Genomic DNA, 531,678 nt, shown 5'->3' with positions numbered 1-531,678 from the left:
GCTGCACTAAAATCATACTGCTGAAGGGATGTTTTTGTGGCCAGGTTTCCTGACTGTCCAGATTCTCTAGGTTTTACAGCACACCCCACACACGCTGGGAAAGTGGCAAGATGAAATGCCACATGGAGACCCACAGACTGCCTGGGATTTGTGATGCTCCTCGAGGTACTCTATGGTACCCTGTCACCAGCAGCACACCTCCCAGAGCTGCCACATCCAGCAGCACGTATCTCCTAGAGCTGCCCAGTGAAGGCAGCATCAATGGTCTTTCCCTCCCACTGTCCCTCCTAACATGCTCTGCAGTAGGGATGATCTTCGTTTGTACACAGACTCTGGAGTGCAAGGGCTGTATGTTGCAAAGGGAGGAGCTGGTGGATCGTCCCTTGCACCCTTCCCAGAACCGTCTTGCTTCTGGGCAGTGGTGGGACTAGCCTGGCCTATGAACACAGAGGAACACTGTAGGAGAGTCCAGTATGGGCACTTCTTGGAGACAGATAGCAGAAGCCACTCAGAAGCCCTCTCCCTACCTTCTGCCAAGCCCTGATCTCTCTAATCCCAATCTCTTTTGAGATAATGATGCGGCATGCATTGAGACATATGCGAAGCTGTTCCAGGTTGGCAGTAGTTTGTCTTTTTGGTTTCTTAGGGGAAGAACTGGTCTCTGGGACATTTTTTAAGCATCTGGTTCGGGGTGGGGGGAGGGTTGTGGCAGAGGAGGGGGTGGATGCTAGTTGCCTTTTAGCTGCCTGGGGCATTAATCAAAGTGCTTGCTCACACAGCCCCTGTCTCGGTTGGGAAACTGCCCAGGAGGCCAGAGCAGAAAATAAACATAGACTACAGCCCTCTTTGCCCCGTGTTGTTTAAAGCTGTATGTTGTGGGCAAAGCAATACATCTAGTCTGTAAGACACTGCTGGGCCATAGCTCCAAGGCAACCCTTGATATTGCCGATAGCCAACATAGGCAGGTTTCTTGTTTAAGGCTGTTTCAGGTTGGTCTGGGAGAAAGTGTCTCCTCTGCCAGATGTCCTCAGGAATTGCTAAAAGAGCAAAGGGCCTCACAGCCTTGAAGCAGTTGTGTGGGCTTGTTCTTTACCTCTGGTCTCTGCAGAGAACACAGACATTTTGTCCTGGATAGTGGGTTCTTACCAGACGTCAAATGCACGGCACTTGACAATCTGAGACATCCCTTAAGTTGTCCAAGAAGGTGTTCAGGTAGGCCAGAAGGCTCGAGGCTTGCTGTCCTGCTTCATGTGAGCTGCCAGGCACAGCTAAAGGCTTCCTGGGGAAGATCTCTTAACCCATGTTCCCCCTCCACTTCACAAATATATATATTTTATGCACAAAGGGCTGGCAAATGAACATAAGCATCAAGCTTAGTCCCTTACATAGGACTGCAGGGTAAGTACATGAGGTGTAGAGAGACTAGAGGCAGCACAAAATGATAGCAAAGCCATATCTGAGGACTGCAAAGATTTATGGGATAACTGCTGTGCCTACAGGCACGCTCTTTGGTAAAAATCCAGCTTCGACACCTGGATTCTTCTTAACTCGTGCAGATTGATGTCTTAATAACCCAAATTTAATTACAAAGATTTATTATAATTAATGTGGCCAATGCTGCTGTATCTTCAATCCCACATTGTCATGTAAAATTCAGATCTAATATCTGTTTCCTGTTGAAATTTAGAAAGTTTTGGCTGCAAATAGCAACTGTATAATCTAAGTAGTTTACATATGTACTGCTCAAAAAAGAGGGATGTAAAATGAACTCAAGCACTAGAAGCTCAATCGCTTACATTGCTTTAATGATAGTTTATTTCTTAGCTCTATTTTGGACAATCTAAACTAACTCTCTCCAGGATAACAACATCCAGGGCTGGCTCTGAGGATGGTTCATGCCAGACGTGACCTCCAGGAAGTCAGAATGGATATGACTGCACCAGGTTTAGTTTCATCTATCCTAAACAGCTCTCCAACAGTGTCCCAGAAATCTCTGCATCTCACAGACATCCAATGGACCTCTGTGTCATATTCCACAGTACGTCATTCATCAGCCCTTCAGTCTCATGCTACTAAAACACAACTTTGATGGGCTGCAACCCATTCCTCATATTGCTTCAGACACATTGACCTGAAATATCCCCCAAAATATCTGGGGACAAAGGCTCAGTCTCCGGCCCTATTTTTTTAGCACTGCAAATGCTAAATAGATGCTAGAGGGTCTGTGCTTCCTAAGTATCAGAATGCAAATGTATTCAGCCTCCTGAAACATGCACACCCTCATCAAATCTCAACCTTTCCCAAATTCTCCATAAGAATTTTAACTCAGAAGTTATATTTTTCTAGGCCCACCAAATATTGGCTGCCTATTCTATCCAACAGTTTATGTTTATTGTTGTTTTACATCCATGACTGGGTCTGATGCTGTGGTGCATTGACCCTTGCTAGCAGGCAGGCACCCACACACCTGGTGGCTCCCTCCTTCCCCGCCAGTGGAACAGGGGAGAAAACAAGAAAAGGAGTGAGAAAATTCATCTGTCAAAATAAAGCATTTTTGCCTGTAAAGCTCTATTGCCTCCAGCTATTAACAATCTTTTTTTTTTTTTTCCTATTTTGTGGGAGATAGATAGAAAGATAGAAAATGATCTTTTGCTTTGAGAAAATCCTTCAGTGGATATGTGAAATATTAAGAATCACCATATTCCCTCCCTCACCTGTGTTTTTCATGAAATTACAATAATAGAATAACATCTGTAGAGGAACATTCTGTATTGAACGTTCATTTCCAACTCAGCAGCACCATGAACTATATCAAAAATGACAGATATCAGCGATCCTTTCTCACTATAAAGGATACCCAGAATCCTGGTCAGCCACCTCATCCTTTGTTTGGGAATGTCAGATGGGATAAAACTCTTTTCTACGAAAGAAATAGTATTTAAAAAAAAAAAAAAAGTATTTAAAACAATGTAATGTCCCCTTTCCTTCCCTGAAAACACCTGTTCATTCTTCATTATTGCACTGTTGGTTTATGGATTTCAAGGTTCTGCATTTTTAAGTTTTTGTCCACAACCAGTGAAACTTTTCATTAAAAGCTGAGATTTTCTAGAAGCCTAAAGCCAGATGAAAAGCATCAAACTGCAGGAGACTTTTGAGAAAGACAGCCAGGACAGGCTAGCTTTCCTACAGCCCACTCTCTCTTTTTCCCAGGAGCCAGCAAATGGTATCGGAAGGCCTTGATGGCTGGAGAACTGCTTTTTCCTTTGTCGTCAGCTAAAATACTTAGTCCTACAGCTAAGTATGATGCTTAATGGCTTGCATGCTTAGTTTTTTCCCCTGGATATTTAGGCTAAGTAGGTAAGGCACACAGGTGAATACGCTACAGAGCATGTAGCGTGTAATTGATCACTGGAAACACCTCCCTGTATTTTAGGGCAATGTCAAGGGATGGCAAATATACCTAGAAGCATATCTATAATCAGCACTGCATATAGTGTTTTTATACCATGATGGCAAATTAAAGATTGAATTTTTAAAGATGCATTTTACTTTACCCAGGTTTTTCTGGCTGAGTACCCTAGCTTGCTGTACAGTTAGTTGTGAACAGAAAACCTTAAACTGGACGACAACAAGTAATGTTCATCTTGACTTTTAAAATACTTAACCTGAAACACGCTTATGGCAAGTAAAATATCCGAGTTCACTGTAGACCAAACCCACAGAATGTTAATATGAGTGAATGCTGTAGTATCACTTTTTAGTTTTGTGCAGTTCACAGAAAATGTTTTGTTAGGAGCAAGATTGCTCTGCTGTGCGGACAGTGCGTTCCACAGGGCTGATAGCACTAATCGTTACAGCTCAGGATGTAACTCTCTGGACAAGAGAAATTTCTCTCAGGACAAGAGAAATTTCTCTGCTCCCTGGAGAGGTAGCCCCAGGAGGAGGGTGAAATGTCAACATTTCACCAAGATTTATTCTTGTTTAGATTTAGGACTGGAATTTGTCAGGCTCAGCAGAAAGAATGCCATTAGCTTTGACAAGTGCGTGTGTGTGTCTGTGTTGGGTAATCTATTTAGGAGATGTAAAATGCTGCACACACTTCCCATTTTATTGCAAAAAGCTGAAATTGATGGTACCTGTCAAAAACTATCATCTTCCACTCTCTAAAAGAAAATTGACCCTTGCTTTCTCTGTATCCTTCAGCATTAGAGCAGGTCCACCTCTCCTTTAGCTAATACTACTTCAGTAAAAGGAAGCGGAGATTGAAAATGTAATTGACCTGATGTCCAGAACTTGCTATATTGAGGTCCTGAAGTAGTGCCTGAAAATTATTGCTACATTTTAGGAGTATTCTTATGCCTGGAGAGTGCTATGCATATCTATATTGCTATATAAATAATACTAAATAATAAAGCAGGCCTATTTTAAAGGTCTGGTGTTATAAAAACAATCAGGACTACAAAAGAATGTTTTATACCATTAAAAATGCCTGCAACAAATCTATTGGAAATGGCAAAATTAACTGGTAAACTACACAAATGCTATCAGAAACAAAGAACTCTTACAGCTGTTGCTCCAGCATTGTGACCAGAAGGAAAAAGTCCTTGAGAAGTCTGAGAGTATTAAAATAGTATTTGCAAAATTCCTGAATATATCTTATTCTTAACAGTTTTTAAAGCAGAGGAGACTGACTTGCACATAAATTATTTCAACACTCTTATTCACAAGAGATATGTGAGCCTTTTGCTGTATGTACCATCTTCTCCAAGGAAGAATTGTACTCTTGTAATTCCTGAAGGCCATGATTAGTTCCAGTTTAGGATTTTGTATAATATACTGCCCCGTGGTACCTAGTCAACCAAAGGTGTCATACAGACGATTATTATAGTATCTAGAAAGAACATTACATTCTTTATTGTTTAATGTTTCAGAATACGTTACTTAAAGAAATCAGTAGAAGTCCACAGCTCATGCCTCTTTTTGCTTGTATAGTATATTGTGATAATTACAGAAACATACAAATGCTTTCAGGAGCGATGAACTCTTCCAACCTCTAATCCTGGTGCAGTGGCTGGGAAGATTTATTCTTTATTCATTTGTATGCACATGACAATTCAGCAAGGCTCAAGTACTGACTCTACCAATTTTATACGATACGCCTTATGATTTCCTTGATAACTCTCAATTATACTCTCTTCTCTGCCTGACCTCAGAAACTTTAATCTTTGGCATGCAACTTTAGTCTCTGCCATTCTAATGTCACTGGTCAGGTGCTACACTTACAGGTACTTTGGAAATTCTCAGTGGTAAAGAGTAAACCCAAAAGCCTCCCCCCTCCTCGCTACCGATTTCACAAGCTTTAATCTGGTGTCTGTTTCTAGATTCTCCTTCATTCCTGACAGAGACTCTTCCCAGCATTGATCCTGACTGCAACATGGGATACTGTAGCACAGACTGTTTAGGAAAGTCATTTACAGGAAAAGTAGGCAGACAATTAACTTAAATGGCACAACAAATATGGACAATATTGCTACACATTAATAGTGACAATATGCTGGAACATACCAGTGTTTAGGATTAAATTAAAATAGTAATGGACAGATTGTCTCTACCAGCACCATCCTGTGCATAGCGTAGCACACAGCTGTGCCATGCTGAGAGGAGCTTGGGGAGAGAACCGCAACCAAAGACCCAGCTGCTTTCACTCCTCCCCTCCTTGCTTCCAAGGGAAACAACCTACGGTCTTTCACTCCGAGAAAAAGATGGATTTTCCTTGTGTGGATTATCTGGTTTGCTCTACTTAATCCAGAAAGTAGGTGTATTAGCATAGCTGGTGAGATGAAGAAGACATTTAGAGCACTGCTTTCCATCTCAGAGCTTGCCTAGATGTATTTGAATGGACCACAGGATGACCCAGTGTCTTTAAAGGCCAAATTTTGCTACCCTTGCAATGACATGTTTCCTGAGTGCATTGATGGTAACTTCCTTGCAAAGGTCATCAGGAGCTGACAAGGAGAGGTGCTCTTCTGGATCTTATACTTACAAATGGGAAGAACTTGGCTGCGGTGACCATCAGAGAGTAGCATTAGGGCAAAATGGCAGAATCACAACCTTGGACTTAATGAGAGCAGACTTTGATGTGTCTCAGGGATCAGCCTGGAAGGATCCCATGCGATATAGTACTGAAGAGGAGTTCAGAAGAGTCATTTGATTTCCAGGGTACCCTACCTAAAGGCTTAAGAACAGTCCATCCCGACAGCAAGAAATCCAACAAGAGTGGCAGGAAGCCTGCGTGGATGAACATGCTGCTCTTGGCTAAACTCAAATATAAAAAGGAAGTGTACAAGAGGCGGGAGCAGGAGCAGGTGACCTGGGAAGAATATAGAGGCACTATCGGAACATACAAGAAGGAGGATCTGGGGAAATACAGGTTGTTCAGCCTCACCTTGATACCAGGGAAGGCGGTGAAGCAAATAATTCCTGGTGGACAAGTTGGCCAAAAGCCAGTAAAACGTTTGGGATTCCTCACTCTCCTGTATTTCACATGGATTTTATGTTGTAACAGCTAGGTAAATTTTGTAAATTATGGTTATTTACCTGGATATTAAGATAAATTATAAACTACTTTGGGTTTTGGTGGTCCAGAATTGCAAAGCGCTATTAAAATTCATCATTGTTAATGTTCTGCTGATTTTTGTCCACTGAATCTTTCAAGTTTTTCAAAACAATGCAACTATTCTTGTTTAGAGCCACCCATGTGTATTTCCTACATTTGTCTGGACAAACACATATGGTGGCTAAAATGAGTAACTCTCATTCACTTTACTGTCCCATTGCACTCAAAAATGCTACATTTATGAGTAATATCGCAGTAAATATCGCAGAAGCTGGAAAAAACAGATACTATTTTCTGCAGTCTTTCACTTCATTGATTCACCTCTTATTTTCTCCTGGTCTTATTTGTTTGGCTTCTTTTTATTTCCTGCCATTTCAGTTTTCTCCCCAAAACAAATATGATGTCTTTTTCTCTTATGGCTGATTATCTTTTAAGAAATAGCATTATGTCATCAGAAGAGACCTAAATTTTTTTAAACAAGTTGCAATAAAATGTAGAAGAGGAAAATCAAGGAAATAAAAATACTTCCAATTTATTATTTTTTAAACTGAGTTTGCTAATCAAAAGAGTAGTAAGTGGCAAGCTATTCTGCATTACTTGTATGCAAATCAGTGAACAAATAATGATTAGTTGGCGTCATTTTTATTGATTTTAAAATGGGCTTTAAAAGAAATTCAATTCCACTGAAGGTTAAAAAAATTAATCATATCTGATTGTATGTTATATGCTCAACGAAGAAGTAAAAAGGCATGTATTTCTTCCCAAATGGATCATCATACAACTTCCAATGACTTCTGTGCTGTAGGAAGTTAAATTTATACATCTGTCTAATGAAATACTATATACGGTCAACTCACCTTTATGGATAATAACAGCTGTACTTCAAAAAGATACTTAGAGATGACTTAAAGCAGTTGCCTTTCAGCCTTATAGGACTGATGAGTATCAATCAGATATACAAAACCATGGTATGTGATCAGAACGATGCCTCAGAATAACAATTGTAGGAGATACGAAGAGTAATTCTTTTTGTTGAGTCACACCAATTAGCAACCTGCAGATCATTTAATTCCATTGCCAGTACTACCAGGTAGTAGAGAAGGAAAACCAGCATAAGGGCAAAAGAGGAGCTGCTACGCTGCTGTACTGAAAAGAGATGGAGCATTTTACATTTTGTGATACAGGACTAATGGTGATCGACAACTTCTGCATATAAGGTATCGCTTGAAGAAGAATTTCAGAAGGATGAACTATGAGCCTGTCAGCATTTTCTGGAAATCAAAATACAAATATACTGAAATATACACAGACATCAACTAAGGTGCAAAAATATAAATATTAAAACCCATTTTTAGTGGGTTTGTTTTTTTTTTTCCCCCTAGATCAATTTTGCTTTATCCTTTCCTTTACGTATGCTTTCCTCCTTCTAAAATCCCATATTCTTTCTGAAGATGGACATGAAACATTTCTGTGTGCTGTTTCCTTCTCCCAAGTGTTTTCTCCTACTTCTTATTTTTTATGCATAAATTACCTCTCATCCATTCATCTCCCCCTGTACCTTTCTTTCTTGGCTGTCTTGGGATTTAGAACAAGCAGCCACCTCCAGCCTCCCTGCTCCTCAAACCGGTCAGGATAAACAGAGGAAACACCAGTCCTCAGCCTCTCTTTGTCTAAAAAATAAAAGTTTAGCGAGAAGTTTCGGCTGGGACGTGGTTGAGGCATCATAGAAGGTACCTAATCTTGATAGGATGTGAAATGAAAAAACGTGCTTTATGTGTTCTTTTGCAGTTCTTGACTTAGACATTAAGATAGCAAAAATAGAACTTCTGGACCAAAGTCAAGCCAAGAGTACATCCCAAATTAACTGTGCATAATTACAGGGATAAAACACACATCCCTTTGTGAATAATGAGCATTCTAATCAGGTAACCTCCCTAAATGTTTTAAGCATGAGCTTAGATGCATATATATATAGTTAGCAGTGGTAAATGAATCATGACTGACCTGTATTTTATCGTTATAAATACTGGGCGATCTGAAGCGTGAGGGGTGCAGGCCGTTGTTAAATGCCCGGCACCTCACTCCGCAGAACTGAAATAAAAACAAATATCTCGACTCGGTGCGTCGATCGGCTCTCCCACACCGGGTGAAGAACCGGTGTTGTCCCTTCATCTGGGGACAACCACCCGGCGCTGAGCCGGTGGCGGGCTGGGGAAGGCACCCCTCAGTGACTGCCTCCTTCCCCGCCGTCATGGCGCCATGAGCCTCCCGCCCGGCCGCCCTCCCTCAGAGCTACCGAGGAGGGGGAGACTTCGGCGGCAAAGCCGGGGTCCTACAAAGCTGTGAGCGAGGGCGGCCATGGGGCGGCAGGAGGTGAGGGCGAAGGCCGGCCATGGGGCGATAGGAGGAGGTGAGGGCCGAGCCCCGTCGCTAGCAGGTCCCAGCCGCCCACGCCGCCGGGGCCGGGGCCGGGGCCGTCCCCGCCTCCTCCCGCCTCACGGAGGACCGGCGAAAGGAGGCGCGACAGAGCCCGTCCTTCCAACTGTTTTGTCGCTCCGGCCGACCCGTAGCGCTTTCCTCTTCCCCTCCCTCCATCATGGAAGGAGCGGCGGCGTCCTCCGAGGGCCTGCGCTATGCCGAGTACGCCAGGGTCCCTGCGGGCGCCGGCAAGGGCCAAGCCGAGCTGGACCGAGGGCTGGTGAGCGGCTTTCACGCCCCCGCGGGGTAACGCGTGTGGGCAGCGGGTCGGGGGTCGGGACTGGGGGCGGGGGGCAGGCATTCTCCGTCTCCCCCCGGGGGTGGGCAGGGAGGTCGGGGCGGTGGTGCTCGGGGGGAGAAGGCTTGTGCCCCCCCCCCCGCCTCAGGGCCTGCCTGGCCCTGGCGAAGCTGCAGGGGGGTACACGGGAGCGTTTCAGGCCCTGCCTGAAGCGCTGAGCTGCCTCGGCCTTCGCAGTCATAGAGAATGGTTTGGGTTGGAAGGGACCTTAAAGACCATCTATTTCCAACCCCCTGCCATGGGCAGGGGCACCTCCCACTACACGAAGTTGCTCAAAGCCCCGTCCAGCCTGGCCTTGAACACTTCCAGGGATGGGGCGTCCACAACTTCTCTGGGCAACCTGTTCCAGTGCCTCACCACCCTCACAGTAAAGAATTTCTTTCTGATATCTAAATCTCCCCTCTTTCAGTTTAAAACCATTATCCCGCATCCTATCACTACACTCCCTGATAAAGAGTCCCTCCCCATCTTTCCTGTAGGCCTTTCAGGTACTGGAAGGCCACTATAAGGTCTTCTGGGAGCCTTCTCTTCTCCAGGCTGAACAATCCCAACTCCCTGAGTCGTGAGCAGGCAAAGCTTAAAATTTCATTCCTCCACCGCAAAGAGATGATACCTGTGAAATTTCCACATACTGTGCGAGTTTTATTACCGTGGGCTTGAGCATCAGTGCCTTTGTAGAGCTCTGTTTCAGAAGACTAATTCTCACCTGACAGTTCATCATGTGGGAGAGGCTGGATGGGCCTGGAGCAGGGGCAAAATGCCTCCAAGGTTTCTAATGCCTCATCATGCTCTAGTGGGAAGAGTACTGGAACTTCATCCCACTTCTTCGTTCTGCTCACTTTTCGTGGGACTAGTTCATGGGACAGTGGGTTCTCTTTGGAAGAAACTTGGGAAAAATACATGGATCACTGCTTAAAGCACTGGATGGTGAAGATTTCACGGTTTTAAATTAGTGTTTAAATATGTATTTGCTGTACTTAATTGTGTGCATGCTGCTGCCTCCACAATGTTTCTTTTTCTTTCTTAAAAAAATACAATTTTTGAAATTGTAGTTTTATAAGTTACTTATTCATTGTTATTACAGTCTAGGACTTCCCCCCCGTGAGAGTCTTTCTGTGTATTTAACAGCAAGCGGTGCAATCTTAAGAAGTTTACTCTGACACTCGTTATTGTCACATCCATATATTCTTCCCATGGAATGCCAGCAGGGGAATTCCTTGTGAATTTTGTGGAGTCTTTGAGTCTTCTTACCTATCTGGGATAAAAATTGTATCTGGTGTTAGTATGGCTTGCTTTGTTGGTGTGAGTTGTTTTGTCAGGTTCTTACTAAGGTCCAGAGACTGTGGTAGGTTTTTAGAGGACTAGATTCTGGATTGCTGCAATTTTCTATTGACATTTATTCTTTAGCCAGGCCTTTCAGTGGAGAATGCAGTGCTTCTCAGGCATATATACATTGTAAACTGTTAGCATATAGTTGGCAGTAGAAGGTATTTCAGAGTTTCTCTAGATGGTATTACACAGAGAAATGGACAGTACCCACGCTTATTGGATTCCTGGCTAAGGAATTCAGAAGGAGGTCAGGTTGCATGTAATCAAATTCTAAAATTTTGCCAGAGAGAAATGACAAGATCAATTGTAGTGCTGTATATCTGTTCCTCTGACGTTGTACGGGGTTAATGAGGCCTTCTTGCCACAGTGGAAGGAAAGAGTAGTAGGAGAAGTGAAGTCTAACAGCAGCATCCATCTCTCAGGACTGAAATAGCTCTGTTCAATATCCTACCTTGAATCTTGGTTGTGAGATGTCTTGGATGTTAGCTGTAGTCACTTGATCTTGGTCACTTTTACTCTTGCAGTTGTTTTACACAAGCATTTGAAGTTTGGAGCAACAGAAGAACAACAGTAGAAGCTTCAACAGTCTGTTCTCAAAGTTACCTCAAGAGGCCTTGTTAATTAATACATACTCAAGAAGTTTGATTTGAATGCCTTATGGTAGCACCTTATATTAGTGAATTTGTTGCTCAGGTACCATTTCCTATGAAAAACTGTCAGAAACTTTAGGCATAGTTTTATATATAAACAAAAAAAATTGCTGTAAAATAAATGACACAAATTTACATGAGAATTGTGTGCGCATGGAGAACAGCATCTAGCTGAAATCACTTTTAATTCACTATTGGAAAATAAATTACATTTCATAGGAAGGTAAGACTGGAAGGAAAACATTAGATTATGAAATCAAATCTGTTGTAGATAGTCTGTAATATCGTCCCACTTCAAAATGTGTCTGGCTCCATATAGAGTTAATTAGTGGTTTGCTCTGAAACAGTCTTCCAATAAGCTGTAGTACCTACTCTTTTGAGGAACAGAAGCCTTATTCTGGCTTCTATACCAATTATTTATTTCAGGTCAAGAATTTTTATTTAAGGGAAAAAGTCATTTCAGAAATATTTTTGTACATTTGGTTAATACACTTGTGTAGCCTACTTCTTAGCGGCATACAGCACTTAAAAAAGCAACAAACCAAACCTTCCTAAAACAAAGTTTTTAGCGAAGCAAGCAATTTACACTTGTGTACTTATTTCAATATAAGTATATACTTCCTATTTTACTGATCCATGATTAAGCATGGACTAATAACAAAATACTATCCAACCCATCAGAACAAATGATTATTTCCTCTGTGCTTTTTATTCCATTACACTGTAGCTTTCTGAGGCAAAAGACAGTAGAGCTCTTGCTATCTGCCTGAAAGATAGTTGAGAGAAGAGCAAAATATTTTCCGTTTGACCAAGAAAGGTATTTTCACTGATTGTGTTGAAAGAACTGGTGTATACAATAGAAATCCTATGCAAGCAGGTATGTTTTAACATTAGTAAAGGTGGTTCTTGTAGCCTGTAGTCAGATGTAATAGTGGTGTGCTGAAATTTTCAAATTGTACATTTGTAATTCTTTTTATATTTATAAGTTTAACTTTTTTTCTATTTCATAGAAGGAGAAGGTGCAATGCTAGGAATTACAGGAGTCGTTATATATTATTTTTTTTAGTATAAGTAAGTTGGTAGAGACTGGGGATTAACAATTTGCAGAAAGAATATCTCATTCTTCCCTGTTTCTTCTGCTAAAAAATTAAGGCTACTGGAAAATTACATATTAAAGGATTAGGCCACAGATCTCTGTATGTTAACAGTATACGATGTATACTTTTAAACATACTGCATGTTAATTAATATGTTTTACCCTCTTGTTTACCAGACACTTCGGTAAGTCAGATCTTGCAGTTGCCATTCTAATGTGTGTGTTTTCTTATACACGTTTCTGAAAAGAATTTTTTTTAAAAAATCAGGTTTTGCAGATTTAATAAAACTTTGTTTCATTGTTTTCTATATTTAAGAGGGTTTGGTACTGAAAACTGAACTACATAATGAAATTAAAATACTGAGACCAGCAGAATAGCATAGGGTTGATGACTTAACCTTTGGGAGCTGATTCATTGAATAAAGAAGGGGACAGATGATACTTTTTAATATTTTGTTTCTTGATTTTTCCCTCTTGGCTCTTAGTAGAATGCTTTCATTTAAAACCTACACCTTAGAAATTTCTTAATGGCATTTTTTTGGAGGAGGGGGAAAGATCAAGTCTGTCATAATTGGAAGTCAGTAAGTATTTATTTATTTTTTTTTAGTCTTTACGAGTCTGAAATAAAATGCATTTTCAAGCAATGGGAGCCAAAAATGTTCGTGGTGGTAGTTGTATTAGCGTGCCATAAATGAACTGATCCCTTCTTCAGTGATAGTGAGTTGCTTTCATTTAATACTGACATGAAAGGAGTTCATTTAATTAAATCTTTGCACTTTATGCTCCACATTTCAAAGCACCGGAGTAACCTTGACTTACTCTTCTAAATAATCAACTGAGTTAAGTGAGCATGGAAAAGAAAATTGAGTCAAGCTGGACTTAAAAGACTTACTGGTTAGTGCTTGAAGTTGCCACTAATTTTATGAGCAGGGCTATGTGAGTACCAGACAACCCATGCAATCTTTCTTACATTGATTCAAATTCAGTTTTTATTGCATGTGTATAGTTAGGATATATTCACACCATAATAAACATTTAAGGTGCATGACAAGTTACCGTTTCTTGGCTAACAAGTAACAGGTGACTCTTTTTTAACCTGCCAATAATGCAAATAAGGTGAGCTAATGTGAACTAATATTTCTCAGCTTTTCTGGTAGTTGTATGTCACTTTGAAATGCGTGCAATCTCTCATGCCTCTCTGGCTTGGGCTTCCCATCGCTTGTCTTTATATTCCTGTTTATCCTGCGTACTGCTCCTATTCTAGAGCTGCTGCCGTGCTGCTTTTTTACCTGCTTTTTTCCAGGCAGCACTTTCCACTGAGATTGAAATAATGTGTCCCAGTGGACATGGCTGACTCTATCAAAGGCCCTCAGGGCACTACTGTGCAAAAAACGCTTAAGCTATTTCTGCACTGAACTGACAGAGTCCAGGTATTATTTATTAGCCTGGTCTCTGTGTTTGGCCTTACCTGGGATGAGGTGTCTGGTGCTAATGCCTTATTGTAACCTGTATACCTTGTTGTGAACTGCTGATTTAAACCACCTTTTTGGTGGCAAAGCAAGTATAACTTAATTTTGACAAGCACAAGCTAATAAATATTATTTTTTTGCCAGTGTGATCTATTTCACACATTGTTGAGCTCTTAATTGACTGTAACCACTTAGTAAAAAGATTCTTGCCGTCGCTCTGAATAAGTCAAGGAGCATCCCTATTGAATATAAATCCATGGTCGCAAACCACAGAACAGAATAATATGGAATTGTAGTGTTGTGATATTTTCAGAAATGTTGTGGGTGTTTCTGGTTGGTGTCTAAACAGAGGAATTAGAAGAACTTTTTAGAATGAATTGAGAGCTTGGGAAAACCAATTTGTGATAAGAAATGCAGTTTCAGTTTAGTGAGGAGGTGAAAAGTATGCTTGTCTATTTTATGTTCTCTACCATTTAAGGTAACATACTTACGTTTTTTCATGGTCTAAAGATGAAGGGAAATCTTGTGGAACTGAAAGGAACAACAGACATAAAACCACTACATTATTTTTACGTTCAGAAATGAATGCTAATATCGAGACTGAAGACTAGACCGAGATGAAAGAGTTAGAATACTAAAATGGGATAGAGGGGCAGATTTTTAAGGCCCAGTCTTAACTCTGGAGCTCCGCTTTCAGTAGGTTCAGCGAGTATCTTTTTTCCTACTAGAAACCTCTAGGCAACTGCAGTATTAATGTTATGCAAATAGTTGGAAATAGCCCCATTCCAGCAGGTGGGAAGTAAGTACTTAATTAAAGTACGTACAGTTTGGAAGCTAGATACAGAGGAATACAGCTTCTCCTAGGTGAGCTCAGAGTGGGCTACCACTTTTTTGTGCTGAGCTCAATAGTACGTATAGCAATCACAGCCGCTTGCCTTCAGAGCCAAAGCCATAGGAGCCCCTGGGCATCATGGCAATGCCTATGTCTTCTGCAGCAGCCCGTTTGCTGTGAAAGTCGTCGACCTGCGTTGTAGCCTCGACAAAGCCGGCTCTAGAAGACTTTAAAACCAGTATTTTCCAACTCCTCACCTACTCCCTCTCTGTCTCAAGGGGATTGGATGCAACCAAAGACAGAGAACTTTAGCCCCAGGGATCTTGGTAGCAAAGGCAACTTGGCTCCAAATACAGTTATTAGGGCACTCGCATTGAAATGTGGGCTTTAAGCCCTGCTGTCAGGCTTGTTGGTAAAACATGTATTAACCAGTTATTGGATAAACGCAAAGTCTGTCATATATAGAAGACTCAGTCTGGTGATAAAAGCATTTTCACTGTAGTTACGTTTTGAATTCAAGCTAAACAGGCCTGATCTGATTTCTCAATGTTGCCTGGGGGAAAGTTCAAGGCATTATTGGAACTATCACATGATAAGACAAGTAGAGCTGCAGATTACTTTATTTCATTTGTTTCAAAGATTACATGTAGGCTTTTTGGAGATATGCCGCCAATGCTTGCAATCCTCATTACCCCTCCTGAATTCTGGAAACGTGTGAGAAATCAGTCCCTTCTTCAAGGTTTACTACATATCTTTCAGCAGCTTCTTGTTCAACATGGAGATATTTCTAACTGTCCTTGAGATGCCTGACTTTCTTCAAGCATGGGGTAGGAAAATACACACACCTAATTTGGGGGGTTTGATTTAGCAAAAGGTAGGACTTAGTGTTGTCTAAATAGGATGTTCAAGTGTTTTTGTGTGTTTGGATCCAAGAGCCGGTTAGACTTAAAATGAATTTTAGCCAATAACGAACACGGCCTGAAATCTGTCAGAAGTCTGTAGGTTTACAACTATCTGTATTGTCAGATAGAGTCTAACCAGGAATTGACACTAAATAATGAAAACAGGTTAGTGGGCTTTATGTCTTTATCAAAAGCATGGCCAGCAGGTCAAGAGGGGTGATTCTCCCCCTCTACTCCACTCTCATGAGACCCCACCTGGAGTACTGCATCCAGCTCTGGAGTCCCCAACATAAGAAGGACACGGACCTGTTGGAACGGGTCCAAAGTAGGGCCACAAAGATGATCAGAGGGCTGGTATGAAGACAGACTGAGAGAGTTGGGGTTGTTCCCCAGCTGTGAGCTGTGGGATGGGGATGACTCTTTTGAAGGAGTGCCAGGAGTTAGCTGGGATCAGGGGTCTGTCTTAGTTGGGTGAGCCCAAGTATGGTGTTCAAGTTAATATTGCAATACCATTTTCAAGCAACGTCATGATGAGATTCCCGGTGAAGGACTTCACAAAGCAATATCAATGTCTTCTCTTATTTTTTTTTTTCTTTCTTTTTTTAGCTCTTCCTGTTTTGGTAATAAACTGATACTTTCTGTTATGACAAGCATAATTTCAGACTGTGTTGAACTAGTCTGCACAAATAATTTTGGGTACTCCTGAATAGTTGTCTGCCTTGTGTTTTTGTCATTAGATACCAAGAGCTGCTTTGTCAGTGTTTGTTCACTGATTTACTAATGGATAATTCCAAGTTAAACCTGATACATTGGCACGGGTTAGTAGGACTGAACTATAAAATCTAACATAGCTGGTGGAATACAGAACTTTCTTTTTTTTCCTTCATATAAATTATACATGAAATGTCCAAGTCAGACATGAGAAATACTCGCTGTTCAAACAAAAAAAGTGCATAATTTCAAATTAGAATTTGCACGTTATTCTGATTCCTGTTTTTCTGCTCTAGGCCAGAACTATGATAGCACTTGGACTTGGTGTTGCGACCGTTGCATTTGCAGGTAAGCTAAATTACCAGCTGAGTGTGCCACATGTCAGCTGCTGTTTCCAAAAGGGTTAATGGAGATGTTATGAACTTAAATAGTGGAAAGGTGCTTGAGAGTGCTATGGAGAATTGTGTCTAGTTGTAGTTCCTGTCCCTTCAAAATCCTTGATGCATTTTCCAAAATTCTTTTTGAAAAGTCACAGCTGGAGAAACTAGTTTTATGGGCGGCAGCAAAAGGTTCAGTCTGGTTTTTGTCTACAAAATGTAATGTGAAAAGTTTAAGTATTATATTGCAAGGTAGAGGCTCTTTAGTGCAGAAGAGTGCAACAGAATCTTGTGATGTGAAGGTAGTGCTTGACAAATTCAACTAGAGAAAAACAGAAGGTGTTAGTGGCTACAGTGATTTATCGTATTAAACTGTTCCCATAGTATGTTGTTTGTTGCCGGAACTCTTTGCATCTAGACTGTATGTTCTTCTGAAAAATAGGTTCTAGTCTGAACACAGGGCATGGGCTTAACACGGTTTACACTCTGGGTTACTCAGACTAGATAATGGTGGTCTATTCTGGTTTTGAAATAAACAAATCGATTTCTATCATTTTCAGTGTATAAAAGCAACCATAGTCAGCTATGTGCAAATGCACACATCGAGGACAGATGCAATAGACAAACAAGTTGCACTAAACTTCAGCAGGTGTTTGATGGGTACAGCTGCGTCGTTTTTTTGATTAGGGGAAGAAAAGACAAGATCCTTGGTGTACACCTATTAAGCAGTTGGTTTATCTATGTGTTTGTATATAAGGGGAAGAGGAATGGTCTTAGAATTTCTTCTGCTGTTGAGCTGAAGAATTAATGACAGCTAGCAAAGAAGTGATAACAGAAAGCATTAAGAAGAAGACAAGGTAATATATTAGTACATCACAGCATTTCAGCAGTGATGCTAACGGTGGTTTTAACTTTTGAGTTAACATAGGCACAGGCTTAGATGACTAAAATAACCTATGAACACACTGCGTATTTTAAGAATGAAAGCGAGATGCTATTTGAATGAAGCAGAGCCACATTTTATAAAACGTTTTTCCATTGTGTATAGTAGTAAGTTACATTGCTGATGAATAATTAATCAAAACAATAATTGGGGAGAGGGGAGTTACAGGGAAAATCCTCCAGTAGCATGGCACGAATCTTGATTCTGAAGTTGATAGACCTACTTTGTGCTTCTAAGAACGCAGTCTAATAGAGTTCCTTCTAGCCTTTCCTTGCTATAGACATTCACTGCCGGTGGGGAGTTGAATGGCTCTGAGTCCCAGAAGGTCCTCTTTTTGTAACAAAATAAAAAATGCAGTACTTACAAAATATGTGATTAAGCATACAACATCACAGCAAGAAACATGCAGTACATAGATTTCTTTTTTTGAAGACATAACCTTTGAACAGTATTTTATAAATAATTTATATCCAAAGCTAATGTTCCATACTGCCCTTTTTCTTAAAGTTCACAAGGCAGATATCTTCATTTATCATATTGAAATGCATTTAAATCTATTTATTTTGTGAGCAAACACAATGGATCTTTGCAGTCCATGACCGGGTTTTTAGATGAAGTATATTCAGTTCTCCTCCTTCCTCCCCCAATAGCACAAAGATGTAAACCATAGCAAGTTTACTGTGGGACTTTGGCTGGGCAGAATCCAAAAACGTCTGTTGAGGGAACATCTTGAAAAGCAGTAAAGTGCAGCAGTACCGTACAGCAAGTAAATGAGACAAAAGATTAATAAGAAAGGATTTTTTTTATTATTATTTTTTAATTTTTAACCAGAATTATTTCTGATGTAAGCTGATGAACATAACTTGGAGACTTTTTTTTTTTTTTCCTGGTAGTGAATGTTGGTTATAGTTTCATTTAACTTCGATCTTTTTCAGGTCGTTATGCTTTCCACCTTTGGAAACCGTTGGAGCAGGCAATTACAGAGACAGCAAAGAGGATTTCAACTTCTGTAAGTTTAGAGGTTATTTTATGCCAAATTTATGATTTTGTATTTTCAAGTATTTAGAAAGGAGACATTTTATGTTAAATACGGTAAGTGCCAGTAAGATTATTTTTGTCCCAGGATATTCTTTTCTAAGTATGTCTGGTGTATTGTCTAGTATATTTTAAATCACTGTAGATGAAGCTATGCCAAAATATGTTTGTGAGTTTGATAAACAGTTCTGATTTGCCTGGTGATGTTCCATGTTCTAGAACTTTTTGCTAGTAAGTGTATGATAAATTGTTGAAGCGCGCTGTGAGAAAATAGCTAATTCCTAGAGATTACAAAGTGGTGACATGCAGTTTCATTTCAAGAAGCTAAAAATGAAAGAATTTAGTCATTTTTCTTTCAGATACAGTGCTAAAAATCAAGAAGACAAATTGATAAACTTCTGGGAAAGGTTGCCATAGAGATAGGGGAGCTTGTTTTCTTTTTCACATGTGCGTTGTCTTTTTTTTTTCTTCTCTGGCTAATTTGAACTTGTAGCCAGGTTTTTGTTCTTTGTTTTGCCCTACATATTTAAAAATACAATAATGAGGTAAAAAGTCAAGAGATACAGTGTTGTGAGAGGAGTATACGTAGGGAATATTTGAGACCATTTACTTTTTGCTTCAGCGGCTACACTGTCCTCTGGTAAATAAATAAATATGTTCCATTCCTGGTTGATTAAAATAATTCCCAATGAGGTAGATGTCTCCTTGTGGCAGAGTTCATGGTCTGTGAACACTTATCCACAGTGGAAGGGATACAGTTCCCCTCTTCATGCTGATGGGTGAGGGTGTTGAGCGAGTAGTTGTTGCAGATTTTTATTTCCTGAAAAGTACATTAACTTTTTTTTTTTTAAAAAGTGATTATTAGCATTGTATCTATTTATGTGAGGCCAGTTGCAACACACGGAGCTTGTCTGTATACTGCATGTAAAGTATATAGACAAGACGCTGGGGTCCAAATTCATTTGCTAGCTGTACTTTGTCTTCATGTGCTGTAGGTGCCAGCGTGATCAATGCAAACTTCCTGGGGAGGGAAGGGTTTGAAACATGGGCTGTCCTCTCGGGGCTGGTCCACAATTGTTAATTGCAATGTCTGTCAGCCAGAAACGGTGCTCCTGGATCAGTTTTTCCTCTCTTTCCCTCTATTGCGTTGCTGTTGTGAGACCAACACCATTTTTTTTTTTCCAAAGTAATTTTTTGAGAGATTCTCAAGTTGCCTGCCAAAACAGCAGAGGGGACTTTAGGTACTCCGAATTAAATTGCTTTCATATGCTGTGGGTACAGTCTGACTTGCAGGCTTGCTTCGAAGTTGCTAGCAGTAAGGATATGTGGCTTCAGAGTAGGGAGAACTTCAATTTTCACCCCTTCCTCCCCAGCAGTTTTACTCCAGCATTTCTTCGTCTTTCCATTTGTCGATACAGGCTGAAGTTTCTAAATTCAGGCATGTTCACATAAGAAAGCAGGCACTGACTCTTTTTAACACATTGAAATATGACATAATACTGCATAGAGAGGTGTCAGTTCCTAGGAAACTGTACCGCTCAGTACTAGTATATTAGCTGAGCCAAGCTCATTACATGCCTATCTCATTTTTACCACAGTGACTTTCAGAGTCCTGCAGAATTCATGAACAGCCATAAAGAGCAACCCAGGAGCTTCTGCATGCTTAATGTTCCTATTCCCTGGAGCTGTATCCTCTGCTTCTGCATCCTGTCTTACAGCCCAGAATTGTATGTGGATCTCCAGTATTGTATCTCTCTTTTCTTATTCTGTTTCTGAACTCAAAAGTACAGGTTTTCAGTGTAAGACGAGATCTGCTGAAGAGAGTAAAAACTCTCTCTTTCTGGTTTCTCATTAACTGTGTGTATTGGTCAGCTTTACATTTGTGAGGGTAATGATAACATTTTCCTTCTGTGATCACATTTCAAATTTAAGACCCTTGTATAATTCTTAGCCAAGATTATTTGTTCTTTATTACTCTACAGCTATTACTTTCTTGGATTGTATTTTTTGCCAAGTTTTTTTTCTTCTCCCCTTAACAATCAATTATTTCCTTTTTATAATTTTTCTTTAAAACAATAGAGAAAACGTTAGGTAAAAAGATCCTGTGTAAGTGCTTACTGTCAAAACTTCTTATTTTAGAGACTTTACTTGATTTCGTTTGGCGAATTTGAAGCTGCTGAGTATAATCTGTGGATTAGCATTTTCATCAAGTTTGTTTACAAATATTGCCCCCTAAGCTATGCTGACAAAGGAAATCAAGCAGTTAGTACTTTCTGGAAAAGCATCTCACGTGACGTTTAGTGTCTAGGCTTAGTTTTTTTTTGCTGGTTTCCAATGCTGCTTGGAGGCACCTAACTTGGCCTCTATAATTTTCAGTGGTTACTCCAGCTTTCTAGAATCAAACCCTGTCCTTTAGCACCTTTTTTCTTTTTTTTGAAAGACTGTGAAGCAGCTGCCTGTTTAAAAGCTAGCTTGTTCTCTCTGTAAGCCCCTACTCTTTCTCCCCGCATTTGCAACTTTTCTCCTCACCACCCCTGTTTGCAATAGAAATCACAATTCATGTTGGTTGCAGTCACACAAGGTAATCCAGATGCTGTTTATCCTTTCTTCCTGCCCTCTAATAAATGACTTGGGTAAGGTCAAGTTGAGCAATTACGAAACAGTTGTTTAAAATGCCTCCTTGCTGTACCTTGAGTATTTGACACTTTCTGTTTACTTACCTAAATAAATAACATGTACTGTCGACAACTGCCTCATCTTTTAGTCAAAAACAGTAAGTAAAGGCAAGTAAGAGTGCTGTGTTTTACTCTGAATTTCTACTTTTATTTAACTCTCATTTAACTTAACTTATGACAATTAAATATATATTCTTAAATATGAAGTGTAAATGCCACTGTAATTTAGTCCTGTAGTTTTCTACTGTCTTTTTTTCAGTGGAGAAAGGCGTAGAAGGAAACATTGTAATTTCCCTTCTATGACAAGTCATAGTGCTCGTTTCCAGAGAAACGCTTTTTTAGTTTGCACCTAGTTTTGTTACTGATGTTTTGTTTCTTTGTGTAGTGACAAGAGTCTGTTGCCAGTAGAAGGTGCGTAGCCCTAAGTAGGCATTTGGCTTTTCTTCCTCAGCCAGACCTTAATGCTGTTAATTATGATAATATTTTCTTAATATTATGTTAATATTTCAATATATATTATTTCAATATATATTTTATATAATACATATTATGTTAATATAATGTTAATATTTCAATAGCATTTATTACCTTTCTTTACTGAATCAATGATATTCAAGGTTGAAAGATAGATAGAAGATAATGAAGATAGAAACAGCAATTCTAGGCGAAATGAAGTGTCAAAATACACAAATCCCACAATCCAGAAAATTCTGTGTTCCAGAAGAAAAGGGTCTTTTCTGTAGCACTTCATTAGAGACTTTTGCACTGTGTTTCCCTTGCTGGATTTGATTCTGCACAGACTCAGAGAGCTCTGAATTGAGAGGTAAGGGTAGCGACCATCTCTCTTGTCTTTCATTGAAAATAAAACTTCCAGAGAATAATGCGATTTGCAGTCCATTTTATAATTTTTCTTCTAACTAAAGTTAAGGAAGTTAAAGTTGATCTTAGCAAATTATAGGTTATATTATAACACAGCTTCTAAGTAGTTTGTTATTGGAGTATTTTTTTTCTTCCAGTATTGTATGTATGTAATTTTTTTTCTTCCAGTGTTCGTTACCTTTTCAGTGGAGAACTGTATTTGTGGTGAAACAACACATAGCCCTTTACTACTTCATAGAACATGATATATGGTCTCAGTTACAGCGTCTTGAATATCTCTTACCTGGCATGGAAACGGTGATTATGCTTTCCCTGTGCTATGCCAGGAAAAGTATCTTGAAGATATCACGGTCCAAATTGATTGGATTTTCTTAGCTGACCACATTTGTGAAAATTTGTGAGAGTGAATAGACATTTACAGATCAAGTCCGGCCTTCTTCTGTTCTCTCCCCGCCCCAAACCTATTAACAGTATTTGTTCAGGAAGCAGAATTTGCTTACATAAATTGCTAAATAGTAACAACATGCAAGGAAATAAAGTAAATTAAATGATAGCCCTTCCCTTCACCCCAAATAGTACGGAGAAATGGAGATCTCATTTGGGTGTTTTTTCCAATACGAATTTGTTTGCAATAGCCACAGCTAATAAATAATCAAGTGTCTAGAACTGCCCGCTCATCGAGGAGTTCTCATAACAGAAAAATATCTTGAGTATTGTTCCATTTCATTGCAGCCATTACTTAGAATTTAAAACTAGGGGGAAAAAAATTGCTTTAATTTGAATAGCATGCAAAAGTTCTTTCATTAGGGAACTAGGAATTTGCCAGGATCTTTCCTAAAATGGGGACTCAGTGTTTCTTCACCTTACTCTAAGCAATGGGGAAGATGGATTTTGTGTCTAATTTCCTTTTGCTTTAAATTCTGTTTAGGATCAAGGTTTTAATTTAAGAATTGATTATTCTTGCTACGTGCTTCATTTCTGAGAAGCAAATGTTTTTTCTTGATGATCAATTCAACAAACTGTTTTTGTTTCTGTGCCAAAGGAGACAGACAACAGAATTTCTTTTTTCGTTCCTCTTGGAAGTGAACCGAATTAAGGCTTCCCGAGGTTAGAACAGTGTCAAGGAAGTAGGCTTTAAAAACATGAAAAAGTACTTCTGAATTTAAGCCTGTAGCCATCCCTCCCTCTTTTATTTCAAATAGTATTTTAAATGAAGTCTACCAAGAACAGAGACGAGCTGTGTTACAGGGAATTCAAATATTGTGCTTCTCTACATGAATAGCGAACCAGTGTCCTCCTGTATTACAGTTGTATGCCAGAGTTGAAGGGCAGAGAAGAATTAACCTTTTTTAGGACTCCATCTGTATCTAAGCTGCTCTGGGAGAAGTTCTGGAAAATCTTTCAGAGGACATTAAAGTCTGCTTTTCTCTCCTGGATGTAGTAATTGTTCGGCATCGTTGCAAATTTCTGTGCAGTTCTGCCTCCTCAAGGGTGTTATCTAGTAGCCATTAAATCATTAGCATAATTTCCTCTCGGAGGACTGGAGGAGCCCTGTGTGTTCCCTTAGTGTTACATACTCTAACCTCTGATGTTGACACGCACCATTACAGACCTGCTTTGTGTTACCCTGTAGCTACAGCAGCGGTTCCTCAACAGATTTGTGTTGTAAGCATGACGTGTCCACAATTGCTTCAGCTTTTATACACAAAATAACCACGACTGTAACACTACCAGGTACGGTTTGGGGTGGGAAGAGGAAAGATAAAATTCGTTTTGGATTGTAGCAGCAGACCAAAAAGTCTTCTCTGTGGTTGTGTGTGACTTCATGGTAGCAATTGGGTGTCAGGAGGATGGGGGCGGTCCTTTTTCAGTGCTGCCCAGTGACAGGACAAAAGGCGACAGGCACAAACTTGAACATAGCAAGTTCCATCTAAACATGAGAAGGAACTTCTTGACTTTGAGGGTGGCAGAGCACTGGAACAGGCTGCCCAGAGAGGTGGTGGAGTCTCCGTCTCTGGAGACATTCAAAACCTGCCTGGACGCGTTCCTGTGCAACCTGCTCTAGGTGACCCTGCTCTGGCAGCGGGGGTTGGACTAGATGATCTCCAGAGGTCCCTTCCAACCCCTACCATCTTGTGATTCTGTGAACCACGCTTTTGGGTGAATGTCAGTCCTAAGCTTAATAAAAGGCTTTGCATAGATATCATAGGTAGAGCCCTTTAAGTGCTTTAATGCTTTTGCAATTATGTAAGAGGGTGTTTGTGTAAACATAAGGCAAAATTCTCACTGAATATGAATGGATATATTTAGTGAGAAAAGTGTTTTATTAAGGGCCAGCCACATTTTTACTTGGGGGTAAAAGGAACACTTAAAAATAATCTCAGCTCTCAGGTCAGACTTCCTTTTGATAACAAAAAAAAGAAGCTTTTTTTTCCCCAGTTGATAGGTTTTGCATTGAGGGAAGAAAACTTTGCTCTTGTTGAGTGATTTCTGTGTGCCAGTTCCCAAAGGCAGCTTGTCTTAGAGCTACATCTGCTGCCTCTGTGACTTGTGCAGCTTAGACAATTATTTGTGTAGCAATGGGCTAGTCCTTAATTCTTCTTATAGACATATTTACATTGAGGAGATCACTACTAGCCATCAGTGGTGGTTCAGTAACTTTTCTTTTTTTAAAAAATTTAAAATATATTTATGGTTAACAAATACACTTTTAACCCATTCCCTATGACAATTAATTATTGTAATGATTTACTCTCATCTCCATCTCCTTTATTATGTTATTTTCCCACTTGTGCTTTTTCTCCCCTTCTTAGAACAGTGGCCAGAGTCTCACATGCCAATGAGTTGAAAAAAATGAGCCTCAGATCCTGTATTTAATCATCATCAGTAATCCACATCTAGGGAAGGATGTAAAGGGAGAAGTTGGTTAGGATATCCCCATATACTCTGCTACATTCCAGTGTTTTCCAGCTCAGTGATTTCCTGAAAGAGAGGTTGTGGCTTTATGCTAAGCCTTTTTTTTGTTTGTTTCTTTTTGCTTATTTTTCAGGGTTCAAAGAACTCTTCATATATTTTTTTTTGAAGTAACATTCCTTCATGTGAAAAAACATATAGTTTCTTCATCAGTATATTACATTTATCTGTTCCTGGCCTTTTATTGTTGTTTTTACCCACTCTGTTTGTAGAAATATCTGGACTTCAGAGTGATTGTCCCTAATTCCTTGGATGCCGAAGTATTTTGACTTTTGCCATTTTCCATTGTGGTGTTACCAAAGCTGTTCTAAACAAGTTTCCCCGTTTCCTTCCGCTGCTCTCCCCAGTACAGATGTTGTACCACTCTGTGCTAGTATGTACTTTAATTCTGGACTCTTTTGCCTGAAGGCAGGATTTTAATGGTTGCAGCTATTAATATCTCTTATTAGCAGTAGAAGATTGTAAAAACGCAGATAGTTATTTTTAAGTGGGTTTTTGTTATGTGTTAACACTCAGGGGAAGTCCTTTCATAGTATCTGGTTTGTAGTCATTCCATGTCTTCAAAATAAATTATAGATGATTGTAATGCTCTGAATGAGGTCATATAAATACGATTTAGGTCCTGGCACCTTGTGCATGAAACTAATTATTGCTTGTTATCCCTTTCTTCTTTCTAGAGTCTTTCGTTGTACTATAAAGGGGGATTTGAACAGAAAATGAGTAGGCGAGAAGCTAGTCTTATTTTAGGTGTAAGGTAGGTGTGTTGCATTAGTATGTTTTTGTTTGGTAAGTATTGGCTGAAAAAAATGCACGTTGCGAGAATGTGGAATACTGTTGCCAAACTTGTAACTTTTTTTTAAAAGACTTCTAGTGGCTTATAAACCATTCTAATATTCTGCTTAAGCTAAAAAGCAAACAGTAAAATGCTAATAAAACATGCAACTTGTGTTTGGCTTGAAGGCATGGTAACATATTGCAGTGGAGAATTGGTGCTCTAGAAATAATCAGAATAGCACGTACTGTGCTAATTAGTGCGATCACATGGCCTGGTCTTCCAAAAAACCTCTTGATAGAAGTACTAGTGTAAATGATATTAATAAATGAGGAAAACAAATCAATTTTGCTCATTTTTTCCATAAGTCAGTAATATTATTTTTTTCTTTCTCCACTCTGATTTGTTTGGATTTAAAATTTGCGGCATATTCCAAACAAAAATACTTGGAGAGGCTTGTCATTTAGAATAGGTATATTCTATTAGAATAATTTCCAGGCTGAATATTCAATGGATTTTTTCAAAAACATTTGGATGGCCAATGGTAGCACACACCTTTAGTGTTTTCTGTAAAGCAGGCAGTGAGTTTGAGGGCTTTCCAGGTGAGAGCAACAGATCTGAAGCTAAGTACTGTATTTCTTATTTATGATTTAGATCAGTTCTGAATGTTAAAGTTACCAAAAAAAAAAAAAAAAAGGAGGATGGTTTTAATCAACCCCAGAAGAAATTATTTCACATGGTGAAAACTGGGACTTAAAACCCTGTTTGGTGTGCTATTTGTGTTTACTTCTAACATAATGGAAATTATGCAAATTTAGCCTTCACTTTTCAAGAAATGGTAAAATAAAACATTACATTTATTTGAAATATTTCGTGCTTGCACACTGAAGGAGAGATTTATAGGAATGGCTTTCAGAAATATTTCCTTTGGCCTTTAAGTTTGATAATGTATTAACATTTTCACTTTATAAGGGCAAATTCAGTGACATTCCAGAGTAGCACACTGCAGCTTATTAAAGCACGTTTACAGTGGCAGTGCTTAGCCTGAACACTGCTCATGTACATGTCTGAAGTTTCATCACATCTGAAATCAGTCCCTTTTACATTTTAATTTTAACAGCTTGAATCTGCACTGGGAACAGTGACACTGCTTGTTGTGTTTGGAGTGAGTCTTGCAAATATCAAGACTTAATCAGATTTGAGGAAAGTTTGAGCCTTTAATTGTGTAGAAGCATGGCTAACACCTTTATAGGAAATTTTCACATTGTTTAAACACACTTTTCTAGAGCAGTTTTAACTCTCTACTTAGCGTATTTATATGTATACACACACACACACATATATATCTGTGCCACCAAAAAAACCCAAACCCAAAACATGTGAGTTTTACAGTGTTATGTAAAATACCAGTGTATGCCCAAACGCACAAACTGGATCTGTCTAGGCCCTGATCTTATTTTTGTGACACTTGTCCTCTGTGTCATCACTTCCAAGTTATATTAAATTCTGAGGCAAAGACTTTCTTCATTATTTCAAGCGCTGGGTATGCATGGGCAGTATAAATAATAAATGCAAGCCATGATAAAGGTGAGCATTTAACAGTAGCTTTTAAATTTCAAATATATTGGCCCATTACACATTCCAGATGTTATTCTTTAATAACCATCTTGTGAGATTGCAAGAGTTTTGGTAGAAACATGCATGTGCATTATTTGTATTTAAATTATGTAAAAGGTATCCAAAGCTACAAAGTACTGTATTGAAAATGCTGAATACTTCTAAGTTTTATTGTTCTTGCATTAGTTGTTATGAAACAGCACTGATTACTGAAATACTGTATAAACATAGAAATATTAACAACTGTGTACTCTGTAGAAGGAACTGCTGATGGGAGAGATGGAGGAATGTCTGAGATAACATGGGAAGTGAAAATATTAGGAGTGTTTTCCAAACATTAGACAAAATAGATGCTAGCAAGATAAAGCTGTCCTATGTATAGTGGTTTACAACTATCATATCCCTAACGCTGAACTTCTGAACTTAGAAAATGTCTGAAAATCGTAAGTTAAAATTCTAGATAAAAATGAATAAAATTTTCTGTATTGTACCGTTTTCTTCATGAAACTTTTTTCTTTCCATAGGAAATGTTTTTTCATTTGTTAATGTATGATATATATCTATTCATTAGTTAAAAATAATTAAATAATTATTCTTAAAACAAAAAGGACTTAACAAAAAATTAGGCTATTACATTAAAAAAACCCATGTAGTACATTGTGTAAGTGTACGGACACGAATTTAAGGTTTAATCATTGTGGCTTTGATTTTGATTTTTTTTGTTTTTTTTGTTTTTTTTTTTAAATTTTATTTTATTTTTAAATACCGCCTACTGCACAGCTATATGATTGTAAGACCACTGAAGTTGGGAGGGATGGCAAGAGGTCTCTAGTCCTACCTGCTGCTCAAAGCAGGACCACCTACGGGGGTCAGAGCAGGTTACTCAGGACTTTATCCAGGGGGTTTTGAAAGACTCCCAAGGATGGAGAATGCACATCCTCTCTGGGCAGCCTGTGTCACTGCTGGACTGTCTTTGGGGTGAAGAAGGATTATCTCCAGCCTGCACCTCCCTTTTCAATTTGTGCCCTCTTTCTCTCAGTCTCCCGCCATGCATGACTGCAAGAGCCTAGACCCATGTTCTTTATGACCCCGCTGTAGATGCCAGGGGGCTGTTGCGAGGTCCCCTGGCAGCCCTCTCTTCTCCAGGTTGAACAAGTCCTGCTCCCTTGGCCTCTCCTCAAAGGGAGGCCCCTGCTGCAGCCCCAGACCATCCCGGTGGCCTTTGTTGGACCTGCTGTGATTGGCCAATGTCTTTCTGTACAGAGGTCTCAAATATGGATGCAGCATCTCGATGTGGTTGGCTGACTAGGGAAGAGTAGCTGCTTCTGTTGACCTAGTGACCATGCATGCAGCCCCTGAGGCTGTTGTCCTTCTGTGCTGCCAGGGCACGCTGCTGGCTCTTGTTCTTGCTGTGTCCCAGGTGCCTTTCAGCAGAGCCGCTCCCCAGCCCCGCAGTCCTAAGCTGGTGGCACTGCCAGGGTCTCTTCCTCCCCAGGTGCTGGGCTCTGCCTCTCTCCTTGTTGAATTTCATGAAGGGTCCCCGTCAGCCCGTTCCTGCAGCCGCTCCAGGTCCCCGTAGATGTCAGCCCTGACCTCCAGCGTATTGACTGTTCCCACCACAGCGATAGACTTGAGTCAGAGGAAAGTCAGGGGTGTGAGAAGGCAGCGTGATGTTGTAACTCATGAGGCTGTACCAATTCAGCGAAAATGTGATTTTGACATTAAGGGTTTTTTTGGTAGTGATTAAGAGTCTTCAGAGACCAGCCTGACTGTGGGATAAGCAATGTCTCATAAACTAAGCAAATTTGATGTAAACCACCATTTTTACAGTTGCTTCTCAGAGCATAACTGTATGATTTTCTGTAACACGCAACTGCAACTTTTCCACAGTTACGCTTTGGCTGTCTGAGTTTCTAAACATGGTATATCAGCTTTCCTTTCTTATTATTAAACAACAGCTTTACAAATCAAAATATAGATGATTGTTATTTTTAGCTGTTTGATAACAAATTGCCTCATTTTTGTATTTATACAGTTCAAGGCCTTTCACCCTCTGTTTAATTCTTACTTTCTGTGTTACTTTCTGTTCCATTGAAGCATTCTTTTCTTATGCAGCTCTGTGAACTATTTTTGCAACATACCCTAATTTCCCTGTGACAGAATAATAATTAGAGGTTGTTTACCTCAGGAATGTAGTTAGGATGATACCTTGCATTCAAACTGTATCTACAAAAAGATTAATTAATTGAATCATCACTGATTAAGAAGTCACCTGAAGTGGAAAACACTGCTTCATTTCTGCCTGCTAACAAATTATGAAAAACTAAACCATTCAAACTGTCCTTTTGCATATGATAGTCTTACTGTGTTGGCATACTGCATCCATAAGTGGTTATTTATCTGGTAAGGTACATATTTAATTTAGGCCAAGTGCGTATTTTATGTATCTGTCATTGAAAGAAACAACATTATGTAGCACTTGTAAATCAGCGTGTCCCTGAATGTAACGCATTGTACAGCTTTGCAAAAATAACAAATACGGGGGGGGGGGTTTCATGCCCCAGCAGTAAGAAGAATTACTTATAGCAGCTACAAAAAATATTTACCGTAGTACAAATGTGATAATAGTAAATATGTTTTGTTTTCTCACTGGTCTTATAAATACTTATTCTCTAGGAGGAAAAAATTGTGTTTTCTGCATTTAATGACAAGAATAACCAGCTAGATACACCCTAGAGCTGCTGGGTGGTTTTGACCTTTTTTTTTTTTCTTCCAGAATTGTTTATTTTAAATGAATGGATATACTGCCCTTAAAAAAAAAAACCCTGAAAGATATTTATATGTCTCAAATACATGGGCTTTTTAAAAATGCCCTTCTCGGTGCGTCTTACATGCCTTTGTTATTGTTACTTCCTCAGAGATGCAGTTTTATGTTTTGTCCACAAGATGGTGAAAATCTCAAGTTTTAATTATTTTTGAAGCCAGTATAAACTGTTAATTTATAGCCCGAGCGCAGTGGCATTTATGGTAAGCACTTCAATTTATTTTTGCAGTCCATCTGCTGGCAAGGCCAAAATCAGAACAGCCCATAGAAGAATCATGATTTTGAATCATCCTGATAAAGGTAAATAACGCTTACTTTTCTTAACCAAAGCTGGAAAGGAAGAGGCTTAAATGAAATCCTTTAAGTTTACTGATTGTATAAATAACCACACTGAGTGCAAATGTATGTTGTTTATTTATAGACCTGGGCTTCTGTGTGTCTTCTCTCAGATAAACTAGACTTTATGAACCACTGTTCTACCCATCTTTCTTTAAGGTTGTTTTCTAGACTTCTGCTGCTTCAGTTAAAACTGTGAGCTCAGGGACCAGTGTTCCACACTTTAAAAAATCAGAAAAAATGAACTGTAACATTTTTACATTAAACCGACATTCCTGTTTTGAACAGAGACGGACCAGTCACATGTATGAGAGTAACTTTCTGTGGGGAAATGTTCTGCAGTCACTGAGCACCTTATTGATGAATTTCAGACTTCCTGGAATTCACTTGGAAAAAAATGTAAAGCTGGGCATTGTTGCTTTACTGGCCAGGATTTTAATGTAAATTTATCTTACAGAAAGGCTATTATTATAACTTTAACTACACTACAGCTGGTTGAGAAAGAAAGCCCATATGTTCATTGCTGTTTCTACTTTAAAATAACAGATGGTGAAGAGTTGCACTGTATTTCAGAAGTCAAAAGGGGAAATCAGAGGGTTTTTATATCTTTTTGACAGAATTACAGGGCTCCCTGCCAGCACCCCAATTTAAGAAAACGAAAAAAAAACTGTGACCACTGGCCATGGGAAGTGTTTAGTCGATGCTTTTCTCTGCTGCCTTCACCCCTCAGTTTAATTCTGAAGTTGTCCTGCTTATTCGATTTCACACTTCCATTTTTTACAGTTTTTGTAATGTTTTTAGCTGTACAGACATAGAAAAGAAATTCTCTTCTGCATTTCTAATACATTATGATGGTCAGAGGCTTTTTAATCACTAGAGTACCTATTAGGTCAAAATTTTTTGATAACGAACAACTGAGTTTATTGTAGCAGTACTTAGAGATGTGAGCCAGAACCATGAATCTCCGTGTGGATGTTGAGTAGACCTAAAGAGGCAGTTCCCGTTGTAAAGATCGTACATTTTAACGACCCGCTCTTACAGCTGTAATGCACCTGCAGCTGGGCGCAGTGTAGGTTTGAATGGATGTAGTGAGCCCTCCTGTGTGCTATTAAGATGGAGCATTTTCTCAGTAGGAACACCAGTTGGAAGGGATTTGTGCCTCTGTGCTGCCCCTGCAGCTCTTCTGGCATGGCCGTAGAAAAAAAAAATCTTGTGTAATGTCTTAAGCTGCAGAGCTAAGGCCTGGAGTAATTTTGAACACATGGCATCACAGAGAGACTTGTTTGCTTATGTATATATGTATCTTGATTTCATCTGGCTGTGAGTAGCACAGATGTGGTTTTAAAAATAATACTCAACATTAGAATGTTAATTTAAAATAATATTTTACCAGCTGGGCTTGATAGAAGAAAGGCGATAATTACAGATTTAAAAGTTACCTACGTTATCTGAGATGCAAAATGTTGAGGAGAGAATTAGTAGAAATAAATAAATAAGAAATACATAGAAGTTTGCATAACAAGATCCCCAATAAGCACTACTAAAATGGTTGCTTATTAACCTTCACAGTTCATTTTTAAAGTGTTTTTGTATTGATACGTTGTATGTTACTTTATCAGTTACTAATTTTATGAAAGAATGTTTGCTCACGGAAAAAGAGGAAGAGAGAAGCCTTTTGGACTTGCCCTAATTATAAACAAACACTTAGGCAATCATGAGATTGAATTTTCTCTCATTGGAGGGCTACAAAATTAATATGGCACTTAAAAATGTAAATGTAGTGAAAACACTTCCAGCAGATTTTAATTTACTTTAAGATCTTGCACTCTAGACAGGTAGAAAATCAATGCATATTTAAAAATTACTTGGGATGCATTGTTTATTGCAGTTTTTAGTCTTTACTGTTTGTTTGATCCTCTTGCCTACTCTTTGAAAGAAGCAGTACTCAATGTAGTAAATCCTGTTCCTGGCTAAAAAGCTAATTGGTCTAAAAAAAGGAAAAAAAAAAAATCATTTTTCCAGTAGCCAGTTCTCTACCCTTACCCTCCCCTGCCTCTCTTTCCTCTGATGTGTCTTACCTGTTAAGGCTACGTTCAAACAAAACCAAAACATGAACAAGAGAACTCCGTTACTTTTCCCAGTTATTTTATTACGCCATGAAATGACTTCATAATGATTTGGATTCCTGCAGGAAGGTCCTAAAGAAGTCTTTAAGCAAGCTGTGCAACATGTGTCTGTGTGTTCTATGTGTTCTTCTATGTAATTCTTCTGTCATTATCTTTTCTGATAAACTGAATAGAGTCAAATGAATGAAATGATGAATGAAAAATTATGATTGAACAGATGCCTTGGAAAAGACTACTCAGTGTACAGTACTGCTGGCGTTGTATTTTCATGTAAAAAATATAGGTGTGTTACAGTAAGCGGCAAGTTACTGATACAGACCTTATAATGTTGGTTTTGGTGACTGTAGGCAGATGGTTGGCACTCAAGGGGAGAGTAAAAAAAAACAAACACAAAAAGACCGCTGAACTGTAATCAGATTGTTAGATGGAGCGTAAAGCAATGACAGTGTTCAGGACTAGAAGTTAGAAGGCGTACCATGTTTAAATAGCTTTAATGTGACAGTTTCTGGCTGGTAATTCCAGGCATCTAGCACAGGAGAGGCTTGGGGGGTGTGTGTGCATGTGCACGCACGTAATGATTCTTTGTCAAAAGTATTTATAAAATTTTGCCTCTTAGTTTTTGGGGTGGGTGGAAATAATAGCTATTAGCTTTGGATGAATTTTCAAGACAACTGACCTTGCATACGCTTGCAGCAATATTGTACTGCAAGTCTAAATCGCACTGGTGCAAAGCGATTTCAGTCTCTGCACTCTGAGACAAATTGTTCAACGTTATTCTTCAGTGACTTCGGTTTTGGTTACATTTCTTCATATCAATGTAATTTTTTAAGCAGTTGTAGGAAAAGGATCTATTTAGGAAGGAGGAGCTAATAAAAGTGAGTAATCAGGGGATCTTGCGGGTGAAGTATTTTGGTACTTAATACTGATGTGTAAATTGTATTCCTTTCCCCTTCTTCTTCTCAGGTGGATCACCTTACTTAGCAACAAAAATAAATGAAGCAAAGGACCTGTTGGAATCCACTGCCAAAAGCTGAAAGGCGAAGCCTTGGGTCATAAGAGATTCAGCAGATACATCGTGCAGCAGCTTTCATATCTACTTGCTCTGCACAGTTTCTTAACACCGCATTGATTGTTTCTATTTATTGTCATAATTAAGAGTTTAAGATTATTTGAAAGCAAACTGAAATCTTTTACAGTTATGTAAAGTTATATACAGTTACACTCCTGTGAGGAGCAGGGCGTTGGACTGGATGATCCTTATGCGTCCCTTCCAACTCAAGATATTCTATGATTCTGTGTATTAATTTTAGTGTGTTTTTACTGAACTATGATCCATTACAAGCTTTGAAAATATTCTCCTACTGTCTGTGTTTTTTCTTCAGAAGTCGTTGCTCTTTCAGTGAACTTTTGGAGCTTTTTAAAATGTAAAAAATAGTCTTAAATATAGGCTTTCTTCTTCATTGATGAAGACTTGACCGTTGCCAGAAAACCTGGGACAATATATTGAGTCACAGGGAGTATGGCAGACCCCCTACGGCAAGTTTTCAACATAACCTTACACTTGAACCTGTTCGTTTGTGAAATAGTAGTGCTTATTCACGAGCGCGGTTTGAGATGGAACAAAACGACTAACAGCACTACAGACTGCAGTTTCCATTAGCTGTATCCATGGGCCTTGGAGATACGAAGGAAGAGCCTTGGCTTCGGTTCGTTCTTTTGCATATTAAAAGATCTCTGAAATTGTCAATTAATTCTTTGGATGTGCTTTTACTTCAAGCCACAGAGTGCGCTTACTCTAGCAGCTGGGGTGGTGCAGGGGTTTTCATGGCAGTGGAACTGAAGAAGGTAGCTCCACGTGGCATGAAGTTCAGGTGGATTTTATAGGCTTATGGCTCTGGGTGGACTTACTGGGTTAGTTCTCCAGTAATTCCCACATCTCTGCATTATGCTCCGTTTCCCAAAGTATCATACGCACCTCCTTATGTAGCACCTCAGCAATGTAGTGCTGGCTTTGGGGAATACTGAAGCCGTGGACCTCTGACCTTAAAGGGAACACATTTTAATTAACAGCTGAGAGATGCTATTTGGGGCACTTGGCTGCTGCAAATTCCTACCAGTAAGTTGGCTGCAGGTGAATTAACTCTCCTAAGAGGAGGATGATGAGATGAGACAGTCTAGTGGATTCATTGCAAGACTGAAAAACTTTCTAGTATCCATTCAAACTCGTATCATTTGAGGTACAACAAACAGCAATCCCATTTCCTAGGTTATTTAGCCAGAGGAAAGTGGCTAAGAGCAGTTAAATAATTAAAGCATCCAACCTCATATTATCCATCATAACATGCATCCAGTGGTGTGTGTCCAGATTGCATGGATTTTTCCTTGAAAGGAAGAAAGAATGTGATTTATTTTTTTTTATCGGGTTCCTCCCACTTTGTCACAATTCCCTTACTTTCATTAAAGATAGATGAAAAAAAAGTAGACTCTGAAAGAAAATACTAACTTTAGGTAATTTAGAGACTCCTTGACAGTTGGAGTGGCAGGAAATACAACACCACTTGACTGGATAAAGCAAAAAGGCTGCAGGGAAAAACCTGCTTGGGAACAGGCATACGCTGTACGAGTACTACACTCGTGACATTTAACTAATGCTCTAATAGAAGAAACTTTAAATTAAAGATAATGGACTTTATTGCTATGCAGTAGCCTTAATTGTTTTTTGTTGAAGGAGTAGCCACCAATTAATGCAACTTTAAGATTAGTTATTCCTTGCACCGATATATCAGTATATATCAGACCTTATAGTGCCCTTCCAGTACCTGAAGGGGGCCTACAGGAAAGCTGGGGAGGGGCTGTTTGCAAGGGCATGTAGCGATAGGACGAGGGGCAATGGTTTTAAACTGGAGCAGGGTAGGTTTAGATTAGACGTTAGGGAGAAGTTCTGTACAATGAGGGTGGTGAGACACTGGCGCAAGTTGCCCAGAGAGGTGGTGGAGGCCCCATCCCTGGAGACATTCAAGGCCAGGCTTGATGAGGCTCTGAGCAACCTGATCTAGTTGAAGATGTCCCTGCTTACTGCAGGTTTGGGACTAGATGACCTTTAAAGGTCCCTTCCAACCCAACACATTCTATGATTCTGTGTATTAGCAAAAAAAAAAAGTAAATCCTTAAGGTTTTCATTTTGGGAGCAGAGAAGTGAGATGGTGGGGTTGTTCTTCATTTTCTGAAGTGGAGTCTGGTAAGTCATCTGAGTCACTGTTCAAAAGCAAAATTGCTGTGTATGGTAGGTAGCAAAACCGTTCTCTGTAATGATTTTGAACTGATTAGCTGTTGTTTTCATATGATTGCCTTCTTTTTTTTTTACCCCTGAGTAAAATGAGGTATAAAGAGCTATTCTAAAGTATCAGTTGAAACAAATGCATTGAAGAAGGTTACTTGTTCTGGTCTTAAAAGTTAACTTCCCATGTTTTTGTAGGAAGTGCAGGTTTTATTTTGGTGAGAGCGTGTTGTTGATAGTTTTCTTCCTGATCTAATTATTTATATCTGATTATTTTGGATGAAACGCTTTTTTCTGTCTTTCAGTTATGACAGAGATTGTGCTTCTTAATAAAAAGAAGTAAAACCAAGTTCTAGTTCTGGTTCCTCCTTCTTTTTGAAGCAGACTGCTGACCAATTAACAAATTTGACAAATTAAAAAATTAAAGAAATTAACTTTGGCCAGCGTATCTCTGGAAAATGCTGGAAAATGAATGAAGCTAATGAATAGCGGTTGTGGAAGCAGCATCATTTTGTGGCCGGTGCCATAATATCACACGTACAATGTCATAAACACGTATCTGCGGAAGCAACTGATTTTTCTCCTCTGTTCACCGGGAAGGCTTGCTTTACCTACGGAACGATGTTTAGGAGGGTGACGATGGGACAGTGCAAGGAAAGATGGAGTCAACCAAATCGCGCAAATCCTGCTCAGTTTGTCGTTGCTGATAGTCAGCGTTGGAGGCTGAGCAGAGTCTTTGGAGGCTGCCTTGCAGAGCAGCACCGGGCTTGGTGCTCAACTGGGCTAGGAAGAGCAGAATGCTGCTTTTTGTTAATAGCGTAGCCTGTTAATTTAACCTTATAAGTATTCAGCCTCTTGAGACTATTTTCTTTACTCGTCCGATGCAGAAATTTTTTGTGTTAAAAAAACAAACAAAGAAAAAAACCACCTCCAAAATAAGACTCGTAAAACCTGCATAGAGGTTGACTGGTGCAATTTCTGTCCATCCATAACACCAGCAACAAGCAATCTCATTTTGCCTGTGTGCGTGTGTTTTAATGCCCAGAAAGCGTTTATCTGTGACTTCTTAGGTTGGGAATTCTCAAGTAGTTTCCTACTGGCGTGATACCCAGGCCCAGGTGTCCTCTGGAACTTCAGAATCCGGGCAGGACTGAGTGCATTCGTTTGTGGGCGATTCCCAGTTTACTTAATGAAGCACACCTTGCTCATCTGCCAAGTTTTTGCTCTTGGTCTGCAGGAGTTTCCTCTGAAATTTCATTCTCTGCCCTTGCCGCCGCGGATGTGGGCATAGGTCCACTAAAAGACTTGGTGAGATCTCGTTATCTGCCTGCACGAGTGCAACTTGCAAAACATTTGCTCACCTAAATGGGTAGAGTTGAGACACATAAATACAAGGGTACAATTCACAAAATCTTTGCCTGATCTCCTAGGTAATTTGAAAGCGAAAAATTTACTCTCCTACGTGCTTAGATGGGGAGGGACTCTATGAGGGAGTGTAGCGACAGGATGAGGGGTAACGGTTTTAAACTGAAAGAGGGGAGATTTAGATTGGATATGGGGAAGAAATTCTTTACTGTGAGGGTGGTGAGGCACTGGAACAGGTTGCCCGGAGAAGCCGTCACTTCCCCATCCCTGGAAGCATTCAAGGCCAGGCTGGATGGGGCTTTGAGCAACCTGGTCTAGTGGGAGGTGTCCCTGCCCATGGCAGGGGGTTGGAACTAGATGATTTTTAAAGTCTCTTCCAACCCAAACCGTTCTATGATTCAATGATTTCTGCTTCTACAGGGGTGTAAAATGGCTTCCTTCTTGCCAGGCCTTTGCTCAGTTTAACACGTTTCTCATCCTTAAATCCACGGATTAGGTGCGTGGTGTCTTAAGTTCCCTGAAAAGCATGATCCAGTAGCTGCGGTTGTAGGGTGCCTCATCAGCCGTGAAGATTCTTGGATCTGTCCTGGTATTCAAATGAAGCTGGGCTGAGGAGGTGGTGGCACTTGCCCCACTTCTTGCTGAGGTTGTGCTTTGCTGCAGAACGTAAAGTTCATCAAGCCTTCAAGATCCAAGGGCCAGAGCCCTGAGTTCTGGTTCCCACTTCTGGGCCAGTTTAAAACATGTGGTGGTGTCAAAACAACTCAAAGAAGTTTACTATCAAAGGTATTGATAACTTCTTTAGGAGCATCACTTTCTACATGTTGGGCTTTAGGGTTTTTCCTTTAATTCACACTCTTCTGTGACCTTCTGTCCATCTGTCTCTCTGTCCTTGACAAGCAGCGCTGTAGACTGGCACTAAATTGCCAGTTACATCTTCCAGAACTTTTTAGTTGAATGGTGGTAAAATTAACATTTTCCCTTGGGTCAGCAACGACAGCTTTTGGCATGTTTGGCAAAGACGTATTTGTGAATTGGCACCATCCGTGATGCCAGCACAATCTCGGGACTTTTGGCCTTTGTCATTTCAACGATTGCTCTCAAGCAACAGAACGTGTGTATGTGTATAAGCACACACATGTTTATACACATGCACACTACTTTTCAGCATCCCATGAGGAATTTTGCATCTGTACTGGGGCGCACTTTTAAAATAACACTTTTCTTGAATTCTTTTGACTTTAATATTAATTTTCCAAATCAGATTATTACAATTTGAGAGTGAGAAAAGCTCTCCTCGTCATGTGTGTATGCAATTTCTGACATACCTCTCATTCTTTTAAAGACAGAAAAAATTATGCCAAAGTAAATTAGAGGTCTTAATTTAATTATTGTTGCATAAATAGGAAGCCAGTTAAACAAACAAACAAACAAACAAAAAACCAACACACACCACCCAAACATTTCCAATTCATGTTCTTTATTGAGTTTATACCCAATTTTGCTCTGGTATGGATACATGCAATGTGGGGGCCAGGCTCTTTTCAGTGGTGCCCAGCGACAGGTCACAAACTTGAGCATAGGAAGTTCTATCTCAACATGAGGAGGAACTTCTTGACTTTGAGGGTGGCAGAGCACTGGAACAGGCTGCCCAGAGAGGTGGTGGAGTCTCCATCTCTGGAGACATTCAAAACCCGCCTGGACGCGTTCCTGTGCAACCTGCTGTAGGTGACCCTGCTCTGGCAGGGGGATTGGACTAGATGATGTCCAGAGGTCCCTTCCAACCCTATGATTCTATGGTAGTTATGAGTCTTTTAAAGAAATAGTGGCACTGTACTTCTGCCATCATCATACTGTATTTGTACAAGCTATTTTTTCACAGATCCATGTTCCCAACTTACTTTTTTTTTTTTAAATGAGGAGAATATAAAACTTTCTGGAAAACAAAAAAAATGCTAGAGCTTCTTGGGATGTTGCTCAAATAAAAATTTCTATTTGCCAATGATCAAAATGTCAGCTACATTTAAAATACGCTTTTGTATTTCACTCCGTTCTGTTTTGTAAGTTTATTCACTTGCTTGGGGCATTTGAGTAGGAGGGAGGGAATTTTAGATCATTATTTCATGTCTTTCTGACTGTTGGTGATCCATGAACCGTGGGGTGAGAAACTCCTCTCATGAATAACTTGAATTATCAGCCTAGATAGCAATACACCTACTTCCTTTAATATTAGGAAATCACAAAACTATATTTAGAATGAGAAATATCATTTTGAGAAAGATAGCATCATCCGATTAATATTCTTAAGATTTTTCATGAGATGGTCGTGGTACACAGAATAATTGCTGTACAGCTTCGTGTGACATTAAAACACCCCTACTGTGCTATTACGGTTTCCTTATTTATATACTAACGTACAAAGAGAGGTCAATTAGTTGGGGTTTTTTTAATATAGCAGATAGTGTATCTAAAAAACTCTAGTTTTAAATAGTGGCAAAGTTATTCTCCAAGATGGTTCCTCTCCAAACTAGTTGTATGATTTAAACATTGCACAGGACATGGAACCTGCTTCTGGATTTCCTGATTTTTCCTGACTGTTGGAATGGATGTGGGCAATTTGGATGTTCCTTACATCCAGCAGGTGATTGAACAGATTGCGTTGCAAAGAATGGTAGAGATCCTACCTGTGACCTGTTCACCATCCTGCAGTGAATAGAATATGGGCTCTCGCCGTCATGCATGGCAGGAGACTGAGAGAAAGAGGGCACAAATTGAAAAGGGAGGTGCAGGCTGGAGATAATCCTTCTTCACCCCAAAGACAGTCCAGCAGTGACACAGGCTGCCCAGAGAAGATGTGCATTCTCCATCCTTGGGAGTCTTTCAAGACCCCCTGGATAAAGTCCTGAGTAACCTGCTCTGACCCCGTAGGTAGTCCTGCTTTGAGCAGCAAGTAGGACTAGAGACCTCTTGAGATCCTCCCAGGCTGGGTTGTCCTATTCTATGAGATCCAGTGGGAAAGTCAGATGGCAGAGGTCTAACAGCAGCATAGTCATATCAGGGAAGAATCCTCTAATAGTTTCTATAGGTGTTTTTTGTTTTCTTGCTTTTATGAAGTCCAAAGCACAACATTTGTGGCCTTAGCTGAACTTAAAAGCATAGTTAAAATTAGGGCCATGAAGATGATGAGAGGGCTGGAGCACCTATGCTATGAGGACAGGCTGAGAGAGTTGGGGTTGTTCAGCCTGGACAAGAGAAGGCTCCAAGGAGACCTTATAGCAGCCTTCCAGTACCTAAAGGGGGCTACAGGAGAGATGGGGAGGGACTTTTTATCAGGGAGTGTAATGATAGGACACGGGGTAACAGACTCAAACTGAGAGGGTAGATTTAGATTAGATATCAGGAAGAAATTCTTGACTGTGAGGGTGGTGAGACACTGGAACAGGTTGCCCAGAGAAGCTGTGGCTGCCCCATCCCTGGAAGTGTTCAAGGCCAGGCTGGATGGGGCTTTGAGCAGCCTGGTCTAGTGGGAGGTGTCCCTGCCCATGGCAGGGGGGTTGGAACTAGATGATCTTTAAGGTCCCTTCCAACCCGAACCATTCTGTGATTCAATGAAAATAGTCTTGTATGTTTGGAGACCTACACAAAACTAATTATTGGTGTTTTGTATATTGTATATATATAGTGGTATTTTAATACCACTCCATGGTGGTGTCCTGGAGCCAACACTCCAGAGAGCTCTGAGTCCAGTCTTGCTGTCACTGGTTGGGTCAGTCCTTTGTTCTTAATACCAGGTGGTAGGAAGCTGCCTGGTCTCCACCGGGCCGAGACAGCAAAGACATTCTCTCTTGTAAAAGTGCCAGTGGCCTAAACAGACAGAAATATCTCCTCAGATCACGAGCACCTAGTTAGCAGGTTCAGCAGCCGGCCAGCCCGTAATTGTTTAGTGCTTCCTTCGCTGGCATCAGTGGGAATTACTGCAGTAGGAACTGCTGTAGGGGACAAATTGATCAGCTGAGAGAGGCTTAAAGATCTGAGGGCCGAGGTTACTGACAGCCGTTCAGGTTTCTCGAATTAAGCAGAGGGCTACAAGATTCCCAGTTAGATTTCCTTTACTCGCAGCTGGGGAAGAAGCAGTGGGATTCCCCTTTGAGGGGAAAAAAAAAAAAAAAATCCTTTGCAAGCTCCTGTTTGTTATGTTTCTCCTGATCTTAGCGTATTATTTAACCACCAGCCAACATCGCGCTCAACAGCGCGTAGATACCATTTCTTCAGGGGCCTTAAATACCTGGGAGAGAGCAAGCTGGAAGCCAGGTGCTGTGCCACAGAGCAACATCTGCAACTTTCTTACGTGCTCGGTTAGCGTCTCCATATGCTGATATCACACAATTAAATATTTCAGCCTTTGGTGAGTCAGCTTTGGTCTTTTCCACCACCTCCCTCATTAAGAATACAATCCTGCGGATGTTTGCGGGGCTCCTGCCTTCCCGTCAAGCCGTCTTTCTCGGAAACAGCGAAAATGCCCTCGCTATCCGTGTTTTTCTCGGTGCAGCCACTCTCCCTCCCGTCTTCAATAATTCATAAGCTTGCAGGAGGTGCACCAAAATGATTTTAGCTACCTCCAACTTTTTTGGACAGAAGGATAATAAAAATGATTTCACAGTGACTAAAGTAAGTCAGTTCATTGGTGAAAGCACTTAAATATAACTTATTAGCTATTCAGGAGGAAGGTTTCACTAAAGGTACAATGCATTTATGTATTAAAGTGCAGCTCAGCTCCTGAAAAATGACTACGTAAATAAGCGCTTGTCACCTCGTATTTTTGTTGATTTTTTTTTTTTCTTCTCCTTCTAAATTTGTTTTCTGCTGTTAACTGTATCGCTGTCGTGATTTTAACCGCGAAGTAGCTGGCTGGATCCTAGTCCTAATGGAGTTAACGGCCAGTGAGTTATACTGTGTGTTGCCACTGAGGAGGTAGAGTTACAGGCATTCGTGCAAGACAGAAGACACAAGTCGGTGTCACCCATGGCACAGTCTGACCTCAGAACCGTTTTGAGTGTGATGTTTGACATGAAAAGATCAGGCTGTGGTCCAGTTTTGTAAGGCAGGGAAAAAAAATTGTTAACTGAGAATACTGAGATATATCCACAAAGTGTCTTAAACTCTTAATTTCCACTGGACTTCGCAGTGTAGGTGTCGGCACGTCCAGTGGTGCCTCCAGAATCACTTTGGCTTCAGCAGCGTCCACAACCCATCTAATTTCCTAGTTTCTTGCTGTCTGTTGGGCATAGGGGCAGTTAGTGCTAATTGACTCAATTCCACCAACGTGCACAAACAAAACAGGGGTTAAATCAAGCAAAAATACAGCTTCAAAACTGAGGTGAGGCAGCAGCTGCGGAGGGGTTTCTAGAGTACAAATCTGACTGCAGACATCGGAATTCAAGTTACTCAAATGTTTGGCTCCTTTTATCTATTTTGGATCTGGCTGGTAGCACCTTGGTACTTGTATGCAAAGACTACTTGGTAGCGCAATCACAAAAGCAATAAACAGCCTTACAAAGGCATAGATCTAAGGTGACTCCTTCAAGTGGAATCTTACTTTAAGCAGGATTTCAATGCCACGTATCATAATTGCATCTAATATTAGAGGCTGACTTACTGCAACACAATGTCAATGACAACATAAAGGCAATCATGAAGAGAGAAGATAACTTAAAAATGTTTGGGGGGACGGAAGGAAGGATTACACTATAACGAAGACTTCTGTAGACTTTACCAATCTTTTTCAGCAACACTCAGAGGGATTCTTTTTTTCTCCTTAGCTTCTGGACACTTTATCCCTGTTTCCATTTTGATACTGGAATCTGCCTGGAATCTCTAAATGTGATTTATTTTAGGTTTGGTTTTTTGTTGGTTTTTTTTTCCCTTTCTTCGCACTTGTGAATCTATCTACTGCTAAGCACTGAAGTTGCATATGTAAAGCTGGTTAGCAAACTGATTAGATTACCAGCTGCTGAGAATTAAATAGGAAAGGGTTTTCTTTTTCCCCTCAGCAACACCCTCTCCCTCAAAGGGATATGGCTTAAAAGTTGTGAAGCTGAACTCTTGGCTCTCTCAGAGTCTGAAGGCAGAATGAAAATGTCAGAGTCTCTGTCAGATTTTCTGGGGACACGGGTTGCAGCAGCGTGACCTGCTGATTCCAGAGTAATAGCAGGTAGCTACTGAAGGCCCCCTTGGCTTGTGCGTGGCTCTCCCGTGCATTGGCGCTTGTGATGGGGCTCCGATTTCAATGAACCACCTTAACTACGTGGTCTCCGGCTTGCACTGACGTGAATGCACAAGGGTACCCACGGGTGCTGGAGAGGAGCTGCCTTTGGCAGTGGCACATCTTAGATCTGCTGGTGGCAGTCCCAAACTGGCGTCCTCCCTCTGCTTCAGGTTTGGCTGGTGTATATAACCTCCCCCCTGCCTCGACTCTCCCACCAGAGCAATGGGTGCTTGCCTATTTATGCTCAGCGGAAATTTTGAAGTGAAAAAAACCTAGAGATAGCACCTTACAAAAGCCATGCAAGCCAAGCAAATGAAGAACCTCTGCAGAAGTTAATGCGTCAGCAGAAGTGAGAACAGCGTGAGGGGTTAGACTCTGAAACACAGGAGCTTGCCTGGACTTTTTGTACTCATCTTCCCCCCACCCCCACATCCCCCAAAAAACCCCAAAACTCCAAACAACAACCCAGAGGTCCAGGCAGCTTCAGTTGTACTCCAGTCTCGCTGGTTTGTAATGAAAGCCAGGCTGATGGAGCTGAAGCTGAGGAAAGCTTTAAAGGTGACCCTACTGGAATCTAACGACGCCTGAATTGTCAGGATCTCCTACAACAGATATGAATTCCCTTTTTGTTTCAGTGGGCTGCAATTCTCATAACGCTTTGAATGTCAGCAGTGATAACTATTCCTAATTAGTCCTTCCACTTCTGGGAGGAAAGAAGGAAGGAATCCATAATACGAAACGAATTCTAATGAGGGACGAAACTCTCCTCCTAAGAAAAAGTGCTCCGAGAGCTGCAGAGACTTGCCCCATTGGGACCTGGCTGACACTTTAGCTTAACACTCGAGAGTTTAAGTGACCCTACAGAATATAAATTAGCTTATGCCACTTCAGCATTAGCTACTGAGCAGCCAGTGCTTGGGAAAGCTGACCTGTTTATTCAGGTTGACTTGAAGCTTAGCTGAAAAAAACACATGCGTTTTGTTGGATTGAGAGTGGAGGTGGGGAGGGCACATAATTTGGTTATATATTGTGAAAGTCTTATTTCAAAAGCTGGTCCATGGATGACAAGAAACAGAAAAAGCAGAGTGCTGAGGTGTCCTTGCTGCCTGGTGGGCTCGTGGTTTTGGGATGTCCCCGGGCGAGGATGCTGACCTCGTAACCAAATGACTTTACAGCCCTGAAAATGAGCCTTCTGATACAAGTTGAAGCCTTTAATACATGTGCAAATGTAGTCTTTTAAAGCCCAATTTAAAAGTTGAAAACACAATGACTCAAGAGCTACTAATGATGCCACTGGCTAGCCCATGTGATTCTGGACCAAAGAAGAAAAAAGGGGAGAAAGCAACACCATTAGTTTACAATATTCCCTGAAATTCAGTAAAAAAATGATGTGAACATAAATGCTTTCAAATTTTTGAATGACTCAGTGTTTCATAAAAATACGGAGGAGAAAAAGACTTCACAAATGACAAAGGCACCATTTTGATTAAATAACTCATCCACGCCTGGAAAAGCCACCCTCTGATTCACATTTTCCTCCACCGTATCAATCCAGCAGAGGCTGGTAATGGTTCTGAATGCAAGTATCTACTTTTACTTTAGCCAGGAAAGGTAAACTGAAGAATGCAGCTTTTTCCCGTCAACTTTCGTGCCTGCTTTTGTGTATCCCCGCTTGCGCTGGTGAAGAACAGGCCTAAACGCTCTTCAGCTCTGCGACCTGGTAGCCTATAGCTCTACTGATGCAGCCGAGTGGAAAGAAGGCTGCCTTGCTGTTGTTGCTTTATGAAATGCTCCCCTTTTTTTTTTAGTTTTTTCTGCAACCAGCAAATTGCTAATGCCTCTGACTGGCAGGCAGGATTGCCTGATCCTCATTGCTGCCGTTCTGCTACCGATGCCCTGGGCTGACGAGAATTTTTAACAACGTGAAAGACAGGTTGAATATGACTAGGTGGTAGATTTGGCGTTGGATTTTTTTTTTTCCTGAGGACTTTGTTTCAATTTCTTTCATGTCATGTGTTATCTCTAGGCTTGTGAGGGAGGCAAAAATAAGAGTTTGTTGTTCTTTTGATTTTTTTTATTTTTTTTTTAAAAGAGAAATTCTCTTCTCCCTTCAAAAGGCATCCACGTGGTGGACCATGCTTCCAAGGAGGATGTCTCCTCAGTTTCCTTCTCTTCCTCAGCCTGCTGGGCACCTTTGTGGAGGTTCAGAAAACTTCTGTTTCCAGTGAAACAGTGTGGCAACAGTTGCATATATCTGGGAATCCTAACAACCCATGCCAAGTTACGGAAGGCAAACCCTACAAAAACTATCTGAGAATTAAAGCCGCGGTGTCTCCCGTATTTTACATCATTTGAATGTGAATAATGAAAACCAGCAACCATCACCCTTGACTGTATAAAAAGTGTGCATGAGCAGGTAAGCACTTTAAATGAGAAATATAGTGCCAAAGTCATCTCTGCTATAACGTCCTCAAATTCACTGGAGTTATGGGAGGGATTAATTTGCTTCATAATGTTTGAAGACTGGAGGAAGAAATGAGTTAAAGCTTTCTGCCAGAGATTCCAATCAGCATTGAGGAGGTGAATGAACGCTACTAAACATAAATTAAAAAAAAACCAAACATGCCTCCTCTTACCTGCACAAAGGTTTAAATGGATGTTTTTAATCCATTTTTCTTCTCTCTGCAGTGGCTTTTCTCAGTGAAAATTTTACTGGCACAAACAGTTTGGAAAAATGAACTTTGCAGCCAGGCAGAAGTGTTAAGAGGAAACATTTTTATTTTTTTATTTGTAAGTGAACATTTGCATGAACTGTGCAAACGTATATATCCACTGAGACAGTGGCAATAGCAGAGCTACTGTGATTAGACTCAGCTTAAATATTCTGCAGTTACTACTTGTGCAACTAAAATATTAGCGAAATAGGTAGAAGAAATGAAATGGCAGTCAGCTTGTAGATGTATTTTTGAGAGCAAAAATAGAAACTAATTTGTACACTTGAGTTATTCACTGTGAATTTCTCACTTAGATTTGGCCCACTATAATGGATTAAGATGAAGAACTGATGTACTGATATAAAAAATGTGCTCTCATTGGAAACCTATTCCAATCAAAATGGAAGCGTTTGGAATTTTTCTAAACATGTGAATTATGAAATCTGTGGCCAGTTGCCTGATGCTAAGAGAGAAATGGGAAACCCTGATGATTAAGCTATTTGTGAGTACAGTACAATAAATTATTCAGCAAAACAGTTGCAACATCTATAAAGGCAACGAGCTTTAGTTGCTGGCCTGATGCTGCGATAAAGAAAGTGCAATCTTCTGTATTGTCCATCTCCTACAGATTCCTTTTTCAGGACCATAATTGGAAAAATTACTGGGAATTGTTTTGGTGTTGTCTTTCCGGGACTGGGTTTTACCAATCTGCTGAATAATTTACACTGAAAGTGAGTGGTTTCTCTAAATACTTTCAACCTTTAAGGTGAAATAACTCCATACCTAATCTTCAATGCAAATGTTTATAGCTGCTAAACAATTTTCCAATGCAGCTGGCCATTTTTATATCTTGAAAAGCTAGTAATGATACAAACGGTTGATTATGGTTTACAATGGCAATAAACCTCTCAGTATTGGTTGTTACCAAAATAAACTGCCATTCTGTTAAATGTTAAATAACAAGTCATAAACTGCTGAAAACAACCAATTTCTTGTGGATTATTGCCTGAATAAATTTTAGTAGGAAGCGCAGATCATGAGGTTGTGAGCATCAGATCAGGCCTAATGAAAGTTTATATATTTAAAAAAGCTGAAGGATCTCTGCAATATGATGCAAACGGTAACATACATCAAATTGCCTGACACTTTATTTTTTTACAAGACTATTGTTATCTTCAGACACAATCTATTGCTATTTTCTGTTGTTTCTTCAGGCATTGAAAAGCCCTATCGATACCGGCACCTCGAGCCCACCGAAAAGGCAGAGAGGAGCCCATTTAGATACAAAGCATCTATATGAGAATCTGCACAGAAACAGGCGGGTTAGTATCTGCGTTGGAATAATTACTATTGCTAATCTCGAAAGCAAAAATACCGTCAAGCATTCATAGCACAGGCGCCATCTTCCCAACAGTGAGTGACAGAAGACGTCTTCACCATGGCAACAAGCGTTATCTCCTAAGAATAACATTAACCTCCCTTGTTACTAGTTTTAAATCCTTGACTATAAACAGCAGTTGCAAGGCATGTGTGCCTTGATTGTGCATTTTCATTACTTAATACGTACCGAGCGTGTATTAGCTGAAGGAAGACAAAAAAAGACATCACCAGAAGAGGAAGCAATTAAAGGGCTGGAAATACAACCATTAATAATCCAGGCCTGGAAACACGATCAGGCAGAGGTCTCCTGTTTGTGCTCATGAAAATCAGACCTCTCCACAGAGAAGCCTGGCAGAGAGCGCTCCTCAACAGCAGCATCCTCCCCCTCGATCCTCAGGTTGATTTTGAACGTCGGAGCGTGGTGGGAAAAGAGAGCAAAAGGAGAAAGGGAGAGAGGGTTATTTCTAATTCTCTCCTTTCCCTTCTGCACCTCCCTCCCTACACACTCTTTTCTTAGGCAGGGCTGAAATCCAGGAAATTTGAACCAAATATTTTAGCTATTTTAAATTGCTGCATTATGCATTTTTTCCGGAATGTCACCAAAGCTTTTTCGAGTAAAGCAGATGAAATTCCCCTCATAATAGCCCTGTAGGATATGGTGATATCCTGGGAGTGCCATAAAGACGCTATTAAGAGACATTTCATTTTGGCCTCCAGAGGATCTACACTTATCTGTTGTGACTTAAACTCTTTCTTCCACCTCTGCAAGAGAAGAACATGACACAGGAGTTGCACAAAATGAACTCAGATCAGGGAAGACAGATTGTAAATCGAGACTTGCTGGAGCTAAATCATGTTCTCTCTCTTGATCTCTTATCTGATAACTTTTATCCAAAAGGGTATTGAGGAAGTTAATTACAACTGCTAAGATGAATCTTTAGGAAATATCATTCTCCAGAGCCTTCTTTCCCCTGGCCCCTGAGCCCTGTGCTGCAGTTTTTTTCAAGGCTTCAGGTATGAAATGGTTATCTTGTGAATTTTAACCTCCTTGTCCTTTCCTACAGAACTGTTCAGACGAAGAAGAAAACTGTAGCTTTTCATTTGCAAGATTTAGGAATCCAGAGAAGCAGAGCATGAGGGGAAAAGGAGGTGACTTTCTGAATTCAAACACTTACTGTACTTGACAAGCTGAAGACAAAGGTAAAGAAGGATCTTTTATGTTCAGAGACCGAAGTACTATAGACAGTCTCAGGTTAGAAACAGGCTGAAATTAGTGTTGTAAACTTCTAATTACCTTGTGTGTTGTGGTTTCTAGGTACACTATCTTGCAAGGTAGTGGAGTTGTGCGTATGTGTTAAGACAGCTTTAGGCATATAAAGAATAGGTATTTATAAGGGGTGTGGGAGACCTAGTTACTCTCTGGAAATACTCTCTGGAAAAGTATCATAAAACTCTTGGTGGCAAAATATTGCAACTTACCCTTGGCCAGTATGTATTTTTGTATTCTCAGATCACCAGACTAACAACAGGGCCCGTGGTTACTTAACTGAAAGAGAACAGGCATCAGCTAATGTGAGAATGTTTGAAGGAAGACAAAAATGTAATCAATAGGAGTTGGGAAAGACCAGGTTATATCACACTCAAAAGGAGAGCTCTTCCCTCCTAGATAAGATGGATGGGTAGGAAGGACATTGTAGTGCAATACACTGAAAATTCCAATGCAGTACATTAAAAATCCCACCAAGCTACTGCTAGTTTAAATGTGAGTGAAGGTCTGTACCTACCATATGGACACGTTGAATGGTATTGAGACAAGTCAGGCTCTGATCCTAGAAACCTCCACTCTGTTACTTCCCTTCTCTGCAACAGGCACAAGGAGGCTGTACATGGGCGGTTTCCAGCACTGAAGGTCTCTGCTGCCGGAGACACTGCATCCAGGTGCAAACAGAATCACCTACACCTGGCAGAGCTTCATAGGCCAGCGCCAGCTCATCAGTGAAAAGTGCAATGGGTGGCCTCTAACCTTGCCCTCTTTCCCCCACGAATGACCTTGCGTCTGCTGTCAAGCTGCCCCCTCTGCAAGTGATTCGAGACCTCCTCTCTGCTCCGTCCCCTGTGAGGGAAGGGAAAATCCTCTTAAAAATCCAGCTATAAGGCTGTAAGTTCCTGGACAAACTCTGAGTACAGATTAGGTGTTTTGTGATACCAGGGGTCTTCACTGCTGGATATATTCTGAGGATGCTGCACAAAACATTTTGGCAGGTGTGGATGTCTTTCAAAACAAAATGGGAAGCATCCCCTTGATCTTTTTGTGTTTAGCTCAAGGGGACCCAAGCCCAGCTTTTGAAAGTCTTTGAAATGTGCCATAAAATATGTACCATGTCAAGGAAAGAGATGGGAAGTCTTGGGTTTTGTTCTCTGCTCTGAAGACTCTTTGCTTACAACAGAGTAATGACCCTTGAAACAAGAACAGGAAACTCGGCTTCCACCACTCGAGGAAGGACCTGCCTCTCAGCGCTAGTTATCTGCACAACACCTGGCACCTCTCTGCTTTGCATTGACCTACTGGGAAGCCCTGTTTGACCCATCATATGTGATGGGAGCTCTCCATGTGGGTGGCGGTTCTGCTACACATGGTGTGCGTCTGTGATGTGCTTGATTGTGGTGACACACAAAGAATTTTGTGAAATTAGCTTTGGTTAACCAGCACTAGCAAACCCTAGCAATATGCACTGGAGTGGTTGACGTGCATGTGATGAGGCGGTCCACGTACAGTTCATAGGAAGCGAGAGGCCCCATCTGCTTTGACACCAAGGCAGGCACGAACAGCTTCTAACATTTTGCACACTTAAAATCAAGTAAATTACCATCTTGCTGACAGCTTCAGCAGCAGCATCAAAGATGATTGGATACAGCATCTGGATTTGTGTGTTCAAGATCCAAGTGATGTTATATTTTAATGTGGCAGAGAAATGGATGAGTCCGGATACTGAGCCAGCAGATGTGTAAGGAATACCTTACCGTTATGTATGGCAAGGGAAAAGCATTCCTAAAACGTTTCTGGTATGTGGCGCAGAGAGCGGGTAAGAAAGTATTCAAAAGTACCACTGGAGTCAGTGATCTGGTTTTTCCCTTCCTCATCTTTACACTGTGCACAGTTAGAGGCAGCGGTTGCACAAGCATGCATCAGATCCGGTGTAAGGCACGAGAGCTGTGTAAGTGTATGTTCAAACACATCACATCATGGAATCATAGAATGGTTCAGGTTGGAAGGGACCTTAAAGATCATCTAGTTCCAACCCCCTGCCATGGGCAGGGACACCTCCCACTAGACCAGGTTGCTCAAAGCCCCATCCAGCCTGGCCTTGAACGCCTCCAGGGATGGGGCAGCCACAACTTCCCTGGGCAACCTGTTCCAGTGCCTCACCACCCTCACAGTAAAGAATTTCTTCCTGATATCTAATCTAAATCTCCCCTCTTTCAGTTTAAGAGGACATTAACACATCCATGGAGAGATGTGTTGATTGTGTACATGGGGAAGCACACCCATTGCATCCACTGATCCCAAGTGGAGCTCTGTAAAAGTCATTATTTTTTCCTAGGTGACACTCTAGTTTGGATATTCACCTCCAGTATCCATTTCATTTTTGAACTCGTAGTTGTATCTGGCACAGCTACTGATGAGGCATTAAACAGAGTATTATTTTCACTGGCACCCACAGTACTTTTGGGCAAAAGCACGTAATTGTTTATAAGCCAAATAAGATGGCTAGTCCACAAAACCAGTAACAGGTAGGGAGGGTGCACGGGAAGCAGAGGAGGGTGTGTAAAAAGTAAGCAGTGTGAAGCGAGAGAGAAGATGTCTTCTTTTTCTGAAGACATATTTTCTAAAGAAGAAAGAAGATTATCTAACGTTTATGACGAAGAGTTTTCCTTTTAGTGTTTCTCTTTTTGCTGAGTATGGCGGAGTAGAGCTTCATTGTCAAATTTAGCAAAAAAAAGGCGAGATTTGATGACAGATAAATGTAATATTTTGTTTGCACAGTGTCTCAAGAACTGTTCTAACACTAAGGTTAGAGTTCATTAAACAAAAAAAAGGCCCCTTTTGTTTTGAAAACACTTAATGATGTATATATTTTATATTTTGCACTGCCAGTTTCTTCATACAGAGCAGTCAGCACTTTGTGTGTGCGTTTCTTCACAGGCAAATGCAATCGAGACAAATACCAAAAATCACAAACTGTTTTTCACATAGTGATATCGTGCTGCAACACTGGCAGTAGGAAGTGGGAGATCTTGGGGAGAAAAGCACCGGATAGGTGTTAACATGATACAGTTTTCTGACCACAATTTTCTTCGTACGCTTTGAAGCAGCCAGATGTTAAGAGGTGGGGTCCCTCAGCCAACTACATTTTCCTCTGTATCGGCAAGTAGACAATAAAAAGCACAGGCTGGGGGTGGGGGGGTGTCCCACCGCATGTTAGCATTTTTACTGGCCAGTTTGTATTCTGCCTTTAGGGCTCACCTCCGTCTATATATGCGAGGATGCTCCATGCTGTCTCAGTGCCATGCCACGCAGCCCCTCCAGTTGTAATGTCATCTTTTTACACCCCATCCAAGGTAGGTGAGAACCTTTGGAAACTGGCGCATCCCCTTAGAGGCTCCTGAATTCAGAGAGCTTATAGGGCAGGCGTCCCACCAAACTGAGCCGGTGGCCCTGCCCACCCGGTCCCTGATAATGGTGTGTATCCCACAACTGTGTGTATCCCACAACTACACCACCAGGCAAGGAGGCACCAGGCAGGGGTTTTGCTTTGGAAGCCAAACTTTGTATCCCTTTTCTTTTTTCATCCATTTGCCCTGTCTACAGCTGCTCTCATTACCTTTATGAATGCTCCGTTCTGTGGATTTCAGAGTGTGGCTGTGGAAAAGGTCTGACATGTCCTGTGGCACACAGGGCAGGAGCAGAAATGTATCCTCGGGACCATTCCCAAATTATCCTCATTTTGTGAAGCTGTCAGAAACCGCAGTAATGGCCCTGCTGTGGAAAGGGAGTTTTGAATGGCAGTTTGTTTTATGACTCTTAATTTATTTCTCCTTCAGTTGTTGGTCTCGTGACTGACTCCTCCTTCCCTCTCCCACTCACGCTGTGCGGTGTCGTTCTGCAACAGCTTTCCTTACATTTCACTGTACGCAGCCTCATAATTTTTACCACTGTGAAATGCTTTGGCATATAGGCAGTGAGGAAAAATCTGTGTAACAAGCCTGATGCCTTAGAAATATTTTGTGTGTTCCTCTGCAGAGGATGAAAGGTGTTTTTAAGGGGAAAGTGTTCAGTGGAAAAAAAATGTATTGCTGTAAGTCACACGAACGCTGTTTGAGGGTTACAGATTCCTGCACAAAACACAATAAAACATAATAAAGAACTCTCCTGCTAGCAACCTACATGAGAAGCCACAGCTCAGCTGCCATGAGGGTTGAGGCTTGGTACGAAAAGGTCAGGGAGGAGAGGGGGAGAAAGAGAAGAGCCCTCAGACCCTCCCAAGCAGATGGCATCCTGCTTTTCTCATTCACACGCTCGGACGGTGTGTGACACAGATATCCCTGCAAACCCTGATCCCACGCTTGAATGAAGCAGCAAGCTGTGATGGAGATGCTCCTGCTTGGCCCTTTCCCAGGCTTTGCTTGGAAAAAGCAGACACAGCTGAAGCAGAGCCAAGGTGGGATGATACTTTTCCTGCGTGCCCTCCACCTACTGCATGGCCTCCCTGATGGGGGTGCCACCGTGGCCACCCTGGGGTGGGGAAGGAGGCCCATCTCCTACCTCCCCTCTTGCTGTGACAAGGTACCCACCTTTGTCTGGACCATACCTGCCCAAATAGCACTCTCCTGAGGAAAAAGAGGTGGTGTGGGCAATGGAAGTAGCCGTGGGCTGTCTTTGAAGCATCCTAAAGCTCTTAGCTGGTGTGCGTGCATGTCTCACCCATCAAATGGTAAGAAGGGAGGTCAAAAGAGCTCAGTTGGAAACAACGCCAAGGATAGCAAATTCTTACAAATCACCGTGCCTTTTGGGAAGGAGGAAGGCAGTGCAATTTTGATGAGATAGATAGGCTACTTTCATTTTGGGCTTAATAAGGCAAGGTGCTGAGTGCCTTCAGCCCTCATTCATGTTGATGGGAACTGACTGTCCTCAGGCTACCTGACAGGCATGGTTGCTAGGTCAGTTCTCATTCCCCTCTCCCCCGCAGTCTGTCACTTCACTTCCTAAAGAATGTCTTATTTGATGTCATCTGTAGCATAGGGAATTAATGAGGTTTTCTTTCAGAGTCTTCCCATTTAGCCCTAGAAAATCAGAGGCACAGATATTTCCCTCTGCTAGAAAATAAACCTCTAGGAATACGAAGGAAAAGAGCTGGTTGGATGCTTGTACCATCCTTTTCCCAGAGTGGGGATGGGTTTGGACCTGCTTTGGGTCTTTGCAAGCTATGCTGAAAAGAAGGGGCACCTGCTCGGTGTCTGACTGCCCTTATGGGCTGAGGTCCCTCTTTCCTGTTTAAAAGCATTGCTAACCCTCAGGGAGCACCTCTGAGCCGTGACCATGCCGTTCCTCAAGAAATGGATGCAAGGCACGCTTAATGTCAATGACATCTTAATCACAAGGTCTTTGAAAAGCGAAAAGGCCAGGACAACTACTTGTGTTAGCAGGAGAATGGTAGTATTTGATAAATAGGGACTGCATGCATCTACTTAAGATGCTCATATGCTGAGCTGTGCAATTCACAAAATGTAAATGGGGTGCTTATCAGATGGATTATTTTCCAAAAGCACAGGCAAAATTACAGTAATTACTTTTCCTCCTGCTACATTATCTGTATTCCCAAGAAACTTTATAACTTCATACAGAAAATAAATAAATATTTACTTAAAAGATCAGAACAGCTGAGTAAAGGTTCCCTTCACTTTGCACAAAATCAGCATTTCTCGTGAACAGAAAGCTGTTCTTGGCAGCACAAGTTTTTCACGGGGGATGGGGAGGAACAGGTATTGTCAGTGGGAACTTTTTTCAAGGAGATCACTAGATATTAATCTAGCTATTCAAGAAGCTACAGTTTCCCTAAATTCCCACTTGTTTGACATGCCCTTGCGTGAGAAATGAGTTATCCCCACTATCCTTCTTTCAGCAACTGAGTGCTTAGGCCCAGCTTCTTATATGTAACCACCAGGTTTAATGCCTGGGAAGAATCAATATGAGGGACCCACCATTTAAATGTGAGATAAAGATTCATCTACTTTGTCAAACCACAGCATGTTTTCTCCCTTAAGCCTGCACATACACATGCATTTGTTTATATTTTGTGATTCACAAAGAATAAATCTAAAGGACTGGCTTTAACATAAAACAATTAAGTTAATCTGCCAGGGCTAGTTCAGCTCATCAAACTGTGTAGATCACAGTATAATTCTAACACCAACGGATTCTACAGCATCTCAGAGCTCCACAGACAAGTAATCAGCAAACCTTATAACAGTCCCCCATCCATCCCAAATGTAAGTATTTTAATCTGGTTTAGTTGCTTTTTTATTCTCACATTTGAAAAGCAAAAAATTTCTTGGCCACTGGTGTCCTTCATTACTCTAGCGTGATAGTGCCCACAGTCATTAATGTGTTTATCCTCAAAATTTTCCCACGTGGTAGAAAGTGCTGTTTTCTTATAACCAAGAAACTGAAATGCTGGAAAGTTGGAAGACTTTTCTCACGGCCACCTAGGAAAGTCATAAGGGGTCAAGAGCTCAAGCCCAGAATTAATCCAGGACCTTCTCACTTCCTTTCAAGCTTGCATTTAAGGAAAATGGGTCACAGCATCTCACATCTCTGACCTGGGAATAATGCTGTGTCCTCATGGGGTATGTCTGGATCTAAGACACCCTGGCTGACTATGCACTGAAACAGCCTCAGGGTGTTCACCCCATTCATCACACTGTTCACCATGAGCTGTGAGGATGGGAACAAGCAGCTGTGTGGTGCTACACACTTTAGCAAAAAGCCCAGAAGGACATCTATTCCTTTAGTGACAGCACCGTGATCTGAGGCTACTTCCAATTCCTAGGACACGGCTTCAGTCTCTGACGTAACCTTCTTCCCATAAAATGCAAGCATACACCATACATGAGTTAACGTGGGTGTTTGGTAGCGGGGTAGAGACCTTATAATGGGAGCTATGTCATCCCCAAAATATCCATTTGAGCTGAAGTAATCAATACAAAAGTTCAGCCTCACCAGTTCAGTCCATGCCCTCAAGTCCATGGAGGTGTCATGAGAAACATTGCTGTCCTATAACACATGGGTGCAAATAGTTGGAAAATATCCCAAAAGATACCAAGTAGCTAACTGAACATCATGGCTGCACCACGGCATAAACTCCTTGAAAGAGCAGCAAAGGGTGAAAATTGCTGATGGCAACTTCCACAGTAGAGTAATTTAGCTCAGAGGCAAAGAGAGTGGTGAAGGAGAGAGAGAATATATATGTCAGCGTGGGAGAGGGTGAATTCGTACAAGAGGGAGTGCATTAGAGTATGTGTGAGTGTGGAGGAGGGTTGGAAGTGAGTTTCTCAGAATTAGGGCAAATTCTGCATTCATAGTAGACCTTGCAGAGAAGTTGGGTGCGTGCATATGTTTGGGCTTGGTCGTCTCGGGGTCCTAGGTGTTTTTTTCAGACACTTCTCTGCAAGATCTTTCCAGTTCTTGTAAGTGTAGGGAAAAAAAAAACCTTGAAGGTAAGATTGAAGGCCTGCTGAAGATGCAAAACCTAGATATGTACTAGGGATTTAGAAAATATATATAAAAGTAGCAAGATTCTTTTTTCAGAGGGTGGAAGGATGGAGAGGAGGAGATGGCAAGGGGGAACTGTTGCTATAATTGCCTGCTGGAAGAAGGCTGGCGCATAGGCAATATTTTTCAAAAGAGGAAATATAGGGTGAGTGGATATTCCACCTCCATCACTGGGCAGAGGGAAACATGTAGAGGGTCCTGTGTCACTGAGGATAAGGAGTTAAATTGGCACAGATTCCTTCTTCCTTCCTCTTTCACCGTACCAGTGCGTTCAGGTAGGCAAAAAGAAGATGCTGTTTGCTATAACTCAGGGTCACTGGATGTACACGGGAGCACACTACTTCTGAGAAATCAAAGGTTGAACCAGTGAGAAAGGATGTTCTACAGCAATTTAGTAGAAAATATCTCTTTATTGAGATGTGCAGTGAAGTGAATCCGAGGTCTTTATGCACAGTGCATCTCTCCAAAATATATGCCAGGCAAACAGAGTCAGATGTTTAGGCTCTGGTTCCTACTCATTGCTGGTTTCCCTGGTAATCCACTCTAGCAGTATTCCAGCTTTGAGACTCCTAAACACAAATTTTTGGGCTCATTTCCAGTCACTTATCTTTCCAGTGGGAACAGTCTATTTCTTACTTCTCCCACTTAGGCACAGCAATTTATACTTCTGATTCATGCTGTGGAGGACCGAGGGGAAGCTTTTATAGTGGTAATACCAATTGTCCCCTATCCCACAATAACTTTAAAGTGCTTAGCACAACCTCGGGAGGTGTGGGAATGTATGACAGGAAAATAAAGTATCAAAAATGCCCTTTACATTTCCCTTTGCCCCCCAAAATCGTGTTTAAAAAAACAAGGTTTCTTCCAATTAAGAAAACACCTCACAAGGCAAGGATTTCACCTTTAACAATGCTCCCTTTACCCCCATTTCCAAAAGCATGGTAGAGTGAAGCAAATATATTCTCATTGGTCATTGATCGTAATAAGCCATTGTTCTCTTGGTCAGTAGCTAAAAGGCGTTACTCTGACTGCATTAACCTATGGATGAATCTAACTGTACGTTAAGCTGTCTGTATTTCCTTTTCCCTTGCAGTGATTCAGTGCAGCATTGGCTAAGGAATAGCTATATTACCCAGATTTTCCACAGTTAGAAACTCCTAGCAACAGTAGTCCCTACAGCCAGTGTTAGGATCACATAAAGGATTAAGAAAGCACATCATTCCCTTATTTCATCCTTTTACATTACTTCTATAAGGGAAATAGAATACAATCCAGAGATTCGGGCTGGCTGCATGCTGACCTGACAGGGCACAACCAGATTATTGGAGATGACTGTTTCTCTCAAGGTGCTGTTTTCTATTATGGTCTTCTATTATGGTCTTCTTTAGGAGTGGAAACCATCTGGGATTGACTGTTTGAATGGAACTCGATTTCTAGAAGCTTTACAGCTTTACTGTGTGCATGTGGCAATAACTACTTGCAAGATAAAGGCTGTGTGGATTGTGTTTTACCAAATGATTTAGATATTTGTGATGAATTTCCACCTGTTCAAGTTTTGATTGCCAATTCACTCTACACAGAAAAAATATAGGAAAGGATCATCATTGTGTAACTGAGGTAAACATGTCTTGATCTCCCAAAAGCTGCTTAATTGTTTCCCATTGTTGAAATGTCCTCTTGACTGCGGACGATGACAAACTCTACATACGAATTTTTGAAATGGTTCAAAGCATTAGGCCACAAGCTGCAAGCATTTCTTTGGAATAATTTAATGGTAATGAAGTTAAAGATAGCACTCAAAATAACCCCTTTAAGATGCCAAATCATTAACATACACTTGCATAAATTCCACTTCCAAGTGAAAGCTTTTACAAGATTCCAGTAAGTTTTGCATGTTAGAGTCCAAGTATGTTTATGCAAAACTCAGAGTGATGTTGTATAAGATAAAGAAGTGATTGAAAAGTCATCAAGGTTCATAGGCTGAAAGCTACAAGAATCTCAAAGCACTTCTTGGCTATGAATTAAATTAGTATTTTCATAGACTGGAGAATTAAGTGGGAATTCTGGGTCTCAATTTCCACCTTGGCTCTGGCAGGCAGATATGGTCCACGTCAGCCTGAGCTAAATCACAGAATAGAATCATAGAATGGTTTGGGATGGAAGGGACCTTAAAGATCATCTAGTTCCAACCTCCTGCCCTGGGCAGGGACACCTCCCACTAGACCAGGTTGGTCAAAGCCCCATCCAACGTGTCCTCGAACACTTCCAGGGATGGGACATCCACAACTTCCCTGGGCAACCTGTTCCAGTGCCTCACCACCCTCACAGTCAAGAATTTCTTCCTAAAATCTAATCTAAATCTCCCCTCTTTCAGTTTAAAACCATTACCCCTCATCCTATCGCTACATTCCCTCATAAAGAGTCTGTCCCCATCTCTCCTATAGGCCCCTTTAAGTACTGGAAGTCTCCTGGGAGCCTTCTCTTCCTCAGGCTGACCAACCCCAACTCTCTCAGCCTGTCTTCATAGGAGAAGTCCTCCAGTCGTCTGATCATCTTTGTAGCCCCTCCTCTGGATGTGTTCCAACAGGTCCATGTCCTTCTTAAGTTGGGGACTCCAGAGCTGGACGCGTACTCCAGGTGGGGTCTCACCAGAGTGGAACAGAGGGGAAGAATCACCTCCCTCAACCTGCTGGACACACTTCTTTTGATGCAGCCCAGGAGGCGGTTTGCTCTCTGGCCTGTGAGAGCACATTGCCAGCTCATGTTTAGCTTTTCCCCCACCAACACTCCTAGGTCCTTCTTCTCAGGGCTGCTCTCAAGCCATTCTCCCCCAACCTGTATTTGTGCTTGGGATTGCCCCAACCCACATGCAGGACCTTGCACTTGGCCTGGTTGAACTTCATGAGGTTTGCACGGGCCCACCTCTCAAGCCTGTCCAGGTCCCTCTGGATGGCATCCCTTCCCTCCAGCATGTCGGCAGCACCGCACAGCTTGGTGTTGTCGGTAAACTTGCTGAGGGTGCACTCAATCCCACTGTCCATGTCGCATTTCTGAGCTGGGCTGCTAGGCAGTCTGTAGACTAGCTCCAGCTCAGTTCTCCAGAAGAGAGCTGTGGCCTTCAGAGAGCATGGTGCCATGAAGATATTTCTGAGTTTCTCTGTGGCCCTGGGAAGAGCTTCATGAGTTTCTTCCACAGTTCTCTCAGCCCGCTCTTTCAGTCTTCCTCACTGAACTGAGATATTGGCTTCTTTTATTGAGGACAGTGGAGAAGGACACCAGCTTCTCTGGAGACTAAGGTCTGACCCTCTTATGTGCATATATTGAATCCTTACAGATGTTTGTTTTACAATTGATTGTATATTCTGGGAAAGGAAATATTCAGTCTATCTTGCACATGGGGACTAGTTCAAACAAATGTATTGATAATCATTAGGTTGTGATCAGCCTACCTAGGAAATGGTAACTTAACGCTGGAGCTACTGCAACCAGCTCTGTAACAACTTTTTACATTGATCTACCAAGTCTAGCTAAATGCAGACTTGCCATTAAAATCACATTCATTGATCAGATTGTTGTTACCTGGGATGACACTGCTGACGCTGGGTGAAAGACCTCCTTATCCTCACAGGGGTGATAAGTCATTGCTGGTGCAAAAACAACCTTTGGCCACGATGACTGAGTGGAGCAGAAGGTGCTGGAGGTGACTGAAGCCTCTCTCCAGCTGATATGAGCGGTCAGATTCACCTACAGACCATTTCTATTGATCTATTAATCCTCAGACTGCCTAATGAAGGTGTGATCACCACCTACTCCTTCCAGCAGCACATCTTCAATGCATGCAACAACATCACTGCTGTAAGAAATCATCACCGTACTGAGGTCAAGAAGGCTGTGCTTGGGACTTCTGCTCTTGCCAAGAAGAGCTGCACTCTACCAAGCTGTAAGGCTGACTTGGAGCATGAATTTTCACAGCAGTTCAATGACCAATCATTATAGCAGTTTTGGGTAGATCAAAAGAACTGTGGCCAGCAGATCCAGAGAGGTGTTTCTCCCCCTCTACTCTGCTCTGGTGAGACCCCACCTGGAGTACTGCGTCCAGCTCTGGAGCCCTCAGCACAAGAAGGACATGGACCTGTTGGAGCTGGTCCAGACGAGGGCCACGAAGATGATCCGAGGGCTGGAGCATCTCTCCTATGAAGACAGGCTGAGAGAGTTGGGGTTGTTCAGCCTGGAGAAGAGAAGGCTCTGGGGAGACCTTATAGCAGCCTTCCAGTACCTGAAGGGGGCCTATAAGAAAGCTGGTGAGGGGCTGTTTGCAAGGGCATGTAGCGATAGGACGAGGGGCAATGGTTTTAAACTAGAGCAGGGTAGGTTTAGCTTAGACATTAGGGAGAAGTTCTTTCCAATGAGGGTAGTGAGACATTGGAACATGTTGGCCAGAGAGGTGGTGGAGGCCCCATCCCTGGAGGCATTCAAGGCCAGGCTTGATGAGGGTCTGAGCAACCTGATCTAGTTGAAGATGTCCCTGCTTACTGCAGGGGGGTTGGGCTAGATGACCTTTAAAGGTCCCTTCCAACCCAACACATTCTATGATTCTACGATTCTATAAATGAATTTTGATGTCTTTTCCTCTTTCAGTACAAGTAAGGAATATAAAATTAAACTGCCTGGCTCAAAACCAAACGTCTTCATGGTGAAATTGTGTAACTTCTTGCTGTATGGCACAGCAGGTGCCAAAAGTTTTTATTAGTTCCCCAAAAAAATGGAATAAATTAATGGAAGAAAAATTCATTAAGGGATAATAAACACATGGGCATCATCTCTGGAAGCCACTACTTGGTATGGGCCCTGGGGTGGTTAAGACTTGATCTAACCCATTACGTCTGCTTTTACAATTCACCCTCTTTCCCTTTGTGAGAACAATGTTGTCCATAAACAAAGCTACATTTTGGCCTTGAAAGACTTTACAAGATAAACTTTTTCCAGTTTCCACTCTAGAGCAAATGGAAACAAGGGAACAGTGAAAAGCAGTGTTCACCTGGCTCCAGCACCACAAACCCATCCTGCAGGGCATGGGCAAAGCAGATGTGAGACTCAGAATTACTGCTGTGCCTGGTGCATCGCCATCGCACTTGAGAATTAGAGATGTAGGGGTACGTGTGGATCCTAGTCCTACACTGTCCTACCCCTAGGACGCAGGAGTAGAAGACTACAACAACCGGATTTAAAAAAAGCCTCACTGGATCTAAGTTTGGGTTCAAATTCTTGTTTAGCAAGCTACATTGTTCTTTCAGGGTTCCTTTGTATTTCCTGACCTCCTCCTGGCAGAAAAAAACAACTGCTGGCTGGCATTGTATTTTCGTGTGTAAGTTTATTGGGTTTTCTTGTATGTCCAGGATCATCTTTGTGTATCTTTGTGTGGAGTGTGTCCAGAGGAGAGCTACCAGGCTGGTGAGGGGTCTGGAGACCAGGTCGTATGAGGAGAGGCTGAGGGAGCTGGGCATGTTTAGCTTGGAGAAGAGGAGGCTGAGGGGAGACCTCATTGCCCTCTACAGCTACCTGAAAGGAGGTTGGAGAGAGGTGGGTGTTGGCCACTTCTCCCAGGTGAATAATGACGGGACCAGAGGAAATGGTCTGAAGTTGCGGCAGGGGAGGTTTAGGTTAGATATTAGGAGGAATTACTTTACTGAAAGAGTGGTCAGGCGCTGGAATAGCCTGCCTAGGGAGGTGGTTGAGTCACCATCCCTAGAGGTGTTTAAGAAACGTCTAGATGTGGCACTTCAGGGCATGCTCTAGTGGCAGAGATTGTAGGTTGGTTGGTTGTGGGTTTTGATTTTGGTTTTTTTTGGTTGGTTGGTTGGTTGTTTTTTTTGGTGTGTGTGTGTATGGTTGGACTCTATGATCTCAAAGGTCCTTTCCAACCATGAAGATTCTACAATTCTATGATCTGTGACATTTTGCCATGGGACGTGAAAGCTACCTGTACCCCTTCCTCATCAGTGCAGCGCTCAGCCTGGCTGTGACTGGTCACTCGACAGCTTCTCTCCGCTTACCTCACAGCAGTCCTCTTTTTTTCTGTCAATGCTTGGGAGAGGTCAATAACTTCTAAAAAAGTTTTAGATTAAATCTAAGGAGTGGGAGGGAGTTTACATGATTTGAGCTAGCACAGCACTGTATAGGGTCATTAAACAACTATTTTTAGAAACTATTTTCTTTTAAGATGCATTTACGATGTATATCTATATAGCTTTTTCCCTTAAGTGTCTGGGAATGGAAGAAGTATGAAAAGTCATTTCATGTTTAAAAACCCATCACATTCTCCTGGCTGGTGATAAATATGGGATTTGACACTAGGGAAATGCTCCTCTATTAATCTGATCAGGGTTTTTTGTTTGTTTGTTTTTTAATTTGCCCCTTTAGAAATATTCTTGTAACCCCTTGGACATAATTTTTTCTTTTCCTCCTCAGAGATCCTGAGATGATATTGAGTTACTTGGGAAATTAGATTTGTCAGCTTTATTTCTGGTTGCTGTCTACATTAATTTTATAATTAAAACCCAAAGATGTGTGTCTAATACGTACGAATCTACAAAAAGCAGATAGAGGAAGTGTGCTTAAGCCTGTACAAAAGAAGTAGTGTGACACATGTCAGCGTCGCGTTTCAATGCAAGAAAGGGAATATTTTTTTGGCACAGAGCTCAGAGAACATGTAGGCAAACCAAGCAAAAAACTCATGAATCTGAAAATTAGTCTGTGAAGTGTTTGTAGTCACAGTCAGGTTTTGCTAAAACATTCCAATACAAATTATTGGAGTGCAGATTTGGTATGCACTACGGGCTTTGCTCATTTATACATCTATTACATATGTTGCATTTTGTATATAGGGTTGGGATAGAGAAGGAGAAAAAAATTTTAATTGGGGAACTCCTTTCCTACCCTCATCCTCTCATTTACATTTTCCCCTGATTCTGATCATTGCCCATAAATTTTAAGCAAGGGGAAATATACATTTTCCCTCTCTCTCTGTAATGTCAGACATTGTTATTCACCACATACATTAGAGCAAGCTATTTACTTTGCAGCACCACGACCTTTGTGTGACTTGCCTCTTTTGGCGGTGGCGTGGATAAATCACTGCCTGCGTGTCGGCGGCGGCAGTGTTCTCTGCTGACTGATTCCTTCCCGGAGTGCCGTTGCTTTCAGGGGGAAGCAGCAGCAAGGTGGTGCTCTGCAGATTTAGGAGCACCCTGGGCAATGGCAATCGCGGTCCCCACCACTGACAACCCTGCTTCAAGTGGCAACATTTACCGGCTGTTCCCTTGTCTCGCTCAAATCAGAAGGCTCTAGGGATGCTGACAGGCTGTGATCTAGCATTTCCACTGAGCTTGCACATGAAGACGGGTCCATAAATTCAGCACCCCCTTAATGAGGTGGCCAATGCAGGATCCTGGACTGGACTGAGCACTAGATCTGTCTGCTTGAGAGCCTAAACCGGGATGAGGTAAAGTCACTGCCATGGACATGCTCTGGCTTTCTGTGTTTTGAATAAAATAATCGTTGCCTGGGTAGTGTAACCCTTCATTTTGTAGCAGCTACCTGTGGTGAAGACCAAGTGCACTTTCCCCATGCTTATTCCTCCTCAGCTAACTGCAGTATCACGCACCTTGTCATGATGCCTGAAAAACAGTGTGTCCTGAGTGAAAGGTGAAAGCTAGTTTTCCTTTCCAGTATGGCTGGACTGTGAAGGCAAGGTCCAGCCCTTTTTACATGAGACCTGTTGAGCAAAGGCTGGATTCTGTCCCTACCTTCCAAATGCCAAGCTGCTTCCCCAGTCATATGGTGGAAGCCTTGAGTCACGCTTGGTCTCTTGAATTTGGGTGCTGTAGTAGTGTCAGTGCCTGAGTCTAAGGACTGGTAATCCATGGTCGCAGTCAGGCACTATACTTTGTGTTTCTTGTTTCTCATATTTGAATGAAAATTTAAGTAACTGGCAGCTTTTTGTCCATCAGGACAAAATGACTCTCAATAAGTAGCCTTTCATCTTTCAAGATAAATTCCTATTATGCATTTATATAAATCTTTATGGGTTCTCACTTGCAATTTTCATTCCTTGCTTCCTTGTAAATTGGACAGGTTGCCATTTACAGGTAGATTTGCCCTACGCATGAGATTGTCATTACACTTATTTCATTTAGTGGCTTGGTAGACATTTTTCCTTTGCAATTCCCCTCTACCCATATATGACTTCCGGTAAAATAGACACAAATTATATAATGAAAAAATTAAAAGGTGTGATGTGCTGAGGAGATAAACAGCTATAAGCCACTTGAATGATCTGGAGACTTCACACAAACACATACACAAACCCACACCAATCTTAGAGAAGATGAGAGCGGATAAAGCCTGGATTGAGAAGACCTGAAGAGAGGCCTCCTTAGAAGCCCAGGAAGAATGTCCTACCTATCCATACTTCAAGGCCTGGATTTCTTGTGTTTCCTTATGTATCACAGAATGCGAGTGGCTCTTAGGCTTTGAATTCAGACCATGGTTATCAATCATGGCTACACAAACATATGCCACAAAGACATCTGAGGACTATCTCAAAACCCATCAGTGGCCTTAAGAGCGCTGAGCAGTGAGGTGCGTACCTACAGCTGTAGTTGGGGTATCAGTCTTGCAGGTACCCTCAAAACATGCTGGATGGATAAAACCTTGCACAAAATGATGGAAACTGGGGCAGTGTGACATCTAGCTTATCCAACAGTTCAGCAGATAAAGTGCTCGTCTGGACAAGGAAAAATTAGGCTCTGCTGTCTGGGCTGTAGCGTGAAGTGGTGAGTGTCTCCAATCACAGGATATTCTGCGAAGTTAGTCGAGTGGCTAAAATCTCTCACATCTTTAGCTCTATGTCCACATTCCAATGAAAATCCTGTTACTGACGGCTTTTAAAAGCAAATTCTTGGTAGGAAACATGCACTGTGTGGCTGGGTTTTTGGAGTGTCGCTGAGTAGCTTTAATATTGGTTTTGGTCACAGATTCCCTTGCTTGTATATTTGGTGTCAGCTCTCAGACACTCAGCTGGTCAGAACGTGAAGGGGCTGTGGCTTCGCCCAAATATGTGTGTCGTCATGTAATACAACTGCGATTAACGTGAACTTTTTGGTAGTGAGTTATACTTCTATGACATGGCACAAAGCGGTAATTTCCCAACATCTCTGCTGGGAGAAGAGCCTTGATGCTCATGTATAGCTTTAAACTTGTCCATCTCCCGCTTAGCTGCAAAACTGAGACTTTGTGTATCAAGAGTTACTTCCTTTGTTACTCAGCTCTTGACATGTGCTGTTTAGCTGGGCTCACGTGGGATTTGGTGTTGCGCTTTTTTGCCAGCCTAAACATTCTCATTCGGTTTGTTTCACAATGCATCAAATAAAGAGAGTTAATGAAAACCTTACTCTAGATTAGTTACACAGAAGAACAGTAGCATTGATCTTGGGATTGCCCGCAAGGGACCTTTCTGTAACCTTCCCAAAGCTTTGAATTACTCACGTGACAAACTCTGGAACACCTTTTGCTTTCCTCTGAATGTTGTATTATGCCGGGATTCAGGAACTTGGGACGGGTAGGAGCCAAATGAGTCTGGGAGCTGAAAGCTTATTTTGGTTATTTCCGGAAGCCTTTTTTCCACTCCATCTCCTTTGGAAACTGGGAAATAAAGTCATTTCAAGGCTTTTAGCAAATTTAGGAAGAAGGTATCAGGGTTCTTTTTTCAATTAGGACCCACCCACTTTTGCTGCAGATAATTCATAGATTTCTGTTGACAATACAGCTTGTTAACTGCCTGAAACAAGGCTTGAACTACTTCAAAATAAACTTTTGAGGAGAAGAAACCATGTAGGAAGAAGTACCATATCACTTTACCTAGGAGCAGTAAGCAGAGTATATTGAGCAGGACAGAGGCTGTACAAACACAGCTATGATGTCTCCTGTGGCCAAACTAGCCTGTTCATTGCTAGTGTGGAATATCTCTGCACAGTCCTGTGTGACAGCCACGTCACTAGTTAGCCTTTGATTAGGGCTCTTTGCTCACATCCGTCCAGCTTAGCCTCCATTGTCCTTCTCAAGGCTGTTTATGACAGAAATCTCATCATTCTTGAAAGATAAACAAAAATTTGAAGTCTAAGTCTTAAACATGTACAGATGTCTTGCTGATTGCATGACCGATATACGTCATTGAACTTCTGACCATCTGCCCATGTTTTATTGCTGTAAATAAAAAGCTCTGCACTGCAGAAAAGCAACAGTTCCGTGTTACATAAGCGACTGCCCAGTTCCATTCCACCCGGGCACACACCTCCATGTTTTTCTTCAGATGTTTCAACTTCATGGACCACAAAAATCCAAAGAAAGGCTGTAAATCCCATGTTATTCCTGCTCTTGACTGTAAACCTTTGAAACAATGGGGATTTCAGCCTCCACATTGAAATCTCTTCAAAGAGGAAGAGCAGTGAAGTGTTCAGAAAAGATAATGCTTTTTTTTCATTGCTGCTCCATTTCCCCGTACTAACCTTTGTTTTAAGAACATCTCATGGCTATAAACTACAGAGATTTTCTTTAGACTTGAAAATCATCTCATCATATTCTGTGTGAACATAATATGAGGATGAAACTTTTTACCAGCTACATACTTCCAAATCTTCTTGCTTATTGTGAAGGTTGACTCATGAAATTCAAGAGGGCCAAGTGAAAGGCTCTGCACATGGGTCAGGGTAATCCCAAGCACAAATACAGGCTGGGTGGAGAATAGACTGAGAGTAGCTCTGAGGAGAGGAATCTGGGGGTGTTGGTTGATGAGAAGCTCAAAATGAGCCAGCAACATGCACTTGCGGCCCAGAAAGACACCCACATCCTGGACTGCATCAAAAGAAGCATGGCCAGCAGGTCGAGGGAGGTGATTCTGCCCCTCTGCTCTGCTCCAGTGAGACCCCACCTGGAGTACTGCGTTCAGCTCTGGGGCTGCCAACATAAGAAGGACATGGACCTGTTGGAACGGGTTCAGAGGAGGGCCACGAAGATGATGAGAGGGCTGGAGCACCTATGCTATGAGGACAGGCTGAGAGAGTTGGGGTTGTTCAGCCTGGACAAGAGAAGGCTCCCAGGAGACTTTATAGCGCCCTTCCAGTACCTAAAGGGGACAGGAAGGATGGGGAGGGAATTTTTATGAGGGAGTGGAGCGATAGGATGAGGGGTAATCGTTTTAAACTGAAAGAGGGGAGATTTAGATTAGATCTTAGGAAGAAATTCTTGACTGTGAGGGTGGTGAGGCACTGGAACAGGTTGCCCAGGGAAGCTGTGGCTGCCCCATCCCTGGAGGTGTTCAAGGCCAGGCTGGATGGGGTTTTGAGCAGCCTGGTCTAGTGGGAGGTGTCCCTGCCCATGGCAGGGGGGTTGGAACTAGATGATCTTTAAGGTCCCTTCCAACCCAAACCATTCTACGATTCTATGATTCTAAGGTTGAGGGGGAAGAATAGGGTCACCAGGGCATGCTGCTTCATTTGTACTACAAGAAAGGCTGCCTTCCCCTCCTCAGTCATTGGATAACTTCCTAGTTGGATAGAAGGATATCCGTTTTATACATCAGAGACTCAAATCCAGCCCTGAAACAAAACTTTTAACTAGCAGAAGTTCTGTGGCCTCAAATCAGTTTGCATAGACGAGGCAAGGACTTCATAAGGATGGAAATGAAATGGCAGGTAATTTCTGTACTCCTCTGCTGGGACAATATTAGATGTCTTCCCTGTCCTGCCCTGTGGACAAATAAACCGCCTGTTTCCAGAGCTGTCAATCAAGAACCTCTCAGGGTAGGAAATGTGTTTTAGAGAACTTCTGCTGTTGAGCCACCATCTGGCTTCCTTCTCTGTTGATATGTTTTATTGTGCAAAACGTGTTTTGAATATCATCCTGCAAAGCGGTTCCTGCCTTGCAATTCTTTATTAAACAAATCAGCCTTGGACTGGTGGCATGATGTTTATCCATGGCTGTTCATCTTCTGATGAACAGTGCAGATTCCGCCCTGATGAGACTTCGGCTGTTTTGTCTCCATCTAACCCAGTGACAAGTTCCACCAAGGTGACAGCCACTCAGAGTGAGGGGTAGAAATGACATCCTGAAATGAGATTCGACTGCCTGGCAAATATTTGCTTTCCATGAGTAATATATGTCCTCCTTAGGCTTCAAGGACAAGAAAAGGTTTTTTTGCAAACATCACCATCCTTTATCAACCAGTGAACTGTAGAGCTAGAGATGCAGGTTTTTCTTGAAGGCGGGCTCCTCTGCCATTGAATGTTAGTATTATTTGAGAAGCTTATTTCTGGGATAGGGCCAACTGCAGAGTGGTTTTGGAAAGTTCCTTCTTAGAAAGTCCCAGACACAACATCTGCACAAGCTGACTCCATGGGCAGAACCAGCTGAGGAAACTCAGAAACCCTCATGCATTCAATACCATCATACTCTACAATGATTTTTACTATGAAATATTATCTCTTTTTCTTCCTGTTCCCCATCTTAGTTTATAACAGGCTTCTGGGATGTCCTGGGATTTGTGTGGTTTTTTGATGGAATGCCAGGCTCTAACAAAATCCCTTCGGTCTCTATTTTTAATCCTATTTTATGGTCTTCTGTTGCTCCACTCCTGCTCCTCTCAGAAGCGTACCGTGTCTCTCCCCTGTGAAATGCAAGTCAGCTTTTAACGTCAGCAACCAGATCTGCAGAGTGTACAAGTTTTCCAACCTCCTCCCCAGCCACGAACGGCCTAATCAGCTCTATTCAGTAAGGAGCCGTGGTGAAAACAGAAATGCAGCAGAGGGTTAATTTTTAAATATAACACCTCTCATACGAGAACCGTTTTTTGGGGAAGGTTACAAAGAAAAGAGAAAACTTACCTGGTTAAGTGTATAATACTATTATACAGAGCTACTTCAGAGCAACTACTTAAAATGAATCTCTTTCTGGTCTTAGAGTTCTGGAGTAGCCCTTTAAATTCATAGCCTATCTTTTTCCAAATTAACTGGTCTTCGCAGACAAGCCCTCGGCTAACGTATTCTAAAACTCTAAAATAGACAAACCAGTGTCGACGCCAATGCCCAAGGGCCTAACTCAGCCAGCTTTTCACATTAAAGGCATTATGCCTTTTCTGCATCAGACTTTTAAAATGTATCAGCTAATATGTGCTAATGACACGCATTTAAACCCTAGTCTAGACAAAGCCTGTGCGATTGCCCTCTGAATGCTTGATGCGATCAGCCAACATCCTGACAGCGGATCTGATTACCCTGTTTTAATCACGCAAGGCTATAAACTTCATAGAATTTATCCAGTCTTTCCCCGTAGCAAAGAACAAACCCTGAAGGCCGCACACGGGATCTAAGCCCCAAAATACCCCCGTGGGGTGAGACTTTTGCCCTTGCACAAACAAGCCTGTCAATGAGGATGGAAAAGCCAGGCTTTAGCATACCGAAACGCATCTATGCAGAGGAATCTGTTACACCCAAAGGATGAAGAAAACCACCTAACAGCCATTTACTTGGACTCCTGCTTGGACATTTGTGATTAGCTCATAGTCTGATAGGAATCACAGAATCATAGAACGCGTTGGGTTGGAAGGGACCTTTAAAGGTCATCTAGTCCAACCCCCCAACAGGAGGGGAGGAACAGGAATAGGAGGCAAAGAGCTGAATGGGAGCAGAGATGTGCCTTCACGTCTGTACACAGCGTTGATCCGATTAATTCACCTAACAGCTTTTCTCTGCGCTTTTTAAAACAGCTGTTGAAAAATCAGAAAGGATATTAAAAAAAAGGATGCAATGATTCGAGGAAGAGAAGAGAAATGCTTTATAGCAAAACACTTAAAAGCTCAATCTGTTTAGTTTATGGGAAAGAATACTGAGAAGTAAATAGACTACAATATACAAATATCTTCACAGGGAGAAAATATGCGGTACTAAAGGATTATTTAATCTTGCAGAGAAAAGCAAAACTGGCTAGAAGCAGCCAGAAAAAATCAAGTTAGGAAGTAAGGACACAATTTTGACAATGATAATCTCTTCTAACACACTATCAAGCAAAAAAATATCTTTTTCATCACTTGATAACTTTGATTACAGCTCGATGCTTTTATGGGAAATGTATTTTAATCCACCATATGCTATTGGGATCACTACAGAATTAACTGTGACACGGCGAAGATACGAGCAGTCCAAGTGGATGATTTTTTTTTTTTAGACTTCGGTGTTATGTATATTAAAGTTTATAAATTGGCGAGAAGTAGCTGCCAGCCAGAAGTGTGAGCAAACAGCTACAATATGGCTGTGGTAAGGACTGCAGGAGTGCTCTCTGTTAGGTTTAAAGCAATACCTATTTTTTTCCTCCTGCTGCCCCCCAAATATCCCTGTTGAGACGGAGTATGACATTGGAGTCAGCCCATTAAGTCTGAACAGGCACAATGTTTATTACCCAGTGCGAGGCAAAACACTTAATCAAAGGTACTCGTGAGTGTATCCATTTGATTTGGTTTACAAATTAGGGTTTCCACGTATTCAATGTAATGGGTTTATGTAGTCAGAGGATCTGCACCTTGTAAGCATAATTTCCCGATTTGGCTGCTTTTTCAGTTGACTTACTTGTTTTTGAAACGTTCAGTTTTGACTCAGTAAGTAAATAGTCGCCTTCTGCAGTCCAAGCAGTCACACCGACTGTGCTCTCAGAGAGTCTGGAAGAAGGAATTCCTCCAGAATGTGTCCTGATTTACAGGCACTTAATGCTAATAAATGTAGGAAGACTTCTTTTTTCCTGAGCATCTCAGCAGTTGCTTCCAGAGGAGACTGACTACAGAACAGAACCAGACAGGATTTGCTGCTGTTTCTACTTTCTTTCTGAGGGAAAAATTGGGGTGAAAAAGCTGCAGATCTTATCAGGGCAACCAGAGCGACAAGTCAAAGGACAACTTGTACCCTTTCACAGGAAAAAAAAAAAATGATAAAAGCCTCACACTTCGAATGCTGAACTCGGGGCTTTACTTTTTTAAGTGGACAAAGTGGACGTCAGTCCCGTATCGGACCTGGCTACTACTGGCACTAGAGGCACAAAAAGAATATATGTCCCAACCCAACCTATTCCTTTTCCCCTTCCTCTCCCCAAGCTTCGGTCCTCAAATCAACTCACATCAGCGCAGAACATTTTTGCCGTACTAAGACCGACTGTCAAAACCATTCTGATTTTAAATAAAACAATGCTTGCAAGACCAGAATTTTGACTTAAACAAACCACCCAGAATGCTCTTACAACAATTTTTCTAGCTTTAGATTCCACAGAGTTTACTGTACGTGACGGGTAGCTAAATGTAGCATGGCTTGATACAGGATTTTCTCTAAATCTCAGTATAGCTGTTCCTTAAGTGAATGTGATGCCCTGGCAGTTGTGAACGTGCAACTTTCAGCCGAAACGTGCACACTTCAATAAACAATTAGACTCCACTATGTGCAATCACATGAGGAGATATTAGAAATTTCCTTTTTAGTTATGAGGATAATGCAGTCTTCGGCAAACACTGCTGTCGCTTGTGGGCATAAAATGCAGTTTAACAGAGAGGTTACACTCATCTCCCTTGAATGTGCAGGGTGAAATGTACATTTGTCCAAGAGGCTTTGCACAGTGTATCTCTTAAGCCTTCAAGTGGGAATCAAACAGAGTGCAGTAAGAGGCTGGCCCTCTAAACTGATGAAAGTCAACCTTGCCACCACTCCAAGACAATTCAAAGCTGAGGATGAGCTGAAAGGCTCTCCTGGGAGGAGTTCAGGCCAACTGAGCTTATAACTCCTTTCCTTCCCTTGTTTTCTTTCCCACTATCGTTGTGAGGATCCTGCTAACCGTAAATAAATGACTGAGTCTTTGCCAAATGTGCATCCTCCTTCACCCTGACTTAGCTGAAGATATTTGCTTTAGGTCCTGCACTGCCTTATTTCACTAAATACCACTTGACCACCTCAACATCTTCCTTTTTCTGCAGCTGACCAAGCCTCTGTTCCAGTCATCAGGATAAAGTGACATACAGAAAGGCTAGTCTTCTTTTCCACCATACTGACTTCTTCTTTTATCATAGTTAAGTGGCATCACCTCATGTCATTTTCACAAGTTGCTTTGCTGTAGTGCCCAACAGTGCTAAGAAGAGCCCCGTCACCCACAGCCATAGCTCCCGGGGTTGACAGCCATCCTCTAGTGACACATTTCATATGGGGTACATCTTTCTGGGCTATGATGGCATCAGATGACTGACACTAATGCTCAGACAAGCTGGCTAAAGGGTGCTTCGCCAGAATTTAATGTTGGCTTGCAGAACATCACTGTCTTCTCCATATATCAGTAAGATACCTGCAAGAGATAGAATAGACTATAGACTATTTCTCAGAATCATGAAATGGTCTATGTTGGAGGGGACCTTAAAGATCATCTAGTTCCAACCCCCCCTGCCATGCGCAGGGACACCTCCCACTAGACCAGGCTGCTCGAAAAATTTCAGTTGGAAGAGACCTACAACGTGTACCTAATCCAACTGCCTGACTAATTCAGGGCTGATCAAGTTAAAGCATGTTATTAAGGGTATTGTCCAAATGCCCCTTAAACACTGACAGGCTTGGGGCATCGACCACCTCTCTAGGAAGCCTGTTCCAGTGTTTGTCCATCCTCTCAGTAAAGAAATACTTCCTAATGCCCAGTCTAGATGTCTTTCAAAGGTGGCTTCCTTGATATTCATCCTATTGTATCACTTCAGGATCGCCAGCTGCATCCCTCAAGGGTCACCATAAGGACATTTCATCAGCTAAGTGATGGAGTTGAGCATTTTAATCCACTTTCCCCCCAAACCACTGAGCACACAATGTTAAAGACAGTTCTGGGGCCCAAAGCTGATCCTCATGAGGATCCCCCCAGATTTCAAGGTCTCAGCTGACACGTTACAATATGGCAGGATGCCTACACGCCATTTATACTTAAAGTTTAGATCTTCTATGGTGGTATCTAAAGGCCAAGGAAGGAGATTCCCTTTTAGCTGGTGCCACACAAGAACTAAAAAGCCACTCTCCTAAAGCACTATGGTCTAGAGAGACATGAAAAACCCAGGAAGGAAAAAGGAAGAGAAAACGCATACGGAGCAAATCCAGTGATTAGGTTACAAGGACCTGTCAGTTTTACGATGTCTTCTGGCTATCTGGGATTGGAGTTGCTTAGTGGGAAAGGAGACGAGCTAAAGGGGAAAACAGGAGGACACAAGAGAAAAGGGATGACAGAATAAAATGAATAAGTACAGCATGAAGAAAGCTAAGGTGAAAGTTTTCTCACATCTCTTTTCCCCAGCCTAAGCGCCATCCATATACATTTATGTTACAGTACTTAAATAAGAGCTGTCAGACCTAACACATTTTTGCCTGAATTATTCATAAATCTGTATCATCACAAGAGAAGAAAGAGTTGTTATTTGTATTAAACTAGTTAATTTTCATTAACATAGCTAGCATATAATTACTAGCTTCACCCGAGTTACTTACCTTAACACAGATTCTGTAGCAATCATAATAGAGATGTATATTTTCTTTAAAAAAAAATTGTGTGTACTGGCTGAAAGCATAACTTTTTTCTCATAATAGACCTGCTAAGCCTCTTTCTTTTTCCCCTTTGTACACATTTAACATTTCATTTAATATTTCCACATTCCAGGTAGATGCCAGAAGAGAAATAGGTCCTAAAGCAGTAATCACTAACAGCCATGTAGGAGAGTTCCTTCATGACTAATTGCATTTGACATTAATTGCTGTTTATTGAAGACCCTGAATGAAACATCACTCTGACATGTATCTGGATACTCCCTCCATCTGTTGCAATTTGACATATTTCCTGCTGTTGGTGCCCCACTTTATAGGGCCACCTCTCTTGTGGCCGCTTCCTCTGCCTACACAGAGGTGTGACTTGGAGGGAGCTGCTGTGTCTCATCCAACACCACGCTAAATGCTGTACCGATGCAGTTCTCTAAAGTATGGCTCTGGGAGAAGTGATTCCTTCCATATTCATAGAATCGTAGAATCATAGAATGTGTTGGGTTGGAAGGGACCTTTAAAGGTCACCTAGTCCAACCCCCCTGCAGTAAGCAGGGACATCCCCAACTAGATCAGGTTGCTCAGAGCCTCATCAAGCCTGGCCTTGAATGTCTCCAGGGATGGGGCCTCCACCACCTCTCTGGGCAACCTGTGCCAGTGTCTCACCATCCTCATTGTATAAAGAACTTCTCCCCACTGTCTAAGCTAAACCTACCCTGCTCTAGTTTAAAACCATTGCCCCTCGTCCTGTCGCTACATGCCCTTGCAAACAGCCCCTCCCCAGCTTTCTTATAGGCACCCTTCAGGTACTGGAAGGCCACTATAAGGTCTCCCCGGAGCCTTCTCTTCTCCAGACTGAACAACCCCAACTCTCTCAGCCTGTCTTCATAGGAGAGATGCTCCAGCCCTCGGATCATCTTCGTGGCCCTCCTCTGGACCTGCTGCAACAGGTCCATGTCCTTCTTGTGCTGAGGGCTCCAGAGCTGGACACATTCTCCTGGTGTGTTGATGCACGCACTTTTCAGCTTTCACTGGGTCTTACAGGAGTGTTGGAGTACTGTGTGTTTGACAGTAAACCCTAAATGATAATTTACGGCAATGCCCCTGCTTAAGGAACGCCAAAAGTGAGTTATTCCATTCCTTCCCTGGCCAAAGGCCAGAAGCATTAGCTGGGAACTAGAAGGAGTAACAAATTGGATGCATCACGACTACCCAACACAACACCGAAAATGAGAAATTTGAAGGTGTGCATTTTTAACCTGGCTGCTTGTCTGAAAAAAATAAATGAAATCTGTTCAGCTAAAGAAAGCTCCATGCTGGTACTTCCTCTACCAATATTTTTAATGATTTTAATCTTAGCTAATATTGCAAGCTCTTTTTGATTACTAATTAATTTCACCAAGTTATCTGCAATTACCAGTTTAGGTAGGAAAAAGATAAAATGCGTGGAGACTTTTGCTGGATTGATAAAAATTCAAAAACATCAGAAGAAAAACTTGTACAAACAATATGGTAGAAGTCATATTTATTGATAAAAATTAATATATCTGCTATAAAATTTGTAACAGTAATGCAACTGAATATTTATTTTGATGCATAAACCTGAATGTTACATACCAAATACAATACAGTAACACTGGTTTCCTCCTTATTTACATGTTTATGAAAATTGATATGCAATCCATGTTAAAAGAACTTGTAATGGAGAATAGTTACATTAGAAAAATAATATTCTTGATAAAGCATTCTTGAGGACTCCAATCACATTTTCAGGCCTCTTTCAATAAGGCAAAAATCCCTGGTACAGCATATAACTTAATTTACAAAATACAATAACTTCAGACACATCTTCAAGTTTTCTTTTGGTATGCTTTTCCTCACTGCAAAATTACTCAATTTTCTTACTAAACAGAAAGAACTTTCAATAACGAAACTTAATGAGTTCTACTACATATTACATATACGTTGCTGTAGCTTAGCGACCATAACCGGGCAATCTTTCTCCTTAACCGTTTGCTCAATGAGCTTTTCTTAGATGTAGGACATGTAGTATTTTGAAATCATTATGACTGTGGTATCTTTCTTCAGTTTTCATAGGAAACAGATCTGTCACATTTTGAAACTTTTTTTAAAAATTTTATTTTGTTTTAGGAACTGGTGCACAAACTACATTTCCACTCACAAGAGAACGTCACAAATGTAACTAAAATTAGGCTTGGATAACTTTGAAAACATACTACTATGTGCCCAAACCCAAATTTCTTACTTTAATACTTTATAACCCTGCCATGCTCTAGGAATTCTTCTGCATAGCTTCATTACTAGTCACAGTCAGATAGTTTTAATTCCTTCAAAGGCACAAAACTTCCACCTCTTTTCCAGTGTTGCTCCTACACCAGTGAATTCTTGTTTAAACATGCGTGGCAGTCTCATCAAAAGCATTTCTATCTCATTTGCAGAGATCTGAGAAAGAAATAAAGGTAAAACTAAAGTGAGAAAGCTGCCCTGTAATTGGAAAGAGGAAACATGGAGAACAGAAATAAGGAGAGGGTTAAGGGGGTGGATTCCAGGCCAGATGAAAACCAACCAACCAGTATTATTTTTTTTAACCTTAGCCTGACATGAATTTCCAGACTCCAAAGCAAATGCAGATTCCTTGCAGGAACGATTCTGCTTTTGTAAGTGGGATCCCACTGTAAAAGAATGACAACTGCTACGTTGGGGCTGCTGCCACACAGTGTGGGATGAAGCCCATCTAAGCGGGGATACTCGTGCGGAGGAGGAAGAAGCAAATGGGACCTTATTCTTCCTTCTCACCCCGTGAGCTCTTGAATCCTCCTGGCTCCATCAGTTTTTCTCTTGAAAAAACCCAACACAGGACTTTCTTTTTAATCAGCTCACTTTTGTTACTTAGGGCTACCCTATGGAGCCACCTTCTCCCAGTTGGGCCCAGTTCAGCAGTCCCAGATAACTAGTCAGTAAAGTTCCTGACTCGGCATTACTCAGGGTGCTTTTTATGGTTTTGAAACCATAATGACTGACCATCTTTCTACTGGGAAAGATGCTTTTATTGCAAAAAACACTTTCACAAAGGCAGTAGGGAAGTCAAGAATGGAACAGCCATGAAAAGTGAACCATTTTATCCTACTGGTACTTCTTCTAAAGGGATGGTCATGAAAGGAACAGTAAAGAAATCTATGGGTTCTGCCTGTTGTTCACAGGTATCTCCATGGTTTGATAGGCTTCTCTGTCAATGATGTTATTTCTGCTTATTCATATTAGTAGGAGCCTTCCATGGTGAAAAGTTTTCTTGTTAAAACAGTATAGAAATATAAAATATGCTAATTATATCTCGTTCCGTCCAAGGGAGGCAAGAAAATATCTATCACCTCTTATTTTCCTGAAGAGGTTAGTGCAGCAGAAAGATTAAATGATTTGTTAAAAGGTGGCACCAAAAATCAGTGTGGGAGGCAGTCTAAAGCCCCAAAGTAATCAGGGCCATCTTTTACGTACTCTCATGGCAGTAACGGATAGCTGGTTACCTTTGCGCAATGTATCCGAGCTCTACACCAAGCCCTCAGGCCGCATGGGTACGCTGACCTTATCATTCCCGTTCAGGTGAGGAATGACAGGCTAACCATGGAAAGTAATTGAAATTAATCTCTGAGACTGCATCTCTGGATTGCGCTATTAAAAAGTAATTTGTTGCTACAAGCAGTTACTTCCAAAGTAAACCAGCGAGGTCAAATTTTGCGGCTCGCGTTTATTATGCAGCTGGTAGGTCGAGTGGTAGCTGCGGGGGCTGGTATGGTGGCACCTCGGAGAGATAGAGACGTGCTTCTTCCATGAAGGCTGTGTTTGCAAGTTAAGGGCTTGATGCCGGCAGCTTTGCAGGTGCCAACAGGTTGCTCACGTGCACAGAAATTGAAGGACAGAGCCCACAGACACACACAAGGAGGGACCACAGCAGTGGAGGGGGAGAAAGTTGAAGATCTCAGTGGGCAGAAGCAATGAGCAGCAGGGCTGGAGCCCAAGAGATGGCATTTTAAGTGATTGCTGTTGTCACTCAAGAGATACTCAGCTGGAGGGGCCAGTGAGGGGGAAAGCAGGTGAAATTTGGCCAAATGCTGTGTGTTGAGGAAGGGCTTGAAAGATGACTGAGGAGACTGGGCAGACTGCGTGCTGCAGGAACTGGGAACAAGATGAAAAAAGATGTACATGTGTCAGATCAGGGAATAGAGAAGCAGAAGAGGAATGGTTGCAGGTGTGAAGCTCCGGGCGTAGCTGGTCTTGATAAAATCAGATTTAAAATAAACAAACTTGAAATTCACCAGTTTCTCACCTCTTTCTACTGTCTTTATCCCTTACTGCCTTTTCATTGTGGGTAAAAGTGGACTGTAAAGCACTAGCAAGTCTGAGCTGTCATGGCCTGAAGATAGTGCCTAAGAACTTAATCATCCTCCTTCACTCCTCTACGCAACCTGTCTTATTTCCAGTGGGCTTCTACCTCAGAATCTCCTCTGCTTTTAGCTATACTTTTTTTCATAGAACCAGAGGAAGGATCCTCCCGGGGCGTGAAGCAGCCCATCAAAATAGCCCGCCACAGCAGCTGGAAGGTGACCTTGGCTATGGGTGGCATGGCTGGAGGATGTGTTCAGGAACAAAATGTTACCATGGTCAATAAGCACCACACAAGGAATGCCACTCCTGTTTTGAGCACAGGTGCCCACCACAGCTGCATCCTGACTCCAAGTGCAAGAAGATCTGGGCAAGTACCGCTTTCTCCATGTCCAGTGGAATATTGGAAGATGTGGATCAGAGCTGCGGCTAACCGCAGGGTGACCCCTGCATCTGCTAAGCATCTCATGCAGTCTAGCATCTTGCGGAGCTGTTGTTTAACACCTGGGAGTAGCATTCACCTGATCAAAGGTGGCTATTTCACAGCTGAGCTTCTCACCCTTGACTTGCTTAATATTCAGTGGAGAAGAATAGGCACTTTTGGGGCTTGATTTCATCTCACCCTACAGTTGGTACGTAAAAGTAAATCAAACAGTCTTATCCTACAGGTATTGGCTATGGACTGTGCAAACCGACGCATTAAAAAACACTTTGCACGCTGTAGTGTGTTGTGCTCAGTTTTGTGTCGGCCATGCCTTCTCTGAATGTAGCAATAGGGTCAGCTGATTCCTTTACGAGGCCCTCTCCGCTTCCATGTGGAGACAAAGGGTATGCTTCATGGGCCATTCATGTGTTCATGAACGTTCATGTTCAGTGCGACCCATGACTAACAACTTTTAGAAGAATAAGGAATCACCCCCTGAAACTCTGCACATTTTAATGGCCATGACTACACCTGCCTCTTGTTCCGCTTTCCGTCTCCTCAGCTGTATTTCAGGATCATGTATCATAAAATCAGGTGATAGTCTCTGCTATTTAAAGCTCTGCTCTTCCTTGCCACAAAGAATAGCTAAATAGCGCAAGGCAAAGACCTCAACACAAGCACGTGCACTGTAATTTGCGGATGAATAAAGACTGCAAACCCCCAGGCCCCATATCCCATTATCTTTCTAATGGAAACGCACGAAGAGTTTAACCTGCAGAAAAGAATAATACAATATTTCTATAGAGAAAACAGATTTTGATTAAATTTTTTTACCCTAGAGTCCAACTGCTGCATGTAAGACCAAAGATATTCTATATTGGCTCCAAAAGGGTGGACGTGAAGAAATGTGGATATGATACCTGTATTAAAAACAAATGCACACAAAGTGTTGAAATTACCTCAGACAATATATCATTAAAATAAGCAAAATAATTCTGAACAGTCTGTTCTTGCAGGTTTTTCAGTATGAATTATGATTCTTCTTTTTCTTACACAACCCAATAAACATAACAAAATGGCACATTTTTAATACAGTCATAATAACACGGTAAACACAATAGCTCATCTCCAGGAATGACAGCAGTTAGCAACTAAGTGACCAAGATAATATACTGATGAATAAAGGAATTTCTAAACAAAGACTTGCTGGAAGCATTTCAACTACCAATTTTATGCTTGATTTACCAATATAAAATTGTGGATATTGTAATGGTAAAATTATTGCTTTTTTCCCCTTCACTGGGTGCTCTGTTGTGAAAACGTTTCATATAATTGTGTCAGAAACCTCACTCCCTCAAATTTTTCTAGTAATTATGCTGATGCTGGTTATGAAAAGTGTTTAATCCATATTACCCCTAACTGCTGCTAAAGAAAACACAAATCCCGTGTGACATATTTACTTATTTACTTTCTCTTAAAAGACAGCCAGTTCTGTCTGTCTTCATTGTTATTTACAGGATCATTGTAAAAGGTATGGGAATAAAAATGGCTTAGGAGAAGTCAGGATCTAAGTCTTGAGATTTTTTTCTGCAGTGAAAAATCAAGTGACAGTGTAATAATGACGACCAGAGAAAACGAGATTTGGGGCACTGGAATTGCTATTAAAAACACTATCAAATTTCTCCTCTGCTAAACAAACAGTGAAAATACAAAATGGCATGTGTGTTACTTACTGTTTGGGGAGAGTTGAACTGTAAGAATCAGAGCAAATATTTTCAACTCTGTTTGGATGGGTTTCTTAGCTAAACCACCCCAGGGGAAGTTCCTTATATTTAAAGCATAAACACCAGGATTAAAAATGCTTACAAATGACAAAAATGGGTCACTGTATCTTGTGTACTGCAGGCCATACTGCTTTCTTGATGCTGAATGAATTAGGATAATCTTGGATTTCATTTTTCCCCAAATACTGGCCATGGTTGAAAATGATAAGTAAAATTTAACTCATTTTAGACTGGCTTTGCAAAGAATACCTTTTTTCCTCCCTCATTTTCCCCACAGCATTTACAAAGTTCTGATCCTGCAAAGGTAGGGGCATGTATTTAATTTTATACTACGGCGGGTCCTAGCAGCAGTTGCCTTCTTTGTGCTGTGCGTGACCGTGAGCGCAAACACAAGAGCTCTTGAAGCAAAAGCCAAGCCCACCACACTTGGATGGGCTGATTGGAAATCCAATTCGTATTCAAATCATATTTTACCACCGTCATTGCGTTTGTTATGTGTGCTCCCAAGGCTTTTTCAATTCAGGATGTTCAAAGCTAGCTCTTTCATATAACGTACATAAAAAGTCACTTGAAAATATTTTGTAGTTATGGACTGGAGTTCCATGGTAACTTTTGAGTATTTTTTTCTTGCATGCTCTTTTCCTCTAAGACAATATTGACTTTTGTAAAATAGAGACAACCTTAGTGAATGGATGGAGGCAGGGCCCATTCCTCCCTTGCCACGCCTGAACATGCCTCAGAGGAAGAGACAACACGAAATCCATCCTGAGCAATGTTTTGCCTTTGAACTGTAACAATGAGCCAGTTGTGGGGGCTTTATGACCAGTAACATCTGGACTGAGATTACACTGTTTTATCTGAGTGTGCCACTGGACAGCTAGTGGGTGGGACCCACTTGGGTACATCGCCACCACTTGTTACACTCAAATAATTAGTGACCTGGAAAATAAAAAGGTTTTATTCTGTTCTTTAAACCCCATCCTTGCTACCCTTCCCACAGAAGTTATCTTCGAACAGATCAAATACTCCCCGTTACAATTAAAAGTTCCAAAATTTATCATAACGAGCAAAATCAAATAAATTCATACATTTCTGCACGTCCCACTGTTCCACATCTCACCAGTCATGGGAAGTTTGTGCACTAAGCCCTTTAAACATTTAAACATATTCTTCACTTTTAAATGACCTTTTTGGTCTGAACTGTCTGCTTTCGTGCCCCAGCAATAAGCCAGCAACCTTCCTGGTGCTTAGCAGATGCAAATGAGTTGCATTTAAACACATTAAGGTAGTTTTTGGAACTATCACCTACCGGGATACCGCTGATTTTGTGAAAAGACCAAACCAAAGAAATGAAACCTGGCCTTTCGGGTCAGCGTTCCTGTTAATGGCAACCATGCCGTAGGGAGCACTTTGGACTGTGGGCCTTTAGGCTCCATGAAAACCTGCCCCACTGAAACCCAAATGCAAAGCATGCACGGATATAAATGGGGCACGTTCCCTCCAAGGGTAGCATGGTGCCTGAATGCCAGGTACCAGTTAGCTGGCCCACTGCCCATAAGCTTTAGCTTTCCGGGACTCTTTTAAGAGTTTATTTTACAGATTTTATTCTAGGTAAAGGATATGACAGTCCTTGTGGTATTCTTTATAAATATTCATATTGCTAATTCCCTCACCTAATGTCAAAAGCATAAATCTGGCTTGCTTAAAACATCCAGTATACACATTTTTTTTTTTGCTTGGTAGTTTGTTAATATTATTGCCATCCCCTTCTCCTTCACCATTTTGTGCAATAATCAGATAACAAGTTATACAATTCTAGCCTGCAAAATCTTGATATAAATAAAGTCTTCATACCTTCATGCTGCAAACCTAAACGCAGATCCTGCAATCTTCTTCATACCTGAAATTCTTTCATTAACCTCTGCAGAATTTTTCAGAAAGGATAAGTTCACTTGTATTTTAGGATTTCTCTTACTAAAAGCCATTATGAATCCAGATGAAGAATAAAAAAATATGTTGTTTGGGTTTGTTTTTTTTTACTTTTATTAGCACAGATGTATGTAAACACATATGCAAAACAAAAACTTGTTAAAAGGCATTTTGTTATCGAAAATCTTCTTTAGGATTATCTTACCTATTAATAGTGCCTCTTTCTCTGATTTTAGACCTGGGCTTCGTTTCTCTGAATTTTTTTCTCTGTCTTGGTTGACCAATGCTACTGTCAATACATTGATTTCCTATAAAGTTTAAAAAACAAAACAAAACAAAACAAAACAGGTGATCATGTAGATTTCATTTACTTCGATTAAACCTGTCTGCTTCCCTTCATCTCTGTAAGAAAGATCGTTACTTTAATTCACATCTAAAGACAAGACAATTATAAATAATTGATTTGCTTGCAGAATATTAAGACCCTTTTTGAAGTACCTTTATGCCAAGAGCTGCCGAGAAGAGAGATTTTGCTTGTGGAGTAAGTAATAACTTTTTTGCTAGCGCTTCTTCATTATAACAACTTGAAAGATGTGCTATAAAGTGTGGGGATGGTCAGAAAAACTCACATTTTCTAGCTATTAAAGCTGTAAACAAAGACCGCCTCTAGGGAACATGGATGGAAACATTCAGCTACAGCTATAAGAGTAAATTCAGCAGCCCCTAGCAATGTTTCTAGCTACTGGAGCAGAACCATCTACCCGGTTATACTCTTTGACCAGTGCCTGGCATGACATTGGCTCCTGGCCCAAACGATTTCCAGGCACGTTTTGGGGGTCAGCACATTTCAGGGACCATTCCTAACAGGTGGTTTGCATAAAGCTACCTTGTTTTGAGAACTGCCTTAAGGACAAACAAGTGAAGGCTCCTGCTTTGAGCTCCTTTTTCTGCAACCAGGTGGCCTGAACCATCCAAATCTCGGCCAAGCTATCACGCTCGATGCTCCACCAGAAGTACCCAGGCAGTTGTGCAACACAGATTGCTCTTCTCCTGGGTTTATGTGAAGTAAACAAATTAACTCTATTTCAGAGGCATGTAAGTGGCCTCAAAGTGCACTGCACAATATCCAAGCGTATACACGGGCTGTTTCCATGGAGCAACTGATATGCAGTAACTCGCTCCTTGGTGAGGCAGTGACTCACGCTTCTGCATCTGCTCTGCGAAATGCTCAGCAATTCCATGCAAAACCTCGGAGGCAGAGAGCATGGGGCTGGAGATATGGCAGTGTGAAGTGGGACTGTGCAGGAATGCCGCTCTTGTTCTGTTTGGGGGAGTCAAGATAAGGAGCTGGAGGCTGCATGGGAGTGGGCAGCCCCAAATGCAAGCAAATTTGCACTATTCAGTGTAATGATGTGGCCCACCTAAAACATGCACTTGGGGTGGTGCCTTACTCCGAAATTCTTGGCAAGCACTTTTGGCGATAAAAGAGATACATTGGGCTTGGGTTGCTCTAGGGCATTTATGGAGGTGTGAATAACCCATGCTAAAAAAAAGGCAAAGACTCCAAAATACGTCATGTACTTCTTTATAGATGAGTAAAGGCTCCGCAATCTGTGAGACTGGTAAAAAGAGTCAGGCACTTCCTCATTCTCTATTTTTTTTTTTCTAAAGAAACAACAAAAAAAACCAACCCAGTGATGTACTCTGTGCTCTTTATAGGCTGGCTGCAAGGAGCAGCTACCCCACATGCAGTGCCGGAAGGCTCAGATGCATCATGGCTTCAAATGTTCCCTCTCGCTGTGAAGAGGAACAAGTTGCCATGTGTCAGCTAAGGAACTATATGTGCATTTAAGTGACGTACACGCATATGTGTATCCTTAGCTCCCAGCAACAAGGGACTCTGATGGGGCTTTGAGATGCATTGAGTCACCTGTGGTTTGCTGCAGCTGTAGTGGCCAACTGAGGCACACCTCCTGGCCAGAGATCTATGTGGAGTTGAGTACATGTAAGCCTTTGCTGCCCTTTTAGTCAGTAGAAATGAAATAACTTTTTTGACATGTGTTTTAGTTATTTACTTTAGGTTGAAATCCATTGGACCTTAGAGGTGTCTATTTTATATTCCTCATTGGCTGCAAAGGGGAACTGACAGCACAGATTTAGACACCTACAGGTAGGAGGGAGTCTTCAGTTCAAGAGTTCCAGTGATCCCCTCTTAAAATAATGGTCTGCCTGAGTGCTCTGGCAGCTACATCACCTTGACACTAACACTCCTGTAGTGTTGTAATGAACAGGACACATTATAGCAGCAGGAGTATGCTCTAAGTTGTCTAGTACTCTTGATTCCCCTCCTGATAGAGCCAAAGGTTAATGCAAATACTCATCTACTGCTGGCCATGACATCCAAGAATAGTGAAAGAAAACCCAGGCAAGAAACAGAAATAAGAGAAGAGTTTGCATGGGGTTGTTAAGCCTAGAGAAAAGGAGGCTGAGGGGAGACCTTCTCACTCTCTACAACTACCTGAAAGGAGGGTGTAGCGAGGTGGGGGTCGGTCTCTTCTCCCAGGTAACAAGCGATAGCACAAGATGAAACGGCCTCAAGTTGCACCAGGGGAGGTTTAGATTGGATATTAGGAAAAAATTTTACACTGAAAGGGTTAATAAGCATTGGAACGTGCTGCCCAGGGAAATGGTTGAGTCACCATCCCTGGAGGTATTTAAAAGATGGGTAGATGTGGTGCTTAGAGATGTGGTTTAGTGATGGTTCTTGACAGAGTTAGGTTGATGGTTGGACTCGACGATCTGAAAGGTCCCTTCCAACCCAGGCAATTCTATGATTCTATGATTCTGTGAATTTCTCCATAAGGGCAGTGACGACAAGGGGGTTACAGATCAGAAGAATGAAGCTGGATGACAGATTTCATGATACTGCAGCAGAAGAGCAGAGCAGCATATGCCATCAGAGCTTGTATAGGTTAAGATGTAACTTTTGACTCCATCAGAAACAGAAAAGCAGTCTAAAAATAACAATTCCTGAGAGGGGAAGGAGAGAGCAGAGAGATGTGTATTTGATATAACAGGCCCCAAACACAACACACTAGCAGTTTCAGATGGGATTAGAAGTTTTGTCAAGCAGTGATGCAGAGAAAGAAACTATATTCCCATTGGGAGCAACGAACAGATGGATTCTCATTTAATGCCTAGATTTGAGCCTGTGCAGAACATTTTGTATGATTTATAGGACAGTGTAAATGGATGCTAAAGGAAGTCACATCAAGTTTTCCTTAACTGTGTGTTGGTACAGAGGATAAAAGAGTAAAAAATTGGTTATGGGGGAGCCTGAGGAAACTAACAGTGGCAAAGATAGCTACTCAGCAAACGACTGGCTTTAGAAGGCGGCTGCAAGTTCTTGAAGGTGTGAAAAGGGGAGGTTTCTGCCATCCAAAACTGCTTGCCTCGCAGAAGATGATAAATTAGACAACTCTGATTCAGCTGCCAAAATGAGCTTGCACAGGCCAGGAAAATCCAGGTTGTGCATGGTCACATAAAGGATTCAGTAGCAACGCTGGTAAGAATTAATAGTGATTTAAGAGAAATGGGCATAGTTTCGTCTAAAAAAAAGTGTTTGAAATTCACCCAGAAACCAAGCTAATTATAGGATAAGTTAAAACCTTAAGTATCTGACTCCACACTGCAGATACAAATCTGGTACCTATGAAGCCTCTACAACAAATCCTCGCACAGTTAATTTGCACATTTTTAGAGGCACTACTTATGCCAACCCACAGAAACAACAGTTTTAAGAGTACAAAGGTGAATGAGGCAGTAACTAATTGGAAACAAACAGTTGGATGACCTCTCTGACATGAGAAAAAGCTACTGATCACCAGATGCCTGAGGAAAATTACTTAATATATACTACATTACAGTATTTTCTTTCTTTCCTGGAGACCATCCTTTATTTGGCAAATTATATTTTCTCCGGCCTTAAGCAGTCTCCTTCGGCAGGTTTCAGTATATAAGGACTATTTTGCTACCATCTGTCAGTTACTGCATTAAAGGGCAAGAACACAGCCGAGCATGTGCAAACCCAGTACTTATTAGAAGTGAAATGACCTTGCAAGAACTAAATACGCTATGTGGAAGGCTTAATCCAGGTTAAATCACACCTGGAGATCATTAGGGACCTGGCTCTATTCATTATTCACAAATTATGTCTGGTATCAGAGAACATGGAGGCCTGATTTGACGATGACAGCTCCAGAGCTGCTCAGCATGAATGCAACCATTCTCTGTGATGCTCTCACCATTGCCAGCTTGGAGCTTTTCCCCGCAAATGACACATTTGTCCTTCAGCAGATGATGAAAAGACATGAATTTCCCTCGTGGACTTGACAAACCCTGTGATTCTGCAGGCACCCCTCGGTACCAGAATTTTGATTTGTGACTCTCTGCTTTTGAACCAGGGAGGGAAAGACATAGAGAGTCTTTCTGGAAAACTTTCAGGAGAACTTGCTGGATAAAACAGAGGGTGGCAGAATAACAATTTTCTCATAGGGACTATTCATTTCCACAGGCAGAACTCTGGCACCACCACTGACATGGAGCTGATGGCTGTGGAGAATTGTATATGGCAGTTTTCGCACATGGATTTATACCTTAGCCATGTCCTGGCGGTAAGGTGGGACAGAAGGTGGGTTTGTGCCATTCTCATGTACCCTGGCTTCTTTTGGAATCAAACGCAGAGGCACAGGCACGTGGATTGCTCCAAAAGATTCCTGGTCTCACTGTCCACCATGACCCACCACAGAGCAGCTGGGTCCCACACCGTAGACACAGCAAATAAGAGTGTGACTCCTGAGAGAGCTGCATTTGCCAGAGAGAGAGACACAGAAGTTCTGAAGAGTAGAAGAGATGTAGTGACTTCGTACAGAGGATAGTCGCAGGTACTGTAAGAACAAAAGGCCAGCTCTGCACTCCAGGGGACTGGAAGATCAGAAAGCCCCAGATATTTAGGCTGGATGACTCGGGTCTTTTGGTTCTTCGTTGGTTTCTTTTTCCCCGCTATGGGAAAGTATGATAAAGAAGAAGTTCTCAATCCAGACATCACTCATCCTCTACAGGTCAGTCTTGCACCACCACAAAGAAGGCTGACAGAACATAAAATGTCTGATCTTGCCTGGGGCTTCTCTCTTTAGCGAAAATGGTTCTCTCTGGCCTAAAATGTTCTGTGATCCTTAAAAGATATTGTGGTCAGCATCCCTAAAAATGGGGGGAGCGAGGACTTGCCATTCCCCATAAATTCTGACCAAGAGCTGAGCAGGGCTTGAACAGTAGCTGCCCTACATGGAAACTGCTCCTGCCAGAGTGCAGCTCCACATCACCCGTTGTTTAGGACTCTGCTTGAAAGGCAGAATATGGGATTTAATGAATGTGACATTGAAGACACCTGGCATGTGATCAGGATGCAAATGACAAATATCCAAAGAACTGAAATACTCCTTCCGCTATCTGGGTAATCCAAATATTTGATAATTACCTTTATATCTAGGGGGAATGACGACTGAATCCCGTAGTATACGGGATTCTGCAGAATTGTGTGGCGAGTGGGTAAAAATAACATTATGCCTTCTGAAAGACCCAGTAAAAAAAATTAGTAAAATCGTACCAGACTCTGAAAGAGTTTGCAAGATATGTTGGTGTTTGTGTTATATGCACAAAGCCAATTGTCTGAGGCATTAAAACAGTCGCAGAAGAAGGAAAGACGAGATGTTAGACACAGCAGGCATATGACAGAGCAACTGCTGGATGTTGCTAGATGTAAGGGATACACCACACTTTCTCATCAGCCAGGGGATTTATCAGAGAAAATGAGTAGGAGAAGAAAAAAAACTATATATTTGAAACACAAGCAAAAATCTTGCAGGCTATTAACAGCAGGCTGGAGAGATGCTGTAAGCTTGAAAAGAGAAGGTAATTTTATGATTTTAATAGAAGAAAAAGCCACGCACATGCAATACCACATCTGCAGTCCCTAAGCTTTTGAAAGGCATATGTGTACCTGCTCTGAGTCCACAGAACTGGGCTCAGACTTGACAGGTGCTTGCCCAAACTGCTTATTGACAGCCAGGCAGGCTTGACGATTCTACTGCAAACACGGGTAGAAAGTGGCCTGCGACACGAAGACTTCACGTTTTTCATTTATTTTCATTTACTTGGCAATCTCTTAAAGTCTGGTATAGTTGTTTTTGCTTTGCTGGTCTTTCTTTAAATGTACTTCAGACCTACATCTGAAAATTTAATCTTGCTGTTTTAACCTGAATGGAGCCTAATTCGGTTTTCAATCAAGTGAATGGAAGCCTTGCAATAGATTCAATGCATATCAAGTCAGACATCTTAAATTTATGGGGACAAGCAAGGTTGAGGCGCAGGACAACTTCTGACAGCTTAACATGGTTGTAAGTTGAGAACGGGCTACTGTCCTTGTCTACGTTCTTATCCATGGTGAATACGAAATTATTCAATCCAAGTTGAGCTAAACTGCAATGAAAGAGCTTATTTAAATTTAACTTAAATGAAATTTCCTTGCAAATGTGGCAACGTATGAGTACACTCACAGACAATGATCGTGACTCAGATGATCACAGAATCACAAAATCACACAAGTGACCTTGGGAGGTCTCTAGTCCAACCTCCTGCTCAAAGCAGGATCAGCTGTGGGGTTAGACCTCATGGATGTGCAATAAGGGGTAACAGTCCAATGGCTGGATAAGCCTCAGCAGTTTCTGTGCAACATCCCAACCCTCATCAAACAACATGTGGGATGTGTCATCAACAGATGGGTGCTTCCGTCTCCTGCAGAAGGGATTTTCCAACCATCACTTGCTGCTTCCTCCTGATACTTGTGATCTCCATGAGCACAAAGAAGGACAAAGGTACCATCACAGATGGGGAAAGCCCAATAACCTGAGCAACCTGATCTAGTTGAAGATGTCCCTGCTTACTGCAGGGGGGTTGGACTAGACAACCTTTAAGGGTCCCTTCCAACACAACACATTCTATGATTCTGTAACCTAATCACAGAAAAGAGAGTCCCCTGACCCAGCTCTTCCCAGGGCTGTCACAGGAGAGCATCAGCCCCAGGGGTCGAGCAGAACACCTATCAAGACCAGTACCAAGACAACGGAAATGCTCTCTAGATGATCTTACAGACTGAGGGGGGTGCTGCCTGTAGGGGTATGGGACTTGTTACGGGATGTAGGGGAAGCGCTCTTGGGATTGTACAAGATTTAGTTGAGGGTCCTTAGCAGGGAAACAAAAGGCAGGAAAAGGGAGGGATCATGGTGGTTTGGGAAGGAGATAAAAGGGGATGGTCACGTGTAAACAGGTTGCTGGTCAGTACACTTCTGTGGCCATGACATGCCCTGATCAGTGCATTACACTTATTAATCTCAATTTCTAACTCTTCCTGGGTGAAGGACTCTCTATTCTGTGTGCATGGGTGTCCGAGCAGAGCAGCTGGAGTGGGATCAGGGGTCAGAGGGACATGTGTCTGTGGTGCTGCACTTAGAAAGACCAGGCTGTGTGCGTGGGCTGTTCGTGATCACCGGTGAGCATCAAGCCAGACCATGCACTGAGTAGGACAATAAGCATGGGAGCCAGGTACTGAATGGCCGTAGGTCTGGGATGGATCAAGGAGAGAACAGAGAGACTGCACGTGACCTAATGGAGGGAGCAGGGATCCAAGCCAGCAACTGGGGACATCGTGGGGTCTGGGGAATGACTAAAAGACCTTTGTGTGTGTGCATATGCGTGATGCAGAGGCCAGATAGGATAGACTGAGAGTAAAAGGCCAGTTACTGGAGGGATCCGCATTGCGTATATGCATAAGCCTGCATATATATTTTCTACTAAGGGACCTTTATCCTGGTCAGCCAGAAAGGGGAGCAAGACGAGGCCATCGGTGCTGTTTGCGATTGTGAATGCTGAGTTTGTGTTGGCTGTGTGGCTGGCCATGTGTATATGTATGTATGTGATGCATGTGTTGTATATGCGTGTTTGTGCACATGCCTGTGGGGAATATGTGCTCATCCTCGCTGCAGGTCGATCACATGGAGCTACGACCACCTTGCCTCTGTCAGGCTGCAGGATTCAGCAACTCCCGACAGCAGCAATGCTTGGTTTGGGACAAATGGCTCTAATTCTTCCTTTAATGGAGCTTGTTCCTCTTCACGGGCTGCTAGGGCACTGTGCTGTGCTGTGATGTGTGGAAATTTGGTTGAGCGTCTGAACTCAGATTGAACTTAGATTGAATATTAGGAAAAATTTCTTCACTGCTAGGGTGGTCAAGCATTGGAACAGGCTGCCCAGGGAAGTGGTTGAGTCACCATCGCTGGAGGTATTTAAAATACACGTAGATGTAGTGCTAAGGGACTTTTTTAGTAGTAGCTTGGCAGTGCTAGGTTAATGATTGGACTTGATGATCTTAAAGGTTTCTTCCAACCATAATGATTCCACGATTCCAACTCTGACCGTAATTCAAAATTCACCAGGAACATCATGTGTGTTACACAGCTCTTCTTTCAGGATATCCTCTTACAGGGGCTGTTTCTGACTCTCTGCTGACTACTCCTGTAAAAATACTTTAGTGACTAGAAAATTGCTCATAATCTTTGATTAATCTAATTCTTTTGTTGCTACAAATGAATTGATCTTGTGCTAGCAAATTAACTGCCTCATAGAAATAATGTATTTTTACATGGTCCTGGCTCCTCACAGCCTGAGAGTTGAATTCGGTAAAGGGGCTAACATTAAGTCAGATGGTCTTGCTGACACACTGTCTATATGTAGAGAGGTCTCTTGGCCTTTTCTATGTGCACTGGGTTAACTCAGCTTACAGTAACAAATTACAGTGTTGCATCACAAATAAAAGGAATAAGGCAAAAAGAAACCATCTGTCCCAAACCAGAGCCCTCACAAGCAGCCTGGGCTACATTTAGAGTTAGCATGAGGTCACCAACACAGCAAAAAACCACTTGATTTTCGGTGGTTTTTTTCCAGGGTCTCAGAGGATCCTCCTCCTTCTCCTATCTACCTAATGATGCAAAAGTACGTATTTGCCATATGCTATACTGTTGGCGAATGTTGTATCAGTTTTTGCTTGTGACTGGTCTATCATTAGAAATGATACAGACCAGGTGTCATCTTTTCGTTCAGATCAAGCCTAAACTTGATAACTTATTTTGTGCTATGCAAGAAACCAGCCACAGCACACTGTAATTAAAGTACATTAATATCGGAATTTACTTTGAAAGTACACTAATAGAGAATTTGCCAGAACTGTAAATTTAAGAGTGCACTAGTATTAACAAATAAACAGCTGACAACTGGGTTGAAAAATTATCTGGCATTAAAATTACAGGAACAACAATGAAGAAAAATTAGAACAGCGAATATAAGGCCTTGCAAAAGAAGCACTCCAAATGCACCTCTATGCATCGAAGATTAGTTTGTCTGATTTATCCTACATGACAGAACTGTTTTCAGGAGTAAAGATTAATTGTATTATGGTGCTCTTGACATCCTATTTTTCCATCCTATTTGCCAGAGAGATGCTTTTAACTTTTTCATTACAAAGCTTTCACTATTATAACTTTCACCTGCTGAGTTTAGGCAACTAGCAATAATCTGAAAATGCTTTTCTCATTGAAACTATCTCTTTATATTGTTCTCATTGTATTTGAGCACATCTATTTTATGGGAATGTACATATGCAAAATACGGATGACTAATATGAAAGTTACTTCACGCTTATTCTTAAAAGTATGATCAGGTTGCTTCGTTTTCTAAAGCTGGATTTATGTGTAGGTTCCTGATGACTTAACACAGATGTTTTATGTGATGTGAAGGTGGTTGTTTTGCAAGGGAAAAAGTAATTGTCATTTTGCACACTTTGTGTTAGGGAATTGCAGCAAACCAACGGCTGGCTGAACGAAAGCATCGCCTGCCCACCAGCTCTGCTGAAGTCATTGTAGGAGGGGATACTTCGTGTTTACTTGAGACTGAGAACTTGTGAAAGCCCTTTCAAATGGTCTTTAACACAAATATTGCTCTAGCAATGTCCTGGAGAATGATGCACTTCTAAAAAAAAAGTTGAAGAGAAGAAAGAAAGGCGATTCGTTTCCCTTCTGGGATGTGTAGAATTGTTTTGAAAATGTCTTCATTGAAATAACAGGAAGCAATTGGGGTGAAAAAAAACCCCACCTTAAATGTTTTAAGAGAGTGAATCGTTTTCAGCAAGGATTTGTATTTGGAAGATATTAATTTTAGGTATCTGAAAACCCAGGGCAACCCCCATATTCACAGGAATCTCCACATCCGAATATATGAAAAGCACTTGAAACAAACATTTTGGAGCACTCATTCCTTTGGCTTGGATCTTGATTAGGATGATGAACTCTTCTTCAAAGAAGAGCGTCTCCTGGGAATACCGAAGTTCCTTCCTGGCTTCTGCCTTTTGCTGTCTATTCCTTGAAGGACTTCAGCAGGTTGGAGGGAGCGCGAATGTGGTGTACAACCCCTGGGATTGCAGTAGCAGGCTTGTGGCTGAAGCAGAGGTGGCCCATCATCCTTCAGGTGGTTGCGGGGGAGCCTGCGTGCTCTGACAAGCTGATCTGCCTTCTACACTGTGTGGGTTCAGCACACAGCTGCATATGTATAAGGCTGAATGTTATTCCTCACCAGAAATGATGGGATGACTCCTGTATACGTGTGCGGTATAAATACTCGGGGAAAATGCTTTGGGATGAAAGGCTGCACATAACGATCAGATATTATTAAAATGTCAGGCAGCTCTGGGCATTGAAGAACTGTCTCCCTGTGGAACTCATATGAAATTTAAAGTCAAAAAACTTTTGTGATTTGCTGAGTGGGTGGCTGAATGGGTTTTATCATTGTGTCTCAGAGTTCTCTCTTCTCCGCCTTCAGATGACGGGAATTCACTCCAATCAAAAGCCAAGTTACGATGCCACTCCGACACTTTTAATTAGGGACAGGGGAAGTGGTGTGATTTCTTGCTGCATATTAACAAAGGGGTTATTGCTATAGCCCAGATCTGCTTCAGTTACCACACTGCGTGTCAGAATATACCTCAGCCTGCTGTAGCTGTTTGCTCCCCACAGGGTTAGAATCCTGGCTGAAACTGCAGAGACCGTGATTCAGCCAGCAGAGAGATCTTCACCGTGCTAATGAAACTTTATCGCCGTCCTCTAACATGCCAAACCAGGGCTGGAGCGACGAAGAGAGGAACTCAGGGGGACTTGTTCTATCAGCGTGTAAGAACTTCTGAAGGCTGAGCAGGCTCTTTGATAACACAGTCCTGAACAGCCAGTTAAACTCCTGTTATTTTTCAGGCCTCGTGGTATTGAATTCATGAGGCGGTCATTCCTCACGCTTGCCGTGGCAAGTAGGAAAGCTGCTGATCTGCGAACGCTCATAGCTGCTTGAATTTATCATACTCCACATGCCTTAAATTGAAGGAAATGACTGATGGGAAGGCTACAAATAAATGCCCGGAATGGAAAAGGCAAGAAGTAGAAAGAGGCATGGCCACTCCTCACCACCTGGTTCTGGTCCCACTGGGACAGAGGAATCTGAATACAGACAGTAAATGGGTCCCTGTAATCCCCTGGGGCCTTTATGCCTCGCCTCAGTCAGGGTGCAGAGTTCCTGCACCTTCTTCTAACAAAATAACACACCCATGATGAGAAAGCAAACCCCACATTTCTCTCCCCTCAAGGGGCTATCATCCTTGCACGGCACCATCACTCTTGCTTGTTCTCTTTAGAAGATTAACTACATTTGTTAAACGAATTAGTCGACCCAATACAATCTTGCAAAGGGAGCAGTTAAAACAAAGGGGCTGGAGAGTGCATGTAGCTCACGGTCTTGTAGGGAAACGCAGCTTTGAACCTTCTCATGTGGAGGAGAGAAGCAAACCCCATCTCCTGGCATCCCCTGTGAGGGACGTGACCCTTGAGTTCTCTCTCGGGTACGGAAAGGCTGCCAGCACCTGCTCCCCACCCTCAAAGGCACCCAGCTGTCATCACCTCACTTTTTTGCAGCACCCACCTGCTAGCGTGTGCTCCAGAAATGCCTGCTGCAAGGCCAGAGGACCCCAGCCAAGCCCAGGCAGCGACGCCCTGACTCGGGTCAGCTTGCTGAGGCTGAGGTTCACAGCTTACGAACCCCAGGAACCCAGGAAGCCCAGACAGAAAAGAAACATGCATTTCCTGACATATGCAAGCCCTGCACTGGGGTTTTCTGGCCTGTAACTTTACGCTCAAATTGCTGTTATATTAGTCATGTGGAAAACATTTTTTATCACAAGCCTGCGTTGTTCTGTGAAGAGCAAGCCATTTGAAGAGTGAGCTAGCCAGGAAACGGCTGTTGCGCTCACAAGCAATTGACGCAAAAGCATCAGCAGTCACTTGGGATCTTAATCTCATTGACGACCAACTTCTGTTGTGCCGAACCGCTGGGACTATTTCAGCAGGCCTTACACTCTTCCACTTCCCTTTCCTCTCCCTGTGTTCAAGGGCATTTTTCATCTCACCTGGCTTGATGTGAGGCAGTCACAGAGCACAGAGGCGCCTCATCCTATGGCAGGTGTGTACTAACACATACACTAACGTGAGATGTTCATAGCAGGTACCTTTGGGTGCTTCTACTAAAGGCTTGCATAGTGAAGTACAAGAACTGAAGTCTGACGAGTTTGATGGAGTTACAGACTTCTCCAAAAATTGAAGGGGGTTAGCTTTTTAAATCTTTGCCTGGCTTGTTGCAAAAACTAGCCTCATTTAAGAGCTGTCTTTATTTGTCTTGCATAAAGATCATAGAATGGTTACAGTTGGAAGGCACCTTAAAGATCATCTAGTTCCAACCCCCCTGCCATGGGCAGGGACACCTCCCACTAGACCAGGTTGCTCAAAACCCCATCCAACCTGGTCTTGAACACTTCCAGTGCCTCACCACCCTCACAGTAAAGAATTTCTTCCTAATATCTAAATCTCCCCTCTTTCAGTTTAAAACTATTACCCTCATTCTATCACTACACTACCAACTCTCACAGCCTGCCTTTATAGGAGAGGTTTGGACTCACTCCAACAAGTCCACGTCCTTCTTATGTTGGCGACCCCAGAGATGGATGCAGTACTCCAGAGAGTAGAGCAGAGCAGAGGGGCAGAATCACCTCCCTCGACCTGGTGGCCACGCTTCTTTTCATGCACTCCAGGATGCAGCTGACTTTCTGGACTGTGAGGGCACATTGCTGGCTCATGTTGAGCTTCTCATCAACCAACGCCCCCAAGTCCTTCCCCTCGGGGATGCTCTTAATCCACTCTCTGCCCAGCCTGTATTTGTGCTTAGGATTGCCCTGAGCCACGTGCACTTGGCCTTGTTAAACTTCATAAGGTTTGCACGGGCCCACCTCTTAGGCCTGTCCAGGTCCCTCTGGATGGCATCCGTTCCCTCCAGTGTGTTGACTGTGCCACACAGCTTGGTGTTATTGGTAAAGAAGGATCATCAGTGATTAACCGTACTATGTGAAAAGAGAAGACTACGGTGTAGTCAGGAATAACATCACTCTCAGTGTAGCATAAAGTGAGCAATTTAGTAAAATGGTTGACATATTTCATCCTGGGTATACTCCTCCTCAGAGTCAGGGATCATCTGGTAACTGCTTGAAAAGCAGATACGGAGGGGAAAAATTAAAGGAAGAATCAACATCAAATGTAAGATGCTTGGCTGAACTTGAGAAATGCTCTGATAATAGCTTCAAGCATTCAAATGGAAAAATGCATCCCTACTTAGTATTATTGATTTAATGTCTGGAGAAAACGCCACAGAATACTGTGTCCAAGCTGCTGGAGAATGAGGTCAAAGTCATTACTTTGTTCAAACAAAACAAAAAGCTGGTAAAAAAAAAACTTGTGGTGAAATCAGTTTCACTCTCTGAAACGTATTCATTTTATTATGCCTTGGTCATAACGAAGTACCCTAAAAGTCTTTTGGTGATATCCTGGCTTTTTAACCTGATGGGAATCTAATTATTGACTGCAACAGAGTCAGAACTTTACCACGCAATTGCAATCTGGTCATTCAAAGTGCTTCTGCAACTATGACCCATCTCTTGCTTTGGTGTGAACTTGCAGGACCGATACTCTTAACTACCATTTTATGGCACTTTTACAAAGGGTAGGAGTTATTCACAGGAGCTTTCGAAGGCAGGCAGATAGGTGTCAAGGGACAGTGCCAAACTCCTGGAAGAAGATCACTGAGTACTTCTAAAATGAGGCTTGTGTAAAAAAATCTCCCTTTCTCCATTAACAATAGAGGGACACCATGGATACTAACCTTCCCACCCCCGAACTGTGATATATTCACCAAGGCTGTCGAACTGTATTTGCATGCAGTGCTCTATGTATACTGAACTCATCAGCGAGTAAAAGTTCTTTGATCAAAACATAGAATTAACCTATATACAAGCGGCTCCACAGAAAGCCACTGAACGTACAGAAAAAGTGGAAGAATAAATTCCCTTTATAGACTTAGCCACAAAACATGTGATTAGCATCTTCAGTGTCCAAAATGTTCTCTACTCGAGCACACCTCCCAGGCAAGACTTTTTTTCACGTTGGAACTGATCATGTCCCAAGAGTCTGGGAACATCCTGGAAGTGGATTGTATCTGAAATTATTATTGTCTATTGGCCATTATTTTCTCTTCAGTTAAGACAGAGATGTGAATTAAATATCATTATATTACGCGGCAATGAAGAGGAAGTTAAGAGGGGGGCAGATTAGAAGCAAGAAGCAATCTTTTCCTAACGGCAGGGCCGAAGGAAATGAATGCTCAGTGACAGCACCTCTGGCAGTCCTGGGTGTTGAAGACTTTGTTAACACCAGACCAGGATCTTGGGTTCTATGTACTGCTTGGGACTGACATTTGGCCTTTCCTGCCGCAGAGTATAGTTGAGAAATGTACATAACAAATATTACTGCAGGTACCTGGCAAGTCACTCATGAAATGCACTTAGGACTGTTTACAGAGCCCTGTAAGATGGTTTTGCTTTCTGGAAATAACAGATGTATTGGCGATACACTAAAATTTCTGGGGTTTTCCCCCAGATTTGTGTGTGCATTGCCATGGCAGGGAAGGTAACGTTGCAATTGCTCCAGTCTCTTAGTTAACTGTGCTCAATTCCCCTGCAAAAAACAACAGAAAAAAATGAAGATCGGTCCATCTATAAGTGGTGCACGTTTCAAGATGGATGCTTTTCTTCTTCCAAAGGTGTCCAGACCCTTGTTTCCCTTTCAGGATGGTCTCACATAATGAAAATGTAGAAGACGCACCAGGATAGGTCTAAGTATATATTTTCATCTCTATCTGCTTTTGCTAAGAAAAATATTTCTAGGTTTTATTTTAAGAAACAATATTTTTTAATGTAAAATATGGTGCAGACCAGTGCCACCAGCAGAAAGCCTGAGGATTGCAGGAAATGATCTTTTGAAGATTACAGTATGGGCTTTCTTGAAGCCTATGCAGCGTGCCTAAAGCTTCTACTGTCCTTTCTAGAAGCGTGCTTTTCTGGAGTAACTTATCTAAATATGCCATAGCGTGAAGATTAGATTGTGTGTTCAGTGTATAGACATACGTTGCCATTTTTCCTTACCAACACCTCCCACTCTTGCTCTGCATGTAAAGGTGTTTCATTTGCTGAATGCAACCTGTCAACTGTAACAAAGATGTCCTAATCCCATTATATGCATCACAGTTCACTAACAACCACGTAGGAGCCACCAAGCCTTTTTCTCTTTGATCATCACAGATTTGCACACCAGCCGAGGGCAAGAACCATGAAGTCTGCTGAGAGTAGATGCGGAGAGACAACCTGCAAGGCACAACACCTGAGCACTACATAGCTGATATAAATGATAATTGTTTAAAAGGTACCTCAACTTCCATTTCACGAAGTTCATTACTGTAGCAAATGCTTTAACATCCGTTCTTTCCCTCTATTTCTCTATTTCCATTTGTGCTGCTACGCCTTCTCTGATTTCATGGTGGCATAATTGTTGAATACATGGCTGCAACTGTGACTCAATAACGGTAGCTGTCTGGTTTCCCTCTTCGCCATTAATTTAGGTATCGACTTCTTTTCCTAGGAGTCTAACATTGCTATGAGATCACCATGGGAAGAGCTCACAGCAAACAGGAGCAGAGAACAGTTTCTATCCTATGGAGAATTCAGGCATTTAAACAATTCCTGCAGTTACAAACTGGAACAAAACATTACATTTTGAAAAATTTACCATTAACCGAAGATTCTGAAATATTTTGGTTTTGGTATCTGGGAATGATGTACTGAAACACTCTCTTCACACAATTGAAATGGTTCATTTTAATGCTATTTCAACCTTTATATTATATAAAAATAAAAATTTCAGGCTCTTCAGTTTTATCCAGTTACATATGAGCCAGAATGATAAAAGTTGGAAGCACTTAGGTAATTTTCCTTTAAAACATTTCAGTCTTGCAAAACCGTGTTTCATCCACATTTTTTGAGAGGAAGCAAGGTCCTGCAACCAGCTGCTGTACAAAGACAAGTTTTTTAGGTAGCAAATGGGAGCGTTTCAAGATCATGAGTGGATTAATGTCTTTATTTTGGTTTGCAAACAGAATCTTTCAAAGGGGCGATGGGACGCTGTGCAGACAGACTGCAATTGCAGATTTGTTGGAGCTATCAGACAATATTGAATGTCTCCTGTCCAAACGCTGAGAGCTATGAGGCTCTATCGACTTCACTGCGGCAACGGACCACAATGAATGAGATTCAGGAAAGGATTAAAAAAAGAGAGGACAACATTCCCTTATCTTGAAGCAGTTCCGACAATTTGAGCCTTCCATTCAGGTTCAAGATAAACCTGCTTTCCTGGCTGTGCCGTTAGACTAAAATAGATGTTAAAATATATTAGTGTTCAGACTGTTGCTAGTTCTCTTGGCTGCGAGGAAGATACCGCATATAATCAGTTTTAATTTTCATATGTTTGTGACAAAGCGCAAAGCTGCATGGTTTGGATGACAAACATAGCAGGAAAGTTCTCCTTTTTTCTCTCTCCCCTTATCCAAATTGCTGTTTTGACTGCAATCATTAAGGGAATAACAGAAGCTTTATTTTGGCAGCAGGTTTTAAAAAAACCATGACCTTAACAAGTCCTTTAACGATTTTGGACAAAATAATGACTCAACGAATTAATTTAGTCCTCTTGTGCAAATTAACTGTTTCCAAATTATGCATGTACACAAATCACTTCGCTCAGAACTGAAATATGGCCAGACTTGCTCAGCTGCAAAGGTGGCAGCCACTGAGACAAACGGCGTTAACTTTGTAGCTTGGGTAATCCTGGACAGGACACTAAGGCGAAGTATTTCTTTTGCAGTCGTTTCCATGGTATCTTTAACACCCACATACAGCAAGTAGGACATCGGTTGTTAAAAGTCTCATCCAAATAAATCCTACAAAGTAAATTGCATGGAACCCAATTTATCTACCTCGAAATGAAGTTTGCTGGGATTTGAACCTGTGGCTTCAGGAAAAAAAAAACCAACAGCCAGCAAACAGGCTCTTCAAACCTGATGTGCAAATCATTCAGCCATTCTATCAGCTTTAAGACATAAATAGTAAATTTGAAAGCGTATGCATGCATATATATATATATATGTAAACCATACATAGATAGTTGTACCTACATTTGCCTGAGATTCATCATGCCCGTTGATTTCTGCTAATTCCTTGGCGCTTTTTAACTGGAAAGAGTAAACAAAAAAAAAAAACCAAAACACAAAACAAAACACAACAAAACAAGCACATTACTTGAGTATTTCACGCAGTTATCTTTGATTTATTTGAAGGAGCATTTTATAAAGCTTCCAATGAGAAAAACAGATGGAGCATATAATTCTAATGAGTTTTTGCTCAAACCATTTTGAAACCAACATACTTAAGGCTTGATAGGTTGGCAAAAAAACCCAAGAAAATAATAAGACTGGGTCATTATTTTTTAAATAATAAGATTAGAAAGTAGTTTCAAGACATAAGAAGCGCACAAAATTGGCTCTCAAGAATAATAAACGATTTAATTTCCCATTCTTGTTGCTATTAATTTAAACTTTACAATATCTGCAAGTTGCCACTAGCTAAATAGTGTTTTGCTAATGATTACTTTTGAATGACATATTTTGAACTGTTTAAGATGCCAAAGTGCTACTCTACGTTTCCTTCCTGAGGAGGCATCTAAATAACTGACATGACTCCTGGGTATGACGGAAGAGGAGGTGAAGGGAAGAACAGCTCTGTCATTTAACCAGTGGCAGGAAGAACCGAGGAGACATTGCCAGTTCCTAATATAAGATCCGAACCAAAACTTTTTTTTTTTTTTTTTCATCCTCTTGAATTAGCTTTTTGGCGAAAATCCAGGACTGGGGATTGTAAAAATCATTCCCAAGAGATTTAAGGCATGTCCTAGCTCATGTCTTGAGCCACAGTAAAATATGTAGTCATTCGTCCTGTGATTGAGCAAAGGCAGAAAGGAGCAGACACTGCAGCTCTCCTGAGCCTATAAGCTGTGGAGGTTTGTACACTTAAATGAAGTGCTCAGAACCATTCACTCTTCAGGTAAATCTCTGAGAAGTCGTGCCTTTATTCTAACTTCATTCAGAGTAGGTATCTGAATTAAGTTATTCCAATTTAAGTTATCTCTGGGGTGGAGGGAAATGGGGAGCAGTAAACAGAACTTTCCTTCGCTTTCCTTCTTTTTTGGCAAAGAAGCTGGGGTTGATGCAACTGTTGATGATACAGCTGCGATCCTGAATGACAACAATCCTAAAATCCAGGTGAAATGGAACACTATTATGTTTCGGTTAGGTGTCTGACTCAGAAGCGTTGGCAGACTACCACCCTAGGGCAGCTAGGTTACCTCCATCATCTTTTTGCCGCCTGGCAGGAACAGCTAAGCTGTGTGTGATTCAGCTTCCAGCTTCTCACAGTTTCCAATCTGACAATGAAGGCCATGGTCTCTGCGCACCTTATTATGCAGGGCTGTAAGCTGCACAAGTTCAGGAACTGCTGCTCAAGCCTCTACACTGGTCCTGATGGCGAGGGAAGGGGGTGGCAATCCCTGATAAGGCAGTACAAAGGAAAGCTGGGGACTGCAAACTCATCAGGTGTCCTGGTTCAATTCACCGATGCTCATCTTTCAATAGCCTCGAAAAGTCTGCAATTTATACTGACAGCAGGGTGGTGCATTTCCAATGAATGCTACATGTTTTCCCTGCACTGAAAAAATAACCATCCTGTGAAACCACCTCACTGTGAGGACGGCTGGTAGGAATGATCCGACAGGGCTGCTTCCAGCCAAGCACCAAAGTTAGGTATTTCTGCATTGCGGTGCAACCAAAAGGGACCGTTCCCTGATTCTGCCAACTCTTCGTTATAGAAATTCACCTCACGTGAGCAGTCCGATTGAGTTCCGCTGAATCACTCATCTGAATATGAGGTCAGGAGAGCACGCTCGCGTATGTAAAACTGCTCTGCACGCTAATGCCGTGTCCCGAGCGCTCAGGGAGTGCTGCTCATTATTTACCTTTCGCCTTTCCTTTTCCAGGCTGATAAAGTGTCGTCACCCCTTGGTGATTGCTGGCTTCTTGGGCAACGCTCTGCATGCGTTCTGCTGGTGACGTACCACTCCCTCATCAGCCACACGTGTGTCTGACAGAGGGTGGGCTCAGCCCCTAGCCTATGCTGGTCTGGCAGGTTTTCATCCCATCATGGTTTCCCACCATCACTGCCCTGACACTGCTCCACTGGTTAACGTAACTCTAATGCAGACAGGATGCTTGAGCCTTTCCATCTCTTTTATTGCCTGCCATGCTCTGAAAAGGATGCCAGAGCTCAGGCACGAAGGTGCTAGCATCCACATCTACACTAGGACCACTTCTGTAGGAGGTGGAGGTGAACCGGTGAAGATAATGGTGGAAAACTTGTGGGTAGAGAATATGCAACTGCATTACCACAGGCTAAAGGGGTAAAGTCCCTTTTTTCCCAATATTGTTTTTTTCTAAATTAAAATTTAAATTATATTATTCTCTCACATCCTAAATAGTGAAATGTTGCAATAGGAACCTCAGAAAAACACACAATATTGGAATAAAAGGACATGCCTTACCCCCTAGGCAAGGGGCTCCATCGCAGGTCGGTGGAGAACGTGATGTTACCAGCAGAGCGCATGCTGAGGCAACGCACTGAACTACGGCCAGTAACAAGCAAGAGCCTACCCGAAAGGAAAGGAGAAAGGTTGAGGAGTTCTAAGGGTCTGATGCATCTAATGCCGTGGTCGGGGTAGGTCTGACATAAACCAGCGGGCACGAACCCCTCTGACAACCAGAGCTGGTGGCCACGGGCCAGATCTGATCCAGAAACCTTTTGGCTACTGTAATGCAACGCAATACAGGAGAAAACGGGACCTCTCCCGGCAGGATGTCCCAGGCTGGATGCGGCTGGGTTGGTGCGACTGGATGAGCGCGAGATGTGCTGAGCCAGCAGATGTGCTCAGACACAGCTGCACCTCTCCGGGCAAACATGCCTGTGGTGAGGCAGGGCGGGATCCCTCTGCCAGCTTGAGACGAAAAACCAGATTTTAGCAAACGTATCACAAAACCAAGCCATAGAATCCAGGCGGGAGCCCGGCGCTATTTATTTTTGAAAGAAATGTTCGCATTTACTTGACTCCGCCTGATGATTTTCAATACCCATTGTGGATAAAACACACAGATGAGCTGCGGTGCTTGTAAAGGAAAGCTGTGAGCTTTGGCAAGTGGGGGTCATTACTGCTAGGGCTTCTGCTGTTCTGGAGAGTTTTGGAACCAGTTCAGGGTTGTTGGAGGAGCACGCTGTAGTGCTCCTCAGGAGTTCTGGCTACTTACAGTCTTGGCCTTAGGCGTGTTTCAGAGCTAATTCTCAAGAGAAATGCAGATCCATCCTGCCTTTCTTCCAGACACTGTTTCATCTGCCTGCCTAGCATGAGCACACATTTGATTCACAATTAGTAGGAGTCTGCAGAGATTCAAAAGTCTGCCCTGGTGGTCCCTACCGGAGCCTAGCATTGTAACATCTTCCCATACATTTCTGCAGCATTTAATTGCTACCAAGATGTAAAATAACGTCACGCAATTTCATTTTTTCTTTTTCAGGAATTTTATAATGCTATACCTTGAATGCCATGTAAAAATGGAAATGAGATGCAATTATCTCAGTAGATCTGGTGGATTCTGTGCTTATAAAGACTCTGTCCTCACCAAATCCATTCTTCTTCACAGCGCTTTGTGTAATACAGTCTTGCATCAGCTCTCATTTAGAAGGTTATCTCTGTAACCATAAGTGCTAAGAACATGTATCTGAACACAAAAGCTTTATTTTTCCCAGAATCTAAGTTGTTAGTTTCTAGATATATTTGTCACCAGATATGCTCAAAGACAAATGTTAAATGTGTCACAATGTCACAGCTTTCATAATGACGTTAAAAAGATCTGAAATAAGCATGGTTTACTTTCCCCAATATGTACATTAAATGTATAAATCTGTCTGCAGATGTATTCAGACATACATGCTGAAAAATCTTGAATATGAGAATCATCACCGTTTTGAACCACTGCCATCTGAGCAATTCAGATCCCGCAGTCTTTAAACTGCAAGTACTCAACCCAGGCACTAAGTATTTTAGTTCATAGTTTATCTGGAAAGGATTAAAATACATTTTCCAACCAGAGACTGTGCCTGCAATTCTGGCGTGTCCAAGCCACGTGGTCTACACAGACAACGCGCGTTTGGGCACACCGTGCTCGCACACAATGCACCGTTTCCTCTCCAGATTTACAGGCTTAGCACCACGTTTTCTTTTTGCTGCGTAACTACCCATCTTACCACGCTTATAAAACAATCCTAGCGAATACACTTCTCAGTGTCATAGAACACCTTAGTATCAAAGAAGGTATGACAATCAGATTTACAGAGGCTTGCTTCTCACTGCTTAAATAATTGCATTGATAGGCACTCTTTAAATGCCATTATCATGAAGTTTTTTGTATACTCGTGTCTGCATGAATAACACTGGAGATGCCACGCTCTTTTTCTTCAATACTAGTCCTAAAAGAAAGAGCTGTTCTGCTTCAAATATGTTTGCTTTTCAGGTATTTTTAACTCTCCCAACGTCATTTTTTTTTTTTATTCAGAGTGAAAACACATTTCACCGATATCCATGTAGAATAACATATGTGGAAATGTTGCTCAACACATGAAATTCAATATTGGATAGTGTCAAATACGGGCCCATATTCACTCTGTTTTCTCAATCTCCGTGTTAGCTCCAGCTGTGTTCACAAATGCTAATCAGAGCAGGCACACAGGCCACAAAAGGTTATGTCTTGCTCACGGCACAGTCTGTGGTCAGACTCCTGTGGATTTTGGAGGTGAAGCCGTGAGTCCTCCGTCCCCTCAGCACGCCTAAGCCAGCATTTTTCTCCCGCCAGAGACACTCACCTGTTCCTGCAGGACTTTAAGCATCGCTTGCGTATGTGTTTGCTCTTCCTTGGCTTGCTCCAGTTCGGATTTTTTGTTATTTAATTCTTCCTGGATGCTCAGCAATTGCTGCGCAAACAAAAGAAGTTTCTGGTTAGCATCGTCGGGATCCAAAGCGGTTTTAAATCCTCAGTTTGATAAATCCGCATTTCAAACAGTGCTTTGCAGTCTGCTCCTACGTTTATTATTGTTGCATAATCTGCTGTGCCTAAATGGACCAGAGGTAAACTATTTTCATCTGCATCTCCTTCTGCAGCAGTGCTCCGCGAGTAACGCGTCTGTTAATGTGTGTTAAGCTATTTGTTACGTTAAAGTAGAAACTCCTGGTACAGTATATCACCCACCGAGCGACTGCCACATTCATCTGAACCAAAATCTTATTTCCAGAAGTATATGCGGTGGTTTTAATAATACTAGGGTAAACACTACGGTACATAAATAATTTAAAAGCACAGCCCTTTAATATAATTAGTCATTGGCCCACAGCCATTTTCATTCTATGCAATGCAATATTCTGGAAAGCTTTCACATCGAGTTGCCAAGAAGAGAAAAGCTTTCCTTTTTTTCCCCCTTGTGCTGTGATATTTTATTAGATCAGGAAGACTGACGCCCTACAATCAATATGTCAGCCAGCAAGACTGCTGATCTGAACTGTCAAAACAAAAAGCTATGACCAAAACCTATTTTTATGAAGAGAATTCCGGGATGTAGGGACATCTTTAAAAGCCCATGTCCCCTGGTCTTGGCTAGCTTTAGGTTCTGCATAGATTTATTGTGACTATCAAGAGCAGGTCAGTAGATTTAGTTGATTCTGAAATAATTATATATTTTTGTATCGATGTGATGAATGTTAGACACTGCTGAAGAGCAAGAGGAGACAAACAAGATTAAAAAGGGGTTTACGGTGCTTTCCCTTAGTGATCAAGAAAGGAAACTATGATTTGCTGGGGCAACATATTGCTTGTAAGCACACTCTTTTTTAAGGACTACTTAAACAAAGAATTCCTTTACTAACTTGCATTACTGATCTAACCATGTGTCTAAGAGTCTAAAGCTTAGTTTATGCTTGTGCTGAGGACTGGTAACTCTGACTAAGACCAACGTTGCAGTTGTTCAGCATCTCGGTAAGTTATAGATAGCAAACCTAGAAATAGTCCCTGGCCTTGTTCCACCACTCTGGAAGTCCCAGGCATCAAAGCACTTGGTGCCAGTATTGTTTTCAGAGCTGCTTGGAAACAGATGACATTGCAGGGACTGATGGAGTTATTGGTAGTGTGTTTCTGCTGTAAGTGAACACCAGTATGATGGATTAATTCAGCTACTGAAGTGAAAATACATGTGGGTATATGTCTGATTATATCTCACACACTTTACGGTCCAGCTGGGTTAGCTTTCTGATGGATCTTGCCACCTGGACTGCTCCCCGGGAGCCTTCAAGAGACATTCAGGTATGTGGATTCACTCTACCACAGCACAAGAGCACTTCAAATCTCAAGATTTTACATACAGTGAAATAACAAGGTCTGTTCCACTGAGGCTCCCGCCCAACCAGCTTTTGTGTGGGAAGCTCTGCTTTGGCATTTCCTCACCAGGGATGGATTGCCTGTGTTCACCTTGCCTGTTGGGTACTGGTCTCTACATTTTCTGAAGATGTGCTGAATTTGTGTATATTGTCATATATCACACACTGATACCCATGCAGGTCCTTAGCACAGTTACAGCTTTCCAGGCATTTCATAACTTTTTAGCTCAGAAGGGACCATTTGGTCACCTTGTGTAACCTCCTATTATTACAGACCATTAAGTTTCTCCCAGGATAGCTCTAGCTGATGTCTGCAATTTAGAAAGAAGAGACTCCAATCCTCGGAAGAGAAGCAGAGCGTACAAGACACCAGAAAGACAGCATAAGCCCTTTCAAGGGTCACTAGCTGAGACACCTGAGGTTTGGTAAGCAGATGCATCACCTATATAGGGGCTGGTGAAATGTCCTCTCCTTCCCATCTGCAACCTGTTTGACCTTACACACCTGAACATGGCAAGGGTTTTTAAGAGAAAGGAGTCTTTACCCCCTATCTCAGTCATCTCTGAGCAGTTATGTCTCACCAGTATGCCAACCTCTGATGATTCAAAGGTAGGAGCCAAAGTGAACAAAATGATCTTCACACAAAGTCAGGAATTCATCTAGCCAACTATGTACTGGGGGGGGAAGCCCTCTTTTTGTCACCAGGCAATCAGCTGAAACCTTGAAGGATGGGATTGTGATTATTGTCATTGTCTCAGTGCAGTGCTACAAGTACTAGGGAGTCTGAGGAAGACCTCACAAGAGGTTTTGCTTGCTCCACAGCCTCTGAAGGAAGTGAATAGCCACGCGTATACAAGGAGAACATCACCACCATCCAGACTGCACCTTCATCCTGCTTCAGAGATTTTACTCCAGCTTCTGGGAGAAACCCTAGAGTCCATCCTTATGATCAATATAAACTCCCATCTGGAAGACAAGTGAGTTTTCAGTCCATCTCTGCCCCTGGAAAGCCTTTTTGCTACTGAATGACTGTTACAAATGGGAAATCAAATTTCACTCATGGGTTGAACCTGTTATACTTACACCAGAACTGAAATCTCCTTCCCCATCCCACCCACCCTCTCCACATGATTCTCCCATGGCCAAGTTCTACAAACCGCAGATCAGCTCACAAACTTCCACCGTTTTATTTTGACATCTCCCACTGTGATCTCCCACGGTGATTTAGCCTAATTATATCCCTCTTCCTTTGATCCTGACTTTTTCCATTTTGTGTTTGAAGCAATTTTTCCAAAACTGTCCGACCATGGGAGGAAGCGGTGTAGAAGACACTCTCTGAGGGCACGTATTTGGCTCTGGACCAGCCAGGAACAGGCATCCCAGGAAAACATACAACATGCTCAATCTCCTCGGGGTAACAGAGCGTGCATTCTGGTCGTGGTATGAGCTGCAAAGCACTTGGTAGGAGATAAAACCTTCCAGCAGTCTTAATGGTTAAACTGTGAACTACTGCAGGCTTACTGTGTGTGCAAAGGCTCCGATTTCCAAAGACAGCAAAAGGGTCTTTTTTTTCATGGGGGTGGAAAGCAGAGTATCTGTAACTGAGGTGCCATATTCCCACTCACACAAAAGGTTTTTCTTTCACAGAACTGGGACCTTCCCATTTGACCCCCAAAGATGTCAGAATTGTTTCAACCTTGTAGCCATTCCTTAGAGGTTTAACCTTCTTTCTTTTTCTCTCCCTCATACTTATCTCTAAAAGCTGCAGAACCTGCTCATTTTGCCTGGGTCGGGTTCTGAGATTTCTTTTTCCTGAGCGGTTGATGCCGCCACCAGGAAGTTGTAACAAGGAGTTATCCCTGCCAAACGGCATATTTTTTCCCTTCTAGTCTCATTTTGGAAAAGGAAGAAATAGCTTTGACTGAAAAAAAATATCAGCCTAAGCAGACGAACAGCCTAAAAAATTTCAGGACAAACACGTGATGCTTGGCAAAATTAGAAGCAAATGGGAAGAGGATCTTACACTGGCAGGAACGAGGCAAGTTTCATAACAGGGACTGCTGTCATGCCTGCTTATTAACAGACAGCCTCTCCGTAAAAAACGTAATGAATGATGCCAAGAGGATGGTATTTAATTATTCAAAGTTATTTTGTTTTTCACATAAATGTGCTTATTAAAAATAGATCCTATAGATATTTCTTCTGCCCTTCGGATTGCTTGCAAGCACACACCACAATCAGTTAAAATAAAAAAAAATTGGTCTTGGTTTTAATGTTTGTGCTGTCTGATATTGTTCCACCTACTTTGCCATCTCATCCAGCATTTCTGCCGGAGCTTTCCCTCATGCCCACCCACCCAGCTTTTGCTACCCCGCTTCCCACCCCTTATATCCTGCTGACTTGTCTCAGAGCTACTGCCAGCACAGCTGTCAAAGTGTCCCTTCCTTCAATCTTGTCTCACCTCTCTGGCCATTTCCTTTAAGCCCTGATGCCCCCAACTTTGTGGCACAGCTATGGCATTCAGACAGCAGATCCCCAGCGTCCTCGGGCCAAGGAGTGACTTCTTGGTTACACAGCCAGGAAATACCTGGCTGATTCTTCTGTTGCCTCCCAGTGGTCCTCAGTGTGCAATTCTTTGGGTCTCTGAGGGTCCCCTGCAAGTTATGCAAGGGTCTTTTCCCTGAGACAAAAGCCCAGTGTCAGGAAGCCGAAAAGCATCTTACGGTGCTCATGGCAGCTCTGAGGATCCTGGAGAGAGACACCTGCACATGGTAGAGCTCCCTCAGCACCAGTCTGGAAGCTCAGCTGGTCTACGTGCAAGCAAAACCATTTGTCACCATGGCTGCCAGGTTGACCCTAAGGGATAAAGCCGTGTAGTAGGTCTAGATCAGACTGGTAGACATCACTGATATCCTCTTACTGGCATTTCCAGAGAGGAGACAGGAAAGGAGAAATAATTAACCTACAGGTTGTCTCTCCAGAGACCAATCAATGCATTTTAGACAAAAAAATGCAAGGCATGCTGGTTTCCAGTGCCAGCTCTGGAGCTGCTCTGTACAGAAATGGTAAATATCACTCTCCAGTGTTAAGCTTCCTTCATTCACGAGGACCAAATCCTCCCTGCACATAAGCAGGTAGCTAATTTCTTTATACGTCGGTGGGGGGGAAGGGTGTGTGTGTTTTATTTTGTTTTTTTTTCACACATTCCCACCTCCGGTGCTGAGTCTCTGTCAGAGACAGTTCAGCACCGCCCATATTGCACAGATCTCAAAAGCGCAGACAGAAAATTACCATCTTAAGCCAGTCTTCGCAGCTTCTGAAACAGTAAACATAGATGGCATTATTGAAGCCAGCTGAATTACCCAGACTGTGTACAACGCGGTGCCAGTGTGGCCAAGAATGCTAACAACCGAACACACAGTGCCTCAAAATATACGAGAAGCCCTAAAGGGAAAGTAATAGCTTGCTGTAGCGTACCACTGTGCAGCCACGGAACACTCCTTCTCTTTCCTCTCCTCCTCCCTGCCCATGGTTCTTCGTTGCTCCCCAAAAGAACAGTGTTACATGTGTACATTTAAATATAAATTACGGACATATCTGCAAGCGTGGTCACACGCCGAGCCTAGCAGGACAGAGAAAGGTCTCTGAAGGAAAGCGCGGTTCCCAGCATGAAACCATCAACTTAGCGCGCTAAGAAAAGGGAGGCAGATCAGAAGAGACCACAGGGCCTGAGGCTGCACTTAAGATACTGTAAGGCTGACAGAATAATGAAAAAGAAAAACCAGCATTTGCCACAAGTTTAGCAGTTATGCTGCTGAATGGTCCTACCCTTGCTATTTTGGTTATGGTTTTCTCAACAGCTGCTTGAAATGAAGTACGAAAAGGTTACAAAGACCTTAAAGAAAGGGGAATAAAGAAGAGCAGACAAACGGACACCTCTGAGGTGGCAGCGCTGGCTTTGATCACAGGTTGCGCAGGCGGTTTCAGCATCCCCAGCCTGTTCAGCCATGGGAAGGAGGCACATCAGTCAAAGAGGGATGGTCTTACTGAACCAACTCGGTTGAATGGCCACCTCTGACACCTAGTGAATTCAGGCAAACCGAATTCTCCTATCCATATAATGTTTGGGGGCAGCATATTACTCTCCACTTACTACCTATAGAGAATATGTCCCTGTAGAGGAAAAACCGGGAGACCTGATTCACTAGGTGCATAAAATGAAGGCAAAACTTACACGCCTCAAATAGGCAGGCTGTAACCCAACCAAGGCTACTTTTTTCAGTCCCCATGAAACCAAGGCTTGTACACTAAACAGAAACCCTGGGAAGCAGCTTTCTCTTGTGCAAAAGTGCAGCCCTTTCCCCTAAACTACACTAGAATCAGAGATCTAAAAAGTACCAAATCACAGGCATTGAAAGGACTGCAGAGCTCACCTAAAAATTAAAACACTCACTTATGCTAGCAATTCCTGAGATTTTTTTTTTTTCCCCAAGCAAAACCTTGCTGTGTCTTTTCTAACTTTATTTTATAGAAAAAAAAAGAAGCTAGAGTTTGCCAAATGGAAAAGGACAAAAAAACAGCTAGGAAAATAAGTGTTTGAAAATTCTTAGAAGCTATTCACAAATACAGAGGGGAAGGACGGTAAATATTTCTTTTCAGAATCCTCCTTAGGTAGAAGGAAAAGAAATAATGAATCAAAACGAAATCTCAGGTACACAACCAATTGCAAAATAAAAATACAAATCCCTCTCCCAGTACTTCCACGCGTCTTCTGGAAGTGTGTTTTTCTCTGTCTTTAAAGACAGATGAGATTTCATATCACAAATGGCCAGCACATGGCGGGCTTGAATAATGAGAAAGTGACTTCCCAGCTGAGCAAATATGCATTAGTAACAAGACGCTGATGAGGCCAGACAAATCACCAAGGAAACAGGAGAATGTGAAAGACAAGTTGAAGAAGCTTTAGAAATGAGCCCTCAAAGAAGCTAGCCATGTTGCAGCAGAAAGGGCAACACACATGCCCTCCTAATGTATGACAAGGCATTATTGAAATTAAGAGTATGATTGTGGGGTTTTTTTTAAGGGAATAAAAAGAAACACAACATAACATTTCTCATCCCTCCCACCTCTCAGGGACTGCCTCTGTCGTACGATGGCGTTATTTGGATGGATCGTGGAGTTTGCAATGACGAAAGACTCCCCAGTTCTGAGCTCCTCGCCCTGGGCTGGTGACGAGCTGCACATGGATCAACAGCCCAGCTCCTGCTTTTTGGGCAGCCACTTGCAAAATGAGTTTTCCTCTGGCCAGAGGCAAAGACCACGCTGAAGATGTTAGCTCCACAGGTTAACCACCTCAGAGGGGGCCGGGGTGCTGGGCGTACAGCTGATGGGTGTCTATGGTGGCACTACTGAAGAACTCTGTCTCCCTGCTTCCTTAGGGAGATGTTTTCTGTGTTCCCCTCCCCTTGTTATAAGATTGACTGCAGAGGTCCTACAGCTTTACAGCACTCGGAGCAGGAGCAGGCAGGACTGAATCTGAGAAATATGCCAAATGAGAAAACAGACAGATGGACAGGCTGAAACTACCTAAAGGGAAGTTACAGAGAAGCTGGAGTCAGGCTCTTCACAGGTAAGGACTGAGGGTGACCAGACACATTTTAACAAGAAATATTTCTGTTACATATAGGGAAAATATTCCACAGTGAGGGTGGCCAACCATGTGAACAAGGGCTCAGATAAACTATGGCTTCTCCATCCTTGGAGGTACTGAGAACATAGCTAGACGAGGCCCTGAGCAAAACTGAGACAACTCCAGAGCTCATCCTGCTTTGAGCAGAGGGATGGTGTACGCGACCTCCAGACGTCCCTACTGACTTACATTATTCCATGGTTCTAAAAATTACCTAATAGATATCAGATAATTAAATCACTATTATTTTGTTTCTATGAAGCATAGTAATTCAGCCACACCAACTACAAGAGGCAGTGTTTGGGGTTGGACAGTAGACGAAAAAAGAACATGGATGATGTAATGAATAGCTTAAGAGCCAGTCCTACAGCTTTCCTTTGCTAAGGAATTTTTAAGCATGTCTCTTACCCCAGTCAAGAAAGACAAATTCTCTTAGGTTGAAGAAAAGACCCAAGTCCTTAGGAACCTTACAGAATCAATCCCTCCTCTCAAAAGTGAAATTCTCTCAACTTACTAATACTTTGTGCTAGCATCAAGGATCCCTCTCTGGGATCTGACTTTCAGAGCAGATTACACAAGGTCTTTGATTTTGATGGTGATCCGTGGAGGGGAGGAGTCTGACTGAAGCCCATTACACCTCATCAATAAAGCTCCCTCCTACCTTTGCTAAATGAGGTGACTGGCATGTTACATAGCCCTTGACTTTACTGGCAATAGGTGAGGAGGCAGGTGGGCTTACAGTTTGGTCTGATCCTGATCAAAGGAAGAAGGATGATCCTAAATGAGTGTCATGTTCCCTCTGCCCTCGTATCTGGCCTGCAAGGCAACCTGATATGATGATGACAGTCAAAAGAAGACATTCATAGCAACCTCCTCTTCTCCAACCTTTCACCCGTACCTGTCCATTGTGGACACTTCCTCAGCAGGCAATGGCACTTCAACTGTATGATCCCATCTCGTCTTTCATGGAACTGCAAATGAGCGTGATACAGCACGCTCTTCCCCCACAAACCAAAACACATTTTTAAAATTTTTATTTTCCAATTCAAGAAGAAATCTTTTACCAATTTTAAAGGAGAATAAAAAGACCTGACACATTTTAATTAGAAGGATGACATTAGGGAAGAGAATCAGTTTGGCCAGTGGTATTTCCATTGAAACACAATTCCTAGTAGTGGAAGCAGAACTCCTAGTAATGAAAGCATCAAATGCATTTGGAAACCGTGTAATCAGCAAGCCAACACTAGTATTTAGGACTCACGTAGGATCTCTTGATCCCAAAACTTATGAGATCTATCCCGCACCACCACTAGACTACACAAGCATGTTAACGAACATACTCGTTGATTTCTTTCATATTTTAAATAAAATATGGGTGTCCAATTATTTGTCTCCAAAGTGCTTATTCTTGCTGCCTATCTCAGTTTAGCTTTGCCAGTGGCAGCAGGCAAAAAGATGCTACCCTCTAGATCTTACCACTAGAACAGCTATCAAGAATATGGTGCTTAAAGCATCTGTAGGCCCTTATTTACACTTCCCCTAATATTGTTGAAGTGGTGGTGGCAGAAGTGGGAAATTAAACACTACTTTCAATAAGGAAAGGTTGTTAAACACAGAGGAGAACCCATTTGGCTTGTCTGAGATCTGGTAAATAATTAGCACTTAATTGCCAGCTGCTCTTTTTTTTTAATATAATCTGAAAGAGTAAGTATTTTCTGGAAGTTTGAACGTGGACAGTACTATACAAAGCCCTGAAAAGCACATGGGAACAAAGATAATACTTACTTATGGGAAGATGCCTCTCTTTCCCAGGAGCACACATATTTCTTAACCAGTTTCCAAAAATCAACCGTAGGGTAAGAGAAGAAGATACAGGCCTGGAAGTGAACATCTGGATATTGGATCCACTCCCTCGCACTTATTTTATATCCATTCCCTATAAAATTATCGGTGTTGATCAATATTGCCATTACTACTCCAGTGCCACTTTTATAGGAAAACAGAAAGATGTAACTGGAATTCATACTGCAAGAGTAGTAATAAAAAACATTTCCAACTTAATTATTCTGGTCTGTTTATTCAGCAGGTAAAATGCAAATACAAGAGGTAATGTTTATTATCTCTTTTATTTACCCTTCTCTTTAACTGCATTTGGAGAAGAACCAGTTTATAGTTGTGCGTAAGTACATTGCGTGGGTTATACACTGAATAGGTTTGGTGAGCAAAAAGTAGGTGGAAAAAAAAAAGTCTACAAATCTCCTCTACATTTAAGCTATATTAATAAATATAGCCATAACATGCTCCATCTATTCAACAATGGTGTTAATTTCAATGATAAACTGCTACTAGAACCTGTATATTTAAAGGTAAATGGTTGTTATAATGGTTATGGAGCTCACGTGGCACCAGATTTGGCAATTTTCAGCCAACAGCATATGTGTCCGTGACTTCTGACATTTCAGAAAGTTTGTATGTGAGCCAAAGGAATGGCCGTGACAGTTAACAACATCTGTGAAAGATCTGAGAGCTGCAGACCTAAATGCCGGCTGAGGCTTACTGGAATTTAAAAGGGGGCAGATTGGTTAGAAGAGCGACGTGAAAAAAAGGTCTTGCGATGCCCTATCCTACTAGCTGATGAAGCCTCCTGGACAGAAACGTGCTCTTCCTCCCTTAAAAAAAGGGGACCATGGGAATACTCAGTTCTTCCCTTACTTGTATGAGAAAAACCTACACTTCATAACAGGATAGGAAAGGAAAGATCTGAGCAACGCCTTCGTTGCTTGTAGAAAAAAACAATTCTGCTAGCTCAGTGAGGACATCTGAAAACGGACTAGCTCTGCTCCAGTGGCTGGGAGTGGTAGAAATCAAATTCATTTCAAAGGCAGCACAGTGAGGCCAACACTAGTTACCTCTGGCTTTACGACTCAGAATGGTTACTGTACGTTAGAGGTATATGATCTTGCTCAAAAACCTGAGAGATGACCCTTGTGCTATCTTACTTAGACAAATAGGTCCTAACCCGGCTCCCAGTGACTGTACTGTGGAAGCTGTGTGCGCCCCACAGTCCTTGTCACCAAATACATACCCTGGCCACCCTCCTTCGAGGGGGCAGTGAGTGTAAGGAGGGAGCTGCGATGCTCTTCTCACCCTCCCGACCACAACGGTGAGGGACATCACAGGCCAAACTGTCCTTCCCTGAACGAGCACTGAAAGCCTGAAAGGATTGCTAGTCACCTGGCATTTATCAGAGCCCTTTAAAAATAGGTGCGTAAGTCTCAGATGCACTTGCTATTTATTTCACATGCTAAATGATTAGTAAACTGCAAAATCTAGTCCTCAGTAGGTAGGAAATGACAGGAGCAATGCGGCCTTTGCAGTAAGACCTCGAGTTGCATATTGAACAGGAAGGACAGGAAGGTACTGAATAGGCGATGATTAACTCTGCAGCACAGAATGGGGAAGGGTCTCTGAGGCATACGAAGCGAAACACACAGGCGGTAACTCTGGTGGTTCCTGGCTTACGAGTGCTCAGGTTCGCAATCTGCCTTGCTATTAGAGTGAAATTGATATTGTTTGGGGGGAAAAAAGGAGACAAGACAAAAGAAGACTTTCATCACGCTGTACCAGAGGGACATCCACGTGGGCCATCAACAGGGCCAGGGTATGTTCAGTCTTCTGCCGAAACTGTGTTCAGTTCTGGGCCCCTCTGTACAAGAGGGACATTGAAGTGCTGGAGCATATTCCAGAGGAGAGCTACCAGGCTGGTGAGGGGTCTGGAGACCAGGTCATATGAGGGGAGGCTGAGGGAGCTGGGCATGTTTCGCTTGGAGAAGAGGAGGCTGAGGGGAGACCTCATTGCCCTCTACAACTACCTGAAAGGAGGTTGGAGAGAGGTGGGTGTTGGCCTCTTCTCCCAGGTGAATAATGACAGGACCAGAGGAAATGGTCTGAAGTTGCGGCAGGGGAGGTTTAGATTAGATATTAGGAAGAATTACTTTACTGAAACAGTGGTCAGGCGCTGGAACAGCCTGCCTAGGGAGGTGGTTGAGTCACCATCCCTAGAGGTGTTTAAGAAACGTCTAGATGTGGCACTTCAGGGCATGCTCTAGTGGCAGAGATTGTAGGGGTTTGGGGTTTTTTTGGGTTTTTTTTTTGGTGTGTGTATGGTTGGACTTGATGATCTCAAAGGTCCTTCCAACCATGAAGATTCTATGAATCTATGATTCTACGAAACACCCCGAGGTAACAGAGTCGGTGGCACCCGCAGCAGCACTTCAGCCTTGGTGTTAGCCCTATGCCTACCACCCACGCCTGTTCCTGTTGTTCTTGCTTTCCACCCCCAGCAGTAATTTTAGGAGAGGCACCCTTGCACATCCCCTGCTCACGGAGTAACCCCCTGGCTAGGCTTTAATGCACCACTGCCAACGAAGGGGAGCCGGTGCTGTCGCTGTCTGTTAGGACTATGAACCCCAGCTTGGCTAATGAATCAGGCCCTTCAGGGGACTGGGGCAATGGGGTGCCTCTTAAATGTCCCAGATAAACCCTGGCATTTGCGATAGAAGAACTGTAGGCACTTGTGTACATTTCCCGGAGAAAGTATAGGTGGAAGCATGTTTTACATGGGAATTTCTGGATGACACCCTTGCCTGCAGGAGCTTAAATTAGGCCCATCATGCTCAGGGAGTTGTGAAAGGAAAGAACATTATCATATATTTACATGATGCTATGAAGCACAGTGCAGAATTACTGGCCAATTGGCAAATGAACCAGTTCAGGAATCAGTCCAGCTAAGCAATCATGGTCCCATACCTTGGCCAATTAAGCCTGATGAAAAGGTGGAACTAGCTTGTTCAATTAGAGAGCCATGCTAAAGGAGGTGTGCTGTGTAGATTTAGGACTAACTTGAGGAGTGAAACATCGTACCGATGCCTGCGCTATGGAGGTTGTTCATGAACAACCCCAGATGGCCAGTAATAACCTAAAATTTACTTGGATATATGCTAATGAGTGACATCTCCTACGTGGCAAACTGACATTTTTTCGAAGGCTTATAATACTATCAGTTTCAGGCAGATTTTATAAAGGACTTGGAAACCACATCATTAATTCAATAGCGACTCACTGTCAAATTCTGAGTGCCTGTTTCAAAGCATGAAGGTGGCAAGTGCATTCTCCTCAAGAATTTTCTTTGGTGGACAACAAACGAGAAAAGCGTGGTTTTCACACTTTGTTCTTGGAATGGCTGAAATATTTTGATGAGAGTTTTTCAAAAGAATTCTGCTTGCTACTCCACATAGGATATGCTAACCCAAATGGTTAATATTTGGAAAAATTATATACCCACTGAAAACTGAGTCCTGTAATGGCAAGCATTAAGCAACGCTACTAGATGGTTATTTTCTGCATTACCTACAGTCATGTACCTGGTAAAACATTTCAGGCAGAGAGACAAGATTTCAGAAATTCTCACAACCGTTCTGTGAAGTATTGTAAAAACAGTTACAACTAAAACATCCTTCCTTGTGATCACAGACTTTGTTAGACAATACCAAACACTGCCGGAAAAACGGAGCCATTCGGAAAGTGATCTGCTCGGTATGTGTGTTCTCCTATAGAAATAAATTGAAGGCAATACCACCTATGCAGCAGTGACAAGTTAATTCAATTTCCATCTCAAAATCAGGTAAAGTGTATCTCATTTGTTACCATGGATACAAGACATTATTTCAATTTGTTTGAGATCTCACAGTGGGTATGGAATTAAACTGTGACACAGTTTTATGGAGGGAGTGGACTAAAAACCCAGTAAGTTCAGTGTCATTAGTCCAAAGGATTTTCTTTTTTAGAGACAATAAATAAGCAGGTTGCGACTGCTGCCCATAAGGTATACTTCATAAGCAAACATCTGTGTGATTCTGCTGATGCTACTTCTGATTAGTAGGAGTGATGGAAGAGAAAATAAACATTCATTTCATCAGTCCTGCAAATGCGGGAAAGAATCCTGAAAAATGTCCAGATGGTAGAACTACATAAAAAAATACACTGATGTCATTTGCTATTGTTTGGCACCAAATATGTTTACAAAAAAACATCTTGAGTCTGAAAATGCATCCCAGATAAACCTGCTTTTCAGGCTGCAGCTCAAATCACTAATCCTCTAGTTTTCAAAGTTAGAAGAAGAGATGTATGAAAAAGCAGGGGAGAATGAAGAGGCAAAAAGGAGGAGGAATACATTTTTTAATGCTGATATATATGTAGGGTTCAGGAATTCAATGGCATTCAGTTTACCTTGTCTGAAATTAATTTTAATATATACAAAAGCATAAAAGGGAATACAGGTCTTCTTGTTAAATTATTACTACTCAAGTCCTGGCTATATGTTTAATATTTCATAGAGAGACTGATTTCCATAGAAGCTGAGCACCTGCTATACTGATGGATTTCAGCTAAGGTTGTCATCTCTCAACATTTACAAAACCAAGCTGAGATAAAACAGAGTCTACCTAAATCAAAGGTTTATTTCTAAATATGCATGCATGAACTGCATGAAAAGCACAAAGGTTATGGGATGTCATGACTATGGCTAATCATTGAAATCCAAAGCCATCATCCAGCTGCTTAATTGACTGATAATTTCCCACCAAATATTCTGAACTCCACCTCCTGTGCTCCTGTGTTGCTGCCCTCCTCAGCATATTGTCAGATGGGATTATCCGCAATGTCTTCTCCAGCTCCTTGGGCCATCTCTAATTATATCCCATTGGGAGTTAGAAGGTCTGACCCCGAGATGGCGAACTAGAAAAATTCAGTACCTCACAGCAAAATCCTCACGAACATAAAAACTCTCAGAGAAACAGGGACTACAGTGTCCATTGCTAGCTGAACAGAGAGATAAGTTAAATTGCGTTCCGTTATTGACTTGCGATATTAACATTTCCTTGAAGTAACAATAGAAATCTATTTATAGTCTACAGACTTGATTATCCCTCATCCAGACCCCAGGTAGGAAATTATAATAATGCAAAATGAGCGTCAGGGCTCTAGCATTTTGATTTAGTAGTATTTTGTGCCCACTTTTCACTGATTTTAATGGAGAATTAGCACCAGGCTAAAATTTAGCACAATATTTATATATGCAGTTAAATTTAATGAAGCCAGTGATATTTAAGTATCCATTTATATAAGGATAAGATCGGAAATAGACCTCAAGCATACCTAAAGTATACTGAAACCTGAAGTATTTCTGATTAATGACTTTGTTCCTAAATTCAGGAAAGATTTTACTCCTGAACGGTCAATGACTCATTTTCTATTTTTCAAATATTTTGTTCAGAATTACTCCACTATACCATAGATCATCCTAATTTGGTAGAACCCTGCAGGTTTTGTAGGGGTATAAACACACACGTAGGCTTGTCTTGTGCACTCTTATTTGGTGGTAGGTGGGATTTGCAGATTTTTTGGATTCGATGGGTACCACGACAGCAATGCTGCTCCTAATCCAACCAGGCAGCTCATAGGTAAATGAACATCTCCTGGTTTTTGTCATAAGAAAAAGCAGCTTAGTACAATCTGGAAGTGGGCACAACTTGTCCCCTTCTGGAATCTAATAATCAAGAGTGACAGAGGAGCGCACACATTGCTTCAGGGCACAGACGGAGGAGGCAAAATTCACCTCCGCAGTGACATCTTGAGAAGCTCCATTCTAGATGGGAGCCCAAGCCAGTGTCGTGGTGAGCCACTGCCCTTGCGCTCTGTCAGGTAGCAGCTGAATACAAGTTAGGTTAGAGGTTAGGGGGGCAGGAAAGAGGTTAGACACGCGCATGTTGAACGAGGGGCGCTTCATGTGTTAGTGGACCTGCCAGACAAAGCAGTGGGAGCAATACGGATGTGCTTGCCAAGAGCTGCCCAGCATAACGTCAGGAGCACACTGACAAATCAGGGAGAATGGATAAGGCACACTGAACTGCCCCTGCAGGCACACATTGCAGTTTCTGTCTGACCAATGCCTGAGAAAAAGCTTTGTTGCTGCACTAAACCACTCAAAAAATTGCCTGAATGAAAAGGTTCCGTCCATGGGTCAGCCTAAATGGTAAGAGCTCAGGAGACAGCGTTGATGTTGCTATCCACGTGCAAGTTAGCAGGACAAGCTGGAGAGGTCTCAGTCATCCTCGAACAAGAGTCAGCAGAAAAAAAGACAAAGCGGAGAAGTGGAGATGCATCTAAAGAACCAGATGAATGCAAGACCAAGCATCACAGCGCACTGGCTATGCTACACCCAACAAATGTTCTTGAACTGCTGTGCAGAATTAGGGCCAACTGGATTAAGTGAGGAGAGCAACAGGGGATGTACCGAAGTAATTTGTTCCTAAATAAATATGCACAAGGACTTTTCTTGAATCAATGGGTTTACAGTTTATGAATTCCTAGAATGATTATCCCGAAAGGTACCCCCAATTCCTCTTCCCCTTTCCCCCATCTGAAATCCGTAAGATTTTGACTCTGAAAAGAAATCAGGACCTTCATGACTATTAGTCTGGAGTACAGCACAGCCCCATGGTGCTACTTTCCTAAAAAAAGAAAAAGAAGACCTGTTCTCTTTTTCCTTAGCAATACCTGCTGCATGCCTTGCATTGTCTGCTGTAGGAACTGCAGCTGCTGATCCTTCGTAAGGCTTTCTTCTGTTCGAAAGAGCTGTCCTTTCTCCTGTTTCAGGAGCTCCACTTCATTCCTATAAGCATCCAGCTGCCATCGTAGACTATCGTTCTCTTCCTTTAGTGCGTACGCCTGGGCGGCTAGAGCTAAGAGAAAATGAAAATGCAAAGAAATCAGTAAAATAGATTGTTTCCTTACAAATAATGCAGAGGACATTGTCAGGGGAGATGACAATAGAGCTGAAAGCCAGTGCGACATTTCGGAGCTGAGACAAGACCCAGCAGAGCTGAAAATGATTAGGTTCTGGCACAGGCTGTTGCTGGGAAGTTATTTCCTGGGATGGAAGGAGCCATAAAGCGACCCTGGATAATTCAAACGCTACTTGCAATCTGGCTGCTAAATTTAAGCTTATATTTTAGAAAGAAACTGGCACGCAGTCCAAGGGCAAAGCACCCACCAACTCGACAATGTTTTCCCAGCGATGTTATAGGAACTGATACAGCCGTTTAGTATTTACACTAGTCTAGCGGCCAGATGTTCCAATCGGATCTGTGCTAAGGAATTTTGACTACGTAAAGTTGCTGGGTTTAATCCCATGGGAGAGGAAACGCAGAAATTCCTCTCCAATCTCGCTGTGAATTACTTCGTAGCAATGGTTATGAGGAACCATTTAGACAGAAAAATGATGTAATAGAGTAAAATTATATAAAATGCAAATGCTCAAAAAAGTGTTGGCACTACAAGAACATTACTACATTAAAGGCATTGAAAGACACTTAAGTCATTTCCTTAGGAAGCTCCATTTGGCCCCTTTTCAATTTAGAATGGCATTTTTATTATCATAACTGATAGCAGGTGTTTGTGAAGAAATCGATTAGTATGCAGGGATGGAAATTACATTTGCCAAATGACTTGCACAGTCTGCAATATAAGCTAAAATTTGTGTAGCAAAAGGCAGAAGGCTATAAAGCATGTACTAGGCACATTATTTAAATAAATTATCGGAACATAAATACATATAGGGAAGTGTGGCATTCACTACTTTCGGGATGCGGTTATCGTCCTATAGAGGAGCCCACTCCTGGTAGTATTTATACTTGGCAGCAGCAGTGGTCATTTGGCATAGCAAGCTGCCGTACTATACTATTTTCCTCCTTGGAACCTGGTAACACAACAACATTACAGAGCAGCTGTAATTAAAAAACAACAATCCACCATAGCCAATTCTATCAACATTTGGTAACTGAAGCACATAACTGATTTACATTCCTGATTAAATGATTTCAGGCTTGGTATCACAGAATTCTTTCTTGCCCACCTACAATAGCAATATGGTTAAACTCCAAATTATAGGAAATTGTATATTAACTCCATTTAATGTCAGGCATCTCTTGAATAGACCTTCCGCAGATAGAGAGTCCCCTGTTCCCCATGATAACATGGTTCGACACGTTTGTGAAATTATATCAGCACTTAGAATGTCACAATATTTCATTACCAATAAAAATGTTTTATCTTTGGTAGGACAAATCTACTTTTTTCTCACATAGTTTTTACTGTTTTTAAAATAGCACAAATGCATCATCCAAAATAAAGTACAGTTAGCTACTATTCAAATACAGACACGGATTGGTTATTGCGCCTAATTTGGATATTCTACAGAATCTCTCTGGAAGATTTAGCAACAGTTACAGTATTGTTACATCAAATTAAATTGTTCTGAAAAGCATGTAATCATCCTTCCATGACAAAATTTACCCTCAAGAAATTGCAATGATGAGTCCAATGGGCAAATAAGAGGATGAAATCCCTTTTTTTCTTTTTTTTTTTTTTTGTAAAAGCCAATCAGCTATAATAAAAGAAAGGGGGGAAAAAAAAGAGTCCAAGAAAATAAAAACCTCAGTCTAACAAAAACTCATGTCAAAATTAAACAGTTTGGGTTGGAAGGGACCTTTAAAGATCATCTAGTCCAACACACTTCCCATAGGCAGGGACATCTTTCACCAGACCAGGTCGCTCGAAGCCCCATCCAGCCTGACCTTGAACAGTTCCAATGATGGGGCACCCACAACTTATCTGGACCACCTCTTCCAGCATCTCACCACCTTCATTGTAAAGCATGTCTTCCTTATGTCCAATCTAAGCTTACCCTCTTTCAGTTTAAAACCATTGCCCCTTGTCCTGTCACTTTAGGCCTTGGTTAAATCGTCTCTGTCATTTGTATTCTCTTACTCCTACCAGACTCTTCCATGATTTAATTTTTCTTTTTAATCTAATACTCAATTCTAGCCAAAAAACTGTCTACCCTTCTGCTCTCTGAGAGCATGAAAGGAGACCATCATGGGCATACTCGAGTTTTTAAGAGAGGCTTGGCAGCAGTAATTAATCTGCTGTCCATCACCTAATCTACCTCTTTAAAAACTTCTGAGAGCTGCTGTGTAAATGGAGGGTGTAAGGCCTATGCACTTGTTAATCACCATCCCCATTGAAATGTGGGTTAGGACCCAGATTCAGCCAGCCCTTACTGGGGAAGCAGCTGTTGTGTGTTTTCTGGGTCACACTACAGCCCAGTTGGAGAAGTCCTTCTCCTTTTTGTCCTCCTAGGTGAGTTCAGGCTGTTGAGCGGAGCTAGGCACAGCACAAGAAGTTTGCTACAGGGGCACCAAATTAGGGGAAATAGAAAGGGCTATGACATACTGCACACGTAAGTAAGCTGTAGGTGATGAACATATTAGGGTTTAAAAAATAAGTCACTGAAACGGAACAAGACACAGTATATATGAGCAGTGAAGGTAACTGCCCGTTTTTCCTGTAGAAATACGATGCAGTTTTTTTACTGCTAAAAAAAACCGAGTTGCACCTCTGAATGCCATTATTTCATGTCAATATTTTAAAATTATATTTAGTATAGTGTATTAAAACCTATATGACAATAACTACATTGCGGTACTACCAAGAAGTCCCATCCGAGGACGGGCACCCTGTTATTCTAGATTGCAGACACTGGAAGACAAAGGCTGTGTTTGAAAGAGTGAAAGAGGTTACAATTTGTTTTAACACAAAATGGAAATATCCCAAACAACCTAAAATGAGAGAATAAGAACACAGCAGAGATAAGTTCATGATATTAGGCAGGATTCCCAGAGGTGTACAATTTCTTATCAACATTATTATACACTCTGGTGATCTTCCCAGACACTCATAGCAAGAAATTAAAGACAGAGTCCAAGGTAGAAATATGTCCTTAAATAAGGAGGATGCAACGCATATAGCAGCGGTGTAACAGAACACTAAATTGTCACAAGCTTTTAAATGAATTAATTACAGATAAGAGTCCACAGACGGTATGACATTAAATACATGTAGTTCCTTTGCTATTTAATTTAAAGACACAAATAGTGCAGACAAAGTGGTTACCAGAAAGGGAGAATAAGTCAAAGAAAGACTCTGGTGGACCCCAGGTGCTCCAGCTCATCAACACTGGATAACTGCTTTCAACACAATCAGAAACGTTCTTTGTGTTGACCTAACGTAACTATAATTTTAAGATCTTTGTATTTTAGTGCACTAAAAATAAAATAATCCTGGATTCAGACCGATGTCTCTTTTGATTCCAAACAAAATACCTATTATATATAAAACTACTTTTTAATTTATTTTTAAATTATATTTAATTTATAATAATTATATATAATAATATGTAATTTATTACATATTATATAAAAAACCCGCTTCATTGAATACTGAATTAAAATTAGAGGAGAATTTGGGGGGAAGAGGGAATCTGCATTTTAAAAAGTAAGCATTTTTCAAATTTTTACAGAAATTTTTGCTATGACTTCATTGAAACAGCTCATGAATGTAGTTTTAGCTGGAGAAAAAAAAATGTTTACTCAGCTCATCTCAGTGCTGCTTCTCAAGCCATTTAAGTTTGGTTGTTCAGACACTCATCTACAAAATCCTTCTCTGAAACATGCTAAAAAGCATCTCAGGATACAAAGACAATAAATGCTGAAAGCGTTTACAGAAGAACTACATACAGGAAGCTATACCAAAAGAACACTCTGACAAGAATCCCAAATAGCTGCCTGCGCTGCAAGCAGAAGAAAATATTCCCACCTAAACCAACACAGCTGGAAACCAGCTCAATATACGCTTTACAGCGCTTTCACCGAGGGATGCAAAACGATACCTGCCCGTCTCAGAGAAGCAGCCGGAGGAAGATTAGATGGATGTAAGTGGGGGAAAACTTCACATTGATATTTTGAGGACATCTAAGAGGTTAGTGCGATTTCCTTGGGTTGAGGCAGGAGTGCTGTATACCATGTGGCAGCAGCCTCAATGGCGAGATAGACTTCATGTAGCGTATCCAGACTTAGACCCAAAGCAAAAAGACACCCTTTTTAAAACACGAAGTGACTGGCCGATCAGCAATCCACTGAAATCTAAGGACATACTCATTGACTGATGTCTCAGAAGAAACAAATAATTAACTTTATTTTTCTAGGACATCTATCTCGGCTAGTTGGGAGCGTGCTTGCGTTATGTGTGCTACTGATCTGTAGCTTCTACTTTTAGCCGGTACTCTGTGACTACATTTAACCTAATACTCAATAACGCCCACTGGAGTTAACATACGGCAAGTCTTCACAGGTGATACAGGGTAATTGTAGTATTTTCTGACTTAGATCTTCTCATAGTGGCCAGGAAATAAAGTGAACACCCCACGTCTCTGAAGGTATCTATTTATTAAGGATATTGGGGAGAATTCAAAATTTTCTACCACTTCTACTAATGCTGCTACTAATGTTCTACTACCTGTGCTGTGCGTTTCTCATTAGATGGTGCCCTAATAGCATTACAGTTAACATTAATGGCAGGCTACTAATTCTCATATTGGGGCCGCACCAAGTTGAAATGCACAGGCAGCAGGTTATCTCAAGAGTCCGAGGCAATCTGGAAGTAGTATCTGAAAAACAAATGAGCAAACGCTAACAACAATAACAGAAAACCCTCTTGTAAATTCAAGAGCACAGACTTCCCTTAGGTCCTCCCAGCAGAACTTTTTCTGTATTTTTTTTTTCCTATAGATTCTTCTATAATTGTGTAGAAATAGACCATAAAACTGAAAATTTCTTTTCTTCTTTGTCTATCTTTAGACTTTTGGTCTAACCTCTTCAGCAGAATTTCTCATGGTTTTGGAACTTTAGCCAATGTATCGATACAGTGACAGTGACATGGATGAAAGCAGATGAAGAGCATATCCCCAAATCTTCCTGTCATCTGAGTTCTACTAATGCCATTATCCTAATTTCCTGACTTGAAAATAAGGTTTTAAATGATATAATGCTCCTTTTGATAACAGCAACAAGAAAAACATCAAAAACTGTCAAAATGATGGCTGTTATTATGGTAATTTTTTGCATCACTCCCATTGCAGAGCATTTACAATGTCAAAAATAGCCCTCTTGCAAGACACTGCTACTTCTTCAAAGAGTTTTCAGCTTAAGGGACTGAGCAAATGTGAGAGGAAAGAAATCAGGACGTGAAGTTCACAACTATAAATACAAACAATAAAAGTTATCCCTGGCCTCTAGCTAGCTTGCTTGTTTTTCAAACAGGTGAAAATCAGCAAGGAAAAATGTTTCTGGAGGATCTGGAAGGGCACGAGCTATGTCTTGATGCTGCAGAAAACAGGGTAAGTTATAAAACAATGGCATTTGTCATTTTTAAGGATGATGGTCTTAGCAGAAGTACAGCACGGATGGTCTTAGGAGATATGTTGAGAAAGGAGATATCTTGAGAAAGGGCTTGAGTGAGGGCTAAAGAAGAGGAACTCCTGGAAGTCAAACACGAGCTCACAAGGTTTGGGTATGAATTGTGACAGAATAAAAGCAGAGGTCAGATTCTAGGAAGAGGTAGGTGGAACAAAAGAAAATGTTGGACCTGAGTTCAATATGTGAAGGAAGAGAAAAGGAAGTGTGGTAGGACTTCTGGTGGTGGCACAAGAACACAAGAAAGGCGGCGGCATTTTTAACAGTTACTGGGTGTAAGAAGGAAGAGTTCAAAAGCGAGTAATGTGGCCAGTTTCATGTCGAACATGAAACCATGAGAGGATACACTGGTGTATCCATGCTGGCATGTGTCAGGAAAGGGTGACGCTGAGATTGGGGCTGTCTTGAAGGAAAAAACTTCCAGTTTCATAGACTAAGATGGTAGCACTGGACCCTCATTCATTTTTTCCCTATAAGGCTCTACTTAGTGCTCCAGCCCGCAGGAAATTAAACTTTTTGCTACGGTCTGAGGATCCCATCGCGGTCACTCAGTGGCGGGGGGGTGGTGTGTGAGGTGATGCCAGCGAGTGACCCACATGTTGAGGGTGGGTAGGAAGGTTGGGTTTGCAGGAGGTCTGCAGGGTGGTGGGAAGGAAGGCACGGCCCTCACTGCAGATAGAAAGCTGGATGGCCTCTGAGGTGGGGGGGACACACAAGCAACTGGAGTAACTAGAGAAGCATGAACCTGTGTCTCCACCTCAAACTGTCAAAGCTGACCCTCCCTCTGCATTCTCCACCAGTTGTCAGCTCCTGGCAGAATGAAAGTTGAGGCCGTTATTATTTATGACTACTCAGGTATAGATCCACTTGATTCACACCTGACTTTCATAAACCCTACCAGAAAAACTGAGCTCTGAGAACAAGTTTTAGTCACACATGCTCCCTACGTGCTCAAAGGCATTTGGGAAAGCAACTTTTTGGTGGTATCTCCAAGAAGCTTTCTGGAAGAATAAGACTAAGCTACATCTTCATCGTTTTGAGGCATTTTCTTAGCACACCTTACAGCAATGTCAGGCTTCTGAGAGCTCTGATATCTAAAGTGCCTTTGATCTGTTGCGTTGAGTTCCTCGAGGACACTTTCTTTTCTTTATGCACAGTTACTAAATACCTGACCACCAGCATAAAAAGTGTTTGGATGTCTATGACGGGTGCACCGAAATACATCTGATATTAGCAGATAAAAGCGACATTATTCCTATACTGCTTTCTTTAATAAATGCCTCTTCCATTGCTCTCTTATGTTTCCACAAAAAGACACTATGTCACTTGGCTTTTTTTTTTTTAAAAAATCCATTGGTTAAAGTTTGAAAGCAGCTCGCTAACCAGCCTAAATAAACTCTGAAAACAGAATTAGACTGGTATAAAAATAAATAATTTGGGGCAATTACAAGCTAACCTAGCCATGAACAGTTTTTTCTTTCCCTCTTCAGACATAATGCAACCAAACAATGAAGCAAATTCCACATTTTTTTTTGTAATGTTAGGCACACTTCATTTGAATGTCTCAGTACCTGCAAATTTAAACTCTAAGGGCACTAATTATCCCATATGTGGAGGGGTTATTGTCATTAATGTTAGCAGGAGCCAGGGCCCGCACACTGGGAGATTTACTCTTTTACAAAAACTGCTTTATTCAGGTGCAGTTCCTTCAAAGTCCTTCCCTCAGCATGCAGCCTATGTTCAATGCAGAGAAGCTCATTATACCAGACACATTCATGATGATACCAGATGTTCAAATTGAATGCTCATGAGAATTATTTTCAGGCTTCCTATTCAGATAAAACTTGCTGGCGAACAATTAGTAAATGGAAGGATGCTTGCCAAAAAAAAAAAAAAAGAAAAAAGAAAAGTTGCACCATCATTCATTTAACTGTAATTTTATCCGTCCCATCCAGTACAGACAGATGTAACATTTGAGAAACCAAAGCATTTGTCTGGAGAGAGATTTTTCTGAGTTTACAAAACTTCTTCCTGCTTAGCAGACTTCAGCAATAGCACTGTTCTTTCCTGTGGCTCACCAGTAATTTATGAAGGCTTATAATTCCTTGTGTAATGAAGCATATCTATCTCTTTGCAAATAGCAAAGAAGGTGTAGGGAAAGGCAGGGCAGATTACAGTCCGGATGGGCCTAATAACAAAAAGTATCACGCAAATACTGGCTCTGCAGCAGATTAAGAATGCCTTGGAGAGTAGCGCTGCCAACTCCTGCGGTGTTATGATGAGTCTCACGATATCTGACATTTTATTTAAAGCCCTAGAGAGATCATTAACTGAAAACCTCCGCTTTAAGTTTCTGGACTAGTGGCTTCCAAACTTTCTAGCCTGTGGATCAGTACCGGCTCTCTGTATTTCACCATGCTCTCACTAACTCTGACTTTTAATTAAAAACACTAGCAAGGCAATTTAATCTCGCTGTTTTAGCCAGACCTAGGAATAAGATGCAGACCACTTACTACAGTCTTACAAGTGATCATTGTCTCAGGAGCTCAGTTTGGGATCATCGATCTAGACCTCGTGCTTGCAGAAAACCCACTTGAACAGTGAATCAACTTTCTCTAAAGGGCTTAAAAGACAGAGGGCTCATCTCCCACTTCAAGACAGTCTTTCTGTCCCTCTCTCCATACCTTCCTCTCTTTTTCCTCTGTATTTGTTCTGTTCAGTTTATTTCCTCCTTGAACTCCAAATGCATGAGTCCATCTCTTTTTTTCATTTGTAATTCCCACTTGCCTGACATTTCCAGATGTTTCTCTCTTCCCTGACTTGTACTTATTTTGCAGTACATTCTCCAGTTCTCTCTTACCCAGTTCTGTCCCAGGTAAATTGCAGCATTAAGCGTTTTGGACTTTTCCTACAAAGATGTCACATCACATTACTGAAACGCATATTTAGAATTTGGAAGAGACCTCCTTGTTAGAATAATATCAAAGCCTGTCACATTTTAGGTCTATTTTACTTGACAGCATCTCTTTGGAGAACAGGAATCTACATGGCTCGTAAATGGTATTTCGACAGTTGCTAGTTAACCTGCTCCGTTGAGACCAGTTTCTCCAGGTCACCTCTTTAAAGCAAAGGGCCCTTGTTTCCTCTCCTTTTTGGGCTTCATTTCTTCTACCGCCGCCCATGATATGTAGCAAGCCCAACTGACCTGGCTTATGCGTAAGGGAAGACAGGAGAGGGAAGAGTTGGCTCTGCCCAGACAACTGGGATGGACGGACTGTTAGTTGGGCTGGTTGTTGCGTTGCCTTTCCTGCTTGGTTCTCCTCTCGAACTAGGGGCGTAGGAAGCAAGCCATCGTAAGAAAATGCAGGGGTATAACTTTGATCAAAAGTAGTAGCAGTTCTCAGATATTCTCAAAATTCACTAAAAATCACTCCTTCCCACTGCTTATTGGAGAATTTGGTTTGTGATGAGATGAATTTTTCAGATACTTATGCTTTATGTTTACTAATAACTGCTGCCTTAGTTAAATATACTTAATCAAGTACTGAATCTCTTTTAGAGGTTCTGCTTTCTTTTTTCCCTAATTGAGAAACAGAACTGTTGCGACACTTTTACAGAGACTGTGCTTTAAAGAAGCCAGCAAAAAAGCGACTTTTTCCTCTAATCGATGATATTAAAAAAAATGACTGTATTCCTGTAACTCTAAAAATGAACAGAGAAGATTTTAGTCTCAAGGGGGAAGAAGTATGTTTACCCAAGTAAGAAAAGCGCTGGTTACTGGGGAGATGCCAAGTGGCACTCATGACCCTCTCCCACATCAGTAACGGAAAACCACTGCTTCCATTAAGGGTGCTTTGCAACTTGAGGGTACAAGACATTTGAACTCTGCATAGCACAAGAGACGTTGATGAAAGCTCAGTGTTTCATATATGTTATGTTAATCTTATGTATACTTATGTATACATATATAAGTATACTTATGTACACTTATATAATCTTATGTACATGCATAAATGGATTGTATGTATGTGTGTACGAGTGATACATAGATTACTTAGGATATTCAAACATTATTGTATATAGGTAAACCTCTGTATAGGTGGGTTGCTGATGGTTGCTTCTTAGGAGCCAAAGTAATTGCTATATTTTTATTCAGACTTAAACAATAAGCGGTGGCATTTACAAGATGCACGGCTGCATTGCTACTGTTGGCATTCGAACTAGGAATTGCATGCAGCCCCAGCACCACTGCGACAACTTGTAAAAAAATAATCTGTAGGACTTACAAATGTGAAGAAACCGTCATTGCTACTTGGAAAACAAACTTGACAGCGTGCACGTGAATGCCTCAATTTGTCACATTCATTAGGGAAGACAGGGCTGATCTGAGTGTTTGAATTGACTGCGGTGTTTTGAATTGTTCTGATTTATAATAGGCAAATTTTGTTCGTAAAGGTAAAGTGTTTTCTATAAATGTGATGATAAACCACCTTTGTACAAAATTCTATTGCACCTTAAATTGCAGGAGAGCCTTTAACCGACTATCTCTCTGACCTCGTACTGGATTGGAGGGCTGAGCTAATTTTTCTTTTAAAATTGTGCATAATACTGAACTATTTACTCAGTTACTTTGGCCTCAGATAAAAATAGGTCTTAAATATGGGAATATGTTTTTACCGCTTTAGAAGGCCTAGGCGAATGATCACATGAAGCTTGTAATTTCTCGACTCTCGCATTCAGAGACAGCATTTCTTGAGCCATTTATCCCTTATGTGAGTGGACGGGTGTCCAGAAGAGCTGTATCTGCAAGCCAAAAACCTTCTTTTTTCCCCTCCAACCTGCCTTCAGCATACTCAGTATCCACAAATAGAAGCCACTCTGCTTCTCCACAATTTAACATGTTTAGCAGGTATTTTCTCAGCTACTGAAAAATAAAACGCGTTGCAAACTTGCAGATGACAGGGTTCTACGGGGCTTACTGGTACTTCCAGTCCTTTCAGAAACAGACAATTTATTGAAATCTGCAAGAAGTGTGTAACTTGAAGACATAACTGGGAACTACTCCTTGTACCAGACTTTCTGGGTAAGCCACCGCTTAGGACTTTGTATCTGTGGGTGTTGGGCAGAAGGTGAGTGCAAACACTCTGAGCAGCAGGCAGTAGCTTGTGGGAGCAAGGCCTAACAGCACAGGCATCTCAAAACCTATCAACAAAACATGATGAGACAGATGACCACCTGATAATAGAACAACATGGAGAGAGCTATTGCTTTTTATCATGTTCTTCCTTGACTGTTAAAAGTGCTCACTTGCCTCCAGAGCTCAGACAAATTTACGAGGGAAGACAGTCTGTATTTGACACGTGACGAAGAAGCGATGAAGAAACTGGTGTTGTGGCCTAGCAACCACCCAAATCTCCTCAGAGAGATCCCTGGCTGACATGCGAGGTGGGCACTCGGCAGTTGTAGAAGCAGCTCAGCAATCACTGGATACAAGTGCTGTAAAGCCATGCTTGGCACAGCTCTTGCACTGGACGCAGCTCACTACGCATCAAAGATGGGGAGGGCTGAATAAATAAACAGAAGGATTGCAAGCCCTTTGCCCATTGAAAGGCAACTAAAAATTAAAAAAAAAATTAAAAAAATCCCAACAAAACAAACCACTTTTAACACAGAAGAAACAATTTTTCCTCCTTTAGAATTCTATATGCTGATGTTCAAGGAGTCACATGCTGGAATTAGTGGAGAAGTGGAATAAAATGGTCTGGTTTCGGTATGGTGTCTAGTTCTTCAGTTGGTCATTCCACATTCGAGATCTCTTCTCTTTGCTTTCTCTTCCCTCTGCCGTGAATCTAAACCCAAATAAGACTGAAAGAATATCACTCACCTCCAAGCAGCACTGAAGCCACCTGGCTTTCAACTTTATGAACCAAATCCTTCGATATATTGCTCACAAAAACTCTATACTATGGATATGCGTCACCAGTAAGAAAAAAGCTTATTTTCTTGAGATGGTCTTTAAGCCAAAACCAAAGAGCAAGACACCATGAAATGCCTCTGAATCTAAGATTCATTCAGCAAATAAACCAGCATCATCAACTAGTAACAGTTTGGGGAATTTCTGTCGCCATCCAGCTTCAAGCATGAGCTCTGCTGGGTGGGCTTTTAACTCCTGGCAACCGCATCACAGGCTGCCAGTCATCTGGACACATAAGGAACGAGAAGCCACATGCTTTGAAAAGGAAGCTTTTAATGCTTTGGAAACCTCAACCAGCCTCACATCTCTCTGACATAATGATGCTCCCCAAACCTGTAATTATTACTTTAGAAGCTTGTACCGACATTGGAAAAGACTCTGCTTTCTGATCTTTACCTCTTCTGACACCTTAGCAATGGCCGATGTTTCTTGGATTTAAGGGTGGATAAGAAGGTACCTAAATCTCCACCTCAAGCAATATCTGCAAGCCTCTCTAATATGCTGGGGTGAAAAAATTTTCTAAAACCAGCAGGGCACGAAGAACAGCATAATTACGAAAATCCCAAGAGCTTAGTTTAAACAACAATAGAAATGATCTTTCATAGGAGGTCTGAAATAGGGTTTATGCTGAGGCCACTCTTGAAGGAATCTGTTCTTTATGCTCCGTTCAGAATCAATTGTCTTCACTGTTATAAATAGGGCTCGTTCTCTTGAAGGCTAAATATGAGAGTAAGACCACAAAAGCTTTATATTGGAGAGGGCACTATAAGGAAGGTCATTCTATAGAAAGCATGAAGTGTGATTTGGAGAAGAATGCTAATACCAGCTCTATCAGCTTGTGAGGAAGCTGAAAACAGCATATGTTCTAATATTGTCTTTTATTGATTTTGCTGCCAACATCCCACTTCAACAATGTTACAGCCACACTCCAGGATTCTTAATGGAGGGGGATGGAGAAAATCAATATACAGAGCTTGCTTCTGCTCCCATTGAAGTCAATGCGAGTTTCATTATTAACTGCAATGAGCACAGGACAGAGTTCAGACTGTTTTGTCGCTTTTGTTTGTTTTTTCTTTCCCTTTTTATTTAACCTCCTAGGGGCAACGTGTACTGTTATTCTATGCTTTAGAAAAGCCCCATTTAAATAGGGCAATTCCCTATCAAACTGCAAGTCTCCGCATTCAGAAATGATGCCCTGCTTTATGAAAGCTAATGAAAAATTATAGCCTGTATCCTGAACTGGGAAAGTTATAATAAAAGATACAGGATTTGAAATGAATTCTAATAACAAAATCATTTCTTTCTTAAAAATATTTTCACTCAGATATAAAGCAAATAAAAACAGTTTAGCTTTCACTGACTTGTAAAATATGACTGTCAATGTGCATTGTTTGCTCTATTACGAATAGAGGCGATGCACCCAAACTTCTTTTCACTACTATTTTAATGCTATTTACACAAAATGAAATATGCTAAAATTATCCCCCCAAATTATAAGCATCATCTTCAATCCAACAACATGCTGTTAATTTTGTTCTAGCATGAACGCAAAACATATTTTAACATGCTGTCAAAATGAGATACTAAGAATGTCAATAAAATGACACTAAAATAAATGTAAATTTAGATTGCTGTCACAAGTGGCTGCTTGGTTTTGTGAAGATGTTAGGTTGCTATAGCATTTTCCATAGCAACTTTGCATCTTATTACATAAATAATCCCTCAGTGTCCTTAAAGCTTACTAAAAACAGGATTAAATCTATTCTCATATGTAATGATCCTGCATAAAACCTTATCAGTATGAAATACCCAGAAAACATGATAAAATGTAATCTAGATAATAGTATTTCTGGCAGTTGAAAAGCATCAAAGCGCAACAGACTTGTTTTGTAGTAAACGGGACATCCTCCTAAACCCCATATTAGGAAAATGCCTTTGAAGTGTCTGTTTCCTCTAAAAATTGAAAGTTAGGTTAACCCCTTCACTGCTGTGTCCACAGGACCAGCACAGACCTTCAGCCCAAAGCCGATGGGTTGTGCATCATCCAGAGGAACTGGCCCAATACTTGGGACAGGACAAAGATGTCTTTATTCCCCGGGGAAGACAGCCTTGGCAACTACCTTCAGCCCTGATTCATCAAGGGTATTTCATCTAAATTCACCTGCACAGCAAGCATTATTACAGCCAAATGGACTTAAAACCAGGGGTATAATATTAGGCCCCTGCCACCATGCTTCCTGAATTTCAGCCTATTTTTGTAAAAGCCATGTGGGGAAAATGGAATGCATTTTAAGGCACCGAATTGGAGTCTGCCTGATGGTAACAGCTCTGAACTGGCACGCTGTGAAAGACACAAGAGCAGACTTTCCCCAGCGTAGAGGGAATAATCATCTTGTGCTGCTTTCTAGTGATCATCCCTGATGGTCCCAGGGAGCAAAAGCTGATTGTCTGCTGTGTCCAGAGCATTTCCATTCAAAAGGAAGTTACTCCACTCGGAGAGCTCAAAAGGGTTGTTGAGCTGTCTTCTCCGGCCAGAGAGGGAACCCTGTCGGTACAGTGACAATTCAGAGCTTCAGATTTTGAATACGTTCTTTTCTTCGAGATTGCTTATGAAACCTGGTTAGTAGCTTCTGTTAACAGGGTTTATTTTCCTCTTCATATGCCTTTATATGTTTATTACCGCAGGGCTGATTATGACACCAGCTGCTGATGGCTTTGAAATTATATTGATTTTTTTGAGGAAAAAAGCAATGCTGGCCCATTAATTCTTAAAGTAAATACCTTTTGTTATGTTACATTCTCTTTATCAACAAGTGTTTAAAAGGGGAGATTATGGGCTTATTAAATATCAGTACCACGTTCACAAAATCCAATGCCAAAAAGCTAAGGGATGGACAGGTAATGACAGAAAAATAAATCAGACTTTTGTTTAAAACAAAGTCTCCCATAAACCCCGAAAGATTAGATTTACAAGAAAGGAAGGGAAAAACATCTGATCCTTAGGATCAGGAGGAAGAGGAAGATCCGACATGAGATCTGCCGTGACAGTGGGCCAGTTGGAAGAAAAGGAAAAGCAAAGCTCAGCTCCACACAGCTGGGGCTCAGCAATTTCTATTCAAAGTTATAACAAGCTATATAAAGCTTTCCTGCCAGTTTAATCCAGCTATAAAACACAGTTTCCATTCCACGTGTGCATCTCTGCATTCACACAAGCCTTACAGAAAGCAAAAAAGAGGACTGAATTGCAGAGAAAAGATGAATAAGCACCACACGGATCGCTTTGGTGTTGTTTCGGGCTTTCCTTGAAGATTTGCCAGGCTTGCAACTTTCAAGATAGACTTATGAACAATATCGCAAAGCCTGTTTTCTGCCGCGTGCACCAGGGTGCGATTTGCAAATACTGACTTTCACGAGGACTTGCACTCTCCTGTGAGACGGACTGCCCGCTATTCAGCCTGTCTCCTGCGGCAAGTGACTTAGCTGACGCTGCGAAGAGGACAGACAGAGCAGTTCAGGAGAGCATTAAAGATCCAGCCTACTCTTCAAGACAGAAAGAGCTTCAATGTTTAAATTTGGCGCCTACTTTGGGTATGTTTGAAAATCGTGCCATAGAGGATGTCTATGGCAGGATGGTGGAAGGCAGCGCCAATCTTACGTGTTCAAACTGGGCTTCACACTACACGAGTTGCAATTTTTTACTTGCGTGCCGTCCCCCAGATGTCATTAAGTTACTTCATCAGAGGTAATACAGAGCTGGTGAAATGATCCAGGGGCCCAATGAGTGGGACATTGCACGTTTGCTGAGCTGGAGAGAGCCCCATACCAAGGTGGTCACCATCCACGTGGGCAGGACGGGCAGCGGATGAATGAAAGGAAGCATCGTTGCCTCCATTTGATAGTGGGGAATAGATAACACAGATTCATTGATTGCTCCAGGCGGAGGGTATGTGGCCCAGCTGGGATCTGGCCCAGCGCTGTGGGATCCCAGTCAAAAGCCTTAATCACGCGGCCATCGTTCCCGCATCCCTCTGCAAGCACTCTGCATCCTTCTTTTCCGCGGTGCCAGCTGCAGTCTCTCGCTGAAGTTGGAGCTGCTAGAATTAATGGCATGTCGCTGAGAACTGCAAAAGGAAGAGATTAACCCACCTCCCCTTAAAGTAAAATTACAGGTGCCTTCTAGGCATAAACCAAACTTCAGCTCTTTTCTACAACATGCAGCTTCACTTCACTAATTCTTAAAATTACTTTGGAGGCTTTTACATGTGGATCCTTACTCCCGGAGCCAGCAGGTGGGAGATGAAGCATCCATAAATCCTGATCGTTCTGAAGATTTTCGTATATCCACTAGACTCCAGCGCTGAATCTCTTTTTTTTTTTCCCCTGAGCTAACGCTTCAGTGGCTGCACCTTGACTTTCAAATGTATTAACTGAGTTGCCAATCATCATTATTATTTTTTTCTTAGCAATCTCCCAGCTTTACTTCAGCAATCCTCTTGTCCCTTTCAAACTCCAAAATCCCCATTGCAGAAAAATCACTGTTTAAAGGCTGAATTTTGGAAAAAAAACCCATCATTCTATAGAAATAGCTGATCCCACAGGTGAGATTCACTCAGTTTCAGGTCAGCCTTTTGCCAGCTTTCCCTGTAATGCAAATGACCTTTAGTCTGTGAAACCAGGAGGATCTTCTATAAACTAGGCTTGTATGATAGTTCGGCCGACTTACTGGTTTCCCTGGGGGGGCTGTTCAGAGCATCCTGGCCGCAGTTTGAGATGCCCTCCAAAGGAACAAGCAGGTAGTGATGCCTTCCTTTTCCTTGAAGATTCAGCTTGCACATGATAGAGTGGGGTAATAACTAAGCTTGGGGAGAATGACCTTTAAAACACCTGGAGGAGCAGAAATTCTTTGCTCAGGAGACAGTTCCCCAGCACTGCAACATGGGCTAGAGGGCGGAAGGCAGGTCCAGGAGACTAATGGTCCCCATTCTTATTACAGCTCTGCCACTGAGTCACTGATATCAGTAAACCAAGCACCTAAACAACTAGGAGGAGAGCAATTGGCAGATGAAAGAAGAGGATTTCAGTCTAGAATGGAGTGACACACTTTGCGACAAGTTCCCCTGGAGCTCTTCTGTATTTTCACAAGGAGCAAGCCCATATCTTCACAAACAAACAGCTATTAGTAGATTTCTAATACACACCATGACTTGATCTCTTGCATGACTTAGTATCTAGTACAACTTGAAGAAAACAAGCAACCATTCTTACTAACAGCTTTTTCATCATCTACCCCAAATCCCCAGAACTTATTGCGTACAAGGTCCTCAGCAAAATGCAACGTTCCTCTGAAACCTCAAGTCCAGCAAGTCTGGATAAGCATTCAGGCACCAAAGTCCTTTTGTACAGCCTCAGGGCTTAGTGTTGCAACGTGTTTTAAAATGTTGTGGCTGGAATCCACCCTCTGTTTTTCAGGGTGACGAATAGGTTTCTTTTCAGATATTCTACAGTAGAGTTTTCGTTCTAACCAGTCTAGTTGTGAGGAAACGTGACACGCTCAGCACCATACTTTACCAAGACTGAATGAGGTCTTAGGACCCATTCTAAATTGTTGAATTAATTGAGCCTTCTTGTACTAGGGGTTATTTAACTAGGTGAACTAGTGAAAAAAGACCTGATACAGGTGTTGGAAGCCAGGGGAATCTCTGTCACTTGTAGCCTTGGGGAATGTAACTTCCCAGGACTGTTGTTCCCACTATCGAGTAGGGAAGGCTGAAAAATAACGTGCTTAATAAAATTGTTGGGATGGCAGGAGAGGCAGTCCAGAACTCTGGAACTATCCAAACCAATTCATCACGTCTCGTTGCTTCAGCCGCTTTCAGATTTAGACTTTTAAGCCTTTATGTGTGCATGCTGTCCTTGAATTGAAGAGACACAACGTCTTCTTTGTGTAATTCAAGCCTTGCCCTTCCCATGGTTAAACATTTAGACAAACATTTGAAGAAAAGGGGTTAAAAATAAAGTAAGTGCCAATGTTGTCTTACTGTGCAGAATTGTTTCTTTGTGATAAAAGATTCTTTAAAAGACATTCTTTGTAGAAGAGAGGTTACTGTGAATACAAATAGACACTCCAGCGAGATAAAGAGGTGGTTCTGGAACGACATACCCAAAAAGAAAGAAAAAAAGAGACAGAGAAGGCGGCTAACACAAATAGTAATTTTAAAAAGTGCTAAAAGGAGGAAGGAAGAATCATTTCTCTGTACCTAAAAATGAAAAAATAAATGTCCTTCTCTCACTTTCTTTTCACTTACCAATGTTTTATACCCAATAACTTTTTGGATTTAACTCCAAGTTCCCTCTATTGTCAAAGACAGAAGAATCAAATGCACTTGCTTTAGCTGAGAGTGTAATGTTGCAAGAAGAAATCTATAAAATTAATTTTAGAACTGGTTGACACTCGCATGCAGCAGGCTGGATCCACTAAGATCAAAAGTATGATGAACGGTACAATGGACAATGAAGGACAAGTACTCAAGTGGATTCATAGCGCTAAATTTTGATTTAGTATGCAACACAGTACGGGGTTTGCCACTGTTATCACTGAGGGGACTCAAGTGCCCACATTATAACAACAGAAATCACGGAATCACGGAATCACGGAATCTTCAGAGTTGGAAGGGACCTCTAGAGATCGTCTAGTCCAACTCCCCTGCTAGAGCAGGATTGCCTAAAGCACATCCCTCAGGGCTGCATCCAGGCGGGTCTTGAAAATCTCCAGAGAAGGGGACTCCACCACCTGCCTGGGCAGCCTGTTCCAGTGCTCTGTCACCCTCACTGTAAAGAAGTTTTTCCGTGTATTTGAACGGAACTTCCTATGTTCTAGCTTGTGCCCATTGCCCCTTGTCCTGTCGCTGGGAACCATTGAAAAGAGCCTGGCTCCGTCCTCCTTAAACCCACCCTTTAGGTACTTGTAAACATTAATCAGGTCCCCCCTCAACCTTCTCTTCTCCAGGCTAAAGAGTCCCAGCTCTTTCAGCCTTTCCTCATAAGGGAGGTGCTCCAGTCCCACAATCATCTTGGTTGCCCTTCGCTGGACTCGCTCCAGTAGTTCCCTGTCCCTCTTGAACTGGGGAGCCCAAAACTGGACACAATACTCCAGTTGTGGCCTCACCAGTGCAGAGTAGAGGGGGAGAATGACCTCCCTCGACCTACTGGCCACAGTCTTCCCTATGCAGCCCAGGATGCCATTGGCCTTCTTGGCGACAAGGGCACACTGCTGGCTCATGGATAATTTGCTGTCTACCAGGACCCCCAGGTCCTTCTCCTCAGAGCTGCTTCCCAGCATGTCCGCCCCTAACCTATACTGGTGTTTGGCATTCTTCCTTCCCAGGTGCAGGACCCTACACTTGCTTTTGTTGAACCTCATTAGGTTCTTCTCTGCCCAGCTCTCCAGCCTGTCCAGGTCACGCTGGATGGCAGCACGGCCCTCCGGAGTGTCGGCCACCCCTCCCAGCTTGGTATCATCAGCAAACTTGCTGAGGATACACTCTGTCCCCTCATCTAGGTCATTAATGAATATATTGAACAAAATTGGTCCAAGTATTGACCCCTGAGGGACACCACTCGTTACAGGCCTCCAACTGGACTCTGTGCCGCTGATCACAACCCTCTGAGTTCTGTCACTCAGCCAGCTCTCGATCAATAAATTGAAGTTGTTTGGGATGAAACGCTGTAGAAATCTCAGATATCAAAACACTTGACAGAAATGTCGCTTTTCATGGAAGAATTGGGATGTTACAAAAAGAATGACCTGCATAGCTCTGCCCTAAGCACGCGTACGTAAACCTATCTGAATTGATGAGTATGACATTTCAAAACATCGTTATTCCTCTTTTGGAGTGCAGACTGTGGGTATTTCTGGCTCTACCTTCCTGTTGTTAATTCTAATGACTTCCCCCCATAAGAGTGGACACAGTTAAGGTAAAATGATTAGACATTCATAAAAATCTCTGATTGCTAGCAGTGCTTTGTCTGCAGAGACCCACTGTCTCAGCTCCAAACATTCGCTAATAGTGTCTAGAAAATTCAAACCCACGCAATTAGCCAAGCAAAAATTAAGGCTGCCCTTTACAGGTTTTATCATTTCTTTTTCCTTCCTAGGAAAAAAACCATTAAATTTCCCCTGAAGAGAGATGCTGTAGTAAAAATTTCTTTGCTAGAATGACACTCCTTCCTTCGATCTTTACTTCTGGAGTCACTCGACCTCACACAGCATCCTCACACAGGAGGAGCCAAAGAGCTCTTCTCTGTGTGAGCTTGAATCCACGCTTTTGTGCAGGAATACAAGGACGTGAAACCCTTGAATGGATGGAATTCTTTCCCTTCTTAATATGGTACCTGTATGAAAGGCCTAGATCAAAATTATCCTTATCATCAGACTCTCAGTTTCTTTCCATATTACTCCCTCCTCCTTTACCTTCCTTAGAGCTCACTGCTGGCTGCCAGTTCCCAGTCATGCTTTGGCTACAGCTTCTGTAAATTTTCCTTCTGGAGTGTCTAAACAGTCAAACTCTCGTTAGCTACTCACAACTTTATCAGCCAATGTCAAGAAATCAAGCAAACCATCCATCCAGATCATGTTGCCAGTCAGTAATTCAGGCAGCTTCTGAGCTACCTCTTGGAGTGTCCACCCTGGATAGCAGAGCATTTGCAGAAGGCTGAAAAAGTTGCTTTTCTTTCCACTTATTACGAGCACCCTTGTTCTTTCTTTCATGATAGCCACCTAACAGGAGTCGAATTAATGCAGTGTGCAGTACCACATAGTGAAATATGTACCCTTAAAAGTTAATTCCACAAAACGCACAGTTAAAATGGTCCAGCGTATTTGTTAGGGAGCTTATACATTATTTTGTATTTGTTGAAAAGAAAGGTAAGACTTCGGTGACTGAAACATAACTTCAACTGCTTTCGTAAATCCGACAATTGTTGCAACCATGGAATGAAATACTGTTATGCAAGACCGCAGAGAGCGAGCTAAAGAAACATCATGCTTCCAGCTGAGGGCAGAACTGGAGAATTTTCATTGTTATAGATCATAGCAGGTGCCAGACACCTCCTAGAGACAGCTCGCATCATTCAAATAACTAATTTATGAGGGTTTAAAATAAGACACTGTTTTATATAATCAGCTATTAATATGTCACTTCTCATACGTCATCTCATATGTAAGTTTTTGTTGCCTTTTAAAAAAACAACAGTTGCATATACTTGACATTATAGAGGGATTTGGCTTTACCTGAATCATCTACTCTCAGCTTTTTACTGGGATTGTCACCACTGTCATCATCGGACATTTCCATCTCCTCTTCCCGGCGGATTCCCATGAGCTGTTCACTGTGAGCATTTCGGAGCTCCTAAAACCCAAAATGACCTTTGATCAGTATTAACTCCCATAAAGTCATTATGTATTATTTAGTACCTGTTTTTAATACTGCTCTGATTTTAATTATCCACCATTTATCATTGTAATCATATTTATTTGTATATGAATATTTATAAGAACAGTAGCACAGGGAATTCTTCCTGTGAAAGTCCGGAGTTTGTAAAAGGTAACAACTCAGGGAAAACAAGAGAGAAAGTGAGTCTCCACGTCGAGTGATCTTGAGTTCTACTAAGCACAGCAGAATGCTTTAACAGCAGGGATAATGCTTAAAGTTGGGTATAAAGCAGACTGATAAAGGGACTGTCAGCCTGCTTAAGAGATAGATAATTCCGGCTTCTCTCTGCCACTTGGGGTAGGATTCATCCGGCCAAGTGCAGGTGTCTCCATTAAACAAAGTCACGTTAACTATACCCTAGAAGTGTCTAGTTCTCCCTGCTGATGGCAAAGGGAGCCGGGAGCAGCCAGTGCGGATGGAGCGCTCTATATTGTAGGTGTCGAATGCCAGGCAAAGGAATCTCACCCTCTGTCCCTATGCACGGATCACCTGGGATTTAAAACACCCGGCCCAATAACGCTGCCCTGAAAAATCTCTGCATCTCGACCCAAAACAAGCGCTGGCCTGGACAGCCCGGTCTCTTCCTGCGAGGGCAGGCAGGCAGGGAGCCCCTGGACGTGTCACTGGGTAAACGATGAGCAGGCAGACGGGCTCCGTGGGAGTCTAGACGGTCTTTGTTCTGGGTAGAAAAGCCGGCGCGGGCGTAGTGGCTGGCTTTTCAACGGCAGCCCTGAGAAGATTGAGAGGACTCTATTTTGTCCTAATAATCCTGTCAGGTGTAACACAGGGATGCTGCGCCGTGATTAGTGTAGGCCTTTTCAGCGCGCAGACAGCTAATTTTTCTGTCGACAAAGAGCCTAATTCCCACCGAGGTGGTTTGAAATCTTCGAAACAAGGAAGAGGCGCGTGGAAGGAGGAGACAGCATTGAGGCGTCCGAGCGCTGCTCCGTGCAATTAACAATAAGCTGTCAGAGAGGGACTGGGTGGAAAAAAAGGGAAGGCGTTTCCCTCGAGCTGTACCCTTGGTTCATCGGCAGATCTCAAACACTCTGACAAATGTCTATGTGTCCATTAATCCCAGGAAAGGCAAGGAGGCTAATTAGGGGGTGTTTTACATGAGGATAATTTCAAATTTAAAAAAAAAAAAAAAAAAGTGATTAAAAAGGTAAATTGTCAACCAGTGTCTCATGCGATCAGTGACACCCCTGGAAGAAATTAGCAATCCATTTCTGAATTCCTTATTGGCAAAGGCCACCTGCACTTTTTTTCTGGGGAAGTATAGTGCATACATGAGCAGATATTCGCTTACATTTACTCTCTCTTTAGGGAATAAATGTCCTTGATGCATCAATGTTTATATTATCAGTAAAGCCAATAATCTTCCTGGAGTACGTCTGTTGTGTATGAGTGTTTGCTTTGGGCTTGGGATCTGGCAAAGCTTTCTTAAATTCAGAAATAAAGGGAAAGCGATCAGGTAATTAAACAAATTAGCAAATAATGTCCCAGTTAAAAAATATGATTTAAATCAAAGATGCCATTTGGTACATTTCCATCATATTTCACATCTGAAAAAATGGCATTTCTGAAATATATTGGTTCAGCGAGAGCCTTCGCATGTTTTTGAATTGTTTTTGTTGTCCTCTTCTTAGGAAAAAAAAAAAAAAGGTGAGTATTTGAAAAAGCGACTAGTGAATTAACATTTCTGGAAAGTCCAACTCTCACACATTTCAGTTCATTAAAGATTTAGAAGCCAGGAAATGAATGACATACCACATCCCTTTACAGAAAGTTAGTTTAAGAAGGGATGGTCTTAATATTATTGAAATAAGCTACTAGCGAATCATATTTTCATACTTCTCTAAAAGATAAGACAAACATCGGTCCCCAACTTCCCAACTTTCAACTGAACAAAGGCTTTATTCACTACTTATATGAAATATTTGTGAACAAAATGCAAAATACAGTTTGTACCAATAAATTATGCCAACATTTTATTTTAAGTGTCCCATTATTGTGAAGTCATTTGATATTCACCAGAAGAGCACTGATAATAAAGAATTCATTTGGTATTCATGTGGATGTTACATTTAGTGCCATTGGTATTCAACTGTAATTTAGCATTAGTTAATGGGCACTTAAAATGTTATCCAAATGATTTATATCACAGCACTTTAGTGTTTCTCAAACTAAGTGTACAACACTTATTTTACAAGTGTACTACAAAATAATTAAATAAGTGCACCTTACCTTCTAAAGTTTTTATTCTGAGACAGAAAAATCATTTAGAGGACTGTGATACTAACAATCAACATACTGTACTACATGAAGGTAACCCAAGTGTATGTAAGTTGCTCATATTGAGAAAAAAAAAAAAAAGGGAAGAAGAAAGAAAGAAAACAAAGACAGCGGTACTTACTTTTTAAAATAGAGGCTCATAGCGTATATACTGAATTAAAAACGAAAGCTGGATGACCAAAACACAGGATGAGGTCTATCGCTTACTTTGCTGCCGCTCGCAGCGAGGGGAATTAGAATCCCCTTTCCTCTGCTCGTGCGTATGACAGTCACACATGCATGGTCCCACATCGCTAACTCTGTGTGGTAGTATGATTACATTTACACTGGTTTCTGTGCAAGCATAATACCTAGAATCAACACAAGTGATGTATCTGCTTCTTTAAAGGTAGACATAAAACAAATGGGAAGGAGTATGTCATAATTCTGGACTTAATATGCTTCAGTCATTACTTAGGAAAGAAATTCTTTATTTTGTTTTCAGGCAAAGTCATCTTACAATGACCATATGATGGCACAACAAGAAAAAAAAGAAATCTGCGCTACAGAATGCTTCTTTTAAAAACAGATCACGGTGACTCCTAAAAAGATATTTTTCAGAAATAATTCTTAATTCTATCCTTAGTTGAAAATATTGCTCCCAATTTCACTACTTCAGTTCATTATTTTAGATAGTAAACATAATCCTCCAATGATTTCCCAAATTTTGCACGAAAAATAAAAACACATTGCTCTCTGTCTTAGTGTTATTTAATGACTATTATCATAATGAGAGCAATGGGAGCAATTCATACTGTAGATGAGACTGTATAACGGCCAGTTGATTAACAGCTAAAATGATAGCCGTGAATATTGCTGAATACACTATGTCCAGCTACAATCACACTCGTTCTGGGTCAATCCAGCTGTGAGATGATGGATAGAAAGTAATAATAAAATCACCAACCTCAGAATGCTTTCGCCAAATGTCTATGTTCTTTCGCTGGGCTTTCGAGAAATGGTCCCAAGCTTTTTGTCTGGTAGAAGCGTTGAAAACGGCGACAATCTGCTCAACTTTGGTGAACAAGGAAGTCAAACAAGACAAGCAATTTATGTTGTGATCACTATAGAGAAGCAAAGCAAAGACACTAGGAGTCTATGGATGATGTCATTACTGAAACAACATCATCAATATCCATCCAATGATGTGTCTTTTGTACTTACATTTTATCAATGTTGGAGATGTCTCCCTTCAAGTCTGTCTCCATAACTTTAGTCTACACAACTCATAACTATGTACCAAAAAACACGCATGCAGCCGCTTCCCCATGATGTCTGCTCTAGGTCTCTGCGCAGCCACGTGCCTTTGCGTGTGTGGCTACAGGTGTGCGACTACACAAATGACACTCAAGGCATAAACCTGACATGTGTTCCCCTGCGGCAGCTGCCTACAGATGAGCAGGCTGGACAAATGAAAGCGTGAAAGACAAGCAGGCTCTGCTTCGAAGGGTGACTGTCTGATAGCGGGAATTTGTCAGCAGACGGGAAGGGCTGAACCATACTTCAGTGCTGCATTGTGTAGCTGCAGCTGCTGCTTCTCTTGTATTTAATATAAACGGGCTCACCTGTGGTAGGTCATTCTGTCCTGTGTCCATGGCCTATATATGTTTATGTACATGAACAGTTGCATTTTTGCGCATATAAGATGACGAAGAGATGTGAAATGGGCTTCCCTCGTTCAACTCTAACAAATCTGTTCTGAAGCTAGACATCAATATTTAGGTCAATTACCTAGGACAATTGAAATCCTTACGTTTTTAGCTACTTGCTCATCCTAAATCAAAAACTTTTATCCCAACACTCTTTTCTTTCTCTTCGCATCAGTTACAAGCAACATTGTCCTTCCACAACAGTGATCTACCTAGAAATGATTTGAACAAGATGTAAGTTGCTTTAATCCTCATTAATTGCAAGACCACCAAGAAATTCAGATTTTCTACAAAAGACCTGGGCTGTGCTCCTGACAGAGCAGCCGGGCTGCCCTATGAATTCAAACTGAAAAATGCTTCAACTCTTTGCAATGTTCTTGGCTATCTATCTATCTCTTTAGTTTCCAGAGCTGAAATGATGCCCACTGCTCTGTAAAACTGCCGCTTGCAGCGCCTCCCTCCCACCTCTTTCACTGAGAAATGGTGGCAGGAGTGCCGTTATGCCCTCTGATCTGGTCTCTTGTCGAGTCCATCGATGGCTGCTCTCCTCCTCCACTCAAGTAACAGATGCGGAGGATCTCATTATACATAACAACCTATCTTTCCTAAAACGGCAAGCCCACCTGGTAAGTCAGTTATGTATCTTTCACCTGGAGATCTGAAAGTTAACTCTACTTGCTTGAATAGGAGCATATTTCTTCTACTCTCTTTTTTTACCACTGTTGCAGGCTGCTTTCAGATTCAGGACGATTGCAACATTTTGAATCACATATGGAAGTTTTTCTTTGCAATCGTCAGGGCTCGTTAATTAACTTCTAAAGCCCTAGGAAATAAATGTAGTCTTTTAAAATTAATACTTATACGTAATTTCTACCAAAGAAGGGGCCTCAAAAATGACTGGGATGATCCGATGCATTTGCGATCCATTCAAGTTTTAATAGCAGATGTCATAATTTCAGCCTATTAGAACTTGCTTGGAGCAAAGGGTAGATCTATCAAGGAAGATATGCTGTGTATATTTATTCAATTAATTTGAAAAGAATGAAAATGCTAAAGCACTCCATTATTATGTGTATAGAAACTGAGGCTAGAATTTAATTACTGTCGTCGTGTTGATGACCCAGGTGCTCAGAAAACCTTGCTTAATTAACAATCTGTTTTTAGTTTGCAAGTGGAAATTCAAGTAGAAAAGATTCACAAAGATATGAGGAAGAGCTGGTTGGCCATTTTCCACTAATAGGTATTAATAAGATCATCCGAATTTTGAAAAACATTTGAACTTTAAAGTGTTTAATTTCCATTCTGTGAACAGGTGCTAAGATTTGTCAGAAGTCATTATCTGATCATTTCAGAAAGTCTCCTCAATGGAAACACAAGCTAGGAAGGTGTCAAAGAGCTTTTCTTGCATGACTGCACTAGACGAAGTGAGCAGGAAAAGGATCTCCTTCACTTACCTAAGGAATTAAAAAAACTAAAGGAGGTATGGTACTATGAGTACTAGATGCTAAAAATCAAGGCATTTAAAGAAACTTTTCACAATAGGCAGCTAGGGATAATTAAAAAAAAAGGGAAATGTAGAGGAGAATATGAAATTAGTACATATCAAAGACCAAATCCCCCTACTCTGTATTCAAAGAATGTACATACAGCAATTTTAATATACACAACAATCTAGGCTACGAAGTGTTTCAAATACCCACTGGTAACACCCAACCTAAAAGGTCTCCAAGCATTACACTAGAGCTAAAGAGCAGCCAAGGCCATGGTTTGACAGTATGGGAAAGTGGCTTCACATCTCTTTGTACTGCATCAAAATCCTGCATTCACATGTTATGAGACGGCAATCCAATATAAACCCGTTCTGCCGGTTCACATTTGTTCGTGGGTTAGAAGAAGCCTGAAGCTGGCTTGTGCTCTGGGTAGCTGGAAGACAAGATATAATGTACCCAGGACCAAATTTGTATGGGTGAGTGATCCAGCAGCACACAGTCCATAAGGATGGTAGACTCATCCCTAAGGGGAAGCCGGGGAAGTTTATATTAGCTGAGAAACTCTCCAGTTAACTCACTTTTCTGCCATGTCTGAGTAAGATGTGGCCAAAGAGAAGGAGAAGCTCCAGATTTGGGGCTGATATCTGCAGGATCTGAGCGAAGCAGTTGTTCCCAGTCTTGCTGCTGACCACGGTTTTCAGACTATTTCCTGAATTCCGGAAAGAAATTTCCAAAATGAAATAACAGATCATACCTATCTCTCTGAGGCACCTTGAACTCTGCGATGCACTGTACTGTCAACTGTGACTGGTAAGTAGAATTATTAAGTAACATGAAATATTCATTGTCAAACATCTGTTGGTACGTTCCATGTTATATCAAATTTTCATTGACCATATGCAAAGCTGTTTCCTTACTAAATTAGGGTTTAAAAAGCCGCATTGCTCTGGAAGGGTCCATAACGACGTCCTTGTTTTTCCTATCAATATAACTTACAGGATGTAAATAACTGCATCTTTCCTAACAACTTATTCTGCGGCTGGTAATTTATGTGGCATGTTTCAGACAAAGGATTATTATCTAATTGTTTTTCTGCTGAGTTATAAATAACTGAAAAGACCCAAACAACTAAGCCTAGAGTGATATGCAAGTGTCAATGTTTAACAAATGCAGTGTAACTACAACACACTTTATCAGGGGTGCCAGATCATGGTAAGCATATCAAATGAAAGTTTAAACCGCAGTTCCTGTTGCCATAAAAGATGCTACCAGAATAGGGTATTGTTATCACGTATAAATGTAAAAACTACCCGAAAAGCCAGGAAAAACAACAACAACAACAACAAAAACCCCTTAAACGATGCCTGCAGAAGTTGCATGCAAGATTGGATTAAAGGGAAAACTAGAATTATCTCCCGGGCAAGAGAATATTTGACACAGGATATTTGAAAATGATACTAACAGAGAAGAACAGAAATAAACGAGACCCATAGTCTCATCTGTAGATTAAGAGGTAGAGAGAACACTTTTACCCTCCATTACATTTATCAAGCAGGCTATTTTAAATACATGATTCAGTGAAGGCTGAAGTTTCTCCTCGGGTTCAGGAGACAAGAAGTACTCAATTTTTCCTTCACTTATTGTGTTATCCGCTGCCATGCATACGTGATTATTTTTAATTTCTTGTACGCAATAAGAAAGAGCATCAGCAACCAAATGCTTTATAATGCTTTATAATAAAAAAGAAAATAGAGACCGAAACACAACGTGTCAAAAGAAAAACATAAGTCTCCGCTGGCAGATAAAATAAGCAGATTTCATGTAGAATTTCACTCCAAATTCCACCAATTAGTGGTACAGGATGAAAAGGGCTTTACACTAAATTACTGTAAGTGCAAGAGTAGAGTATATGGCAATTTAGCTCAGAAAAATTCTCTAAGAGTGCGGCAGTTGACATGCAGGGTAAAAGAAAAATTCCACCCATAAAATTACAGTGTAAAGGAAACTGTTACGGTAAATGTATAACATGCTTTTCAAATATAGATTCACGGTGCAGGGAGGATACAGAGCTGGCGTGGTTTGGGTCAGAAGCCTTGTTGCTGAATTCTGACTAAGCTGGAGTCTGCCAGTCAATTTGGCTCCAAGCCCAGCAAACCAAGGAATTACAGTAGTCAAGGCTGGATGCTGTAAGTGAATGAATTAAGAGTCTCCAGGTCAGTTTTGGATAGGAAAAAGAATTTTTTTGGCAACAGTCCTGAAAGGCATTTGGTGCCGTACTGAATACATCTTAGCATTAAGTCCAAGGCTAAAATTGCACGTAGGCGAATGACATGTGACATTGATAAGAGAAACAGTAGACAGATTGCAGAGTAATGAAAAGAAGATTTTTTTTTTTGTAATTAATCTGGGCCAAATCCTCAGTCTTTTTGTTATCATACTGTTTACTTTCATAAAAGAATTTGCCTTTCACACATTTACAGCTGCAGCCCCTCCCTGTTACCCGATTCACCTGCCACAGAGGGGAGCAACAGATGCGATTGCCATTGACTGGCAAAGGAGGAAAACAAAAAAGTTGGAAATATCACCCCGGAGAAGACTGCAGATAATGCAAGGGATGAGTCCTAAAGCAAAGCGTACCGCTGGTCATCAGCTGGATATGAAAGCAAATGCCATTATAGATTTATATATTGAAGACACAGATTTTGACAGCTGAGTAAAATGACTCATCTGCCACAAATAAACAGCATCCTTGTTTTATTTTGGTTTTGGCTTTGTGGGATTTTTCTGTTTCTTTGTTGTGGTCTTTTCTTAAATCAAAACAACAACAACAAAAAACCCCAGAAAAAATCCATGGGTGTCAAAAAGAAGGTGAATCGTGGCTGCAGCTCCGTCAGAGAAGAGGAGGCTACTGTTTGGCCTCCTTGCTGTCTGGGTGGCTGTAGGTTCCTTAAGACATAGTCGTAAGACACGGCATGATAAAGGAGAAAACCACAGGGCTTCTCTATTATATCCCCAAATTGCACCTTTTTTGGACAGACCGAGAGAACGGTGCCTCCAGTGATTTATTTCCCAAATCATTTTGCTGTGTGGGAAGTCAGCTTGCAAGGCTGCCATTCCTCAGCTGTTGCCCTACTGCCAACAACTACATCTGTACTCGCAATCAAAACCAGACAGGGACCATTCTCGTCCCCTGAAACCAACTGGCACAACATGCTGACAGTCCCTGCAGCCGCAACCCTTCTCTCTCCCCAAAAAGATGCTTTCGGAGAAACTACTTGGCCTGCACCAAACCCTAAGCCGTACCCACGTTCTGTGGGAAAATGCTATCTGTCCCAGAGCAACAAATTTCTTATGGCTGAACAGTAAGGACAAGCCTGCCCAAGATCAGCTTAATTTACTCTTATAGAGAGAGGCAGCTGGGTCATCTTTTACTGGCAGCCTTGCCTTTTCAGCGCTTGTCCTGATGCAGGGGTCTTGGTGTTGCCATTACAAGGCTAACCAGAGGAAGAAGGATGTTCTCCTCCTGTGTCTACCCTGTCCCACCTACTTGAATACTAGAAAGAATGAGAAACGAGTCTAAGTGTCCTATCTCTAAACTACACTATATTATTTCTACATTTCCTTCGATTTGGCCTACAGTATTTGCAACCAAGAGGAGGTTTGTCTGGGCTGATGGTTCGTTCCCCTTCCTCTGCCACCTGACTCAGACTGGTCCTCGTCAACATGCTTGTGGGGGTTATTAAGAGGCTGAGTGAATGTTGATGACTCAGGAAGTAATATTTTTTGACAACACAATAGGCAGATTCTTCCACATAGACGAAGAAGGAAAAAAAATACTTATATCACAGCACAAATCACAATCCCTTGTCTTGCAAAAACATCGAACCTCAGCGTCAGCAGCTGTTGTTTTCCTTTCTTCTTCTTTCAGCTTAGACACTCAGTGAGGAAGAGTGAAAGACGGAGCATTATGAGGACACTGAAAACAACACTCTTTCAGGATTTATACTGAAACCTGCACAGTAACTTGTCTGAGGCATGTGTAACAACAATTCATAGTTCTAGAAATGGAAGGACACTCCTTGTTAAACTTTGGAAAAAAAAAAAAATACACTGGGATTAAAGAGAGCCCAGTTTGTCCTGCAAGGTATTGCTAGAAAATCTGTCTACAAAACAAGCTTTGAAAATCTTTGAGGTTGTGAAACGTGGTTTAATTTACAACAAAGAAACTGACAGCTTGGTGTAACAGCAAGTGCTGGCGCTGTGCCATGTGATAAATCACTTGAACTCAACAAGACCACTTCAGCTCCATGTCATTTCTCAACAAACAGGAACCTGACATCAGGCCAGCGCAACGCAGTGGGGCAGGTACAACTGTACAGTACCTGCTCTTTCAATGCCACCTTCTTATATTACAGAACAGGCTTTATGGACCTTGTGCTGACATCCAGAAACAAACCTTAAAAATCCCCCACGCAACTCCCTCACCCCACTACAAACTCAAAGACAGACTAAGTGAATGCTGCTTTCTTCATCAGCTTGACAAGATTATAAGCCATCCCCAGCATGCTGCATTTAATTAGCTGTTCTCGTTGGTTTTTATGGTTAGGCGGACCTTTTTTTCAGCTCTCAGATTTAAAAATAGCAAAAGTAGGAACAACTATTTTTGTAAGCCTGTCCAAAAGAAGAACTCCAAGGGAACTCTGAGATGAAGAAACATCATAAATGTGACTGAGCTCTGGTTCAGGTCCCGTGCAGTGAAGGGACTCTTTCTAAGTAATAATTGTCCAGGGATCTTGCAGATTAGAATGTTCCTAAGAGATCAAGAGGGCTGTATTTTTTTCGGGCATAATATGGTTTCTTTTGCTGAAGAAAAAGAATAGAGAGGTGGATGAGGAGGCTTCAACAGCCATAGCCTCTTCTGGTAGTCAAACAAAAAAATCGTGTCACACATCTTATGTCAGAACATTCACTTCTCCATTTGTTGCCGTACCTTATGTTCCCCTGCCTGCCATGACTTGTCTCCTCCTTTCTTTGTTTACTGCCTCCAGTCTTACTTCTGTATTTTTGGTCCCTCCTTCTGTGTCCACCTTTCCCTCCCACATAGTCTATCCCTTTCCAAAACTCTTCTCCTGCCCCCATGTTATCTCTGTCATCATCACGAACTACATCATTTGGGATGAATCCAGTGATTTGACATGAAGCAAGACTAGTGCCTACTGAAGGCAGTAAGTATTTCCACCAGTCAGAGTTGCATAGGGTTATTCACATTCATATTTACAAGGTTTATTCCTTCACTTAGAAGCAGCCTGAACAGTTTCAGATGTGCAAGCCACATGATATGTGTGCACAGCCAAATCAGAAAAGCTTTTGGGTGAAACCTCCCATCTTTCCTCCCTCGCTTAAATGCCTTACTCTCATCCCTTATTGTTCATTTCCATACAACATTTACAGTTCTGAGGAGCATCAGGCCCTTACCTCCATCCCTACTCAGCAAAACAGCTCAAAATCAAGCACAGATTTCCATGGGATTCGAGGACATGCTACTTTGTTTTGAACTTTCCTTCATCATCTAGGAGATCCTGCAGGATCCAGGCAAGTGGCAGGAGTTGTCAAAACGGGGCCTTAGAATAAAGTCTCTTGTGAGGCAGTGCTTTTATTTTGCTATAAAACACCATGCATATTTAATGGCCTGCATTAAAAAAAAAAAAAAAAAAAGTCTTAAAAATAACAGAGGAAGAGCTTCTGTTGAAATTCTGGCCACGCTTAAATCGATACCAAGATTCCTATTGACTTTAGGTGTAGTGAAGGCTACAGACAATGGAAGGAACGAAGAAATTCAAAGAAAATGAAACACAAAGGAATAAGCTATCTGAAACACTACAGGCTGCAACCACAAAGGGTTATACTGCCAGAAAGTGGGGAGGAATTATAAGAATGCAAGGTAAAATCGAAATGGAGTCTTTCATCTCTATTCTCTGCCATTGCCGCAGCATCCCGGATAGAAATGCTTTTGAGAACGTGTGTACATGAGATGGAGAATGGGAGGACAAGTAAAAAAGAACAGAGATACCCAGCTGAGCTTTACTGGCCAAATTATCAGTACGGAAGCAAGCAAAGAGCACACCGACTGAATGAGCTAATCAAAAGGGACTGGATGGATTGTGGAGGTTATTTTGTATTCGATTTTTTTTTTTTTTTTTTTAGAAATACATCAAGGTAGAAAGTAATAGTGGCAACTAATGATGTGAATGATTAATGTTTTTATTTGTATTATAGTGGCATTCTATGACACCAACTGAGACCTGGGCTGCCCTGTAAAAACACATTATATGACTCAATCTCTTTCACAAAGAGCTTAATGATGACCTAAAAATTGCACATAAAGTAAGCTCCTATTTTTGAATTAGTCACTGGCAAATGAAAGAAAGACTGTAAGACTGGACAATTAAAGAGCAGGAAAATCCTTTTAAAAGTTGTTATTAATGCAGAGCAATTGAAAGAATACTTGGAAAGCATGAATGTACATAAAAACTCTGACTGCTATGAGAATTTTAACCAGCATGCTTTCAATACCTGTAATGAAATTGACTTCATTTTTAGTATTAAGAGAATATACTAAAAAGTGGAAGGATTTTTGGGAAAAAGGACTGCAGTACAGAATTTAAATCAGATAAGATGGTGATTTTAGTAATCACCTTCACATCAACGTGAATTCTACCTTTTCTAAAGCAAGAGAGCAACTTTTGAAGTGAACCTGTAATAAGAAAACCAAAACTGAACCCAATCCTTTTTTGAAGAAAGCTCAAAAAGGACTTTTAACAGTTTTTTCTTCTTTTTTTTTTTTTAAATTAAAAATTCAGATTCTATCTGTGAAGGCACTGATAATGTTAAAACAGATTAAATCATACCCAGAGAGATCAGAGAATGAAAATGAACAAACCAGAAGAGAGGAGAATTTTATTCAGTCTGTTGAGAATGCATTTCCCTTCAGAATTATTTAACTTCAATTTATTTTGGGTGAGGGTGGGGGAGGAGGGAAATTTATATCAGACACCTACCAGCTATGTTAAAAAAAAGTCAGAGGACTCTACTACACCACTAAGGGAAGGGACAGAAAACTCGAGGTGACAATCCTGACCTTCCCAAGGAGGGGCACACGACACACAGTCTTCTCCCCACACCTTTGATTCTTCTTAATAACAGCCCTACTGAATCAGCTCAAAGGTGTATCTAGCCTCGTATCATGTGTCACAAATAAAAGGGCTAAGGATGCTTAGCAACAAGTTAAGCAGGTAAACAGCACAAACTCATAATTCCAGGTTTCTTTGGTTTCTGGACTTCTTGAAAGATGAGTAAGTCCTTTGTTTTTACTTCCATGTACACCTTTACATGCGATGCAAGAGCACAAGAAAGCAAACAAGCTTTTTTTGGCAGCAGAAAGAAGTGGCAGGCACCCACTGTGTATTGAGATGTGGAGTGAAAAGTAGTTTCTCTCGATAGCAAGATGGGAAGCGTATCTACATGATGACTGGGACTGGACTATGGATCTTGAGATCACTTTCAAAAAATCAAAGCAGGTAGAGCTTTCATAAAATTCTGGCTGGTGATGCTGTGTACTTGCTTTAGATGGTCCCTAATACTCCAGTTGCGCCGGGTGCCTCCCTGCTTCCCTCCTCACCCATTTCAGCATAGTGCCGTAGTGCGCCTACACCGGAGCTGTTAGATTCAGAGCACCACAGCGTAGCGCTCTGACCACAGCTCCGTGCAAAGCTGGGATACCACTCACATACAGATAGCTTTTCCTCTGCCACAAATAGCTTTTGTGGCAAAGGTGCACCAGTGACATAATGCAAATTGCAGTGCTTTTTCTGACCCTCTCAGGAGTCAGCTAATTGTCTAGGCAAAGTAGGAACTCACTCAAATGATGTCTCTTTACTTCTTTGAAAGATTTAGTAATGCCACTTTTACCCACACATATGAATCCTTGTATTTTAAGACTTCATAAGTGGCCAAAAACCTACAAGGTCTTAGTCCCTAGCCACAATTAGAACTGTACCAAGAAAAAGATCCCAACATTTTCTTTTAAGTTAGGGGAAAAACCTATTTTACAATTTACAAATACCCCAGCAGTACTACTGAAGTACATCAAGTCACTTATAAATTGCGTTGAACTTTGTAACTGTTTTGCTTTACTGCTTGGCATGATGGTATGATATTTAGTAGCTGAAATGGAAAAAAAAAAAAGGTGTCAGCATGTAGCTTGTCCACGAGATCACCTGGAAATATCAGGATCGCCTACTAGAGTATATAGAATCATAGAATGGTTGGGGTTGGAAGGGACCTCAAAGATCATCTAGGTCCAACCCCCTGCCATGGGCAGGGACACCTCCCACTAGACCAGGCTGCTCAAAGCCCCATCCAGCCTGGCCTTGAACACTTCCAGGGATGGGGCATCCACAGCTTCTCTGGGCAACCTACTGGCCCTAAATACTGAATGCTGGGGATTGCTATGCTGGATTGCCACTCGCTTGCCTAATATTAGCCAACAGTAGTGTTGTCACTTAGCCGCTGTGAATGAAATTCAGGATGGCAACCTTTAAACACATCTAAGTGATTTAGGGGGTCCGTGTTCTGTTTCAAAAATTGCTCACTGAGAGTCAATGAGCTAATTACTGCTTACCGAGGTAGGGTGAGAACCTGCAGCACATCTCCTCTCCCTGATGCCAGCTAATGCACGAAGGGATCTCAGGGTCACTGGGAACTGCCTTCCCTTTCCAACAACCTCACATCCACCAGGAGGTAAGGACACATCTGTGATTAGTTACACTGGAATAAGTGACTCTGCAGGTTTATACTCCAGCTTGCCCCCTAGGATGAACCATGCATGTATCCACACTTTCAGACCCGCATTTTGACACTCAGGCCTTTTACACAAGTTCTAAGACCCTGGTGATTATCTGTTATCAACTGTGATGGGTTAAAGCTCAGGCTTCCTACAACATAGAAGAGAAGGGCTTCACGCTTCGGAATGCATATAAGGCCACTGCCTTAAGTAGCTGATGGACTATGCATACGCATGCCCTGAGTGGGAATGTGCCATAGATGTATGTAGCTGTTCTCTCTGTTCAGTGCCATGTTACAGGAGGCAGGGAGACACTTCCCTCCAGCCGGCATCATTCTGGATCAGGTGCCATCTGTCAAACACCCCAAGGAAGGTCAACATTGACTTTCAGACCTCACCATTTAGAGCAGTCTTGGAAGGAGGGAGGCTCAGGTTCAGTTCCTCCACTGGCATTCAGGGTATTTAAACATATCTTTCCGAAAGATCATCCTGACCACTAGGCACTGAAATTCCCTGAAGGCCAAGAAGAGAGTGAAAGTGAAGGCCACCACATGACGAGGAAGTAATCTGGCCACAATGAAAACCACCCTCCCACTCTTCCCCTACAGGCACGGCAGAGACCTTCATGGGGACCTGGTGCCTGAGCCCCTTGAAGATTCATCCATTAGTAAAATTGACAAAAATGACAAAATAAATGAGTGCCATTAGCTGCTCAGTACCCAGCCATGGGGCATTTCTGTTAATCACACTGTGCATCTATCTACCTGCATACTGGAACACTTCCACCCCCTTGTGCATCTGACTTGAGATATCAAATTAATTTTTGACTATGGGATTTTGGATCTTCACTCATCTACAGGTACTTTTGAAAATTCTGTCAAGGGATAGTGCACTAAGTAGTCTGAAACCTCAATAAGAGGCAGACGATGTTTACAGTGCATGGAGGAGAAAGTCAGAGGAGAGAATTGCAGCTCTGGTGTAGTCTAAAAAAAACAGCCCGATGCAGATGTCTCTAGGGCTTCCATTTTTCTTAAACATGAGGATCAACATCTATAAGCCTTAGGCTGAAAAGGTCGTTTGGGAGGAAATGAAACAGAGATGCATGGAAAGCCAGGGAGCAGTGTCACACGTAACTGTGCTGTGGAAGCAAAGTGGAAGAATTTAGAAGTCAAACCGCAAAGACAGAACTATCCAAAATCCTGGAAAACAATCCATATTTTAAGCACAGATTCAAATCTAGAGAAACTAAGTAATTCAACAACAAAGAAAGAAGTGGACATTTTCCTCTCTTTATCCCTTAAATAACTGAAGAAGCACGATAACAAGGCTAAGACTCCCTGTAGAACTTAAATCAGGGGCTGTAAATTGGTGGTGTGACAGCAGTAATACACTTTATTTCACTGATTATCCTGGCACAAGTACCTTGGTCAGGTAATTAATTCACGTGCTGAACACTTGTCCCAAATTTTTAGGGGTAATCCGCTTGGTAATCTTCTAAATACTTCCAGGCAAAAATTTGTAGCAGGGATTTCAATACCTGTACTTCTTCAGTAGGTGGGCCATAAGCTGAAATGTTCTGTCCACATTAATCCTCATTAATAAGAAAGCATTTTATACTGAGACCCACATAGACAGTGTGTGTGTTCCAGGTGAGTGCACTTGAAGCCCATTTTCTTAACGTATTTCTTCTTCACTCCCCATAATATTCACTGCTACAATGCCAGCATTTTTAGCTTAATCCAAGTTCTTCCCTCATGCTACGTCCTTCTGTATCAAGACGACACACAGTAAGTGGGATTAATCCGCTCTGAACAAGGCATGTAAAAGTTGGACATCTGGTTCTGAGCTAGGTCCCCTGCGAGTCCTCTACGGGCAGCAGAGAGAAAATGGCATCTCCAAGGGATGATTCATCTCATTGGAAGAGCACCATGGGGTTGGTCTGATGACTCATCCCCTGGAGATGCTTATTTTTCTCTGCTGACTGCAAAGAAAGCCCAGAATGGTTGGACATCTGACCGAGTTCATGACAGAGGAACGCCACATGGTATTTTAAAAATACTGTAATATTTATGTCAAATGGCCACACAGCTGCAGCATTACACTAGACTTTTGGATCCTTACTGCAGAACAGCAGAAGTGGTTTCTTTGCCACACTGCAGAATTTAATAGGCCACGCACACCTACTTTGGATATCTAGTATTTTCAAATTCTTCTTCATAAAGCAAGTGACATATTGTAACTGATTATATAGAGTTGTGGGAAAACAATAGAAAAGGACGCATGAAAAACATTCCTCAGATCAACTCAAATACAGGAAAATGCTTGAAAAAGGGAAGCTCATTTCACAGTCTCCATGTTTAGCAATCTTAGGCATGTACACGTGTAATGCAAAAACATCATCCATCTGTTCGTAGCAAGTTTGCAGAGAATTTTAATAAGACACATTAATGCTAATAATGGCCAATGTTTATGATGTTTATAAAATAACCACTGTGGAGCATCTGGAAACCTCGTAAAATTTGTTCTTATAAAATCCACAGAGTGTAACACCTTTCCCCGAGCCTGTGTTTGTGCTGACCTTGTCCCCCTATGCCAGACCTGTCCAAAACTCTCTTCTTCCAGGCATGGCTGCGCTGTGGCACTCTGAAACTCACGTTCTGAAGCCAGATCTATTTCTGCTTTTGTAAGTTCAGCATTCAGCACACTACAGGAACAAATCAGATAGCCCGAGCTGCAAGTTTCCACCTGGAACTACAGGGATCTCTATTTCCAAGTGACAGATGTTCTACAACAGTTGGTGACAAACGGGCTAATTTAGACTGATTTAACTAAAGTTCAGCCTGCTGACAATGGGGGATTTTTTTTTTTAATGCAGCTGAAGAAGGCATTTCCGAATGTTAGCGCTGGCTGTTGCACACTAAACTACGGAGGCCCTGGTGTGAATTGAACAGCATGGCCATGCGTGGCGCCTGCATCTCTGCTCCTCACGCTGCCTTTTAGTTGCTGAGAGGGAAGATGACATTGCCTAGCAAATTACCAAGGGAATTAGCTGGTCTTTAAAACTTAACTCACTGAACATACGACCTCAGAAATCAAGTGCCTTTGACCCGAAATCTTTCTTCCTAAGTTCAGGCAACTAAGCCCTTAAATTAGAAGGACATATGCCCTGGGGTGAATTCATCTTCTGAGATGCTGAACTCCTCATCTCCCACACGCAGGAAGCTTCCAGGGGCTGCTTTCCTAACCCAGGGAAGTTCCATCCAAGCTTCTGCCTTCAGCTCTAACTTCTGAAGGGTGACCACTGAGGCACCAGAAAAATACTGCAGAAAGCCTTTAGGGCTCATTTTTCAACGTAAAGATTAGGGGTGTGATTCAGAAATTGCAACTGCATTGTACTCCATCTGCTAAATTGTCTTGGGTTTTGTTTTTAACTTGCATATGAGAGCTGGCTTCAGGCTCCACCTTTCTGAGTATCGTAAAGTCTCTTGCTTGAGCAGCCATGAGTAGACATGTTAAAAACCAGGAACAATGAGATTAGTTTCTTCTCCCTCTTCTCTTCTCTTCTCTTCTCTTCTCTTCTCTTCTCTTCTCTTCTCTTCTCTTCTCTTCTCTTCTCTTCTCTTCTCTTCTCTTCTCTTCTCTTCTCTTCTCTTCTCTTCTCTTCTCTCTTCTCTTCTCTTCTCTTCTCTTCTCTTCTCTTCTCTTCTCTTCTCTTCTCTTCGAAGAACACTTCTAGGCTAGTATCCCAATTATTATTTTATGAGGGAACCTCATTAAGGTAACTTCATTGATGATATTTCTGTACTAAGGAAATAGCTGCCAGCACTAAATATTTAAGGCAGTTGATCTGCCAAATTAATTCTGGCATTGTATCAGCCAAGTGGTCCTGATGCCAGCAGCAGTACATCATATTCTTCTACTGTGGGGGTGGCCTGTATGCTATGAATATATCCCTAAAAGTTGCTGAATCCTACTTCCTTTTACCTAAACCCAGGCTAAAAATTTAACCTAATAGTCCTCTATTCTGTAATTGGCCTTGTTAACTAGCTGTCACGCACAGGCTCCATATCACTTCTCTCCACAAAAGCACGATCTTTGCTCAGAGCAGGGAGGCTTCTGTCTGGTCCGTTCCTGAAGGGTTATGTCTACGCAATAGTAGACATTATGCATAGAGCACGTCTTTGTCTATTAATAAAAAAACCACTGAAACTTTGCTCACCTTGAGAAATAAGCTCTTAGGAATGGTCCTTGTTCCTCCAAATTGCCATAGAGTATGGAATAGGATATGAAGTAGAATATGACTGCATTGCAACTACTTACCCCCAAACAAACAAACAATATGATAAAAAAAAACCACTACCACCACCACCACCATCATTACAACAACACTGGACAAAAAGGAGTTACTTACATTGAGTGAGGATCCCCGTTAAGGCATTTTTGAAACTCTCCTTGGCTTGCTCCATTTCTTGCTCATGAGCGGCCTTTTCGTTCATGAGCCGGCGGACGTGGCTGTTGGCCGACTGCACCATCGAATAAAACTGGTTTGCAGAGCGACGATTCACCTCACCACGCTCAATCCAGGTGAGCAGCACTGTGATGGCCTCCGAAAACTTGCTATCATCTAGAACAATCAAAGCACAGGTTTTAAATTGCAGGCATAAATATCCTGCCGAGAACACATTTTCTGCTCCGTGTCACATTAAAATCACCATAAATCCTGCTTGCAGTATATCATTTTGGGCAACTTTTGGGTCCTTTGTTCTATCAGATGTAGGGAGCCAATATTGCCACGTGAAGCTACATAAATCTTCCTTCAAGACTTGTCTTCTGCTTATTTTAATAGCTTTCTCACAACAAAACGCACACACACCCCCCATCCACTTCTCTGTGGAGACTGACTCCTTGCTTTCACAATATCTCCCTTAAGCCCTTCAGTGATATGAAATGACCTTACAGTGGGAGCGAGGAGACCTCGGTGTCACTGGACCCACTGAGGAAATGAAATGTGTCCGGGTTAATCTGCTCGGCCAAAAGCTCCGTCTTGGAGCTTGGGCTCAGCCGTACTTTTGTCAACAGATTTTGCTAACATCACATTCTTAATTAATGAACAATGATGAGGCTGAACAATTCCTCCTCAAAGCACTGATTAATTACAAGGAACTGCTTTCAACAGATGATGTGGCTGTATTTGTTTTGTATTTTGCATTTGTCTGTGTTTTGTTTTACATATTTTTTTTAAAGGAATCCAGACGAATCCAGGCAAACACCTGGATTACAGCTTTGTGTTTACCATTCGGGTAACTAAAGTTATATTTCTCTGCAGAAAGACCGTCAAAACTGGTGGCTAGATTTTGTGCACTCCTTCCCCAAGTAATCTTCTTGCCTCTGACAGTGCTCTTGGCTTCCTCAGAAGACTCTTAGCGCAGCATCCATTACACTTCTGGCTTCCTCAGGATTAAGAGGACGCATTTCTTTTTAAGTCTCATTTAGGCTGAACTGCAAGAAAATGTCATTACAACAGAGTGTGTGTCTTCCTGTGGCACCACTTGGGTGTAACATGATCTCATTTTTCCCCCCAGGATTTTATTCTGTAAAACTTCCATTTCCCAACAAAACATTTTAAACATCTTATCTAGTCCTTGTAGGTTAGATTTGCTTATATATATTTCAGATGGTAGGTATACCTTTCCATAGGAGAAGGTATACGGCTATGGTGTTATAGAGTAGTAGCATAGTTATAACCAAAAGACACTTAAAAAGAAAATTGCAAAATATTAAAACCAACCGACCAACCGTGTTACAGGATATAGAAATGTGCGACACAGTTTGTATGACCCTGCTTTCCATGTACAAAGAATAATGAAACAATAATTCTTAAGTGACGATGTGGGCTTTTATGCTGAATGAGTAACCACTTCCCTAAAAGACGAGGAGCCTAAAGTACAGAGAGGACAAGTGACATGCTCGGTGCCCGCAGCCTGTGAAGAACAGATTTTACATTGCCTGATCTTTAGCATCTTGTTAACTGAAACATGCTTTCAGCTACAGCAAAAGGGTTTGTTCTCCACAGCTAGACAGGTATGTTCACCCAAGATCCCCCCCAAAACTTGCAAAATAAGAGCACCCTCCCTTTGTACAATGATGTATCTGCTGTGACTTCACATTAACATATGATTCATCATCATCGTTCATTAAGGAATTGTCTCTGGGGAGGAAGTGTCAGACGGGCATCTTTACTTTCTGTGTTGTCCCCTTGGATTAGATCCTCCGTCCTAGCTTTGCTGGACACATACACGGCAGGTACTTATTAAGTGAGGTTGGCTGAATAACGGGCCTCAGAAAAGCCAAATGTAAACAAGATTCGTGCAAAGTGTCTTCTTTGCAAGAAAACACTAGGATAAGGCTTTCCATGCTGGGGTAAAATCTTCTGAAACAAACAGGAGCTGGATGTCGCAGATCCAATACAGCCAAGAACTCATCCCTGGAACATAATGTTTATTATAATTACAGTAGTCAATAAGAATAACCTGTAATGGCTCCTGGCAATGTTAGCATGCAATTTCCAACAGTCTGTACAGTCAGGTCACCCTGCCGATGGCACCAGCCTGTTAACACCAAGGATAAGGCTGATTGTGAATAGAGAGTAACTACAGCTGAATGTTCCTCTTTTTTCCTTGTGGACGTCGTTATCTATATCATCACACATAATTTACCACCCAACACTGAAGTACCATTTAGAGTAAATTATCCCATTCAATCTAGGTCAAGACACGAACGGCAAAGTTGGGAGAAATGGTACACAGAAGCACCTCTGAAGAGGTACCCACGACCCGTGAAGAAACAGCGTGCAGAACTGAGCAGAAATGTTTCGTGCAAGATGCAGGAGGAAAATCAGTTGCACAGAACCATTCTCCCTTTTTCTTGCTTCGATGTCTCCCCAGTACACGGCCACACGTTGTTTCGCTATAGAGTCTATATGAAATTCAAACACCCCTCCTCTTGTTTTGTTTTTATCGGGCGTAGTCGGTGTCTGCACGGGATGTTCATAAACGTGCCATCCTTCTGCCACAGAGATTCAACCCATTTAAAAAAGGGCACGCTGAAAACCTGTTTTCAACACGCCGTACTGCCAGGGAGCTGCAGAGGTCCGTGGGCCTGTTATAGCAGGAATTCATGGCCCTGTACTAGCAGGAAGAAAAACTTCCATTGGTAAACATCAGCATCTTCATCGATTACCTAATTAGAAGATACATTAAAAAATGCTGGCGGGTAATATATGCACAAGAGGGGCACATTAGTTAATAAAATCTTTTCTCCACAGTTTTAAAATTTCCTTTTTTCACCTTCATTTCTAACTTTTATATTCTTGAGCTGGCTACTCAGTGACTGGCATAAGATAACTCACCGTGAATGAATTTTCTCCATCCGGAATGCAGTGATTCTTTCTGAGCAATCAGAGGTTCACTTAGAAAATCAGGTTTTTATACCGGGTTGTTCATTTATTTTTTATTTAGTACACAAATAGTAGAAGAAATTCAGCAATGGAATCTAATTTAAGCAGAGCATGAACTGCCTTATGATTGCAGCCATTCATTAAAAAAATAAAACAAAACTCCTAATTCTGTTCAAAATTATTCCCTTGCGATAGGATGCACATAAATATACACTGTTTAAAAACATACTCTTAAAATAAATTCCTTTATATAAGACATGCTCCCGTGCATAACTGTTCTTTTACAATGAGCACGCAGCAAATTATTTCTCGCACTTAAGGCTTTTTTCTCCCCCCCAGTTACAGCATGTTTTAAGCAAATAAGGTAGGATACATCTCCTTTATTTCAACATCTTATTTACTAACCCCAGGACGGATCCTGGGACAGCCAATGGGAAGTGATGGACGCTTGTCGGACAGGCTTTCGTCAATCTGGTTTTAGCTGTCTATCTGAGGGTGAGGTGGACTGTGCCCCAGAAGTACCTGCTTCCCTCAACCAGCTGTAAAGGGCGCCTGGAGTGACCCGCTCGTATATCGACATCTCTGCAACAGATGCCTACATTTGGCCAGAGTAATCGCAACCGTTAACGCAAGTGCACCAGTTTCGGAAGACCTACGCCGCGTCTGTGTACCTGGGTTGGGTTTTCAGTGATGCTGCAAGCTGTGATGCATGCTATGTCGCTTTAATATTACCCATCTACTGAGGATGGCTTGCTGGGTGTCTGTCGATAGAGATTTCCAGGTGCTGCCAGACTCAATCACAGGCCTCTAGAGATAAGATATTTCAAATTCCTCTTATATCAACTGAAGATTTTCGGCACTTAAACCCTAGCTCACAACTTAGATGAAATGAAACATAAAGAAAAGGAGATGCATCCCTACAGCTGCCTGGGAAATTGTCAACAGGGATATTTCTATGGAAAAAAAAAAGAATAATTGTTGACAAACGTTTTGCATTTTTGTGCTTGGAATTTGACCACTCTAAGCAACCCCAACTGTCACAAGCTTTTTAATAGAAAAAGCTATGACAAGAACTGCTGCAAAATGGAATGCTGGGAAAAAAAGTGTTGGAAACAGAGATTTTACTCTCAGTTTATGGAGTTTCCCTGGTGTAACATAGGGCAGAATTGAGCTCAGAGTAATCTGAAATGTTGTGACTATTTATCTCTCAATGTTAAGTACCTCCATAAGGTGCTTTCACAACTTGGGTGATGGCGTCGAAGGCCTTAGCCATTAGAAAGGAGATAGACTAATCCATCACTCTGAAGCCAGGCATTCAAACACTCTTATTGCTATCATTTCTACGCTTCTAGATATATTGCAAATATAGCTAACTTTATATTTCTGTATTTTGAGAGTGACATTGTATTTTGAGAGTGACATTAAACACTGGGCTATGCTTGCTTTTAGCCTCAGTATCTTCCCAGCTCTGGACATTCTCAAATTTTTAAAACATATCTGAGATAATTCACACAACGCTTGGAGCCTGTCTAAATCACCGCTATCTCCTACAGGACCATGCTGTTGTCCAGAATCAGCACACAATATCACTTGTCCCTGATCTTGCTCCCCTAAGGCAAGCTCCTAGGCTTGCAAGGAGATGCTGAAAAGACAAAGAGCTGCTGTGCTTTATCCTGATGACTACACCTAGAAAGCGCCTGTGCTGGTTGCATATATTTTGGGCTGCATTAATGGTCTCATTTTTCTCTGTAAGACGGGAAAGGGTAGGTGTGTCCTTCTGCTGAGTTCTGCATAGCCCTGACCACTGGACATCCAACAAACACCTCTTGAAGGCATTATTGTGAGCGCTGAGAATGCCTGTGCCGTGGGGCATGTAGAAGGAGGATGAGAGTCATGGCATATGTCCCACCTATTTGCCTCCGACTGACAGCCTGTCCTCTGTCAGCTGTAGCTGGGACACTGGAAGACGTCGTGTCCCGTGCCTCATCCCCACCTGCTCAGCACTACCCCTTCGCTTATGGTTACGCTGCCCTCAGGTCTGCCTGGCGCCGCTCGTCTGATCGCACTCCAGTTCCAGTTTGTCAAACTGGGCCCAGTTTTGCTATTACAGGAAAGCAGTTGCGGCCACTTCAGGATGCAGACTTCTTCCCGCCATGTAACTGCAGGCAGGGGAGGATGTAAGGCCAAGGTCACCGCTAATCTGGGTTCTGATTTAATAATTTATTAGACTGTAACTAAGTGACTTCCAAACTACAAACACTGAATTCAATACGAAAAATAACAAACCACGGCGGGTGACTGCTGCGGGTGAACCAGGTCAGGGAAAAGGTTTACTAACCTCCCTCATCCGCAGGTTCAGCCCAGCTCCCCTGTGCATCAGGAATAATTTGCTTCCCAGCACACGCCACTTCTGGTACCACAATGACGACCTATTTTTCTCTTGGCTTAAGAGCTTCTCCTGCACGGAGTGCCTGCCGCTGACCTAGAAACGCAACTTTTCAGCTACTACCCTCACCTTCTTTTTTCCCCTGCTCAAATACCTTATATAATTGTGCCATGCAACACACGCACCAGTCTTGTACTTTCGGGATTAATAACACTTTTAACCCGATGGCACTGCATAATAAGTGAGAATCAGGGAATATAAATTCTTACTGCCAAAGGGTTATTTTAAAGAATGATTAACATCCACCTTACTATTTCTTAAATAGCCTTAACTGTATGCTGTAACCAAGAAACTTTTCCAGTTATGTAATAAATGACAAGCTGAAACTAGATTTGATAAAAACATGCATATGAGTTTACTAAAAGATATCTTAAATGGTGCTCTCTCCCCCTTGCATAATCAAACTCTTTCTTCCGAATTAAATCACGAAAAACTCTTCCAGAGGTGGGTGTTTCATGTGAGGCACAGAAATCCATTATCTTATCCTGCTGATGCCATTACCTCCAATGAAAAGTAATTACGAGGGTATTGAGTTTCCTCCCTATTTCTGGAGATCACACCACAAACTTTCAGATCGACAAGCTGCAATTTCCCAGTTCATAGTAATTAACTTGAGTCGTTTCGCAGTGCGGAACGTTTAATCAAGTGGGTTGATATTAAAACCTTAAATTTTTGCATTGCTACAATACAGATTAGGTGAAGGAGGACACTTTTAGTGATGCGCTTAACGGCAGGAGTACTTTTTTGTGGGCTCTCGGAGGGAGGTACCGGGGGAATTGGGTTACCAGGCTGCCGAGAGCTGAACCCACCTCTGCCGGCAGACAAAAGTGTCCTTGCGCTGTGCCGGCTCGCAGCCCCTGTGCGAGGCTTTCGGAGCCAGATGTATTGTGTCACAGCAGATGTCAGCAGCATATGGGAGAAGGAAGGAGAAAATGATGATCTAGAAACGGGAAGGGCGAGCAAACAGATTTGACGCCGGAGCGTCGAAACATGTCTGTTGTAGGGCTCCGTCCCGATATGCTACTCGCGAAAAAAAAAAGGGTGCTAAAAAAAGGTCTGGAGTCTTTCAGCAGCAATTAAAGCTGGCGTTCATTGGATTTGTTCGGAGGATCTCAGCTTTGCCTCCCCTTCTGACGTAGCCCTGCACCAAATTTGATCCTTTCGGCGTGAGACTCGCCTCTCTGGGTAACTTCTGCAGCGCTCCACAAGTCTGGCTCTCAAGTGCAGAGCGATAATGAAAGCAGCGTGGTTTTCTTCTCAGTGAAATATCCTATTTCCCAAGCAATTAAATGTTGTTTATATTTCAAACGATGTGCAAGGGTTGAGATTGTCAGGCTTGATGTTACCTGAATCTTGCACAAGATGCATCCCCGGTTAGTTCATTCTACTGTAACTGCCATCTATTTATTTAAATTTCCAATCTGTTCTCTCTTCAGGGGATAATACAGTGCCTGGCAAAGCAGCAGCTTCTCAATTTTTCAAATTATATTTTTTTTTAAAATGGAAAATGAATAACTTTCCTGTGCTGATAAAGAAACACTGTATTTAAAAGGGAGGTAAATTCCAGGGTATTGTATATAACTTGCAGATATTTATGTCTCCTCTGCTCAAAATATTTAAGAAACGGATAATCAGATATGAATAGATGTCTTTGTTAGATGGTGGAACCGTTTAACTACCTGCAGCAAACAAGACAGATGTAGTATTTTAAAGGAGTTTATTTGCAAGAAGTGATTGCTGAAGATGACACCATTAGGTACAGATATGCTTGAATTAAGAACACCATAATGTTAGAAATTCGGCTTTGAAACGCAAATGTCATAAGCACACAGATTAAAATGTTTTGTTTCAATGCACCTGACAGAGCAGTGTTCCACTTAAGGATAAAAGGTTCAGCCTATCTCCAGTTGTGCGATGTTCTGGGCACCACATTACTCAACCGTTTATAAAGCACCCAGGAAAACAGATGTCAGAGTATGCAAATCTGATCCTAAAAATCTACCGACACATCTCACTGTGCAGTAATAACGCATCTGACTTCATACCGAGGAATTAAAATCTCAAAGACACACACCAAACAAAATGCTGCAATGAACCAGGAGACAAGAAGGTCACGTTTATGTAATGTAATAGCAGAAGACACAATATTCTGCTGGTTTTGTCAGAAGAAGAACTGGGGGAGTATTCCCGAAGGCTGTTTAAGGAGGCAATTCACATTGACACTTCACTGTAAAAGACCTTGGTTTCCCAGAATTCACATCTATGAATGTATTGTGGTATTTCCTCAAGGAAAACACAGATTTCTACCTAAGGCAGAAGAATGTCAGAAAGAAGGCCAGAAGTTTCATTAGCCTGAGTTATGCTTAGCTGTTATCTTATTCCATGGTGATCAGAAAATGGTTCGATGAAACTATTCACAATGGCAAGACAAATTTTGGAATATTTGGATCAAAAAGTAGATTTGAAGAGTACCTTTTGAAAAAGTGAAATTTTATGTTACCATTTTTAATAAATGATGCCTATTTCTTATTTTGCTTTTCCCCTTCAAACCTACTTTAGTGGTTTGGAAGGTCAAAAAACACCCCAAAACAAAAATAACTTGTCATGCAAAATTATCTTCCCAACCAGCTTGCAACACAAGATGTGTGGTACAAACCTAAAACTGATCAGCATAGCCCTGGTATGAGAAAGAGCTCATGTTCTTCCCCAAGTTACCCATCGAGTTTGAAAGCTGCAGCTCGTTTCATTCTGATAATCCAGGCTCAGGTCTTTTCTGCCTTTTACGTGCTGGACTCGTGAAAAGTGGGACTCTCTCATGGGAGTGCACGAAAGAAATTTAAATCAAATATTTCGTGACAAGTCATCTTTCCAATGCAGGAAATCTCCTCTTTTATGAACTATCATCTCCTTGGCTTTTCCTCTTTTTGGCTCTGGCTGTGACCAGCAGAGAACATCACGAGCAAATTATCAACATCGAGCAGCCCAAAAAACGTTTAATCAATGAGATTTAGTAGTGTGAGCCTATATTTTTAGAGCTACAAGGCTCAAATCCATGAGACCTACACCCAAGATACTGGCAACATGCCACGGCCAGGGAGTGAAAAGTGGCAATGACAAAGCACAATAGGTGCACAGGGAGAGGAACAACGTCACAAGCGCTTAGAGAAAAGGGAACACGCTCTTGGCTAACAAGAAGAAAGGTGCAGAAAAAACTATCCATACTGCCAGCAAGGAAAAAGTTATGAAGAATTTCATTTACAGGACCCTGAAGTCCTTAATGGAGAGAAAAAAGGAAAAAGGGAAAAGGGAAAGGGAAAGAGAAGGAAAAAGGAAAAAGGAAAAGGAAAAGGAAAAGGAAAAGGAAAAGGAAAAGGAAAAGGAAAAGGAAAAGGAAAAGGAAGGAAGATACCCATAAACCAGCACTGTCTGCCACAGTCCAAAAATGGAAAGTGGTGAAAAATTGCACTGGTCCAGAGTTTGATGGGTTTCCCTTATTTCTGCATAAATCAAGCGTTCAAACCAAGTTCTTTGCAGATATGAAGGGATTTGGGATAGCCCACAGAGGGCAGGGAATGGAGAGCAAGTCATAAACCCTCATGCTTTTGCAGGTATGGAATGCGTCATATGCAGAGAGGCCCCAGCCCCAGTCACCAGGCAGTGCACTTTGAGAAACCAGTTATTCTTTTCTATGAAGCTCCAAACCAGTAGAGACAACCTGGCTGAAATTTTATAATGAACTTTTGTTCCCAACTGGCATAAAAGATCCCTCTATACCCTCTCACCCACACTCCTCTACTGCAGTTACTGCTCTACCAGGTGACTTCAGCACGGGAGAGGATTAGGAATATGCTGACAACACTGTGGCAACAGTTTCCAACCAAGTCTGGTACACAAAACCAATGATTTCTTTAAGTCTTATGCTGCAGTTTGCAGAAGGTAAAGAAAGATATTGTCACCTCTGTTATAGACTCAACAAATATCTAGACCACAACAGGCTGATGAGTCTAGTTCGTCTCTGCTCACCATCAGATTTCCTTGCTGTCAAGAATTTCCAAGGTTATTTTGACAACAAAAGTTGCTTGGATTCAGACCAAGTTGTCTACATCTGTGATTGCAAAGCAGTATCTTGGGATGACAGATGTTTAGCTATTTTGGCTTGCTTTTCAGCTAGCGTTGCTCAGTGAAGTTCTGGAGGCATTGCAGGAGCTGAAACCTTCATGCTGGGCACCTGCAGCTCTGTCTCATGAGCTGGCAACAGAGCTCAGGAGTCTTTTGAAGTGGGTACCATGGGGAGGTCATGACTTTCCTTAAGAAAACAACTGCAAAGCATCTGCTGAAAACCCATTCTTTCTGGGTAAATCCCGCCAAGAGCAGATATATTTCCATCCTTCTTTTCTTTAGGATGAATTGTCCAGGCTTTTGCAGCAATGTGAATCTGGTGATACCCAGAGACCTGTGATTTTGACCCCAAGTTTTATATATGTGTGTGTGTGTGTGTGTATGTGTGTGTGTGTGTGTACACATACATATATACATATCCTGTAAGCTTCACTGAAGTCCACATTTAAATTGTGAATGTATGATGACATGAACTGCCCTTTGCCAGAGTTCAAGAAGTTTCTTTAGTGTTGCTTTACTTCTGTTTTTAGGATGTCACAATGGGCTCATGTGGTGAATCCACGTTGCCCAAGGGAGGCCATCATGTTCTGCCCCACTGCCTTATAGATACCGGCTATAATGCCATAGGAAAGCTAAAGCAGACCAGCATAACGACTGAACCCCACCTCTGCTTTCTGGAGTACCTAGCACAGGAGACAACTCAAGACCAGCGAGAAGAGAGGGGGCTTCTTTGCATTCTCCATCCCCAACAATCTACACAGACCCAGGGCTGGTGCCGTTAATCTCGCTGGAAGGCAACGGCTAATTAGCAAAGTTTTAAAAATTGCAATATGGTCTTTTGCTGGATTTTAATGATTTCTTAACCAATAAAAATAATCATAATTTTGGTTTCTTAATTTACTATATTTAATTCCATATGTTTCTGAAAGTTTTTTTTTTATTTTTTTTTATTTTTTTTTTAATTTCCGGAAAAATAATCATGTGCGTGGTGTTGGTCTATATCGTGCTCAAAATATTTCTATATTAAATTTGTGCATATGTGCCAAGCTCTGGCCAAATATCCCTCAGGAGAACCAACAATCTAAATGCTTGGAATAAGTTTTAATTAAGTACGGAAACTTTGTAGAATGAAAAGAAAAACCCTTCTAAATATAGACATCTTAAACATCTTGCAAAAACCCCACATTTGGTTGCTCCAAGCGATGGCTAGCCATACGGAAGAAATTGTTCAGACTTCTTGCATTTTCTGGCTTAGTTCAGGAAACCTCTAGGCCTTGCTACATAAAGAAGAACTTCCCTATAAAGGATTAACTCCTAAAATATTCAACTGAAAACAGATTCTGGGAATAGACAAATCTAAATCTCTGTATTGTATTGTATTGTACTGTATTGTATTGTGTAACCTCTAGAGGAGCTGGACTGGAAGTTAGGTAAGAATTAAAGATTTTTATATTTGGGCCTCTTTCCTCCTTTTCTCCTGATCTATCAATCCATCTGGGTTATTTTACCAATCTCCCAGTTACTTAATGAATTTTTTAATAGTATGTGGTGAGAACATCCATCAGCCAAACTAACAGCAGACGGAGGGAAGAGTGAGAACTAACAGCGACCAATGCAGTACTCAGAGAGACAGTAGGGTGCATCTCTGCTCCATGCTCCAAGGATGCAACACTGCACTGTCCTTCTTCGGCTTCCCAAACATGTTTCGTAGTTAGAGCAGAGGCCAGTGTGTTGACAGCTAGATAGCCTACGTCTAATCTGGATAATTCTGAAACAGTGGCACGACTCACACTTTCTTGTGACCTGGCACACAGTGAAGTAACGTGCCTGGCCACCACGTGGGGAAAGAATGCCAAACACAACTGCTAAACACTTAATGACAACAAATACCGCTCTCTGGGGCGCGAGCAGTTGTTTGCTTGATCTTAACATAGAAAGTAAGAAGCAAAGAAAAAAATTTAAATGTATTTCTTTGCTTCTTCCTTTCTATGTTAACTATTAAAGACAGGAATCCTCGAGCTGCACCCTTGAAAAATGTTATCTCAGTAAGTGTCCCTAGAAAAAAGCAAACAAGCAAGCAAGCACATACCTAAACAAGACGCTATCTTGCACAAATAATTCTAACCCTAAAGAGGGAATGAAAGAATGGATGGCGTGTGTCAGAGATAGGTTGTACCCCTGCATCTGAGGGGCGCGTTAGAATGCAGCTCGTGAGGGCCATTTAAATGCCAGGAATTGGGACAGTCACATGCACGTAATGTAGTAACGTATCAGTCAAGAAAGAAAGACATTTTAGGAATCAGGCCTTCAATAGGAAGGGTGTTTGTAACAGGTTGTCTTATTATGAGAACATTTCCAAGGTAGATGATGACAGCAACTGAGCAGAAAAAAAAACCCACTGTAGTATTCTGAAGCTGTTAAAGCACGGGTAGATGGACAGATGTCATACATTTCTAGCAGGTGGGTGAGTATCATTCCCATTGGCATAGAAATGGCAGACTAATGGGGGAAAGCTAACAGGGCACGTAATGAAATACGTCGGCGAGAAATCGGCTGCCCTGCTCTGACTTCTGGATGGCTCTCCTGCTCTGGAGGAATAATACACTGAAAAGTATCAAATGCTGCTTACCTTTCAATTTTTCAGCCAGCAAAGCAGCTTCGTGTTCAGAATAATGCATTATTGCCGGAGGAGAAGGAGGGCGCAGTCTGTCTTCTTCCATTTTGCGTCTGTGGCGTTCTTCTCTGGCCAGCATTCTTTGTTTGCATTCCCATTCATAAAAGTCATCTCTTGCCTGAGCAAAATCAACATGAAGGCGACCTGAATCCTTTTTGTCTGTGCTAGATCCTAATCTCATGCGGTAACCTGAAATCAACAAGCAGAACTAACTGTTGCAGGACTTTTTTGCCTTTTTTTTTTTTCTTCTTCCCTCCTCCCCCCCCTCAAGTGCCAGCTAAGTAAAAATGCACATTAACAGATTCCGACATATCTACGCAGGATCTATTGACCATTGTGTTTTCACAGGAAGATAAACATTCATCCACGCATTTTTCCTCACAATTTTTCTGCATCGCCTATCAACATAGTAGATGAGCTGAAAAGTCGACGACCCAAAGGTACAGAATCTACATTCCTGTTTAGAGGTGTCCCAAAATATGTAATTTTTTCTACTTGATACTCCCAACCTTTATAAGTGCAAAGGCCAGCTAAAGAATAAACAACTACCAGAATCGTAGAATCGTAGAATCATAGGGTTGGAAGGGACCTCTGGAGATCATCTAGTCCAATCCCCCTGCCAGAGCAGGGGCACCTAGAGCAGGTTGCACAGGAACGCATCCAGGCGGGTTTGGAATGTCTCCAGAGACGGAGACTCCACCACCTCTCTGGGCAGCCTGTTCCAGTGCTCTGCCACCCTCAAAGTCAAGAAGTTCCTCCTCATGTTTAGGTGGAACTTCCTATGGTCAAGTTTGTGCCTGTTACCTCTTGTCCTGTCGCTGGGCACCACTGAAAAGAGCCTGGCCCCATCCTTCTGCTGACACCCACCCTTTAAGTATTTATAAGTGTTGATAAGATCCCCCCTCCGTCGTCTTTTTTCCTTACTAAAGAAGGATCTGGTTTTGGTCTGAATGTAGAATCCTTCTTCCCCTGATCCTGTTGAGATCTTATACAGTTTAGTGCTTTTCTCCAGCCCGCCAAAGGAATTGAAAGTATGGGGAAAGGCTGAATTTTATAAAAATCATGAGTACAAGTGAATGAGAAAATTGTGCTACACAAACTCCTGTGCCACAAAGAGGGTGGTGTCATAACTGCACTGATGCTAGATGTCCAATTTTGAGTCTTTACAATTGCAAACACTGCTTCCCAGTTCCCCACTGCAAATAATCCGGCAGCAAATATAAACCACCTACAAATGAATTGGGTTCAGCATTCTTTAAAGTAATTTTAAGAGCGCGGATGGATTTGTTAGACATTTGCAAGATCTCTTTCAGAACAAATAACGCAACCTGTTGTGCCTCACCTTTAGCAATGTTCTTGGTAATTTGGTCAATGTATCGTATGCTAAAGCTAGCAAAATGCAAAAGCTTTTAAGTTCAGGGCTACACAGCAGTACAACAGGGCCCTGCTCTGAGCTAAAACCCTTGAGTGCTGTCAGAGGACAAACACATCATGCCAAAGCTATAAAAGGAGCTTTTCGTGACCATGCTGTGGAAGAACATATGCTGGGCACCTATCTTTTTGCAAGTTTTATTTCCAAGGCTGACAGATACTCGCAGACCTGTTTCTCCAACTTTTAAAATGCTGATTCGGAGGAAGTGTGAGAAAGCACCATGTAGAAAGCTGCAAACAGAGCCTTCAGATGCAGGTAAAATCAATCAGCCTGCACAGGGCTATCTCCAATTTCTCCATGCCAACCCGCTGCAGTAGCCTCAGGAGCAGAGCAGCCCAGCAGAGACTTCTCAAGTCACGGGATGCTGCGGAGACGAACTCTGTGCTGAGCTGGAACATAGGAGGCTCTTGAGAAACACACGCTTCCACAACCGCTGCGTGGAAACTCCCGTTCAAAATGGCAGGAAAAATGGTGCTTGCTGCTTTTGAACAGCAATCCAAGAGAACCTACTTTCCAGTCTCATGGTTTGCCTGTGGTTGGAAGAGCTTCAGCACCTCACCACCATGGTTAAAACTCACTTTTGAACTCTCTCCAGGGGCAGCAAAGCTAAGACTCGTGTAGTCGATTAGGAACATCTTTGCAAAAATGCGCATTTAGGCATAGTCTGCTTGTTTTACTGCTGGAAAAACATCCTGCTGTATGAATACAAGGGTCTGTCTGCACTATGGCACATATGAGGCAACAGCTTCAAAGACATCGAATATCCATATACGTACTGCTCCTTAAAAAAAACCCAACAAACAAACAAAACCCAAACAACCATCTGGGTGCCTTTTGATTTGACATTTTGCTTTCAAACGTCTTGTAGAGCTCAGCTAAGTAGCCTGTCAGTGAGGAAGAAGTGTGACTTTTGTTTTTCAACAAGGAGCCCAAACCCAGATGACGAACTCGAGCTAAGTGTTTCAGAGGTCCTTCGAAGCCAGAAGACATCAAACACTTCCACGAAACCTAGCAAATCTGGTCTCCAAGGTTCACAAGCTTGGGGTGAAGCCGAACTGAATATTGCAAGAGAGGCAAATGAAGGGATTCTTATTTTAAAGCCTCCTTTATCTTGCTCTGCTATCTCTTGCTCAGAGGAGTAAACACTACTATTTTTTTTTGCCACAGAAAGCTGTTTGTGATCATATATGTAGCTCTAGTCACAAGGTGTTGAAAGGCAGAGTTACGGACACACCATATTCAGTGAGACATAACAGAAGAAGAGTGTGGATGACCTTTCAGAGCTGGGCCCTGAACTAATGAGGGGGTAATTACGTGGTTTTATCCACCGAGGTGTAGGCACGAAGGGGTCAGCCAAAAGGGGTCAGTGGTGCGGCTACCCTGATAACCGTGACCAATGTTAACCACCGCCCACCCCGCCAAGTTCGACTTGCCAGCTGCATTCCTCACGTAGCGATTGCTCTGTGCCAAAACAGCACTATCAGCAACGTGAAAGGACACTGCCAAGGTGCCAGGTCTCGTGAACCTAAAATTAGATCTCCCAGCTGGGCTGTACTTTCCAGGAAGACACAGCCTCTCTTCCTCTCCCCTGTCTTTCGCCTCCGTTGGCAGACACACACTGGGCAGCGAGAAACACGGCACTGGTAAGACCTCCCAGCCCCACTTAATCTGAATAAAGAACTAATGAAAAGGACCGTGCATCTACAGATCACGTGCACACCGGCAAAGCTGAGCTTTATTAAAGTGGTCCTCATTTTTGAAGTAAACGAGATTAATGGAAAATAAAACTGAACAATGTAAATTGCAGTTCAAAACCCAGTACCCTGCGTAGCACTGGACAAATGGTTCCTTTTAGGTAACCAGTTTAAGTGCCTCCAAATTAATTTGAGAATTTTCAAATTGCCCACGAATTACACCGAAAAATCTGACTGCTTGTTTAACTCTTAAGACTGAAGGTGGTCAGTCAGCCAGGTGGTTACCACCAGCAGAGAAAATTAGAATAACCTGGATTGGAAGGGACCTTGGATGTCACCTAGTCCAAAAACCCTCTCAGAGCAGAGTGAACTTCAAAGTCAGACCAGGCTGCTCAGGGCTTGGCATCTTTCCCTTAAGAAAAACCACAAACGCCTTTGGCATGGCTTCTTGCACCTTCCTAGATCAGGATTTGCGGACACTACAGGACCATTGGCCCGGCCAAGGGAGAACAGACTCCTTGACAGGATGATGGCCAGCAAGATGCTGCTTAGCAAGGGGTGCGCAACTGGCAGGTCCTATTTTGTGTATGGGATCCTCAGGTACCCACTTGGGATGGCAGCTCTGAGCCACGGGGCAGCTGGGAGGCTCGCTCTTTTCCAGTACCACGTCTCCTTATTGATGTTCGAGGGTATTGGGATGTATGAGAGAACCACCTGCCATTGCCTTCCCTTCATGCATGGGCAATGAATTGCCCTCACAGACCCTTCTCCCCATCTCTTTGCTCAGGACTGCAGCTAGCACTAACTGTATGCCTGGCTTGTCATTTTTAATTTCAGTTCCACACACAATGGCAGAGGAAAAGACTTTGGGAGCTTGCCAAGATCCTCGCTTGAAAGCAGCAGCAACAGGAAAAATTAATGAGGGTGCTAAACAAAAATCAAACACAGTATTTCCATATCACAGGTCTAGTCAAAACTCTGTGGGTTGACTTACCTTTGAGTGTTGCTATATTGGGGACCGGCCAATAGCTGCTCTCTAACTGGGGATCCAGATCAGATGTTGATCAGCGAGAACATAAAATAAAACCAGTACAGGGTACTACATGGAAACCCACAGGGGAAATTATCAGGACAGGAAAAGTGTATACACAGACTTTTGGGGTATAAACAGGTCTGTCTCAAGCCACCTGTTTGTCCCATATTTTCAAGTCTGGGGCCATCAATATTTGCAGGAGTTACTGAATTGTCAGCCACAAGAGTAAAGCACACACAATTTGGAGAAAGAGCTTTCTTGTGGGCTGGTATGTTGATTTTAGAAAGCCTTTTCCTCAGGAGATCAATATGTAACTTTCAGGGCTAAATGAAAACCGCCCTTCCTCAAGTCAACTTTTTTATCGTAGTCTTCTATCCACCTCCCAGTCTCCTTTTCATACATGTTTACTTGGGAATAGAAAGGAAAAAAAATCAGTGATTAAACTACTTGATGGATTTTGTAATCACTTGCACTATTCTCATGATAAGCGTGGGATAAATACAAAGTTTGATGAGATTAGATGGGAGAGACAGATAAAACTGATTAGGTAGACAAAATTACCATTATATTACAGATATCAAAGGCATGACTTTGCCCTAATATAACATGCATACAATATTAACCACAAATTCTGTTTGTATGTCTTTTTTGTCTCTTTTAGGGAAAAGAAAATGCCTTAACAATATGCTTTATCCCCACCGTTTCAGAATGCACTATGTTTGAGAATGGAATAAAGACTGGTTAAAAAGCCCCAATTATTTCACTACAAATAAAACATGCCCCTGCCCATTGCCAGACCTCCCTGCTCTACGGTGGTGGGGGACAGTCAGTGCTCCCTGTTTCATCTGCAGAGTTGAGCGCTGGTGGTCGGGACAATCCTCGTTATCAATACAGGCTGGGGAATGATGTGATAGAGAGCAGCCCTGCGAAAAAGGACTTGGGGGTACTCATGGATGAAAAGCTGGACATGAGCCTACAATGTGTGCTTGCAGCCCAGAATGCCAATGGCATCCTGGGCTGCATCAAAAGAAGCGTGGCCAGCAGATCCAGAGAGGTGATTCTCCCCCTCTACTCTGCTCTCGTGAGACCCCCCCCGGAGTACTGTGTCCAGCTCTGGAGCCCCCAGCACAAGAAGGACATGGACCTGTTGGAGCTGGTCCGGAGGAGGGCCATGAAGATGATCCGAGGGCTGGAGCACCTCTCCTATGAAGACAGGCTGAGAGAGTTGGGGTTGTTCAGTCTGAAGAAGAGAAGGCTCTGGGGAGACCTTATAGTGGCCTTCCAGTACCTGAAGGGGGCCTACAGGAAAGCTGGGGAGGGGCTGTTTGCAAGGGCATGTAGCGATAGGACGAGGGGCAATGGTTTTAAACTGGAGCAGGGTAGGTTTAGATGAGACATTAGGGAGAAGTTCTTTACAATGAGGGTGGTGAGACACTGGCACAGGTTGCCCAGAGAGGTGGTGGAGGCCCCATCCCTGGAGACATTCAAGGCCAGGCTTGATGAGGCTCTGAGCAACCTGATCTAGTTGAAGATGTCCCTGCTTACTGCAGGGGGGTTGGCCTAGATGACCTTTAAAGGTCCCTTCCAACCCAACACGTTCTATGATTCTATGACTCTAAGTGAAACTTGGCTGCAGTGTATCCCTGTTTTTCCTCCTCTCTGTCTTTCCCTGATCTGGTCAGAGACACTAAGTACAGCACTTTAGAAGAAAGAAAAGGTGTGGAGGAAAAAGACAGATGGGGAGGCAGGCTGCGGAGCATACGGTAAGAGGAAGCGTAGACAGCAGTGTGACTGTGACGAAAGGAAACGGAAGGAAGGATGGATCAGGAACTTGGAAACAAACTGGCAGAAAATTCAGGATGATGAAGAATGAGGAAGGGAATCTGCCACCTCCACCTCTACTCGTTCCCCTTATTCTGAATGCACACCCTCATGCATTATGAAGGAGGACACACAGCAGCAGAGGGAATTTCCTACCTCTAATCATCAAATCTAGTCCTCCAGGATTTAAGGCATATAAAATTAAAACAAAACTTGACTTGGAGTGAAGCAAAGGGTGCAGTCAACTGCCAAGAAGCAGGAAACTGAGGTAGAGGGGCACTGGCTCTGGCCCAAGGTGACAGCCTGCACGTTTATGAGGTTTTCTTTGCTCTATTTCTTGCCACTTGTTTTGTTTATCATACACAGTAATCCCAGCTCCGACTGAATCTGGTGTGCCCCTCCTCTGCTCCGTTACTTGTGGAGATGGGGCCCACCTAGACAGAAGTTGGAAGCTGGGAAATGTCCTACTGCTTCTTACTATTGCGATGCCTGCTAATCTGTCCTAGTGAGCGCCAGCGTTATGGAAGTAAAGTGAATGAATAAATAAACAGGAAGGATGGAAACTGGGAAGAGAGGATGAGGAGGGAAGAAGAAATGAAGTGAATTCTCTATTCCTGGGTGGAATAGAGATCTGGAAGAAACATGAAAATACAGCAGTATTTCAAAGAAATCTTTATGTAGACCTCATAAAACTCACACTTTTCTGTAGCTCTTCAAATAGATATTTAAAGCAAGCAGCCAAGTTAGAAAAAAAAAAAAACAAAAAACACCAGAAACCCAAAGGCAAAAACCTTTTTGAAACAAAGGAGTGAGTTAAATTTTTCCTGACCACATATTGCAAAAGTTCAGATGTTTTCTTTTCTTTCTTTCATTTTAATACGTAGTTAATGGTGATTTGAGAGACCACTTGGTTCTAGCTGTGTGAGCTTCCTATGGACACTTCAGGACATTGAGGTTATGTCTTTACTGCTAAAGAGAAGGTGGTCAGGGTGGGAGCTCAAACTAGGTACCCTTAATTGTTAGCTGCCTCCCGGGCTCCATTTTGGATGGTCGCATTGGGTCAGGCTCCATTTCGGATGGTCTCAGTGAGTCCCTTCGAGGTCAGCCTACACAGGGTGGGTGGCTGGAAGCCAGTCTGTGTCAGCTTGTCTTGGCGAAGGGGCAGTCCCTGGTCCTTGTTTATTTAAGAATACTTTGCACGTGGGGTGAAAGTGCTACACTACACTTGTGGGGCAAAATAACACTTGTAGGTCTCCCCAGGACGCTGAGGAGAGACAAACCAGCTTGTGAAGACACATAGATACAGGGGATGGGATCCAGCTCAGAAAGGTGAGGACGGGCTCAGTTAGGAAGCCGATGCTTATATGAAGGAACCTGTAACCTTAAGAGGGCACTGACAGTCACTGGAAGCCTGACACATGAAAGCAGAATTGTTTTTAATCTTTTCTCTTCTTTTTTTTTTTCTTTTCTTTTTTCCCTGTGAGTTAGAGGTGTGGGGTTTTTGTCTGTTCCTTTGTTGGAAAATAAAAGAGATTCTGAAATTTTACACCTGAGTTTCTGTGGCACTCACTGTCCTGGGAAGCAACAGACGTAGCCTACAGATGGGGCTCAGAATCAAACCCATGCGGTAGCTGAATACATGCACGCATAAAGGCAGACTTTATTCAGACTGCACTGCAAATCTATAAAAATATGCCAATGAAATTGCCAGCCTATCAGAGAAATTGGCACTGGAAAACAGCGGCGCTCCTGGCCTAGTGCCCTCCTCTTTCCACAACCTGTGAGCAAAACTATATAAACCTGTGTAAATCGAAAACAAGATTGTTCTGCAGTGAATTTCAGGATCTGTTGCATTGTTGTGGTGTGGCAGGAAATTGCTCCCGGGTAAGCAACATACAAAACCATGCACAAGTCTTGGCAGATGCAGAGAAGTACAGAATTGCCCCTTGCCCCTCCAAGCTACAGCCACTGAGCTCAAGAAAGACTTGCTGAGATAAAAGCTAGGAAAATAAGCAAACATTAGCATCACAAAATACAAATGAGAAGCAAGGAAAATCCATTAAAGAATGTGAAGTACCAGAAAGGTAAATGGCTTTATCAACCATGAACTCCTCTGCAAAACGAATGTGACAAAAATTCTTCTTGCTTTTCCGAATTGCTGTTATATCTCCACACTGCTCAAAGACTTCCTGAATAATTTCCTCCGTTGCGTTTTCTGGTAATCCTCCAACAAACACTGTTTTACACCCAGGAGGTCTCTCTCTTGTTGAAGGTGGTGGAAGATCTAAGACAAAACAGAAATCACATTGGAATACAGAATTTGTCTTTTGATCCATTGGCTCTATTCATTCCCCTAATCAGTTCTGGGCAGCAACAGTTATCTGACATAGAGTGGAGGCGGGAGAGAGGGAGAAGCAAAATAATTGAATATTGCAGAGATTGTCCAAAATTGATTACTTGAATCTAAACCTTTTCAAGTTTAGGTGGCGTTTCAGAGATTAATTCCTGTCACTGCGAGTTGTTCTCCAGGACAGGCAGTAAGATCTAAAGGGATCTTTCGTTTCCCTGCACGGTCACACAAACAAAAAAAAGAAAAGAAAATATTTTATTTCAAAGCAGGGAAGCTTCTGCAACTGATTTGACCCCCAGCACAGATCTAAAGCACTCCTGCAGTACATTCAAAGCCTGAACTTCACCATCTCTGGCTCATGCCCATCACTCGGCACACTCGCCAAGTGCGTAAGCCCTCTGCAAGTCAGCCCACGCCGCGTGCACACCGGGCGCTTGGGCTGGACGGACACCTTTCCCTGGTCTTAGCATATTTTCATTTCTGTCTCGGAGTACAAGAGCACAGGAAACAGAAAAACAAAGTGGGAAACACCACGAAGCGACAGCATGATGAAAACGCTCTGCCGGTTATCTGTTTTGTCTTGTTGCCAGATAATGGAGCGGACGCCAGCACACGGGAAGGATAACCTCGCTGTTTACAAGTGCTCATGAGGTGGAGTGGCTAGAAATGTTGTTTTTATGTATATGTGTATATATATAAGTATATATATAAAATATATACACACTTAAATCAGAAAACTATGAAATTTTTGAAGGCTATATAAAAAATATACCCTGTGATAACACTTCACCTTGTTTATATGTAGACTACTAGAGCATTCCTCTAAAAGTAATTCTCTCAGAAGGAATCTGATTGATACGACTTTGTTTTTTGGCCCTTTAACACAGTAAATGGGGTTACAACCTTAAAATATACATATATATATATATATACATATATATATATACTTATTCACACACACAGCCAGTTTGATTAAATCATGATCTGGGTACACGGCAAACCCAGAGCACCAGACTATTTGCTTAATTTTCTCTTTTGCCTTCACAGTGATAGTGAAAGCTCCTGGTCTGATGGCTCTGCAACTAAACTCTTGGGGCTACCCCATACACAAAATCAGGCCTCATGCCTGAGCTGCTGGCTCAATGGGAAGAGTCTTCTATTTGCACAAGGTCCCAGGAAGGGAGGAAGGAAGCCTGGTGCTGGCTCTCAAAGAGGAGAAACAGCTTACCCGCATGCTGCCCCCCAAAAAATGGCAAGAGAGGAGCCATAGTCCTCCCTTCCCTCCATCTCCCCCAGGTGGGGACCAGAGCTAGTCAGCGTTTGGGTGGTAGGTGCTGTGCTCAGGGGCACGAGGCCAGATTGGTCCCATCTAACTGTGGGCACCTGAAGGGGAGCATAGAGATGATCAGCACCGTATAATGGTTGCATTTTGTGACATCTAAAGGAAAGACAGATTTCTATTATGAGCACTGTAGGTCTTCAGGCTCTGTTAGCTTTGTTTAAGTAATTGTTCTTCTTTTTTGTACAAACTGCATAGGTTTTTTTACGTGACCTTACAGAGATGAATAAGCATGCTCTGATACCATACCACGCTTTACACACAGAGTAGACCTTAGAGGGAAACACCATACTTGCCTATGCTCTACTTAAACCCCATAATTTTTATTAGATTAAAAAGAAAAATTCATGCAATATATTTAGGAAAATAACGTTCTTATATATTTAGGAAAATAACGTTCTTTCATCAGATCCACTTACTTGGGTTTGGAGGGAAGAGTGTGCAGCTTTTGCAGTGAATTATTTCTTTGACTACAGGCACATCTGTTGGTGGTGGTGGCGGCACTAACCCCATGCCTGGTATCATTGGGTTAATCGGAGTGATTCCAGTCATCATGCTAAGGCTTGGATCAAAGCCTGGTACACAGATTGAATCTGAAAATATATAACATAAAATCCTGGCTTATAAATCTTGAAACCACTTGTTACTATTTTCTTGCACAGACAGTTTCGCTTTAGGCTTTTTTTTTTTTTTCCCCCAAGCATCACTGTTAAAAAAAGGAGAAGGGAAAAGGAAAAATGGAAAAGGCAGAGAAACAGGGAGGAGAGAGGGAGAGGGAGGTGCATTTTCAGTGAAAAAAAAAGAAACTATGCATAAAGAAGGGAATGTTACATAATTTAAAATATTAATACGACTGAGTAAAAAACACAGCACATTAAAGCCATGCACCATGAATATCTGTTATTATCTGCAATGCAATTTTCTGTTTCATAATGCTACTGCGGTGTTTACGTTGCCTTCTGACCAGGGTGCACAAAGAATATAATTTAACATCGATATGCCCTCTCCATCTAATTGTCAGACAGATTTATCACAACATAGCCGCCTCGCATAAGTGACCTTGATTTACGAACACTACAGAGAAAGATCCATTTCTGGCTGTTTTATAGGAGCATAGTTAGCCAAGACTTCTAACCCTTTTACCCTGGAATATAAAGTTTCAGCTGTTTAGAATGGGATCTTTTTGAACATTGGAATTAATTCCTTCTTGTCCTCTTATTTAATCGGATTAGTAGATTCTCTTCAACCCATGTATTATTAAAATATACCACTACAGCCCCATAAAGTAAAATGCACGTTTGGCAAACGTTCCTCTTTCTCCTTCCCGATCTCTTTGCCAAGACTTCCATACGTATTATTTAAAGCTGAAAGATTTACTGGGGAGCACCAGTGCTGTAACACCAAGAATTGTAATAAGCAGATGTTTCAGACGAACTGAGAGCCAACTTCAGAAATTTGCTTTCGTTAAAAACAAGGCTTTGGGTTTCTTGAGGCATAATGAATAAAATATTTTGAGAGACCGATCTCTTTGTTGGCATAACACTGCTGCTATTTGGCATCATCAATTATTTAAAAGAAGAGAGTTACTTTGGTGTTCTACAGGTTTTCTGCTGAGTTTTCTGGCTAGCAACTGGAAAGTATTTAATGATACATGTAAACGCAGGGTTTGGTAGCTCGGGAGCTTGTTTATTTTGAAGAAGTAAAGAGGGAAACAACTCCTTCTCTAGGATTTTATATATCGATATATAGGTATTTTTAGGAAATTTGAGCTACATTTGCTACAAGACAGCATGATCAATGGAATGTGACAAGAGAGGCCTGTTTCTTCATCCTAAACCTGCTGCTGGGAAGCTATGTGACCCTGGGTTAGCCCGCTGACCTTTATGTATCCTAATTTCTGCATCTCCAAAAGAGGTAGATGAATACTCACTTAACGGCTGAGGATTAGCTCACATTTTTATAGCACTCTGCAGGTGTAAAGCACTCTGTGGGGGCTGAAAATTAGCATTACGATTCCTGTGAAACATCCATAATCATCTTCTCCAGGGAAGACAACGGAGGATTGAGAACCTCTTCTCCAGTAGAGCTTGTATCTGTCTCGGCCGCACGCTCCCTGCTCTCCACGCACTGGCTGTGAGCCTTCATCACTTTCAGGCAGTTCTGTACATCAAGCGTAGCAAGTGCACAGCAAGCAAGGATTTGCTTTAGGCTTATTGAAGACTAGTATTAATGAAAACTCATGATATTACATTACTTTTTTTTTTAATAAGTGGGCTTATGAAAAAGGATCTGCTCTGGGTGTGATGCTTTTTTTTTCCCAGTATCGATGTATATGCATTACTTTTCAGATTAAGCTTTGAAACTCGGAGCCTGTCATTCATTCTATGGGATGCAGTGGTGGCCGTATTAAATATTCATGGTTAGTGAATGCTGGGAGATAAAGTCAGAGGTGAAAGGGCAACATACAATTCAAAGAAGTCCTCGGGCTATGCTAATTTGCTTGATCTCATTTTTAAAAGTCAGGCTTCTGACAGTCACAGCAGGCCATCCTGCGCCGCACTCCCCTCCTGCGGGTGGAAGTCCATCATTACTCCTCGATGCTAAAGTGGCCCGCGGAGCTCCACGGGATGCAACGGGGAGCACCACAACAGCACTCAATGCACGCTGTCATATCGGTCCTCTCCTAGGATCAGGGAAAACTGGCACTGGAAAGACGCTGAGGAAGGCATCTCGTCCATCCCTCTGGACAAATGGAGGATCAGCTACAGTGCTAGCCAGATAGGAAACCTCATATCAAATCCAATATCCATAGCAGACCCACAGCATTCTGAGGCAAAGATGGAGCGGGTGGAAATGTACAAGAAGACAGAGAGAAGGCCAGCTTCTCCCTGTCCTGCTGCATCTTTAAGGTCCCATGTGACAGCCAAGGAAAAACATCATCATCTGGTGACTGCTACCATAAGTTGTATTTAACCATTGCTGTTGTCTCTTTAAGACAACTACTAGATATGTTTCAGCTCCTCTACAAGAGTAGGGAACTGAAACAACAGCAAACTCTACTCAAAACACAGAGACATGCTCTCACCCAAAGAGATGCCAGGTTGAGATGGCAAAGAGATGGCAGGTTTCAGTAAGGTACAGTTTTCTGAATATTCCTTTGGCAGTGATGCAGACAGAGAAAAACAAAGATATCTAAGGGAGATGGCAACAAGGAAACTCATGTTCACAAACACTGTGAACATGGCCTTGAGAGGGAGCTGGGAGGGAGAGCTTTTAGCTTGCATGCCAATCAAAGCAGGTTTGTGATTTAAGTGGAGGAAAATTATTTGCCACTAATTCCTCCCACGTCCAAAGAAACATGACTTTGTAAGTAACTTTGCCACTGTTAAGGACATGGCTTTGTCATCAGTTTCTTTTACAACTGGGATCAATCTACAAGAGCACGAGAAGAATGCTGGGGGCCAACACTCCCAAAACATTCTTCTAGGTGTGCTGGGACTCCTTGCCTCCAGAAGGTGACTGTGCTGAGGTATATTGAAGAGGACACAGTCAATAATTCTTGAAATCTAATTCCATATCTTGCAGGCACTGATCCAAACCCCGCTAAGGTCAATAGCAAGACTACTAAAGGCATGAACAGCTTTTAACCAGGACCAGGCTTACTTTCTCTGTCCTCTTGAATAAGTTCCTTCAGTTTCCCAATGTGTTAAATCGAGAATGAAATGCTTTCATACACCATATGAGCACTGAGAGGATGCACAGGTACCGTTTGTAGAGCATCCCGGAAATGAAAAGCATTCTCTAAATACTAAAAACTAGTATTATGCATCACCAGTGATGGAAAATTCAGCTGGATTTCTGAACAGTGAAGATCTTGTTCAGACCTCTGAGGAGGTTGGTGCTACTTGCATCTACAGAGAAGCTGATGCATGCCACCTGCATATTGCTGACAAACCATGAAGACAGCCAAACTGTCTTCAGCCAACTGTCTCCCAAACTGATGGGACGTCCAAAGGAAATACTGGTCTGGACTCTGAGGTGCAGAGAAAAAGGAACTGATAAAGTCACTGGAAAGTAAAGGCAATAAATTTACCACATCCAGAAAAATCCCAAGTTTAACTCTATTAATGCTACCGAGTGGCGCAATAACAGAAGTTGGATATATAGCTCTTGTCTAGGGGCGGGGGACGATCATCCATCAGCACCACCACTGCAGTCTGCTCCACGTCCTGGCATTACGCCTATTTGGAGCAGGACCAGGACACCGGAGACAGAGCTGGAGACAACTCCTGTTGAGCTTACTGGTAAGTTTGTTGGCCTTCAGAATCAAGGATACTGATAGGGTTACGCAGGATTACAAAAAATGGGAATCAACCTTGCCCACGTATGTTTTTTTTAACAGATCCTTTGGATATATGATTATTAAGGTATTGTAGACATGAATATGCTACACTAAAGACAGACATACATTAAATTTATATCCTACACGCATGAAGAGTTAAACAAGTAATATTTTTTGCTTTCGATGATCATAGCAATATTTTTAAAGGGATCTATACACATATTTATGCAGCTAGGTAAGGGTTTATGATCTCTTGGAATTAAAAAAAACAACTTGGCAGAAGAGAGACAGTTAACATATGAAAAATGTTAATAAACAATTACTAAATGAAATGATTAACATGGAAAGTAATCAGAGATGATGAAGAGCTTTAAGAATGGAAAAGCACATGTTGTTCAAGTTAGAGTCCCTGGGGATACTGTACAAAAGGCTTGAATATTCACACATTTGTACAAGAAAGTAAAAACACTGAACATCAATATTGTCAAGTCCACACCGTGCCTAAATTTGTCAAAATGAGTTAATTCCTGTTTCATCTAATAAGAAATTGGCATGGTGGAGAACAATGAAAACCTCGGAAGAACAAATATCTGGAACTGGTAGTCAGAGAGGCAAGGAGAGAAATCTTCTTGACCACTTGGAGTAGTTTTTAAAGCTTTTTTTTCTTTCACACAGAATATAGGAAGAACAAAACATGTTACATCAAATCTGGAAAAAAATGCAAGAACAATAAAATCCCTTTAAGGATAACTATATTCTAACACAGTGCAGTGTAATACAATTGCTTTTATTAATCTCCATTTTGGGAGTGCATGAGCAACTTTGTCATCCATAAAAATAGCCACACAATCTTGGAGAAGCATCCTCCTTTCCTTCTTGGCAACGGTTGCTGTCTGAATCACCTTCTGTTTTTGCCACATTATTGCTCTTCACAAATAACACGGATGCATGCTCCTGCCAACTGTGCTTTTGGGGATTGCACTCCATCACCAATGCTAAGTCACCACCACATTTCCACCAGCCCTTACCACAAGTTATATATCTGCTCAATATTATTTTTTAAGGCTATCATCCCTAAAGGTATAATCCCTCTCAGTATTAGCCCTTGGATGTGTCATTTGTTTTGCTTGCAACTGCCAGTTGTTTCTGTTGTGTTTGATGACAGTTGCCAAGTTGTATTTCTGTTGGATGCATAAGAACACCCATGTGTGCAAACATGGATTTGTTTGTGTGCCCCTACTTGCACACATGGAAGGTTTCCATCATGGACATCATCAGACATGTGGCTCAGATCTGCCGGCCGAACACACAGACAGAGACGGTGAGTGCTGAGAACAATGATGTGAACACAAAATAGCTAACCAAAATAAAAAAACATTGAAAGGGTCCCCACGGCCTCAGAGTGGTAATTTTACACTTAAGAAAAACAAGTCTATTTTTCACTAGGGCTGAAAGACAAAAAAAGATCTGGTTCCAGGAGTGGAGTTGCCTGCCAACATGCACTGCAAGGATTAGGACAGTCCAGGCAGCAGCTGGTAATAAATGTCGTAAGATGCTCGTTAAACTTTTGTTTCTGTGGAAAAAAAAATAAAAGCTTCTGAAGACTAGAGATGTGACTGTGTACTTCAGGAACATCGTTGCTGAGTATTTCAAGACTGAACATAGAGTTGATTTCTAAAAGCTGAGATTTAAGTTCTCCTGAAAAAGTCTGCCTCCCTTAAAACAAATATATATTTTATATTTATATATATATATATACACACTTATTACTCGGCAGTAGCCAAGAAAGAGTAGCACTTTTTTTTCCTCAAATGAAGGAAGAATCTTATTAGAATAAGAAAAACATTGTTACTCTAAAAGCTTCTTGTGTTTTTATCTAAAATTCTCCCTCAAAACTCTACAGTCTGCCAGTGTCTTCACCCTCATGTCAGTCTCCTTTTTTTCTGTATCATCAATTAAGAATGAATATTCAGCTGCAAGCTAAAGATCAAGGCTGGATCACTGTTTTCTCTGGTCATTCAAATTTTACCATCTTCTGGGCTTCAGGAAGCTTTTGGTGGAAGTGCAGGAAAAAAGAAGACAGAAGTGGTGCACCAGATCACTGATCACAGAATCACAGAATGGTTTGGGTTGGAAGGGACCTTAAAGATCACCTAGTTCCAACCCCCCTGCCATGGGCAGGGACACCTCCCACTAGACCAGGCTGCTCAAAGCCCCATCCAGCCTGGCCTTGAACACTTCCAGGGATGGGGCATCCACAGCTTCTCTGGGCAACCTGTTCCAGTGCCTCACCACCCTCACAGTAAAGAATTTCTTCCTGATATCCAATCTACATCTCCCCTCTTTCAGTTTGAGGCCATTAACCTGTGTCCTATCACTACACTCCCTGATAAAGAGTCCCTCCCCATCTCTCCTGTAGCCCCCTTTAGGTACTGGAAGGCTGCTATAAGGTCTCCTCGGAGCCTTCTCCAGGCGGAACAAAGGAGGCGTGCCAATTTAATTTGGTGTTGATCAAGCTGGAGGAGCCCAGTTGTGGAGAACCACTATAAGCCCCAAAGAGACAGACCTTGGAATGCAGTATTGTTGAAGCCACTGGCATCTTCCAGTACATTTTCTTGTCCAGTTTAGATGTCATTAAACTTCTAGACCTCTCTGTTTCTAAAATAGATCATCCTCCCTCAGAGCAAGGACCATGTGACTGTGGCCAGTAGCAGATACCCAGGGAATCAGAATAAGAAACAGGTAGATAAAGAGCAAACTCTTTTTAGCTCGTATACATTGAGTGCTTACATATTGCCAGGGGTAGAGATCACAACTGAACAATCTTCGAGCAGGCACCTATTCCACATGATTTGATTTATACTTTTTCACTTAAATCTTACTGTGCACCTACTTATATTTTGAATCTGTTGGACCCTGTTTATATCTCTGGCTTTCACAGTGTGATGGTATGAGGGCAGTAACTGAGTGGGGAAATGTGCTTCCTTTGCTTTGCTAAAACAAGGTATTTGGCAGTTCCAGGCACATCTTCTAGTTCTTTCATCTTGAGAAATCACCAATAGTGGTTCCTTATTCACCTTATCCACAAGATTATAGACTTTATTTCTGTTTTTATATTTTGCCATCTGTTCGGCATGCGAACTTTGTCTCTGCAGAGCTGCTACAAAGGAATATGGATACGGAACCTCTGACTGGGGCCCCTTTTATAATCCTGAGAAGGTAACTGCAAGGGCAGAGATGTCTTTGTAGGTGCTCATCTAGCCCTGAATTTTTGAAAGACTAAGTATTAAAGACATGGGCAGATGCCCTTAAATAAGCACTGCGTGAACCCAATCGATGAAGCACCACGTGGGCACAGGACTCCTGCAGGAACAGGAGTAAGGCAATGTGTATGTGCGTGTGTGTCTTCTATATATGGAGGAGTGGAAAGGATTGAATGAAGGAGGGGCAAGAAATTGCCTCCTTGACCTCCAGCTTTCTCTGTTGGCCAGGGGATCCATCTTAACGCCATTCAGCAGAGAGCTATATGCTGTGAAAGAGCCTGGACTGTAGCAAAAAAAAAGTCTCTAAGGGAATTTTGGCAAAACCGGGGTGGAGGGGGAATCCAGATGAATGTTTCTCATTAATAATCAACGAAGTAATAATTTATATGAAGCCTGCAGTGTCTGCCAGACCCACTCCATAAACAAAGCTCTTGTAGCATCATCAAAACACATGCCACTTGAAAATTACTTCTATGAGACATATATCACTGCCAAATCCTTAGGGCTGTATTAGTGTACTTTTGCTTTTTTGAAGAAAAATAGAGGAATAGTTTACAGCAGACAACCCTGAAACTTTAGATGCTGTCCCTCAGAGCTGGCTATGCCGTAGCTGAAAACACTAAAAGCAAATCTGTCCTCCTCTTGATCCCTGCCCACAAAATCACACGACAAGCACTGTATTTAGAGCAATATACATGACAAAGACTAAATTAAAGAAAACCACCTTCTCTTTTTACACGAAAATCATGGGGTGAATCACTCCTGGTTCATCCTTTATTGCTGCAGCACGAAGTGGCACAACAGGACCCCAATCTTGTTTAGAGCTTCTAATGCAACACAAATGATAGCAGAGAATAGCAAATAATAATAATAATAATACAACAAAGTGTTGCCACAACAGATGCCACTCTCCTCCTAAGATGCAACGTCAATGCTGCTGTGTAAAAAAATCTACAGTGTCACTGTAAGGTTATTTCTATTACTTTTTCTGCTCATGGATAGCCATCAGTGCCATTTTGACATCAAAGTGGTCTCAGACAGTACCTGCCCACGGTGAATCTATTTAGTTTCCCCTTAGAAGAGCTCTGCAAAGAAGTACCCGACAGGCAAGCCTGAGAATGAGCTGGAAAACTCAGGACTTGATGTTGAGGGAGTCTGATGATGGTTTGTCAGTTTTTCACAGCTGACAGATGCATGTTTAAGAAGGTAGAGTCAGAAAATACTGACTAATCTTAGTCTCCATCCACAATCAGTTGCTCGTCTATGTGTAAAAGCCCACTGCAGTGGAAACTTTGTGGAGGTGAAAACGGAAGGGGGAGAAAGGAGAAGCAGAAGAATAGGAAAGAAGGAAAAAGGTAAAGAGAAAAATAAAAAGAAAGGGATGGAGGTGAAGGAGAGGGAAAGATGAACAGACAACAGTATCATGCAGATTCTCTGTGGCATCGGTCCGTGCTCTACCCAGAGGCTGTTTTGACCTGTGCCAAGATTTTGAAGGATTCATGAGTTTACAGCACCTCACGATGTCCAGAGTCCTGACCTTCACAAAGTCCCTGCTGCTTAAGAACCGCTCCACGCAGTAGGAACAACGGGCTCCTTCCATCTCCTCATCAATAAATCACTTCCTTGTATGGGGTCAGTCACGAGTTCATTGTGGAGAAAATAACAAAACTGCAAATTCCGCGCACTGCCACCTGATCCCCAGTTAATAGTTCCAAAGCCTTTTTGTGAAAATACGGGACCAGCCAATATGCAAGATACAATGTAATGCATTGCTTACACAATCTAAAAAGCGCGCAGCTGTTTTTTCTTGATTTTGAGAAGTCTTTGTGCACTCATTACATGCTTCTTGGGACAACCCTCTCCAGTTTTGCATTTCTTTCCATTTCTCTAGTTTGTTCTTATCACGGTGGGCTATTCAGTAAGGCTTGCCTTCGCCAAACGAAGTAGCCTCTTTAAGATCCCTGCATTGGAAGCTGTTCAATCTGTTTGCCCAACGTGCCTCTTCCTAAACTAAGACTTTGCTGTGTTCCTTGAAAATGACCTCACCTTTCACCTCAAAGCTCTAGAAGACGAGAAAAGAAATAAATAAAACATGATTATACAGCCAAGGAACTCTTAATGGATTTTCTTTGCTTGCTGTGTAGGAAAGTACTGTATTCCAGAAATTTGAGAGGCACTCGTATGGCACAAATAGAAAAAAAGGTTATTGGAAGGTATAAGCACCTAAGTAGATGTAAATGAATATGGAAAAGAAGTTGGAGAAATAGGAAAAATTTCAATTCCCAAGCTAGGATAATACTGAAATATAACCTTTGTAACAGATGAAACATAAAAAGCCTCCAACGTGTAAAAGATAGTAAAATACCATCTTCTGGATATTAATGTGACCTCAGAGAAAATGGGGAAAAAAATGAAATTCAGACATTCCAGTGGACATTTCCCAAATGAAAACAAAAGGGACTCATTTTTCTCATGAATCATGAAAGAAGTGCTGGCTATTAAACTGGAGTTACTGTGTGGATCCCTGAATCTGTGGAATGCATACAAACACTCTCCTTGCCTTTCCAGGGTCACAGGAGTAATAACAGCATTGCTGAAACTGGAAAGAAGCTGTACAGTCCAGAAAAGTGTATCGCCTGCATGAGCACGTTCTCACAGAAACACAAGAAAAACTGGGGTCTGTCAGTCTGAAGGATCCTTCTAGCCCAGAAACCTGCCCCTAACAGCAAATCCCTAATTGTGCTTAGTACCAAAACATCTCAGGACAATCCAGAAATGAAACCTCTATATGATGATCTCCTAATCTCCAACACTCTGCAGCTCAGGGGCTTCCAATGCCAGAGGAAGTTCTGCGTCTCCTTCAGGTTTATTTTTGGGTGAAAATACCAATGAGCTTTATTGCATGGGATGTATTTCTCTGGATGTCACCACTGGAGATGACAGAAAGTTGTCCTGTGAAATCAGCTGGAAAATCTTTAGTGACGATATTTCAAACTTTTAACCAAGTTATTCTATGTGCATGCCCCTCCTTTAAAAGCCTGAGGACACAGGCATAAGAGAAACTTAAACTATAACTTTAAATGATTGTTTCTGGTACTATTTTCCTAGTTTCTTTCATGTTAAATCATTTAAACAGCAGTGCCCAAATTCCTAAAACCATTGTATCTTTAACCCACAGAGCACTGGAAGAAGGGTAAGTATACCAGATGTAGTAAATATTTGTTGTCTATAAATGAATGCAGTAAGAAATGTTGATATTTTGTATTATCCTCGACTAGAACTGCTTGATCTCTATCCAGTTTACGGCAGTAACTTGTAGGACAATATTTGAATGCTCTGTGCACGTGCAGGATACCTGTTGGATTTGAATTTGATTAACTAACTGTTGAGTAAGTAATAAAACGGTACTTGGTGAATTAATAAACTGTTTATTGGTTAAGAATTAAGCAAGAATCCTATCTTGAGAAATACTATGCTACATAAAACATGATCTGAAAAGAAGCCAGAGTTGATAGCAGCAAGTAATGCTCCTGAGTGTCTATAAAAAGAGCTGTCTTAATTAAACGCCAATGCACTATGACAAAGCTATTTTGTTAGGTTTTTGGCTTTAAAAGCCATCTCGCACCTCAGCAAACTGAAAACATTCCTGCGTGCTTAGATTTTGGTTTTAAAAGCCATCTAGCACCTCAGCAAACTGAAAACATAACAATGTGCTTAGCTCTCACTGCAAATACGGGGTGTTACTACAGCTCTTCAGGACCATAAGAAACCACTAAGCTGCTTTAGCGAAGCAGGTATCTTAGCCAATGGCAGGCTCAGGCCACGGGCAGCATATCTCCATCCAAAAAAGAAGGATTTGTGAGTTCACAGGGGTCTCAGCTAGGTATTGCCTGAGCACTCGGTAGCCACATGGGGATGAAGAGAGCGAGCTCTGGTGACTAGAGAGCTTGCACATGGACATAGATGACAAAGGATGTAAAATCAGACACGAGTGGCTTAAAGGACATGCATTTTGCATTGCGGAGTATGGGATAAAAGCCATACAAACAAAGAGGACAGAAAATACCATCCAATGTATGATTCCTTCTACAGTCAAAAGAGGAAGAATGGCAAAAATACGCATGGAATTGAGCTTTGGATAACATGCAACAGCTTTGGATAACCATGGAAAAAATACCCATGGAATTGAGCTTTGGATAACCTGTTGCAGCTTTGGATAACCTGAAATACTGTCACTTTTTGGCTAGACACCTGCCAGAAGGGAGAGTAATAAGGTGCGCTAGAGATAAAACAGAGTACGTTGCTTATGAAACAGGTGATTTTTTTTAACCTTTCCATTGTTACACCTGTGATCTGACCTGTGTTCTCAATCTCAAACAGATTAAATAAAGAAAAGATTAAATAAACATAAGCTATAGGCTTCCACAGGTTAGCGTTGTCTTGATCTGCAGCTGGTTACGTTCATGAATGTAATACTTCGCTTGAGCTAAAAGTATTTAGAATGAGTTTTTTAAACATCTCTTCATTAGCTAAGTCTTCCTTCAACTGCCTTTCTCCTTCTCAAGTTTTCCAGGGTTTGAAAATTCCCTGATGTGTTTGTTCACTGCAACTCAAGATGATGTCTCAACTTCCCTTTCCATCGATGAATCTGACTGATGGTTTTCGGATCTTGATGGTATAAGCACAAGGGCCCTCTCGGCTCCCTGAAGTGCCTGTTTCAGGCAGCCAGGCTCAGTGGTCAAATGGCTGGCAATGGTGGTGACTGGAGTACTCTTCATGGCTGGGAGAGAAATCCCAAGTGGGATACCCCTAACTTCATAATAAAACAATTCCCCTTCTTCTACACGCTGTTTGAGTACAGTAATTATTCCATTGACCAATTTAGAGGAGGCTTGACATTAAAACAGCGTCAGGGGAGTGTGCGTCACGCTAAGGTAAATAAGCGTAGTCCATATGGCTGAAAGCTGTTATTTCAGCCTTTCAGCAGACTTAGACAGACAATTCTGCATCCTTTGACATCTGGGTCACAACCATAAAGTTTTCCAGCACAAGTACAATAATTATAACATTATGACTAGCTTTTTCAGCTCATCTCCATTCCTTTTGCATCTCCTACAGAGCAGAAACCCCTTCTCTCCACCATCTGGGCATCTCTTTAGTACAAGGAAGGTCATCAGCAGCTAGAGATGCCAGAGTAGCCAGCTGCTCTGCAGGCCTCCCTCCCCGGGGCCTCAGTACGGGAGCCATTATCAATGGAACGGTGCGGACTAATAATCCTTGATTTTGGCAAATAGCCCAAGGGCAGCCAGCTGGGATGGGTTAAATCGTCCTGAGGTTCTTTTAAGTTACTCTGGGAGCTGCGCAGGGCAGCACACAGAACTGGGTTAATGCTTTTGGCCCCCAGTGACTCCTTCCATCTCTCCCGTCTCTCCCAGCGAGGGGAAATGCATGCTTCAACTAATAATAAACCAACGCTGAGCATGTGGAGAAACCCGTGCCAAATATCAAACAGCTGGGGCTCCCTGGCCAGCCATTAGCTAGCCCAATCACAGCATCGCCTGAAGTCTTCCAGGGAAGTAAGTGAAAACAAGGTGGGTAAACCAGAAACTTCCAAATCAACTAGAAAAAAAAAAAAAAATAATCTCAGAACAGTTGTGTAAAGCTCTTGTGTCTTGTCAAGGAGCTTATTATGACACAGCTTTTATTTCCTAACAAACATAAACCTCTACTCACGTTCTTCACCAAAAAAGGGGACTAAAAAGACGAGACAGGAGGAAGAAGGAATCTTTTCAAGAACACTTGCATCTCTGAACCTCCAAAATAGCTTAAAATACAGGCATTGCTCTTGGCTGCCTTTCAGCATTGAAAAAAAAGAAAAAGGGGGGTTATATTTTTCCTTAGAAAGTAGCAATCTTGACAACATTCTTACAATGTCATATTTCATTATCCAGTTTAACAGGAAAAGATCTTGTTTGAAAAGAAATCAGGAGTCTTTATAAATGAACAGCACAGTTCAGGAAGCGGAGTGAGACACTGTGTGCACAAAATTAGTGCAACTTGTATCCTGATTAAGGAGGAATCCGGGCTTTGTCTCTTGTGCGTAACACATTGCAATTTAGATTGTATTACTGGTTGCGTGCAAAACTTGTAACTTAAAATTCTTGCTGCTAGAAAATTTCATCTGTAATTTCTGGCAGCCCGCACCAAGGGTTCATCTGCTAATATTTCAGAGCAGCGAGCTAAAGGCATAGCAATTTCACACACACTCACACACAGAACCAACCCCACCATTCAGAAATGAAATCAGCCTTTTTTGGTATTTGCAATTTATTATCAGAACACTCTACGTGTGACTTTTTGACAATGCTTTCAAGAAAGACGCAGGTTTATAAACACCAAGAACAGAAGAGGAATTCATTATTTCAAGAAGTATCCTTGCTTTTTTTTTTTTTTTTCAAATTAAAGATAAAACCAAATGATGTCAGTCAGACTTTGTTTCAAATTATAACGATTCTTTATCCCATTTTTAGGGAAAATGCATTTCTTTGCAACATTTATGGGACATAAAATGTGATCCACATTAAGATGCTTCTTTTGTCCCACCATGTACATTTCCACAGCTAGGGTTCTGTCAATAGTTTTATAATAAACCTTTTTTTTTCCAGAGCTTTCTATGTCAAGCATAAAAATACGTTCCAGGATGAAAACTGGCAGAGTGCTGGTTCGCAGTTCAAGGATACATGATAGTATTGTTCTTAATATATTTTTAGCATCTTTTTCCAATATGAAAAAGAAACTCCAACCCAACCTTGCTTCACCGGCTTTGTTAAGCATTTTTTTTTTAAAGGTGTCAAACTACGATCTCTAGTAGCAGGGCAATATAAAAATAACATACAAAACTTGCAGCATGCAAATGTATAGCGGAAAAAAGCGCAGTCATATTGGGCATTCAATGTACAACAAATTCAGCATAACTGAGGAATGCTCAATAAATAGTGTGGAATTACTTAAGCCTGCAAAAAGTCGTTGATAAAGCCCTTCCCAAGAGGCTGTGCAGGCTTAAAGTGAGGGGCAAAGTCTTGTCGTGACTGATACAGACCAGAAGCTGGCCAAAGAGACAGCAAAACCAAGAGAGGAGGAACAAACAAGCGCTTTCCATCTCAGATGAGCGATGCGATCGGAGGTAACGTGCGGATAATTGTATTGAAAAGAGAGTGAGTAATGATATCGCAAAACCCATAAAAGACATGCGATTATTTGCCTGAAAAAAAAAAATAGATGTCAAGAGGTGTTTCAGAGGAACCAAACACAAGGAAGGCAGCTGGGCACAATGATATCGGTGCTAACAAATCCCAAATGATGCTCTTTGCAGAAGATGGGCTGAGTGGGGCTGCATCAAAGGGGCCAGGGAAGCCAATTAAAGGTTAGCCTGGATAAGGGACAAGGGAAAAGGCATGGGGAAAAGTACCGCAGGCCTCTTAGAAAAGCCAGACGCTCACCATATTCTGAATTAGTCACCCCATCCTCCCCAAGCAATATAAAAGCACGGCAAAAATAGGAGAATGGGTATCATCAGGACCATTATAAAGTTGCTCAGAGGAACCGCCGCTGAAAAAGCCTTGGATTGCTCACCGAGGAGAAGAGGCAGTTATGTAGGAGCATTACAAAGCTCATGAATTTTACAGAGGGGGTAGGCGGGTGGGTTCTGTGGACTCTGCTCTATGGTACAAAACTGGGAAGCATTTAGTGAAATAAATGAAGAGGTTGTAAATGAAGAACAGGTAAGTGGAAACACTTCTTCATCGCAACAAGCAATTACTCCCATGGAACTCCATCTTATGTAAAACTTACCTGAAGGAAGACCTTATCAGAATTAAAATATAAATAAAGAAAAAAAGGCAAAACCACACACAGAAATACGTCATAGACCTTAGACAACAAAAGCGTTCGAAATGATAAAACAGGAGGCAGGGCCGCTAAGCTCATCTATTATTAAAATCGTCTGACACTTCCCATTACAACACCCTGTCGTCGGTTGCTTTTAGCTTTGCCAATCATTAACAGTTTGGACTGAAATTTTACACATCGAATATCTGCCTGAGGCTGAAATACTCTGGAAAATTTTAGTCCGAACAAATTCAACTGCTGCACAAACGGAGTCAGAGAAAAGAACTTTTCTTTTTTTTTTCTTTCACGTTAAAGAATTTGGTGTTCTGTCTCGGGCAGTTGTAGCCCCTCCAGACTGTGCAGGGAGGAGGTAATATTTCAGAAGCGAAAAGTCTTCACATTGTAGCGGTAATATTTGCCATTCTCTTTAAACTCTACCTGAAAATTCAGGCAAATTATGCCTTTGAATAAAATTATATTCACTCATGCTCTGAAAAATAGATCTATTTTTGGCTTTAATAGCTGAAATCACAAAGGATTACATCTTCCACGAATGCGCCGGATTACATTTGCGCCTCTGCTCTGCAACCAAGGAAGGAGTTAAAGCAAAAAGAGCTCAGCTATTGTCAACTTCTGAAATTATTTGTTCCGGCTTTTTAAAACTTGAAACCTAAAGCTGCCTTCTACTTCTGTGCTCTTTTTTGCCTTCAGTCTGCAAAGTTTCCAGTTTAGCCAGCGAGGATGAATCTAACCTTGTGACACTTGCTGAGATCAGAGTGGTTAAATCAGAACATTGTCTGAGCAGCTTGATTCTCCTAAAAGCCTGTCAGGTTTGGAGCAGCTAATTGGGTCTTGCCCCATATGTTCTGCCTGTGATTTTTCCAGCAACTGAACACAGAGAGCAACAGAGCCAGCAAGCAGATTTTTCCAAGTTTTGCTATTCTTGTCCCTCTCCTCATTTGTGGGGAAAAAATCTCTTTCATGCCGATCGTAGGAGAGGTTTGCGAAGTTCTGAAATTTTGGCTTTTTTGTTGGCTCGCTGTCCGATTCAGTTGAAGCATCTCCACTCCGCAGGACTTTTGAAGGGAAACAAACTTTTCAGACTACCATCTGCAGCGGGATACGTCATGACCAGGATGTATCTAGTCCGCTCTGAACCAGCTGCTAGCTCATCACCCTACACCGGTTTCACAGGGAGGCAGAAAACACCTTTTCAAGTGGTAAGCGAAGACCAGGCAGCTGATGGCAGCTGCTTGCAGCCACCCCAGGGCCAAAGAGAGAGCAGGTCAGAGATGACCATGTCACCTACCCTCCCTTGCCCTCCTCTCCATCAGGAGCAGCTCAGCTCACCGTGTTGCTCCACGATGGGCACAGGAAAAGGCACTTGAGGGGCTGCTGGCGGGAGAGGAGAGGAAGGACGGCAACTGGTGGTGCCATCAGCTTGGTGGCGTAATATCTGGATGTTGCTGAATTCACTAGAGTCAGTAGATTTGGGTCTTTTATTTTTTATTTTCACAGCAGCTGAACTGTTTAGCTCTGCAGGTCATGTTCTCGGCTGGACTACAGCTGTATTCAGGGGAGCTTGGAGAAGAGGCTTTTTGCACCTGGGACTGCCAGTGACTGCTTTCTCCTTCCATGTGTGCTGCAGTGGCCTCAGGATGGTTTAGAGTGTTGCGGGGCTGCGGTACTTAACGAAGGCCACTAATGGGCCACATGCCCTGCCGCCCTGGTCTGCCTAATGCCGGCTCTCCACCACCTTTGCCATGCCAGTGAATTTTCAGCCTTTTACATTTTAGGCAGCTTTATAGCTTCTTTGCACTGCTGAAACGGGACAGAAGGACCAGGTTAGGAAAGGTCCTTTCTAAGTCTAGCTTACGTACTTTAAACTCAAACGATAAATTTGCAGTTCGAAGAGGTTTCTGACTGGCTCCTTTGGTCTCTGGGTTCCAGCACTGAGAGGATTTATGTTTCACACCATGTACTGTAGTTCCAGATATTTAAATCAAGAAACGTACTCATTCGAGCTTCACAGGAAAGTATACTACTTCAGATAGAATTATGGCCAGCATCTTTATGTTTTGTTGTCACTTAAGCATTAAACAGCTCCATGCCGCCTTGTATAATTCTCAAAACAGTCAGGTTTCTCAGATTAAATGCCAGTCTAACATTATCAAGCAGGTTGTGTTCCTGAGAACTAAATCACAAAGTAACTATGGTCCTAGGCCAGGAATTCATGTGTATTATTTTTGTACTCAACTTTTCCAGCATTTCCAGATTATAGGTTTTATGTTATCACGAACAGCCATGGTCATGATACCCCTCAAAACATGAATCGACGTCATTCTGCATCACGATGAGATATAGCCCATCCATCAAAAACACACCCAACGTGGCAGAAGTAATGCAAAACCTTTCCCACTTTATCTGCCACTTTATAAATCTGACTGCACTTGTCTGAATCTTTTTCCCTAGGGCTTCTTAAATTTCAGCAGAATTCTCCTTCATGTTGTGAACTGAATATGAAAAAGCAAAGCGACCAAACTGATACTCAGCAAAGCTAAAATGCATAGTAACACTGAATTGAAAGGTGAGCAAACCACAGCTTATTAGCATGATTTTCTAAAAAAAAAAGAGTAGGGGGAAAAAAGAAAAAAAAAAAACCTCTTCAGGATAGAAAGAAAAAAATCTCACCTATCTTGAAATGGAAAAAGAGGGATAAAAGAGAGATGACTGATACAAGCAAAGATTAAAATGTAAAACACCCAGCAACTCCTTCTTTGACGCTCCCCTTTGAACGCAGTCTACTGCAGAGCAAAATATTCTAAAATAAATATTTTGGACTGAGCTTTGCATCCAGTTCCACCAGTGTGACTCCACTGCTACTAGCGGGACTGTGCCAGGGTCCCAGGTGGCAAGGATGGAAACAGAAACTCATTATGGAATGAGAAATGTAAGAATGCTTTGGTGAGAGCACATTCCCTGCAGAGTGCCATGCAAGTAAAAAGCACATTTAAATAATACTGGCCCTTGATCCTCTCAAAAGCTGAGCGCACATTTATTCAGCTCGAATTCCAAAAATCCAGCCGCAGTTTATAAAATGCACTTGATCCTTGTGTAAGACCCCTTGGCATTTTCTTTCGGCAAAAAGATCTCCAGATGTCATTTTTACAGTTCATCTTAAGCGGGCGTATGTGTTTAGCTAAACAGGCTTAAATGCAACAGCCACCTAAGAGAACAATGACGAAATGCTTGACTTGATTTATGGACCAGCTGTCAAATCCTTGTTTATGAACATCTGGCTGGCAAGGTGATTTGAAAAGTTTTTCTGTCAGCAAATATCAGCATAGTGAGCTCTTCTACTTACAGACAGCTCTAAACTGTAAATGTAATTAGCGGAGAAAAGGCGTCGGAGTGTACGCCTAAAGTCACGTTCAGCTTATCCATGCACACAAAACATTCATTTTACAGCACTGCTAACGTGTAATGTGTAATCATTCGCAACTTCTTAATTAACAAAATACACAAAATATCGGGTTCGGAACCCGAAAGTTGCTTTCCCTGCAAGCTGCACCAGCAAGTGCAAGGCTGTCCCTCACGCCAGCCCTTCAAAGTAAGCTCATGCATCTTCCTGACAGCTTCTCAGCAACCACCGTGGCCTGAATTCGGTCGCCCAGCTATCTCCCACACCCCCGTACCTGTTCCTTCCAGCTTTGTCACACAGGTCTAACAGGAGCTCCTGGGACAGAAGAACCTCACCCCTGCTCTGCCCACCTCCATCTGTTTCTCAGCACAGTTTCTGCAGTTTCCCATGAGTACAACAGCTTGCAAAGGCCTAAATGCCACAGCAACATTCCTAATTCAAAGGCTGATATCATCTAAAATCTACAAAGCAAGGCTGAGCCCAGGAAAATCGAATTTTTCTCTTTTTCTTCCCCTGTTTTGCGACAACATGACAACTCTGAGATGACACAACCCAGGAACCCTTTCTGTAATTCAATTCTAGTTCTGAAGCAAAAGTCTACTTTCATCCTGGGTCTAATCTAATATCGGGGAATGATGAGGTTTTTTTGGGAGGAATTTCTTTGTTCACTGGGAAACAAAGCAGCAGCTTTACTGTAGAAATTGGCTTTCAGCTGAAATGAAGATAACGCCAATCCAGGACCTCACTAGAGCTTCAGAGAGATTCGTATCACTCCCACCAAAACATCTAACCACGGCAGCGCAGACAGGAGCCTTTTCACCTCCTCACATGGTCCGTGGAAAAGGTGGAAGATTGCGTAGAGTCCTTCAGCCCACCCACAGTAATCCCTGCATCCCCCGGAAGAGACTCCTGTCTCTCCCCAGAAGCTATGACAGAAACCTACTGTCATTGCACTCCCTTCTTTGGCACTCCTGTTCCACCCCCAGTAACAGGCAGGCAGAACCTCATACATACCTCCTTGCTAGAAAGAAACTACTGGGAAATCACTGGAGTACCTCATGAAATCAACAACAACAAAACAGAATTAAATTTCAAACTCAGCCTCGGTGGAAAACTTCCTGTGAACCAGAGAAGCGACTCGGAACAGTCTTGTTTTGGTTAAGTCACATTAGAAAAAAACCTGTTATGTTTTTGAGTGGCTCTGCGTGCAAGCAACAGCCAAGACAATTACTGACAAGGATGGGCTGCTCACACACACTTAAAACATTGAAGAGTATCATCACATGAAAACTTCACAAAAGCTAGAAAACTGTTGCAAAAGGGATGCGATGCAAAACGTGTCAGACTAAAATGGAACGACAGTCCATTTTGAACAAAGCAAAAGGGATTTAGGAGATAGGGAGCACAGGAAGAGAAGCTGGAGCTTTTTTTTAAGACATTGTGGTTAAAAACGATAAGAAAAATAAGTATGGATGCGGCGTGTGTGTTTCAACTTCCAAAAGTGTTTGACAAGTTTCCATAGGAGAGATTAATGACTAAGAGGCACAGAACAAGAATAAAGAAATAAAAAAGTCTTCTGTGTATAAAAACTAGCTCAAATTATTGATTCGCCCTCAGAAGAAGACTACCCCTCTTACACAAGAGATCTCTTCCTTACAGCCATAAACTGGCCATTTATCCTGCGGGTCTGGATTTGGAGGGCTACTTTAAGAATAATGTCACACATTTGTAATAGTATTGCTGTAGCTGTAACGGCCTAAAGTCATAAGCAAGACAAGGTTTACGTGCCAGTATAGTCAGAAAAAAAAAAAAAAAAAAAAAAAAAAGAGAAGCCCGTGTTGAGGTCTGAGACAGCAGCAGTCTCCAAGCTAAGTACAAGCACTTTCTTGGAGTTTAATTAGATATGTTAAGTCAGGTAGACAAAACAGCTGGTTGGCACCTGTAAAAGAGAAGGGAATATTAAAAAGGAAGTGGTGACATGGTGGTTATTGTGTAAAGGAATACATAGGCAGGCCTGTGACAGATGAAAAGATTAATAAAGGGAGGAAAATTGTAACGTGCTGCAAAGCTACTCCTTCCAGTGAATTCACCTTTTTTACCGTCTGCTATAATTAAAGTTTTAGTCCCCTGGTTGCCTCAGACCCTCGGAAGGATGGCGCATTTTCTTCCAGCTACATGAGTTGGTCCGAGACGCGATATAACTGTTACCCGCAAATCTCGCCTCTGCGCAGACGGCGTGCAGGTCTACAGCCTGCTCCGAGAAACGCGCAGCACTCGCTTCCTTGCTCTGTGAGCAAACACATACTGGAGGAGGCGGCCGTGACCCTGCTTCTCCTCCTCCCCTTTGGACCCGCAAAGCTTGATTTGTGGTCGGCACACAGTCCCTGAGGTCAGGGCAGCACAGGCTGGGAGTGGGCCTGGCCATTAGATGAGGGGGTTAATTATATGTCATGGAAAAGGCTCTTTTTCGTTTGTTTGTTTGTTTGCTGGGTTTTCTAATCTAAAAGACAGATGAAGCCTGGTCTTTTACGGTCAGATTCATTTTTCTTTATTTTACTAACGCAAGGGAAAAAAAAAATAAAGTACTACCTTGCATTCCTGCTGGCTCTGCAGGCTTGTACGAATGGAAGAGGGAAACTGGGTCCTATTCTGGTCTGTGTTATTGATGGAGCGGCTCTCCCCGCCTAACCCCGGGATCACTCTCTCCTCTTATGTTCATCTCCAGAACTCCAGGGGGAACAATCAAGGCTCCAACCACAATATTTGGCCAGCAACATTTTACTACTGGATTTTACTGATGCCAGAGCGAAAACAGGTTTGTTACCCTTTAAATCCCCAAATGAGTTTGCAGAGCGGGCAGTACTTGCGAACTTGTAAACTCTATTTATATGCAGCCATCAAGCAACATGGACTTCCCTGATGTTTTCAATCTATAACACAACCGTAAAAGAAAACTATGACAGGTTGTCATCTTTTGATCATAAAAGCGTGGTGAGCAATAAAAAAAGTCCTCTGGAGGACTTCTTTAGTTCATGCCTACTATATACATATGTGGATGAGGCATCAAATACAGTATCTCAAGGCTGCAGATGAAACAAATCTTGGAAGCACAACAAATAGCAGGTCACGCAATCAAGTCTAGTGAGATGTGGTTCTCATGCAATGTGGCCCACAAGAGGCCAGATGCCATTCTGCATCAGAAAATGTGAAATAATTGAGCTAGGGTAAGGCAAACAACCTAGGAAACACATGAAAACCCAAACCGGCTTTGAATTCTAACAAGAAAAGGCTGAGAAAATATCACGAGATCCACAACCTGATGCTTGTTAGCAATAAGAGGGGAGAATTACAGTACAGTGATGGTGGCTAGAATATGCAGATGCGTGATAATGTTTCTGTTACACAGTCCTTTGAATAACGGGATCCCTCTGTTACTACTTGATGTAGCTGAAAGACCTTAATGCCCTTTAGGAGATATCTGTTGCATTACAGAGATTGCACGCAAATCTACACCGACGCTTTGTTGATGGAAAACTAGAGATCAGGGGAAAGAGGCGGCAGGGAGGTGGGAACACAACTGTCTGTTAAAGGAGCTGAGGTAAAAAAGCCCTCCTCTGAGAAGCCGGTGCCTCAAATCCCTGGACGGATAGCTGGAAGGATGGTTAGCTCTCGCGTCCCCGATGAGCTCAACTGCTGAGGTAAAACCCTGGAAGAGCGGCAGTCCCTAAGGGACACCAAATGGTGTAGATGAGTCATTAGCGATCATTGTTTTGTTTTCTTAGCACTGCACCTTTACATTTCTAAGGTGTGCACGTGTGCAGAGGCACACGCCACCCCATCAGGCCGTGCTGAAGCAGCTTTTTACGGGGAAATATAAGCTGGGATCCTTCACGGAGACGTATGTTCCCTCTTGAGGCCCACTACTTGAAACTTTTATTCATATATACTAGCCCCCTTGCCTTCAAGAGGACAATCTTTGTCATAATGATTACATGCAAGATTGTTTCTGCAGAATGGGATGGTTTGGGTTTGTTTTATCCTAATTCCAGCTTAAATTCCACTCGGACAGCAACAACGATGAAAACCAACAGAAATGCGGGCTGTTTGCTCTTTCTGAAGCGAAAACATAGGACAGATGTTCCAAACCATATTTAGATTTTAAAGCTCAGAATTAACACCTTGAATTTCAGCCAGAAATGATCTTAGTCTTGAGGCTGAAAGTCCTTAGTCTTGGGAGTCGATAAATCAGTCATGACAAGCCTGAACCGGCTATGGTTTATTATAAAATCAAGTTTGATTTCCTACTTGAGGTAATTAGACAGACCAGAACAAAAGGACACAAAGTTAAAAGGCAACATATGTAGACAGAACTGGAAGACATATTTCACTTTACACAGGCTGGTGAATAGCAAGAATGAACTTGTACTTGTACTGGAGATTTTTTTCGTATACTGAATTTTCATAGACTGAATTCTGGCTAATAACATAAAGGGACCCTGCAATATTTATAATAAGCAATTTATTAAACCAGCTACTCTTGGAGCTGCTCAGCTGCAGATTCCCATTCCCTGCTGCCTGCACGCAGCCCTGAAATCCAGGTGCAGCATCCGAGCTCTCTCTTCTCACAACCCATGATCCTTCTCTAAGTCTCTAGAGGGTAACAAAAGTATTAAAAGCGCAGCAAAGAAAAAAAAAGGATGCTACAACGTTTATTACATTAAAGGATAGCAGCACTGTGTTTGGGTATAAACTCACTAAATATCAGGGAACTAAAAGAAAATAAAATCTGGTCACTTTTTTCTTTCCTGTCCTCTTGATTTTGGAGGGTTTATTGTTATTTTTAAGGAATGTTTAATTTATTTATGGTACTGGCTATTCTAGCAGATGATAAAGTTGTAGGACACTCTGCAATGTCTTAAAAATACTTCTACAAAGCATGCTTGAAGTGCCAAAATTGTTATCAAAAGGCCCCAGAAAAGAAGATTTCAATGATTATTCCTGGAAAGGGCTCAGTCATGCAAGTCCAAGTATAGATCAAGTCCCAAAACAGAGCGTTTCCAACAGAAGGGTTAAATAGATTTGACAGATGCAGCTCAAAATAACCTCAACACTGCAGTTCGTTATAATATTCCACATTAATTTCTAGTGAAATTAACCATTTGAAATACAATTGTATTGAGAGAAAACAAAAAGAGCTGGAGCAGCGTATAGCTTGCCCTCTCCATCCACTGCAGTCTGGACCCCTCTCTTCTGAAACACACCTCGCGCTGCCAGTTCTTTATAAAAAAGTTGAAAATAAGCACATCTGCACCTTCTCCCATGGTGCTGTCTCCTGTAAGTGCCAGCAAAGCTCTTGCATGTCCCCTCTGCCCAATCCTTCTCTAAAAATCACAGCAGCACAGTCAAAGAGGTAGAGCAGGTAGGAATTGCCTCCTTGTTTCTAATGGGCACAATAGAGTTTGCCTGTTTCTCCGTGCCTGACTCAGAATATCAGATAAAAAGAGTTAAACCGCTTTTTCGCTTACCACCATATTACTGCTGTGCCAAGATACCTATAAAAAAAGCTACGTAATAGGCAGGCAGCTCCGTAATCACTGCTGCTTTTCATGCCAATCAGTATTATCCCATTGTTTCCATGCGGTCCCTTACCTACCTGGTTTATCTAAGTGAAAGAAAACAGACCATGTGCAGTTTGGGCCGGGATTGACTCTTAAGTGTTCAGACAGCGTTTTAACTTACTGGAGCTCTCTATCTCTAAGCCTTTTCTGAACACAAATAACAAATAATTACTAAATAATGTAGGCATTGTGGTCAGGAGGAGGAGATTATTTATAGAGGAAAATCAGCTAGGGTCAAGAGAACTGTTTTTTAAGAAAAAAAACAACTGAATAAGAAATGTGCACATACAGGAAAGGCAAATGAAGTTGTCCTTGCTACATGAACAGACCTATTAAATTTCTGAAGCCACAGTAACAGAATATCTTTAATATTTGGGTAGAACACAACCTAAATACATCCTGCACACTATTAAAGCATATTGTATGCATTAAGTTTAATTATCTCTCACCTCCGCGTCCACTAACAGAACTACTCCAGTGACCAGCTGCTTCCCATTACAGAGACATTACTCAGAGCTGGTGATGTCACGCACATCATTTGTCACCACCGGAGCACGGGAAGGTGCAGTAAGTCCACTGTTTATCTGAATTAAGTCAACATTAGCAAAGTATTATGTTACAAGCTCCCTCGCATGCCCGGGGATTAGGCTCGCTGAAGCCCAACTTTATTCTTCAGTGTGGACCACCAAAAGACATTTTTCCACACTGATTGCCTCTGGTGATATTACGCAGACAGGCTCCTGCAGCGAACTGGATGTGCATCTTTATGCACTTTGTGAGATGCAATAAGCAAAGGGCATTTGAAGGACAGGTGGCAGAAAGGAAACAAAACCACGCCTATGCCCTTCATCCCAAGGTGAAATGTAGAAAGCAAGCTTCTCTTGCTTGCTCTCCAGCAGCCAAGCTCCAAGCACCAACCCCTAGCCCACGCAGGCAGAGAGAGAGCCTGACTAGGGAAGAACAAAAGGTTTTATAGCCCTTGATTTGGGGTGGCTGCCTGGGGATTCATTCATATCCAAGTCTCCCCCTCCCAAGGAAGCCTTGCTTGGTGACTCCCCCAGGCAGTGCCATCTGTGCCATCCCGATCACTGCGCTCTCCTGAGAGCACTCTGCAGGGACCGAGTTAACGAGTCCTCTTGGGACGGCTGTGCCCATCTCCTGCAGGCCGCCCACACAACCTGTTAACAGCTTTGGCTTTAGGGCTTCAGGTAGCATCACCTTCACCTTTGCCACCCAGACACTGCGACCGTGCTCAGACAGTCTGCCATTAACAAGCCTTTTTTTTCCCCACGTAAATACATAACCTTGCATTCATACCTTGCCTTTGATTAGTTAAAATGGTCAATTTGCTCTTTCTGTTGATTTCTGTGCACAGTAACTCAGTTTTCCTGTGAGCAAACTGTACACAGGGGTTACACTGGATTCCCCATGTCAGCCAAGGGACCTGGGATCCTTGGATGGGGAGTGATGTTTGAAGGGAAAGTGCTGCAAACAAGCTGTGCTCCAGCAGAAGTGAACAGTCGGTAGCAAATGGTTCCCAATAGCGTCTTGGCTTACTTAATGCAATGGGGTGCTTGTAATTACTCACGGGCTTTCTTGTCTGGAATAAATAAGCACATGGAAAATAGTGGGAATGGAGGCTTTCCAAAGTGAGATAAAAGATGGGGACAACTTTTGCGAAAATAAAATATTTCCTTATGTTACTTTACTGTAACTTCAATTAGAAACATGTCAAACAGATTTTTGGTGGTATAATTACCAACAGCCAGGAATTAAATAATTAAAAAAAAAAAAAAAAAGAAGTGCCAAAACACCCAAACAATATGGCTTGCATCATAAATTTATTCTGGTATTTTGAGACAATTAAGAAGAGTTATGCCAAATAGTAATCAGTCTGTTTTCCTAAACTGTTAACTGGCCCAGACAAAAGTATAACAACAGAGAGAGAGAGATACCGTATTCCAGGAAAAAACCCTTACCTCACATACAACACAAGCTTTGCATTTAATAATCCCCTTTATGTGCCTCTGCTCACCTCTGAGTCTTGTTTATTTGGGACATCCAGCCCCTCATACCATGCTAAAAAGCACTATTTATCTTTAAGCACTGAGCAGATTTTAGTCATTATCTTCATCCTTGGCCTCAATTAAGGTCTAATATAGAGGAGGCACTTGAATGACCTAAGAGGTACACTTAACCCTGAATAGTGTATCAAAGGCACTTAGAGTTTCTGCCACGTTTCCTTTGGCCGTTGAATCTCTCTCTCCTTTCTCTGTTGTAACCTGACTGTGTTTCTTCCCAGCACTTTAATGTCCCCTGGTGTGAAGTCTCCTTGAGTAACACTCAGATGATAGAAAGTGTGATTAACTCTGCAGGTGCTTTTCAGGTCAATGAAGAAAACCTACTTGTTACACTAATATATAATACTTCTTTAGAGATGTTCCCAGCGGTTCCCACAGTACCTATTCTCTTTCACTCTTGCGGCTCTCCTGTGTATCGATACTAAAAATACATAGTTTTAGCTGGGTACAAGCTTGCCTCTAATCCTTTAGAGTACGTTTTACACCTCTTTAATTATTCTGATTGGTCACTCACATCATTTAAATGGTAAATCTTTTCCTCTTGACTAAAATGCAATGTTTCCTTAGTGACGACTATATAAATAAAAGTATGAGGGAACTAGAATAAAATTAGGAAAATCATATGATTTTCTTCAGAATATGCCTTGCTACATTTCTCGTGCTCCATAGGCTGGCTTGTTAACGAAACCCAATGCATAAAGCAGGTTGGGAAGCCACAATAGCCGTAAAGATGCCTTCCGCAGATACCTTGTAACCCCCAGGGGTTTGCAAAACCTACGGAAAACTCTGCAGATTTCATTAAGACTTTTTATACCTTCTTTTACTGCCAGATGTCAAGCCAGTACAGCGTTCAGAACAAGGGTAAACACGCTGTACGCTACCGTGCCACCGGGCTGCTGAACTCTTCCATCCCCTGGTTGTGGTCTGCAGCTTACAGGGGTGGGGGAACACGAGTGTCCCCCACCTTTGCCAGCTGCCTGTGCTATTCTAGAGCTTACATCAGCAGCGTGCTAAGCTTTAGTCACAAATTATAGATGCTCAAGCATTTTTTTTCCTAAAAAGAAAAAAAAAATTACTATCTTCAGGTCATAATACAGGTGGCTCACTTTAAAACTTTTGTGGATAGACCCTGCATCAATTAACAGGAGCTCGGTATTAATTACAGAAAAGGAAGCTGTGTTTTGTTAGGCATGTCTTGGACGATCCAAGTTATGTCCTCGTTGGCACATTGGTTCAGTGGCTAAGCAATGAAGTGTAGAAAAAGGCAGCTTTAATAGGTAATGGGATAGTATGGGTAAAACGAAATGAGACTGCCAGATGGTTATCAGGGGCTCCAAGCCTCCAGTAATGGAGAGGCCACAGAAGAAGAAGTATACACACGAGAGCTAGCGGAGTCTTCTGGCCAGATGACTTCTTAAAGTCTTCGGCACCGCTCAATGTCCAGTCTCTCTTTGGGGAACTGCTGAGTATAATCAAATATACCTTGATTTCCTACTTTATTTGATTTTTCTTCATTAACGTTACAGAAATAGTACACAACCAGAACAAAGAGGGATATGTTTACAATTTAGTCAGCATATGACGATCTGCAGTCGACAATAATTCATAAAGCATGCCTCATCTATTTTATGGTAGAAAGACACTGAAGCTTAAAGGACTTTTCGTTAGCCAAGGCAGACTGGTGAGGGAATTCTTAAGTCTCAGCCCACCCTTGATTTTTCTCAAATAATCCCTACGTCTTCTCCTCTGCATAGGAATCAGTGACCTCTTGAGATACTGGAGTGAGTAGGAGAAGGAAAAGCCACCATGCTAGTCCTCCCCCTGACATGCCGATGACGTGGAAAAATGCTTGAAACTAACTGGAATCTGAATATAGTGATTGCCTTGAGTTACAATCTTCATTCTGAAGAAAGAGAGAGTCTGAATATTACTTCTGCAAAGACTTGGAGGTCTTGAGCTAATAAAATTCAGGGAGGGAAATTTAACTTCGTGTCTTAGGAATTAGGAGGCTCTAGATCGAAACTTCACAAATTTTTCTGTTGTCAAAAAGTAAGTCTGGGGTTGCAGTTTTGGGATTGCAATCACTTATTGTCAGAGGTGCTGCTTCCAAAAGTGAAGTTTTGCTGAGTTGTGACTTGATTTGAAAATGTAACATCTCGTTTGGGGAACCCTGTTCCATATATTAACGACCAAGAGGACGGCCCACCAGAGGGAGAAGCACTTCAGCGCTGATTTGCCTTGTACATCTCTCCCTGTGAAGTATCTGATACTCAACACTGTCAAAAGCACAATCCTGAGCGAAGTGACCTGATTGGAACTGACAGCTCCTATGTTCCACTGAAATCAGGTCAAAAGACAAGTGTGTGGGGAAAGCAAAGACAAATGGAAAAACAGAAAGGTTGATGTTAAGTGTCTAATATTTCATAACCTCCAGTGTCTAAAAAATACACGCCTGAGGCCACAAAAACGGTGTATGTTTTTTCTATACCTTTTGGTAAGCAAGATGTTAGGCTTCAAAGCTTTCTAGTCTCTTGATTTCACTAGGATTTTGTACAGGTGGTCAAAGTCTAACTTCAACAAAAATAAGACTGGAGACCACTGAAAATTTTAGTATCATGAAGCTGTGGCATGTTGGCCAGACACACGTGGAAAAGTGTGCCTTAATAATTATCCTGTAAATAAGTAGAAGGCATCAGTTTTCAGGCATACCCTTGACTTTTAGGCAGATCTATAACTTTCATCTTGGATGTCTGCCCTTGTGGTTTGTTATTTTTCTCTGTAAGAGCACAGATATGTGGCACAGGGCACGAGCTTAACTAAGTCTAAAGGAATTACCGCTTATGTACCACTCTTCACGTTCATTTGTACTGGGGAACTTTTTGACATATACCATTTTTGACTAACAAATGTTTAGGTCATCTAAGTCATTCTGGAGGAAAGCATCTCAAAATGGCTTCATGTTTTTCAAGGCAAGGGTTCATTAGTGAAAGAACAACTCAACCGAACCGGAGAAGTAAATAATTTTCCTGGCAGGATGTCTTCCTTTAGAAAACAGGTGACCTCATGCCATTTGCTGAAACAAATGCAAGCACAAGAACACTAAATTCAGCAATGCCAGAATTGTCTTTAAAAAGTACCACTGCAAAAGCAAAAGAAAACATTCTCAGCTGGCCTGAGGTCACAGAGTTTTTCTGCTAGGCCTAAAATGTAAGAAAACAGCAGGCTTGAATGTACTTGAAAGGTGTGCTTGAATCACAGTTGCCGAGTGCACAAAGAGGAGTCAGATCTCAAAAAGGTGAAGTACAAACTATCCTTCCCCTCTCACCTGACCGTTTTCCTCAAAGTCTCAAAGCGTAGAAACATCAATTTCAAGGCCTGGATAATTCAAAAACAGTTTAGCAGATTTTTCTCCAACCTTTCCAGAATTTATTTTTTTCCTCTGGGCTGAGACCAACCGTGAGAAATTTCAGCCCAAAAAGGCAATTTTTTGGAAAAAATCATAACCTGCTGAAAGGGGAGGTTTAGAATGAAAGTGCTTTTCATCCATAACTATTCCACATCAATCTTTAACACTTTAACTAATGCATTATTAAACTACAGTTTATTGTATGAATTATGTATATATAATGTATAAATGCATAGATTACAGTGTATGTAATGCAGTAGACAAATATTATGGAAAAAGGTAAGCTTTCTGATTAACAGTAAGTGTAAGCAAAATATATGTAGAACCAGAAGAGATATTATACAACTAATAACAAGAATCCATCTTTACAAATGAAAAGCTCTGACATTTGCCCAGATCAAAAATCCAATTTTACAGCACTGGGAGATAAGGAATTAAATAGAGTGCAGATATCATCTAAACTGGTATTAAAAGGTTAGCGGTCCTTAAAATTGATTAGTTACCAAGACCAGACAGCCTGCATCCCAGGCGGTGAGAATAGTATTGGCCAGATGTTGCGGAAGCTTTAGTTGTGATTTTAACAAACTCTCCGGCTAGGCAAGAGCTTCACAGATTGCAAAGTGGGGACCATAACTCTGTTACAAGGCAGGCATCCCAGCATGTTACACAGCAGCCAAGTTAACAACAGTTGCGAAAAAAAAAGCCATCAAAAACCTTTAAGAAGACTTAGTAGATCATACGGGCTCCGTGCCTAAGGGGAAAAAAAAAAACCCACCCGGCAATTTAGGAATTAGGAACCGATTGCCTTGGGGAAGGAAAGGCTGTGAATGGATAAGTCCTTTGAAAACTGGAAGATCAGGGAACTAAGAGATATGTCAGGATACAGATGAGTACCATACACCGAATTTCAAACTATGGCAGGTTATGTAAAGATATCCAGGAAAGATCACTCTCTCTCCAAGATTAATCTAAACCACTTACTGCTCTCCTAGCTGTCATCAAGGCAGGAAAAAAAAGAGCAGGATAAATTTTTAAAGGCAGACAAAAACTTAGCGCTGGGACATGAGCGTGTCATTTTCGTCTCTGAGAAATGTCACAGATGACAGTAGCAAAGGCAATATGTGACTGCTGACAAAGATAAGTTCATTACTAGGATTAATAGCAAAAAAAAAATGAAAAAAGTCAGAAAAGGCTAAGGTCTAGTTAGATATTTGGTTGAACACGGCGATGCAAACTCTCACTGAATGCAGATATTGTAAATGTATTATAGCAAATAAGTCTATAAGTCTTTTCATGGTAAATTGTGGTTTTGCCATTATGGATTTGCCGTGAAGAAAATGTGTCAAAAACTTACGAATCTTAAGGAAATATAATGAGGTGTCAAAGCACCCATTTACCTTGAAAATGCAAGACAGTCTCAAACAAAGGAAAGCAAAAGGAAAGAAAAGAAGTTATTCTGCATCCGTAGAGAAATCAGGCAGCACTTCAGTAATTAATATTTATTACTTGTGGCACCTTTCATACATTGAAAATGCTGAACAAATACCAGCTGACCTGTACAACACTCCTACAATACGTGATACACATAATTATGGAAATTATAGTAGGGAGCTGGCAATGAAATAAAGTCCTGGAGATCCTCCCTCGTGGGGAAAAGCATTGCACATGAGATGAGGCCGCCATGTAGGGACCACATAGCACACCTGAGGACACAGTTTACACTGAAACTGGAGAGACAGAAGAAGAGGGGAAGACAAAAAGGTGGGCAAACCTCCACGGGATATGCATCTGAGATGCCTATAAATGAAGGCAGCAGAAGAGGATTTTGATATGTGGCTATTTTCAGGTTTGGAGATAATCACATTCAAGTTGAGCGCGGCACCTGCAGGCAAAGCCCCACCAGAAAATGGAAAAAGCTGGCTCCCCACTAGCATGTAGAATCATAAAATGTCCTGAGTTGGAAGGGACCCACGGTCATCACTGAGTCCAACTCCTGACTCCACACAGGACAAGTTAAACCATATATTGAAGAGCATTGTCCAAACGTCTCTTGAACACCAACAGGCTTTGGGCCATGACCACTTCCCTGAGGAGCTTGTTCCAGCGCTTGACCACTCCCACAAGTGAAGAACTTTTCCCTAATAACCAATCTGAACATCCCCTGATACAGCTTTAAGCCATTCCCTTGCGTCCTATCACCGGACACCAGAGAGAAGAGATCAGCACCGCCGTCTCCACTCACCCTCATGAGGAAGCTGTAGACAGCAACGTCTACATTCAGCATTCATTCATTCGTCTCTAATCTGAACAAACCTAGCATCCTCAGTTGCTCCTCTTAAGTCTTGCTCTCTAGTCCTTTCACCATCTTTGTTGCCTCCCCTTGGACACACTCTAATATTTTTGTATGCTTCTTACCGCACACTGCGCTCAATGTGAGGCTGCACCAACGCTGAGCAAAGTGGGACAATCACTCCTTTTGCCTGGTTAACTACACTGTCCTTAACGCACCCCAGGTTGGCCCTTTTGGCCGCCAGGGCACATTGTTGACTCATATTGAGCTTCCCATCAACCAAAAACCCCAGATCCCTTTCTGCAGGGCTGCGCTCCAGCCTCTTGTCCCCTAATCCACACGTACATCCAGGATTACACTGTCCCATTTGCAGAATCCGGCATTTGTCCTGGTTAAACATCATACAGCTGATGATTGCCCAGTGCTCTGATCTATCCAGATGTCTGCATTAGGCCTCTCTGCCCTCAAGGGAATCAATGGCTCCTCCTAATTTAGCATCATCAGCAAACTTAGTGTGGACTCAACTCCTGCATCCAAGTCATTGATAACAACATTGAATAGAGCAGCCTCCCCAGGAGCGGATGGCTTTGCTTGTTTCTTTTAATTGGGAGCATGGGGTTAAAGCCAGAGACCAAGAATCAGTTCACGGCCTCCACCAGCTAAAATCTCTGCTTGAGACTGATTCATTATAAATCAGCTTTCTTGCAGCTTAGTTCACCCGCCTGTAAAACAGGTCGTTCAGAGCCAGACCGTCAGCTGTGAACTGGCACAGCTCCACTCAGTTCCCAGTCTCAGAAGGGGACATATTTGGCCAAAATTAAGTGTCACACATCCCTGGTGAGGCAGGCAGAATGATTTACATCATGACCTGGCTCAGCGCATCCATGTCTACGTGGATGGGCGCAGACGTGGCAGGATGCTGCTCTCATCCAGATGTTGCACAGCTCTTAAGCTGAAGTGGCAATGCAGCTTCCAGAGGGGATCTGTCATACGCCTTGCATGCGGCTTGTGTCTAAAGGGCACCCACCCATATAAAAATAATTTTTCTCTACCTCACAGAAGCAATGAAGTTTTCTTAATCCCAACTAATCAGGCCTCTACTGTTGACAATGAAGTCCGATACGTTCAGGTTTGTCTGTGAAACACTGCTAGTTTTAAAATACTATTTTTATTACTGTTAGAATAAGCGATCCCCTGCAAAGCTCTCCCAAACTGTGTTTGGGAGGTGAATGAACAGAATCAAATGGGAACAACCTCTTGAAATTCAATTTATGGAGTCAGGCAGAAAGTAAATAAGCACACACCTGATAGGAAAGCTTCACTTCGCTAATATCAACTAAGCATATTAAGTGAATGGGCTTCATAATTTTCTGCCCAATTAAACATAACTTCAAATTCTTTCTCCGGTCAAGAGTTCCCAGGCCAGGGTATTCCTTGGCAGAACCTCAAGACATCCTGCTTGAACAGAGAAACAGAAACAAACGTTTCTCTTATGTGACCTGCCTCTGGTCTTGACCCAGCATAAGGATCGAGGTTTCTGTTGTTTAATTTCCCAAAAGAGTTTTGGCTTTTCCACAAGGTTAAAATATAATATGGATTATATGCCTACTACAAGAAGAGACTAATACACAGTATGCAATATTAATCATAGGTGATGTTTTCAGAATATAAAAATATAATATACTTGGAAATCATTGCAGATATTTTTAAAAGGACCCGAAGAATTCATTTTAAAGAGATCAAGAGATCGCTTTAAAACAGAAAAATCTTACCTGTCACAAGCTGTTGTCCAGCTAGTCCTACTGGAACCATCCCAAGGTTATTCATAGCTGTGGCCCAAGCCGTCGGATCAGTGACTGACATGTTAAGTTGTGTGGTATCTATAGCTATACTTCCCAAACCATCAGCTGCTGCAAGAAAAGAAACGCACTGTAAGCAAAAAAGAAGAAAACGCACCAGGATTTTTAACCCAAACCTGCAGCAAAAATGAGATATCGCAACCAGTGCTTATTTGGCTGTGTTTTTTTTCTTTCTTAAATATGCTTCACCTTTTAGACCACTGATAGTAGTGTTTGGTATTGCATAGGAAAACGTGAAGACGCTGGAAATATTCAACAGACATCAAATGAAACAAGAGTGGTTCAGGCTGGTTATATAGAAAATGTTTTCACCACGAGGACAGTGAAGCAGTGGAACAGGCTTCAAGACTCAACTTGATAAAGCCCCGAGCAACTGGTCTGACCCTATGGCTGGCCTTGCTTTTAGCAGGAGGTTGGACTGGAGACCTCCTGAGGCCCCTCCCAACCTGAATGAATCCTCCTGCCACCCTCTGGCATAATTTAATTATATATAATATCCGGCAACTTGTCAGAAAGCTGTGAGAACCGAACACCCTCCAACGAAAGACCTGTGTGCAATTTTTTTTTATTTAAAAGATTTAAGAATACATCTGCCCCTAACTAAAAAGAGGTCAAACCAAATAAATTCACTATGAGAAATATAAAGTTTTATTCCAAATACAAAAGACAACTATCATCGATATAGTCAAAACAAGCTGAGCCCAGGTACGGATTTTCCTGGGTTGGGGAAGGAAGAGTGGATCAGATAGCTAAGGGATGGTACCTTTCTGACACTGAACCTCCAAACACAGGGTGTGATCACACATTTGTGTTTCGCCCCTTCCCGGTGACAGCTGAAATCAGCTCTTTCCTGCTATTTTTTTATGACCTTTGCAGGCCCAAGATATTTACCGGCAGCCATTGCTTTTTCCCAGTTCCTTTTGCTCCTGTTAGATTTCTTCAGCTAGGAACAATTAACTACTGTATTAGCAGCATCTTGAGATGGGATATCACCGAACGCAGGGCCCGCACACAGCTCATTAGGCTCTGAAAGAGAAAAGACGAAATGAGCTACCAAGTGCCGCAGTCGGAACGTGGTTGCGAAACAGCAGACCGCTTTGGGAATCCGCTCGACGCTCCAGCCCACTCCCTGTGGATCACCAGCCCCAGCCCCAGCCTCCTTGCACGCTTTTAGCGGCCGCTGTAGAAGCGTTTCAGCGAATGCTTGTCCTTCCCTGCTGAACAAACAGTGCCACGTATGAACCTGTGAGGCCGCTGAAAAGCCCTTCACAAATTAGGTCTTATCAGTAGCTACACAGCCTCCTTGGCATGGAGGCATCAGCTGAAAGAACATATTAAGGGATGAATATGATTATTTTTTTTTTCCTTTTTAAACTGTTAACAATTAACTGATGTTGCAAGTTTCAAGGAAACAGTCTCCTGTTCTGAGATGAAAGGAGAAAAAGTTACCTCGCGATGACTTACAGAATGGAGCCCGCGGAGACAGGGAGAAGTAATAAAACCTAACAAAGCCGAGGGTGGTGCCTGCTCCTTAACTAACACCGTAACTTTGGCTCACAAAGGTGAGTTAGCTGCAAGCAAAGGTGGAGCATCTGCCTCCAGCTAAACCACATTGCTTTCACCAGGTATCTACCAGACCATGAATTTTACATAAGGGGAACATCTTGCTGTTGTTGTTTGCGAATCTCCCCACGTCAGCGCATGGGAGGCTGAGTGAGGGAAGGGATGGGAGGTGTGACCAAAGGCTGTGAGCTCCCAGCGCTCCCAGCAGAGGGAGAAAACACTGGGGTGAGGACGATCACAGATATACGCCCATGTTAGTCTTTGTGCCTTGGTTACAAGGGACCGTGGGCGAAGGGGGGCTGCATTATTTTTTTGACTGGCCAGCAGCAGCACGAGGGGTCTTTGGAACTAGCGGCCAACAACCGACCAAGTGCTCGAGGAGGTCATTAATGCTGTGCAGGTGCGTGTGGGTGACTTGTTCAGCCCTAAGGTACTTGGTGCTGTCTTTAAAAAAGTACTTGGAAGACCTTAATTAAGAGGTCTGCAAACCCTAAGAATTCATCTTTGGAAAAGACACAATTAACGTGATTACACTATATTTTAGCTTAGTACCTCCCACGTTTTTCTTTTTTCATATGGTGCGCATCAAGTACAAGATAGAAGGTTTTATATTATAGTTCCCTGACACCGTACAGTTCACCTCATAGGAACATGACCACATCGATAGCTGTGAAAGTGGAGAAAGAGTCAGGATCAGAGGATCAGACAACGCGGTACATTTTTTAGCATGTTATAATTTTCAAATAACAAATATACTAGGCTAAAAAGCAGTTTGTTCAAATCTACGGTGGGTCTATTTAAAAGTCAATATTTATCAACTCTTAATATTTGAATTTGCAATTCCAGTTCTTATTTGATCTCCACTATTCATTATACACAACATAAAATAATTTTATGATAAAATCGGCTTTTAAATAACATCTGTAAACACCAAACAAACATTGAACGGAAGTCCTCCGCAGGGAATGTGACTAACATAAGGCAAGCCACCTGAATTTATGTCAAGTTTTTAAAAACTGGGTGTCTCCTGTTCAGCTCCTTAAACTTGTACTTAGCTCTTTCCACTCAGGCTATAAACTTCTGACCACAAACATCTATTTCAAGGTTAGAGCCGGCTGAATTATTCCTTGTCAGTAAGTTATTTCCCACCCAGTACAGCCCCCCTCGCTCTTTATGAATCACTCCCAAATCAAATCGTGATTTACAAATATATGCTAAATAGCCCAGATGAGAGTGGCACAGTTCTTCCCGTGGCCGGCAGCCTTGTTGCCTTGATGTAGGAAGGCGCGTCTGAAAACCAACAGCAATGAAATGCCTTTTCACACCTTGCTGCGTGCTAGTTGTGTGTCCCTGTAAGGCATCGTCTAGGCTAAGAGAGAGGGGGGAGGTGCTGCCCCACAGTTTTGGAGGGTGACCTGAAAAAGTACGGGGTAAGGGGCAGAAAATGGGTGTCGGACTCTCTCTGCCACCCTCTCTCTCCCTGTTTTACTGTCTTGCGAAGCGTGCGCCGGGTGACAGAAAGAGGTCTGCTGCTGAACTCTACACTCTCTTGCCCCCAAACCCACACTGCAGCTCTACCAGCTCTGCCAGAAATGGAAACCAGTCTATAAAGAATCAAACACTGGGCTACACAAATGCACCTCGGCCTATTGGGGATTAATAGGTGACTTTTTTGGGGTTTGCCTTCTACCAGGTTGTCCACGTACCTCAAATTTTGGTATAATTCCATGAACTAGCCGCAAGTATTTATTAAAGTCCTTGCAGAGGAGGGAGAACAAAACCTCATGAACATGAAATAAGGCAGAATCGGTGGGTTAATTGGTGAAACTCCTGTCGTACTATGCCACCAGCACTGCCCGGAGGGCCACGAAGTCTTTGCTTGAAACATAGCCTCGTAGCCCATGCTGGCTCTGGGCAGCTTTGCTTTCTCTCTGGCCATCAAGTCCACTGTTTTATCAGGAGGACCTGGACGCAGTGCAGGCTCAACCAGAGGAAAAACCACAAATGAGCACGTGAGGAGCCTGAAGTGGAATTAGTCCTATCTAACCAAGAACTGCTGCAGGCTGTTTTGTCAGTGGAAGGGAGCTGCATAACAAGCATAAATGCACCTATGAACACTGAATAATTTGCAGCAAGCTGCCGGCAAAACTAACGCGACATCCTGAAGGACACAGCTTGTAGAAAGTAGCTCTCTCAAAAACCAAAATACTAATTGCGAGCATCCCACGTACCGACAACTCACCAGTTACATGAACACAGAGCAACATAATATGGCTAAAATAATCTCACAGGCATTTCGCACCTGATTTAGACTCAACCATCAGCTTTGGTTTAAAAATTTTCGAAAATTCGGATGGGGGAAGGTTTCATTAATGCTTAAAGTGAAAACAGCTTGGGGCAAATTTCAGTGTTTCTTTGTACAGCTCAGACGCTGCACTGTTATACCCTTCATGACACTGGAAAGAAAACAAGACAGGGAAACAAACAGACCCGCTCACTAGGTCATATAAAAAGCAAAGTGCTGTGTATGATGAGGGATACATCTACCAGTAAAGATACTTGCAGGCAAGGAAGCGTAAGCTTATGCAGGGATCCTGCGTATCCTGAGCGGACGTTAATCAACACCATTTCACTGACACCACACCTTTAGAAAGCATTCCTGATTTGTAACTCATCAGTACTCCTCTGGGCCCTAATGACCTGAAGATATATGTAAAAGAAATCTGTGTTTATAAACACTTGTGCATGGGAGTAGCTTTACTCCAGGGGAGTAACTTCAGAAGCAAATGAAGCCATAATCCTGATTTAGGGGAGAAAAATGTGCAAAGTCTTCTGGGCACTGCTCTTCCTTTTCGTTTGGGAGGGGCAGGGATGTTAATAAAAACTTCCTTATTTGAGAGCTTCTGATTAACAAAATTTTAACGCCAAACACTTCGTAAAGCGCTTCCATCTTATGCGTTTTGTGGTCTCTCTTTTCGCAGACACGCTGCAAGTACCAGTCCTTGGATGGTGGATTGTGGGAGACATTTAGAGTTCCCTCAGACAGGTTGTCAGGAAGATAAAGCACCCTCAAGTCCATACCAATGAGCACTTCTCAGTCATAGCAGATTGTACTTAGTACGCATATTTTATACCAAGCAATTAAATGCAGTTACCCAAATGAATACAGAAGTCGGTTATATATCGTGCATCAATTATCACCGGCAATGAATGCCAGGAGACAAAGAAATTAACACAACATAAAACTAATTCAATAACACAGCAGATTGCTAAGTTAAAATCCTACCCTTTAGATATCCATAACACCACAGACAATGAATTACGACACGGAGCCAAGTTGATTAAATGCACCACAGTAACGAGGCTCTGCGGAGTGCCCGGGTCAGCGGCCAGCCCCAGGATGCAAAGAGGAGGTTCTCTGCACAACTCTGACACCGACCTATGGGTGACCTTCAGTCATTTCGCTTCTTTGTCTAATTTTAGTGAACGCTAAATCCTTCAAGGAAAAGACTGGTGCCATCAACCTTTTGAAACCTGGGACTACGCGTCGCAAAGACATTGCATGTTACTGGTGCCGGTTCTCGAGACACCGCAGATGGGAAGGAGCGATGTGGTATTCTGTGAACTGTTACATGTAGGCAAGTTTTCCAGTTCTTAAAAGACCGGCATGTGTGAAGTGTTTGTTACTGTTCAGTGTGATTCATAGGACAGCGGTCATTAGGTTGGTCACACTCCACCTGACCTGCCAAAGTACAGGTCATTTACCAGGCTAGCTCCAGCTGTCTTCTAAAATACATCAAGCATTTTGTACTGGTTCTTTCCAGTGTTTCTATTTCTCCAGCTGCCAACAGGACTCCCAATAAAAAAGGAAGAAAAAGAAAGAAAACATAGGCAAGGATTTTCTCTCTGTCACCATCCATTTCTTCCTGACCATCTTAGGACAAAGAGGAAAGCTGAGAGTAGCAACAATGGACATGACACTTTTGTACTGCTGCCATCCTACCTGGAGAACATGAAAAAAAAGAACATCTCCAATGTGACTCTAAATATGACTTTTATTAATAGTATTGCATGTGCAGTGTTTCAAGAAGAGTCATTGTTTCATATTTTTTGCATGGGAAGTGGTATATTAACATCTAGAAAACCTCACCTGAATTCTGAAATTCAAAAGGAATTGAAGGAGAACACACATTTCACAGAATGGCAGGGGTTGGAAGGGACCTCTGGAGATCATCTAGTCCAAGCCCCCTGCCAGAGCAGGGTCGCCTAGAGCAAGTTGCACAGGAACGCGTCCAGGCGGGTTGGAATGCCTCCAGAGACGGAGACTCCACCACCTCTCTGGGCAGCCTGTGCCAGTGCTCTGCCACCCTCAAAGTAAGTTTTTCCTCATGTTGAGATGGAATTTTCTGTGTTCCAGCTTGTGCCCGTTGCCCCTTGTCCTGTCGCCAGGCACCGCTGAAATGAGTCTGGCCCCATCCTCTTGACACCCGCCCTTTAGATACTGATAAGCATTGATGAGGTCCCCTCTCAGTCTTCTCTTCTCCAGGCTGAACAGAGCCAGGTCTCTCAGCCTTTCCTCCTAAGAGAGGTGCTCCAGTCCCATACTCTATTTCTTGCAACAATTTGCAAAAAGACATTTACTAATTCAGTTAAAAAATAAATTAGGTACCAGAGCATTTTTTTTAAAGTGTCTTGTTTTCTGGGATGGGCCCTAACTTAGGCATCTAATGTATGCTTCAGCCCTTCGCAGCTCTACTGAAGAGAGGCCAGCTGTTTCCCAGGGTCTCCAGAGAGTCACCCTGTTTACCTAGTTTTGTCTGTCACGTCTCCCTCTTACAGGAGGCCTTGGCAAGGAAAGATTGATTCTGCGGGAACTGGCATTTTCTTTAAGAAAACAGCTTCATTAAGTGCAAGCCAGTGAAGATAAGCAGGGTCCGACCCTTAGAGCCTAAATGGGAGCTCTGGTTGTGTGTTCACTTACATAATTCTTCTGATTGTTTTGTCTTATGAATGAATTATAAGACCTTTGCTCATTCTAGATTATGCCATTAAAAAACTACATCGTCACCTTGTAAACTCATAAAACGTATGCTGCAGCATTAAGAGATTTAACTTTTCGCTACGTACGCTGAATGTGTAGGGTTTTGCATAGTTACAAAGGATCCTTTCTACCAATTTTCACTGAAAAATGGTTAACGAGTAAATCACGGCCATACTGATAGGACTAAGACAACTTAGAGAAAAATCACAATGTATTTACAGTTTCCCTCTATATTTAACAAAGAAAATTTGCACAAAACACATTTTCTGGAAGAACTGCTCATTTGAGATGCTGCATTACTTAAATCCTCTGCCCCAGCACTTCTTGAAGATAACACATGGTACACACAAAGGCCAGATTTCCCTTGGAAAGCAGAACACTGGAAGATTTCAACAGTTGAAAAAAAAAAAAAAGAAAACAAAGGTCTTCAAGATAAACAGGTGTTCTCTCGCGATGCTCCTTGAAAGGTCACCCGGTAATATTTCATGCTAAATCCTGAGCTTCACTGGCATCTCAGAGCAAAGTCTTAACAGGTTACAAACGCCGTTTTTCTTTTGTGTGTGTTTTAGCAGCTGCGGTCTGAATATGCTGAAGTCTATAAATAACAGAATCTGGAGGCACATTAAGCAAAGCATTATGGAAGTCCAGCTCAGTGATTGAAAACACATATGCAGTTCCAAAATCACCTGGAAGGGGAAAAAAAAAAAAAAAACAACTTTGCAGGCTAGCAATGCAGCACAGCCTTGATAAAAACAGGTCTGATTATTCCTTGAGCAGAAAACGCTGTTGTGAATTGATGATTGCATCTCGGTTTTCACCCTGTCGAGACGACTTGCGATTGTGAACCGCTTGCTTCCCATTTAAGAGGCCAGTGGCTTACTGACTAAATTAGACCAACCTTCCCTTTAAATGTCTGCATTTTTAAGAATTTACATTTCACAATGAAAAAAACAATTATTCTGAAATCTTTAATTATTTACAGCAGCATTTTAATAGTAGGCCTTGTATCACACTGTTTTCTACTAAAGGCCACCGACCACTTTAGAAACATGACGTCCCACACCTCTGTACGTCAGACAACAGAGAAAGCACCCAAAGCAGGTCTACAGCAACTTCACTGGAAGGCTGAATACTGAAATGAGAGGTGCTGGAATGCCTCCTTGATGCCATAAAGTACCTGGGCCAGTCATTATAGGTGGGCTATGCATGCTATTTCTTATCTTATCTGGGCTTGAGGGAACACATACCTCAAGACCTCGACAGGCTGGAGAGTTGGGCAAAGAGGAACCTCATGAAATTCAACAAGAGCAAGTGTAGGGTGCTGCACCTGGGGAGGAATAACCCCATGCACCAGTACAGGTTGGGGGCTGACCTGCTGGAGAGCAGCTCAGTGGAAAGAGACCTGGGAGTCCTGGTGGACAACAGGATGACCATGAGCCAGCAATGTGCCCTTGTGGCCAAGAAGGCCAATGGCATCCTGGGCTGCATCAAGAAGAGTGTGGCCAGCAGGTGGAGGGAGGTCATCCTCCCCCTCTACTCTGCCTTGGTGAGGCCGCACCTGGAGTACTGGGTCCAGTTCTGGGCTCCCCGGTTTAAGAAGGACAGGGAACTGCTGGAGAGGGTGCAGCAGAGGGCCACAAAGATGATCAGGGGATTGGAACACCTCTCTTATGAAGAAAGACTGAGGGATTTGGGTCTCTTCAATCTGGAAAAAAGACGGCTGAGGGGGGATCTTATCAACACTTGTAAATACTTAAAGGGTGGGTGTCAGGAGGATGGGGCCAGGCTCTTTTCAGTGGTGTCTGGGGACAGGACAAGAGGTAACGGGGACAGGACAAGAGGTAATGGGCACAAACTTGAGCATAGGAAGTTCCACCTAAACATGAGGAGGAACTTCTTGACTTTGAGGGTGGCAGAGCACTGGAGAAGGCTGCCCAGAGAGGTGGTGGAGTCTCCGTCTCTGGAGACGTTCCAAACCCGCCTGGATGCGTTCCTGTGCAGCCTGCTCTAGGTGACCCTGCTCTGGCAGGGGGTTGGACTAGGTGATCTCCAGAGGTCCCTTCCAACCCTATGATTCTATGATTCTACAATTCTATTATATATAAATGCACCGCACCTATCAAATACCTTCGCCCACTCTACCATACAATGTCCTCACCTCACATTTACTAGAGATACTTCAGGCAGCTGCAGTACGAAGGGTTGTTTGGTTGGGATTTTTTAAAGAAAAACAGATGAAGCAAAAAAAAAAAAAAATAAAGACCAAAGCAAGCTGGGACACACTTCCAGAAAGAGCATTTTAGCTTCCTGGCTAACCTAAAGTGAAATCACTCCCATGCCACCTCCTGAAAAAACGATCAGCTTGATGGGTAAGCCCTGCCGTGGCAGAGCCCCAGGGACAGTATCACACAGTCCATCAGGGGCAGGGGAGCCTCGTTATTGAATTTCCAAATGAATGCAGACTGGTCTCTCCTAGCCCCACAAGACCAGGAGACAGCTGAGTTTCACACGGCAACATTATGGAAAATCTATTTTAAGTAACTTTTTAGAACTTTCTAAAATGCATTCATTATCATTTTTCTTCTCCTTCGAAGCCCGTATAATTGAACTCCTGGAGTTAAAGCAGCCTGTCTTTTCAGGCAGAGATTCATGGGGAAAAAAAAAAAAATCCTTGTCAATCAAGCTATTTTCATATTTTTAAAATACACTTTTATCATTGGACCAAATTGTGACAAGAGGTGACATCTAAGTGTCCTTGGTTAAGTGCCTGGGTTATCTGCAGAGCACTTTCTTGCAGAGTACTGAAGCGATCTAAAGTCATATTGATCAAAATTTTATGCAAGACCATCAAGTATTGTCTCAGTGACGGCTGCTAAGTGAAACTCTGGAAAACAGGTTTAGGCTTGTTTTCTTTGTTTTAATTCAAGGTTTCTGCTGATAAATTGTGCTTAAGAGAAAACCTCACTATCTCTTCTATCAACTTACATCACTCCTCACCCTGAAAGCTGCCATCCTCTCTTAGCACATCACACTCAGGATCTTTTCTCCAGCTACAAGCTTGAAATTGGTAGTGTGCTCCCCGGTCTCATTTATCTTGTATTCCTTCCATTCCTGTTCTTCTCCATTTACCTCACAGTATTCTTTCTTGCTTTTCTTTGTATTAGTTTTGTTTCCATGCGCTGACTCCACGCTTCCCCTTACAACGCAGGCGCATTTCTTGCATTAGTCTGCCGTGGGCAATCCCCTCATACAAATATCTCTTCACGGCCAGGACAGTATTGTCTGTTATACTGTGCTGTTTTATTAGGGAAGGGAGGGGATTGTCGTGGTTTAACCACAGCTGGCAGCTAGAACCATGCAGCCGCTCATGCATTCCCCCCAGTTTGGATGGGGGAGAGAATCGGAAGAGTAAAAGTGATAAAAAAACTTGCGGGTTGAGATAAAGACCGTTTAATAGATAGAGCAAAAGCTGTGCATGCAAGCAGAATAAAACCAGAAATTCATTCACTGCTTCTCATCGTCAGGCAGGTGTTCAGCCATCTCCAGGAAAGCCAGGCTCCGTCATGCATAATGGTTACTTGGGAAGGCAAATGCCAGCACTCTGAATGTCTGCCCCTTCCTCCTTCTTCCCTGGCTTTATACACTGAGTGTGACGTCACATGGTATGGAATATCCCTTTGGTCAGTGGGGGTCAGCCGTCCCAGCTGTGTCCCCTCTCAACTTCTTGTGCCCTCCCAGCCAGTTCACTGGCAGGGTGGCGTGAGGAGCAGAAAAGGCCTTGAGCTCTTAGCAACAACTAAAAACACTAGTCTGCTATTAAAAGTATTTCTCATCCCAAATCCAAAACACAGCACTATACCAGCTGCTAATAAAAAAGTTAACTCTATCCCAACTGAAACCACAACAGGGATTCATCTCACCTAGCTTCAGCTAACGCAGGCATCGGTGCCTGAGCTTTTCTGCTGCCCTGGTCGCCAATGGGGAGAACCATATACTTCTGACAGCCTGTTTCAGACACCCATCTTGCTAGGCCATGAAACACACCTTGGAGGTACACATCTCACTTCTCCGGCTAGAAGTCTACACTGCAGTTTTGGATATGGACATCTGCTTTGTCAGAAACTCATGGGATGAGATGAGCTGGGTTGAGCTGCCTTGGGAGCCCAACCATCGCTCAGCTACCTGCATGCTGTATGAATCCCAAAAGACGCTCGGTCCCAAGGGACTCGGCTCCCACTCCTGTCCTTTGCCTGCCTGAGTACTCCAGCACAGCAAACCTCGGGAGAACAGAAATCATGAGTCAGTTTGCAATAACTCATGAGAATGTCCCCAAATATAGATACATATGGATATTTAGAGAGAGAGAGAGAGATGGTTTGCTTTCTGATTTTTCTCCCTGCCCATCCCCAGTGAATATGCCAACGTATGACTATTAGTGTTTGACAACGGGAGCTGCCCACTCAAACACATTTCCTACAACTGTGATGCCCTACATCTGCCTGTTCTCTGGAGAGAGAATTCATCCTGGACCTTTTCTTCCTACTTCCAAATGAATCCCATCTCCTCAGCCCCATTTATTTACCAGACACTTAACTCCCTTGCCCTCGTAGCTCCCATTTTAAAGATCAGCGTAGACCACACACCCCTCTCAGCTACCACAGTCCCCTGTTTCTCTTCCATGAGCCTTGCCCAGGCTGCTAATGGCTTTCTTTATCCTTCGTGCCATGTTTTGGGGGCAGCGTCTTATTTTGATTAGGAAGTGAAAACAGCTACAGGAAGTTGCCCTCTGTCCTTTCCCTTTTCCCAGGTTGTTTGCTCTGAGTAAATGAGGGGAACAAAGAAGATCTTCAACCTCCCACAGGACGGAGCAGAGCTTCCAGACTCTTTGTGCTCCCTCATATCCATTGGTTTTCAGCAGAAGTTGAATTAAGTTGCTAAGCAGAGCCAGGAATTTTGTCTGTTTTCTAAACAGTTGTGTATGGGATCACTAACAAGGTACTGTCGGGCTGCAAACAGGAATATCACATACTCTGGGGGTGTCATCTTCTTCACAGGACACTTGGACACCTTCTTTCTCTTCCATTAAGGGAGAAGCAATCCCACATTTAACACAAGGCCAGATCAGGAGAATGGCAGTTACTGTGCATCAGCTATGATTAGGCAACAAAAAATATTTTGAGGCTTATCCCTTGTAACTAGCTGTCAGGGGTCACGGCAGAGGAGGCCTGAGCTGCAGATCACCATGAATATAATGATCCTAAAAGCTCTCCCTCCCTCCCGGTGGCCCGGCTGTACCTTTACCCAGCCATCAACACTTCCACTCCCCTTTCCCTGAATCGCTTTCTTGCATGTGCATTGCTTTCTCCAATTTCAATTATAACTCTTCAGGGCAGGAAATCATGTGGATTTTCCCTCAGGCAGGGCTAAAACCTACTAGAGACCCGGCGCTCCTTGTGCTGTAATTGGACTGATGCTGGCTTTAGCCAGGAGCCCCCCGGGCAGGGATGTCAGGGAGCCAGAGATGCTCTGAGCTTCAGGGGCAAGGCCACGCTCGTGCAGCTAGGCTTTCGTGCCTTTTGAGACTTTCGAGATGTAAAATCAGGAAATGATGATGGCAGCATCCCCCTTTCCCTTCATGCAGGCCCTCCATCCCTTTCATGTGATTAATAATCCTTTCACCCACCCTTTTCCGAAGTGTTTGTCTTGTCTTATTTGAATTATAAGCTCTTCAGGGCAGAGAATTTGCCTTTATCTATGTTGGTAAAGTACAATGTAAATTTACTGCACTATATAAATATTTTCTAATAACAAGGGCAATAACAAGAATAATGTATTTACTTTACTGTAATACATTATTTCCAGGCTTCAAGATACAATCAGAAACAACCCAAAGTCAACAAAAAGACCAAAAGATTTGCGGAACCTTTAACTGGGAAGCGGAAGCCATGAAATCACTGTGTGAAACTTTGGTCAATTAGTTACTTATATTCATAAATAGCAGTTGTTTCTGCAGTAAAAATCCTTGCAAATTGGCCCTCTGGAAATATATAAAGCAGAATGTAACCAGTGTAAACCAGCAGAGCACTGTTTCACGTGTGTATTATAAGGCCCACAAATGGCCTACTAGTTACTTTTTAAACAAATGCAATGTTAATACTTTCACTGCAACATTACGAATAAAGCATTTGGCCTGTAGCTATGAATATGGTAACTGATGGCTTTTGACTTGTTTGTTTATATTGTCATCCAGCAAATTTCTGCACCGTGCTCTCCCGGTACTAAATCTTGACTTCACCCCTTGAACGTGCAGAGGACGTGGCCCGTGTAGAAGGCAGCAGTTGCCCTCAGCTTCCCCCGATGCAGGTCGATGGCCACCGCTCGATACCCTGCCTTACGGCAGCACAGAGCTCTTCTGGCACACAGGAGAGAGAACAGGGCGCCGGGGTCGGTGCCCGTGCCTCTTTGGCACCATCTCTGCCCGTGTTGTTAAATGGTTTCTTTGCTCTTTTAAGCTCCAAGGTATCAAATGAATCAAAATGATTGTGATGATGCAAGGGATTAAACCGACGGGAGTATGAACTGCCCTTGTTTGTCCAGGTGATACTACAGGAGGTGCAAAGCAGATATGCATAGAGACAAAGCCCTGTCCTTTGAATTTACAGTCTGAATAGAAAACGTTTTGTAAGACCAGTGTATTTCTGTCTAAAATATATGGTTTAATTTACGAGTGCCCAGGTGACACTAGTGGCCTATGATATATAAGTGGTCAGGTTAAATGACCTCTATGTACTTTCTCACCTGAAGCTCAGAGCAACAGCAAGCGGAGCAGTTTGAATGGGTCCCATTTATTATTCTTTTAATTGCTTGCTAATATTTCTTTCAGTAGGAAAGACTAATAGACCCCTTCTATCTCTAAATGTCTTCCGAACTATCCAAAATTGCTGTTCAGCCAAAACAAATAAGGGGTCTTCAGTTCTCTAGAAATGGAAAAGCATCTGGATGGGGATCCAGGAGATTCCTGTTCCTCACATAGCTCTGCAATAGACCTTGGGAAAGTAATTTAAACTGTCTGTGCCTGGATTCCCCACCCATGAAATGGTGTGATAATACTTTCTTTATCCCACACTTTATTAACTTTGCTTAGTCAGGCTGTTCTCTGCTGATGGGGTAAGTCCAGCATCACAGGACCATGACCTGGGCCTGCAGATAACACTGAATTGCATAAGGTCGAGGAATATTTTTTTCCCTAGTAAAAATCAAAACCAAAGCAGAGTAGAAAAAAAAAAAGAAAACACACAACAAAAAAAAGAGAATGATCATAATTTCCTATGGAATTGCTGTCTATCTGAATGTCAAGAAAATAATAGCAAGTTGCCTTTAAAAGGACCCGCAATGAAATTCACACTCTGTCAGGTGTAAATTACAGCCTGTATCTCATCTTGTTCTATCTACAGCTCCTTTCTTAGTCATGCATAGCAGCAGCATACAAAAATATTTCCTGCATGTGATCAAGTGAGTATGGGCACATAAGATGCAAACAAAACACGAGACTTTAAAAAAAAAAAATTGTTTACTGGTATCTTAAAAGAAAAAATTGTTTGCCGGTATCTTAAAAGAAAACTAATATTTTGTAATCATGTCATTTCTCGATCAGATTAACTGATTTACTTGGGGACACAATTGTGCTTGGCCACACAATTCAAATAAATCTGTGAAATATTTTCTTTAGGAAGTTACAGGGAACTGTGGTCGCTAAAAATAAATGACAAAAAAAAAAAAATATCCCAGGAACATGATTGTATTGTGCTATTACAGATATAGTAGATCACTTAATTTAAGTCCTGATCATAACCGAGCTGCTCAGCGGAATGGCATGGGAGATAGGCTTTTCATCTCCTTTTCCCAGCGTTTTACACAAGAGCTTCTGATTGCATATGCTTTATGACACCTAATAGATTACTTCAGGCAAATATCTATATACCACACTAAACACTGCAGAAGCCCTGTTTCATCTATGCTCGTCTTTGAAACAGGGAGCTCCTCCCCAAGTCCCAACAGTGAACTCCAACCCCAAGGATGGTGACACAGCGACGTGCATCACTGGCACACAGCGAAGCATCACCAAGTTTGGGAGGAGTCACCAGATGGAGTTTTAGCACGTTGTTGTGTTAGTCTGTATTTCAGGGTACAAAGATTTCAGCCTTGGTAGAAATTCAATGTTGTTAATCTCCTTTAGGACGACTGTGGCTAGGGGCAAGGGAGCAACATATTCAGTTTAATTACAAGCCCAGAAATGCCTGAGCTAGGAAATTCTCTCTTTTAAGTTGGCAATTTCCTTTAATTCAGGAATAGTTTAAAAATTCTTACTTGTTAACCTATCTATACAAAGATTATACGTAAGCATTACTACTGATTAGCTCTCCAAATGCTTATCAGTTGGCGAAGACTTGATGTCTGCCACAGCTCAGAGGAGAGGCAATAATTTCCTAAACGATAATCAAACTGCTTCATTGGGCCACTCAGGTTAAAAAATTTGCTTGTTCGAATAGTGCAAGAATAAAACAGCTTCATATGGTTTCTCGGTGGATGAAGAGGGATGCCGTATCTGCTACAAACGGTGACAGATCCTCTGAAGAACCTGCAGACAAGGTACCAGATTCTCCTGTCACCTCCAGAGCAGTTTTTACACTTTCCAGCAAAAGGCAATCAAGATTTGACCCTTAGCTTCCTAGTAATCATCATCTGGGCCAGTAAATTCAGCTAAATGGGGGTCCACGCATGTTTCTAAGGGGGCTTTAATGGTAGAAACATGCTACTTCTCATCTCAATGGTACTAAGATTCATGTATGCAGATCCATCACTGAGAATGGCCTGGCCTCTGTTATCATTAATTGAAGCATATTAAGAGACTTGGCAGAAAAAAAAAATAACCAAATTTGAAATGTCAGGAGACAGATCCATCTAGTTTCACATCCTGTTGTTATAATATACCTTAATTACAGTTAATTAGGAGATATTGTTCCTGGTGGAAGAGCATCTGACACAGCTTTTGTGGGTGATTAAACATAGAACAGAAACCGATGCATTTGTTGAATGCGGGATCTGTTTATTATGATTGTAAAGCTCTATCTAGAGTATCATTCCTATTACATAGCAAAACAAAAGGAAGTCACGGGCCAAAAATAACTCCCTTGCCTCACGATGCTTTAATATTCCCTGCTGTCTTCTAAAATTTGCTGCTGCTGGCCCCTTAGGACTCCAGCGCATGATCCAGCTCCCACTGAAGTTAATCAGAGGTTTCTCAGTTGGCTTCAGCTGAGCCACATCAGATCCTAAATGAACAGCAGACAGAGGAAAGGGCTGAGGGAAAACAAGTGCTACAGGGACTTACCTCCCTGGAAAAACAATGCAATTGGACACAACGTCAATGAGGGCTTCGATTCCATTTGTGAAAGAGTAATTTTTGATTTACTGGAGGAATGCTATTAGCTGGAATCCTTTCTTCATATGGTATAAAATACAGAAAGTGGAAACCCAGACTGAAGCCACGAGCTCAGCTCCTGCTGGTGTCAATAAGGTTCGCTCACACTCATTGATCTCTGGCTGTATATGACCCTGAAATATGTTTTGCCGGGCTGCCTGAGATCATTGCTTGTGCTTAGAATAGAAATGGCAGGATTGGTTTTATCACTGAAAAGTAAGCAGATTAACATTTGTGAAGTAATCTTTTTTCTCGGTTTAAAAAAAAAAAAAAAAAAAAAAGCTGCATTATTGGCTGGATTACTTGTACTAGAAAAAGTCTTGTTTTTCACAAACTTTATGCACACTGGTTTCCTAAATGCTCATTTACTCTGAACTGCAACAATTGTGATAAATCATCTGCTATTTCCTCTTTGGTGCAACTACGCGCTGTGGGCAAAGATCTTTTTTTTGTTATTATTTATTTATTTTTTAAAGCAAACCCACTCTTTTAACACATTTTTCCATTCCCAGTGCTGGATTTTATCTTTGATATGTGATCCAGCTATTTAACTACCTCTCGCCACTTCTCCCATGAATTGTTTATACAGCAACTTGGCAGCGCAATTTGCATATCACAGGAAAGATCCCATTACACGTTCCCAGAGGTGCAGTTTCACCAGCTTTATCACTTTCTGCCACCTATGCATATCCCCGAAGCAGAGTGTCTGGTTAATCCAGAAAGGCCCTTCTTGGCTGCCAATAGTAATTAAACATTAACGGTGCAGTTACAGAGTTTTCAGTCACTCATCGCACCATCTCCCCGTTGTCTTCAATAAATATAATACGTAAAAAAAAAGCTATTTATCTTTTCACACAAATTTTCATGCCGCAGGAAGATCACTGAGCGTTACCTTTGCTGTATTCTGTTCAGCTGTTGCAGACTTGACCTAAAATAATTTGCAGACTTGACCTAAAATAATTAGGCGAGGAACAAATGCATGAAGAAAGAAAAATTGAAAAGAAGGGAAACGTGCTTAGAAGCAGAGTAACTCAATGTACCAAAGAAGAGGTGGAGAAGACTTGGGGCCAGACATGGTATTTGCTCTCCAGACTCTGATTTGGTGACCAAAAGGGACGATGGTTCTAACTGCAGGTTTCTAGGTGATGAAAAGCCCATGTTTGGGTGTATTCCGGAGTATTCTTCAACCATTGTATGAAACATAAAAAAATGACAGCCGCATAACTTTAACGGAGAGGAACGCTTACTCCAAGAGCACTGTAGCAACACGAAAGCATACAACCACTGGGAATCGGGGGACAGAAATTAAAGGGAAGCCACATCCACACGACAGTCAAACACCAGCGAATTTCCTTGCACAAAGCGTTGCTGCCTCCAGATGTTTTCCCAATAAGCAAACAGTCCTGTGCCTTCAAACAGAGCCATCCAACGTACATTTGGGTGGAAGAAACACTGCGGGTACCAAATACCTTTGGTTGTCCCTGTGCAAATCCACCTCCCAGTGAAAGTCGGCGCACATGAAATTTCAGAAAAGCAAACTCAGTTTGTGTGGAATTTGGAGTCTGAGTAGACTTATTAACAAAAGCAGCCTCCTTAGAAAGTACCCCGGGCAACCCTGGTAACACCATCCACCAGTTGCAGACAGTGCGTTGCCTGCCCCAGCATCTTCCTCTCCAGCAATATGACAAAGTCACCAAATCCCCAATACCGCAGAAGGCTGGGAGAGAGAGATGGGGCCGATTCTCTGACAAAACTAAGGCGCTATTGAGTCGGTAGCCTTTGAGTCACTAAGTCAACCTCAGTGAACAGTGATTGAAACTTGTTATCCTCCCACAGCCTGAGAGCGCGTTATATAGCGCAATAGCCGGCAGTCACAGTGACAGAGCGAAAGGCAGATTAAGCACAGCCGTCCCCTCAAGTCCAGGGATAGCCTGGTGGGCAGGAAGGAAAATCTGAGCTGTTCCCGCCTGTTTAAAAGACAGCATTCAGTTTTCGAGCCTGTCAGCATGAACCTTTTTGAACGCCTCGTGTTTACTGACGTGCCACCCTGACATTTTGGTTTAGTAGTACAAAAAAACCCAAACAAGAGGTAAGGTTATAAAATCGAATATGATGTTTTCTGCATGTTAAAGGAAGCATTGCTCCCACAGAGACTTGGCAGCTCAAACCGCTGCAGCGCTGTGCCACTACATGAAAACCAAAAAATGGAACTGACCTGGGTTTCACGGTTCAAGCGTGCCGTGGCAGGGATCCCCGGCACTGCTCCCAAATTCAACACTCGAATAAACACAGTTGTAGTTCCTTGAAGCGGATGCTTTTAATGCAATCTGAAAAGGGTGAGAGAAAGGGCATACTCCCGAAGCCTGTATTTCTTAGGTAGAAATAATTCTGCCCGGAGAAGCCCGGCTCGTGACTGTTTGCTATTAAGACTGTACGGGAGAGAGAGAGGGAGCGTCTTTTGAGTTCACATACTCAACGCTCAGTGGTGTGTCTGCGGAGTGGCAGGAAATAAACAACGGCGAGGAGGGGTTAACCACAGACCTGCTGGCTAAAATCTATACGCCGGGAAACAGAAAGGAGAGGGCCTGCAAGGTCAGATATAGTTTAATTGTTTCTAATGGCGGCGGGGGGGGGGGGGGGGGGGGGGGGGGCCGGGGGGGAAGGGATCAGCCACAGAGCTACCAGGCACAAAGACGCCTACCACAAACTGCACCCACGTCCCGTCTCCCCCCTCAACGCAAACCAGCTGTCGTGCATGTCATGTCAGTCTCTCCGAACTGATCTAGAACGTCCTCCTAGTCCCCAAATACAGCGCCACTGCAAAGCACCTGTACAGTAAGTAGAAAGAGAGGACGGAGAGATTAAATAAGCCACCTATGCGTGGGTCATCATCAGAATACCCAAACCCCATCAATCTCACCCCAAGATGTATTCTCCCCCTTATTTCCTAAAACAGCTGTGTGCCTTCTGGAGAAACGCCACCATTCTGCCATCACTGCATTAAGGGAACGCAGAAGGTCAGACGCAAGTCTCTGAGTCTGATATGAGAAGGTAGAAAATCCCTTTACTTGGAGTCTGCCTACCCAAATTTCACCACTGCTCCAACCGATTTTTCCTTTCGTCACAATTGACGCAGCAGGCAGGAAAAAGAAGAGCTTGTTGAAGTCACCATCAGGGGATGCAGACATTGGCCTAGAGTTGGGTATGGAGCACAGCACGAGTCAGAAAGTCCAGATGTGGGGAGGGCTTGAGAGGAGGAGGGAGGGCAGCTGCCCATTACGCTTGGAAACGTGCAGAGGAAGAACAAGCAAATCCGTACTTTAGAAGGGCTTGTTCAGCTGCAAGATGTAAAAGATACAGCAGACATTTTCCAGAAGAAGATCTGTCACAAGCGCTGACATTGGCAAAAATCAGATGCGGTTGAAGACATTTTGCGAACAATCTTCTCGGTAACTTTTCTCAGAGGAAGACCTGGGGTACTGCCCCCTTCCAAAAAAACCCCAACTCTATAACAGAATTGCTGGACAACAGTACTGGGGAAACACCCACCGTAATGGAGAAACGTGCTGTAAAGCATCATGTAGTACTGTGGCTGCATGCATTTTTTGCATACAGAGTATTTATAGCTGCTAACCCGGGCAATTTCATCTCTCTGGGTATTTATTCTATGCTTGTAAAGTGAAATGGCATTTTTCATCCCATCTTGACTGGAAGAGAGAATACATTTCGGTTATAAATTGTTCAGAATTACTTGTTAATGCTATCGGCTTTTTGGTATCTGCTTGCAGGAGGGATGGGGGGGAGACGGGTAGTGCTTTACAAGTAAAATCATAGAGGAGAAAACCAGAAAGCAAGCTTTGTTTTCAACATGTTTAAACTGTTCAAATGACAGGAATCGGTTGCCTTGGAAGCAGATCTGCAGCTGAATGAAACCTTTCACCTGTCCAACATATGAAATATTTATTATCTGAGGGTGACTAGAGATTCAATAAAGCCAGACATACAATGCAGAAAGCAGACCCTGGCTCATCACCTCCATGAATTTCACAGGTCCTGTGGCAGCCAGATTAGCTTTTGCCACAGAGAGAGGGAAGCGGGCTCAATTGCAGTATTGGGTGTAAGGAGAAATAAAACCAGAGGAAAGAAACATCTTAACTTTACATTCAATTTAACCAGGTTGGTGAAGCAAAATGCTGATGCTTCTCCTATACGGCGTTTAGTAGGGCTGCAAAATGTTATCATTTCCAATTAGAGAGAAGAGCCCGCTCTCTCCTTAGATAATTGCTTTTCCAATAAATTATTCTTGGCCACTTGTTTCCCCATAAAAATTGCCCAGTGTTTTTGTCTTGTAGAAGTTGTTGGGTTCTTTTTTTAACCCTTCTCTTTTGTGTGGGTTAGAATTAATTTATTCTAGGGCTGAAACTTGGCAGAGATCCAGACACAATGATCTGAAAAATGTTCATACTCAAACTCAGTGATGGGATTCCTTGTTTATTTTATCCAGGAGCCTCCCTGAGCATTCGGTCCTGCAAAATGGAGCACAGTTGATGCACAAGTGGCCATGTGTTCCAGTTCGCTTTGTTTTTCAGGAAAAAGACTTCAGGTATTTCTGTTGCTGCAGACACAACCCTGAGTATGAACAAAATCCAGAGCCAGAAAGAGATATTTTTGCATAGCTGCTTTCAGCAGCAGATCACACTTTGAAAGAACCTTGACATTTTTGCCCTTTATCACCTTCATTTTTTTCTCAGAAAATCTGGATTTCCGAGGCCTCTGGCATCCTTACTATTGCTAAACAGCTTTAACGTCTGCATTCAAGAGGTGTTGAAATTGTCTAATTAAGCTAAGAGGTAAAAATAAAGATAAAAGTCCTATGTTATCATATCCTAAATTGTACCACAATAAAATACAATATTTCTGCTAACTATGTATGTGTGTGTGTGTGTGTGAAGTGACTGAAAAGTTGTAGAGAGTTAACACACAACAGCAACAGATGATCGCTCCTTTCAGTTCATGCCGCTTCCTTATCACGCTCCACTTGGCCTTCGCATGAAGATTTTAGCAGTAAATATCGGATCAGATAACACCGTTTCGAGTCAGGATTGCAGGCTCTCGGGTGCTGCACGGAACTGATCCTGCCCTAACGATTAAGATGGAAAGGAGGCACGAACGAGATGGGGAGGGGAGGAGGGGAGGATGAAGAGCGCGAGAAAAGAGTCAATGCGGCGTCTGAAGGATGTCACTGTACAAACTGCATCACCGCGGTTCGAAACCAACGCATACACTGATGGAAAATGGGGATTCCTAGCTTCACAGTGGCAGGTAACATTTATCTCTGGCCTCTTTCACAACACAATAGACCTTAAAATATTAACTGGTCCTCTGTTCCAGTTACGCTGTTCTGGCACCGGTCCTGTGCCTTAATAGAGTGCACCTCTCTCAAGCTGGGCAGGAGCTTTTCCCCATCCCAAGCACGTAATATTTAGTTATACACTCAGGAGAGCAGGCTCTTTTAGACTCTGCCTTCATTTTTATTGCCTCTGTGCAAATTACTTCCTCCACGTCTGTTACAGTCCCTTCGCCCTCTCACAGAGCGCCGCGCTTACGCTTTCCCAACAAGTTTGCCAGGGAGAGGTTGCTAGGCTCCAAGTGCACCAAAAAGCGCAGAACGTGCCTTCTTTTCCTGCCTTTCCATATGCCTGGAATACCCCCCTCCTTTCCTACCGCGGTACATCGAGTACCTTCCCTTTCTTTCAGAAAGCTGAGAATCCATCTGTTCGGCAAAGCGCTCCATCTGCAACGACAGCGAGCCCAGTGATGTGCTGCCAATATTTCAACAAAGGGCTCCTCGAAACCCGTTCCCCTGAGTCGGTAACACAGCCCACGTCCCCAGGGTGGGGATGCTCGCAGACAGGAGGCGTGCGGGACTGGCGGACTCTATTCATTTGCTTTTCCCATTTCAACAAAACGCTTTCCCACATCCAAGGAAAGAGGCAGGAGCATTTGGCAAACGCGTTTCTGTTACATGCCTCCTACCAGCAACTTTCATGCTTGGGTCCTGGAAAGGAAAAAAATAATTCCACTTTGTTGAGAGTGTCGCAAAGTGTTCACCTGGAAAAAATACAAGGGATGGAGATGGTAGGGAGGGATTTGAATCCCTTTCAGGGACTGCTGAGGACTGTATCGGTGTCAAGCAAATTGGGGAAAGGGCCGCAGTTACAATCAAGGAAATCATGCCAAATTTTGCTTTCAGCAAGATGCTAGCGAAGGGCTGAGCTTCACAAATGTGACTGGTAATGTGACTGGACAGGGATGAGGGAAGAGGCCTCAACAGGTAAGGCAGGCAGTTTTTCAGAAGTCAAGTGTACAGCACTTTTGCCATTCACGCTTCTGTATCGGGTCTGAACACATATCATACAGTGTACAAATACATATAGGCATGTATGCATATATGTATATGCACACACATATGCATACAGATTATTAGACAGAAGCCGCTTTTAGAAACTTTGGCTGCTGCATTTTTTTCATGCACTGTTCTGCCTCAGGCATTTTAAAAGCCCTGGCTTTATAGCTTTCCATCTGTGATTTATACGGGAGTTGATGCATGCAGCCTGGGATGCTTTGGCTGCACGTACTTTGGATCTCCCACTTTTTCCCGTCGCTGTTTATCAGCTGCACAGCATGAGGTCGACGGCAAGTTGCAGCCCCATATAAATGGCCGTCTGTTAAACTGCATTAAACTCCCAAAGTTTTCAAAGGCGACAGTGTAATACATTATTTGTTATTTTTTAAATCAGCAATTTCTTAAATCATGTGAGGGTTTTCTTAAAAAAACTCTTTGCGTCGGAACACATAACCTATACCACTTCAACTCTCTTATCTTGATGTGCTTTTTAAATTGTACGTAAGAAAAAAAAACAAAACTCGCACTCAATAATTGAGTATATCCTTCATCAGATGAATTTTGTTGGTTTTGAAGAATAAAGAACACAAGATTAGCATCAGTGGTTGCCATCACATAGTTTAGCTTGATAGCATTAATCTATAATACATGTGCAAATGATAACACTAAATAATCCGTATTTACATGTCAGGAAGCAATTTAAAAAACATTCTCTGGTTTTGTCTACTTTGGCTGCCACACAGATAGTAAAGTGTCAAGTCTCTTACCTAAAAATGCAGGCAGCGCTAATGTGTCTGTCCTATAATGAGTTCTTTCAGAGAGAAATACCGATCCTTATCTAGCAAAGCACAGCAGCACATTTTGGAGCTCACCCATCTATAGCAAAACACTTTGGAACATGTTTATGTTTAAAGCATTTGTTGAACAGGCAGAGATTAAGCATGTGCTCAGTCGGTCTGTTGAACTGGGGCCTGTCTTGTGCTTCCAGAAGGCAATCTGAAATGCTCAGAGCTGTCCTGCACATCCAACAAGCTGTCTCCAGTGCCTACAAAATAGGTCTAAGACAAGTCCAAATCCACTCATCACTGGGAACTTTCCCTCCAAGCCAGGCAAGACAAAAGCTTTTGAAACGGAGGGCTGATAAAGCCCAGGAGGGCTGGAGCACCGCTGACCCAAGGCACATATACAGCCCTGGAAATTCTACCAGCTCAATTGGTAAGGCAGGATGGCATGGGAGGAATGTAAAGACGAGTATTTCCTTTTTGCGGACAATAAAATGAGGCGCAGACAAAAAAAAAAGAAGTTACCTGCTAAAGACCTGCTAAAGCGAAGCTATGACAGGAATTTGAAATGAATCCAGATCTGCTGAATTCTAGCCTGATTCTCCAACCATCAGACCAGCATCCCTCCTGGCTTTGAAATAAGCATTCAAAGCATAATTAAAGTAATTTATATGCCCATCATGTTAGCCAGGCAAGGAATTAAAAATGCTTTGCAAAGAATTGTCCAAGTTACTTGTCACAACAGAAACGAGCTGAACCAGTGAAGGTGGTGCAGGGTGCTCGTCACTCACAAGAGCGTTTTCCTTTTCCAAACAGGTGTAAGTTAATTGACTTCTGATTTTTCTCTATTTTCTTCAAAATTGCTTAAAATCCCAGTATGCGTCCAGCCCAGTTTCACTTAGTTTTGATCTTGGCGAAGTATCTTATCAGTCTTCTCCCTATTCTGTGCTCCCAAAGTGATTGCACGGCACAGAAAGCCGGTTCATTTTCCCAGGCTGAGTTCTTTGAAATCTGTAGAGCTCTCATCTGGTTAAAAGCATGTGAACAAGAATGCAGCTTCCCATATGAAAAGCCAGCTCACCTTTCCTTTTGGGAAGAAAAGCTCCTGCCCTCACTGAAGTATGAGTGAGCAGGAACAAAAAGCCACCAGCCCTGTGCTGAGCTACAAGTGGTCCGGTAAGTTTGAGAGTGGGATGGTTTACCCCATGCCATGACTTTGAAACATGCTGTACTTTCAGTCTTGTGAGGAGATGTCCATGGTATAAGCAAAGTTGGAAACTACACGAGAGAAACCAGCTGAGTTCACCAGCATTCACACTTCAACTCTCCTAGCTGTGTCTGCTGCTGTGCCACTTTTTGGCCTCAGTGCTGTGTCTCCACTAATCTCGTTGTGGTCCCTCTCTTGCGGTGGTGTGCTCCCCCCCTCCCCAGGCGCCAACCTGACCTTTATCTCCTGTAACTCTGCCCAAGCGATAACCACCCGTGGTGGTCACAAAGGGTTGCACGTAGTCGTGATGGCAGGACTGGGCTCAACGTGGTTTCGGTGAGACAGATAACAACACAATAGCCAAGGGCTAACTTGAGCAATTGTCGTACCATGGTCAATATGCAAATATGACTATAGGTCAATTATCTTACCCCCATAAATAGTGAATAGACCAAGAGCCCTTTGAGCTCTCCTGAACGTCAGCGGGCTGCACACCAGGATCTCCCCTGGGGGAGGGGGGAGGAGAGGCAGGGACGCCTCTCAAGGTTACACTTACTTTCCGAGATTGAGAGATTCCTTGCCACAACAGATCCTCAGTAAGTGACTAATAGCACGCTAAACTTTGAAATCTTATCTAGGTGATATAAAGGATTGATTGCGCATATATAATCCTTTAGGCATAAACCCTTGACCAAGTCTGGGACTAGGATTGGATCCAGCCGCACCTCGGCTCCTCTCTGAGAAGTTTAGAAAGCCAGGGGGTCCTTTCTGAACCTCGTGACTCAACGGGAGGGTCTCCCTGACAGCTTGGCCGACCCGGTCCTCTGTGCAGTAAATAATCAAGTGTACCTTGCCATCTCGAATCTTGATAAACACTGTTGCATTATCATCAAACTTTGTTAAATTCCTGGTTTATATCAATAAATGTACTGCTACTTCTCTGTACGAGTGAAGTGCATTGCTTCCATCCATGACATCTCTCCACAGATGCCACGACCCTCTGCAGGAATGAAACCCGGTGATCTAGTCATGAGTTTCTGCTAGGCCCCCACTGCGACATCTCCCTTTGCAAACACTGCTTGCAAAGAAGAAGGAAGGCGCCACCCAAACGTGTGAGTGGAAGTATCTTGTACTGAAATTCTGTGGTGATCATGCTAGTCTGATTCTTTAAGCTGACCACAAGCCTGCAAACTGAGAACATAAGTGCTGCTGATAGGAGCGAGTCAGTAACACAAGAAATAGCCCAGTGTGAGCTCTGCCAACTAAAGAGTGTCAAACGTCTTCTCTCCTCCCTTCCTCTCTCTGAGAAAAGACCTGTTTCCCAAAGGATGGATCTGTTTCCAAAAGCACACGTGAGCACTGAAGCTGGACGCCAACGCTGCATACAGTTAAAGAGCTGGCTGCAGCACAATTTCATCTCCCATACACACCTGAAGGACCCATCCTCTGCATTTTTTTCTACAGTCCTCGAATATCCTGTCAATCCAACGCAGTATCTTTCTGTTAAGCCTATATAAACTGTCTCCTAATAAATACAGGCAGGTGTGTGCACACATACACATAACTTACAGACCGACCAACCAACTAACCAGCAAGCTACCACTGTATATTTATATTTAGCCTTCAGCTTCCTCTGTACCCTCTTTTAAATTATCTTTCTTCAAATATCTTCTTCACATTCCCTCAAACTTTCTTACTGCTTCAACTCTGTATACAGCTGCTTCTCCACAAGGCGATTTTGTTGCTCAGTTAACTATCACATTAATCAGGTGAATGTGTCTCCCTAGTATATCTAACAATTGCTCATTAAATCAGGCCTCCAATACTGTTGAAAAATAATTAAAAACCTGTTTCCAATAAACAAGCTATAAAGGCATTAAGGACAAAATAGCGTGTAGGAAGCGTATTGGAAACGCAGAGACAGAAAATTCTGACCAGGCATAGGCTGGGTCGAATTAGTTGAATACCAAATTAATTGCTAGTAGTGTCAGGCAAATAGTAGAAAGAAAGTTATAAATATTCACTTCAAATTAACAATGAATTTATTGTGGCTGAGCACAAGCTCCTTTTATGTTTGCTTCCTACAAATAGTCATGCAAAGCAAATTCGAAGCTTGTACGCCCCATGATTTGCTTCCAGAATAGGAGGTATAATTGATATGGGATTTACACAGCTTGACAAAGCAGAGGAGGCCGGGCTCCCAAAATCCTTTGGAGCCAGCACACAAAGGTAATTAAACAAACCGGTGAAGAAACTGGCTCCCTGCACCTTCTTTAGCTAGCACCGTGCACAAGGATACCTAATTACCGTTTGTCAGCAACTGGGGTGATGAGAGAAATCTGCCATCAGGCAATTCAAACAAAAAATAAACTAGAGATAATAATACTTCCATCGGCAGAACAAGAGACTGAATTTGTCGAGTAAATGATTCACTTTGCTTTAATTGCTACACACAGAGTGAAATGACACAGTGATATCTCAGTGACCGGATATAATATGTCATCTTCTCCCCACCCAGTCAACCATGCAGCACTGAACACGTGAGTCGCCTTCCCCTGCCTGCATTAAAAGAGAACAATTGGAAAAAAATTAAAATTCAGTTTGGAAATCAAGCAGGTTTACATCAGGTCCAAGTCAGTCACCTCGTCTCCAAGTCAGTCACTGACAGCAGAGGCAACTTAGCAATAACGAGCGTTTGTATTTTGCGATTCTTCTATATGTGTTTAGTTAGGACAGTGGCGGTTAATCTGCTGTTCCACTTAATTAAATACTGTTAAAATTATACTTTAAGCATCACCTCATATCTTGCTAGCACAATTACAATCTATAACTCTCCATCTTACATCAATCACTAATGTGCTGTCTGGCAGTGCAATTTCTCGTTACGAAGCATTCATCTTCAACAAGTCAAGGTGTGCCAAGTGCTCCTAATGCTACCGTGGCCACTCGCCCCGGTGAAACTGTGGTTCCAGGATGAAGAAGCAGGAGCTATCTCCATCTTGAAAACCCCAGAAGGAACCCCATGGAGTACGGCATCCAGCTCTGGGGCCCCCAACATAAGAAGGACATGGACCTGTTGGAGAGGGTCCAGAGGAGGGCCACGAATACGATCAGAGGGCTGGGTAGGCTGAGAGAGTTGGGATTGTTCAGCCTGGAGAAGAGAAGGCTCCGGGGAAGCCTTATAGTGGCCTTCCAGTACCTGAAGGGGACCTACAGGAAAGATGGGGAGGGACTCTTCATCAGGGAGTGTAGTGACAGGATGAGGGGTAATGGTTTGAAACTGAAAGCGGGTCAATTTATATTAGATATTAGGAAGAAATTCTTTACTGTGAGGGCGGTGAGGCACTGGAACAGGTTGCCCAGAGAAGCTGTGGATGTCCCATCCCTGGAAGTGTTCAAGCCCAGGCTGGATGGGGCTTTGAGCAACTTTGTGTAGTGGGAGGTGTCCCTGCCCATGGCAGGGGGGTTGGAACTAGGTGATCTTTAAGGTCCCTTCCAACCCAAACCATTCTCTGATTCTATGATTCTAGGACAGAAGGCATACAAATATATTATATTTTTATATATATATATATACTCGGAAGGGTATTCCTAAAGCATGAGCGTGCTAAGGAGGTGTGTGCTGAGGACACACTGCCATCCTGCAATGCAGCCAGCGAACAAGCAGTGGAAACAATTTAACTATACAGAAAAGCAATGACCAGACAATAGAGAGATATCAGATCCACAGAGTTAGACAATAGAAAAAAAAAAAAGGGGAAAAAACCCACACTCACTATAGCTGAACCTCCCGCCTCCTCTAGAAAGGAGATGTTTCTTGTAAAATAGTGGAAAGATAAGGGAAAGGCGGACAGCCTGACAGGGAAGCCATGGATAGAAGTGAGATATTTATCTCGATTTTGTATCTGACTGCTCTTCATACATTACTGTAAGGCTTAGCTCTGCATTGCCCTCCGCTTACTCAACATGCCGGGCAGCAGCAATGTCACAGCCACACAGTAAGACTTTTACTGCTCCTACACTCTCTGTCCTCGGTGTTAAATTAGACCTTTTTTTTTTTTTTTTCCCTAGGTATTGTTTTGTGTCTGCACTTCACATGCAAAGACTCTCCCTGCCGACTTTTCGATAATCCCAGCCTCTTCGGAAAGCATACTTACATATAAGCATTATTTAAACAAACATAGTATATGTTTGTATGGAAGCAAAAGCACGTGTGAGTACATCCCTTCTGAAGTTTGTTAGGCAATAATGTGGGGGAAAAACCTTTCAAAAGGGACCTAAATGCACCGCTTTTGGAAATTCCGTATGTCCTAATGATGAATAAGTGCCAATCATCATCTGTCATAACCTGCAAGGTTTTGAGAATATTGTGATTCTGTGCAATATCACTTGGAGATGAAAGCATATAGATACTCAGTATATTAGACATTTCTAAACAAAATAATGTCGCCTATTTTTGCCTCAACAAGCAGGTAGACAAACAGCTGTTGAAAATGAAATACAATTTAAAGCCGTCCTTGTCCAATAGTAAACTGTCTGTGTAAAACATCAACATTTTTGTTGTGAAAATGCTTCAGAAATGCCTCACGGAAGAAGACAAATTGTTCCAGTCTCTCCAAAATTACAATCTTGGCCGCTTACACTTAAACTATACAAGACATCTTGCCTTGTGAAGCCAAAGCTTTATTCCTCAAAAGCTTTATTCAGTAGCCAAGCAAGCCAATGTTCAGAAAAAAAGTAAGAGTGAAACTTAACCAGTCTGGTCACAATTATTTAATTCTCTTTTATAAGCTTAGAATGGTCTGTATACGGTACTGATAAACAGCCCCGTTGGCTAAGTAAATACTACTGATGAAATCCATTTGGCCTTTGCTGTACACACTTCTTGCAAGAAATATCAATTTTCACAGGATTTTTATTTCCTTCTCCCCAGGAGGGGGGGGACTGTGCAAGACCTGTCCCCAATAAAAAAAAAAAAAAATAAAAAAATTACTAGTTATAAAAACAGATGTTCCAACAACAATCACAGGATGATGTGGTAGGCAGAAATAACCACGTATGGTATTTATGTTAAACTATTCTGACTCCGTGGTAGTTTCTACTCTGTTTTTCAGAGAAGGACACAAACATTTATTCAGATGCAACTAGCCGTAGAAAAAACCATAGACTTCCTTTGCAGTTTAATGGTTTTGACCATCATTCACTTCCCAGGTTGTTTTATATCTAACTGAAGCAGTATTACGGGATGACTGGAGAGGCCGGAGTGTCTCTCATGATTGCAATCCAGAATCTACAGATAAGGAAATTTCAGCTTTTTTTTTTTTTTTTTCCTTGATCAGACATGTTTGTCCTCTTTTACTATAGAACTTATCTATGGAAGCCCATTGTGCTGGTTTTGGCTGGGGTAGAGTTGATTTTCTTCATAGGAGCTCGCATGGGGCTACGTTTTGGATTTCTGCTGGAAAGAGTGCTGATGATCCAGGCATGTTTTAGCTATTGCTAAGTAGTGTGTACACACAGCCAAGGCCTCTTCCGCGTCTCACCCTGCCCCCCAAGGCTGGGGGTGCACAAGTTGCTGGGAGGGGACGCAGCTGGGACAGCTGACCCCAACTGACCAAAGGGATATTCCATACCGTGTGGCATCATGCTCAGCAATAAAAGCTGGAAGAAGCTGAAAGAAGGAGGGCACGTTAGGAGTGATGGCGTTTGTCTCCCCAAGTAACCATTGAGCGTGATGGAGCCTGGCTTTCCTGGAGATGACTAAATACCTGCCTGATGATGGGAAGCAGAGAATGAATTATTTATTTTGCTTTTCTTGCACGTGCAGCTTTTGCTTTAGCTATTAAATTATCTTTGTGTCAGCCCAGGATTTTCTCACCTTTACCCTTCTGATTCTCTCCCCAATCCTACCGGGGGAGAGCGAGTGAGTGGCTGTGAGGCCGGGGTTAAAACATCATGTCCATATAAAACCTAGTGTTCATATGCCACATGTACATGTTCCATATTCACATTCCACCTTTTGCTGTACTACGCTATAAAACATACTGTGTGTTGGGCAGGAGATCATTCTCCCATGCAATAAGAAATTCTGGTTTCTTTAACCTAAATCAGGCCAAATTTATTGACCATAATTTTAAACATTTTGTTGAACTGCAAAGAGAATTTCAGTTCATAAGATATTTCATGTTGAAGTTGTTGAAAAAGTTTGTAAACTTTCTAGCTTCAAGTTTAAAAAAATATCTCAAATAGAAGTGCGTAACTTCTTAATTTGCAAAAAAGCAAATCTCGGATATTTCATTGGAAAATTGATTAAAACATTATTATTTCAAACAGCATCAGTTTTACTTGTCAGATTTTGACAAAAGCATTTTTAAAAGTCCTAACTTTAATAAATTACCAAAGAAAATCTTCTTTGTGGCTAAGGTATTGAAAAAGCATGCTGTGCAAAAGACATATTTCCACTAAGATACAGATTAATAGAAAAAACAAGAAGAGATGCCTATATTTACATGGAAAAACAGACCTATCTGTGGCAATAATAACATTTGTTAGATCTGAGTTTATTTTCATTGTGAATGCAGGCATGTTTTAATCTTCCAAACAACCATAGAATGCTTTTATTTGCTTTCTTCATTATTTGGAAAAAAAAAAAAGAAGAAAACACCGCAAATATATATTATTCAAGGATACAGATATCTCAGCTCATAAAAGCAGTGAGCTCTCAGAACATATTTTCTACCTGGTGTTCTAAACCAAATGTATAAAATGCACAGTTACGGAGAAAAGTATATGATTTTGCAGTTCAGTGGATCCTTTCTTTAACAACCCTTCCATTTCTCATTTGTGTAAGCAAATGAGAGCAAACCCGGTAGTTTCTGAAAACACACAGAACATTCCAACTTCATTTAAGAGTGAGATGAAAACAGCAAACTGCAAACTACATAAAAAGAAGAGAATTTACAGAAGCACAGAAGCACAGAACAACACAGGCTGGAGGGCACCTTTGGCAGTCGTTTGGCGCAATCTCTCACTCTAAGCATGGCCAACTCAAGAGCTGGTTGCTCAAGACTGTCAGGTTTGAATATCTCCAAGAATGGAGAGCTCACAGCCTCTCTGTGCAACCTGCTCCAGCACTTGACCCCATTACTGTGAGTTTTTTTTTTATTTTCCAAATATCCAGCTGGGATTTCCCATGTTGCGGCTTGTGTCCATTCCCTCTCCCATCATTCTCCCCTCACAAGAAACGTCTGGTTTCTTCTTCTTATATCCCCGCTTAGACAGCTGAAGATAACATTAGATCCTGAAGATAACATTTAGTTCTTTCCTCAAAATTATTTTCCCAAGGCCGAACAGACTCATCTGTTTTAGTTTCGTCTTGTGTATCACATAAACACTCAAGAAATCTCTAAAGTGTTTATTATAAAGACAAAAAATACCAGCGATGTCCAAACACTAGCCAAGCCAGCTGACAGATTATCAGCTATTTCAAAGGACTTTTGATCAAGTCCTTATTTCACATGTGCACTTGAATGACAATAAGAAATGCAGGTAGACAGGAAAGATTAATTATACCACAGAACTGTTCGGTTTGGGTATGTCTGTCTTCTGTTTAAAGATTTTTCATCAGAATTCATAATTGGAACTTAAGTGCCTCAGTTCTTACTATATCAGAGGTTATACACCGATGGCTTCAGAAATAAGTATCCGAAAGTCCTGATGCATAACTTGGTTTAAAACGAAATGGTACATTACACCTATCTGTTCTACTGCGGGAGGGGAAATCTTTAGATTTAATTTGCTAAGTCTTTTGTTCTTTCCTGGCTACTGCACCCAGTGACCAAAATACACAGTGTACAAATAGCTGGTAAACGGGAGAGAGCACATTGCCACATTGCTGGCAAAACACCGGTTATTGAATTGTTATTAAAGTTCTAATGTTTAGATATATCTTAACTTTCAGCTTTCAGCACTGGAATTCATCTATACCGCTGTGTACCTTTATTTTTTGGACATTTCATGATTTCCCTTGAGACTATGAGGAAAAGGAAGCTGTTTATACACACATCAGATCCAGAAAGTGATTCACTTTCCCAACAGAAGCATCAACTAATAGGACGGTGAAATTGTGAATCACATATTCTGTGGCTTTAAGGCAAGCTGATAAAGTCATAAAATGAAGCTCTCTGGAGACACTGAAACCCAGCAGAGCATGGTTTCAATAGAGCATATTTCCTGAATAATTTCTTATTTTTTATCCAACGCAATATATGTTTTGAGTCAAACTTAGAATAACGCGATCACTTCTGTCATCATCACGTAGTGATTTGACTGCTTTTTAAAAAGTCAGCCACCGAACAGGGAATTTGCAAGTATTTCTTCAAAAAACAAAGCACAGCCTTTCACCACCCAACAAACTCCACGTTTGATTGTTCCCGTTCCCTTGAAGCAAGAAGTGCACTCACTAGCTATTAGATATGAAGTGGCTCCAAGTCATTAGTATTTCACTTTTGCAAGGATCTTTTTTTTTTTTTTTTTTTCCCCAGTGTTTTGAGGGCAGCCAGCCAGCAACATTTGCTGTGTGACAGACGTCTGCGAGAAATGCGAACACACACACACACACACACACACACACACACACACAAAACTCCAGCTTTCAGACAACTCAAGCTGAATTACTAACTTCAAGTTTCGATGTAAGCTCGCTGCTGTATGCAGCGAAGACACAGCACAAATAAAGGCAATCCTCTCAAGTCCCGGAGATCATATTAGACACAACTAAAACAAGCTACTGCATAAGCAGGGAGTCCTCTTCTGCTGATTTCTCCATTCCTGATACTAATTATTCCTCGAGTTTGTTGCACCTTCTGCAGTACCGCGACGGAGTGAAAATTTGGCTAATAAAAAGATTTGAATGTCCCCTGTAAAAAGGAGGAGGTTCTTCTGTAATTTTGATACATTTAGATCCAATGAGGGATATAAAAAGAGGATTTATTTGAATTTTAGGAAATAGAGGGTGTGGCACCTGAGACATGGGAATTAGAAGAGAAAAGGTGCATTGTGCTCTCTAGTTCTCTTTCTGGATGATTTGGATGAGAAGATCTCATAAACATCCAGATCAAAAGGGAGATAGTAAGAAAGAAAAATCTTAATGTGATTTCTCAGGAAGAGAGCTTCCAGTCAAAGCGGAAGGTCTCAGGAGGCTGAGAAATGTAATTATAGTACTTTCATCTTTGGTAGGCTTGCAATGAAAGATGTATCCTTAGCCCTTTAAAAGCTCTTAAGACCTTTCTTAATTAAGGCTCCATGAACTTAAAATTTTTTGGGAACAACTGCCTTTATGGGAAAGCTGACCTGGGAAGTGGCCTGTAGCAGCCCCCTTGCCCTTTTTGTGCAGACAGAAATTGCAAGCTGACACACCGAGACCGTACCAAGGTAAGTTAGAGACAGAACATGAGCCAGAACCACAGTACTGGGTGATATAAGACAGAACAAGCAAGAAGAAAGAAATTTGTCAGTTAAAAGTGCAGAGATTAGAGCAGAGGCTCTCCAAACAGATGAGGTCACCCATGCCCGGGGTGCCCGGCATGGTGCCTGAGGACAGGACAAGAGGTAATGGGCACAAACTTGAGCATAGGAAGTTCCACCTAAACATGAGGAGGAACTTCTTGACTTTGAGGGTGGCAGAGCACTGGAACAGGCTGCCCAGAGAGGTGGTGGAATCTCCGTCTCTGGAAACATTGAAAACCTGCCTGGACGCGTTCCTGTGCAACCTGCTCTAGGTGACCCTGCTCTGGCAGGGGGGTTGGACTAGATGATCTCCAGAGGTCCCTTCCAACCCTATGATTCTATGATTCTACGCCAGAGGTATGGAGGGAGGATCCCATGTCCCGTGGCAGTTCAGCTGACAGACGGAGTGGGAGGAGGAGAAATCCCAAATGAGATGTAAGAATGATGAGAGAGGGAGGACACAACCGTAAAAGCAAAGGGAGGAGAAAGGGTCAATGAGAGTGGAGTAAAATTAAAAAGTGAGGTGCTTCTGATTGTTGTTACAGTTATATAAATTAGATACTTTATTCACCACTTACAGAGCTGTTTCAAGAATAACTGCATTATTGAAATCAATATTAAACTGCCGAGGTGCTCCACAAACACAAGCTTGGGTAATGTACCTGCCCTGCAACGTTTGCCATCAAACTGAGCTTGGTAAATCTCATCCATTCAGCCATAAATAATAACTGCCCAAACCTCTGCCAGATCGGCACCATTTCCAAACTTCAGCTATATTTACACACCCACGGTTAGCAGCTGACAAGTCATATATGAGGGAAATTGCCTCCCTCTAAAAAAGAGCTGCTGTCAGAGCTGTGCTGTTCCACACGGAAATAATTCAAAGGAGCTGTCACAAAAGAGCAGCTACGCTCAGAACAGTTACCACAACGGACATTTTTACTCAACACATATTCCGGTACTTTTGCAGTACTTTTGTTCAGCTACTGAGTGAAGTACCAGAGATAAGTTTTCTTTCTTTCTTTCTTTTTTTTTTTTTTTAAAAAAAAACTCCTCGTAACTCCATGAGGCTAGCAGAAAAAAGACTGAAAGAACTAGAACAGAGTCAGTGGGTTTCTCGTGTACCAAACTCTTTCCCGAGATACGGGCAGTGTCATTAAGGTAGAGCTCCAGACACAGGCAGGTAGGCATTGCCCAGGGATGGTCCCTGCCTTCTTTATGGGTGCCTGATAAGCATTGTCAATGCCTGAAAAGATGGGTATGGGCCACTCTAACCTGAGCAGTCTCACCCTATGCCTTGGTGCTGCAAAGCTGGTGGAGAAGGGTCGGCACCTTGCATTTCAGTAGACGCCACCTTCACACTCAATTCTGGCAACAACTGCAGCTCCTGCTCTAGGAGGTCTCTCTATATTTCCTTTTTCTAAATCTTTTTTTCCTCTTCCTCCTTGGGAGGACCAAGAAGGTGAGGAGACGTCATTCGAGATGAATGGGGAGGACGGCCTGCCTTTTATCAGCTGGAGTGAAAATAAGGTGCTGGACAAGACAGGTCTGCGAGTCACAGGATATGTGAGCTCAGAGACTGATATCCCAAAGAGATGAGGATGCAGAGGGACAGGGATTTTCTAGGGGGAAAAGAGAGGAAAAGCCTCTAGGGCCCACTAATAGCCCGCTACAGCCTCCTGCACTTACCCCCCAGCCCCACTGACTCTGCAAAGCTCCTCGTTCTTTTTTCCCAGCAGCTCTTACCCGCCTTGCCCCGTTCATTCCCTTTCTCCACCCAGAGCTGACCTCTCGCCTGTCTAGTGCATCTCCTGGAGCCCAGCTATCGCCTCAAACCCCTCTCCCTTCTTCTCCGCATGCGGAGCCCACCCCGCTACCGCAGAGCCTCAGGCTCTGTCTACAGGTCCAGAAAACCTTGGACTGGTCCCTCGCAGTGTTGGACATCTGAATGGCACACCCGTCCCTCTCGCGGGCAGCACACCTCTTCTGCTGGCCAAAGAGACGGAGAAACGGCGATGCGTCCTCCGCATTCGGTTTGCAAGGCTTTGCAGTGACATGGCACTGGACACGAGCGATATTAAAATCCAGTCGCACCAGCCAAAATGGCACTTTATGTTTTCATATTTTTTTTCAATGTAAATCCTGAATGGCAATCTTTATAGTTTTGCTTTGAAGGTAATTTAAGTAACTGCTTTATTCCCTAATCTAAGGAAAGGGAATACCATAAATGTCACAGTAATTTTAGTTACTTACAAAAACATTTGTAAAGATTTTAATATCATCTACTGTATGTGAGCGCTATCGCCCTAAGTAAGTGAATCCATAAAGAACAGGTTTTATTATAAGGTAATATTAACCTTGGTGAAATAATCAGTATTCCTGAATCACCTCGGGTTTGGTTAATGTCGATACTTCTTCCAGATAAACCTAAGATAAAAAAGATGACATGCAGCATTGCAGGCACTGTATGAATTTGGGATGGTTACAGAATTTTGGATCCACTGAAAACATTACAATGAAATGAAATATAATACTTCCATATGTGCCAAATATTCTGTCTGGTTTTGTTTGGTTCACATAACAACCCAAAATTCAAGTACCTATTCTTCTCAAAGCGGCACTTCACAATTTGGGATAGTAAGCACGAATAACTGATGTTATACCTATATATACATATATGACCACACCAGCTTTTGGACTGTGCTGTGCCCCAAGTTATCACAGCTGTAAAACAGGCTGGATAAACTTGAAAAGAAAGCGTGGACAGAAATCCTGCTTTGCTGAACAGCATGCCCAGTAATGCTCTCAGCTCTAACACGTGATGCCAAAATTCACAGGATCTGCAAAATTTCCACCGGGCCGCCACCATCACCAGCCAGAGGAGTTCTTGTCTGGACATCACACCCAAACTTGGCTAGTAGGAGCTATCTTCTGTACATTTATTACACTGTCTGCAAATTTGACACCTCCATAGCCTCCTATAGCACCAAAGTAGGTTTCTTTTTCCCCTCTTCTAATTTTTCGGACTCGGGGACATCATTCAAGGGGTTTGAGGACTCCCAGCTCATCTGCTTGTTATATAGGCAGTCGGGTGGGAGAAAAGAGGGGAGACAAATTTATTTATTTATGTATTTATTTATTCTAGGCTGGCACCCCTCCTTCTGCAAAGCATCCAGTGCCTGCCTTGGCTCACTCTCACAGGTTTCCTAAGCAGTGATAGAACGATATGGACAAAATCCTCGGCATTTTTTCACCGCTGTCCAAAATGTTCTCAACAGCAACAGTGAATATTGTCCAACATAATCAGACATTGAGTAATGTGAAGCTAAAACAAGGCAGAGGGACCAAGCAATAATAGCCAAGGCTCCCCTCCACAAACGGAGCCAGCCCATGAACTGAAACAGATGTACAAAACGCTCCAACAACCAGCATCACGCATTAAATCCGCATCCTCCTATCCCAGAGTTCTGCTAGGGTTTGTCTGCTGTGCATTCAGCAACCTACCCCCAAACATTTAGCTCTCTTCCTCATGCTCTCCTTCAAATGACAGCTAACAACGAGAGGCAGGCATGCCCACAGTTTGGGGACGGGAGTGGCTTTCGGCTGTCAGGAGGAAGAGCACCGCTTTGTTTTCATCTATTTGGCGCTGCAAAATATGCATTTCTCTGTCTGTCTTGTTCTGACCATGCTCTACTCTCAGCCAAGAAGTAAGCCAAGAAACACACTTTGCAATTAAAAAACAAACCGCACAGCATTGTTAGTACCTGGATAAACAGCCATTAATTATTTAGGTGTGCGTGCCAGTCCCAGCCTGCCTGGCTTTGAAAGGGGACACGGGGCACGTATTCTGGGCACTGTTCTAAATGGGAAGCGCTCAGTAATTTTACAGAAGGGTGATGTATGCAAGAGACTTAAATGTCAATATCGAAGGCTACACCAAAGTCTTTGCTGAGCTTTGAACACAGGCAAATCTGTGCTATAGCAGGGAAGCTTGATCTGGGTATTTTGGAGGGCAATAGATAAATGATGTGCATCACCCTACAGGACACCTACCATTGAAAAGATGCGTCATCGTAGTACAATTTTAGCCAAAACAGTTCTCCTCACTGCAAAGCAAGCACGTTGACAAAACCTGAGACAGAGCCCGTTGAAATACGCTTGGTTGCCTGCGGAAACGAGGAATGAGCCACACACCCGAGCTCATGCCTGTCACCAGATGGGTAGTGGTGAGACAGGAGAGGTTCACATCCCCCAGGCCAGTGCTTCAACCTCTGTAGCACCTGTGCTGGATTTTTCAGAGGCCAGGCACGGGCATGGAGCTACTGGCTTAGTCCTATTAAGGTTGACCATTCTTTGCAGAATGTACATGGAAAAAAAATATAAGTAGTCATCAAGGGTCTGCTTTTGAAACCTTTATCACACTTTTTTTTGCTCTTGCTTCTTCCTCCCTTCCACCCCACTGCTTTTGTAACAGGGACTGCTGCACCTACTGAATTTGTACGGCTCCACTACAAGTGAGCTCCGTTTTCTTTAAGTTAGAAAACAGCAAGCAAGCAAATAGCTGCATGTGGTTATTATTTTGTATCTCTCTCCATTCTTTTTCTGGCTTTATTATCTGCACAACATCTCTGTTGGAACTGTTTGATATTCATTTTAAGTCTAGCAAGTATCACGAACTACCTGAGACGAGTTGCCTCTTTCACTTAGACATTACGTCAGCGTGCCCTCTCCAGAAAGGATAAAATATTTATTATGATTAATACAAAAGGCATTACAGATAGAGCGTTTCAGGAACATCAGAACAGATTAAAATTTAAAATAATAGCATACCTAATAGCTTTCTCTACTCTGGGATCTGGAGGGCTGTACTGAGGGTCTTTTACTGCCTTAGAAATTACTTTAAAAGACATTCCTATAGAATTTGCATTTAGGCCTGGTGCAAAATCCAAGTGAAAAGCACACTATATTCAGATTATAGTCTTTTTAAACTCACCATGGGCAGGAAAAGCTGAGGCCAAGTTTCGTATCAGCAAGCACTGCCTGGGTAACCTGGAGCCTTGGCTTGTATTTTATTGATGTAATGAGAAGCAATAACCCGTTGGGAATGATCAGGAGTCATTTTAGTCCTGCTTGATCAATGCCAGCTGAACTTGGTGTAGCTCAGCTGCGGTTCAGACGGAGCCATGAGCCTGCCCCTGACTGCCTCGCCACCCTCCCGGCCCCCCTGGCCCTGCAGAGCAGCCCTGGCACAGGAAAACCCGGAGACAGCCCATATTTCCCATATTATCCCATATTTCTGTAGCAGAAAAGCTCTACTCTCATCTCTTTTTTTCCCTTGGTAAAGGCCAGCACGTTATCAGTCTACCACTTTCTGGAAGGCTGGACTGAAAAATACCCAATGTATCCGTCTCTTGAATTAAGCAGTTTTACACGCTGACCACAATCCAGCGAAATCTTTGATTTCCCCGGGCTGACTGCACAAAAAAAAAAAAAGCCAGGCTGCAGCTGCGGCCCTCGGGATGGAGAAGTGTTTGCTGGTCTTCCCACAGCCCATCCCGGTGCCACGGAAGGAGGGAGGAAGAGCCTGGGTCGTTTTGGAAGTAAGGCTGTGCAAGATAAACAGGGTGATATCTGTTCCAGACCGCAACTGCACTGGAGGAAAATGCTGACGAGGAATTCCTTAAGCATCTGTTTATACTGTGCAGAAGAGAAATCTGAATTACCACGGAGGACTTCAATTTCAATAGCATACGCTGGAGGCTTTGTGCTGCCTTGAAATAAATAAAATAAAAATAAAAAAATAAAATCCGCATAAGGACATTTTTGAACTCAGTAAGAATTGCATTTAGCTTGCAGGAATTTTATATCATACCTAGTCTTGAAAGATAACGTAAAATTTACCGCAGAACTAAAAAATTAGCAGTTGCTTCTTTATGAATGACACCATTTGCTCATTATGTTTCTTATTGACGAACAGGATAACATGAAAACAAATATACCTGGTGCCTTAAAAGGATTCATTTTGCAACCCAGAGAACAATCAGGAGCAAATTCAGCTGGGAGAAACAGTTTATCTGGGAAAAAGACAAAAGCTGGGACCTGTTTAAGAACATTTTACCAGACACTAAAAAAAGACATTAGCAATGAGAAAAAAGGAATACCTGCCTGAACTGTCATATTGGCTTACTGAAGTAAAAATAGCTATAAAAAAATAATCTACATCAGCGAACAAAGGGAAATGGATTGCAATTAATATACATTAGATGATTAGGGAAAAAAATGATAGAAGAAAGGGGAAAAAAATCAATATTACGCAGACTAAAGGACAGTAACAACTTTCTAAGGATGGCAAGCAGAAGAGGAATCTCAGCAATGACATTAGTCCTTTACTGGATGGAAATGATAGAAATGCCAATAAAGATGCAGGAAAGTTAAACGTGCTCAATAAATAGATTGGTTCTGCCTTTGGGGATGAGAAGAAGCTCCTCTAAAGTTTACCCTTCCACCCCAAATATGTCTCTCTGCCAAATGAACTACTTTATTATAGTTTTGTGCTGGTCCGTTTGGCTTTTCAAGTGTTGTTTTGAAGGTCAGCATTTCCTTTTTTATTGTCCTGTACAGTGTTTCCTTAGATTGAGCTTTTCTTCTCTGTGTTACTATTTGATAAGTGGACCTGAAATGACTCTACAGAGAAGTCCTGTTGGCGGCATTCTTAGGGGATGCCTGAAATCCCTCCATCGTTGTCCTCGACCAACCCCTGCCATGATACATAGGTGCAGTTTACTTAGCGTCTTTGATGTTTTAATTCATGCTCAGCTATGATAAATACTTCCTTTGCTGTCAGTAGCTTGGAAGCATATTAAACAGCAGCTGTATCAGCACTTTTGTACAAAAAGCTGGCTTAGGAGGTTTTGAACCACCAACATTGATTTTCAATTAATCTTAGACTACCAGAGAAATACTGGAGCAGTGGAAGAAAGCTAAAACTATGTCAGTTTTTGTAAAAGGTAAATAGGATGACCGAGGTCTGCGCAGGCCTATCAGCCCATCATCAATCTCAAACAAAAAAAAACAGAACGCTTGCTATCAGATTTCATGCCATAAAGCTATTGTTAATCTTGCCCAAACAAGCTTCCCTGATGACAGCGATTTCCTGAACAGGACCACAGAAAAATCCTAACGGATTTGGTCAAAGCAAAAAACATCCTGGAACTTGGACCAATTTGAAAAAAGGGAGGCAATAAACATCAGACATTTGAAAATAATTAAAAAGCAACCCACATAGTCTTATCCTTACCAATTCCTTTGTGTTTCCCCTCCCTCTGCAATATTCCAGCGCCCTTTAGATTTAAGTAGACTAAAACAATAAAGAAGTTTAACTGAATGATTACATAGCAAAAAAACCAAACAAACATTTGATGTATTAGGATGTCTTTGTAGAACACTATGTTTTTATTTTTAAAACATTTCTATATATGCTGGGCCCTTTGTACACCTTTGGTTTGCCTTTTGTTTTCAGATCAACAAGTAAAATTTAGAAATGCACGGAACAAAACATGCTGGTTTTTATTCAACCTTAGTTCTTCATGAAGCCCAGAGCTCTTAGGTGTAGGGAGGAAAAAAGGACATTTTGCATGTTTCCTTTCAGATTGCTTTTATGCATTTGTTGTACATATTTCATATTCATCTAAGAAGCTACAAAAACATCAAAGTAAAGAAGGCAAACAAAAATGGAAGACGTTCAAAAAGTATGTTTTGAGGGGATATTTGGGTGTATAATGTCATATCTGTTCGTTGAGGTTTTTTTAGGAAAGGATGAAACAATCCCTGATGCAAGAAAGGAAGCTTCAAAACAACAAATACTTTATGGGGTGTTACGCATAGTTATAATGAGCTTTTGCAACATATATCTATATTAAGATAGACCATAACACAGTTAACTAACGTATAAAATGAGTTATCTTTTGGCTTGCTATGTTTTAGCATGCTGAACATTATTTTCTTTCCCAGCTGAAATCATCTGGCTCCTATTCATCAGTCATTCGAAAAGGTGACTCTCGACATGTTCAAAGGCTGTGTTTAGGAAGCATTATTTGCCCATAAGAGTCACAGACGGCTAAGCAGATTTACAACCTTGTACATAAGTTATCCTCGCTAATCTTTGCTTAAGAGTAAGTTGAGTCTGATACGACAGCTGAGCAGCTTTCAGCGTTGTACTGAGTTACGCTTCATTGCTCGTAGCGGTATTTTTTTTCCTGCTAAATGATCAATCTCAATTTAGATATTGGGGGGAAAAGAAAGACGGAAGAGGACAGAGAGAAGGCAGCCCTAATCTTCCCTCGATCCTCTGTAAAGCACAATGATTTCTTGACCCACTGATGGTTTCTGTGTTGAACCGGGCTACAGAGACCTTCGAGAGTCTTGCGCGTGAACGACTGGAGCAGGGAGTGATTAACCATGCACTTTTCAGATAAATGTGCAATACATTCAGAATTCGTACACTTCAAACCATCTAGGAGACTGCCCCATAACTGTGAAAGTCATTGAAAATTTAGATTATTTATAATCAAAATAATTTTACCTTCTTTAATTACTCTTCAAAACTTCTCTCTTACAGAAAGGAATTATGAAGCATAAAATTCTACTCTCCTGTGCATACATACACAAGTATGTAAGATTTATAGAAATAGAAAAATTTTCAGCGTTGACTGGTCTACAAATTGGTCGGCCTCTCTTGTCAGGTGAAGAAGCTCAGACTGCTATTCTTAGTACGATATTAAAAAAAATAATAAACCAAACCAAAACGGAATAAGTCTTAATTTATTGTTTTTAAAAGAATCCTGCTCTTTATCGAAGAAAATAAAATAAATACCCTCCCTACCCATAGCTGCTCGGGCAAATGGTAGAGGATATAAAAGGAGCCTTCACACCTGGGGCAAACCTGAGCTCCCTCAAGCCAGTGAAGATGCAACTCTCAAAGCAGAAAAGTTCTCCCCAGCATCACCCTCTCTGTCTTCAGGCGGGAGCTGCGCAGACCTAGGACCAGCGAGGAAGAGCACACTTGGCTATTCTGGAGTCTACGCTAGCGTACAGGGAACAAGCATCTATCTCTAAATCAGACACGGCACCATATTTTCAGAGCTGTGTGTATCACATTCAGGCCTGGATTACACCAGGAAGACTGTACGGAGCATGGGAAGCAGATGCACTAGGTTCCCTCCGCGTGATACTACCAAAACACTTAGTCTTGCCAGCTGTTTATAAGTATATCAGTCCCATCTCTCTCTGATGTGAGAGAGAGACATGCAATTCCCTACAACATTCATTGATCGACTATTCTGGGCAAACACCAAGAGGAAGAGTCCCAGTAACACCAACACTGCAGGATAAACCCTGAAGCCACCATACCAGAAATTTTTCAAGAATTATTGTATATTTGCGAATTTATACCACCAGAAATTTACTCCGCAGAGTACAACCACCACACGTTCACTTGCATACGTACGTGCATCCTGACAGTCGGCGGTGGACCTGCCGAAATCCTTGCTCCCACCAGGTAGCATTTGACACGCGGTGAGGAGAGACCTTGAAATCAGAGCTGCTGTGCAGCGCGGCTTGCGGGTAACTGATCTCCGTGAGATAGCATGACAAACTGTGAACAATAGTGCCTGAACACCCCACATGTTATCACATGCCAGATATGTTCGGAGGGTGGAACAGAATGACATGAAAAGAAATTACGTGGAGCATACTTTTCTTTCCACGCTAGGCAAGTGACATTGTTTTGGCAGCTCGGTCTGACACAGCAAGTACAGTATCCTATGTATTTTCTAATTTGACGAGATACACTGAGCTGACGGAGAAAAGTATTGACTTCCTTTTATTTCAGCATATATTTAAATGCAAAGTACACATAATTTAGGTGCCTTTGCTTATAAATGATCTCATAGACTAAACCCCAGACTATCACGTTTGTTTCCTTAAACAAGTAGAAGACTTAACTCCCTCCACCTGAATTTTCTCAGCAGATTTAAAATAAACACGTATTAAAGCAAGAGTATGCATAATTATGGCTTTTCCATAAAAGCAACAAGTGATAAGCCCAGAGCTTTTTCCAAACCAGCAATTGATAGCGTTTTGCGGCCTCTCAGAGAAACAAGCGGCTAAAGCACAGACACTGCAAAGTCTCATTTGCCAGGGATCGATAGCCCTGGGATACGGCTTATGCACAGAAAAAGCTTTGCTTCCCTCTCCATTGGGGGCCTGCCTACTCGAACAATTAGACCACAGAAAAGAGCGGAGGGGAAACAGGAAACAGTCTTCCTTTTCCCTAGGGGAAAAAAGTTTCGCTTTCCTTGGCAGGGTTAAATTCTTCTTTTTTTTTCCCCTACGTTTCTCAGGTTTAAATTGTTTGGGGTTTGTTTTGTTTCCACACACCCCCCCCCGCCCCGAACTTCTTTTCCAGCTCCAGCCTCAGTCTGAGAAAAATCTAGAATTCCACCCAAATGGCTATTTTCCTATTTAAACATACTCAGGACTGCCTGTCTCACAACTTTTTGTTTCATGTACTCTTCTCGATGTTTTCCCGAGGAGTCCCTGTTCCCCTTTGCGCTTAGTGGGGAACAAACGCTTCGAGACGAAGACCATCACGAGGGCTTCTTCTCAGCTGACCCTGGCAACATACAGCCCTCGTGCCATCCCTGGCTGGGCCATGATTGTATTCCCTTTCAGCAGAAACAACAGCCATTTATCCCCTTGCCATTTATCCCCTTGCCGCACACCTGCTTTTTTACCTACGCAATCTTACGTCCAAACGCCCTACTAACTACATCGCAATGGATGAGCTGCGTACGCACTAACTCAGGAAGTCATTTGGTAAAATTAACATTTAGAAGCAGGCACCAGTAGTTATTTCACACATTATTAACTTATATTACAATTCAAATAAGCTTACAGCTGGCAAAAAAAGTCTCTTCTGTAAAGCGATCTCAAACATAATAGGCTTAATCAGAGATAAATTAAATTAGTCAGTCATGCATACTACAGCATATTAGCGCTGAGTAGTTATTAAATACATTTTCTGTTATCAGTTGCGCAGGCAATATTGTAGGCAAACAAAGTGCATGAGAAACCAGTAAATAAACTTTATGTTTGGGAGGCTGCATGTTTGACATTCCCTGGGTTTTATCAAAATGTTACACGATCTTTACTACTATAACTGGCACCAGGTTAAGTCCCCATAAATGATTCAACTTCACTCCCAGGCAATTAGCCAAAAGCAGAGCAGACAGAACTAATGAATACCTAGACAGCAGATGTTCAGCGTGGTTTTGTGTTTTGGAGGGGATTTCTTCCATGGCAATTTTCAGAAAGAAAAAAGCATGCACGAATGAGTCATAGCTGGTACACAGTTGATAAAGAGGAGACAGGCAACATGTCTATTTGTTATAAAATTAATCTTTGTGTTTAGGGCTTTTCAAAATTTATTTTCTCCTTCGCTTCCACTCGTATGGTTTAAAAGGTCTTGTAATTGTGTGCAAATATTGCAAAGCGTTGCTCTTGCCTTGCTGCTATCGTAACTTCCTTTTGTATTGCTGTTACAGCAGCCGGCAGCATCACCTTCATCTCCAGCTAGAAATTTGTGCGAAAAGGAATACAACACAAAATCACTCCCACTCGCTTTACAAGAGGAATCGTTACTTTCATGATAGGATCCTAAAGCCATACCTTGTTCTCTCATCCATCTTTCAGAAACCTATCAGTACAGTACCTGGAAACATCATAATGTGCTGAGCCTGACCCAGAAGACTTGGGAGCACATCTGACATTCTCTTACACTCTGCACATTTAAAACTCAATGTAAGGTGACAAGAACATTAAGCTGCCCACAGAGCAAAATGTGAAACTAATCAGTATCTGTTCTGAGCCACAGGTACAGTAATTGGAAAATTAAAGTGCCTGTGAACCGCTAGGGCTGGCTGCATCAAAAAGCAACACCTTGGAATGATTAATGAAGACAAATGTATGCAACTATTTCTATTGACAACAACTTCAGACAGTCGCAGGCTAAAAGAATAACATGATGGTTCTCAGTCATTTTCCTCTGAAGCTTGCCCCTTCCAAGGAGCTCCTGCTAGGCAACCTGCGGGCACTCACTGGTTAAAAAGAGTTTTAACTGGAAGCTCCTTTAACTCAGAGATGTGGAAAAGACGGGTCCTTTGCGTCACCTACAGTAACCTGTGCCAACTGCGGTATGGAGGACGTCAGTCACGACAGAGGCATTCAACGTCGGGCCCTTCACCTGAAAATGCTAAGGTGACCTGTAAAAGTAAAGTCACTCAACCAATAGGTGACGGCAGCGCTCAACGGCCCTCTTAAGAAAGTCATTCATGGCAATATTGTTTCAAAAAGTACCTTTCTTCTTTAGCGCTCCCACTGCATCCATCAGTGACGCGGTCAGCTCACTCACTGGAACAGGCTGTCCTGACGTGGACCATCATGGACGGGGCTACTGCAGCTACTGCAGCGGCCCTACACCGCACGAGGCGGGAGGCTTCATTTATTAGGCGTGAGAGATGCAGTGGGGTTAAATAAACTCTCGGAAAGAGTATATGGTAGAGATATATACAGACAGACAGACAGACAGACAGACAGATAGATAGATAGATAGATAGATAGATAGATGGATAGATAGATAGATATAAAAATCGATGTGAATTTTTCAGGGTTCCCCCATACCTTTAAAGTACTGATTAAACAAACAAACAAACAAAAATTCTTTGAGTCCTCCGTGACATCAGAATTGAGTCCTAAGCAGAAAAGATTAAACAGTATCTATTTTTAAAGGGAATTTATTGAACCTTATTGAGAGAATCCTGGCTCCCAAGGCAAGCGTGGTTTTCACAGTTTGGCTTTAGGCCAAAGCAGGTCGCATGCCTGGGAGTCACGCTGGAAAAACAAAAAATTAGCACTACAGACAAGGAGCATCAGTCGTGTTTGGGGAATCAAAGAAAGGTTTCACCACTCATGAAGGCAATCTAAAATACAAACGAAAAGTCCTGTATTAGCACTACGGACAAGGAGTGCCACAGTCGGGTTTGGAGAAAAAGAAAGGTTTCACCACTCTGAAGGCAATCAGAAACACAAATGAAAAGTCCCGTATTCAGAATATGCTATGACTACACGATTATACATACATTCAGAAGCTGGGAAATGCAACTAACTGCTGTGCCGTTATCAGGCACAAACCTGTGGGGTGGTACTACGTGTGGAGCTGTGTCCACTTCTACATTCTCACCCCCCGCCCCCCGCTTCCCACTGCCTTTTCTTAGCAAGGCTGTGCTCAATCTCTTCCAGCCAAGTCCTCCTCAGGCGAGGCTTTTAACAAAAGCAGTAAGAGTGGTTTGTGACAGACAAGCAGAATTTCTTCACGTTTGTTTATTTCCATTTCCATTAGAAGTGGTGTTTTGGATGAAAACACACTTGTGACGATGCAGCTGTCCGAAGGCAGGATGTTCTCACGCATTACATTTTATGTCCTTTTCAAGTTACCCACAATGGAAAAATACAACGTATTATTGAAAAAATCATACACATATTTAAAATACGGTTGGGAAAAGGAGACTGTGACAAAGAAATGTCTCGGTGCAGACGCAGGTCTACATTATAATTCTGGCCAGTAAAGGAGACGGAGATGGGAAGTTTAATTTAACATCTAAAATATAGGAAATCTGGTTTTATTCTACAGCTCTACAAGAATTTCTCGCATGACCTTGGACAATCTCTGAGGTGAAACTGACAAAACTCCTTGTGATTTTGGATACTATCACATATGGGGGGGAAAGGTTTGAGCCACTGTGAGAAACTTTGCACTGGATTTCCAAAGACGCTGAGAACGGAGTTTACAAAGATTTGGTGGACTGAAAGCTGGCTGAACAGCTGGGCCCAGAGGGCTGGGATCAGTGACACAAAGTCCAGCTGGAGGCTGGTCCCTAGTGGTGTACGCCAGGGGTCGATACTGAGGACAGTAGAGTTCAGCACCTTCATTGATGACCTGGATGATGGGGCAGGGTGTACCCTCAGCAAGTTTGCAGAGGATACAAAACTGGGAGGAGCAGCTGGTACACCAGAGGGTCATGCTCCCGTCCAGAGGAACCTGGACAAGCAGGAGAGAGGGGCCAACAGGGACCTCATGCAGCTCAACAAAGGAAAATGTCAAGTCCTGCCCCTGGGGAGAAATAACCCCAAGCACCAGTACTTGCTGAGTGATAAATGGGTAGAAACCAGCTTTGCAGAAAAGGACTTGGGGACAGCTGGGGGGCAGGTTGACTGTGAGCCAGCAATGCCTCCTCGCAGCAAAGACCAACAGCCTCTTGGGCCGCATTAGGCAGAGGGTCACCTGCAGCTCAAGGGAGATGATCCTTCCCCTCTGCTTAGCACTGGTGAGGCACATCTGGAGTGCTGGGTCAAGTGCTGGGCTCCCCAGTACAAGACAAACAGGGACATACTGGACTGAGTCCAGAAAAATGACATAAAGTTGATGAAGGGAGTGGATCATCTTTGATGTGAGAAGAGGCTGAGGGAGCTGGGACTGTTCAGCCCAGTCCCGGGGAAAAAAAGGCTCAGGAGATCTTACCAACGTGTATAAATACCTCATGTAGGAGAGTAAAGATGCTTGAACTCTTCTCAGTGGTGCCCAGTGACGGGACAAGATGACAAGACACAAAAGGTACAAACTGAAATTCCAAATAGTCATATGAAAAAGCTTGGGTTTTGTTTTTTTTTTTTTAATGTGGGCATGGTCAAACACTGGCACAGATTGTCCAGAGAGGCTCTGGCATCTCCACCCTTGGACATACTCAGCATTCAATGGGACATGGTCCTGGGCAACCTGCTGTAGCTGACCCTACTCTAAGCAAGGGGTCAGACTAGATGATCTCCAGAGATGCCTGCCAGCCTCACCCTTTCTGTGAGGATTTGCAGGCAGCAAACATTTACAGAAATCAGGTCCAAGTGATTCCAGGCTGAAATGTGGAAAATGGGTGTACTCTCACTTAGCAAACTTGAGTGTCCCCACCAGGGTACAAGAGATTACACAGTTATTACTTACATACATCCTCTCCCCACCTTTCATGGGTATCTTTAGCTTGGCTTACACCTTTTCTTTGTAGGGAAACTAAAAATGGCAGAGGGTGTCCTGTCCTTTGGGAGATATTGGCCCTATGGTGCGCAAGGGGTGTTAAAGAAGCCCCATCCCCCCTTGTTTTGCTTGCAGTCTTGGGGTAGTTGAAGAGGGACCGTAGCACTTTTTTTCTTTACATGGCAGTAAAAAAGCCCAACCTCCTCCTTTGCCCCGATGGTTTGGGAGCAGGGAAACAAGCGATTTTTATTGCTTAAGTGGTTTATGTCCTGAATCTCTTCAATACGAAAGAGAAGCCATGAGGTCTTCCTCTCTGCCCAGTACAGAAAGCGGAAGCCGTGAGAAGAGAGCAGTGAGCAGAGACCTCCCTCATGCATTTTGTGCAGACATTTACACAACATAATTCATAGGTAAAAAGCAAAAAACAAGACTGAGTCAGCTGGTGAAAGAAAGAGAAAACTTTTGTGTGTGTGACGGAAGAGGGGTAAAAAAGAAAAACAAGGACGTAGTGAAGGTAGGCGTGTGGGGGGACAACATGAAAAGAGTGCGCTCAAACGTAAAATATTCACTCTGACACCTCTGCCACTTAAAGAAAAACATAAAGTAAGGAAAAACTGGCCGTCTTTTATCACATTTTCTTCTAGAGTATTCGCGTACCAAAGAGTTGGGTATTCAGACGTGCAATTTTATAAGGTCTGTCAAATGCACCAGATGCACAAAATCGTGATACACAAAGTTTAAACTATAGGTTGTTCCTTTTAAAAGCTCTGTAAAAAAGGGCACTTTCACAGGTACGGAGACACAACCTCCCAGCCATCGCTGCCACATGGCTTCCATTAAGTAGCATATGAATAAAAATCTAACCATAGAAAAGGAAAACCTCGTCCCTCAAAATTCATCCCGAAGCTCACATCCCATCATCGCTACAGCTCTAATGTCCTACTCAGCGCTGAATAACAAGTAATAGATTAAAAAGCTCTGAACACGCGCTTGATATCCTCCTCTTCCATTATATTGCTGCACTCCCTCTGCTCTCTTCCCGTCCTTAGTCACAGGATAAGACTTACAGGAACAGATTCTTCTCCCACACAGATATTGTGAACCCGACAGTTTAACTTCCATTATTCAGTCTGATGCCCGTCACCTCTCTCCATCCATCCTCGCTGAAACTTAAATTTCTTAACATCCTATTCCCCAAATGTAACTCCCTCATTATTCACAAGCACATTACTGACTTCATTTTGCACGCGTTCTGTTTCTCAGATCCTAGCTAAAACATCTTTCAAAGAATATCTTCACTTCTCACTCCTTAAATTTTACCTTTACCCTAGAGGAGCATTTCTTGTTATTAACTATGGTATATTTTTCAAAATCACCTGAAATACTCCTCAAAACCTCACGTTCCACATTTCCTATTTTATGTCTGACATGCCTCTACTCTCAGATTCCAGAATTATAGAGTACCCCAGGGTTCAGATAAGAAGCATTCAGTGAAATACCGTAGGAACACTGCAGGATAAAAAATCCACTACATAAGCAAGGCCTGGACAGTTCATAAAACTATAACAATCATACATTCTCTTAACATAAACAGTAAGTAAACTGCCCAATGCACACAGGTTTTATTGTCTGCTTCCAATGACTCTATCTTATTTTCACTGTCAATAAAAAATATGGATTTGGGGAGGCATAAAGTGAGTTTAATGAAGAATTTTTAAAACTCTCATAAAATGATGGATTTACTAAGCAAATACATTGATTTTGACTGCAGTGAAATAGTGAACACCACTACAATGCCCACGAACGTGTAGACAGGCAAAGGTAATGCCAGGATTTCCCCTAACAAGCCCTGTTTCTCACTGGTTGCAGAATTTGGCCTGCAGACTCTCACTGTAGACTACATTTGGCAAAGACACTTCAGCCTGGGAGTATTTTCTTGCCACAAACAAATTTTGAAAATAAATTAAATCTGGGTCATTTTTGTGTAGTTAACAGTGCAAAGGACATTTTCCATGCTTGTTAGCGGTCTTCAAAAAGAAAGGGCTTTGACTTTTAAAAATGTGAAACTTGGCAAGTGATAAATCCACAGAACTGCGCAGTCAAATCACTTGGGGTATTCTGAAGGCAAACCCAGTTAAAAATAAGCAAAGGGAGTTTGACTTAGCCACTTTCTATTTTTTTAAGCAATATTTACAGTTCTTTTTATATGTGAGGCTTTCCAAAGTTATCCCCGTTCTTCAAAAGAGATTTAAGGCATGCTTTAGCACACTTTTTAGCATGCAGCCCTTCAGCAATACAGAGGTTGTAACGGCGCACTGGCATGACGACACTGGAGAAAAATGACCCCCAACATCTCAGCCCACTGCTTTGCTAATACGCTATTGCGTGAAAAGGGGCCAAGCGGTTTTGGCAGAAGATAAACCCCCTTGCGTTCTAACACTCCTCACCGAGGTGCGGCTAGGTTTAAATTCTGAGTGATGCCCAATCCAGCACTATCAGTCCAATTGCGTTTAATATTTATGAAACTATTACGATTTGGATACACTAATAGTGGACTGCACCTTCAGTCTAGTCGTGCTCCTGAACTAGCACGGCCACTCTCGAGTCTTTGGTCGCGTTCAGTGAGAAACCGAAACGACCAGCTACTTAAACAGTGCAGTTTATTTTAACAACAGATATATAGGTTCTTAGGATTGCCGGTGATAAATACACTGTCTGCAAAGCACGTGCAAATAAGAGTATTGTTAAATATACAAAACGCGCGACAAAGTTATAAACAGTACAGCCTGGCTATACGTGTAGGAGAGACTCTCTAGAGAGATTTCCAAGTTCCCCGAGGAAGCACTCGGTATAATCTAAGTCTTACCCAAAGGTGTCCCTATGGGGGGGAAGAAAAGCTCAGCCCATCAACTGATCCCAGAAGTCAGTGATGGAGTTCTCCTCGACTTGTTCATGGTGGTGTCTTCCCTGATATTCCCCCCTCTCTCGGGCTACTTTCATACTATTTTTTTATCATCAAGGTGGAGTTTGAGTGACTTTAGTCATAAATACTTTTATTATGATTGGTGAGGCCACACCTTGAGTATTGTGTCCAGTTCTGGGCACCTCAATATGAGAGAGATCTCGAGGTGCTGGAGCGAGTGCAGAGGAGGGCAACGAAGCTGGTGAAGGGCCTGGAGAATAAATCTTATGAGGAGCGATTGAAGGAGCTGGGACTGTTTAGTTGGAGGAAGAGAAGGCTGAGGGGAGACCTCATCATTCTCTACAACTACTTGAAAGGACATTGTAGAGAGGTTGGTGCTGGTCTCTTCTCACAGGTAATTAGCGATAGAACAAGAGGGAATGGGTTCAAGCTGCAGCAGGGTAGGTTTAGGCTGGACATTAGGAAAAAATTCTTCACAGAAAGCGTGGTCAGACACTGGAATAGGCTGCCCAGGGAGGTGGTGGAGTCACCATCCCTGAATGTGTTTAAGAGTCGTTTAGATGTGGTGTTGGGGGATATGGTGTAAGGGAGAACTTTGTAGAGTGGAGTTGATGGTTGGACTCGATGATCCCAAGGGTCTTTTCCAACCTAAATGATTCTATGATTCTATGATTCTATGGTGTACTCAAGGAGTGGTTGCACCTTGGAGGCAGGTAGCCTTCGGGATGGAGGTGTGTTTTGGTACATTATAATGAACAAAGTTCGCACTAAGGACAGCATTTCATCAATATTTGACGAAATGTTGGCTCAGGGTAGCGAGTAGGCAGCTGATCGGTTCCGTAGTACCATCTCATTCCCATATCTGCTATTCGTCACAAGGCAAGGCCACAGAATGATCACATTCCGTCACGTTCATCATGTAGCTTCGCAAGCAATCTAATCTTGTACAGGGAACCGCAGATGTTGCATTCTTCACATGCCAGCCATGGCTGTATTCTACCTCAGAAGCCTCTTGATTTATACCTTTCCTTAATGTGTGAACAATGCTGTATTTTTGTATTTTTGGCCATTTTAGTAATTATTCTACATACACATTGAGAAACCCAGTTTCAACAAAATTTTAGTACTAAGAAAGGGACACTTAATTGTCTATGTTTAGGATCACCCCTGCTGTTCAACAGCGGCTTCACATGAATTGTCTCAGGTTAAATGCAAAAAAAAAGGCAAAAGGATTAATTCCCAGCTCTGAGGAATCAGACTGTGTTCTGAAAAGGAGAAGGGCATTTCTCTGCCTGCATCCTTACTAGTATCAAAGGACTGCAAAATAAAATCAGGCTGCTATTTATACTTCTGCTACCCTGCTGATTTCAAAACCTGTACTCTCTCTGACAGCTGTGCAGACTTTCTGTCTTCAGCACATTCGCATAGGTGACAATGACTTAAATGTAGTAAACGACTTCATTGCTATTGCAGAAAAGGAAGGAGAATCCAGTTTCCTCACCCGTTGCTGCACTCCTCCTGCGCTCTCAGTACGAATAAAAAGCCTGAATTTACTGTAGACACTGAAGTGGAGTGGATGCGACTCCACAGAAACAGGGAAAAGACCTCTCCAGAAGATACACCATTTTACCAGTTGGTGTAAAACACAAATAGATATTCAAACGTTCAGCTCCGTGCATGCAAAAGGTAGGTCGCTTCCATATATGACTGCTGTTAACTGTCTTCTTTTTTTCCTGCCTGGTGCTGTGGCAGAGGTAGTAGACAGGGACATGTGCCTATACCCCATTTACTCAATACCCATCCTACCCATAATATCACATAACCACCTCCTCTGGTGGTACAAGCTAAAATGCCAACCTCTCTGTTGGGGCTAATCAGGTAAAAGCACATGATCCCTCTTCTGCTACTCTTCACTTCAAGGGCAGTGACCTCAGAGAATTATTATTGAATTACCAAGAAATAATTCAATATTGCAAGGTCTTAAACTGCTGCAAATTAGACCTACCAGAGCTCATCTGTCTGCAGGGCCTGAACTCCGGAGCCTTTTGTAAGGACAGCTTTTAGGAAAGTACAGTAATTCTGTTGTGATGGAGAGAGCCTGCAGCTATGGAAAGAGTATCCATGTGCAGCTGTGTTTGCATTCAAGTGGATGGATGGGCATGTGCCAAACTGGTTGTCATCAAGAGGAAAATGTGACACCAGAGAGGGTTCTAGCAGCTTGGAGGACCCACAACCACAACCAGACACCTGCAGTCGTTATACTCTGTCTATCTGATTGACTCCATAGTGCAGGTGTTGATGGATGGATGGATGGATGGATGGATGGATGGATGGATGGATGGATGGATGGATGAACAGACGGACGGATGGACAGAAGAGAGTTTTGTGAGATTCTGGGACAGCTCTCACGCCTAGAAGGACAGATGCATGAGGTTAAAGGAAAACACATTGCACAAAAGGTGTTTGGAGCTCCAAGCGGATTCGCTGGTGGCTGGTAGTGGAATATTTAGTTGATGTCTTTAAGAGTAAGAACTGTTAAGACTAGTGGAAAAGGGGTCTCTCAGTACAGAAACAGGGTACCTGAGGAGTATCTTGGAAGAGCTGGTGGTCATGCCCTTTGAAAGCTTCCAAGAGGATGGTTGTGGCTGGCTGCTTTTCAGTGTCACATGAAGGATTAATCTTTCTGGTGAGGTTCGACTGGATTAGGTGCTTTGTTCAGGGTTGGCAGGAGTGTTTTCACAACCAGTGCCAAGGCTGGAATAAACTGGAGCACAGTTATACTGAAATGAATTAAAATTCCCAGATATTCAGGAGCTCCAACAGGCTTATGGGGTTTGCGTTATCACAAAAATTACTTTAGTAACGATTTTCCCAAGCATTAGGAGAGACAGCTTTGAGAACAGATCTTTCTTAATGTATGTAAAATAACAGCTTTTAAATGTTATATTTTATCTCTAGGCTGTATTGAGCTTTATTTAATACTTGTATTGCAACAGAAAGGGCTCATTTAGGAATGTGTTATTTCGTTATGACAAGCGGTACAAACATACCAGGAATTGCATGCAGTGCATGGAATTACAGAGGTCTACACCTGAACGGTCACACAGGGACTCTTCACAGTCTTCTGAGACTACAATTATTTCTACAGTTACTCTGTCCTTTTTAAAAAATTAATTCATACGAATACAGTGCTTATACCATTAACGTGTGATTTGGTGCAGGATATTCGCAGATTCATTAATTAGTGGGAATAAGTGATCTAAATCTGTAGAATAATAAGTTAGCAGCATAATCTTCAAAGGGGTGCCCATTACTTGCAACTCTCATAAACTTCAGTGTTGAGATGTGGACGTTAAACACCTGCAGAAGGCAGGGAATAGTGCTTTGGGCAGTTAGTTTTGGTGTTCATATATCCATATGAACTGCAAAATGAGAACAGACAACGAAAAATGTCTTAATACGGCACAGTGCCAAAAACAATGAGACAGAAACATTTTTCTGGTGGGATTACTTTACAGTCATTTAAAAGGAATAGTTTAAAAAGTAGAAAGAAATTAATGATTGCAGGCAAGTTACGTTGCAAATGTGCTTTTCCTTAGCAAGCTGTCACTGTGTACAGAGGTGAAATATATACCTGCAAGTAAAGAAAATACATGCCTATATTTTTAAATATTATGTTTATGTTTTATTATGTCCTATTTTTCAAATGCTGTTAAAATTATCTAGCATAAAACTAATATTTATTCTTCTATTATGAGTACCAAGCTACACTGCAAAACCAGGACTTACGGCTATACAAACACATCTTATTTTATGTACACAAGCAGAAATATGTCTTCTCGATACTTGTTGGGAATTCAGTCCAAGTGTGTGGTCATCGGGCTTTAAATCAGAGACTAATATGAGGATGTATGTAAAACACTTAATCTTCTATTATTATTTCTTAAAGTATTTGTCAGTAGCATTTATTTTTTTTTCACTTCTGATATTCTGCCGCTTGTGGAGGGGCACTGGCTTGTGCTCCGTTATTTTTTAAAGTAAATAAATAAGCAAATAAATAAAAAGAAAGCTCACTCTAGAAGTGGTGATTTGTTAGGGAGAGACAGAATATACCCAAGAGAACCAAACTGCAGAACATTCACCTTCTCCATAATGAATCTCCAGATCCTAGGCAATTGCAATTACAGTACCCTTCCACAGCAGGAACTCCTGTTGTTATTGATACCTTTTATAGCCCATGTCATGTAGAGAGACTCCCAGAAGGTTTGATATTGTAAGAGCAAAGCAGGCTGGATTGAAAATGGAAGCGGGTTGAAAAGCCTGACATTTCTGCCTGCCTCCCCTTAGAAACAACTTCCAACACACCGAGATATGAAGAACACGGGGAAAGGAAGTTATGACAGTGGGCTGGTTAAACTGGTAAAAAACAACCCCATTTGAAAATACGAACTGCATTCTTGCACCTTGGATTGCAGTGAAAGAAAACTGCACATTAAATATTCTACGTAAACCACTCTAGAGACATGTGTATTTAAGTCTGAATAATACTGCAGAACCGTAATTGTAGGTCGGAACTTCACCAGCCATGAAGGCTGAAGTTTTCCACGTGAGGTGTCTGCCTCAGGCTGTTCTCCCTTGCTTATCCTCTCCTATCACCCTTCTGCCAGCAGATCAAAAAATTAAAATCAACTTGTGCTAGTTCATCTAAACAATTGAGTTGTTACTGAGGCAAGGCTGACAGAGGTATTTTTTTCTGTATATTTTCTCTTGTTAAAATGTTCCACTGTCTCCAGAAAAACATGCATATTGAGGAGGGTGAAGCAAGGCTGGGTTTGCTATGTTTGCGAGAGTCTATTCAAACTTGTCTGCACAGAGCTGGGGTCTGAGAAATGTTCCTTGCCTGTACTTGGCAGAGAATTCATACATATTCATACAGATAGACTTTTGGTAGCACTAAATTCTCCACAGATGATGCGTGTCCCAGCCCATGAAGCTCCCAGTCCTCCAACTGTATCTCCAGGTATTAAGCTGACCTTATTCCAGGACTGCTCCTATTGATCGTGGACACTACCTCTAATACCACAAAGAATTTTTTTACTTTGGGCCCACTCTTTTCCCTGCACTCATGTCCAGTTGCTGTAGGAGAAAAGGAAGCTCTAGATAGGATTCACGTGCCCTAGCTTTTGCTAGGAGACATTCAGATTTGGAATAGACACTTTACACTCAATGGAAAAAAGAGGTTCTTCTAGAGGCCTATCTGATCTTAGATGCCTATTTTAGATCTGTCTGATCTCAGCTGTGTATTTTATGATGTTGTGCCTGGAAAGACTTATTTCTCTTCAGAGGATACAGAGGAAGCCCTGTGAGGCGAGCTCAAATGCCAATGTCTGTGTTTCAGATGACTCAAGTAGAATCATAGAATCGTTTTGGTTGGAAAAGACCTGTAACAGCAAGTCCAACCATCAGCCTAGCACTGCCAAGTCCATCACTAAACTGTGTCCCTAGGGGTAGACTAAACCTGACTGTGTGCAAAACAAATAGCAAGTGGAAGAGGGACTAAGGTGACTGTGAGATGTAAGAAGAGGACAGGTGTAGAAAGGGAAAAAAAAAAAGGGGGGTAGAGGGGGAGGAAATGTCTGAGTGGCAGAATAACCACTAGCTTGGAAGATATAAAAATCAAGCAATTGTGTAAGTAATGGTTACCTATCTCTCTCTGGAGCCTGGAATTGATCTTGGAGAGCTTGAGTTCTCACATTCCTCTGTTTTTTACAAAACACTTCCGAAATTCACATGGAAAAGGACTGGTTTAGTCTTCCTTTAATGTCTGGTGTCCACAGAGGGCAGACAGCTTATTATTAATATCAGTTGCTCCGCTAACTCAAATGGGAGAGGTATGAACTGTGAATCATAGAATCATAGAATCTTCATGGTTGGAAAGGACCTTTGAGATCATCGAGTCCAACATTTCAACCTATGGTTAGCCTGTGAGCGGTAGTATGTAAAATACCTTTTATTTTAAAAGAAGAAAGACTAAAGGAGTCTGAAGTCAAGCTCTCAGGATGCAAGCAATACCCCAATGTAGCATTTTTTTATTAGATCACCTATAATTATGATACAGATTATACATGGGATTATGTTAAAATCTGCTGCGTTCAGCAGTTCAGTATAGATTATTTTTATCAACTAGGTTTAGGCTGCAAAGCGAATAAGACTTTATTTCCTGCAGGACTCATAGCCAGTTAGTTGCAGAAGACCAAAGGCGTTTTGGAAATAGGAGGTGGAATTACAACAAAAAGACCAATGTAAAGGCAGCGGGATTTCAGTACTGCGAGTTCCTGCATTTGGCAGTTATAAATTATCTCTGAGGTGTTGGATGAGCTACACAAATCAGAGGACTTCATTTTGAGTTGGGGGCAACACGGCAGGAGCACAGTTGTAGATTGAAATCATCGTCCATTGTGTTTGCTATGAAAACGTCCTGTACTCTAAAATATCTAGAATACTCGGAAAAATCAATATCCCAGCCTGGACACCAAAAATAGGTTGATGTATTTGGTAAAGCTCATCTGGGACAGACACGTGCTAGGAATTTCAGTCTTTCAGCCCTCCCGTTAACCTCAGAGATGGTTCTTCTTCAGATAAGTGAAGCTGGTTTAACCTCTGTTAACCATGCCTCTATTTCCTATCTGCAAAAGACAGATAAAGTCTTGCCTTTGTTCCACTCTTTGTCTGCTTTGTCTGATCTGACAGTGATTTTTTTTTTTAAAGCAGGAACTTTGTGTCTCAGCAGCACTTAACACCTCTCCTCTTCCTTAATATGCTTTGCTAATCAATATCTGTGAGACAGTATGAGTGCGGTTCACCTCGCTGAACACTGGACATTTGCGAAGCAGATGTTTACATTCGAGGTACTTGTCTGAGGCTCTTTTTACAGACACAAGAGAGAAATAAGTGGATTTTGGCAGTCAATTCATCTGACCTATTTTAGATGTGCCCATTTTTCTCCTCCATCTATGTGGAGAACATCAGGCAAGTACCACCGTCATAGACATCTGCATTGGAGAGGTCCAAATCTGGGCAAAACGAAGCCCACCTGTCACTTACCCTTTCAAACAGAGAGACCAAATTTACTAAAACTAAATGGTTTTACAGAGAAGTAAATTTGCCTCGGGATTTTTAACATTTTCATACACCTTACAATTTTCTACTCCTTTTTCCTTGTTGTCCTTATCTTAGACAGATTTAGGATATTGAACATGCACAGATAAGCCTCCATGACTACCTACTTTGACAGATACACAGATAAGAATGTACTGTTAAAGTGATTTAGCAAGGTTGAGGTATTTAGGAACAGCTTTAAAGGTGTTTCGAAAGTGGTTTAGTACCACAAAGGCATCATTAAAGCATTTATAGTTTTTCCTACTTCTTCAGGGGGGCCTGGGGTGGAGAAGAAAGAAAGGAAGCAAGGAAGGAAAAAAAGGGGATATAAATATAAAACCTCACCATTAACTCAATGCCAAAAATAAGAAATTAAGCATGAGAGTATGCCCAGGAAATTTCCAGTGTAATTATTATTACAACGCATCTATAATTTCTGTAATTATAATTTCTTTTTCTACTATAATTTCTTTTTTCTTATTTTTTCTTCTTCAACATAATCCCTTGAACTTTCCGTTATATTATATTCCAGGAAAACGTTTGTGTAACCTAGAGAATGAAATATTGAGAAATACTTTATTTTTTGTCCCCAGCTTCCTCACTGAGCGATTGGATTGTCACCACAACTGCTATACTAGTAAAGATTGGGGATCTTGAGGTGTTTTAAAGTATAATCTGTAAAGAAGCAATGTATTTTCAGTATGCAGGTGCAATTAAGCTGTCCACAAACAAAAAAATCCCCCAAAACAGAAGAAAGAAAACCAAACCAGGACTACATATTATTAAAATAAAGTCCAAAAGTGCGATAGAGCTTTGCAGGTAAATATAACTTTATTTTTTTAAGGACTAAGCTGTTCTGATTTCACAGTATCTCAGTTTTTATTAAACTTCCAAAGACACACAAACTGGAAATATTCTCAGTGTTTCACTTCACCCTCTGAACGAAGAAGGTCTCTTGCTTCTTTCTTCAGTCTCTGTTATCTGCTGAGATAGCTGACAGGTGGGGGTCACTTCAGGCCAAAGTTATGAAGCGGTTTTTCAGACACCGTTTCGTGCACGGTACTTTTTACCGAGCCTTATCACCTCAACCAGAGAACGCTGTACAATGCAAAACCGACAAAGGGACGGTCCTTTGTTTCTGCTGAACAGCACCCTCGTGGCTTCTCCTGCCGCATGACCTCTGCAAACAGCCGCCATAAAAAACAGCCCGAAAAATGCGTACGGCTTACCCACAACATGAACGCGTTTAGAGGGTGCTGGTATGACCGATGGAAATTTTATTTCGCATATTTATTTGTATTTTTTTTTTTTTTTAGGTTTCCTGTATGGCAGAAGTCCTTGCCCAGAGAAGAACTGAAAGAAGTCAAGAAAACTGGACCTACTCTAAAATTTCTGATATAATATCTTTCATTTTAGCCTACAGCAAATCTGCTGCTCGGCTGGAGAAGATGAATCAGGTACCAAATGAATCAGGTACAAAATTACATGCCCAGCAACTGCTTGTAAGCACCGAGGGTCTTTATTTTCTAAAGACACCCCCATCCGATTATAGAAAATAGCTTTTTCCAATTTGATATCATTTTTTTAATTCTGATAGAAGTATTCACTTGTATTCACTTAGTAACCACTCTTGCTTCTGTGCAAGACAAGCAGTAACTTCAAGTAATTGATATTCTGTTACATGTATATAAATTATTGTCACAAATTTGCAGATGTCAAATTTCTAATCTAACCACTGTCAGTGTCTTAACTACAAATGAGTCAATGAGAATATGTAAAATCTTTTGTAATAAAAGCCGAAATCCTTCAGAAACTTAAAAATGTTAGTCCCTGGGGTGGAAAATAAATCTTACTGAGTACCATACGGCTTCATTGTGCTAATTTATGACTATGCAAACATGATGCACCTACATAAAAGATGCTCATAAGAGAAAAGGGAGGATCTTCCCTTATCCCTGAACGCATGTGACTAGTCACTACGTGTGTGATGTGACTGTACGGTCAAGATTTGATATTTTCTGTGAGACGAGTCTAAGTAATCACAGGTAATGCAGGAGTCAACATCTAGTTTTACAGGCTACCAGGAGTCGTATACTGATAAGCATATAGGAACATAAGAGATACACTTACAATTTATTTCTTTCACCATGAAAGTAGAGCAAAATCCTATATTTTATTTGACGATGGAAGGGGGTTATTAATTTTTTTCTATAGCATTGCAGAATAAAGGTACATAGCAGACACAGTCCACAGAAGCTTTATGAATAATCTTATTTACACTGTGCTTAAAAAGAAACAACATCTGTGACTGCTTTATAGTTTCTTTGTTTGCAGACTAAATTTATCTGGCTTACAGGTGCCTTCTGAAAAACAGCTGAGACATAAAACTCATCACAGCGTCGTGTTCCCTATTTGCCCTTTTGATAATAAATACCTGGTCGGGCTACAACAGCTGAAGAGGATTGGAGCTCTTTGAAACCGTAATGGAAAAGCACGGAGGCAAGTTTTAAAATGTGAGAAAATGAATTTCCATCACACAGCTGACAGTAAAAGGTAGTTACTTGTTGTGCAGTGGCGGCAGTTCCTAAAGAAATACGGTGTAAGTAGCTCCTCGGCTGATGGGCTGGAGGTCTCAGAAGAAAGCCTGGGGTGAGCACTGACCACTGTGGTGGTGTCCTCCATGCTCTTGTGGTGCACGAGGCTGGATTAACCAAGCTGTCCACACAAAAACTTAATGTCAGCAGCGTAGTGCAGGACTGGACTAAGAGGCCACAGAAGACGTATGTGTCCGGCAGGGGTCAAAGAACTGTGCCTGCTCTGCAAACAAGCCAGTCGTGTGTGTGTCTGTGCACGTACACACACGCATATACGCGTACACACACTAGAGCTTGTGGCTTCCCAGCAGTAAATCCTTGCTAAAAACACTACGTAAATGGTGTCCGCACTGCAATTGGGTCCCACGTGACATCTCTCTTTGATGCAGTAACATAGTAATAGGTAAATGGGTAAAACTCCACTACTAAATAGGTAAAACTCCACCACTTCAATAAATTTGTTACCAAGAGGCACACTTCTGGGAGAAGCTACTTAAGCTGCCAGAATCCTCATCAAACTTTCTCCTTGACGCTGGGATCTCACCAGCCAGCTCACAGCGTACTTTGAATCATGAGGGAAGCCACTTTGTGTTATGTTTTTCAGCTGCAATCTTTATCCATGCGTTAAGAAAGGCTTGGGACATGTTGCAAAACATCCAGGTGCCTGGAAAGCCTAAGAACAAGAAGCACCAACACATGATGACAGATGTATTTTCATGAAAGACTTGACATACGGAGTAAAAGGGCAGCACAGGTTGGGAAAGGGATAAATATAAAATGGCATAGCTCATCTTTGCATTTAGATGAGCTGTCAAATCTGATGCTTTGAAGCCACAGGGGACAGATGACAACAGGAGGGCCGCTGCCCTGTAAAAATGATGGCAAGGTTTTTGCCCTTGATGAGGTTCTGGCGTACATTGTCTCTGTAGGAGAGCAGGTACATAAACACCCCCAAAAACCTGAAGGCTGCACTGAGATGAGTGAGATGCTTTTCAGTCACTCACTTGTTTACCGCTGAACAATCTGGAAGGCCAAAAATTGCCAGTTGTACTTCTTTAGGATTTTCAGAAGACTAAAGCCAAGATAATCTGTGCGGTGCAATGGATGTCGCTCAGCCTGGGGCTGTGCTGCTGCATTCCAGGATGCCCGCAGGGATGTTCTAGCTACAAAGTGACCTTGGTGATAAGGGACGTGAACTCTCCTCTCAGTACTCTGGCAATTTTTCAATGGGTTTTGACAGGGAGTCCCAATTAATTAAATCATATTTCATCATTAAGGCTGGTTCAATATCCTTAATTGCAGAGTCCAGTGCAATTGTTTTTTTCCTGCCAACGAGCTTTAGTTCAGAAGTCTCTCTACTTTTTCTATTGATCTTTCTTCCTCTTGAAGAATGTCTTTATTTGCCCCCATTAATGCAGGCTGAATTTTATGCTTTCTGGTACTAGTGGTAGCATGTACCATGTTTTTGTTAGGACAACATCCTACAACAAACCAGGAATTCGTGTAGCTACATCTTGAAAACTGACTTCCCTCTTTTTGCCTGCCCCTAGAAATCTTCTTGAGTTGTCTGGGATGGATACGATTGAGTCTCGTCTTACCAGGAGAGGAAGAAGCAACGCGAAAGTGTGCTGGACACTTTTGTTTCCATATCTGATAGCACAAAAACATTCTTTAAATAGTATCAATATGATTACCTTGTGTGGATTTCAATTGAACATGTCAATTCAGCAGCTTAGGGAACACCAAAAAACATTCCTCACTTCCCTGTTTCTCAGAGATAGGGTGCTTCATATTCACCATGCCAAGTTCTGCATCTTTGTCGTTCATCTCCCAGATAAGTCCAAGGGAATAGGATCAGTAAGATTTCTAGAACAATGCTTGATTAGTGGATGATTCCCATGTGTTGATCTCAGACATACTCACTGTATGACTCTCCCTTAAACATACTCTTGATTTCAGATCACATGCGTATTCAAGGCTGAGCTCAAAAGCTTTGGAACAAGGTGGAGGTTGCCTGGCCTCCATGTCTCTGTAATGGAGTCAGAAATCATGATATATTTCCGAGTTCCTTGATTCTCCGCTTCTTGGCCAGGAACTGTGGAAATCCTGCTGTAACCCATGGCACCATAACCACAAACCAAGACAGAACCGATGTTCGCAGTCGGACTGAGGATCACTGCTCCTACAGATGATCAAACCCCATGCATTCCAGGTGAAGTATTTCCAGTTCATCAAACTGGCATTTTCCGTATTGGTTGAAAACCTTCTGCCTAGCTCTGATAGTAAACATTAACAGTGTGAGTCGGATTTGCCCGCTCGTGTCCTTTCCAGCTGTCCCTTCACCCGTGTCTCGGCTGTGCAACGGCCAGTGCATCGGCATACACTGCTGAGGATGATTTTGGCTTTGTAAACAGAACGTGAAGAACTACTCTATTGACAAGTGAAAAGGAATAAAGAGCTCGTGTTTGGCGATGTTGACTCTGATCTGCTAACACAAATAAAATACAAGGGGAAAAAACCCTTTATTTTTATTGTTAGCATTTGAAGATAGCGTACTGAATACGCTCTGGGATTAGATCTCCAGAGTCAAATAGTGCTGTATTTACCAACACTTTTCAGAGAAGAACGGCCTTTTAAGTGATGCTTAGCAACATGCATCCTTCCTTCTATTATGTCTATTAGTTTTAACACTTTTCACGTTTACCTTTCGAGTGCGAAATACAGAGGAGAAAAATTTCATTCATACTCTGAACACCAGCATGTTCAGATGTATGGCACCAGGCACAGGAAGCCCTTCTGGAACTCACTCCAACATTGCATTCAAAGTCTGTCTTGATCTTCCCCCAACTATCAAAACTCAAAACTTCCCAACCCTACAACTGATGTCAGTCGTCTTTATATGGATGTGCTTTCCCGTGCTATTAATTGTCTTACTGTCCAGATACAAATGGCTTTAGGACTACAGAATGGACAACCAGCTTCCAAAGACCAGGATGAACAGCAGCCTATGAGATGTTATGCAGCCACATAACCCCCAGAAGTAGAAAGAGCTGTGCTGATCAAAGCCTCTTAGGACTGAATTTGTACTCACTGGACTCCAGAAACCCAACAAAGAGCATGAGGCTTAATCTTGCAAAAGATAAGCACGTTCAGCTAATATCACTTGATACCTAGAAATGGAGGGAGGTCTGTACCTCAAAAGGTAGTTCAGAATAAAGTAGATTTGGACCATTAGTAAGTAACATCGCAAACAGTGAGCCGTTGCTTCTTATTCTCGATCTCTTCTATGGAGCCTGAGTGGCCAAAATTCCAATCCCACCCCATTTTTACCTACAACTCTTCTGATTTAAATGTAGATACTGAATATTTATGTTTGTATCAGATATGAGATGCATAATGGAAAGGAATCAGAGAAATGGAAGAAAGCCTATTCCTCTATTCAGAGGCTGGTCTACACACACAGTAACAGAGACTACCATGGATCTGAACAGTAAAATAAAAATTCTTCCTCCATTAAGCTTCAAATATTTTCATTTATATTTCTTACCATATAATTGGATCTGTGTTATTACAAACCATGTTTATTAGGACTCTCATATGAGTCTGCTGTGTGTTTTAATACAATTCTCTAGCAGATAAACTAAGAAGTCAGCTACTTTGATCAGGATTAAACCATGAAATCAGAGTTCACACATAATACTTAACCTAAATAAAGAATTCATGGGAAACAGAATCTTGCTATCATAATATTTATTGGAAAGGTATACAGGAAGAAAAAAATCCATACATGCTTCTCAGGAAAGCATAATTTCCCAATGGATACCGCTCTATTCGACTTGAATCTAAACTAACACTGTAGATTCTAATAGCACTTGGCAAGCTGCAGACACATCATTTTTTAACTTAGGCTTACGTTTGAATTACCTGGAACTCAAATTTCCAATGTGACCTTTTCAGGGTTTTGTTTAGGAACAAAAAGAGTTCTCACTAGAGAGAGAAAATACCTTTTAGAGAACAAGATATATCGTTGAGGGTGGCGGCTAAAATAATAGCACGGTGCTGCTGCTAGTCTAGAATTAGAGAGAACAATGACTATGTATGTAAGCTTTGTTACTTTCACCTGACAAAAGGAAATATCATTTTTTTACATTTAAAACCAAATTTCTGCTCTTTGGTACTGTGCTTTCAAGTACATATTTATTCCCCCTATGCCTGAAGCTTATAAAATGCAGGAAGGTGTTTTTTTTTCTGCCTACAATAATGGACACACTAAGGACGTACATGCCAAACAGAATGTTTTTATTTTTGTGTTCAATTCTGCAAGGAGTTCTGCACCAAAGAACTTAATCAATGAGCCAAAGCATTTCTCACCTCTCAAAACAGATGCTGGAGTCTTTAATGACCATCTAAAATTCCAGCATATTAAGATCTCTGGTCACTAGATTAGGGTTTTTTTCTTCCCCCTAGGTTTGCTTATAGGAGAAGTGCGGAAAATCTGACTTGCAAAGCGTAATACCCTGTTCTGCTGTGTAACCGCATCTATACCGGAGCTGTAGACTGTTCTTGTTCCTCATTTCCTTTATCCTCTGGTAAGCTGCACAGACTAGCTTTTAAACTGCCTTTTCACTGCCAACTTCAGAAATATACAACAGGAAATTTCAATGGCATATTTACATAGAAAAAATGGGAAAGCATGGGAGAGCCGAACACAGCTTTGAGTCTTTCTGTAGTATGCTCAAAGCCACATCCAGTACAGGTATAGTACCTAATTACTAAGTATTTACTTAATGCAATCATCATTCATTGAGGAAGAAGAAGATGAAGTTGTTGTTCAAATATTTACTGCAGATTATAGTATTATTTATTATAGATGGGAGTTAGAACTAATTTTAGGGAAGACGACTGCTACATCAGATAAAGATCAGTTTATGTTATTTAAATTGGTCATGCCCTTAATTTTCCACAAAGGCACATTTCAAAACACACCATAGAATTGAACATCTCTTCCTCTGAGCCAGCCCTTCCCTTTTTGTTCTTCTTTTGCCTTATTCTGCCTTATTTCTGGATGCAATGCCTTAGTGAGTGGTCCACCATTCAACATGTCTCATTCTGATCCAAATGACAAAAGACAGGTTAATACAGCCTTTCTTCTACCTTACCACACAGGCATGCCAAAAGGGCAGGAAAATCACCATATTCAGATTCACCCCCCTCTACCACTTGTGAGCCTGAAAACTGCTCTGCATAGGGTTGGAGCAAGTAGGAACTTCCACGGGAGGAGATACCTCTCATCTCTGAGCACCTGATGGACTCTGGTTGGAAATTCATGCAGGCAACAAAATCACTGACCTTAGAAAGAAGATGAATGACCCTTTGTCGTGGTTTTGGCCAAATTCACCAATGGCCAGCAACAGATGCTCCCCCCGCCAACCTCTTGTACATGGAGAGGAGGAGGAGAGATAAAGAGATTTACGAGTTTAGAAGAAACTAAACTACTTTATTGAAATATTAATAATAAGATAAAAAGGAAAATAATGAAATAGATACAGTATATACAAAACCATATTAAGCTTCCAGGATGATGTCACTGGCAGGCACTGGGGAAGTCCCAGGCTGGACTCAGCGATGGGTGGGAACTGGATTCCACAGATGAAGTCAGGAACACACGGATCGGGATCAAAGGCAGATGAACAGACAGGGTCCTCCTCGGATGTCGGCCATTGAAGGAAAAGCACTGACCCTTTGATCTCTCAGCTTTTATACTGAGCATGGGACAGATGGGATGGAATACTCTGTTGGTCAGTTTTGGGTCACCTGTCCTGTCTGCTCCTCCCTGCGGGTGGGACCCCTCTACGCTTTTTCTGACCCTCCAACAGGGCAAATAAATAACAAAATTAGCTGACCTTGGTTGTTATAGCAATAAGTATAAGCGAGAGCCTCTCTGCGTACCATTCCTTGACACAAACTGTAAACATTGGTCTTACCACTCTGAGAATGAACCGTTTTCAACACAACATGCTGTTAATTTCAGAGTTAGAAGAGGCCTAGCTAAGAAGTAAAATTACTGAACAGAAAGTTGGTTCTGTTTTACCTCAAACCAGGACACCCTTGAGGTTTTGAAAATCCATTTTTCCAATCTATGGAGTCTTTGCCTGCAAAGGCAAAATTGGGGTAGGTGTGCTATTCGCAATACAATATGGAAAAATTTGGAAAATGAAGGAAAGCTACCAGCATGTGCTCAGAGTGGCTGCAGGAATTGGTGAACATGCCAATTAGTAGTGGATGCCTACAAAACATCACTTTTGTCCCGTTTAATGGATCTAATTTATATGAAGTGTATTCAAAACATCACTTAAGGTTATTACCGCATCTCTGAAATCATTTCACTCAACTGAATAACTGAAACGCTTTATGTACCTTTTATTAATGCATAAACATGATTAACTTGCACTTTACCCATCTGAAATATTAAAACGTTAAAAGGAGCATAAAACCAGAAAATTACTGGACATTTCCTGGTTGTTGCTGAGTGAGATAGGCAGGTAGAAGGAACGATGACCAACCTGTGACCCTTCCCTTCATTACTAATGCCTCTAATGAAATCTGATGTCAATCAGAAACCCTCACCAAAACGGCCTGATCATTTGCCATCAGTCCCTTAGAAAAACCTAACAATCTGAAACCTGAATAGGAAAGAAGTGTTTTGTTAAAGGTTGTCCCAGCAAAGTGGCTGCCTTTATTTTTTATACCCCACTTATATGGCTAATGCTGCATCTGCTTTTGGTTGACTACAGTCTGATTAAATTTAGGTCTAACATGAGGTACATACATTCAACTCCAGCTGAGATTCCACGCAGTGTTGTTACAAATATATTGTTTTTCCAAAGATGCATTGTGAAGGCAATGTTATAATGTTCTAATACAACTGAAACTTCTCTTTCCCTTCCCAATAATATTTTTCAACACTGTGGTAACATGAATTACATTAATCCTCTCTGGGCCAGAACAGAGTGCTTGAAGAATGAGCAGTACAAACTCAAGAATTCTGCTCCAGATCATTAAAAGAAACAAAAAAGCTGGTTGTTTTTTTTCTGAATAGATTAACTAGGTAAGGAAAGAGAAATGACGCAGCAGGGGAGAGGGAAAAATTTGGGGAAGGAAAAAAAATTCTTTCAAACAACTTGAAAAGAAAGAGTAAAGCAAATTTTATATTAGTATTGACGGGGCCCTGATATGGCTAAAAGCAGGTCTGCACTGTCCCATCTGAAGGGTCTGGGATTACATTGTCTCCATTTCTGCAGGCTTTTAACTGGCCCCTTGTCTGACTGCATGTAAATACTCTTTGATTAACTGTTGCTTCAATTCTTACATGCTTTTCAGTACATGATACACTCACAACTGTAAGCAAACTGCTCATCAGCAGATCACGTGGAGTCGTTATTTGGCTGCATAAGTTCTTTTTTAATAATAACATAACTACTTTTAAATGATGTATGCTGCTCTACGGCAGTAGAGCCGCTCAGATAGGACACACTGAGATGCTTCCAAGTTGCTAAAAAGAGAAAGTTTAGATTCAGTCTCATCACAGAAAACATCAGCTGTTGTGCTGAAGGAATCCAGGGGCTGAAGATAAAGTTTCCTGGGAAAGAAAGGAAAGTTGCTAGTGTCAAAAAAGCATATGAACTCATTTAGAGACTTCTGTATCTCCAAAATCTTGATTTCACATCTGATTTTTTACTGATTTGCTGGTTCTTAGCCTTCGTCTGCTCTAACGCTTCGGGCAGTGCCGGATCAAGAGTCTCTGTCATTCCAGGCTCGTTTCTGCAGAAAACCAGCAGCAGCTGCTTTCAGGTTGAATAACGCTCCCACAGATTTGCCTTTTTAAAAGAGTAGGAAAAACATGGATATTTAATCTCGGGAGAGTGTCTAGTGAATAGTACTAGCGTTTTAGCAACTGCTGGCTCAGAAGGCACTGTGGGCTCCTGAAAGCTAATGGTAAGAAGTAACTATACAATGGATCTCGAAGTGCAGTTGTCTCTAGACTGCTCCTGGGCATCCGTGCCAGGAACCACTAAAGCAGTGGACAAATCCTGCCCCACGGCAACAGCGGATGGGACCGGGGTGCCTCAAAGGCTATGCTTGAACAGACTGTGGTGAACTGAGAGTGGAGAACGGCGGACGTAAAGGCTCAGTTTCCCCGACCTACACTGAGCTAGAGCTACCCCTAAAGCAAGCAGGGAGCGAGCAGACAAGGTCTCTCGCATCGACACCCCTAGCATGGTAATTACTTGAAAAGGCCAAAGACGCAGGGGAGTCCTATTAACCACTCTGTTAATATCTACAAGAAGAGCCCAGAGAATAGCAGGTGCCCTAACCCTGTTTGTACAGCACGAGAGTTGCGGGGGGAGCACGCCTCCTGCCCGCTGCCAGCACGGCTGCGGTCCCCTTGCAGCGCACCCCCCCTGAATTCTGGCCAAGCATTGCAGCATTGTCTTTGCAGCACAGACTTCGGTTGAAAAGTCATCTTCTGGCACTCGCTTTGCAGAATATCTGGCTGCTTGGCACCCTCTGCACCAGATGTTATCTTGTAAACTACACGCACAAATGCTTATTCCATTCTCACGATAAAAGACTAATCAGTGTTAGCACTTAATTCTGTGATTTGAAGTTAATAATATTTAAGATTTATAAATACGTAACAGAAGTATGTTAATTCTGTAACTGTACTAAAAAAAAAAAGGCATGTAGCTCAGGAATGAAGCAAAATGTGTCATAAATACTTCTAACAATAAGGATTTAATTTATTAGCAGTTTTGGCAGAACAACTGCAAAGAAGATTGCAGTTGTGAAGCACGTTTGTCATTTGACAAAGGAGAGGCTGTTACTCAATATAGTAACAATACTAGCTTCATTTTCTTTTAAGTATTCAAACAATATCTGCCTGAGAGATTCTCCAGATTCGATTGTTTGTCTCTAATCTCAAGGTGGATTTCACATCATTAGTTAAAAGAGCTTAACAGACCAGACACCGAGGAGCACTGCATCACAGATCCTGTTATATTTATGAGGCCAGTTATGGCTTGGCAGTAATCAGAAGTTTCATGGAAGAGGGAGGAGTTCTCAGACCCCTGTTTGATAGACGGATGACTACGGCACTTTATTTTCCTTTTTTTTCACTCCTTCACTGTGGCTACTTCTATCCTAAGTGTGATAGATGGGAAAAACTAGACATCAAAACAGCAAAAGGTTAGATTAATTGTAAATCATCGCACACCATCAATTTATGTATTTATCCTGCTTTGCGTATCTGAAGTTGAATAAAGTGTCTGGAGGTTTTTGGTTGAGCAGACTGAAGTAATGAAAACAATTTCCTAAAATAAAATATAAGCATTGTCAAGAGTTCTTAAATAGAAGTCCAGCAAGATTAGTTTCCATCTCAAAAAGAGCAGAAAATTGGTTTCTTCAGATCCCCAATCAAATGCGCCAATAAGTGAAATTTTGCCTACTGAAACGGAAAAACAGAGTACTGAGAAATTTGATAATCCTGCAAGTTAAAATGGTTTTATATCATAATCACTGCTGTCACCACAAGGTTAGAGAGACAATTTACTTTAACTACACTGGCTTGTTCATTACTCTTCAACATTTCATTCATTCAAAACCAGTCCCTGATTTTCTTTCCCACTAAATCAAATGTCTAAAATCAGTCATTGATTATACCAATTTCCAAGGATATACCATTCCCTCAAACGCATGTACTTCCCTTCCTTTCTTTTGGCAACTTCTCTTTAATTGAAAAAGAATAATAGAAAGCAGACGCTGAAACGTGTGCCCTGAGCATACTTCTGCACATGTATTCAAATTCACAGAACAACTACAGGAAACAGACAAGATTTTTTTTTATTATTATTTTATCATTTTTTAAGAAAGAATCAAAGTATCAGTCACAGTAATAGCAGAGAGCTGGTAAGAAATGGTACATAAATGAAGATCTACAAAGATCTGCATTCCTACTCAGTGATGCTGGTCTAATATCTTGACCCTAAAACTACAAAACATGTGCCATTAAAAAGAAGTAGATTTATTTTTTTTAACAGCACTTTTTCTACTGCAAGTTATTAATGTGTTTAAGGGAAGGGGGACACGTGTTTCCCTGTGTGTCTTGTAGTCTCAGAGGCTTCAAAGGCTCATGGCCACCACTGCTGTCTAGCACAAACCACAACAACCTTGATGCTGTTCGAATGTGATCTAGAAGATAAATGCTACCATGCAATACAACATGGGGAACGGAAGTCCCACTTTTCTCCCAAATATTCTCTGCTGCACTGTGCTTGATGGCTGAAGCTGAGGATCACATCCAAGCTGCTGAAGGTGTCTCCAAGAAATTACCAACTAAAAGTGCTCCACGTCGGAAGGGAGAGCCACCCTGCAGGAAGACCTGGGTAGTCTGGAAGAGTGGGCTAACAAGAACCTTATGAAGTTCAGCAAGGACGAGTTCTTGCACCTGGGAAAACATAATTCAGGAGTGTGGCACAGGCTGTGATCTACTGACTGGGGAGCAGCTCTGTGGAAAGGGACCTGGGGGTCCTGGTGGACAAGAAGCTCAGTATGAGTGAACAGTGTGCTGCTGCGGCAAAGCAAGCCAACAGGATGCTGGCTTGCATCAACAAGGGCATCACCAGCAGAGACAAAGAAGTCATTATCCCACCGTACTCAGCACTTGTCAAGACACATCTGGAACACTGTGTTCAGTTTTGGTCTCCACTATACAAAAAAGATGTGGACAGGCTGGAGAGGGTCCAGGGAAGGGCCTCAAAGCTGATCAAAGGACTGGGAAGCCTGACACATGAAGAAAGGCTGAGAGAACTGGGGTTCTCTCAGAAAAAGAAGGCTTAGGGGAGACCTTATCACCACGTTCCAGTATTTAAAGGGTGGCTACAAAGAAGATGGAGACTCCCTTTTTACAAGAAGTCACATGGCAAAGACGAGGGGTAATGAGTACAAGTTACTCCTGGGGAGATTCCAATTGGACACAAGAGGAACATTTTTCACAAAGAGAACAATCAGCCATTGGAATAATCTCCCCAGGGAAGTGGTGGATTCCCCAGCACTGGACACTTTTAAGATTCAGCTGGACAGGGTGCTGGGCCATCTTGTCTAGACTGTGTTTTTGCCAAGAAAGGTTGGACCAGATGATCCTTGAAGTCTCTTCCAACCTTGTATTCTACCCTTCTATGATTCTATGATTTGCTTTGATACCTGAATTAAAATTGCTTGGTGTAATTGCCAGAGAACTGGAAACGTGAAAAAAAAATAATTCCCAGATGACAGACCAACAGGCAAATAGGGTGTAAAAGGAACATTCAGAAGAGCAAAAAAACTAATACAGATTTTATTCATTTACACTCACTCTGGAGGAATTTCAGGAAGCTCTCATTGTGGAAATTTTCAAACGCCGCACTCAAAGGATCTGTCCCCAAATGATGTGCCAGTAAAAGGCACTATGGAGCAAATAGACAGAAAGATCAGTAACTGGAAGGTGGTACTGAACCATGAGTTCAAAACGCAATGAAAGATAAAGTGGTACAACTATTAATTGCAGCATGTAAGTCTTCGTTAAAGGTATCAGAACTGTGCAAAATGTAAGGCCAATATTTTAAAGGATGTGACAAGGGATCTTGGGAACTATCAACCAGAGAGCCTAATGTCCAAAAGAGACAAATTGATATCAACTATAAAAGAGAATTGACTTAGAGGGCACATGGATAAAAATCGTTTAACAGTCAACACAGTTTCTGCAAAGATGAAGTCATACTGTACCATCACATTTGCAGTCCTTTAAGGAACTATTGTGCATATGGATAAGGCAAATGTGGCTAATATAGTCAGGAATTCAGCAAAATCTCTCATCCAAAGGGTCTCAAGAAATCCAAACACCTCTAGGATGAAAACTAAGTCCTCAAAAGGATGCAAGTTTGACTTATAGAAAGGAACACAAGGTACATACCAATTTTCACAATGAAAAGAGGTCACCAATGATGTCTGGAGCGGAGTGGTGTGGTGACCCCAGATATTGAATGCATTTATTAGTTAAATGGAAAGGTAGTAACTAGTATGGTAACAAAGCTTGTAGACGATGCTAATTTGCTCTGGGTAATAATGATGAGGGCAACTGCAGAAGTACTGCAGTACTTGAAACCATGTCAAAACTAGGAAGAAATGAGGATCAACAGGAGCAGATTCATACAGTGAAACAGTTGCTGCTGAAGACCACACGTGATCTCCATTTCAGGATTGTTTTGTTTTGGTTTTTTTTTTATTATTTAATTTGGACTAGTTCCAGTCTGCTCCTATCGACTGAATGTCTGCAGACAGGGCACTCAAGTTGCACTTCTGGAGCTTATCTTTTGTTTTAATTACATCTGAAAGGAGTCCAGTTCACGAGCTCTCAGATCATCTTCAGTGGGTACAAATGCATAGTAAGTGGAGACGACAAGGAGGTTTGCTCCAAAAGCACAGTCACGCTCCTACACCAGCGATGCAGATACACTCTATGAGGCTCAGGGACCAAGCAATAAAATAGTAGGTAAAAATGAAGACAGACAAATTTAGAGTGCTGGACATGTGGGAAAAGCCAACGATCATGACTTTGTACACAGGATGATGAAGTCTGGGTAGACTATTATCAGGCCCACATGAGATGTCAGAGTCATAACAGTCAACCCTAAGAAGAGCTCAGCTCAGCGCTCATGAAAGTAAATCAAATTACTAGGAAAGGCAAAGAAAATAAACAGAAATATCATTCTCTCATTGTAAAAATTTCAACCTTATCCACTGGTTTCTCCACCCTAAAAAGACATGGTAAAATTGAATAGACTGATAGGAGGGTGGCAAGTACACTCATGGAGCAGCTTCCAGGTGAAAATAACAATGAAGAGAGACGCTTTTCAGCCTGGGAAAGAGATGGCTGAGGATGGGATGTGGCAGACATTCACAGAATCGCTAGGGGAATGGAGAGGGTGGAAAGGAACAACTAAGTGTTTGATCTGTCTGAAGACACAGGGAAGAACTGGGGCACATTGCATGAAACTCGCATGTGGTGGATTCGTAACTAGCAAAAAGATACAGTTCTTCATGCAGCACATCGTCAAATTGCGTGCAAATCCTTGCCACGGGAAGCCGTAACTGCTAGAAGTTTAACGTGCACTGAAAAGCTGACTGTACCAATTCATAGGAATGATAACCTGTCAAGGGCTATCACCTCTGGCTCAGCTAGTCTTTGAGCAACAAAGTGCTGCATTACAAAGTATTTTTTGGAAATAACCATACCTGCCTGCCCTCTTTTTGTACTCTTTCCTAGGCATTAACTTCAGAGCTGAAGACCGAGTATTGGGTTAGGCCGACTTTCGATCTGACCCAGTGTGGCTGTTCCTGCATTTATATGAGCCTTTCAGTCACTAGCCAATGGGATAGTCCACTAAATAAAAAATCAGAAGTTGACTCTGAACAGAAAAAAAAGAGGTTGACTCAACAGAAATTTGATTTCTTTTTATTTACTCTGGAACATGATATTGGAGACTTAGATTTATAACCCAAACTTGTGCTGGGAAAAGAGTTTACACGTCACAGTCCTACATGAAGATGATGGAAAACAGTAAATGTCACAGAAAATACATTTCTGGAAGTCTGAAGTTGTCTTTCAGCATTCAGAACTGTAATTTTTCAATGTATTTATTCCTTCCCAATGAAATTTCCTAGCAAATGATCATGCTTTTAGTATGCTAAGACCAATTTGATTAAAATTTCATATACATGATGGAAAAAGAAATATGTCAGTAAAGCGTGTCAGTTATTAATGACACACTCTAAATTACGGTAGGCTGAACATTCTCAGCAGGCTGGAGGATTTGATTGTAGTGTTTTGAGTCTGTCTTACAGAATTGCACATTTTGCCTTTTGGACAATATTTATTATACTTCAGAGAGCAAAACCAAATACTTGTACAAAACCAATCATTTAATAGTAGTTACTCCTTTTTTTTTCCTCTTTTTTTCTTTTTTTTTTCCTTTACAAATGCTTCCCTGTTTCAGGTCTTCCCCTATTCCTTTCTCCTATCTAAGAAGAATTTGGGAACAGTTTGCAAAACTCCTGCTTTTCCCCCAAACCTTGAAACTCACCTGGTAATTCCCCTCATCTACAATTATCCAGTTTTGTAATGTGCTTCTTTACAGCTTCAAATAAAATACTGATATTTGGTGCCAGGGATGAGTTCTTATAAAAAACATTTGGTCCCTGTATTTTGCAAACTGTGATTTTTTTTTCATATTTGTGGTAGAGTCCAAAAGACTGCATATGTTGGCTGGGTGTCACTAATGATAATAACTATTGCTCCCAGCTGTTTTTTCGTTACATAAAGGACACAGCTGAAATAAGATCTGCATCTGCCATCCCTACTTTTAAGGGGGAATCATATACATCCTGATTAACTGTGAACATGATTACTTTATTCAACAAGTCCCATACACAAACCAGCAAAGCAGAATTAAAAAACGATGACCGCGTCTTCATGAAAGTGGTTATTTCAAGTAAACTGGGGCCTCCTGGTTTGTTTGGTTTTTTTTTCCCACGTCCTTTAACCATTACCACTAACTAAAATTCAGGTTTCGTAGAGTTGCTATGAACAAGCAGTTTATAAGGCAGCTGCCTATGGCTTCAGATGCTCTATGTAAACTAAGCTATTATTTTGGAAGTGATGACATAACTCACAAGGAAAAGGTGATTAATCCATCATATAAACTAGGGCACTGCAGACTATAAGTATAAATGTGCATTATTCATTTGATCTAATTATTGTTCCAGGTATTGCTATAGCAGAGATTTTCAATTTTATTTTTTTTTTCACTCTGGAATTCAAAGCTTTATAGGAAAAAAAAAAAGAGGAAAAGATGTCAAAAAAAAAAACAAATTAGAGGTGCAGTTAGCTTATAGAAAGTAACTCTAAAGTAGCATTATGGGTGCCATACAACGCGACGTCTCAGCAGCTTTGCCAGCTGTGGAAGATATGTGCAGCATCAAAAAAGTGACACTAACAACAACTAGAGCTTAGACCTTGCTCAACCACAAGCAAAGACAAGACCGAGCCATGCCCTGCACTAGACTCAGCCTTGCTAGTTCCTAAGGGCAGCTTTTATACCTACCACCGGGATACCCCAATTCCTCCCTCAGTCGATACCCTGTCCTGACTTGGGTTTTGGACTACCACTGGGTTATAAATGCTACTGTGGCAGCAGTTTGGGGCCCCAAAGATGTCTTGTGCCACGGTGAAGCCCATTCCTTATTCCCTGAGGCATTCCTTGGGGACAGCCCCTGCAGGGGAAGGCACCTGCCCTGCTCGTTGTAGCCTGCATAAGAATATTACCGTCATTTTACCTCTAACATCCCTCTAACCATTGAGTAAGTGAAAAAGAAAATTGTCAGTGACCTAATTGCTTTGCACCCCAAAGCAAGAGCTGAGGCACAGCAACACTTCTATACTCAGCCTGTAGGCGCAAGTATCTCACTGCTTTCTGGCCCAGAAGCAGCCGCCATTCATAACCGTGAGGGCAGTCATCGCGGCATAAAAGGTTTAAATGGTGGTAAATTAAACACAGGTTAGTTTAGAAGCCGTCATCGCATGGAAGCAGGTTGCAATCGAGAGTTTGGAAATCTGGGCTGACAACGCCTCCGGAACGTGCAGTGCTGTACATCTAGTACATACATTGATGCAGATACGATGACAGCTGCGTGTTAAACGCTTAGAGATTTGCTGCAAGCCTCGCATTATAGGACGGGTGCGCCTTACACAGAAGTGTTACTCTTCATTGCCATGACTTGACGTACTCTTCAGCAAGACAGACTTATGTCCTAAACTTTGGCACAGCCCAACATACTCCAGCAAACTGGAAATCCTACATCATCCAGGCTCCTTTACCGGGGTTACACTTTTCTATGAGACATTAAGGTTGCCCAGGGAAGTTGTGGATGCCCCATCCCTGGAAGTGTTCAAGGTCAGGCTGGATGGGGCTTTGAGCAGCCTGGTCTAGTGGGAGGTGTCCCTGCCCATGGCGGGGGGGTTGGAACTAGATGATCTTTAAGGTCCCTTCCAACCCAAACCATTCTATGATTCTACGATTAAAAACAGGCCCCCGAAGAAAGTAAAGTAGAAGGCTGAATTGATCACTTTACCACTTTGGAACAGCAAATCCTGTGCTTATTTTGAGGCTGGAAACGATATCTCAAGCCCAATCTAAAGTAAAGTATGAAAAATGAAAGAAGTCTTTAAATACACACATTGCCCCAGCTTTTACTAAGCATCCAGTTGCAGAGAATTCATTGTTAACACATATGAGCTCTTAAATATACTTGCTATTTAAATTTCACAAAAAACGGATTTGGAGTTTTGTTCACATCAAAAGAATTATAACAAAGGAACAGGAGACTGGATTTATGATTAAGAAAAGCACACACATTCATTTTCTTTTCCAAAGCAAAGCACCATAAGAAAACCACACGATGGCTGCTGAAGTTATTCAGTGATGAAGAGTTTAGATTAGCATGCAAACAAGAAAATGTTTGACTATATAAAAGATAACCTGAGTACCAGGACTATATTTTATGCAGAAACTAGTTATAAAAGTGCTGCATAAATGATCCCCATAGGGATAATTTAAGGAAAATAATCTGAGATATTTACGTACCTGACAAACATTCAAGACTCCAGGAGATTTTTATGCTGTTTATATGCCCATCGTCTGAGCCTACAGCGCTTGGCTGTGATATCCAAGGCCAGGCTGACCACATCAGCCAGCCTTGGCACCGGGAGCAGCCGGGTTATGTGAGAAGGGCTAATCAGCCCAGGTGGAATATCACGCTAAAACAGCCTCCCAGCGCCACGGCTCGTGCGTTCACACAGCTCAGGTGTTACTGCAAGTCTGCCAAAAAGACACATCCTAGGGTGCTAACACTAGCAGGACAGCTGGCCTCCAGGTTATGTATCTTAACATCTCATCCGAACAACGGCCTATAAGCCCACTGAAGAATGTTCCCAGCCCAAAGGATGCATCCCCCTCACCATCACATTTCGTGCCCTACACCTCTCCAAAAAGATTGCTTCAACCTTATCAGCCTCCTTTCTTCCCTTCTATTGCGCATCTCCCCACTGAAATACCACCTCCTACCTTCTTCCCGCACCCTCGGTGCGGAGCTCCCGCAGGCACAGTGGAATGCACAGCAAAGCTGGAAGCTGCTGCTTCATACTAGAAGCATCACACATATCTGAGCATCATACAGTGATCCTGTGCCTATTTATTCTATTTTCCTACCTTGTAGTGCCGGCAAGACACTCCTCTCGTCTTTTGGGCAGCAGCACTAACACCGGCTGACCAGCCAGAGAGGCACATTGCAAGAGCTTATGGGCCACACGCATTTTGCAAGCTGGAGTTTGGCCACCGTCATCATAAAATGAAAATGGACCAGGTGTAGGAAAAGTCTGCAAAAATCAGTTTGGAGAGAGCTTTTTTTTTTTCTTGAAGGGAGATTAGAGGAGCTTAGATTGTTTAGTCTAGCAAAATGAAGAGGAACAGCTAAGGGGAAAGGTAAGGGAGGATATGTTTGCTCTCTATCAAATATTAATTAATACTGTATTAATTATTAATAAAGAACTATTCAAGATAAAAGGTAATGGTGTCACAAAACAAATGGATAAAGGTTGTTTGTGAATATATTTAGGCTAGGAATGCAAATAAAGTTCCTAACCATTAATTGGGTTTGGAAACAGCCTTCCAGTGGGAAAAGTGGAAGGAAAAAGGCCTCAACACTTCTAAAATGAAGCCTGTATGAAGGGACTGTATGTCCCTGAACTCCACACACCAAGCCTTATATCCCAAATCTGTTCTTCTCTCACCTCCCTGCTAAGGGAAGATGCTAAACCCTAACTTTTAATGTCCCTTCCTAAATCTTGGGCAAAGACAAAGTCAGAGCATTTCCTTTTCTAAATACCAGAAGAAAAAAAACCATAGTCTCAGAGGATTTTGGTAACTGCTATTTGTTTTTTATACGATGAACTCCACTTTCAGCGTGAGCTGGTTTGAGACCTCTACGTGGTCAGCTGGCCTGCTGCCAGGCGGTTACAGCTATGCACAGCTACCACCCTGGCTTGGCTTTGAACCACCCGACTCTGAAGCTTATTTTCAATCTCTGCAACCGCACCGCTCTCCGAGGATCCACCTCAAATACATGGATCCATCACCAGAAGCATAAAAAGAGATATGTGATTACAACGGCACTGGGGGATGCTCCAAATGAAGTTTTCAAGAAGAAAACTGTTTAAATCTCAACTGTAGTACCACACTGACAACCCTGCCTATTGAATGATATTGTGGTCAGTGCTCTGTCATAAACACACCACTGACATCTCTAACACAGAGGTAACATTTCATATTTACACAAAAACATACTCATTGCAAAAAGTTGCTTCCTGCTATGAGTCATCCAGCATGAAGTACGGATTTATTTTGAATGTTGGGTCAAATGCAGTGGGATATATCAGCACATCGAAATACAGAGTTTTTACTTCCACTGTGTTCTGTGGGAATAGTCTTCCTACGTATTAAATTTCTGTGAGAAGTAAGAGCGAGCAGAGAAGTCAAAGGCATTTGGAATAGAAGGGGGAAGTACACCAGAAAGATCAAGAAAGAGGTAAAAAAGTCAAGTTTTCACCAATAATTTTAAAGAGTGTTAAGAAAATAAATGTGTGTATAGACACACAGGAAATGGACTGTGCTAGTTTAAGGAATGTAGGGAGTCTTTAAAGACGGAATCTTGGACTTAATCCCATTTAGAAAAAAAAAAAATTCTGTCTAATAGCAGTTTCGTAAACCTCTTAGAAGTTTCAGTACAGTTCCCAGTGGGAAAAGAATCCACAGAATGAGCCAATCTGTGGCAGTTCTGTGACAGCATTATCAAAAGGCTCATATAACCCAGAGGGAGCCTCGCCACTGCAACTGCTCCATCCCCAGCAAGTGGCTCTTTCAAAACAGGGTGGAGGTGCGCCAATTCGCCGACAAGAATAATTTGCCCACATCCTCTCTCCCCTTCAGGTGCATTTGCTTTCTGGTTCAGCAAGCGACTACGACTCGTACATCAAATTTAAATGCACTACAGAAACTCCGCAAACAAATCCCAGCTTCCCAGGTTAGCCACGCTGATCCCTTGCTCCTCGGTTGTTATGACTTAAATTCAGTTCAGTCACCCCACTTGCAAGTCAGTACGGTAGCCAAAAGTATTTCAACATTTTTTCCCCACTAAAAGAGGTTCTTCCATATTTTCTTTGGTCTACAGGCACATAGAAGGAGCCATAGAGGATCACCAGCTGGGATTAGCAAGCCTTGCCTGCGAAAGCAGAGCTGTCAGTCTCTCCACCTCCTGGTTCCGTGCCTGGTATCCAGCAATTTCAACAGGCTGTAACTGGAAGTTTTATGGAGTAACCAATGAACATTAGGTCAGAAAAACAAATTGAAAAAAAAAGAAAATCAAAATCCCGCGATACTGGAAAACACACAAACCAAGCCAGTTTTATAATTTTCAAGGTTTGGGTTTTGTTTTTTTTTGGTTTACATTTATTCTGCGTATAGATCCTATAGGAGTATTACCCGCTATAAATAAGGAAAAACTAACCCCTGCTTCTAAACCAGTATTTCTGTTCTGGGATTTCAAAATGAAAAAGATGATGGGTATACAAAATGAATGCAGCAAGTTGCTAAACTCTGCTTACAAACCTGTTCCCCACAGAAACCACAGATGTGTATTGAGATGGGCAGATTCAGCAGGCAGGAGAGAAATCCAGTGGTCTGTAGAGCCTTCATATATTCTATCAATCTTATTTACATACGACTGTCTAATGAAGCGTATTAGACGAAATGTCTTAACTCTTTCAATGGTTGCCTCTGTTGAATTCCGATTTCTAGCTACGCAGATCAGGGTTAGGAAGGATTTTAGAAAAATTATGTGATTACAGCAGCTCTACTCCACTAGCAGGGGATGTGCAACTGATTGCTGGAAGCATTGATTGATTTAGCGTGTTTGGTTGTTTTAATTATCCTCCTTCGGATGCCTGATTGTGATTCGATGTCAAGGTACTCAGAAATTATTGCGATGGTCACGTCTTACCCTCACTTATCCAGTTATCAGCACCGGGGATGAATTGAGAAAAGAAAGAGAAAAGGGAAAAAGAAAGAGCAGCTGCAATGAGATAAATGGAGCCTCTGAGGTGCTGAGCACCTCCCAATGTCCCCCATGACAAACTGGGAGCAGAGGCAGCTCACCAGATCAGCATCTACCCAAAACCGAAAAGGACAATTTATCCACCTGCCAGATATTTCTGACAGCCAACAGAAGGAACATTGCTCTCCCTTATTTACAAACCATTAGTTAAACTAAAATACGGTATCCAGAAGAGTTTCCAGTCAGGAGTGGATGTAATTGCAAACTGGCTACTGTTTGTTTTTAAATGACTAAAATACCAAAGTAATCTCAGGAAGTCCTCTGGAAAATGGGATTTATAATGAAAAATATTTGCTGACCCATAGAAAAATGAGAGTACAGTTTGCGTTCCCATTTGTCTTTTATGGTGCTTGACAAATTGACACACAATTGTTAATTATGGGCACTGAGCACCGCATGATCATGCATAAAATATTCCAGCTGATTGGAGCATAAGTCCAATAGCATTTGCAGGAAATTAAGTAGCATTCTTACAGATACTGAAGCCTATGAATTTTGAATCATGACATAATTAAATTTCTGAAGCAGATATTCAAAATGTTCTTAATTTTTACTTAGCATTTAACCGTACCGCAACCTGAGAGGATTCTCTGGAGAAATATTTTGAACGCAGACTTTAACAGCCACTGTGTGACACAAATCTGCAGATTACTGAAAATGATTCAAAAGAGTCTAAATCTTTGACATTTGTTTGCGTAGGGTATTTTCTGAATTCTTCTCTAAAATGGAGAAAAGAGAAAAGTCAGTTCTCACTTTGGGGGCGTCAAAAAAAAAAGGGAAAACACCAATACATTTGGGATGAAACTGCTGCAACACCACAGCAGCCAGAAGTGGAGAAGACCACACACAATGATCATTTTTTCTCCTTCCCTTGGGGGAATGTGTCCCTGACCTCCTCTTCCTCACCAGAGCTGTGCTGGACTTGTGTCCTTTCCCTGGACAGGTCCAGTCCCTTTGCTGGCACCATCTGCTCCCAGGCAGGGTGAGGACGGAGCGGGTCACCTGCAGGCGTGATGCTTAGTGGGGAGGGAGTGCATTGGCACTGTGTTTTCCACCTCCACCTCCTCTGCAGCGCTGCTCTGCGTGTCAGGAGGTGCACAGTTTAAAAAAGAAAAGAGTTTGAAATCCATTGTATACACAAAGACATTAAAAATAAGCACGTGTTGGGGACAAGGTTCAGAAGACAAATACCCTGGCGTCATTGAGAGAGGCCAACAGGCAAAATGCGTAAAAAAGGAAAACAGTGACCGAACCCAAAGATACATCAAGAAACCGGAATTTGTATTGTAATCTTAAAGGAAAAGTGTCTTCTGAAATGAAAATAAAAAAAAAACAAACAACAAACCAAAAACTTATCAGAGATTCATTTCCTCCACATGACAGCTCATTTGTTCAAGTAATAGGAATATACACTGTGTTTTCATGTGTTAATTGTAAACTAAATATGTTATGAATCTACATAATTTTCTCAGCTCTGGAAGGCCCCAGTTGTTCCTTCAGCTTTGGCATGACAGTCGGAACACCTCAATTCAAAGGGTGAGACACACATTATAGGGCAAAAAAACCGGTGCCCTGGAAAATCTATGCCTTGGAAAGTCACTTGAAATTCACAATTCTTCTAGTTCCTTGCTCAAGGAAGAGGGACAACCACACCTGCCCGTTCCACAAGACTGTCGCAGAAATTTGTCAGTGGACACCAAACCCTTTAGGTCTAAGAAGTAAAAATGAGGATCGCTATTCCTCCAGAAATGTGCATGTTGTCTTGTTTGTCTGGTATTGCTCAGCTTTGAGAAGTAAGTGACTATGCTAACAAAACATTTTCAAAGAGAATAAATGCAGATAACCTGCTCACAGAGTCACAGCACAGTAGGGATTAGAAGGGACCTTCAGAGATCATCTAGTCCAACCCCCTGCCAAAGCAGGGTCACCTAGAGTAGGTTGGACAGGAACCCATCCAGGTGGGTTTTGAATATCTCCAGAGAAGGAGACTCCAACACCTCTCTGGGCAGCCTGTTCCAGTGCTCTGGCACCCTCAAAGTAAAGCAGTTCCTCCTCATGTCGAGATGGAATTTCCTGTGTTCCAGTTTGTGCCCGTTGCCCCTTGTCCTGTCACCAGGCACCACTGAAAAGAGTCTGGCCCCATTCTCTTGACACCCGCCCTTTAGATATTTATAAGCATTGATGAGCTCCCCTCTCAGTCTTCTCTTCTCCAGGCTGAACAGACCCAGGTCTCTCAGCCTCAGAGAGCCTCAGCTCTCTGCTCAACACAGTCAAGGGCCTTATATTCCGTGCCATAGATGTTTGCAGTTGAAGCTGAAGATGTAATTCAACAGTGTTAAGATAAACTCTTGCACGGACACAAATAGTTTAATAGCCAACTGTAGATAATGCGCCTTGTGGGTCTTGAACTCAATCTCCAGAGACATCTGCGAAGGATCCTCGCCAGGTTCCCTTTGCACCAAGCCCTGCCTACACTACTGATCAGCTACGGCCCCAATGGCGCGATGCTGCTGAAGCACGGAGATTGTCAGTGCACACCGAGAGATGCCGGGAGATGGTCAGCTTGTTACAATGACTGGAAATCCTTCAAAATAAACCACATAGGCACAAATGTACCTCCACTGTATACTTATCCCCTTCCATAAAGGCTTCATCCCCGTCAAAATATTGATACAGCATTTCATTACTCAGCATCATGTTTTCAGGTGCTCAGCACTCACAAACGTGGGGTTTTCAAAAGAGCTCAGTTCCTTCCTCATTGCGTTTTCCAAACGAAAGTAGCATCTTTCAACACAGTGGAGCTCCCCACAGCTCTCTCATCAATATTTATAGAGAGGATGTCTGGATAGCTTAACCTTTTCTGCCGCATCCTTCTGAAACCCCCGAGTGCGCGCTCAGGGCTCGGGCTGGAATCCGAATCTTTCTGAAAAATGGCTCCTGCTGTGACCTCCGGGCATATTTGAAAACGGGCAGGTAATCAGATCTCTCCCCATCGAAGCCAGTGAAAGCACTGCCATCTATTTCAGCGGAGGTAAGATACGGAAAGCAACGAGTGTTTGGGATGGGAAAAAAATTAATTCTACTTTTCCAAAGAGTTTGGTTTTAGCGGATAACTGTAGGATTTTAACAGCTACCCACAACCCTTCTGACATACAGTGTAAAGCACTGCATATATTATAGTCTATATGGCTTAGGATCTGTAGCGTCCTAGGAATATATACAGAACTTGAGCAATTAATTAATGTTTAGGAGGAGAATATCGAAAGGAGAACATGCTAAACGGACACAAGCTGGGAAGAGAAGGGGGAAGAAGAAGACCTTCCAATGCGCGGGGGTGGCTTGGCAGGGGAAAGGGAAACGAACAAAGGAAAGAGAGAGGATGCATGAAAAGTGGGCGAAGACACGTGACTGACGATCAGAACATGAGTTTTGGTCACTAGTTCAGAAAAATTATATAGTGCTAATGCCCTTCTTTTTTTTTTTTTTTTCCTGCTATATTTGAGAACCTTGAATTACTAAAATAAATAGGCTGGTAAAAAAACTCGTTCAGACTGCAGCCAGTTTAGATCCCTGTATGGCTCACCCAGCCAGGGCCACAAAGGCAAGTGTTAATGAGTGGTTTGCAAAATGCAGTGTCAACTTGTGAGCACGGGTTCAGAGGGAATCGGGCGCAAGAACGACACGGAGACCGCGCGTGAAGAGCTGCCTGGCCGGCACTTCCACTCTGTCCTGCATCAAGAAGAATTAAATTCTGGTAACATTTAATCCATCGAATTTACTTTATCGGAGTCAGATTTTTCAATCTTCCGATATTTTTAAATGTGTGTACACAGCTGAAGGAATTCTCAGCATGAAATACAAATATGTATAAACAAAAGTCATGCTGTCTCCTCGTCTCAGTTCATTTTTTTACTGCAATTTTCACAAACTGTGAGAAACATTTTATCTATTTGTAGCAAATTTGGAGGCTTTTTTTCTACAGCCAGTTCAACGTAGCTTCATTTTCTCTAATCCTACAGGGCTGGATTAAAACAAAATACATCATTCCACCCCCTGCTGCTGCAAGAGTAAAGGACAAAAAAAAACGACTCCAAAAATATCCATCAACCCTCAGCCCATTTCCAAGGATAGAGTTCTGTGATTCCTCTTCGATATGAGTGATCTCTTGATTTGGAGCTTGCAAACCCCTTCTTCCCCCAATTAACAAACCGAGCTTTTCAGTGCCAGCCCGCAGAGCAGACCCTCAGACCTTGGTCTGAAGCCAAGGAGAAGATTCCTTTTTACCTAAGCCCACCCTGGTCAGTCACGTAGACACGAGAGAAACAGCTGCTCTGTGCGCAGAGGAAATCTCAGCAAACTGAAAGTGAAATAGATGAGGTGCAGGGGAAGAAAAAAGAAAAAAAAAAAAGAAAAAAAAAACCTTTACAGAAGAGAATTTCACTTTTCTCTCTCCAACCTACTGGGTAAAATATCTCTTAATAAGTTTGTTTTTATATTTTAGCCTGTTTCCCCCTAAGGTTAACTATGTCCTTTCCACATGATGCAATACCGTGGCACCTCACGTATTCATTTCCTCCTGTTGCTGCCCGGACTGTCTCAAATGAACATCTATCACGGTGGGATCCACGCACTCTTTGGTCCATCATGGGAAACAGCATTTATGAAAGACACCGTGGCTTTCCACCATGAAAATGTCTACAGCACTACATACAGTAGAATTATGACCTCTATAAAGAAAGGAAAAAAAAAAAAACAAAAAAAAACCCCAGACAGGATATGAGGAACATCTGTTTATATGAGCACCCGCAGGATCCGCAGCCTGAGCGTGAGAACCCCCAATACGCAGCCGACAAACTGGTGGGCACGGGGAGCGCAGAAGAAGAAACGAGACCTGGAGCGTAATATTTTTAAATGAATTGTTTCTTCTTAGATCTGAATTAAACCCAGATGATCACTTTAAGTTAATATAGCAACATCACGGAAAAATGATTCATCTTTTAATTGCCATAATATTATCATTTACAAAAACTACAAATGATTGGTAAATCGGATTTTGTGTACATCCTGAACAAGCCAATTAGTACAGAGACTATCTCCTGCAATCACTCTCTAGCCAATTGCTTCCCATCATTTTTTTCATAAAAATTGTCCATACTCATGCTTCTTAATGAAGCAGGTAACTAGTTTTGCATTTCAGTAATTTGGTTTCCTCAGCTAGAAAAGTTTACACATTTCAGTTCATCCAATCTTCTGCTGATTTACTTCCATGCACATCAAAATATAAATTTTACTAAACTATGTTTATTGCCAGGAGAATAGGCACTTAATATGCACATGGCATTTAGACATGAGTGAAAAGTATAACACTGTTTACAGACTCTATCAATAAAACCCTCTTGTTTTTAACTTTAAAACTGCTGTAAAGCACAATCATTACACTTGAGATCATGTCTGCTGCCTAAGATGGCTAAATCCCTAATAGAAATTGTCAGAATAACCAACTTTCTCCACACATTTGTTGGAAAGCAGGGAAATAAATTCATTTTGACTGTTTCGCTAATTCCCTTCCAGTCTGCTTCCCCTTCCCCAAATCTTTAAAAAATAATTCCGTGGCTGGAAGTCTAAAATGGTTCTGCAGAAGTCTTATAGGAAATACATTTTGATTCTTGCACATTAATTTATCCCAGAGGTCACTAAATCCTATTCAGCTAGGAGACTGAAACCAGTACCACATATCCAATTAAAAGAGCAAAACCAATACGCTTTGAATATCTGGTTGTGGAAGGGATTAAAGCTCATGAGAAATTCAGCAGTTAAATTTGTTTATTTATGTTTTCGTGTGTCAAATTCTGAAAAACAAACAGCACTGCCGAAATTGTGATCTGTTCACAGATAAACAACAAAGAAGAAACGGGGCCAACCTAATAAATTATTTGTTCGCTGCATATAATTCACCCTCTTCTGCCGTGTCCTCCAGCAAATATCCCATTGCTTTCAGTCCACGGAACAGCTGTTGAACTGCCTCCTGGCTGTTTGCAGGAAGTTTGCTTGAATGAGGAGCAAGAATTAAGGACAAATTTCAAAACAAGAGGAGAAAAAGTAAGTACTCCACTCTTTAAAGACTCCTGGACTCATTTTAGTAAACCACAATAAATCACTTTTTCTCTGCATGGTGAATCTTCAATTTATGAAGTGCCCCATTTAGCATTATTATTAAAATAGACTTCATGGCTTTTAATTGGTTTCCTTATCAGCCCCAGAAAAACAGTTTTTAATAAACTGGGAATGGACTAACTCATTCTGCTAATTTCAAATCCACGCTTTGCAGAGTAGAACTCAGATATAACGTGGCTTCTTTCAGCTCAGGCAGGAACGAGGGAGACAGAAGAAAGGAAAAAGAAATATATAAAGAAAAAAAAAAAAAAGAAGCTAAAAGAAAAGGATTCTTACCAAAAATGCAAACTGCTTGCAAAGGGGACAAAACTGTAACACCTTCTGAATCCGTGCCTCAGGGACATTTGGGATGGTGGTGGGATTCCTAGAAGATGCAAGATCACAAGCAGAGCTGGCGGTTTGCAGGCAACTCCTCAGCTTTGCTGGGGCACGAGGGGAAACACAGACGAAACCTGCCTGAGTGCCCTGGTTTTAGCGACACAGACTGATTTCTCTTCTAATGCTTAGGAAAACTGCGCTTTTAGAAGACTCTAGTGTCTGAATTTGTGAAAATATTTACTGTATAGCCAGCTAGGCTATGTGGGATTCAAGGTCTCGGTGTTTTCAAGACTTGCCAGGTGCAGGGATGAGGAGGAGCGAGACCCGGGCACTTGACCCAAGCTGGCCAACAGGATTATTTCATACCATGAATGTCACATTCCATATCAATTAGAAAGTTTGCTGCATAGTGCTCTCTCTCCTTTGATGGCGATGGTCCAGAGAACTTCTTGCCCCGGTGCCGGACCCCTGAGCCGTTCCCTTCCTCCAGAAGCCGTACCACTCGCGGTGTCCCACATTTGCTGTCCCCTGCTGGGAGTGCTCAGCTTCTGCTGATAGGAAGGGTTGAGTATCATCCTTCTGTATTTTATATTGGTATTCGGATCAATATTGGTACTTTAGTATTATTAATGTTACTTATTTAGTAGTATTCTATTAAATCTGCCTATATTTAAACCCTTGGGTTTCCTTGGTTTTTCCTGATCCCCCTTCCTGGGTGGGGAGGGGTCACCGGATGATAGAATAATTGCCTAAATGACAATAAATTGGTGTGGGTTTCTCAAACCATAACAGTGAGGAGGAGGAGCAGGGGCAGGAGAGATGTTAGGATTAGCTCAATCCCTGCCATCGTCTGCCTTGCACCATCAGCAGTGACGCCTCTGCCCTGGGACATGCTGGAAAGGGAAACACAACCATTCCTGCAGGCTAGGGCGCTTTCGGGCAGGGATGTTGCTCTGCTCCTTGCAATCGTGTCACATTCCCCTCCTCTCCTGTCCATGCTCTGCCGTGCCAGCGAGGAGGTAAATGCAGCTGTTTTTTTGGTTTTCCTCCCCGTTCGTGAGTCATTTCTGAAGACCAGAACCTCTGTTCTCGCTCCACTAGATCGTGTACCTTCAATCACCCGCTCCCAGCATTTTCGGGAAAACTGGCCAGTAACACCACAAGGATCCAGGCTCTGCTAAGTCTTACCTCCTGTTATTCAAGCCTGCCAGCAGGATCCGTGTCTGCATTCACGTTCGGGCTCTATGCAATCAGCTGTATAATGGCCAATTCCTGCTCTGAAAGTCTCGCTGATTGATATATTATCTGGGCCCAAGCCGACAGGATTTTGCTGGGAGAGGAGATGGCAGTGGGGAGCAGAGCCTGCTGAATGTTGTTTTTAAAAGCCAGTAGAAGAACCAGAGCACAGCAGCACGGTCCAAGCACGCAGCGAGCGGACCCTGGATGGATCCAGCGTGTAGGAGCTGCAATTCTGCAAATCTGGACCCTTAGGACACCCCCTGTATTGCCCAGGCATGACGGTAAACGGCTTTTTCCACAGCAATTATCCTCGCCCTTTTCATTCATTCAAAAATGTAACAGACAGGAAGGGTCCCCCTCCGCCAGCCCTATTCCCTTGCACCACAGGGTTTTAATGTGCCTACCTGGGACTAGATGCCCCTTGTTAATGCCGTTTAGGGCCCTTGTTAACATAGTTACAGTTTTACCCATTTGTTTCAACTCTGTTTTGAAAGTACGGAGTGCAGGCTCCAGCGTTCGCTTACCAAGGCATTAAAGCAGTTGAAGACCAGCGACCACAGAGTTCCCCGGATACTTGGGAAATCTGTGATGCTTCTACCTATTCCAGTAGATTTTAAATAAATACATAAAAGCCCAGGGTTATTATTAATGAGAAGTTTCTGGGCTCTATACTCTTCAGTATAATTTATGATGTTTTGCTAGGTCATGAGCATGGAATCAAAAGATAAGGAGTCTGGAATCTGGCAGTCTTCTCGGGTTTGCAGGTGGTTTTTTTTTTGTTTTGTTTTGCTTTAAGTCATGCTTGGCTTTCAATGTTTATACTTGCTTCCTTCAGCTTGGAAAATGGCCCTCAGCTAGGGACATACTATCACTGTTACACAGAGTATCTGCACTGGGTTAACTTTTTTTGAAGAGAGTTCAACTCCTCTGAGAAGTCAGCTTTCTATCCTTATGGTGCATCCCAAAAGAGAGGTGGACAGAGGGGGGAAGAGGTGAGAAAAACTATTTGTTCTCCTCAGAAGAGACCTACATCAGATTCCTACTCCGTTTCTGGCTTCTTTACACTAACTAAAGACAGATGGGTAATCCAGCAGGGATCAGATGCCTTTAGGAGGGACTACCCTGCAGCGAGGCATTGGGGAAGACTCCCACAGTGCTGGTGTTTGAGGTCCAGCGGGATGGACCCACCATGCCAAGTCCTGCTGGGATTCCAGCTAGCAGAGGCCAGGCAATGCACTGGTGTAATTTAGAAGATACTTTCGGTCTCGGTTCCAGCGGACACCAATTAATTCCCACCGAGCAACTCAAAACTGAGACAGCACATCAATTCCCAAATGAGAATGCTGTGCTTTACCCGCTCTTCCTGCTCTTTCCTCTTAACAAAATACCAAACCCAACCAAAATACCACAAGCAGTACAACAAATACACATTTTACCAAGAGCAGCATAGCGAATAAATGACATAACCCAGTCACCACAATGTGTGGATGTGTCGACCAACCATACACACTTGTTGTTGCTAGCTCGCTAAATGAAACGGCGTAGGGCAAGTCTAGCAGAATGAACTTTAATTTTTCCCTGACATGTAAAGCTGCCAGAGTTTAAGACAAATAATCCCCCTTGATGACATCTGACTCTCATATTTGGAATGATACACTGCAAATAATTTATCAGACTTCATCCTATATTTGGCTCGGGTTTCCTTTTTTTCTTTAAGACTCGGGGCAAAACCGAATGCTGCCGAGTCTTAGCTTTAAAAAATGAAAATGTCAAGGTTAGGGGTGAAGTCCACATCTACGGCCAAAGTTTCGGTACTGGAGGGCAAAAAAGGAACGTGAAAAAGAAATGTAGAAGCAATATCCTGAAGCAGAAATATCTAACACCTTCCCCCTAAAACACTACTCCCAAAAAGAGCTGGGGTCTCTTTGCTTTGAAAGCTGAAACCCCTGCATTGGTTACATGTGAATTTCATTACAATACATTCATGTTATCAGCTGAAATTGCATCACCCCTGTGGAATGCACAGCTCAGGGATTAGAAAATGGCTTTAATTGTCTGCTTCTTATAGGATGGACACTCTGGTAAGTATTAATGAGAAAAATCATTCGGTGGCCTCCATCTAGTTTTAACTGGCATGTACCACAGAAAGAGATCATGGCTAAAGAGCTGAACAGCCAAGTGATCTGGTTATCACCTCATATTAGAGGAAATTTCCCCGCACGAGATTTTAACGTGTCGCTGAGCAGTAATGCAAAACATAAACCGCATCACCCACACTGGACTGAAGCGTCTGGCCTGACAAACTCTCCATCACCAGGATTTCTCTGCTTCAGTAAAAGCAGAGAAATCCTGTCAGCATCATGAAAACAGGGAAACTGGTTCATCCAAGGCCTTAAAACCAGATGACATCTGTGATCCCACCCATCACTGCAAACATCCTCTCCCTAAGTTACCAACAAATGTTCCTAGTGTCACAGCAGATTAATTCGAGTTTAAATGTCACAGGCGACATTTCCCATGCTGCTGCATCCCTCTGCTCCCACTGATTTTTTTCTACTTGCTCACTTTGAAAGGTATTAGAGCACAAGCTTTATTACGGCTCCCTAGAAACTGCACTGAAAGTACCAAGGTTAATTCAAAGTTTTCAGACTTCTTTGAAAAATAATCCATGGCAGATGTAACAAAGAATTTCTAAATGGCGAGTCTTCCCTATGAGTAATCCACTGCCTTACTCACATTTCTGAAGTCTCCACCTTTGTTTACAGACGCGTGTCACATACATGCAGAAGAATGTAAAACAGCCTCATTCCTATGCTGCTGTCAATAAAAACAAATATTAACCCTGCGGCCATAGTTATGACCTGTTGTAAGGTAGCACTCGTTCCTTAGCAGATGCAGCTTTTCCCTGTTAGAGAAGGATCCTGATTTCGGCTGGCGTGGTGGGAAAAGCTCAGCCCTGCGCACCTGGAAGCCAAATGGCTTAAAGTCATTTGCAGAACGACTCCCGCTCCCAGCGCGAGTGGGCTTGTGCCTGCCCCCAAAGCGCTGTGCTGCTCACACGGAAACACAACGAATGGGCCTCAGGAAAGGGCATGGGACACATTTTAATGACATAAGTGACTTGGAAAGACAATCCGAAGCTAACTTGCAGCGCAGATCTACTGGGAAACAGTGACTATATTACACCGTATTGCTTCCTCCCCCTGCTTCCCAGTCTAACGTCCTACAGGACCGTGATAAGTTTTTCCACCTTTGGCAGAATTTTTGGTTGATTTTATTGTTTGCCTTGGGAGATGAGGTTGTTTGGATTTTGCTTTTTAATTTCCTGCACACACTCCTTCAACTGGCCAAATTCTGTCTTCTTCCAGAATTTGAAAACATCCCTGATTTTTCAGTTTTCTTCAGTATTTACCAGTGCACGCCAATGACTTCAGAATCAAGAGAAAGAAAGGGAATCTGCAGGAAACAATGAGATCTGAGAAACTGCCAAACCCTAAAAATTGGAAACTCCAACTATTCATGGGCACACGGGCCAAAGAGCCCAAAGGGGGAAAAAAAAAAACCCAAAACAGAAAGGAGCAAACTGTTAGAGCTTGAGAAGCTTTTTTCCCCCTGCACCCCACAAGAGATGTGGAGCACACAAGCAAAGGAGCAGTGAAACCCAGTGGCGGCAGCATCTGAACTCACAATAGTGCATTTGAGTGCAGCTATCCCACACAAAATTCTTTACTGTGAGGGTGGTGAGGCACTGGAACAGGTTGCCCAGGGAAGCTGTGGATGCCCCATCCCTGGAAGTGTTCAAGGCCAGGCTGGATGGGGCTTTGAGCAGCCTGGGAGGTGTTCCTGCCCATGGCAGGGGGGGCTGGAATTAGATGATCTTTAAGGTCCCTTCCAACCCAAACCATTCTATGAGTCTATCAAAGCCCACATCACCGCCCCGTCACAGCTTCTGGTTGCTGGGCTGTCCAGAGGGAACCTTCTACAGGCTGATCCCCACAAGCTGCAGCCAGAGCCCTGCCTGTTCTGTGGATGTACCTAGGATTTTGCAGCTTCCTTACAATCAACATCTCTCAGAGGCACTTCTCACTCCCAGCCACGCTGTTAAATTCTTATCTAGGCTCTCATCACCTCACGTCTCAATTACTGCAACATCCTTTTCCCGTCCACTGACAAACTCAGTCGTGCCCTGATGGTGTATTGATCCACAATGCTGCTCCAGAGATCATTCCCTAGCCTCTCACTTGGCTTGCTTTTTGCTCATCTTCCTAGCTCCTTTTCCCTGTCATAGGAAACAATCAACCAGACTTCACTTTCAAGCACTCTTCTACCTTCTTGCTCATTTTATTCAGCATGAAAAGGTCAACTCGCACACCCGAACTGTCTATAGTCCCTGCTTCTACCCATCACTTGCCAACTTCGCAATTAGGTGTCTTTGTAGTGTCTCTTGAGACTTCACCACATTTGTGAAAAAGTCTCAGTAAAACTGTAATACTACTTTGTTGCAGCCCCTAAGCCTCTCTTCAGAAGTATCTTCTTGCCAAAAAAAGTCTTGCCAACAGTTATGCTCCAGGTAGGCTCAAGTGGTAGGCTGTGACATCCTTTTGTTAAAGGCTAACTTTACAAGAAAGAAGACTTCCAGAAACACCACATGAAGTCTCTTCCCAAAGCAACCAGAAGGTACACCGACCCACAATACTTAGTCTCATAATGGACCTCTTTGAGAGGTCTTTCAGGCTGTTACCAACTTTTAATTCTCTCTTTATGCCACATCTACCAGAATCTTTTCCTTGTCTATGCCTGAGATCCTACAACAATGCAGCAGACAACCTCCAACAGGTCTCTGATGAGTTGTCATACGAGAAGCTAATAGAGAAACTAATCAGCCATGGATGAGTTAAGCATAATGTCATAGATGAAAAACGGGCAGGAGACAGAAGAAAATAATTGTTTAATTGCTAGCTTCCATCTTAGAAAAAAAAAAAAGTTGACATGTTTTTCAGATTTCCTCCTGTCTTATGACATTCCATAAATATATGACAGAACAGGCAAGCATGTATGTGGTGAGCACTGCAAGATAATCAAAGTTGCGGATAACTGATATGTATCATCTGAGAGTTTAGACCTAAACTAAGGTAACATATGATGTTACCTTAATCTTACCAATCTTACCAAAAAAGAAATGTCAATGCTAGTAAATTCTAAGCAATACATACCGGAGGACATAGTGTAAGTGCCACATTATGTGGCTCAGCATTAAGTGGGTCAGCTCTCAGACCAAGGGAAGTGGTTGTTCCCCTCTACTCAGCCCTCATGAGGCCACATCTGGGATGATGTGTCCAGCTTTGAGCCTCTCAGTACAAGAAAGATATTGGCCAACTGGAGTGAGTCCAGTAGAAAGCAACTATGTCAGTAGGAGGTGGAGCACATGGCACATGAGGAGAGGTTGAAGGAGCTGGATTAGAGCAAGGGTGAAGTCAGACCCTTCTTGAGGTCCACAGTGAAAGGACAAACACCAGCAATCACAGGTTGTACCAAGGGAAATTCCAGCTGGGCACACAGAAAATTTTCTCTCTGATGAGAGAGATGCAGCACTGGCACAATGGCTGTGGCATTGCCATCCTTGGACAGTTTCAGAATTCAATGCGACATTGCCCTGAGGGACCTGAACTAACTCAGAGGCTGGCCCTGCTTTGATTGAGGCACTGGAGCAGATCCTCAAGAGGTCCCTTCCCACATCAATTATTACGAGTCTTTGAGCCCTCCATACCAGTCCAGACAGGTCAATGTAAACCTCCATCTCACAGAATTACGACGAAAAGATTAAAAAATGCTTTAGATAGATAGGTCTGAAGTGTCCACATGTTATGTGTCTAGTGTATCTGCCCATGTCCAATTCTGAGCTCCCCAGTGCAAAAGAGACATGGAGTGAGTCCAGAGAAGGGCCACAAAGATGATGAAGGGACTGGAGCACCTAGCTTGTGAGGAGAGGCTGAGAGGGCCTTTTTGGGCTGGAGAAGAGAAGGCTGGGGGGGATCTTATTCATGTGGATAAATATCTGAGGTAGGTAAAGAAAACGGAACCAGACCCTTCCCAGCGGTACCCAGGAACAGGACAAGAGGCAACGAGCACAGGTTGAAATACAAGGAATCCCACCTGAACACAAAACCACTTTTTTACTGCGTGTGTGCTGAAACACTGGCACAGGTTGCCCAGAAAGGTTATGGACTCTCCATCCTTGGAGATGTTAAAAACCTGACTGGATGCAGCCCTGCTTTGAGTAGGGGGGTTGGATTAGATGATCTCCAGACGTGCTTCCAGCCTCCGCCCTTCTGTTTCTGGGATTTTGTGATTCTGTATATATTAGAGAATAAGACTGTGAAGCTTATATGATTACAACAAATTTTGAAACAGGAACATAAAAAACCTCATGCTTCCAGGGTATACGATGAAATCTAATGGAAAATTTCTTAGTTCCTTTCTGACTTTCTTCACCCTTTTTCTTGGCCACTTCTACAGTCATGACAGAACTCAAGGACACCCAAATTACGTGTCAGTTCCTGCGATTCTACAAAAATCCCTTCCTTCTCCCCTCTCCAGATAGTTGTGTGAGGTTCAGCCTGGACAAGCAGACATCTGGGATCCAGAGAGATTTCCCACCAGCAGGATTCCCAAAGATGTGGACAACACAGTAATAGAGAACTTTTCATCATCTATTCACGGTCATGTAGCTTTCTGCATCTTCCATCCTTATCACAGCAACCGCTCACACGGAAAAACAGCATTCAGAGAAGAACGTAAGTTCAAATAAATATATAGCTGCAAATTCAAGGTCAGGACAGTGTTCTCAGCCATCTCTCCATCCTCTCCCACAAAGTGCTTCATGCACTAGAAAAAAACACGGCAAGATTGCACATGCCTGAGTTAGTAGATTATGATAGGAAATGCCGTCTTATCTTCTGCTTTACAGCAACACACATTACAAATTGTCTGGCAGCTATTCACTCATTCGCTCTCTCTGTAAATAACTATTCACTAAAATCTGATGGAACTGTGCAAGTCACCAAAGTCTCACTGGGATTTTCTGCATACAACTGCCAGGCTGGAAAATCGGCGAGTCTCAAGGGCAAACTGCGTGCAGGCAGGGAGAGCCTGGTGGGTCCTCCTAAAGGTCTGCTGAGTTTTGCTCAAGTAAAACTCGTCTGCTTGCTTGGTGCATGTGCTTCATCATCACTATTATTATTATTATTATTATTATTATTATTATTATTATGTCCCCTTAGGTGACTGCTGCATCTGCGTTGCTGACATAGAAACCAGCTCTGCGTCTCCTGGCCTGCTGCGTGGTAGGAGAACAGGTCGGGACTGCGCAGAGGGAGGGATGTGTGGCTCCTCTCGTAAAACCTTGGCTCCGCTCCAGACCTGCAAAAGCTCCTCGCCCAGTTGCTGGGAACGCTGTCGCCCCTGAGACTGCAAGAGAAACCTCTGCCTTTTTGCTGGCTTTCGTACAGAGATGTCATTTGTCCCAAAGCCCAGAACCTGGGGCAATCTCTGGTGTATTCGGTTGTACTAGAGAATGTGTTAATTATGGTAATAACGCGACTAATATGGCTTAGAGAAGTGAGTCTCAAATGGTGCTTATGGTTTCCTGCTTTTCCTTTGTATGCTGCCTAAACAGGCGGCTGATTAGAAATCAGCAGAAATTTAGGTATTTACGTATTTAATTTTTGTTAAGTGGCCATTTACATTTCATGTGTCTGCAATTTTTTCTCTTTTGCACGGATCTGCTTCCTCTACCTAGAAAAGGGGATAAGGTAATCTGACACCTGCAATTTTCTGTGTTTACTGAAGCTTTTCAGATTGTGTCATAATAACATGTATTTTCTAATTAGGAAATCAAAATTTGAGAAAAGACCTCTTATGATAGGGTAGAAAAACAACTGCATGTCCGAAATTGTCTGTCACTTTTTAAAACAACAATAGAGTTGTTCCCTCTTTCTTAAATCACTGTGGTGTGCCGATGACCCGAAGGTGACATCTACTGCCTTTCCTGCCTGCGAATCTCACCTTCAAGAAACAATTTTTTTGTCAAGTTTTTTCTCACTTTTCCACCCTCATCTGCTTTTCTAGGTAGCCAGAGGAAGAGGCAGAAGACAGTTATTATAGTCATAGCAGTGAGAAGGCAATTGTGTCTGCAGCAAACACAAAGCGCCACCGCTGTAGACGAAGCATGACTAAGAACAGATCTCATCCTGGAAAATTAAGCATTGCCATCATGATCTCTTACACTTCCCTGTCTGAGGCAGGGACTTGGAAAGCATGCACTTGACACAATGTTTCTTGGTGGCTGAAAGGGTAAGAACTGACAAGAAACTACAGGAGTTTAGAATTAATGTCCATGCAGTGCAAGGGTGTGAAGCGACGCCAAGAATGAGAAAAAGAGCAATTCAGACTCTCAGGAAAGGATAACTCCCCCAGCAGAACAATATATTTCTTAACCACTGACATCCATTGACCTCCTTCTTTTTAGCCTATAAATCTTGCCAACCACCCTGACCCACTGAGACCTTTGATGGAAATACAGTAATTTAATTCAGACGTAATCCATTCTTTAATGATAGAGCATGCAGGAAAAGCTTACATGGGCTTGCCTGTACATGTAATTAGCAGATCAGAAGAATAAAACAATTAATTTCCCTCTGACCAGTTCAAGGAGATAAATGTTTATTTAATCCAAATTAAAATGTTCCTTTTTCTTTAATTTTGTTCCTTCTTCTAGCCCAAACACTGGGATATGATTACAGCTGGGCAAGACGCAGTATCCCACAAAAGTCTGGTAATTAGAAGGGAACCAAAGGAATCTGCGGTGGGGTGAAATTACTGATTTCAGTTGTTGAAGATTTTCGTGAAGAAGCTTTTGTTGAAGTTTGCAACCTGCCATTTGCCATCACACATCTCGGGTGAGTGGTGAGCACCTGAGGACAAATTAGCCAGAGTTCCCAGGACAAGCATTTACTCACGGGTCGTGAGCAGAAATTCCACCCTGGATTATATAGGTCTTTCCACAATGGAAATTTCATGGCAGCTGCTATGTTTTTCCATCCCCTTTTCCTTTCCTCTGACGAAAACATCTGTTTCTAACAAATCGAGAGGTGAATGCAGCTCCCATCTGGCCAAGAGGACTGGGCAGCTGTGATTATGTCAGGTGGTACCAGACCGTCCCCCTCACCGGATGGTGCCGCATGGGGTTGCAGGAGGAGACAAAGTCCTTTGAGAACCTGGTAAATACACCTCAAAACCGATGGCAACGAGAATTTGCTCTGACAAGAAACTCATTCCTCACACTGACCAGCTCTAAAAGTCACCTCTAAACGTTAAGAGACAAAACAAAGCCGTTGGGAGTTACGGTCTCTTCACCTCTCATGAAGCTTACATTTGTTCTTCTTCCCAGGAAAAAAGAAAAGAGGGGAAAAAAATCCGTATCAGCAATGAAAGCACTACGTCAGGAATCTATGCCATACGTTCCAGGGATTTTGTAACTGGTGTGAATGGCAAGGAAGGAACGAGAGAGATGATGATTTTAAAGGCAGAACACTGTTTCCCAAAAATAATTAGCACAAAGCACGTCTGAATGGAGAAAGGCTTAGCCAGTGCTGCGCATAAAAAGCCCCACTGCAAGTGAAATGCAAAGAAACATCTTCTAGCCATTTTGGGCAGCAGTTGACAGGTAAGATTTCCTGTAAAAGGGATGACAACATTGACCTTTAGAAAATTATCACCAGATAGCAGAGAAAAGCTTTCCTCTGTTTATCCTTGAGGGACTAGGAGCTGCACACAGACAGGATGCCAAAACAAGACACAAATTTTTTGGTAGTTTTGTTTGTGCTGGGGAGCTACACGCACCCTGAGAAAATAAACTTTGAAATAAAGCTCTAGGAACACAGAAATAACACGTTCGTGAAACGTACTGATTATCACAACCACTGGCACTCTGGGCAGACCCCTGCCTACAGAAAGGGCTCCATTAATTCCCGTTAATGGAGTTGCCTCTCTCCAAAGGTGATTTTCAGGCAGACTGAAAAATTAAAAGGGAGATTTGTCCCCTGACACCAGGAACCTTTGCTGGCTGCACACACAGAAACCAGGAGAGAAGTGTCCTAAAATTACACCCTGTGGCAACCTCTTCTAACAATAGGCAGGGAGGCATATACATTTCAGGAGAAATTATATTAATTACTCGTGCAGGTTCTACTTTACAGATGAATTAACAATTTCCTGTTATGCTGTCTGTAGCTCTAGCAATCGTCACGGCTGTTAAAAGGCAGACTCTGAAGCGATGTCAGCCAAGCGACATCAGCAGAGAACGGCGAAGTCCCATTTCAGACAGGGATGGCACAAAGGACTTCTGACTTCCCACACCTTCCCTGACTACTGCAAGGAAAGAAGTTATTAAAAGCACTCTCGTTTATCTGTTTTGCCCCTTTTCTTTGTAGGCGTCTTCTAAAGAGTAAGAACTGCCTTTTCGTTCTCCCTCCTTTTGATGAGAGGCTTGTCTAAAACTGTCCTTTACAGAAGCATGGCAGAAACTAGTTGCTATGTGCACTGGTACCAGTGACCCCTTGTGGAAGCAGATTATCTTCTCCTGGTTCATAAATCTACCTGTCAACGCTACCTGGAGAGCGGACAACTCATCAGTATGGATTACTGAAACCACTTGCTGCAGAAATAAAGCTACAGCAAGATAGATTAAAAAATAAAACAAAGATTCCCCTTGGGAAGTGACAATTCCATAACCCCAGCCTCTGAAAAAAAAAATACAACCTTGAAATGGAGAAAAGTGATCTGTAGAACCAAATGCTGAGAAGAGAAACACAGAAAATTGGCAAAGGAGCTTTAGCAACGATGCTTGATCCAATCTGGTTCAGAGCAGAGGTTTACTTTATGGCTCATATTTATCACAGCCAACAATGCTGAAACTGTACATTTCAAGGTTGCATCTATATTTCAATTTACAAATCCCTATGGTTAGGGAATTTAAAATTCCACCATAAAATCCCGGTCAATGTGACCACAGGCCAAGGGCACTCTTCTTCCTTTAATGTAATAATGAAACATTTTGCTTATGACATTGGTGACTTATAAGTGGATTCAAAATAAGAACCTCAGAAAGAAGGAAAAAAACCCAACCCAACAAACCACACCGGAGTGGTTTCCAATGACATCTACAAATTCAAAACTGCTTGCCCAAATGATCCATGATACGGTGCGCCGACTGACAACAGAGGTTATTTATGTCAGGTTAGAAGCATCTTTAAGTTAGCACTTCTTTTTTTTTTTTTTTTTTTTGGTTCCTGCACAGTAAGTTTTTCACATTACAGCCTATAGCACATAGCTCTCCATTCCTCTAATGGAGAAATTCATCTAGTCCTGCTCAGCTAGAAGGACAATGGCCAATTAAAGAGAGAGCTCTTCAGGAAGGACTAGAGATTTATGAAGAGAAAGGCTGGTCCAGGTGTGTGGTCTGGGCATGTCTAGTTGGCCCTGCCTGTCCACCTAAAGCAGGCGGCCAGAGAAGCTCAGCTCCTACCCAACTTTTCAAGTCACTAGGAAGACTCCAGTGCCCTTGTATGCTCAAGCTGACATTTCCTCAGCAGTGCATGTCCAAAGATATATAAAAATGAAATTTTAGTGCATTAATTAACCCAGAACGGCTAAATATATAGCTCCAAGGCTGTACCTGCTAAGTCAGCACAAGTCCACCGCCTTCCATAGGCTGGTTAACTCGCCTGAGCCAGCATTACAGCCTGTAACATTACAGACTACCTCCAATTTCCTGACCTTTTCGGTCGGCGTGATAATGTTAACATAAACTTCAAGGAACTGTCATTTCTCTTTTTGAAAACCCTTTTTCTCCTCAGACTGCAGGATCCTGAATCACAAGGAAAAGAAGGCAGATTTCTTAATTGCCTATAAGAAAATGACACCTGAGGCCAGCCTGATGCATGCAGGGATATCTTCTGATATATCCAAAGGGGAGTATTTTATTCCGAGGGACGATAAATTACAAGTTTAGCCTAATAAAACTAAACCATTGCTTTTAGCTATGCTCTTCTTAAACTTAAAAGAAAAAGCTTGGAACAGGCTTCTCTTTTAAATAAGTATTAGTAACATTTAGACTGCTTTCCACAACTATGGCGTCATCGTCCGTCACTCTTAAGGAGCTCCCTAACACCAATAAATTCATGCCTGGGTTAAGCCTGTTTGGCGGACAATAATGGTTTTGCCTCGTTTTACAGAACTGGAGTACACCATGGGTTAAACCACTTGCAAGGGAACACATGTCAAAACAACAAACTGCAAAATGCAAGCAAAGGCTGCTGAGCTCCACTAACCCCTGTTTACATGTTATCAGCATCTCTGCAAAAACCCTAAACACACATACTCCTGAATGACAGTATTAAATGAGCGGTGATCAGGCAGAGAGCTGAGACATAAATAAACCTCATTAGGGAAAGTTAGAGTGACAATCAGATGTGTATCGGCTGCTCTTGTACCAGCCCAAAGTATGTTCTTGCCCCATGGTAAAGAAAACCCAAAGCATTTTGCTTTCTTTTACTGGGGAGTAATGGGATCATATCTCGCCCTATAGACGTGTTTGTTGAAATACATTCAGCAATGGTAGCTGTTTGCCACTATAGCAATGTAAGCGCCACCTTATAGGTTGTTTCCTTTTTAAAAAATAAATTTAATTGAAACAGCTCACTTCTTAGTATAATTTCATCACCTTTGTTTAAACTCATTTTTAAGCGGTTGACCTTAAATTCAGATCAACCCCAAAATAAAAGGCCTCTGGCAGAGAAGTTTGTACTGCGTTTCACATAAAGGAAGGAACATGTAAGCCAACAATGGCAAAACAGAGCTCAACAGGATGTCCTTGCTTTGAAAATTTCATCCCTAATGTGCACTGATGCACTTTTATCTACAGTCATCTTTTTTAAGGGATCCAATCTTAAAAAGCCTTCCTCTTACAAGCAGCCTGACAAGCTCATTGGAAAAGCCCGTGAATATAAAGATATCTTATGAGCAGAGGTTGGAAGATGGGGCATTTATGTATTATGAGCTTGGTCTATAAGCACAGCGGTACACATCTGATTTATCTTAACTCCTACGCTAAGAGCAGCCAAATAAATGGGGGGCAGCCAAATAGCAGGCAGATAAATGGGGGATTGACACCCCCACACCAGCACATCTCAAGTGCAGAATTCCTCCCGCAGGGTCCAACCCTGGACAGCTTTATTCGCATCAAAAGCGGTACTTTGCACCAAGGCGAAGAGGGCATCTTGTGAAGGGAGGCACATCACCCCGCGAGCACGGCTGCCAGAAATCAGGTTCACGTGGGAGCGCCGAGCGACCTCGACTGAGATCCACGCTTTCGGGGATTAGGGCCAGCGAGCGATGCACTAAAGCCAGCCCTGCCAGGCCCGCGGGCCAAATGTACTACGTCCTGCCTAAAAGCCTTCATGGCTGCCTGAGTCCATTTAAAATAAAAGAAGTAAGCATAACAACCACTTTTTCCTTTACAAGGGAAAGCAAGCAATCTCTCCAGGTCAATTCTGAACGACAGAGAAAAATCTCCTTTTACCCGAATGCGAGCAGCACCTCCAGACTTCCCTCCGGTTCTCTCCCCATTACTTACAGCATATAAAAAGGGCAATTTAACTGAAGAAGTTTATATTTAGGGCTTTTTTCAGCACTGTTTCCAGAAAATAGCAGATGTCGATTAACGATCTTTAGATATTAGATCATAAACCACACTCATTTCAAACACTGCAACTGGAGTGATTATTTGTATATCATTAAGCAACATCCTCAGAGCAAGCTCAGTATATTTCCTCATTGTTTCATCTGAAAACAAAAATATCAGATAACACTTTATTTTATATTTTTAGATTTACAGAATATCGGCAAAGTTCTTACCTTCGCTTCATTCCCCCTTCTCAGCAAAGCAATATATAAGCACAGCATCATTACAGAGTGCAACATTTCTTCAGCTTCACGACACACGGACACAAAGCAGATGACATTTGTCCGCACCGAGATACCGGATGAGCATTAAAACTGAATCTTATGAGTTTCCTTCTTCACAGTTACACAGCATGCTGGTCCCCCATGAGAGGAATAATCTATTTTGAACTCCAGAAATAGAATCAGATTGTTTATTTCCAAGTGAAGATACATGGGTTTGAATTAGACTAGTGTGGGTATACCTGGGTTTACATATATTTAGTAATACAGCAATTCTCTGTATTTTCAAACGCATAGAATGTGTATATATATATGCAAAATATATATATATGGAGTCTTACATGCACTTACATATATATGCATGCCCACCTATCTATCTGTATATATGCCTATCTATGCATAGATATCTATAATTGCTTACACATATAATAGTATGTGTTCAATAATACAATATATATATTAGGACATACACAGATACAAAGCAGAATTCATCTTATAACATGAATTCATATTCAGTTTTATCTAAATGTCTACTGGAAATATTAGCTAGGCCTCTAATGCACTAGGACTACACTTTTAAAAAATTAATTACATAATATATGCTGAGAAATGCCCAGATACGTGATAGATAAATTAGTTTCATTTGAACACATGTAGTGTATGAAAGAAATTAATTCAATAAACATTGTGGCTCTCATCCCGCAAAAGCATATGTGAGTCCCAGTGAGTTCAGTTGTAATAACTAAAATTATTCATGGGAAAAAGTGTTTGCAGATCAAGGCTATATATGCCATTTGGTTGTTACATTATGCTAATTTTGCATCTACTATTTCACCATAAAATCTGACAAGGCAGAGTCATTTACGAGACATAAATATAGAGAATTGAATTACAGAGAGTCCTCTACATACATAACAAGATCAATTATTAATTAACATTCGAAGACGAAGATATGTTGCCGTAGAGAAATTATTTAAGGGCATCTATTGACAATGCTGGCCACGGGGTGGGGCCCTCTCTGTTCGCTCCATATGGGCCACCCACTGTGATATAAACACGGCACCCCAGGAACAGCCATGCCCCGGGTACAACCTAGGCATTTCCAGTTACCGCAAAGGGGACCCCCCCCCCCTTCCCTTTGTCCCCCCACCATTGTTACAGCAAGTTACTGTAGCTGGAACAAGGCAAACCCACGCATCACGTTGGCCTGTTCAAAGGAAGGTATTAGCTCATCCCCTGACTGCTGCTGTAATTCAGGTAGAGAATTACCTTTCCGCCGTCCAGATCCTGCGCTGATGTAGTTAGCAGAGCTCTGCTGGCATTAATGGAGCCGGACAGATTTACCTCGGTGACAGCCCCATCTCCTACGCTCAAATCAGATCCAGACCAACAGTAACCCGGCACATCGGACGCATCGGGTAGACCTCCGCTCAGCTGACTTAGATAATCTAAACAACTGGGATTGATTTTGAGAATGCTATCTAGGCTTTCTCAGCAGCATCTTCTCCCTTTTCAGGACCTCCAAGGGGTAATTCATCCCACGTAGCACATCATCACGGGTTCATCTCACCAAACTGTGGACACCTCCCTCTGAGCTAGTCACTCCTCGCTCCCTTCACTGTTAACAGTGGGAAACACTTTTAGGGTGCGATGAATCTGATTTATTTTGCATGTCTATTTAAAGCTGAGATGAGTCCTGTCCTAGAAATGCCTGCTTGTCTCCGTTGACTATGCAGGGTGACTAGCTCACATGTGGGTGATGAAAGTCATCTCACCTATATGACAGCTTCATTAGCAACACTGCTTACACCGAGCAAAATAAAACACAAGTACCAAATGTTAACTAAAACCAACAATTTTGAACAGAGTAATAGTAGCATAATTAGAGACACAGATCTTAACGCAAGGCAACATTGATACTTTCCTTCTCTCTGCCTTCTGGCCAGAGTTTTGGGGGTATAGGATTGCACAGGAGCAAGGAACAATTCCGAACACCAGCAAAACTTGCTCTGTGTCCTGTCTTCAACAGTCTTGGCTGGAGGAAATTTTTCAAAGGACTCCAAAAAAACCAATTTCTGATAATCTTCCCTCCACAGGCAAAGTTTTTCTGACCCCTAAGTAGTCTGAAATTAGCTCCAACCGTGAAGCATAAAAATTAACATGCCTCTACTAATGTGTTTTCACTGTTACAACTCTGGAACACAAATCTATGGAAACCTCAACCTTACTTGAATCTAGACAGCCAAGATATTGACTAAACAATATTTTGAAGCAGTGAGTGCCCCAGTCTTATGCAGAAGAATTTCCTTTAAATTAGCATTAAGTCAATTACTTAGGTTTGCCATATCCCAATCTGAGACTTTGTGCCTGAATTACACGGAGGGAAATGAAGACAGGGTGAAGTAGAGGAAATTGTTTTCCATAACGCTGTGTCCACAACCTTAAGTAGCCCATAGGAGACACAGGTGACCTGGTCTGCAGGCAAACAGGACATCTCCACCTCCATGCGACTGGCTTCATTTGGGCAAACAAAACCATGTCCCTTAAAAGCCTTGAACCATATTTTCCATGCAGCTGTCCCTTATTCCCTTTCCGTGTTTGTGGGTACCATAGGAATAATGCACTTTCCAAGGTGGATAATAAAAACTACAAAAGAAATCAGCTCCAGATGGGTTACAAAATTGATGCCTTGCCCACCACCTTGCAGGCATTAAGATCAGAAAGCTTTCTCAAGAAAGAGGAGGTTAGGATAGATGAAGGAGAACACAGTGGGAAATACCAATGAAATGTAAGCAGAAATGCCATTAATAAATCACAGGCCCAGCACATAACTCCGCACGGTAATTCCCAAAAAGACAGTCCTAATCGATAATATATACATAACTCCTCTGAATCTGCTAATTTGTTTTTGAACAGTATGGAGCCACTCCCTAATTTTAAAGCGCCATCCAATGCCTCTTTGTACTATGTAAAGTACACGATTTGGACATGTTGACTTCCCTAATTAGTCTATAAATAGTTGACTTTTACCCACTACTTTGGTAAGTGTGATAATTGCTGGGGAAAGGCCAAAGCATTTATGGTCAATCAGATGATGAGAAAAGGAATATGGCCCTTTCAGTGAGTAAAATGTAAGGTATTCTGTGGCAAGGCAGAAGCTATTAGCAGGATCAATATTTCTCCTAGTACCTTAATAAATCATTATATCAAAGAACAGTTGCAGGATGAAGAAAACCTCATTCTACCAACGACCATGCTTCCAAATCAGCAAATAAAACACCATTTAAATTACAAAGACCTAATTGGTGTACAAAGGCAAATGGCAAGCACAGAATACATCCCTCTGATGCTAGGCATGTAAGCATTTTGAATCATTAGTGAAGGAAGAAAAGCAGAAAGACAAAGAAACAGTTATGCTAAGAGCTCTGCATGCATAATTTGCAAATTGGTAAATATGTATGAACCCACCATGCTGTAGCTGACTGATGACACCGTGTTTGGTGTAGATATCATAGGTGGCAGAAACAGAAAAGCACCTGGAAAACAGGATTGCCTCTGGTGTCTTTACTCTTGTACTGGAAGGAATCCCCTTGCTACTATTTGCACGGAGGCTTTTTCCTCCTGTTCTCCTTGGGAAACTAAGAGAAAGCTAAGATTTGTAAACATCGGAGTGGGGGAAGGGAAGAAATATTCCAATGGCTACTTTCAAGCACAGGAACTTCTCTCAGCAGACGCTGCACACCACTGCTTACCCAATACAACCACCATCACACGTACCCATGTAGCTCTCTTGGCCACAAGACCAAGAAGGACACTCTAAACAGAGCTAATTGGAGTTCTGTCCAAGTAAGAATCGAAGGACCATGATCACGTACACGTCCCGCACAGTAGGTAACCCTCCTAGAACACATACATGGCTGTGAGAAGAAGATAAGGCATGCCAAACTACGTCATATGGTGTTGCAAACCTCCACGTTGCTATGGAGCACACTAGTGCACAGCGTGTGAGCAGCCACCACCACCTTTGTGGGAAATACCAACTCATAACGCTTTTGATTTATAGTGTCACTTTTCAATCTAATAGAGAAAAGATGAAACCTAGTGGGGAAAGAGTCACTAGAGTAATAACTGCATGAGTTCCCATCAGGGGAAAAATGTAATATACTGTTGTAACCAGTATCGGGGTTTTTTCTTTGGTTTGAATAGTCTGGATTTAGCTCTTTACTGAAGAGTTACAGAAAAGCAAATGCTCCTCAGTTGTTTAGTCACTACTTTTTATCCCTGTCACAGCCTTGGAAGCTTGTTCCTAATTTATTCAGAGGCAAGAATTGTTGACTTTGTGAAAGAAAGTCAATTGTGGAAGGAATTTCATTGTAGAAGTCAAAGTGGGTACTCTTTGGTTCTCTAGTTCATATATCATACGATACTAATTCCATATAGCTGACACTTTGGAAGATCAAGTGTCATGTGGCTGGAAAGCTGACATCTCAATAAAGTAAACAACGCCTGAAGAGGATGGGAGTAGGTGCATCCTGTTGCTATGTGCTAGCTCCTCTCCCCACTCCGAGCCAGCAGAAGATCTTACCCACCTGTCAAAATTCTCTGGAAAGGACGAGTTTTGGCCATGTTGACCTTACAAGGTGCTGGCCATATGCGTTTCCACCATATGTCTGGATCTTTGAGTTAAATGCATACATAAAAATGAACAATGCCCAAATGTTTCATGCTCTGAACTCTCTATATAGATGTATTTATTTTCTCAAAGTGTAATTTATTCCAAAAAGTAAAGCAGATCAGTCTCTCCATAAGTCACACCTTGAATCAGTTTGTTGGCTGATCCTTCTGTTGTAGAAAACATATCAATCCTGCTTTACAGAGCACAATATGCCAACTTTAGTAGTAAGGGAACTGCTGTAGTTTATATACTTAACTGCCCATAGGCCTCCCAAGGGTTCTCCCTCTCTTCCCGGGGAGATTAGGTATTCTTCCCCGCATCTCATGCTCACTAACACATATCAACATAATATCTCTGCTAGCATTCAAGGACTATTTGAAAGAATAATTGGAAATACTCTTTTGCCTGCATCCCAAAGTATTACTTTTTGTTTGGCATGTATCAACTTTGTAGACTGTAAATCACTCGGGGCAGCGACTATTTCTTTGTCTTTAGCGGCCTGAAGGCATTACCAGCTTTATTTGTCAAATTATAAGCAGCAGAGGGGATCACTGTGAGCATGACCCAAACTTCAGTGATCATGTCCGATGGGATCACAGGGGGAAGGCTAATGGAATACGTGCGCCCTTTCAGTTCTATTATCAAAAACCTCTTTTTTTCTCAGTGCAGTAAAAAGATGCACTAACTCTTCAAACAAATAACCAAGAGCTATTGGGATGGCAGTAAATGGATTCAGCAAAGATTCAGGATTTTCTTATTCTAGTCAGCCTAAACAATTAATTAACAGCCTCCTTGTCTGTCATTAATTTTGTTGCCATAGTAGCCTCTATAAATGGTTTCTAACAAACAAGGAAGATTTATCTTTCTCACTCTAAATCGATCAGAAAACGAATGATTTCACATTCATTTTTGTTTCATTATGACAGGTAAAGCACAGTGAATCATTACCACAGGGCCTTCTGAGAAGGATAAGGTGTCAGTTATCTTAAAAAGCAATCTTAAAAAGCAGACCCAGAGATTAAAAGGGAAGTGCCACTTCTATGCAAACGAAAATACTGGCTCCAAAAGGAATATTAAAAAATGGCAACAATTTATAAATAATAAAGAGAAAAAAGTGTCTAGATTTTTTTTTAACTCCAATTAATTGAGCATATTTTGCTTGGATACAAATTCTTCCATGCATTATTTTTTCCTCAAAATACACAGCTGGTGAGAGACCACAACGAAAAACACTGTAAGAGAATTTCCTAAAGAACAGAGTTAAAATGAATTAGTTGAAACAGAAGAATTTTTCATCCACTTTAGGTTGCTTGGATTGTAAAGAGAACAGCAGCCCACAAGGGAGGTGGGAGGGGGAGGTACACGTCTGCAAACTAAATGCAGAATAAGTTCTGGCCATCATCATGTGCTAAGGGTTTGGACATGTTTAGAGAAGTACAGGCTGCAACCTACAAATCGGATCAATATGTTTCTTGCTTGATAAATTCCAGGAGGGAGATAACGGGTCCATTATTGGAAAAGATTGTTGTTGCCTTTCTTCTAGAGGACAAGGTGACAGATTGTCTTAAAGCAGCTCTTTGCTTCTTCACAAAACCATGCTTTGAAAATGAAAGTCATTTCAAACCTTGTCCAATCCATAATCTCTCTCAGTTGGAGTGGGGAGCAGGGAAGAGTTAGAGTGTGGCAACGTAGCCAAAGTACTCAGACTTCCTTGATTAAGAAGCTAGTAGTAATCCCAGGTACAAAATGCTCTAGTTGCGTTGTTCAACTCTTTCCACCAAGGAAAACAAACACGAAGGCAATGGGACTTATGTTCCCCATTACATTAGTCATTTTCTGCAGTCAAACCCAACTGTCTTTGAATATTTTCTTACACTATTCATACTGAAAGTAATTGGCACAGCTACAGACCATAGCACAGCTAAATCCTATTGAGATCAAATTGTTTTGTTCTTTACCTCACCTCTTGAAAGACCTAAAGGGCAAGTTTTTGGCCACCTCCTATACTGTCCAAGGAATATGAACACCGAAGTGCCGGGAAGATCACGCAACCATGAAAGCTGTGTGGCCACAAATACAGAATGACATCAAGAACGCACAAAATTCCTCATTTTTTGGTAAAAACGTTTCCAACAGTTTACATGTTCACTTTTTTATTGTTCAATTTCAGGCTCATAGGGCAGTTTCTCTCCCGGGACAGAGTCCTGTAAGCTACCAAACTTTGAAGATAAAACAGGTAGAAACAAAGGGACAAGGGAGCAGGGATTACCCTCTGTGATAACAGCCCTGAAGTGAGGGATATAAAACCCTAGGTGTTGGCTAGCAGACCAGGGTCTTGTTCTTGACCCAAGTTGGGTGGGAGTACTGATCTTCTTGAGGGTAGGAAGGCTCTACAGAGGGATCTGGACAGGCTGGCTTGATAGGCAGAGGCCAATGGTATGAGGTTCAACAAGGCCAAGTGCTGAGTCCTGCACTTGGGTCACAACAACCTCATACAATGCTACAGGCTTGGGGAAGGGTGGCTGGAGAGCTGCCTGGCATAAAAGGACCTGGGGGTGTTGGTCAACAGGCAGCTGAATATGAGCCAGCAGTGGGCCCACAGTGGGGCTAGCAGGACTAGGGAAGTGATCTTCACCCTGAACTCAGCACTGGTGAGGCCCCACCTCGAATACTGTGTTCAGTTTTGGGTCCCTCACTACCAGAAAGACATTGAGTGCTGGGGAGTGTCCAAAGAAGAGCAACAAAGCTGGTGAGGGGTCTGGAGCAAAAGTCTTATGAGGATCAGCTGAGGGAACTGGGGTTGTTTAGGCTGGAAAGAAGGAGGCTCAGGGAGACCTTATCGCTCTCTACAACTACCTGACAGAAGGCAGTAGTGAGGTGGGGGTCAGTCTCTTCTCCCAAGTAACAGGTGATAGGACAAGAGGAAACAGCCTGAACTTGTAACAGGGGAGGTTTACATTGGATATGAGGAAAAATTTCTTCCCCAAAAGGGTTGTCAAGCATTGGAACGGGCTGCCCAGTGAAGTGCCTGAGTCACCATCCCTGGAGGTGTTTAAAAGTCGTGTAGATGTGGCACTTAGGGACCTGGTCTAGTGGTGAACTTGGCAGTGCTAGGTTAATGATTCCACTGGATGATCTTAAAGCACTTTTCCAACCTAAATGATTCCATGATTCCCCTCTCCACCAAGTCCCCTCTGCTGCCTCAGTTCAAGCATTTGCCTGGCCATACCTAAAACCTTACTGGGGTCATTAAAAAAAAAAAAATTAAAAAATGGTTCTTTTAACATGAATCATTTCTCAGATCCAATTTGGAAAGAATTTGCTGAGCCACTAAGCGCAGCCGAAGGGTAGGTAACCTCTAGTGATGAGTGTGGAAATGAGAGCTTGAAGGCAGTATGCTCTGAGATCAGATCTGTATAATTCAGTATCAAAATAATATAAAAATGCAACCTAAGAGCAAAGAGCAGGTATGATTTTCATTCTCTCTGGTTATTTTTAATGGAACATCTGCCTGTCCATCTATTACACCTTTAGTAGCAGAGCTGAGGCAGAAGCAAATTTGAACCCACTTTCCAGACAGCGTAAAAGTTGAAGAGAAGTCACAAGAGTTAATTTCATTACTAGAAGTTTAATGAAAACCAGCAGCTGGATGGCAAAGCAGCACACAAATTGGTGCCTACAGAGAGGAAGGCAGGCAGAGCAGCCTGGGAAAAGCCAATGGGCAGGTGTGGGCAGACCTGCTGGCTGGCATGGATGTGCCTCCAAAACATGGCTTGACCCTTGCCTGGAGGGATATCAGGGGGATATGGGAAACTGAGATGGGAGTTTTAGCGGACAGGGGACATTAATCTGTTAAAAGAGGCTTCTCCGCTGCTCACAGAGCAATTTGTTTCCAGGGATCTGTTGTGCTTTAAATGTAGGGCAAAGCCTACCGCAGTACGTGTCTGCATGGTCTGGGTGTTGACACCAGCCTGCTGGGCCCGTACTGAGCAAATTTAGGATTGTTCTGCTCAGAGTTGGAGGCAACTGGAAGCCACGTAAACGGACTAGCAGTGCCGAGGCCAAGTTAACTGCACTGAGTCAGAGCTAATAAACACTGCCAATCATGGCAATTTATTAGCTTGTTCTCAGCAACGTGCTAACTGTGCTACACAGCTTCTGGTTGGCTTGGAAATCGGTCAGAGGGAACTCCTTTCGACCAGTAGAGAGCTGTGTAGATGTAAACCCTTATCCGTATGTCTGTGGACTCTCAGTGAGCACCTGAATCCTGGTGAACCAAAGTATAAAGCAACCATTTCAAACTTTTTGGGAAATTCTGCAAGAAGGAGTACAGAAGGAGAACTAGGGGAATGAGGAATGGACTCTGGACCAAGGCCGTAGGCTGCTGAGTTACAGATCTCTACTGGAAGTGCCAGGTGAAAAGCCTGTAGCCTGGAGGGCCTGGGATTGCAAAGCAGAGTCTAGGTTGGATCTAGGCTCCATAGTCTTAAGCACCTCATGCACTCAGTGGTGAGACTGTCATCAGTCCAGTGAATGGTCAGCACATGCAGTGAAACCTCTTCATAGAAGCAAACAAAATGCTGCCACAAAGGACACCCATGTAGACTTGTTTTTTTTATTATAACTTAAAGACCTTAAAATAGCATGCTGCATTTGGCTATCAAACACTGACTTTTTTCTGAAAGCCTGTCCTATGGCACTGCAAGCTGCCTGCTGGCTGTACAGCTCTTGACAGAGAGAAACTTCCCAACAGAAATCTCAACTCACTTGAACCTACAGAAGGAGCTACAGAGGTGGAAAAATCTAAGATGCATTAATGGAGGAAGAATCGCGGGACTGACCATTATAAAATCGGGAGGCAAAGGTCTCCAGCATTAAAGGGGTAAGCTCCTGGAGGGATTATAGAAAGATCAGAGGCTCAAAATGCCCCATGCCCCAGAACAAGAGGACAATGAGCTCTTTCTGTATATCTACACTTCATTGGGACCAGATAGTGCATTTGATTGATCTCACTCATGTGTGACTGACATGAGAACCTGACAGCAACTGGTCTGCAGAACCTTGGCCAGGATTTTGGAGACATTGCTGAAAAGCTCACACACACCAAAAAAAAAAACCAACAAACCCAAAACACAAAAAAAAACAGCACAAAAAAGAAGTAATATTGACAATGGTATTAGAGCTCATCACAGAAGATACTGTTTTTAACTTGTTACTCTGTAATCATCCCCTTTCCCTTCTCCCCTTGTTTCTTTGCCACCTCAAAACAGTAAAAAGGCTGTGTGAGAAGAGAAAAATAACATATAAGAACAGTTGGGATGTTTTCATGGAGTGAAAGAAACATAGAACATTGTGATTAACTGCTTAAGTGAATTGGTGGCCTTCAAACATTAAAAGAACAGCATTATGAAGAAATTAAGTCTCCTCTAAGCAACACACATGATGTCAGTCAATTTTATGAACAAGGTGCCATATTTCAGACTCAGCCCTCTCCTGGATTTACCACATGACTTTTGCTTTCAAGATCCTTGGTCCCTCTGAAACATTTTTCTTTATTCTCTTTGATGCTGGTTCCTTGTTATTACTTAGATCAAGCTGAGACTGTAAGAATAGGGACATCTGTGTGTTACCTGTCAAGTACTGCCATAACTGTCTTCAATTGCTCTTGTAAGTCTAGTGCCTCTGTCGAATCCCGTATTATGAAAATTGTACACTGTCTTTCAAAGCCCCTCCTCTAGTCTATGTAACATTGCAATGTACTTTTGGTAGGGGGATGTAAAAGGAAGAAAACCTTCCCAAGAAAGCCACTAAGTGCGATAGTAAGAATACCACTATTAGCAATAGTGAGAAGGAAACAGTTGGTTTGCTACTCAACGGGAGGAAAGGCCATTTGAAGCATCAGCTGGGATCAGAAAGCGACAACAGTTAACAGTGAAGACAAACGAGTAGAAATCCAGGCCATAATAGGAAAAAGTAGATTAGAGAGAACTGAGAAAAGTTTTTGGTTTTTTTTCAAATTGGCTGGATCTTATGAGTTTCAGCCTAGAATACTGAGCTGCTGGCCATTATGATTGAGAGGTGAGGTCAGAAACAGCCAACTCAGCAAACACTCAACAGGAAATAACCAAATAGGTTTAATCTTTCCAAGAAGGATCTGAGGTTATCCAGTGGATCACAATCTTCAACAGAGTCACTGTCACATATGTATGACTGTCAGACTGGAAATATAAAGGAGAATGTTATCGACAGGACACACCAGGGAATTCTCCTTTATTACTTCACTTTGGATTGACTTCAACCATAACCTTGGGTGCAGTGACGGATGCCACATTTTATGAAGGATGTGACCGATTGACAGTGAGTACTCTAGAAAACATGACAAAAAATTGAAGGAATAAATTGTTGTTTAATGTAAAGAAGAGAAGACTTGGGGAAACTTGACAAAAGACTCTGAAAATATTAAAGATGGTTGCAAGGAAAAAGGGAATAATCCATTCTTGTTCACTGCAGGTAAGACAGAAGTAACTTGCAGGCTAAGAATGGAAAAAAAATATTTTCTGATGGTACAGAAAATCAGGATTTGGAATGAATTGCCAAGAGAACCTCCAACAATGGAGGCCCTCAGAAATGGGTCATCCACAGCTCTGATGGGAAGAGTGTCAGCACAGCTGATGCAGCTGCAAGGCCCTCAAGCTACTTGCTAATTTTCTATGATTCTAGGAAAAAAAAAATGTGGCTAGTTAGCAGGAAAATAAATTTTTGAGTTCTAGGATATTTGGGGCACTAGTATGTATTATGTTTTCCTTAGTTAATTTTTAACGGTGTTCTGAAAGCTCAAAGTTAAAGAGTGGCTTGACCCAAGATATTCTTTCATCTTTCTACTTTCATTTTTGCTGTTTGAGCAAACTGCCTGGTCATGCTTTCCTCTGATTCTTACAAAGCCTCTTGAACACAATATTCAGTGGCTTTTTTTTTTTTTTTTTTTTTTCCCCAAATGTGGCATCAATGACATTAGGTAAGAACACGTTATTTCCCGAATGGTTGCCTACAGCATTATTGGATCATTTCTTCTATGGAGTCACCTAAGTCATATTAATGTTGATGTCGATTTCTTTAAGTTTTGCTTTTTGTTTTTCACTTGTGGCATCTAATAATCATTTTCTCTCTATATTTTCCCTTTTCTGATGTGATCATTGACCATAGCAATCTGAGTCCATCTGGAGCAGTATATCTCAGGACTCTCGGTCCCAAAGTGCTGTGTGTGCTACACTTAAGCCTAGAAAGAAAGCTGAAACTTTAACAAATTATAGGTTTTGCCTTACTATTACTTATGATATTGAGTGAAATTTGCTGGGTTTTGAGTTCTGAAGATGAACAAAGGTTGCTCCTGAATTAAGCTGGTGTCAAAGAGGTTTTACGAGGCTGAAAACAAAAAGAGCTGAATAATCATCACAGGCAGCTTCTAATGGTGATAGCATCACAAATATATGAATTGCAGGACCAAACTCACCATCATTCTTCTCTCATGTACACAAATCCAAAAAAAGTCCTTTAATGTTTACTGTTTGAACTGGTGGCCTCTCCACATATTTTAGCTAAAAAGCAGGAGAGAAAGGACATAAACCTGCCAACATTGTGCTCGGCTTTGGTAGAAAAAAGAAAAGATTTTTTTGTAACTGTTCGTTTTGGCTGGCACTTGGCCATCTGAATGCTCCTTGGTTTTTTTTAGGTAACAAGCTCTGCAAGTTTCATTGCTGTTTCTGGAGACTTGGAGAGTAGTAGTGACAATGGATTTCTCCTCTCAACTGGAGAAGACGTTTGAGCTGCCTTTCAGAAGTGAAATCAATTCAAATCTTTCTGTCTAAGGCAACAGACTCTCACTGGAGCTGCAGCTTATGACTTTTATCTTGTTGTGACACCTGCTTTGGTCAAGTGGATTACTGATTACTCTTCCTGGAAGGTGTCAATACTGATGATGCTCAGTTGAGCAGCTGTCCTCCCTCTTCTATTATTATTATTCATGACGTGATTGATTCTTCTGAGGGCCTCAGTGATAGAAAACTTAGTAGTTCTTTGCTGTCTTTCTTTTAAAGGGACCTGAATGGACAATTATTGCTTCTGAAACGTGCTACAGCCACCATTTCACCTCATCAATTGTTCAGATATCTCTGTGCAGCCAGATTGTGGGCAATGAAAAGGTGCAGGATGTGCCATTATCCATATGCTGAGAGCTATCAGTTGTACACTTATTGTCTCTCCAACAACGTCATTCATTACCTAGTATCATACTGAGAAGAGTTTAAAGGATAGCAGAGACAAGACACTAGTAGTGATTACATCTAGACTAAGCTAAGGTAAGCTATGGATTGGAGTCATTTTAATTGAGGGTATACCTCCATAATTAATTATCGAGCTTCTAATTCTGGGCTTATTTTACCTAATTTGTATCCATCTGGAAGTCATGTTGACTATAGTCAGCTTCTTAACACTGACACTTGAGTCAAGAAGTTAACAACACACGGAGGGATACAGGTATATGGAAGGAAGACAGAAAAAAGAGGTTTTAGAATGGGACTTTTAGGATCTGCACATGCTCATCCTGAAAAATAGATAAACAAATGAAATAAACTACAACATAAAATCATTTTTCCTTCTAATATTTGAACAGATTACATAAAAAAAAGTTCTGTTCAACTGTTGTCTATCTTCACTATAAATAAGACACCAAATGGCCTCCTATGGAGCAAATAAAGCATTACCTGCTCTAGGTGACCCTGCTCTGGCAGGGCGGTTGGACTAGATGATCTCCAGAGATCCCTTCCAACCCCTACCATTCTGTGCTTCTGTGATAACTTGGATTTTAGAAATACCTCCAAGTCTTGTGCAGCTCTGGAAGAAACTACAAGGGGTGGCACTGAAATCTTCCTCACTGGAAGATTAGATAAACATCTCTCACAGATTATCTAGACATCTTTGCTCTTGTTGGTAACGCAGGCAAATGAGCCAAACGATCTTTGGTGTCCCTAAGGTGTTTTTGATTGTTGATACTGAAGATCTCCCTTCTTCTTCCATAATGTCCCAGGAGTTAAAATCGGCAAAGATGATCAACTACTTGCCGCTTTGGAACAGAAGATGATGGGCACTGAAGTGAGAATGGTAAAAAGCCTTGTTCTTGATCTGAGTCTATGAACACTTTATGTAGTTTGCAGCAGTGTCTCAACTGCTTTCCCATTCCTCTGGGAAGCAGCTATGATAAAACCACAGGAGAGCAGCTCTGCAGAGAGGGACCTGAGAGTCCTGGTGGACAACAAGTTGACCATGAGCCAGCAATGCGCTCTTGTGGCCAAGAAGGTATCCTGGGGTGCATTCAAAAGAGCGTGGCCAGCAGGTCAAAGGAGGTCATCCACTCCCCCTCCACCCTGGTGAGGCCACATCTGGAGTACTGTGTCCAGTTCTGGGCTCCCCAGTTCAAGAAAGGCAAGGAACTACTGCAGAGAGTCCAGCAGAGGGCTACAAACATAATCAAGGGAATGGAGCACCTCTCTTAGGAGGAAAGGCTGAGACCTGGGTCTGTTCAGCCTGGAGAAGAGAAGACTGAGGGTAGCATCTCATCAATGCTTATCAATATCTAAAGGGCAGGTGTCAAGAGGATGGGGCCAGACTCTTTTCAGTGGTGCCTGGCGACAGGACAAGGGGAAACAGGCACAAACTGGAACACAGGAAATTCCATCTCAACATGAGGAAAAACTTTACTTTGAGGGTGGCAGAGCACTGGAACAGGCTGCCCAGAGAGGTGGCGGAGTCTCCTTCTCTGGAGATAATTAAAACCTGCCTGGACACGTTCCTGTGCAACCTGCTCTAGGTGGCCCTGCTCTGGCAGGGTAGTTTGACTAGATGATCTCTGACGGTCCCTTCCAACCCCTACCATTTTGTGATACTGCGGGAGATATTTAAGGACGCTTCTGGTCTGTTCCTCCAGTAGAGGAAACACTTGCCACCATTCCTAGGAATTCCTTGGGAACGGCTCAAAACATAAAAGCCAATGGAAGGTCCATCTGCTGTCTGGGTTGGTTGGTTGGTTTTCCCTGCCTCCATCTTGCAGAACTCTTGCTCTGGCCACAGCTCTTATTCAGGTAAGAAAATTGTCATTTTATTCTTTCTAATAATCGCCTGCTCCATGACTTGCTGTGGGCAATAAAAGAACAGAGTTGGCTGGTCACAGACCCTCTGAATCATCATTCAAAAATAAAAAATGCATATATGTGTTTAAGTCAGCTTGCACATACACCCCATCGTTTGGACACAATAGTCTTTACAAACTCACAGTCTTCTTTTAATTTCTGTTCTAATAAAATGCAACCGCCCTTCCATGGCAGCTCTGTGAGATTTACTTCCCCCATCCTCCCATTTTATTCTGCCACATTTCCTTAGAGCATCTAGCTTATAGATTTTCTCCAGTTACCAGGCTATTTGGCTTCGATCTATTCAATAATTCAAATATATGCATCAAATGCACACATGGCACATTTCCAGGTAGTGACATGCCCTTTCCTTTTTTGCCTTTTCATAGCCAGGTCATTTGCATATAAGTTGTGCAAAGATAACATGCTCGTGTTTGCCTCCGCGGTTATGGTTTGTGCCTCAGCTCCCCCCGCTTCCCCTTTGCAGACCTCCACACGTCACGTGCAAGCATCCACTTCATCGCCCTCGCATCCCCGTGAGCAAAGCCTGATGGCATCGAGGGTTTGGCCTCTCTGGCAGCACGGCTTTAAGGCAGGCCTGTGTATCTAATACAGCAGCAGCAGGGCTCTCCAGGTCCACCTGCAGCGCTGGTATGGAGATCAAAGTTGCAGTTGCCATGCTTACGTGCTCCCGTGGCAAAGTGCTCTCCCTAGCCTCTTCCCCTCCTTCCTCCTTCCCGACCACGCCTTTTGACAGATTGGTGTTTTTCCAGTTGTGTTTTCATTACTGAAGAAGCCGCAAGACGATGGAGTAGCACGTCCTCCACCAAACCCCACCTAGGGGCAAGCCCCTGCCGATCGTGTGCCCAGGAGGCTGTAACAGGAGGACAGGGCGGAGATGGGGCTTCCCATCCCACGGGGCAGCCATGAACTGTTTTCACTGCCTTTATTTTTCTCTGCTCCCCCTAAAACCAAGACACTTGTTCCACCGTAGGGGTGCCAAGGGCAAAGGTTTGAGGAGACCCCGAGAGGCATTTGGAGAGATGCCTCATTTAGTGACCCCAATAGAAAAAATTAAGAAACTCCAGCAATAAATGAATGAAACTCCAACAAAGCAAGAATAAGTAACAAAGGTATCAGGGAAAGGGAGACTTCTCTGGAGAACGGGCGAGGGATCGTAGGCAGGAAATAAAAGACAGATTAAGAAAACAAGAACTGTACAAGAGGAGGAGATACTTATGAGAAAAAAAAAATACATTAAATGTGCAGCGAAAGACACGGGATAAATGGAAAAAGCTGACCTGGATTAAATGAATTATTTGGCTAGACCAGTATCCTGTTTTCCTTCAATGTCAATACCAGATGGTACAGAGAAGTGGTACAAGAGATACCTACACAGCTGCAAAAGAAGCTTTACCCAAACCCCAGGCCGAGGACCAGTGAGTTCAGCCTTCAGCCAGGCAACTGCTGTGTAATCGCTTTATAACTGTGTAAAATGAAAAATATATCTGTGATGGCATTCTTATTGATGCAAATATCTGTTTCCTGCAAGGGTTCAATGCAAAACCTTTTCATAATACCTTGGGGCAATGCTTTCCAAGGGAAAATTACACCTCGGATCTCCTTTTCAGTAGAAATGTCTTTCCTTTTAATTTAATTGGTTTACCTTTGCTTCAGCATTATAATGAAGGTGCAGCATAGCCATATCCAAACTAATTTATGCCACTTAGTATACATATATCTAATACGTACATATATAAAATTAATATAATATTTATCTTCTTTTTAAATGACACAATACTAGTTTGTATGTATGTCACAAAGCCATTATTCTTCAGGAATCTGACTTGTGAACAAGGAAACTTTTAAAACGTGTTTTAGACAAATGACTTGCCTAAGCTTTCTCTGCGTAGCAGGTGTCGGCTGCGTGTGTACCAAATTCTCTAGGACACAGGCCCAACCCCACTTTGCTTTGTCAAATTTAGCAGTAGCTCTTGGAAGTCTTTGGTGAGTCGTGATTCGAACAACGCTCATAGACAGGTCTGGAAAGGAAGACTTTATAAAGCAGCTGCTGCTGCTAGTAAAGGATTTATAACCCAAATGCCAACACATGCAACAAGTTTTCTCCCTTTATCCTAAATGCTTTTCCGTGTTTGCACTTCTTTCTCCCCCTGCCAACCCCCGCCCCGCCAAAGAAAAACACAAATTTTGCCCTAAGGGATATCAACATTAAAGAAAGAAATAGCGCAGTCGTAAAGCTTTAGCATGACACAGATCATTCAACAGTTGTGCAATTACTCTGAAAAGCTACTTATTTTTGAACACAGAGCTTTCACTCAACACAGGCCCGAGGCATCCTGATCAGATCTGTATCTGCAGTATCTCAACTAGTCTAATCTAGGGCTTTTGCTCATTACGGAAGCTGTAGCCTTGTGTGAGGTTCACATCTAGGTTCAAAGAGCTTCTAAAGGATTTTGGAGCGGGGTTGGCTTTAAAAGGTATTACCAAATCATAATAATTTCCAAGAATGAATTAAAAGGTGTTTTCGATACCACTCATCCCCTAAATCCACCTGGTTTTCTTTTTGTTTAAGGTTTACAAGCCACTTTCCCTGCAGAATTCCTACAGGCTAATGGAACAGTAAGTGACTACACGGAGGCAACAAGGAAAGCAATAATACCCAAAGTGCTCTCAGGTAAACCAACCGATTGAAATAGAGTATATTCCAAACATCAACATTTTTGAGAATCATTATTTAGGGCCGGATACAACTCCCACAGACCCCAAGCGTAATCCGATAGCAGGGTATGACCACCTAGACGAAAAAGTTGATTTGCATTGGTTTTTCTGAGCAAATTTCTATAAAAACGCTGTTCAGTACTACCTTTGAAAGCAGTAAGGAATCTAATTTTTCTCTGTTATATAGCTGCGTAGAAAAACATATTGAAATGCAGGGGAGTGTTTTCTACCCTCTAAATCATTGTGATCACGGGCCACAGCGATTATAACACACTCGTTCTGGTGGACAAGGACATAGCATTAGTTACAGGCTCTTCACCGCTTCTTGCTGACACTACAGGGGTTAAGCCATTATTTTTCTGCTCTTTTTATAGTCTCTTAAATATCAACTTTTTTTTTTCTTTTTTAATTTTCTTAAACTTTCTATGAACCTGAGCTGCTCCTGACCCAAAAGCCCCAGTAATTCCACTGACCCTTTTCTACGCGAGCTCCTTGAAACATCCACCGCTATAGCTGTGGGACAGCCGCTCACACATTAGCAACCTGGGTGGGAGGAATTGATTGCAGGGCCTTTTAGGGTAATGCAGTTTCAACACACGCTGAAAGGCATAGCGGTGCGGTGAGAATGACTTACAGGCCCAATTCCTTTCTGCAGTTCAACTCTATAAACTGCAATAATTCACTTCAAAGGAAAGACACATGGGTTACTCTCCATTCATACAACAGTAGCAGAACAGAGTGACGTCCTCAATATTTTGCAAGAAACAAAAATAATTTTTCACTCTTGCTCCAGAATAAAATTGAATTTTAATTTGCTTTGCGTGCATTTGAGATTAAAAAAAGATAGCAAGTCAGCACAGGAGCCTACATGCTGAAATAGTGCGAATGCAATAAGAGTTTACAGACCTGTAGGAAGCAAGGTAACTTCTCAGCGTCCCCATCATGGTATTTCCAAAGGAACGTTACCAATTGTCATGGCCAACCCTGCAAGAACCAGAAAGAATAGTTAAAGCTAGAGGGTTTCCAAAGGAAAAGCAAATAAGATCAGCTGTCTCCTTGGATACACAATGCTAAAAGTCAGTGTAGAATTGGTTTAGAGGATGTTAAACATTTTAAACTATGGAAGCAGCAAGATCGTTAACAATTATTTAAATATAACAAAGTCCAAGTTAAATAAAATACAAAATGGTAAGTTGTTTTTAAAGAGACGTTATTGAAAACAGTCTTGATAAAAATGCAATGAATATGTGGGACTGGATTGGAAAGAAAAGAAAAAAGAGAGAATACTGCACCAATTTATATTCCCTTTGAACTGTCTGTAATACAGACCTTAAAGTGCATTTTCAAACATATAGCATATCAAAGAAGCAGACATTTATTTCTAGCCATGGCACTTCTAGGCTTTTGGTAAATGAAACCAGAAATAGTCTAGTGGAAGTGTGCTGTGTGATAAAGCACGTACTGATGGGTTCTGCCCAACATCAGTAAACAATTGTTTTTTCCTTTAACTGAAGGAAAGAATCTCAACAGTAAACAAATGCCTTGCATCTTGCATGAATTCTTCAACAGAATCAAAGCAAACCTGTCTTTTCACACCTCCTGCATGTTGCCAAGCCAAAATACAAGTTATATTGCCTGAGATCTATCAGTTGCTATGTTTTCGATTATGACAACCATGACACACACGGGTAAATCCAATACACTATAGCTTTTTGCTATAATCCCCCTGGAATCCACACCCGTTGTTGTAAGGATAATTATCTGGGTATCCCCGAGGCCAATTTTTGCAGTTTTCGTATAAAAATCACCTCTTGCATAAGACATGAAATCTAAAATCATCCCCTTCACAGATATCATTGAGTCACTCCATTACCTCTGGGACAGATATAAATTATGCATTCTTTGATTCTCTTTAAAATTTTAGATGCACAAGGGGACAGAGAAGCATCTAAATGGTACTAAAAATATAAGGCATTCAAGAAAGAAACAATAACTTGTATGGTATTAACTGCTACAGTGCTCCGAAGGCTCCCTGCCTGGTCAAGAAAAGCACATAAAGCACTGAAACATAACAGCAGGCTTGCATGCTAATGGCTGCTAGTGACAAGGACTCATTGAATGTCACTGCTTCACATACTGCGTGCTGTTCATTTTTCTTATCTATGTGACCTCTCCTTTGAAATGACTGATGAAACTCCCGTGAATTAGCATCTCCGCTTCTGGGCATTTGCCACCAAGAAGGCATTCAGTAACATCTCAACTAAAATGCAAAAAAATAAAGCAAAGGAAAAGAAATAATGATCATAATCCTAGCAAAAAATAGCCACTATGTCTGTTAAAGGATGCTCAGTGTGTACTGCAAAAGGACTGCTTCTCTGAAGCCTCCTCGTTAGGTTAGTTTTTACCTTGATGCCCTTTCAGAGTATGGGCTTGTCACAATACATGCATTCACATCTCAGACTTGGCTAACATTTTCATAATTGGTGTGAATAAAAAGGAATAGCTGTTACTGCAGGAAAAAAAAAAGAAAAAAAAAAAAAAAAGAAATGTCTCTGTTCCGATGCCCTGCTGCTATGATGACCTATTTCACACTAGCATCTGTGCTCTTCTGATGAACCACTCCAGATGTAAGCTGGCAAAACAGCACTGCAAGTATGTTACCCAGACGTCCACTGAGTGCTGCAGATGTTTTCTTCCATGCTTCACATTTAATGTGTGCCTGATTAATTTTTTCTTTAATATTTCAACTACTTGGCCCGCAGAATTTCCTGTGAAGTTTGCAGAACCCGGGATCCAATCTGCAGCCATAAGGAGCAGCTCCCTTTGTGCCAGCGGGTTCATTAATGTCTGGAATGACCAGCCAAAAGAGCCTTGGTCTGAATTGCCAAAAGAAATGCAAACTTCAGTAATCTATTATGCCTTAATATTATTTGCCTGAGGATTTAACACAATGCTCATTTCAATTTCAAAATTACAAATGTTTGTAATATTCAGATGCATCAGGCTGACCAAAAATATTATTCCTGTTCTCTGCCTCAAGCCCTTGACCTGAATGAGGTTAGTGACAGGGATATGAATGACTTGAGCAGAAAATGAAACACAAAAGTAGTTTTATCGTGAAGTACAATATTTCTTCTGTCACTTAACCATTTTTTTCCCCCCTCTCAAAATTACAGGGTAGACTGCAAATCTTCAAGGCTAGCGGCCACTACGACAGCCTAAGTGCCATTTAAAAGAATAATAATTTATGAGACGCCTTGGTAGAATAGCAAAGGTCACAGAGAAGACTCCCCAGGGAGGAGAGGATGACAAAGGTTACAAAGATGACTAAAGACTCGCCTACAGGAAGGGATTTTCTTGGAAGGAAGATGTTTTGTTGCAACAGCTTCATCCTACCTAACACACAGTCGCCTCATCCAAATGACCAGTTCACGTTTAAGTTAGCTATAAGGCATTGCTTATGAAATACACTCCTGAAATTGGTGGCTTAGCAGCTTGGCCACGTGCCCAGGGCCCACTGGGCTGCTGCCAGACTGAGGACGCTGTGGGTCTGTCCCGCAGGACCCAAGGTGACAGATTTGATCCCACCTCGGGGATCAAACTTGAAAATAAATCCCCGGAGTCTTTGCAAGTCAGTCCCCAAATAGATGCCACTTCTGGGGCACTCAGTACCATCTGCAGACCTCTAACAGGCCACCACAGACTGGTGGAGTTTCTCTTTGAAGCGATGCGAAGAGTTGGTATATGAGGAGCCTAAGACGCATGGTTGACACATTGCTCCTCGGCAGCTGTACATTTGCACACCAGCCATCATGCTGTACAGCAGTTTGGGTTGCTTTTTCTTGCCACGGATAGAGCATTCCCCTCCTCCCCTTCAGCTGCCGCAAGTACAGAAAAAAAAAGAGACAAGGATGAAGACAAGCCGGAACAACTCTTCTTGGCACAGCTCCACTCTCCGCAGCATCATCTCTGGGCTCATAAAATACGCATTAACTGGTGGGAGAAGCTGGCTGCAAACCTGGGGGTAACGGGCGGTGTCTGCAGAACATCAGAGCGATAAAGAAAAGTTTAACCTGAAGCCAGCATGCAGTACAAGACAACTCTTATCTCTTCAGAAATGTGCAGCCATAACCCTTTTGAAAACTGACAGTTTCCAACTGCTCCCGATCGGTTGTGAGAAGTTTCTGCAGCCAGATCAATGGCTGGCACTCGCAGAGGAGGTCTGCATGGCTCTGAAGGGTACAGATGTAAGATTTGCCGGTCAAGAAGAGGTTACTGATCTCTTTGAGTACAAAGGATTATGCTTAATTGCTGTAGGACAACTAGTAGAGCCCATCTTCCTGGTACCTGATCTCCATGCCAGGCCTTCCATGCCATAGAAGAGGTTCCCAATGGCCAGGTAACCATTCAGGTAGATTTACCCAAGGCAATCTTTGGGGATTCTCATCTATTTTCTGTTCTAAAATAGGGCAATTTGCTGAAGGGGACAAATGCTGTAGACATTAATAGTATCCGCATTCCCTTGCTCCAGCAGTCCCTGGTCTATCACCACGGCCAACGAAGCCTTTGGCTGGCTACAGATCACAGAACATTTTTACAGTCCTATAACCGCACACCGATGACAGCGGAGTGTGCCTTCGGGAGAGGGAAGGGCAGAAGGCAAGCGGAAGGTGGGATGCAGCCGAACAAGCCTCTGATGGCAACGGCATCTTTTATCCTGCACATCACCTGCAGGAAGAAGGGAAAGGGGACTCGATGGCACAGGAACGTCGTGAACGCAACGAATAATTCAGGCGATGACCCTTCCCGAGAGACAAATCCGCTGGGCGCACTGCCAGCGAGCCTTCCTCAACCTGGTCGAGAAAGGGAACCGGCATTTCCAACGCGTGCTTTAAAGCCTCACGCTTTCTCCATCGCGGCAGCTCCCTCGCAGTGACAAACCTTGGCGGACTCTACGTGTGGGGTTTTACGCTCTCCCGTGTCAGCTTTGTGTGCTCTGTCTTCCTTTATTAATTTTAAACAGGACTGGGGAGGGTGGAGAAGGTGGGGGGGGGGGGGGTGATGTAAATTCACCATTGGGGATATGTCAGTGTTTTGCTCAACATGCTCTATATACCTTTATTAATTTTGTATTGAGTGGTGGATGTGATTTCACTCTGGGGGGAAATCAGGGACTGCGAAAGGCCTTTCCCACAGCAGGGCAGCGGTGGGGAAGAGGACATTATTTTTCTGTGGGTTTGGTTTGAGTGATTTGCATGTTTTCATGGGTTTCCAAAGCTGAGGAACTTACGCTTTCACGAACAGGCAATTTCAGTGCCATGACCTACTGGTCTGAAGAGGTTGATTACTTAATGTAGCATTTGTTATGCAAGTCTTGCAGCTTACAGTACATTTTAAAAGCAGCAGATGATGCCTTTTTATAGTGCAAGAGCAGTATGTAAGTGGGGAAATAAAAAAGTTTCAAAATTAAAACATATTTCCAAATAAGACTTATTTTTTAACAGTATAAATGCATAAAAAACACATGAACTACAAAAGGGTGGTTGTTTTGACACAGGTTCGCGAGGTTTAACTCTTGGCCACAAAGTTTAACTCTTGCCTCATTGGAAACATTGCTTCCATCAGTGTGACCGGCTTGGCAGCCTGTCGTTTCCACCCCTGCGATTCCCGGCCCCCTGACAAGCTGACACTTGGCTTAGAGCACGCAGGGACACTCAATGCCCTGGACTGCTGTTCCCTTCGGCTTGATGGAGAAGTTGCAGAGAGTTGCTCACTTGTAGGTATCACTTTGCTGTCTACCTTTAATTCACACAGCCAGCTTACACTCTATCATAGCACATCCCTTTGTTTCCAGACTCTTGGTCCCACTATATTCACCAGCATCATGACAATGAAGGGAATGTCCTATTTACTTTTCCGGAAAAAATTCCCAGAGAAAAAAAATTTCATACCTCCCTCAATTTGCAGAGGCTTCCAGGTCACAACTCGTTACCAGATGCTGGGAAATAGTAAACAGTAGTGTTCTGATGGGTCTGGACCTTTCACCTATGACAGCCAAAAGGCAAGGAAACTACAGGTGCTGCTCATTGTTCATTTTTTTCACCACGCAAAAGAATACGTGTTTTTTCTCTCACAATTCTGCAATGCCAGGTACAGAGCCTGCTTCCACTTTTGGAAGCCTCCACACGTCATAGCTCTCTTTCCCTCCTCTTCTCCTCCTGACTTTCAGAGCACAAAGTCTGGGAGTTCGTAGCTCCTCTCCAGCTCCTCGAGCGCCCAGAGGACAGAAGCCAGCTTTATGTTTACTGCACAGGGCAAACCAGATTGGGATTCCTCTCTACGGTTGACACCTCTGTGACTCCTCGGTCCAGGGACCTGTCGTGCAAAGGGGCCCACGGGGTGAAGTTATCAATGAACAGCAGAATCTGGGGACAGTTTGCTGTATGGAGAAGGGAGGTGAATATTCACATGGGCAATCTAATGCTTTTGTTTGCCATTCCCCAGGCAGCTGTGACGTAGAGGACGCCCGACCGGCCAGAAAAAGCCCTATTTTACTGATCAGAGGATGCTGCAGTAAGATATATACTTATAAATAACGACTTCCTAGGATTTATACTGCTGAACAGTGCCTTACTGAGATTACTGCTCATAACAAACTTGAAATGGTGAACTGAATTAATTACTTGTTTGAGCAAAACATGTTATAGACTTGAAAACTGAATTATGGACTAGCTGGCGCTCATGGCACATGTTTATGGTACAAGTCATCCTTTTCCTAACCTGGTGCAGCTGGCAAATGAACTCCTTGTGTGACTAACGGCAGGGGCAGAAAGTTTCTGCACTGAGGAGCACGGTTCCCATTTTGAGCACCGGAGAGAGCGGAACTGCTTCAATTGAAAAATGAGCAAGGGAAACAGGAAAGAAAGGGGGTAGGGGACTGCAGCTGGCTGTCATGGGCTCCGTAGGTCAGCGCTTTTATACTTGCTGAATACAGCTGGATTTTGAACAAGCGGGAGGGAAAGAGGAAGGGCAGGATTTGGAAGCTGGCTCACATCCATCCAAGACGATAACATGCAACCCAGGGAGAAAGCAATAAATAGCAGGTACATGTCACAGCACACAATGCTAACAGCCTTTAATAAAGGCTAATGCAACGATACTTGCCAGCCTCCTTGCTGTGCTGCCAGCAGCCTGGGTGACCCCCGAGACTGAAGGCAGACAAGCGGGGGGCAGGGAGCAAGGGAAGTCGGGCAGCCCTGCCTAGCTGTGAGCACCTTGGGCAGGACCCTGCTTGCTGCCCCCACGTAGGGGGACAGGAGTCAGCCAGTGCTCCACGTCCTTTGTCTATTAGCTGCATCCCGACAAACCGCAGGTCAGCAGCGGTATTCTGTGCCCAGTTTCTCTCCAAGTCCTCCAAAAATAGAACGTGGGCTAGAGTTCTGGTTTCTGTCCTTCGCCTTCCTGCAAGCCATCTCGCTCTGCTCTCTGTCAGTGCCACTGTTTATGAAACTCTGAAGGGGAATTTCATTCAGCCATTGCCACTCCTCACCCTGGAAAAGAGAAGGCTCAGGGGGATCCTCATCACAGTATTCCAGTACTTAAAGAACGGCTACAAAGAGAAGGGACACTCTCTCTTCGTGAGGAGCCACATGAAAAAGATGAAGGGCAATGGGTACAAGTTGCACCAGGAGAGGTTTCATCTCGATATAAGAAACATATTTTTTACAGTGAGAACAATCGTCCACTGGAATAACCTCCCCAGGGACGCGGTAGGGTCCCCATCACTGGAGGTTTTCAAGATGCGGCTGGATAGGGTGTTAGACCATCTCATCTAGGCTCCCTTTTCCACGAAAGGTTGGACAGATGATCTTTCAAGGTCTCTTCCAACCTGGGCTGTTCTATGATTAGCTATCCCCCCAAAAACCTACATCTCTGGAGATCGATTCCCAGTACTTCTCATCCATATCTCCAAAGCCGCCCATATAATTTACTTTCTCTCTCTGAAGATAAGATCATCAAAGAATAATTTACATTGGAAGTGACTCCTGGGCGTCATCTGGTCCAATTTGCTGCTCAAAGCAGGTTGTTCAGGGTCTTCTCCAGTCAAATTTTGAATATTTTTGAGGATGGAGATTTCAAAGCCTTTCTGGGCAATTTGTGTCAGTGTTTGATCACACCCATGGTGATTCTTTTTTCCCCAAATATCAGAATTTCATATGCTACAAATTGTGCCTGTTCCTTCTTCTCCTATCACCATGGACCTTTGAGTCTGGCTCTGACTTATCTATCCCCTCCTAGTAGCTAGTCGTAGACAGCAGTAAGATTCCCCCAGTGGCCTTCTTTTCATTTGATCTCTCCACTTCTCATACATCACCTACTCCAGCCCATTGTGCATCTTGGTGGCCCTCCGTGGGACTTGCTTCAGTGTGTTCAAACCTTTTTTGTACTGGAGAGCCCAAAAGCAGATACAGTACTTCAGAAGTGGACTCACAATTGATGAACGGAGGGCAATAATCACTTCCTGCTAAGCTGGGTCCAGCTGAAAGCATCCAGGAGGCTGCCAAGCACAGAGCTAGAACAAAATGCCCTAGAAATGTGAGCCCAAATGTGAGCAAAATATACAGATTTTCACTATGAGTGGACTAGCAGTGAAACAAGGAGATGAGCGTTGGCCACCTGAGCCCTGAGCAGTAGCAGGCACACACGTAAGACAGAACAGCCAGTTGAGAGAGACGGCACAGAAATGAGGGGAGAAAGGTAAGGAACACCATAATATTTCAGAGCACATAACCACTTTAATATTAGTATGAAGCAGCTACAATCGAGCTCAAATTACTGCTGATCCTAACAGGAATAAAAACAGCAGTAATTTTCCCATTATAATATAGTAAGGACCTGTATCACGCAAACACAGATTTTCTTAATATCCGTGTAGCCTGGTTAAATCCTGTATAGCACCAGCATGAACAGATCACAAAATGGGCCCAAAGTGGTATAAACCAATTGACTGCAGAGGCATTTCTGTAACCCAGTCTGAAAAAAAAAAAAAAAAAAAAAAAAAAAAAGGAAAAAAAAAGACTCAGATCCATTCAATCTTTGTCAAGCAATGACATATTTGTGTCTTCTACCCAGATCGACAGTATCCTGCAAATAAAATTATTCATTGTTCTGCAAAGCTGCATCTCCAATACACAATACTGCAACCTCCATATACCTAGAAATGAGACCACTTACAACAGGAGGAAAGAATTTCTAAGAGATACCAGGAAGGTAGCGCACATGCATGTGGGAGGAAAAATAGTGCATCTAATTAGATGCACTAATTAGATGCAAAAATTAGATGCATCTAATACCATTATGCGTAGTAACTCCCTCAGCAAAGGCCCAGTTTAGTATTAAGACCATGAAGTCTGCCTGAGACACAGTGGCAGCAGTAAGTCCAGAGGAGGAGGAGAACGCTTCTATCAGGACCGCAAATGCTGGCTCTATTAACAAAAAGCAACTTTGCAGTATCATGGGGTTTTTACAGTACCAAAAGCAGCACAAATTGAGTCCATATCCAGAGCTGATCATAAGGAGCAATGGAAAGCAAAACTTGGCTTTCTTCTTACTTTGTAACTGGAAGACAAGAAGGAGAACAAAGGAGGGTCTTATGTCAGGAATAGCGATCAAAGCACTGGAGCAGCTGGCAAAAGTTTCCAATCACTGCAATGATTTGGGAAATCTGCACATGAAATAAAAATTCTGGTTAATATTTAGATATTATTCAGAGGAGTAACTCTCTGTCATGGATACTTTTCTGCCAATGTGGGTTTACTATGTGGACAAGACTTGCAACAAGTCCCTTGCAGAACAGAAACATTGTCCATTTCTTTTAATTTTCCTGGAGGGAAGGCATTAAAACGTCAGAAGTTAATGAGTTATACAAACTCTTTTTTTTTATTATTTTTTTTAATGCTTTAACTTTACCCTTTCTTGCAAAAGGCTTATTCTGATTTCTTTTGACACTGTTTTCTTATAGAGATTTACTTACGATAGAGTCTTGTCCTTGAACCAGAAAAAATTATGCACCGATGGTATCCGAGGATCCATTTTATGCAGAGTGGCAAGTGGTCTTTTGGACTGAACTGCCTTCTCTAAAACCAAGGTCCATGAACTAATCACAATTGCAAAATGCTTCCAGAAGGGGTATAAGCACTTGCCATGTTTGTATTTATTTAAAATAATATGATGGGACCGTGGCCAAAAAGTGATTTTTGTGGTTGGAAGAGGTTAACAGCACAAATAAAGTTGAAAACTGCTGTCCTAACCTGTGTAGAGTAGAGGCTATTTCTTACTAGATAAACTGTCGGGATGGAGATTTGCTGGAGCTTCTTGCTGGGCTCCACTTTCACCCCCCAGTTATTGTGTGTCACCTAATTAAGCCTGGAGGGGATACATGTGTGTCTCGCCGTGCCAACGTTCGTATACAACCGGTTCTGCTTGAGATGAGAAGAGCCTTTCTGGCTACCTATCAGCAAGGACACCTGAAGCATTCCATGACTCCATACCATCACAGTAACGAGTGGGCAGATGCCCTTGATGGAAGAAAGGGTCATTATTTTTCAGAACAGTTTCCCTACCCACGTCCCCAGCCTGCTCGCTTCCAGTTTAACAAGCTGCTCCTTAGGCACAAATCAGACTGACAGACACTTTAAGAAGCAAAAACATAATTAAGATCTGTTAGATTTTGGATGCACCCTTGCCATGTCACCACTGACTTTGGAGTCTGCAACTAGTGGCAAAAAGCTTTCCGTGAAGAAGAAAAACTTGAATGAAATAAAAATAAACAACACCCACACACACAACCCCCCCCCGCCCCCAACAACCAATCAAACCGCAATTTTGTATCGGGGGTGTCTTCCAAGGGATAATGTTAGTGGCATCCTTTCACATTTCTATAGCCTTGCATGTGGAAGTTTCTGCAAACCCAACCTGCATCTTCTGGACAGCAAAGAGCAGCAAGAATTCCGTATTGGAAAAAATTCTTAAAGCGCTTGTTCTTGCTCAAACACTAAAATTGCAAAGTGTCTGCACTCAAGCAGCTACAGCCATGCAAATTAAGGTCATGTTTTGAACAAAACAGATTCCTCCTGTGCCTGCAAGTGACTTCTGTGTGCATTTGTAATGTCCCCACCGCCAAGGCATCTGTGCCACGAGCTAATAATGGAAATAATAACAGAATAATGGAAAAGTTGCATGCAGAGGCAGCTCTTATACTGAAGATTGTGTAAGTACAAACAGAGGCCACCTCTGGGAATTACGGAGACAGGGTCTTCAGTAGTCCTAAGCGCCACACTTTCAAAGAACAGCAGTTGAACTTCTGTGTTTGCAAGTACACATGCATATTAAAGATCATAAAAGCAAGAAATTAGCGAGGGAAGAAATGTCTCATAAAGAATTTCCAAAATCTGGGATGGTCTGCGTGTATGGCAGCATATGAAGTTGTTGTGATTTAACCCCGGCCAGCACCACACAGCCACTCGTGCAGCTCTCCCTTCCCTCCAGAAGGGCAGGGAGAAGAGGAAGAAAAGGAGGGGAAAGGAAAGGAAAAAAAACCTCGTGGGCTGCGATGAAGACAGGTTACTAGAAGAATAACAGGAAAATGCAAAAAAAATGGTAAAATAATATACAAGATGAAGTAATACAACACAAGTCACTCTCACCACCCAGTGAATTGGTTTCCCAGTCCATCCCAAGCAGCAATCACGGATTCTCACCCCCCCGGCCAACCCCCATTTATATACCATGATGTCTATGGTATGGAATATTCCATTGACCATTCCATTGCTCTGTCTAGCTCCTTCTGAGCTTCTATGGGAAGCTGAAAAAAAGTCCTTGAATAGTATAAACATCACCTAGCAACAAGTGAAACAATATGCATTATTGACATTCCTTTCATATTAAATACGAAACACAGTAGCCCTTAGAAAGACAATTAAATCTATCCCAGATGAAACGAGGACAGATGTATTTTGCACCATACAAATACAAGTGGGACACTTCTTTGAAACACAAGCTTCTACTTTCATATATGCTCTGCAGTTGGACTGAAAAAATTAATTTACTTTTTTAAGCTTTTGAACATAGAAGCTGTTACAAAAATTAGAGAGGGATTTCCGTAGGGTATAAAGAGGTCACAGAGAAAGCTTGAGCTTCTTTTGAGAATTAGTTCAACAAAAGAAATCCTTACACATTTTGGATGTGGACTACAAGTTTGCAAATACAAATATCTAGATTTCACAAAGGTCATTTCAGGTAAACATTTGAAGTTCACACTGTTTCTTCAGATATCCAAGTGTATATCCAACAAGAATTAGAATAGGAAGAAAAACTGTTTTGTTTCGTTTGCCTGGAATCTGCCACCTTTAAAATCCACTTGCTAAAAACACTAGTTTCCATCTGCCAACAGCACCACGGCATATATATAGTGCTTTAAATCCAGAAGAGGATATGAAGTCCCTCAGAAAACCCATGCTATTTTATTTAGGACATATTTTGATGCTGTTTCCTACAAGTTTCCAAGTGATGGCTGGGCCCGCAAGCTCTGGCACAAAACAGCAGACAGCTGGGTGTGGACTAGACAGCGTGCGGACAGGAGTCAGGCTAAGGACAGCACTTGAGCCAGAACGGTTGTTTCTGCACTGGAAATAAGACTCTAATTTCTAAAGCATCTGCAGAATACTCCCCCTCAAGGAAAAAGAAAAAAAAAAGACCAAAGAATAATAATAAAAAAGAAACGTTTTATTTTAAAATACAGTCTTTAAATCTACTTCACTTAGTTACACTGTAAGAGGATTTATGACTAAGTTGGGAAGAAAAAAAAACCTTCTAAATTATTACTTGCAATTTTGAGGTGGGTATCATAGAAACTACGTTTAAAAGTCCTATCCTGGCAGCCCACATGCATGGAAATTGTTCTGTACAGCTCAGTAGCACCCACTTTCACAAACAAGGATACGGGGCTAGAGACAGGCTTGCAGGTTTCCTTTATTCGTGGTACAAATTTTCTCCAACTAGTCAGAGAGCTGGAAATGTCCTGCTTCAAATAAAACCCAAGAACGTAGTAGTTAATAAATATTTGTAGGGCAGCTTGAAAAACTCTTACGAAAAAATGTTTTTTAAAATCTTTTCCCCCACGGAACAGCTCAGAAGAAGTACGTCCCTGACAAAGGCCCATAAGGGGCCAAACGCTGGTTATTTGTTCTCTTTTGCTCTTTACAAATGAAGCAAAATACAGTTAATACATTATGCATGTCTTCGAGCATATTTTTATTTAGCCTGTTTTGGTTTGTTGCGCCTTGGGAACTTTCACTTTGTTTTGTTGTGCCTTGGGAACTTTGATTTTGTTTTTCTGGTTGCTAATAAAATTGAAATATTAGGGCAGGACACCAACCAATCTACAGCGCGTGAGATTTGTTTAAGTTTGAATGAAACGGCCTCTCAACGTCTCTTTTCCATTCCCTTATCTTATCAGTCACCAAAGCACTCTCAACAAGCTGGCCTGTCACAGGAGCAGCGTGGGCCAGTTGCTATTAGTCATTTCATTTCCCGTTAAGATGATCTGTTGTTTCACCCGCAGGAATAAGATAGATTTTGTTCCAGTAACGTGCTACAGCGTCTCAGTCCTGTGCAGTCTGGGTAGAGAAATGACTCTGTGCCTTATACTTTTGGAATTACCATTAAGGTAGTGTTTAAAGCAGGCAGGCATATTAAACAAGCAAAAGACAATCCTCTGTCACGAGGAATTTACTCCTATTGCAGAAGTGAAAGAGTGAGAGAGAACAGCAAAGCCTGAGGGAGAAAGAAGGAGAAGAGAGGACAATTGTCATGAGACTAGACAGTTAATTACAGTCATTACACTCACATCTCGGTACTACTTTTTTATTTCAGTTTGGGATGGGTGGTATCTTTTGGCATGTAGCAGCAATTTGTATTCCCCTGGGAACATAAGAAAGGGTGGGCAGTATGAAAAGATTAAGGAAATTAGGACCAAAGAGATGGGAAGCAGGGTGGTAGTTAAAGGGTTTTGATGGGGCTGAAAGCCAAGCTCGGCCCAAGTGACAAATGGAGTGAGCCAGGGAGAGAAAAAAGCCGTTAGACATGAAGATTTGCAAGGGCAGGAATACAGGAATGAGGGGTCCCACGGCCGGCCTGAGGGATGGGCTTTCCCCCCGCAGCAATCGTCTCTATCCTGCTCTACACGGCCGGCTGGAGGGCAGCATCCATACACCACCACTACAATAAACTGGTATTCTTGGGATGCTAATTTCCCCCTTCTTCTTATCCCAAGGGGATGTTCTTAGTCAGTCCCTAAGTGCCCCAAAAGACTTCCAACCTGGGGCAAAGAGGAAGGATGCCTACATGGACACCCTCCTGGAGGGTCACTTTTTATTTTTCTGAAGGATGCACAGAAGTTGTCAGCCTGTACATCTCTTGTATATCTTGTATATCTCTAGATAGCAATCTCCAGATGTGCTGTCGCCTTCTTATATGGCTGCAAGACAATGTGGACTGAACCAACCCTGTTCCTGGCTCTTCGAAGGCTGCAAGCCTGTAGGTCCTATGCAGCAGAACAAGTTATTCTGAAACTCTCAGTGGCGAGACTGTCCCAGTCCTTTACAAAGTGGTAGAAGACTCTTCCAGGATGTCATCCTCCTCTGTCCTCTTGTTTGAGTACCAAATCAACACAGCTCCTCTATTGTGAATAGCACCCAGGGGTGGAAATGACCTGTTATGGAGCAGATCTCCTGTAGGGGCTCTCCTATATGTGACCCACTCACAACAAAGCTTTCCTCCTTCCTACCCGTGATTCTGTTTTTCTGGTGGTGATTTTGTGGTGGTTTTTTAGTTGTTTTTTTTTCATTTACTAGGGGTTTGTTTGTTTATTTCAGGGTCTGGTGGGACCCTGAAAAAGTGCAAATTAAGTGCTGAAGGGAAGCTCCTCAGATGCAAGCTGAAGGGGCTGCCTGGCTGCCCAGGTGAGAGAGAAGGGAAGGGCTTCAGCGTCTCACAATTAAACTGTCTAGTCCTGCCGGTCCCTACCCTTCCCCTCTCCCTGCGCTCTTCCCAGCCATACTCAGTGCTACAGTCATACTCCTACCATGAGCATCCCCCAGACACACCCAACATACCCGAGAATCAACCACACTCTGGAACACCTGAACTGAGCAGGAACTTTCCCAGCTCACAGCCTGGGAATGAATGAGCTGAAAAGGTCTGAGAAGCTGGTACGGAAACCCACAGTCGCAATTGCCACTGGCAACTCGGTATCCCTCCTCTGATAAAGCCTCCCAGGGTACCTCATACGGTTTCTACAAGATCCATAGCCAATTCAAGAGGCAATTGCTAAAGACGGACTGAAATGAATGCCTCTGAATTGCCTTTTAGGTGACATTACTAGTTCTTGGGCCTGATAATTCTCAGCAGCACGGATTGCAAATGCTGCTGGCTGAGATCAGGCTGGTAAACCCAGGTCTGAAAGACAGCTGCCAGAATAGCTCAGATTAACTCCAGGCTGCCCACCAGAGTGTGGACCTTCAAGTGGGGATTGCAAGTGTCTGTCAGGCACAGAGCAACAGCAAAAAGGAAAAAAAAAATAATATTGGGAGATCCTGGTAGAAAAATGCATCTTTTGGTGGCCTTTTAAAAAATGCCTTTTGGTTTTTTTAGTCCTAAACCTTGCTGGTGACATGAGCTTTTTGAGACTAAAAGGTACAAGCTGTCTGACCAACAGCCCTGAAGCTGACAGCATCGCAGAGACGTCAGCTGGCTGCCCTCGAAAAGGGCCAGCCAGGGCTTGACTGGCAACCTGGGGCAGCATCAGCTCTTCAAACTACTGTTGCAGCAGTCACTGCTGCAGCAAAGCATGGGACAACATTGCTCGTTGCTGGGCTGCCAAGAGCTGATTTTTGTGCTTTGTGGTGCTGGCTGCAAAATGAAAAATCACAGGATGTTTTTCTGCCACTCCTCTTGCACTAAAGACAGAGTTTTTTTAATCAAACAAAAATGGCGTAGTCAGTATTAGACTACTCACCTGGCCAAAAACCTACATCCACCCTAAACGTTTCTCACCTGACCCAGCTTCCCCTGGAGCTTAAAAGCAGTCCTTCAGGGAAACAACCAGCCTTTTCCCCTTCCCCTTCCCGCTGAACCCAGCATCTGGCATCTGGATGGATTCCCTCTCCCCTTTGCTACTAACTGGGAATTCATTCTCCTTGGTCCTCCTCTACAGGCTTTTGGAAGTCTAACTCCACCATGCTCACAAGAGGCTTTCCCCAGCTAAGGAGGCGTGAGATGATAAGCACCTCAGTGTTTGGGACACAGCCTCAGGATAAGCCCTCTTAACTCCAAACGAGCTGCCTGGGTCACAGGGAATGAAAGTTGCTCATTTGCATCAGTGTACCACTGCACTGATAGCATTAGCTCTGTCCCTTAATGAGTCTGATGAGCCTGGGAATGGCAGCACTGGAGTGGCACACCCTGCCATGGAGACACTATTTTAGGTTGGAAAAGAAGCGGAGCGGTTGCGACTCCTCTTTACTCTGCTGCTATACGTGGGATGGACAAGCCCAAAGGCGAGCCCAGAATTAACTGCCCTGGCACTGCCACTCTTCCAGTTCCTCCCTTATACCACAATGTGTAGTCTCTTGCCTTAGTGGAATAAAACCCAATTCAACCTTTCCAGACTATTCTACCAGGGGAGAAGAAAACCCTGTTAAAAGTCATATTCCATAAAACACTACTGTGTATTACACTTTCATCAGCTTTAACTTCATACACGCAGTACTTCTCAGCATCCTCCTTCCAAGCAAGGAACACAGCCATCACACGCTTATGCAAATAAAGCACATGTAATATCCTCTTCCTCTCTGTTTTCTTTTCTCTCTGGGGTCCATATATTAGAAAAGGGATTCTCTAACTGGTGTTTAGAAAAGCTTCCACCTATTTCTGTTTATTTTCCTTTATCACTGTGCTGAGGTTGCACCCAGCTGATACAGAGGTTCAGCTTTTCCAGCTGGGAATCAGACCAAGACACAGCAGCAGAAGCAGCAGTCAGATCCCACCGGCAAGACACAGATTTTCAAAGCTGTTGTGAGTATGAACTCATTTAAAAATCATTTAAGAGCCATTTAAATTAATTAATAAAAAAAAGAGTAAGAAGGCTTACCTTACTAACAGCTTTAGGGCCTATACTATATCTCATCTCTCAGCCTGGATCCCAGATGGTCAGAGCACCAAATTGCTATTTGAGTTTTAATTATTCCTGTTATTATATTCAAGATATGTCTGGAGACAAATTATGAAGCTCCTTATGAGTGGCCAGGAAGTAGGCACACATAAAGACCATCAAAAAGCCTTGTCATACCTTGCGCTGTGGCAAGTCTCAGGTCACCAAACTGTCCCATGCAGACCTGTCATGATTAGAAAAGCTGCAGGCAAACATGGCATCAAAAAAGTCTTTGCCCAGTTAACTTTGCCCATGCATCATGCTCCCTAGCAGAGATGCTTCCGGGTTGCTGGGATCTGTGTTCGCTTGCAACACTTTTCAAATACTTGCAGAAGTTCTCAAGCTGGCCAGCTATGGCCCTGGGTGAAGGTGATTATTGAGCTAATTAGATATGCCGGCTTGAGTCTTAGTAGCATTCTACTTCACTTCACCCATACGGACCGAGCTAAGTGCAGAATGATTGTCCTGCAGACGGCATACGGGATGAAATGCTGGTTCCTGGCATTCCTCGGTTCCCCAATCTTCATCCCACACTCACAACCACAGCATCCTTGAGACCATTCATGCACCACAGTGGGAGTCCTAACTCGCTCCAGGACGCAGCGGGGCCAGCCAAACCAGTCACCCCTGATGAAAGAAATGGCAGCTTGAACTGTTGGTCTCAGGCAGGAGCAAGCAAACCAGCAGACAGGCACCCACATCGAAATCTTGTTTTGCTGGTATATCGGAGATATTTCAGTTGCCTTTGCCATATTATTAATTCATGCCATCTCCACGCATCATTGCCTCACTTAGAGGCGCACAGAACCTAAACATATATTAAAAACACTATCACTGCATAAACAGCTCATTAAAATGGATTTAAAATGGGGTCTATAAAACTAAAATAAACAAATCTAAACCAAGGGTAGAATGCCCTTAAAATTAGAGATTTATGCTTGACTGGAGAAAACAAACGAGAGACTTCTCTCATTTCATCCCTACAGATGTGCCTACCCAACTGTATATCCTGTAACAACTTAAAAGGCAGATCCAATGTGATTCCTCTGTAGGCAAACACTAATCTCTTTACCTTCACAGACAACTGAAAATAAATGGAAGCTGAATATTTGCTAGTTTAGCTAGATTATTCCAAACAGACTCTATTTTCTCCAGTTCCACAAAATAGATCCCTTTAAGGATATGCTTATGCGCCCAGCGGTTGTCCTGCGCTTCATCTGCCCATTATCTGAGCTGCAAAGTCAGAGGCAGAGGCAGCTCCACTTTATAAAAAAGAGAGGTTCGACACCTTACGGTAGGACCGCATCCATGCTAAGAAAGCCTGCCTTGAGGAAACCATTTTTTGTAACTCAGCGGGCATATATATTACCAAAAAACCTCTGAGATTGTGTTTCAGCTGTAGTGCAATTGAAGTGACCTGGATTTTACAGCAGCATTCACCTCAAAATGCACAGATGAAGAAGCATTTGGAAGTGTTCGGGATATCACAATAAGACAAGAGACTGACCTGTTCCTCTGCCCACAAGGAATGTAAACACAGGATTTGATTTTCTGACAGTATTTTAAAAAATATTTGTACTAGACTTACAGATCACAATTAACAGATAAGTGACCTAGCCAAAATAAAGATAGACCATTTAACGCAGCAAGTTCAATATTATATTTAGTGCTTTGGAAATCTTTCCTTCTATCTGGCAGCCAGGCTATTCATCTCTTTAGAACAATAAACACATCAGTTCTAGGCATCATATTATATTATTATGGGACTGGCTATCAAAAGGTATGCAGCAACGATAAAAACTCAAGAGTATTTACTGCTTAATATGCGTGAGATCCAGCACTTTCCAGCTTAATGCATTATTGGTTTCAACGTCTAATTTCCAGGGGACGTGAAATGTTCAAACCCAAGTGGAAGCGAAAACGAACTGGTCCAAACAGCATTTTGGTTTCGAACAGCAGTTTAAAATAACTGGTTTTCCATTGGAATCTATAATATCTAATGCACAATACCCATACCTCTGAAACAAACTCCCGCATTTTGCCTTCCACTTTCTTACTCATTATCCCATTTTGGAAAGGATGCATCACAAAAATCTTTTCTATGGTGTTTTAAGAAATAATCTATTTTCAGTCATTTTAATAGTGCCACAATAAGAGACAAATTTTACAGCATCTATGATATGAGAAATTGGCATTTGATTCCTCCCAATTTTTTTTAAGCCTTCTTTTCCACTGAGACCCTTAGCAAACCACAGTCCTTCCCATTTGAGGGTGGGACACCAAACAAGAGAGGAGAGGGAGAGGAGAGGGAGAGGAGAGGGAGAGGAGAGGAGAGGGAGAGGAGAGGAGAGGGAGAGGAGAGGGAGAGGAGAGGGAGAGGAGAGGGAGAGGAGAGGGAGAGGAGAGGGAGAGGAGAGGGAGAGGAGAGGGAGAGGAGAGGAGAGGAGAGGAGAGGAGAGGAGAGGAGAGGAGAGGAGAGGAGAGGAGAGGAGAGGAGAGGAGAGGAGAGGAGAGGAGAGGAGAGGAGAGGAGAGGAGAGGAGAGGAGAGGAGAGGAGAGGAGAGGAGGCAGGAGTTTCCCAGCTCTGTAGCACTGGTGTGATTCACAAGGGGAATTTTTCGCCTCCTTCTAAACAGATGTCATGGCAGAAGAAGCGGACACACCCTCAACAGATGGGTCTTCAAATGTCTTGATGCTGACAAAACATTTTTTCCATTAAATTTTATGTCCAGAATGACCCACTTCCATTTCTCATACAACTGATGCAGCGTCCCAGCAAAGGCTGTTCATCTTTTCCCTTAACTGTTGTCAGCTTTGCAGAATTGAAAAAAGGCCTGTTAGGCCAAAAGGACCTCAGCAGTGATCTACCAGTTCAGCGCTCTTCCCAGAAGAAATTCTTCAAACACTGCTACCATAAAAACGGATGTTTTCACACTTGTGTACTGCTTTCATTCTGAAGTAAATGTGCCAGATAACAGAGGAATATCTGTTGCTATAGTCAGCGCTATCATACACTATTCTGAACATCACAAGCTTTTTCTCCCAAATGGTGCCTTTTGGTTTTGTGGTTTTTCACGGGAGACCTAAACAAAACTACTCTTGGTTAGAGACACTCTCAGAAATCCATCACAACTCTCCTCAAGTCCTGCAGTACTTGAATGCCAGAGAACTAACACTGCTGCTGGTGAAAAGGGGAATGATCCCATTGATGTCAGTGGTGTTTCATCCTTTCACCACAGAAGAGAAGCTGGCAAGAGGTGGAGACACCAAACAACTGCAATGCCGTCATTTTCTTGGTCTGCCATGTCCACCCTCCAATTTCAGCACAGGAATTTATCCTGTTTTGGAGGTGGCTAGTGTTTATAGTATTGACTTAGCACACCACGGAAAAGCAACAACCATGGTACATGTCTACCTTGACCTCTCACAAACTTGATCCACTGTAGCTGCTGTCTTCAGAAGAGCTGAGACCTCACAGCACAGCTCATATGTAAAAATTTCATGAGGTTCTTTCAGTTGATAAAATAGCACCACAAAAATTAGATTGCTTCTGGCTGCCTGTGGATATTTTGACAACAAAATGGAAAAGAATATCCTTCAGTCCACCTGTGAGTGACCTGCATTTGCTCTGTTGATAACAGCCTATGTCTCCTGCCACTCTTGCAGAGCTTGAGAAGATTTGTACCACTCTTACTGCCTAAACTCCTTTTGAAGAAAAATACTACTTAGGTTGCCTGAGTTGAAAAATATCAACTTTAAGATAAATCAATCTACCTTTAGCCTCTGTGTGTGCCAAAGCACACACTTGGTAGTACGATGTTAAGTGTACTGAGATAATTAGAGGCCGATGCTTCTTCTCCACAGCTTCAATTAAGGGAAAATTCATATTCTACCAGATAAAAGTAACTCGGGGGGGGGGCGAAGAAAACAAAACAAAACAAAAAAACACCTGTAAGAACTGTAGTAGAAGTTACTCAATAATTATGCTTTCATTTGGTACAAAAACCCCAAATATCCAGAAAATTGTGATCAACTTCTACTTCATGTAATACATCTGCTGCATTATTTGCTGGCTAGGTCTTTGATGTTCTGAAAAACACCAGTAACTGTTGTAATTAAATCCTCTCTAGTTATTCGTCTGCATAGCTCAACTAATATCTCACAGAATGCCATCAGTATGAAAGTCCACTGATTCTCCAACCTGCTAGTGTAATTGGATTAAAATTACTACTTTTGAAGGGAACTACAGCTTGAAGTTTGTTGTAGTGTGGGGGTTTCCATCCGTCCTTTCAGTCAGCAAACAGCTCTGCCAAACGGCCCGAGGAACATTTGTCTTTTGTGACAAAGCCACATCCACATTATAATCTTGTATAGTAATCTCACATGATGTCAGAGCACTGCTTTACGTCTGGGGAATAATTTGTCTGGATAAGTAGAAACCATAAAGCAATACGGAGAAACATTTTGCCAAGGACAAATGTCTTCTTGTGGATTTTTTTAGACTAGTACTAATTACTTCCGTGTTCTTTTCTTCCATGGCCCCAAAAGAGGAGTTTTAAATGATGTTATGAGGTTGATGTATGTGTGCTCATATGAAGGAAGTCACAAGCCACTGTTTCACATCTGCTGTTTTTCATTTTGTGGTTTCCAATCCCAGGGCTTCTTGATGGCTGCGCAGCACCAGCCCCTCCTGCTTTCCCTTCCCTTCCTCTATACCAAAAATAGGGAAAAAGCCAACCCACATCAATCCATGTTAAAATAGATTTAACTTGCACTACTTTGCAAATACTCCTCAACGTTTTGAAAGCTCTTTAAAAATTTCAATATTTTGTGCCTTTATTTTTTCTTTTCCAATAAGCTCCTTGAAGACAATATGCTGAAACGTAGTTATTTTTAAAAACAACCCTCTGTTATTGCTGGTAAATATTTAAACAGTGTCTTTTGCCAGATTCACTGCCAACGTGCACTGCCTGGCTCCTTCCCATAGGGTTTACAGCCTCAAAAGCGTACTCGCCCATAAATGCTGGGGGAATAAAAGGAAGTCATAGAATTGATAAGTCAAAAAGTAAACATGCAAGATCAGTATCGCTTATGGTATAGCTTCAGCGTGACTCACATTAATCCAATATGGACCATACACAGTATTTGCATCTTGAAGAAGCTACAGCATCTTGCAGTCCTAACAACTTTTATAGCGTGTCCTTGAAGTGTCCTGTTCCTTTCATCACCGCTGAGAAAAATATCACAATCCCTTTACTTTTTCTACCCATAATGATAGGGTGAGCAGTGCTGAGAAAAAAATGCAATCACAATAACAGAGGAAGAAAACATGATTCATGGGCATAGAAAGTAAATCACTAGGAAAGCCTGTCTTGTCCTCCTTTTTATTTCGCTCATAGGTCAAGCAATCTTAATGAAGCCTCCTCCACATGCGCTTTATTGTTTGCTCTTATATAAAGCACGGTTATTTCAAACTCCTTAGTTATTTTTAAAAGCTATGCTGAAAGTCCTGCATGGGTTACACTGAATATTTGCTGAAGAACTGCTACAATTACAAGTATCAAAGCTAGAGGACAGCACCAAGCTCTGCTCTGTGATTTACCTGCCCGTATCAGGCAAAGTTGCCGGTGGAAAACTATGAATGATGATTACTCCCTTCTGAGGAATCCATGTCAGATAGGGAAAGGTCTTGCTATCTAACTGCCTAACTTCCCTCTAACTTCCTGCATACAAATGAAGGCTGTTAACCGCCTGCAATTTTATCTGTTTACCTGAATAAAGGTGATAAATTACCCTATTACATCTTCATACACATATTTGAAGCCGGATTGAAGTCAGGTCAAGAATCTGCTTCGGCAAGTCTTCCTTGCTACAGGGACCCTTATCTAGTAGGATAAGCACAGGAGAAAAAGCCTTTGGGCAATGGGGAGGAAAGGAGGGAAGGAAGAACAAAGGTGCATTTGCAGCAGGGAGACGTTCCTGCGCTAGCTTAATCTGTCTTTCCTGGCTGGTAACGGTTGTTAAAACAAAGTAAACACAGATATCAGCATGACAGCATCCAAAATACATTCCTAGGATCTCTGAACAGCCAAGCTGAAGCCACTGCCATTGCATCTTCATTGCTACCTGGAGCTCCCCAACCAGCTAGACGTAGTTGCTAGCCTGGAGAAAGATGCCATTAAGTGCAGAGCAGATTTACACAGTGCCTGGCAGGGGCTTTACCACATTCCCTATGTTTCCTCTGGCCTTTTTCTCCAGCTCTTGGCAGATTTGTTCCACCTGCTCTCCCTACTTTGCTTCATGCTATGCTTTTCTACTTTCCCCCTCACTTTCTTTTTCCCTTTGAGTGACCTTTTTCTCTGCCTTCCTCTTCTGCTACTCCTCACTCACAACATAGTGGTGATGAAGATGAAACAACTGCTGCATCTGAACATCATTTGCAAACTCCTGCCCTCCTTCAGGCTACTGACGAGGCCAAAGCCCAGTCCCATCCCCTCCCCGCCATCCCAAATGCTTGTTCTTCTCCTTTTAGACAAAAAAATCCTCCCAGACAGAGTCTCAAATTCCTGAGATGCTAGTATTGACTGGGCAATCCACTTACAGATCAGCAAAGACATGTGGGGGACTGAAATACAAATCACTAACACTGATCGGTCAGCCATTTTTTCAGACCACAGTAAAGATAATTCAGAGTTCCCAAAAATAAGAGGTCGGTATGCAAATCTGACCACGATGCAAATTTAGGTCAAATCCTATCCCACAACAGGCATACAAGTTTCCCACCAAGTCACAGTGGATGGGAAAAACCCTCAAGTTTTAACCTTGTTTAATACTCTGAACATGGGTGATCCAGTAACAATCAGCAAGACCTTTTTGCCTGATGTCCAAAAGCAAATGAGCAGTGGGGATTCTCTGCTGGAAACCCTGTCTTTGTTCGACATCTTCTCCAGGGATGTCGAACCTCTTGGGCTTGTGCAAGCTGTATAACAGAAATAGTTTATATTAACCCAGAGGATCTAAGAAGTGAATGGACTCAGTAAAACCCATAACAGCTGAAACTGAATTGGTTAAGTGTATTGATTTCACACAGACTTGTGGTGGTGAAATTCCTATAGAAGTTACAGTACTCAATGCTATTTTTTCTTTTATATCTTTTCCTGTTTATTAAGGCACCCATTGAAGATGGATAGACATGGTCCATTAAATTTTTACTTCACTTTTTTTCTGAAATATGTGTTTAATATAACAAAAAAACCCTTAATTCTGGATTTATCTGGCTGTTTGGAAAAGTAGATGTGGAACTAAAAGAACAGCAAGCCCTTCTACGCTATCTTCAGACATGGTCCTAGAAAATTTAGTCTCCTCATGTCTATTCAATCTATCTCTCCAACCTGACCACCAGGAAGAAATTCAAAACAATGACTTCTTCCTCCCATCCACGCAATCTACCTTAATTTCTACAATGCTAATGAAAAAAAATAGTAATTTCACATATTTCTCTTTCAGACCAAATCCCTTACGATATCTTTTTAGAACATGCAAAATACAGAAGTGACGTGATACAAATATACGCCAGAACACTAATATCAGAGGGAATTACACTGGCAGCTTCTCAGACAGTATCAGTTACATTAACAGGAATAGACCATTGTGGTAATTCTCCAGAATTCTGTTATAAAGCTCACTGGCATTTAGAACCACTTAAAGATATTTATCTTTTAATAAATGGAATGCTTTCTATATAAACCCTGCAAAATTTCCAAAGCAGCAGACAAGAAACACATCTGTTTTATTTGAACCTGTAAAAATCAGATGCCTTAAGGTAAATAATTGTATCTCTGTGTTTTTTTCCAAATCCTCCTTTAATCTTGAGACTGAATGAATATCTGCTTCGTACTACCCTGGAACCACATTTCAAATAAACACTCAGTGACATCTCTTGCCAAGTCTCTCCAGACTATTAAGGACACACCAAGTATTTCTGGGCTTCTTCGGAAAGGAAAGATGTGGGGGACACACCCAGAATCACCGAGGGCTTGCATCATTGCTCTGAGCACATTTCCATCACCTCTGGAAAAGCTGAGCTTGTTTGTTGCTATTTCTTTATCTGTCAAGTCCCTGCTTGTTCCACTCTTGGCAAAAAGGAGTTTTACAGCACGCAGGCTTTTGCAGACAGGATTCTTCTTGCTTAAAACTTACTTTCAACCATATTTCATTTGAGAGTTTTAGACATTTTCTAAACTCCTGCCATCAGCAGGAACCATGCCTTAACAATCAGCTACTATTCACTCTGCAAAGGAAGAATGTTTCCAGCAGCATGAAGCTTTGCCCAGAGTCTTACAGGCTCAACCTCTGGCACTTATCTACTCCTTGTTGAGATCTGCATCAATGCAATGTGTCTTTCCAGCTCATTATGTCAGATTACAATGGACAGAATGCAAGTTGTTTCAAGTCTCACAAAGATTTTAGCACGGTTTTTCCATTTAATTATTTTTATTCTCCTTACGCACTTTTAAGAAATTGCGTTTCTTAGGTAGGGTGGGTCTAAGAAACCCTAGAAACCCAGCTTGCTTTCTGTAACTGCCTGCAGGCAGCTGGAATGGGTGCCAATTGCATTTGGAGGTATTGTTATAGGCAGCAATAGGTTCCGAGAGAATAGGGACCGCATCCAGTCAAAGCAAAGGGCTCTCGGGAGAAAGAATGCTATTTTTCCATCCTCAGAAAGACTCCAGCTCCCTGGTCTCCTTGCTGTGTAATGCTACTCCTGCCATTTCTGACAGCTCCAGGGTTCCTTTCACACCCTGTCCCACACTCTTCCTGAGCTGTGGGTTCAGGATTTCATTTCAATCCACTTGTGCTCTCTTCCTTAAAAGTATCATTAAAGAACCTACGTGGGAGAAGCCCTATTTAAATCCATCTATGTTCAACAATGGCAATAAAAATGATTGCATGGTTAAGCTTATAGAAAGCCAAGCACAAGACCTGGGCCAGTATTCTTTTAATCAAATAATTGCTATTCGGGCAAGACTTTCTGTGCAACAATTATTTCTTTTTAAAAGCCCAAAAAATACTTGAATGAACTCAAGCACTTGAATGACTTTATTTAATGCCCATCATAATATTATATTATAAATATATTGGAATATTTCTTTAGCTTTGTATATATTTTCTTTTCTAATCATACCACTAGAAAAATAATACCACACTCCGGGATAAAAGAAAAACACTGTTATTGGAAAGAAGCTTCTTCTTTAGCTTGCCAAGCAGCTACCAGCCTTCCAAGCAGCAGAAACGGCATACAGTAGGGTTGCTACACAACATAATCAGTGGGACTTGGAGAATTGCTTTGCCATTTCCAAACGTATAATGACTGTTCTGAAACGACCGTGTTTTGCATGAGGAGGATTTGAAGGGAAGCAGGTGGCTACTAACAACGGTAAACATCGTGCTGCTGTTAGGGATGGTGTAGGAGGAGGGCAAGAGCCTGATGGCAGAGTACTTTGTTTACTCATGACCATCTCAGACAAGGACTTGCAGGGGGAAAAGAGCCCTGCTGTGACACATTATCAGTCCACTGAAACTCGAGTCTCCAAAGGTTTTTACCTTTTTAAAATATGGTAATAACTATCTGGCCAGATTGATTTCTTCTTTTCCCCTGATGATTTCATTGTAATAAAATTTCACGCGGACTGGTGCTACGTGTGAAGGATCAGCAAAGACTTCGGTAAGAACTCACTGTTAAAATTCAGGCACTACGGAGGAAAGAAAAGGAGAGAAAAAGAGAAGAAGGGAGGGAGGGAGGGAGGGAGGGAGGGAGGGAGGGAGGGAGGGAGGGAGGAAGGAAGGAAGGAAGGAAGGAAGGAAGGAAGGAAGGAAGGAAGGAAGGAAGGAAGGAAGGAAGGAAGGAAGGAAGGAAGGAAGGAATTTGAGGTTATTTACTTTTCTCTAACAGGCTTGGATTACTTTCTGAGTATAATGAAATTCGTCACACCATCTAGACATGACAGTGTCTGCGCTTCATCAACATATCTGTGAACACCAGCCTCTTTTATCTATAGAATGGATCAAATTCTACTCACCACGAGATAATTTCAGAAAGATTTTTCCAGAAAGAGGATGCTCTCAGACTCCAGAAAATACAGTTTGCCTGCTCTGCGCACATTTCAAATTAACCAGTCTAAACACTGTCAATAAAATCAAATATATATATATATATATATACACACACACAAACATATACATTTCCTTTGGGAAGAAAAACTGCAGTAGCCCAGCTCTGTTAACTGAGAGGGTACTTCCTGTCAAAATCCCCCTAATTCTAACTCCCACCACCAAAACCCTGCCCTCTCCGAAGGGAAGGACTGCAGGGTTGGAAAATAATTCCCAAAGAAAGTCAACCACATCATCGGCAGGAGGTGAGCTGTGTGCTCTCCTCTTCCACCAACACGCCAATGTGGATCTTCTGTTTAATTACCTCATGCCTGCTGTCATTCTTCTGGGGACTGTGCCCATTTGTGCAGACCACCAAGATTACAGAATAGCACAAACACATCCAGCAAAGCGCCCTTAACAGGCATTTGCTTGCCAAAAGAGAACTACTCCTGTTCTCAGTTAGAGTTAGCAGAAAGCATTTGTGTTTAAATGGAAAAACATATTAATAGCTTCCCCGTTTCTTCCCCTCTGCAGGCTAATGTACTCCAGAAAACAGATTTTTTTCAAAAGAGTAGGAATATATCTGGAAAAGCTCCTTCCCAAACTACTGGCTACGCACAGATAATATCTTCCTGGGGACAATTTTCTCCTGCTACATTTAATGTGAAGTAGCATTTTCAAAATCACTCTGTCAAACAGCTCTTCCACATGGGAAGGGTTTGAATTCTGACGGCCTCGAAGTAACAGTAATATTGCCTTTGCTGTAGAGCCAGCCCTGCAAGATACTAAATGTATCCTTGACTTTCATTATTTAGAAGTGCACCTTTCCTGGTAGGATTTTACACTAAAGGCAATCCCTCTAGGAATGCAGAGAACCCAACTGGAATCTAGAAATAACAGTAGTGATGATGTTAATAATAATTCTAATAAAGAGTACTTTCTTGAGCTTAGCAGAATTTTACCTTACAAAAGAAGACATCCCATACCTCAGCTTACGTAGCACAGTAGCTGCATTTCAGCCCTGCAGTGCTCAGGCAGTTGGACTAGATGATCGTTGTAGGTCCCTTCCAACTGAACTATTCTATTCTAGTACATGAGCAACCACCATTACCAGTGCTCCCACGGCCCTGTGGAAAGCCAGAGTATGAGTTTGTGGTAGAGTAAGTAAAACATGCCCAAACATTTGAACTCTGGACTTTAGTTAGTAGACCAGTGTGACTCTATACCAAAACACAAGACTCCTAATCTTTTGAGCCAGAATAAGGAAAGAGGGTCTCAGTTGTGATCCGTATCAGAAGGCATTACAAAAGGAAGAGCAGTGACAAAAATAATGGCACAAAATTGCTCTGGAAAAATCTTGGCCTATCAAAAGAAAAACTAGCAGGCAGGAATCTCTGGACACACTGGGTTGGACTCATCAGACAAAACATCACTGTCCACATCAGACCCAGGCAGCTCAGGCTCCCTTCATACTCATCAGAGAGAAACTGGCACAGGTTGATGTTAAGTGCTTGGCCAAGTGCACATGTTCGTTCATCCCAGGGCAGGAAATTCTCCTCCCAAAGCAGCATGAGAAACTTCATTTCCTTCACAAGCAGATGTCTACAGTCCTTCAATGGGCAACCAATATGGACCAGCTAAAATGTAGATGAAGATACAGACCTCAAAAGTCAGCTGGGATATACAGCATTCAGTTTTGGGTCCCTCATTACAAGAAAGACATTGAGGTGCTGGAGTGTGTCCAAAGAAGAGCAACAAAGCTGGTGAAGGGTCTAAAGCACAAGCCTTATGAGGAACGGCTGAGGGAACTGGAGTTGTTCAGCCTGGAGAAAAGGAGGCTGAGGGGAGACCTTATCGCTCTCTACAACTACCTGAAAGGAGGTTGTAGCGAGGTGGGGGTCGGTCTCTTTTCCCAAGTAACAAGTGATAGAAATGGCCTCAAGTTGCACCAGGGGAGGTTTAGATTGCATATTAGGAAAAATTTCTTCACTGAAAGCGTTGTTGCATTGGAACAGGCTGCCCAGGGAAGTAGTGGAGTCACCATCCCTGAAGGTATTTAAAAGACGTGTAGATGTGGCTCTTAGGGACATGGTTTAGTGGTGGACTCGGTAGTGTTATGTTTATGGTTGAAGTCTATGATCTTAAAGGTCTTTTCCGACCTAAACGATTCTATGATTCCTATTTGAAGGCCAATGTTGCTACTTTGTAAATAACAATTATTCTATCAACTGATGCATGGTAAAGACTGGCAAACAAGGGAAGAGTTCCCAGTTACTTTTTCTTACAAATTCAAATATGCTAAAACAGCTAACTTATGGCATGCTGCCTTTTAGCTTTTTAAACTGTTTTGTTACTCTTCTCTTTTTGTATGCTCCCATTGTGCATTGCATAAGGATCATTTATTCAGTGAGGAGAAGACGAGGGAGACTGATGAACCTCCATTAAAATGGAAAACACGAGCCTGGAATACTTCATGTTAAGCACAGAGAGAAATTTGTTTTCTGATGAGAAATAAAACAGACCCTTGAACTTAAAAGTCAATGACAGAAAAAAAAAACATGAAGATATGATTTATAGTAGTAAAAGAAAGTTATTCAGGAGTCAATAATTTTTCAAAAGGATTAACAGAGCATATTCAGCATTACCCATAATGAGGTAGGATGAGTATGGGAAGCTCAATTTGCATGCTATTTAGATTCAATAGATAGTTACGCTGTTGATATCTAAAGTGCTGTTGTTGTGACAGTAAAGGTAGAGGTCCTGTACATCCTCTGAAAATTAATACAGTTCAGAGAAAAAGGTAAAAATTGCAACCTTTTCGGTATGTAATGGGGTTTAAACTATACAAGAAGGATGGTCCTTTAGACGACTAAATTTCCTTTTATCATCAGGTCACAGGGGTTGGCTAAAAAAGGCATCAAGGTAACATTTGAATTCAGATCTATCTACCTCTGGGATTCAACCAAGAATTTAATGCCAAATGGAAAACAGTAGGTAAGCATGAAAGCTGAAGTAATTTATCACTGCTATCTTTTCAACAGATAAGCATTTCTTTGTTTGAACAAATAAACATTACAGTACATGAAAACAAAAATGTTTTGAACAGCACGGCTTCCATAGGGCTTCTACATAATGAAATTTCAAAAAACATTCAGTATAAAAGTTTTGGTGCACAAAGATTACTGATTTTCTTCCACATGACAAATAGATAAATACCTCTATATGAAACACACTTTTAAGTACCATACACTATTCAGGTTCATATTTTTCAATGCTTCAGAAAGCATGAAGAGGTGTACTTAAATTATTAATTTCTCAGCATATAAAGTTTAAAAAGCCCAAACAATTCAACTGAAAACAAGCTCAGTTGATAAATAATAACAATTGTTTTTCCCTAGACTGTCATTTACGAACCTAACGTTGATTCTGAAACAACCTGATTTCTTTCCATCTCAAACACCGTTACCAGTCATAATGATTCCTCAGATCCTCCTGCTTCAACTTCACTGTCTTGTATTTGCGCTGTCAGCAGCAGCCGTATCACCAATCTATGTTTCCTTTTCGGTCATCTCAGTGATTAATTGATTGGAATTTAGTGTACAGCTCTTTGGATGGTGCAAGCCCCATTCTAACGGCTTTGGCTCAGCAAGGTGAACAAGAATAAAGAAAGCGCTATATAGCCCTTTCTCCTCCCCCAATGCATATGAGCGAAAAATACAATTACAAATGACATACAAAATGCAGCTACCATGAATAACAAGTAGAAAAGGTGTTTGTATTTGTACCTATCAGATAAAATGTACGAGATTCTAATATATACTCAGATGGTTTTTAAAGCTGATAAAGACGATTGGAATCTGGAAGCATTACTATTAGAGGAAATAAATTATTATGTGGGTTTTCTCTTGTTTTCTATGTTATTAATTAAAGTGAGCCAGGTATCTATTGTGTTTTGACACTAGTGTCAGATGTGACTGCTGATACGCTGATCCAACAGTCTATCAAAATGGAGAAGGAAAAAAAAGTGGCTCTAAATAGAACTAGAGTTTATAGCAAACCAAACCCACTGTTTGTACCAAATGTTTACATGAACCTAACAAATTTGCAGAAAGATAGAAAGGGCATTCCCTGTTCAACCCTTTGCCTGCCAGAACTAGAGGCTGTTGGAAGGAAAAGGAGATGGGTCCTCTTAAGAATAACGGCAATCACAGACAATAAGGAAGAAGAACTGTAAGGCTGTCTGTAGACAGACTACCGAGGAAGAAGAAAAGTCACCAGAAAGGATCCTAGAGGTTCTTCACTGGGTTGTTGAATCTTCGAGGAAAAGAAAGAGCTTACAAAGAAGAAAAGAAAACACCTTTGGAGAAAGGATGGATTTTACAATGGGAAGGAAATCCCAGGGAAGACTGGGAGCTAAATGTGGAAGCCAGATACAAATGAAGCTGAATGAGTGAGAGGAGAGAGAAGCTGCAGAAATGCACATTGTCTCCCCTGTTTTATTTCCATGTTCACAAAAGCAATGTAGAAGGTCACTTTGCTATAAAGGTCTAGGCCAGACTAGCACATCTCATATAGCATTTCACACTGTCTTAACTTACCTCTCACTGGGTCTCCAAAACCACTTAGTGCACTTATTCAAGCTTCAGAGTAGACAGGGATCACTGAAGAAGACCATTCCTCTTCCAGTCCTTTTAGGACTTCTTGACTAGAGAACATCTTTCCTGCATACTTAAATTCTTATAAGGATTCACAATTGAGCTTTTGGCTTATGTCCTCCAGAGCAGGCAGGATTCAAGAAACACAACCCATGGGCTGGCAAGTTTGTCATATGCTTCTTGAGATATTCACTGCTTACGAGTGTGGTGAAGTGTACATTCTTCCACGGATGATAATCCCTTGCTCCTTGGGGAAAGATGGTGAGAAGACAGGTTTTGGCCTAACATGACACAGTTCTGCACACCTGAACAGGCAAAGCCTGGTAGAATCCCAAACCAATGTGCAAAGAGGTGAGAGCAGCTCTGTAACGAAGCTTTCACCAAAGAGCAATCTACGAGTGACAAGGTGGATGGATGGGTCTATGGCTAGGCAATATCAACTCTAGAAGCAAGCAGTTCTCAACGATTTTTTCCCTTTCAGATTTTTTATAGGGATAATGTAAAAAATTATTGTCTGCTGAACTGGCGGCAAGGAGAACTGCAAGAAAGATGATGATGTGGCATAATGAGGTTACAAACCAGACAACAATACGTCTGCAGTGTAAGAAAGTTATGTAATTATTTTCTGAGTTGCTTCTATCAACTTGGAAAGAAATGTAGTCTCTACCGAGAGAATGTATTGCAGCAAGTCCCCTCGCTGATTTAGGATGGTAGCGTTTACCTTTCCTTATAAGCCATCAGAGAGAGAATTGTATATTGTGTAAATACAGTGGGGACATGGATTAATTTCAAACCTATCACATAATCTGATGAGATTTCCCTTGAGATCTCCTAACGCTCTGCAGCACTGTGAGCCATTATTTCCGTACTTATTGGAAATAACGTCTGAGCCTAGGCAAGGCAAAATATTCCCTCTGAGAGTTGTCATGACGGGAGTGGAATTAATTCTTATTGTCACTGTACACATCGAGGGTCTTTTTGTCATTATTAGCATGTACCCCAAATACTATTTAAATCCATGATGATACAGTACAACATACAACAGTATCATTTGGGGCCTCCTAATTTGGAACTATGCTCCCTGCTACATATACTGAAAGCAAATCAGATTTCACCTGCGTTTACATCAGCCCAACACAAATCCATCATCTTCAGTGGTCTTGCTCCTGGCTCGCACCAGTGTGGAATTGGAACTGGATCTGTGATATAACAGAAGTACTCAAGATCCTTTTAAGATGCAATTTGGTAAGGAGATAGACCTTAATCACAGTGAACTGTGATGGCAGTTGTGATAGTGGAGCGGATAAACAAGAAGCTTTAATTTTTTCTTGCAGTTAAATCCGCTCACTCTTACTATGGAGTTTTCTAATCTATTTTAAGTGTTCTCCAGCTGGTTGCAGTTACCAGATGAGGACAGATTCCTCTGTGCTTCACTGTGAAATTAGCCATGCTGGCTTCTTTGGATGTACTGAAAACTCAGCTATATTATATTAATTTTTAGATTTCCAAGCCACTCTCCTGCAAACTTTACCAAATATTCCTGGTTTATTTTTGCAAGTGAACTTTCTCCATTTTTAGTTGATCTGTTTCTCTTACCTGATTCATTCAAGGATGCTTCCAACACTGCAATTTGTCACCACGGAAACAACTGGTCACTATAACTGATGTCACTGAATGAATCAAGTAAGAAAACCATGGAAGTGATTAAAAAAAAAAACCCACAAAAAATCAAACAAGTAACCATCTAAACAAATTCAGTAATAATATGGAACAACCCAGAAAGAAATTCAATTGAATGTGATGACTTAATTTCAGTTTTCAAAATTGCAGGGTTTTTTTTTTAACTTTTTATGTTTCTCTGTGGGTGGCAGCGACTGAGTAAAATCCAGTAAAATGGGTTCTAGCAAGCCCATCTCAGACCCAGCACCACAGCTCACAATGAGATTGCTCCAGCTACAAACCCATCTCTGCCAAAACTTTCACGGGAAGCCGAGGCAGGGCAGACTTCCCCCTAAGGCCATGCTGAGACCTGACTTGTCCACTTAATTAGCCCCTTAACCATTCCAGCCAAAAAGGCTGAACATGCAGCTGTCTGCAAACAGCCTGCCAGTGCCCAGCAGCTTTAAATATTATATATATATCTTTATCTAGCTCCATTTTCCTGACAGAAATAACCATAGGCCAGAAATCTCTTCAGCTGTTGTTCCCTACCCTGTTGACGCTACAGTGATGTCTATTTTATGGATCAATGTTGATTTTCATCCAGGATTTTGTAAAGCTTTGGGGGAAAAGCCTTGTGAAGGGAAAGAGAGATACTATTTCGTAATCCAGGGCAGCCTTTTGGAGATTTACCCATAACTCAAGTACAAATGCAGGATAACCACATTTTTATTCAAATAATTTTCTGTATTTAGCAGGAATGTAGATAAACCCATTTAAGATTTTGGCTAACTTAAAAAATTCTTACATACTTCTTATAGCTACTGGTAACACACAGATAAAAAACACCTCTCCAAGGTGATTCTAACATTAGAAATAATAATAACTCATGTTTACTGTATTATCTTAATGTCTTTATAATTTTGTCAGATTTTGCATGAAAAGATAACCTCAGCTTTATTTCTTAAATAATATGATTGATGCTGACTTAGAAGCAGACACTTTCATCACTATCACGTGAAATCTCTGGGGGATTAAACTTTAGGAGACACCCTCACAAAAAGAAGTGCCTCTTTTATAGCCTTACTAATTAAATTTAATTAATTTATTAGTGCCCTGGAATTGCAGGTATTAAAAAATAATAAAATCCCTGAGCGCTTTTGCTTTGCATGTGATAAATGCTGCAATCACTCTTTCCTTTTAGGGAAAATACAGAGGAAACAATATTAGGTGATAGTGAAGTTCATCGCAGCGGGTCGATTGAGATTGTCAGGATTCATTAGCATGTGTGTGACTGGTAAATAATTGAGTTAATTTTAGGTTGAGTGACATATTTAGAAAACTACGAATCACCTTATTTTGTGAATTTAATCAACCTTTGCTCTTCCCCGGATAGTTCAGCATACATCTGCAATATTAAGTTGGAACTGACTCTTTACTCTGCAGACCTCACAAACACCAGTGGTTTGCAAACTTTTGAAACCACCAGCTCTATTAAATGCTGGTCTCCAGCAAGGAGTTCAACACAAATAGAGCATCGTCATTACAGAGACAACAAAAATGGAAAAAAACAAGAAACCTGAAGAGGAGGCTTTCTTTAACTGAAGTTTTAGGCAGATTTATGCTGAAATCACAATTTGCTCTGTCTCTAAGAATAACAATGCTAAAGTGTGCAAAATACCAATGCAGAAAGATTATTTCTCTGGAAACTTTCCAACAAAAAAGCTCCTGTTTGAAAAATTCAGTCACTCCTGGAATGCTGCTTTGCGACACACTCTTAGCCCAATTAAATCACATTACAGAAATAAAAATTGCACTGCATGTGGATCTTCCAGCTTTGCTTTCTGAAAAAGGGTATTTTCAAAAAAAGGAAACATCTTTTTCAAAGTTTAGCTTTATTTGGAAATAAGCTAACTTACTTCCTAGCTAGCTAATGTGAGCTATTCATTTCTTACTCATCAGATGTCTTCTGATCTCTTAGCACAAAGTTTCTCTTCATTTCCGAAAGACGTTCTATTAGCACTAGATTTGATATTGAACATGACAATATTTAGGTAACACAATGGGCTTTTCTATGTAAAATTTAAGCTATGAAGATATACGCTTGCAAAAAGGGCAATTACTCTTCAGTTTCATATTTTGAATATGCAAACAAGTTGCTTGTGGATTACTGGCAGCTACAGCTTGGGCTCTGACACTTAACTGTTTGTTATTAATACGCAAAGCAATTAATGTAATTATAAATATGGAAAAGAAAAATATCAACACTATTTACATTAGTTAGTTACTAGGAGGTAAAATACTTTGTCAGCTGTAATACAATACAAATTGCTGCAAAGCGTTTAATACAATTACAACATGCATATATTCAAAGCACTACAGTTTATATTCTAGGTCTGTCCTCCTGGGATCAATTTATGATACTCTGCGCTGGGTATCTTGTCTTGACAAAATAATGATACTTCGTTCCCCTGTTGCCACATTTGGCTACCACACGGTTTATGTACGGGTAGGATGACAGACCCGATGATTGTGCAATGAACAGCGATACGCATCGCCGGGATGCACGGGGACGGGAAGCGGGAGGAGCGATTAGTATCTATACAGAAAGCACCACACACGAGTGTGCCCCTGCCTCTCCAATTGGGAAACATCTTTTTCAAGCAAACACAGTAAAAAGGCACAACAGGATCAACAGCAGATCGTATGCACTTCTTCACTGTTGGCATTGGTTTTTTGAGTGCTCATATTAAAAAACCCACTCGGACATTTACCATCTTCACCCCATGCATGTGGTGACAGGCAGCAACTCCGCAATGGAGCTTCAGGAGGTCTAAAGAAATGATTCTTGCAGGTGGCAGCCAGCTAGGCGAGTACTGTAAGGTGGACGAAACACACTCACATCATAAGGAGACCGTCACTTTCTTAAATACTCAAAGTCATTAAGCCATTTAAGCAGAAGGACTGCTTTCATTTTCCTTCATTTTCTTGCATTTGGAATTAAAATTGTATTCAGAATTACTGGTGTTATAAACCATAACCAATTTGAAACCAAACTATTTCAAAGCTCCTTATTAGTGCTTTAATTTTTAAGTCTGACAGTTGTGTAACATGCTACTGACATCCTCAATTAATAACACCGTGTGTTACTTGGTAACATACGGCACGTTTAGCAGCGTGACTCAGCCACGACAGTTCCAGCGAATCAGAAGAAGACATTGCTCCCTGGTTCCCAGGTACCAAAGTGGCATCCTTGTAATCACCTGCTGTAAACACACATTTTCTAGTACTGCAAAGGGAAACGAGTGGTCGCAACGCCACGGCAGTTCAGAAAAGGGAAGTGTTTCAATGTGTAACTTCTTTGCATAACTTTGATAAATAGAAGGGACAACACAGCAGATGCACGTTACTAAAGACAGTGCAGTGCCTAGATGGGGAAGCAAATTAAAAATGAACAGGGCACCACTAAAAGCTGACACTTTCTCTAACCAAACCAAATTGCTACTGCCCAGTTGGCACTGGCTGATGCACAGTCCCGCTTTGTTTCCCAGCTGCTCCATGGGGCTGCTCCAAAGCTCACTAAGAGCAACACAGTCCTTTTTGGATGAAACCCCAATCAAGAACAAGACTAGACAAAGCATCTGTATGTAACTGCTGGCTCAGGGCTGTCTGAGAGCTGTTACAACCCCAGCTTTTTGCTGGAGCAGCTTCTTCAAAGTGGAAAAGGGTAGATTTAGATTAGATATCAGGAAGAAATTTTTCACTATGAGGTGGCGGGGCACTGGAACAGGTTGCCCAGGGAAGTTGTGGATGCCCCATCCCTAGAAGACCAGGCTGGAAGAGGCTTTGAGCAGCCTGGTCTAGTGGGAGGTGTCCCTGTCCATGGCAGGGGGGTTGGAACTAGATGATCTTTAAGGTCCCTTCCAACCTAAACCATTCTATGATTCCCTGTCCCCAAGGAGCAAACAGAGCAGTTAGAGCCTGCTGTTTCATCCACATTTCCCTCTCCCCTGAACACAGCTCCCTTGCTCAAGTACTCCAGCAAGGGGTTGCTTGAGGAAACAGCCGTTCAAACCTGGCACTGTCCGCTGTGGTGTACAACCTTTCTGGTTGTAAGGGGAAGAAAACACCTCCAGGGGGATCTTCTGAGCCATACACACCTGCAAGACTCCTAGCCACCTTCCTCCCGGCTACATCAGGCCGTACAACGCCTTGGGTGACCCAGCTGCAGGGGACAGCCAGGGGTCTGCCTGCCCGGTGGACAACCGATGCCTACTGTTAACCCACAGCAGTGCCAGGGATCTCCACGCCCTCCGCCAGAGCTTTGCCGTATGGACAGAGGAGGCGCAACCCTTACAGCTGAACTTCCCAGCTTCTGCCTGCTTGTCACAATTTAATGTTAGTTTCTGTGTTCAATGTTTCAGATTTGCGTGTAGTTTAAAAAAATATAACTCGGAGCGTGCCAGTTATTTCTCCAAGGTTTCAGAACACAAACTTTGCAGTTCTTCTGCTATTTGGCATAGGCTGCCACAGATGGGAGACAGATATCTGTCCGCCAACGTTTAAAGAGGACCAGATTTTTTTGTTTAGGAATTTTAGCTGTTTAGCACTCCCAGTCGTACAATCAGCCAGACCAACCTTTCCCTCGGTAACAAGTGCATACACGAATGAACAAGGGAGGCCATTGCCTGCATGGGATTCACACACATAGGGACATCTGTGGCGCCCTGGGACTGCCACAATGGTTAGTTTTGGAAAGAAAGGGCCCAACTTTTTCTAACCTGGCTTGGAAAACTCTGAAACTCACGTACCTTTCCGCCAAAAGGGAGCTCATTTACTGAAAGAGAAGGAAAACAAGGTTGCCCAGTAGTCACTTCAGTTAACGTCAGCCAGAAAGATTTGCTATTTCTGAGTCCTTCCAACACAAGCATCTGACAGAAGTTGCTGAATTGTTGCACGCTCTTGCTAAATCAGCCGTGTTCCTTTCCCAGCTGATGGCTACCGATTTAGACTGACCTCAAATCCTCCAGCTTCCTTCCCCCGCAAGAGTTACAGTCATTCTCTGCCATTGCACCTGATCTTTCCCAAAAGTTTCCGCACCTTCCGGGCTCGTCACAACAACCCTTCGAGCATAAGCCGTAGCCAACTTGACACAACAGATTTCGTTTTTCTCTCGGTGGCACACACATGCCGCAAAGACTGCAGTTCATCACCTACGCTTTTCAAACCTTGCTGAGCACGCTCAAGTGGGACAGTGCTTCTGCAAACAGGGCAGCACTGCTGCTTCTTTTTATTCTTTTTCTTTTTTTTCTTTTAAAGTAAAAAGTTGCTCAAAGCAAGTCTGTTTGAGGTAAAGTTCACAATTTATGCTCAACGTGCTGTCTTATGCCATGTCCAAAATAAGCATAGAAACACTGTCGCCTCTTCCTGGAATCCTGAGCAAAGCCCAGAGAATGGGGCTTCCTCATCTTCTCCGGCATCCCCTGAGCCTAAATATTTCAGAGCTTGAAGCTTTCTTCCTTATGTATAAGGGTGGTGCTACTGGGTGGTGCCTGCATGACTGTGTGCATGCAGGGAGAAGTTTCCAGGAGCAATAGAAAGTAAGCTGTGCCATAGAAGTCCTACAGCGATTACAGCTTTCTTCCTTTCTGCATGATGTCTTGGGAAGAAAATCACGGAGAAAATGAATGCTGACAACCGACAGGCATCGGGCAGCGTCCTGAGGGAAGCAGGGAAACACGCTGCCCCATGGACAAGGACAGGGGGCTGGTTCGCTCCCAGATGGGGATTAGAAGTCGCAGGTGAACCAAGGCCACGTGCCCTGCTAATAGCAGCAGCCTCCTGCTCAAAATAAGAAGCAGGTTCACACATTTGTTCTCCAGTTGGGTTCAGACATAAGCTGCAACACAGATGTTCACAGGGCACAAAGGGGACACCCAGCAGAGCTGACTGCAAAAGAAAACTTACAGGAATGACAGCAAGTTGCCTTTTACAGCAGGCTCTCTAGAGAGGCAGTAAAAGAGAAGCTCATTCTGCTATGATTTTTTTTCTGAAGCTTCTCCTTGTGTAAGATCCTACTGCTGCCAACCTCCGGAGACTGAAAATGAATTAAAAAGAGGAGGAAAACCACAAAAAAACCCCAAGGGAAAGCAAAATAAAGGAGCAAAAGAGAAAACAAAGCAGAACAAATGAGACCAAAGAAACACGTCACAAAGAGGGAATAGATGAAAAGCAGGGAAGTAAAGGCACTTCTATAGATTTGAGAAATATTAAGGAAACACAATCAGAAGCTCTGCTGAGATCTTCTGCACACACTCTGAGAGGATCATTAGACATAGGACCCTCTGACAGACCTGGACACAGGTCTGAACATCCAGGACATCCAGCAGTAACACAATCATAGATCCAGGAAGGTACCTGACCCCATACATAAAATGGAGACAATGGTTATTCTCCTGCTTTTACTAAACATGTTGGGACCTATGGATGAAGCACATTATGAAAATAGTTTGCATTTTAATTCTTACAGAACAAGCAACTTACCCGTTTTTGTGGAGGGGTCCCCTACCCCAAAAATTGGTCCTGGATTTTATTCCATAAGAAGAATTCCAGCTCTCCCCCACTATAAATCTCTTTGAAGTTTCTCATACAGATCAAGGTAAGTTCAACTGTTACATCCATATCTTTGAGAAACCTTTTTCCTCTGTAGAGCTGAAACTCAAAAAGTTGTCTAGGTCCATAAACCCTTTCGAAAGAATAAAACCTTCCAAATCTTCTGTTTCCCTTTCTCCATTGCTAGTAGCTCAGCAGAGTTTCAAGCATTATAAAGTGTGACCTGACTTTTAAAAAAGAAATCACCTAAAAATTGCTTTCCTGTATGCAAGAATGTGTGTCTGAAACTGCCTGAATATTTTCTGTAAATGTTCTAAGTGCGTTACTAGCTTCAGTGAAATACTTCTGAAAATTTCCAGGAACTGCAGTATGCCCAAGTTTTCAACTTTCATGGCCCTTTTCTTCCAGTATTTAGTCACATTTGTACCTTTAGGAGTTACAAAGAAAACCAAACACAGACCAAAAAACAGTTAAAGCACAGCCTTAAATATGGGGGATCAAGGGTAGATCTAATTCTTCTGACTAAGTGATTTTACCTCCAAAACTTCTTACTTGCTCATGGAGACTCATCTTTTTGTTCAGTCTGAAGTTAAATTTGTAAGTTTGGCTACAGGTTTCTCTCTGAGTAACTGTGAGCATCATACCCTTCCCAATTTCTGCCATACATATATCACGGGCTATTGAAAATTCAACCTGCAAAGATCCATCATACTGTCCCATTCATGGCAGCTGAGATTTATCAAGAGCTTTAAGAAGTTCAGCATTAAACTGTCAACAAAACTCACACACACTCCATATCACCCAACACGAAACATGAATGTATCCATTAAACGTACCTATTTATTGCAGATACTCTCCAAGTTTCAAGAAGTATATAACCAAGAATTGATTCAAGTTCAGAGTCCAAGATCTGAAAAGGAGATAATATATATTTTTAAAAGTCACTAAAAGTATATGGCTTAAGCATATAAAAGAAAAAAAAATATTATTTTGCAAAATTACTATTTAGACATGAGTTTATGAGCTAGTCCTAAAGTTGTGCCTCACCTGAGAAATGTTGTGGGTGATAACAATGATAGTATGACAATTCATAGGGTATTAAGTTTAAGATATATAATGTTGTCTAGATTCTTAGGCAACATCTACATACAAGTTCAAAATTAGTAGAAAACTCTGAAAACACGTAAAATTTTCAAATAGCAATTTTGCTACAACTATCTGTAATGAAAGAACAAAACCAACATACTGAATATGCAAAACTGCCAGTGGCATATCAGAAAATATAAATGATTTAGGAAACTACAAGTATCCCTATATACATTTAAGTAATATTCTGCCTTTAGTTTGCAGCAAGACAATGGCATGAATAGGGAAACCACATGAAAAATCAAGGATATCATTATGTGCATTAGCTCTTGTCCAAAAGTGCTGAACATGTCAGTTCTGCTACAGGTGTGGAATTCTAGATGTACATTTTTGTAAGCATATATGTAAAGCACCTAATCACAATTAGTCCCAGAGTCTCTGTAAATCTTCCTGGCGATTCTCACACAGTGACCCTGAGCATAAAGCATTTGATAAGTCTGATGTCTTTAAGAAAGCAAAAAAGAGGAGGAGGATGCATCAGGAGAAAGAAACTGGCTCAGCAGACCATGGAAAAACACAAAGGAAGGAAAAAGAAGAGGAAAAAATAGCTCAAGTGTCCAAATGGACGTGGTCCGATCTTTGTTCTGGACAATGACTTCTGAGATAACCACATCAGCTTCACCATCATGAGTACATGCTGTATTGAGTATTTCTGCGGCAGCGTTAGCATCTTTGAATTTTGCAGCAGGAAACACTGTTTCGCACAGTGCTGCCACACAGACACAGCTCTTAGAAAAAAATTATTAAGAGTCCACATTAGAAAAAGTCTTGCCTTTTTCCGTTCCCCACAATTTTGCCTGAGCTTTTGCTTGCAGATGCACCACTGGTACCCACCGCAGGATTCCCAGTGCAGGCAAAGTGAATCACCCCAGTGGAGTTAAGACGAATCAGTTACAGAACAGCCTATACCCACTACGCATCAATGGTCACCTATCTGGGAGCACCTCTGTGCTCCAGCTGAAGAGCAGGCATTTTTCTTCTCCAAAGGCTTGGCCCACCGAAGGAGTCCTAGACTCCCTCTGTTCCCTTCTGTGAGCTGGTAATTTTCAAGCAGAGAGACAAAATGCAAATATCAGCATGGATAATTATTCCACTGCTCATTTTTTGCAAGATAATCAGACAGAAAGATAAGGCTGGTTCTGAGAAACAGAAGCAGTAGAAATTTTTATCCAGCAACTGCATGAAAGATTCTGCCAATTCTTCTTACAAAAGCAAAACAGTTCGTTGATTTGTAGCTGCTGCCTACTTTCACGTGCAAGAACAACAACTACAGAAATCCCTCGCTGGTCTTCTCTATGTATTTTCAGGCAATCTCTATAAACATGACAACCTCTAGGATTATTTATTCTACGCACTATGTTGCCGTCCCTGCTATTGATGTCAACTGCAGACAAGCCAGGCTCAGAAGCTCAGATTCCATCACAGAGGCACGAGCAACACCACTACATCTCTGCCCTTTGCATCTCCTACTCAATTCCCCAAAAGAGATTTCCACAATAAGGAGTAGAGAAAACACAAAGAGAATGCCATTAAAGTTAATGTGAAAATCAGCCAAATATCGCCTCTAATAGGAGCGGGAGCTATTTACTAGGTAATACCAATAAAAATCTGCAAGATCAGAGGGTGGCCAAAGTTTAGCCTTTGTTTTCTACAGTAACGCCCTCTGTTTTTTCTGCATTTCCTTCTCCATCAACTAGCCTTGTAACAGTTTTTCCACATACGTTCATCCCCATGCTTTGCTTTCCCCTCTTACTTATCCCCCTCATCTCTTACCGCTTTTACAGGCACATGTTTTATTTTCACTTGCAAGGCCTGACTACAAGCACTCATGTTATGACACCTTGACAGGAGCTACCACCCATCAGTTGAAGCAAGTTAACCACCTACACGCATGCTGTTCCCCGGCTGGAACATCTTCAGCTAAGTGACCTTCACGACGGGTAGTAGATTCCAAGGCTGAACTGTCAGGTCCAGCAAAACTTGTGTCGTAAAGGTAACCTTCGAAACACCAGCCGAATGTGAAATTCTACTAGCGCGATAATGCATGAAACGATATTGCTCAAAGACACGTCTTGAGACATTGTTGGCCTGAGAATTTCTTATGACATATTTATAGAGAAACGTAATGAATTATTGCATGGCTGAGATAGCTCTGTGACAGCATGTTTGCAGCCAAAGTTAAGAACAATTGTATGTTAGTATATGCACATGATTTGCTGTGAATAACTTTGGCAGTGATTATTTTTGAAGTGACCACCCATCTGACTGTTCCAAAAAGCCTCACAGAGTTGCTAAAAGATGCCAGGGAAAGTTTTTACTTTTAGCACACTTTCTATCTTTAATAACACCAGCTGTCTCTTCCACAGAGACATCATGCCCTTCACAGTTATCCCATATTCTGCAAACACCGAAAAACCCCCAAACCCTCCCACAGTTATTAACATCTGCTTCATTTACCGATTCTGACAAACTGAAGGACAAAGGCATGATTTAACAGATTGTTCCACGTAAAGAAACAATGCAGTTCATGACAGGATTCATCAAACGCCCCTGTCAGAATGCTTTACAAAGCACAGCTTAATGAACGTATGCAAATTGCTATAATATATAAAAAGCCTGATACCACTTCAACGAGTAACGTGCTTATGAAATCTATGGAGACTGGTAAGATAGATCAATCTAATTTGTCTTTGAAATAAAGCGATTTGGTTTCCTCCAGATAATTTCAATCTCTTTTTTTTTAATGCCTTGGGGCACGACAACAATGCATTACATACAATGAACCACCGCTTCAGACCCTAGAAGATGTGATTATTCAATAGAAAAAACATTCCGCAACAGACAAACTGGAAGCACACTGGTACACTTCAATATTTTCCTTCAATGTTTTGACATACTGGCGTTTTTAAAAAAATTGTTATTTCCAAGCCTTGCTGCATTTATGCAGCCCTTATTTTTTCGCCGTTGCTTGATCTGAAGTTGAAGCCTGAGTGCAAGTCAGGCTGGTATTTACAGCACGAGGAACTGCTCAGATATGAAAGCACATTAGAAACCAACATGCATCAGGGATGATCAGTGCTGTTGCTGCTTTCGACATTATTGATCTAGAGATCCGATCATTTTCTTTTCGTCAAGATAAGGAAAGAATGCCTTATGAGCTAAAATGATTTTCGATGAAAAATCCAACATTTTCTAGACCTTTCTTCCCCCTGACAACTGAAAGTTCTTTTCACCAACTTACTTGAAAAAAAAAAAATGCATTTTCAGTGTTTTGTCAAGGAAGCTAAAAACCACAATCACCCTTTATGAATTTATGGAAAAATAAACGGAACTTCTTTAATTTTTAATTTGGGAAAAAACACATGGAAAAGAACACGGCGCAGTAAGCACATCAGAAACTAGAAGGTGGAAAGTTTCTGGATCTTGGCTTTATTATTTAGGCTGGGCAGATGCAATAGAGAAAGAGGACTGTGAAGCACCATGATTATCTCCTTTTAAACACCTTTTTTTCTCGGAAAACATCTATCAGAGGATAGATGCCAACTAGTGATGCCTTGGGGCTGAAGTGGATTATATCACTGTTTCTGTGATGGACAAGGTCCAGGGTGCTGTTTCCCAGTTCTTTTACATGCTCTTTATTTGGCCTACAATTCTCCAGCTGGAGGGTGTCCATCTCATTCTACAGAATTCAAGTTTTCATAGGAAATCAAAGGAACTTTTGCCCTGGGACCGCAAAAGGAAAACAAACAAACACTCTCAAGTAACACTCTCGGGTGGTTCTCGGTTATGTTATGCTAGGAGAAGAATCCCAGATGTAGCAGTCTAATAGATAAACAGTTTCAACTCTTATTTTATATCATCCATTATATGTTTCGCTTTACTACAGAAGTAATTGCTGTTACTATCAAAGCCAGACACAAGTTTTGCTCAGTGCCTTAAGCAAAATGACTACATTGGGCAGTACCCAGATTCTCAAATCTCTGCATCGTGGGATTGCAGTTTCTGCATTGAGAACTAACCGAACTGTAAAATAAGAGTCCAGGTTGAAACACTATGTCAGAAATGTATTGTGATCTCCTAATTTTAAAGGCATTAACTTGTAAAATCCCTTCCATTCTGTTACACTGAATCTTCAGTATGTGTCAGGCACTGAGGAAAACATTTTTATTTCTCTGCAAATGAATATACATTAGAGTGAGCGTTTATAACATTTTTCTAGAATTGGGTTTGTATCACTGACAATTAAGGGGTGATATCTTTAAAACTCTGTATCACTTTTAGATGCCAGGTAGCATTATTTAACAAAGCAGGATGTTCTCATTTTTACATCTTTTTTTTTAATTATTATTCAGATTTGCAAGATGGTGGGTTCTCTGGCTTCGCATTCAGTCAAAGACTGAAATCTGGGAAAAAATCGAACGTGTCAAGCCTTTCTTTATTATATCTCATTTCTTAGAGTAACTCTTTCAGGTTCCATCATTACCATCCCTATTTTAAGTTTGTTCTTTATAATATAAATCTACAAGTACAGAAAAATATCTCCCCTTTCGACTGTACATTGAGGCCAACAGATTCTCAGTTGATGCAGTTAATGAAGGCAAATTAAGGAAGCTTCATCTCACACCTCCTCTCTTCTCTCCTGAACCCATATAAAATTATACAAATTAACATAAGTAAAATCAAGCATTCTAACTTTTCCCTGAAATAGGGAGGAAAAGATTATTCTGGGGAGTCAATCTTCTTATAGCTCCCCTAAGATGCAACATCTAATAGATTTCAGGGTAAAAAAAGAGCCTCCTGTACAGATTTCAGTTTCAGTCTAATAAAACAGCTTCAATAAACTATATTAACCTGCACACCATCATTGACATGTGCAATGGAGTGTACTACATGATAATGCAATAAAACATTTTTTTTTTTTGCATGTTACTTTGTGGGGGCTTTTTTTATCCGTCTGGGGACATCAGTGTTTAAAGTCAGGGTGCGCTGCTTTAACAAAACAGGTGGGAAGCAGAGCTAGTCCACCCAGTCCCACATCCCTACCTGCTAGCAGATTCCTGCCACCCATCGCCGTGAGGGTGTTCACCCGTCGCTGTTACAAAGTACCTATACTGGACAGGAGCATCATCAGTAACAGCAAACGGTTCTGAGACTATCCTGCACTGACAGTGAGGTGGACTAGAAAGTTAAATCTTTTCTTTGCTGAGCTTCTTGGCAAGCTGCTACAAGCTCACGCTCCCTGTTGAAAAAACGAAAAATTAGGAGGTTTATAGGAACGCAGACCTTTTACTACTCAAAGCAAGCTAATTTCTAATGGCAGAAAATGCCCTCCTTCCTTGACCTGCGGGAAAGTGCGAGAAACGACTCACTGCTCTAAAGTCTGTCTCAAAAGGAGCATCCAATTCTATGATTCTATGATGACTCCCAACCCAAAACATTCTGTGAAAGTACAAAGTACTGAGCAACTTGATCGTGGCAGGCACTTCTGAAGGGGAAGGGTCCTCATCTGCTCTGACACAGGCCGAAGTGGCACACAATACACGGCCGCTCCTTTCCTTTGACAATACAGAGCCCAAGCTACCTTGCTGCGTCTCTACGGGGGGCCTGAGATCTGCAGAAATGCGCTGCCATCATTGCAGTCTAGAGGCTGGAATAGAAACTCTGCAAGGAAAATGCACATTTTATTTTTTTTCCTTTTAAAAGAATGGCAGAAGCACCAAGCTGCATCATTTCACCCTAGTGAATGACTGGGTCAGCAGCTGAATGCAACAGATGCAATAAATCTCTTACTCTTCCCTTCTTTAACTACAGTGACAACTGCTGGGAAAACCCCGTTCAGATAATCACAAGGAATGTAAAAAGGGATTTCAGTAAGTTGAATACAGATCATATTTCTCAAGAGTAAAACCTGTTGAGGACATCATGGATCAGTTCAGCATGCCCAGGACATTCAGGTGTCCTGGAAGGTGCTTAACTAACATCTAGCACCACAATATTTGAACATTATGATATCTCATTCCTGCATAAAAAGAGGAACCATTGAGAACCGTTGAGAACGAGTGAAGTCCAGCCTCAGAAATCACAAGTGGGTCAAAAACTCCATAGAAAAAACAAGAGGACCGTCATGTCTTCCTTTCAATGGACACCTATTGTAATGGGTGCCAGCTGCAATTCACAGGTGTTTGCTCACATTATTTTTAGCATTGCAGAAAAGAAAGGCCAACATTCCCTCTTGTCTCAGGAGACAATATTGGAAGCTGGAGCTGTGAAAGAGAAGCAGGATCAAACAACTTGAGAGGAGTCTAGGAAGCCTTTCCAAGCAGTCAGTCATGCCTCCTGCTAAAAGTGGAAGACAGGCACCAAGATGTCATTCTCTGAAAAGTCAGAAATAATGAGGAATAGCTTATCAAGATAAGGATTATTAGCAGACAGGCTAGTGGCAGAATTAGTTCACCACAACGATGATAAAACAGTATTAGGAAAGCCGAGCAATTTTAAGAAACGGTAGCTAAAAATAACTGCCCAACACACACTCCTCCAAGTCCTTCTTATCTCCAGTATGGTGATGCTTCAAAGTTAAATGTCCCAACAGACAACCCTGTCTGTTTGCTAGCGTCAAAATGAAGCACTGTATGCTGTGGCAGGCCTGTAGTCTCCGAGAGTTGCGTGTCTGTATGAATAGCTGCATTTTGTTCCAGTTACTGTGAATTAGGAGCAGAACCTCGTCGCCTGGCAAGCTTTCAGCACAGGCTCCAGCTGGGAAAAGTCTGGGTACAGTGCTTGCGCTGTAGTATTGAAGGAATAGACTACTCAGAAGGACGAACTGGGTCTTGTCTAGTTTCCTAATCTGTTCCACAGAGACACATGCACATCACACAATCCCTTCCTAACACCACCACCAAGAGACCAAGACCAATGTCCCAAACGTGTTTTGGCAAGGTAGCTGACATCCCCAGTTCCAAGGATCTGGCAAGAGCAAGGAATTTCTTACACTGCCCTCTCAGACTGGGACCTTCTGGCATCTGTTGCCTGGATTAAACATAAAATGGGTGACAGTGCAAACACATGAGCAGTGGCTAGTCTCCTTTCTAGCCCCTTTGGTAACACTATGACTTCATATTGCGTGTTTGTGGTTTTTTTTCCTTTAACCTCTGTAAATGCTTCTATGCATTCTCACAAAACCTTCCCTAAATTTATCAAATTCTGTCTTCAGGTTATTTTGGTTTTATATTCAACTAGTACATTTGGAGTTTATTCCAGAACTTCGCCTCTTGGGATGTTTGAAAAATTTCTTTTAATTTTCAGTCTGAATTCATTCAGGACTAATTAATAAACATATTATCTTGTGCTGATATTATCCTTCAATTTCAACAGCTCTTCTCCCTCCCTGGTGTTTGCCCTCCGAAGGCATTTAGAACAAAGTTTTTTCCTGGATATTATATACAAATTATAGGGAATAGAGGCTTAGCATATTTTGTCAGAAAGTCTGACAGAAAGTAACCATCCACTGGGAAAATACATTTAACTTATTATTTTTTTTACTAATGAACAAAAGGCAGACGCTGATTTATTTTCCTAGTTACTCCAGTATAAACCAGGAATGATTACACCTGCATGGAGAGCAAACTATAACCTATGGGTAGCCAAGAGGCAAGAACTGCATCTGAGCAGGCATCTGCCTAGGGCTGCGGTTAGGATTTGGAGCACTAAGCTGTCAGCGGAGAACAAATACCTAATAGAGGAGGGGAGAGCAGTAGGCATCTGTCATATAAAAGCCATCTTTTTAGAGGCCTTGGAAAGTGAAAGACATTGACCATAGGCTTCTTCCAGCCCAAAACCCAGGCCTCCGGCGTTGAGAACCAATGTATCTGTCATCTAGATCTCCTGCCCTCCAGGTAAATGCTGCACCTGCTTCAGTTCAGATCGGACACTAGGAAAAGGTTCTTGGCTGAGAGGGTGGTCAGTCACTGGAACGGGGTCCTCAGGGAAGCGGTCACAGAACCAAGCCTGTCAGAGTTCAAGGAGCATCTGGATGATGCTCTTAGTCTTATGGTTTAGTTTTAGGTTGTCCTGCAAGGAGCAGGGAGATGGACTCGATGATCCTTATGGGTCCCTTCCAACTTGAGCTATTCTGTGATTCTATGTCTATGCAAAAGGCACTTTTATCCACCCCTCTGTTTTTCAATGTAACCATCACGCTTTTGTGTTGAATCCTAATGCCATTCAAATGTGCTAGGAATCGCCTCAGGACACACAATGCATCTAGCCTCTTTAAGTGCCAAAGCACCTTGGTGCTGTCTCCAAGCTCTGGTGGCATTGCCATGGACAGCACTGAGACTTCTGACTTCTTGAACCATGAAGTCTGAACATCCACAGACCCTATCTTTAAATACCCAAGGAAGTCTGAAGTCCAGGACAGAGGGACTGATCGATGTAAATCAGGTGACCCTCCACCACAGCTGTTCTATGCTCATCTCCAAGACTTTAGCACCTAGGGGAGATTTGTCTCACTAACTGCAGATGTCAATATCTGAGCTCATCACCTTGGGCTACCCTTAATTGAGAGAAAGAAATAGGTGCCTCTAGGGCTCCATTCCTCTCATCCTAATGTGGATTTCTAAAATAGCTTAGATGAATTGCACCCAACTATAGGGTCCAATGATCATAAAAGGAACCTAGGGACAGTAGCTTTGATGTGGGCACTTAACACTGTAGATAACTCAAGGTAGTTGAGACAAATCTTACTGCTGAAGTCTGCCTCAGGAGAGCTGGCATTCAGACAGATCTGAAGTCACAAACAGGGGTTCAAAGGATGGGTTTTCAATGACACCATGATCTAATCTGTAAGTCTTTATTCAGCCCATCCTTTTCTTGCTGAATTTTAAATAGAAGAATTTGAGATTTGGCTCAATGATAGCAGTAATAAAAGTCACCATTAATCTAGGAAGACTGATTTATGAGAAAATATTAAAATAACTAAATATGTATGGCTTGACTAAAGCCACTATTGAAAGAGAAATATGATAATTATCTACAAGCTCTGGAAGGATGCACACTCTAAGGATTTTTTTTTAATAGGGATTTTCAGGAAACTATAGCTAAGTGTAATGTGATTATACTGAGCAAAGTAAAATTTAGGCTGACAGGGAAAAAATTCCTAATAATGAAGTGTATTCTATTGTAGAATAATCTTACAAAGGAAATTGGCTGAAGTCCAATCACATCTAAAGCCAACTGGACGAAGATCCACAGAGAACAATCCTGCATTAGCTACAAGATGGACTAGATGACTCAACAGCACTTTTTCATTTTTAAATTCCTATCATTCCACTGTATAAAATAATCCAATAAGCCAAAGGGAAGAGGGAAATAGGCTTAGCAATAACCGCACAGTCGTCTCTTCTCTGAAGCTGGTGTGCTGCAATCAGTGTGTCTTGCACTGATTGCACTGAGGGAAGAAACATCTGTACATGGTCAGAGTATTGTGTTAATTCGGTGCTATGAAGTCATACGCCCGATGTCCCCTGCTCCCCCTTGCTCCACGCCTTAATAAAATAACATTGCCAGAAGAATCGACCCTGTGTTGTAAATGTATCAATCGTCATTTTTGCTGCACCAGCTACTCATAATTGGTTTAAGCTTTCTTGATCTCAGATGCCAAGTGGTGTTAAACAAAACACAAAAAATAAATAGCCTGTAGGCACATATTTCCACTGAAATAATCTTGCCACATGTTGATCTACAAGGAGCAGGGTAACAGTGTTTTCCTAAAGTTATGTTACTCATTTTTAAAGCTGCGCAATAGTTTACTCTTAAGTTTTGAAGAGGCTTTGACATTTTATAGCTAAAAAAATCTTGTTGAGAGTCTGTGTTACTATACTTTGTTTTCTGTTACACTTAAGCCGCAAATAACAGAAGCCTTCTTAAGGAATGACTGTTCAATTTAATTGTGGATTTGGTTTTCCTCTCCGGGGAATATTAGTTTTTAACTATATATATATATCTATATATAAAAAATAATTTCGGAAGAAAGTGCTTTCAAGTGTAACACTAGCTTTCTCAGCCCATTGCAACTCCATTTGTCCCACAGCAGTCGCAGTCTGTAACGCAGACCAAACCTCTTCTACCCACTTCATGGAGAGGTCCAAGAGTTCAGAGAACGTATTATGGATGTATAGCAGGGGGCAATTTTTCTAGAAAAGATTTTAAAGTAACATCATCATCTGTAGAACAGATCTGCATGCCATAGGGTTTTTTGGTTGGTTTTTCTTTTGTTGTTGTTTTGGGTTGGTTTTTTTTGTTCTTGTGGGTGGTTTTTTGCCTCAAGTGCTCAATTAAGCATACAACAGCAGAGACAGGATTTGTGTTTTTCAAAAGAAGGAATATTAATGGAAATCTATGTCTGCATAACAAAACAGTGATCAACAGCTCATAGCTTACACCACTGACTGAGTTATTCACATAATTTCTCCCTGATTTCTTCCCCTTCTCCAATGAACTTTCCAAATCAGAACCCAAATTACTATTTTCCTACCTTCTTTCTTTGTCAAAGGAGTTAAGAGAAAGTAAATATTAGAATCTTCAACATCTGCAATCCTTCTAAATGCTTATACATTTCAGATTTTTCCTTCTTTCTTGTCTTAAGATAATAAGAGACATAAAACATGAATTATCCTTTAACCGTTACAGCTGCTAATTCCCAGTTCTGGTGACAAAGTTGAGGTAATAAAGTGGCAGCCATGTCCCTGCAGTCCACCTGCACCTGAAACTGAGGTTGCCTTAGTAAAAGCGACCCACCGTCAGTCTGAACCTATGCGCAGAGAAAAACTGGCCGCCGTGTTATAGTTTAAAGGGGTTGGACACGCACTGCTGCGGGATGGTGTTCAAAGAGCGGCTTGAGATGCTGTAAAAGATGGAAGGTGATCGGCAGGAAGGCGCTGGGGGCCAAGAAGCAGGTCTACGGACTGCATGGGTGCGGATATGCGACAGGGGTAGGAAAAGGAGCAGATGCAGAAGGGGCCCATATGAAGCAGCATTTTATCACCTCCAAAATGACCATGAGGCAGAAGACGTTGCCTGCCAGAAAGCCCTAAAGATGTGAGAAGCTCCTTTTATCCTGCAGTTTTCAGGGTAACCTGGGCAGTGCTCTGCACGCAAACTCAGCAACAAAGTCTCTGCTGCTGCCCTTGGGCTTCTTTTCTGCTTGATGTCTAAGCAAAGAAAAAACAAATCCCAAAACCGGGGTATGATGAGACAGAGGAATGGAAAAGCTGATTAAAGCATTTTCCAAGTCCCACACAGAGGGCCAGATCAAGCAAGTAGTGGAAGGAATATTTTTTAATTATTTTTAGGAAATGGTCACTAGGAAATTGGTTGTATAATACTTAACTCAGACAGCTATTTCTAATTATGATATTTTAACCAAAAGCTAACCTTGCTGTAAGTTTGCACTGATTTACAATGTTGAAATAATTATTTTAAAAAAAAAAAGGAGAGGAAATATTATATTTCTGTTTTAACTAAATGTGTGAGGATCAACCATTGAAAACTAATCACAGGTATGGACTACATAAAGTTCAGCTTGAAGGGTGACTTTTTCCAGCAGTTAGCAGGATTTTCAACATAGCAAAGATGCTATGACACGAAAATACCTTCACAGCTTTACAGCAGAGTAACTACTTGATGTCTTTGTCCAGTTGTGCTTTGGTCTGTTAGAAGACATGTGGCCAGGCAGCAGCCTTGAAGGATATCGATTTCCTACTGCAGGTTTCTGCACTTATTTGGAAATATCTGGAGAGAGGGATCATTTAACAATGGAGTATGTTCAGACACAGGGAGTTTCTTGAGGCTGGGTAGGAAAGGGAGAGATGGCCATTCCTCCAGAGACGAGTGGGGAGCAAACTCACAGCAAGGCTCCAGAGGTGACAGAAAGAAAGGGACTTTGCTCAGGGTGATCTTCCAGTGAGGATTTCACAGCACCTGTGGTTAAACTTGAGAGCTGCAGGCTGGAAAGAAAGACCAAAGGAAAAGACTATCCCAAGGATACCACCTGTAGGGCGGCAGACCCGTTTTCAGTCCCTTTATTTCAGGCTGTCTTTCGTAGCAGGTCACAGTTTTCTCTATTAAGAGCAATTTGGCTCTAGTTTAGTATCATGCACTGTAACACTCAGCATTAGGGACCAGAAGTTTCGGAGGGTCATTGGTTCAGTCTGCTCACTTCTAGGAAACCAAAACTGCCTGATATGAAGTCCTGCCACAAGCTCAGGTTATTATTTAAAAGATGATGTAAACTTGAAAGAAACTGAAAAAAATAATACATTTTTATTCAGCTGAAATGAATAACTTGAAAGCTAGGAAAAGTATTTTGGGCTTGGGATTTTGTACATCAGCATTTAATAGTCCTACTGCAGCAGGGACTCCAGGGGACCCGGTGATGAAATAGGAAGGAAGAAGCAGGACAGTGGTGAGAAGCATGGAGTAGTTGTCCTTGGTTTAGGGTAAGCGAAAGGAAACCATCTCAGCTGGAGAAAGCAGAGAAGGATCCGAATTAAAGGTGCACTTTTCAACATCAAATTATTTCCCACCCCCTCACACGCACAGTGAGAACAGTCATGGGAAATTAAAATGCATGAAGATTGGGGAAAAAAGAATTTTCTTATGCTTAAAATCTACTCGTTTGAGGGTCTTAGTCTTGACTTTTAAGCTTAGAAGTGGCACCTCTTGTTTTGCTTTGAGACGCCCATTTTAAGCTACTGTCCTGAGGACTCTTGAAACATTATTTATTTGGATGGGTTTGAGTTTTGGGGATGAGGAGGACTAAAGGGAGTAGAAGGAGATGATCATCTTTAGAAAGTATTCATCCATTTCTGCAGTGTGTCCCAAGAGTTTTTAGGGACTAAGGCTTTTTATTTCTAGCAGGTGACACACTCAGATCCTTGCAAAGCCGAAACGCTCCCCTTCCACTGCGTAACATTACACTGAGCAAATGTAACAATTACAGGGCTTTTTAAAACTAGAAACACTTACAAAAAGATAACAAAATTTGCTTGGCATTCTGAATTAGAACAAAAGGAGACTAACTCATCACAAATGAGATTCTTAAATGTACTACAACTACACACAAAAATCCAGCAAGTTTACATGCATTAATTGTTGCCACAATGTTGAAGTGTCTGTGAGTGCAATTACATTACCCAATTAAGCACCAAATTGTCAAATTTATTCACATAGTGCAGGCATATCATATTTTAAAATGATCCCAATCAGTTAGATGATACTCCCTTTCTGCACATGAAACCACTCAACACTTGAAAGGAAAAAAATCTTTCCAGTTATCCTTCAGATCCCAGGTGGATTGGATGTTTCATCTTAAGCCTCCCTAAAACACATAGGACTAAATATCGAAAGCATTGAACAGGTTTTATAATTCAGAAAATGGGGGTTTGGAGGCACAGATCTCACAACTTCATCAAGTGCAATGGCCTAGGTTCTTTAACCACCATACCCACTGCAAACTTAAAATATCATGTTATGGTCCTCCTGCATTAGATTCCCCTGTGGGTTCAGGTAAAGGGAAACGGGTTGTCCACAAACTGTGAAATTTAAAATATGTGTAACTAATCAAGACTAATCGTAAATATGGAAGACTAAAGAGTCCCATCTTTCACTTAGAAAGAAAGGCACAGTCCAGAACACCAGCTTTTGAAGGATTTACATCCCAAGCACAGTATCCTGAGATGAAAATACAGCATTTTCACATGACTGAAAGAGATCTTCTAGCCACTAATAACACCAGTTTAAATTTTAATGGGGCTGTTCTGAAGAAAAATAATTAACATATGGTTGATTTCCGATATATTAGAAAAAACAGTAAAAGCGACTAAATCAGTATCTTCTGTAGCACAGCATAATTTCAGCTGTCTTGGTCATGACGAGTTGCACGGCTGACTCATCTCACAGACATGCATCATATAATGAGAATGAACACAAATCGTTTGCAACATCAAGGATTAGATTTTACCTAACACAGAGGACATAAGACCATATTATGAGGGACTACCTAGAAAGCAGCAGCCAGACAGTCATTACCTCTTTGAGTCACAGAAAATCCCTGACAGGTGGTTAATTGACAATATTGTATCACGAGGCACTCTCTCCGCTGTTGGCTTGATTGCTAAGCTTCAAGTGAGGGCACGTAATCTTGGCTTTTCACAGTTTCTGGGTTCAAGATGTCATTCTCAAGGCATGCTTTACAAGCCCCAGATCCCTGTAGAGTTAAATTCTTATCGGAAATTTGTACTTGCTACAAAAGGGGCTCAAAGCAATCTCAAGCTCTGGCAATGCCATAGAGACCTTTTTGGGATGCTGGCTCCTACCAATTATGGCCACCAACACAGCACTAGTAGAAGTCAAAGAGAAATCAGGACACTGAATCTACCTGAGAAGCTCCTGTCAGGACCTGCTAGATGATCATAGAATCATAGAATGATTAGAGTTGGAAGAGACCTTAAAGATCATCTAGTTCCAACCCCCCTGCCATGGGCAGGGACACCTCCCACTAGACCAGGCTGCTCAAAGCCCCATCCAGCCTGGCCTTGAACACTTCCAGGGATGGGGCATCCACAGCTTCTCTGGGCAACCTGTTCCAGTGTCTACCCACCCTCACAATAAAGAATTTCTTCCTAATATCCAATCTAAATCTACCCTCTTTTAGGTACTCGATGGCTGCTATAAGGTGTCCTTATAGCATTTAGAGACATTACAAGGTCTCCTTACGATGCTTAGAAATGTTAGCTGAAACAAGCAAAATAGAGAAATGATTAATGGCATCGAGTCTGGTAGGTGGGTTCTTATCCTGGCAGACACTTGGCAGACTGTGGGTTCGACTTAGTCACAAAAGGAGGATGTGGAGAAGCCGGATCAGATAACAAAAAGTCTGCAAAACACATGCCTCTACTTGGGATCATATTTATTAACACAGCCATTCAAGCAGCCTTATTCTTAGAACAAGAACTAAAATAAACAGAACAACCCCAACTGTCAAGAGGACCTCCAATTAATCACAAGGTTTTCTGTATTTCAAGAAAAACAGGGAGGCATCTAAACTACCATTCACCCCCTGTCTAAGTTCCCCCCTATATTCAGTGGAGCAAAACAAGGAGCTTATGGCAACTGGACTCCTGACTGAGATGGCTGGTTAAGGACCTAGGGGTGGATGGAGTAAATCCAAGCTGTTTGCTGTATCACATTTCCATAGAGTGTGGGGAGAGATAGGTAATGCCAAAATGCAATGCAAAACATAGCTGGGCTGAATCACTCTCTGAAGCTGCTCTCTGGGCTGCATGGGGAGAACAGGCACCTAACTAACATCTGTAGGATCAGATCTGGATTCATCCCACCTCCATCTTGGCAGAGCACACTCCATACAAATTTAGCATGCCAAAGGATTAATCTACCCATCATTTAACTCAGATGTCCATAAAATGATTGTCGGGGTTCAGAAAATATGAGTGGCGTGGTAGACAAACTCCTGCTTCTATCAATCAGCTTTTCATTAACATCATTCATCCTGTCCTCTTTATTCTGAATAAAATCTGCATTCTCTCTTTACCATGCAAATACCTCTTACGTAATAAATACCGCAACGCAATAAATCCTTCAGTGTCCCTTTTCCCTTGTCGTGAAACTGTCTCTGCACTGCTCTATGCTGAAAAAATTTTTCAGACCTCGGCACACATGTTAACTGTAATATAGCCTTCCTGTGAAAGAGCATCCAAAGATTGTCTTTTTCATTTTCTCCCCAATAAGGAAAACGCATTAACATCCAAGATCTTCACCTCTACCTATTGGGCTGTGAATCTTTGGACAGGTGAAGGCTCCTCCTAGGATTGTCCTAGTTAGAAGAAGCAGAACTTAGACCTTTCTCCAAAATGAATGAGGTGTGAATGGTGGGTTGTTTGGGGTTTTTTGTTTGTTTGGTTGATTGTTTTTTTTTCTCTTCTGTTTGATTCCCAAAAGGATTTTTAGATATTGTTTAGGGAAAGAGAAAAAAAAGATTTAACCACAGAAACAATGTATAAAAAGAAAATAACCTTGAACTGCTTTCTTTGAGAAGTTCTGCCACAACCAGGAAATGTGATCCTCCCTTCTGGGGAGATCCCTTCTTTTCCAGATCACCTGGAAAATGGGTGAAGATCAGAAATAAAATTCAAGTTTGGATCCATCTCTAATTTTCATTCATCCATTCTCAAACCATTTGTCTGTACACTGAAGGAAACACTGAAAGTCTCTGTGTGCATGTGAAGGCAAGCACCTGTAAGCAAAAGGACATTATCCGAGTGCAACAAAGAAATGGCAACAGGAGGATCTGCTCCTGTAGTAATTACTGTCTGTTCTAACAGCGTAACTTTGAGTCGTCAAAACTTGGGACCTAAAATAACCCCTTCCATGTTTTCTTCAAGGCTTTCCTGTGTCCAACTACTTCTCTTCTGAACTGCCTTCATAAATTCCGATTCCTCCACAGCCTTGTTACCGACTTTCAGAGAAAATACTCTGTGCCAGAGAGCCAGATTTTCATGCGCAGCTCCAAGACAGTTCCTTATCCTGCGTTATTACCTCCTCTACTGCAGGAACTGTTCCTCCTGGGAAGAATTTTATTTCCTTACTTATCAACACCTTCCTCTGCACATCAGCGTGTTTCCTCTCACTCTCCTTCAGTCACATTGTGCAAAAATCCTAGAAAAGGTGAAGTGTTGCATGTGTTAATGAAAGGCTGATTAGGAATTGACTGCTAATGGCATAGGTGCTGCGTCCCGTATTGCCGTGGGATTTTCTACCAACTATCAAGCCAGAACACGTGTGCACAGGTAGCAAATATGCCATGGAGAGGCACTTGTGCACCTCGCTATTAGCCTGAAACAGATTTTCCAGCATCTGAGCAGTGACCTGTTAATAGCTTACATAATGAAAAACAGCACTGAAATGAGTCAGTGTGCTTGGCAAATTCAGATCATTAACCATGAGAAAGCGCTTCAGGTGGATCAAGGGAGAAACACATACCCCAGAGAACATTAAATAGAGAAGTCTTATTAGTGACGAGTAAACAGGTGCAACATTCCTCTAGAAATGGCGGGATGGACCCCTTCCTGTCCCATAGAAAATTCCTCTCTGAAAGACTAGGTCTGACCTAGCTCTGAGGAGAAGGACCTGGGGGTCCTAGTAGACAGCAAATTATCCATGAGCCAGCAGTGTGCCCTTGTCGCCAAGAAGGCCAATGGCATCCTGGGCTGCATAGGGAAGACTGTGGCCAGTAGGTCGAGGGAGGTCATTCTCCCCCTCTACTCTGCACTGGTGAGGCCACAACTGGAATACTGTGTCCAGTTCTGGGCTCCCCAGGTCAAGAGGGACAGGGAACTACTGGAGCGAGTCCAGCGTAGGGCAACCAAGATGATTGAGGGACTGGAGCACCTCCCTTATGAGGAAAGGCTGAGAGAGCTGGGACTCTTTAGCCTGGAGAAGAGAAGGTTGAGGGGGGACCTGATTAATGTTTACAAGTACCTAAAGGGTGGGTTTAAGGAGGACGGAGCCAGGCTCTTTTCAATGGTTCCCAGCGACAGGACAAGGGGCAATGGGCACAAGCTAGAACATAGGAAGTTCCGTTCAAATACACGGAAAAACTTCTTTACGGTGAGGGTGACAGAGCACTGGAACAGGCTGCCCAGGGAGGTTGTGGAGTCCCCTTCTCTGGAGATTTTCAAGACCCGCCTGGATGCAGCCCTGAGGGATGTGCTTTAGGCAATCCTGCTCTAGCAGGGGAGTTGGACTAGATGATCTCCAGAGGTCCCTTCCAACTCTGAAGACTCCGTGATTCCGTGACCTTTCACAACAGAATACACGCTGGACTCCTGACATCCCTTCCCAGGTATCTACTCACCAAAAGAGAATCCTGTGAGAAATAAGTAGGAAGAAAAAGCACATGGCTCCTATAACTGCAGACTCACCACTGTGCAAACAGAGCAGAAGCAGGCAGAGATTAAGAGCAATCCATATACAGATCCATACTGTACATGATGTGATAAGGAAAGACTGGGGCCCCCTGGGAGGCACTCCAACAGGTCTGCAAGCCAACTGGGCTTCACTAGGTGGTGGCCATGGTGCTTTTCTTCAGGAAGCTGGACCAAAAGTAAAACAGACAAATGACTTTTTCACTCAAAAAAAAAAAAAATAATCCTGAAGCTACTGACAAATCATTACAGTTAACAGTGTCACCAAAAAGAAACTGAGAAACAAAATCCAGAAAAGTGTACACCAGGGCTGCAACTGCTCCTCTTCAGCAGTTTCTCCATTAGTGGTGACAACTCACGGCCAATACATGCACATGGGCTGGTAGCTGGCGGTCTTGTACCAGCTTGAAATATTCAGAGAAATACCTACACCACAGTTTCGGAAAGCCCAGTCTAAACATTTTGACCATCTTAAGATTTTTAAAAAGGGTGAAGAAATGCAGGATAAAAATGCAGGTTTCCACCCACCCAAACCAGTATTTATTATGTTCAACATGAAAATGCAAATCAATGTAGATTGCATGTTAACTCGAAATGCGTTTGGTTTTTTTTCAAGCATGGCTGAACAAGTTTTTTGAAAAGTTAATTGCTTGCATTGCAGTATAAAGGATCAGAGCACATAAACGGCATACTCTGTTCTATGGGAAAAAGTTTAAATCTTAGGCTTTCCAGAGACACAGCCGCCAGGATATGCCAGAGCTGCCTGAAGAACTCACATTTCATACTTTTAGCAATCCTCCACTTCTGCTCACGATTCTCAGCCCTAGGCTTTTTCCTAGAGATATGACGTATACTTAGCAGTTCCCCATATTTCATTTTTATGAAATTGGAGTGACTCCTTTGATGTAAAATACGCAATTTCTTCTCATAAAAGGCCGATACAAGGGCCATTTGACAGGACAGGATGTTGCACTAATGTTTGAGATGCCTATCTCTGCAAGCAAGTCCGACGCTGCACACAATGCTCACTTGGCTTCATTTCCTTATCTATTTTATGTGCATGAACAGCTGGAGATGGACGTATAGAGGCTTTAACCTTCCGCGGCACATCTAAAAAAGTACACAACCAAAATCTATGCAGCTGTGAATGCCAGAAAGCCATCTGTATACAAGTTAATTGCTTTTGGTTTGAATAGTTTCCATTTTTATCCTGCCATCTACATTTGCACCTATTCAGTGGTTCATTTTGGACGCAGCAGGGGAACACGAGCCACGTTCCAACCCAGCTCTTCCATCTTCCAGGTCTGCTTTGCTTGCAAGCCTTCCCTCAAAATCATTCCCTCCCTTCAGCGCTTTTTTTTACTTTATTTGTCTCAGAAACCAACCGAGCAAACCTAAGGAGTGCTATTTTCACCAACACTTCCATGGAGTGAATTACTGGGCTGAGTGGATGACAGGAGCAAAGTATGGGTTTATTTTCTGGTTTCCCAACCCCACTTTCCGGTGACAAACTCAAGCTGTCCAGAAGCAGCAAATTCAGCCCCGAACAGAAGGAACAGCAATGTCAGACTACAGAGCACCTTTAACTGATTGCTTTGAAAAACAACCAGCTGTTCCTTTTGTTCGTTAAATCTGTAGATACACATACGTATGCATGTACAGGAAATTAACAATGCAAATCATACTCCAAAAAAATCTTCAACATCTACTTAAAATCTTGCTACTAATTACAGATGTGATTCAGACCAGTGATGTATTTCTAATCAGCAAAAATAATCAGTCCTGTTTTCCTTGGAGGAAACAAGTGTGGCCGAACTAGCGAAAATAAAACTGAAGTTAACACTAAACACTTCTGCTTTGTACTCTCTAAAGAGTTTTTGTTAGCTCTGGCAGATCTTTATTAATGACCTTATGAAAGCATCAATATTATCTAAGTAAATCCACTATTTTCTTCATATATCATCATCTGTAGATCCCGTCTCAGAATGCAGTTTCTGTCAGAGATCGCATGTGAAGATGGAAGTTGTTTTATACGCAGGCTTAAGCTTGCAATATTTACCAAAACCAAAATAAATATGTGGAAATGCTACTAAAGAAACACGCACAACTTTTCTATATTTACAGAAAGCGTCATTGAAAAAACCAGCTCCATGTCATCCAAATCTGTCCCTTTATAAATATGTAGAATAAGTCTTTTAAACATTGCTTGCTAGCTGTAGGAACAATAACAACAAAAAACTCTGCAGTGAGTCACTGTGCTCTTCTAGGAATATTTAAACTAAAATACTATTTATCGTGACCTTTCCCACTTACTTTACAGTTACTGGTCAAAAGTACAGTGTCACCCTGCAGACACGCATAATCAACTTTATTTTCGACTCTAATTGAGAAATGGAGCTGTTAATGTCAAGAAACATTAAAAAGAAGCTGCTTCACTGCACTTGCTCTGTCTAGCTACCTGGTGTTAGGTTTTCTGATAAAAAACTGTTCTGCGTGGACTCAAAGGAGCACAGGGAATCAATGGTAGGGGGGACACAAATCATCTCCTGCCCTGCACCCCCCAAGCCCATCACTGGAGCCATCCCACCTTCAGCACACTGGGAGCCTGGAGGCACCATGACAGCCAGAGGAGCTCCAATAACCCCTGGGAGCCATGAGCCCCGACCCAGACCCCCCAGAGGAGCCTCCGCCTTGGGGACACTCATCACCAGGAGTCCATGGGAAAGGCTTTTTGGTCTGACAAGGGTCACAGCCCAGGGGCATGGGGCACAGTGTCCCATGCAGGGTAAAAGCATTTCAGGATTGCCTAAGACCCACGGGTGGAACCAAAGGCGAGATGAGGGAGCGATCGAGGAAATTTGTGGAAGAACAATCATGGGAAAACAGAGGGATAAGGCAACACAAGAGGTGATCACATGTGAGCAGAGGGCTGGTCACTGCGTTTGTCTGCCCATGCCCTGCCCTGATCAGTGCAGTCCATCCCATCTCCTCATTAAGCACAATTTCTAACTCTTCCCCCGGGCAAGGGGCTCTCTCCAGGGACTGCAGGGGCTGGGGGCTCTAAGTGCAGCAGCTGGAGCAGGACCAGGGGCTGCAGAGCACCCTGTGCTCAGGGTACAGCACCCGTAGCAAACGAAGGTGTGTGCATCACCGTGCGAGTGCTAACAAACACCAAGCTGGAATAGCCGGTGAGCCGGTGAATTGGCCTGGGAGTCAGCTCTGTCCTCAAGGGCGAGGCCACCAGAGGAGGTGGCTATCACAGGGACCAGGGGAGACCCAGCCAGCTGACAGAGAGACTGGGGACCTGGGGGTGGATTGGGATACCTGTGTATCTCTGGGTGTGAGACACCATGGAAGACAGAGGATCCAGGACCAGCTACCCATAACATTTGGAAGTTCTCAAGAGAAGTGTTACCCATCATGTGCAAACTCACGTCTGTTTGGAAATAAAGTGGTGTACAGAATTGGCAATCCATAGCCAACTGCCGTGCTTGTGATCCTCTCACAGTGGCTGTGGCACAGACAGAAAGCCCAGATGGAAAGATTTTCACAGTAGTCTCCAAAGGATGTTTTGTTTAGAAACAGACAGATGATTTTGTATTTTTTTGGTCAAAAAAGGATCTTTTGTCTTTTTACCTTGTCTACACACAACCGCGCATTCTTCTAATTGGCACCAATATGGAAAGTAAAGAAAAAGCTTCAGGTCATACCACTTGCACCACAGCACCAATTTGTATTGTACTCATTTTTCTCAGTTAAAACTATGCTTCAGGATATACAGATATATAAGGAAATACGCCCTCCTATGTAGGAATATTGGACTATAACATAATTTATGTCCTACTTCATCTCTCCTGCCTCTTGTCTGCAGTCACAGGGAACTTTAAGAGCCACAGGTCATCAGGGTCTAATATGTAGGGACAACTCAAAGAAAGAAAATCTGATTCGCCTCACAACAGCCTTACGCTTCACCTACTTCAACAGAGCTACCTCTAATTTGTACCAAAACAAGATCAGCATCAGGTCCCTGGTTTCCAGCAGCAGAACGTCCCACAGCACCAAGACAATGTTAGAAATGTCATATACCGCATACACTTGAGGCACTCAAAGCCCTTCCGCTAAGCAAACAATTAATGACCAGAGAGGTTTACAGCTGATAGCTTCATGCTCAGGATTTCCACTGGATGGAAGAAACATCTTTTTTTGGAATGTGGACAGTGCCCGATACGCGTCCCCCCAGGACAGAAAGGGGGATATTCCCACACCATGGCAAACAACAGCACTGGCTGAATAAGAAGAGTCTTACAAAGACATCATGAATTAGCAGAAAACTAGTTTGGAAAGATAAGATATTAAACAATTTCTGTGGGGAATAAGAACACTGGAGATTATTTACTTTGCTTTAATTACTTTGGCACACTGCTAGATTAGTTTTTGTACGCTACTAGATTTTCATACCATCATTTTACAAATGCAAAGAAGCAAGTTCATGTTCTGAATATTTAAAGTTCACCATATCTGTATTATCTTGTCCTGTGCTGGAGTTTCTGCCACTCAATTCACAAATAAATAAGAGGGTTACAGCTTCGCTTTTAAAATTATTATTATTATTACAGCAATGCAAGCAGCAACCTTAATTTCTAGGTATATCTTTCTAGCTTGCCTTGCATCTCTCAACATGTGTTTTGACAAGAATCCACTCTTAACATATACAATATCAAAACAAGGATAATCATCAAGTTTCACTGATGCTTTCAATCTAGATCACATTAGGTCATCCTCCATTCTCCTGGAACATTTTACTTTGATGGAAAACTGATAATAAGCCAATTTCCAGAGCGTTATAACTTAGAAAAACACAGTGTAACGTTGGAAAGAAGTTTCCCTGAAGGCTTTATGAAGTGTTAAATAGGCTTCATAGTTACGGACCATATTACTGCACAACACTAATAAAATAGCAGTTTTATACTCCCCATTAAATAGAGTGTAAAGAGATCTGTGATTTAAAAAAATTAAAAAAATCCTTGTCGTACTGTTTTGATACTAATATGAGATTTGTGAGAGCCTGTGTGAAAGATTTAATTGGCTGAAATAACGATCCTGTCTTCTCCTTGAATCTTTCCTGCTACAAACTATTTTAAGAATGCCATTTACAAAAAATGTAAAATTTTCCTGCCCTAAAAAGAGCTGTCCGTACCTAAAACAAATACAAACAATACCATTTCAATACATCTAAACAAGCAAAAGTCTATTCAAGAACTAAAGCTCTGTTAACAATAGGATTTTGATTTGAAATTTCCTCAAACTAATTCGCCACACTTTATTTCACATTAGGAGGTCTGGCCACGAGTACTGTTAAAGAGCTCTGGACTTCCCTGCAGCACCGACAGAGCGGGGATTTTCTTTCTTATTCTTTATGTGTGCAGTTATCTAAGACAGTAAGGCCCGCTATTACAGCTCCTCCACAAACATGAAAATCCCCAAAATAATGAATATTATGAGAATAATAAAATAAAAACTGACCGAACAGTAAATACCCACGGACTCATAAATAATTTAAATTGTAGTGTACCCCGCAGATGCTTGAAGGATTACTCCACGCAACAGGACAACAGAGTTAATTTAAAGCCAACAGGGAGAAATTAAAAGGCTCAGGTTAATTATTGCGTTACAGCTGAGCTGGAGGCATGAAAAACAGAGCAACTGAGAGGCGTTCGGAGATAAGCAACCACAGTTTCAGTTTGTCTCCTCCCTACTCCTCGTCTGCTCTCAGGCAGGGCACCACGACAGGGCTCTTCAGTGAGCAAAGAGGCCACTTCAGAAGTCCCTCTCGTCCGATAGCTTGACTCTTTGCTCCCCTCATCGCTGTACTTCCCATGCCCAGTTCCCAACGTGCCCGAGCTCCGTGGCAAAAGAACGAAGAGGGGGTCTCACCAGGCAAGCTGCTAGGCAGACTTATAAAAGTGGCAATTTGTAAAGACGATGTTGAGGAAGACGGTTCATTGTCAAGGAAAAGAAAACAGCAAAGGTAGACAAATGGTCTGGGATATGGGCATTTGTGAGGTTCTTCTTCAAAAATGTGAGTTTTGCAGCATTCAGTGATAGAAACATGAAACAAAACTACAAATTTACTGGGCTACAGCAAGCAAAGTGGGAAAGAATGAGCTCAGAAAGATGGTCATATACGTAGTTTTTAGATACATTCCTATATATTTGAGTATCAGGACTCTGAAAATAATAGTCACAGGTATTATCTAGTTACATATTACTAAGAAGATAACACTTGCTGTAAACATGCAAATATTTGTTGGACCTGATATGCAGGAAACAGGTATCCTACCAGAGACATATTTAAATTTTGATGTAAAAGGCTCCAAAATCTTCACATGGAAGGGATTCACATTTGGATAACATGACAGGGTATACTCTCCGACAAAGTTGAATAACTGAGAAGAGGATCAGAAATACTTTTTTTTTTTTTTAATTAGATCTAAAAGGCAGAGTATCCAGTAAACATAAAGTTCCTTCCTAGTAGGAAAAAAAAAATACCTGTAAATGAGCAGGTCTTCCTGAAGAAATCAGAAGAGCAGGTACTAAGATACTTCCTTGCTAAGAGAATGTACAACTCAGTTACCAGTCAAGAATCTCTTAAATGGCGTGACCCATGAAAGGGACCAAACCTTGGCTGATGTACTAGTACCTGGTCCCGTGACTATATATATAGGGCACCCCACAGTTTGGATACAATCTACCACTTAATATCTCCGGGGAAGCCTGTGTATTCTGGATCTCACTTGGTCATGGGCTCAGAGGAAAAACAGACAAGTCAAAGACCAGGAAAAAACTAAGGCGAATATCCTTTTTCCAGGAACTCAGAAAGAACAGGAGGAAAAGGTCTCTAGAGCTGGCCATCTGTTAAGATCAGGGAGCTGCAAGTTTGTGTGTTAATTCCTGGCTTTTTCATATTTGAGTAATAAGCTCTGTGCCAAAACCAAGGGCTTGCAGCAGGCTCAAGGACAGCATCAATTATTGTCTTCTCTGGCATGCCGTTAGTTTGCAAGGCCTTACAGAAGGCAGCCTAAAGGTTCTGCGTACCTGCAACTTTCTCACTTAGAAAATAATAGCATCTATGTTTAAGGTGAAATTTAAAGTCTCTATTATCTTTAATTTAAATTTGCAAACCCGGCTGCCAAAAGGGCTTAGTTTGGTCAGCAGACTCGCCAGATTCCTTGAATGTGCACCTTTGCCAGCAGCCTCCTCACCTTTCTGGCAGAGCGGCGTGATGCTCTAGTGGAATGGTCTCCTGTCCGCCGTCAGGTTTGGTGGCAGAGGCAGAATTCAGTCTTTCTGTTGACAACAAATGATCCAGAGTTGGGCAAGAGTTGCCAAGGAGAGCACAGCAATTTCTCATCACTAATCCCAACAGTAGCACTGACTCTGATTAGCTCTCAGAGGAACCTAGTTAAAGATCGTGTCCTCCAAGCTGAACAGAAGAAATCATCAACAGGTGATGCTGTACTTTTGGTGAGATAAAACTTCAAGGACAGGGCTTTTTCCCCCTCTCTCTTACGTCATGCTTTTGTAGGTATATAGACAGATCGATACAACGAATTACTGTAGATTTCTATTTGATATTATTTTAATGTTTATTCACAAAAGAAAGATTAAAAATTCCTGTAGCATTAGCTACAAATTTCTACAAATAGTCACCTAGAGAAACTTCAAAAACATATAATAACAAATATGCTCTACAAAAAACCAAATGCACACAACAATGATCTACAATTATCAACCAAACTATTTCACAAAGGGCTATCCCTCAAAGTACATATATGTTACTTCTGAGGATTTCTTTTGCGATTTTAAAATAAAATAATTTTTAAAAGTTTCATTATGCTATACTTTTGTCTCAGAAACAAATGAATTTCTGGAGAAAATGACATACAAGATGAGGCTGAGGAGTTCATTTTTTTTCCAGCCTTAAGAACAGAATACTAAGGAGAGATTTTACTACCGCCCACAGCTACCTAACAGGAGGGTATACAGAAGACAAATCCAAACTCTTCCCAAAGATGCACAGTGATAACACAAAAGGCAACAAGCACAATTTACAATAAGGGACATTCTCACTGAAATAAGGGGGGGCGGGATTGTGGGTACACAGTGGAATGCGTACCCACAAAAGCTGGGATCTCCATCGTTGGAGATGCTCAAAATCCAACTGGATGATTCCCTGAGCAACTTGATCTAATTGGCCCTACTTTGAGCAGAGGGTGGACCAGATGGCCTCCAGAGATCCATTCCAGCCTAACATAGTTCTGATTCTGTGAGCAGAAAAAAGAAATCTGTAGGAAAAAAAGCTGTTCAAAGAGCCTGATCTTTTGTGATATCTCTTTTTATCACGTCAAAAAAAATTAATGTAAATATACAGCAGTTTACTGCTGCTAATATCCTTCTGCATCTAATATAATAGCAATGCACCTCTATTGCATAAATCATACATGACAGAACATTAGGTCTTTAAATAACATAGTGAACACCAGAGATCACGCAGGAAAGTCATCCTTCAGGCTGTTATTAACAGGAATCGAAACCACAGTGTGCATCCTCCCACTAATTCCATTTGATTAGACATTTCATAAGTATATGCAGGCCCTTTGAGCCATGAAAAGGGAAAGGCCCCCACTTTGCACACCTCTTCCTAGCACTGGTGAACTAAGAAATTCAAAGAGAAAAATGACAAAATTTCACAACTTGAGACTCCCAACTGGTGGCCAACACCCAAGACCAAGATGGAGCCTTTGGAGCGAAAAGCTAGTGTATTACAAACGAGCTAAAAGGCAGGACTTTATACATATAAGGAAGGAGATAAAAGTGGTTTAGGATTATTTGGTCCAGAAGAGAACGTGAAATATATATTTGCCCATAGTTTACAGTTTCACTTCTGCTTTATCCAGCTTTCAAGAAACATCCTCCACCTGAAGTAACCTGGCACTATACAATTGGCCTGAACGCCACTGAGTCTGGCTGTAGTCCCACTTTGCCATCATGGAGGTTCATGGCCAAGGCCCTACTCCCCTCTTTAGACAGCAGTATCAGGGAAGTAAGTCCAGCTGTTTTAAATGTCAGCATTGTTAACTATTTCACTGCTGTTCACAATAAATACTGCAGTATCTTGCATGTTTCTGCTGACAAGTCAAAAGTCACAGTTGCCAAAACCACAAGGTTCAAACTCTCCCAGTGCAGTGGAATTTCTTTAGCATAACACCCGCTTCTCCAAAGATCAAGCAAACCTAAAGTCTGGCACCATGACCTCATCATAACAATGTAAAATCAATTTATTCAAATGGAAAATAAATACTCAGAGATCAAGTATCCTAGCTGTAACACCACATCTTATATTTGTGAAACCCTGGTATCATAAAATCCTAAAATGAGATGCAATTCTCAGCCTGCCACATCAAAGCGTGGCTGATTTCTAAACCCTTGATGAGGAAACCAGTATGAGCACAAGGAGCCCAGGTTAAGAGTTGCAGGGCTCTTATTTGTGCTGTCACAAGAGCTGACTGCAATTATTATGTACTGAAATGGAACTGGAAGATCAAAGAACTAAGTTTTACAGCGAAATCTGAAAGACAGCATTCCAGTCCTGTGCAATACACAAAGTGGCTGTGAAAGTCTCATCTCCAACACAAACAGGCTCCAGCTTAGGAGCACTAAGGAGCAGAAACACAGTGGATGATGCCAAGTTACCATTACCACAACTGCTGCCAGTGCCACCACTGCAGCAAACAGTGAAAGAACTTACTAGGTCTATAAACAAAAGGACTTTTAATTCTTCCTGTTTCTGATGAGACATTTTTCTATTTTATACTTTAAAAATGCTGAAGAATTTGGCTTCCTTAGCAAGCGGGCAGCACTGTGTAAACAAACTGATAGGAGTGGAGCTTATCTCATGAAAAAGGGGAAAGCATCTTTACACAGATTGATTACATTAACTGAATTAAGTCAGGATTGGTGTGGGTCAGAAAGAAATAACAAAATCCTGTGGGGATGCATGAAGAGGAATGACGTTGAGACGGATCTAAAAGCTACTTGAAATAAACTAATTAAGAAGAACATCAAGAAAGAATAGTGAATGAGTCTACTGAAGTTCTATGCACCTACAATATAGCATTGGAAGCAAACTCTAGAAGCCAGATATCTAAAGAAACTACTATTTAATCGGAGCAACAGAGACTTGGATAACGCATGTGTCTAAAATACGAATGTAAAGAGGTGCTGCTATTTCAAAAGGACTGGCAGTGGGAAAAGGGTACTGCATTGTGCATCAAGAACATACACAATTGATGTAGTTCCAGGCCATAAGGAAATTCAGATCTTGGGGAAACTTCCATGTAACCATTACAAAGTTAGAGAAGAAAAAAGCAGGAACATTCCCATGGTGAGGATCTATTTCAAACCACCAAGCCAGGGAAATTAGGGAGAAAAGAGTTTTTGAAACAACTGGCAGAATCATCCAGCGTACAGGACCGGAATAATGTATTTTAACTACTCCCACATCTGGGAGCAGTTGAGAAAGAAATACATCAGGACATTTTGTTCAGCAAAAATTCAGAATACACTGAAGTCAGCTTTTGATAGAGAAGGTAAAAAGAGCAGCTAGTAAAGGGAGGAGGGGAATAGGATGGCTCTTCTAATGTCACTGTAAAGTAACAGAGTTCATAATTCTGAGCATGCAAAACCACAAAACAGCAAAGCATTTTTCAACAGCAGGCTTAAATAAATTATTAAAATACATCCATGGGTGCTGTCGAGTTGAAGAAACACTCAGAAAACAATCGCTGCAATCACAAAGGAGCAGCATATTGAGTAGGGCTCCACAGGGTTGTGTTTCAGGTCCAATGCCATTCAATATTTATATCAATGGCTTCAACAGTGGTATGTTTATGAAACAGAAGGTATGTTTATGAAATTCACAGATGATACTGAGCTCTAAGAGACTGCAAGTATCTTGGAAAGCAGGATTAGAATTAAAAATTATATGGGTAAATTGGAGAGATGGAACGGTATTCAAATCCAGATTGTAAACAAATTATTTTTACAGTTAATGGAGGACAAGTCAATACAGTCATTGGTGTTTGGGGACTCTAATGAGATTCTTCAGCTGACCCTCAGTAAGACATGTCCAGTTGGCCAGGTTCCATTGACTAGATTGGGAATTTAGTGACCCAGCTAACATATGATGTGCATTTAGGCACCTACATTCAGATGTTTATAACCTGAAGCCGGATCCAATCTACAGTTTGAGGGCAGCATAGGAGTCAATTAGTAGGAACACATGCAAGATACTTGGATATCTTCATAATGAACTGTATAAATAATGAACTATATAAATGCAGGAGGAGGAACCACTTTTTCAGCTGCACTTCTGCAGCAGAGGATCTCTAGTACAGAATACCTGTCTTACTGTTGCATAAATACAAAACACCATAACAGAATTACGGCATTATAGGCAGCAACACATGCGAAGTACTCCTCTCTAAACAGAGCTGTCTTATGTTCAGTTTTGGGCATCACACTCCAAGAAAGATGCAGAACAGCTGGAGAGACAGATTTCTAGAAAACATAACCTATGAGGAAACATGGATAGAGTGAGGATTGTTCAATCCATCAAAAAGACACCAAGAAGTAACTCTGTAAGCTGTCATATTCCAAAATGGCTGCTGAAAATAGGAGGAAACATCCATAGAAGACAGGGTGGTAAGTAATTTTTCAAATTGCAGCAAGGAAGATTTTTACTTTCTAACACTAAGAACAGAGCAACACTGGAATACAAAGCTTTTAAGAACAAACCAGAGATCTGCCAGAATACAACTGATCCTGGCGTGGGATACCAGGATAGCCCAAGAGGCCTCTGAATGTCTTTTCCATGAGTGCTCTCACGGGTTAACAAAATTCAGAGTTACTCATCCCTGGGTCAGACGCACATTCATGTGTGCCAATGACATTCAGTAATTCCCAAGGCCAGTTCACAAAGGAACATCTGCCAGAGTGATTTTTTTTCCCCCAGCAATTCATAAGGATTAGAACTTGTGGCAAACACGCAGTGACAGCCATGTCTCCACACAGTGTGCCCTCTTGGTGTCCTAACACAGGCCTCCAGAACCATTAGTAAGGGCAAAGGAGATGGATGGAGCTCCACTGAGCTCCCTTCTGCCTTCTTGCAAAGGTAGAGAAGAAATGGGATGAGCACTGGTCAAAAACACAGCCACACGGCAGATTCCTTCTTCCTAATCATGAGTAACTCTGAAGTGAGACTGTAACAATTGAATAGTGAGATCCTGGACCAAATATCTTGCTGGTGCAGTCCACCTCCTTCACTAACGCTACTGTGATTGAATAACCTAGCTCCCTTTATTTTAAGGCAGACACTGGTATTAACTGAGAGGCAATGGCTACCTCTCAAGATACCTTTTATTAGAGCCACGCACAAGAAAGACCGAAGTATCCAATCTTACTCAAGCATTGCACCAATGTACATTACACTTCACTTTACCATGATTTTCATAGTAGTTGATTGCAATCAGGAGATGTATGTGAGACAAGTGAGAAAACCCCTAGAGTTCTCACAATGACCACATCTCATTGATCAACGAAAGCTGTCAAAAGGCGAAGTTCATCTGACTGTTTTCATGATTACTAATACCCTTACAAAAAAAAAAAAATCGGTAAATGATCTTTTTTGTGGTATCCACTATATGTACTTTAAATTTTACTGCAGGCATCCACACTATGCTTACATGGGCAATAAAAATTTCAGAAAGGAATCCAGTCCAATTAGCCAGAGTTTCTATATTTGCCAAATACCTGCCCCGAAGTAAAACTGTGGAACAAACTCACCTACCTAATAGCAGAAAATGCAAATATCACGATAAAAAAATTACCTATTCCTAAAGCCAAGAACAATGCTGGAACAGGAAATAACAGCTTTAATAGTGCTTTTAAAGGATGTCACATTTTACACAGACTGCTTCTGAGGAAATCATCCTAACAAACCTCATCTGGTCTTCACACACCCTCTTGGACGCACTTTCAAGAACATTTGAAAAAAATAATCAGTTAAATTTTCACACAATAAGGACAGATGACCACATGCTGAAAGATCTAGATCAGTGTGCTGAGGTAACCAAACTTCTCCTCACCCCAACTGTTCATAAAATGTGGTACCCAGTCATCTACGCTCTTTTTTTTCTGTGTGAGCAAAAACTTTAAAGGGTCTTCAAAATTTACATTTCAGACTGGCAAACAGGGTCTTCTTCATTAACCTTATTTATTTTAAATTATTCACCACACTTCAAACGCTCCAGGATATTCCTGTTAAAGTTAAGTGGCTGAAATTTATACGGCTCCATATAAAGACATTGAAATGCCTCATTAACTCTTTTTCCTCCCCAGGAATGTTCTCTCTTACAGCCTATATACGTATCCATACATATCTCTCTATCTATATATAGTTGAGACTTTATTTTCAGTTTTCTTAGAATTAATTCAGTTCATTAACTTCAGAACAGCTCACACAAGCCCCTGCAAGCTACATCAGTCCTTGCTTAGCCAGTTTGATGAAACTCATGCACTACGGACACAGCAGGAGGTCACTGTGTTCAGGTGAATTTCATCGCCTTATCATAGCGGTAAGGCCTGGCCGTGAAAATGTGAAGTAACATTTCAATCAACTATCTAGTGTAGTTTCTTCTTCCTTCCCCAGTCCCATGTTTTCAGACAGGAGATACTGGATGATCTCAGATGAAGGTCCTGATAAAAGATAAAATGTCCTGAGAACTAAGATGAGGAGATGAACTTCACATGATAACGAGAGGAAGAATGTCTTTGCAAACAGGCTTGCTACCAAGTGGAGAAAGCTTTAAACTAGATTCATGAGGAGATGGTATCTAAATACTGAAATAAGTGAGGAAGCAGTGCAGATAAAGGGGACGTACACGTTGGAAGAGGCCATGAAACGGAGAGCGTTCAGACTTCTCAAACAGCTGTCCACCACTGCACAGAGCTTGAGCAATAAACAGGCAGAACTAGAAGTCTGCATGTGGTAGCAGAGCTATGGCATGATCAGAATCACAGACCTGGGCTAGCATATGTGACCAGGGGGTCATGGATGCAGGCTGTTTGAGAAGGAAAGGCAGAGACAAAAAGAAGAGGGAGTTGTGTTTTCTGTAAAAAAGCTCTTTGACTGCGCAACGCTCCGGTGTATGAAACCATCTCATCAATGTACACCAAGGAAAGCCTGACTGACCTGAAGTAGTGTTTAGTAATAGTCCTGCTTTGAGCAGGAAATTTGACTACAAAGCTCCAAACGTCCCCTACAGCTAGCATTTCTATGAAGCTATGGGAAAACTCAGTCTGTTGATTTTGCCAGCAAAATCCACGGATTTTAAGCTTTCTTCTTGTCTTTCGGAGTTTATTTCGGCTTCTTGTTTCCTTTTTTTTATATTATTGCCCGATCTCTGAATGTAGGATTGAATCGCTTTGGCTGTACTACAGGTGAGTTCGGTCAGTGGAGCAGAGAGAAGGAAAAGCAGGATGCTAAGCCACCCGGAGATCCCTCCTTGTCCAACCCTGAAGTTAATCACACAGAGGGAAAGGTCTGGCAGGAAGCCAGAAATGCCAGCTTCAGCCCACTGATGGTCCCCTGCAGGCTGTAAGTTTTCAGCTCTCCTTTCATACTATATTCAAAGGACCCTTTCATACTCTTCTGCAATACTGACCAGAGTCTGGCCCTTCACAGCATTCACTAATAATTCAAAACCCCTGGTACAAAGAATGAGAGACAAAGCAAATACATACAATAAAATAAATGTCTCTGCATAACCCTTCCGACTCCAAAACTCCAGTTATTCAACTTTTTTTAATTAAAATTATACTACATTCAGTAGTATATTATTAAAGCAGAATTTTTCACAACAAAGAAAATAATAGCTGCATAAAAAATGCGGAATCATATATCCTTTATCAAATACATGGGGGCTTTTTTACCCAGTAACTCAAAAAAAGTTAACTTATCTTCCACAAATTACTAAGATTGGGCACAAATTCTGGTTTGGGTTTGGGGTTATTTTTCTTCAGAAGTTTTATGCTTTTATTCTTTTTTATTGACAAAAATCATTTAAAAAGCGCCACTGGAAACATCACTTAGGATTTTCTCAACATACTGAGCTGCCATTTTACAGATTAGAGTACTGAATAGAATTTACTTCCTTAGTCTATCCATAATTAAGTCTGGTACGACAACAAATGGCTAATCTTATGCTCCAAGTTATTATTCCATGTATTTGTTTTCAGATGTCACTTGGGACCTTCTACACCAAAAAAAAAAAAAAAACCCTCTTAGATTTAAGTCTCACACAGCAAAAGAAATTCTCTGAGCAATGGAAACAATAATTGGTTTGGTTTTCAACATAAATTCTGCTCCAAAGACACTTTTTAATGTACATTGTCAGTTCTTCTGCACTCTTCATTTCAACAGCTTTGTGCCAGTTTACAAAAACTGACAATCGCGATTCTAGAAATTAGTGAAATCTAAAAAAATAAGTGAATTCTAATATACTCCTTGTCTTACTGAATACGGCTGAAATCCCCAGGGACGCTGTGCTCTCTTCCCTATTCTTTGAAGTCTGCATTGCAGAAATCATTGTTCAAGAGAGTAAAGAACAAGTGCTCATCACTTCTAAAAAAACTAATATATTTACTTAGCTACAAATATGGTTTCTGCAAAAGTTCTGATCTATGGTGATTTGCAGTACCGGATGATGTGGAGAGATTTTTGGTTCTCATGGTTTTCTTCAAAAAGTTGGAGCTTATTCTCATCTAAAATACAGCACCCCAACGAGTTTGTAATCTTCTGATACAGTCATCACTGTTCCCTAAAGCACATGCTACTCCCAGTCAGTTTTCAGCAGTCTTTTAAAAGTTGCCCCAATCCAAATGTTTTTGGTGACAAAGTCATCTGTCTTTGAAAATTATCTCCAACTATACTATATCCTAGAGTCTTGCATTGTAGGTACATGATAAAATATACGTGAAACTTTGATAGATATTTTACCCTGAAAGTCCTTCTTAATCCAACAAATACCAAATTTCTAGTGTCCGCCTTCTCCACCAGCTTCCTGTGGGGAACTCAAAGCAGCTCTGTCCTTAATCTCCTTCCATCCATGCCTTATCTCTGCACAACATCAGCAAACAGAAATTCCCAGTGGATGATCCATAAATCTACCATTTCTGCTCTTGGCTTGCATTTTACTGTCCCCACTAAACCCTCTTCCTCCAACACTAACATCCCCCTTGTAGTCCTTCTGCCTCTTCCTCCCCCATGAGATGTCTTGCTCAAGACCAGAATAAGTAATATAAAGCAGATAACATCTTCCCCTATCTCAACTCTACATATCCTCCTCGAATCATTCTGGACAATATCACTGTCTTGCCTGTCATGCAAACCACAACATGGATGACATTTTCAACTCAGATAGTCTCTCAAATCCCAGTTACGTGTCAGTTCAGTGGATACATTCTACATAACCTCTCTATGATATAGCTTTTCCGATCCATTCACACAGCTCGTGCTCTTGGGCAAAGCTCTCATCATTAAATCATTACAGGCATCCTCTTCTCTATACTTGACACACACAATCTTGCCTGTTGCAAAGGTTGTCTCCCTTGGTCATGTGGCTCCCCTTTGGTACATCCAATATAATTTGTTCTCACTCTACTGCTCATCTCACACCTGATGTATTTTCTTACTTTTTATGCTGATGTCAGCTCTTCCAACAATGCCAGCTTCCACTGCCTACTAGCTAAACATTTCCAAGCAGAGACCACTAAAATACGCTTTGTCAAGATGCCTACAAAATACTTTTATTCTCAACATGCTGAAAACTATTGCTTATCATACTGGTCAATACTGTCTCATCATTCCCCTGTACTCCTCCAATCTGTCCATAGCCATCTGTAACCTCTTACCTCATACTCCTTTGGTTGCTTTCCTAAGTGGCTTACATACATCTCTGGTTTGTGTCCACAGAAAGAGAGTGTCCTCAGTCATGATTCAGGTTCCTAGATACTAAGGCCAGTAAATACTATTAGTAGTCTCCAAGATTTCATACACAGGAATAAGGAAATGAGGGTTACTATGTTTGAGACACCAAGAAGCAACCAAATGATAACGGTGTCAAAAGGCAAGACTGGCTTTGTTGACGACCTTAAAGTTAACCAAATAGTTTTCTTAGTAACATGAAAAGAAACACATTCCTGAAAATCAGAACAGAGCAAGGAAGATACATAATAGCTATAATGCACGTGTGAAGTATTTTATAAAATACATATACTATACACATATACATTATGGTTACATATACATATGTAATCTCAGAAAAACAAAACCCAATTAAACCAAATTTATTTAAAGCATACTCCTGCTTTACATTTCAACATGTATCTTTTAAAGATGGCAACACACTTCCAAATCTCAGAAAGTACAAAATCATCTCTACATTTAGTATCATTTCAGATAAGCTCAGTTCCAGCTCAAGGATAGACCAGCAGTAATTCAGCACTTAGGTACCAGCAGAAATTGTAGGGAGGTGAAAGAAACTTATACCACAATTTCATACATGACTAATTTTAAAACATTCTTCATCAGATTAAGTCTCATTAATTGCCAACTTGGCAGGTCTTTCTTAAGGCAAGTAGTTTAATGACTGGTCAAAGACCTTGCAAGAATTACCAGACCTGATTTTCATCTGCTTGCAAATGATGAGCAGACAATACGATCTTTAACTTCACCTGACTATCTCAGTTTTAACAATCCTGTCTTACACCCGGGTATATCTGCAGGTCTTCCTCCCTCCCTGTCAGGCTGCACAGAATGTGTCACAGTCTGAGCCCAGGTCACTAAGCAAGAACGGCATACGCTACCAACATAAATTACATTAAACTGCACAAGGGCAGGCACACATCCATAGTAAAAGACAGACACTTAATTGGCTGTGTAAGACAGCTTAACTCTTCGCTTCATGAAGTAAATTCTCCCTTTATGAGATACTAGGAAGCCTTCCCATCTCTCCTTGTTAGTGCCTTCTAAACCACTCTTCTATATATACGAGGAGGGAAAAGAAGGTGGCAAAATGGCAAGTGTCTAAGGGAAATGCAAACAGTCTGGAACAATAATGGAAATTAAAAGAGTGAGAATAGGAACAAAACGCTGGCAGGTTTTTGTTCTCCCTGGAGAACATCCAGCACAGAGCAAGAGTATTTGAAATACTAGGCTAAATCCTGCACTAAAAGCCTTTAATGTTGTAGAGGTTACAGGTCGCTTTCTGCCATGGTGTGCACTGCGTGCCCACACGTAACACTTGTGTGCCCAAATGAACTACTATGAAATATTCAAAACGCTGTTCCAAAAATACATAACCACCAAATGCAAGTGCCTCTGGTCAGATACATGCATCCTCAGCATTTACAGACCTACTCAAACATGCAGGTAGTTGTTTCACTTCCCTATGTTTTACCAGAATCCCAAGTGAATGCCAGAAGGCAAACAGCTTTCAGGCATAAAGCGTTTCTTTTTGTTAAATCATTGCCATTGTGTTAACCACAGTTTTTTGGAATAAAGTACATCAGCCACATTTATAAACAGAAAACAGAGATCAACTACATGTATTCTCAAAATTGGCTGATGATATCAAAGTAGCAAGGTACAGGCGCAGGAAGAAGAATACTAGAGTTCAATTTATTTTGAATTAAATTACTTTGCCAATCTCTGAAACTCATTTAGCAAAGTGCTCTGCTCCACCAAGTATATATCTAGATATGAACTGGTTAAACATATTGGAAAGCATGACATTTAAGATTATTGTCTGGTAAAAAGATGACCTTTATGGAGCAGTTACACAACAGAAGGTAGAGTTACTGAATAGGAAAAAAAATACTTTTTACCGTACAATAGCAATGTAATTAATAGTACACATTACCAGCATTTACAAAAGAGAAGCAAACAGCTGAATTTGTACCATTCATTTTAACACGCTGCTTTCTTTAACAAAGAATCAAAACTGGAGACAAACTGCATTTAACAGCAAACATTTCTGCTATTGAAAATGACAGGGAAATAAAGCATGCCAAGAAGTTTTTTTTTTTAAAAAAAAGTCACCAAGTCAGAGAAAAATCTACATTCAACTATTAATAGTGCAACACAAATCCACACCAGCATGCAACTAGGCAAATCAACAGTAATGACAAATACTACACCTGACACTCTGTCCTCAACTAACCCTATTATGCCTAAGGACTATAGCATGAGTAATATATAAGATCACACATTTTCTTGGACACTAATGTAGTCACCACCAACAAAATGAGCAGAATAGTTAATTGTAAGACATAATTTTCAACTTTAACTCCTGCTTTGCTTCTCTGAGTTTAGCCAAAGCTGCAATGTTGTTTATAACTACTTTTTCTGGCTGCATTTTTTTGGAGACCAGAATAAAATAAAAAAAGATAAAAACAACAGTGTACACATGAAAAAAAAAAGCACTCTGTTGGAATCAACTGTGGGTTTGTGGACTTGCAATTAATATTGAGCACTTTCACAATAGATAGATGTACAGAAAAGAGAACAAGATGCAAAGATATCTTGGAGGAGGTTTCTGGAAGACATGCAAATCTCCTCAGTAGACATACGGGACCCAACAATTTGGTTTTGGAACCCTCACGACTCCTTACTCTCCATTTTAATCACAGGACTGTTTCTGTACAGAGTAGTATTTGCTATAAAAAGGGACAGAAAACCTACCAGTGAGGACTGAGGAAGTCACCATCCTAAGCAAGAACAAACGTTTATGTCAAGAGACTGGAACTGCCTGTGCCTATTCTCTGGCCCGCACTCCTGCCAGCTGAACTACAGAAGCATCAGGTTGCTCTATTCAAGGTCTTTGATACACCCGCATCTCCAAGGCATCAAGAAAATAGTCAGCTGCTGGCTGAAAAACTTTCTAAAGTGCAACTTCATGTGAAGTCCATTCAGACCAAAAGACTGTATGTTTAAAAATGGCCTAAAATCTCTAATGTGACCTTATCGTATGTACTTGAGGTAGTTTGCAACCCGACATACATCAGTGAGTGTCTAGAACCAGCAATATGCCTACATGTTTGCTGAGCTGAGCTCCAAGTCATACCAAGCCCATAAATAAAAGAAGAAACATCACCTTATCGATCCTTTGAACTTCTCACAAAAGCAGGTTTGAGCTTTGGTCTTCCCAAAAACCAACGAAAAAAAATTAAAAAATACCAATCCACTGTTTCTATAGGTACATTTCCTTCTGACACTTCATTACAAAGACCCTTGCAAGGGCATGAGGCATCTTTTGTAAGGTAATATGTAGACAAGTCCCGAGAATCTCAGATTCAGGAGGCCAGAAGTGAGAATCTGGGGAGGTTCCTGGGCTTGTCTACATGAGAGGTCAGCTGAGCTTGCTCTTCCCTCATCCCCTCCTTCTCATGCTCCAGCTGTGGTAGAAGAAACATTTCTAAATAACTATCTCCACACATCTGGCTTTCACCAGCTTCCCACTGAAACCACAGCTATGAACCACATTAGTCAAAGTAGATAATTCCCCAGATTCTTTCCAAACATTTCATGGACAGTTTTTTCCTTCTCTTTGTGCATCACAGAAGCATTTTCAAACTTACATCACCTATCATGGAGGAAATACTATGTTCACTTGCCCTGGCACTCACTAATACATTACATTTGTAATCAGCCACGTAGCAGTGGCAGAAGCCGCAAGGTTTCTTAGCTCCTCTAGACAAAGGAGCACAAGAAGAGGGCAAGATGAACTTTCCTTGGCACAGCTTCTTTCAGGAAACTGGTGCTTCCAGGTTGAGGAAACCTAAGCTGAGTATTGAGAAACAACCCAGTTTGCATTTCATTTCTGCCTTAGCCTCTGTATGTTGAGGCCAAAATGAATTTGGAAGGCTGGGAGGTAAACAATGGAGATGAGAGACATGGTGCGGAATTAACCACTTCCAGATATCTGCGTGGATCTTACCTCGAAACTGGCGGGAGGGAGGAAATTCTCTTTCAATATGGAGAAATGCATTCCTCTCAAAGCTTTCTACTCTCCCAACTGGCAGTCACGCCTGGTCAGTAGCTACCCAGCCTGGTGCTGGAACCCTTCGCCCAAAGAGATCACTTGCAGTAAAGAAAATGTCACTCCCACCAGTCTCAAAACTGGCAAAGTTCTAAGTTCTTACGGAACTGGTGGGGAGGGGACAAGGAGAGGTTCCTGATTCTCCTGAGACAGCTGATGAGCCATGAAATGGTTCTTGTGACTAACACCACGACTCACTGTACATAAACATAGGTTTTTTCTCAACAGCATGTTTACCACACTAGGTTCTCTCATATTTACACAGGGTGGTCATATGCATGAGTGCTAGGATTTTATTAATTTTTTTTCCCTAAAAAACCCTCACAACTGTTACCTTTTTATCAGGACAGCTATGCATACAGCCCCTCACTTCTAGAATACTTAATTTATCCTTCCAAATTTTAGTGGAACCATTAGCTAGTCTTTCAGATACAAGAAAAAACAATATTCTGCATTCTATTTGATACTCATGTTTACCCTGGGCAGCCACAGAATGACATATGAGCATGTCGGCAAAGTGGGGAAGGAAATGGTGCAGCTTTGTAAAATTAGCAGCTGCTGACCCACTGACCCATAACTAGTTTGCACTAGCAGTATTTTTCAACCTCATTAATGAAATAGGATATAGAAATATGAGATATTGTGGGGAAAAAAAAAAGTTAAATACAGCAAAGGCAGCTTCCTAAGCAAATTATCAGGGTCCTGTTATGGATGTCCTGTCTGGAAACTTTGCAACAGACTGAAAGAACGGAAATGAAAAGTTGTGCTATGAAGCCTGGTAGTTTTTCATTACTTTCTCTGTACATCCTTTCAGCAGTAACTTACTAAAAGGGCATTTTATTATAAGTTGATGGGTCATTTTGTGAAACTGTGGCACTTTAAGAAACAGCATGAGTAATAGAGCCATGTAACACATGAATAAATATATGCAGATTTTTCCCGTAGTAACTAACCACATCACAGAATAGTTCAAACTTTATTCCACATATACACAGCATCACATTTTAAAATGTTGGTCATGTTTGTGCTGTTTGATCACAAGTATCTGTAAGCGTAGGATTTTTGATTGAATTTTCTTTGCAGTGGTGAACAGTACTGTCAGGAGCCATCAGTACTAATTGCAGAAGTTTAAGTCTTTGAATTTATGATCATTACTAGCTCTGGGCATCAAATGTTGAAAGTATCGCACATCTGCTGAAAACCTTGAACAGTGATTGACTTCTTATAAAAATTGCTTTGTGAACTGGAGAACATGGCTATACTGATGCTGGATTGCGCTCATGTACTCACCACTAGTACTGTCCTTCTCTGCACAACTCCACAAGCTGCTTCTGTACATCGATGCCTCTTTGGTACCATTCCTGCTATCTTCTCTCTCTACAAGGACAGCTTCTCTGTCCTTTTGCCTCTTCATGAAAGGATTCTTTCCTTTCTGTATCGGGTCTGGCAGGGATGGGGTTAAATTTCCCCATAGCAGCCCATATTGTGGCCAGGAGGGTGTTGGTAACCCACCCACATGTTGGCTGCTGCTGAGCAGCACCCGCAGAGCATCAAGGCTGGCCACCTCTCCAACACCCCGCAAAGGAGGGTAGGCTGGGGGTGGGCAAGAGGTTGGGAGGGGACACGGCCAGGACAGCTGACCCTAAATGACTAAAGAGATATCCCGTATCATCCGATGTTGTGCTCAGCAGTAAAGGTTAAGAGCAAGGAGGAGGTGCGGGGGCATTCGTTATTACAGCATTCACCTTCTGAAGCAACTGCTATGCATACTGGCGTTCTGCTTCCACCAAAGCGGCTGGACATCGCTTGCTGATGGGAAGTAGAGAATACATCTTTGTGCTTTGCTTCTGCATGCAGTCTTTGTTTTTCTTCATTAGACTGCCTTTATCTCAGCCCATGATTTTTTCATTTTATTTTTTCCGCTTGTCCTATTGAGGAGGGGGAGTGAGAGAGCGGCTGGGTGGACACCCGGGTGCCAGCCAAGGTCAACCCACCACACCTTTTCTCTGTCTTAAGAGGAGATTACAGGCCAGGAAGGCTCCCCTGTAATGCCACCAAGAGGCCACTAAACATTTAATCGTGAGAGCTTCTCTGCTTGTCCCAGAAAAGTGTCACACATACTACAGCTGATACTGTCCTCTCCCCTGTGTGCTCTGGATGTTAAGTGTAAAGGCTGAGAAAAAGAGCAAACAGCTGCTGTAGTGATGCCAGTGGCAGCACTGATAAAGCACTGCTTTTCTAGACAGTGCTGTAAGACTCATGACTTTGTTCTCCATGTTGCATACATTTGAGATCCTAAGGCATGGCCTACTTTACCTTTGTGACAGACAGGTAGGCTAATATCTCGCATACTTTTATGACAGTCCTGGGGCAGCACGTTACTAAGAAACAAGGAACTCGTTCAAAGAATTTACCAAACAGATCAGATCTCTATCTATTTATTTACTTCTGTAGAGATTTAGAGATTATGAAAGTATTGACGGCTGAATACAGGTTGCTTGGCGAAAGCTTCTGCACCTTGCAACATTCATGCTGGATTTATGCCAGAAGTATAATTACTGCTTATTAACAATATGCCTTATTATCTCAATGTATTTAGAAACAAATATATAATCTAATACTGGAAAACGTCCCCCACAAACAGATGATCACATTTGCACTGCTCTCCCCCCTTACTTGATGGTTCAAAATTATGTTTTTTAACAATTTTGAACATAATCACACTCCCTTCAAAGAAAAAGTAGGCAACTGTGGTACCATAGTCTGACCTTGTGAAACAGAAGGGACAGGTATCTCAGCAGGAAGAGGGTTGGGATGCGAAACGAGATTAAAAAAGGAAGTTGCAATGGTTCTTTCAGGGAGAGGATCTGAAATTCGCAAGGAAATAATTGTAACTGTGCTGAAATTGCCTGTCACAGATGTGTCACTTGGAGAAAGTATAGGGTGAGAAGAGTAGAAGGACCCCAGAAAAAAAAAAAAAAACAAACAAAAATTCAAAAATCTTCTCATTTCCTTTGTGCAAAAAGGCAGTTGTCCCTGGATATTTGAAACAAAATTTTGTTAGTCCTGCTGCATCATTGTGATAATTTTACTTAGCAGTAGTGCCCTTTACAGCGCTGCTGTATTGTGTTCCTGCTGGGTACCAGGATCTCTCTGTTCCCCGAAGCGGAGCCAAAGGAACGCTCGGCTTTTTCATGACACAAGGATCTCATCTTCTGTTTGATGGTGCTTAGGGATCATTGCATCTTTAGGGCTTTCACAGTGTGAACAACATACTGATCTTTACTAGTGCCTCCTGAGTAAAAGTTCTTGCCAGCTCCCCAAACAAGGTAAGTTCTTGGGCTTTTAGCAGGGACTACAAAGCCTCTGCTCTGCTCAGTTTGGCTATTACAATGCTAACATCTTTATGCAATACCACATGCATCATTGTCAATTCTCCAATGAACGAAACTTGTTGCAAGAAATAGATCTTCCCCTGCATGAACAAGGAATTCCTGAATGGAAGTACTCTGGAAAAGAAAAACCCACAGTAAACTGTGTTTTTCAGTTGTAAGGAAAGTCAGTCAAAACCAACAAAAATATAAGAAAAATGCCCCAGATTCCATCCAAACAATATGTAGAAAATGTTGCTTTTGCAGACATTACTTAGGGCTGTTTGTATAAATTCCTGGGCAATGCACAGCAGTTTGCTTTATTTTCTTATTTTCATTCTCTTCCCTCTTCATCATGGCCTTTTTTCCCCCCAACTCACGTATGGATATTTTTATTCTCTAAGCTCTATTAACTGTTCACCTTGATTTTCAGTGTTCCTATTTTGTTCCTTCTCCTTTCTCTCTGAACAACCTAACTCTTCTTTATTTTTTAATGTCTGCTTCCCAAAACAGCCAGAGCCCCTACTAAAAGGAGCTCCAACCTATTTGTAAAATGGAAGCAACATCACTAGCAATTCTCTGTTGAAATTAATAAAGCTTCCCTAGGGACAAAAAGGGATGGGGGTGGGGCATCACCTTTTCAGAAGAAAATTTTCATTAATTAGTAAGAAATTTTAATGGGCAATATCATAATTTAATAGTTACACCAGATAGCTATTAAAATATAGTATCATATAATAAAACCTCTTATTAGCTAGTGTGATTTACTAACCAAAACAAGCTGATCGCTACAGATGAACCACCAAATTTAAGCAGCAAGATTTTGTTGCTCTGCTGCTGCTGTCAGCTGTGGGTAGAAGGGGCATTGGCTGTAAAATAGACCACACGCAGCATCTTTCAAACTGTCAGTTTCATGTCACCGGGAGACCTTGCTTCCCTCTAACTTTTTTCCTATTAGTTCGGTTAAAACACACCCCTACTTTCGTAAGCCACGCTCTGGAAATAATGAATTTCAGCGACAAGCGAGGGTCTGTGCACTTACTGCTCAGAAACTCCTATTCATTCCTCTAACTTTGAAAACAGACTCATCAAGTTTAGCAGAATTGCCTCTGTGCTTAAAATATCTGTACATGTGTTTATAGATCTAAACTGTGTAGTGCTTTCAGGATAATCAAAATTGATGTACAGCAAATCTTTTCTACGCTTATTTAACGTTCTGGCTTCCCGGGAAAAGTGCTAAGTGAAATGACAAAGCCCAAACTGCAACACGAACAAATTCACCACTATGAAGTGATATAAATGGTTAAAATGAAATAGTTCAATTAAGGCGTACAAAATAGTGAATGCATAAAAATAAAATAGGAAAGAATATCCCTGGAAGCAAAGTTATTTCAATTATGGTTTATTTTGATCCCTTTATGATGCATATACATTGTAAATGAAAAGAAATTTTGTACATTGCCAGCTAAAGAAAATTATATTAAAGTGCATTTACTATCCCTACTAAGTGACCAAAACCACATGTTTATAACACAGCACAGTTTCTGTTAAATTAAAAGAAAAACTTCACTAAAATAATACTAACATTCTAATTGCAGTTAATTGGAGAATTTTTTGAAATTTAAAGTGAGTACCAAATAGTCTTCTACTAAAACAATAAACACCATGTAAGTATACACTGTACACAAACCTGAAAGACCACTTCAAGGTCCATTTCCCATTTATTTTCTAGTATTCAGAAGCATTCATTCTGGGCTGAATCCAAGATGGCAAGAGCTGCCAATGGACATAATTTAACAAAGTTTGCGGCACTTTAAATGAGATCCCGTACCTCTTGGTGCATGTTCAAATTCATCTCTCTATGCTTGTACACCTCACTTGTGAGCAGTGGCCAGAAATATCTTTTCTTTGTTACTACCTGGCAGAATTTCATCTGCTCCACCCAAACACAGACCTGACCACAGTGATCCATCCCACTGTCACTTCCATTGTGTTTCTAACTTACAGCTGACAATGGAAGTTACAGCTCATAAAACATGCAGCCATAAGTCTCCAAATTGGAGAGCCAGTGGATATGGAGTGGGTAAAAATATATGTATTGTATTTTATTTATATATATTAAAAAATCACCTTTATGTTGCGTGGTTTAAAATTCTTTTGTAACTAGTAGAGAATTAGGGTCTGACTATCCTATAAGACATTGTCTTCACACAGCATCAAACCCAATGTTGATCACACTGATAAAACAGCTTAGAAAACCTAACCTCGAGCTGTTGAGCTGTGGCTCTTCTGCTGAAGACAGACAGAAAATCTGAGTATAGGATTCCCTTCTTTAAGAAGCAACATGAGACACTTATTTGTCATAACAGAAGCCACAATATAATAATTGGAAAGTTCACTTCCTTCTGCAGCTGATCTCTCGGTGAGGAAACATGATGGTTCCCTCACAGGGAACAGAGAGCATGGCCCTTAAGGAGAGACTTTTGTACGCACTGTCTAGACTAACACACTAAAGACATACTTCCTAATGTCCTGTCTGAACCTCTCCTGAGCCATTCCCATGTGTCCTGTCACTGGATCCCAGGGAGAAGAGCTCAGCACATTCCTCTCCACTTCCCCTCCTCAAGAAGCTGCAGAGAGCAATGAGGTCACCCCTCAGCCTTCCTTTCTCTGAACCAGACAAGCCCAAAGTCTTCAGCTGCTCCTCACAGGACATTCCTTCCAGCCCTTTCACCAGCTTTGTTGCCCTCTGGACACTTTTGGTCAGGCACTGGAACAGCCTGCCCAGGGAGGTGGTTGAGTCACCATCCCTAGAGGTATTTAAGAAATGTCTAGATGTGGCACTTCAGGGCATGCTCTAGTGGCAGAGATCGTAGGTTGTTTGGTTGGACTCGATGATCTCAAAGGTCCTTTCCAACCATGAAGATTCTATGATTCTGTGGAGGACCTTCACATCCTTCTTCAATTGTGGGGCCCAGAACTGCACACAGTATTCAAGGTGAGGCTGCACCAACACTGAATACAGTAGGTAATCACCTCTTTTTGACTGGCTGGTGATAGTAAGGCTTTTGATACTGTCCCTCACAGCATCCTTCTCGGAAAGTTGTCCAACTGTGGGATAAGCAGGTTCATGGGGCACTGGGTGAAGAACTGGCTGAAGAGCAGAGCTCAAACAGTTGTAGTGAATGGGGCTACATTTGTCTGGCGACTGGTCACCAGGGGTGTTCCTCAGGGTTCAATTCTAGGGCCAGTTCTGTTCAATATCAACAATCCGGATGCAGGAGTTGAATGCACCATTAGCAAGTATGCTGATGATACCAAACTGGGAGGTGCTGTTGACTTCCATGAGGGGCAAGAGGCCTTGCAGAGGGAGATGTAGATAGATTGGAGCATTAGGCTGTGATTAACGGGATGAACTAAGTCAAATGCCGGATTCTGCACCTGGGACGGAGAAACAATGGGCACAAGTATAAACTGGGAGGAGAGGGGCTGGAAAAGAGCCCTGCAGAAATGTATCTGAGGGTGCTGGTTGACAGAAGGCTCAATAGGAGTCAGCAGTGTGCCCTGGCAGCCAAGAGGGCAAACAGCATCCTGGAGTGCATCAAACACAGCATAACCTAGAGACAGACCTCATCCATTACAAATGCACGTGAAAAAGCTGCAGTCTGAACTCCAGCCATAAATCACATGTAAAGCTACACTATTCTTTGTAAAGCCCCTTGAATCGAAGCCAACAGAGAAAAGAAATCTAGAGCTCGCTTTTAACCACAGACATAAATGTGTTCATGCCAGCCAGCCCAAATCAGTAACTGGCAGTCAATAGCCTACAACAGCTGACATTTCTTTCTCTCTCTCTCCTTAAGTGGTTTGCAAAGATATACTCGTGGGCGAACCACTGCAACAAGCCAGACTGCACCAAATGGAAATATGTACAACGATAGTAAGATCCATCTTCACAAGAAACACTTGTAGGCATGGGGAAAAAAAAAAAAAAAACTATGGAAATGGGCATTCGTGACCAGTGCTCCAGAGAGTACCCACAAAACGAACACACTCTGGGTGAACAGCGGGAAAAGTTGGAAAGCGGAGAGAAGGGGTGAGACGAGATAGAAACTCCCTCTCTCTCTGCCAAGCCCTCTACTTGTTTTAACAAACGAGCCATTAGCATCTCCAAATTATCTGGCCCGAGCTACAGCCAACTCCCTTTCATCCAAGCCCAGGCCCCAGCCAAACATTAGGAAATTACCAGCTGGGTCCGGTGCGAAGGCAGCAGGCCTGCATATCATCAGCACCACAGCATCACTGAATCCCAAGCTGCACCCTCCTTCCCCACCTTTGTCTATACATTAAATGCACATGGCCGTGGAAAGGAACCTACTTGCCTAAACCACTCACTACAAAGCCTGAAGGTAAATTATTACCCACTGGGATTTCTCTGAGGGAACTGGAGAGCAGACGGAAAGAGATTCTTACATAATTCTAGGTACCCTTGCAAGAATTGTACGAGCACATTGAAGAGAGGTCTGTGTTACCCCTTGAATTATTGTGAACATTAGTACGGTCTTTGCTAAGAGAAGTCCACGAAACAGGCAAGAAGAGTCTCTATGGCTGCGCTGCACCCAGGTGTGAACTTGTCTAACACAGAACAGAGAAATGAAACTTCCCAAATACTGACAAATATCTCACTGTCACTTCTTAATCAATTTGTCCCAGAAAGATAAAAGTGGAGACAAGACAATTACTTCTAACGGTACATTAGTTTACCTGTTAACTAAGTCATGGCAATAGACAATGAGGCATATAAGAAATTCTTTTTCCAAAGACCAAACAAACTGAATATGAAAATAGAACTTGTGCTTCTTAAGCTTCTGCTCACTTAGCCTCTTAGTTAGACATCTTGGTAAGACCTCACAGACGTTAAATGTGGTGACTTCGTACATTTCAGGAAAGTAAGAGAAAAGAATGGACATATTCATATGCAGTGCAGTATTCCAATGGAGAAGCTCGGATTTTCTAAGTTACAAGGCAGTCGACATTACTTAGCTGTAAAGCCGTATACTTTTTATGACACTACAGACTACATAGGACCCAGGGCAAAAAAAGCCCTCACATTAAAAACAATCAGATTCGCATAATAAGAGCAAAAAGCAAAACTGCAGGAACATTTGGGGAGCTTTTAAAGCATTTCAACTCCTCCAGCCAAAGTAAACATATCACAGATTAGTTCTCAGAAGTGCCCTCAGCCAAAAGTTAAGTTATTGTAATATGGGGAATGATACTGGGAGTTAAGCTAAGCTTTAATAGTCTCCGTGGCATATAGTAGATGTGGGGGTCTCAGAACACAGACCAACACAAGCACATGTTAAAGTTTTCAGACCTGATAAAGACATTCAAAATACAGTAAGGTAGCTAGAATACCACTAGTGTATACTCCTCTTACTGACATTGTGGAATTAAGAATGTATGATGCTGTTTTCACTCATACAATTCCTGTTGCAGACAAGGCCCCACACAAAACACAGCCCCCCCTCAACCCACTCAACTCTCCCTGTTGCCAAATTGACATGGAAATGCGGCGCGTCAGCGTCTTGGATACTCATCACAGACAGGCAGCATCCTACCATCTACAAATGATCAAAAAATTACAAGCCCCAGCCATTGAAAAATAGTGGCTTCTTTAGAAAGATTTACAGGAGAGAAAAACAGGAAAAAGCTCTCTCAAATTCATTTTAGTTCGGAACAGAACTTAATATTTCATTTCTGAATATTGATTCTTAAAGAGATTTTCCAATTCTGCATCTTAACAACACACCAGAATTGCTGTGCAGGACTAGACTAATATCCTACTGCCAGAAATCAAACAACAAAGGAAAATACACAGATGAAGCTGTTAAAGAACAATTTGTCTACTTGAAGTTAAGAGGAAACTCCTTCTAGATGTTACACCCTCAGGCACACTCTGAGCCTGATCCTGGTGGCTGTCTGACCCCAGGGCACCCTTGTCTCCCAGCCCATCCCTCCCGGGTCCTGGACCTCACCCAAGCGAGCAACCCCTGAGCACGGGGCAGGCTGACAGCATCAGCCCCATGCTACCTCTTTCAGACTTCTACACTTCTCCGAGGCCAGCGGAAAAGATGAGCCCGATTTCCAGAAAGGTCCTGCTCTGCTTGTGACTAGGACAGCAGAAGCTCTCTTATCAGATATAAAATCCAGAGTAGAAAAAGTGCTCACTCAGCTCTAATTGTGTGAGAATGGCCTTCAAAGTCACTCCTAAATATCAGTGTAAGATGTATCCCAGAGGCAATTTTCTGCACCTTAAATTAAGATAGTTGAATCCATACCTACCTCCTAGCTGCCTACATTCATCAAAGAGCTCTGGACCAGCAGCGTTCGTTTTCTGACCAATTTATTTTTCCTTATGATTTTCTCTAATGAACTCTTAAATTACTCAGAAATAACCTTGGGTTGATTTAACGCCTGCTAGCAAATACAAAGGAGAGCAGACACTTTAGAGGAAAGAGCCATCAGAGAGTATGAACTTGTGGACACAAGCTGCTTGGAGTCTGTCTCAGGGAGGTCCTCCAGAGACACTGGGCACTGGGAATGTTACTAACCCATAGTTAAACAATTTCCAGTTGCCATACCTGATATTACTTGGGAGGAACAGAAAGACAAGCAAGAAGCATGGAAGGCATGTGCTCTGATCACACACCAACAGCATTATGCTCAGCTAACTTCACGGACTAAAGCAGTGCTTATTCTGTGTTTTATGCGATGATTATACGAATTAATTGTTAATCATATACGAGTACTGCCCAGTGCATTTATAGTTAGTGAATAATGTCCTTCAATAAAATATTAGTAGTTAAATGATCAAAAATGTAATTTGCTTAACTTATAATAAAGTTGCTAATCAGCTTCTTTTAAAAAATTCCAACTCACCGCAGTATCAAATATATGCACAGTACTGATCCCTCTGTAGAGTTACACCCAACAAAGGTACTCCTTTTCACAGAATCACAGGGTTGGAAGGGACCTCTGGAGATCATCTAGTCCAACTCCCCTGCCAGAGCAGGGTCACCTAAAGCAGGTCGCACAGGAACGCGTCCAGGCGGGTTTGGAATGTCTCCAGAGTTGGAGACTCCACCACCTCTCTGGGCAGCCTGTTCCAGTGCTCTGCCACCCTCAAAGTCAAGAAGTTCCTCCTCATGCTTAGGTGGAACTTCCTGTGCTCAAGTTTGTGCCCATTACCTCTTGTCCTGTCACTGGGCACCACTGAAAAGAGCCTGTCCCCATCCTCCTGACACCCGCCCTTTAAGTATTTATAAGTGTTGATAAGATCTCCCCTCACTCGTCTTTTTTCCAGACTGAAGAGATGCAAATCCCTCAGTCTTTCTTCATAAGAGAGGTGTTCCAGCCCCCTAATCATCTTTGTAGCCCTTGGCTGTTCCCTCTCCAGCAGTTCCCTGGAGAGCCCAGAGGCCAGAACTGGACACAGTACTCCAGGTGTGACCTCACCAAGGCAGAGTAGAGGGGGAGGATGACCTCCCTCCACCTGCTGGCCACGCTCTTCTTGATGCACCCCGGGATGCCATTGGCCTTCTTGGCCACAAGGGCACATTGCTGGCTCATGGTCATCCTGTTGTCCATCAGGACTCCCAGGTCTCTTTCAGCTGAGCTGCTCTCCAGCAGGTCAGCCCCCAACCTGTACTGGTGCATGGGGTTATTCCTCCCCAGGTGCAGCACCCTACACTTGCCCTTGTTGAATTTCATAAGATTCCTCTCTGCCCAACTCTCCAGCCTGTCTAGGCCTCTCTGTATGGCAGCACAGCGTTCTGGTGTGTCAGCCATTTTTTTCACATATTCCTCTCTACAGTGCACCTTTGAATGCACTCAAAAGTTACCTCTTTGGACTGGAACAAATCAGTGACACATTCTTCCTCACTTCTCCTCAAAATGGAGTCATCATCTCTTCCATTGGAGTTAGGCAGACCTAAAGCACCTGAACATGAGCATATCATTCTTCAGCCCTTAAAGTCACTCTCCAAAGTCGCCTGGCAAGTTTACAGGGAAGTAATCACTTCACTGCTCTGATCTCAGCTGTCTGCTCTGTATCTTCAAGGATTATCAGAAAGCATGAATTAGTTACAGCCATTCTCTTTTCTTTCTTGCTTCTACTTGCAGTAGGCCCTAGATGGTCAGCATTTCTTCTAGACTCCCACCTGTTCCTTTTGTCCACACAGCTGAAGGTCAATCATTAGCTACCTCAGTTGTACAGGCAGCCCATCTATTTCCAAATTATTGCATGGCAGTACTTAGTTGTTGAAGAAATGTTGGAAAAAAGCTGCTGTTCATCACTCTCAGAATATCAAAGAGAGATTGCACTTAAATATTGTTTCCAGGCGAAGGACCTGAACTGAGTACGTAACCACCCTAGACTCTGTGTAGTCAATGCAGGGAAATAGGTATCTGCAGAAGATCTCAGCTACACTAAGACCAAAATCTATACCTATAGATATAGGCCTATAAAGGAAGGACTCTCTTCATTCAAAGTTGGGTGACATATGTTTCTAGAATAGATGGCCTTGTCAAACACTTTAAAAGTTACCTGGGATGAATTCAGGCTACTTTTTCTCAAGACCTACCTCCTCATTTTCTCAGTGACATCAAAGACATCAAGAGTATCTAGGACACATAACAGTTTTGGTCATGTAGCTTACTAGGCATCTTAGAAACTGACATATACGACAGCTTAAAAAAAAAAATAAAATAAAAAAAAAAACAAGAAAAATACGAATGCTGAAATGACATCCTCACACACAGAGGCTCTCAGTAAATACAGTGCCTCTTTTACCTCCTCTAGTTCCAAAAAACGGCAGTCTAGATTTTCATGCCCTGTCGGCTCTGCTGCACGCTGCAGATATACAAGCAGATGATTGATGGGTTTTACACTATGGAAGCCCTACTTGTTGGCAAATGCACACTTGAGAAAGGATTCCAGACCTCTGAGCCACAGCAGGAGCTAACGGGGTCTGTAGACCGTTTGTTTCAGATTTACATTTAGTATATGACAAACACAACTATCCTTCTGTCTGGTTCTTGGTTAGAAGAATAGCTTTCGTTTACCTATAAAGAAAGTATTTATTCTAATTCTTGGTGAAGTGAGTATTCAGGACTAGGCAATATGAGCGTAGATTCTCAATCTGTATCATTAAAGATGCAATTTGCAGTAAAATTCCCCAGCTTTTTCTAAGGGAATTGATCTGAATTGGACAGCATATTTTCACACATTTTCAAGAGGCTCAGGCAGAGTTTCCTAGCTAGACATTTGGTAAGCTGACTGCATTCAGGTCCCAACACATTCAGCTAGGGTGTCCCAAAGCAGCCTTTAGTAAGCGGTACTTGCTCTTTACCTGACTCGTGTGGCCACATGTTTTTTGGATCACCCTCCCATCCTTTATCTCTCCAAAGAAATGTGATCTGTGCACACAAAGATAGTAAAGACCCCATGCTAGCTAAATCATAGTCTTTCCCATGACTATGTTCTTATAGACGCTCAGGATTTACAGTTCAGAGCTAACACAATCAGTTTTACCTTACCTAGACTTGTATTTCTCTGCTTCCCTTTCCTGAAGTATGTATACACTGCAACCAGAAACCTAACAGGAATATGGGATCATTTCTCCCCCACATATGACTGCTCTGCTGAACCACATCATGTTGCCCTGTCACTCACATGGGGCATCTTCTTCCTCCTAGGCTGGACAGCCAAGCAAAGCAAACTTCTTCCCTGCAGAAGTCAGCCTAGCTTCCTGACGCTCAGCAAGTTCCCCAGGGTCTTATTTATAAACTTTCTTTGTTCTGCTTCTGGAAAAATACTGAATGTTCCCACTGCTTTCCCTGCAGAGTAATTTGGCTGAAGTCTCTTCTCCTAAGACTCCAGCACCAGTTGTTCCCACTTCAGTGAGCACCATCAAGGCTAACGGTCATCTATCACCCCTGCCCCAGGCCCCAACAGCATATCGCCTAAGGCATCCCATAATAAAGCAACTGAACTAGAATTCATAAACTGGATGCTGAGATTCCATAAATACAACACTTTCAAACCAACTCTCATTCCTTGCTCAAGGAGTTTTTGAAAGATCAAGCAAGTCCATCAGTGAATCCAGAAATCAGCAACTCCAAAACGAAAAAAGGCTAAAAAGGCTTGGGTTTCTAGCACGTAATTATATCTCCAGGAGAGTGAGCTAGCATCAAAACCACTCCCTTTCTTGTGGTTTCATTCACAGAGATTCATTCTTGGGGTTTATCACCCCAGATGAAGGAACAGTTAATGGCCAAACAAATGCAGAACCCAGGTGAAACAGCAGGAGCTATCTAGTAATTAGATCATCAGATCTTATTTTCTGTATGGAAAAAGATGCCGTGTAACTCAGTATTGAGTAGTTTTGGTCTAACCTTGAAATCAAACAAAAGCAGAGCCTGTCTTTCCTTCAGTTCTTCCTAAATCCTCCCAAATTAAGAGACCCAATTCCATTTTCAAATTTCCTGCATACAGTCCCAGTGGCATTATACAGAAGTATGATGACTTAGAAAATTAAGCCAAGTATGACATTCTTCATGAGGGATTTTTTTTACCTCTGACTCTAAAATGGCCTAAAGTTCCTGTCAAACGCCGAAGTTCTTTCTGGGAAGAAATTTCCCTGCACCGAGGCACAATAATCTTCCCTGATATGTATATGACATACAAGTTTGTGCAGCCAAACAAATAAGATTGAAAAAAAAAAAAAAAAAATCAAACTTTAGTCAGAATGATACTTTTATCACAATATAGCAGCAGTCTGAAGGTATAAACTATACATCTTTTTTCCTCCCCTCGGATGTAATTTTCTAAGAGCTTGTAAAAAGGAACACCAACATTTTTGACATAAAAAACATGGAAGATTCAGTCAAAACACCTAAAAAACTGACAACAAAAAATTCAAATAGAAAAAACCTAAGTACTTTACTGCACACAGAGGAAAATACTTGGACTGCAAAGTTCTCATGAATGCTATTGATCTTTCCTCGGCTTTCACCAAGTGAAAGGACCTCTTGTCCCTAACTACGACTGGAGGGGACAGAGGAGTAGAAATGGAGGTTTTGAGGTGCTAATTAAGAGAAGAAGTTGGGAAAAATGTCACGAAAAAGGACTTTCCCTCTTCTTTCCTTCCTCCACTTACAAAATACTGAAAATTGCCTTTGTGCAAACAGTTATTTTCTACCATGCACTCTTTTTCTTGTCACTTTTAAGTCCCCTAGACACAAATCTATGGAAAATGAATACTCAAGATATATTTGAACAAATCCTCTCCAAAACGATAAATAGCAATTATCCACGACCTTTCCAGAGAGAAGGATCATAACAGACATCCACTGGGATAATTCTCCCATTCATATCATTTAAGGGAATGACACCACATAGAGCACATAGAAGTGAAGTTTCACTATACATCTCTTTTCTGTCACTGCAATGACAACCCAGAGGAGTGTGTTGATCCTGCGAATGTTCTCATCCTGATCTTGTTATTTCTGAAATGGAAGCTCAAATGTAGAAAAAGGAAGAGCATTTTCCAACACCAATTCCAACGCTACCATGTTTGCTGCTTAAAAAAAAAAAGTTTCTGTGGCATAAGCAGAAAGACAAAAACATCAAACCCGGTGTCATAAGTAGCAAATCTAAACAAAGAGAGTTCCACTATCCCCAGACTAGTTCTTCTGCAAGGAAAATGCTACGTATTCTCCAACCTGGGACTGTATTCTGACTTGCACTCAAAAATAGCAGAAGGAACTGTATCACACAAAATTAAGGACTACCCATCTTGAAAATTACATATCTAACCAGAACAGATTTGTAGAGTCAACATTTTAGAACCTTTTATTTGGGCATATTTGGTGTGACCCTCAGACTGGCTGAGGGCTTCTCAAAGACCATTCTTTTCTGCAGCCACACCAGACCTGTCCTCTGCATGGCTTGGCTTAAAGCAGTTTCACAGCTATTCTGAATTTGATCACTCTTTGCAAAGAATGGTCTGATGGTTCACCTACAGCAGAGAAGTTCTTGCTACGTCTTTTCTCCTCATCCCAGCTCCCGACTCAGTTTTTCTTGCTCCAGAAAAGAACCAAAGCACGTCTAAAGTTCCCTACGATGGAAATTCTCAACTGGTCAGTCAATCTACTTCAGGTTCTCTTACCCTGCCCTCGAGACAGGCTCTAGCTTCGGCAGGTTGTTTACATCATGTATTATTTTTGTGTATGAATACTAATGTTTGTTAGAGGCCCTAATACAAGACTATAGTTAGAGCTTAAAAAAAATTTATGGAACTATTTCAAATACAGTAGAGGGCTTTGTGGCATCCACTGGACAAAAACCAGATACAGTTGCAGTCAAAGTCACTGCTTTGCCAGAAAATTACAGATCAAACTGAAACTGAAATCCTTGCCTGAAGAATGGAGGGAAGCACACGCATGCACAGAAATCCTGCCTTTTATTCTCCTTCCACCTGAGCCCCACATTGCTCCTAAGTGCCTGAACAAGCATTCCTAAGGATAGTCCCTAACAAAGTCTCTCAGAATCAGTAAGGCAGTACACATGCCTTTGCGCAGAAAGGCCAGAGACCAAGCAATAAGCTTTTATAATTTCTCTTTTCAGTTATAAATCGAGGCCGATATAATGAAAAATACATGTTTCAGAAAGCTGAATGTGTTCTTATAGCAGAATACTTTGGGAAACCAAACATTTCCCTTTCCAGCTCAGATTACATAAAAATACCAATACTCAGGAGTTCCCACATAAATAGCCTGTTTCATTTTTAAAAGTCTGATTTATTTCTTTTTTTTATTCTTTGTGTGGTTTTGTATTTTTCTGCCCCCCCGCCATTGAGCTTAACTGTTTCCTCCCAGTGTTCTGTCTATGCTGGGATACGTTTGGGTTTTTTCCTCTTGGGGGTAATGGTGCAAACATCATCCCTCTGAACAATCCCTGACAGGGGACTGAAGCAAAGGAGGGTAAAATTTTTTCCATGAAAGTGCAAATAGGACTTTAAGATGGGTTGGACAAATGGCTCTCAGTCAAATGACATATGGCAAAAGCCATGCCACTGCACTAGTCCGTTTTTGACTCCTTGCTTATGCACTTATATAGCAACAACCAATTCCACCTCAAACCATGGAATAAGGACATATTACAGTAATTTCTGATTGAGGGAAGCAAGATACAAGTTCTCACTGAGCCAAAGTGAAGTCTCTCTTTTTTTTTTTCCTCCAAGGAGCACACTGAAAAGCCTCTCTCATCACAGTGAATAACAGCAAGGCTTTCATTAGCCAGCAGTTATCACTGAGTACATGCAGAGATGGTGGATTCATAGTGCACCCCCGTGCAGGCATCCCCATTTGGGGATGAACCTGCATGAGAGTACAGACATTGCACACACCAGGATCCTGTCTCCACAGACCAAACAAAAACTTACACATGTCCTTTAAAGTTTAAGCTGGCATTATAAAGAGAAAATGTGTTAGGTGCAATAATGTTTTGAAAACTGTTTTTATACAGTTAAATGATGAGAACTGAGGGGTTTATATCTATCTTACAGAGATTTTCCAAGTCATGTTCTATTACCCCCTGATATGCAAAAAAGCCCCAGCCATCTCCCCCCAAAAGATGCATTTGTAAGTTTCCAGAAACACATAGACGATATGTGGGAATTGATGTTAAGGTAGAAAGCAAGCTTCCAAGCCAAAACTACAAATAATTTCTATTGCTGTGCAAACCAAAGCAAAGCAATGCTTGCTTGCATAAATCTTCCTACTATGCTCATCACTCTGCTTCAGTTACATGCATCCTGGTCCTAACATTATTGGGATTTAGAATTAATGACCCACTGAGATTTATAGGGCCAATTACACCTCTCAGCATTACCACTTCGCAGGCCCCTACAGCCTTAAACAGACATTAGAAGGTCACTCAGAAAACTCCTACTAAGTTCAACTGACTTCAGAAGAGGCCCTTTGCCAAAAAAAAAAAAAAAAAGAAAGAAAGAGCAAAAGAGAGAGAACTCTAAATAGGAGATGCTTTTAAAAAAAAAATATATACCACTTTTATCAATATTTCTGTGAAACTGACTGTGCATTTTTCTTGAGGGAACCGCTTAGAAGCATTTACTAGTTGCATCCAGTTGAGTCCATTTGCCATTTGGGGTTTTTTCCATCTCTTCCAAAAATACGGAATAAATACAGCTGGATCTAGCACTGGTGTGGAATGCAGTGGGAAATGACAGAATAGTTTAAGTGTATTAATGCGAGTGTGACAGATATGACCATGGAGTGACGTCTAAAGGGATTGCTCAGCGTTCGTGGAACTGTGAGGAATTCACTTGGCGACATCCCTAGAAAGTGAGAAGTCCCTAAATTAATATTGCCCAGTTGCAGTAACTGAGGCAACTGAAATCATCTTTGCTCGTAGACAGCATTGCGCACAGATTGCTCAACGTAGACAATTCCATATGTTCTTGTGTTTCCTTTCCCTCTTTTCACAGGCATGGCTTTCTTTGAGCAACCCAAAGTGCTGAGAGTGATGCAAGTCATGGAACAGTAACCACACATGTTGCACAACAGAAGAAAGTTTTGAAATGAAGGAAAAGCACAGCATTTTTTTTGTAAGAAACAGGCTGATAGACATACAGATATGATCAAAGAAATTCAGAATTCAAAACCGTTTTCTTCATTTAAGGATTTTTAATGAAGGGAAAAAAAATTACTAAGTAGATAGCTAGTCAGACTTCTGCCTGGCATGAATTAAGCCATTCAAGTACACACAATTTATAATAGAAACACCAAAAAGCACCTTTAACTACAGCATCACTGCCAAATGCCACCATAATTAGGCTAGAAATGCTGTGCTTCGAGTCATGAATAGGATGTGTTCAGCCTTATTTGCTATATAGGATCATGCCATCCAAGTTCAGGCGGCAGCATTTATTGAGAAATACACTGAAAGATAACAACTGATTTAAAAGGGGTTCATGTAAGTTTACTTAAGGAGCAACTTCAGAGATTATTTTCAATTACTGAGATAAAATCATGGCTTCTCTCAGGAGGAAAAAAGGAAAGTGTTTTTTTTCTATACACTACATAGAGCATATGAAAGCTTTAAGAATAGTCTGATTTCACAAACAATATCTGTCTCTTGCTAATATCCCTCAACTCTGCTTTTCCCTCCCTCAAGTCATTTTTTCCAATTATTTTCAACATTTTCTTTGATCGATTAATAAAAAGCAGCTTTCCTGCTGCAGATAACAGGTTACAGAATTCCCTTTTACATTGAGTAGGTTTACCCTGCTCTCAAGAATACTAGCTGATGGTTTTATTTTCTTTCACCAAGTCTGCAGGGCTCTGGCCGATCGTTGACTTTTTCTGCACCAAACTCCTCATTGATTTCAGAGAGCATGAGGATGACGGCAGGACATAAGCACTAACTGCCAGTACTTCTAAACTTGCATGAGGATCCACAATTAATAAACCAGAAAGCCTCTATTAACTTGCATTAAAAAAAATAGCTTTGACAGCTTGTCTTGCAAGGCTGCAGATCTGGAAAAAAGCCCTCATCTTCAACTCCTCCAAATGCACTACCAAACAGCTCAGCATCCCTATTTAATAAGTAACACATGGCATCCTCATCTGATGCAGAGGGGATACAGCTACACTGTCTACTTTAGACAAGTAACTTTGCTATGACTTAACCTTGTAATTGTAGGGTTGCTGTACATTTGCGGCGGAGACACTTAGACACCTGGAGCAGGCAATTCAGAGCCCAAGGGGCTGCGATACATATACTGCGTAAGCTCTTAATTCAGGCACTTAACGTTACATGCCCAGAGCGAGCCTGTGCAGTCCCTCCACACATTTCAGCACAGTACCGTGCTTCATGCATGCTGTACGTATGAACCTGAGTCCCTCTGCTATTTCAGCCTTGCCGCATCACTTCACTACCTGCATCTCCACGGGTAAGAAGAAAAAAATGTACATATGCAATATGCCTCTTTAGGCAACAGAAAACCTCAGGAGTTAAAGGGCGGGATGTACACAGAAATAAAAAAAAAAAGAAATTAGATTTATTTTTTTCGGCACAGAAACCTGGAGACATGTCATGAACATATATTAGCCCTCTTAAGACAACTACTCAAGATATTGATGGAGTTGACAGTGCAATCTTGTCACACTCCCGTCAGATCGCCATCGGACTCACACACGGCAGACCTGCAGCTCCAGAGCAGTTTAGCTCTTCTAATACGTGTCATCCATCTTACAAGGTATATTTTATTAGTTCAAGAAAAAAAAAATAATAATCCATATTCCAAATAGTAGAGTCACTGACAAGCCACAGATCTTTTGGAAGTAAAACAGGAAAGCATATTTGGCAGAACATTTAAGGCCTTACTAGGCTGGGAAAAAAGCCCACCTTTGTGGAGAAAGTAATGACATCCGTATGCCTTTAAAGAAAAAAAAAAAACACAAAGGTTTTCTAGTCATAAGCCATGACAAAATTATTGGCTGATCACCTGCTGTCTTGCATGCACATCAAGCTGTTTTTCCAGCAAGAATTGTTCACTTACATTGCTCAAATGAATGTCTCTCTTAAAATAAAAAAATAAAAAAAAAAAATAGCCCATTGAAAATAACTCCCTAATCTGCCATCCTTTCAATAGAACTGAAGTGCTCTTCACACACATAGTACACAAGCATCTTGAATTAGCAGGGAACTATTTTTAAATACATGAAGGATAAGATACGAAATTAGTTTCATGGGGAATGAGAACCTTAGAGATTATTTACTTTCCCTTAATTACTTCGACTCACCACTCATTTAGCTTTCCAATAGTACTACCTATTTCACACTCAAATTTTGATACTAAAGACACGTGAGTGTGTTTTTTGAACATTTAAGATTATGGGTCTTAATGATACATAAGCACATTTCTCAAACTGACTTACCCACATAAAAGCTAAATAAAGATACCATACAGTACAAATATTCCTTTCTTTGGAACAACTGCCTCAAAGTGAGAATCCCTACACAAAAGCAAGCACCTTTCTTCAAGCAAAAACATGAAAATTCTGACAACTGTACAAAAGTATTACACTAGGCGCTAGTAGCCTCTTATACTACTGGTCTTCTATAATGTAAGGAGCAAAAGAAATATCGTTATTTAAAAATTATTTTTGAGAGCAAGGAACTCAGCTGACAGGACAGCCTACCCGAGTCCTGAGCCTGAGAGAGAAGCTTGAGTTTTCAAGCTTTCAAACAAGAAGAAATTAAGTGTGGCCACACAGCGCTGCTGGGCTACATCCACTGCCCATCCTTCCTTCATATGACACAGGCACACTTCTGTCACTTGCACGGGATACAAAAAAAGAAAAGTTAAGAGTAGATTAAATGGTATTCCAGAAAGAGAGCACTTGTGGCAAATTTCAAATATAAAAATTAAAGAAAAACAGCAGTAAAAAAATAAGATCTACAGTCTTATCCCTGTAGAAATACATTAATTAGGACAGTTATGACAGAGCATTGTAATATCAAAAAAGTGGGAAAGTAAATAGAAAGGATGAAGGGAGCAAAGAAAAGGAAAGTAATAAGGAGGACAGGGCATTAGAAAATAGCAAGTCTGAAATATAAAAGAAATGGAAGTCACAGTAAAAAGACAGAGGACAGATGGACACAAAGAAAAGGAGAAAGGAGAGTTATAAAAATGAAAGGAGAGAAGGCAAGACAAAAAAGGCTAGGGAGACAGACATACAGAAGGGACTGCTTAAAATTTAAAAAAAAAAAACACAGAAAAAAAAATACAAACGAGCACAGCTCTACATTCCTTCTCAAAAAGTAGTCTAGAAACCTGAGCTAGAACCAAAGTAAGTGAAATTCACTTCATTGGCTAACGAAGCTTCATTCGATGCTGACAGCTCAGGGCTCAGTCCTGTCTCTGTCAAGCAGTGGGACTTTGTGCCAGAACTTCTCAGCTCCCATAGGATTAAGGCTGAGCTGAAGCAATGCCTGAATGATTTTCTGCACTTAAACACCTGAGACATTGCATACCATAGCATCAGCTCTGGATTTTTTAAGATAACTAGTCTCTACTAGGTAAGAGAATTACGAGGTACAAATTCAGTCACGGTACTACACATAGCAGCACATACTACTGCCACCATGTATATGAAATCACAAGTTCTCTCATTAAGCTGAGTTATCAAACAATTTATTATGTTATATAGTACCAATAATTCTTCTATCAGCTGTCAACGATTAATTTATCGGAAAAAAAAATATATATACGGGCTGTTACAGCAATTAGCAAAGGAATCACCATGAAATGAAGTGGATTTTCTGAAGGCTTTCCAGAGAGAGATGGTAAGAAAGAAGCTTTGGGTTCCACTTTCCACCAGTGAATACTGCAACGTTCCAACAAAACAGCCATTGCCGTTGAGAGGAAGAAGGAGAAGAGACCCTGAAAAGAATTTCTCAAATCACTTATTAGAATATAATGAATATTAACAACAGACAGTACAGATTCGCTTGAGAATTGAGTATTGCTGGGTTTTGGATCCCTTCTTCTAGGCTGTTAAGGTTGCTAGGGAATTTCACAGTTAATGGTGTATTTCCATATGAATGTCTGAAGAAGGGGGAAGGGTTTGCAAAACTGAATCTTAAGCGTGGAGTTTTCTTTGTCCTTTGGAGAGAAAATCCGATGTACGACACCTTCAAACTTGACTATACATTATCAATTTTTAGAAGAAAAATTTACATAGAAGATGTTTCAAGAGGCATTGTGAGGAAGAACTTGCTCCTCTTACGATGGTCAGTAGCAATGCACCAGAGTTGCCATTATACACATTCCAAGGGCAACAAGCGGCCTGCAGACCATAGCAGCTTTGGTTTGCTTTAACAGATAAAAGCAGCAAATTCATTTTGTTTTAAACAGATTGTACGTTCATTTTTCATAGACCATTTAGAAAGCACATTGCTGTGGGCTTCCCAATGACAAATACACTGAGGCACCAGCAAGTGACAATACACTTTGTACTCCTTGACATGGATGAAAGAATTCAATTCAACTTTTCTTTTTTCTATCTGGAAAGAGAAATGCCTGAGAAAAATATTTTTTAGCCCTACTTCCTGAGTAAGAAGCTTAAATGACGCTCTGTCTGCGTCTTCATCTGTTTCTCCTCCTTTCTCTTCACTAATTTGGAGTGACATTGGCCAACAGCAACCAAAACTGACAGAGGGCAGAGTCCCTTCATTTTCATGCAAATAAGTGGCTGAATAAAGAAGAAAAATTATTAACAAATGTCCTATGGTTTGAATGGTAGGTACTCAACCTTGCATCAGAAAAATCCACAGAGCCATCACCACTGAAGGGGAACCTGCGGAATACAAGGTGACATTGACTCCTCACTCACACCACCACCCTTTATCTGGTTATTCTCCCCATCCTTTAGCATTCAAACCATCCCAACTCAGGCAACTCTTATTTACTGCAAGTATACAGTAAATACAGACACGCTTTCATTGGCAACTGCTGTGGCAGTTGATCTTCACACCACAGTATTATCTTAATAAACTGTCTCTCAGCCCCAGGGTCTTTGTTCTCATATGAGTGACCTACAGTTGGTCACCCCGTATCTTATACAAAGCATGACGAGCGCAGAGGTTATTCGAGTTAATTGCACAGTGACTGCAAAAATAGCATGCTTTCTTCCTATCAGCAATGTGGTCTTTCTCTACTGAAAACAATTGGAGTTACACTGTAATTCAAGTTAATGAGAGAACTGTATATCTGGATAACTCTATCATTAGTTAATGTTACCACCACACAAGCTTGTCTGTATGGTATTTGACAACGAAATTCAAGTTAAACAGCCTCCTCCAGAATGAAGACAATATTGGATTAATTAGGTAACTTGCTACACATTTAGAAAATGAAGATGAATATCCCTTTTATAACCATATTAAAATCCTACGGAATAAGAACCAGATTGTAAGCTGTTATTATAGTGTAACTCATGAATATGTCTTGAATTACTCAAAATTTAAATCACTGGAGATCAGAATCTGGCCCCATACGTCTTAAAAGAACACTTGACTCATTGCTCATGTGAAAAGGACGCAATCTCCATCAACACATAATGCACAGGAACAAATTGTTTCCTAGGACTGTTCAAAATTCTCTGCCAAAAGAACTTGTATTCTGGTACTCCTAAAATCTATGTTATTTTTATTGGTTTACATGCTACTTTTGCTACTAGCTACAGAGTGAATGTCTGGAGAAAAGCAGGAACTGGGGTCCTTTACTCAGTCTTTTCCCCATATGCTTCCCAGAATTCAGGCAGCTTTCTCCCTCTGACCACTGGAAATACTGTAAGAAGTCCATAAAGCCTTTACAAGCTAAAAAACAAACCACAGACTACTGAATTCACTTTGTAACATGATTATTCCTCTAACATGGTCCAAAACTGAAAGCATGCAACTCTAAATAAAACACAAAAATGTCGTAGCTGAGTCACAAGTCTCTAAACAGTCTGGTCTACCATTCTTTTAGTCTATTTTTAGTCATGCTTTAACAACTTGGGATACATCTACATAAGCCTTTTGAAGACAGATAAGTTTTCTCTCTACCTATGCTTTATGATGCTTCTGCATCAGCCAGGGCTGAACCTCAAGTTGTGGTAGCAAGGGATCATGCATGAAAAAGCAAATTTATCAAAATGTTTCATGCCTAACAGTGCAACATGGCAAAATGCTCTGCATTGAGCTGGGCAGGGAACAAAATACTTTCAAATCGGAACCGTCCACATTCAACTGCCAGTGTCTCCTATAACTTGACTGCTACATATTCCACCGTTCTGACACAAACAGGGATAGCAGACTGATCATCTGGATTTCAGCTTAAGTTATGAAACCACGCTCCTTCTGACTGTCCCGCTTCCTTTTACCCAACTCACTGTAAGGCTTGGTAAGAATCACAGACAAACAGAATTGTAGAATCATAGAATGTCTGGAGTCAGAAAGGACCTTCAAACATCACCTAGTCCAACCCCCATGCCACAGGCAGGGACATCTTTCACTAGATCAGGTTGTTCAAAGCCCCATCCAACCTGACCTTGAATATTTCCAATGATGGGGCATCCACTACTTCTCTGGGCAACTCTCACAGTAAAAAAAAAAAAATCTTCCTTATATCCAATCTAAACATACCCTCTCTCAATTTAAAGCCATTGCCCCTTGTCCTATCACTACAGGCCTTGGTAAAAAGTCCCACTCCATCTTTCTTGTAAGCCCCCTTTATATATTGAAAGGCCACAATAAGATCTCCCCAGAGCCTTCTTATCTCCAGGCTGAACAGTAATCCCCCAGAAAACCTGAAACTGAACCCAGAATTCCAGTGTCCATAAAGGGGAGTGCCCTGAGGCACCAAATGCAGCTGAAACTGCTGCCTAGACCCACTCCCTTTTCCTTACTGAGTCATCCGCACAGGATGCGGATGCAAGCAGCACTGGTCCTAAAATTTTGCTACAGTTGCATGTTTTCCGTGACCTGCATTTTGATTTCAAAGATCCAAATTGAAATTGGTGGGGACCAGCTGCACAACATATGCCACAATCCATTGCTGGTTTATATTTCTGCTTTCTTCAAATCAAGTATGGTGTAAAGTAAGTGCAAATAGAGCTGGAAACAACTATGCAACAGGATCAGCTGCATCCTTCAAAGACAACACACTTATATCTACCACGTTCTTGAAGACTTCAACTGGCAAAGGCCCCACAATGTTCACACAATCCATTCTAGGACCTCTGCATCCTTACCACTACAAAAAAATTCCTCAACTTGTTATTTATTGCAACATTTTCAGCCCATGACTTACACTCCACTCACTGTGAGCACTGCAGACTTTTTTTCCTCATATGTCAGACTTCTTCCTGTTCTCCATCTTCATTCAAAGCATTAATCTTGTAACTGAGTTTCTACAGCTGCTGAGGTCTCCTTCAAATATTTTTCTCAAATATTTGGTGTTATTTATTTGCAAGTTAGAGGAAGAAAGTCTCCACTTGCACTGGAGTGTCATCAGGCTGTACCTGGTCCAAATCCTTCTGAAACCATCATCAGTTGCCATCCTAAGATTAGTGATTCTCTGAGGAGTATCTTGCTGTATAAGAAGTTTTTTTTACAAAAGTCACGTTCATTTCAGTTTAAATAAACTTGAATTATTGAGGACCACAGAGTAGAGGCAAAAATAAAGATAAGATCTTCCTCGGAGGCTGTCCAAGAGTAACTGAAGGAAGGGAGCATAAATCCTCTTTTTTCCCAGCCAACTCCTAATTACATAGATGGTTCTTTCTCACCGAGGTGAACTCAGCATCAGGATAAACCTGCTTCAGAAGTTCTCATTTCAATTTGTTTCTGCCACTACTACGCTTGCTCCTCGGGCACATACAGAACACCTCCTCGTCATACAGTCATCCCATGGTATCCCTTAGAGACATGGCTGAGTGTTACAAAGGTCTGCTTTTTTCCTTGCACGGATGCTCACAGCCACTGTCTGAACTCTTCCCATATTCACTGAACCACCTTGCATTAATAGAAGTGCTGTTTATTTTAGGTTTGGGCTTTTAGTTCTGCATTTCCCTATTCCTTCATCCATTTAACAGCAAACTAGTGAATTTAAATGTCTTTAAAAGGGCAGTACACACAGGCTTACATCTTACCCTAAACTGCTCATTTCGTGTTATGCTGACAGGAACATTAGCACGAAAGCAAGTTTCTCACCAAGTTTGAAGTCTTCATTTTCCTAGTGTTTAAGATAGGAGCAGCTATCGCTCTTTGTTGTCCCTGATAACAAAGACAAACCGATTCCTCTAGAACGAAAGGACGTTGAAGAGACACTGAAACAACCAGAACAGTGACTTCAGTGATCATCACAGCTATATTTCAATGATGACAGGGTTGTCAAAGCATCTCATCTTCAGGATTATCAAATTCAATCTTCTGCTTTCAATTCAATATTCAGTTTCATCTGGCAGTCCGTCTGACATTGAAGAACCAAAAGAAAGGGATTTTCCGCATGATTTCAAGATGACCACTAGTCTTTTCTGTCTAGCTACTCATGCAACATTTATACTTTAGGTATAGAAGAATTGTTTGATTACAGTGGGTTGACTGACTCGCTTCACACTACTCCCTTTATTCCTGAGCAAGATAAGCCTGAAAATTATTCCTTTTATCATTGCTATTTTATTTGTAGTATACAGTAGTGAACAGAATCAACTTTGTTATTATGGAAAAGGTAAACCTAGGTGTGAGACTGGCAAGCTGGCCTTACACAAAGCTGCCCTGTCTGATGTGCTGCCTATTTGCTGTCCGGATTTGAACAAACGAAGCCTGCTCTGACCGCAGAGTTCTTCCTTCTCTTCCTTCTCGTCACTATCCATGGAGAGCGGATTACATTAAGCAGCTACTCCGTTCTTTCAGTATCAGCAAGCCTTCTCTTTCCTTTCCCCCAGAGACCTTATGCAGTTACATAATCTCCCTTCGTATTTTCCAAGAAACCTAAGAAGAAATTCCAATTTTTCAGCCTTTCTCTTTTATTTAAAAAATGTTAATAGTTTCCTTCCCAGGCTGAAATTACAGCTGCCTTCTATTTCGCAAAGAAAACAATACAAACTACACATTACGTATGTTCTGCAAAATGATACAGAAGTTAAACAAATGCATCATGAAAAGTAAAACTGCAAAACCCAACTAATGACATACGCACCACACCTGGTTTCACATGTTTTTCTGTAATAGCATTAACCTTACAGAATTGGCAAGAAACTGGATAGCTAAGTAGATTGGCAACAGTACACCCAGGCTTCCACCTGGCGTGTATCAGCTCAAGTTTAGCCCAGCTCCCTCTAGGAACTGCAGATGCGTGCTCTCTCACAGGCTATCGATGAAATAAAATGGTAATGGCTATCTGGTTCATACAAAATAGGAGATTACATTGCAGAAAGAGAGTCATCAGCATAAACAGTATTTCCTCTTCGTTAAGACATGAATAACCCTAAACGAAAAAAACTGGCCAAGGATGCCTTCATTTGCTAAAATGAAATTAACCTAAGGGATGCTCATTTTAGTCCAGCTAATGGAAAAGTCACATAAAGAAGATTCTAAAGCAAAAGTACTTTCCAGGACCTTTTAAGCATTCAGCTTTCACACGTAACAGCCTGCCACCAACACCTCCGTTTATGCTCTGCCCAGAGATGTTGGAAGCCAGATGTGTGTGCGCAGAGGAGGCATGAGGATGCATGAATACACCATGCATTTACAAGCTAGTAAATCCGCACGAAATGCTTGTTCACATCCAGGTGCCCGTCATCCTTCTCTGTCAGCAGAGCACTATAAACACCCACTTTTTTGATATATCTATAGCCATACTACCCCGGGCTGTGATCTCGGCAGATTTCACTGCTAAGCAAGGGTCACACCACCAAGGAAAACCCTCAATAAACTAAGTGGATCACTCATTTGGTAAATGCAACTCTTCCTTCTGAGTCAGTGTTGAAGTAATGCCAACATCCATCATAAGTCATCAGAAGAGATTAATCCATGGATCTTTGCCACCAAAATACAGGCTTCTACCACTGCAGAATTAGAGAGAACTGCTTCAGTTGGTAGAAAATAGCAAGTTCTCATTCTATATTCAGAGGAGCCACTGAATTAGGATATAACACAATTTCACAGAATGTGAGACCAGCAAAATGTTAGGAAGCAATCCGCTACTTTCAGATGAAACAAACTTATTTGTCATCACTGAAAGTCTTCCTGACTCTTCTCATAAGGGCACGAGTACCAGCGCCCATTCTAAGAGTACGTTCTCATTTTGGATATTGCATTCCACCTCCCTAAATTCACCTCACACCTTTATCAGCTACTTCTGTTTCATTTCTTCTTTGCTTCCCTGTCAAAATGCTTCCCAACAGGTATGGCTAAGTCTGAACAGAGTTGTAAAAAATATTGTTCAACTCTCACTGTATTCTACCCCAGGCAGAGCTGCTGTATCCTGATGCATTTTTACACTGTATGTAGGGCACAGACCCCTTTAAAATCTACATAAAGTCAACCTGTCATACCAAAATAGTTGTATGTTAGCCGCTCTGGCCATGGAGAGACTGTCCCTCATCACGTATTGATGAGATCTAGTATACCAAACCCCACACCCTAAATGCGAACACTATGTTAAAAGCACCTGTATAAAAATGCTTTAAAGCCTCATTTAACTTAACTCTAAAAATATCTAAAAAACTTTTAACAGAAACAAATTGTAATTAAGATTGTTGTTGACCTAGCTTCTCCCTGCAAAGGCACCAGAATAATAAACTTACATTTACACGGTATCTTTCAGTCCAAAGGATTCCATCCAACAAGTCTGATCATACACACACTTACACAGAAGAGCGTTATTAACATACACAAGTAATCCTAAGTAAACCAATCTACTCAATTTCATTACCACCAACTACTGAGCTTGATCCACTCAGCTGTACGGGCTCTTTTTATCTACCTTATCCATCCATCAACAAATTGTCCCTCTAACATCAGCAATGCTTTGGCAACAACTTCAGTCTTAATCCTTATGTTCTGCCTAAAAAAACCCAACCTTCCTCCAGCTTCGTTCAACCTCTTCTCAAACCTCTGTCACCAAGGTCATCAACCAACCCCCAGAGAAAAACTCCAGCAAGGGCTCAGTCTGGCTTACCTGTCAGAGTACTTGTTCTTAAGCAGTTACCTGGGGCGTGTTGGGAGTGTACTGGTTTTTAAGAGACAAAACAACATTTTCCATCTTATTCTGCACACAGAAAACCTAGAGGAAACCTAAAACTGTCTTCTACAATTTCAAAACACCCCTTTTTTGCACCATCAAGTACTTAAACCAAAGGTCAGTCTCACCAACCGGCCCTGCCCCAGAGAAGCTTTCACGTGTGTGTGGTACTCCTGCAAGATCACTGATTTAATCATTATCGCGCAAGGGAGGGTTATTCTGAATCACTTGTTTTTACCTTACGGTTACCGAAATAGGTATCGTTTAAACAGTTGGCTGTCAGGTATCCACAAAGCATGGCAGAGGGAAATCCACCTCCTCCTCTGCAATTGGCATGGCTGTTGGAAAACATTCCCTGATGATATCAGTCTGCACAACAGGTTTTTTTCTGAATACTTGCTTCAAGTAAAATGAAGTGCAAGAAACCAGTGTAATAATTCCAGGCAAGCATTCCTCAAGAAGACTGCCGCTACACCTTGAACCTGCCTCTTCCCTGGCTGAGCTGTCTCCCAGACTGAATAGATGAGGGAGCAACACACCTTAGGAAAGGTCATTCATACACCTCAGCCTCTTCCAGAAAACATGCCACTCATGGCAGTAGTCACAGAATCACAGAATAGCAGGGGTTGGAAGGGACCTTTGGAGATCATCTAGTCCAACCCCCCCTGCCAAAGCAGGTTCACCTAGAGCAGGCTGGACAGGTGGGTTTTGAATGTCTCCAGAGAAGGAGACTCCACCACCTCTCTGGGCAGCCTGTTCCAGTGCTCTGCCACCTTCAAAGTAAAGAAGTTTTTCCTTATGTTAAGATGGAATTTCCTGTGTTCCAGCTTGTGCCCGTTGCCCGTTGCCCCTTTACTTGGCTAAGCCAGGTCTCTCAGCCTTTCCTCATAAGAGAGATGCTCCATTCCCTTGATCATCTTTGTAACCCTCATCAAGAGTTGCACTACACACAGATTAGCCAGATCACAAGAGACAGGTGTTATGAGCCCAGGGCACCTTATGGGGGGACAGGAAGGAAGCAGTAGTACTTACATCATTGCTACCTGATGGCAGTAAGCTTCTTTAGATGATCAAACAAAATGCTGCAGAAACTGTCAACAAACAAGAAGCTGGCACCTCTGTGCCCTCTACACCACCTCAGGATGCTCATTGTTTTCAAAAGGGAAAATGAACAAATGGATAAACCAGAACTGCTTACTAAAAAAATCTATGGTAGTCGATCCTTGCACATCCACCATCCCTGCATTGACTCAATCGGAGCCCATCTGATGACCCTGTTCTGATTCATGCATTTATAAAAGCATAAAACCCAACTGTCTTGGTACTGGAAACCACTTGGCCAAAATATGAACATTCCGGTTTGAGAAAAACCAAGTCAAGGATGGTTGGCCCAGTATCTGACCTAGTTTCTTTTGTAACCTTCAGCTAAAACTAGAATGAAACATAGACATGAAAAAGGGCTGTTAGATCTTGTACTCCATCTCCTTCAAAATGCAGAATTGCCTCCTCCAGTATATTCCCTAGTGACTTGCCTACTCTTATTTTACACAGCTGAAGAGGGGTGGGGGGCTCTCACTACACCTGGACTAATACAGGCTCCAATACATTAAGTTTTTGACCAGAATTCATCTTAAACTTTTATTTCCTTGATTTCTCCATTTATTCCTAGGTATTCTCCCACATAATGCACCAAAAAAAAAAAATCAGATTCCTTTGACTACAATACACTTCAAATATCTACACGTAGTTAACCTATCTCCCCAGATTCAGTGCCATCCTAGAAACATGTACATTTTTTAATATTTCCCCTCATCTAGTTCCTCCAGACCCTCAAGTATTTTGTTACTCCTGTCTAACCTTCGTTCAAATTGTAAATATCTTTCTGTTGATACAGTATTCAGAGTTTTCAGACACGTTCATGACAGACTCTTATAAAACAGGAATCCCACCTCTTTGTTCGAGGACCTTTTTCTTGCCAGCTCAACCACAAACCATGCTGTTCTGTAATCAAGTCACACTGCAGACTCATGTATTAATTCCTGCTGGGTCTTAATTCTAGATCCCTTCCAGCATTGCTACTACCCATCAGTACGTTCCTGATTTGAGACCCCTGTGAACTTGCCTTTTCCCCAGATTTGTTCCCTTCACTCTACTATCCTGTAGGAATTCTTCTTAAGTTCTGTTTACTCAAAAGCAAAGATGTTAGTATCAAAGGTTACAGGTTTTGCTTGAGGCCTCTGTTCAACAAAGCATTTAATTACATGCCCAACTTTAGCCACATGCTTAAATCCAGTTGATCTAAGCAAGCAGAGATGAGCTTAAGCACACATAAAATAAAATAACATAAAAAAGTTAGGCATGCAAGTTGGTGCTTTGCTGAACCAAATCCTCAGTTTTTCTAATCACTTGGATGGTTTATTTTACATATTTGGCAAGAATTGACAGCTCAATGCTTTTATGTTACAGGATTTAAAAATGAAGCTTCAAGAGCTTCCAAAACTGACATCATGCTTTTGTTCCTTTCTTAAAATAAGAATACGAAATAAATACCTAAGTAAATATGCAACAGTACAGTAATGATTAAGTCTATAGGATTTAAACAGGCAGTAAGTAACTCTACATTCTCATTACTGAAGTTCCCTCTTGGGAAAAAAAAAAAAAAAAACACTGAAAATTTGAAAAAGCACATGTATCTCAGCAAGATATGCAGCACGTTCCCCGTTAGCTCATTAGCCACTACCACCATTGCACAGTTAAACAGAGAGAACAAAGCCGTCCATTTCTTAATTCGTGTCTACCAAACGCCTTTAAATGCAATGGACTTAACTCACTGCTCCATGAAAGATGGATTTTTAGGGGGGAGAAGTGGGAAGAAGGCACTAGTCTTTGGTTTTGGTCATGGGTTGACTATTTACATGAGTCGCCAACCCACATGACAGAAGATGTAAGATTTTACATTCATGGTCAGTAACAAATACAGTTGGCATAACAGGAATTTGTGGAGAGTATTTAAAATCACTTCCAAATGTCTTCCATTGTTTACAAACAGAATACTTCACGATCTTTCTTTCCCTCTTTTTTCTTGTTTGTACTTTTTGTTTTCTTTGCCTTCCGTCATTCTGCTGCCTGGTAAACACAGGCAGAGGCTAAGCGGGGACTGCAATTAGGCAGCCACACCAAGCTTAATCTGCGGACTACCTAATTGTAAGACTTGAGGTTTGGGAGAAATGCCATCTGAGAAAGAAACAGAGAAGAAAAATTGGAAAATGACTACTTCCTCTCAATCCATAAAGCCTTCCAAAATTCAATTAACATGTTCTAAACTAAACCATCCACACATGCTACGGGATTAAAATGTGTGATTTCAAATATAGACAAGAAAGTAGGTGCTCATTGATATTTATCAGAATTATAATATTCTCTGACCATTCCACTTAGGCATTTCTTATTGAAGTGGCATCTGTTGTAACACTTTTGTACCTTGAGATGATCCAGAAAAATACCTATAGGCAATATAAATAAATTGTAGATGACTGCGGATTGGATCTGTTAAATAACGCTGTGAACCCCAAAGTCAGAGAACGCCATTCCCGCGTGTAGCACAAATACTGTTGTTTAATAATGCATACATGATTAAGTTCGCTGTCTTCCCACAGCAATTTTTTCTTGTGATTTTATAGTTTCCCGGATGGAAATAATACCTTCACTGTTGCCGATTCACTGCTGCAAACAGGAACACTACCAGTGTCTTTACTTACAGTGTGCCGGCTGTAAACACCGCTGGAGAGCAAAAGACTGGTAGTTAGAACTCTCTGAACAACTTTTTGCTACTTTCTCCTGTATTGGAAGGAAAGGTGGCAAAGAACAAAAGCTCCTCTGCTACATTGTACATCCAGCTACTCATCTGTGCCTGCTTACCTGCCTTCCCTACTGCAGTTCAGCATCTCCAGCAGCCTTGGAAGCAGGAACACCTGCTGGAAGGCTGAAAGCCACCCAGTAAGCACCGATACCGGGTTACAGCCACAGCTTGCACTAATGGATTTTTTCAGATAGATGGCAGTGCGCAAAGTGCATCCGAGATTGGTCCAGGGTCGAGATGCCATTTCAATGCTTCAGACACTTTAACTAAGGGAATTACTGCATTATCAAAAGCACTTTTAGAAAGATCACGGCTTTAGGACCCGATCCGGCTGCATCGTGTTAGCTCCAGCTCTTTTGATGGGGTGAACTGGGTGCCAAGAACGTAAACATGGCAAAGCAGCCCTTAGGATTTTACTTCCCAATTCCTCAAAGCCGCAAAGGATTTTTCTTTTAATACACTCTACCAAACACAGTTTTAAAACACAAAGCTAAAGGATGACTAATGAGACAAAGTCCAGAAAGATATTGCATACTGCATACAGGAGACGATAAATCTGATTTTCAAGCATCTGTAATACCATAGATTTAGAAATAGTCCAGCAATAAGAACAGGGTATTTCAAATCACTCTTATAGGCAAAAATTATACAGCTACTACTTAACTTTGTGCCCTTTTCATTCTAACAGACATTGTTGTCAAGCTAGGAGAGCAGAGTGAAATTTTAACCATTTAACTGCACCTACCCCAGCAAATCCCTTTCTCACAAGAGGAAGATATTAACAAAGCAGCTGGAGCAAACAGGAGCAAATCTCACTGCACAATTACTAGTTCTGTACCTACTACTTGTGGGTTTCGACGTACAGCTATCATGATGTGGAAGCATCCACCATCGTTTTGTTTTCTGCTCGCAGTAGGGGGTTGCTAGGAAACAAAATACTATTGTCTGATTTCATGATCTATTGCCTGGTTTGCCTGGCAATAGAGTCTCCTAAATCTATTACCAGATTATTTTCTATTTCAGAGAGAGATTAAGATTAACATTAAAACACATGCACAGAGAGAAGCAGTAAAAAAAATGCCTCAAAATTCAGGGGAAAGGATGTATATAGTCCAGGTGGAGGAAGACAAACTATCCTGAGAAAAAAAATGAACTTAAGCAGTCTGGCGATATTTATATACGCATGCACTCACACGTGTATCAGCGTTCCTCGACTGTATCTATAGTTCTGCCGACTTGTCAAAGACTCTCTTGCTTCTGAGGATACAAAACGTTCTCATACTACTCAAGAGCTACTGTACGCTGCAAGTTCTGTAAATACCACATGCTGCAGAACGCCTGGTGCAGGCGAGCACACACGCCGGAGTCTTTTTTGTTCTTGGAATTCAGCTCAGGGTTGTTTCAGTGCCTTCATTTCTTTATCCAACCATTTTATGGGGTTTTTTTGCACATTTGGACAGATAGAAGAGTCAGAGAGAATTCCTCACTCTCCTCCTCCTCCACCCCTCCCCCCTTCGGTTGTAACATGAATAAATAAATAAATAGATTGATAAATAAATAAATAAAAGGATCAGGAAAAGAGATCTAAAACCAAAAGCCACAATAGCAAATTTCACATATTTTTACAGTGGCAAGTCTTCATAACATGAGAGATTAAAAGATTATTAAATCCAGACAAACGTGGTTGCCTATCAAGATATCCCCAAAACACAACAGGAGACCTCAACACCAAAAAAACAATCATGCTTAAAAGCTGAGAGTCAGATGAAGAGACTTCAGCACAAAGCCATAGAGAAAAAGGTTTTAAATAAAACCGGCAGAGTAGTTATTACTCTTTTATGTATATCTACAATTTCACACCATGCACAACACGCACTATTTCAAAGTCCTTTCAACTTATTTATTAACATCTGTGCATTTTATCATTCCATTTTAAATTTGAGGGGGAAAAAAATGAATGAGGTACATTGCAAAAGACATCAAAGCTTTTGACATATTACAGCAGAACTTCCAGTGATAAAAAAAAGTAATAACACACAACATAGAAAATACACAATTCACAGGCAGAATCTGAGAGCTTCTTGTCTCTCCTGCCCAGAGATGGATTTATTCAGCCTCTAACCTTCCTTTCAGAAACCAGGAGCCCTCACCAAATACACATTTAGAATTCAAGAACAAGAGAGTAAAACGCAAGAGAGCTTTTTCCACCCCAGACAACTGCAAGCTACTTCTAGCGATTAGATCAAAGCAACCGGAGATGGACACGACCCACAACCAATCCCGCTCCTCGCCAGGGTAGGATACAGCTATTCCCCAGCTGGTAACCCACTACAATAACACTGCTGGTCACAAAAGGGTGCCCAGCCGTTCCCCTGTCCCCTCACCGGTCGCACACCGACATCCTGTCACCTAGAGCTTGGCTGAAATCTGTTTCAAAGCTCGAGGAGGGGGAGAGGAAGAGGAGGAGAGGGATGGGACAGTCACCTCTCGAGCTGCCACCAAACACTGTTCTGCAAACTGCAGGGGGGCTGCCGGGGTCCTCGAAAGCCGCAGCTCCCTAACACTCTCGGGGGGGGGGAGGGGGGAAGAGCGGGATTTCCAAGCGGGGAAGGGACCCCGGCGTCCCACCCCGGCTGCGCTGCCCGCCGGCCCACGCGTGTCCCCCGCGGGGGACGCTGCCCGGGGCGCGGCGGGGCTCTCCCCGGCGTGGACGCGGGAGGGGGGAAGCAGCGGGAGCCCCGTCCTCCCCGCCGCTGCGGCAGCAACTGCAATTAAAAAAAAAAAAAACAGAAGAAAATAAAAATAAATAAATAAATAGCCCGCTAGCGGGAACGGGGAAATAAAAACCTACCCTAAACAGGCGGACCCCAAACAACAACAAAAACCGGGCGCCCAGGAGAGCAAACTTTCTGACTCACCGGGGAGAACCGGTGCCCGGCGAGGGGTGTGGGGGGAGGGGGGCGGCGGGGGCGACGCACAGCCCCGCGGCGCCGGGGGAGCGGAGCCGGGCGAGGCGGTCGCCGCCGGCGGGGCTGCGGCGGGGCCGGGGCAGCGCGTCTCTCCCTGCTCCCTTCGCCTTCCTTCCCTCCTCTCCCTCCCCGCCTCGTCCCTCCCCGGCCTCCCCCCCGTCTCCCCGCCGGGAGCCGCCGCGGGACCGCTGCACCTACCGGCTGCCGGTGCGGGGCCGCGGAGCAGCGGGAGCCGCGGCCGCCGCCGCCCCCCCGTTCGGCGGCTGCCGGGTCCGGCGGCGCTGCAGCAGGCGGAGGACGCCCCGCGGCGGCGGGGAGAGCGGCGGGGGAGGCGGCGGCTGCCGATGCTGGGGCGGCGCGGTGCCTGGGTCGGTGTGTGTCTGTCTGAGGGTGTGTGCGTGTGCCGGGGTGTGTGTGTGTGTGTGCGCGCCGGGGAGGGATGCTGCAAGGGACCGAGGGAAAATTCTCCCCTCCTCGCAAAACCGCCGACAAATGGCAAGGCAGGTGTGCAGCGGAGGCAAGGCTCCCGGAGGAGGAGGAGGAGGAGGAAGGGGGAGAGGGGCGGTGAGGAAGGCGGAGAGCGCACAGCCCGGCGGGCGGGACTGGGGAGGCGTGGGGGGGAGGGGGGAGGAAGGACGCCCTACAAGCCGGGAATGCCCCAGGCACCCCCGGTAGAGCATCATGCAGCAAGTTTTCCCTGAGGCCTGCCCTGAAAAGTGATTCCCAGCGCTCTGGGCAGGTTTGGGAGCAACACCCCATCCGATGGGATCAGCGCTTCCTCTGGAAATCCTCCTGTGAGAAGCAGTTGTATAGAATCACAGACTCGCCTAGGTTGGAAGGGACCTTTCAGGTCATCGAGTCCAACCATCAACCTAACACTGACAAAACCACCACTAAACCATGTCACTAAGCACCACGTCTACCCGTCTTTTAAATACCTTCAGGGGTGGTGATTCCATCACTTCCCTGGGCAGCCTGTTCCAGTGTTTGATGACCCTTTCGGTGTAGAAATTTTTCCTAATATCCAATCTACAGAGGCATGTCTTATTTGCAAAGGCTCGCACCTCCCAGTTAGCTGTGGGTCAAAACCAGCACCCCTCAGGGGGAAACACTTGCTACAGGGTCTGGTTATTTTTTTGCTTATTCATCTCCCAGGCAGGAGACAACCCTCAAGCGTGGGGAGAGGACCTGACCTCACCTTTCTTTCACCAAGCCACAGGGCAGGTGGCCAAGGACAGCTCTTCCCAGGACAAGGCGCTGGGCCCAGAGGGGCTGGCGGCAACAAGTGCTTCCCCAAAGCCAAGCACTGCTCCTAGAGATGCCGCTGAGCTCCTCGTCTGACCAGAGAGTTAACGAAGGCTTTTGTGGCTGCATCTCGTCTCCCGCTAATCTGAACTCTTCCTGCTATTTGAGTGGGAAAAGCCCATTCTTCTCCTGGCCTGAATTACCCTGCAGGGCTGCTGTAAGCGGTACCTTTCCTCTGTGGAGATGGTTGTGATTTAGTGCCGGAGAAAGCCTTTGTATGCCCATTTATAATACGTTTCAGCACACTTCTAGGTGACGATTAGTTGGTAAGTGAAAAGTGGCTGTGGCTGAAAGGTGGAAACCAACATCAGATATTAAATATTGCACGCGGCAGCTATGATTTCTAGTGGTAGGAAGAAAATCTAATAGAAAAATCTCCTGCCTCTCTTTTTCCACGGTTCTGCTTTCACCAGAGCGGTACTGAAATACATCCACAGGTATTGGGCTAATTATATATGCTCACCAGCCCATCGGTCTGGGTTTACCAGCAAGCACACTTATGCAACAGAAGCAATTTCCACGCCACTGGGCTCATCTGATTTAAACAATGCTGGCTTGTGTTGCCTCTGTGTGTAGCTTTTTTCCCTTGGCTGGCAGGGTTAGTGTCACAGCTTCAGTTTGAGAAGTGACAACAAATAATACTGACATAAATTATACCAAGCAATACAAGGACACACACGTGGAGGACAAAACTCAGAAATTAATGCACTGGTTTAGGTAAGCGTTAAGTACCTCTGCTGAGGAGCAGGAGCCACTCTTGGCCCAGCTGTGCAGGTGTGGATTACTTATTGCCTGACTGGTTCTTGCTCTGCTTTTTAGTGGCGATACAGATAGCTGAATAAAGGAAAAGTTGCTGGAGGCATTTCTGTTAAATGCAGCCCTGATGAAAGTAAGACTTAATTATAACTTCAGCATCTTCTTCTGTATTATTTACAGCAAAACAGATCTTTTCCGTCTTTTAAAGCATTAAGCCTGTTCATTCTTAAGCAAGCACCTTTTAAAAAGCACGCAGAAAACTTGCGGAGAATTTCATGCACAACTCATACATACTTCACCTGTAGTGTAAATTAGCTCGCGAAATCAAGGACTAGTTAAAAAATCACACAAACTCTAGCGTCCGAATGTATTTGCTATGTTTGTTGCCTTTATCTGTGTTGAATTTGCTTCTTTATCTCTTTCTCCTAACACTGAATGCAATTGTTCTTAGAACACCACATACAACACCACAACACAGTTAAACACGCTCCTCTTGACTGTTGCGTAAGCCTTGGTTGATATAAAACAGAGGTAAAGAAAATATCTCTGCCAATGTTGGTCTTGTTTAACTCAACTGGCTGAAGCGTGAACACACTTGATAAGGCTATTTCGTTATGGCAATTTAGGGTTGTCCCCTCCTCCCCTCCCACACAACTGCCTGGATAACTGCGTGCACACAAACACGTATCCACAAACCTGCAGAAGAAGGTGTTACCGTCTTTGCGTGATTTTCACTAACACTTTCAGCATTTATTTGCTATTTGTAGGTCGGTACGGTACCAGGTTCCAGCCAAGACCTCACTTTGTTAAATTCTGAATAGGTCTTGGAAAGTTGCTGGCTTGACCCTGAAGACTTTACAGTCTAATTTTTTAATAACTGAAGGATTATTTTTTTTTAATTTAAAAAAGAACTCATTTTAGCTGTCGCATAAGCATGCATTATATCCCGAGACTTCAATCAGAGCTGCACAGACATATCTGAGACCACAATTAGGCCCTCTGGACCTTTTAAAGCTTCAAAAATAGTCATGTGTAATTCCTTCTTCTGTGGATCCTGCAAGCTTTAAGAGAATTTTTGAAAGCTGTAAATTCCTATTTATCCACTAAGAGGCTCACAGGCAATCTTCCCCTAATGGTAATAGAACTGTAAAGCCGAAACATTAATATACACAATATGATACATTACGCAGGGATAGACTCGTCGGAGCCAACGAGAGGGCACGGCGGCCGTGCCGCTACAGAGCCAGAGCCAAGCAGGTTCACTCCGCTTACTTGGCTTCCTGCACATGGGTTTCACTATCTGATTTATATTAGCACTGTACGCTTCTCTCTTAAAAAAAAAAAGCAAAAACCATCTGACCTTTGAATCCCTCATCTGCATTGGCTGGCAGATGGTATTGGCGAATCGGAGGGCACAGTTTGGTCTAAATACGAGACAGCTATTCTTCAATAACTGTGCTGTTAATATGCAAATCTCAGTCCTCCGTCAACTATAATCTCCCGCCTCTGATTGGCTTCAGTGACGAAAAAAATTCAGGTTGTTTGTTAGCAGGCAAAATGCGCTCTTCAGGTTTCCCCTTCAGATGAAGCGTTAGAAAGCCTCAAGAACATACATGCTAGAGACAAACAACAACAAAGCAAGACAAAAAGAGGCAAAGAAAATGGGATTAGAAACATGATAATAGGGGAAAATGTGCATTTAAACATTCTCCTGATTCCCTTTCTTCTTCCTGTCTTTCTCTCAGGAGTTTTGCCAGTGACTGCAGATGGGCCATTTTTGTTCATTTCTTTCTCAACCTTTGCCTTCTACATACATATGAAGGTGTGCTTGAGTTCACAGCAGAAGGCTTGAATTTGTACTGAGAATTTAATTTCTGTACTGGAAGACAAGCATGTGTCCGTCTTCATGGGTCAGCTTTGCTGGCCTGCAAATAGAATGCTAGGAAGAAATGCTAAGAAGCCCCCGTCCCAGGCTGGATGGGGCTCTGAGCAACCTCATCTAGTGGGAGATGTCCCTGCCCATGGCAGGGAGGTTGGAATTAGATGATCTTTAAGGTCCCTTCCAACCCTAACAATTCTATGACTCTATATCAGTATGTATTGATAAATATCTTGATATTAGAAAGGTGGATGGAGAAATTGAGCACAAAGACATCTATGACTCAATGCTTTAAAAGCCATTGCAGAAAACAATCACTAATATCAGCACCAATATTGGTGTATTCTTCACAGAAGGCGAGACTTGGGTAACCACTGAACTTTAGCGGCACACTTTCTGCAAGACATGAGCTGATGGGAATGCTCTTGCCAACTCAACTGTTGAGAAAAACATTTAATTTTCCATCAGAGTCCAACATGGCTTAAAAGAGTAAGATTTGTTTTCTGTTACATAGTATAAAAATTAAATAGTTCTATGAACTCTGGTAGTGGAAATTCCGAGGAATCTTTGCAGAGCTGGGTTGGGCTCGGGGGTCTCTAAAGCGGATATGCAGCCACGCTGTTCCTCCCTCTTTGGCTTTATTTTGTAAATTTTACTTCATTCTTGCAATTCGCTTTTTCCTGAAACAGCACCTGACAAGCTGCATTGTTTTCACTCCTGTACAGATGCGGCCAGCTCTCCTGATTCCTTCTTTGAAGTGGCAGATGAGATCAAGCTAGTAATTTCTTAGATCTATCTGTCTGGGCTGAAATCATGGTCCCAGTGAAATCAATATGAACTTTATCATCAATTTTGTCACAGACATGATTTTGCTTCTCAGAATTGGCAGCGGAGAGCAGAGAGGGACTGGACAATGACTCTAATTTCCAGATGAGCTGAAGAAAGCGAGTTGCTGTTAGCGTACAGTGAGTGACCCTTCTCTTTCCTCAGGCTTTTCACCAAGGGGGAGATAGGTTATTTTGGGCGGGTGGACAAACCCTCTGATTAAAAAGTAACAGAGTTCTGAGAAATAAGGTAATTTTGCCTGTTTCCCACATAGTATATAAGGCAGCTCCTTGTACAAATTATTAAACAAAGAGTGAAGCATATGCACCTGCAAAGAACCTGCATTAAGACCATGGTAGGGTTACCTGACTGCAAATCCATGGGCGCCTTGGAAGGATGGAGGGCTTCACACAGGGCTTTTGATTGATTTTCCACAAAGAGAGAAGTGGTAAAAAAGGATAGCTATGCCGTGGAGCTGCTTTCCTTTTCTGTCTCATGCATTTCAGATACAATGTTAATGGGAACAGCACAAACAGAAATGCAGGCAGATATTTGAAATGAAAGGTTAGAAGGAAAAGGTTTTGACAAGAACTGCATAGGCTTCCTACAGCAAAGGTCAAACAGTGACCTCCACGCAAATTAATGCCACTTCAGCTACTACAAAGGAACTTTAATAAAGCCTGAAAAATACATTATGCAATCCATTTATTCGTTGACGTTTTTTTCGCGAGTGGTATGACCATCTCTTTCAAATATATATAAGGATTCTCATTTAATAAATAATAATAAAGCTAGATAATAATAAACTCTTAAATGTGTTCTGCCTGGTCTTTCTCTAGGGAAAAAAGAAAAAAAATAGACCACATGCTTCATCAGCCAGTGCTACAAGCACATCCAACCAGATAATTGACACAGCCGTTGAGCCAGCAGAGTGTTAACTCTGTTTTAAGCTTCCTCAAATCATCTGGCTTTAGAAACCATGTAACTTAATTGGATTGCTGCAGACCTGACAGCTCCCCATGTACCTTACGCTAACGGACTGCATCGTTACTGTATGATTGGATACGTACACTAATGCTGTCAGTCCCGAGAACTGTCACCAGCCCTGCAGCTCGTCTTTCATCTTCCAGTCACCATCAGAAAACTAAAACAACTGTGTTCCACCCCTAAATCTGCAAAATAAAATTTGGGAGACTTTAAAACCACCACAGATTGGAAGCAGATTTGGGCCAAATCTTGCATTCTTGGTCACATAGGTGATTCTCCACCATATGGCCAGTTCCACTGAAACTCCGGTTAACTCAAGCAGGCTCATCAAAATAATCACTCTTACCTAGATGAGGAAAAGTCTGATGAATGAGGTTCTTTATAATCCCAAAGGAGAAAATATGAAGACGGTTTACAAGGCAACACTACGTATGCTCAGTAAACACAGATAGAGAGACGGTTTGGATAATATAAGCTAAATAGGCAGATTGACAAATTCTAAAATGCAGTTTCAGTTTCCACCGTAATAAAGCAAAAGCTAACAATATTTGTAAGCCGAAGATGTCCCTAAGGCACGAGTGACAAGTAGGTGCCAAATCATCATCAAAAATCTGTAACAATTAGATACCTCTCCGCCATTTGAGTCAGCACACACCTCCGTGGCTTCAGGGATCTTCTGAAAGAGAAGGTTGGTGTTTTGACCTTTGTGCTGTCTCTTTGTTGCTGATTTCCTGAATGCCCATTGTACTTTATCACTATTCTGCTAATTTTGTAACATGAGTTTCATTTTTATTTAGAAGTCACCCAAAGCAAGCATAATACTTGTTCTTAACTCTTACATGGACAACATTGACCCATTTTGGGGGGAAGAGGGGGGGATTGAAAGGGCAGAGTTGCTCCAGCTTTCTCATGTTAATATCAATAAATGCTGAGTTAAGCTGCTACTGATTATTTTATAGACAAATATCTGGTTTTTCAACAGCACCATGATCAATTTTCAAAACAGACGAAGGTAAACATTCTGGAAGAACCTATTCCAGTAGGCTAGTCCTAATATTTTTTTTTCTTTTTTGGGGAGGTGGGTGTGTGTCTTCCTTTTTCTTATTTAAACAATTCATAATGACAGCTATGCAGAAAATGGTGTACAAAATTACCATTTCCAGCCATTTTTCTCTGAGGGCACTACCACCATTTTTTCAGCCACTGCCCCTCCTCTTTTTGCCTAAGATGTTGAGTAGTTCTTGTGCAAATCTATCACATAGGCTGTTGAAGGATTATTTTTCCCAAGCTAGTCCATTATTTAAGTCAAAGACTCAGCCTGACCTACCTTGCTTGTGAAGATCTTCCTGAGTGAGACTACAAAATCCTTTCACTACTCTTTGTCATAACCACATCACTATGCAAAGCTTCCACAAACCGTTAACTATCTACACAGTCCATCCATACTTTCCATGAATGCTTTCAGCAAACAATCCTTAATTCACGCAACTCTCACCCCCAACATTGCACGCTGATGTTCTAAATAGTCTAGAATTTTACTAGGAGGAAAGTTCCTGATTTTTTTCCGATTTAGTTCAGCAGTCACTAAAATGCATCCACATCTGGGGTGGCTCTTTAGCAATACACAGCAGTGCTATATAACATGATGATTGGGAAAGGAAAATAAAGACTAATGTATTCAGCTGAAACGGCGACTGAAATTTCCATAGGCAGAATATAATTACCTGAGCTGGCATTCTGCCAGGACACTGGGGTTAACATTATTACTCCTACAATACTCCTATTTACGGGCAATATGGAAAAAAAGTAACAACAGGATTTTTTAATTGAACCAGTGTGAACCCAACTACAGTAGGTTGCAGTCCAATTAAAATTGACAGCCCAGTGAAGCGGATACACATAACACACAGATAAATATAGAAAATTCAAGTTTTTCTCTTTTTCATTGTCTCTCCTCTTGGTGTTTTTTTTCCGCTGGATATTTCATTTCATTTTCTAAATCTTTTGATGCCAGGAAACTATCATTGACTGGAAACACTTACTAGCTTTTTGCAGACAGTTTACATAACTTAAAATAAAGATGGAAAAATATATCCTGTTAAATGTTTCAGCATTGCATTTCGTTCCTTTTCTACAGCACACAGTATTAAAATTAGATTGGCTGTGCAGCAGGAGATTAGAAAGAGCAACTTCTTTTAACCTTTAATAGTAAATGATGCTGAAGTCACTAAATCTGTCTTTGAAGCACACATAGTGCATGCACTACCAATTGGAAACTTGTAGCTGACCTACAAGAAAGCAGTCTGATCCCCTACTAAAAACACTGCAGAGGCTAACTCCTGAAAGGCAAAACGACTTTCTTTTCTCTTTTTTTCTTGGAAAAAAAAATGCTTGAAATGGCATAAAATATATTACACTGTTTACTCCTGGTTCTGTCTAGAACTCACCTAGTCTTTACTCACATGAATATCTCTTTCTCAGACGTGTAGAACCACACAAGCACCCACTGAGGTCAACGGGACTCCTGGGGAATTAATATTCCCTATCTGACAGAGGTGTTGCGAGGCATGCTTCATTAGTGTGCTGAAGCACTCCGAGAGCCCTAGATAACAGCTGCTGTACGTTGTAAGAAAATAATACTATTCATTATTACAGAAGAGCTAAACCACGTTTGTAATTGACCATTGCCTGAATCTTTTCCGAAGTTATTGGGTTTGGAGATACGCCTCAAAGCAAATCTGTTATTTAATAGAATGAAGACAGCAAAGCAGCAACGGGGTATGTTTTAAGAGCAAAACAGAAGAAAGCTCCCCTGGGCTGTATCCTATTGACCTCTAGTTCCATTATTGTTTCTAAAATGTTTTTCCATTTAAGGCATTGCCACTGAATCCTTCCCAGGAAGCCCTGGGAAAGGATATAAAGTGAGGTCTCTACTAAGCTTGTAAGTAACATCTCTAAAAATGGAGGGTTGATTTATCTTTTACTGACAGCCAGGTTTAAGGGGGAAAAACCCTCCAGGCTTTGGTTATGAATCTTCTATAATATAATAAATGGTGCCATCTACTGGCTCTCTTTTGCCTTTTATCAGTGTCAGGGTTTGATTGTACTGTATAGCTACTGCAAGTAGCATTAAAACACCAAAGAAATCAAGCCAACACGACTGTAGCTAGCATACTTCCTGACAACGGATCTTGGAATGATTTACAGGGGTTTCTGTAAAGCAAATAAGCCTAAAATGAAATAAGAGTAGTAAGAGAAAGAAACAGGGCACGATGCAAGCAAGGGAGAACAGGCAGCGTTCCAGCAGACATGTGAAACTGGATGAAGGGTCGATTCTGACGACAGATACAGCTAAGCTGAACCAGATGCGGCCATCCCATAGGACAAATCAGTGATGAGACTCCTCGGAGAGAAGAGAAGAGCTTTTCCAGTCTCTCCCAATTAATTTTTTGTTAGAAAAAGAATAGCCCATCATGCTGTTTTTTTCCTTTACACCCACTCCAGTTTCTACTATTAAACAAAGAAGAAAATGTAAACAGCTCTCACAGAAGAAATATACAGATAGACAGAGAAGTTATGGGTCAATTTCTTTCTCAGAGCTCAATATTTTTCCTGATTTACATCAGGAGCAAGGTTTGACTCTCTGACTTATGCCTTGGGAAACTACATGAGCTGTGCTGTGTCCTACTCTTAGGTACACTAAGCAATCTTGGCACCTCTTCTGGGGCCAAACTGGGCTCACTGAGTAAAGGAACCGCTACAGAATATTTTGTTGTTGTTGCTGCTGCTGCTGTTAATGTATCTGGATAATTTGCTTGAAAAAGCAAAATCAGCTGTAGAGCTATTTTAGTCTGATTTCCTTAGAAAAGGAGACTAGTGCAATCACAGCATCTGGCAAAGGGGAAACAGTCTCAAAAATACGCAATTTTGTCAAGTGCTTCACAAAAAGCAGAGTGACAGTTAGTGCTCCTTTGGAGCAAAAAGCATGAGCAGAAGCTCTTCTTAGACATCAGACAACCCCACCAGATGCAAATCCATAGGAAGGTGTTCTCCTTCAGTTTGGCTTCTTATAAAATATGTTTTTCTCATTATAGTCTTCACCTGGTAAGAAACAGATAAGCAGGATAGGATGGAAATGCAGGTTATCAGGGCTTTTACTGCTACAAATGGAACCTGCATCAGAGCAAGTTACAGCTTCTTGGGCCCCAGCTTCATCTCCTATCAATGAAGATCATGTTTATCTGTGCCTCATGGAGTACTTTTAGACTTGAAAAGTACAAGAGATGATGGAAACTGTATCTTGACACAGACGTAGATTTCTCCATGCCTGAATCAGAAGTGCAAAGAAAGTCAGCAGCTCTCACAGCAGAGTCCCACCTCCATTCCTGGACCCCAGCTTAAGATTTTTATATAGCCCTCAGGAATATGAGTTTTCGCAGCAGCCACACACTGAGGAACTTCAGGCAATACAAGTCCATTTGGAGTTGTGCTGGAAAGGACTGGGAACACCAGCATCGCTGTGGAAAGCCTTTCATGCAGCCCTTAAAATGAGAGGCTTCTGGAAAGTAAAATCACAGAACACAGGTTGAGAACCCCATTGCATTACATGTGTAATCAGGACTTTCCAAAGGGGTAACTGAGGGCCACAAAGAAGCTTATGACAATGAAAGGGGTATACATTTTGTGATTAGCATACAGACCCAATCTAACAGAGTCATCTACCCAGTAGTTAATGGCCCAGTATCGCAAATCTGAAGTTCTATAGATTTGGTATCCTGCTAGACACAGGATTAGTTTTGTAGCAAGCTTTCCTTAGTCTCCCTTTATATTTTTTATCAGTCTCAGATTAGTATAAGATTTTAACCTAATGAAGAGGATACTCAGCACATTGATTCCTTCCACAAGGCAGGGCAGTTTGTGTCCCAATGCAGGAACTCTCTTTTTGGCACCAGCTCAAACCTTCTGTCTTAAATGGACCCCAACTAGTCTGTAGTGATCTCTTGAACAGCATTAAGTTTTAAGAGGAGAGGCCTAGCTCCTGTAAGAAAGGCGCTGACAATACTTCCATTCTCCAGCTCCTATAAGAAGATCTCTGGACAATGTGTAGCATTGGAGAAATCTGCTAGTGTTGCTGTGCATGAAACCCACAGCTTCCAGTTCAGTTCTTGACTCTGGGAACAGGCAGGGAGCAAGCATGAGTCTAGGCAGCAGATGGGGACATTGCTAGTTGGTCTGTTTTGATGCTGGGCCATCCGCTGACAGACACTTCGCACTTCTCTCTTAACAGTGATTTGCCATGTCAAAGAGCTGCAGATACCCAAACGATAACAAAGAAAGTGAAAACACCAATCACTTCAGTGCAGACAATCATTTTACTTTAACTGTCCTAAACCAAATTTGCTGCAGAACGTTGTGAGGCAGCTTGGACTTGGCAGACTCTTGCAGACCAAAAGATGCGATTTGTCCTTCTTACAGTCTCAAGTGGCAATGATGTTATGTGAGTGCAGTCATTTTAATGCCTTTTTTTCTGCTTTCTTAAGAAGCCTGGTGATAATTGTAAAAGAAGAAAGCAGAATGGCCTACTCGTACATGCGAAAAAATATGCTGGGTGAAAACTACTGTAAGAGCAGTGGTTCATAAAGAAGGGATCAGAACTCAGTAAGGGTTGTGAGTGTGACAGAAGTTTTATTGCAAAAGCAGGATTCACAAACAGAAGCAGGAATAAAAGACTGCAGTTGCAACTGGAAGAGAATCCAGGAGCATGCTGGAACCACTGGAAATGTTTGGGACCTGTTTCATCAAACTGTTCCAGTTTAAAGAATGGCAGCAGATTACAATCTCTATACTATGTAAAACTTCAACTTTCACATTTTCTTCTTCTCCAGAGATTACTGGCTACAAATCTTAGTATTTTTGCATAACAATTGTGGCTTTGTCTTCTTTAATGTCCCTGCCATATTTTACATGCTCTGGGACAGTAAATTACTGTGATTATACTGCTTTGGGGGGGGTACGATATCAGAGATTCTGTCTGCTTTTCACTTTTGAGCAGAGTTGCTAAGTTCTCTGTGTTTTTTAAGGATTCTTTCTGTTTTTCATTAAAATGAAAGAAAATCAAAATACTACACTCATTACAGATCAGCCATTTATAATGCAGTAAACCAAACAAAATGTTTTTTTTGAATGGAAGGAATATAAAATGTCTTCTCAAACCACCAGTGCCTAAAATGAAGGAATTTTACCATCCATGTGGATCTGTTTAATTATGTTACATGGAAAAATGTCACCCTTTGGAAGTCCAAGTTCTATTCTTTCATTGTTGATGGAGCTGTATATTTCTAAATATAGGAGATCATAATGTTAAATGCTGGCAGAACCATCAGTGGAGTACCTCAACACAAAAGGTAATTTTAAATTTAAAAGCAAATATTTTGCCTTGACTTTTCTTAATGGCACCACCTCTATCCCAGACGAACACAGGAAGAAAGAATGTTTGCTGTGTTATTTTCAAAAGTAAGTGACCAGAAGTTACCTAAAATAAGTGGTAAAGATAGGCCAAGTGAAAATAGTGGCCTCATTTAAACCAGACACAGAGACCTTACGTGGCTAAAAGTGAGTGAGTTGCATCTATATGCAGCTGTATTTTAGCTGAAAGAGTCTGAAGTCCAGCTGAAGCTAATTGTGTTGGTTCCTTCTGTAGCACATGGAAAAAGAGTCACATCCACAGGGTGATTCATGCTACGTCTAACAGGCATCAATTTTAGCATGCACACTGGATGTGCTTCTCAGCCCAAGAAGCCTAGTTTATTAGCTTACATTAGCTAATGCTTAAATGGCTAAATATTAGACAAGACAAATTCCAAGACAGCCAAATGGAACATCTCTAGTGAAGGCCATCACTGGAGGGCCATCCTGCTTTCTTAGAGCAATTAATTGCACCACAACACTTATTTGAAGAGAGGGTGAATCACCTTCTTAAGGTACCTCTCTTTCACATAGGAAACTTAGTTTATTTGTTTACATGCTTGGTATGGCTAAGGTTAGGCAAGAAGAACCCCACACAGATTCAGCAAGCTTCCCTGCAAATGGTCTTCTGCCTTGCCGTGCATTCCACTATTAAAAGTCTCCGTGCCATGCTGGAGAGGGGGCTGATCAGCTAACACAACATCCAAGTACAGCCTGTGGAGGGAGGTGTTTTGTAGATAAATTACTTGCAATTCCAGCACCAAAGAACTGCACCAGAGTATCTACTAAGGAACATCATTCCCAGTTGGAGTTTATTAGGCACATCTGCAAAAGTAAGAGAATTAATGGCTGTGAAACAGGCCATTCACTTTCATGACTGCTAAATCCACACTGAAAAGGTACTCCCACTTGCCTATTCATTCAAACTACCTGTCAGGTTAAACAAATATGTCCTGAACTCTGCCCTAAAGACGATTGTCATATATGAATGAGGAAGAAATAAAGTGGACATGTATTTCACACTGGTAATTTGGACTTAAATAGCCAAAATTTCCCTTTTGTTATCTCTAACAAGCATACCTCATTTTCCATTCAGGAGAGAAAAAAAATTGCAACAAATGTATTTCCAATCAAACATTTCATCAGAATTCTCTGCTTTTGTATTGCACGTTTCTAAACTTCTAATTTTAGTATACTAGCACATGTTTTCTATTAACAGATCTTCTCTTTCTCATTTATACTTGACCTTCTATACATCATTAATTAAAGTTGTTAGCATCACAATATGTCAGCTCTTCTCGTGTTCCATGGCTTCTAAAAACAATGTTGCATTGCTGCTTTTCTTATCAGCTGCTCTTTTATGCTTTTATGACAGCTTTTGTGTTGTTTGTCTCCCCATGTACATTATTTTCAACACTTACGTATTAAAAGCAAACATAATTATACTAAATGGTATCAGAAAATTAAAGCATTTGGGAAATAGACTAATGAAAGTTCAATGCTCCCTTTGTATGAGAAAATTAGCACTCTGGAAGGTCTAATAAGCATGGTTAAGAATGTCTCTGGTGCAAATAACCTAAAAAGTAGTCAAAATCCCCTGTGCCATAAACTAGTAACACAAATGTAACACCAATGAAAAAAAAAAAAAGTAAGTAAGTACTGAGAAAAAACCCCAACATCGCAAAGCCATTCAAATGGAAAGAAAGCCATCTGCAGCTGCCTGGGCAATAGGAAGGTGAAGTGAGTTAGATTAAGTTTTAAAATTGACAACTAAACTACCTACAGATGTAACTGCTAATGCATGATTCCTTTTTTCAACTCTAGACTTACTGAGGTGAGTGGAGTTAGACTAGACAAAAGCTGCAGAAAAATCAGCAACTGATCTATTAGCTCCTACTTTTCAACAGAAAACCAGAAAGGCTTTGAAATTCTTAATTACTATATTTCTGAAAATGGAATAAACATGCTCTGTAGCTTCTTTTTAGGTTTAAAAAGAAAGGAGTCAAAACCACGAAAACATTGTGGTTGTTACTGTAAGAACTGAAGTGGTATTACCATGATTGTAATGAGTTACTTTTGATTTCATACTTTGATCCCTCTTTGACTAGTAAGGTGTTTCTTTGTTGTTTTGTGAGTGCTAATTGCTGCAGTGCTGTGTTAAATCATTGTTATGCTGGGGTTTTTTTGAGCAGCAAGACGGATAATTGAATAATTACAAAGGAGAAGTTCATTAAAATGGGCATGGCTACAGAAATGAGATTTTTCCAGCAATTCAGTGAGGGGTTGCGTACAGTTATGCAAACAATCTGTTGAAAAACATCCTTTTCCTATCCAGAAGATCAAATGTTTCATGCACGCAGCTTCCCCCAGAAGCAGACCAGGAAATGACAACAACTGCACTGGGCTGACTTTCTTCTCCACGTGCTACTGTGAGAATCTTTAATCCTGGTAGAACTCGAAGTTCAGCCATAGAATTCCTCTGTCATTATCAGTACCTCCCCAAAACTCAAATTCTGCATTTAAAAACAGATCTCAAGTGTGTTAGAGGTGTAGGAACTACCATACACCACTGAAGAGCCTGCAGAATAACACAGAATGTCAATGAGAAAACTCTCTTCCACTTTGGACTTTCAAGCCATGTCTATTCTAGTGCAGAGGACAGCAAAATGTTGAGTCCCATGACAGCTGAATACACCTGAGCTATTAGGTCTCACAGCGAAGGAGTAGCTGAAGTGTTGAGCTGCAACAGGATCTAGGTGCTACCTCTCCAGCTGCCATACTTACCGCCTTCAAAAATTTAACCAGCAACTGCACCCTGTGAGAAGGCACTGGAGGTGCCATGAGGAAGAGAGATGTTCCATGGGAAACTGAGCATCAAAGAAATCTCATAGCCTAGTTCAAAGAATGAGTTTTTAAAAAGTAACCTTGTGAGATTCTACTGATACTTGTAGAGTCAACATCAGGATCACTACTTTGGATCTTTTGCACAGGTCTCTGTCACACAAGTTAATGGACACTGACAGGAATGTAGACTGTGATTCCCCAGTGGCTGGAGCAAGAGGAAATTATCTGCTCAGTGTGGAGGACTTTTCAGACTTAGGAACCTCACGTTATACTACAGGCTCTGCAGTATAAAATGAACACAGGCTTACGTACTACTGTTCTCCCTTCCCCAGTTACTTTTACTTCCACTTATTGCAGCCTGTGTCTGTCTCCCATTCACATTCCTCTGCTATCCTTGTCTAAGTTTATTTCCTACATTTCCAACTTCATCCTCATTTTCAAGGGAGTGCACAGAATTTTCCTGGTCATTAGGTACTAATTTTAAAAGGCTAGATTACAAAGAAGAGACTGGAAATCCTCACTTATGCATGTATTACTGGCAACTGGTGAGATAGTTCACGACTGGAATGCTAAAGATCTTTAAACAAAATTTGCTTGGGGGAAGAGGTGAAAGCAGTGAATGATGTAGTGGTAGTACTACAAAGACACTGCTAGCTGGTCTGTATATCCCAATAATTCAGAAACCAATTGTCAATGTGCTAAAACACAAAAGGTAAGAAGAGAATACAGCAGAGTGGGAAGGAGGGAGAGTCTTTATAGACCATGAAACCATACCAGAATTATTTCTGACAACTTGTCTGCAGTGAGAGGCAGACTGCGGGGGAGCAATTGTCTTGCCATGGGAGAATTCAATTTCAGAAATGTAGCATGGAGGTCACACAACTTATTAGAGTTTCTAAAATTATTCCTAGTGATCCTTTAACACAGAAAGTATTACTGCTCTCAATACAGGGTAACTCAATTATGGTCTGACTACGATGGATAGAGCTGTATTAATTCCTGGCCTGGAGTCGGTGAGGGATAACTGGAGATGATAGGTGGGATTTATGTCATGTAATTCTAATCATCTACCATGAGTTTAGAACTAGTTGCCTTCAACGCCTTCAGCAGGCAACAGAGGGGAATAGGCACTGCTAGAAGGCAAGTCATGCCACCCATCTTAGAGCCCTGGGATGGTTCATCTCACCTCATGTTAGTTATCCAAAAGGTAGTTTTAATCCCATCCAGGTCCCCTCCATAGTCGATGCAAAGGGCAAGGCACCACCAGAATGTGAGTTACTAAATTCAAAATAGGTCTCCGAGAAGGGCAAGGTGAATCCCCTGCGCAGTAGCTGATGCTGCAAAATGGCTAATTTCATCTGGTTGACGAAAATTGTGAGTGAAGTTGGCTGGGGAAAAGCAGATAGAAAAAAGCAAGTGAAAAATGGGACTTCTACAACAGGAACTAAAAAGATGCTTAGAACGGAAAGAGTACTCCACCAAGAAAGAGGAAATCTTTAGCTAAAAGCCTGGCAAATGGAAATAGCTGTTAGAACCAGCCTCCCACTGCTCCCCAATGTAATATATGGATAACACGACACAGAATGTAATATATAAATGAGAAGCTTACAGCCTAGGAAATCAATAGGGAAAGCTAGAGAAACAGAGAGAAAAAATATGTGGCCAGCAATAAGACAATAAAGGGCAAAAATTACTAATAATGCTGTTGTGGCTTGGATACATATTAGCTAACTTTAGACATCAGAATATAGTTATTTACATCTGAGCTAGTGACCCTTTGCTCCCTTAACAGTCAATTGAGAGAAGTAGGACTTTTTAGGGCACAATTCCTGTCATCTTAATGCAACTATATAAAGCAGTTCAGATGAAACATCCCCTAGAAGTGTTTCTTGCCCTCCACGACTATAAAGGAAGAACGAAAAACTGTGAAAAAACTTGAGATACCCAAACTCTCCCCTGCCAAAATGTTTGCTTGTTTTTCCAACCACATCAGTTAACCTAATACAAATGTATTAGTAATTAAAGAAGTCTTAGCAACAGTATGAACTCCTAATTTGACAGATGGTAATAATTTTAGTAGAGATGCAGAAAAGGTAGATAGTGTATTTGTACTCACCATTATAATCGTTTAGGAACTGCGACAGGTATGACAAAACCTGAGGGTAAAATTTTAATCACAAGATCCAGATAAATTTTATCCAAGCTGGTTGAGAAGGCACTGGTCTACTGATGTGAATTTTATATGAATGTTACAAAGTCAGAATTCAAGAGATTAGAATTCTGTGCCAATACTGAAAAAGAGAAAGGTGATAAAAGTAGGTAACTACATGATGGTTAGCCTGAAAATGTCCTTCCTCTCCCCTCAAAAGTCCCTGTCAAAGTTCAAGCCTTTGGTCAAGATCCATAAAATAAACTTTTAAATAGGGGTAAACAACAGACTGGCTCTGCTATTGCTGGGCTTATCTCACACAAAATAGGCGTTTAATTGAGTCTTTTAAATTAAGAGTAGTTGCTCTAGGATTCCTCTGTAGTCACTGGAAAGAGCCAGACTCTGCCATAAGGCACACACTCGCTGAATCGGCTGCAGGATGCCTTTCTCTTGTCAAGTATATTGGGTGCCTCAAGCAATGACATTCCTACCTTATGTTTAAGCTTTCCAGAACACTGACCTTGAGACAGAACTGCAGTTCCAGGCCAAAACATTCAGCCCAGGCAGGGTTATTTAAAAAGCCTGAAAACATGGGTTTATATAATATGTTGTAAATCCATAACTACCAGCTAGTCAGTTTTAGTCAGCTATAAGTCTGACCTAATCTTTTGGAAACATATTTTTCAGCAAACAGCAGGAACCCAATGATCCTAAACAGAACAGTTCTTACTAAAAAGAGTGACCTATGGAAAAGTTTGTAGAAGACTGCTTTTAGCTCACAAACAACATTTTTAAAAATTATTTTTAAGAAGACATTTGAAGTCCTTCTATTTGTAGTAGGCTTTGCATTATAACTCAGATTAGAACAGAAGACCTGAGGAAATTTGTCAAATTCTTCCTCGTTTAAAAACAGATCAATAATTAAGAATAAATAAATCAAATCCTCCAGTAGTTGTTTGCAGTTGCAAGAATTAGAATACTCAGCATCTCCTTTTCTTCCTGTCTTTTTAGAAATAAAATAGCATTTCGTAGTGCTCACCACGTTCTGTAGAAATATTAACTATTCTTACAGTAAGTATTGATCTTCAAATCGAAACAAGTATGAAAGGTGCCTTTACCGTGTAAAAAGTCATTTCACCACTAGAGGGAACTATTAGACTTTATTGTCGGTGGGGAAAAAAGCAACCGCATTTCAAATTGTCAGTACTAGTTCCACTCCAGAAAAGTCTTCAGAACTTCCTTGAAAACACTGCAAGTGATATATTACGATAATTAATATAATGTGTAGATAATAGAAAAACGTTGAAGCTTTTATGCGACATTTAGTCAATAAGTTTTGAATATAGAGTACATGGTATTTATAATAAAATGAGATATTAAGAAGGTTGCTGCTCTTTTAGAAAGAATTTTACTGAATTATGTAAAACTAGACTATGTTAAATTAAAAAGCTACTGCAAAAAGTAGAAACACTCATGCAATTTCCTAACAGGAGAAATCTCTGCTCAACACAGAGCACTGTCCTTTACTCATTATTGCAGCAACTGTTTTCAACCAGAATTATATTTAGTGACATGATAAAGCTGTCTCCTGTCTGCTTTCATCCAGATGGGGAAAGTGCAGTACAATTATCTTTCTTTTTGGGGTAGGGAGGGTAGAGATTTTGTTTGTTTATCTTGTTTTGTCCTTTGCAGTTTGTGGTTTATTTTTTGTCTTAGTTTTGTTAGGTTGCCACATGTTGCTTCCTCTAAATGCTAGAAAAAGCCAAGTGAAAGAACTGAATGTGGTTCTTTAAGCAGGCTGTGAATTGTTTTTGTTCGATCCACATTTCTGAGGCAGTTCATTGTACTGCCTTAACCCTGACCCTGAAAAAGTGTTTGCCTCCCGCAAAGTAGGCAATGAAAAGAAAAATATTTCAGTACTGCTTGGAATTCCTCAAGAAGTTACTGCTTTGACGTGACTCAGAGCTACATGCTGCAACTGCATTTTAACAAATAATTACTTAGACAACGATATATTCATGCATTTCAGAAAATTAAGTAAGAGTTCTGAAAGGGTTTTTTTTTCACCCTCAGCAGCATGACATACCACCAATGCATGGTGTGGCCACAATTTCTTCCTCCTCTGAAGCATTGTGTATAAACCACAGTAGAATAGCATGCATTACCTACTGTCACACTCATCCACACAGCTCTGCAAGTGACCCTCCTGAGGGCCAAAGCAAACTCTGCAACAGAGGCAAAGCAGCGTAACATTGGCGTCTGTCCCCAGCTCACCTTTCCCCTTCTGTTGTGTATGAGAACAAAGATCTTAGTAGGTATGTCTGTATTATCTGACACATTTCCTTCGCTTCAGCACCTAAGGTTGTTGGGTCACATGAAAGGGTTTCATGCGGAGGATCAGCTTACAGCATGGGGAAATCCTTCCCTTTAGCACCTATCAGTACATTTGCTGCATCACGTGACGTGATCCAACGGCTGCATTGTTTCCCTGTGGAGCGTGGAGTTCCCCAAGTGCTTTCGCACTCATTTACACTATATTGTTGGAATCAATCCAGCTTCCTGCGCTTCAAACTTTTGCTAAGCGGTGAGTGGGAATCATTGGTTGGTAAGTTTTTCCACACTCTTATTTATTTACGTGTCCGTTGCTGCTTGTTATCTGTTTTGCTGTTGAGAGCGGGCAGTCACTCGCTCTCCCCGTTGCCTGCAGAGCACTGAAGCCAGGAGTTCCTTCCTCAGCCCCACACCCATCTTCAGATATGACTGATATGGGTTTGGCAGCACGCTTCTCCACCGGGAGCTGGGAGAGCCTTATGTAAAGAACACGAAGTGCATTCACCGAGTTTGCCTCCAAAAATCATAAATTATTCTCCTACTGTCTGTGCTTGCTTACTAAGAGAAAAAAATGCCCCAAGATCAACTTACTGCTGTTCAACATTGCACCAAGAAAAATCTGCCTCAGCAAGTTGCAAGGATTTTCTGGAATTACACATTTTATAAAAAGCTACATATATTTCTTTTTTCGTATGTTGTACAGAATACTGATAGTTTAGAGAAGGCAGTAATTTATATTTCCTTGTTTCAGCTGATTTTTTTCCCAGATGAGGTTTTCTCGCAATTAACTGCAATTCACTATTCACTAGTAAAATGCGTATGCCTTTCTTATATTTATTATCTGTTAAATGTTAAATGCTAAATTTGAAATGCTGCACATGGGAAAATATATAAATACCGCATGATACAAAGTTCTGTTTAATCAGAAGCATGCAAAATATATTTGATATTTTATCAAATGTGTAAAATGTGGTATTTAGCACATGAAATGACTGAATGCAGATTTCAGGTGTACTCGGTGACTAAACTTTTACAAGTTTGGTGGGGACTGAGGACAATCAAAGCTTCGAAGATTAGAGATGAATCAACTCAGGTGTCAAGGCAGTTGAGTTAAACACATAAATAGTATGTTTATGTGAGAAGAGTGATTATAATTGTGGCATTTAACTAGGACAGTGATACAGGATGACAGTAACAATCAGAGTCCTTATAACAAGTTATTTTAGAGATCAAACAGACTTTTTGCAATGTGGTAGACTTCATACTAAACAACATTTGTATTAGAGTTCACACTCTATATAATAGTCATCAAGGCATAAGTAAAATGGATTAGGGACTGGCTAACACATTTCCACAGGTATTGGTATTAAGACTAATACTAGTATTTTTGTTTGATATGAAATTAAAGATAAACTTAATTTTTTTTAATTACATGAGAGCATAACAGTTATACAGAGCACAGACACACATAGCTACATTTTGTGCCAGGAAAGCTGAGAAGCTGAGATGTACTTTAATTTCCAAAGCTCCCACCATTCCTATGGGGATACAGCAAAACCATGCAGCAGCTCCCTTCTGGCCTGCACAGATGAGTTTCTTCTTGGGAAAACCAGGACATGAATTGGAGGGAATCACAAGTGGCCAGGGCTCTTTTTGATACAGAATTCAGCTATTACCAGATGCAGGGGAATCCTCTATAGTTACCAGAGTATTTGAGACACAACTGAGATAAGTTTAGTCCATTTAAATATGTATACTGAAAAAACAAATTTTACACTGAGGAAAAAGAAGGAATACACCTTTGATAGATGAGGTCCCTTGAAGGGGGTCAAGGGTCCCAGTGGACAAGAACATCAGTTCTCTTGCAAAGAACAGAGCAAAAATGAGTATTAGACAACTTAGGCCTTGGACAACAGGAAGGTCTCTGTGTAGAAGGGAACATTTCCTCTGTATACAGCATTAACATGAGTATTACATACAGCTCTTGTATTCACCTTTATTAAATTATACTAAACAATTTCAAAACGTGTACAAAAGATGCATAAAAGTAATATGAGATACTGAAACTTACAGGGATTTATGAAAAGGAACAAGGAAAATGCAGGTCTAGCAAATTATTCATATCACATTACTGTTACTATAACATAGGATATTGTGGTTTTCATTTCTACATTATTATTTTAATGAAAGTAGCTTGGCTGATAATATTGCAAACAAAAAAGACCAAGCCAAACAAGCTGGAGAGTCTAACAATGTTGAGAGAGCACCTTCATGAGTCAGCATATTGCTTAAAATAACTTTACATTAAGTGCAATAACATAATAAGGAAAATGTAAATATACATGAATATATGAATGTTCTAACACAAGTAATAGCACTGCACTTTAAATTTTGCTTTCCTAAGCCACCAATATAGGCAGTTTAACATTTTCCACAGTAAATACTCAATTTGCTTAAATCTTCATTTTATACTCAAGAGTAAAGATAAATCTAAATTATTCAAGACAACACATCAAATAAAAAGCTACTTCCGTAGAACATATAAATGTTACAGGTTATGTCCAGTCAGAACTATTACCTAAGTGTAAGAACAGAGAAAGTACTGTAAATTCCTCAAATGCCAAACATGTAATAAAAAGAAGGCAAAGAAAAATGTCTACTGTTCACTACTATTTTAACTGGAATTTTTAATAGGTCATCATTTATGTTAAGAATCATCTTACCGAACATTAGGCACTTAGATGTTGATGGCTAGTAGTACTTAGTTAAGCTCCTCCACATAGTAAGTTCCTCTATAATCAATCATCTATAATGCATTCCTATTTCTAGAGGGTGAGTTGTTCCATTTTAAAAGCTGCCCAGTACCGTCTTTACCTACTCATTCCGCTTTGATAACATATACTAAACGAGTTGAAGTCAGATTACCTGAAGCCCCATTCTGAGCGTACTTGTTCCTAAGCCTTTTATAGCTGGACAGCCTATGTCCTCCTTGTCCCTCATGCTAGGACATCGTGGCAGATACAGGGCAAATAGGCTGTAACATCCTCTATAAGATTTTCACGCACAGCAAAACACAGGCCATTAGAGCTTTCAGAGTTCCTCAGTAGGTTGAAATAATAAGGGATGTGGATAAAAGATCTGGAATTTTGGTATCTCAAGAATGCAAATATACACCGATACTAATTTCTCTGTAGGAAAACCAATGTAAATCTCAATCTTCAAAGATCTAATCAAATCAAAAGGAACTCCTCAAATATTTGGTTGACTTCAAATGACTTTTTAGATAAAATGGGCACATATTATGGAAACACATGGAAATGTTAATAACTTTCTTCCTGAACAGCCTCTGGCTACAGTAAAAAATAAAAGCAGTTATTCCAACACATTACAGATTGAACACAGCTTAGTTTAGGCCACAGAATGAAAGGGAGAAAAACTTTAAAAAGAAAAAAATCACTGAGCGTGGGCCCACATATTGGGCTACTTTACTATTTGTAGTATTTCTAGAAAAAAAAACAAACTCCTTTGTCTGGAACAGATTACCCACTTTGTAGCTTTGTTAGGTTTGTTTTATGTGCTACTTTGTAACCCCACTACTCCAAGACGCTTTCTTAGTTCTGCTGCCTTCTTCTCCAACTGCTGAATGTTCCAGTGCCATTGCCTTTTATTTGAATGGAGTTTGTTCAGTTGGCAATGCAAACGTTTTAGAATAGCATCGTATCTTTTATTCTGTACCTAATAAAATAGAATAAAATTCACTTCGAAATTTCTTTCAAGTAAAACTATTTACAGAGGTGGGTTCAGCTCACCCAACTCTGTCTAAGTGTAGATTCTGATATTTGACCAAGTCATTCCACATTCACTTTAGAGTTACTGAAGAGACACAGACACGTAGAAAGCAACTCGTCTGACTGATTTCAGGTATCTGCTTTAGGACAAAATGAATTGTGTCTCTCTTTCCCACTAAGGGAAAGAAAAGCTCTGTCCTGCTAAGAGCTTAAGTGAGGAGTTCAATGTGAATATCTGCTTTGTAGATGTCTAAACTTTAACAGAGTAAATCCCAGCCAAAGAGTCAGCATCTCACAGCTGGGGCAACCCTTTGTACGTGGAAGATTTCAGGCTCCAGAGTGAGACGTGAGAAAGGAAGAAATTTTAATTCTTTGACAAGCGTGTTTAAGTATAAATTAGCATACAAATGAGATAACCCAGATGGCTGTAATAGCACTGCACTTAAAAAGGTATGTTTCTCTTAGAAAGGCAATACTGTGGCAATGCAGTACTATATCAATTTTTCCCCCATTGCTGCCTTATATGAAGAATGGTTGCTGCAGACAACCCTCTGAAGATTTGCATTATGAAGTATAAAAGCATGAAATGTTCACTATAATAAAAATTGAAATAATGGGTATTCACTTAATGAATATTTGGGCTTACTTACGCTAGTTTGAATGGCATATGAGTGGTAGTGTATAATTATTCTTGTGTCTGCTTATTGAAAGGTTATTACGCTGTATTTAACACTCACATGACAATGTACAGCTGCATCAGAACTACAGCATTGCCAGTGACTTCCTGCGAGTCTTGCTGCCCAAATTTCATGTATAACTAACTCTTACCCTCACTAATGTTTTACAAATTACACTGCCTAATTTTAGTGGTGATGGGTTGTCTTTCTTCATGTTGCCTGGCTCTCCACTACAATCCTTCAAAACTTTTTGGGGGATACTGTCAGATTCACTCATCTGAATGAGTGCATGCAGGATCTGAACATCACTAGGACTGTACAAAAGACCCTGAAACATCTATGATCAATATTATCTGCTTTTTTTAGAAATGTGTCTCTGGCATCATTATTGGGAACTGTCTGGCATATCTGATGACGCAGGGAGCACTCATCTGCTTACTGGAGAGAGGGGAGGCAGAATATTGCTGTTTTTACTGGGCCTTGTGTACATATAAATTAACCATTAGAAAAAAATGTTTGGCCACTCATGGAATCTCCATCACTGGGGTACTTCAAGGACAGGATAAACAAGCATCTGCAAAGAATAATACAGCTGCAATCTCATGTGGGGGGAAGAGCCCGAACCCCTGCCATGGTCAGGGACATATTTCACTACATCAGGTTGCTCAAAGCCTCATCCAACCTGACCGTTAACACTTCTAATGATGACAACTTCTCTGGGCAAACTGCTGAAGTGTCTCACCAGCCTCATTGTAAAAAAAAAAAATCTTCATTATGTCCAATCTAGATCTACCTTCTATCAACCATTTAAAACCGTCACTACGGGCCCTGGTAAAAAGCCTTTCTCCATCTTTCTTACAAGCACCCTTATATTGTATATTCAAAGGCTGTAATAAGGTCTGCCTGGCACTTTCCATTCTCCAGGCTGAACAACCCCAACTCTTTCAGCCCTTCTTCATAGGGGAGTTACTCCAGCCCCCTGACCATCTCTGTGGCCCTCCTCTGGACCTGCTCCAACAGATCCACGTCTTTCTTGTGCTGAGGGCTCCAGAGCTGGATGCAGTACTCCAGGTGGGGTCTCACCAGAGCGGAGCAGAAGGGCAGAATCACCTCCCTCAACTTGCTGGCCACACTTCTTTTGATGCAGCCCAGGATACAGTTGGCCTTCTGGGCTGCAAGCGCACATTGCCAACTCATGTCAAGCTTTTCATAGAATCATAGAATTATAGGGTTGGAAGGGACCTCTGGAGATCATCTAGTCCAACCCCCCTGCCAGAGCAGGGTCACCTAGAGCAGGTTGCACAGGAACACGTCCAGGCGGGTTTTGAATGTCTCCAGAGACGGAGACTCCACCACCTCTCTGGGAAGCCTTCTCCAGTGCTCTGCCACCCTCAAAGTCAAGAAGTTCCTCCTCATGTTTAGGTGGAGCTTCCTGTGCTCAAGCTTGTGCCCATTACCTCTTGTCACATCACTGGGCACCACTGAAAAGAGCCTGGCCCCATCCTCCTGACACCCACCCTTTAAGTATTTACAAATGTTGATAAGGTCCCCCCTCAGTCGTCTTTTTTCCAGACTGAAGAGACCCAAATCCCTCAGTCTTTCTTCATAAGAGAGGTGTTCCAGCCCCCTAATCATCTTTGTAGCCCTTGGCTGTTCCCTCTCCAGCAGTTCCCTGTCCCTCTTGAACTGGGGAGCCCAGAACTGGACACAGTACTCCAGGTGCAGCCTCACCAAGGCAGAGTAGAGGGGGAGGATGACCTCCCTCGACCTGCTGGCCACACTCTTCTTGATGCACCCCAGGATGCCATTGGCCTTCTTGGCCACAAGGGCACATTGCTGGCTCATGGTTATCCTGCTGTCCACCAGGACTCCCAGGTCTCTTTCAGCTGAAAGGGCTCTCCAGCAGGTCAGCCCCCAACTTGTACTGGTGTGTGGGGTTATTCCTCCCCAGGTGCAGCACCCTACACTTGCCCTTGTTGAATTTCATAAGGTTCCTCTCTGCAACTCTACAACCTGTCCAGGTCTCTCTGTATGGCGGCCCAGCCTTCCAGTGTGTCAGCCACTGCCCCCAGCTTTGTGTCATCAGCGAACTTGCTGAGGGTGCACTCTATCCCCTCGTCCAGGTCATTGATGAATATATTGAAGAGGACTGGACCCAGTACTGACCCCTGGGGAACACCACTCGTCACTGACCTCCAACTAGACTCTGTGCCCCTAATCACGACCCTCTGAGCTCTGTCTTTCAACCAGTCATCTATCCACCTTATTGTCCATTCATCTAGCCCACTCTTCCTAAGCTTTCCTATGAGGATGCTGTGGGAGACCGTGTCGAACGCCTTGCTTAAGTCAAGGTAGACCACATCTACCGCCCTCCCCTCATCTATCCATCCAGTCATGCCATCATAGAAGGCTATCAGATTAGTCAGACATGATTTCCCCTTGGTGAATCCATGTTGAGTACTTCTGATAGCTTTCTTTTCCTCCACATGCCTTAAGATGACACCCAGAACGAGGTGTCCCATCATCTTTCCAGGGATGGAGGTGAGGCTGACCAGCCTGTAGTTCCCCGGCTCCTCCTTCTTGCCTTTTTTGAAGACTGGAGTGACGTTGGCTTTCCTCCAGTCCTCAGGCACCTCGCCTGTTCTCCAGGACCTTTCAAAGATGATGGAGAGCGGCCCAGCAATGACTTCCGCCAGCTCCCTCAGCACTCTCAGGTGCATCCCATCAGGGCCCATGGACTTGTGAATATCTAATGGACCTAACTGATCTGTCACTCAATCTTCCTCAATCCAAGGGAACTCTTCCTCTTTCTACGTTACTTTCCCCAAAGCCTGGGACTCCTGAGGGCTGGGCCAAGCAGGAATGACCAAAGCAAAGAAGGCATTCATTAACTCTGCCTTCTCCGCATCCTCCGTCACCATGGCTCCTGTCTCATTCAACAGTAGGCCCACAACTTCTCTGGTCTTCCTTTTGCCTCCAATATACTTAAAGAAGCCCTTCCTGTTGAGCTTGACATCCCTTGCAGGTTTAATACCAAGGCGGCCTTGGCTTTCCCTGTTCCATCCCTGCACACTCTGGGCAGCATTTTTGTAATCCTCCCAAGGGGTCAGTCCATTCTTCCACTTACTGTAAACTTCCTTCTCCCACTTGAGCTTTTTCCTTCATCTACTAATATCTCCAAGTCCTTCTCTACAGGGCTGCTCTGAATCAATTCATCACCCAGTCTGTATTGATATTGGGGACTGCCCCAATCCAGATGCAGGACCTTGCACTTGGCCTTATTGAACTTCACGAGGTTATAAGGAGGACAGTTACTTTTGGTCCATGTAGTGCCAGAAGCTGAGAATCCATGCAATGTGTAAATGTCCTATGACAAGTGCTGAAGTCTTGAGGTACAGTTAGTCTGCAGATTAAAACACCTAGCTTTAGAGGTGAATATGTGACCTACATGTCTACATTCCTGTTTTGATCACTAGAAATCTAGCCAATGCATGCTATAGAGTCTAGAAAGACCAGATAATGCAGCTCATCCTACTGTAAACACCTACATATGGCCAACTGAATTGATCTCTGGGATACATCAACTGCACTGACTACACCTCCAGTGATTATAATGGAAACCTGTCTGACTCCTGTGTAGTCATCTGCATTCAAATAGCCACATTTAGGTGTTGGCAGTCTGTAGCTGAATCCCACCAGTGCAGCTCAATGCAACCTCTTCCATGCGTCAAGTTATCTTAATTAATTCCCATGCTTGCCTTGAGTATTCTTTCCTAAGTTGTGCTGAGGACTGCTGGGTATCAATGTCTCTGCCTGTCCATTGTCAGTTTTTATATTAAAAATTGGATTGTTTCCCAGAGAGCTCTTAATAGGAAATAATACCTAGAAAGATGCCATTTTAAAACCTACTTCCTTCCAAGACAAAAAGATCATATAATCCAAACAGAGGAACACGTTAACCTTCACTATTTAATTAAATTGATTTCAATAACATAACAGAACACTATTTTTAGGCCTGTTTTCACTTTGGGTTTAGAGAACTTTCTTAGGAGGATGTTGCCTTGATAATAAAACGTTTTCTCAGATGCTGAATAGCATAGACTTATTATAAAGTAGCTGTGCTTTGCTTTTCACTTTAAAAATTCTCTGCTGTTCCCTATTACATGACAAATGGTTCTTTTTTCCTCCTACATTTTACAATAGGCAATAGAGCTAACCTTAGATCAGTTAATCTTTATATTATCAAGCTTTGCTCATTAAATTTTCTGGCATTTATTTGAACTAACAAGATAAATGATGTGAAACTTCCAAACTAAAAATTATCTAGGCATATAAAGTATTTTAGTAAGGAACAAAATGTAAAATATAGTTCAATTATTTAAAAAGAGACGGTTTTAACTATTTATCAGAATTTTATCTCGGCAGCTAATTAGGAGCTGCTGTGTTATCCCTAATTTAATGTCAGCTTAAATTAGGGAGATTCATGGGAAGTCCTATTTTCTTGGCGCAATTGATTCTCCCATTGATGAGTTACCAGGAACCATGAAACAAGTCATTAATAATCAAGTCAGCAATGAAATTTAAAGCATTTTAAAAGTATTACAGAAATAAAAACACGTGCATTTTGCTTTACTACCATTCAGGACATCATTCCAAAAGTTCACAGCCGAACTCCTTCTTAAAAGACTTAAGAAAAAATGTTCTTAACTTCAATTTTTCTCATGATAGCAATTAAGTTCTTAATTTTAGAAAGACTGTCAGTATCAAGAATTTAAGATAATATGGTTACTGTATGTACTTATAATAATAATAATAATAATAATGCATGGCCAGGAACAGTGTGTAAAGTATTTAAACTTCATTTACACTATCTATATTCTGTCAGGAGAACTGTAATTATATTTTATTCAAATGACTCACCTCAATTTCTTTTCTAAGCCTGGCATGCATTTTTTTCTCTTCTTCCAGCAAATCTTTTTTTTTATTGATGAACTCTTTCAATGTTGTGATTTCCCTTTTTAAAAGTGTAATTTCTTCCTGCAGATGTAAGTCAAGATACAGAAATCCCCTCCTTAAAAAGTTGCACAGTACATCTATTAAACATATTAAAAATGTCCCATTCCATCATGTAGAATGAATATGACTTTTGTAATAATATACAGATAACAATGGATGATGATTTTTTAAAGTTTTTTTTTTTACTGCATACTGAAGTCAAAATTTCTTCAATTAATGTAGCATTATAATTTATCTATATTCCCCATAGTAAGTCCCTCATGAACCATAAACATATTAGACAAAATAAGCATATTAGTTAAACTGTGTCAGAATTATTTCACACAATAGGAAAAGTATCTAAGAGGAAATATAGTACCTGCACTTGTTTTATAACAGATCCTTCTGGATTCTGGAGATCACGCATTAACTCCTCTTTTTTTGTCTTTAATTGCTTAACAACAGCTTTCTTTTTAGCAAGCTCAATCATAACCGGCATTTTACTTTCCATCTCCCAAAAGAGATGTTTATGAGCCTTTATTTTTTCCCGATATTCATTATTTCTTGCAAATGTCATCTCAAACTCTTCTTGTATTGTTTCTGCATCATGCCTCAGCTTTAAATTTTCAGAATATAGAGCTCTGACTTGGGCCTCCAGATTTTCACAGTGATATTTTGTCACTTCTATGGCATCATCTTGCAGATATAGTTCCCTTTCTGTTGTCTTCGTTTCTAATAAAATAGAATCCATTTCTTTTTCTAGTTCCTGAAACTTTGCCTGTAAAATATTTCAGTGTTCACTTAAGAACATTTTTTGAGAAGATACTAGGGTTAGATCTAGTTAAACACTGTAATTTATATTTTTTCAACAGTCTTCTTTTTCACTTGTTTAATGTGGCTTGAATGGAAGATAATTAGAGTTCCATTTCCTAAAATCATCACCTTAGAGGCACAGTGAAAGAATACTATCTTAAACTTCTTCCCTTAGATTGAGTCTAAAATATGAAATAAAGTAACCTTGAAATTACTTTAAATTCCTCATATTTGCAAGATACATAGGACATGACAGATCAAACCCAGTCCTAATGTTTGTTTAGAGCCAAAATCTGGTATAGTCCAAATCAAGCTAAAAATAACTAATGATACGAAAAATCACTTACAAACCCACACAAACACATAGATGGGTGTTTGAGATGATGGAGCTTAACCTGCCTGTCCTACTGAAGTTTTTAATCCCATCTTCATCACAGTAGTATTTGAGAGTAGGATTAATCACAGCTATTTTAACCCCCTAAGAAATCGGCATCTAGTCCTAAAAAGGCCTCTGCATCTTCTCACTGATGCGAAGTGAACAAATTCAGGAAGTAGTGCTTCAACCCATCATAAGAAGTCTAAAATGGGAGGGCTGAATTGCTCCCTCGGAAATGTTTGTCTCTGTTTGTTGACTATGAAGGGAGTCTAGATGACTAATACGGAGTTTAATATCTGAGTTGTAGGTGATGTAAACTAGCTATGACGAATCCCACCCAAAGTAACAGCCAACAGTAGAGCATTAAGTGAGAGAATTAGCATTGTGATTTATGTCACCTATTATCTTTTCCCTAATGGAAGCAATATGAGTGCTATGAAATCTCTTACTCAATGTCTTTAACAGATTAAGACATCATTAACTGTTAAGAACAAAAAGGTTTGGTGTAACTTTTAATTTTGAAATCGGGATGCAGTTTTAGCAGGTTTTGTATGAGTGCCAGCCACCATTTACTGAGGACAGGAAAGCAAAAGATTTTAATGGCAAAGATCTTAAATTTTGGAAGTAAATTACTGTTTTCCACGTCTTCTGTGACATGAACACATGGGAATAGATGCAAAGATGAAAAAGCAGTTCTGCATTTTAACTTCAAGTTCCTAATTTTTTAACTTCACTGTTCTGCTAACAGTAATGTTTGTATGGAATTTCCTAGAGTTTGGGCTTTGTTGAAAGAAAAAGGAAAAGGCGTGGATGAGGAAGAAAATAAATGAGCTACCTTAATTACCTAGGGCTGTAAAGTTCTGTGGGGTTTTTTGAAAACAGATGCTTGTTTAAATTCTTTGATCACAAATTAATTGTTGCAGCATCATCATACTATATTATGAGATGGTATATAACTAGGAGAACGCTTCATGCAAGGTGTGGCCAGTCAATTGACACTCCTAAGCATTAAAAGTTATCTTTGTACAAAATTTCAAACATCATTTTAGTTGTAGGGCTATTCACAGACATAATAATTGGAACTCTACTATTTCCGTTTGCATTCTCCCATGCTCAAAAATGCCTGAATACTATTGTGTCTTTCCTCAGACTCAAATGTAAGTCTCCCAATAGAAATTCGATCTCAAAGATTAAATAATAACTGAAAGCTTCATAAATTCTATGAGATTAGAACAGAAATGGTTATACAGTCTTCACAAAAACTACATGTATCTAATGTTCTACAAAATATTACTAAATAAAACCAGTATTTAATGACTATTTAGGATACCCACATCAAACGCACAGAAAAAAAAAAGTATTTTGTATCAAAAAGGTGCCAAGAAAAAATGCTAAGTCTGGTGAAAATCTGCCAAAAATGATGCTTTTAAAATTTTTTTCCCCATTAATTTCTCAGGAAATCACCATGAAAAAGTCAAAGAGCTCTAACTTTTTATTGAGTTTGTGGGTGTTTGCTGTCTCAGTGTATTTTGGGCTTTGGTTTGGTTTAATTTTTCCAAATAAAAAAATAAAAGCTTCTGCTAAAACCTTAGTCTCAGTTATTTGTAAGGCTAGTTATTATAAGGCTAAGTTGCAGCCTTACAAATATCAATACACATACAGTTTTGGTGAAGCCTAAATGCAATATTCAGGAACAGAACTGCTGTTCTGAACACTTAAATGCAAGCACACAGAAAAAATTAGGTACCATCAGCTTCTCTTGCTCATAGGAATACTTCCCCATCTAATGAAAAAAATTAAATTACCTACTCTAAATAAGGTTTATTACCTGCAATTGGAAAAGAATTGTTTTGCTTTTTTCTATCTCTGACGCTTGTGAATGCTGCTGCTCTGCAACTTGTTTTACAACTTCAATTAGTGATGGAGAATTTTGCTTGGCCATTTTAGACAAAAGTGCAGAACTATAAGGACACAAAAAAAGAAGTGAATTGTTTTATCTTCATTCTATTTAATTCCTCACTATTAATGAAGGAGAATAATATTAATGCCTTTCCTGTGGGATCCCAGATCAAAACATTCTTTAATTTGGTTCATTTTTTATAAACAAAAACAAGTTACTAATGAGTGGATGCCGAAAGCCAATGATTGAGAATTATAACTCTTTCTTGCAGAATTTTATAAAATCAACTATTGCAGTGTTCTGGCTTCTCTGCAGGACAGATCCTCAGTTTATGAATACAGACACAGATGTCTTAAGAGCATCTTAAATGCATGAGAGCATGCTCTTATATTTAGCCTGAATATTTACATTATTGCAGTTACCATACTGGAATTGTCTGCTACATTAACTATTAAACTATCCTTAATATAAGATAAACTAGAACGCGAGAAAGCTGTCAGACTAAGTCTGTAAAGATCCCCCCCGCCCCCCCCCCCAAGATTAGAAAATATTTAGTACTATTTTTGTATCATTTTGGATAGAATAAGCTAATCAAGAAAATCTGTATTGTTATATAAAGTGACATCAAACTCCCAGGAAAATGCAACAAGTCTGGCACATATAAAGCCCATCTTCAGGCCCAACACATTAAATGGCACTCAGATGACCCAAGGCAGCCAGTGGCATCCTGGGGTGCATTCAGAAAAGTGTGGCCAGCAGGTCAAGGGAGGTCATCCTCCCCCTCTACTCTGTCCTGGTGAGACCACAGCTGGAGTACTGTGTCCAGTTCTGGGCTCCCCGGTTCAAGAAAGAAAAGGAACTACTGTAGAGAATCCAGCAGAGGGCTACAAAGATAATCAGGGGACTGGAACACCTCTCTTAGGAGGAAAGGCTGAGAGACCTGGCTCTGTTTAGCATGGAGAAGAAAAGACTGAGAGGGGAGCTCATCAATGCTTATCAATATCTAAAGGGCGGGTGTCAAGAGAATGGGGCCAGACTCTTCTCAGCGGTGCCTGGTGACAAGGGGCAATGGGCACAAACTGGAACACAAGAAATTCCATCTCAACATGAGGAAAAACTTCTTTACTTTGAGGGTGCCAGAGCACTGGAACAGGCTGCCCAGAGAGGTGGTGGAGTCTCCTTCTCTGGAGATATTCAAAACCCGCCTGGACGTGTTCCTGTCCAACTTGCTCCAGGTGAATCTGCTTTGTCAGGAAGTTGGACTAGATTATCTCCACAGGTGCCTTCCAACCCCTACCGTTCTGTGACCCACGAACTGTGCCTGAAGGTTTGTAGTCTTGACTAGGAAACCGCATCAATCATTTCATATTTAAGGCTGTTGCAACCGTTGTCCCGGCACCCCTCACTTCTCCCTAACCCCCTCAAGCGCTCCACACATCCAGGCAGGCCTGCCCCTGCCGCACGCAGTCCCAAACCCTCCAAAGGCACTGAAGGGCGAATCGAGCGATGCCAGGCACCCTGGCAAGACGAGGCCGCCCCCTCCGGCTACCTACCCGGCCGCCACCGGGGCGGGGAAACCGAGCAGCGCCCACCGCCCCCTCACGCCGCCACCGCCCCCTCAGCGGCGGCGGCTGCAACAACCGCCGCGACTCCGCCCCTTCCCGCCCAAACCGCCGCGCGCGCGGCGCCCGCCAAGGCCCGGGGAGCGTCGCGCAAGGGCCGTCCCCACCGCGCGGCGTCTGGGGACTTAGGGAGCGTCGGAGAACTTCAGCGAGGGAAGTCGAGCGGCGGGGAGCGGCGTGAGGGGAGCACGGCCCTCAGCGGCGGCCGAGGGGCACGGAGAGCCGGGAGAGGGGGCTGTCCCCGGCAGGAGACGGAGGAAGAACTGAGGGAACAGCTTATCCCCTCAGAAGTGGGTGCGTGCTTAGCGGTGGGGCCCGTAGCAGTAGCGCGGCCTGGCCTGCCCTGTGACCGAGGAGTTTTACTTCGCTTTTTTTTTTTTTCCCCTTTTAAATTTCCCGACTTGCGTAATTCATTGTATTAAACTACATTTTCAGTCATAGTTTGTTAGTGTTTGATATACGCTGCAGAGAACATAAGTTTTGCTGGGCACCTTTGGGTTACAAGGAAGAAGAAAGGTGGCCCAGTTTCTCCTGTTTTATAGCCATGGACTTGTCTGGTGCCCACTCATATTCCTCTGAACTCCAGGTTAAGGAATTTTAACCCTAAATCCCACAATTTTTATAATATAATTGCTCATCTCTGCATACAATCTGTTTATTTCATCCTTTTTTGAAATGGCAGAAGTTGAGTATAACGCTTCAGCCAGAGCCATAATGTCAAACTGTCATTTTTCAATATCATTTTGTATCCTGGATATTTTTCTGACCTTTTCTTTATCCTGTCTCAGCATTCTGCACCAAAAATAACCCCAGTAATTATTTTTTTCTTCTTTAGAAAGAAAATGGTTGTTTTGGTCTCCTTCCATCAAGTCCCGCTGTTAATTTTTAATGACCTAGTTCAGACACATTTGACAGTGGGGTGGAAAGCCTCAGAGCTTTCAGAGGAATCAAAACCGATTCCTGCAGACTTCATGGAAATAGGTGTCTGGGTGGGTCTGGACAAGATCCCCACTTCGGTTCTCCTTGGGAGGGAGAGCCAGGAGGATTCAGCGCTCATCCCTCTGCCAGCATCTGCTGGAAGGAAAAGCAGGAGGAGAAACGGCGGGGGACTCACCAGGAGTGTTCTGGATCTGGCAGAAATGCAGGTTTCCTGGAGCTGAAGGGAAGGGAGTAACAGGGGACACAAGACAGCAATTCACAGGAGATCTGATTTTATCAATTCCTCTGTTCATGAAAAAATTACTTTTTTTTTCCTTGTCCTTTAGTCATTTACTTACCTGTCATGACTGATTTTAGCACAGTTGAGAAAACATATTTATTATCATATGACTCTTGGACAAAGCCTGACACAAATCCCTAATTCCTCCACTTGCCTTTTCACCTTCACGTTGTCCTGTCAAAACATTCAGGCTGTTTTACAGAGCTCTGCGAAATTTCTGACTGCTGCGAGGAGAAATGGGTATCCTCATTTCAGGCCTGTGGCCCTGAAGACTGGCCTCTCATAACCTCTCTATCTGGATCCTTCTGAATATGCTTTTTCTTGACTGACTGCCAGATTCTTCACGGGAACATGCAGTTACAGCTCAGAAAAGGAAACGCTTTCAGTCTGCAGAAGTTTTCCTTAAACTTTGTTGTGTTCTTGTTCTGTTTTGCTACGCTGTACATTTCTGAATCTCTTTGAGATTATGCAAAGCCGATGCATTAGCACGTGTGATTACAGCAGTGAGCTACGTGGCAGGGTTAATACTGCTTCCGTGTTTAATGCTGCCCAGGCACTTAATCATGTTGGTGCCTTTCAGTAGAGTTTGTTATTTCCTGTGGATACTGACAGCAACAAAGCAGGGTCTCATCATAAAGAAGAAATACAGGTTCCCACTCCAATCTTACCTAGAATAGGAATTTCCATCTTGTACAAATCTGCTGCAAGACTGACAGTGAGAAGTGAGGTATATAAAGCTGGTAGTGTGCATTTGTATCAGATGATACCTTTCAAGAGTTTAAAAGGATTGCCTACCTGTGTAAGTAGATTCCTGTGTTTTAAACTGAGTTTCTTTATGAGAACTGCATGTGTTTCAGTATTTTCATTGTGAGTGCTGATTTATGTTTCTTCAACCTTGCCTAAATATCCCTAAGTTAAGAGAGGCAGAAGGTTTTATTTTAATCCAACTTAAGAGGTTTTTATGTATTTCTTTTTTTTCCCCATTTTTTTGTCTTTGCTGTTGTTAAAATTTTATTGCAAATATGCTCTTATCCCCCCAGTTTATTTGGGCTGCTTTAATGACCTGTTTGCGTTCTCTGGGAATCTTACTATGGCAGACGTTAAATATTTCTTGCCTTTTTAATTTTCCCCAAACAATATCAGTTCTCTGTGCTTCTGTAAGAAGATAAGGTGACCAGTAGGATTCAAAGGCACAGGAAATTGCCGGCAGCCTTGTCTTGACCAGCAGTGAGCTCTTAGAATTAGATTTCTGAGGTTTTCAAAAGTTGCTGTTTGGATCTTTTTCCTCCCTGAGCTCTCTCTTCTCTGCAGGCTGGTTTTATTTCCTTCATTGTTTCTTCTCTGTCTTCACTTTGCCTTTCTCCTTTTCACTCTTGTTGCCCTCCCCACCTCTCCTCTTGTTATCTGTCATTTTCTTTGATTTTCTTGATGTCTGTGCAAGAGAATCTTTTTACCCTCCAAATGTTTGTACTGACAGAGTTTCAGAGAGTGAGCGAAACAGCTCATGGGTGGCCTTGGTTTCAAGTTTGTGCAAGTATTTGCCTTGCATTGTGTACTGAAATGAGCAACTCCTTAATAAATGCACTTAATCTTTCCTGATGTGGTTACACGCAGGGAGACTTTCCATGGAACACTGGGACTCTAGAGCATGTTACTTAAAACCTGAATAACCACGAATGCATTTCTCATAAGCTAAAACATTGCTGCATTTGGCAAGCCCGTGTTTTGAGAAGGTTTTTGTTGGGGGACTTAGAAAGGTGTCAAAAATATTTATTACGACTATCAGCAAATTTACTTGTGACACCACTGACCTCAGTGGGACTCTGTGATGCAAAACTGGAAGGATACAAGGGTGAATCAGCCCCATCGTTTCTTTGTGTACATCCCAATAATTGACCCTGTGGACTTTTTGCAACACACGACTTAATAACAATGTAGGCAATTACCTCTCCCTCCGCAAACACTTTCCTTCCACCCTTTCTTTGGTGATATTTTTCCGGGGAAGTATGAGGACAACAGTGAACTCTGCTTACCTTCCACTACTGACATATCTGAAGTGGTGCAATAATCTGTTTTTCCACTACACCCCTCTGTTGTGCTGTCTTTGCTGGGGCTATTGGCTATACCTGGATTGGGATTGTGTCATACTCTTACAGGCCTCCCACAGAGAGTGTCAGGGTAGGGAAGGATATATCCTGAATTCCCAAGTCATGGTATTTGACATGGGTCTGTTTTGACACTGTTTTATTAGCAAGCTGTTTTCTCTAGAATCTGTTATCAGCTGTGTGTAAATAATACTTTGAGCAAAATCAAGAGTCATAAATTCTTTGGCAGATGCTTTTATCTGCCGTCACACTTTGATACTTTTAGTTCACATGTTTTGATAGTCAATAATTAATCTTTGTAAGCATCCAACTTGCAGAAAGGAAAACATCATTTTCAGTCAGGATTATTTTTCTTCCAGTCTGGGGGAAAGAACAATGAAGAAAACACAGAATGTTTTCTGTAAAACCTACTCTGAATAAATGATCCATTAAAACCAGAAAGGTCTTTGACCTCTCATTTGAGTGTAGAAACTCTGGGAATCCATTTTCTACCATAAAATGCCCAGGAGGACACCAAGTCCACCATAGTGGTAGGCCTCAAGTACACACAGAAGCAGTATTTTTGCAGGATAACGAAGAGCTGTGAAGCCAGAGCATGCCTGTAGTCACAGCAGAATGAAGGCTTGGGGCAGGAAAAAAGTGCCAGGCATCATCAGACACAGTTAGTTCTGGTAGCAGAGCATTGCTTTCAAAGACTCCAAAAATTCTCAAGTCCTTTCTTCCTGCAAAGGAATTAATATTCATGCATGATTTGTTACTGTGCAAAAAAAAAATAAAAATATGGTGGTGCTAAGGAATACTCTTGATGATTATGAGGTCCTACAACTGCATGTATTCCTCCTAGATCAGGCACGGTTCTTAGTCATGAAATCTGAATAGGTTCGCAAAGCAAAGGGATATAGTCTTCTCTTCCAGACCTCTGTGGGCTTATACTGGAAACTGAAAAATTAACAGATACAGAGAAAATAAAACACTTCTGAGAGGTTATGTAAAATACGCTCTCATAACAAGAGAGAGAGGAAGAGACAGATGGACAAGTTTCCACAGGTAGGCAGCTTACCTGGGCTTCAATCAACAAAGTCCAGAAAAGGCCAAAAAAAACCCACCAGCACTGGAAGACAAGCTGTGAACCCCACCAAGAGAAGCTGTGAACTACAGGATGACTTTGGCTTAACGAGCCTTGATTTCAGAGCGGAGAGTGCAGCTACCATAGTGAAAAAAAACTGAGGCAGGAATTTTTGCACAGTATTACATTCTTTTCATTTAGTTCTCTGTACTTCTTGGCCTACTAGGTAAAGTTTCAGTAACCTGTGCCGAGTTCCTGCGCCTGTTGAAAAGAAGAACTATACTGATCATGTGCCCCTCCACACAGAAGTCAGAAATTAGCAAGTCAATGCTTTTGGTAACACACAAGGGAGAAGTGCAAAAGGTCTTGTGGAGGCTTGTGGGAAGGACGTCACTGAGCTCGCAGCCCAGCACCCCTGGAGGCTGCCAGGAGGGGTAGCAGACATGAGCTCCACCTCACCCATAAGTGTGTAAAATGCCTCCAAAAAAAATTGTTGGAGAAACTCCCGCAGTCCCAGCAAGCTGAGGGACCTCTGTATTTGGTTGCCCTCATGGGAGGTGGAGGAGGGCCCAACAGCCAGAGGTCAAGAAGATCCATTAGGCTAATGTGGGTTAATTGGTTCATTAAATCTAATGCTATGTACTAACCTTTTATCATCCCTGACCTGGGAAAAACCTGAGGTAGGCGGGGTGGTAGGGAAATACCTAAATACTTAAATAAATACATAGTAATTCCCATTTCTGCTACTTTTCTGTTGCTGCAATTTCTTGTGATGCAGTGAGGAAGTCCTAAAACAGTAATTACTGCTATGCCACCTGCTCTACACAGTATTACCGAGCGCATTGCCTTAATAGTATAATTTTGTGTTTGGACTAACGGTGCTGTCTTCCCTTTTTGTTTTTCATGTTTTGTTACTGACTACTTGGCAGTTGTAGGACTCTCTAAATATCCTGGAATATGGTGGAAGCAGTACTGATAGATCTGTTCAGCCTACCACCCAACTTGCAGAACAACATCCAAGGATTACTACGTAACACGCTGGAAACTATTGAGAAATGCTTTTCCATCCCTGCTCCATTTGTTTATGTCATGTGTCGCCAGAGGCAGGGGAGTGAGAGGAATGGTGAAGAAGAGTCCTTCCTTCCAGCTCTCAGTGATTTTCAGAGTCTGAAGAAAAGACTGGAGGTGGTACGTTCTCTGACTACAGCTGCTGCTTTGTACACCATCAAACAAAGACTGGATGAAAAAGACCTAAGCATCATTAAAGTAATTCTCCCTACCTTAAGAAAAGACTTAATGAAAGTATATGTAGACCACCTCTTTACAGCAGTCTACCAGTTTGAATTTGAGGACTTACAGGTGGCATCTGATGGTGAAAACCTGCAGATAGCTGAACCTTGGAGTGAAGGGCAAGCGCTTCCTACGCAGGATGTGGCGCTCATCCGAAGTGAGATTCAGATGTACTTGGAAAGCCTGCCGAGCCTGAAAGGGGAGCTCACCATCCTCAGATCATCCCTGATCCCAGGTAAAGAGAATCCCAGCTAACAGATTTTACAGAGACTGTTCGCAAGCATACTTCTTCAAGGGAATTGCCAAATGGGTAAGATTTGGAAATGTCTTCAGGCAGCAAATAACTCTGTATGATGTTGTAATAGGGCATCATGTCTGTAAAAGGGGGAAGTGTTAGCAAAGATACAGCAAAGTCTGCTCCAGGCCTGGGGCACAATCAGAAGAAAGAGATGGCCGTGTCTAGCGAGAGCATTACTGCAGACAGTAAAATCTCCTCCCCTCTGTGTGTGAATTACACACTTTGAGAGTTACCATCATCTTCTGGAAAGGCAGGACAGGAGTTTCTCCTGGTCTGCAGTCTCAGGCATGCCTGGTTAAGCAGACTGATGTCTCAGGGTCCCTGCCATGGCATGACCCAGTTTACTGCAGCATGTCTCTCAAGCGGTGTGATTATGGGGGTCTCATGATTCAGAGGATTCAGGGGTATGCTACTGCAAAAATTTGGAACTGTCTTTCCCTAAAAATGTGTCTGAAACAACCCAGAACCTGAAAGGAACATAAGTAACTTAAAGCCATCTTTGCCTTTGTTGTGCTTCAAGATTTTGACCGTGACTTTGTAAGGGTCACGCTATATAAAATAGATTTTGAATCTCAACTCTGATTATGTCACTAGGCTTGTCAGCTGTCGAGACAGCAAAAATACCAGTTGTGGGATTACCTTTCTGTGTTCAACTTTGCCACATGACCCCCTCCCCTCCATCGCCCCCAAAAGTAGTGATTGCATTTGGTGCATGAGGCCACAATAAATGATCTGCACAGTGAAAACAGAGGATTTTTCAATAACTGTAGAAATTTTCGGTGCTTTCAGTGTGCTTTAAAAAGATGTTTAAGATTCTGTTTAGTCTTGAGGACTAGCACTTTATTTGCCAAAAAAGCTTGGGAGATGCCGCCTTAGAACAATTGTTTAAAAATCTACTTTCATTTTCCTCAATGAGTTACCTCTTCTCTAGATTTTACACTAAAACTCTGCAAAAAGTCAGGCTAAATCTGCCAGTTCTCCTTTTTGTTCAAACCCCTCTATCTTGGCCTCAGGGGATTATGATTATGAGCAAGAAGGAAACTTAGAATCCTTAAATTTAAATGCCACAGCTAAATGCGAGGTAGAGCAAGACTCAGCTTGATTGGCTGATTCCAGGCCTCTTCAGTATAAAACCGTGTAATATCTGGACCAATCTTCTGTTGTAAACAGTTGTTTGTTGTCTTTTTTGCCTTTCCAGATGATATCTTCCTACATGGGTTCACCACAAGGATGGGTGGGATCTCCTACATACCAACTCTAAGCTCCTGCAATCTCTTCAGCAGTTCCAAGCGGAGGGACCCACAAGTTGTTGTTAAGGAAAATCTCCGCCGGCTAGCTAATGCTGCAGGATTTAACCTAGAGACTTTTCACAGAGTCAAGGTATCTTATCAAACAATGGATTTATGTAAACAGGCCAAATCTTCCTTCATGTATCACTGGCTAAAACTGTAGGCATTATCCTTATCTTTCTCAGCAAGAACTTGTGAGAAGCAAGACAATTAAAACATTTATGCTGGCAGTGTATCTGTGGGAAAAGCCATCCAAACTATCAGCCATTTGGCACTACATGGAGAAGCACTGTTTCTTCCAAGTATATTCTAACATTTAACTTACCACAGAACAGAAGAATCAGATAAATGATCAGAGCAGTTTCTCTTAAAAGAAAAATACACCATCACCTCTATGGTGGCTTTCTACTGATACATCTGCATGGCATTTGAACAAGAGAGTGCCTGATTTCCACAGGTAATCAGTTGGTGCAGAAGAGTGTTTCATGCCAAAGAAAAATCCTTGTATTGGTTGGAAGTGGGTTTTTTTTGCTGCCATAAACATGACCGTGTTCTGGTTTTGTCTTGACAGATTGATCACGCTAATGCTGTGTGTGTTATGGGAAAGACGGAGCCTGACAGCTATGATGGAATAGTTACAAACCAGAAAGGTGTTACGATAGCGGCTCCAGGTGCTGATTGCATACCCGTGCTGTTTGCTGATCCTGTCAGAAAAGCCTGCGGTGCTGCTCATTCTGGTAGGAATTTTAAGTCACGGAGATCAAAGTAACTAGGAGACCACTGGAAAGGGAGTTTTTGACTAAGGATTACAAATTAGCAACCAAAGAACCAATGAGTGAGAATGAATAAATGGAAGATCACATAACAATATAGTTAGGTTTGTCAAGTGTAGTATAGTTAAGTTTGACCTGTTAAGTTTGTATCCTGCCAAAACAAGATTAGTGTTGAGAATAGTTTGTTTCCCAAGCTATAATTTTTTTTAAATTTTATTTTATATCTTTAATAATTATTATTTATGTATGTATACATTTATTTTTCTGATCTGGTAGCCAAAACCAAATAATTCTTTTTGTGCCCTGTCTAACTTCCTGTGTAAAAAATGGCTATAAAGCCAATGCCCCCAACAATCATTTTGGATCAGTCTGACGCAAAATAAATGAGAATAAAACTGAAGCGGGGATGGTTAGCACAACCTGGAGTTATGTCTGATTTCAGAAGGTGTCCCAACTGCTAGGCTAAAATACGTATCCTGTGGTGAGATTTTCCTGCCGGGGCTGTTTCATTTTGTAAAGAAGTCTGTATTTATAAGGTCAAGGAGAATGCACAGCTGAGAGTTTCTCCTCAGCTTTGATGCTAGTACATCCCTTGATAAGGTAGGAAGGTTCACCTCCACCTAGAACTTGTGAATACAGTTCAAGAACAAGTGAACACAAAACCTAATTCATACAGTTCTTCATACATTCAATAAATTAGCCAAAATAAATTTGATTGTGAGTCATCATAAGATGATCAAAAGTTTGACTTTCCTTGAATAAGGTTGGGGTGGGTGTGTGTCCCGCTCTGTGCCTAGCAAGCTTAGGTTAGAGAAAGTGAGAGGAATGAGTATTGTGGCATGTCTGTCTGGGAGGAGAGGGGAATGTTGTGGTTTTTAATGGGGAGAAGGGATGGAGAGAATGTTATCTACTCTTGAAAGTTTTAAGAGTTTTACATTGTAAGTGTTCAAACTAATTATTGTGAAATATTTAAATATTTCTCTGCCGCCTCTTCATTTTTCTAGCCCCTGACACAGCACACCATTCCCCAACCTACACCGCTGCCTTCTCCAAGCATACCTCTCAGCTCTAGCTTGAACTCCTGCCTTCCATCTTCCAAGTTTTGGCCTTCATTCCCACATCACAGTTCTTGCCAGGCTTCCAGTTATCTTGTCCTAAGTCCTTCCCTTCCTGTCCAACCCCACCTCAGTTCATGTTTAACTTGAACACATGTTGCTATGTATACAAATAAAGACAATTAGGTATAAGGTCATCTCAGTCTTTGGATGCAGAAAAGCAGAGGAAAAGTTATTAGCATATCCTATCCTTCGTTATGACACACTCCCTGTGCAATTCAAAGACTTCCTGGGACTCAAACTGAGATATGAGAACTCAAAGTTGGGCTTTCTTCTATCTATTCCAAACAATGCCGAAGTGCAAAGCTTGGCATTCTTCTATCTATTCCAAACAATGGCTCTAGCTTGAGCCTTTTTTTTTCCTAAAATAACATGGAAACCATTTACACCATGTTATAAAAATACACTTCTGACTGTAACACATTTCTGTTGTCATACTCCCATTTAAATGTTTCAAGCACAGAGAAGCTGTAAGGTATGCTCTAGTTGCCCAAAACAGAACAGTGGGAAAAAGGCAATTCTGGAATCCAAATCTAAACTCTTCTCTCAAGTTTCCATCTCCACAAAATTATATCAGCAAACAGATAGTTGTTAAAGTGCTGGGTTTTTTTAAAAAATAATTATTTATTATTAGATATAATTATTTATTTTAAGATGTAAATATATCTACTAATTTGTGCCTTTAATAATAGCATACATTTTAGTTACTGTAAAATTAAAGAGACAATTTATACAACTTGTTTTTTCAACCTCTCATTTCTCACAGGGTGGAAAGGCACATTGTTAGGAGTTTCTATGGCCACAGTAAATGCTATGGTATCTGCATATGGCTGTAATGTGAAAGATATCCTTGTGGTGCTGGGCCCATCTGTAGGACCTTGCTGCTACAAACTTCCTCACGAATCAGCGAAAGAATTTCACAGAATTGATCCGACGTGTGTGAGACAATTTGACTCTGCAAGTCCTTATATTGATATTAGAAGAGCAACACGGTAAGCCTGCTAAGTGAACAAAAGACTAATTCCACATTAGTTATCAATAATTATTTTGATATTGTATTGTCATCACGATTATGGTGATGGTCCTTACCATCTTAAAGCACTCTGTAGTACTTTGTAGATCAACAAATGATATCTTGGATGAATGGTATCAGTTCACTTTTGCTGGATTTCAACTATTATGTTACTGTTACACTTTTAGTTTATGGATTATAGACAAATGTTCAAATTAAATGTGGTTTTACTGGTTGCAGAAAAGCACTTATTTTAATCTAATACTGGAAGGAAAAAAAAAAAGAAAAGAAAATGGAAGTCCCAATCACAGTATTGTCACAGTTTGTTCAATTGGTACTTGAGGTGCTGTCTGAATGATAGTGTCTTAAGGAATGACAGGATTTACGAAAAATATTATTTTATGTTTCTCTTTCTTTCTTTAAGGATTCTTCTTGAGAGTGGTGGGATTCTTCCTGAGAACATCCAAGATGATTCTGTCATGGACCAGAACCAAAATATCACTTTCTGTACTGCATGCCACCCTGATAGATTTTTCTCTCACTTTCGTGATGGCAGTAACTTTGGGACACAAATTGGCTTTATATCAATCAAAGACTGAGATAGTATGTCTCTTAGAGTCACATAGTATTTAGACAACAAGTCTGGTGCACTGACTGGCGTCCTGCTCTCCTTGTAGAAATTCTCCCTCCTTCCTTTCACAGACTTGCAATAGGGAATTCACGGTTCTCGCGGTTCTCCTGCTTCCTCCTTTCCCTGCCATTCTGAGGCAAGAAGAAACGTCTAGAGTGTGGTGCCAATAATTCTTGTATGAGACAGGGTGCAAAGGAAACAAGGGCAACCCGCACCAGTGACAAAGCCCTTCTGCAAGTCCAGGTGCAAGCTCCAATTTTTTTGGAGCCTTCTTGACCAAATATTTCCCAGAAACCTCATTGTCTTAAGGTGGTGAAAGCACAAAAAAACAGTCTTCATTAGCTTCTGGGTGAGACTTCTGAATGAAGTTAAGTATGGCATTACTGGTATAAGGAAGGGAAGCCTGTATTGCACATTAACTGTTTGAGAGCACACAACTTTGTGAGTTTCAGCTGAAGGTACGCCTTATGGAATTATGTGCGTGGGATTGTTTTTCTTATTTGGGTTTGTTTAAAGAAGAGCTCCAAAACACTTACATGACTTTTCCTGTGGAAAATAACTTGAAATTGAGAAGCAAGCAAGCTCCTTTGGGGCAGACATTGAAAATGTACGAACTCTCACCATTCTGTATTTTTTGACTGTAGAAAAAGTAGGACTAAAACTGTTAATATGATATGACATGTATGTTCATGTTGCCTTAGGAATTTTTTCTTTAAACTATTGGTGCTCTGCTAATGTCCATTGAGACGGTCTCAACAGTGCCCAGTTATTAAATAAATATCTAAAAAGAGTGAATTTAGCCTCAGCTAATTTTACTGACCAATAGTTGCCTTATCTATCTGTCTTACTAAGCAAATTCTAAGTGAGCACTGTTTTCTTCTGACGTAAAAAATTTGCCTGAAGACATTACCATAGACGCGATAGTTCCTGACACGTAGGCAGCGAGAGCTTCCTAATGGTAAAACTATGCTGAGTAGCTTTCAGAGTTGCCAAGCACAAGCCTTGGGACAACTGTCCGCATGATGTATTTTGTATTTTGAATTCAACGATCTTTTCCAATTCTAGGCCTTTATGTCCACTAGAGGTCAGTGCTCGCTCACGCTCCACTTCCATCCCTGGCTGCACCGTATAGACGGATTTTCAAACCACGCATTTTGCAAAGCACCGCGTGGCATATGCTGCCACTTTTGCCTCTACAGTCATCTGCCAAGTTATTCTAGTATCTGTGCTTGAAGAGTAATCTACTTTTCATTTTCTTGGGCTGTGATTCAGAGCTGACCAAATGAGAAGTTTCCTTGTCCTCTGGGAGAACAGACTTTTTAAAAAAGTTTTCTTTAACCTGTGAATGGTATTTCTCAGAGAAGAGCCTGGTTCTGTTACCCTCTTATTGTGACCATCTACCAAAAAAATGCTTCTTCCAACTCTCACTTCTTCTTTAGAAATATTATTCCTCTTTGTCTGCAGCACTGCAGTCCTTGACAATAAAAATTCTTACATTTTCAGTTACCGTTTAAAAACCTCACTGTCGTTTTCATCATTCTCGGTTTGTTTTGTAACTTCACTGTGGTGATGTTCGCCTCTGGGTTCAAACTGCAGGTTCAAGGTTCCAACAGGGGCAACACTCACACTCCTCAGTTCAATGCTGCCAAGTGTGTTACTGCACACAAGCTGATGGTTTGTATGGTATGTATATGTATTACATGTATGTGTATTATTGACTTATTCCAAATATAGGATAGTATAATTGCATGGACACTGACAGGCTTATCTTGCTGCACTAGATACCCAACAACCTACCTTCACCTTTTAGTTCTGTCCCTTTGCCCTGCTCTCAAGAGGGGAGATTTAGATTAGATATCGGGAGGGAATTCTTTACCGTGAGGCTGGTGAGACACTGGAACAGGTTGCCCAGGGAAGCTGTGGATGTCCCATCCCTGGAAATGTTCAAGGCCAGGCTGGATGGGGCTTTGAGCAGCCTGGTCTAGTGGCAGGTGTCTCCCTGCAGGGAGGGGGGGTTGGAATTAGATGATCTTTGAGGTCCCTTCCAACCCAAACCATTCTATGGTATCTAAGTGTAAACCACTTTCTGGGCACTGATTGACGTAGCAGTGGAGTAACTCGTCTTTCCTTGTGCTGTATCTGCTCTGGGGGCAGTAGCACCACGTTGTCTTCAGTCCCTGCACCTGAAGCTCAGCCAAAGCTTGTCAGTCCGTGCCCTTCACTTAACCCTCTTCCCTTGGGGATTAAATTCATGCCATCAAAAGCAGCTGAGTTACTCGGTTTTGCAAGGTAGTGCTTGACAGCTGGAGCATCGCAGGTGCGCCTGTGCCTGCTGGTACCCCATCTCACCTCAAAGATGGTTTTAAAGTAGTGCATTTAACTTTGCAGTAAGTAGAAAGACCTTGCAGCCATGCAGTTCAAATGCTCAACAGTATATTAAGTCACAGTAGCATGATACTGATAGTAAGCCCTGGCTTGTTCATACCTGCTCAAGAATGACAGCAGAGACTTTCTGTTTAGAAAAATACCATTTACAGGTCGCGGTAGGACTGTGCAAGCTGGAGAGCAGAAACACCAAAGGCTTTACCTTTCAGAAGTCAAATTGTTACCACAAGCGTTGTTCATTATTTCTTTTACACTGAATTACCTAGACTGTAAACCTGTCAAGACAGGAAGCAGCCTTTTGTAGATGGATTACTGGAGAACTCCACGACCAGTAAGAAAATAATAGTAATGTTCAGTCCCCAAACAGGTTAGGCTCTGTATCATACAGAGTTTCTTTCAAAAGCCCTTGCTACAAAGGCATTTTAACTCTGGTATTAAAAAAAAAAAAAAGAAAAAAAAAAAAGTTGAGAGGAAGGGCATGATAAAAAGCAGGCAAGGTAGTTCCACATCTCTATTTATTTACTTTTCATTCCTGTTGCTCACTAAAGGAGCCAAGCAGATCAGCCCTGATTCACTGCCTCTAGGGAAGCTCTTAAAATGCTTCATAAATTGTTCAGCTGTACCTACCTAATCATCAGATCCCATTTATTAACCTTGCCCATGAATTTATAAGCTGCATTCACCCTATTATTGTTATTAAAGAACATTATTAATTATGATTGTGGTATGCCCTGAGGCGAGCACAAGACATGATCACATTGAATATTGTTTTTGAGAGCTATTACTGTGCAATTAACATTTGTTGCTGTTGTAGATTCTGCATACGGGCCTCTTCATTTATATATTGGAATAGAGCGCAACAAAACATGTCTGAGAAAGGCTTTATTCACTATTCCAGTAAAACAGGGCAGCTCCAACACAGACTTCTGATTCCAGTGCCTGGGAAGCAGTGTGCAACTTCAGAGGCATAGATCAAAGCCTGAGATAATTAGGGAAATGTTTACTCAAACTGGGATGTATTGCCACACATATGGCAAAGGTGAAAAATATTAAGGGGGTTACGTTAAAAATGTCTTTAATTAATTTATAGAGGTTAGGTCCGTCGGTGACTGCTAGTTTCTTTCTTTGACAAGCTGAGGAGACAGGGTGGGGACAGGGCAGTTGTTTGGTCTGAGTTAGGCGTTTGATGGCTGTGTTTGTGAGCGGCAGCAAACTCAGAATCCATGGGACTGGAGCTTCAGCAAAACACTTGGGCACATCTCAACTCACAGAAGGTATATCATTCCTCCCAAATTACAAGCATTCAATTACAGGAAGGTGTCTCCTTTCCCCAGCAGTAAGATAGTTTGCAAAGCGGTCGTCTTTGCCTCCAGTCTTATTTTCCTCATGCTTGTCTCTTGTGCATTGCTGTCTTTCCATCCAGCACCGCTCACGATCGCCCTACAGGGCTTGTGAATCCAGTCGCAGGGTGTTGGAGGAGACAGATGCCTTTCTGTGCAGAGCAGCGCCAGTGTTGCTTTCTTTTATATGTATGTGCCTTTTTTTTTTCTTTTAGTAGCAGTGTGAAACTTCTTGTCCTCAGCACAGGATCTTCATCAGTGTCCTCCAACCCATTGCCATTTTACAGGTTTCCGCCAGAGCTCCCACTTGCCAGCCCACACAGCAAAGAAGTTGATATTCCTAGATTCCCTCATTGCTGTCCTCATTTCCACTCCATGCCCAATTTGCTGCTGGGTGATGCAAAGAGGGAGCTGAGCTGCGCACATTCATCCCGAGGCGCAGAGGGGGTGCGCTCGCTTTGATGTCATCTGTGCGAGGCTTTTGTTCTCCGAGTAGCAAAGTCCTCCCCGAGCATCCAGCCTCTTGTGCAACGATACAACAGGACAGTGCACTGATGGGAGCAGTAAATCCTATGCGTGGCAGAGGAAATAATGTATTGACCTGCTGTGGGATTAACGTACCTCCAGAGACTGACAGCAAGCTCAGCCTGTGAGGCTGACTTGTTCTACTTTCCGTTTCCAGCAGATACTATCCCATGTTTCCAGATGAATGATTCAGATAGAAAGAAATGTACGTGGATTTTAGAACAGTCCTAATCCGGTATATTCTTATATCCAGGATGTTACTAATTGTTACCCAGTGTCACACCTTTTTATAAGACTAAGAGATTTTGCTTTTCTGCTTGCTTTAAACATACAGTGCCTGTGGCTGTGCTGCTAAAAAGCATGATTATCTATTTCCCAAAGGCATGCAGGGAAATAGGAAGCTAGTTTTTTAAAGTGATCCCTCTGATCTTTCATTAGTAAGCGTTTAATTTACAGTAGCATCTCACATTACAAATACTTGGCTGGCTCTCTTTGTCTGCGAGCTCTCGGGGGTCAAAGGAGGCCCACAGAAGAATTTCGGGAGCGCGGTCCCCAGAGGACAGCGGGGCTGAGGTCTCTCTCTCTCCCACTTCTGCGAATGTGGCATTGTGTCTCCAGGGCAACCAGGATTCTGGCAGTCATGGGAGTAAGGGCACGGCATGGATTTCCATTCGATTCCTGCAACAGAAAAGAGATCTGAGACAAGAATCAATATGTGACTAAACTCCGAGAGTTCATTTTCACAATTAATTTTATCTAACAGAGCATTTCCTCTCTTCTTGTGCAAATTTAATTCACAACTACTATTTGTTTTTCCGGTGTTGCCTCTTCTACACATAGCAAAAGCCTGAACATCTGGAATAAACAGGTTGCAACATAAAAATTTAGGGGGTACCTACTATGAAACCGAACAAGTGCTTTATAGGGGAACCTGAAAAGCAATGTTAGCATTTCAAGACGTATAATTTCACTTTTTATCATGTGATGCAATATTTTTAGGCAGTGATTCATAGTTCTGGTCAGATGTTTCAGTTCAAAGTGATTTTATCAATGACAACTATAGAAAGCCCTGCCTATCTGAAATAAATATCTTCACATTTCTCTTTGAGGCACCGAGCTGTATCCTAAAGGAATATTCAAGCGTACGTTGCTGCTAAAGGAAAACATTTCTGTTCTGCTTTGGTTTTCTTTTTTTGAAAGTTATAAGCTTGGTTTTCCAGCACAAGAATGAATCCCAAAAAACTCAGTTGTAAAAACAAAGTTGTGACGGGTGGCTCAAACCCTCTTCGTTGGTTTTAATAGGTACTTCTAGTCAGTGCTTCATAATACTAGTATTAAATAAAACAGGGTTATGCAGACAATTTTATTCTGACTCTCTGCTTTCTTCTTTATATCATCTCCGTAAAAAGCTTTCAGAGCATGGAAGGTGAGCAGAGCAAGAAGCGTGTTAGAGAGGCTCCTTTAGGCTTGCAGATGTTTCTTGCTATATATGATACTTAGATCTTTCTCAGTTCCCTCAATTACCCCGCAACTTTGATCCTCAAATTGCCCCAGCACTGAAACATCCCGTCTCACGTAACTCTGTGCTAGCAATGGCAGAAACACAGATGTAGACTTGATAGTGATCTACACATTCCAGCATTTCCTCAGCCTATCTGGTGCTGGCATAAACGGCACTGTGCTAAAAGTATTAGAATCTTAGAATCATAGAATTGCCTAGGTTGGAAGGGACCTTTCAGATCATCTAGTCCAACCATCAACCTAACACTGACAAAAACCACCACTAATCTAAACCATATCTCTAAGCACCACGTCTACCCGTCTCTTAAAAACCTCCAGGGATGGTGCCTCAACCATTTCCCTGGGCAGCCTGTGCCAATGCTTAATAACCATTTCAGTGTAAAAATCTTTCCTAATATCCAATATAAACCTCCCCTGGTGCAACTTCAGACCATTTCCTCTTGTCCTATCGCCTGTTACTTGGGAGAAGAGACCGACCCCCATCTCTTTACAATCTCCTTTCAGGTAGTTGTATTACGCCACAATGGTGAGATATTTTGAGAAAAATCTCCTGAGCAACCCTGCCTTTACTTAGGGGCTGTAAGTCAGTAGCAATTTTTTGCTTTTCACAAAACTGGGAAAGCTAAAGATAACTTTGCACACTCCCCTTATCTAGTACGTGTCTTCATAAGAGCAACACGGTTTGGGTTTTAGAGTCCTGTCCGGTGTACAATTATATTTCTGTCATTTCCTTTAAGAATGGCTTCTTAAGAAGAGACAGACTGCATATACATTGGCCAGGAAGTGCAAAATTCAACTGACTTCTCTTCATTAGTTTATATTACTATTTAACCTAAAAGTCTGTCAGAAAACGCAGGCGCTGCAAAATGGGGAAATCAGACTGGGCTAAAATGTTCTCGTAGGAGAAAGGGTAAAGACTGAGAAAAAGCTAATGGCTAGTTTCAACATCTTCTGGATGACACGCTTCAATCCGTCTTTCGGAACAACTCCTCATTTCCTGTTTTGAATATTAAGAGCATATTTAAAACTGAAGAAGTGCCATTGCAAATTAAAACAAATATTGAAATCTCAACCCATGCTGAAAAGAGAGAGCCAGACTTCCACAGAGCTCATCTATTTATGTATATCTGCATGAGCCAATCCTCTTATTTCTTCAATAAATATTTCCTTCATAGATTGTAGATTGTTATGTTCCCTTCGATAAATGTTTAGCTAAGTTTTACATGCGATATTTAGCTCCATTAGTCTTTCCTAAGATGATCCTTCTGGCTCTTAATTCTCTAAATTCTGCCCTATTAATGTTAATTAGGTGATAATCAGTTTTCACTTACACAGTCTTTTAGAAGGAGAATGACATTTGAACTTTGAAGAGGGACTGTTTTTTTCTGGTAGGCTTGCAAAGTTGTGCTTCTTGGTACAAAAAAAGCTTGGAGCAGCCTCAATTGACTAACCTTGGTCTCTCTCTATTCCCTCTTTTTCAAGAGAGTCATAGTCTATTGCACTTCAATTAGGATTTATTTTAGGCTTCCTAGCTATAACTCACAATCCATCACATTGTTCCAGAAGCAATCTTCATGAAGGAGGCTCAACTCAGAAAGTGAAAAATAGCCGGCATTTTTGAGGCTGACACAGGATTTATGGTAGGAGAACATTTTTATCTTAAGCAAAAACTTTTTAAAAATCTGAGGTTGGAAAGCTGACACAAGGAGACTAAAATACGGAAATAATTTCACAGTTTTTGCAGGGCAGGGGAAAGTTTAACAATGCATGAAACCGAATATTCATCCCTTGAATTATGTTCACATCAGGACTGGATGCCGTTGTATGGACTGATTCGTACCCAGTAAACTGGGCTGAGGCTGGAAGAAAAGGGTGAGGTTGTTTGCCTGCTGTAATAAATGATATCAGAAAAGAAGGACACAGCAGCATTCCTTACAGCAAGTGAGTTAAAGAATGCTCGGCCTAATGATGAACCACTTTCTACCAAGCCAATATCTGAGACTGAAAAAACAGCCAGTCATTCCTTGGCTCTGCAGCAGTCTTGGAGGCTGTTATAAACAAACAGAAGCAGGGAACAAAAATCTCCTTTGGGATGCAGCTAGCCCGGAACAGATATCCATGATGAGACACTGTTGGACAGAAGAGGGAGAAAAAGACAGCATCATGATGATGAAGACATTTCTACACCTGCTCATTAAAGATTTAGTGCAAGAAGAGTTTATCCATGTGGAAACATGGCCCCCTACCATGTTGTCCAAGCGGAGAGCAGTGCTGCCAAGCATCTTCCTATGTGTAATTATTTGCCTCAGTTACTATCAAGTCTTCTTGTGTGGTCAGGATTTTTCTCTGGAACCTGGAGAGGTTGGAGTATTGAATTCTTATGGACATGTCCCAGTTCTCCTCTCTCTTCATCCCTAACTTAAACCCTGCTACAGGCATATCATGCACTCACAAGCTTCCGATCTACGCAAGCCGGGGGAGGACCACAGTTAATTGTGGGAGGCAGATAATGACCACTGTATATATTATCCACATGCAGGACTCTGGGACCTCACCGAGTCCAGAATAATTGCAATGATGGGCAAATCTGCCCTCGCTCACTGCAGCTGTATTTCTGGATTGAAAATATGGAAGAGAAGCTGCTTTTTGAAATTTCACTCAGCTTGGCTAACAGCCCAATTCTGCAGACTTGGAAGATTTTCTATCATAATATTTCTCTGAAGCTAGCTGTGAGAATAAATGGCATGAGGTACATTTGGCTCAAGAGCTGAGAGTTTAAAATTTTTGAAGAATCTTTTCTTGTTTGTTATGGAGCAAATCCCAAACTTCTTGCTTAGAAGTCCAGGCTCCCTGCTGCTATGGGGCCCCGTCTGAACATCTTGACTAAAAGGAAGAAGTGCCCTCCTGTGTGAATGCTTACCATTAACATTTCTACTCTCAGCCGTAGTAATTACTATGGCAGAAGTAATTTCACAGTGAGCAAGGCAGATTGACCTCCTGGTCAGTCCTAGGAGGGCAGAGAGGACAAGGGTGTTAAATATGGTGAAAAAACTCCTTACTTATATGGCAGCCACCTAAGACTCTGGGCAAGGCTGTGGTGCTGAGAAGAGGCAGATCATAAAGAGGAACGAACCAGGCATCCTGGGTTCTGCTAGAAATACATGGAATACGTCAAAGTAGATTTTTTGCCTAATACCTACTGTATATTTCACTCCAGTCTGCCCAATGGTAAATTACCGAGCATCTTGAGCGCTACTTCTTTTGCAGCAATAGAAATTTCTGGTATCCTTGATCCTATCTAGATCTTGGGGAGAAGCTCAGATGTATTGGTACTAGTAGTGGTCAGTTGAATGTCCTGTTATTACCACACTTCTCATTAGAAAGCATTAAGGAGAAACTTCTAATCTGTGAATCTGCAGTGTTTTTATTCTTCTTTGTGAGCAATGCCACTAGTAGAGATATTAATGCCATTAGCATAGCTCACAAGATGGGCAACTCTGCAGACGTAACACAAAGATCTGGAGGGATGCTCTTCTAGATAAGTAAAATCTACAGAGCAAGAGGCCTGTAGGGTTGTGCCAAACTTCCAGGCCCTGAAAGCACCATCCCAAAATTTTAGAGCCGTGAGACACATACAAGATACTCTCAAAGCTGAGGAAGGAGAGGGGGAGATCTCTAGGAAACACTCAAAGAATGGAAATCCCATGCCTTTGCCTAAGATGTGTGGCATCTGCACCTGAGTTTGGGTCTGTCATAGGGCACCCCAAAAGCACTGTGGCTGCGATGAAAAAACAGCCCCTTTTCACAAGTCATGGGACACGGACTTCGTTTGGGAGCTGTGCTGCAAGAGCTTGTGACCCTCAGGCCTCTCAAAAGTCGTAGTTGTCTACCCTTGGCCACTGTAATGCCCTTTCACGTTCTTAGACTGGCTCCAGGTGCTGTTAGAAGGTCCACTGTGTGAAGGGCACACTTTTTTAAGGGATAGGGATGTCAGGATACATTTTTGTTCTAGAAAGAAGCACACTATGAAAAATTTCTTCTGGAAGCATTCAAAATTTCCAGACAAAGGTAAGGCCCTTTGTTTCAATAGAAATCGGTGTTGTTGCAATAATGTAGTAATTACATTCTAGGTTACCATTTTCACATATTGTCTGGTCTAGTGAACAAAACAAACCCAAATTTGACCATTTTGTTCTCAAATTCTGTCTGAGTACACAGTTTCTACAGACCATCTCAGGATATTTTGGACAGTTTCCTACTTCCTGCCTTACCGCTGTGGGAAGCAGCATTTTTATTCTTATTTATTTGTGAAGTGAGCAGAGAGAACAATTTGAAAATGCTGTAGCATTTTTCTCCTGTCTGCAGATTGCAGTTTTCATAGGTGTGTTTTGAGTTGGAGAGTACATAAAATTTTCAGCTTTGAGGATGATTCACAAGCAAATGTTTAGTAGAGGTCACTGCTTGAGTTTTAAATGTGTTTAATTTGGATTTAAATTCACTGATCAGCTGTGATTGATCATATCAGTCCTTTGAATGGAGGATTGTGAATTACCTTTCCCCACGTATAGCAGCTTGGGAACTGAAAATGTGGTTATGGACATGAGTTCAAAATCCTTTTGATGGGAGAATAACTGCCCACAAAAAATGAATAAAAGCTTGTGAAAACAAGAATATAAAGAGTAAAAACATTATCAAAGAGAGTGTGTTTAAATATTGAAGTGAATAATCCCAGATAATTTGCAGCGGAAAATTCGCTTTGTTTATAGAGAGCACAACATGTCCCACAAAAACAGGAGGAGGATGGGGTATTGTTAGCCAAAAACCTAATGGTGGCCTGAGGACTTCACAGGAGAAGGGCAGTGCTGCGCCTTGTTCCCATTTGCAAAAAGAACAAAGTCTGCAGGATGCAAAGGGCCATTTGCTTTCTCCCTCCATGCAGAGCCTCATCCTACTGCAGTAAGTGGAAGAGAGAACTAATAGTACACTTGATCCAAAAAGGGTTGGGGATAAAACCTCTGTTAAGATACCCAAGCTTGCCCAGTGCTGCCTCCTTCCACAGGAAACACAGAGACTTGGTGTGACCCCTTGGGTAGGTGGTGCAAATATGGCATTAGTTTTACTAAATGGGGAAAAATGAGACTATATGGGACCAAAGGCTGTTAGTTCATCTTGACTGCAAAATCTTATAATTAAGTGATCCATGCACTGGTCTTTCATCTGCCACACAGGATGTATACTCTGAAGTTCTTTGGTGCATTGGCTGAAGATTGGGGTTCATCGTTTTCCATGGGAGACCTAATTAGACTGATGGCCATGAGGGACTTGTAAAAGGACAAGAGGAGGGGAAGCTGCAAAATGAAGCATGGATTAAAAGACAAAAGCCACCTTCTGGATACTCTCCTCCTGAGTTTGGCTAGTGACCTATGGAAGAAGGAGACAACTTGGATGCTTGTAAAATAAGATCCGTTTTAAACAATCTTTTCTGCCCTCAGAGGTAATCCAGGAGGATTCACAGACTGAGCTGACTGTTAGAGTTGAGGTTCTGATGAAAGCTTACCCTGATTTATCAGTTATACTGTAGGACTGCTGCACTGGAACTACTTGGGAAATTGCTTCGTACTCTTAATTTAATGAAAGAAGCTTCCTTGGTTTCCTATCACCTGCATGTCTAGATCAATATTAGCTTTTAATTCAATGTACTTCTTTGTTTGAGAGTAAAGTACTCTGCTGTGTCTTCCATTTTAGTTTTACAGTGTCCTCAGTATTCCTATCTGTTAAGACAAATGAAACCAGTTACTCCTTCAGTGTCCCTGTACATGCCTATTTTCACATTTTGGCCTGCAGAACTGACAGTGATGATTGCAATATTTTAATCACAATTGAGCATTGCCAGTGGTTCTGATCTTTTCTTACCAGAAACTCTAGCACATCACTCTGTTACATTTTCAGAGTGCTCATTTCTTTCCAACAAGTGATCACAAAGAAATCTCCCATGGCGTCTCTCTTGTTATTTCTTTCTTTAATGATGTGCACTGCAGTCTTCATTTTCCATTATCTAGTCTTAAATTCTGATTTTTTTCAGCATATGTGGTATAAACTGAGATGATACTGGTTGTCCCTGGTGATGCTGATGGTACAATTCAAGCCACAGAAGGAACTAGACCTGGATTTTGAAGGATTGTCTGTGAGCTGGACCTGGAGAACCTGTAAGTTCATCAGTCTGTTGGGGGACATCTTCAAGAGGCCAAACTCCATACTGATTACCATAGTTTCTTAATACAAGACATTAATCCTGAATGAAAGCAAGTACTGTTAGTACATTTAGTACTTTTAGTACATTAGTACTGTTGTGGAAGAATATAGTGATATGAAAGTCTCGCATGGGAAATATTTTGAGGAGTGTAGAATTATTGGCAGAAAATGTGAAACATAGCGATGAAGTTGAAGGTCTCCAGTATCTCAGAAGAGTTTGTTTTGTGCTTGAGAATTTGTAGACAAATCCAGGAAGAAAGATTCTTGGAATTTAAAGAGAAGTCATGGAACGTACAGATCTCTCTCCTCTTTGAATAGAGGTGCCAACTCATTTGAATGCATATGCTTCCACCCATATTTTTATCACTTATTTACATGCATAGGCACACACTTGCAGCTATGCATCTGTGTTTAAAAATGCACACAAGAGCCATGTACGACTCCGAGCTTGTTTTTGTTAATATATATATATCAGGCCAGCCAGACAAATAACGATAATATTTCTCCCACTTGCTCATCCTTGGATGCCTCATTTACATATTTATGCAGCTCCTATTTTCTTTTTAAAATAAAGCCCTATGAAATGATCTGTCTAGGCTTTCACAAGGACACAGATCACCGAGCTTCTGAATTTTTGATTAATTCTATCCATTCCATTTTTGCAATTCTGGACTTTCTGAATGTGGGGCTGTGCCATCATTCATTTGCCTTCAGCAAAGGCACAACAGCTCCAAAATGAACTCTTAATTATGGTCAGCATTTATGTCAACACTACCCATTAGAAAACAAAAATTGATTGAACATCAGCTTTTTTATATTTATCTTGTAGAGCTGACTTACTGTACTATCATACTAAGTTACCTGACTGAAGAGGGAATGAAACAGGATGAGTTTTGCATTGCTTTTATGTGTTTATTAATTGTCTTTAAAACAACAAGCAGATCACAAAGCTGCCAGAAGACGAAGAAAATAAATGGAACTAATGAAAACAGGCTGCAACTTAAAACCCATGGGTACATTCAGAGGATTCATTACACAGTCACATAGCCGTGCAGTTGTGACCTATGTGCTCTTTCTATCTGCTTTGTACTCGGTTCTGCTGTGCTTTATATAGACTGAAAGACCTACAAGGAAAGAGTCATATCCTGGATTGTGGCACAGCCTTTGTGCTTTGCCTCCAACAGCAAAACGCATGCTTGTACCAACATCAGATTATACCGAGAGGTGTAAATCCAGCTCAGCTATCAAAGGAAGGATGAACCCAAAATAGAAAATAAATTAGTGGCCTAGCGCAAATCTTCCCACTTCAGGCACTAGTGCTGGATACAAATTTTCTGATGAAAAAAAAAAGCTTTTCTGGAAGATTTGAGTGTGAAGTACTTAATCTGAAACATCGTGGGGTTTTCTGAGTTTTCAGAGAATACACAGATGATTGTTGCCCCATGACCAGTGAACTAAGGATGGGATTTACTCCTGCCTTTATAGCCCTCCCTAATGGAGGATTATAGAGAAAGACAGAGCCAGACTAACTGCGAGTGAAAGGATCTCATGCTGCACCGAGAAAGGACAAAGCAGCTGTATCAAGGGAAGTTCTGGTTGCCTGTAAGGACTTTTTTTTCCATCCCAGTGAGGGTATTGCCCAGAGAGGCAATGAAATCTCCAGCCGTGGGTATTTCAAAACTCAACTGGACAAGGACCTCAGCAACCTGATCTAACTTTGAAGTTAGCCCTGCTCCGGGTGGGCGTTGGAGCTCCAGGCTAGCCTAAATCATTCTGTATCTCCTTGACTTCAGATGGACGAAATACTGATATTTCCACTTGATTTAGTTAACCAATACTTCCTCTATAATCGGTAGAGAGAAACTGAGTGCTACTTATTTCATCCTAAACTATTTAGGTCTGATGAATTGCACCTAGAAGGGCCTCTTTCTTTCCATTGGCTACAAAAGGAGTCTAAGCAACCTGGCTCAGGTGTGGGCACCTGCATGGCAGACAAGTGCATTTAGATAAGAACAACAGCACTTATTTTACCTCCTGAAAAGATATTTTGGCAATGGGGATCCAGAACTCACAGGCTGCTTGGCCTCAGAGGAACTTGGTGGGACGTGGGAACCATGGAAGCCTTCAGCAGATGCTCACTGAAACTCATATTCTCAGTTAGATATTCTGAATATTCATTTTTGATGTGTGTATCATGATAGATCCTGAAGGGCTCTGCAAATGTCCTTTTCTTGAACAAATTCAACTAAAACTGATGTTTTAACAATTTGGGTAAGATGGTGCGTCCTCTGAGGAGTTTCCAGTTGAGTTTCGGTCTCATTCAAACAAAAAGAGTTTTAGAACAGAGTTCTCATGAAATTCTACTCTTTGGGGAACTCGCGGTGCCCAAGTGAGGGTCGAATGCTGAAAAGAGGTTCTTGAAGCTGTTGTATTCAAAATCAAGTGAGATGATCACTCTGTTAGTGCTGCTACCGGGTCTGCAAGAAAGGGAAGCTGACAAGAGGAAATATTTGCATCGCGATCAATTTGGGAGCCTGACTGAGAACGTCATAGCTAATGTAGAGGGATCACCCTGATTTGTGCATGGTTGAAAAAAGTCATTTATATTTAGAAATATATTTCCAGTGTAGTGAAAAGAAGGGTAGAGTGTAAGTCCCTTTACCTAACAGATACCATGCTGAAGGTGTGACCTCCACCTGTCACCTCTGAAATGCCATCTAGGGGGGCTTCCTACCAAGCTGGTTGTGAAGGGTAAGGTTATTTTCTGCAGCCAAGCGACACTCTGCCAAGAGGGGGCAGAGTCTTTTTACTGCCTTTCCTCTGAGCTCTGTTTTGACTCTGACAAAGGGAGACTCCGCATTCACGGAGACAAGGACAGTAACAGGCATGTCTTGTCAGCACCTGGGAGCAAAGCCATCAAGATCCGTTTTTTGTAGGAGGTACCAGTATGTCTCCCACAACTGTACACACAGTTTTAATTAAGATGTGATGTTTACTACCATCCTTCTGAGCCAGAACAGATGTTGCGCGCCAGCGAGAGGCTCTTCCAAGGCGACTGGAGAATTCAGTGACATATGGAAATTAATGGGATTTTTGTGGTCAAATTTATCTCGGCACTGCTTGCCATGAGGAGGTCTTGATTTGTGAGTGCAGCCTTTGGGGCCCTTCCACCACATCAGTCCAATAGTATTATTAAAAGTAATGATAAAACCACTTCTCTCAAGGTGCTTAGCAACATTAGTGACTATAAATAACACCTCGAAGTGGTGAAAAAAACATCCTTATGCCAATAAGTGAACTCTTTCTCCTAGGTGAAGAGAATTTAACTTGCCCAAAGTGTCGGAACAAGCTGGTAGGAGCAGCAGGAATAGCCTCAACCGGTATTTGGCCATGGGTGGATGCCAAACTGTGGACTTCCCACCGGTGGAAGGGGCTGAGACCTCCATGAGAGGACAAGGCACCATGCTGTGCTGGGCTCTGTATCCTTTGCTCCTTACATGGTGAGCCTGCACCAAAAAGCGTAATGCCTTCACTCAGCCTGGCAGCCTCTGTGTTGGTAGGACCATTGCCAGCGGTGATCTAAAAGCTGGGGACTGTGTCCGTGCGGCGCTGAGCCCCGGCTCCCCCATCCCACCTGCTGGCAGGACTCCTCGGGGGGCATCCGCCCCAGACACATGGGTTGGGGTCTCTCAGAGCACAGGTAGCATCTTCATACATGTACAACATACCACGCACCCGTATCTTGGGAAACCTGCCAAAATGAGAGAGAATTTGGCGTCTTCTTGTGTAGACTCTGCGCTGGAGGAGAAAACATTTTGTGGTATTAATAAGAGCAGAGCTTGGTCCGGTGATTCTGCAGCAGACAAATGTCAAATGTGTAAAACTAAAGGAGCACTTGTTTTGAAGACAGATCAGCTGCAAAAATGAATTGGCTTTGCTTTCCAGATCCTCCTACGAATCCCCAGAATAGTTGGTGCGGTTAGCAGTTACACCACCCTATTTCTGAGCGTGTTTTCCTCTCTTGTGTGCTGGCAAAAAAAAAAAAAAAAAAAAAAAAGTCCTTCCCTGCCACAAGAGAAACAAGCGGCTCTCTACGTTTCATGTGGTTAAAATCAAAAAGGGGAGTATATACAGGTACGGCTGTTTTCACAGCTACAAGCATCTCCATCGCAGGATAAAGAGGGGTTTTGTAAATAGCCTGGTGTTCCTCTATTGACATTTCCTCCGCAGGCAGCGCTCCGGCTTTGTGCGGGCGCCTGGCACTCGCACACGGCTCCCCTCTGTTATGGAAAGCCAGGCATGCGTGAGCTGATGGCTGGAGACAAGCGAGGAAAAGGGGGACCTCGGCAAAGACGAGTCAGTTGGGGACAGGGAACACTGTGTCTTTTGTGGAGCGCTGTGAAGAGGGAGAGGGAGGTGAGAGCGATGCTTGGGCAGCATCCCCAGGCCCCCCCCTCCACCTCCCTCCTCGCTCCCCAAACCTGCTGGAGCACGGCGAAAGCGTGCAGCAGGAAAATGAAAGCCTTGGGGTGAAATATAACTCCCCGTGCGATTGTGGAATACAAGTCCTGGGGTGGAAGGCAGTGGGGGCGGGAGGGGGGGAGAAACATCACGCCATTGCTACTATGGAAACCAAATCCTCCCCATCACAGGGAGGAGACGTGCCAAAATCCTGGCCAGCCTGCCTGCCGCTCACATCACAAGGCAAATCCCCCCCCGACCCCGGCTCCCCACCTCCCCGCATGCTCCTTAATGGTTTTGAGGCCTGGCGTACAGAAATGAAGGCTTATGAAGCTGCAACAGTGTTCAACCAACCTTTCTGGCAAAATATATTAAGGTCTTCCTCCGAGAAATGCCAGAGGTTCTTTAGTTATTATTTGCCATAACAGGAATGTGCAGATTTTTTTTTGTTCCCCCCCTGAATCAGACGGAGGGGAAAAAAAAAGGGTGTTTAGGGGGATCACCTGTGTTTCGTGTCTCCCTCTGGGGCTTTTTCCATTGCTGAGGCTGGATGAGAGATACTGGCTGGAGAATTCATTTTGGAGTGGGGCTCCTGGGTACGAGTAATCTAGCAGAGGAAAGCATGCTTCCTACCCGTGTTATTTCTTCTGTGTTCATGTCTGAGGAAATGAGAGCAGGGTTTGCTGGCGGAGGGGAGGGGGAGCGAGGACTGAGGAAGGGAAAAGAAAAGAAAAAAGGGTGATAAGAGCTGAGCAGGCCTCTCATTAACTCTCTTGGTCTGTGCCTGTGCCAAGCTGTGGGGTATGAAAAGCAGTTGCCCTCCGAGCCCTGGATAAAGAAATATCTTTCTTTCTTTCTTCCTTTCTTCCTTTCTTCCTTCCTTTCTTTCTTTCTTTCTTTCTTTCTTTCTTTCTTTCTTTCTTTCTTTCTTTCTTTCTTTCTTTCTTCCTTTCTTCCTTTCTTCCTTTCTTCCTTTCTTCCTTTCTTCCTTTCTTTCTTTCTTTCTTCCTTTCTTTCTTCCTTTCTTTCTTCCTTTCTTCCTTTCTTTCTTCCTTTCTTTCTTCCTTTCTTTCTTTCTTTCTTCCTTTCTTCCTTTCTTCCTTTCTTTCTTTCTTCCTTTCTTCCTTTCTTCCTTTCTTCCTTCCTTTCTTCCTTTCTTCCTTTCTTCCTTTCTTCCTTTCTTCCTTTCTTCCTTTCTTCCTCTTTCTTTCTTTCTTTCTTTCTTTCTTTCTTTCTTTCTTTCTTTCTTTCTTTCTTTCTTTCTTTCTTTCTTTCTTTCTTTCTTTCTTTTTCTTTCTTTCTCTCTTTCTCTCTTTCTTTCTTTCTTTCTTTCTTTCTTTCTTTCTTTCTTTCTTTCTTTCTCTCTTTCTTTCTTTCTCTCTCTCTTTCTTTCTTTCTTTCTCTCTTTCTCTCTTTCTTTCTCTCTTTCTCTCTTTCTTTCTTTCTTTCTTTCTCTCTTTCTTTCTTTCTCTCTTTCTTTCTCTCTTTCTCTCTTTCTTTCTTTCTTTCTCTCTTTCTCTCTTTCTTTCTCTCTCTCTTTCTTTCTCTCTTTCTCTCTTTCTTTAACAGCAGTGTTCATGGCACTTTCGTATTCATCTGTTTTCTTATACCAGAGGCGTGTTGCTCAGTGGGTTACTGCAGACAGGAGAAGCCGGTAGCCATATATTTTCTGCACTATGCATATAGCAGCCCTGTGCTTCAGAAAAACATCCTCAACAGGCTAATCTGTAAGTACTTCAGCAGAGGCTGTGGCATAAAGTGATCACGGCAGAGCTTGAAAACTCTGCTTGGACGGAGTCCTGGCACCTGCAAGGACGAGGACAGGAGTATCTGCCGAGTTCCTCAAAGAACATTCCCCGTATTAGGAGCCAAAAAGCCAGATACTGCACCAGTGGCACGGGATGGAAACTGGAAAACGGGAGAACGCATCAGGGTGATATATCTCCTCTATTCTTTCGTTATTCCCTTTGTATCCATAATTACCTGCTGCTGGAAAGCCAGGGTGTGACAGACTTGCTATAGCTGAGTACAGTTATTCTGCTAGTCTGCCACAGTTCCCTCTGCGAGGAATAGTCCCACTGAACTAAATAGCACCAGTCATGGGTATATTATTATGAAATACTGGCAGGTGTTTACAGGATTTTGACTTCATTGAGGTTTACAGGGCTTCTGCAGTGGTCTAGCTCTTTGGATATCAGGGGAGATAACCCATTTATGTGGTTGTGAATGCCAGTATCAACCTTGCTTGCTGCTACCAAAAGCTTCTGGAGGCACACTGGCAGGCCTATGGCACATGTTGTAATGCTGCAGCATATTTTAACCATGGCTAACAGGGAAAAAAAAGCATCTGAAGACATAAAGAGAGACCTGGCCGAGCCCCAGGAGAGAGGCTGGAGCTGGGAGGAATTTCACTGCTGTAATGATCAGCATTTTCTTCGAAGAAGGAAGCAGGAAGAATGTGAAGCATTTGTCGTATCTGTATCGTTCTGTGACAAGCGATTCACCCTCTGTTATGAGCCCGTTTTGGTTACAGTAAAACTCCTGCGTGCCTCACTTAAATGACTTTCAGTGAAAGGTCAGGAGGGGGTGGGCACTGGAGCAGCTAATTCAGCAATTGTACAGTACCCGCTCTTAGATTCTTGGGGTTTTATTCTGTATTAAAAATAAGAAGCTGTTGTTTACTCCGGGATTACTGAATGGCCTCTGTTCCCATGATACCTAGAGGAGGCTGACAATTACTCTCGCTGGGTTCTCCCCGGAGCTATTTTCTTTGCTGGCGGGGAGGAAATTGTTCATGTTTCATTTGCGCTACCGTTGTTCCAGCTGCCAGAGCAGGAATGTTTGTCCGCCAGCCTGCATCGGTGGCAGTGGCTCCCCTTCAGACCTGCCATCTGTTAGCGTTATTCCTATTATCATTTGTGCGATGGCAGCGCCTAGATGGATGTCCCTCTGTGCTAAGCACTGCTCCAGCGTGTCAGGAACGGCAGAGGGGGCCCAGTGGAGACAGGTAAGGGACACAAGGGGCTGGAGAGGGGGACTTGTCTGCTCCAGTCCTCTAGGCAAGCTGGGAATAGGGCCTCGAACTGCATCCTCCTCTCTCTGGCCCCTCTTGGCCTCTTACTGAAAAACCTCCTTAAATATCCACCGTAAATACCAGCTGCAGCACAACATAAGGGCCTGCTAGTCCCCGGTTTACAAAACGAGGCTTCTTATAAACATCCTCATTCCGAATCCTTGGATCATCTGGCAAGACAGAAAAAGGAGAGGAATTTTCATTTAAGTTCACCCGGTTCAGAAATGACCAGATCCTCTGCAACATGGAGTTGTCACTGCTCCGGCGGGTATTTTTTGATTGACTCATGGGGTCCCACAATGAGTCCTTTCAGGCCTTGATTTTTGGATGCTGCAATCTCAGCTCGCGCCCCACGGTAAGAAATAAAACCCACCCCAGCCCTGAACCAGCCCTTGGCACCTTGAGGGCCTGCGCTCAGCCGCATCCCCTGTGCCCGGCCATGCTAAAAAACCCCCGTCCGGCGGCAACACCCGTCATTTCACCTCCCAACAGTCCGCCGTTCCCTTTGTCCGGAGCCGGGGAGGCTGCCAGGGCCGGGGCTTCCCCCCGCCGTGCCTGCAGTGCCGCCGCTGCACCACCGAGCGGCACCGTCCGCCCAGCGACGCGGGGCGCGCCCGGGGACAGGGACCGCCACCGCCCGGGGACATCACCCACGACCACCCGGGGACATCACTTGCAGTCACCCGGGGACATTACCAGCGACCGCCCGGGGACCTCACCCACGACTCCCTGGGGACATCACTCGCGACCGTCCGGGGACATCACCCACGACTCCCCAGGGACATCACTCGCGACCACCCGGGGACACCACCCGTGACCGCTCGGGGACAGCACCCACCCGGGGACATCACCCGCGCCCACCTGGGGACATCACCCACCTGGGGACATCACCCGCGCCCACCTGGGGACAACAACCACCTGGGGACATCACCCACGACCACCTGGGGACAACACCCACCTGGGGACATCACCCGCGACCACCTGGGGACAACAACCACCTGGGGACATCACCCACGACCACCTGGGGACAACACCCACCCGGGGACAGCACCCACGTCCGCCTGGGGACCACATCAAGGCTATTCCGAGCTGGGGGGGACAACTGACCCCACACCTCGTCTAGGGGCCCCTCCCCCCCCCCAAAAAAAAAAAAAAAAAAAAAGAGCATTTCACCTAAAACACAGCCCTGAAAGTAAGGGGGCTCTGCACACAAGTGGATGAACCACGGGTGTTTGCATCACGGGTGTCCGTGAAGGGCGGGTTGATAACTCGGGGTTGCGTCCAAACACGGCACCAATCGCCAAGGAGTTTTATCACCATTTAGACTTGGTAGGAAGTGTTTTGATTATTTTCCCCCCACCCCTCCTGTCTTGTTTTTGTTTTTGAAATGGCATTTGTGCCTCCAGATGTTCAAATGATTCAATATTAAAATGTTCTCAGCAGCCCTGTCTTTTTTTTTTTTTTTGAGATGAAACTTAGCAGCAAGTTTTCAACTTCAGAGTAATTCAGTGTTTACTGTATGCCACGCTCTGAACAATATTTCTAGCAAATGGCTTTATACAGGTCGATATCTAAATCATGTCTAGTTTCAATTTCTGAAAATTATGGCTATTTTTTTACCTGTAATTCTGGGTATTTGATGATTAACAGTTATGTTTTTAAGCTAATTTAATAAGTTTTAGGAAGGATATAAAAATAAACTGGTAAAAAATGAAACATTTCAAATCCTGTCAAACAGAAATGGGATCTGCACTTTCCATTACTTCAGTTCCTTGATTTTTTGACCACGCATCATCCCAACAGTCCACCCAGTCCTGATCTGAGCGCTGCTGTGGCTGGTGTGGGGATACTTGGGGCTGTGTAGGAAGACATACTGGTGCCCTGGCCCCCACATCGTGCAGACTAGGGACCCACCTGCAGGATGCCACATCTCCTTTCCAGACGAGACTGAGGTGATGGGAATGACTGCAGGCGGACACCTCCATCACACCCTGGTCACGCTATGTGCCTCCGGCTTCAGGAACTGGAAGTCTCCCAGCTTTACCAGTTTCCATGTGGCCACTCTGTCTGCTTTGCCTGGCGGAGCCACTTCCCTCCTCCACCTTTCCCAGCCCAGAACTGCAATTTCTGTCCTCATTGCTGTGTGTGTGTGTTTTGGAGAAGTCCGTGGGGAATGACGTTTTGCCATTTTGGAGAGCAGACTGGCTCCTGCAGCCTAGCTCGCCACTCGTGCGTTGTTAAACAAAGGACTGTAAGTGCTTCAAGCAAGAGGGAGGAGGATTTGCCAGTTCTTTGGTAGCAAAATGGTTTTAGTTTACATACATTTGAAGGAGACAGTTTTGCGCTTGACAGCCAGAGTTAGAAGAAGCCTGAGGAATGTGTATTTTTTTGTTGCTGAATGACTTGATATATGACACATACACACACACTCCAATAATCAACAGTTTTAAATCAGCCACAGCGCTTGGAGGAAGGACTCAGAGCTACAGCATCTGGGGACACCCTCAAGCCCAGCCTCCCGGAGTTATATGGGGTACCTATATCCCACTGAAGTCAATAGGCCTCCATAATCCGTGGGGACCTCGCATAAAGATCATCTGCAACGTTTTAATTGTTTTTGCTCTTAATTTCAGCAAGTTAAAGGTGGAGTGGTCCAGGCGGACCCCAGGAGTCATGAGCTGGAAAGACACCCCATGGGCATGTATGGGCATCCATGGCTGCACATCCCTGCTGTGTAACAATGTATGGTTTTTTCTCTGTCTTTTGTGTTTTAAGAAAAAAAAACCCAAAAAATAGTCTGTGGCCTGCTTTCCCTCTCCCCCCCAGACCAGAGTCAAGTTCTTGTAGCTCTGCCCCAAGACTGGTGGTACAACAGACAAGGCTTTTCTAAAGAAATACAGGCAGCAGAGAGTCTTTTTGCCAGTCCCATCCTTTCGGATCCAGAAGGGCCGCTCCCTGAGAGTTGTCCTGCCAAGCCTAAATGAACTGTGTCAGCTTGGGTTTGGACGCTTTCCCTCTCGGGCCTGGGCATTTTCTTCGGCAATTGTTGTAGGGCACAGGCAAACCAGGCAGCTGCCAAGGGGAGTTGATGGCCAGACCTGCAAAATCTTTGCAGTGCATCACCACTTTGCCAAGGCTGCAGAGCCAGGTGGCCTGTTGCAGCCAAGGCCAAGGCTGTGGTAGCCCCCTCATGCCCTATGGAGTTCCAAGGAGCAACCATCCCTTACCCCCTCCTTTCTGTGGCAGAAGGAGACCCACCAGCTGTGCTCCTTGTTTCTCACTGTCAGAAAAGCCAAATGAAGCTTTATCTAGCTTTTGACCTGCCTTGAGCTTGACATTCCAATGGGGACATCCTCCCTGTGATGCATCACACTGTCTTTGAAACAGCACTGTTGTCTATTGACTCCCCTCTCCTGCCCTGGCTTGCTGGGTGGAGGATGAAGGCAAGGGAAGAAAGGTCAAAAAGATGGGATGAACAACATAGATGCAGCTCTACAACACTTCATTTAGGAAAACAGCTGCCTTTTTTTCCTGTGTGGTCTGAGCAATATGAAAGTAAGGACCGAAGTCCTTGCATGCCATGGTGCTGGTATGAAAACATCAAGTGGCTGCAAAAGTCTCGCTTGCACAGGGATCCCGCTGCAAGAGTTGGGGAGTGACTGCCCAGCTGTGTCCACCCCAAGGCTCCATGCCCTCCTCGTGCTCCAGCTCTTCACAGGGAAGGTGTGGACTCACTTCCCACACCCATAAAAAAGGTGGATGTGTCCTGAGGACACTCATAAAAAGGTGGATGTGTCCTGAGGACCCTCCCAGGAGTTAATGACAAATGGTACAAATTGACAAAAGCATACACAGCAGTTCTAATAAAGCACGCTAAAATGAACATCTGCTTTTTGGCAAGGTTTTACTGTAAATAAAGGAAGAATCTGTTACCTTTGATTTCTGCACAGTCATTATTTCTTTCACATATCACAACTGAGAAAGCAAATTGAGAGGGGAGGAAGAGCTCACTTCTAATACTGTGGCTGAAACCCAGCGGTGATATCAGAAATGGATTTTCTGTCTTCTTAAATTTTCAATTTAGGACTTGCTGTCTTCTCAAAAGTCCAATGCAAGTCATTGGACTCGCCTGGAATTGCACAATCGTGGGATAATTTAGGTTGAAAGTGACCTCACCAGGTCATGTAGTCCAACCCACTGCTCAAAGTAGCACCAGCTACATCAGGTTGCTCAGAGCTGTGTTCAGTCAAGTTCTGAGTATCTCCAAAGGTGGAGATGCCGCAGCTTCTCTGAGACACCTACGCCAATATTTTACCACTCTCAGAATAATTTTTTTTTCCTGACGTGAAGTCAGAATGTAACAGATTGCAGTGTGTCTTTTTGCTGTTTTTGAGCAGCTCTGAGAAGAAAGTCTTCTCTATAGCTTCCCCTAAGGTAGTTGTAGTCAACCGTAACAGTCATTTTCCCCTCAACAAATCTCAGCCATTTTTCATATGCCATGTGCTCCAGCCCCCTGACCATCTTGGTGGCCCTCCTCTGGGATCACTCTCATATGTCTAAAACTGGAAACAATACTCTAAATGTGGTCTCAACAGGTTCTGAACAGAGGGTAGCGATCACTGACGCTGACCTGCTGGCCAAGCTTTTGTTGACAGAACCCAGTATGTGGCTGGCCCTTTTTGCAGAAAGGGCACACCGTTGGCTCATATTCAACCACCCCTCCAACAATTCACCCAAATCCTTCTCTGCAAAGTTGCTGCCTATCCAGTTGACCCCCAACCTCTTCTGGTGCATGGAATTACTCTGTCCCAGATGTAGCACTTTGCTTTTGCATTTGTTGAAGTTTGTGGTTCTTGACAGCTTATTTTTCCAGCCTGCTGTTCTCCTTCTGAACAGCAGCTCTGTCCTCCAGCTTATCAACCGCTCTCCCAAATTTGGTATGAATTTGCAGGGAGTGCACTCCGTCCTATCCGTCAAGTCATTGATAAAGACACAAAGAGTTTTGTCTAGCCCAGAGGGGCACCATTGTTCCACCACCTGGCTGCTGGCTGGACCTTGTACTGCTCGTCACAAGCCTTTCAAGCCAAAGGTCCAGCCAAATTTTAGCCCACCTTATTATCCACTTATGCAGTCAATGTCTGACCAGTTTGGCTGTAAGGATACTATGGATGACTGTGTCAAAAATCTTCCTAAAGTCAACATCCGCTGTTCTCCCATTGTCCGCTGAGCCAATCATCTCATCGTAGAGGAAAACCAGGTGGGTGAGGCATGATATGCCCCTGGTAAATCCATGCTGGCTGTTCCAAATCACCCTCTTGTCTTTTGCATGCCTGGAAATGTTCTCCATAACCTTTCTAGGCACTGAAAGGTGAGACCTACTGGCTTGTAACTCCCTGGATCCTCCTTCTTGACTTTCTTCAAGAACACATCTGTGACATTTGCCTTTTTCCAATCATCAGGAACCTCCCCTGATTACCATGACCTCTCAAAGATCATAAGGATTGGACTTGCAGTGACACTGGCCACCTCTCTCAGCCCCATCTGATGAATCGTATCTTGTTGTCCTATGGTCTTGTGAATGTCTGATTGACTTAGGTGCTCACCCTTGCTTAAGGTCTTGCGGCCACAACTTTGCCACGTTTGTTAACTCCATAGACTAAAACCAGCAACTGCTGCCTACCCACCCCACAAGACATATTAGCAGGCCATTAAAATCAATGGGATCCCTTATTAGCAGGCCATTAAAATCAATGGGATCCCTTCCTTTTCTTTCACATAGTTTGGACAAAACTTTGTGGCTGACAAGTTTTTTGATGTCTAATCAAGGGTGAAAATTCAATTATAGACAGCAGTGAGGATTGTTTGAATTCTTGCCTCCCAAAACTACTCTATGGCCCAGTTTTCATTTTTTGTTAACTGGTGTCCCAACTTTTTATTTTTCCCAGCAACACCCCCCACCCCCGAAAACAGATTAAATATCTTAGAACCATGGGGTGCGAAATACATTCAGCTCATGGCTAAGTAAGGAGCCTTTTTGTCAGCTCCAGGCCTTCTATCATGTCATTCAAATGCTCTGTGGAAGTGTCCACAACCTTCATTGTCCTCTCCCCCACAAGATCAAATAATTCTGGTGCCAATATGCTGGTTTTCAATTACCTTGTGATGAAGACTGGAGACCAGGAGCAAATGGCTGCTAAAAGCAGAGGTATACCTGAGAAAAGAAATTAGTTGTGAGTTGTTAGCAAACACGCACACACGAAATCACTTTGAATGTTCGAAAGAATACACGTTACTTTCCTCAGAGTGAAAGTGAGATTGAACAGTTCTTAAATCTGTACAGGATAGGAGTCAGTAACACCATATGGTCTTGGTTAAAATTATTTTATATTGTAACAAAAGCAAAACCATCCCACTGAAAGGAGACCTTGGGTGAGTTATCTGAGTGCTGCCGAGGGAGGGAGAAACCTGAATTTGATTTCCTGGCCCACCATAGTGCGAGTCACTTTGTCAAGATACTTTATCTGTGTACTTTAATAGCTTTGAGAATTTGGACTTTCATTTCTTCGGCCATAAAATTATGATGTTGGTAATAACACCTCTGTGTTGTGAACTACTTGGATACTGTGCTACTGGTAATCCTATCAATATCATAATATAAATTAAATACAAATTAATTTACTTTACTGCAGACTGCTTTATCCTAGCCTAAATGCAGCCCTTAAGATCAATAGCTATTTTTGCACATTTTTAATGTACAATTTCCTATTCTTTAGTCATTTTTTTTTCCCCCCTTCTTCCAGTAAGTACTGACAGAAGGTCACACTTTAGAACCAGTCTGTTTAACTCTGAGGAAAGCAGGATTTATGCTGCCACTCCCCAAATTTTTCAACTTTAAGAACTACTCTGACAATGTCTGTGTAGAATAATACAGCGTTTTGATACACGCCAGTGAAATATTATATTAATTTATATCACAGCTCAGTGTCCTGATTGTATTTTACTATCAGGAGCATAAGTCTTTGTTCTGAAAACGAATTTCCAAAATGATAGCCACGGTACTGTTGGCCACGGTTAGCTATTAGCCCTGACCATTGCTTGGCTTTTGAACAGGATGGGAACTATGCCAGGGAAGTAATTATTCCAAGTAAAGAAGAACTCGACTGTTTAGAAGAACAATTCCCATTGTAAAACTGCATCTATTATTTCTCTGCTGCTATAATCACGTAATGCAAAAGCAATGGCGTGGGATAGATGGAATAGGGGACCAGTGGTCAGAACTTCTGGCTTCTGTTCCTGGGTGTGGTATCCCTTTCTTCGGCTCTAGGATGGGCGATCACTGTTAGCTTGCCTCCTTGGAGGGATGCTTTTTTGATGAGCTGTGGGTGATGTTCTTGATGATATGTGGAATCAGTGCTGAGGTACTTGACAAAAAACAACCATTTTTTCTCTTCTTGAGGCCTGTTTCAATCCTTGCAAAATGAAAGATCTCTCTTGAAGTGTGGTTTGTGACCAAAGAAAGTTCTAATATTGCTTGATTAGACAAGTTGTAGAGTTATTCCCGTTATTAGAAGGGGGTTCAGAAGCCACTCCCAAACCTAAATCCACTCCTAATATGGGGCTCTGTGCTTCGGAGTGTACCACACCAAGATTAATAAGATATTATAAAGTCTATTTTTTATTCTTGCTCATTACTTCAGTGTAAACACATTGCAGTGCTTTGCATGGGGAGGAGCATGAGCTTCAAGAGCTGGTGAGCCATCAGAGACGATAATTGGAGTTTCTGGCTGTGGATAGAGACACACACACACAAATCCCCACTGCAAACAGAGTACAGCCTGAGCTGCAAATACGAATGTCATTGCTCCATGCTCATTTTCATTTCTAGTCAGTAAAATAATTCACTATGTCAATAGTACACGGGAGGCATGGATGCTAATTTACATTCCTTTGTAAAGGGTTTCAGATGATTATACTTCCCTCACAGCCAATCCCATGCTAATGAGAACTCTCTGATTCCAAAACACTGCCAGGATTAATGCTTGTGGACTCTGCACCGGAGTAAATGACCTGTGGCATAGCTTTAATTAAGGAAGACGGCCACATAATTAGAATAACAACGGCTTACTATCCATTTCTGCAGCAAGTCTCAGCCCCCGGGTGATACGTCATTTGCATGCACCTCCTGCATGTGGGTGGACTACTACATGAAAGGCCCAGAAAGGAAAGCTTTGTCATTTCTAAATGGATATTACATAAACTGCACCCTTTGTAGAATCCCTGAAGCAGCAGTTGCAGCTTATTATTGCACGAAGAGGAACAGAAACCAGCATTGCACAACACAGACCTGAGGAGAGATTCGTATGAACCAGGCCCCGCTCTTTTTGGCCTGCCTTTTCGAGTAGATGTAGTAAAAGATTCGGTGATATTTCAGCCTAGGAGCTGGCAACTCTGTGGAGAGCAGAGTGCGCGTCAAAATACCTGGGTGCCTGGCCCCACTCCCCTCCTCCATACTTCATATGGCATGTTTTGCAGTGACAGAGCCTACCCTGGGTATTTTAGGCTGATTTTTTACTTGCCAACTATAAAAATTCCTGTGTGAGCAGGGAGCTGGTTGGAAAAATAAGTCACTATTACCCATTAGCCACTGAGCTTTCCAGATAAAGCTTCATATGAAGGTGATTGGCTCTCAACAGCCTGGTACTGAAGAAATTGGATGTGGGCCCATCTCTGGCACTGACTGGCTTCCTTTTGTGTGTTTGCAGGGCACCATAGTCAGATAAAGGCCCACTTTTCAATCATAGCCTGTGGAGTCAAATTCATTTACAACACATTCTTTAAAACTGCCTTTTAGAACCACCCTCAAGCCCCAGATCTGGTCCTATAGTAGCTCCTGTGGGCCTTTGCTGCCACCTAAGCTCTCCTTACATGTTATGACTAGAATCTCCCACCAGCTCCTGTCCCAATGACCTCAGACAACTCTACTGTTCTGACCCTCACCCATCATCTCAGAATATGTCTGTTTCACTGCCTTGACTGACTTCCCAGCTATCCCATACAGTCACGAAGCAGAAGGAGCCTTCACCTAATCTTAGTCACCTAATCTTATCCCACTGCAGCATCCCCAATGATGGCAGATGTCTGACTTGCTCAGAGAAAACATTATCTGCAGTCTTCCTAGAAAGTCTATTCCACTCCTGCACTGTCCTTGGAATTAGAAAGTTTTTTCTTCATGTTTCAATGACATCTTCATCGCTGCAGGTTAAATCTTGTCCTGTCTAACACGAATACTGGAAGGAAGATCAATTCCTCTGTTATTTGCAGCAATCTTTCATGTGCTTGAGAATGGTTACCATGTTCCCTGTCAGATGTTTGGTCATTCTCTTTGTTCTCCTTGATGTCTCTACAGTTGATTCATATCTTTTCTAAAGTGGACTGTATCTGCTTTTGTTGCTTTGGACTTCAGCTTCAAGTTTCCCTGGATTTTAGAATTACATTATCTTTTCTTTTTTCTTTTCTTTTCTTTTCTTTTCTTTTCTTTTCTTTTCTTTTCTTTTCTTTTCTTTTCTTTTCTTTTCTTTTCTTTTCTTTTCTTTTCTTTTCTTTTCTTTTCTTTTCTTTTCTCTTCTCTTCTCTTCTCTTCTCTTTTTTCTTTTCTTTTCATCTATATGCACAGGAACTTGTAGACCATACAAAAATAAAAATAAGATGTTGTTATAATTGTAGCATATAACAGTACCAGGGACAAAAATAATTATAGCAGCATCTTAGCTGTATAATAACACTTCAATGAATAAGGTGGTACAGAGATAAATGAAAGCAGTCAGGCTTTTCATATGATATCCACATGAGTTGCCTCATTGTCAGGCCTTCGAACCTTAAAAAATAACATTTTAGAGATCTGGTTACAACATGACACAAGACTGACTGATGTTCTAATTAGTCTGGTGGACAACAAACTTGTTCCTACAGAACAGGAAGCTAATTATTTTTGCTTATAATAAACTCTTTGGATTTCACTATTAACATCTGCTCTTTAGCATTGGCACAAGCACAACACACAGACAATGAATAATTATGTTAACACCCCAATGTTACCAGAAGCAGGGTTTTATTCTAAAGTAAGACCTCATTAGTCAACACTGTAATAAAGAACAGGGAGTTAAGTGCAGTAAACTCAATTATGAGTTGTGTAACTGTGATTGCTTCATACAGAAATTCAGGGAGCCTGTAGTTGGTTTTCCTGATCCACTGCGATTCAAATAGTGTTTCTGCATGAGTAGGACATGTCTTCACTACAAAGCCAGCCCAAACTCTCAATCTCTTCTTGGCTTGTCTGTCTACCTGGTGCCTAGAAAACAAAACTTTGCTACAAGCATGGCAATCCTATATCAGCAATATAGGTTGACAAATAAGTTTTTCTTAAGTGATGTATTATTGTATATAAGCTGCCTAGAAGTTGCTACCTGTGTCAGGAGGTTACTTCAAGGCAGAGTCAGCAGTTCCATGATCTCAGACAGTCTTGCGTGCATTGTGGTTTAAGAGAAAGGGTGCAGAAATGTACCACAGGTGACAGTGCGCCCATCCCCTTGCTTGTATGTCCGTAATGGAGATTAAGATTAATTTACACGAAAAGGCATGAGTTCGAGCCAGAGCTCTACTTTGGCTTAGTTGAACTCACCTCCTTTTCAGATCACTTGGGTGATGATAGCCCTCCTTGTTCTCTCCCACAAAGGACAGACAACTTCTCCTATGATTGCCTGGGGAGGACTCTACAGGAGTGGTTTCCAAATGTTTGGACCAGGAGGTCACCAGTAACCATGAAACTTTCCATGGATCTGTGGCCTATCCAATAGGAAAACTGATAATATTTACTATTTAACATCATTCAGCAGACCAGTTACATGCCTTACGGGCTATGTGCCATCTGCTCAGTTTGTGAGCCAGCATCCCTAACCTCTCAGGACACAAATCTGTGGGATGTGCCCTGCACACACGTGCACGAGTACAAAAGCAGTGAGGATAACGGAGGGAAGGCTGTTTGCCACAGCCATGCTCAGCCCTGCGTGAGGCTGTATCAGATGTGAGTACCCGCTCCCCTGGTTAAGTGGGAGTTAAAAACACGTGTGCACTGTTGATACAGGGAAAAAGGTAAATACGGCATTCACGGATGTTCAGTTGTTTGTGTACTTCTCCTTACGCCAGAGCAAGCTGCCCTTCCCAAAGTGAAGTTTGGTGTTTTCTTCATTGGGGTGTGTGTGCCTGCACCTCTCTTCTTTTGGGGATTCCCCATCTTTCATCTCTGCTTCTTCCTTGCTTTAGGCCATATGCATGACTAACCCGTCCTTCCAGCTCAGATCTGTTAAACATGGCTCCTCCTGGAAATTGTCAGCTGCAGTCCTCAGGCCTGCCGGGTCCTGTGTGTTTTAGCATGAAGCTCCCACCTGGCTCCCTCCCTATCCACCTTTGCTTAATGCATTTGTAGAGCAGAACGCCGGTGTTCCTCCCACCCCAGGATGTGCCACGCAGGTAGAGTTGGTCAGGGCATCCTCTGATATTCTGAGGGCTGGGGTAGGTCACCCAGGCACTGCACTTACTTCAAAGGAGCCCTCTTAGGGTGCATGTGATCTACCAGAAGCATCTGGAGCTCCTCACCATCCTGTGACCCAGTGTGCCAGCAGGAGGAGATGGGCTGCGATGCCATCGCAGCTTTCTGACATTCACATATGTGACCAGTCAGACTTTGGGGTGGGAGGGGGTGGTAGGT

General features: G+C 41.9%; 4 protein-coding genes and 1 long non-coding RNA gene across 17 annotated transcripts; 3 read left to right on the top strand and 2 right to left on the bottom strand.

Annotated features, from left to right (window-relative positions):
* The first annotated feature begins 9,108 nt into the window (after positions 1-9,108).
* On the top strand, positions 9,109-34,295 carry DNAJC15 (DnaJ heat shock protein family (Hsp40) member C15). The gene is made up of 6 exons (XM_054220177.1): positions 9,109-9,314; positions 16,678-16,729; positions 18,637-18,710; positions 25,941-26,017; positions 30,706-30,776; positions 33,902-34,295. Exons 1-6 carry the CDS (start codon positions 9,213-9,215, stop codon positions 33,970-33,972), a joined length of 447 nt encoding a protein of 148 aa, XP_054076152.1. The 5' UTR covers positions 9,109-9,212; the 3' UTR covers positions 33,973-34,295.
* An 11,575-nt stretch (positions 34,296-45,870) lies between these two features.
* On the top strand, positions 45,871-51,188 carry LOC128917348 (uncharacterized). Of its 2 annotated transcripts, XR_008469259.1 has the most exons (4): positions 45,871-46,261; positions 47,774-47,881; positions 49,004-49,139; positions 49,809-51,188. It is a non-coding gene; the product is annotated as an uncharacterized LOC128917348 (long non-coding RNA). The 2 variants fall into 2 exon arrangements; XR_008469258.1 differs by having other exon boundaries at positions 49,004-51,188.
* Positions 51,189-75,918: 24,730 nt separating this feature from the next.
* ENOX1 (ecto-NOX disulfide-thiol exchanger 1) lies at positions 75,919-456,325 on the bottom strand. Of its 9 annotated transcripts, XM_054206658.1 has the most exons (18): positions 456,046-456,324; positions 405,807-405,891; positions 380,233-380,306; positions 339,956-340,033; positions 218,473-218,607; positions 217,495-217,632; positions 183,834-184,007; positions 181,803-182,009; positions 173,701-173,934; positions 161,462-161,674; positions 145,977-146,083; positions 142,534-142,651; positions 121,458-121,642; positions 105,592-105,699; positions 100,749-100,805; positions 83,149-83,251; positions 80,065-80,150; positions 75,919-76,871 (listed from the first exon to the last, which is right to left on the bottom strand). In XM_054206658.1, the coding sequence occupies exons 5-18, from the start codon at positions 218,480-218,482 to the stop codon at positions 76,740-76,742; spliced, it is 1,872 nt and encodes a 623-aa protein (XP_054062633.1). In that variant the 5' UTR covers positions 218,483-218,607; positions 339,956-340,033; positions 380,233-380,306; positions 405,807-405,891; positions 456,046-456,324; the 3' UTR covers positions 75,919-76,739. The 9 variants fall into 9 exon arrangements, with proteins under 9 accessions (XP_054062633.1, XP_054062684.1, XP_054062625.1 ...); XM_054206709.1 differs by lacking the exon at positions 405,807-405,891 and having other exon boundaries at positions 217,495-217,629; positions 456,046-456,325; XM_054206650.1 differs by lacking the exon at positions 405,807-405,891.
* A 19,167-nt stretch (positions 456,326-475,492) lies between these two features.
* On the top strand, positions 475,493-501,831 carry LACC1 (laccase domain containing 1). Of its 4 annotated transcripts, XM_054188014.1 has the most exons (7): positions 489,675-489,853; positions 490,395-491,577; positions 494,879-495,474; positions 496,736-496,917; positions 497,398-497,563; positions 499,481-499,706; positions 500,151-501,831. In XM_054188014.1, the coding sequence occupies exons 3-7, from the start codon at positions 494,907-494,909 to the stop codon at positions 500,323-500,325; spliced, it is 1,317 nt and encodes a 438-aa protein (XP_054043989.1). In that variant the 5' UTR covers positions 489,675-489,853; positions 490,395-491,577; positions 494,879-494,906; the 3' UTR covers positions 500,326-501,831. The 4 variants fall into 4 exon arrangements, with proteins under 4 accessions (XP_054043993.1, XP_054043992.1, XP_054043989.1 ...); XM_054188018.1 differs by lacking the exons at positions 489,675-489,853; positions 490,395-491,577 and adding an exon at positions 475,493-475,641 and having other exon boundaries at positions 494,885-495,474; XM_054188017.1 differs by lacking the exons at positions 489,675-489,853; positions 490,395-491,577 and adding an exon at positions 475,493-475,641.
* CCDC122 (coiled-coil domain containing 122) lies at positions 478,504-488,234 on the bottom strand. Its single transcript, XM_054188019.1, has 4 exons — positions 487,866-488,234; positions 485,228-485,626; positions 484,774-484,890; positions 478,504-479,123 (listed from the first exon to the last, which is right to left on the bottom strand). The coding sequence occupies exons 1-4, from the start codon at positions 487,977-487,979 to the stop codon at positions 478,959-478,961; spliced, it is 795 nt and encodes a 264-aa protein (XP_054043994.1). The 5' UTR covers positions 487,980-488,234; the 3' UTR covers positions 478,504-478,958.
* Positions 501,832-531,678: the final 29,847 nt, after the last annotated feature.

The sequence above is a fragment of the Rissa tridactyla genome, chromosome 1 (assembly GCF_028500815.1).
Source record: "Rissa tridactyla isolate bRisTri1 chromosome 1, bRisTri1.patW.cur.20221130, whole genome shotgun sequence".
Classification (NCBI taxonomy): Eukaryota; Metazoa; Chordata; class Aves; order Charadriiformes; family Laridae; genus Rissa; species Rissa tridactyla.
The sequence above is the reverse complement of the archived record's forward strand: the minus strand, read 5'-3'. Positions and strand labels throughout refer to the sequence as shown.

Excerpts from the sequence above, each read along its gene's own strand:
- DNAJC15 (XM_054220177.1), top strand. The coding sequence starts at position 9,213 with ATGGAAGGAGCGGCGGCGTCCTCCGAGGGCCTGCGCTATGCCGAGTAC. Across the intron at positions 18,711-25,940 it reads CAAAGAGGATTTCAACTTCT|AGTCTTTCGTTGTACTATAA; the intron begins GTAAGTTTAGAG and ends TCTTCTTTCTAG. Across the intron at positions 30,777-33,901 it reads TTTGAATCATCCTGATAAAG|GTGGATCACCTTACTTAGCA; the intron begins GTAAATAACGCT and ends TCTTCTTCTCAG.
- ENOX1 (XM_054206658.1), bottom strand. Across the intron at positions 173,935-181,802 it reads TAAAGCCATTTACCTTTCTG|GTTACCGCATGAGATTAGGA; the intron begins GTACTTCACATT and ends TGTTGATTTCAG. Across the intron at positions 161,675-173,700 it reads GCTGGCTGAAAAATTGAAAG|ATGATAGCAAGTTTTCGGAG; the intron begins GTAAGCAGCATT and ends TGATTGTTCTAG.
- CCDC122 (XM_054188019.1), bottom strand. The coding sequence starts at position 487,979 with ATGGCCAAGCAAAATTCTCCATCACTAATTGAAGTTGTAAAACAAGTT. Across the intron at positions 485,627-487,865 it reads CAATTCTTTTCCAATTGCAG|GCAAAGTTTCAGGAACTAGA; the intron begins GTAATAAACCTT and ends AATATTTTACAG. Across the intron at positions 479,124-484,773 it reads GGCTTAGAAAAGAAATTGAG|GTACAGAATAAAAGATACGA; the intron begins GTGAGTCATTTG and ends CTATTTTATTAG.
- LACC1 (XM_054188018.1), top strand. The coding sequence starts at position 494,907 with ATGGTGGAAGCAGTACTGATAGATCTGTTCAGCCTACCACCCAACTTG. Across the intron at positions 497,564-499,480 it reads CTGCGGTGCTGCTCATTCTG|GGTGGAAAGGCACATTGTTA; the intron begins GTAGGAATTTTA and ends CATTTCTCACAG. Across the intron at positions 499,707-500,150 it reads GATATTAGAAGAGCAACACG|GATTCTTCTTGAGAGTGGTG; the intron begins GTAAGCCTGCTA and ends TCTTTCTTTAAG.